We start from the raw sequence: 544,472 nt of genomic DNA, 5'->3' as shown, positions 1-544,472 counted from the left end.
ATGCGTTTAAATGTCTCGAGGAACACTATAAATCCACACTACCCCTCTGCTTGACCCCAAAATGTGCGTGTAGGTGCTCTTAATGTGTTTATTTGAGGGTCATGGGGTAAAAGAGATGCCCTAGCTACAGTGAGGCCCTCGCTGGGCTAATTGCCACTGTCGTTTGAGAGATTAGAGCTGGAGAAGGCAGGGACGATTATGAAGGAAATGGCCTCTTATAAGCTGCTGTGCACGAGGCCAGCCTGACTCAGGAGTGGGGAGTATTCCCTTTCACCGGCTTACAGTGGGAGCCAGGAGAGGATGTAAAGGATACCTGCGCCGCACTCGACCCATTTCCTAGTTGTCGCTTGTGCATATGTGCATGTATGTGTGTTTATCTGTATATGAGCATGAACTCGTGCTCAGTTTAAGAAAGTACAAGAGTGCTCCCTATTTAGCCCGCGTGGCCTCTTTCCTGTGAGTGCACAGGGGCAATACTGCTGTGTTTGGGTCTCTTGCTGAGCTGCGTGTTTTTATTTCTACCCAAGCGTAGTATATGCGTTTCCTCTTCGTGTAGTCTAAGCAGACACACTGGGCCCTGTGTCTGCCAGAGTGGAACTGTGGGGGTCGCTGGAGGGGTGGGCTGTTTTGCTGCCACCCGTGCAGTCTTTCACTCCTGGGGATAAGCACGTGCTACGCTGCCAAAAGAGAACCAGGTCCAGGCTCGATTTTTCGCCCCCATGGATTTAAAAGGAAAACATCCGCCGTTCCTTTAAGTTGGGCTGGTAATCAAAAACGGAAAAGTCATATCTACAGTGTGGAGCGCAAAGCTTTTGTTTTAAAGCTGCAGTTCCTGACTTTACTCAGATGGGGATGAGTACTCTTGACCCCTTATAGTCTACAACTGTCTGGTGTATGTAGTAGATTCAGCAAAGATAAGAGGATTAATAAGTCAGGTGATGGTCTCACAGTGTAATAAGTCACTTTCACCCTCATCATCAACACATGTCTAACTGTTTCAGACTGTAGTTGAAGTAAAATCACTCCCTGAGCATGTTACAGTTCATTCATGTTTTGAGCTAAGCGCTAAAGTAGTGTTGTTTGTCCATTAGATTGTGCCATAGTGTGCACATAACTTAATCCACTCCTGACACATCCACCCCACCCTAGGGACCCCTGAAATGGATAAGTGGAAGAAAACTGATGGATGGATGTTTACCGTAATTCCACTAGGAGGCAGCAGAGGTCTGCGAAAAGTGAGCATCAGTGAGGCCCTTGTGCAATCTAATTCCAACTTTAGATTAGATGGATTTTATTCCTCAAATGCAGTTACCAAAAGTACTCTACATAAACAAGAAATGAGAAAAGCTTGGAGTTTGAAACGAAAAAAATAGTCCCTTCACGGCATCTGAAGCAGCAGGATGGGGTGCGGGTTAATAGGTTGTGCAAGTAGAACGAGGCAAAGAAAAGTTGCAGGTCCGTTTCATAACAACCCACTGTGTTTGTGCATCGTGGCGCCATGCCCCCCACCCCCCCATATCAACAGAGAATCTAACACTAGTGCTGCTGCATGTTCACTTATCTGGGAATGAACACAGCAGCTATTCCATGCAGAAATCCCTCTCAGGTATAGCAGGCTACGTCTTGTGATGAATATTTAGAGGTCACCGGTCACTGGCACTCAAGCTCAATCTTGGCTGGACTTTGAGTGGTATTCGATTCAGCACAGCTGGGAGAAATGTTAGCGTTCTGATAATGTATTACATCATACTGGACAAAAGTCTAACAGACAAGGAGAAGAAAGACAGGCGGGAGAGGAGGTCTGCAAGTTGAAAAAGCGATGAGGAGACCGAGCGGGGAGAAAGGCAGATGACAGGAGAGGTGAAAGGATGGGTGGATGAGGGAAGGGCAGGGTGCTGACAGTGTTTTGTAGGAGCTATGTAGATGTAATCCCTTCTGATGGGTAGGTCAAACTGGCTGCTGAATTCTGAGGCACCAGCCAGCCTTGGAAGTGCAAATGCTGGCACTCAGTACACATCGGAGCATGTACATCTAGCACGTCAAATGTGTGTGTCTGTGTTTGTGCTGGTCTTTGTGCATGCGTGTCCACTATGCCCCTTGATGCAGTCTGGCAAAAGTTCCTGAAAGGGGGACTGAAGGGTAGATTTTCTCGTTCTTTAAGCGTCGAGGGCTGGCCCGCTGAGGAAAGAGAGATGGATCTTCTCCTAATGTCGGATGAATCCCAGCTTTCATCTCCTCCTTGCTCCATCCCAGTTCCGAGTCGCCTGTCCTCCTCACACCGGCACCAATGAGCTTCCAGCACAAAAAAACAGGAGTTAAAGGTCCTTGAGAGTCCTAAGAAATCAGAAGCTGTAGATGTACATTGTAGTAAAATGTTCTTTACAGTGCATGATATTTGTCTGCATCCCAAACCGTTTCAATTCATCACAATAGTTTAGTGAGCTCACTTTTTTGTGTGTTTCTGATAGCAAATTAAATAATGATACAATAATGATGTTCGCCCTCGGTATCTGAGATCTAAAAAAACATTCACGGCACTACTTTGTTCATTAAGCCATTCTCTGGTCTGCTGTTGTGAGCGTCATCAGATCCAGGCTCAGTACGTATCCAGCATTGTTTTCTTCACTGGGACTGGCCTTTCTCTCCTCTGAGGAAAACTTCACCACTTTACCCAGCAGCCCCTAGAGCCCCTAATCCCTACAGCCTGGGAACAAGTCCAGCTTGTCCCTTAAAATGTCTTGGGTTTGTGCATTATTAGATGCTATGAATTACACTAGGACCATATGGAGGGAAAACATAGCAACTGGCAAACAGGGCAGTGATAAATCTGAAATAATGAAACAGGGCTCTAAGTGAAACCAGGAGAGCTCTGCTGACCCACAATCAGGGAAACCCAATAGGCCTGCAAAACTGCTGGAGGCATGGCTGCGGGTGAAGCCCGGCTGGAGCTGCGAGTACCTCAGAATAATATGGAGCTCTTTGGATCTTTGGAAGATCTGCGATGTGTTCCAGTCCTGGTATGTCGGCGAAGGTGTTACAGAGAATGACGTTTTTTATTTTTTAACGGCAGTTTATCTTCCTCGACTTTGAGCTTTTCGTGAAGAGTTATGATTATGTGCCTAAGTGATGGCAAGTTCGAGGTAGAGCTAACAAATGACGGGATGTTTGGCTTTGAACCAGCAATAATTTACTCCTTCAAAAGGGATAAAAATAAATTACTTAACCAAGATAAATGTCATGCCCAGAACGCTCATTTTTCTGTCTGTTCGTAGAAACACGGGAAAAATAAAGAGCCTTTTGATTTTTTCTTTCCTTGAGCACGTGTGTACAGATGATGTGGGATAGTCAGGACTTTCCTGCTCTAATTTCCTGCATGTGTCGCAGCTTTGACCGCATTCTGGTTATACGAGGGGCCTTGCCGTGAAAGACCGTGCCTGTGCAGACGAGGGCTGGAGACCTGTGCCCCGACTGAGTCGTATTATTGTTTTGTTTTTTTCACTGTAATTCTGAAACGGTAATATAACATGTTTTGGTTGGTTTGTGTGCGAGAATGAAAGAGCCATGTGCATAGTGTGTGTCAGAGAGAAAGGGTAGAGTAGGGCAGAGAATGAATAGCTCTGTCACAGAGGGGCCAGCTAATAAAGTAGGCAGCTGAGGGAGGAGGGTAAAAAAAAAGAAAAAGAATGTGTCTCGCCTTTCGCCCATTCGCTCTGGGTTGTCATCGAGTGTGAATTAGTTTTATGCCAAGTCGAATGCATCCAATAAAGCTCCATCCACTGGTCAGGTCCTTCCCACCGTAACACACACACACACACACCCGCCTGCCTGCCAGTGAAAATTGCATTGGCCATGGTTTAGTGGACGCACGCAGCTCAAGTTTCAGCCCTTTTGAAGTTTTTCTCGTCAATAAATTGCTAGATCAAGAAGATTAGTTAAGTGTATGTTGGCTTCTTTTCACAGCTGGGTGACCTTTGTGTGTGTCTGTGTGCATGTGCGTTGAGCAATCTGACCAAAAAAAAAAAACCTAAGGCATTTAAATGCTATCGTTTTAAACTAATAGCATTGTTGCGTTATAGGTTTTCTCTGAGGTCACCAGCTATTTGTCTTCTTTTCTTTTTCTCTCCAGTATGAGAAAAAGGATTTTAGCTTAAAATGTATAGCACTTTAGACTGTGCTCTAAAGCTACTGTAGAAACCTGCTTATGCCATACTGAACAAGTATGATGGATCACCGTAAAGGAGCCTCTTGTTTAGCCTTCATCTGACTGATATCAGTGTTCCACGTTGTCTCAGGCTAACATTTTGCCAGAGAACAGGAAGAAAAAAACTCCATCAGACTAAATGTTCCCTCCAGCCTCGCTCTTTTTCTTTCCCAGGCCTTTTTCTTTGCAAAAGGGGAAGAAAAAGGAGGTGTTTGGGCTGATAACCCCTCTCCATCACCCTGACACTGGCAAAAGAGCAGTGTAAAGTAGGGCCTCAGGATAGAGCTGCAGCTCAGCAGTCACCCCTAGCTATGAGTCAGAGGAGGACAGAGATGGAGATCCTTTGGGGGGGAGGGGGTTGATAAAGAGTCAGAGTGAATGATGGAGGTCTAACTGAACGGTGGAGTTATCTGTCTGGTCATATGCTTGACAGACGCTTTTCTTTCTCTTCCATTCACTCTGTCATGTGATATCTTTTTTTTTTTTTTGCTCCGGCGCCAACTCGTTATCAGGCCCATGGAGGCCAATAGGCTTGTGTACATGTGGGTTATCATAAATGTGCAATACGACATACCTACTGTATGACTCTACCAATAACAACAGATAAGATTAGGCTATATCCTGTAACTCTCTGAATTGATTTGATCAGCTTTTCTCTCGGCATTGCTAAAGATACAGACACACAGTACATACATACAAGTGTGAGGTATGCAGGTTCTCATGGGGAGCAGGGCAGGGACTGAAGAGGCACAGTAGTGCTGTGCAATATTGCAAACTTTAGTGTCAATCCAATATCAAGTAAACACATGCTAGTATCACCTAAATGCCGATACTTTTATACTTTTAACCTATAAAGGCAGCCTGATTTTTATTTTTGCATTAATTAGTTAACGGGGGTTGACATTGTGGGTCAGCTCCTGTTATTTAGCTAAATATAGCTATGGGCTATAAATAATAGAACAGGATAGAAACAAAGTATCGAAGTCATAGTGGTAGTATCAATATTTGATAGGATATCAATACTCTATATTTGGCTTGATCAGTCCACTTCTAGATAGCAGGCAACCTCCTGCAGAGACAAAAGAATGTGCATCCAGATCTGCAAATGTGGAGGAAAAAAACACCATCTTTCAGCATCCTAAATTACCACCCCCATCAGCAACAGAGTTGGAGAAGAAGGGGAAAGGAGGAAAGATGGAGTGAAGTGAGAGCTTTAATAGAATCCAGGCAGTCACATGATAGATAACAAATTTCACAATGGGGAATGAGGGAATACCGTAATGTGAAGCAGCCATAAGGAGGCCCGGAAAACGCCATGCAGCTGCACTGACCACTCCAGCCCCACTCTGCAGCTGCAGGACCTGGGGAGCGTCTTATGCAACAGCGTGTTGGAAGATTTCACTCTTTAAACTGGCATGTCGAGGCACAGATGTATGCCCCACAGTGTTCGCTCTACCCAGCAATTATTTTTACTGTATGCTTCTGGTACTTGCTCTGAGCCCTGGTAACGCAGTGTATTGGTAACACATTTATAGCAACCCAAAGCCAGATAACAAAAAAAACAAAAAACAAAGGGCGCATCATTTAGTGGCGCGCGCTGTCGTCAGCACAACTCCTGCCAGGACAGGTGAGCCCAGCCACCACAGCTCAACTGTGGGAATGTTGAGTTTACATAAGGGATTGAGCAAGGCTTCTGAACAGAAGGGGGCTCTTGTTGAAACGGGCTGTTATGATTTCACACTTGGCTTAACAATGCCAATAAAAATCACTTTTTACAGATGTCTTTCTGGTTGCTTGTTTTTAAGTGTCTACTGGACACACACACAAGAAAGGGGGGAGAGGATGGGTGGTCATAAATAAATATAAATGGATCATATTAAGTTATAACATTTCTAATCTCCAGGGTGCTCATGCAAATACAAAAATCAAATTAAGAAAAATAGACACACACAAGGCTTCCTCTATCTTGGTCCACGTGTTCACAATCACATTTTCCAAAAAATGCGCTTCCAATCTGTTTTTTATGTACATTTTAATAAAAGAAAAGAGATGCGAGGGTTTCGACAGTATTAGCATCCATGCACTTCACAGCTGGTTGAGCTTGTTTGCAGATGTTGGCATGCAAACGCTTGGCCTCCCCTTGTGCTCATGTGGCGCACAACTGGTATGTCACAAGAGGAGTGGGAGGGGGGGGATAAAGCTCCCTTTTGGAATTAAAACAAGTCACCCCTTTTCCACTTCTCAATCAATGTGTGAGTCCTGTTGTAACTGCAGAGACTATTAATCAAAGCTAACATAAATAGGTTGTGAAGGGGAGGGGGGCTGTAATGGTCTCTCTGACTGCTTGCAGGGCTCCAAGAGCCAGATAAACAAAAGATAAGAAGGGGGGAACCAGACAAACACAGCAGCAGCCCCAGACGTGACCACTTCTTCTGGGTACAGACCAAACTAATATGTCGTATCTGGACACTGCTCTTGCTTTTGCAGCTGTAATGCATCATGCCATTTAGAAAAAAGAAAAATTAAAAAAAAATCCCCGTCGTGTCAAGACGGCGCTGACATACAAAGATTGATGTATTTTTTTGCGCTCGTATACCACCCCTCAACCCCTCCCACTCACCCAAACTCCAAGAACATGTTTTGGTAGAGGTAAACTAGTCAGCATGTGTGTGTGTTTTCGAAACCCACACCAGTGTGAAAAGACTGAGAGGTTTTGTTCCGAGGATTGAATAAATATTTAATATTTCAAAGCCAGACCACACCAAAAAAAAAAAAAAAAAGGATGGTGAAAGCTCGCAATGAAACAGAAAACGCACGCAAAGTATAAATATGGGGAATAAAAATGTGTGTATTTGTTTAATTAAGGCCACATTTTCTTTAAGTCTTTGGTTTGGACACATCAGCTGTCAGCTTCAAAGCTTTGGCATCTCAGCCAACCACTTAGAGAACAAAAGAGTCTCTGCATTTTGTCATTGTGGAGCTGAGTTCGCTGCCCAGTTCTTGTGTTTGCAAAGACATTTTTATTTCATTTGCAGGCCTGCACGCCTGTATATTTTCTTGCTTTCTTTCTGGGTTTCAAACTTTGCCGTCATTTATTTGCTGTTTGCTCATTGCAGTTTCTCACGTCATGAGACGTTTAGCTCCTCTCTTGATTCTCGAGCACATGTTTGTTATCATCTGCTGCTCTTCCAAACAGAAGGCCGCGATGTGACCTGTGCGCAATCGGCGTGTGCGGAAAGATGGAGGTCTGAGGCGCTCTGTGAGGAGCTTATTACAGTGACTCGTTTAGCTGCATTTCATCCCTCGTCGTTGTAAAATTTAAGCTCATTATGAGCGGTTGTAACGTTATAGATGTACAAAACCCAGATTTTAAGACCTCACCCGTGAATGTCCCCCACCGCCACCTATATTATTTCCAAATGTTAGTCGACAAAAGTGTGCGTTTGTGTGTTGCAATGCGTGTGCATTTGCGTGCACGTCTTTGCTTCTCTCTTGCGTTTGTGTGTCTGCTGCGGTTTGTCTGTCATAGCTTGGGAATCGGGGGTCAGCACATGCTTTTAATCAGTCGATCTCTGTTCCTCTCTGCCTGTCTCGGTCCTCCCGTCTTTATTTTCTCTTTCTGCAGGGGAAGTTACTCACTGGCTCCACACTGTGGAACGACTGGAGTTTATACAAAGCCAAGGAGCTTAATGTATCCTTATATACATTTATTTTATACTTTTCAGATCAATGTGGCAACAAGTGTCTAAAAAAAGCATTGGTGACGAATGCTTTAACCTTTAACCTCGTCACCTTTTTTTCAACCCAGTTAATTGCATTCTGGCTATAGACTGTCTACAAAAGATGGCAACTGCCCTGTTTGCAATTTTACAGAAGCCTGTGGGAAAGATGACTGGAAATAATCTGGAAATATGACTAGTTTTGAGTCTTGTTAAATACCATTTTCTAAAAAATTATTCTCTTTTGATTGAAAAAGGCAGATATGCTTCAGAGCATCTCTGCATTGTGACTGACAAGTTTCTACCATTCCAGAATCCCTTCTCGCTTTCGAAAGGTTAAGATGAAGATGATTAAAATGCGCAGCTGGCACCTTAACGATAAGACTTAACCAGGACCTGGGTGACAGGGTAGTAGCTACGTCCATCTCTTATCTACAGTCTAGATGAAGTCTCCAAATTTACCTTGGGATTGTTGAGACAGATTAAGACTAGTTTTATTTAGTAAAGTCATGAAGCAGTCAAAATTAGCTACTCCTCAGCAAGCTACATGAAGAACTATTGGTCCTTATTAATAACAATCTAAGTGATGATATCCTGTACAGTTAAATGGCAGTTGCAGAGAACATGTTTCCTAGGGATGATACTCACATGGATTCCTGTCAGTCAGATTTAAGATGGTTTCACTTCTAAAGGAGTAAAATGAAATTAATTGTTGTGCTGCCACAGCTCGTTTGCTTAACACAAAACTTTATTTTATCTTTAATTTACTTTGAAAATATGTTGGACTTACAGCTAAGGTCGAAACCGAATGGAAAATCCCCTTCCAGTTTTTTTTTGTTATAGTTATAAACTATATCATGTTATAACCTTTGTAAAGGAAACCAGTCATCGGAGATATAAAGTATTAGTTTAAAGTGTGTGTCTGTCACAAATTGTTATTTTTGTCTCCCTGTTTTTCTGTTCTTAGATGTCCTTTCTTACCTGTTTCTTTCTGTCCATTGTTGTGTACCCAGGTGAGAATAAGTGACAGTTGGAGTGACGGGCTCATTAGGGTTTCATTACATGGTTGCTTGGACAGAAGGAGGAGAAAAGCCCATGAGATGAGCTATAAAGTAAATAGAACTTGCCGGGTAACTGCTGCACATCCAGAGCATTTTCACTGATGGCCTCTGGGAGGAAAAGCACACCTGAGATACACACCTGGTTTTTGCCACAAAGGAGGGCAAGTTTAGAGTGAAAGCAGGGGTGGATTCATCACAATTAGCCCAGGAGGTAACCCCGAGGCAGTGCCTCATGCACAAGGCAGACAAACGCACTATCCAAGAGTATCGTAACAAGTTTAGACTTTTCGACACAGCTCCTCACCTGGAAGAAAACAGAGCAAACAGTGAAAGTCTGAGTAATGCGATTAAGACAAGAAACAAGTTGTGACACGAGTTCTTTACATTAGATGTTTTAGGCCGCTCCTCCTTGAAGTGTACCACACCTGTCCCGTCATTCGCCGACACAATTGCTGTGCTGTTGGATTTGAGTTCAACGGCAGGCAACAAACTCAAAGGTTTGTTTTCTTAGTGAGAAACTGAAGCATATCTCGAGCTGCAGTGATTAAGGCGTTCAGGAACCATTAAGCAGTTAAAGTAAGTGGTCAAATGGAAACCAGGTTGCTTGTCAATTTTGAAAGATTTAAGGATTGGGTAGCAACTTCCAGTTGAGTGAAAAGCTCAATCAGATAACATTTAAACAAATTAGATTTATGGAATTCAAATAGAGTTTTAAGCTTCTATCAAAGCTACTAATGAAATATTTCTCAATAATCTAATGTTTGGGGTACAAATAGAGTTTAACGATCTGCAGCAAAGCAAAGCAAATTGAGTCAGAAACTGGTGGTTCTGTGCTGCATCATAAGCTCCTTTAAGCATTATAAATACTTCAGCCAATAGTGATCATGTTATGAGTCAAAATACAAGTAATTTTCCACTAACAGGTTTCTGCACCTGTCCCAGGTTCCTCGCACATCTTTAATGGTTATAAATTAGCCAGACTGAGTCTGCTGGGTGTTATTGAAACAGGCTGCACCTATAGTGTTGTGTGTCAGTGAAATATGTCTTAATGAAGGAAAGGTGGCTTCACTGGGACTTACAGTTGCCGCAGGTATTCAAGAGTGCTCTGTTAAATGTGTGTATGATAAAAGGTTGTGATCAGGACGGTAGATTTGTGTAGAAGTTTCTTGTATACCGATCCACCACAACATTAAAACCTCATGCATAATACTGTTTAGGTCTCCCACGTGGCCCTAAAACAGTTCTAGTCTGTTATACATAGCAAAAGTTCTCTGTGGGCGTGTGTCCAGTTGGCTGCAGGGTGGGAGCTCCTGGGATTGAACTCATTGCAGCCAATCCCATTTGTATGGAGGCCCAGAAGAATTTGGATCTAGGGAATTTCGAGGATGGGTCAGTGGTTTGGGAACTTCATTTGATTCTTCAGTGTTTGTAGCAAGGGAGGGGGTACTATCGTGGCTCAAGAGTTGGGAGTTCGCCTTGTAATCGGAAGGTTGCCGGTTCGAGCCCCGGCATGGACAGTCTCGGTCATTGTGTCCTTGGGCAAGACACTTCACCTACCACCTACTGGTGTTGGTCAGAAGGGCCGATGGCGCGATATGGCAGCCTCGCTTCTGTCAGTCTGCCCCAGGGCAGCTGTGGCTTTGGGGTCCCTAGCGGGGACTAGTAAAAGCGCTATACAAATACAGGCCATTTACCATTTACTACTACTACCCTGTCAAGGGGTACTTCATCTTTAAAGGTGCAGTAAGTAAAACAATTTTGGGATCTAATACAAAAAATATGCTGAACTCATCAGTATAGTGTATAGTATTAGTGTATAATTATATCTTCCAAAAACTGATTTATTGTCATAAACTTAGATTTAATCTATTAAAAGTATAGTCACAATAACTTATTGTCAGCTGACCAGACGTGCAAACCCTCCCATCTCTGGACAGCTGACAACGAGCTGCTAAACAACAACAACAGCTGGTTATAAGCTAATGTTATACCAGCTAATGTTAAGCTAATTTTAGGCCTCCCTCTAATAAACAGTTTGATTACATTCTCACATCACAAGAGATGAAAACAATGTTAGAGACACTTCAAAAAATGTTTCTCTGATGCTAGCTAACAGCAGCTAATAGCAGCAAAAACAGAAAAGTTCAGATATCCTCAACAACTCACCTCAGTAGACTCCTCTCCCAAAGCTTTGCAGCCACCTCCAGAGCAAAGAGACATGGACACCCAGGTAAACAGCAGACGGACAGCTTAGTGGCCACCAAACTAGGCCTTTTATTATTGGCAGGAGTAAGAAAACAGAATTCAGTTGACTGGAATCTGAAATCGATTGACATCTAGTGGTGAGATTCATGCACTTTACCTTTAAAAGTGTTTAGGTGTGGCGGTGGTACATGTGGTATATGTAAAAGTCACATCCATATCAATGTTCTTTGTGACAAAACAATGTCTGGTTTCAGCAGAATATATTAGCACATTATTTTTCTTCACAGACTGATTTATTTTTGCCTGACTGACACATAAAGTGAGCCTAAAATCATTTGATATGATAATCTACTGTTATTTGTATATTTGAAATATTGAAATATTTTAGACTGGGTTGATAACCCTAACTGCTTAGTGCAGTGATCCAAAAACAAAAATTATCTACTAATCCAATAATTATCCCAGCAGCTTGAGTGCTAGAGTATTAGCTTGTTTACTGAGCTGGCAGCCTTATGACAGGCTGTAAAGCGGTGAAAATGAAAGCGACTGGTTCAGACTGTTTGCTGAAAGAGTAGGTAGGGACAGTACAGCATGACAGGTGTGACTATAAAGTTACATCACCATTGTTTTGCTCATTGCATTCACAGTTAGCACTAGTTTGTCTGCTGTCCATAATGCGTTAGTTAGGTAGCACTAAGACAAGGTTTGTTTATTCATTTTTTATTGATTTCAATTTCTTCAGATATTTTTTTTCTTTGTGAGTTTGTCTTACATTTAAGGTTCAGATATCAAATTAACAGACTTGAGCTTTCAATTCAATTCATGTGGTTTTTAGTGTTTACATTATACCAAGCTTTATTCAAACTCAAACCGGAGAGGAAGTGGGAACATGCACAAAGTCTCTAAACCTCTATTTAAAAATTTCCTCCCTACTTTTCTCTCAAACGGTTTTGCCAGTGACTACATAACCACTCTGCATTGCTCTTTCCTGTGTCCTCCTTCCTTTGCCTCTAGTTGTCTCGCATCCTCATCTTCAGATGTGACCTCCCACCCCTGCTGGCTCCGTTGCTGACATGCTGATGTCTGATGCGCAGCGCTCTGGATGTTGGTTAAGTCACGGTCATTTCCGTCTGTCCCTGTGGTGAGGCGAAAAAGAGGAGCTGGATAGAGATGGAGGATGGATGCAGCCATTGTCTTGGCAGACTATAAACTATTTTTGACTTCAATTTTTCCTTGTTCTTGCACCGTTTGGGAGACAAGCAGACGCCTCATCTCTTCCTGCTCTCTTCTCCTACCCATCACTCTCCTGTTCTTTATTTTTCTCTATCCACGGGTTGGCTTTGGTCACCCCGTCCACTGCCAGATGTGCGGAGGGAATAGGAACAAAAAGAGACTGGCACTTGGCAGCTCAAATGTACCAGTCTGGTTTTATTTTATGTTTTTCATTACGCTTTTCGGTGTCAGAGTGTAGAAAGTGGTCGGTTTATAAATTTCACATAGTGGCCACGCATCCGGTGGCAGTCTCCTTTCTGAGAATAGTCGTGTCACTAACGCGAAGTAAATCAAGAACAGACAGCAAAATCCAAACACATCAGGGAAGTTAAGCTGACATTCAAAACCCATGGCAGCCGCATCGCTGGATATCATAGTTCTGTTTGGTGAAATGATGATTATCATAATTGTTCTGTGAACTGCAGCAGTATGGGGTTGTAATAGGCTCTCTGCCCTCAACAGGAACTATTGGGAATGGTGCACGAGCTTGCCAAAACCACAGAACGTACTACTCTGCCCTGTGGTTGACAATACAGGGAGAACATAGGAAAAGGCCGAATGAAATAAAGAATGAGGCACAATATAGGGTCCCATAAAGACTTTCATATGTACAGTGCCCTGTAAGTTTCAGGCACAGCAGCATGACTTGGCTGCAACTCAAGGCAATCAATAAATACCTTTCATGAGTAAATCTGACTCCACAGATCATAGCGCTGTTAGTCATGTGTGCCTCACTCCTCCAGACTTTTCTTCCCCGTCATTTGGCTGTCTCAGAGATAGCTTTGCTATAATGACTGTAAGTTATACTATGAAAAATCTGCAATCTTTTTTTTTGTCTATGATGTAAAGAGAACATGAAATTGGGGTTGATTAGCTGTAAAATACAAGAAGCTTTGGGCCAATTTTGTTTAAGCCACTAGATTTACTTTGAAAAGAACAACTTCTAGAGCATTTTAACTAGACATAAGCACAAGTGTATAGGTCCACGATGGACAAAAATGTACAGATCTTTTAGGAAATGTATTTAAAAAAGAAAAATGGATTAAAGTTGTGGTGAGATCCACTATCAACAGTCCCATCAACGGACAGAAGATTCTTAATCTGTTGTTTGTTTTTTTGTTTTTTTCTATATCAAGTTGTTGCATAAAACATTTCTGCACAATTCTGAGTATGCCTGAGTCTTTCTTGATAAAGTGAACCTTGGCATCACTTTAATGTGAAAATATCACTAGCCGTCGGATTGATTTCTTCTGTCTTCACAAATAAATTACAATGATCCAACTAAATACACGTACTTGACTTCTTTCCAAAACTCTGATGAGAAAATTATGCTTAATAGAGACATAAGAGTTTGCGGGTTAAACATGGAGCCATATTTTGAAATTACGAACAGTACCAGTGTCCATGTGTTGAAAATAATGCGAGAAAAATGCTCTGAAAAGGCAGTATTGTGCAAGATTCTAGGAGTTAGAGGAGTTTGATAGTTCTGTCTTCTTTCTCTCAAAATCCCCTCCTCATATCCACTGTCCTCTCATACTCTGGCTGGCCCTTTTTCCAGAACTCTCCATTGGCACTCTGAACTGTCAAGGAATGATACTGCACAGTTCTGCCAGGCAGAGGTGAGGCGTAGGGTGACAGACTCACAAGTGAGAAAAACCTTCCTGCTCTTTGTCTGCACTTCTAGAATTTCTAAAGTGCTTCATGTCCATCTAGTGTGCAGGCTTTCTTCCTTGCACCCACATACCATCTTTCTTGATACTTTTAAAAATCTTTTTCATCAGGCTAACTGACAATCCGAGCAAGCTGGCCTTTCCAGGAAAGTGGAAAGAGAGTTTCTGAAACAGCCTTTCAGACAGACGCTGCACGCTGCAATGTACAGCGTGCATTATTTTCAATTCAGCTTTATTCATATAGCACCAAATCACAACAACAGGCACCTGTTGTTATATTGTACGGTAAACAACCAAAAATAATACAGAGAAAACCCCAACAGTCAAACGATCCCATGTGAGCAAGCACTTGGTGACAGTGGGAAGGAAAAACAACCTTTTAACAGGAAGAAACCTCCAGAAGAATCAGGCTCAGGGAAGGTTAGCCATCTTCTGTGGGTTGGGGGTGGGAGTGACATTAAAGACCATAAATCTATTTAATATCCAAATCCGGATCGCCAAAATAAAAGAGCACTCTTGAATCTATGCATATGAAGGGTCATCTAAACAGTCAAAGCTAGCTTAGCCTCTGCTAGCCCCCCTTCTTCCCCCATCTTACTCCAACTATTAGAAGCTGTTGTTAGTTTAGCCAGCTAAAGTGTATTGGATGTGTCAGCAGACCATAGCCACTGTGCAAAGATTACACATCTATTTGACCAAAAAAAAAGAATCATTAACCTGACTCTGTGAACAGCTTGGTTATTTTCAGATACTGGGGCTGATTCGCACATTCTCACCCGCCCACACAGTCACACACTGAGCAGGCATCATATGCTGGTAGAGTCTCACTTGGGCACGAAAAGATCGATCCTATTTTCTGCATCTACTTTAGTGTTTTCACATGGTGCATGTGCGTGGACAATATGTTGCCAGGTTTGTGTCAACATTTCCACTGGGTCCACGGTGTTAATGGCTAGACTGTGAATCGTCGCCACGGCAATGGCCAAATGTGGCCAAACCGGTGATGTACACCAAGGACTCCTTCCAAGAGAAACAGCCAGTGTGTGTGCATGTATTTTGAGGTGTGTTCAAAGTCCTCCGCCCTCCCTTCCTACTGCTTCCTGAGAAGTGAGCAGAAGCATGAGCAGAGCCACTGCCAGATCCTGCTTTCTTTTCTTCACAACGGAGGGCTTTGGCACCACCCGGCACCCTGTTTTCTCTGAATCTCACCAGCACAGCCTCATTTAGCAGAACTGATCCTCACCAGGGCAGCTCCGGAGCTTAATTTAATAATTGTGTAGCTGGTTCTGTGTGGATACAGAACATACATCACAGTCCACATAATGTTGTCGAGGCAGGGTGGCCTGCAAGACAGGTCTGTCACTGAAAGGTTGCAAGTTCAGTCCAAACCAAAATCCCCCCTTTTTTGCCCCAGAGCAAAGTGAAGTGAAACCAATCATCCATGAAAAAGTTCAAACCACTCAGCAGGAACTTTATTTTTGTGAAAACAGTTTTACTTAATTGCTGTGACAAGGTTTTCACTGTTGTAGCAGCCACTGCTCCACCTACATTTTCCTTTCTTGCAAACATATCCATATGTGGGAATTGACATCCACTGATGTTTGCTTAAATCTTAATTCCCTCAGTGGCCCCAGCTGGCTCGGCCCACTCCAGGAACTAGAGCAGCCGTGCAGCGGGCCACACTGCCGGAGGGCAGGATCTCGGTGAACAGGAGGGAAAGCTCCTAATTGGCCTGAATGGCTGCAATCAGAGCCAATAAGTGATAAGCACTGGATTGCTCTCCAGATCGGCAGCGATAGCATTGTGCTGTGTGACCCAGCTACGACTGCGCTGTTGACCAAACAGAGAACAGGTGTGCAAGCTCTCTTGTGCTAAGGTGGCCTTCCCAGCAACCCCGAGCAAGCTCCGCCACAGAGGGCCTCACACACCCTGAGCAAACACGCTGAACGCTTGGATTGCTTTGCACTATATGCTTTTATGCTTTGAGGGAAGTAAATCCATCTCTATGTGACAGGCTCGCTCCCGTGTTCTAACTGGATAATTTACAGTATAAAGGAACGCTTTCATAAATGTTGGAACAAAGACACTTTTACCCTGCTTCCTTCACGCCTAATCTAACTGTATTGACTTTAGTGATAGGGGGCTGGTTACAATACTGAATGGAGTCAAGAGTAATCCATTACTGCTACAATTGTTTATGGATCAAACAACTGAGTGGCGGCTATCACGTTTTCATCTTTCCTGCGACTTCTCTCAGTACTGATTGCAAATCCCTTCCAACCGCACAACCCTTGAAGCAAATGATTCTATTTCACAAATATATACTGTAAATGTCTGGCTCAGACGGCCGATCTTTGTTTTGATTAGGGGCCATAAGTGTATAAATATGCCTATAACTTTCTTGGCATGCAAAATCTCTGACATTAATGACTTCCAGATGGCAAAGGACCAACGGAGGAATGTTAATATATTCGAATTTAGTATTATAAACAAAGGAAGGGAAATAGGAAAAAGAATAAGCAGTGCTTTCAAAACAAGCTATTTTTCAGTGGTTTTTCCTTTTGGGCTCCATATCCTTTGTTTGCTTAAACACATAGCATCTTTCCTCATAAGTCTCTGTGTTTGGTATTAGTGATTTTAATGCTGTGTTTAATAAAGATTTATTCATATAAATAGATATTCCTTAGAAAAGTTGTTGTAACTCGACAGCATTAAATTTGTTTTGTGTACATGTCATGTGCGCTGTAATCTCAGAATGTGCTGTTTACATCTGAATTTGACTAAGAGGCACTTATTCAATGGGAGAGGAAAGGGGGTCTGGAAGAGGGGAATCGCATCCTGTGCCGGAGCCCTGCACTCTGTTTCCAAACCCTGCCAAAGTGATGGGTGTGCTGGGATAATGAGGGGGGTTAGTATCAGAGGGTGAAAGCATTTGGGGATAAGCCATTGCTAATGACAAGGAAGTCCGAGGTGACTTTGATCTGCACGGGTCCTTTGGCACATCGAGGAAAAGCTGTATGCTATACCAAGGAGACCCTTAATCTCCTTAAAGATGCGCTTAACATTCCTCCATTCTGGGGACCGAAAAGGAGCGCTCCACCTCTGCATCTATCTGTTTTAATGTGTGCCTGCAGGCCTGCGTCCTATTTCGTTGTTGGTTTTTAGGGAAAACCAGAGAGAATATGAGGTCAGCAGAGACTTGTGGGCTTGGTGAATTGGCTACTCAGTTAAATGAAGGCCTCTTGTTGGTCACAGAGTGGAATGGTTTCCTCGGAGCTCAAACAGGTCTTTTAGGCGGTTTTGGGAAGATTTCCGCATCAATCACAAGCATTCCAAAACTGAAGCTAATCTTAAAGAGGAAATTTTGATTTTATTTTGGATGTTGAAATGCTTTCTTTTTTTTCTCTTTTATCATTACTTCTGGCTTTTTCGAGAAAAAAAAGAAATCTATTGTGGTTGGAAGGTATTTAAAGATGCAATATTTCCAATTAGACCGAACTGGCCTGAGAGTGACATAAAGCACTGTTCTTTGAGGCGTTTTTGAGAAAGGACAGAGCTGGAAATTACAGCGTCTATGCCAGTCTGCTGACTGCCCGTACCAGCCAAGGAGAAAATCCCAAAGAGCAGCAATCAGGACGGAAAATATGGAACGGTCGTTTTCTACCCTGGCTGGACTGGCGCTGTGACGCACCAAACAACTGGAATGAGTTCAGCTCAGTTCGCAGCGGGACATGTTTTCTATCAACACTTTCCCCCTTGTTGTTTTCATGACTTTCTTCCAATAACACTTTTTTTCTCACACTGAGAACAGTTTGGTACAGTACATCCGTGCGTAATAACAGAGACACATCAGAGGGCTCCTCCGGTCAGTCGGATCTTTCAAACCGGTGGACCCTTCTGTCTCCAGCCAGCCGAGGCCTGCGTGTCTGCAGGGGCTTACGCCTGCCTTCATTCCCCTATTCTGCAGCCAAAGCTGACACCCCTCCGGGGCTCGAGGAGAGAGGAATGCACTCCGACCGTCCACCCTCCTCTCCTCTTTCCCTCCAGAGGAGCTGGGATGGAGGCCCCTTTATGGAAAGCGACCAAACCCCAGGCATCAGAACCCTCTGTTTTTTATCCATCTCTTTACCTCCTCAGCCTGCACTCTTTTTTTCTCTCTCTGTCTCTTCATGCGAGGTCTGTTTGCAGCAGTAGAATACACAGCAGAGTGTAGCTGCAGTCAGGTCCACGGCAAGCTCGGCCGGGGCCCCCGATAAGGGCCGTGTTGGCTGTGAGGGCATGAGAGCACAAACATTACGCCACTGAGTAAACGGACCCTGGGGCCCCACTGCTGAGTGCCTTTGTTATTATGGCTCACATGCAGCCGGGTCAGAGCAGATCGAGAATGCAGCTCATATGGCTGGCTTATCACAAAATCCAATCCGGGTCTTTGTGGTACAGCCTATTCTTGGAAGTGGGAGCATGTTAACTCTCAGGTTGTTTTTCCTTGCCTTTTTTTTCGGGTCTCTTTCAGGAATTTGAGTTAAAGCTATTTATAAGCGCAGTTTTGGAAGGGCATTTTAGGATAGCCTGTTCCAGATGCCTATACGACTTGTTTGCTTGACTGCGATAAATGCGATCAATCATTTATGTTAAATATTTGCCTTTGATATTAATGTTTAATTAACAACAAACCTCCATTAATCTCACTGAAAGTAATGTTATCTTGTGCTGCACTGGGGTAAAAAAAACAAACCATCCCATTGCTTCTGGTATTCTGTAGATATCCTTGACTTTTCTCCTTTAAAAGCACAATAAGTGATATGAAACTTCCTCCTTATGTCACCTTAAATGCTATTTTTTCCACTTTTCCCTTTGAATAATGTTGCTGGAGATTCCAGCACCATCTAGTGACAGAATTAAATCTCTTTTCATTTCTTTAATGTTTGCTGCTTCTTCAGTCTCCGACTCATCGCTGATTCTCCCTTCTGGTTTCCTGGAGGTGCAGGATGGAAGAGAAAAGAGGAGATGGCTTGAGTTATAGCGGGAAGCAGAGAATTAAGCAGTTGTCTAAACACTGTCAGCAGTGTTCCTGAGCTTTAGAAAGCGAGCTCTTCAAGTTGCTGTGTGTTCTCTCTGAGGTGACACACTGGAGGTTCTGGTTCCTGTCCTGGACCCGGTCTTTGGCTTGTAGCTGATGCCTTACTAAGAGTAAGATACATTCTGATTTAACATCAAAATAAGCGGCTCATTTGAGAAACAAAGCACAAGATTGCCCAAGCAACACTACTCTGGAATTCACGAAGCATGCTCTGTTTCTTCCAAATGATGACTTTGCTGGAATTTGCCTTTAAGGACGCAGCACCAGTGACCCAAGTCATGGGCTCTGTATGCACACGCCAAACACGCAACAGCAGTTCCAGTATTTTACTGGAAGTTCAGATCACTCTGCTGTTCTAGCTTTCTCTCCCCCCCCCCCCCCCCCCCCCACCACCCTTCAGCTCAGTGGCTCGATCCAAACTGACAGAACTGTCTCACCTTGGTAAAAACCAGTGTGCTTAATGAAAGCTGATGACAGATCAGTCATTAGAGCTGCACACAGCAGCTATTTAGTCTCTTAATCTTTCATACACAAGTGACCTTGGGATTCACATGTATGCAGGTGTGTTTGGACAGTAGGGCTACTGACAGAAGAAATATAAATATGTAAACTTTTCCTTTCCTTTTTTTGCTTTATTCAAACAAAGTGGGCGTTTTATTTGAACTGTAACACTGTTGTACATATTGGGTTGGGTTTTTTTTTCTGAACTATGTATTAAAAATAATGATGATGGTGACGATGAACACGTAAACCCTTATATCACCGGACTCTGACATGTGTCTGTTCTCAGTGGGTCACAATTTGTTAACAAACTCATGCTTGTGTGGGTATAAGAAAGTTAGCTGGCCAGCGCAATAAGCTATTTCTGGTTTGCAGTGCACAGAGCACCACACTTTTGACTTTCTGTCACTTTAGATGATCATAGGACAAGTTTTTTTTATTTTTTACTTTTTTAAAGCTGCAGCTTGCTCTCTGGGGAAATCTTGGAGAGTTTGTGCTTTGGCCCAGCGCTGCCTCTTTACCTCTGTCAAGCTGCAGTTTTTTATTGTTCCTCTTTGTACATCACTCAAATGTCTTCAAGTTAAACACTGCACAGCAAGTGTGAAGTAGACCGGATTAACAGTTGTCACATTCACAAACACACAGAACACACACACATATTATCTCTGCAATAGTCAAGCAAATGTTCTTTCTGCAGCATCTGTTTTGTCCTGACAAGGCAGAGATAGGTCACCATGGCAACCATGAAAAAAGCGATAGTTGTTCTATTTTGACACAAATCACATCCTTTGACATTAAAAAAGAAGTAATTACAATTAAAGCAATTGAAAATCTGATGGCAGGTGGTGTCTGATACAACTGCTCCTCCAAATGTTGATATTTTTTTTCACCTTTTAAAGATGGAAAATGTTTATTTGATGTGACGGATGGACGGATGGACACAAGTCTGTACATATGAGACCAGACAAGTGAAAATTTCTGTTCAGCTGATCATTAATGATTTGTGTCAAATTTAAAATGCTAGTGCAAATACTGCTGCATGACATTTCCTGTATTGAGTTCAGTTTGGCATCATATATACGATAAAACTACAAATGATCGATTTTTTTGTTGTGTTGATATAAACTTAGTATTATTATTATTAGTAGTAGTAGTAGTAGTAGTAGTTTTGACAAAATACATAAACCCCATACTCTGCTTCTGGCTACAGGTTTAAGTATTGTGTGTTGACTTTGTGTTGCTCAGCATCATGCAGATGACAGTATAAGTTCTTAGTCTTTTTCCATTTGTTGAGCTGTTCTCATCTTATGTTATTGTGACTGGCAAAGTTGGCTCAAAGTGTAACTGGCCAAAAGAGAAATTACTGGGCGCCACACCCAATGATTTATACTCAAATTATTTCAGCACTTTTGCACGTTCAGGACATGATCCAAAGTACTTGGAGATGGCTGCAAGAGCCACGCACCTGAGACCTGCTGCTTTGTGCCTGTCATTGCAATTGTTTGGATTTTAACTGTGTCCACTGACACTTTTCTGTAACCTTTTTTGAGTCTGAAAAGCACACGCTTTTCAGACTCAAAAAAGTATAAAATGGCAAACACACTCTGTTTGCCATTTCTTATTGATCGAATGTTGGAAATAATGCCCAGCAGCCTACAGTAGATGAGGCACGGCAAAGAAGCACTTGAAAAGAACAGTGCGACAGTGTTGCACTGTACAGAGCAAAAGAGTAATCACTTGAAGAGAACTCAAGGATGGAATTTTCCTTTTAGGTGTGTGTCCCTATGCACGTCTGTGTGAACACTCATATATCCAGGTACGTATAAAAGTTAAAGCCTACGTGTCACAACAAGCACATGAGTAAGATGAAAGACAAATTAATACAATCTCTGAATTTATTTAAGCAGAGCTCATCCTGCCTGCTTTGACTACACCTTGTAAAAAGAAAAGACTTTAAGTTGGAACAGTTTTAAACTGATGCTTTAACAAGACACACTGGGAAGAAATTCAGTCTACATACATTCACTTGTAGACCTTCGAAACAATTGTGGCCGAGTTTGCAGTGTCAACATGATACAGATCGAGTCAACTAGATACACTTGTTATTGTTTCCTGGTAAGAACAGCGCTGGAGACTGGCCAGTGCTCTTTACAACCTGCACCCAGCATTTGCAAAACAATGTCTCAGCGATCTCTTGTTTTTGCCGCTGACTCCTTCAGGCTCATTAACATGATTAATGAATATCTGAAAAGCTAATGGAAATGCAGTCGGATCCAAGCATAGCATTGGATTTCAACGGCTTTTTAATTTCTCATTACTCATTCTTGTAATGGCTCCGACTGTCCTTCAGGGAACAATAGAAAGTTAAAGGTTTTCTCAATGAGTCTTCTTTACTTTTTAAGGAATGCAAAACTCTCTCCAAAAACACCTGAGCCTGGGCGTATCTGTGCTGCTTTACTTCTGGGAAAGGGGCAGTGGGGCATTCAGTGTGCACTCTCTTGTCTCATACCAGAGAAAATACCAGGGAAAGTATTACTGACCTTATCGCCCCTGCCCCCATGTTTCTTTTTCTCAATGGGGAATTTCATTTACCGGGGAAGTGATCCGTTTTGTCTGAGCATAAATTGCAGATAATTGTGCCATTTGGACGCCAAACGGTGGGGTCGCTAGACGAACAGGCCGGGGGAAAGTGGATGCCTGGGAGTTCACGGTTGGCTGAAGCTAAATGCATGGATACATGTGCATGTGTGGCTGCATGTTTTCACTTCTTGTATGCAATATATGTGTGTGTCTCTCAGAAAAAGCGCTCCTCCAAGTTGTTGCTTCCTCCATTCACAGTGGCTTTAAAAGCAGGCTTGTTGGGAAGTATAATTTCAATTGTATGTACATGTCCTCTACAATAGCAGCCACCATGTTTGCTCTGGCAGCACTCGGCAAGCAGACTGTGTGAAAGGGGCTCGGGTCCAGCGCTGCGGGGCCCGTGTTTTATTTTCTTACCGTATCTCACTTCACCTCACCCTGCCAAGAGATATGAGAAAAAATCAGAATGCATTGAGATATCTGCAAGGTGTGGCAATATCGAAGCATTTTTCCCACCCTAGCGTCCAACTCGTTCTCTCGCAAATCCCCGGCAACGACAAAAAGCAAACTCTGTTCTCACCCTTCTACACGTCTCGCTCCTTCTCTCATTCTGCGACGCAGCCGCCGACACAAGTACGCCATTGGGTAAAGGGTGAACCGGTGTAATGTTGTTTCACCTAAGGTGAGATCTCGTCCCTGCACAAGCTCAGTCAGGTGCAGTTGTTAGAGGTTGCGGCTGGTGCAGGGGGGGGTTGAGGATAAGTGGTGCCCTAAGTCAGCACAAAGGAGCCTAAGCTTTTGACTGACAGCTTTTTAAAGCACAGCTCCTGGAGCTGGTCCAGGTGTTAGAGAGCTACACACACACACACACACACAAGCAGCCCAGCCAGGTTCTTTGCAATGATTTACTACTCATAATATAGTCGTCTGTAGTAAGACAGCTTCCCATAAAAATACCTCAAACTGTGAATTATGTTCAGCTCCATCGGTGATTGTTGTCCAAAAAATATTAAAAACAAGACTGAGCCAGTCTTATAATCCACTATATCAGCCACACATAATCCTCTTGCTGCCATAAACTACTGTTCCAAATGGCAGGTAAACAGTTAGCTTTGTTGTTTTCTCAGCAAAGGTACACACTATTACTGAAGAAGATGGAATTAATACAACAACGAAGATAAGCTGTAACAATGGGACTGTCTTTAGTCCTTGCTGATTGCCTCCCAAATGAGAGCCAGGACCATCTTTCTTCCAGAATACATCAGAATCAGTTGCAGGCCCTCCACTCTGTCCTGGAGCAGCTTCGGCAGATCACTTCCTGTCAGCGCTGGCAACAGGAAATCAATGCAGGCACGGAGGCATGCATCAGCCCAGGCAGACATCTGCTTAGCCACCACAGATGAGTGTGTTTTGGTCCAGTCCGAAGGTCTGAGAAACAATCCCCGAGAGGCAAACTACATACCCTCTGTCTCCTCCACTCATGTCAACTTTTTGCATGTGAGCTAAACCTGCAGGGAACCCTGTAATGTAGCACTGATTCATAGCTCTGGTAGTTTTCATCGACACTTTTTGGCATCGTGCATCTAATCAGACAACAGAGGTAAGCTAGTCCCTCTCTCACAAGCTGAGCCTCTTGCTACTGGATGCTCCACCACATCTCACAATGAATTTTCTGACGGAGCACCACGGAGCAAATCCTTTTGGTAGGAAGTCAAAGTTGCAGTTTTGCTCTTAGCTCTTGGAGGAGAAATACTCAAAGAAGTCTGGGGTGTTTTCCTAATAAATATCTGATTAAATCAAAAGAAGTGCAACCTGCATTTTTCCAGAATTTCCACCTGCCTCCGTTTTCACTCCTGAACAAATATATTAAACCATCGACACAACGAGGGCCGCGGATGCGGTGAAATGATGAATTGTGGTTGCAGTGTTGGGAAGGTTACTTTTAAAATGTATTCCATTACAGAATACAGAATACATGCCCCAAAATGTATTCTGTAACGTATTCTGTTACGTTACTCAATGAGAGTAACGTATTCTGAATACTTTGGATTACTTAATATATTATCATGCTGTTTACAACTACATGAATGTACTATTGCTGTGATTTATTACTGTTACTGAAGGTCTGCGGCTCCGAACCGTAGTAAAAGGACCTCTGGCTAATACGGTGGGTTCTGTGTCGGGCTCATAGACGAAAACTAGCTTTACTTTGTTGTCTGGGTCAACTTTGCTAGCGAGAGACAGAGAGAGGCGTTGAAAGGCTGCTCCAACGGAACTTATTGTTTCGGAGGAAAACACGAACACGGTGTACAGTCGAGTCTTAATAGCTTACTTACAACTGGGCTCGTCAGGCACTCTTCTTGGCTGCAGTGGTTATTATTATATTTACATGCTTCCAGCTCCCGTTTTTGCTCGATGACAGCTCGTACTTTTCCTTTTTCTCCCTCCCTCGCTCACAGACACATAACATGTATGGCAGTCCATTCTCCCTGCAGCACGGACTACGCTGCCTATGATGCTACATTCTTTAGAGCTATACCTGTAGCATTCTGCCTATTAGCTTAGCACAACAACAACAAAAAGGCCTCTCTCACCCAGGAAACACGCAGAGAGAGAGCGTCACCCTGTAACCACAGCAACCGTAACGCTGCCACCTGGAACAACAGAACCCAAACAGGCCTGACCCACCACAATATGAAACAGGGAAGTACCGCCGTGTAATCCATTTATTTCAACAAAGTAACTGTATTCTAAATACCACCTTTTTAAACGGTAACTGTAACGGAATACAGTTACTCATATTTTGTATTTTAAATACGTAACGGCGGTACATGTATTCCGTTACTCCCCAACACTGTGTGGTTGACACATGACATACGACTAACGGGAGACTTTGGCTTGTGTTTCCTTTCCAGAGCAAGAGTCCTTACATGCATGTATCTAATTACTGTAAATATTTATGTCCCCGCTCTTTTGAATGGATGCCCACTCTACCGGAAGAGAGGAAACAGAGACAGGAGGGGCCCTGCAAATGGATTGTTGCATTCTTTGGAATTAATCTCACCTCTCCCGTGTGTTTCCCATCACAAAGGATTCTGTCTGGATTCTCATGAGAGAATCAGAGAGTTAATCTTTACGGTTTAGCGGCGCTCCATATGGAAAAATTATCTGCTGATCTCGACCTGTGCTGACAGGCAGCGTTATAAAACATTTTGACTTGACGCTCGCCTCCCACTCTCCGGCGGTTTATCCGGTTGGTTGCCTAGCTGGCCGGTACCCCTTTGCCAGACCCTTTTGCTCTTTGGTGTTTGACTTTAGCCATGATGTTTGGATTTGGAGCTTCGCTTTAGTGTGGGTTTTGAGGGGGGCTCTGCTCTGAACAACAATACCACTAAAACAACAACACAGCTCTGGGGATTCTGACACTGCCGGTTCCACAGTAATCCCCCAAAAAAGCAACAACAGAAAAACCCAACAGGAATCAAACAGATTTTTCCACTGTTTGGTTCCCCCCTCCCTCCACTACAATTTTCCCCTGAAAAGGTTTGTTTAGTGCTTCGGGTTTTTATTAGCATTAACCAGCACTGTGGGGTAGCAGATTTGGCAAGGAGCGCCGAGTGCCAACGAGCTTGTCAGATGGTCCGTGTTCTGCAGGGGGTAAAGAGTTTCTAGTATAAACCACGAGGGCTTCGCAGACGCATAAATACACAAAAGCATGCCTGAGTCTATAAACACGCACTTTCTCAGCCTTCTCTCTCACACACAGGCGCACATACACAGCCTCAGTGTCTCTTCTGCTTGTTGGGGGTGGATGTCATGAGCGCTCTGGCTGCCAAAGGAAATCACTCTTGTATTTATATATGTGAGCACAACTATTATTACAGGGGATGTTTTAAACAGAAGAAAATAGGGGTAATGAATGAGACTCATACATTCCTCAATTCCAGTGTTTTGTTTTGTTTTTTCGCTCCCCGCCTGCTCACCCCTCCTCTTTAAAACAATGAGACATTGTCGCTAGAGAGATGAAATCCATTTTCAACAGCCTGCTGCTGGTGCTGCCGCATTTTTCCTTTCTTCGCCCGGCTCTCCCTGTGTTATTTCTGCACTCACTTTTTCCTTATTTGTCGTGTTATTTAGGTGAGCTCACCCTGGTCACGCTGGGCAGCTTCAGAATGGAAGGTTCCCCTTACCGGGGGGGTGGGGGTTCATTGCGGCAGGTCGAAGAAGGCGTATGCGCACGACCCGCAGTCCTGCACAGAGGGCCCTTTGTGCACATCCCCAAGTTTGTAACACCTCCACTCTTCTCTCTTTACGCCATTCCCTTTCTTTGCAGCTGCTGCCAATCCTGCCCACTGACACTTTCATGTACACACACACACACATATAAACACACATCTAACTGTTGCCCCCCTTTTTTTATTGTAGGCAGGGATCACTCATTTTTTCCAGGGAGGAGAAACATGTCATGAACTCTGCGGCTCTAAGCCCAGGGCTCTGGCAGGGGCTGTCTGTGATGGAGCCACAAATTCAAACCGGGTCCCCCAGGTCTGGAACATCTTGCTGCTGTGTCTCTTGCCTATGTGGGAATAGTGCACAGATGTTCGGATGTATTTTAATGCTTTGGTGTTCTTGCGAGTCGTGGTATCGATTTTCTCCCTTTGCCCGCTGATGTATTAAAGTCTAAGGTAAATTAAATGTACCTTTAGGCCTCCATTAGGTATCTCTTCCTGTGTTTTCTGGTTCTACTTTCATACTTCTGTTTCTGTTTTTTCACTTCATTGCGAAGATGTCATAGTCCTGGGTCTTTGACCCAGTTTTTTGATTTTTTTGTGCTTCAGTCTGGATTTGGGAGATGTTCGTATTTCAGTTCTGTTTTTGTTATCTTGAGTTTGGTACTTTCTTTTGAACCTGAGTCTGGTTATTCCCAGCCCCTGTGTCAAGCCCACAAACTCAGTCCGGCTCTCTGTGTGTGTTTCCTTTTTTATTTTGTTAGTCTAATGCATCATGTTTTGCGTGTTCAGTTTTGGTCCAGCGAGTCCTGCATTGGGTCCACTCTCTGTCTTCCACATGCCCGTTTCCTGACAGATGCTTCATTTATGTGAATGATGTTGGCAAAGAAGCCAAAGAAATATTATCTGCTGCACTGAGATAATGTGTTTCTTTTTCTTTTTTCCAAGCAGCTTAACACGGTTTGATTCAACAATCCATTTTAGCGTATAGTGGGCATAAATAGTATTTCACTAGCTTGGACCACATCTTCAGTTAGAGTTGACGATGGTAGATGAGGGATTGTGAACTGGTACTACAGTTTGGGGAAGGCCTCAGAGGGGACTGGTAGTGGCTCCCAGGCTGTGCAGATCCCCAAAGAAGGCATCCCCTAGAAGAAGTGATGATTGAGCATGATGAAGGTCTTGGAAATTGTTGGAGCACAGAGAGGAATTCAGAGGAATGGATAGGATAGACCAGATTGTCAAGCAGTGAGAATGGCTGCTGGAAGGTTCCCCAGGGGGGCCAGCGGCATTCGGTCTGTCTGGATGTTGGGATTCTTGGACTGCCTGTAAGTGATCCAATGAAGATAGGCTGAGATCTTGGTCTGATGGCCTGATGGACAAATGGTCCATGATGAGCCAGCTAGACAGGTAAGTAGTAACTTTGCTCTTTTAGGAAACACAGAGTTGTTTAATGTCGTTGAGTGTCTGTAGTGCAGAAGGCATATATAGACAAGGAGTGTATGAGGTGTGGTCCCGCTCCTGAAATTCAGATAAATTATATCCACTAAAGGATCTTGTGGCACTCGCTGGCTCAACTAGAATTTTCTTTTCTAATTGTGAAATCTTTCCTTTTGTCATCAAGTTTTGATCCACTCAGTGCAATAAGATTCATGGAGTCTATTTTTATAGCATTCAGCTGGCAGTCAAAAGATCCAGGAGGAGGCTATTTGGAACTAATATGCTTTGAGCGTGCTTGGCTGGAGAAGGACTTCAGTGTAAATGCTCTAAGAGGCCAACAGCCTGCAGCCAGTGAGCAACCTCCATAGGTAGGAATGTGGTAGCTGTTTGTGGTACCACCATCTTTTAATACATCCGTGGTTTGTCTTGATTAGTGTTTATGTTTATTCGATCTCCAAATACATACAGCATTCCTGTTTACATCTTGCTTCTGCTCTGGTTTATCCTTTTTTTTTTCTGTAGAAGAAGCATCAGATAAAAGCAGCCTCTTTTTGCTTTTTGGAGGCTGTTGGAGGAGAGTTACAGCAGCAACAACATGCAACCCTGTTGCAATTACCATTTTTTGGTTTTCACCAATGTCACAAAAATGCACACTGGTTCAAACGTCCTTTTTACGCCCATATTTTATGTCACCACACACAAAATGTTTCATTTCCTGCTCTAAATTGCTTGTGGTTACATTAAATATAACAAACACAGGGCTAAAGGCTGGTGGAGGTTATATTTATATCCAGCTGATAATACAGTACTCCAACTGGGTTTCCTTACTTTTTTCCTTTATTTTTTTAATGATTGCATTTACTTTCTTTCTAATTCCTTCCTGTTCATTTTTAGATTTTTTTTAAATTTTATTTTTATATACAATTTAAACACCCTCTTTTCTTTTTTTGCAAACTTTGATAATACACCCGGAAACAACTATGTTTGTAAGTAACAACATACATGTGCACAGTAAGACATTTCCATTATAAATAACAGTAAAGTACTCTGATAGACTGATGATCTGTCCAGGATGTCCCATATGGAAAAGAAATAGTAAAAACCTATATGACTTAACTCATGAAAGTGGCTACTTTCATGAGTAAATCATATAAGGCTTACATGATTTACTCATGAAAGTGGCCACTTTCTCATTACTTTCATATATTGTTTTAGGAAGTATCCAAAACATACAAGTTTCATTATATAATTTTTCAAGGTATCTTAGATCTGTTTTCACTCTTGTATGCTTTTCATACAAGTTTCACACAAGACAGATACAAACTTTATAAGATTTATATATATCTTTTCCATATGGGGTATCCTGCCTCTTGTTCTGTGTCAGCAGGGATAATCTCCAGCATCCTTGCAACCCTGAACTGGATAACTTCATCCATCTATCCATTCATGGATGCTCCATCAACAGTTTTTTGATGGAAAAATGTTCATGGTACTGTGATGTACAGAATCCAGGCTTCACAGTAAAACACTATTAGCTGTTTATTTATAATTACATGCAATATGGATGGTGTACACTGAACTCTATGTACTCCACATAAACTTTTTATTAGTTTAAAACGACACAGTTCCATGTCTTTGTTCATGTATCATTAATTAATATATTTTGGGGCTCAAGCCTCCACCTCCTTGCATCTAAGGTTATGAGAATGTTACTGTGTGCAACATCTTTAACAGACGTCCTTAATGATTGCGGACCAGACCTGATTAATTGCCCCAGGACTCCACATCATGATGGTTTATTGTTCCCCCTGACTGTTCTCAGTCACGCAAACACTGGAAACTACATTACACATTCACAACAATCAAAGTATAAACACGGAAACCCAAATAAGCATCAACATCAACATGTCTAAATTAGTGATTTGAATGTTAAAAGTGATTTTCCTCTGAATCGTACTGCTTCAAAAAAGGAAAAAATATATAAATGCTGTAAAGAATATACAGTAAATTACTGTTAATGAACATTAATCAGACAGAATGATACAATACCGTAAAATGTCTTTATTTTTACAGCAATTGTTATCACACTTTAAGGTAGTTTCAGTTTTAAGATCCCTTTTCCTTTACGATTAAAAAAAATACACATTCTTTAAACTTTAAACAAAACTGCTTCGCATTTTCCCCACATGCCTAGTCATAATACCACTCAGTTTTAATGAAAGCAGATTCAATTTCACCACCACAAAAATCAATATTTACTCCTTTCATCCAAGTCTCTCCTAGTGTGCCCCGTTTGTTTAGTAACTGAAAAGTTAAAAAACAAAAAAATTGCTAAAAGCCGATTGGCAAATGTTTTCAAAGTTGTGCAACATATATGAGAAATGGTGATTTGAGGAAGGAGAGAAAAAAAAGATTTATGAAGCGCTCCCTGAATGTCAGTGTGGGTTTCAAGTTACTTCTATGGTGCAGTGTAGATTTATGTTTAATAACCTTCAGGTGTTGGCTGCCTTGGATTTGGGTTGAGGATGGCAGGAGGGGGGTTGAGGTGCTTGCGGGGAGTTGAGGGGGTGACTATTTCGCACACACACATGCTCACTTAGACATGCTCATACGCGCACTCGCACTCACATATTCTGCTCTCAGCTCATTTTTGCTGTCAGGGTCTATACTGACGCTTCAATTTGCACGGCTGCCTTGCGTCTGGAAAAACAGAGCTACCTTTGTACCCACGTTTCAAATGGTTTCATGTGGCCGCCTGCAATGCCCATATGACTGCACAGTCTGTCGGGGGTAAGCAGAGACAAATGGAAAAGCTAATGTACAACTAATAAGCAAAGGAGGGGAGGAATGTGCAGGAGAGGTCAGAGGGGAGATTGACAGCAGCTATTAACAGCACTCCCTACGTCTCCTTGTGTTTTATGTGAGTGACGGGCACTTGCATACATAGGACTATGAAACAAAGGTCACAGTGTATATATAAGGTGTGTGCCGCCCCCCCACCCCTCGACTCACCCTACCATGTTTGTATGGGAAGCCAGGAGTATAGAGAGAGAGTTGAGTTGATCTTAAGACCATTATAAGCTACATGACAGCAGCATCACTGGGGTGTTTGGCACCTATACAAAGATGTATTTTTCCACCAGTCATTTTCCACATCCAGTGGTATCTGTCTAGTCTTGCTCTTGTACTAGACACCCCCATCACACACACACACACACACCTTTTTTCTGCCTCAAACCCCTCGTAGAGCCTCTCACTTGTAAGCTGATTGTAAATCAACATAGCGAGCGTTTTCCCCCCAATGCCTGAAACCCGTTGACATCGTGGACTAAACATGCAACTGTGGCATGTCTGTAGAGTATGCATAAGAGTGAAATGAATACATGTGAAATTCAAGAGCAAAGAACGTGCACGCCTGTGGCTGTACAGGCTCCTGGCTTCTCGGTTGAATAAGAGGCTCTGTTCATGAGAAGATCCACCTGTACTTACACAGAAAGTCTCTCGCTTAAGCAAAATGTCTCTCATTCTAGTTTTCTCACACTTCTGTCTTTTGTCTGTGTTTCAAGCTAAACATCAGTTTTACTTAAAGCCATGGGGCCTGAAGTGGGCCACCCAAGCAGGAGGTCTTTAAGTTTGCAAAGCTCCAAGTGAGACAAATTAAATGTAGTCTCTACTGTTAAAACACTAAATTGAAGAAAACAACTTAATTGTGTCTCTGCTGTGTTTGCTGAGCATAATCTCGGTAGCTTCTGTATTCAAGGAAGGGCACAAGAATCTGTTTTGTCGCTATTACAGTGCAGAGGTTGAATGTAGATTTTTAAAGACTGCACGTTTTTGCTGATAGGAACAGTGAGGCGCGGTGCTCATTTACTTTCTAGGTTTCTATTAGCAGTCAGGTAACGATAGGTTGGGTAGTGACAGTTGCAGGTGCTTGTACACAAGGTCACACCACAGGGGTGAAAGAATAGGCTGTTGATTCGATTGGTTCATCCTGTGGTGGTGTTATTGTATGTTGTGTAAAATGGCACAAGTGGCTCTCTTTCAGCAGACACACGCTGGAGGGCCCTGGCTTTCTCCTCAGCAGAATGGCCAACAATTCCCTGGGCATTTCTCAGGTGGATCACCTTACCCATACAGCCAGTCACTCAGCTGAGGACTCAGCTAGCAGATTTAACCTGCTCCAGTCGCACTGAGATACTAGTCTTCAAATAAAACAAAAGCACATTTTGAAAACACGTCTGAGTGACGCTGCACTTGTAAATTGGTGTTTAAGTTGATATAAAGACTGGAAAACCCCAATCTGGAATACATGTATCTACATGCTAGCAATTAGGAAACACAAATCCACCCTTATCCATGGAAGCTGAGCATCCAAAGGAAAACTGTACACTGTCACCCAAGAGGTGTTTTGCCCTCCACCATCCAATTGTGGGCTTTCCCTCCCGGCCAGTTCACTGAATGACTGCTGAGCTGAAATCTCGAATTCCTACAGAAGATTGAAACATGATGCTTTCCCAAGACAACGGCAATCTAACACTACACATACCTCTTACATACACGCCTTATCAGGTTACTCCGCTGGTTTCTGCAAACAGTTGCGCAAACAAACACCTAAATGGGACAGTCTCACACGCGCATGCTCTTGACAATTAGGTCGGAATGTGGCCTTTTGACCCGGTGGCAGACAAATGCATTCGATACAAGTGCTGCTTTTTTCATCACATCAACCTAGAAAATGTTTGGAGTAATTATGCTTGATTCTGACAGACCATGCCTATTTAGGCGCTTAGCCTCTGCCTTACCTTTATTGGTTTAACATCAGGTCCAGCCAAGCACATGGACTTGTATCCTATAATAAACGTCATTTTTAGAGGATTTTATTGGCCTAGTGTGTCCAGTTTGGACTGATTCATGTCACTTCTTCAAAGCTCACAGATGTATTCCCCATGGACAGACAAAGATAATTATCTGCAGATCCGTACGAGCTGAAGTGTCAGAGGCTCTGCCAGCTGGGATTTAAAGCTCACTGGCACTGATAAAAGACAGAGATAGAAATAAATATGGTGGGTCTCGGAAAAACAAAACTAAAAAAGACTTTCTAGCTAATTTTTTAAGCCACTGAACAGAATTACATCGAGAGTTCAACCCCGCTTCTTGTCTTTCTGTTAAGCAACTAGCCTGTTTGCTCTACCAATATATTCAACAGAGTGTGATCTATAACAGTGGGATCGATGCTCCTATTTCATTCTCAGTTCTTGCACATGTGCTAGCAGCTCTGAGATACAGCACCAAACTCTCGGCCTCTGGAAGCACAGCCACCTCGAGGCGCTTTATATTGTAAGGAAAAACCCAGCAATAACACAGAAAAACCCCAATAATCACATGGTCCCCTATGGGCAAGTACTTGGTGACAGTGGGAAGGAAAAATTCCCTTCTAACGGGGAAACAACTCCAGCAGAATCAGGCTGCCATATTCCATGACTGGCTAGAGGTGAGGTGAAGACAGAATAAAAGACACACTGTGGAGGAAAGCCTGAGATTAATAATAACTATTGGTTAAATGCAGAGCGGTGTATAAACACAAAGAGTGAAAAGAGGTAAGTGAAGAAGAAACACCGAGTGCATCATGGGAAGCTCCCTACAGCCTAGGCCTACTGTAGCATAACTAAAGGAGGGTTCAGGAACTCCTCATTTACATAAACAAACTGATGTTTATTAGACAGATAAGATTTAAACCACCTCTAATACCTACCGTGTGTTCTAATCTCTGCATTGTGGTCAGCGGTATTGAATGCTGCACCGAGGTCTGGCAGGAACTTCAGTGCAGGGTTACTTCCATTTCATTCCCCAATAAAAGCATCCTACTAGCATATCTGCACCTTAGTTTAAAACACTGGTGACTCAGTCAAAATCACTTATAAAATAAATGTTTACAGAGTCATTTTACTGCTTAACACTTTCACAGTCTGTGATTCTAATCAACATCTATGAACATTTGTCCAAATTGTATATTCAGTATTATAATATTTATTACACTATATCGCTGAAAAAAAGGGCTGAGTATTTTAAAGTGAAAACAACTGGCATACCAATGGAAAGACAGAGGATTAAAGTTCAGATACCCCACCATGTGGACTAGTTTAGAGAAAAGAGGAGGTATTTCCTTCAAAGTCACACATCACATCATGCAGCACAGCTGATTTATTAGCAGCCTGAACTGGCATAAAAACCTCAAAGACAATGCGATCAATCACACTGTATGTGTTGCTTGATGTGATTCAACATAAGTGAATGGGCAGTATGTGCATGTGCAAATGTCATAGTATTAGTGAAAAGCAGAATAAGGTTGTTTCTGTAAAGTGCAGTCAATTTATTGTACTGTTAAATCTTAAGCTCAGTTTGAGTATAAAAGAAACTATTTATATCTATTTAAAAATAAAAGAAGCTGTAAAAAGTTGCTATTAATCCCTAAAAACTTTGTGTTTTCAGCAGAAAACTGGCAATAAAGCCCGAATGCCCCTACCTATGTCTGTCTATGTTTGTTTTTAATTAATATTTCACTGAACAGCTCTGATGAAACGTCTGCCTCTGCCAAGTTTGTGTCTCCTCTGCTGACAGAAACATCCACAGAGGCTGACAGGATTTTTTTTTAGACTCATACAGATGCGTGAGCAATCTCATCACATTATTTTCCAACCCTTTGTATTTCCCAGTAACAGACCAGGGTGGATGCAGGCACAAATAACCATTACATCCAGGTAACAACGTAGTTGGATGAAGTCAGAGTTTTAGTAAGTGTGTAACAGTGAGCGGTCCTCATATACGTGAGTGTGTGTGTGTTGTTTGTCGGTGAGACAGACAAAACTGATGAGACAGGGGAAAGAAGAGATTACAGCACATCAGCGAGATTTACAGTTCCTAAATGTTTTGGATGTCTCCAAACACTCCTGAGCTGATGTATTTGAACAAGCAGGGATTTGGACTGATACCTGATTCTGTCTGGAGTCTGCTTGAGCACTCCAATTCACCTCATCACTCCATCCCACAGGGCGCAGAGCCCATTTACCTTTGAACTCCAGAGAACCCCTCCAGCCCCCCTAGAGTGACTCCTGACAGCCTTGCAGCCTATCGTTGCCAACCAGGTGCAAATCCCCCCCTCACCTCGTATTTAAATGTGCAGCTGAGGCCAAATGCAACTTTGGTGTCTGCTTGAACGTAGCCAGAAGGTGGACGGAGATAAGATAGAGCTCTGCGAGGTGATAGACCACTAGTAGAGGCGAAGATTCAAGCAAAGGGAAGAGCGCATTAGACAGAAAATAAATGAAACAGGAGGAAGTGAAGGAGGCTGGAAAAGGTGTGGGGAATAAAAAGGACAGAGCATTAGTCACAGGGTAACTTTAGCTCCCTTTGTGGCTGAGGGAAGAGAAGATTTCTCATCAGCAGATGACTGATTTAGTTGGAGCAGACTACAGAAACACTATACATGCCAGACAAGCCATTTGTCCATCTCCTTTCCTTTCCTTTTCTAAAACAGCCTCCACCCAAACGATCAGCACAGGTCAACAGACATGTTTATTCCTCCACTGCGCCAACAGCATGAGACATCACGCTTTTTTTTTTTTTTTTGTATAAAACAACCGTTTACTTGAACTTGAAGGATGAACAGATTTGATTTGGGAGGTCAAAGCTCAAGGTCATGGTCACATAAAGCCTCTTATTCTTGTGACTCAGGCAAGTATTTCGTTACACTTGGCACAAACGTACAGTTACAGCAGAAATTGACCGCGATTTGGTCAAATGTCAAGGTCACCTGACACAAGACATCTTTGGCTATAACTTAAGAATTCTTCTGGTAATCACAAGAAAATTTCAAGTGCTTCACCCAAAGCTGAACTCTAGAAAATGTTGAAGATAAAATCAGGTCCAGCCATTTCTCAAAGTTACAGAACAAGAGAAGTTTCTCCGTGTGAGGCGTGTTGTCCCTGCTGGAAGTAGGTATAAGACACATGATGTCCACCTGTGTTCTCTGGACAGTTTTAGAAGGGTCACTAAAATTATATTACACTTAAAGCAACGTTCATCAGTTTGCACACTAATGCAGGCTTTTGGGGCTCAGCAACTTGCCCAAGAACATCTCCACATGGTGACTGAAGGACACAGTAACTGACAACCTCTTCAGCCACAGTCACGCTTCGTATTTAGGTCTGCGGGGCATGTGTGAAAATGGCTGAGAGCACAATCATGGTCTGTGGCAGTTTAAATAAACAGTAATTTTACTATTTAACTAATTATGCCGGCCTTAAACTGTGTCAGACGTTCACAGGTGGATCAGTTATACTGTCTATTTATGTCTTCAAATAGTGCTTATGTTTTATTTACAGACTCACCCCACTGGGTTTCTTTGCTCTTCTATTTTGCTTACCTTTTGTGTAATAGTGACATAAATGCAAGGATGTGCGGCATTTGTGTTTGTTTGAACAGAATTCTTTAATTTATGGGCATTAATGTTCAAATTGGTGCCGCCTTTTCTCTCACACTCGCTCTCTGTCCTCTTTAGGCTGTCTGAAACACCTCATCACAGTCTCTCACAATCTCAGGGTGCTAGATTGGTGTGAAATGTGAATCTTGTGCCGTGCGCGATTTTCCCCTTGAGTTTCATCACTTGACTATAAAGGCCACTGCTGTTACCGCAGAGTGACACACACAGATTTAGCCTTCATATCGACCAAGACTCGCGCGTTACGACCACTGATTTTCATCAGTTTGTTACAATTAAGTTTATCCAGATGATCATAATCCGATAATGTCGGCTGGAGTGTGTACTGTAGGTTACATCTGCAGCTATTTACCTCCCCTCATAGTGAATAACTGCTAATAATTTATGATTCCTTTCATAACACAATTGGGAGTGTGTGAAAAAAGATTGAAAAAACATCTCTCTTTGAAGTGATAATAGCTTTGCAGCATGCAGGTTATGACAGAGTGCATTATTTGATGTGGCATCGCTGCGTATTCTGTGGTTTTCTTGTCTGATACAGTGTCAAGTTTGCTTGTGAGGACAGCATCCCCGTGACTATTATCTGCAATTGAAATAAGCTGACACCTAACCAAGGCAGAGGTCAAGTACAGTGCATCATTAATATTATGCCATGTATAATCACACTGGTTGATTTTTGTGCTTTTTAATAATTAAATCTGTTTTTAACTTTTACACCTAAGCTGGTTTTTACACAGTGTTAGGAGGATGAGGTTGCGATGTTGTTCTGTCTGAAGCAAGATGATAACATGAACAATAACATGGCACAAAAAATAAACGTTTATGTGTTCAAACACTTAATCTTTAAGCAACATGTCCTCAGTACAAGCTGAATATGTATCAATCAAGTAAGATTTCATTCACAATAACTTTTTACATTGTATTTAAGTAATGGAAATTAGCAAATAAATTAGTTAAAGTCAGTATTTTGGGCTGTTTTTCTTTTTGTTATTGCTTCAGTTGGCTATAATCTAACAAATGGGCATCACACAGACCTTTTTTTTTTTACAATTTAAAAATTCCTCGTCAGCTTCATTTATGCTCTCACATGCACCGTGCAACCGTATACGAGCTGTAATCAACAGATGGGTGATTAAAGGATCGGACAAACGATCTGGATGGCTCCACCTATTTCAAAACTAATCTACCTGTTGGAATCTGGGTGGTATACAGAGGATTAAAAATGCCAATTTATCTTATCCAAAACACTCAAAAACCCCACACATAGACACACAGAACAAAAAAGGGGTGTTTATGCTAAGCTAATATAACCAGCTGCTTGGGTAAGCTTCATAGCTCACTTACAGACGTGAGAGTTAAAGAGCTATTTTGCTAAGGCCTGCAGTCAGGAAAGCAAGCAAGTGGATAGACTGTATGTGCTCATGACTTCGGTAACAGGACCCTATATGTTACCCACACAACATTTCAGTGACAATTAAATGGATTCTGCCTTCAATTCTTCTAAATGTGTCTCACCCCCTTAAACACTTTTAATCAGTGGGAAAGAGCCAGCGCTGCTGTTCTAGGTGAGTGTTTGCTGCCGGCTGCATGTATAGTCTTGCAGGATGACTTCATGCCATCGCTGGGTGTTTTCATTAAGCCTGGGCGCTGGCAAGCCTCGTGGGCTTTTTCAGATTGTCTCTGCTTTTAAACTTGCTGGCAGATCCCAAACTGCCAAGAGAGAAAAAGAGAGGCTCTCTCAGGAAGACACACTAGCTGCGGGGCAGAATTATAGATAACAAAACACTTGAAGAAACTTCAGTCAAGTTGTTCTTTTTTTAGCAGTGTCCCAGCCTGGCAGACTTATTATCCCACCCTGTAGTAGATGTGTGCAGCAACTGTTCAGTGTTAAGCTTTTCTGTTTGTCCTCCAACAAGTTGGAACACCCCAGTGTGATGAGTGTGTGTGTGTCTTTTGGGTGCTAACCGTGGTTATTCAAAGGAGTTGAGTAAGTGAGTTTCTCCTAAGCTGTGGCAATGAGCAGGTGTGAAGCTGAATACTTTACACCGACTATTTGGCTAATCCTCGACTCTACCCAGGGGCTGAAGAAGCGCTTTTATAGTCACAAATAAATCCAACCGTTTAAGAAGGTGTTATAATGTCATGACTCACGCTAATGCTAGGCTAGGAGTTATCTTTTATTAGTTTCCCAGAATTTAAAATAGACACATACTCCAACACTAAATTTTTTGTTTTGCAGCATTTATTTTTTTAGATTTCTAATTGGAGAGTAATTGGTGGTTTAAAAAAGCCCTGTAACCCCCAAGCTAACTAATAAAGGAAAACTGGAAAGATCACCATGCTCTGACATTATCGTTTCTGCCCCGGTAGCTGGAAAAATATCAAACACTGCATCTTAAAGGTTTGTTTTGATGAAGTGATACTTTTTCATGTAAGGCCACAGAGGCAGGAGCCTTTGCTGGTTTAAGTGGCCCATATGATCTTCCTTCCCTTTCTTCCTCACACAGCTACACAGTGAAGTAGCCCAACTTTTCCTGGCTTCATCCCCGGGTGACAGTGGTCTGCTTTTTCTGTATCCATGCCTTTCCTTCCCTCGTCTGTTATTAACATCATCCGCTTACCTTTAACTGACATCGAGTGGCATACATATCATTTAGATCACTTGGCATAAGTGTACGTGCGACATGTCTGGGTGCCTGACATCAGCAGTGTGTGCGGATGTGGACATGGCCGAGCTGAAAGTGCAGTTTTGCGCAGCCCTGCCAAAAATCTTCTAGTTCTGCTATTTTCCATCATGTTAAATAAGCACGGGTAATCACCACCTCATCCATGTCCACTGCAGCACAGCTTAGACTGCCACAGGTTTCTGTGGGTTTTTTTATTGGAGATTTCTGACTTATCCTAAAGCTAAATAATAAACATTGCGAAACCCTTGGCCCCTGTGTTCAAGTCAATAACCCAGCGGAGAGAATCTAGACTACTTTCAGTAGTACGAGTGATGATTTAAATTCACACACAACGCTGTTCTCAATTATCGCAGCTTGTTTGGAGCATCCTCACATCCGGGCAGACATAAATCATGTCCCATATAAGAACGTCTGCATGTATTTTGGGGATCAGTAAAAGTTTCATTTACCAGCTTTGGTCTTCATGTGGATAGGCCCTCCTCTTGGTATACCAAAGCTCCTGCGGCAGATCTGCTGCTTGCAAATGAAAGACTTCCAATGTGGGTTAACTAGAAACATCAGGGTTCTGGTCAAGAAGCATGAAGAGGCTGCTTTCTGGGAGACAAAACAACAACATGTCCAAAGAGTGAAAGTGTGTTAACTGAAGAAGGACATCTTAAAAGTCTTTTAAGCATCTTACCAATCGGGCAGCTGTTGTTTTAACTCAAATAAGTCTAACAGTCACTTTTGTATCAAGATTGAAGACCAAATTTCCATGTTCATTGGCAGCTTGACCCCTTTGTTTTATGTAACTAAGAATGTCTCAGTGTGCAAACCCCTAATACAAAGTTATGGTGAACTGACACTCAGAAGAGGGCAGCCTGTGTGAACATTACTTGGCAACAACCTGGAACACTCTGAAATGCGTTGTTGTTCTTTTGTGTGTCAGTGACCATGGAGAAGTTTGCATTGCACCTGAAAGGACATAATAAGAAGGAATGCAAAGGAAGTGAGGCCTTGCCATGACACACGTTACTGTTTTCTCATAAAACCAGTGGACCTAAGAATCATTTGGTTTGGTTGTTGTTGTTTTTTTTTTAATCAAGGGTTTATCCTGATTATACATGTAAAGAAATGAAGAGGATATGTTGATATGTAGCTTGTGTGCATGTGGTAGGATTTTCACACACAAAAATGGGCACCGGCAGAAAGTTGGGCTACATACATCTATTTACCACATCTGCATATACAAAAACCGAAATACAACAGCCCCATTCATGCTGCTTACTGAGGTGCATTTTGCTGCATCTTTGCTGTGTTTTGTGCTGTTTTTAGCATGCTAATGTGAACAAACTAGAAAACATATCGCATAGCAGCATGCAATGTTAGCATAGCATGCAGACGTTAGTATGTACCATAAAATATGTACACAGCCATTGTGGCATCAGTCCTGTGGTAAGTCCAGAGCTAGTGTTTTCACTGTCGCCATCATGGCATTTTTAACAGTACGTGATGAGGAAAATGACCCCAAATTGCTCCTGGTACATTTTATAGGAGTGTGATTGTTAGATAGAAACCACTTAGATATAGGAAAAAAAAGTGCTTGTTTCAAATGAGATGTGTTGTAAAAAGCACTATTTAAGAACCAGTCCATTTATCCATAGTCATCAGAAATTTGTTTACGAGGGAGCCAAGCTTCATTTTCCCAAAGACTTGTATGTAACTGGGAGTCCTTTTTAAACCAGAGGAATCACCTCCTGCTGTTTATTACAAAGACTGCAGATTTAAAGCACTGGCCTAATGTTTAGGACCTAGAAGCTACACTCATACTGCAACATTTGTTTTGAAATATGGAAATTTGAATTTCAGGCACTGCTGAGAAGTTTGTAATCTGAACGAGTGTCTTGGTTTCGTAAGTCAGTGCCCCAATTGAACCACATTAATCTGAAATAAGGCCAGAATGATTCTTTAATCGCGTGTTTATCAGAGTCGTCTTCCATTCCCACAGGGAAGTGTATCATCAGATATAAAATGTTTGATATAAACGAGCAGCGTTCTGTGATGGATAAAAGCTTCTCACGTTTCTCTTTCGCTTTATTATATGGACTAAAAAAAAGATCCAATCAACTGTAGCACAGCCTCTTCATTTGTCATGTCAGCTCAGTCACATTCATATCTGTAATCGATGCCATTTTAATGAGAGTATACCTGACAGAGTTTTATTGTTTAATAGCAGCCAGCTTAGCAGATGTTTAGCACAACTATCCTCATCTTCTCTTTCTGCAGCTACATATCAATGTGAAACAGAGACAGCCAGCTCTGAACAGGTGTTCCTGCTCAGGAGTATGAGATCATGGCTTGTGAAAGAGACATTACACTGCTGTGTAGCTAAGATAGTGTCTTTTTTGCACTCTTTCTCTTCATGCTTCACTCCTTGCTTTGTTCATCTGGACTTCTGTCTGTAACACATCTTCTATCCCTTACTACTTCCCTTACATTAAGAGTAATGCCAAACCGTGACTGTCTCTTCCTTCGTAATGCAAGCCAAGCAATACTACTCCTCTTGCATTCTCATGCACGCACACTGAAAGACGCATATTGATTCAATCACTGTCGCCAAATCCATCAACTGAGTTATTTTCATGTTAATAGCATAGCCTTTATTGCCTCTACTGCCCTCCAAACCCAGGACCAACCTGTCCACTCACCTCACTGCCCACTCTGAAAAGCTGCAATTGTCCTTTAATTTTCAAGTGCCTCCAGGTGACCCCAGGACTGCATTGTTTGCCCTCAGCTTCGAGAGGGGACCCAACCAGCCACCCAGTCAGGTGCTTATCTGATGCAATGGACCATTGATCACCTTTTACCCCTGCAGTGAATCAGCTCTCTGTTAGCTGAGCAGAGAATCATCTACTTGGTAACCTAAAACTAAGCTAATATATTGCTACTTTAGCATCACTAGACCTTCACATGTTAGCTTGCTCCTGTTTTAGGCAGCACGTAGAGGTGGACCAGGTTCAGCTGCAAACAAAATGGGATGCTGCATCTTATTTAACTTGCACTGATGCGTGTCCTGAGTTCACAAGTGCGCCAGCATGTGCTGTTTCAGTACTTTGGGTCTTCCAAGCAAAAATAAACAGTTAATAGAATAACAATTTCATCTAGATAAACTATACAGGCCTGCTTTGAGAAATCCCACTAGCCATTCTGATGCAACCGTCCTCACCCCAAGAAGCCATCATAAACTTGATCAATCGCTCTTCATCTGGACTGCAAATATTTATCCGTTGCACAAATCCAGATTCCATTAAAGAAGTAAACATAAACATATTTCTTTCTTAAGCAGGCATATATGAGATTAAACAATGTAATTCTGACAAAGGGTTCAGCTAAGTGCCACCATATGGTCAATGGTGGTTCTCAGAGCTCCATTGTTAGCTGTGTGTACCGCATGTTTATGACAACAGCTTGGCAATCATCAGCTCTTCATTTCCAAATACACTGGATTTGGCTCTCCCGCCGACGCGGCCCGGCAAAACCCCTTACATTAGAACGGTTTGTAATTTGTCACAAGTGTGTCAGAAGTGAACTGATGTGTTTGGCTTTGTGGAAAACATCCACTGAAGGGGGATGGAGGGGGGGGGGGGGGGGGTGACAGAGGAACTGGTTTGTTGTGGGTGTCAGTGATACAACAAATGGATAGCATACGCTTAGATGACGTCCATATTCCTTTGTAGCTCAGTTTGTCGCGGCACTAACAGCCACATGCCTGAAGGGTGCCAGAAAGTGGGAGAGCTTTTTTTTTTTCTTTTTTTGCATTTGGCAAGGAAAGGGATTCTCACCGCTAATGATTTGCAACATTTTCAACTAAATAAATATCCAGTTCAGTGACCAATTTATGGAACACAGCTGTGGTTTTAGCTGTAGCCTCCTCATCTGACATCGTCCAGTTTGCCTGCCTAATCTGGTAAGCAGGAAATTAATCATGTGTTTCCTTGTTTCTGCAACAGCAAAAATACACGTAAACATCAAAGGAAGACCTGAGAAAATACTGCGGATGTTACATTGTAGCAAGCTATTTAAGGATTTTGGCAAATTTGAGTACCAAGTCTTACATCACACTCTGATCTTAAGAGACTATCGTAGCCCTATATGTATATAAGTATACCTCAGTAAGCACTGCAGCAGTGGCAGGGGGAGGGGAGGAGTCACACACCACTTGCTCTTATTTGTGTGTTAGGAAGCTCATTACACATGGCTCGGTCCATTACTGGTTCCGGACTTCGTGGCACCAAACTGTCTGCTAAAAAAGGGAAGGGGGTGAAGGCTATATCTTGGTCCCCTGTGCTCCTCTGAGCTGCAGCAGATAGCATCATGCCAAAAGCAGCAGCAGCAGCACTTAGACCCTGAAATGAAACCACTGGCACCCTCCCCCCTCTGCGTTCACCCCTGACTTAATTGGGCCATAATTTTACTGTATGCCACAATCTGGAGACATCCACCATGTGGGAAGAGAGAGGTGGGGGTGAACATGGGATCAGCAGTGGTTCCAAAAGTCCCATTAAAGGATTTCAGCAGCTTTCCAGGGTTCACCTTTTCATTCATTCACCCACAAATGTGGTGCCTTAAATCTATGTCAGCACTCTTCAATGTGATCAGAGGTTTTAGATTAATAACCTTCACAAAACCAACAACTGAAGTTCTTAAAGTGAGAATATGGTTTTAACATCAACCTGGAAAAGGGCGTTTAAACGGTTTCCCCAAATTCAGCGCACAAAGGTGAGCCCTACCGCTTTAAGGATGTGAAAATGGGTAAATAGATTACCATCTCGTCCCTCGTTGTGTTTTCACTGGAGTCCATCCAGTTGGCTTATTATCGAAAGAATGTGTGTAAACATTACCTCGTGAACTTTCGGGCAGCGGGGAGATACATTTTCGAGCACACATATATGCACTACTTTCACACTTGCACACATCAGGCAACATTACAGAAATTGTCACGGCTGAAAATACACAACTACGCGTGTGGGTTTGTGGACACACTGCCAGACCTGACATTTGTCATGTCATGTGTTACTCACTAATTTATTTCTCCAGCTCTTCCTCGATTTGGAAAAACATGAATGACAAGTAAAGAAACCCAAACCTCACACCTAAAAAAGGAATGCGTTGGTGACCAATGGGGGGAAAAAGCCGCTCCTTAATAGCTATTTTGCACTATAATTCTTTTATACGTGGTTAAAACCACAGTCAGATGCTCCAGACCAAATTTTGGTTAAATTGGTGTATTTTAATGCAGCCAGATAATTAACAAGGCAGTAAATTATAGTACAGTAAATGGGCTAGGCTGTTTCTGGACAACCTCTGTAGTTAATGGGTTTTTATACTATGCATTCTTTCATGGAAGGAATGTAACAGGGTCCAAATACAAGGCCAAGAAACACACACTCAATCTCCTAATGCCACTTTCTCTCCTTTACCTCTACTACAGAGTAGCATGACTACTCTCGCTTTCACCACAAATTTGAGTCAATCCATCTATATCTACAACTTGCAGATGTGCGCTTGTGTGTCAGTGCAGCCCATGCACATGTTGCTATTTGTGCTGCTTACACACAACACGTTGGTTTCTTTTATTGCTTACACATATTTCACAACTTTTCCTGCCTTGGAGCTATAGGAAGACCAAACATCCTCCATCGTAAATTTTCTTCCACAGCACAACCTGGAGAGTTTGCCACACAGGAAACCATACGCAGACACACACACACAGAATGGCACGCACAAACACAGACACACACAGGGCGGGATAAATAAGGAAGAGAGAGACAGAGTCATATATCTCAAGCGCAAATGAATATTTCCATTTTAACACCTGCTCCAATAAAAGCTGACAGTCACAGTGTTGTGTGGGTTTTGTTTTTTTCTAGGGCAAACTAGCATGATTACTTTAGCTCATTTATTTATTTAATTATTTCTTGCCAAAACATATAAGGCATTTATTTTATCCCCCCTCATCATACAAATCATCATCTTATCAATCTCAATGGATGGCGCTGTGTTTGTGACCGCTTCGCCGAGCTAATGGGAAATCAAATTTTGCGAAACGTCTTAAACTCATTGCTCATCTTCGGGACGCCTGCCCAATTAAATGGATTCAATTCATCAGGGGTGATTTATCCCTCCCGCACAAATTCATATTTACCTCAGCGGTGATTGATGAAGATCGTTATGATTATTCAATTTGCTCTAAATGTGCTCGTCTGACAGCTGTCTTTGTCTTCACAAAGGGTCTCTGTCTCCCTCGTTCTCTCTCTGTGGCTCTTGCGCTGTGAATTAATTGACATGTCTGTGAGTGGGAGTGAAGACATAACAGGGATTTATTAGTGTTCGTTTGTAGGCAGGTAGTGTGTGTGGCATGTAGTATCAGTTTCTTGCGTCCCGTTGTCTTGAAGAATTTTCTGTAGTCTTGAATATTTTGTGGTTTTGGTTTTGGACTTGAGGCAGTGGCAGACGACTGGACAGCCTCAGGAATTTGCGGTTGGCTCTTTTTGTTACAAATGCATGTTTCTGGAGCTTTCTCACACCAAGAAACTGGTGAGGAACCAGGGTTTGTATTATTCAGTGTTTACTTGGTTTCTGTTTTGAGTGTCAATATAGACATCCGTGATTAAAATGTGAGAGTTGTGGGCGAGAGAGAAAAAACAGCATTTCTTTTCAAAGTCGAGTTAAAGAGTATTTGCTTTTGTGACGACATCCATGTCGGGAAGAGAGATTTTAGCTGTGGACTCATTGCTCTCTGTTCATTATGTCCATTTTAGCCAGCTTATTTGTCTGGGATAAATTATAAAACTAGTCAGACTGGTGCCTGAGGCAGGAGGTTAAGAATAGGGGGTAGGCAAAAGAAAATCCAAAATACCCAAAACACAAAGAAATGTCTGCGTATTCTCTGCACCTGCATTAAAATCTCTAAAACATATACAAGTTACACAAAGAACACCCTCATATAAAGTTTGCTAGATGCAAAAATGAATGCAAAAGGTTTCCATGTACCAACTATTACCCACTTTTATAACTCCTCATATCCATCCATGCATATAAGAAGTTATACAAGCATTCATGCAAAAATAGAAAGAATGAACTGTTTGAACAATGTATGCATTCTGAAATAAAATGTGATTCCCTGGATCTTTTTACTTTTGCATTCCTTTCATAAGAATGTCTCCCCACGGCCATATATAAACTGAGGAAATGCTGTTGCCACGAAGTATAAATCCCCGAGCTGAGCATTAATTGCATGATTTAAAGCGAAGCGTTGAGGTCCCACACTGGCTCTGAGTGTACATTATACAGGCAGACCTGCACAGAGACGGGAAGACAGAAAATGTTGAGGAATGAAGGAAAGAGGTGTAAGTGAAGGTGGTTAATGGGTAACACCTACCTGATTAGATTAACATGTATCCAGAACCACTCCAGTCCCTTTTCCTCCTTTCTGTTGTGTGGAATTCCCATTTATCCCTCTTTTGACAGTTATATTATATTGCACATTTTATATATGACTGCAGTAGCACATGGCGTCCTGCGTCGTGTGACCTGGGGTATGAGTGGAAACAATTTTAGGGCCACAGGTGAATTCAATAAATAATAAAAGTAATAAGACTTGCACTTTTCCCATTGTCTGACCTGGCAAGTGTACAGTTTGTATGACAAACACGTTAAGGTAGTTTTGTTAGGTGATGTGTCAGTTTTATGGGAGTAAGGCATGCCTGATAGAGACTGTTAATGTCTGAGGTCAACAGACAATATATCAGCCTCTTCCCTTTAATGCTCCCTCATTTGCCTGCATGTGCATTAATGGGTTGGTATTCAAATAGCACCTTTCTACTCTTGAAAGTAGCTGCTTTCACCAATTTACATGGTGCTTTATTCTGGGAACTTTATGCAGCTTCTTCGCCTCATCCACAATCACATAACAATGGGGGAATCTGGGACAGTTTGTGGTTGAGGGGCACTTTGACACGTGGGCTGGAGAAGCCGATCCTTCATCCGAACCTGAACTTTATCATTGTGGTTATGAAACGCTTTGCAAAGACATGGATAAATATAACATACGTTACAATAGGTAGGCAAACTGAGATCATCTCTTTGTTTTTCACTACTGTTTCGAAATCATGTGTTCAGTGTCTTATTTCACCCTAAAGGGGCCACAATTTCCAAAATTAAAACAGTGCTGTATTGAAAGGGACAAGTAACTGAGACCATACACAACAAATTAGTTGTTTTTAAAAAAAAAAATAATAAAAAAAAAATCCTGAAACCAGAACAGCTCACACATCATTAGGATATTAGTTGAATTGGATCAAAGACATATTGAATGCTTAGCCTGGATTTACTTGGAATCACTAACAGGCAGGGTCACTTTTAACATGTACCTCTTCCCAAATTTATGATCTCATACATATAAAATTTAATGTGAATAATGCATCTTTCTCTTTTTACTCCACTGGCTTTACTTTGTAATTCCGGTAACCTATTTCTTTTTCTTTGCTTTGCTGTAAATCTGTACTTAACCAAAGAGACAAATGGAAAAACAATAAGAGTAAAACTTTCCCAGTGTGCTTGCTAAAGCTCTCTGGAGATGCTCTCTTGTCACTCGCACTAAGTGCAGGTCCTTGAAGGGTTCTAAAGCCCCAACAATCCACCATAGCCATGAGGTCTGGGAAGACCATAAAGTCTCTTTACAAGGTGACATGACATAAAAAATGCAGGGAGAGCTGAAAAAGAACTGGATAGTGACGGGACAAAAACATGAAAAGTTTTCTCATTTACTCGGTTTCATTCTCTGTCGTTTGTGCTAGTGCTCATATAAATATATATACACACATATAGTGTATGTGTGTGTGTCTAAGAATGAATATGTTTTTCCGTGTCTGTTTGAAGCTGCGTGGCTGGCTTGAATGGGTGGGCTGGTGGGCCGGTCCCTGTCTGCCATCACCCATGTCCACTTACACACACTCTGGGCCTCAGTGGGAATGAAGAGGGGATTATGGCTCTGACTGATCCTGGAGGGGTATGCACTTAACACTACTGTAAACAACAGAGCCATTTGAGTGGTTCACAACCAAGTTGAACTTTAGATAGAGGACAGGATCTGAGTCCATACAGAGATTTGCGGGCTCCTATGAAGACACTTGGACCAGAGATGGTGAGGAAGGAACTTAGTTTTGCTTTAAAGGTTTCCTGCAGTTTATTCCAACTCAGGTCTTATTTAGTTCTCCTGTTTTTGACCTGTTTTGTTTTCTCTCAAATACTGTAATCAACAACATAACAGTGACATGACAAAATTAGATGAAACACTCATACACTTGCTCATATGTATTACCATTGCTGATGTTGTATTTGTAGGAAAATAGTCCAAACCGTAACAATATCGCCCGAGCTGAATTACTGCTGGGTGGGTTGCGACTGTAAAGCCTTAAGGAAGCGATGATGAGTTTTGATGAATTGATCTTTAATTGTGTTAGATTAAGTCTAAGAAACTTGCTTGTGTTTTTGTTTTGCATCCAGTTCTCTGAAGTGGTCTCTGCTGGGCCCGGGCTTTTCCTCCTTGTGTTTGTTTTCTCTCCCTTTCGATTAGAGAGGCCTTGAGGATTCAACATAATGGCATTGCTCAGAGGAATTGGACGAAGCAAGGCTCTTTCCAGGGGATGGAAGAGCTTGAGATGGGGCTTAGTGATATTTTTTTGCGTGACAGAGGTTCATATAAAAGGATTTCGGCCCATAATTTGCTTGGCTTGGGCCATCTCCAGAAGGGCTAAGGAATTTTATTCTGTTGCAGGAGTTAGGGGATGGGGAAACACAGAAACTTGCCCCACTGAAAACACCCGGCACAATATGGTTCACATTTTTCTCCCTCGTACTTAATGTACCATGAATTATCTTGCTTTTTCAGATGAAGGGGAAAACTGATTCCTTTTCATGTGTAGCAGTTGTGGCTGAAACACAGCAGTGCGTGGAGGAGCATATGCTCTGCACAGACCTAATCGGAGCCTATATGAGTCTTGACTGCCAAGCACACAGGCTTTGTCGATCTCCCTCCTTCACCAGACTCCGTAGTCTTAGAATATATTGTTCTGGATCAGAAAAGGTAAACAAAGCCAATGAATGGGTGAGTCAAGAAGCCTTCTGTCTCTGACATGCTCCTTAAATGTGTTTGCAGCAACACGTAGTGCACTGATCATTCCCACTTGCCTCTGCTGATGACAGCCGGGGCACAGACTTCCATAAACATGATAAATCGCTTTTGATGATAGTGTCTCATCTCACACAATTGACTCCCCCCGCCCCCCTCTTTTCTTTTCATTATTTTGTCAAGACATTTTACATGGGCCAAATGCAACCTGAGCAGGTTTCTGAGTGCAGTTCAAACATCATTATCCTCTTCTTAATACGCCAATACAATCATCAACAAGCCAGATCACATTCGTGGATCTGTTTTAGGAGACTAAAGTTATTTTGTTCAGTGCTCTGTTTGTGTAGCTCAGTGTGCGGCCTTTCTCCTGTTCTCCCATGGGAATGATCCTCTGACTCTGGAGCCAAAGAATTTTTTAGCAAAGTACCAATGGTTTATTTTCGCAGCCCTCTCTGGTGTGTCTCAGCCTAGCGCCTAACCAGCTCAACCCAGCCTGGCTCCGTGCAGCTCACGGAGCAGTTCAGGAAGGGCTCGTCACACCAGATGGTAGCTCATTGTCTGCCAGCAAGAGGGTCTGAAGGCCTGGCTGCTGGCCTACAACCACAACCTCTGACAGGCGAAAGCCTCGGGCCCTTCTAAACCAGCACAAAGCACCTTTTCAGGGGCCCTCTCTCCTTTTTCTCCCCCTTCTCAATGCTCAGCCAGGGGCCGGCTACCTCATGGAGCCTGGGAGGGAATGTATTCACTGTAAAAACAGGCTGAAGTTCAATCTTCAGATTCATATGTTCCCAACTGTAGCAAAAGGATAAGGCTGGACAGACCAGTCAGTAATATCACTGACGCACACACAGGTTCAGCATGTAGAAGAGGTAGAAGCAGAGCACTAGTGTATTATTGATCAGCGCTTCATTGATCTGTAGTGTAGAGAGAGACTTGCTGTAGCAGATCTGACTCTCTAAGAAACCCAAGTTCTTTCTCTGAAAGTTTGAGAAATGGACGAATGTGTCATGCCTAAAGGAGATGGATTCTGACCTGCAAATGAACTCACAACACGCATTGTGTCTAAGTTTAAGCCAAAGACACACCTTGAACCATTTGCCCTTCTGTGCTCGTTTGCAAACCAATGTCAATGGCAAAGCTGCGCCTACACCCATCATTGTTTCTGTATAAAATTAAAAAAACAGCGATTCATAATGTTGCAACACTGCACAATTGGCAGGTGGCAGCAAACGCAAAAAGAAAGAAGCAAGAAGCTGCAGACCCAAAAGCCTTTGAGGTAAGTGATTAAGTCAGTAGCTATAATTATCTCGTCTTGCCTGGGCAGGACAGAGTGGGCTCTTGTTGTTTCTAAGCAGACAGGCAGGTAGAAAGGCATATCACTCACTGTACACTTTTATTTAATGACCTCCTTACTGTAAAGAATGAGAACAAGAGAGGGAGAAGTTTCCCTGTACCTGCCCCCAAACTTTCAGCAGTATGCAATCACGCAAGCCATATAAGTCAGAGAGACAGGGAGGGAGGGGGCGTGGGGGTAATTCGCCGGGAAAGAAAGAGCAAAGGAAGGGAAATAAGGAGGGAGACACAAACACAGGGAGCAAAAAGAACCAACAAACCATTGAAAGCATATCTGAAATTGACAAATTGAGTAGAGGGGGGTGAAAGGAAATGAACTGTGCTGGCATTCAGAGAAACAGTCGACTTGTTGTTAGCTAGGAAAGAGCGATGCAGGTGAAAAGGGGGAGGAGGGTCTTCGGGTGATTTATTTCCCTTGTGATTTATACCCCGTCCGTCACCATGGCATTGTCATGGTGATCATTTGTTATTTAGATTGCAAAAACAGTCCACCTGACAAAGGTAGGCGCCAACTTTTGCAGCTGACTATGTGCAAACTTGGTTGGAAGTTTTATGCACTACACAGTGTTGCTTAGAGCTTATTGCATATATATGCTTTGCAAGAAGAAATATTTCCATTTTGTTCTGAATGACAAAAAGTTGAATGTTGAAATCTTAATTCCTCCTTAGGAAGTACTTTTGGCTCTTAGTCATGCATGTGACAATTCTCTCTTTCACTCTTACCTTTTTGGAGAGTAAAACGATTCGAACCTCCCAGTTCTATCAATCCTGTCCTCCCTTCACTCACTTCCTGCTTTTCCTCCCCCTCGTCTTCTTCCTCCTCATGCGTCAAAGTGTGTGTCTGGACTCTTGGGAGTCATCGCTCTGACGAACTGCCCTCCTGAACAGTTTTCAATTAAACATCGTTTATGGGCACTTTTTTTTTTATTGGCATGGGTCTGTGTTTGCTCATGACAGCAGCAGCGCTGGAGTGGTTAACAACCCTGCTTATACACTTCCATTTATCTCCATCCAGTCTGTCTCCTGTCACGGAGACCAGAGGAGGCGAAACACTCTTTACAATGTACAGCCCTTTTTTTTTTTTTTTTAGTATGTCTTCCTGTCAGTAATATAGTGCATTTTCTGTTCAGCTGACATTATACAAGGAAAGAACAGGAGTTTAACTCTAAACCTGCTCATGCATATTTCTTTGAATTTTGCTGTTTCCTCTTTTTTTTGTTTTAACTTTTCCACATTACAGTAACTCAAAAGAACAAGACACTTCTGCACTGTGACTCTAGATTGACCTCGTGTCCCTACATACCCAGAAGTCAGTGATGCAGAAAAAAAAACAGAATAAAATGATGAATATACAGTAAACAGCTCTACAGAATGAACCACAGTTTTAGGGGACAAATAATAATAAGCCATTAAAATCACAGTAACAGGCCAGTAGAGGTGGGTGGATCAGTCCAAATATTGCCAGTAGATAGATTTGTTTTTACTCTCTATCCTGTCATTTCAGTACGTAGCCGACTGAATTGTGTTGAATAAATGTATTTCATGCACCATGACAAACATTTGAACCTTTTTCTGTTGACTGTCACGTCTATTTGATTTATAGCCTATAGCATTTAAACCACAAAGGTTGACCCAGACTGCTTTAGAGACCAGCACAAGTCTCCAAAAAACTGTCACGGCGAATGAGAAGAGCCATGTGGAAGAAATGAAGGAGGGTCCAAACGCAGGCAGTCGTGAAGGTGTGAAGGTGGTTTATTGAATAAACGGCAAAGGGAAAGTGGCAAACGAAGACAAACTAAACTATACTGGAAAACAACTGAACTACAGCGCAGAAACCAGAACACGAACATGAAGGAGGGCGAGCAGAGGCAGACGATGGTAGACAGCAGGGAACACACGGATGAAACATGGTGAATACACAGACGGACCAGCGACTACAAACACAAAAGACACGACTAAAATACACTCAGAGAAACACAGGGAGATTACACACAGGTGGGGGACACAGCTGGGAGTCATTAACGAGATGAGAGGTAAAACTGAACACACTCACATGAGACGCAGACCTTCACAAGAAACCAGGAACAAGAAACCATCACACTAAGATGCAGACTCGACATTGAGAGACAGACAGAAAATGACACATGGAACTAGACCAATACAAAGCAGACACAACCAAAGAACAAATCCTAAACACAAATAAACAGAAACATGAAACTCTAATAATAAACATCATAATCATTAACACAACAAGAAAACAATCCCTGATGCAAAATTAAACCAAAACATAATAAACTCAAAATACTGGGTCCAACGGACCCAGAACCGTGACAAAAACCCAGATTCAAAATACATGAAAAGCTTTTGAAAGGTGTGTTTTGTTGTGTTAACTAATTATTGTGGAGTAAGTAAAAATAATAATAAAAATGTGTTCAGAATTTGCAGATTGATGATGATTCATCTCATAAGTTATGACACACTGATCTACCTTTATAAGCTGCCTTTATAGGGTAGCAGTATCTGTAACTGTAGTTTCTTGGTATCGACTCAACTATCAGATTTTATAGGATTGCACAGCATTATAAGCCATTTTAAATCCTCATTTGTAATATCTCCACTAGAGATGGACCGATCCGATATTACGTATCGGTATCGGTCCGATACTGACCCAAATTACTGGATCGGATATCGGCGAGAAATAAAAAATGTAATCCGATCCATTAAATATCAAAAAAGCACCTCACAAAACTTGCTACACGGCGTAACTCGGCTCATAACCGTAGCACGTAGCAGCAGTATGCATCACGTGATAGAGCGGCTGTGTGTATTTGTAGCCTTGCTAGCAAACCAGCATTTCATCTCCGAGGAAGTTTTCCCAGAGAGAAGTAAAGCAAGTGTGTAAGTTCATCTCTGAATGTTTGTAAAGCATTCCCACGTTAAGCTTAACAACAGATATATGGAGGACTGCCTCTTCTCTCTCTCTCCTGCTGCTACTTCAATCGTGAAACTGCTTAATGATCAGCTGATCGGCTTTTCTGTCGCGAGTCTGTCTCTCTTCTTTGTTTTTGTCCCACTTTGCACCAGAAAGAGGAAACCAGCGGCTGAACAACAGCAGCACTATTAAGCTTGATAAGCTGTTGTTAGAATTTATTTAATATTACTTTCTAGACCAGGATTGTTTTCTACGTAGCTGACGGCTGTAACTGTGCAGGGGCGGATCTAGCAAAGTTTAGCCAGGGGGGCCGATAGGGCATGAACAGGGAAAAGGGGGAACAAAGACATACTTTTCTTTCTTGTTCTCATTTAAAATGTCTAGCTTTTAATAAATAATTATCTGAATCTTACACCCAAAGTTTTAATCTGATGTAAAATACATAGAAGTCCATTACTGTATATAGTAACTGTTAAGTCTAATATACCCTAGTAAGCTAGTACTTTTTCCTTTGGGAAGGTACCATCTGTGCAGTCTGCAATTCTGTTGAAGAAAGATGTTGAATCTATTTAATTATTCTTGAAAAATAATTTATTTCTGTGCATTTTTCCCCCTGCATCAAATTAAATTTGATTACATCGATTAACCATCATGAGCTGGAGGGTGGGGAGTGGTTCCCTGTTTTTTTTTTTTGCTGGGAGTTTGCAACCCTATTAGTTAGGTTGCTTGATATTTCTGCTAAGTACTCTTTAAAATACCAGAATAGGGAGGATGGAGCAGGTTTATGTTTATTAGATTGATCAGTGTTGCTGAACTATGAAATATTTTGGGCGCAGTGTATTTTTTACATACAGGTATAACAGAATAGCTTTAGTGTTGTTATTTATTTAAACTTGAGTATAAACTTATACAAAATGCAGCAAGATATTAAAAAAACGTTTTATTGATTAAAAAACACACTATATCGGATTCATATCGGTATCGGCAGATATCCAAATTTATGATATCGGTATCGGTATCGGACATAAAAAAGTGGTATCGTGCCATCTCTAATCTCCACTAACAAGTTTGCAGTCTGCCCAGACCTCTGATCTTTTGGATATTTCTTTATGGGAGAAGTATAGAACAACTGTAAGTAAGAGTTACACTGTACAGACTAATACTCGGGAACTGGGTATTTTAAATTGTTGCAAATCGAAAGTGCAATTGTAGTTATAATTCCCCCCCAAAAATCAAAACATCTTTGCCTTAGTCAAAGTGCACAGAATGAAAAATCCTGCCACTGGAAAACCCACGTTTGACACCTTGGCAGGTAATCATCAGAGTACGTCAGGGTTCAAGGCTTTTGATGTCACTGCTGACTTCATGGCTGTAAGACAAGACACTGGGGGATTTGTCTGACTGATGGGGTGAGTGTGATTGGCATCACTAGGCAGGGAACATTATGACTAAGCCCATTTATAGAACACACCCAGAGCTGTAAAATATGCCATATTAGCCCAGTGTAACAAACTTCACTGTTTTGGACTCCAATATAATTTTGCAAGTGCGTGTGAAACAAAACTAGCTCTATTTTCTGTAGTGGGCAATAATTAACCCTCTTACAACACACATTGTTACTCTCCTGACTCCTGCTTAGTCAACAAACACAAGTAAATTAAACTCTTCTGCAAGATGTTAGTTTTGGAGTTCTATCCCATTATCTTCCTCTAAACAATTTAGTTTCAACTCTTCTTTTTGCTATGATTACACTCCAAGAGCCGTTACCTCAGACCTTCAGACATAGCAGAGTCAGCATATAAACTAACTGGAAGTGGAATTTGTGAATTACAGATGCTCTGACACAACTGTGCCGTTAGCGAATGTTTAGAAGATCCCACGGGGCAACAAAACACACACATCCCACATCCACACGTACATGCAGGCACATACTCGACTTGTTTATCCTTCCATGCAGAACTAGACACGGTGCCTTGCAAGCCCTTAATCAAACACAAGTAGACCCCTCCCTCTCGTGAGCACTGACCTAGCAATGAACCATTCATCTGCTACACAGCGCAAATGGTAGGTTGAGAACTTCAGCCTTGTCAGCTACCTGGTCAATGGGAAGAACTTTACTAGAATATCTGCTTCAAAGGTTGGGCATAAAATAATAAGATTAAGTTGGTGGCGGAGAGCGGATGGATGCCTTCTACTCAAAAATAGGATTTTGCCACTGATGAGGCAAAGCTGGATTTTGATGAGTGGTGAGAGTGTCTCTCAGGATTAAGTTGTGGATATGGAGGTCACCCGCCCGCTTTGTTAAACTTTAAGTCAGCCACCGCCACCCTGGTAGCTGACCCTTTCTCCTCAATCCGGGTCGTTGGGGTCTTATCTCTTGTGGATGTGGGCTCCTCTGGCTTCACACAAAGCCTTATGTTGACATTCCAGAGGACCGAGCCTTGTGCAAACACAACGGGCCTCGCCAGATGGCTAGGCCAGGGAGAGCAGAGCAAGGTGAAGGACGCAGAGAATGAAGTACAAGGTGGAAAGGCAGAATCAAACTGAAAACCACTTTTACCACCAAAATGTTAGGCAACACTAGTAAATCATCCGCCTGTCACACTGCCAGATGGCCTCAATTTCAACCTCGTAGCAAATGAAGTGTCCTGTCCTGCAAAAAAACACCCACTTTCACTTTCACATAAAGGGGTCAGCTTGTGTCCACTGGCAGCGGCCCCATCTCCCTAAAATTGGTCAAAGCTAATATTTGAGGGTCAGTGGGTTAAGCTTCAAGACATTAGGCACCCGAACTCCTTCAGGGCTTTGGCCAGGGGTGATGGCTTGTTTTTATTGATGGAGGGCAAGAAAATACCAATGCTAGTTGAGTCCTTGGTACATTTTCACTGGATGAGGGCAGTGTGGAGTTTATAAACCATAAACATCCATAGACAATGAAATATCAGTACGACTCTAAATACAGATAATCTTGTTGGTTGTCATATAATTAATCTAGAATTGCCAGACAAATGCAAAGTTCATTTCTGATTACTCAAAATGCCTCTGAATACAGCCAAATAAATTCAAAATCAATCAGGGCAAAGAAATGTTTTTAAACATACCTGATATTTGATAAGTGCAAATTAAACATGAGCTCTAAGATTCATTTGGTTCCCAGGCTCTCAAATCACTGAGTTACTGGTAACCAAAATACTTATTTCTACCTACGTCACTGACAATGCATAAGCAGACCTGATAATGTATTTCTTGATAGAACATGCCCTATAGAAAATCAGATGACGTGTATTTGTTTCACATTAATGCTGTGACATCTCAGAGGGCATTTTGTCAAGTTGGAACAATCTAATCCTCTATTTGGTCTCCATGGAGTCCCCCCCGCCTCCCTGCCTCTGCAGCACAATAGGCAGTCATTCTGATAAAAGTCTGCAAAAGCCAGTGTGGATATCCGGCTGCCTTTCTCTTCTCTCTACCCCTTTAATGAGGGTGTATGTTGCTAAGGTTTATCCTGCCACTCTTTCTTTCCAAACCCCCTCCAGTCCTCTGTAGCTGCTTTCATCCCCGTTATTCTATGGAAAAAGAGGAATGTTTTCTGACTGACTATATGACTTTTTCCTCCAAGCCCTTTTCAGGTTCCGGAGACATGAGGGGACACGTCTGTTAGAGGAAGGCTTGGAACTAAAGTTTGTATTTTTATTCACAACAAGTTGAAGCTTGGTAACAGAGGAGGTGGATTCCTGGTTTATGTAAAACAAAAAAAAAATGCTTTAGTGTGTATGATGGAGGTTTTAGTCAATCTTCTTCTTCTTCTTTTTTTTTTAATGTTCATCCATCCACAAAATGAACTGTAGCAACTAGAGTTGGGTATCTTTCACATTTGAACTGTTACCAGTACCTACAATTTAGTGCCAGCACTCACCAGTACTTTTTCGCTTCATATTCTCTAAAATAATACATTTTACACATAACACCAGCTGCCTTGGTCACTGTTTGACGGTGTGTCTAATGTTGACATCAGTCCCTGTTCGCATACTGCAATATTAAATAGTAATGTTAGAGTCTTTGCCTTTGCAGGTTTGCTAATATACTGCCTGTTTCTGTGCTGCTAGTTAAAAAACATCAACCTGTTTCTCAGACAACTTATCAAACTACCTAACGGCCAGAAGAAGATGTGGATAGGGTGGCCGCACTTAGTTTCATCTTGATGACACGTGTGCTAACGTTAGCTGTACGTCTGTATCCAACATGGTAGACTCTTTACATTGTATATTTTGTATTTGACCAGTATTTCTTCAGATTGAACGTGTTGCCATGGTCAGCTTTGCGTTGTGTAAGATAAATATGTTGAATTGTAAAAAGTTAAACCACACTTAGACTTTCAGGATGCCACCATGCCGCTATTTGAGTTTGTTTGGTTTCTTGCAAACATTTTCTTTACTTTTCAAAGCTGTAAGGTGACTGGTGTTGTGAATAAAACTGAATTGAACTAAATTCAGTTTCAGCATGCATGCTATGGGCTTCCTCTTTTTCTTCCTCTGACCCAGGTGTACTCTGTACCCAAAAACCTAGTAGGTTTAAATAGGTGTTTAGTAGAACCGACATAATTGAGTCAGTAGACTAAAAAGTAAAAGTTAGGTACACAGTCCTGCAAGTAACTTTGGTCAGTAATGTTTCATATAGCTAACAAGTTCATATTTAGCAGTTAATTTTTCACTAAATAGTTCTCTGAATCATTATCGTAAGCTACTTTATGGTTATTGTTAATAAGAAAAAGTTAACACAGCATGCTAACAATATTCTTTTTAGCTAGCACAAAAGTTGTTAGCATAGCTGACTGTTGTTGCCTCACTGGGTTTTTCTATAACCCATCGGCTGTGTGTGTGCGTGCAAGCTAACCACTATTAGCCAAATGCAACCAAATTCACATCTGCCACTAGCAATCACGCTTGCTAATAGATCAGCTTTGATTATCTTACATCAAATAAGGTCAGACAACTGAATCCGTTGAATTAAATCTATACTGATAAGAATAAAATGGAAATCAATTAGCTAATCAGAACATTAGAAGGCTAACAGACTCTTCGGCTGATCAGAGTCAGACGGATAGAGACGCAGAGGAAAGCTATCAAGAGAATGAGGAGTCCCCTATTCATTAACAAAACTGCTGGTATAACCACTGGCACAAATCCAGTATCTAATTTGATCAGGTTTACTCCGAGTTTGTGATGAGCTCAGAGGTTTTGCATCTGGACAGCTTCTATCAGAAATGAAAGAGAAAAACGTCATCTGCCTGTTCATAGAGCCCCTGTACATTTGTGCAGTTTGTGTGATTTAATGGCTGACAGAGTAACAAATTCCTCTCTTTACATAGTAAGCAAAGAATCCAAGCATACCAGTTGTAACAGCTAAATCAACTCTACCCTTATCAGATACAAAGCGAAAAGATATTTAGGTCAGAGGAGAGTGCAGCTGTACAACACAATGTGCAGTGTTAGAAAAACCAAACAAAGTGCCACTTGCTGCAAAACTAATCAACTTCACACTGAAAACATTTTAAAAAGCCAAACATTGGGACGTGATATCTTTTTTTCCATCATTTATTTCGCAAATGTGGCATGAACACTTGCAAAACAACATCTTAAAGTTGGTCCAGTAAAAAAACAAAAAACAAAAAAAAATAAAATAAAATAAAATAAAATAAACCACTTTAATGATTTAACACTTTGTCTTTCAGCTTTCAATTCTGTCACGGAAATTTAAAACCTATATCTAGTCAAACTGAGGGAGCAGACTGCTGGTATGCGTTTCCAAATTCTTATGTATTTCAATCATATATAAATATCCAGTAATCTTATTTCCTAAAGCATTGCTAAGAACGACTGGATAGAAATGCCATTAAGATCTACATAAGAAAGGGATTAGCTGACTATAAAATGTACAGTTTTTTGAAAAATTTAACTTAATATTCACATTCATATATAAAACTTACAAAACCTGGATCTTTCAAACCCACTAAAAATAGTTTTCCTGTTACTGTTGAAAGATCATTTTAAATTACCATACATTTTTAATGGATTATTTATGTATTATCAGCATCATTAATGTCATAATTTCTTCCATATTATTTTTTATATTTTTTGATTCATTAAAAAAAAAAAAAAAAGGAAAAAAAAAGAGAACATAAGTCAATAAATTAACATGCTACCTCGGTCCCTGAAAGCCAATACTCGACTGTGTTACTGGGTGAGTGTGAGACAGGTGTTTGTGTGTATTAAAGTGTGTATCCGTGTGTGTGTGTGTGGCGAGAAACATAGAACACATAACCTGTTAGCACACCTGCTTTCAACTCATATAGGGGGTGGTTGGGGTGAGGGTGGGGGTTATATCCAAGTCCATACAAAAAATAATTCATTGTAAATATATAATATATTTTTATACATATTTGAATATATTTACAAATATACCCAGCACTATACATTATACTGTGTATTTTTTTCCTCCGGGATAGTTGGGAAGGTTTATCAATAAAACTGAAAAAGAAATGCATTAATATTACAAAATAAACAGAAGTTTTGCTTTTTTTTAATATTTGCTCTCCACCTATTCTTCTGTTTTGTTAGTCGCAGCTCTGTCTCTTAGTCCATTTCCTATTTGCCGTCCTCTTCTGGTCCCTTGTTTTTTCCACAAGTTCACATGAACCCATACATTCTTCCAGGAGTACACAACAGTCTTGGAATGCCAGCCACTGGAATTGGACCACCAAACATTGTTGATTGCAAAAAAGGAGAAAAAAAAACACTCTGGGTATAAACATGAGAACCAAAATGAAAAATCTCTGTTTATATCAAGAGAGGAAGAGGAGAAGAGTCCCTTGGGAACATCACTTCATTCAGTCAGTACAAAAAGGCTTCTTTAAGGTCCCTATCCTCTCCTTTAAGACCTCATGTGAGCATGTCCTATATTTATATATAAAGTGTGAGCGTATGGCAGTATGAGAGTGTGACAGCAGCGCTGCCACCACCCAGTCCTGTCTGGGCCCATTAGTCCACCGGGAGCCACAGGAGGTGATGGGGAGGGCGGGTGGAGGAAATTTGGAGCGTGTTTTAAGACTCCGACAGGTAGGATTAGGGTAGGTCAAACTAGGTGGACGAGGGTGGATGAGGGCTCATGTTTTGACATTCCCGTTGATGTGCTGGTACTTGGGGAGGCAGGGCTCGTCCGGTAATGGGTCGTGGGAAAACACGGAGTCGTCGCCGGAGGAGCAGGAGCTCCGAGTGTCGGGGAAGCTGGGGGAATACTGCTCTGTTGGGGCGCACAGGTCCAGATACTCCTGCAGACACAGAGAGAGGAAAGGGAGGGTTGGGTGAGATCGCTTACACGCAGACAAAAGGGAAGGGACGCTTCGAAGACGTAAGAGGAAGAAGATCTAGAACAAACACAAGAATGCAAATTTCATGCTGAAATCCAGTCGACGGGATTAGGGACTTTCCAGAGCATTGGGAGAGCAGTGGAGTAGAAGAGTATCACCTTTATTGTGATATTTATCCAAACCCTGGGAGGACTTATGAAATGAAACAGAAAAAAATGCAATCTTAAACTGGATACTGTATGAAAATATTTGCAGGAATAATAGGTAATAAAGTGAATGTTGGACTGCTGGCTGAGCTTGAAGTTAGCAGGGCCGACCTGGACGCATTTTCCGTCCACCACAGAGTGGTTTGAGATGGATAGGATTTGGGGACAAGAGGATACATTTAGAGAAGGAAACTTGGGTACGGATGTGGCATAAACCTCAATCTCACTTCACTCCAAGCAGATCTGATATCTGACACTGAAGCGCCAGACATAAGTACTACAAGATTGTTGGAGAAAAATAAAAAAACTGGCAGAGCACAGCTAAATGAAAACGAAATAAGATGGAAAGCTGTTATTAATTTTTGACTTTAGCCAGCATTGGGAAGTTGTTTTGGTCTTTTCTGTCGGCCGAGGCAGCCTTCTTCCCCCCCTTTTTTTTCCTCCCAGTCTTTCATGGTTGTTATTGGGACAAGTTGTGAGGAGGAAGAGTTCTTGGGGTTTTGTAGAAAATGAGCACTGGCTTCCATTTTCGAAGCTCAACACGAAAAGGCTCATATTACTAAAGATCTCCACATCTGCCAGCGGTTTGGGGTAAAAGGGAAAGGATGGAGAGGGGGAAAAAAAGCAAGAAAAAGACGCTTTATTACATTTCAAAAGTTCAAACTCAAAGTGGGGCTTTGCTGGCATAAATTCCTGAAGCTCGAGCTCCAGAGAAGACGAGTCCTGACAGCTTTCCATCGACGGCCTCTTTTCAGGTCGGCACTCGGATATCACACGAGACAGGAAGGGGAATGGAAAAAATTGTGGGTCGTCATAAGGAGCAAAGTATGGATTTGATGATTGGGCAACTTTACTTGGCCGTAGCAACTATGTTAGGCCCGGATCAAATCATCTGGCCCCGTTTTTTCGGTCACTATTTAGGCCTTATTTCAATAATGTCGCGGCTAATGCACAAAAATCCTTATGCAACATTTTTCTGACACATGCATGCATTGGCAAGAGCGTAATTTGGTTTGGATGGAGAAGCTTGTGTATCATATTAATATGTTATTGCTATGGAATGCTCAACGCCCATTTGCCAGCAAGGTTTATGTAGTGTGAATTCTGACCACCCAGAAATCAAGATGACAGGGCTGCGCTCACCTCATTGGTGCTCAGGGTTAGGATGCGATCCAGATCCTCTACTAGCTGCTTGAAGGTGGGTCTCTGGGATGAGATGGCATGCCAGCAATCTTTCATCATCATGTACCTGAGAAAGAGATAATTATGGTCAATTTATTAAAAGAAAAACTCTGGGGATGAAGGGAAGGACAGCAAATTGTTTAGGGAAGTATACAGTAAGCTGCTCGCTCAGATTTCTCCATTATCAAAGAAAAAAAAAAAACTGCAGACATTATTTATTTTTTTCCCCACATTGTGAAGCCCTGCTGTTGATTAGAAACATGTCTCTCAGTGTTTTGGATTTATTTTAATACTATAATGTGTACTCTCTGTTTATCCGCCTCTGCTATTCCACCATCAGCCCTCTCGCTGTGGCACCGCCGCAGAAACTGTGCCATTGTCTGCTGACTGCAGAGGTCTCATTGTGAATGAGGACACTGATAGCAGACAGGCACAGCTGTGCAGAAGCCCGACTGAGTGGACACAGAGCCCCGTAGTCATGGATCTGATGGGAGACTGGGCTGGCATTCAGTCTCGATGCACGACGTGATGTGTATTTTGGTAGCAGCTCAGTTAGAGAATATGTGCTTTTCGCAGGAAAAAAAAGCTAAACTTACAGCTCGTTGGTGCAGTTTCCGGGCTTGTCCATGCGATGGCCCTCTTTAAGCAACTTGAAGAGCTCCTCAACGGGGATGCCAGGGTAGGGTGAGCCCCCTAGGGTGAAGATCTCCCACATCAGCACCCCAAATGACCAGCTGGCAACACAAGAATGAACATATATACACATTAACATATTAACCAGGGTGTTTAAGAATGACTAGAGCAGGAAATATATATCTGTGTAAATAGTGTTCCAGAATATGCAAGCCAGTACAAATGTCCTTAAGCTTCTAATCATTTACATACATAACATTTACTTGGCTATGGGTTAGAAAATTACAACAGTGTGACAGCCGTGGTGTCAATGCCCTCTTTCTGTTGTCCAATGACTCGTGGTTCAAACGCACTGCCAGTGCTACTCTGGCCCCGATCTCAATGATGGCTTTTGTTCCCGGCTGGCCAGTTGCACAGACTCGCATTGTCTGATCGCACCACACCAAAACAAACACTGGACCACCCACTATTGACAAAAGAGCCAGAAAAGACAAAAGAACTCCAGAGATGGCTGGTGACTATTAATTTTTAACCACTTCCTCATTGCAGCATCCGGTTGTTAAACATCATCGGCTTTCATGCTGCTGATGTCATCATCGTGTACCGAGCGTTTCAAATGAATCATTCGAGCAATGACAGCACGCTTGATTAATGTTCACCCAATGGCTGCAGCTATTGTAACGTGCAGACACATTCGACAAAACGCAGTGTGTGCACATGCATTCAGGCAACCACAATCTGTGTTAGTGGTCTAACTAGGCAAGTATGCACAGAGAGGCAGGTTGGGCATTTATCAGGATCTTCCATCTGTTTACACAACCAGCCAGCCAGGTTTCTTCTCTGCTCTATCACTGCACTTGTTGACACACTCATTTCTCCTTTCTGAGATTGTAACCATCGCTCAGCGCTTGTTGGGGAGAGCAAGTTTGTGTCTACTTGCAGTCAGCCATGACGTACCAAACAAAGCAACACGCTTGGGGTCAATTTACCTGACCTGGAATGCGGCCAGGTGGATCTGTATGTACTCCAGCCAACTAGATGCAGAATCTATACTTAAAAAACAACCAGTCAATAAGCATTCAGTTGGGTTTTTTTGTTCTCTATTGTTGAAATTTCTGATGACAGAATGCAGCACAAAAACCAGAGAATAAATTAATATGCGATTCGTATGCAAATATGAATACTCGAGCCCCTGAAAGCTGGACTGTAAAGTCCCCATTTGTCAAAACAACAGCACACGAGTTCAATTGGAATTCATGTATTCATTTAATCTGATGTCACGTATGGATCGCTTGTCATTCTGGTGACCGGCGTAAGCGCCGCTCCAACTGCACCTCTGAGAAAAAGCCAATTACTAAAAGTGAGTGATGAATTGTAATTAGCGGTGAGCTAATAAGCAGAACTACAGTGGCCACTTCATGACTGCACCCCACCCCCCTTTCAGCTCCTCCCCCTTGTACTTCCTAGGGTTATTGATTGCTGCTGTGGAACACGAAGGGCATCATGTGTACTTACACATCCTTATGTGCACAAACAATACACAGAGGCACGGACAGGAAAGAAATTCTCTATCAAAGGGCTTAGGCGGATAAGTGCTATATTTAGTGTGCTACTGCTGTATGACTGAAACACACACACACACACACACAAAGCCTCCCTTCCCAGGGGTCAGCATGCAAGGCATTTATCTAATTGCCACATACACTTTCTGCCGCCAGTGTCTGGAGTAGAAGCTTCAAACAATGCTGTCAGAACACATAAGACTCAAACACCAAAAAGAGAGGGACGCTCTCCCTTTGTTCTGTTTTTAGAATGAGTACTCTTGATCTTAAAAAGAGAGAGAGACAGAGACGGGTCAGCAATTCACATACCAGATGAATGAAAATAAGAACAGTAGGGGAAAAGGGGGGGGGGGGGGGGGGGGGTTATTTTGATCGTGGAACTGCTCCAAAATGATGATCCACATGTTCAAAGTGTTGCTGAATAAGGAAAGGAGAGTGAAGAGGGGATGGGAGGGGGTTAAAAGAGGCTGGATGCAGGGAGGATGAGGCCTGCACGGGGAGGCTGCACCATTGTTGCGTTTAGAGGTGCATGGGGGGCCCAAACAAGACGGGAAACTTCCGAGCAGGGCCGGAGGAGCAGGGGTGAATCAGAGGGGGAAGAGAGGAGGTGCTGGTGGGCTCCGGGTTCCTTCTAGGCCCTTTGAAGCCGGCCAGATTAGTAACACGGCATTGGCTCCAAGTCTAGCGTGAAATCCTCACTTTTGCCACAGACTGCCACTACTGGCCCCCTACAGCCAGTCATCCCCCTCAACCTAACACTCACCAACGCTGCACCCAAAAAAAAAAAAAAAAAAGCCATCTCCTACCCTCTGTTCCTGTACCCCATGAAAAACAATCACTCTGACTGCAGGCTATAGAAAATAGCTGTGACAGCATCTTTTACTTTATGATAAAGCTTAATGTACCACTGATGTGAGTAGATGGATTTTGGATTATTTACAGTGGTGGGACACAGAAACACTTTGTTATATACTTACACATCACTCTGGTGTGTGTAGACCCGGTCGAAGAGTGCCTCTGGAGCCATCCACTTCACCGGGAGACGACCCTGAGGACGGACACACATACACACACACACTCAGGTGAGAGGTCAAATAAAACGTACCCCTTAAAAGACTGCCGAGCTCTAAATTTCTTGCTTCATCAGCAAGAAATTCAAATCCCTCATGACCAGGAGATCTCATTACTCCTGGAAAAGCTGATATGTGGAAGTAGTCAAGGGAATAAGGCACTAGAGGAGCGACTGTCTAGGGGGGGGAATGGATTTCCCTGAGGAACGTTTACATTGTTAGGGCAATAGAGCTGATAAACAGGGTCACGGATAAAGAAGAGTTTATCTCTGTAGCATTGAAACACTTGCCGGGAAGCTAAGCGTAGCTGACAAGGCGACCTTGGTGAGTATATATTATCATTCAGACACTAAATAGGTATTCTTTAGATACAGATGCTGTGGTGGGCAGCACGTTAAATACACAAAATCTGAATTTACTGTAGGTTTTCATTCATTCCATAAAAAATTATCAAGCAATTCAATAAAAGGCTGATGTAAGGTGTCCCATTCCTGTCAGACCAATGAAGATTAACAGAAATATTAAAAGAATGCAGCACCACAATGATGCCTCTGTCTTTATTGGTCCCGTTTCAATCATTGTCGCATTTGCTTGCCCTAATCTTCGTCACCGTCAACATCATCGAATATTGTTGTTGTTGTCAGCTAGTTCTCAGCGTGATTGTGCATGCGATGAAAAGGCAATCATGCATATGAAATGAGGATGCGCAGGCAACAACGTTCTGCGGTGGGAAAGAAAGACACCACTGGGCCGCTATGGAGATGTCAATTACGGCTAAGCTGCTGCTCCCTCCCCTCTCGCTCGGTCTCTTTTCTGGGCTAATTGTATAAGTGTCGATGAAACCAAAAGAACAAGAGACTGAGGGGTAAACAGGCAGAGTCTCCAGAAGCACTAGATTCACAGGCCGCCTGGGAACCTGCAGCTTTTGCCAAGACACCAGCGGAGGAAACGGAGTGAAACAGAAAGATGAGGGAAGGGAAGGAACTGGAGCAAAAAGAGAGGAGGGTGAACTCATCCCCCGCTGAAGCTTTCCAAAAAGCATCCGCTGACACGCAGAGTACTTACATTGGTCGTCTTTTTATAGTAGTCGATGTTGTGGACATCCCTGGCCAGGCCGAAGTCGGCGATCTTCATGATGTTGCTCTCTGTGACCAGGACGTTCCTCGCTGCCAGGTCTCTGTGTATACACTGAGATGTGGATTGAGAAAAGAGGGGGGAAGGAGAAGACAAGAATGAGACAATTACCTCATTCTGTAAATAAAAAAACTTGGAATTTGGGATGGTGTTAAAGTGTCTGTGGTGCATGAAATCATCCAGAAATCTCCTGCACAAAGGGAGTGCTGGACTGAATAACACGACGCCACATCGACTACACAGTCTTCAACAAGCCTGGATCAGTAAAGATTCCTCGCATACCTTCACACATGTATGGTTGTACATATGCACTTTAGCATGTGCGTGCGTGTGAGGCAGCGTGCTCTGTCACATTCCAACAGTTAGAGGGAGCGTAATGCTGCTTTCGGCCAACATGGCTGCACCCCTATTGTGAAAACTTAACAATTCTTCTACACAGAGGGGCTTTTGTGGTGGAATGAGAGACAATGTAGGGATTTGGGCAGAGAGGCGGGGTAAGAGTTGTGTTTTTAGGAGACAGTATTCCCACAGTGAAGCGCATACAAGCTTCTACGTAAAACCTTTGTGGATACAGCACATCAAACCCTCCCTGTGCTGGCACCGAGATCTGTTTTGGCAACCAGCAAGCGTGCGATCGATATGAGAACAGGGCATTGTCTGTGTCTGTGCGTGTCCTCTCCTTACCTTCTGCGATGCTAGGTACTCCATGCCCCGCGCCACCTGATAAGTGCAGGAGACCAGATCTTTGAACGTGAGCTGTTCGTCTGAGACACGGGCGATGTCGTAGGAGTATTCCATGCCGGGTGGCCGGCGGGCTCGGAGGTACTCCCTGAGGTTACCTTTGGAGGCGTACTCGACTATGACATAGAGGGGGCCTGCACAAGAGACGGAGCCAAACAAGTGTTTGAACTTGAATTATTCCCTTTGACACAAAGTGACAAAATTCAGAGTGAATTTTAATGAAAAACAGAACATTCAGATCATAAAACCACCGCTTGCTTCATGGAAATTTCTGCTCAAAAACAGTTGAGAAGGGCTGTGTGAGAAACGCCATTAAAGCAGCCAGTCTGTCCAGAGCTGCATTTCAACAGTTATGTGCATTTCCAAAACTCAGAATAGCCAATTCTTTTTCTTCTTTTCTTTTTCACAGTAATTGCTCCAAACACAAATCTGTATATGAATAGACGATTCCTGTTGCTTTGCGTGCAGCTAAACAGCCCGTGTGCACAGAAAGGGACTACGCTCACTGAAGAGCAAACCACTGACTATCATGTGATGACAATGTAGCTTTTTATCATCTGTTTTAGTGACAGCTATACTGGAAACCTCAAAGAATTTAACATTGTCCCCCTGAGACTAACTAAGCAGAGTAAGGCAGTAGGTTTTTAGTATTGTTTTCATGGGGACTCAACAAGTGTGCTTAAGGACACTAAAGGGTCCTGTGGCAAACCTTTATGGCATTGTACAGAAAATCAGCAAACTCATCTGCATGTGCATGCACACTGATTCTCCCAATCAATGCACTCACCATCTTGTGTACAGGCCCCCAAAAGGTTAATGATGTTCTTATGTTTGCCGATCATCTTCATCATCTCCATCTCTGACACCAGGTCAGACAGGTCTTTCTCGGTGGCGTCATCTAACGGCAGAAGAAGTCACATGTTAAAAGGTTGCCACGAGAAGGTCTGAAAAACACACACCCCATATTCCAAACGCCCCTTTAACCCTTTGGCTCAGGACTAAGGAGCTGTCCCTTTAGACAGCACCCTGTTTTTTAGGTGCGTCTGATTAAGTGCGGATGACAGACAATGTCGGCTCGAGTTACAGCAGCGAGGGAAGCTCCCCACAATGACTACAGAGGCATCCTTTCAGCACCAGGGCAAGGGAGGAGAAGGAATTAAAGACGTTCAATCTGGATTCATTATCTGCTGCACAGGCTCCTTTTGTCGTGGAATTGATTGAGCAAGTAGAGATATCCCAATAGCCAGACTGGCATTGCCTGCATTCCACTGCACCATTACCGTATCTGGAGTCGTTTTAAAAAAAGCAGACGTATACTGTCGAGGTCGGCCCAATAGCCTGCTGCCATGTCTGATCTCACCGTACCCCGCAACCTCAAACCAACCCAGTTCCCCCCTCCTCCTGCTTTCATTAATCTCAGCAGTGGTGCTAGTGTGACTTACTTCTTTGTGTGGGTGCTGACTGAGCTCCAGCCAGCTGCTGCTCTGGGGTCAGGTATGTAACCGCACCCTAACCCTTACCTTCCCAACCTGCATCCCTCTAGCTGTCACTCAGCAACCACCAATAACGAATAATAACGACAGCCCCAGGCTCCACCACGCACCTTTAGTGAACCCTCACTGGAGCATAAATCACCTATAAAATGTTCTCACCTTGCTCGGAAGACAAGACGTGTACATCTTATCCCCGCGGTCTGACACACAACGCTACCGAGACTCACTTACCTTTCAGCATCTTGACTGCAACAGTTACAGCCTCCTTGGGTTTGTCCTTATCGATGCCCAGGGCCTCTGCCATTACGACTTGGCCAAAACAGCCCTCGCCAAGGGGTTTGCCCAGGGTCAACCTGCAGCCACAGAAGGAGAAGCAAGAAGGAAAAATAGACAGGAAGCTGATTAGCTGCAGAAAGGGAGACAAATGCATGAGGCTGATTTGTGTGCACTGACTCACCCACAGTGCTGCAGTAAACAGGTTAGAGTGTGGGAGAGAGACTTAATGAAGCCTGGCACAGAACCAGCTTGTCAACCTCACCCTATCGGTTTTGGGGTTTTTTTCTCTAGACTGCTACGTTTAAATCAGATTGTGTCTGTGTGAGTGTTTTACTGGCACAGCGACCGCAGCCTCTGCCAGGTCAGTAGGTAGGAAGGCAGACGTGGCTACGATAATCGTCTGATAAAGTCAGGGAGAGCACTAATTTCTAAACTGTTTACCCTCTCTTGGCATATTTCAATATACACTCTTCTCAAGTCATTACACAGAGCCTACTTTAGCCTTAAAACATTGGCCTGAGAAGGATGGAATTCTTCCTTTAGTTTGCCTTACAGGTGCATGTTTCAAAATCTGGTGTTAAATTTAATGTCCAAACTCTATTGCACTGATTTATCAATCAGGGGGAGAAATTCTTACACAGGCTCTTTCATAGCTTTGCATCAGAGCTGCAGCACCAATCAGACCACTGAGCTGGTAGTGTAGCCTCCTGTCTGTTATTTGATTGACAGTAGAGGCCCTTACCTTAAGGCTCAGTGTACAGGCTATGTAAATATTCAAACTGGGACATGAAAAAAGCCTGTGGCCCTTATGTAGTAACACAATCCTCTGTCTGTCCACACTCAATGACAACCAGTCTGTCTTTCCAGCCACACAAATTCAATGTTATTTTTCCTGCACACAAACTGCAAACGTTAGCATTCCTAAGCCTTCTGCAAGCCCAACGTGATCCCTCGGGCGGTAGGATGACAAGCAAGGAATAAAGACTCAAACAGAGGCATGCATTTATTCAACCCAGACAAAACAACTCCTATGGTTGCTTCATCTATTAAAAAAAGCAAACCTTCTCAGCAGAATGCCATTCAGCAGCACACACTCACAGAGTCTAATATGACATCAGAAATGTTTTTTCCCCCACTGATGACTGGTGCTAAAATCTTTATTTATGATCCAAGTTTAACAACTCATTTTAACAAAAGACAGGCCTCCTTTCAGGCTAACAGCTTTGGATTTTCATTTTTCATTTCAAAACGCAAGGCCTCGAGACAGCTTTAAACTGCTCTAACCTTTGCTGTCCTTTTAAATCCACCCTAAAGCTTATCACTGGCTGTAGTTACTGTGACTAACCGAAACCTCAGCGGTGCTAATTCCTCTGGTATGAAACCGAGCAAACACTCCTAGCCCAAACATGCAGATGAAAGCTGTGAATGCTAACCACTAATTAACACAGCTTCGCTCCTTCTCAACAGAAGCATGTGTGTGTGTGTGTGTGTGTGTGTGTGTGTCACTACTGGTGAGCAAGAGTGTGACGTAGCAGTCGTTGTAATGATGAGGCGGTGTGCAGCGTGCCAAGTTCAGGTCATTTTACTAAAGCACCAACAGATGAGCCAGCAGCCCTTTATCTCAGCTACCACAACTGTGCTTTAACAGTTAGTCATTAAAGTCTGCACTCTGCACCTATAAAAATGATTAATCTGATCATTTAGCAGGTGAGATCAAATCAGATAGAGGCTCAAAGACGGCCCCAAAAAAGTATTATGCATACCATCAAACAGTTACTGCACACAGGCTCTGAATCCTTAGTGTTTTTCTGAATACCCCCTTTCAAAAGAAAGCAGGACTGGGTAGCAGATCAGCATTTTCAGGTGTTTTTTGGTTTATGCAGGAGCTGAATTTGATTTACATAATTGTCTATTTGGCATTTTGTAAAGTGGTGAGACATGCAAATAAGAACAGGGAGTTCTTACTTGCGTGACACGAGCCTAATCTCAAATTCTTTTCTGAGGGAAAAAATAATCAGTTATGGTTTTCCTTTCTTCGGGGTACAAAAACACCAGTAAGTAGGAAGGATAATGTCTGTGACAGGAAAAGGAAGGATATTTCTCACCTGTCTCTAGGAAACTCCCACCGCGGATCCTCAGGAAGGTCGTACTCTGGGATTGGCTCATCGTGTGCAGAGCTCCGCCGTGTCGTGATGCGCACCAGAGGTGTGCTAGAGTTCATGGAAGAACTCGAGTCTGCTGAGACCTGCTGGATGAAAGGGGATTGGCTGATCACCGCGGCCTGGATTCACAGATCAGTTAAACCTCCGAGGCATCACTAGAGGAGTAATTGAGGCATGTACGACTGACTACTTTATTTACAAAATAACAACATTGCTGGGAACTCTGGCGCGTCAGCACAAGTAGTATATTTGGGAATTCTACATTTAAGGCTTTGGTATTACGATAAAGTCGTTCCCAGAGCCGGAGATTACATTTCAATGATGATTAATTGAGCAGCAACAGTAATTTTGATAAATATGTGTTAAATGCTCAGCTTCGCCACCGTCTCCAGGGCTCATCTCTCCTCCCTCCAGCCTAACCTTACCTTGACACAGGAATCAGTCTCTCTGCAGAATGTAATCCAACACTTTTTGTACCTTTTGGTTTTCCTTTGAGGGAAAACTGTGGCTCATACACAGGGTAAGAAAAGAAAAGGGGGGGGGAAGAAAAACTGTGGCTGCAGTTTCAGGCAGCAGTGCTAACTTGTACAAAAATGCACACCACCTAAATGAGATCTGGAAGTAGATTCTTTAAGATACCACATCAGTTGTAATCTTTGTGTTATTTACAAGTGTGTCAACCATGTATGAAAGCCCTGAGAGGCATGTGAGAGAGAAAAAAAATGCAGTAATCAGTTTTGATCTCACGTCTTTGCGAGCTCTGTTGCTCTTTATACGACATGCTTTGGTCTTTTAAAAGAAATGGTTATCATAAAAAGACAAAAAAATAGCATGTTTTTTGTTTGTAGGAGAGAAAACTATGTAGCTCAGATTGTGCCACAATGTTTTTCCCCCTCACCTCTTATTATTTGCTATGCTATTTTTTCAGCATTACTCTATATCAGGGGTTGTCAAAGGTACAGCTGACAAAAACGATCCCATTTGGTCCCTTGGACTAGAAGCGTGAAAACTGCAAACAATGGGTCCCAAATTTAGGGACTTTTTAATGCTTATTTATTTATTTTAGTGGAGAAGCATTGTGTGTTGCAAGGTTAAGTTCATGCAAGCCAGAGGTTGGAGTCCTCATTAGTTTTATGATGTTCTTACTCACAAAGAAATAACCCCTGGCCTGCTGGACCACACCAAAGGTGGTCAATGCAATGAGCCATGCTGACACATTTGCTTGACTTGCAGCATGAGTGTTTCTTTGTAATGCAGTAAAGTGACTGAATGTGAAAAAAAAGTGCATTATTATAGTCCGATTTGTAAAAGAACCAGTAATTAAAAGTTTATTTAATAGATTATTATGCACTGGCTGTGCATATCCAACCCACTGGAGATTAAACTGGCCTGTAAGATAAGTTTGATACCCCCAGTTAAAACAACTATATCATCTAGACTGTCTGTTATTATGTTTTGTGTTTTCAGCATGTATGCAATGTGTGTTATTCTCCTCTAGAGGTGTAAGATGCCTTTAGAACTCTTTATCTACTTTCTGTTACCTGGCGGCGCAGGGGGATCTGCTTGGTCAGTTTGTGAACCGCTGGCTGGCCACCAAAGTCGGGCTTCTTTGCAGTGTTCCTCATGCGGCACACCACCACAATGCCCACCATGCAGGCAATGAGGAAGACGCCCGCGCAGTATATTGCGATCTCCACGTAGTCTGGGGAAATGGACTCGGGAGTTTTCTCAAGGGCTGAGGAAAACAGAGAAATGGCAGCGAGGGTGAGGTGAGGCGAAGAAGGTTAAAGGAACACTCTCTAGGATTGCTCACATACGTGCTCTCCATTTGCACAGACAAACACGGGTATCAGACAGACAAACACAGAGACAGATGCTCTGGAGGTGACTCATGTATAAATGTAATCACCATCAACGAACTATCTAAACAAAAATTATTTTGTTGCATATCCTCTCCTCTCTATTTTTCCCAGCATTCCCAGTTAAAAAAACAAAAGAAACTCCGTACAGGGCTTAACAGTCTAAACAGACAATTAAATCTTGACTCAGCCAGTCTAACCAGGCCTGCATCTGTCTGCATTCTGTGCTAATGTTGGAGACACGCGAGCACAAACCCACACCCACAAACGGCGGAACAATGCACGCTTCACTTCAGATTGCAAAAGGGAAAGCGCTGTCCTATGTGGTTGTGTATCGCCTGAACTTCCTGTCAACAATGGTCTTAGTTTATATTTGAGTGTGTGTGTGTGTACAATATAGAAACAGACTGTTCCATAATGCATAGCCTCCAGACCACAAACAAGGCTTTTGTACAGTGCAGCCAACCAAACTGCCTTTCAGCCAGCTGGAGGTGAAGCTACTGTACATGTAGGAACCTTTCTTCAGCCTACTTTGTATCTGCTGGTCCAAAAACCACAGCGCACACACACACACACACACACACACACAGAGGAGTTACAGCCTTAAAGGCGCCAGCCGTGCAGATAGAGCACATTGAGTGTAATAAATATTGCATATTACTCCCAGAGGAAATAGCCTGCTTGTGATCATTATGCGGTATTGTTTACAGACAAAACGCAAACTATTATCTTGTTACAGCCCTAATGATGGTTTAATACTGGCTGTCTGTTGAGGGCTGCCGACAGTCAGCTACTCTCAGTGACATTTAATGTCCACTGTACTTTTTGAAAGGAACTTGAGCATCAATAATCGCCCGTTTAGCCTGGAACGAACTCGTCGACGAGTTTTACGTTTCTCATCCTTTGGCATGTGTAATTACAGCCCGGACATTCAGCAATGGACAAAAATAGAGGATTTAAAAAAAAAAAAAAAAAGGACGTTGATAAATGACGACGCACACAAGCATAAGACATTCACTGTGCAGAAGTTGAGAGCTTTGGCTCTGATAATTGAGAAAGTCAAGCCAACGTGAAGCGAGTGTTGAGCTTTAACTTTCAACCTTTATTTCAGGGAGAAATAAGGGTTTTTAAAAGATTCCAATTATCAAAGCCAGAAGGGGGTAAAGTACAGCCTGAGGCATAAGGGGGAAAAAATGCTAATTTTGTGGCACTCAAAGACTTTCCCCGAGAAGCAGGAGACAAACAAGAGCGACAGAAGAAAGGCAAACCTTCCCCACATTTTGGAGTCTACAGATACTTGAACTTTTGCTGGAGCACACCAAACCACCCTGTCATCTGCTGTGAGCATTCAGCAGCTCACCAGTCCATATCATATTATAGAATACAAGCTCTCCCTGCTTTTTGCAGTGCATTGCCTTGGATGATGGCCGCACTGGCTCCTAGCCATAATCTGCTATTTGAGTTGTGTGAATTAGACTCCAGAGGGAGGATTTGCCTTCCAGAGAGATAATTGCAATGACACAATCCAATCATTTTGGAGAAGAATGAGAGCGGGAAAAGAGAAACAGAAGACAGTACATGGGTGTATATACCTGGAAGCACCGTCAACCAAGCAGTGTGATAGGAGATCCCAATAGAATTACCCGCCAAGCACGTATACTCCCCAGCATCTTCAAATGTTACATTGGGCAAGTAGAGAACTTCTATCTCCTTATCTGTGGTGTTAACACCTGCAGTCTGGAAGAGGAGGAGAAGAGGAGGAAGAAAAGAGGGAAGGTGAAAGTAGAAGAGTCAAAGAGAGAAATAAGGACGGAGAGAGAAAGAGAAAAAAATGAGACCCCACAGCACCAAAAGAGAAATCAGAGGAGCTGGATAGTATCCATCGTTGCAGTTCCATCTAGAGGAAAGGATGTTGGGAACACTCGGGGCTGGAGAGGACAAGGGGACACAGATGGAACCCAATATGCCACCAAATACATGAGGAAAACAGAACAAGTGCACCAGAAACAAATACCCAAAAGGTTCCCATCACCCACAGAACCTGCTAAGAAAAGGCAAGTCTAAACCACACATTAGACACATGCACAACACAGAGCGAGCATGGAGAACACTGCAACTCCATACATCACCTTGACACAGCTCGCACGGAGAAAAGATGCTAGCTGTGTCAATTTTGATGTCTAGGTGTGCAGGCTCGTCCAGTGCTTCCATGGTCTCACCATTCCCAGGTAATGACGGGGGGTGGGGGAACAGCTATTACACAAGGGCGCAACATAAAGGGGGAAAACGGACTGTGATACCAGGACAACCAAGGGACCCCCAGCAGGACCACCACAGCACAGCAAGTCAGGATCGAAGCCTATGAAACCACACCGGAAGGTAGGGAGGGAGTGTAGGCGAGTCAGGTCTCATAGGTTACCTGTGATGACAGTCAGCCAGCCCGACTGGCTGACCTCGCCTATATAATTGGAGGCTTTACAGATATATTCTCCAGCATCTTCTTCTGTCACGTTGGTGAGTGTGAGCACTTCCACGTCTGAGCTGTTAATGCCTGAACGCTGCAATCCACATACACACACATTCTTAGACACGCACATCAAATGAATGAGCAGAATTAGTCAAACATCACGACTACAGCTACTGCATATGGATCTGCAGGAGAGAGGAGAAAGCAGGAATCCCCACGGATAAAACCTGGCACTTCATCGGGGGAAAAACGGAGTTAGTTCCTTATATGACTGCTGACATTCACCTGGAGTCACTGGCAGAACACCACAACAGAGGGAAGGATTTTTCTTTACGCAGAAATAAAATCTAAAAGGGGAAGTGAGGCGACGTACCTTTAACACTCTGACATAGGGGTGTCCATCTATGCCTAACTGGCTGCCGTTTTGAGTGATATGTTTTAGCCACTGGATGTGAGGTTGCGCATCACTGTAGACCTTGCAAACGAAACGGGCATCCTCTCCTACGTGGACAGTGGTGTTGGCCGGGAGGCCGGCCTGAAGAATAGGCCGATGAGGAGACCGCTCTGTCGAGAGAGAAGAAAATTAGAACGTGTCTAAATGCCTGCCACTTCCCTTTAAGAGTCTCGTAGTTAAATCTGATGTTTAAGAATGTGAACGTTGATTTGTGCTTTATGCACTGTGAGTGTGAATGGTTTTTCGGAGCAGCCCAGGCAGGTATAATCATGGTGATCCCAATGTGTAAATCTAAGAAGCTCTTGAAAGCTACAAACAAAACAAAGCGGAGTCTAAACAGTAAACAGAAATCAGGTAGAGGAGGACTTTTATAAATCGAGGCGCACATTGGGGGTTAACCTAAACTATGTGCCCGTCTCGGAAAGCGGAATACCTTCATAGCGCCCTCACATCTCGACTTATCTGCATTCTTTTACAAGCAAACATTTGCCCTGCGAATCCAAACAGAGCGAGACCTGTGGAACAATGCCCCCTTTCAAACACCACCGCTATGAGGAGCCCACCAACCCCCACACTGACAGCAACCACCCGCTGCCACTAAACTCTCACACACGCACAAAGTGACATCACCGAGCCCGGGGCGCCGCAGCGCCTTTCCAAAACAAAGCCTGAAGGTAACTGTAGTGAATACGTTTGTGCCCGTGTATGTATACGTGTCGGGGTTCGTCACAGGGGATGGTCAGAGCGTGGAGGCTGGGAATTAGAGAGAAAGAGGGGCGAAAAAGGGGGGGGAATAATTAGCAGGGTGAGTGAAGGAAAGACGAGGGATCGACAGATGGATAGCGCAGAACCTAAGAGGTAGAGACTTCTTCCATATGTCTGCATTTGTCTCCACGCTCCACCTTTTTGACATCTGTCAGATCAGATCAATCCCACCCCTTATTCCTCCCTCCTCCCCCTCTGCACATTCCTAGAGCACGTCTTGTTTATTGTCTCTCTTTATTTGCCCCCATTTTCTCTCCTCTCCCATACTTCACGAGCCTCCGCACCCTCTCGATCTTTACAAAACAGGGAGAGGTGATCGACTTGAATTTCGTGCTCTCTTTGTAAAACATACCGAACAGCATTTTATGAGGCAATTTTCTTTTTTAAAGAACTTTAAAACCATTTCAAAATGTGAAACAATCACACGCAGAGGAACATGTTGGCAAGTCAAAGGACTTTTTCTTTCTTTTTTTTTCTTTAAATGAACTTGAAACTTTATTATAGCTGTGCCAAATCTGGCTGGAGCATTTAGAGCTGCATAGCTGACTACTTAGACTAAATGACAGAATATGTGGTGGTGTGAGAAAAATAGGCCACGTAATGATTTGGGAGAAACCCGCAAACAATAAAAGGCTGTGGAGCTTTTCTTTCTTAAATTAGAAAAAGGAATATCACATATGTGTGTGTGTGTGCGTGCAAACTCTTAGATCTGATGTTGTGAGGACACAAGTCTGTTCATGCTGTCACATGGAGGAGATTTGGCTTTGGGAAGTTCCCATTGCATAAATCATAAAGATTTAGCATGAAAGGTCAGTTTAAGTTTAGAATAAGGTTAGGGTGAGAGTTAAGGAAGTAGTAGTTATGGTCAAGTCTCCAGTAAATGAACACAAGGGATGGGAAAGTGTGTAACGCGTGGTTATGGGTCTAGAAGTTTCGCCATCGAACTTGTACAAGAACTTAAAGGAAGGAAGCAGAAGACATATTTGGAAAAGAAATTCCAGTAAGCAACAGAAAAATAAGCCAAAGTTAAGTTTTCTCTGTATCAAAACAAACGAAGAAGCAAACCCGCATTCATTTTTAATGTGTTGTTGTTACCAGGGTCACAACAAGGAGATGGCATTCCATCGTGTCCCGTTCAAGTCTGATGAACTTTGGGTGCTGGGTGGCTTGGCACACAGTGACCTGAAGGTCAGGGAGGGGCTTAGGAAAAACACAGCACAGGAGGACACAGGGCTACCCACAAAATGTCACACAGCCACCCCGATCTCTTTTAACTCCTCATTTCTCCACTTGCCATGGCTGTCACTTTGCAACCCTTTCTCCAAAGCCCAGCTTGAACCAGAGCAAACTGGCTGCTTTTGGTTTTAATAGCTGATCATGCAGGTCATTTGGACAACAAAAAAAAAGACAGATAAGAGCAGCATTTTCTGTCCCCGCTTCCCTTCCCTTCCTTTTCTCTCTCTCTTTCTCCCCCTCTCCCCATTCTGTCCAACCAGCTATAATGGAGTAAAATGAAGCAAGAGGTTGCAGGGGGCAGTGGCTGTGGAGCCAGACATGGAGGGGGTTTACTGCTCTGCAATAAAACAGAACAAAAACAGAAATATGCAGTCTGAAGGAGAGCTTGAGCTAAGTGCAGAGCGAAGCAGAGCAGGGGGCCTTAGTTGGGGAGCATTTGCGCCCGTGTGTCGACCTCCACATGTTTGTGTGCCTGTATGTTCACTTTTGTGCTAAAAACTCGGGTATTCGATCTAAATCTGATACAGTGAAAATAATACTCATCATTACCATGGAGGCACTAATAAAAAGAGCGTGCAATTACGGCATGACTGCTAAAGATTAGTGACAGAGCTAGAACCATAAACTACAAATGCATGAGTGTAGCACCCTAAATTTTCTTCTTCATGTCCATTCTGATTATTTGTGGTTTACTGACTAGGCTGCAGAAGAATTACTATGTCAGATCAATTCTGATGCGCAGCAAAGGCCAAAGGAGAACCGGTTCAAATCAAATTTAAGAGCAAAGTTGGTGTGCGCGCTTGCACAAACACACAGGCTTACACTATCTACTATCTTTATCCCACTCCCCTTGTTGTCCGCACAATCGATTTTGCAAACCGAGCAGAAAAACAGTCTTTGCTGTCTTGCTCCAAAGGTCAGAAAAGGGGGTTGACTGAGGTGGGTCTGAACCCTGTAATACTGCTCAGCCAGCATTCTGTTGTCATCTGTTGTCTGTTGTTGTAAAATCATTCACAAATCTTTTTACTGACTTGTAAGTTGTACTAAATGACAAGAATTTGACATTTCATGACATCATCATGGGCCAATTTGTAAGAAACATGAGTAGGTTCAACATTTTTTTTCTTGCAATTTGCATTAAATTATCCTTTAAATAGACACTAAACATTTGTTTTAGCTTGCTGGGACTGACATATCAAGACAAAGTACAAAAACAATCTGGCTTCACCTAGACACAAAGATGGGTATCGTCTGCACAGAAATGAAAATGTATGCTATGCTATCAAATGATGCTGCCTTAGGGAAGCATGTACAGGTCCTAGTACAGAACCCTGTGGAACTCCATAATTAACCTTAGTGTTTGAAGAGCGCTCTCCTGTTACATGAACAAACTGGATTTTATTAGACATGATTTAAACCACTGCAGCGCAGTACAAAATATTGTGGTGAACGGTATCAAACTCTGCACTGAGGTATAGCAGGACAAGCACAGAGATGAGTCCACTGTCAGAGGCCATAAGAAGATCATTTGTAACCTTCACTAAAGCTGTTTCTGTGCTGTGATGAGCTCTGAAACCTGATTAAAACGCTTCAAATAAGCCTTTCCTCTGCAGATGATCAATTAGCTGTTTTACAACTGCTCTTTCAAGATTCTTCAGAATCAAGAAAGAATTACCAATACTATTAAAAGCAGCTGTATGCAATGATATGTCTGTGAGAGGTTTATGGGTATTTTTTTTAATTATTTGTAAAGAAATTCATGAAGTAATTACTAGTTAACGTAAAAGGAACAGAGCTCCGACTGTCAGTCTGGCTACAGTGCTGAAGTCTGATTGTTTTCTTCAATCACTGCTGAATAGTGAGACAACCAAAATAGAGCAATAAAATGTTTTTCAGGCCAAATGAAGATCTTCTACATTAGTGAGACACCACTCAATTCTTCGAGTAGTTTCAAAATCATCAAATGTTTGACTTAACACAAATTAAATATTGTTATATAAATTATTGATAGCCATATTAAAACTGTTGACATATTCATCTTTAGCTTCCACATTCCTCATTGACCTCCACCTGCATCCAGAGCGCACCTGGGCAATTCCACAGAAGACGCTCTATTCCCACTGTGAGAAACACCCACTGCCCTCCCCTTCCTCCATCCCTCCTTTGTTAGCCTCACAGGTGTACTTTGAGCCTAAGTGTGCGTTTTGTGTGTAGCACTGACCCACTACATCCAGGGTGTAGGTATGGTTGATGGATCCAAACTCGTTCTCCACCAAACAGGTGTAGTTGCCTTTGTCGGACGGCACCACGCTCTCCATGATCAGGGTCCAGTGTTGGCTACGCACCTGGGTAAAGGAGCAGTCTCTTGTTATGCGCAGACAGAAACTCACACAATTTATTATCACGTGCATGTCATTAAATACTGAGCCACTGAGCAGAGACACCGAGAGCTAAATGTGAAGACTAGGAGGAGAAAAAAAAAAGAAAAAAGGGGAGAACACGACAGAGGGGATTTGAAAAGAAGCATTAAAGAAACGAGACGATCCGGTGTGCAAACAATATTCAGGTCACATTTGAACAAAATGACTCTCCACCGTCACAATCTTTTCTTTATTCATGCAGATTACATACCCTGATGGTGAAAGCTTCCCAGTTTATATCACCGTCTAAGTTCCCAGTGCTCTAAGTACTTACACCGCAAGTACGCCTAACATTGCCCTGCGTGTTTCCACGTTAGCCGTCTACCTCTTCTGTCAACCACTGCTATTTCATTTAGTCTCCCCCATCCTGTAGTCAAAGCCATTTTAAAAACATACAGTTACTCATACGTATTTGCAAAAATAGCTTCACCTCTGTGTGGCATCAGCAGGTGTGAGTTGACAATAGAGTTTCCATCGGCACACTGAAGAGACACTGTAGCCACTGCTTGTACAGGCCTACATTTCACACAATGGAGAGATTATACTACAGGGCTGGGCTCAGGTACAGCTTTTGTCCTGCCTTTGTTGACAAAAAGAGAGAAATGAACTGTCCACGGTAGATTTGACAGCTTGACTGTGTCGTTTCCGTCACGTCGTGGCTGTTTTTTGTCCGTGCTGTAATGAGTGTGCTGAAAGCCTACGGGAAGCAACATTAGCGGCTACATCAACATTAATCTGCACCTAAACTTTCCCGGCAGTGAAATGTGTTTCCTCATAAACCACAAGTCATTAACCAGGAGCCCCAGACTCATTCAGCATCACTGGGTCTTTTCATAAATGAATTTCATAACTGTCCATTTGCATTATTAATGCACTTCATCAGTACGACTCCATCGTATACAGTAAGGGGATAAAGAGATGAATTTAAAGGAGAGAAAACAAACTAACCAAATTGCGTATCAGACTAGCAACAGTATAATCTACACCTGGAATCAAAGGTGTAAACATGCACAGCACGTGAATTTTAAATATAAGCAAGCTCAGCTATAACATTTGTAAATCATATTTCAGGTCAAAAGAATAACAAGCTGGAATCACTACGAGTCTCCAACCTAAAGCCAGTGGGACCTGTTCTCCCTGATCGAGTTACCTCAACATTGTGAACTCGTTTCAAAGCTGACGCTACCTACTTTCTCTATGCATTACTGTTTAGGAGCATTTAACCCTTACGTCCTGGGCTTACATTTCTAATTGTTGGGGGTATAGAACCATGTCAAGTTACAGTGAGAGGCTCTGCAAAGTATCCCGGTGAGAAGAGGCGCACGGATGAGCAATTCCAATTTCACACCAGAAACCCTGCCCTCGTTTCCTCTGTCTTTCCTCCTCCCGTCTCTCCAGCGAAGGGTGGAAAAGGGGTGAAAGGACAGTCAGGGAAGTATTGAAAGGAGAAGGCTCTCCTTGCAAATAAAATTCACAAAATGGCCATGAGAACCGCGGCCCAGAAAAGCAGCCAAAACCCAGATAGGGAAGTGAGTTGACGTTAGTAATAAAAATTCTGATCTATTAGTGTTTATCCTACCTTATACCCTCCCATGCGGTCCTCTTGGCGGAAAGGCTTGCTGTTTTTAAGCCAGCGCAGCTTGGGCTTGGGGTTGCCTCCTGCAGCACAGCGGAACTTGACTGTGTTGGCAGCTGGCACCGCATGCAGCTTCTTCTCCATCTTTGCTGATGAGGTCCAATACGGCGCGCCTGCAACCAGAGAACAGTTGGTGTTGAGCGAGGCTGAGATTTCCCAATAATGTCCTCGGCATTAACATTTTGGCAGTGGGACTGCAGACTGGCTAAGGCATGTACATTAGAAGCATTACTGCAAGAAGAGACAAACCTGAAGCATTTGTAAAACTCCCGGGGCTTTGGGAACCCCAAACCCCCCTCCAACAGAACAAAAACCAGAGCTCAACATTCACAGAGCTAAACAAAAACACACACTTTTCCTGCAGCCTCGACGGGGTGTTGCAGGGGGGGAAAAACATCGGCTCTAAGGGGAGAATGTGCCTGGGCGTTGCCAAGAGGGTAACTAGACCATCACATTCAATTTCATCTCATTCCACTTAGCAGCTTTTTTCCTCCCTCCACTTCCTCCAATTACCATAGCTGCCCTGTTTATCTGCCTGTCACTTGGCTAGATATGGACGGCAGGGCCCAGGACGCTTATCACCTTTTGAAAATCATTATGTGCCGTCAGGGGAGAAAATGAATGTCACATTTAACGAAGGATATCAGAGTTTTCGCTGCATACTTTTGTCCAGATCCATATCAACACCAAACTGACAACCGTTATTTCTCCTACTGAAATCTGTCACCGTGCTTGTGTTTCGTCCATTTGTCAGCTCCTTTTTTTCTCCCAATTTCAGTCACTCAGTCAGCTGGATTCCCCCGCCCCTCCTTTTTTTTTTCTCTGCACCTGGGAGGGTGATTGCCTAAGCAGATGGGACTCGGAGGGGAAGAGAAACTCCAAGTCAAACAACAATCCAAACGGTCTTCCACACCATCACTTCCCCCTCATATGGCAAGTAACAGAGGGAATACCCAAAGATAAGACTGCTACTGGTTCAAACACAAGCTTAAATTGAAGGAGACTATTCCCTGCACTCTCTTTCCTTCCTGCCCATACTATCAGAAGAAGCCACCAATCATTTCTCTGGCTTAAACAACCGGACAAGTCGAGCATACTTGGAAAGTACAGTCAGTAAACATCGCTCTTCCTTCCTGAATGGATGCATACAGTAAGTGCTCGCACTATAATTAGTCACTACCCCTTTCATCTTCCTCCTCACTCTCACTATCACTGCTCTTCTTTTTGCTCCAGCTTCACTTCCGCACACTCACCCTGTTATCACTCCATCCATTCAGACAGAGACAGATTAGGTGGAGACTAACCCATCGTGAGCCCGTCTCTCAAAACCGACCTCTGACCTCAAACTGGCAGCCGGTCAGAAGATGAGGTTGAGACATAAAAGGTGAGCAGTGCAAGTTTCCCATGCTCTCTGTCCGGAGGGGTAGCACTTCAAACCCAACAAGCCCTCAGATGAAGCAGATGAAGCCAAACTCTCGCTGGCCCAAACGCTTTGGCCTCCAGGAATCCCTGCCGCCCCCAAAGCCCTGCACATCCGGCTCCCCGCTCACGGCTGTTTATCCTTAGCTGGCCTGGGGTGAGCTGAGGTTATCTAACTCAGGCACTGAGAGTCAAGATTTTTTTTTCCTCTCTAAGCTCCTCTAGAGAGCTAAATCTGCAAGTGTCCCAGAGAAGTATTTCATTGTTGAAATGATTTCTTGTTAAGCTGCGATATCCTCCTGTTTACATCTGTGCAAGCTGAACAAGTGAATTTTTTAATGGTAAACTAGTACCAGTGCTGGAAAAATAAAATAGAAATCTGTCAAATCAAAGTACCTCTAAAATGTCAACTTTTACCATGTTCATATGGGTTCTTCACCAAGACAAATTTGACATAAAAGCATTCAATTTGTAATGTTTTTCTTGATCAAGCCAAAACTCTGTTATTTATTTTGACAACCTTTCATGATGGCAGGATCTCCTAAATCCAAAAAAGAAATATGCAACAAACGAACGAAGCTTCAAAGAGTTATTACATATGTTTACCACATGTGAGGAAGGTTTAATTCGATCTGAAAGATAGTGGCAGATCAATCGTCATCAGACATTGTTTAATCCTGGTTGGTTCGCTCAGATTTATGACATCAACTTTTCTTCAGCCGAGTCCCACCCAACAAGGAAGATGATGTCATAAGCAAACTAAAAACTGAGACGGGGAGGAGTTCCCTTATAAAAATTCGAAAGATGCACAACTTTTACCAAAGGGAGCACGCAATAAAAGTGAGCAATCATCTAAACAACACAACTGTAAACAGGATACAGATCTGATGATTTAGACCCGAGCTTAGAGCGAAGCTCCTCGTGGCTTTTCAACTTAATCATGACATCATCATCATCCCCCCCTGCCCTCCTTCCCTCCATCCACCACCCTAAGCCTGGCTCCCCTCACAGATCCCTGTAGAGGCTCCTCTACATCTTCTCCAATTACACCACCCCCCGCTGATAAACAAACAAATTTCCATCTTTTCTTCACTAGCATATGTTCGTCAGTCTTTTGTACAAAGTTTAAACAAAATGCTCTGTGTTGCAATGGCCCGATGCCCGATCCATTCTGAGCACTCCAGAAAATAAAGCCACGAATATAAAGCTACACCCCTCACTCTCCACTCTCCTTCCCTCCCACGCCCACCCTCCTCCTTCTCGGCCCGAGGCCAAGGCTCCACGCCATGCTCAGAAAAGAGTTGGTACTGATCCAACACCCCCCCCACTCCCCTGCCTCTTTTTTCCCCCTCTTTTCCCCCCCTTTTCTTTTAATAATAATCTTGGTTTTGAATTTTCAGAAACACACACGGCGAGAAAATGCAACTGTACTGCCAGAACAGCTTCGCCTTTGTTTTCAAACAGCTTATTACCACCAGAGTGGCTGGATCTTTTCCCCCTCCACCATTTTTTTTTCTTTTACTCTTGCGCGAGTTCTGCTTCTCCCCCCCAACCATCACCACCACATATTTAATGGATTTCAGGCAATTACAGTCAGCCCAAAAGTGGAGAAGGAGAACTCACGATGAGGCGCAGTGCATGTGGAGAAATGTAACAAGATGTGGAAGCCCTCAACTTTGTTTCAGCCTCCTTTTCGTGAGTGCGTATGCGATCGCAAGCGTGCAAATGCTCATGTGCAGAAACATGTTACTATCCCAGATACTCGCCACAAAGTTGGGTGAAGAACTTTCTCTTTCTCACACACATGCACGCACACACACACAAACCCATCAGGTGGGTAACTGAGTCCAGATGGGCATCTTTCATAATTGATGAGCCCAGCTGACTAAATGGCTGGCAGGATGGCTCCATGAGGCCTGACTACCTGTGAGACACAAGCTAGAAGAATGTAAGGAATCCCTGTACTCCCCTGGAGCGTCCAGCCTGAAATATACACACACACACACACACACAAATGGTCGCTCTAATCTCAGGAACACTAATGTATAGAATAGCAGCAATATGGCTAAAAGTCCAATTTGACAAGAGTTTGTTGTCACTCCCAGAACAAATAAAGACCATCCACTGTCTGTGCTGCTTTAATCATAATCACAGAGTCTCACTTGTGCTAACAAACTCTGACAAAGCTAAGTAGATTATTTCGCTTAGGGATTAAGCCTTTCTAAGTATTTGGCTATCACAATCAGCATCCCACACTTAAGTTCTGACATGCTCTTAGGGACTCTTCGCTATTTAACAGACTAGAGTACTCAAACCATGGCATGTGCTAATTTCAAAGCCCTTAAACTGAACTTTTTGTTATTTGATATGGGCAAATATGCTATTAGTTAATTGCTTTAGCCTTCTCTGCATCCAAAATGTGCATTTAAAGTGTCATGGAGACATAGCTGTAACTGGTAGGAGAATGAAGCTTCAGTTAACGATGGAACAAATGTCGGGAAACAGAGAAAGTTATTGAACGGAGAAGTTGGAAGATGTCAGATCAGTGAAGAAACGGGTTACTACTGTCTCTTTAAGGCATCTTGCTCAGGGGTGCCTAATCTACGGGACCTGGTGAGGAAAGGGAGAGCATCTCGAACTCATTCATACCCCCTTTGGTTTCCTCCCATACTCACTTAACTGCTCTCCATCCGCCCCAGTGTCCTCCGATCGCTCTGTATCGTCCTCATCATCCCCCGACGAGATGGCATCTGCACAGAGTAACCACGGTTACTGCCATCCTTTTTTGCACCCCATACACAGACACACACGTAGCAATTTCCATGTTACAACACTGCAACACAGTTTTAAAGGAATCAATAGCGTGAGGGCTTTTTTTTTTATATTAAATATGATTGTAAGTTACTGTTGTTATACAAGCGCACACACTATATATTGAGCTTCAGGCTGCTCATCCTTGACCACATCTACTCCATGGCCATTTCCTGGATCCACACCAAGCACAGACCAATCCTCTATCTCTAAAGTTCACATCCTGACCTGTCCTAACCTTGCCTGATCCCTGACTCACCTGTGACATTGACTATGAAGCAGACCGTGTCTTTGCCCACGCTGGTGCAGGCGTACAGGCCCGAATCCTTGGGCGTGGTGTCACGGATCTGCAGCACCTCCTGCTCTATCAGCGTGCGGTTGTTGTTGCCCAGAGAGCTGCCATCTTTGGTCCAGGTGATGGTCCCCGTCCCTGGCAGAGGGCAGCTGAGCTTCAGCACTTCCCCCGGGTGCACTGAGCACACCGTGGGCTTAGAAATTTGGTATTTGTTCGACGCCTCTGCAGAGCAGATGTGGGGAGGAGTGGGGTAAGGTCGAAGGGGATCGGGGGAAGGTGGGTGGGGGTAAAGGATGAGGAAGGAAGAGGGTGCACAAGGAGGAGGAGGAAAGAGGTGGGAGAGGAAGAAACAAGCCATTTAAGAAAGAAATAAAAAACACCAAAAAAAACCCAACGGATGCATTTAAATCAACTTATGCAGGAGGAGCAATACAGAAAAGAGGAGGCCCACGTTTCAAACCGCCACACCAACACATCTTTACAAACTCCCAGTCATTTAAAATGAGACCCTTGGAAACCTAGTTCCGTTGAAGTGTGCAGACGATTGGCTGTTACAGATTCAGTGCATGCAGTTATGGCCATAGCTGTGTGTGTAAAGGAGAAAGGAATAAAAACAAAACCAAAGAAAACAATCCAAGCTTTGCGAACAGTTGTGAAATGGACATCTTTGCGGTGAAACACCCCTCCCCAGCCATACATCTGTTTCAGTGCAGATGCCAAGCAGCCAATGTGTGTAGGTGAGTAGGAGCAGTGCAGAAAAATTTCTGCAGCGTTTAAAAAAAACAAGAAAAAGAAAAAAAGGGAAGGTAATACAACTCCAGAATGTCTGCCCATCAGAAAGGAAAGCAGCCAGAAAGGTCTAAGACGGAAGTAGTTGACAGGCAGGGGAAGTGGGAGGGGGGAGGCGGGGATGGGATCGGATGGTTGTTGTTTTTTTTCCTGTCTTGGCATTTCTCTGGTACTGACTGTGCACCTAAGCTACGAAAAACCTTGAGCTGGCGGCAGCCTGACTCTTCTGTTTTCCATCTCTCTTGTCGTCGTTCCCTTTCACAACACGGCCATGGAGGATCTACAGCTCTGCCAGATCTACAGCCTCAGCTCCAGCCAGCCAAGGCAGAGAGCAAGAAACTCAGCGCTCTACTCCAAAGTGCATAAAACTCTTCATTTCTGGGAGAAAAATCAAGCCTGCCTGCGAGTGCGTGTGCACACACTGTGTTCTCAGACTCGTACATCTGCACTGACGGAGCAAGATGAACGTCCGACATGTTTTTAAAAAAAAAAAAAAGAGAGAGAGAGAGAGAGAGAATTCTGAATTTCCATAGCTGAGACTGCACTCCTACATCAGGATCATCATGGATGAGACAGCGAGGGAACGCTGAGCAAACTAGGAAAAAACCTAAGCTGGGTTCTGCCGTATATGCTCAAGTCGATTCCAGTCACCCCGGGCACGTTGCAAACTTCACACACACACATTCATGCACACGTGTATGTGTTCACTCAGCTCCATTGCAGACTGATCTTAGTCAGTGTTGTTCTCTATAATGCAGATATTCACGAGTTTATGTCCTCAGTGGGAACAAGGTGAAAAATGAGAGGGACTAAAAAGATTCGAGGGAGGAAAGTCGCAACAATGGAAAAGCGTACAAAAAAGCCAGCGATGGTGGTATATGCAGAGCGTTTAGCTGAAGTCCGATATGTGTAATTACAGAGGCAGCGGCACTCCCTGCCTTTCCTGTACCTCAATGCACCTTTTCACCGACACCCCACCCTCATTATACACCTCCGCGCTTCCTATGTTTGTGTCAAATGTAACGTAAACCTGCACACACACGTACAACAGGAAGGGAAAGTCATTCCGCCACAAGCCTGGAGTTGAGGCATGTGCGCAAACCTCTTGCCCCTAGGCACGTACACACACACAGGTACGGTTCCTGCATTGTCTTGTTTTTCCCTCTTAACTCCTTCAAACCGGAAGTAATTAAACCCCCCTTTGGCACCCAGGGCCAAGTGTGTGGTCTGATAAGAGGTGGAGCTCCTGTGCTGATTGATGGGAGCTGTCTCCGCTACCATTTACAATGTGGTTTTCCACACTGGAGGCATTCAGTGTGATGTTATTACTGCTTGGAGGGTTTTTTTTATATCACAGGGATAGTTCTGGAAATGACAGAGCGATGGAAGAAGGGTACGCAAGTTTGGAAGGAAAAACAGGAAAAGGGAAGGGCAGGAATTTATCCATTTGGTGTGTGAGTGATTGGATTTGTCTTCATCATTTTCTTTTCTCTGCTGTGTCCATCTGTGCCCCTCCATCAGCTCCTCCTCCTGCTGCTCTTTCACCTCTCCTTCCGCTTTGCCCTCTTCTTCCTCTGATTACACACATCCACACCCACCACGACCCTGCTGACCTAACCTCGACCCTTCCCAAACCTGTTGACACCTCCAGCATACCTGATTTTTCATGGGAACCTGTGTCATCTAACCCCATGTAAACACACACACACACACACAGAATGCAGAAACTAACTTGTAGACAAACTAAGAAAATAAAGACACAGAACTGAATATTAAACATGTTATCTAAATGCACAGCTCCGGTGAAACACTTACTCTCAGCATGTGTACATGGACTCTTGTAGCCTCTTGTGTGTAAGAGCCGAAACACTTCACTGCAGATTTTCTCATCTCTGCAAAGTTTCATCCCCCTTCTGCACAACAGGAGGGGGCGGGAGCCTCTCTCTCTCTCACACACACATAGACACACACACGTTTTTCTCAATTTCTTTCAAAAGCAGCTTTCTCCTCTTCCCACCCTCTCACAGTCCTATCACTTTCCTCTCTTCTCCTGGAGCACATTTCAAACTCCATCCCTCTCCCTCTCATGCACAGCCATTACAAGTGTCCATCAGGTGGAACAGATTCAGCCCCTCTTATCCCCGCTCCCTCTTCTCATCCTCAGTCGCACCATCTTTTGCTGGCAATAATTAAAGTCTCACAATCTGAATACATGTGCATATGTGTGTGTGTGTGTGTGTGTGTGTGTGTGTGTGTGTGTGTATGTGTGGCTAAATGCAGCAAGCGATTCTCACCAAAGTCCCTTTAATGTCTGCTTGCCCATCTGTCCGTCTATCAAGTTGGCATGAGCCCCACAGAAATGTTGGTAAAAGGCAAGAGCAACATTTTTTTTCTTTTTTCCCTTTCTCTAATCTTAGGAATCGACTTCTTCAGAGAGGCACATTTGCCTCCAGGCCTATCTCCCCATCTCCTCCCTGCCTCATTCTGCAAAATGAGATCGAAGACTAAATGTAATGACTGCCATCTCAAAGGCGCACACTAAGCATGCATGGAGTCCAACACAGACACTCACATACACGTGCTCAAATCACATCATCTCCACTGCCCTTCTTACCCTTCCTCTTTTCTTTTTAGCCCTCTCTTCTTCCTCTGTAACCCCCTCACGTACTTAAATCCCAGGACTTTTCTCCCCTTTTTTGTCTCTACCCCTTTTCTAATGTCTGTGTCCTTTCAGATTCAAATCCCTCCTCTGCTTTTTTTTTTTTTTTTATGACAAAGGAGCAGCTCCGTGAACTGGCTCCTGCAAGCATCCATGGCAACAGCCCCTCCAGTTCGCTCACCCCTTCACCCCCTCATCAAGGCCTTCCCTGAACCCCACACGACCCCTTTAGCCCTTTGGACACTATGTACAACAATCTTCTTAGGCTCAACGTAGCAGTAGTGACCCTCAGAAACATTGCATTCATCTTGAGATCATAACAAGTCAGATGAAGGACACGCTGAAGCCAACAGTCACGACGATCTAATGATAATCTGTCAGATCAGTAGACTATAAAAACACTTATCTTATGCAAGTTATTTTATGTTAAGAAAAACATATTGAGTGCTTAATTCTTAAAGCTGTACAACAAATCAATGTGCTGCTGCAGTGGCACGGACAAGTTTGAGTTGTTTTAGTTTTCTTTTTAATTTTGATCCCTTTGTATTGTTTATTTTAATGATTTTTTTTTAATTGAGGTGATAGATAGTAATTCTGGGCGACGGAGGGGCTACTGAGGAGGGGTGGGGCTAATGGCAGAAAGAGTACAATATAAATGTATTGCATCACCCTAATCACATTAAATTTGCCTGTAACGCAGCATTGTTCCTTAACTCAATAATATCGTTATGGTTACCAATTAAGTGGTTAAGTAACCTTTTCAAAAATCTTCATAATGCGCAGATAACAACAAATTTGATCGTGTGTGTGAGAGGGGGGTGGGGGGGTGGCATGTGACCTCAGCTTGTGAGAGAAAGGACAAAAACAAATAACAATGTGATCTAGAACTTTTACACTTTTATAAGGCCACGGATCTTATATATGTGTCCTTAATAGGAAAGGTGGGGGTTTTTGCCGTCTACCACCTGAAGTACACCAGACAGCGCATGGAGGTCTGACGACACAAGCTGGCACAGGTAGCGGCTCTTCCCAGCCTCTTATCAGACAGCTGTGAGAGTGAGCGGTGGAGTGACATGCTATTTTCTGGCACATAAACCAAAGCAAATAACGCACTCCAACCTACAAGATTAACACCAGCTAACGGCAGGCTAGTAAAAGCCATTGTGTGAAAGCTGTATATTAAACCCAACTGCCCCCCCACAAACACACACACACACACCGACTGACACACTGTGTTTGTTTAGAGTTCAGTTCCATTGCCATCGCCACACATCTAAACCCACAATCCATGTCATTAACTGGCCAGCTGACAGTTTTACACTTTTACAGCTGCACTCCTACTGTGCAGATAGCACACTGCTACAGATCGGTTATGAGCAACACCTCGCACACGGATGCTCACGCTGAGACACAAAACTGTAATCCCATTTTGTTTAACATGTGCCGACTGTGTGACTGGTTTAAATGGGCGCAGCGTACATGTGAGAGCAAGAACGATGCAGCAAGAAAGGCAAGAGAGCAATTACATTCCTACTGTGGAAAAGCAACTAGTGTGTTGTTAACAAGCATCCATCCCATCCTTGTGCCTGTCTAGGCATCAAAGAATCTTCCTTGATGCATAATGGAGCCTATATTTATTTAACCGCTCGACTATTTTGAAGCGCTGCCTCCATGCTGATCAGAGCATTTTTGAAGAACACAGTCAGGCGGGGACGACGTGAAAGTCAAGCCAAACCATGAGCTGACTTTTGTCAGCCTGCGTTCCAGTGCGCCCGGTGCCACATTTATTCCGCATTATGTGCAAGAAGAGTGGCTTGAAAGAGCAGAAAAATGCCTGTGTATTTTCTGCCATTGTCATTCAGAGTATTTTAATCAATGTGCAAACAGAGCGTGCCCGGACAAGGTAAACGTTCCCATATTGAAGTGGCTACAGCGGCAACAATAAGCCTGTTGTGTGAAGACATTAAACAGCACGTTCAGTCCGCTTCTTCCATTGTAACAGCTACAGGTAGGCAAACTACCAGGGCCACCAGGGGTGCAGGGGCAAGCTGAGAGACAACACTGATATGCAATCTGATGAATCTAAAGTAATTACTGCTCCCACAGACACAAGCAAGGCTGCAGGGCAGAGGGGAGGGGAGCGGGAGTTTTTGAGAATTCTTAACCTTTCTGGGTGGGGTGTGGGGACGGAGGCGCGCGGGGGGGGGGGGGGGGGGGTATTCAAGACAGTTACGGTAGGTAGGACAAGTCAGTCCATCTCTCTCTAACATCTGCATCCCACAGGTGACTCCATAGTGTCCTGTCAGTATTAGTGAATGGAAGAAAGCAACAGACTGAAGAGGACAACACATTGAGTAAAATCACACAAAGGTGCTGTTGATGATCATTTAAATAAATAAATATTTGTTTGCAACATGCAACAGATAAATTGGTTCACAATCAGATAAGCAGACCAGGATCTTTGTGCCCTCTCTGTTCTTCTTCATGTGACCTCACCCAGGCCACTTAATCTCCAGTCACATGACTTCATCGCTGCTCAGCAGCACTCTGTAATCTCTCCATCTAAAGGAGAAGTCAAATATGCACAAATCCTCTTAGAGCTCTTCTGGGGGATTTTGTAACTCTGGAAAACTCCCCCTGTCCTCTCTGTGGCCATGTAGCGTAGCGTCCGGGCCATGTGGGGCTCTGAACTCACCGGCTTGGAGCCAAACAGTCTGAGACAGAACAACAAAAACAACAGGAGAGGAGAGCTCAGGCAGCCTCTCATCCAAGTAGGTAAGTTTGATACCTGACCTCAAGGGCAAAGGCCGAGAAAAGGTACAGTGTGTGTTTGTGTAAAGACAGAAGGACGGCGGGGGAGGTGGCTTAAAAGTGATGCTCTGTTGTTTAGCCTAACTCACAATTAGCATGCTGATTAAAGCCCGGGAACAAAGGACTTTGGAATGCGACTTACCATCCATCAAAACAACTAATTAGCTCGTCTCTAACCAGACTCCAAGACCAGAGACACAGAAATAGAGAAGCCTAAAAGAAAGACTAAAAAAAAAAGCCTTTCACTGAGATGTTTCTCAAAACTATATTGCTTAAAACAATTATTCAAACTTTGCAGGAACAGGAAACAACAGCAGTCGTGACTGGAAGAAAGCAAAGACCAGAACTCTAAATCTCAGTCTCTTTCCAGGCGAGAAGGTCATGTGAGAGATGCCAGGATAAACATTGTGCCACCCTTCTTCACAACTTTCCCTCCAAACAGAGACACAAACCAGGCTTTACAGCTCAAGTATAGCTCAGTGAGCTATGCACAGACAAGAACAATAAAACAAAAAGAGTGCGAATTAGAACTCACAGTGAGGAAAACAAGAGGTCGGCCATGCCGGGGTTAGTTGTTTCTCTTTAGTTTATTTATATTTCTCCCTCTAATATGTTGTCTCTTTTCCAATATTTCAACTTTTACTGGAAGTTAAATGAAAAAAAAACACAAACTTGTGCTTCTGCATGAAACTCCGAAAGTTAAAAAAATAAATAAGAGTATAAAAAATAGAAACTGTGTCACGGGCCAGTTCTGGATTCTTATCCACGTCAATGTGAGTAAATGACAAGAATTTGAAGGGAAGGATGCAAAAGTAAACAAAAACGATCAATAGGATGAAGGGTGGATTTATTTATTTATTTATTTAGTTATTGACAAACTGGTGCCTGCTCTTGAAAAACAAGGCAAACAAATGTGGCTCCCCCCCCCCCACCCCTTTCGTACCCCGTGTTACAGCCCCTCAATGCTTACCTTCAGGTTCCAGAGTGGCCTCCTCCTTGGTGGCAGTAAGGGGCGGCCGGGCCACGCTGACAGTCAAAAGGGACAGCAGGACAGCGGCCAGGAGCCAGGCCATCCCGCTAGTGGGGGACAGCGCTCCCCATACCCCCCTTCTCCACCTCCCCCTGGACACTGATCCCATCTGAGGGGGTCCGCCCAACCATCAACTGCTGCAGGGTTGGCCTGTCACTCACCGGAATTCACCCAATCACCTGGGCTGGGAGGTAAGGGGAAGAAGTTGGGAGACAGGTTGAAGAGGCAGAAGTGTGAAAGGCAGCAAGAGGAGAGAACAAGAAGACAGATTTAGTCAAAATGGTTCATCTTAATTCATAGATGCTCTTTGAGCCACGTCCCTCTTACTTCTTTTTAAAAAGTGAGAGACAGCTGAAACAACAGAGTCACCAAGTGCTTCAAAATGCTGTCAAACAAGCCACACCACAGACATACCGGAAAGGTGAGGCAGCCCACACAGAGCCGCCCCGCATCTACCTTTAGTTTTGATCTGTACGCACTGACATATATTTCAGAACACGAACTCAGAAACACCCCACTTCTAAATTTTAGTGTCAAATGAGCCGTTTCACTCACGTCCCCCAGACTTCTAGCATTTATTTAATCTCACATGAATCTAATGAAAAAAGGAGCATCACCTGTTCCACGTTCCCACGCTGCTCATTTTTCCCCGCCAAATTACTAATATTACGTTTTCTTTTGTAACAGATCGGTCATTATATGTTTTCAAAAGTCACTGGTGCAGAAAAGGCAAAGCAGCAGCCTGTGTGGCACCAGTTTCTCCGCTGGACACCGCTTATGCGCAACAGATGCACCAAACCTGTTGCCCGCGCTGTTGTGTTTGTGTTAATCGCATTCGTAAGAGCTTTTATTGCATGCCCGGGACTTGATTATGAGAGCCGTACGGTTTTAATTGAAAAAAGCGATATTGCAACATGGGGACAAACACACACATCGTTCCGTTTAGCCAGACATCTGCGGTTCAACCGCGGCGAAGTGTCTCTGGAGGTTTGGTTAAGTCACGCTTCCCTGAGCTCCTTCTCCTCCAGCTGGAAGTATCGATTGGTTTCTCCCGCAAAGACAAATGTAATTTGACTTTTAGAGGGCGAAAAAGAAGACGTGCACATGCCGAGTTATCTTTCATTCAACCGCTCGGGGGCGGGGGACTGCGGGACACGGACGGTGACCGCGCACCTGATGTCGGCGTGCATGCTTGTGTTCATCCCGACGTCTTAACTAATTAGAGAAATGCGCCGGTGTGAATTTTGCAATTAGAGTACCCAGTTCCGCATAGTGACAGCCCAGACTCATGAATTATTGATGAAAAGTAAACGAATCAGTGCACCAATCAAGTACTACTGGCATCACCGCTGTCTAAAAACTTCTGCAGGACGAAAAGAGCCCAGATATCACGCCCCCACCAAAAAAGCCTCCATGTGGGGGTGTTTTCGTGCTACGCTGCTTAAAGAGAGCAATACAAATACTACATTTTTCTACAGCCGTCAAATAAATAAATAGCCAACAACAGAAACGATTTGGAAAAAGAGAAAAACTCAGAAGTAAACGGGTATATAGTGATACGTGATATAATCCACTCTAAAACGGGACCCACTGAGAGCTCGGCCTCATACATGACCAAGCCTTCATTTAAAAACTCGAGCTTTCAATGAAATTTCTTGGCACTGATTGAATCCCCGATTGAAATTCAAATCAGTTGGCTTTTTCCACAATGAGGGGGGCTCATTTGGAGCTCCTCGGTGATTTAGGGCTCCGGCACCAAGCAGTGAAAAAACAACAGCGGTCACGGGGTAATTGGCACCATAAATGCAATGTAGAAAATTTACCAAAGTAATAAATAACCCGGACACTTGTTAATGGGCCCTAAAGTGATGATGCAAGGTGTTGTGTGGCTCTTCTCGCGTCTTAAATAAACAAAGATGAAGTTCACAGAAATAAGTTTTTATGTGCAAAAAAAGAAAAAAAAACAAATTGGGTTTCTTTTTAATGCATGCCAGGAAAATATGAAACTAAAATTTAAAAAAAAACTTTATAAAGAACTTTACGCACTTCGTCGTCTTCTGGAAACTCTTTTGGTTAGAAAACTGCAAGCAAACAATTTTCAGGGGTTTTTTCGTTCAGCTGTAAAAAAAATAAATAAATAACTGCACAAACCGTGGAAGCGCATTTCTACTATCGCGTATGGCAGCAGGAACCCTGACAGATGAGGCTCTGAGGACGCATTAGATTTTTTTTAATCCCATGCAGAGAACACTTACCAGGGAGGACTAAAATCGTGGAGATCTCTGTTTTGGCATGCACAGATAAGGGAGGAGAGAGCATGAGCTGAATCCAGAGGGAGGAATGTCTCCAATAATACAATGCAGCGGCAAAAAGGGGAAAAAAATCGAGGCGCTGGCTTTTTTTTTTTCTTCAGCTTACTATTCCACAATCACCCGGCATCAGCTCGGATCTGAAGATATATTCCAAACCCGACTGACAGCGTAGTCCAATGCCATGCACAGAAATCCGGGTTTACACGCGTTATCCTTCCAAAACACTTCGTAAAACCATATCGCTGTCCCCCCCTCGAAACTTTCCACCTCTCGTCACCAAGTTTCTTCCAAAGCGCAAAACACTGCCCAGTGTTCCCCGAACAGCGCACTTGTCAACTCAACAGAAAGTTTGCAGCTACCACGTACGTGGAACGAGTTCTAAAGGGCAGAAGAGAATAGTTGTCCACTGCAAGGAGAAAAAAAAACACCTCATAAAATCCGTGAATGTGCGTCCTCTCGGTGAAACGAGCGTCTCTCGCGTCTACTTCTTTCGCCGACAGTCTACACTCTGTTACTCAGACGCTTTGTCAGGTTTACTAGATTTTTTCTCCTCCTTACGTCTCCACACACACCGCCCTCCTCCTTCCCTCCAGTGCGTGTCATCACCCCCCTCCCTCCTCCTGTCCCGAGCACCCCGAGTGTAATTCGAGCCGGTGCCTGCACTGCTTTCGGGCCCTGCCTTCCTCCGCCCATCAAACTGCAGAGCTGCCTGACTGCCTGCCCCGCGCTCGACTCGTTCACACAGAGTGGGAATGCGAGAGCCACCGCTCCTCTGGCGAGCCGTCAGACCGCAACGCCGCTCAGTGGCCAAGACGTGACACAACGTATAGCCCATAGACTGTAGTGAAGCATCCCTGCAGACTCAGTATTAGAATATTCAGATCAGTTTCTCAAAGTAGAAATAGTGTACAGTGATTTAGAGCAAGAAAACTGAAGTCAGAATGAAAGATCGGCAGAGGTTCACCAAACTACAAAAACCATGTCTACAAATTGTGGAACAATTTTAGAACAATGTTCCTCAATATAAAATTGCAAAGACTTTGAATATCTCATCATCTGCAGGGCATAATAGGATTCAGAGCATGCGCAAAAGACAATATTTGATGCCTGTGATTTCTGGTACCTCAGACAGCATGGCATTAAAAACAGGCATAGAAATCAATGTATGACCTGAGGAACACTGCCAGAAATGGTCTGTGACCACAGTTCACCATGCAGTGCAAAGCCCTATGATGCAAAGAAGTGAAAGATATGTGAAAATGATCCAGAAACAGGACCATTTAAAATCCTTAAAAATTTCCAGCAACTCATTTCTTTGGTTCCCAGATGTTTACAGACAGTTGGTAAAAGAAGAGGGGATGCTACACAGTGGTGTTGCTGCCAACAAATTCTAAATGGCCTTAAAATGTCACATTTTCTCAGTTCCACACAGTTTTTTAGAGTTGGGATAAGAAAACATCACCAATATAGCAGTCCAAGTAATACTGATATATCACTGAAAACATTCTCTCTGCTTCTGAACCTTTACTGTTTCATACTATTGTGCTCATTTTTAAATAAGAGATCTTTTTCATAGCTCGTGATAACAACAATAATTTAAAGCAATAAGAAGTGAATCACAGTTTAAGAGAGGGGGAGGTTTGTGATATTCTGCAAGGCTGCGGAGTTTAGAAAAAAAACTTCTGTTTATAACTTTCCTATAAATGAACAGCTCTGTCTGCAGCTACCCGGAGAGAAACTGAAGGTCGGCCCAACAAAAGTTGTCCCCCACTGATTCAAGCTGTCTCCTGCATTGGTTCAGGCGTTCAAGTGCTCTGAAAGAGACACAGGCGAGGGTGGAAGACTCTAATCTCTGCAGACTTTTTATTTTTGTCTCGCTTTCACTGCAGGAGCCCCTTTTTTTTAAACAAGGGAGGGAAAACGCTTTCATTCAATTTGCACTAATAAGGCTTTTTTTTTTCCTTCAGCAAAAGGTTTGTCCTGTGAATGCAGAGTTTCTCGTCTGTTTCTCTCTCCTCTCCCACCTCTGCCTGAAAACCAGTAAAACCTTCAGATAACAGTGGAGCTGACAGGTTGGCTAGAAATACAGAGGGAGCAAGAGGTGAGGAAGGAAAGTTTGACTCATTTTTCAAGTGGCACAAAATACCCCCCACCGTTTCTCCCTCTCTGTGACTCTTTCCTCCCACTACAGAAGTCTATTTACAATCACCCACTTTATTTTCCACTGCTCGGGCATCCCACATTTGAAAGAAACCTCATCAAGCAGATTCTCATGGGGCTTTGACGGAGGACGGGATGGACTCGGTGCCCTGGTGTTGTGGTATCCGTCAACCTGTCATTGCCCCTCTTCATTTCCAATCTTTTCTTTTTTTGTTTTGTTTTTTCTCCCTCCTGTGCCAGCAACCACAGTGTTTGGACGCAGGGAAGGAAATGACAAGCTAGTAGCTTGTAATCAGCATGTTAGATGAATATATTGATTTCTCGTCATTGTTGATAGAACTCGTAAGGAGGTGAGCTTATTGGAATGGCTGCCCAGTGATATGTTAATGCCAGAACGTCTCTTATTGCTGTGAGAATTGAAGCTGCAACTGATGGTTTTGCTCTGAGCCAATCACAGGTCATTATGTTTACCTCATCCTGATATGCAAATCTGAGATGATGTGAGGGATGAATAACAGCGATTCCTGGATCACACCCAGATGTCCCATCTTTTCATGAAAGTATTAGTATGAAAGGCTGATGAGATGAACCGTGTACGTCTGCATGCTAGTGCAGATGTTAGCATTGTCACCTTACAGCAAAAATATTCTGGGTTCAAACCAGGTGCTTGGCTGGGATCTCCCTCCACAGAGTTTGCATACTCTTCCTGTTAGGTTAACTGCTGATTGTAACTGGTAACTGTAAAGGGTCTCTGTGTTAACCATGTGATGTATGGGTGAGCTGAGCGTGATGAACGTCGCTCTCCCTCAGGTCAGCTGGGACAGGGAACAGCCCGATCCTAGTTGGATAAGCAGCTCAGAAAATGAATGGGGCGTGTGAAAAATATGAACCTGGCAGCTTTTGAGAATAAATCACAGTATTAGTCAATTAAAAAACAACAAAAATAAATGCATAAAATATGTTCCCACAAGGGCTTTAAGAGCTCAGTTATTCAAATAGCATGTAGAAGTATAACAACCTTTATCTACTCTTTAGCATACAACATCACACATTCTGCTCTAAAATATCTGAATTTGTTTTTCTCGCACATTTATTGATTCGTGGTTTTCCAATAGCTGAGACAGTAGACTCAAATCATTTCTCAAGAAGACATCCCCCAGCGGTAATATGGACCACCGTGTGTTGTTGGCTGACCACTTACTCCAGATGAAAATCTCTACAGCTCCTTGATGGGCTGCTAGAAAAGACATTCATGCTCCCCAGAGGATGAATTTGAGATCCACTGCGTTTGAACGCACATCTAATTTGTTCGGCACTTTAGTTTATGAAGCAACGCTCTAAAGAAGAATGACAATTCCTCCACCGAGATGTGAGACACACTAAAAATAATCACTTCAAGTTATTGCTAGTTCTAGAAACTACTGACATATGGGGTGTGCTTAGCTTTTCACACAGAGTCCTGTGAAAACTTCCTTTTCTGCAAGGCTTTATGCAGCCTCACAGAGAAGCTAGCATCGCTGTGGGCTGTCTTGCTTTTTTTTTATATAGTTGCGTCTCGGGAATGTGTTTCTATCGTTTTCCTTTTTAACAATTCATGAAATATCGTGTCTCATAAAAGTCTATTTTAGGCAGCCACAGTCTGCACAACAAATCCTCACAGTGCTGTATTAGTGATCGCAGCAATGATTGCCGTGCACGCCTCTGCTGGAGTCAATCATCCATTATACGGTGTGTTTTTTTGTGTTGTTTTTTTTTTACTGCAGTGGCACATAGACAATCCACTCCCTCACACTGAACAGAGCCAGAGCACCAAACTCCTCCCTGTGTCCCTCTGAATGCTATAGAAGCGTAACAGAGATATTTGCCATTGAGAACACAAAACAGACTTGTCCTCCTTTCTCCCTCCTTGAGGGTCCTGCAGTTAATCATGAATGGCAGCGATATGTTATTGCAACTTCACTGTTCCAAATCTTAGCCAGAAAGACCCCTCATTTTTCTCCCAGTGTATCACTGACACTGCATAATTAAAACATCAAACATCAGCCGGGTGAGTGAGTCATATCCTGAGCAAAATATGAAACAAATGCGCGGAGCTATAAGTGTTGGGGGGGGATTGGAGAGAGAGAGAAGGAAGAAGTAAAAGCACGCCTCAGGGTCTAATTTGAACCATGTAGCTCCTCTGCAGCCGTGTGCCGATGTAAGAGGACCCTGACAGAAGGTGTGAAGGGAAAGTTTAGGGGGCATTCGAAACAGACAAGCAGTAATCAGTTTTAGGTGTGCGCCTGAAAATGTCATCATATCACATATGCCTTTTCTCCACCCAGGAGGTCAGATCTTAGCGCTGGACTCTCATACTGCCTGACTTGAGCCATCTCACGCTGTCACAGACTCTGCTTTTACCTCAGGAGGCATCACTGATACGCTATAATAACCTCATCTGGACACCCAGGCCTCCGCCGCCCTCTCCGCCTCCTCCTCAGCAGGTAACAGAATGCAGCGATCGAGGGGAGTGGATGGAGGGTCAGTTATCCAGATTCCTCACATGTTTCCACCTTAGTGCTCCAGAGTGTTTGGAATAGCTGGGATGCCTGCAGATTGAGCTCGCTGCAGAGCTAAGCTAAAAAGGGGGACGAGCAGACGGAGAAAGCTGGCGTTTCCAGCTCGGGCAGGGCGTTTGATAGTTTCGAATCCCTCGAGCAACGACGGGAAACGGCAAACAGGAGCACACTGAGCAGAAACATGTGCCCGCTTGTGCTAATGCAGCTTTACCTCTGATCAAAACGTCTGCTTCCCCTCCCACCTGACTGGCACCATTATACCTAATAAAAATAACACATGACTTTTTCCAGGGAGAAAAACAGAGAAAAGCTGAGTGGAACTGACAACTTTATATCTCGTACATAAAATGAAGAATGAACGGATCTTTCTCCTGTCTTTATAAGTGATGAGGCTTTCTCTCCCTCTCTTTTTGTTGTTGTCGATGTTGTTTTTACCTCCCTGGCTTTGTTGCTCTTTTTATTTCAACGTTCTTTGCTCACAAAACACATTACACTCACACACATAACTACAAACACAGAGAGCAGGTCACTCCAGCCATCCTGCATGACTCATACTTTGCAAGTCAGGGCTTCAGTCTGTGCTGACAGCGTTGAAATCAGGTTTGTTTCTCACCCCGAGCTGACAATCCTGAGCTAACTGCTGCTGCTCCTCACCTACGCATGCTGCAGACCAGAGCCAAAGATGGATTAAATTATGAAGTCACTAAGTAACTGTGTTGAGCATTGAAAATTACATTTTTTTTCTTCACATCAAGTCAAAAACTATCACATTCTTGTGTGATGTTTGAAATTTAAGTTCTTATGTTGAGGTGACATTACAGTGAGCATGAAACATTCAAATTCATCTATGTAATCTTTGCTGGACAATAAATATGCTAGCCTCGAGCGATAATCAGACAATATTTAAGTGCTTAAACAAAGTTATTTCAAGCTACTTAAATCTGTGACAAATGTAGTGGCAACAAATTTGTATAAAAGCTAATGTTTGTCATTTTTAGAGATGCTTGCTTTTCACTTGCTAGAGAAATTTATAGATTGACGCCACTCTATATTTATATGAAACCATAAACCCTGTGGCTGATTAACTTAGCTTAGCATAAAGACTGGAAACAGGGGTAAACAGCTTGCCTTGCTGTGCCTGAAATCTGCTTCCAGCCTCTCTAAAGCTCATTAACTAAAAATGTTGTGGAAAAAATGCTAATTTGCCATTTTATCGAGAGTTGTATGCTGGACTGCTTCTTGGCTCTGAGCGCTTTTTATTCTGACACGTGGCTCCTGGCAAAAAAAAAAAAGGAAAAAAAAAATATTTTTACACCAAATTGTAGATTTTAGTTAATGAGCTTTTGCGGGACTGGTGGGGAAGATTTTGTCACCCCTGAACAGACGTGGGGTAGGTGTTTACTCTTTGCAGTCTTCATTCCAAGCCGGCTGATGGCTGCAGGTCCTTTAGCGAACACGCAGGCATTAGAGAGCTATCATTCTTTCCCATAACTCTCCATCAGAAAGTGAACACAAACCGTTTTAAAGTAATTAAAAGTTGTTGGGTTTTTTTTTTTAAAAAAATGCATTTTTAAAATCTTATCTGTGGAATGAAAGACTGTTTAAATGCTCAGCGTGATTTATTTAAATGCGTATAATTGATATCATTTTGAGCCTTACTGCTGCTTCGTAGTTCTGGCAGGGAGTAAGGTATTTTTGCTGACTGCAGTGATTCCTGCAGTTCTTCTGTGGTGCAGCAGGAAGTCAGGTTAAATATTAGGCTGTGCATCAGGGCCAAACTCTTCCCCTGAATTAACAGCTGCTTTGAGTGACAACTCACAGGATGTGTGCTTTGTAGTGCTTATAATCGGCTGCTCTTACCAGCAGCATTATCCGCTGCTATGAACTGAACTGATGCTATCTTCGAGGTTGTCCTCGGGGACGCTCCTTTGAGGCAGTGGGGCTTTTGAAAGACTTTCGCTGCATTTTGAAAGCAGGTGTAAGTCTTTACAACATTCAAAGATGAGCCCAGTCTGTCTGGTTGTTGACTTTTTTTTCTTTTTGGGAAACTTTCATTGTCACAGATGGTGATAAAGTAAGCACTAAAGAGGGCTGAAGAAACAAACAAAAAGTGTTTAGCGGCTCTCTGGACTATGCCTCACAGACAGTCGTGCATTCCCAGCAAAGACCCAGCTTTCATTGTGTTTATATATTAAAGGAGGCCCCGGGAATAAATCACAGGGTCACTGAATGGGCTGTCTGAACTTTAACCCCTCCGCAGAGAAAAGACTCTGTGCTATGTCCTGATGTCATCAGCAAGTCATTACCACCAAGGCTCTCAACACCTCTGCCATCCCTCCCTGATTCACTCTGCCGAGCCACTATTGGTCCAGCCCCCTGGCCATAGCACCTAAATCATTCTTGCAGCAGCAGTTATAGACTTGACCTTGGCTCTGTGCCGTTTTCCACTCCCCACTCCCACATTTAACCACGTTTATTGTTTCTCCGCGTCTCTTCTTACCACTCTGTCCAGTGGCAGGGGCACAAGATATTGTAAGTTAGGGGAGCAGTAAATTACTTCCGTCCAACATATTTCATCTGGTCATACTCCTTAGTCGCTGTAGCCGTAGTAAGGCAGCAGATGATTCTGAAAACACAGCCTGGGTCCAACCCATGTGCTAATATGGGCGTCTGAAAGCGACGGTTTACCGAGGAGGTGTTTAGACATGTGTCAGTGGTGCTTCACAGCGAAGCACGTTTACCTTTGTGTGGGTGAAAGAGTTTGTTAAAATGAACCTAAGGCGCTGAAGTAAAGCATATGTTTTCTTAAGGGACGGTGAGGTGAGCTGAGGTTAACTATTTTGACCGTGAATGCCAATCTGAGACCTAATTTGAGCTGAGTGCGCTCCTGAGGCGCGACCTCCTCACCGGGGCCCTGACCTTTACCCCGCCCCCAAGTTTCTTCTGCGCTATATCAAGAGAAACAGAAAGAGGGAACTAGAGAGAGTGACAGAGATATATGTCTGCTTAAGCATCTCTTCAGCCTGCATCCTGGAAAATAACTCCTGTGCATACATGACAGTACAATGCTTGCATTAAATAACCTTTTTTTTTCTGTGCTCCTTCCTGAATACATTTTTCTCTTCTGTTTATACGGTTTCCTGTACTTAGTAACAGAGGAAAGACTGCGAGCGAGACTTAAGAGTTCAAGTTGCAGCATGCCCACCTCTGGAGCACAGACTGACAGATTTATATTGTCGTCTACCATGTTGTTCTGCACTTGCAAGTTCTAATTGTGCTGTTGAGCAATGAAAAAAAAAACATCTCTCAGCATGTACATGTTTTATTTTTCAGCCTTCTTGCCCACAGCAATGCAATAGAAACCTTGGGCTGGGCAAAGCAGGGCAGATTAAAAACTCCTACAAGGTTTATAGAATAACCGTGCAATTATAAAGGCACTCGGATAGACTCGTCTCTGCACAAGTGAACACTCCTCGAGACAATAGAGCTTTTGACTGCTTCATTTATATAAAAAGATCATTCTGGCACCAAACCTTTGAGACGGGCCAGGAAAAGTCTTTAGAATAATTTCTTCGTGTAAACAGACGTATGCTTTAACACGTGGGCTCCTGTCGTGCACTTCGTTCATTCTCATTCCTTTTTAGAGCTTCGCAGTTTGGGTGCCCTGTTAGCATGTAACCCATCAATCATGATCAAATCACTGTGGAAAAATGGGACCGGGCCAGCGCGGAGAACTGTTCCAGCAGGGAAGCATTTTAGCAAAGTCTGATGGAACTGTAAATGTGTTAGCGGTGAAAAGTAGAGCGTGGTTAGAAAAAGAAGCACCAAAATCCATCTGGGAGCTGAGATGCAATGCCACGTTTTCACTGAAGAGTTTGCTTCACTTTAGCTTATAAATGACTAACTTTAAAATAACTACATTAAAAAAAACAGCAATACTTTAACCTATATGTGAAACATTTAACTGAAGCAGTAAATTAGTCGAATTAACCATGCATTCAGTTAGAAAGTACAGTTTACAACTGCAGACTGTTTGTTTTGGAGGCCGCTATGCTTTGCAGCCATTAGTTCTGCAATTATAAATCTGCGTAAGACATTAATAAACAGCTGTTGGTTTCTCATGCTAATAATTCATCAGGTTTCCATTTGAGTTGACTAAAAACAAAATGTCACTGTCTCGCTAATATTGCCCACTGTGTGTAGCGTGCGTGTGTGTGTGCTGTTAAAGGATAGATAAACTATCAAATAAATTCTTGTGCTCAGACAATATGACTCGTCAGCCTGGACACAATTCATCATCCAGTGGAGTGTTTGTAGTAATTAAAGTCACCGCGGGAAAATCTTATGACTGTAACAGTGAAAGTGAACCAGACACACCTTGTAAACTGATCCCTGAGAACCTTGGGTATAAATGGCAGGATAAAAGCCCCCTCAACCCATCCCCCTACACACACACAAACACACCCTCACTGTTCCTTGCAAGTGCTGCCCAGCGTGAGTTTTCACTCCTTCAGCATGTCACCATAATTCACAGTGACAACAAACAACTGGCCATGCTACACATCACCCGTGATCCCTAACAGAAGAGAGGTGGGGTGGGTGGGCTAAAGCACAGAGATGTGTACAAACACACTATCTGCCGTATCTGTTCACAAGCCTTTTTCAATATTTTCTTACACATTACAAAGTCCTGCTGTGACGCCCTGCAGCGTAAAAACCCATAATTAATATTTTTCCTGTATGGCTGTCTTGGTCCTGAAAGACAACAATGACGCTGATAGTCAATACAGTCCTGTCAGAGGGGGTTCATAGTTTGAGGAATAGTAAGCTGGTAACCTCTGACTCCAAGGCAAAGAAGGAATAAAAAAGACAAAGGTGGGTAGTTTTCAGTTTCACACCCCTTGTCAATAACAACACTCAGTTTGAGGTTTTGTACAAGTTTCTGGAGCGTTTTCCTCCCCTGTGAGGCAGAGGTGGAGGAACAGGAAGAATACCAATAAACAGAGAAATAGGGGTGAACTGAAAATAGGAGGGAGGAGGAGAAGCTGGGGAGAAAAACTGAGAAAAGCAAAAAGGGAACGTGACCCAGGTTCAGCTGAAGTCTGGGCATAAATCAAACTGAGGAGCCATATTGTTCTTTTGCAAAGAGGAGTCACTTGTGAGGATTGATGTGCTAATGGCACTGATCAGTTGTTGCTTATCTAGCATTAGCAACAGGAGCCAAATCAGTCACGGTATAAACATTAACCAGGGTACGGAGAGGCAGAGGGCGGGAAAAGTGTTTCAGGGAAAATGAGAAAATGCACCGACACACGGAATGACAAACAGGGCGACTTCCCAACCGAATGCCCCTGGAGTGCAAACAGTTAGTGGAGAAAGGCGTCCTTAACCTTTAGATCGCTTTAACGGGAAGTTCCCACAGAATATGAGGAACTGACTAAATATTTACCAGGTACAGAGAGGCCCAGAGGAGTAAGGGAGGGAGACAGTGGGGAGGAAAAAAAGTAGGTGAGGTCTGTTGTTTTTACTTTTGTCTTAATGGATTAAAAACTGGTTTAAGAAAAAAAAACCTTTGTTTTTTCACCTGGATTTTTTCTCAGCTGTTTCACAGAAGCCCCCAGGCAGGCACAACTTTTTCTCCCCACCTCTGTTACTGTCATTTGCCTCCTCCTCCAATTTCTCATGCTCATCCAGTCAATAAGCTGTGATGAATGCCAGCTATGTCTGAAGAAATGTGAACAATCAAAGACGATTTCTTTCACTCAAAAATTTTTTTTTGCCATAAAATGTCAGAGTCCAATTGTTCGGCATTTTAGGTGATCCAAATCAAGCTACGCGATTTTCCCTCAGCTGAAACAGTGTCTCTGTTGTATCCTCTGTAAATGATAGCATCGTTGCTGGAAGGATGTTTTGCGGCAAACTAACTTCCTTCCAGTTGTGGTGGCGCCATGTGCGTTTCATTGGAAGCCTTGTGTACTCGACTATCAGAGTCTGCGACGGGAACTTGTTTACTCGATTGCAGCACTACCAAGATGGATGCAAGCAAACTCTCCCATCTGTAACGTTTTCAGTGTGGTTAGTAGTGACAATTAGCTGGCCACAATGAGACAGAGCAGAGGGGATGTTTGGCTTTGTGGTTACTGTTATTGTTATGTGGAACATCAGATATATACTTTTAATTTTCTTATACACCATTGTTTTTTTTTGTGTTTTTTTTTCCACTGCTCTCATGTGGGCTAGAGTCACAGAGCAAATAGGTCCGCTGAAGACAAACAGCGAGCTCGCTGATGACAAATGAGGTGATTTAATTTCTCCTGCCTCATGCGAGAAGATGGACAGCGAGCCGAGCTGCCTGCCATCTGGGTGTCAGGCTGCTCTGCTGGCGAGTAAAACCCTGCCTGCAATGCGGGGGAGATGGGAGGCGACTGGCCATGTGTCCCCTCTGAGGGGGGGTGCAGGGGTCCTGGTGGGATTTGTAGCCTGTGACCATGATGCCTGCTCCCCTGACCCAGAGCAACCCCACCCCCCCAAACAAGACGCACGCATCCAAACACACATACGCACAATACCAGGTCAATGACCACTTGCTCAATCCATTAACACTCTGTTAGCTTTTATAGGAGCCTACAACGTTATGAAAAGCACATGTTCAAAGGTTGAGATACAATGGAAAAGCTGGCGTCCAGATCCACACTGAGGGTCTGGTATCACTTAGTGATGCCAATATTCTCTTCATCCAGTAAACAAGCACAAAGCAAACAAAACACAATGAGCAATTGGGCTTCCGTTCATCAGGATGCCCTATATTAATTTACATCAAGACTACAAAATATATACTTAAAAATAATGTGTCCGACCTATTTGTATGCAGGACTAAACTTCAGATGAGGAAGCTTATATTCACTGGTGTTGAAGATAAGACGAATATCTCAAATGCCAGGAAGCAGGACTATTTTTTTTAAACCAGATTCACAGTGTAAGTCACTGTCATCTCTATCTTACACAGGTAATTTTGATCAAACTAGACAGCTGAGGCTGTACTGACCCGGCTTCCAGACAGCACGATGTAAAGAAGCAGCAGCAGTCAGTTTGTAAATGAAAGCAGTTACAGACGCTTGAGGTTGTGGTGACCTGGCTTTCAACAACTTTCTCTGTTTCTGTTTTTGTCTTTGTCAGACTGCACGAAGATTACAGTGTACCTAAAGCTCCTAAAGAACGCCTCCTTTCTGGACGACTGAGCAATACATGAAGCGAATCGCATGTTCATAAAATCAAGGGAATCTAATAAGTCAGTACACACATTGTTGTAATTGGGCTTTGAAAGAATGAGTGCGGGCATGGGGCCCATTTGCCCGTGGTATCCGGACTGTGGGTTTTTGGGGGGCCCATGGGCAGACTGCTGCTAGGGTGCAGTCTGAATAGGCTGGCGGCTGGGCTAAGAGAGCCGTGTGCACACGGCCTCCATGCCTAATCTGCTAATGTATTCCAGAGGTCAGGAGGGTTTCGCACCAAATCAATGGAGGGATTTACACAGCTTTCCCCTGGAATGTGCTCCATCCGCACTCTGCTTCGGAGAAAACATCCACCTCTGCTTTGCTAGGCCGTCCAATTTTCCACAGCATTTAACCACAGAAAAGGAAGAGCGAAATTGAAAAAGAGAGGTGCAATAAAGCACTCTCTAACTCATCTCCTCTCTTTTACAGTGCCCACTACTGATAGTTAGCAGCAGAAGCTCAGTTTTGCTGCTCAGATGGTTTTGTATGCCTGTATGTGTCTGACCATACACAACCTCCTTGGTCACTGACACTCAGATGACTAAGAAGTGACACAATTCAGTGTTTGGCCCTTAAATACAAGGGACAAGACATCAGGAAGGAAAGAAATAAAGAATACCGAAGAGCAGAAAAGGTTTTTGCTAGGGATGCACCGATACCGATACTGGTATCGGGTATCGGGGCCGATACTGTAAAATGTGTGTGTACTCATACTCGTAAAAGTTAACCGATACCATGAACCGATACCAACTTATTTCATTAGTCAGAGGGTGGCTTGTCATTTCTGTTGTAGTAGATTGGTCACTAGGGGGACATCCCGCACTAAACAGGCACAGGGTTAGGCGAGTGAGACTGGCGGCTCCAGATAAAAAAGAGAAACTGGAGGCTGCTGTAGCTAGGCTAAACAAAATGTCAGCAGTGTGGACCGGAACAGCCAACTTTAACTCAGATTTTGGGAAAGCGATGAAAAATGTCAAGAGAAAATCCACGGACAGTTAAAATAACAGAGGCTCTGACTCATTTTATTGCTCTGGATGACCAGCCAATGCCAGTCGTGGAAAACATAGGATTGCACCGTCTTCTCAGCATACTCGAGCCGCGATATGAAATTGGACACTCTGCAATAATTTAAAAGTTTATTTTATTCTCAAACCTAATTTGTATTTATTTTATTCCAAACAGAAATGTTTATTTATTATTCTGAAAGCTCGAGACAGTGCCCAATAGTTCAGTGATATTTTGTTAAATTACAATGTGGAGACTCCGCAATAATTTAACAGAAGTGCTTATTTTTCACGTGAAATTTTTTTTGTGGTCATTTTTATTACGATTTTATTTTTTATCAGCAGAGAATAAAATAAAACCTGTGTTCCAATTCATTGCATTTGTGTGTGTGTGTGTGGTAGAAGTATTGGTTTTTGTGCTCAGTATCGGCAAGTACTCAGATCCAAGTATCGGTATCGTATCTGTTTGAAAAAGTTGGTATCGTTGCATCCCTAGTTTTTGCGCTAATATTAGATATTTTTTTGTCTTCTAGGACTTTGACTTTGGCTTTAAACCAACTGAGGAAGTCTGTACTCATAATGCAATGCAATCGGAACATTTCACAAAGTTCACTAAAATGGGCAGCAGTCTGGAGCATCATGCTGTTCAATCTGTTGATGAGGCTTCACCCCAACCAGAGAGTACAGAGTCGATCCTCAGTGCAGACTCCAGACCAGCTGAATTTTTTACCTCCTCTGAAGTAACAAAAACTCGGGTATAGCTAATTGTATAAATTACGTGGCCCTGCTTCCTCACCACAACACTCCCTCTTTTCCATTAGGCTGTAAAAATGAGTGAGAGAACATGTAGTAGGGAGGGAAAGGAGCCCTGCACTCACAGTTTCTGATGTGAGGTCATGGGAGAGATTTCCATCTCCTTATCTGCAGTGTGTTTGTGGTGTTTTAACGCCACACAAATGTGTGTCAGTCAGGTCTTGTGTGCGTAGGAATTCACGGGGTTGTGCAGAGCTCGATCCCTCCTCTCGTCTCTGTCTGTGGCCGTTGGACCACGCTCGGCTCGGGTCATAAATAAGCCGAGCCCAGACAACCAGACGCAGAGTAAGGGCCCCGGCTTTAAATCCAGACGGCCCAGCGTGGCGTAAACCAACCACAGACACACACACGTTTCACCCTCACTGCCCCTAAGGTCTGCTTACAGGCCACAGGTCAGCTTTGTGTAAGTGTGTTCAGCTGCATAAGCTTTGAAGAAGAGATTGATGCTCTTCTTCACAGGGACGTTTTGCGTTATTCTTTCACATTTATGTCTCGGGGTGAGATATGTTTTGGGTATCTCCTGCATGCAGATAAAAAGGAGAGGTTTATGTTCATAGTGGATTTACAGTGGACAGATCTTTGAAGGGATGAACCATAAAGGCAGGTACAGATTAAGATAGACCTCACCGCAATGCAATTTCTTCTTCTTCAATAAATAAATCTTTCCTTCTTTCTTTTTTTAAAAACTTAAAAAACAAAACTCTCATTCTCTCCTTTTGTCTAGTCAAAACTCCTCCTCTCCTCTCTGTAACGTTTGCCACCTCCTTTATCTAAAAGCTGATCTGTCTGCTCACCTCACTGCTGCAATGCTACATGATCTGTTTACCAATACGGGCTTTAGCTGCTGGGTAGAGGGAGAGAAATGACTGAGAGGCTGTTTGAAAGGAATTGGATTTAACTTGCACAGTTAACCTGAAGCTCAGTATCTGACTGCAGCACAAAAGGGGGATTTGATGGCTTTGGGGAAAAAGGAAGATTTGAACATTGCACAATGTTTTTTCTTTTCAACTTCATTTGATTTTCTCTCGTTTTTGCAGCGTCGCTCCTCAAACCACCCAAAGGAAATCCATTATATATTGTACTTTTTGTTAAATCTTTTCAGTCGTCTTCTTCACTGTAGTTTCATACTGTTCTACCTCTCAAACAGAAAGTTAAACATACATATTTCTTATGTTGTTATATTATGAGATGAGCTTTATCCTTCTATTTGAATGCACCCCCCCCCCAAGTTCAGCCAAAACTCCCCGTTGCTCATCTCCCCCCCTCCACATGACTCATCTTCACCCTGTCCCTTGTCCCAAGCCCCATCCTTCTGAATGACATGATCTCTCCATTCATCTGCTAGAGCGTTTCCTTTGCATGGAGTGATTTTGGGGGGCAGGGGGGTCAACAATTTGATAAACCAATAAAAGGCCCCCATGTTAGCCCATGAAGGCCCTGGATGGCCTCTGACACCCGTTCCCACAGCCCGCTTGTCTGTCAGCACATCTGACTGACAGGCCCCTGTCACCCCACCCCCCCTGAGGGTCACGCCCACTCCAACTACATCCGCCTCCTCCCACCTCCCCCCCAAAAAATCCTAACACACGAAACATCACTTGGTCTGGTCTGGCGCTCATTAATATGAGTGACAAAACCTTCAGCCTCAAGCTCTCGCCCTCGTCAGTACTGGGCGAGGGGAGGAGAGAGTGCGGGCATGGTGCCCAGCGTCTCCACCTCGTACAGTCGTGAACAGGGCCTCTTTCTGTCTTTTCCTCTGGCCCTTCAGATGCTTTGAAAAGCAAGAATGAACCGTGCTAAATCTACCCACACTGCAAAGTGGGTGGTGTGAAAAGGCTGACACCGATGCCACCCTCCCTCTCTACAATGACACCAACACTCCTGGCAGGATGTTAGGAGCCGGTGTCCTGCAACATCAAAGGATATTTAGTCGTAATTTGGCGAATGGCTATTAGACTGTGATGTGTTTTTTATACATTTCAGCACAATACTCAAGTTGGATGAAAAACTGTTCTCATTTTCAGCATGACCAATTATTTCTAGACTTTTTAGAACCAGTTACCAGGTACCCTTCAAAGACCTCATTCCTGTGCTTGATATAACATGTCTCTGTCTTAGCCGCTTCTAATGGCTCATAGATAATGTTGTTTGGAGTATTACACTCAGTTTATAAGCTTTATTGACATAAACAAAGCATTATCTGCATATTTGAACTTTTTTATTATACAGAATAACAAATAATTAATTGGACATTACTCTAAGGGTCACCAGACCCCACTTTGAGAACCGCAGCCATAGATTGTAACATTGACAGATTCTCCTGGAAAAGTTTTGCTGATTGTTCTCATTTGTCTTTCCCTCTTGTATCCACATTAAACTTTGCATAAAGCTGCTCTCTGCGCATTGGTGCAAAGCTAACTGGAAACACAACAACTGCAAAGGACGCTGGTCAAACTGAGCAGTGAAAAAAAATTTGACTATGCAGTGCACAAGGATTTCTTATGAAGCTTGCATCTGTTGTAAGCACCGTGTGTGTGTGTGTGTGTGTGTGTGTGTGAGATCCTTAAACGATCTCTGATCTGCAGCTGAACTACAGTTACGTCACATTACAAGCATTGGTGCTATGTGTTTGCACTCAGTGTGGTAATACTTTGGTGGTCATGGTGAATCATTCAAGTGTTGTCACTGGGTTTTAGCTTGGAGGCTACAAATATAGTAGAAAACCAGTGTTACATATATATTTATGAATTTACCAGAAAACAAGGATCTAATGAGTAGATGCTACTGATAGCTTGTTACGTTTAAGGTATAACTGTAAGTGGAGTTCTTCAGATCCAAAAATGTGAGATTGCCCCTTTAGCTCACAAACACTAGACATGTGTAAATTACAAAAACAGGGAACTTAAATTTGTGTCATTCTGATTCAAGGCATTTGTACTATTGGTTTACTTCATGTGTCTTAAATTCCTGTATAAGTATAAATAATCTTAAAAACTGCAGCATGTTATCAGCGATATGTTGAGTTATGATTGGAAATCTTTTCAGTACTAGTAAAAGTTCCAAGACACATTTATTAGTTTAATTGTGAAATAGTAAAGCTTTTCTCTGAAATGCATCCGTTTTTTTGTTTATGGTTAGTTTATGGTCCGCTGTCTTATTAAAACCGTGCAATTGCCAAAATTCCCATTGTAACCTATTCGCAAACAGATTAGCCACAAGTAATATTCGAATTCTTTCAATCTGTCCGGGCTTGTTATGATCTGAGGCACTCGACCGAAGCCTCGTAAATTACTCCTAGATTGAAGACTGTGGGGGTGAGCATCCCAGCCACTGGAGGCCAGTTCTGTCTGGAGGTACACGCATCGGTGTGATGGAAAATCACCCTGGCTTGCCAGGAATTCATCTCACCCTAAAGTCAGCTGCCTTAAAGAACCGGGGGAAAATTAAGAGGAGTCTTATGGGAGGGAGTGAGGCAGCGTTCTGTCAGGAGATGAGATAATCTCAGGAGCAGCGAGTATGCACTCTCACACACACATTGGTTAATGTCGTGGAAAAACTATGGCAAAAAAGTGTTTTGAAAGAGCCACATGAGGTGTTATCTTAAAGGTATAATGAATATGTCTCTGTGAGTAAGTTTCAGTTTGTGAGGGTAATTTCCTGAGCAGTGACAGCCTGGTTCCAGTTTGGTGACCAGGGATAATGCAGGTCGTGGGTGACTGCCTCTGTCTTTATCTGTGATTTTTGCCTCCATCCACATGTGTCAACCGATACCAATGACTATTATTATAGTTATTGTTTATAATTGAAAATAAATCTGAAATCAGGTTTTAATTTATTACAGGTTAAAAGGACACATCGTCCATATCTCTGCATCCTCTCCGACTCTCCTCTCCTCCACTCTCACACTAAGTCGCTGTATCCTGTGTGGTGAAGCTGGCACAGGGATTTGGTAGCTTTTCCACACAGACGTTTTTGATTCAAGCGCTGAAGTTTTCAGGGTTTTCTACATGTGTGGCGTAGACCATCTTCTTCCCTTCTCTGTTTACTGAATGGTAAAACCCAGAGGCCACAGACCAATGTGGGCTCACTCTGAGGCTCTTCGTTTCCACGAGAAAGGAACTAACTTCTCGAAGAATAATACTAATAACACGACCAAAGCCCAAAACACTTCCTTTCCCGCAGAACTGCGGATCAGGTTTTTGTTATACTATTCTTCATATTACGGTTTTGGCTCCAGAGGGCCTTGTGAACAATAAGTGGTGAACTTTTACATTTATCCAAGCTTGCACCACCAGTAGATTTTATTTAAACCCCAAACAGGCTGACAAAAAAGACATTTATGCAGCAATGCTGTGCTGCTTTAAGGGCTTCTAAGTGAGTTCAAGCACTGTCGAGAGAATAGATAATGCACATGACAAATCAGGGAGAGGTGACTAAACAGAGAAGAACCACAAGAAACAGAAAAGAGCAAAATGAAGTACACAATGACGAAGGTAAGAGAAGTTGAGTGAAAGTGATGAGGACTTGGAGAAAAAGGGGGAAGGAAAGGCCTGGTTTTCTTTTTCCTAACTCTGGATTCCTGGATAATGACTGGGCTGTAATGGTGCTGAGTCTCAGTTCGCCAAATGAAACAAGAGGCCGGCCAGCCCCGTGATGTTTATTTCTCTCCATTTTTCATCTTTTCCTTTTTTTTTCTTCAATTGTAACACACACACACACAAATCATACATACAGAATCTGCATTTCATTTGAATTGTAGCCCACTGTACTGTTTTCCTCCCCTTTTTTGTCATCCGCTACCATCTTTTTTTGCACGCTCAGCAAAAACTTCTCGTGCCAAAGCCTGGATTTGTGGCTTGCTAACCAGCGGAGGGGATATTTTCTGAGAAATCCCCTCTGCCAACAGCTCTCTTCTCTGTGGCTTCATATGCTGACCTGAGCACAGGTCTTTGGAAACGTTGCTGAACGAGACTTTGGCCCGTGCTGTCTTTGTTTAGCACAGTGGAACATAGGGGCTTAAGTCAGTAGTGGAGAAATATTTCTGTTTAATGCCGCATTTTGACTTGGATGAGTTCTGGCATGAAGGAATAGTCTGCGATTCTCCCATCATGCATCAGCAAAGTAAGCAATAAACCTGCAGAAAGCGCTTTAAGCCGGCACCCTCACGCACACTCAACAACTCCAGCAGTGTGGAACAGTTTGTGCTGATCAGTTCTGCGAGCCACTGATGGGCCCCGATCCAGCGGCCACAGCGGCTGGATGAGACCGGGCCAGGCTGCATGCCACGGGGGATTTCTGGGATCAGTGAATCTCTCCTTCTATCTAAGTATGGCTGAGAGCCTCTGACTTTTAGAGTGAGCGCGATCTCTGGCCACTGGGTCCATATTTGGTTTTAGATACGGGCGCCGTGTAACGACCACAAAATCAAAACCCAGACAAAAATTTTCTCTCCGCACACACTGTCCAAGCAAACCATATCAACCAAAGCATTTAATACAATGGTGGTTTATAGTGATGCTCTGGCAGTGCACATTTTAAATAAATGTTTATTGTTTCAAATCAGTCTCCAGCACTTTTTTCAAAGCCTTTTCAAAGCAGATTTTCCAAATGACTCTTTACTCCCAATATTGTCTCTAGAAAATCTTTATATGCAGATACCGATCTCCGATCAGGGGGCAACCTCCAGGGCTGAAAGTGAAGCAAACACAGCCGTGCTAAAAACTTTAGTGCCTCCAGCGGTCACTTGAAGCTAGTTCCAAAAAGCGAGTCAGTCCCCTTAACCTCCTAAGACCCAAATCCTTCCACGGCATGCATTTTTAATTTCTCTTTGATATTTGGTCACATTGGGGCCCGATGAATGTAAAAACAAAGAATTACCAGATTTTTTTTTTTTTACCTTATTTTTGTTTTTAAGAAAAATAAGAGCCAAATATGAGGATATTCGTTTAAAATTTTGATAGAACAGTAGCAGTATAATGTCCTCGTAAGTGGATATCAGGCCCTTGTAGAGCAAAATTCAGTATTTTGGTCTAAATAACCCAAAATGTGATGTCCACATATGTGGACGCCAGGTCCTAGGAGGTTAAACTCCTATGTTAAAATGCCCAAATATCAGCAATGAAACTAACATGCTTACAGACATTTTCCTGAAGTGCTTGCTTCAAATGGGGTTGTCTTATTTTTGGGGTTTTCTCTGGGCTATTGTAGAGTCTCTGCCTTAAAGCACTTTGAGTCAACTGCTGTTGTGCTTTGGTGCTACATAAATAAAACTGAACTGAATCAAATCAATTAAAGTCAGTGAACTGAGCCTCTCAGCCTGTTTGTTTGCTTTTAGTATGTTTCTTAAATGTAATTAGCAGGTATCTCTGCTTGTGCAACCCAGCCATCGCTGCTCGCTAACCACACCTGCAACCCTTCAATGATAACTTAAAATTCCAGCTCTCATCCAAATATTGCAAATAACTTATGGCTCAAAATAAATAGATGAAGTAACATGGCACCAGCCGAAACATTCACGTTAAAGCTTCTAACAAAAGTCCGCAGATGGGTGACAGCATGGTTTCTTCACCCATCTTTGATTTACAGTCTGACTTTGAGCTTGAATTCTTTTCCAGACTCAGTCTGAGAACAGCACGCCTGTGTCTCCTCCCTATCCGCTGGGCACCGCACCCTTTGCCACCATTACCCTGAGCCCTGAAGTTTAACAGCGAGCCTGTACCCAGAAATAAAAATATTTGTTCAGTTAAGTATTTCTGCAAATGTCAACATTTGCAGAAATTTCCACGGGCTGTCGGTCAACTGGAGTTCAGCTGGTTGGACTATTAATGATGGACTGATTTCAGCTCTGTTATGTGATTTCTCAGTAAAACACTCAATTTGCTCCATCTACACATGGTTCCTGAATGCATAAAATATATAGTAGAAGATAGCAGATGGCTCATCCTCCAAACCAAACTTTGGCAGTGCATGTGATACAGCTTTAACAGCTCTTTACTGATGTTTGACTGCACCAGTTGGGCTTAGACAAGGCACATGAAACATTTCTGACATTTCTTGAATGTGTAGCTAATCAGGAATGGCTGCTCATGTGTGGATTCTTTAACTTGGAGGAGATGAGGAGAAAGAAAGGGGGAGGTGATCCCTGCAGTTATATAACCGTATAACACTTTGGTTCCTACAAATAATATGCTGGTAATGTATTTCATTATTTTTTTATATGTTGATGTTGGTTGCAGAATTTTATGATCAACATAAGGGTATGGTCGAGCACAAGTATCCAAGTGTATTGTTTTTATACTTGTACTGTAACAAAGCCCATTTTTGCCATTTTGACATTAAGTACTTGCATAGTTAGTCAAAACGTACTCGTAAAAACAATTGTTAATAGTGGAAAATGGTTTATAAAGATATTATAGGCTTATTATAGGCCGATGGAAAGGCTGTACTCTTTATTGGTTGGATTTGAGTGCCAACTGCATTTAAAGCATGAAATGAGGTGTAAGTTAAATAGGTAAGGAAAGTCCAGGAATGAGGTGTTTGTTGTACAGGCAAAGTAAGTTGACAGTTTGAATACTTACCTGGTTTGTGAGTTGAAATAATTACAGATATTTACGTGGAATTTCTGCACCACTTGCATGGAAGTGGTGGAGCGTGAAATGTATAGTTCACTGCCACACCTCCATCGGGAATAACAGTAACAGGAGGTACCGTGTCACAGGATTCAATTTGGCTGCTAAGACTTCTATAAGTACATGTGTGCATTTTTATTTTCTGATCTCCTCTATAGCCCCCATCCCGAAACCCACCAGACTCGGCATGTTGCCGTGACTATGCCAAGAGCTGCCCTCCACAACAACAGCAGCATTCAAGGGGTGAAGATTTAGAGCTCTGCAAATATTGGCTGTGCTAGCTTTTCATGAGCCAAGAAAAGGTAGGGGAACAAAGTTTAAAAGAGGCGTTGTGTTAGTTGGGACTTTCAGCTCCGTCTGCTCTGAACTTCTAGAAATAATAAAGCGCGGCTGACACAGAGAGGGAAGTTTCTGCGAGTGGACTTAAATGAGATTGAGTCGGCAGGCAGAGAGCAAGGGAAAGAAGATTTAGATTCCCCACAGGAGACAGCGCACATATTGAGAGGTGGGTCGAATCCTAGCACCACCCGACAGTTTTCCTCTATTCACACTGACGCATTAGTATTCAAATGCCAGTGGGAATATGTATGACTGCTTCTCGGAGAGAAAGAGATGCGTAGCTCTGTGCCAGAGAAAGAAGAAAAAAAGACAATGATGGGGAGCGAGGGAGGGGTAGACAGGGGGTCGAGTAAAAACACTAACATATCAGGGGGGTTTTATATGATGACAGTTTATCTCGCTGCGGTCATTATCTGTGTCTCCACGACTGCACAGCAGCACTTTAAGAACAGAGGGCCTCTCTCGTCTCTCTCTCTCAGGCCAGTGCACACTGATCGACTGTTATTAGACAATGATTTGATGAATCTTTTGTTCTATCAAACAAATTTGCATGTGCTCAAAATATTAACAGCAAAATGTACTTAAAAAAATAAAAGCTAAAAGCCTCATTCTGCAGGAAAAGGCCCCTGTGGCTGAAAATGGTCAAGTCCTGCAAACTTGGATGTCTTTGCAAAGTGTAAAATGTGTAGAGAAGGAGAGCAGGTCATGTCATGACAGTGGCTGTTCAAACTGTTAATTTAGTGTGTGAGCTCAAGGTTTGACTGATCATCATGGCAAATTTAAGACGGGCCTGTACAGGGAGACCTTGTGGGTGCTGCAAGATTTTTGTCGGTGTATTGTGTTACCAGTGGTGTTCCCGGTGACTGTGGTACCTTCAGATTATTGACGAGCTTCTCTTGCGTTGTTTTGGGCTGATCCAACGCCTGTCTCTGTTAGGAGACCTGGGTGGTCGACCCAGAGTTTTGAATTTTCCTTATTATTGTTATTATTTGGCCTTTATTGATCATTTCTAGTCTTTTAGTTTCTTTGTCAGAGCTCTGCCTTCTGGTTACTGCTGTATCCCCTTGTCAAGTCCACGTCTCTGTATTATGTTTCCTGTTTTACTTTGAAAGTCCGTGTCTCATGTTAATGTATCTAGTTTTGCTTCCTTTGTCTCGTCAGCCCTGATTTGCCCCAGCTGTGTTTCCCTCCTGTCTCCCATTCCCTGATTGCTCCCTCTGGCTGTGTCCCAATTCAGGGTCTGCACGCTTGAAGTACGCGCACTACACGTACTACGTACGGTGCATACTATAAGTACGAGAAGTGCGGAAGTGAGAGGCTTGTGAAATGGGACGGTCTAGCCTGCGTCGCACTGTTCAGGTTGCCTTGCAACCATGATACTAACCGTGAGAAACGTTACATACAGCTTTGTTTGACAGAAATGAAGGAGAAAAAATGTTTTGTTGGTCATTCATTTTTGTCATGACATCACTTTGATTAGTTGAGTATCCGAGGCTGAGACCACAGGACTGTAAAACATGATTGTTGGGCTTCATTTCTGTACCGAACAATTATTTCAAGAGTAGTTAGTAAATAACAATTAGCTCATGTTGTTCATGAGACTAAAATCATCTCACTGTGGTAATGTAAATATAATATGGCCAATATTATAGTTATTGTCAGATTATTATGAGCTATATATATATATATATATATATATATATATATATATATATATATAAGGCTTTACAACTAAGTTAACGCTGAAAGTACAAACATCACTAATGTCACACAACTTTGCCGACATGTGGCCAACAGCAATGTTTTAATGTTCTTCGTTATTAAACATTCGCACATAAATAAGTGACGTCATATTCAGTACTTACTTTTGACAGTTCACTCTTCGGCCGCTCGTCATTGTTATTGTTCTAAATAAAGTTCATGTAAAAAAAAAAAAAAAACCTCTTCGGCCGCTCCCTTCTGCCGTATTTTGCGGCAAAATTATCCACACCCACCACCGCGCTATGAATTGTGGGATATATGGGACCACGAAGCGTGCACCGGACCACGCTTGATATTTGGGGAAATCGACGGCGTATTTGGAGTACGCATTTGAAGTACACTTCGAATTGGGACAGCCGTCGTCGTGTGGCGGTGACGTAATCACACTTAAAATGCGTACTTCAAGCGTGCAGACCCTGAATTGGGACACAGCTCTTGTGTTTTCTTTTGTCTGTGTTGCGATCTCCCCTCATCCTATGCTGTGTGTTCTGTCTGACATCCTGTGAAAGTTTATTTTGTATTTTCAGTTTTGTTATATCCGAGTTCAGCATTAAAGCGGTTTTGAGTTCTGCACATTGAGTCCACACAGCCTCACATGACAGTCTCATGATCATCCTCAATCCATGATGCAGGATCCTGCATGGAGCTCCTGAGACTGATGGTGATTCTGAAAAATCACACCGACAGCTGTCTCAGCAAGCTTCTTACTGATGGTCTTGTAGTCCACTCCAGCCCCGTGCAGATCTACAAAATGTCACTGATGTCCTTTCACAGTTTGTTGGTCTTGTCCATGTGGATGGAGAAGACTGAATGGAAGAAATTGATTCTGTGGACATGTGTGCTTTATACACATAGCGAACAGAGATCAGGAGTATCTATACGTAATATATCGATGAATTGATTGTAATCTGTGTGCTGCACAGCCAATCTGTGTGAGCCAGAATTCTGGCTGGGTTGTAGGGGATCAAATATGTTTTTTAGGCAATGACAGGCAAATCAATTTGTTACTTTTATGTAATGTGTTTTTTTTTCTCTCGCCATTAAAATAAAACTACCATAAAAATTAAAGACTGTTCATTTCTTTGGAAATGAGCAAACTTACAAATTCAGCAGGGGATCAAATAATTATTTCCCCCACTGTACCTGAAAAATGTTCTTACAGTAGATTCCCGCCAAAAAAGAACAGCATTTGCATTTAAAGTTCCAGAGAACATCTGGTTTAGTGCTCAGTGTTCTTGTCCAACCAAATGGTCCCATTTTGGCCAGCAATCAACTATTTTTGTAACGTGTCTATGTTTTTCCTTTATAACATTATAGAGCGCACATTGCCTCGACAAGAGTGCCTCACACATGCAGTGAATTTCATCTAGTTTGCAAATAAAACACCTGAGCTTAAACAGTTTACTCTCAGCACCAAAATTCCTAAACATGCTGTATGTACACAACAACCTGATGCGTGTGAATATTTTTGCCATGTCCAACAACAACCTGGATCAAACGGAGCCCCCATGTCAAAATGCATTTTCTATGGTCCCTTAATAACACACTCTAATCACTTTAGTTTTGTCTCCTGGGGCACAATGTCTCCCCTCATGTCCTGTATCCTACCAAAGAGACTAGGGAGAGGTCCGGTGACAGTGTGTTGAATTTGGGTGACAGGGCCCCAGTGGGAGTGGGCGCCCCCCCAGGCCTTTAGATAATCCCCAGGAGAAAAGACCTGCATTTAGGGTGCGATACGCTTAATCCGGGAGGGGGCCTCATTCACAAAGAAGCCCTGGACTTCCTCTGGGCTGGGAGCTTCCGCTGGTCTGGTGAGCCTAGCGTGGGTGCCAGTACAAACACGCTCTCATAATACATGATTGCATTACAATGGAACAACACAAGAGGCAAAGACACACAGAGACAGGCATATGAAATGATGGACAGATTGGACTATGAAAACATGTAACATGTAAATTCACACTGTCCTAATGGGGGAGCCAATCTAAACAAGCAGCCCACACACACAAGGACCATCAGGAGTAAACACAGCACGCACACACACACATGCTACATACTGTGGGCAGAGGCGGTGTTTACATTCTGTCCCGGGTACAACGAAACAAAGCTTGCATGCAATGCAGAAAGATTAGATGAGCGAGGGACCAAAAAAAGCGAGAGATCAAACGGCTAGCTGCCTACAGATAGTCTCAAATTTACAAACAGGAAGACAGAGTCATGTAATAACTGTTTCAGATACTACACACAGTCCTGGTTTACTCATGCATGCAGGAGATGCTGGTGGAAGAGGGATATGCTTCATCTCCATCCCTGGAACGTTTCTGCAGTTTGTTTAATGGGGTTTTCGGGGGGGTCGATAACTTCCAAGATGCCTTAGTCAGAACATTAGGCAACTTGTTACAGTTAGATGTCAAAGTACATACAAAAAGGTGTAACAAGAAACATTATATTAAGGTAAAGAGTAGATATGCATAACCTAAAGATCTACAATCGCATGGTGCAGTTTAATTAAGTGCACTGCAAAGGCAGAAGATGATCAACCTCTGGATGAAACATACAGATAGCTGGCATCCTGTAATAAAGGCTGATCATATATCCACAGAAAGTAATGTCAGTATAAAGTGCTGAAATGTAATTTTGACAAGTAACTGGCAAGTTACCATAGCAACTTCAAATTGTTTATAGTGCTTTGTTTTGTTTTTTTTAACAACAAAATAAAACCAAATAACAACAACTTGTTAGACTGTAAAGAATTCTGAGTATGTGTCTCATCAAATTACTTTACATCAATTCAGATTTCAAGGGGGTTAGTCCATGCCTACCTTTTAGATCCACCCCTGCTCTGTCCCCTGGCGCAATTTCTATGACTGCCACTTAAAAAAAGATCAAATCTGTTCTTTTCCTAAACACATTTTCCCTCTTATTTACCTCAAAAGCAAATAACACTGAGAGGCATTTACGTAAACAGCTGAAGGATATTATTCCATTTTCTCTGACATGATTCCCCACGCAATTTTGGAATAGACATTCGGAAAAAAGGGAAAAGGTTAGGCTTTGGCTCTCTCTTTTTTTTTTTCTCCACACTTTCAGACTTGCTTTTCCTTCCCAAACCATTTCACGCTGACACATCCTCTTTCATCTGACCACAATACCTCCAGGGACCATCAGCCAATAGCGGCAAGTGGAAAAAAGTAGGATGGTTTTCCTGTGGAAAAGATGCCAAAAATAATGTCTAATAAATACTGATTTACTTGAGCTTAAACGAACACACAAAGTATGGCCACTGCTTTTATAACGCAAGGACGGTGCACAGCTTTCAACTAATTCTGGTCCCACAACTTCAGCGACAGTTGTTTCCATCTTTGGCATTTCTGCTCGAAGGTTTGCGGTCACTTTGAAATGTCCTCGTTTTTGAAAGACATGTAAATGGCATTAACGATTTATGAAGGGATCCACAAATTAAAAGGTTCATGGACTATCAACGTTGGCGTGTAGCTGGTATACTCTACATTAAAAAGGCCAATTGATCATTAAAAAAAAAAGATAAAAACAAACAAATGAATAGCAAAGGGATTCATTTCGCTATTTGAATGTCTAAAGTCTCAAAAAAGAGAGGCGACAGTGCTAACTACCTTTTAAAAGAAGATTTCAATGCAGGAAAAACGATGTTTCATACAGCCGTGACGACCGCTCCATCCACAAACCAGCACAATCTTTCCATTTTTTCAGTTTTGCCTCTTCACACCGCTTCATTGGATTTCAGATCAAACAGTCAAGATATGACTGAAGTGCTCTTTCCTCTTTAATTCGTTAACAAATATTTAACATTAACTGTTCAGGAATTTTACACCCCCCATTTTCCAAGGATCAAAATAACTGGAGAAACTAACATCATTTTAAATGTAAGGTTTGTTTCTAGCACTTGGACGAAAACTCTTTGCAGTCAATGACCTCGTGAAGTCTAGCACCCAAAAGAGATCTCAAAGTGCCGTTTCCTCCCATGAGACTAGGGATGGGTACCGGTATCCGGAGCCATGATGGCACCGGTTCTGACATAAACGGTAGTAACCAGACCGAAAAGCAGCGCACATTTCGGTGCTTTATTTCGGTGCTTTTTTTTCCTGAGCTGTGATACACTTTAGATTCTAGCCAATCATTTTACATTTCCGAGGATAGTAGGCGGGCCCAGGTACGTACGTTCTTTTAGAGCAGAGCTACAGATTAAAAATGCCCAAAGCAAAGCGGTCAAAGTCTGGCTGTACTTCACAGCAAAATATGCAAACTCAGCAGCCTGCAACAAGTGCTTTAAGCTGATACTGTGATACTGTCAAAGAAGGTAACACCTCAAATCCGATGAAACACCTGGCGACGCATAGCGTTTTTTTTAAAAGCCGAGAAATGTGCTGTATTTGATAGCTTGCTGCGAGACCTCACACCGTGCACATCTACTGCGGGTGTGGTGCCTGTTATCGGACCCAGAGTTAGCAACATCCCCCAAAAACCCAAAGAGTAGAGTCCTGGCCCCTAGCCCTGCCAGTGTAGCAGAAATGATGACGCAGCAGCCGGTCTCCTCTGCGTGAGTAGCTTAATGTTGTTCGTGTGTAATTTACGTTGAGTAGGCTAACCACTTATTACACTAATGCATGTAAGGTGAACTAGCAAACATCATCATAGCTACATGCGGCTGTCTTCTTGTTTGATGGCAGATACTCCCTTCACCCTGGCCAAAAAGGCTAAAATGACCAAAGAAAAAGAGGAAAACAGCTAAACATGAGAGGTTTTTGGACAAAGTTTGTTTTTTCCATTGATTAAGCACTGCTTCCAGCCAAGAGTGATGCCATATATGCCCCATAGCTGCAGAAAAGGCTAACATTGTTATCTTTTTACAAAAAAAAAACAGCTGAACATGAGAGGTTTTTGGACCAATTTTGTGTTCTCCATTTTTTAAGCACCGGTTTGAGCACCGTTTAAGCACCGGCACCGTTTCAAAAGTACCGGTTTGGCACCGGTATCGGATAAAACCTAAACGATACCCATCCCTACATGAGACGCTCTGCTAGGCCTTCACTGCAGCCACCTTCAGTGCTGCTTGTTTGTTGGGTTTTCTGTTTTCAGCTTTGTATGTTGTTACTCTTTGGGGTTGATTGCAGGTATTGGGTTTGCAGTATGGTACTTATGCTACGTCTATCATCGGTCAAATCATTAGTAAGCTCTATTAGCTTTGTTCCACTGGCAGCCATACATGCTGTATCAATTTCTGCACCATGTTTGACAGATGATGTGGTGTGCTTCGGCTTATAATCTAGTTTTCTCCTCCTCCACACTTTTTCCATCATTCTGGCACGAGATAATCCTTTCTCCCTTTTTCACATCTGTACTGGCTCTTTTAGATGTTTGCTGGAAGTCTGCTCTAGTCTTCTTGTTCTTGAATGTACAGCTTGTTGTACTTTCACTGATGAAGGTGTCTTTCGAGTGTAACCAGTGACGATGATGCACCTATCTCCTCGAGACCCCCTTGACTTGGTAAGATGTTATGAAGCGCTTTTGTTAACCATGGAAACTGTGATCGTTCACTTTAGTCATCCTCTGTGGTCTTTCGCACCTTTTGAAGTTGCTGAGCTGACCAGTTCATTCCTTCTTTTTAAGTTTATTTGGTTCTTCGGGTTAAAGATGGTCTCCCTCACTTACACAGACATGTCTTTGGACCTAATATTGAGAGTTCCAATAAACAGCTACCAAATACAAGTTCAACACTCGGAATCAACTCCAGTTTTTTTTAATCTGGTTAATCTGTCACGAATGAATGGGGAAACAGCTTGTCAGTTAATTGGACAATTCAATTTGAGAAAATGGGAGACTATAAATAAAAACATTAACAACTTACTTTGATTGAACGCCTTAGATTAAAGCTGAAAGCCTTAAATTTCAAACCCACTGTGGTGCAACCATCAACAGTTGTGTTGTTGTCATCTGGACCATGTTCGTGCTGTTCTAACATAACAGCCAAGCTTCTAATGTGAAAATTTCCATTAGGGTGTCATAATTTGCTGCTGGAACACGGGAGTGATGGGTGCTGAAAGACTTCTGTATGATAATAAACTTTATTCCTTTAAAAGTCTTAAACGATTTATGATGTGTAGGTTCATTAATCAGAAATTTCTGCTCAGTTTCATGTTTGAAGTCTACATCCACTTCCATTTTCTTCAGGCTTGTGGCCTTTTCCAGTTTAAATGTTATCTTTAACTCAGGGTCATTTTCTCCGTTCTGGAACTTTTTTTGGAACTCTCTGTATTTTCCGGCATGACAAACCCAAAACCATTTGGCACCATCAGCGTCTTAAATAAACCATAGAGTTTTTAACCCATCACTGTGACTCAGGTCTGACATGAAGGTAAAGCGTTTTCTCCAGACCTTATTCTTTGAATGCTGACCTTTGGCTGAACAGTTTCTCGGCAGCAGAGTGTGGTCAGTACAAACCTCGTGCTTAATAAGAATTATGAGCAGTGACACAATTATATATTAGCACAAACTCCAAACCCTGCCATACTGTGCATTGTGGGCTCATTATAAAATAGCCAACTGGTCTAGGCCACTTGTTTTGACAGAAAGAGGTACACCACAGCACTGGCACATGTCCTTATGTGTGGCGTCCACCAAGACTAAGTACTTATGACAGTGCCAAGAGAGAGTGTGTGTGTGTGTGTGTCTGCCTGTGTGCACACACATTAAGGTCAGGGGGGTGGGGGGGGGGGAGCATGCCTAATGTGGGAGAGAAACATTGAATCCAAAGTGGCAACTAGCCAGCGTCAGTGTTCCCTTCTTGGAGAATTAGCCTGTCAATCTGGTTTAATTCCTTAGGACACAGGCTGCTCTTAAACCCAGGTTGAGCTTAAACTGGAGAGACTGACTCTCTACATCGTTTTCTCAAGATTGGGTGCAGACAAGCGGGCTGGCTGAATGTGGGCCGTGTCGGGCCGCACCAGAGAGCAGAGCTGCATCGTGCACACAGCTCCACGGCAGGGTCAAGCTGGCACTTACGGGCTAAGGTTACAAGTTTCACTCAGTTGAGTGATTATGTGACTCTAGGTGAGTATCTAGAACAACAAGGATAGTTACCTATCTGGATTATGGGTGTAGCACACACACTACTTGGGTATCTTCACATTAAAGTGGGGGCGATCGTGGCTCAAGAGTTGAGAGTTTGCCTTGTAATCGGAAGGTTGCCGGTTCGAGCCCCGGCTTGGACAGTCTCAGTCATTGGGCAAGACACTTCACCCGTTGCCTACTGATGGTGGTCAGAGGGTCCGGTGGCGCCAGTGTCTGGCAGCCTCGCCTCTGTCAGTGCGCCCCAGGGCAGCTGTGGCTACAATGTAGCTTGCCATCACCAGTGTGTGAATGTGTGTGTGAATGGGTGGATGACTGGTTGTGTAAAGCGCTTTGGGGTCCTTAGGGACTAGTAAAGCGCTATACAAATACAGGCCATTTACCATTTTTTAAAAGTCTTGTAGGAAGATCGGCAGATTCTCTTACTGCACAACTTTCCTGCCTTACATTCAGCAGATCTTGCCAACTAAGTGAGATTCATAAACCTGTCGTGCCATGGCATCAAGTTAAGATTCCTGTGTTTACAGCACAGACGACAACACGTGGTTTGTTGTGAGACGAGATCCCTGGCTGCTATCAGGTCAGGCCACGAGTCAGACTGCTGTGAAAACCTTTTGCAGTAAGAAGCCATGTACATCTGCGTTCTGCCAGCTCATGTATCCAACACCTGTTGCTTTGCCTAATTGAAGTCCAACTGAAGCGCTTATCTCTGGGTATGCATGTGCTTTTCAGGAGATATAAGCTTTCACACATGAACTACTGTATGTGTGAAAATTAACACCGTTTAGAAAGAGACTTGAACGACTCAACACGTTACTGCCATGTTTCCAAAAATCCATCAGCCAGTGGAATCGGTATTGTGTTGCATGATTTGCATGCAAAGAAAAGCCATCAAGTCCAATCAGGGAGGCTGTAACTCCTTTATTCAACTTAATCAAAAATAGCAGTCAACATTCAAAGGAAAAGAAAAGCAACACTTAAAATCAAAAGTATTGAAAACAATGTCTTGTTTGCTTGACCTCAAGCATGAACTCAAGTGATAAAATCTTTACAAAGCTGAGGTGAATTTTTTTGGGACGCAGTTTATGCAAATAATAATAACAATAATAATAAAATGTTTTAATCACCAGGCATTCAAAAAAAAAAGAAAAAAAAAAAGAGCATGCTTAGTGAGTGTCAGTGGCGATGTTGATACGAACCCGGGTGCAGTCAAACACTCTTTCAGATCAGCACTGAAGCATACACAATTAAGAGAGGTGCCAAAAAGAAAGAAAAAAAGTCAAAGGGAGGATATGTGACAGGGGCGTAAGGGTACATGAATATGATCCCATTGGTCAATCTGTTCAATATAAATTTTTCTTTGGCTCATCTGTTTATGTCTAGACCTGTTTTTTTGTGTGTGTTTGCATTGCACCAGTTGCTGTACCTCAGCTATAGCAGACGTAAAGCAAATTTATTACAAGTTGAGCTTAAACTGACAGTTTGTTTTTATCAATGGAGATGGTTGCGTCCCACGGTGACATAAGAGAGAAAGGCAGCAGTGTAGCTGCAGTTACTCTGCTGGCTGCTATTTTCTAATTGAGTTTCTTCTCATTGACCATATGCAGCATTAAACTGTAAAAAAAAAAGTTCCAGCAAATTAGGAACTTTTGAATTTTTTTGTATAAATTTTGGAAACGTTTTTTGAAAATAAAAGAATAACACATTCTTTTCTGTTCTCTGCTGTACTGCTATTACACTGAATATATTCCAGATAGTTTCCTACAAAACTGAATTGTGTGTACCTTTGCACCCCTGCTACATAAAGTAAAAATACCATTTAATGAACTTGCCAATGTAGTAAATCAAAATGGTGCACACAAAAAAGAATGAACCCAGAACAGTGGTGTTCACAGATTAAAAAAATATAACTCATAAATGAATAAGTGAATGAGGCCATACATGCAGCAGATTGCCATCGGCTGCTGCATGGTCAGCATATACAGGAGGGTAAGCACGGTGAGACTACGCGGATAGGCGTCAGAAAGCACTTTCATAAACAGCGACATACAGAAACAGACGAGGGAGTATGTATTTACGTTTATTCAAAGGTAATATGATGTGTTGTGTTTACGAGCGATAAAGCAAAATCCTTTCAGCACAGTCCTGGCCAACCAAGCTGGCGTACTGCTGCACCTCCATCTCGTCGCTGGAGCCCTTGCGTTTGCGGGAGTAGGCTGCATAGGGCATGACAGTCCGTCTGTATAGCACCAGAGCTCTGCCCAAATCCCTCACGGCCCGAGCATCTCCTAGACGAAAACAGGCACATATGAGAACATAATGAGGACCAGTGTAGACACATCAAGCACTATAAACAATGTCCTTATTTTCCCTCGCTCGTTTGAGTTAACCTCTGAGTGTCTTGGCAGAAATTCACCATTATTCCGAGAAAGTGTTGGAGGAGCAGAAAACATTCCCCCCCCTCCTTCAGTTTTAATTCCTCTGTACCCTAAACCTGGGGTCACAGTGGTGCGTGAGCAAGCTAGTTAGCTGGCCTTGTTTACAGGGCCTTGCTCCCTGCTGGCTTGCCAAACTCAGCATCTCATTAGGTCCTGTGTCATACACTGCCAGCAGTGTTTTTACAGCTCTGATGGACCAGTAAAACACTACTAATCTCTAAAGTGTATGTGTTCAGAAGCTAAGAATGATTCTCTGGAGAGTCAGATGTGGAAAAAAAGGGTTGAAATACACTGACCCTCACTCTGACACTAAATCTGCCGCCTCCAGGAGTGAGACACTGAGCCAAGCACAGCAGGGAGTACATACTGAGCAAAGCAAAGCCAAATATACTGTACAGAGGTATGACTCTACCTCAGTCTCACTCATAAACTTCCCATTTCAGTCAGAAAATGACTATTTTTTTAATGCACTGGAACATCTACAAGTCTCTTGTGTCAGAAACTACCCAATAAATGTTGCAGTCATTCAAGTAGCACTCTTAAATGCTTATTTATCTTCTTAGTCCATTATCACACCATGTAGTCCATTAGTTGAACAATTGCAAAATGCTTATTTTGTCTTATCTCCCCTAAATACTCTGCATATAACAACTGATCCATTAAAAGTGTCCTGCTTGAAGCAATCCTGATCTGGAAACCTAGAGAAAAAAGGAAAAAGAAAACTCTGGAGCAGGTAGGTAGTGAAGTGCACTCTCCTGTCAGGCACATCAGTCAAAAAGGCCCAAGTAGATGTTGTATTAAGAGAACTAAGGGCTTCACAATTAACCACTCCACTGACATCATCCATGTGGCTCACAGCTGAGCAGCTGGTGAAGAAGATGCCAGCGCACATATCTCTGACTAATTTCTAAAATATTTGCAATACAGCCAAATACAACCTGATCACATCAACAACTGGAAAAACAACAGGGAGAAAAAAATGCAAAGTGAGTCTTTTCTATAAAAGAAATCTTACATTTACAAAAAAAAGGAAACTCAAAAAGCACTGTAACTGGACCTCGGATGTGTTTAGACATGATAGACTTGTTGAGAGCAATACGAGTCAACCTCAGCTGCAGTAATCTGTTACAGTGTTTCAGGCCTAAACCGCTGCCAAGACAGATGATGGCTTAATCGGCAGGAAAGATTCAAAGGAAAAGTCTAAGATTCAAGCAAAAAGACTCACCAGTGGGACATTTTAAATATTCGCATAACTTCAGATGGATAAACAATAAGTGAAAATCACAAATACGTAGCAAAAATACCACATTAACTGTTTAGGAATTAAAATCACTTGTTTAAATTCTCCTGTTTATACAGGCTCGTAAGTAATCGGACAATTCATTGATAAGCGGTTTCGAGGCCAGGTGTGGACTGTTGTTATTTCTTTCGGGTCAAATCAAGGTAATAATATGTCTAGAGTTGTTTCTAAGTGCTGGATTTGCATTCTGTGGCTGTTCTGGCTAATGTTCAACATGTGGTCTAATGACTTGTAGAGTGAAGGAGGCCTTCATTAGGGCTGAAAAACAAAACGGGCCTACAGACCCATTTGACAGATTCCAGAAAAAAAAAGGAGGGAATCTACTGGTCAGTGCATCAAAACCAAAATGTTTAAGGAAAAAGTAAAATAAAACAAAACATGAAGACCATATGCTCACATTTAATCAATCAATCGACAGCGAGGCAAAGAAATGGAACATTTGTAGAATTTTGAATCTGAACTCTTTCACCCATAAAGATGACATCTGATGACCTCCCTAGCACCCTTAATGAATTTTGACACGTCATTATATAAGAATAAAATGTTTGACGATCTTTAAAATAGTTTCTGGGTATTTCCATGCAAAGCTGCATGGACAGGGCATCGGGGGAAACAAAACCTGATGCCGTAAGACGCGCGAAGAAGCATCAACTGAAGGCACCTGCAGTAAAGGCCTACTTGGTGATGTCCATTTGACTAGCTTCTAGACCTGAACCAAATGAATTGCATCCGAGTATTAAATATAATCCTGTTATTTATAATTAATGTAAAATTAATATGTTAAGTTACCAGATTGTTTCTGTATTTTGTAGAACCTCTTAACAGCAACTACGTCCATCAGATGTTTCCTGTAGTTGCTCGAGTAGCGTCCAAAACAATGTGGAGGAATTTTGGACCATTTCTTGACTGAAGTGCCTCTCAGTTCAACTGCCTAACTTCAGTCCATTGAGGTGGCGTACAGAGATCCAAATGTCAATCTATCTACAACTTTGGCATCTAACTTGCACACAAACTACCTGAAAAACAAGCCAAGGGAAAGAAGAGAGCTGTTAGAAGCACAAAGCTCCGAGGCTTTATCACCAGAAAGATATTCTCATACTTCAGCTAGAATTTTCCACACAGTTGATTCATGTTTTATTTATTAGCCTCGTTTCCCTGCTCAGTAATGCCCTAACTACTGTGTTTTCCACCCTTCTCGAGAAACTGCTGAGTCACATAATTGAAGGAAGGCTGATACTAACTTTTAAATAAAGGATACCAGCTCTAGGTTTTAACACAGCGGGTGGCAAAATTGATTTTAAAAAGATGTAAACATGTTACGCAACTTCTTCAACTATTGTGTCCCAATGGAATCAAAGTGAAAAGATTTAAACATCTGATGCTTCTTCGGCTTCCTTCGGGCCATTCATGACGCGCCGCCTCATGTTCTTCATCACGGTGACAGTCCACTTACACTGCAGTTATTACAAAGTTACACTTGTCCAACAGTGTCGCCTCGTGAAGATACTGACGAGTTTACATTAAACAGGAAAACATGGAGAGAAGCACGAAGCTTGAAGATGGCCTATTAAGTGAAACAGTAATACTGAGCAGAGATCTTTCTCTCTTACTCAAGGCAATCCAAACATCCGCTCCTCACATAAACAACTTTCCTTTTCTTCTTCACTCACTTCTGGCTGCATCAGTGTCTCTTCTCTCTAAGTGGCTCCAGACCCTGTTCCTGTCAGGCCAACCGGACGTTCAGTGACACGCCACTCTGAGGTCACAGCTCCTTCGGGCTGGAGTTCAAATGTCAGGGGGAAGAGGAGTGATGAGGGTCGGATAAGGGAGTGCGAGGGTCAAGGCTGAGGCTACGGGCCTTGACACCCCGCCACGCTTCTCTCTCTCTTCCCATCCATCTCAAACTTTCGAAACACTTGCTTAACACCGGATGCTGGTCAAAGGCAGGCCATCAGGTTATGACCACGTCTTCTGACCCAATGTTGAAGATCTAAAGGTTGAAAAGGAAAGGGCCAGAAGGGTGTTGTAGTGTGCCGAGAAGACTGCTCTTTGACTGTAAGACCTGGGTTCAAGCCCTTGTGTTAGCAGCTGACCCTGAATCCCTGCCGGTGACCATGAATTTTGTCCATCGCAGGAAGCGAAGCAACAATAGGATATCCTTCCATTATAAAGGATATTACCATTATTATTATTACTAATGAAAAGACTTAATTATTCTTTTAAAGCACCAAAAGAAAAGCTTCCGGGAAGAGAAATTCCTGTATTGCTGGAAAAAAAAGGCTTTAATCTGAATGGAAACGTGCATTAGTCAGGCTAAGGAGCACAAAGCCTGCCTAAGAGCAGAGCAAAGTGGCCATGACAGTGAGACAAGATATGAACGTGTGGCATAAGCTAGAAATATCATGTGAATCACAAGAGGTTTGGGGGTAATGGCTGGCTACCATCAGGCTAGAATGCACGCCTCTAGCTAGTGTTTTAGCTTCACTTTGTTGCACTGAAAGCACAGAGACTATCAGTTTGATGCAAAGCTGTGAATGTGTTTGTCAGAGATGTAATGAAAGGTAAAAAAGAAAAAAAGAGAGAGAGAAGTACATTGTGAAATACCAGCTGGCACTTTACTTATCACAACGTTGGGTTTGTGTATGCAATGTGTAACTTTGTGCATGTGGGTTAGTGGCTGCCAGGCGCACTTACAGTTCAAGGGGTGACTACTTGGGTCACGTATTTTTGCAAATATTTATACTGCTTAGCGGCCAATGCCCCTACTACTCCCGCTGTTAGGCAAACACGGATTATGAGTGTGTGAGACACAGATATGTGCTGTACACAGTGAGCTTCTGTGTATGTGTGTGTGTACATACATTTTAAGAGCCAACCCGCCCCAGATCCCGGGGCCCTCAAGATGTCAGCAACAGGCATCAGTGTGAGTCTGATGTGAAGAGAGCTGTGTAAACTTTAGATTAGCTGTCTTTACACACCTCATTAGTACAACACTGTAACCTGGTCACATTTTACAGTCTAAACACACATCCAGCACACTAACAGTGACCTTTGTCTTGGGGCCGGAGGTTAAAGTTCTGGCTTTCAAGCTATATAGAGAGGTTACACTGCGAGTATGATTATTATTTTGGTGACTTGATTTTTAGACTTCTCCACTGACTCTTTAAAGGTATGGAAATAAATCAAGTGACGTGATTTTAACCAACTACCAGCACATTCTACTCAACAAGCGAGCAACACATTATTTTTACCATCTGCTGTTCTAACTTTGTTTTCTGAAAATAATCTTAATATTAGCCATGCTTGTTTCACAAATATTCCATTTTAATTCATCTATGTTTAAAAATGATTTTAAAAAGAAAATTAAATCTTTCTCTAACTTCATCAGTAAGATTTAAAGAATTATACCTGATTAACAGTTTATATAATTCAGGATTCGGTCATTTGTCTAATAGTTATGGGTAGCAGTATGGTGGTGGTGATAGGACAGCAAAGGTATTAATAATAACGATAGTAATAATAAAATAAGTAAAAAGATCAAAATAATTAAAAAAGTAAATGCCTGGGACGTCTGTGTATTGGGTTGGCTGTTGCTCAGGAGGTAGAGCGGGTCGCCCAGTTAGAGTAAAAAAGCACTTCATAAGTATAATGATAGTTATTATTGGTTTAATAGTAAATGTAATACATGGTTATCCTAACCTTCCCATTTACAGACAGGATGTTTTGACCGCATTCTTAAAGTGGATTTACTACGATTTTCCTTATTTCTGTCTTTATACTGTTAAGCTTAAAATACTGAGGTCAGCATGTGTGATGCAAACAGTCCCTATGATGAAACAGCTGATTGCTCCACGTACTCTGTTTTCGTTTTTTCTACTCAAGTCTCCGTGTGATGTCAGTTCAAACATTCTGTCTCCAAGCAGCAACCAACCACAGGAGAGGCGGCTTATAGGCGGGTTTGCTTTAAAGACAAGATTACTGTATAGTAGTGACCGAGAATAATATAATGGAAAAAAAGCATAACAGAGCCTTAATAAAGATGGCTGGGGCAATAACATCAAGTTAGTGCTTAGTTGGTGTTAGTTTACTGTCATCGAGAGGAACTGACCTCATTGTTTGACACTAAATGAATAAACCGCACTAACTGTAAATAAAGTGAAGGAGAGTTGTAATGGCAAACAGATCTCCATGTGAATAGGCTAAAGTCAAATTTCTTTGACTTGATCAGAGAAATTATATTACTATACATATTTATTTTTGGCAGAATGTGACACCAGTGTTGATGGTGACAAATTCAGTATTCCCAGTATATAAATAAGAGGCTGTGCACTGAACCCTCTGTTATTGACAGTTGACTGCTCAACCATCACACTAGACAAACATAGTTTGGTAATCAGTCTTGCTTTGTGGGAAAGCAGATCAATCAATCAGAGCAGAGTACATGTCACAATCACTGACGTACGCACAAATATTTTAGTTTTGTGGCCCAGCAGCTGCCATAAATTGCCACAACAGATTCCTAAATGAACAGTGAAGACTTTCCCAACACTTTCCCAACTATTTGCAGCATGTCTTTATTTGTGTCCAAAAATCTAATCACACAACAAGAACTAGCCAAAGAACTGGGCCACAAACCTCAACTGTGTGACACACTGCTAAAGTGACAATGACAAAATAGGTTGACCTGCTGACTCATTTCTAAAGCAGACAGCACCCTCCACACTACTGTTAGTCTGGCTTTTAACAGTTCAGTCACAAAGCTTGGCACCAGACCTGAGAGTGAACCATCAAGACAGCTAGCACTGAAATGTAATGACACTGCGTTTGGACAGCTAGGCCTGAAATAATGCCCAGTCCTGTCCAAGATCAACAGTCCACGCAGGAATCCAGGCACCACAAGAACCACAGACACACAAACATAAACTGCTCACTGTGAATAATGCTAATGCCAAGACCTTGCTTTTGTCCTCAGCAATTTGTGCAAGGCCGAGGACTACTGGGAACAAAACAAAAGGTCAGATCAACCGCTGGCTAAGATGTTAATTGCAGTGTTATAAATGACCTCTCTAGACATTGTCATTTAACATTTTAATTGACATTTAAATACTCTTATTTATCCCGAGCATGTTGTTTTCACTATATAACTGAACGACCAAAACTAGCAAGTAAATCCTCATTTCCTTAAGAAATGTGTTTCGATTAACTGTCTTTACAGAGTGTGAACTAACTGCTTGGAAACTTTTCCTCATCACACAATCTGACCCGGACTGAGATTCCTTCATCAATTGTGTTGGTTTTCTTCTCCAAGTATGAGGTCACTACAACAAACCTCCGCGTCTGTTGTTTAACATTCATATACCGCTCCTTCTCATTCCAACTCTCTATCAATCCATCTTCCATTTTATTACACTTTTCTCTCTCTGGGTGCAAGCATGCAGCCACCAGCCCATCATTTCAATTGCCTTCGTTGTAAAAACATTTTTATCACATGTCCCCCATCTCTCCCTCCATCTATTCTTCAATTACTCACTCTCTTTCCCCTCCACGTATCAGTCTCCATCTATCTGACAATCAAATTCATGTCCGCTCACATCTCCTATTACTGTTGATCGGTGGCTCTTTTCTGTCTGGAGCCTGTTTGGTGATGCAGATTAATGGGCCACAGTAAACAGGACATGGCTGGCTCTCTGTACCTTCAACCAGTCATGTTCTTGGAACTGCATTAAGTATGCCAACATTTTAAAATTAAACCGAAGAGGAAAAAAACCAAAACAGTCAATCATGTAGTGAGTGTATCAGTGGTACGTATACATAGGTTTATATATGCACTGCATACATGTCTGCATACAAGTCTGCTCTGGCCATACCAAATTATGATGAGGAATGAGAAAACCGTAGGATCTGCCAACGCCTCTTTAATTTGTACATATTCTATTAAATTGAATTCAGTTTTTACTGTTTCAGTAATTTTAAATAATCCTGGGGAGGCCAATCCATGTTCAATTTTCTGTTTTAATTTCCAGGTATGCTTTTACTGCAGTGGCAGTGTGTTTAGGATCATTGTAATGCTGGAAAAAGTTGAATCTCTTGCCAATCAGATGGCTTTTGGTACTTTTTTGTGCCCATAATTCCATCAGTTTTGAGAAAAATCTCCAACACCACTGTGTTTCTCCTGCGTCAGGTCTTTGCTGGATTTTTTTTCCATATTTTATAAGAACATGACTGTCAGATTCTCCTTTATATCATTCTTAGGTTTGACACTTTTTTTTGGTCTCTACTTGTCCAGTTTCCTCAAATTTTTCAAGGACACAAAGGGCATCACAGTGTTGGTGCACAAATACTATTTTAAGCCTGTCAAACAATGATATGTTAGGAATTTTTTACAGATTATTATTAAAGAAATGGGAACAGCAGGCGGTTAGTGAGAAGGTTTCTAAATAGACAATTTAAAATGTCTTCTTTGCCAATTTGTCTACACAAGACCAGGATTGTGTTTCAGGAGTCTGGAGCCTGTTTTATGCTTAAATGCTTAAATGATTCACAGGTCAGTGTTAAAAAAAACAAAACAAACAAACCCTGAAAATGGTCAAGTACAATGACTGGACTAAAAATGAGTAAAAAAGCAACCATTTTCCAAAGAAAACTATTGCTCAAGACTACTTGGAAGCAAGATATAAAGTCATGAGGGATGGCGTAAGACTTTTCTACAGTGCTGTGTTTATGGAAATGCATTTTAAAAAATGATGTAGTTTCATACATTAAATCCATGTGATGCCATCAGTCGAGCAGTAGTTTTGTGCAGTAGTACCTAAATCAGGATCCTGGTTCAAACGAGCGTAGCGGGAGTTGTCAAGAAGGGGGATGCATCGCTCTATCGATACCCAGACATAGGTTTCTGGGCACAGGAGGTCAGAAGGCCGGTACTGCCCCTGGTAAAAGAAAGAGAAAAGAGAAAAAAAAAAAAACACGTTAAAAATTTTCCTGCTTTTTAAATTGCCATATATTCATTATGTAGTAAATGATTAACTTGAGGACATCAGTTTGGTTCTTTGTTGTTTAAAACCATTTTCTAACATTTATAAACTAAATACTTACAAATATGCTGCAAGCCTGGTAAAAGCCTTTCTACTCTAGTGTTAGTGACCCTTTAGAATCAAAAGGTTTGACAAGTTGTAAACTGACCCCAGGGTCAAGATGAGGGTTGAGACCTGGATCAAACTCCTCTCTGTTAAGGGTCTTTGTTTGAGCTGTGTGTCTCCATGTCATGAGTGTTACACTGTCTGCACGTTTAGCAGGAAATGTAAACACGTCAGCACTGTAATGTGTGCTTGTGAAATGGGTACGAGTCTGTATCTGACCAAACATTTTGGATGGAAAGAAAACTAAGCTTAACAAAAACAGCTGCAAGGCGAAGAGGGGGGGGGGAAATGAGCGAGGGGTTGAATGAACAGAAAGCGACGCCATTATCAGGGAACTGTGTTCCATCACATGGCTCCAAACAAATACAAACTGCTGAGAAAGCTCTGTAAACAAGGCTTGCAAAAGGCCCGGTGCATTGCCTCAACACCCACACCAATATTTACAGTTTATGTGACATTAACCCTCTGGTCCCTATCTGGCCATTTTTGGCCACGAACAAGCTGAAAGGGTAGTGATTTTGATCAGGGCCAGAGGGTTAAACCGTAGGACAAAGAGTCCAGGATTTCAGGAATGCAATTTTTAAACACAAGAAGGTCAAAATGTTCTAAATGATTTAAAAAAAACACTGTTGTCATCAAAACATCGGAATAAGTAAGACAAAGGAAATAGCATCGCTGGATCATACTGTTATACAAACTGACCACGAACCATCTGGCATTCCACATGTATGAAAAATACACTGGCTGCTTTCACATGCAAGATAGGACGCTATGTGAAAGAACTAGTTTGTTTTATGGCTTTGAAAATGAAAAACAGAAGAATCTGTGGAATACAAAGACAGTTGTATTTCCCAACTAAAGTGGGGTCCTCGTCTATGGCCATCCCATAGCAAAAATGTATCTCTAAAATCATACAATCACTCCAAAAGTCAACCAATATCAAGTTGTAAGGAGGAAAAAAAATAAGGAATTCACAATGAAGCAAAAGCCTTCAGCCTGCTCCAAGTGCTCCTGCTAACAGACAGATGAAGGTGGAATGCTCTGCATCCGGAGCTGCAGTGGATGCACGCAATCGTCGGCCACATCCCGACAACCTACAGCCTCCTGCAACTGTCAGCACAGCTAGCTTGACACTCTCACACTCTGCCACACCTCTATAGACTCCTTCAACACCGCATTGACACACACCTCTACGTGCAGAACACACACCTGGCTAACAGCGGAAACACAACAATATGCACATATTTCCCCACTTAAGCCTTCTGCACCCAGAAACCAGAAGCTTATATTTAAGGAACAGAAACAACTGTTTTTGTGTGCCAGTGTGTGTGTCTTTGCAATAGAAATAAAGTGAACTTGATTTATACAGGTCTACTTTTTGTGTTTATAATTGGAAATGATAAATCCAGCCTTTGCTGTAGACCTTAAAAAAAAAAGAGAGAACTGTCTGACCAAAATGAGACACAGAGCCTGGTCATGGCACAAAGACAATTCCTCAGTTCTTCCCCTGAAAAGGAGAAACGATGAAGAGTATGAAAGGACACAGCTATTAGTGGTCTGGACGGAGGAGAGAGAAATAATAAAGAAGCGAGGTGATGGCAAACTGGGCTTTGCTTTTCTATCTGTCAGCTTCTTCTTCTTTTTTTTAATAAATTGAACTGAATGTGAATACTGAGTTCACCACTGACTTTCATTATCCTCCCTCATATTTTCTCTCTTCCCAGGTTGACTAGAAGGCCATGTAATGCATAGATACCCTTGCAGCTTCCTTGGCTCGTCCTTCGTTTTCTGTCTTTTGCATCAGCTTGCTCACATTATCCATATCTTTATCTATAAGCAGATACTAGAATCCAGTAATGGCTCCCTGCTATGTAGATTCTTGAGAGGGTTACCACCAATCTAATAACAGGAAGTGAAATGGCCTACAACAAATCCATGCTCCTGAGTGGCTCTTAGCTCACTAAGTAGCCTAAAGAGGCCACAGGAAGTGATAGTGTAAATGGCAAGAAAGCCATGCGATAAGGTTTGTCTGTATATATATATATATGTATATACTTTTGCTCGGCAAATTGCCAGGTAGGCCTGAATAAGACGTTTCAGCCGAAAATAAATCTTTTCAGGTTAAGTCACCCTCTTTTCAGAGCCTGCTCCCTCCATTGTAGCTGCTTAAAACTTCCCACACAAACCAATCTGTCACCATCCCTCCATCCTTCACTCCTTTCCGTGCTTGCATGTCCAGGCAGAAAGGAGGTGATGCAGATGACTGACAATCTCTGAAAGGCTCATTTGGAAACAGAGAGATGAGGGATCAGGGGGAAAAAAAATAGTGAGGAAGGGGAGGGGGGGACACATAGAAACTTCAGCAGACAGACTTGGCTGCAATCTGAGGTGTGAAAAATGAGAGGCGTTAGGAGGGAGAAAGGGAGGGGCGAAAGAAAATTAGGTGCAGATGAAGCAAAAGGATGGTATTTAATGTTTGGAGACGTTGACTGCAGCGGGGCTGGTGGGGGGAGCAGTCTGGGTGCCAGCATGGAGGGGCCCAGCTCTGAGAGAGAATGTCTGAAGCCAGAGAAGAAGCAGAAAGTCAGGGAAAGAAATATAAATGGGTAGATCAAGATGAAAAACAAAAACTAAACAAGGAGATGAGTGGACAAACTAAGAGGTGCATCCAGTAATAATGTGACGACGAGGGAGAACCTCGACAAAATGTAAACTGTACAAGTGAGAAAAGGCTCTGAGTCATTTTAATCTGTTGTTTTGCACTGTGTTTGTTAATTAAGTGTAGAGGTCACTGTTTATACGAAAGCAATCTACTACAGCGCAGCATTCCCAGTGAACCCAAACGTTAACAAGCAGGAGAGGACAATTACTCAACCTCATTTGAATAACAAGCTGCCCCAGTGTAAACTATTATGCAGCTTCAATCATCTAAACTAAATAAACACATATCTCCACAGGGCCTGACATACAATTACACAATACTCTGCAGAACTATTATCATCCCCAGCCCATCAATGATACAGCATCACTCACTCTTTTGAGGCCACACGACTGCACGCACACAGATTTTTGTGTTTCTGTCAGAGTCACTGAGTCCATAATAAAGTTCACTAACCTTTTTCCTTCCCTTAATTGTGCACACTCCTGTCTCACACACCTCGGGGTAGAGAGCAATGCCCCAGGCCTGTACCAATGATTTATATGAAAAGCAATTAATCAGAGCCATAAATGGAGTGCTTCACCGCAGCCAAGGAATCCTCATGAAAATCTACACCTCTTTTGCCTCCTGCTTCTTTTCCTCCTCCCAGTCTGACTAGGAAATCAGACAAATGAGTTTGGTATGTGCTGAGCTGAGACAAGCTTCATCAAACAAAAGACCGTCAAACAGGAGTTTCTTTCTTCACCTTCTTTTTTCCCCTCTCCCGCCAGGGTGTCACAAATTGTAAAAGCAGCTTTAATCAATTAAACACAAATTTGAAGCACTGATTGTAGCTCATTAACCTTTTAACATTGGAGACCAGCTCAGTGTCTACAAATACATTTTATAGGGCTCTGGCAGTTTTATGCAGCTAGAAAAAGGGAAATGTTTTTATGAGGAATCAAAAATGTAAAGATACGATCACATGTTGCATCAGAGAGAGATTTTTCAGGATGAGATCATTTGGTGATTTGCAGCCACACAGCAGTGTCATGGTTCAAAGCGATCCCCTTTCAGGCTTGCCATACCAAAAGACAGGAGGTGGACTTAGTGTCATGGTAAGAGGGTTTCCCTGTCTCCATCTGCATTACTTTACACCCACATCTGCAGCTAATTTCCTGCTCATATCTACAGCTGAATTTTTACACACCCCTACCCCTGCTGAGGTATCACTGTATGTTTGTGTTTGCACGAGTCAGACACTGTGCGCAGTGTCTGCATGCGGTTTCAAAGAGACCTTTCTTGTTAAAACAACTGATACAGCCAACCCAGGAAAGAACATCAAGTTATAAAGTAATCAGTTGGTTAACTGAACACCTACCTCAGTATGAGACAGAGCGGCTCCAAAAGTGTGATGTAAGAGTGGTCATAGAATAGATGAGGTCACTAATGTTAGACTTTAGTCTGTCTGGCACTGGCAAGAGATATGTTATCCAAAGATAACATGCAATACAAAAAGCACCCTGTTTTATATAATATATTAGGTCAAGCATGAACACAATAGTGAATGGGATATTATGCTGGGATTACATATTGGTCAAGCACTCTCAGAAGGAAATGGGCATTAAACCCAAGCAGACAAATATGGTCAAGAAGTCACATTTCTTTGCAGCTGGCCGTCACCCAGGACAAGCCTGAACTTGGAGTACGTACAAAGAAGCAGTGTGACCCAAAGCCAGGCAAACCTAACCTAGCCTGGCAGAGGCCAGCACTCTGACCCAGGGTCACTCTCAACCAATTTTACTCAAAAACCAATAAACAGAGGTCCTGAAACCCACAAGGACTCTACTCTCCCCCAAAATGCGGCCCTCACAATACACCCCTCTCTGTGGTCCTCCGACTGTTGACATGCATATATTGTGCCCAGAGGAGGAGGCGGCATGGCTGGGGAGCTCTACCTGCTGACGGACACACATAAACAGCACGACCCACAGAAACACACACGCAGCTAGAAAAATAGCATACAAAACTAAGCAGGCTGAATGAACAGCACCACTGAAAGACATGTCCAAACAAGCCGTGTTTTAGAATAGTGGCCCATGCGATCGTACTTTCACATGACCTACATATGCATTTGTGCCTGTTGAGGTGTGTGTGTGAGGGCCCAGAGAAATGAGGCTGCATTACGGGAGGTTTACGCCAACTGCTGCTGTTTAAACACTCAGGGGCCCGCCGAGGCCTCTTCACCCTACTCAACACATTACCACAGGACGGCCTTCAAATAAAGCATCCAGGCTGGTAATTCTCCCCTGTGGGCCCCTGGACAACCCCCACCAATCCCTTCCACCCAAGTCAATTCTGGCCCAGCACTCCCTTTGCCTGGCTTGTGCGTCACGGCTCCACGGATGACAGGTTAATGAGGAAAAAATATTTTTACAGGATCACATTTCGACCAAACCCTGAGAACCAATGGCAGCGCTTTTATGGGCATCAGCTCTCAGACTGGGCACTTTTATCTCTTCATCTTCTCGGGTCTTTATGGGCAGGCGAACTCTTATGAATGTCTGACACAGACCACAGGTTACCGACTTGCAGTCAGATCCGCAGCCCTTAATCTCCGTCTTAAAACCCCACCTCAGATTTCTAACTGCAAGGCCTCCGCCCACACTATAAGTCTGCGTTTCTAACTGCATTTATGAAAGCAGCCCATTCTGTCGAGTAGGGCTTATCAAAGATCTGAATGTGGTCTCTTGCCAAGAAAAAAAAACAAACAAAAAACAGACTTTCAGACAAAGCGGCGCAGCTGCACCAGGTTTTGAAAATAAATAGAGGTGAGGTGAAGTTAATGGTAAGGCAAACACCTCAGGTTGGCAGCTAGAGGGCTCTGGATCTGCTCAGCATGACACCATCTCCAAACTCTCATTTTTGCCCTTATGACCTTCAGACCTCCCCTTTGCTTATACGCTCTCTGCAACCCGCCCTCTCCCAACTCTGTCCTTCCACCAGCAATAACACTGAATCTTCTAACCTAACCTCCCTGAACTCTGCTCCCTCAGTCTCTCACCCTGTCAGCGACGGCTCAACATAAACACTGGTTTTCACTGTAAACCGTTTCTTAGGGTGCCAAGCAGTGGCTGGACCAAGCCCGTGCTCTAACCTGTTAACGATTTGTTAAAAACACAAAGTGTGGCAGGACAGAAGAGAGAGGATGAAGCATAAAAGAGAAGAGAAATGATCAAAACTTTAAACGAATGTTTCTGCTGAGAGGTGCGCTGTTGGTGGTCTCCTGTCAAGCTAAATCAAACAACAATGTTTCTGTCAGAAAGGCTCCAATTTAAAAAAAGAAAAAAAAATTGGGGGGGAAAGGGGGAGAAGTGGAAGGCAGCAAAACGGCTAAGCTTTAGCTTATAAACTTCACAGACAGGGTGAAAATGGACCCCGTTGGATTTGATCTTATTTTGATGGGCACAGGGTTTTTTAACTTGAGGATTGCTGGAAGGTAATGCTGCTGGTTTAGTAGAATAACAGCTTTTACAAACCAAGAGAATATTGCTTCTTCTGAGAAAAAGAACACAGGCAGACATGAAAGAGAGGGCTAAACACATAAAACTATTACAGTAAATGCGTGAGAAAGGCCGATCCACGCCGCACCGCGCCGAACAGTAAGTTTATACCACCTCATCAGGACTTACTGCACATTCGCACACAGATGGCACTTTGAGAAATGAGAACCTCACCACTGCGAGAGTAGATATCACTTCTGCCTGTAATAACATTAGACTAAAAGAGCAAAAACGTGTTGCCATGTTTTCATCTGAATGGAATCAGTTGAACGTTTCTTCAATCTGATCTCTTTACTCTCTATCAATCTTTCATCCCGACCAGCATGGCGGCTGTTTCCCCTCCTTATTTTGTTAAGAAATGTTGAAAGAAGGACAGAAACAAAAAGAAAGAGAAAAAGGGGGGGGGGGGGGGGGGGGTGGCGCTGTTCTGGGCTACAGCATTAGACGACAGTTCAACATAAACACTGTTGTTCACTGTAAACCGTTTCAATGCTACTCATCAAAACCTACCAAAGCGGGATAATGTTTATGCCAGGAGCTCAACAATAATAAACAGGAATACGTAAGAAAGCGATGCCCTCATCAACAAATCTGACGCTGCCTTAAAACGAAGCCGTGTACTGTAGCACGCGCGCACTGGAGGGGTGGGGGGGGTGGGATGAGGGCTACTGTAGGGAAACACCCACCCTGAGATGCCTCAAGTTCACTCACCGTCACTCTTAATCTACCAAGACGCTCAACAAGTGACACACAAAATGTCAGGTCATACACGTACGCATAGCATAGTGTCTGATTGGGCCCCTTGAGTGAAAATAACACACATGCAGAGTCCTGATAGCTGCGGCTCGCTTGGAGGCTTTTAGCATGTCATAACCTGCCACTGCGTACCTGAAGAGGGGATGAGAGTGTTCGAGAGATTTACATTAATACACTTCTGTAATGACTTAATACAGATTATTCCATTTTTACTTTTTGGGGACAGCTATTTCTATGATTTGATTTCTATGAAAATCTACAAACAGATGACTGCGTACTGCTTTTCAAACCATTTGTATGCAGGTGAAAGTTAGCTCCTGTGTTGATACCAGAGCTGGGAGTCACTTTGTCATGTCTAATTGATGTCCTGAAAGCTAAGCTGATGCAGCAGGTGACAGAAAAGCCTGCAGGCACGCACTGATTAAGGCAAACGCTGCACCCAGAAACCAACATCAAATTTGTTCATTGCACGTATCCTGACATACTCTTGCACACAGTGGCTGACACCTGGATGGATTTATTTCAGGTCCACTGAATTCAAAAGCTTTGGTCATGTGAAAAACCCAAAAAAACCAAAAAACTTCTGGCTGCTGCTTTAGGAGTGACCGTCTCTCTGACAGTGTTTGTTGTTTGTTTGAGGAGGAGCTGGCTTTGAAAAGGAAAACAGAGGTGCAGCTGCTGCGAAAGGGCTCTTTAAAAGTCGGTGAAGTACCGCCGGGAAAACGAATAACGCTTTTCATCTCGCCTCCTTTTCTCATTTGGCACACATTTTGTCACTCCTTTCTTTCTCTCCATCTGTCCTCTTCCTCCCTCTTTTCACTTATTTTCACTCACTCACACTCTTTCTCGTTCTCTGTGGAAAATTTAATGGCTTCCTGGGCTCAGAGCGAGACATTCTTTCACTGTGAACAATAATAACAAGAATAAGAGGCACTTCATACAACTCTCTCGTTCCCTCGCCAAGCGGGTATAACTGGGTGTGTATTCTGTAGGGCTGAGTGTGTGTCTGTATATAAGCATGTACACCACACTTGAAAAGCATTTGAAATGTTAAGACCAGGTACTAGATTGGTTAAGCCAAGTGGGTGAGCGCTTCATTTGTTATCATCAAAGTCTGCTTATTCAGTACTCAAAAGTAACTTGCACAGACAAGTGCTCAGGCATATACACACTTCTGGAAAAAAAAATGGAAAAAAACCACTACAGTGCAGAATGGATCGACTCTTTGTTCAGGTGAAGCTCGAAAATAAAAAGTGAAAAGATATCAAATGAAAGTTAATGAAATCTTGCAAGCAGCTGAAGCTGGATTGAAGAGAAAGGAATAAAACGCTGCAAGAAGAACCTGAGCTGGTTTGCACATTAAGGATTTTATTTATGGTTTTAGCAGATAATTGGACGGTCACAGTCAAACTCAAGTGCTTAGGAAAAGCTGTATATTGTCTGTGAGAATCTGCAAAATGCATGCATCCAGTGACAAGTTTGTCTTTTGTTAGTAAATGTGATTTGCTCTCCTGTCATCAGACACACTGACAACACTGGATGGAATCAGTGGAATATAATCAGTCCATCTAAAGCTGTGAAAGCAAGATAATTCAAATGAATGTTAGCGTTAACACACGAGAAGCATTGTGAAAGAAGAGCAGTGGCAGAAGGGCCAAGACCTTTGGTCTCATTTAGCCTCCAACAGCTTCACCTTCTGCTCTCTACAGCTTGACATCACAGGGCCATGCAGGGCCAGAGAACCAGGGACAGGAGCCAGGGGCAGGATGTCACGTCAAACCCTGAACCCACCAGCCAAACCAGCAAGACTCTGTGGGACGCTCAGTCCCAGCTTTGAGAACAAAGGAGAGGGTCTGACACTGGCCAGGCAACCCTCTGTTCCTGGCTGGACTCCAAGTCTTCAAGGACCCTTTAAGGCTACTCTGCAGGACCATGCCCAGTCTCAGGCACTGTTAAGAGTTTTCAAACCATTTCGCATGCAGCGTTTCCTTTGCAGAGATGTGACCTGGTTAAAAAACTCTCCTGCAAAATTGAATCCTGCAGAACAGTAAAGTTTGTAGCCTGACAGCCAAGTCCATTAGAGTGATGAAGAATGAGGGTAAAAGACAGGTATCGCTAACAGATCACAAAAAAGAGCCACATGGGGCTCTTCTGCCCGCCTTCAGTGGCTCCCTGTGGCTTAAAAACACCCTTGATGACTGAGTTACTGTTACTAAATCTTTGCCTTAACTATATGTGGCCCACTCGTGCTTAGGTGGGTAATCACCCTCCAAAGACCCATTCTGAAGCGGGAAAAATGGTGGAACTTTTCCAGTTTTTTGGTAAAAATAACATTTTTAAACTAATTTTAGTCCAACACTTTCATAGCAATACCAAAGAATCAATTAAATAAATAGCTTCCTGCAAAATAGTCACATGTGTTAAAAGATTTAAACTACTTACAACTATTAATAATGTCAATGGGCTAATGGGCTAATATGAGCCTCAAATATGTTTTGAGTCTCCATACAGATGTTTTTGCTTAAAAAAATGTCTCTTTTGATATTCGAGGTTTTCAGCCCCTTGTGTAAAAGTATACAGCAAAAAAAAATAAATTCTCACAGTGCAATATAAACAATACAGTCCTACTCCTCAGGAAAATGGGAGTATGGCGTCAACAAGTGTGAAATTTAATACAGAAGAAACTGGTTTTACAATATTTTAACACTCGTCTCAGTGACCTGCCTTAGTAGAGCCTTTTATGCTTGCACTAACACTCTGATTATGTCATCATTACCACATGCAGACAGTACTCAAGGTGGGAATGGGAGATGCTTAGATCGCTTAGATTATTCGGTACATAGTAAAAAAAAACAACAAACATTAAGATCATGAATCATATATCACCTCAAAAAGCTCAGATTCTCAGCATAAAACATGACAAAGGCCCAAACGGAGGGGCAGAAAAACTAAAGGAAAAGTCACAGTAAATAATGGCAACAGAGGCTTTCTAGAAAAAGTGGCAAGGATGAAGAGAAGGGAGGGAAAGGTGTGCAAAATAGAGAGAGGAAGTTGTGTTCATGGGGCGTGAGTGGTGTCCAGCACAGTTCAGGAGCTGGTGTGTTTTTCTTTAAAGAAGCCGAGAGGCAGCGCTGAGATCCAGAAACCAGTAAACCTTCAATACAAAAACAGTGTAGACACTGCCCCATCTAAGTGACAATTCCACAGCATCTCTGTGCATTATTGAGTTACTGAGGCTCATATGCAAATCAGACAACACAAGACAGCGTGCATGTGCTCAGAGTACATTTGAATGTGTCTGTGTTCCTGTGGGATCGGGAAAGCCCAAAGGTGGGAACCGGGCAACCTTCTCACCCTCGTTCTGTGTTCCTCCCCAAGGGTAAAATAGGACCGAGTGGGGAGTTTGTGAACAACACGCTGCAGTGGCAAACACACAAGAGCAGATATGGGGGGCTGGGGGTAGTAAATACCAGAGCCAGGAGGAGTTAGGTGCTGTGGTAACAGAGTTCACAGACAAACACTGTGATCAAGATTCAACACACAGACACACACACACACACACACAAATAGAGCAAACACACTCGTGTGTTCCATATACAGAGTCCCAAACTGAGAATTTGGACAAAGCAGTATCCAAAGCAAGATGTAAATGGATAAAAAGATGTGGCACGTTGCCATAATCCCCAACAAGACATCAGTCTCCCATGGGCAAGAACAAGCTCTGGGAACATCTGAATGAAATGACAGTGAAATAGAGGAATTAGCAGATGAATGAGAAAAAGAGAGAAAGAATGGGAAAAACTTAGCTAAACCAAAGCACTTGGAAAGACTCCTTTCTTTCATCCTCCTCCTAAGCTATAGATATTTCAGTGGTTTCTGGTGTGAACCGGGGTTATGTTTGTGAGTCCTGGCTCCTCTGTGTATCCACATTTATTATTTGTGTCAGTTTCTACAGCAGGTAAACTGCAGTGTATATGCAGATTTCTGAGGATGTGTCCTGAACTCTTCTCACTGCTGAGTTATGGCTGCTGTCACCAGTGTAACCTCTCGCTAAACCTTTAATGTCTTCAGCAGCCTTATCCTCTCTTACTTCCCTGGATGTCCTCACTATCACTTTGCTTCCCTCACATGCTCTATTCACTCCATCAAATATACTGACTGTGTATGAATAAACTTTAACAGGAGCATTTGAGTATATACTCATGCTTGTGTTATAATCAAACCATCACTGATAAATGTTGCTAATCCAGATAAACTTATGGTGAATGAATTCCAAATTGTAATTTAGACTGTAATGTTAATTAAGGCAGGTGCTGGGATTTTATATAAAGAGATCTACAGGGCCCTTTGTGATTATATTATAAAGCTATAAATATTATGCAGCAAAAGAAAAACTATTTTAGTACTTAATATTGGTATCTTACAAACAAAAGACATTACAGCATGTTGGTCACTGGCCTGAGACATGATGGGCAAGAGAGACAAAACTGAAAGAGTATAGAACAGAGATCTGATCTGAGATCTAAAAGGCCCAAGAAAGGAGAGCGAAGAGGTACATTTGAATTACAAGATGGCAAATCTCCAGCATACCAGTGTCGTAACAGGCCTCTTACTGTTGTACCAAAATGTTAAAATATAAAAAAGCATTTATATCAGAGTATAAAACACTTAAAGTCATTGATATGTTAAATCCAGTTTACAAAACTGAAATTCAAATATATTGTCAATATAAAGTGTGATAACCATGATAAATGTGCTGTACGTGTGAGATAATGCGTACCTTATACCGCATCTTGGGGCAGGAGTGAATGTAAAAGCCCAGGTAGTAGTAGGACAGCTTGGGAGACTGTTTCTGCAGCTGCTTGGTAAAAGCGATCTCCCTGTGGCAGGAAACACACAGATGCACCTTGTCAGAGAGCTAAGTGTAAGGAAAAGGATTCATGCTTGAAACATCACATACTGTATTCAAGCAGCATACAGTGTCACTGCGTCTTAAACGGATGGCTCGATTCGACATCACTTTCCTCATAGCTGGAGTTTGTGCACCACAGGGCACCAATTTCAATTTCCCATGTAGAAAAATCATGGTTGCAATTTACACAGTTATTTTATTGTCAGGTTAATTCGATTATTTACTGCAATGTTTACTCTTCTGAAAAATATGAACTCTGATGATGAGCTGATTCGGAGTTTCGCACAGTTTTAACTGCATATGCAGGGATGCTGCATCAGAAAAGTATCAATTTTTAATAACAAAGCAACAACAAAGGAATTAATAAAACATTCAAATTGATACATCAAAAATACTCCAACTAATTTAAAATGTGTTTTCACTTACAAGTTAATCCATCAGCAGCATATAAATGGCACTTGCTGCTATGTCTAGAGCAGTGCCTAAGCTGAGGAAGTAAACACCCACACTCAAAAAGGCAGGGTTTTTTTTCGCCTTCTTTTTGGTTTCATGTCATTACACAAAAACAATTGCCTTCTCTCTATCAGCCCTGAGCCCTGAAGCAGAGAAGAAGGTGCTGAAAAAGGAGGAAGAGAGTGTGTAAAATAAAGATTTAGAACTTGGAGGATTTATACACCTTCTCCAAATACAGTAAATGTCTCGCCTGCTTTATTTTTCCCCAATAGCTTCTTCCTTAATTGCATCCTTTTACTGAAAGCCTATTTTCTCCTTTCTCTCGGCCGTTTCCTTCGCTATTCCATAACTAAATTCCAGCTCCTCTTTTTTTCCCCCCCTATCCTTTTTGTTTCACTCTTCCTTCCACTTCTGTGTTTCACCCGCTTAAATGAAGTGGGAGAATTCCCATTCTTACAAGACTTAACAGACAGAGAAAGAGGCCTTAAAATAAAATAGATGCACTGAAAAATAAGACATGGGACAAAGCAAGCCAAGCAAGGGAGGTGGGGGGGGGGGGGGGGGGAGGAGGAGACAGGGGGAGAGAGAGGGAACAGGAGGAGAATATAAAAGAGGAGGGTCAAGAAAGAGAAAGGGACGGAGAAGAGAGGCAGCAAGAGAGAGGTGCTAGAAGGTCACCCGCTTGCTGCCAGGTTCCTGGGTTCCCATCCCCTCACCACAAAAGGGCCCGGCAGGCCTGAATCAGGGAAGAAGGGGGGGTCAAGAGAGGCGAGGGGCCCATTCACAAAAAGCCATAGGCCCCCTTCACTTGAGGCCTTCACACCCCCCACCTCCACCCCCATGGCAGCAGCTTGAGTCCGCCATTATCCCCTCTTCAGCCATCTGACACTCCAGCACAAGCCAATTATCAAGCCCTCTGCTCCTGCACAGCTTCCCTCATACTGATGTGCATACGCAAGCACACGGTTCACAATAATGCATGCTATGAGATGCTTTTTGCAGCTTTGCATGCACGTGGAAACATTTTGCTACCTAATCTTACAAGAACTGTGTTGAGCTTCTAGTGACGGGAAGCACACAGATACTTATTTTATTGTGTCAGCATTTATGAGTAATCTATATAATATATATGTGGTTAAAACTGGGGCCACTGCAGGAATTTTTGCCGTTCGACTCCATGTTGATTGGACTCAAATGGCAATTTTTGCAATTTTGTTGCAAAATACTGCAAACATATTATGTTTAAGTATTTTAAAAGTGGATATTTTAGTTATTTAGAATTCTTTTTTTTAATTTTTACTTTTCATAGGCTATGTGCGCATTCAACTACAAGACATTTTACAGAAAAATATAAACACTGAATCAGATTAAGCCTGATTAAAAAATATAGTATATTTTGGTTTGGGATCATTGACGACAACATAATCAGGACATCCTCGTAAGAGAGATCCAGGTTTAACACCAGCTGTGTTCCCTGTACGCAGTGCTTCAGGCACCTCATTATGCGCCTCTTTTCTTCCCCTCTTCCTTCTGTCCTCGGGGGCCTGTGGCAGAAGGAGCAGCACTCTTATGAGAAATCTCTCAACATCTCCCTCTCCTGTTTCTCCTGCTGAATCGCACATACAAGCATAGCGACACAGCTAAATAGCGCGCACAGTGCTGTACTTGTTTTAGTATTGTTGTAATGCCTGACGTGCAGGCGTATCTTATTTCAGCTCTGACATTATCTAAACGCTACACGTGATTTGTAAAATGATAAGTGAGTAAATACACAAATCAGGACTCCCAAAGAGGTAATGGTGTAAAATTCCAGAACTTTCCATGAACTCTTGTTACTAAAAAAAATAGAAAAGAGAGGAAAATTACCAGCATTTTTTTTTTTTACGTACAATTCCTCTGATTTTTTTTTTTTTTTAAACACTAGAATGAACTTGATTGTGGCTGAAAAGTTATGTTTCCAATCCAACTGGGCCTGCTGCAGGAACGCCATCTAACATAATGAATATATGCATCACAAGACCAGAGAGGGGGTGAGAGGGCCACATGCGTTCTGTACAGCAGGTTTTGAACAGAGTCAGCCAGTCCAAGCAGACTAGGGAGTGTCCAAGACCTGATCAAAGACCGTTCTCTGGTGTCTGTAAACACGTGGGAGGATTTCAGTCCCGCTGGCTCCCTTCTTCAAGGCCTCCTCCACACGTCGAGCACTCTGTGTTACTCTTGGAGTCAGACTCTTACAATAATAAGTGATGGAGGGGTGGGCTGTGTGCTTAGGATGACCGAGGTGTTCCCTCTATATGAGAAAAAAGTCTGATCCTGTGCGCGACTGCACATAAACGCTCACAACTCCCATTTTAACACCTGTGCACACGAACTTTAAAGCGAAGATCACCCGGTCCCTCGCATATGTGCAGAGAAATTTTTAAAAGCCTTTCTCGCATTACTGGGTTACATTTTAACAGGAAACGCCAGACATGTGCACCTATAGAGTATGCGTGAGTTCTCTTATTTCAACCTGGGAGAGAGAACTGTCATCAGCTGAACCGCAAAACAGAGCACTGCCTCAACCAATCAAGTGTGAAGAAAGAGGTATTTTTCCCTGACCTAGAGTACTGTGGCACTTATAGTATACAGTTCTAAAGATAAAATGTGGGAGGAGCCAGATAGACCAAGAGTCAGGGGGGGGGAGAGAGAGGTTAAGAGGAGGGCAAACATGAGAGGAAGGAAAGTGAGAAAGCATCAAAGACAGAACAAAGACATTAGGGAAGAAAGAATGAAAGGAATAAGAGACAAAGCAACTTCTTTCTTAAAAGGAGCCGCATGTTGCATTTCGTAATCATTGCTGTGGTCGTTTAAGACCAACTGTAACGCACTCTGTGGTGCTGCCGTGAGTAATGTGCGCACCGGTGAGGTTTTATTACGCCAAGCCCTTTAAAAACACCACTGGCATCATGTCCCAGTGGCTTCTGTCTTCACAGCAGTTTTTCACGTAAACAGCAAGCACATTGTGTTTGAGTCCTGACAACAAACCTGAGAGCAGAGTAGGAGCCCAGAGACAGTGAGTTAAAGTCGGGATGGTAGTACAAGTAGACGGAGGACACACAGGTAGGCAGGATATCAATCACCCCCACTGCCACAATACGTCCATCCAGCCAGTACTGCTGGTGGAAGGAGCCGTAGCCCACCTCAGGCCCATCTGGAGCATATTCTGCCTGGGGGAAAGCAAACAGAGTGAAAAGTTTAAGAGAAAATAGTCACTGGTCAGAACAATAGCAGTACTCTAGTGCACAGTATAGTTTGCATGTAAAAATATATAAATCGCAGAGGAACGAGAATGTGGTGTTTAATAGCGCTCGTTTACTTTCTTGCACTGATCCACTTTCTTTTCTGCACACTCACACCTGTATGATGTTGTATTACAGACCGTGCTTCTCCCTGCCAGGCCTCACGCATTATGTGTGGGGGTGTACAGTAGCCTCACGTTCGGCCTGCTAATGGCTCCCAAATGTGGAGTGAAAGCAGGAGCAGAGTTGGGCTGTTGGGGGGGGGAGTGGGGGGACTGGCCACAGCAACACTCCGGGAGAGGATTTTAATAAAAAGACCCTGCATGAGCAAAATCCATTTCACCAGGCGGTAGTGGAGTGTTGCCAAGCTTTCCTCCTATATATGTCTGCGTCTGCACTCCCCCTGCGGCACGAAAGAATGCGGGTGTAAGTGAGCACCCATGCGCCTTGGCCTCCCTCCATTAATGAAACTGTTAAGTTTTTGTAACACGTTGCGTTTCTCACAGGGTTACTGCATGCTGGGTTTTTCAATCAAGTCAGCTGACTTCTTTTATCCCAGAGGCTTAAATCTAGAGGCTTGGGGTTTGGGGTTAAAAGTCATATTAAGCAAGGGTATTGGTTTATGTTTGTGTATGTGTCTTTCTTCAGCGTACTAGTAACAGGATCCGTCTCCTTCTCCAGCCTTCATCTGGACGCAGTTAAGAAGCACAGACGCTGCTAGTTATCACAACACTGAGAGAGCTAGATCACTAATCCAGTGCGCCACTGGCCCTGCGCTCTGACCAAGTTAAACCTGACCAAATAGAATCTCTCACCCACTCCCACTCCCACTCACACACCTCCCTGCAGCTCTGTGACCCCAGCAGACTGACAGTTTTCTTAAGAAGAACTGGTAATAAAAGTTATAGCCCTTTAGGTCAGGCCTTTGGGTACCCAGGTGTAATTAACTGCCTGACACAATCAATACCAGAGGTCATTTTTGTGCGTGCGTGTGCTTGTGTAGATAGGAAAGGATAATTAAATTACCTAACAGCTCCATAACAGAGGCCACATGACGTTAGATGTAGATTATGAGGTATTATTGAGCTTTAGCTGCGACCAACAGATGATTTAAGAATAAAAATGAACATTTTTAGCAAACAGTCAGCTGGCGATGGTGGAGGACAACAATGACCGCAACTCGATAAAGCACTGGTCGATCCAACAGCTGAGTGCCTCTAAATATGTGTGTATCCATAGCTGGGGGAAACTGTTGGTCTGATGTTCTAGCACCATTAAAACTAAAACACCAGAGGCTTTGTCAAAAGGAAAGAGCACAAGATGATTTTTCGTAACGCACGTTCAGCATACACACTTGAGCGCTATTATGAATGTGAGTGCTCATGCAAGAGATGCAATGGCTGCCTGAGTGTGTGTATGAGAGTGTGTTTGTTTATAAGCTCGTACCGCGCTCAAGCCTGATCTTGTCAGACTGACCTGTGCATCACCTCAAACGACAGCTTAATGGTTGTGTCCTTGCAACTGTGACAACAATCTAAACATTCCCTGGAACACTTCTAACCACCCCAGAGCTTCCCAGCAGCCCCAAATCACTCACATATGGCCTAAATACAGGGCTATGTGTGTAGCACGCTTGATAAAGCCATGAGGTGGTATACCATGTGTTTATTTCAACCTGCTCAGGGAGACATTTAGTTAAACTTCTGCTGAATTAGAATAATTGGATTTTGTGAACCTTTCAAGGACAAAAATGAGCTTATATTGCCTTTATAGACACTTTATCTCAGACTTGAATGGTTAAGTTAGCTTTAAGGAAGAAGCCTAAAATAAAGACGGATGATGTGAACAGAAATGAATATGACAATGATTGTCTTATATTTCACTGAAAATTGTGCAAAGATAAACATAAATATATGCAAAGTTTTAATTTAGCATAAGCAACACATTTAAAAAGTTAGTTCAGGTTAAAAGAAATAGCGAAAAAGTTTTATGACTGTAAAACCAAGTGGTAGAACAGGGACATATCACAACTAAAAAGTTTAATAAGTGAATTTGGTGTTCAAAAAAAAAAGTATCCTAGAGAGGCTGAGGCACTCAGAAGTAAAGATGTGGAGAGTTTCACCACTCTGTAAAAGGCTGTGTGGGCAAGTAGCTCAGGAATTTAAAAATACTGTTTTACAATGCAAAATTCCAGAAATTTGGATGATAACACCACCTACAATGAGACGTTTTGCAGACTATTCTGAGATGTGTGTGAACACAGTATGAGTAATATTAATAAGAAATTGGTCAGAGAGAAGATCCACTGATAAAAGTGCATTAAAAACAGACAGTACTGCAGAGGAAATCCCAACACTGGCTCAGCAGCACTTCTAATGACCACTGAAACAGTTTGTTGCTAAATGCACAATATTCCCCCACTGAAATAAATTCATGGATGCTGCATGCGGTTTAGGGACCACCTTGCTTGAAAGCAACATATGCGACAGCATCCGTGATGGCGCACAAAGCACAGGTAACTTGCACACCTGTGAAAGCACCATTAGTGGTAAGTGATAATGTAATGATTATGGGGCAATACACTCTAAAAGGGAACCTCTTAGTCTTTCAGTTCAGATGTTTTTGTTGCATTTCTCAGTCTGGCAGTCTGCTTTTGTCGTTTCAAAGAGTTCACTAAATTCGAGCAGGGTGCTGCAGTAGGAGGCCACTGTTCCACCGGGTCTGTTTGTGAAATCTCTCCCTTTCTAGATATTTCACAATAAACTGTGATCAACTGTAAGTGGAAGCATTTGGGAAGCAACTCAAGAGTCAGACCATGTAAAGTTACAGAGTGGGGGTCACCGAGTGCTGAGATGAACAGTGCACAAAAGTCAAGTCTTGAGTTCCAAACCTCTTCTGACAGCAACATCAACGCAAAAACTGTCGGGAGCTTCATGGTGTGGTCTTCCAAGGCCAAGCAGCTCCTGTAGGTGTTAAGTGAAGGTGGTCCAGTACTTTTGTCCATACAGTGGATGCTGCAATACAGCCATCTTTTTCAAGAAAGACCTTACTTATTTTAAAGCAGTTCTCTGGAACCTGTTTTTACTGAGTCATGTTAAGTTCAACTCTGTGCTTTTGTTTACATATTATTTTTGTCTGTTTTTGATTTGGTTTGACCATTACACAACTTTTGCAGTCCCACCTTTCTGGAAATGGGTTCCTGGCATCAAAACTCACTATGATCACATGCTTTTTTTCATAATTCAATCAAATTTCTGTGTTCCAACATTTGACAATGCCTCTTTGTAAAAATGTAAGACCAAAAAGAATAAGGTTAAAATTATTTTTCACATCCTTTTTTTGGTATATTCCATATAGTGATCAAAGTCTTTTGGAAAAGTCTGCATTTCTTTACATAGTAAAAAAATTCTCTGACAAAATGCTAAGAAGGGAAAGACAGAGATGACCAAACTACAGAAGAAAAGACTGAGAAGCCAGAGTCCTGCACCCCTGTTACTGAGTGTAGGTTCTTTATTCATAAAAGGAAAACTGAATGAGGAGAAATTACCCACAAAACCCATAACACCCTGTGTTTCTCCTGCACTGAAGTGCTCATCATGTTTGGAGACAGGCAGAACCAGTGTGTTTACATTTCTGCATTTGTGTGTAAAAGCATCTGAAAAACTCTATGACATATTCTGCTAACTTAGTTTCGGCATGAATCCTCTACAGTTTTGGTGAAATCAAAAAATTAGACTACCTGTGTCCCAATTACAATTTGGAAGCATGCATTTCTCATACACTTTTAAAAAATGCAGGCTTATATGTGAGCTGATGAACCACAGAGTTTGCTGGTCCATGTGGTGAGTGTCTGTGTATTTTAATAGCACTCTGATTGGACACAGATGGAGGCCAACACGCAGAGCTACAGCAGAAATCCATGTATAATAATTCTGAAATGGAGAGCGTTTGGAGAGAGACAGGGGAGACTGAGATGAGAGGATGAAAGAAGGAAAGAAAAACAAGTTGCACGAGAGGACGCCGAATGAAAAGAGATGGCCTCCTCAACCGGCAGAGAGGAGGGGACACTGAAGGCAGGAAAATATGCGAGGTAGTGTGGCACAGTTTTGGTGTGCACATGTGTGCAGAACTGTGTAATTCAGCTGCCTGGCCGCCAGCCTTGACGAGGTGATAAAAGCTTGTTTCCTATAAACACTAATGATGTTCATTAGCGGAGACCTGAGGGGGCCCACGGGGCAAAAGAGAGTGACTGCGTTTGTGTCAGTCAGTCTGCGTGTGCTCTGGACCTCAATCCCATTAAAGTGGCTGTTATAAGTACCCATCCTGGGTCTAATTGTTGGTGTAATTGTCCTGACCCAAGAGGTCCAGTGGTATTTCTGAAGGCTGCAGCTCAACAGGCCTGACAAGTGCTCAGTGATGCCTTACTACAAACTTGCACTTCACAGCAAACACCACCAGATTAACCACCAATGCTCTTCCAGATCCTTCTGTATACAGATTAAAGCATCTAAAAATTTACACAGTAAACAGATTACGAGCAAGATTTCACTAATTAATGCACCAGAAGCTGCCATTAAATTTCTAATGGTGCCTGAATAATTGCTTCTTGTTAAGTGGGCCCACACAATCTCCTCATCAACCTGTAATTTGTACCACGCCACGCAAAGTAATGGGCAGTGGTATAAATGTGGTATGTTCTATCCCGTCAAAGCCAGAGGGAAGGACTGCTCTGAAGACCTTATGTTCAACACAGTTGCAATCTGGACACCACATTTACCATTTTCCTCCTTCGGTACCCCCTTTCACTAACACAGGGCTAAATTAAAACCCCTCCGATATGAAACAAAACCCCCTTCCCAAATCCCTCAGCTCCACTCAATCCAGCTGGAGGGCTCTCTAAGAGGCAGACCAAAGGTAGAGGGTTGGTATGTGCTGAAAAAGGGCAACTAGTTTAGATTTTCTTTCTTTTGACTGAATGTGATGAGGAACTAAAAACCGAAACCCCGGGCGTTTTTCAAGTCATTATCATAATCTCCATGACAGTAATTTCAGGAAGACCCTCTACTGGTTGGGGCAAATCATTCCAGGTAACACATTTGGATGAACAGAGACATTTAAAAGCAGGGGGTTATTAAACTGTCAACAGGCCAAAGGAAATACATACCTCTAGCGGTGAATCACAGAGAAATCTCTTGAACTGTGGAGGAAAGCAGAGGGGGGGGGGACAGAGAGAAAAACAGTTAGCTCTCTGGGTCAGCAGCTCTTTTGAAAAAGGCATAAATGAAAACCATACATGTCTCCTTTGCTGTTCTATATAACTTATCCCTCCCTGTTTTCTTTCTACTCAGGTGTCACATTTCAAATGAAGCCCTCCATTCACTACGGGGCATAAAAAGGAAAACTGTATTTATACAAATGAAAACATTTACCCTATCAACTGCAGCTCGCACTACAGGGAGGACACCGTGACAGCAAAAATAAGCAGTGCTCCCAATGTCAAAATAGTTTCTCTCTCATTTAAAACACCACACCAGATATTGATTACTGGGGTGGGGATGGAAAATATGTCATTTTTCTCCCATTCTCTCTACCGTTTCCTGGAGTTCATTTTTAGCAGTGGGGTCGAGAGCGGTGTCCATGTTTAGGTCCAAAACTGTTTTGTAATGACAACCAGAACGCCAAAGTGGTGACTGACAGATTTAAGTTTACTCAATGAGCACATAACACAGACCCTTGCTCGTATTTTACAAAGACATGCTACAATCCAGCTGTGTCATTCGTTTGCAGATATGTTTACCTTGGGGTCCACTGTTTGAGGAGCAGAACATAGATCTATATCAGCACCAAAGTATTGTAAACACGGACAGTGAGGGTCCAGATGTGATTCCATAAACAACGATACACACATTGTGTTGCACGATGACCATTATCCGCGAGCAAATGCATTTCCATTGATAATTATTTTGTGTTGCTTCTGACTCTATCCAACCAGCTAGTGTTTGAACGCTTGTTAAACGGTGACACTAATTTTCAGTCCATCTGATTTGTGCTGAAAATATTGTATTTTGTCATTATGACTAACTCGTATATCAAAGTAATCTAATTCTTTATATTATGTCCTGAAGAATAACAGTGTAAACAAAAGCCAATAAAAATTAGCACTTGCAATTTTATTTCCATCAAAGTTGCTGACAATGAAATGAGACTACTTATTTTGTTTTTATAGCATCTAGACTGACTGTGTTGGCCATTTAGAGGCAGATTATCTGTCTTTGCTTATTATTAACATGTAGGTTCTCTAGGAGTTGCCAGAATTTCCCAGAAGCGCACCAACATGCTCTGCTTGTGAGTAAGTGACTGAGTATGTGCACAGCAGTAAAGCTAGTAATCGTAATGACTGCTCAAGGCATGGTTCACTAGGTGGGGCAGTGCTGGCTTTAGTGCACCTCGCAAACCCAGCCAGCAGCCTGAGCTCATCCAACAGAGTGTGCGTTTCCTCCTGCATCTGCCACAGAGCTGGTGACACTAATGCAGTGTCACCAGCATGGGAGATGTTTTTGGCAGAGCGCAGCGAAAGGATGATGAACTGTCATCCGTCATTTCCATTTTACCTTTGACTGACACCAACAACCATTTTTACCATCTTTTAAACTCCCTCACTTAAACTGGACTCTCATCAGAAAAATGACGACATCCATAAGAAATTTAAGTCGTAAAAATAAGCAAAAACTTTAAAACGAAGGATTGCAGCAAAAGAAAAGACTTGAGCATAAAGCACTCAAAACAACAAAACTATTCATGCATTGCAACGGTGCACACAGCTCTTGCAGAGGGGTGTTGATGTGGGCTATAAAATTCTCACAAACCTTGTCCCCTGCGGTGCTGAATACTACAACAAGATGCCTTTCCCCGGGACCCAACCTCACACCAAGATGAAGTGGGGATGAACAGAAATCTATGGACTGATGATTCTCACCCTGCAACTTCCCAAATATTAGTGGAACTTTACAGTCTCCTCTTCAAAGCCACTACACAACCCCATAAGCTTAGGTTGATCTTTGGACAACACTATGCATTTCTACACATTTTTCCCCAATTCCTCTACTAAACAGAAAAGTATGTTGCACAGTTTTTTTTAACATGTTCCAACAGAAGTGCAATGACAAGATCTGTTGAGTCGACAATGATCTTCGCTCATGCAAAAAACCTGCATGTCAAATCCTCTCGCCTGTGTAGCCATGCCAGTAGAATGTAATTTTCCACTCCTACCTCTGCAGTGACTACTGCTCTGCCAGTCGACAAATTACCAACAGCAAAGACTCCCACTGTGCAGTACTGCTGAAGGGCACAAATGAAACTTTTGTTAAAAACTCACAAAAAAAAAACTAAACTAAATGGTTTAGCAAGTGAACAACAGCTGCAGTTATTAGATGACATCATCTGTAGAGGCCAAGCTACAACGTGTGCTGCTGAGTGTGTGTGAGAGAGAATCTCACACTGACCTTGTGGTGAAATCCTGATTTGATTAGGAAAATATATGTGTGATCTTTTACTCATGCATGCAAATTTGCATATGTGTGTTTTCTGAATACCTCCTGACCCTCTTTCTAATTCTTCTTTTAACCAACAGTGCAGTGTAGCTTGGTTTGCCTGAAATCACTCTCCTGGAGCACAGCAGGGTCGACCCCCTGTTTGTTCTCTGACAAACAACAGCTCTGTGAGGCTGACACACGTACACAAACTCGAGTGTGAGTGCACTCACTTGAGGCATGAATACATATGAAAACAGCTACAGCTACTCCTGTGCTTCCATCTCTTAATACAACAGCACATCAACTACGCTCTATTCAGAGCAATGACTGAACACATGGAGTTCATCACTTCCTCTCAAACTCTCCCTTTCTTACAGCAAACACTCATCTGTGTACGATTAGGAGTGCAAGAAGCCGTCTCAAACACACACACACACACACACACACACACACACACAGATTGCATATAAACACACGCATCTGCTTAAGCCTAATTGCTACTAAGACCTCTCGTCATTGTGCTCTGTACTCTCTAAAATTGTACTGTACTTATTTGAGCAACAAGGTTTCACCCTTTAAATGTCTAACACTCTTTTTTTCCTTCACAAACATGCGTCCCTGTTCATTTTAAAGGCGTTCAAAGCAGTTCCAGATAATACGAGGAACTGGGTGGACAACGGCAATGTGGTTTAGATGGTGTTATTGAATGTCTCTGCTATGCATAACCATGTTGCAAATAGCTTTGACATAGTCTGTGCCAAAATTTCAATCATTTCTTCCATTTTACGGATGACTGTTACTGCCATGTCTCAACTTTTTCCGTATATTTTTCTCCAAGTGCCTTGGTAAAAGTACTGGCCATCAAGCAGAGTAAATACAGATTTAACAGGGTTTGTTTTCTTGAAAATGAAAGCCACATGTGCAGGAACTGAGAGTCATGGCTCAGCACAACAGTTAAGACCAATAAGTGCCAGCGAGAGTGTTTGTATGTGCATGCATCTAAATAATTGCCAGTGTGGGCTTCAACTCTGTCAGGAAACAATGACTGGACGCGGAAAGAAAAACGTCTGGCTGCCTTTCACTTGTGGCATGACAGGAAATGCATACATCCTAAAATAAACAAAGCAATTACCCTCTAGGACATCTTACTGTCTAATGATTGAACAATCTTGGCAAGGTAGTTCAGCTTGCACGCACACAGAAGGTCTCCCATCACTTTGTTCAAACATAGGCTGACAACAATCTAGATCCTATCCCGAGGAAATACTTTAATGGATTAATAAATACCTAAACAAATGCTAAATGGATCAACTTCCTAAGTAGCAGCAGCAGCAGGCAAATGGCATTTCACCAAAATGTGCCATCAACAACGAATTTCCCTTATTCAGGACAATAGGTGGAGGGAGATGGGGGATGGTCTAAGATTCTGGGAATAAGAGGAGTTTACCAGGAGCTTGACGGGCAAGACAATAAAATCAGTAGTGTTATGGGCTCGGGAGTGGGTGTCACAGTATTCCAACTAGGGGTAAAATAAAGTCAAATTTGTTTGAGTGGGAACAATTAAGGCCTGGCCCTGTATATAAAATTACTGTAGCGCAACTGGAGAAAAGAAAAGTCGTCAAACCACAGTCGCTCAGGTTCAATCAAACATGCCCTGGACTAGCTTTACTTCAGGGTTCGTATTAAAGCAACCAAAGACAAAAACGTGTCCTAATCGAGCAGCAACGTCAGGGGTTGAAAAATGAAGCCAAAGTGGATTTTACAAAAACTGCAGTTCCTCCGGTGACCACTTGACACAGGCTCTAAATCTGAGTCAATCCTCTAGACCAGTGGTTCTCAAACTTTTTACATCATTCCCTACATGGCAGGAAGAAATATTTTCACGCCCCGTTTTAACAAAACAATGGCAGAAAAGCCTAGCTGCAATTTTATTTGGATAACAAACTCATTCACAATGAATCCTTCAGTAATTTTTGTTTTAAACAAACAACTTTTATTTCAAACTACTATTTGTAACTTTTGTCACTAGACTGCTTCATTAGTCTGCACCACTTATTCAAAAAAGCAGCAAGTTAAACAGAATGTGAACATTGCCAAACATGGAAAAATAAAGTTAAGTTTTAGTCTTATAAAAAAGGAATCTAGAAACTTGTGAACAGAGATGAAAAATATCTAATTTAGTGAGAATTTAATACTATTCACTCTTAGTGGTTGCAGTGAGCCTGTTTTTGACTGCAGAGCTGTGGCAGGGCTGAGAGGAAGTGGCCTCCCCAATCACGCTTGCTTAAAACAGAATGAACTAGGTCCTGTTGTTGTTGTTGATGTGTGTAGGCTATAGCCGAAAAGCTGCAGTCGTGTGTGTAAGTCGACAGCTGCAATAAAGAAGTGTACTGAAAAGTGCGAACATGTGGTTGATGATTCGGAAATTATTAATGTAACTGCTGCAAATTTCTTTGTTCCGCCGTAAAAGTGATTCCAATGTTAAGCATTAGTTCTGCATGGCTTCTGCCAGGTAACTTGCGTCCCACCAGTGGGGCGCTCCACACACTTTGAGAACCACTGCCCTAGACTGTTTATAAGAAATTGATCCAAGTCTATAGTATCACGTATTCTTTTGTCTCACTGTAAAATGGCAACTGCCATGTTTATGTTTATTTCTATTGTCATGTCTTTTTGGTGCATGAAGAAGAAAAAACTAGGAAGCTTGGTTAGCAAGATCCAAAGACTGTACGTATCACACAGACAAGGATAGCTGCTACCCAAGTAAAAAGTAGGATCATTTCACTCACCAAAAGTGGTTGACTAGCTGGCAGCTGCAGGTTACATTATGACCAAATGATTGCCAGGTAAAGCAGCGACACCTCTAGCTTTAAGACTTTAGAAACTTTTATCAGATGAGTTAAGTTCAGTCCCAAGTTTTCAGAAAGGGGTAAAAGAGCTACGAAAACAAACTGTTATTTATGTCATGCTATCAATTCTTGAACACTGGAGTAAATGGACGAAACACCCCTTCCACACAGGGATCATTTTTCAAGCCATGTCAGTTGGTCAATCCCAAACATTCTCCCAGAAGAAATTAACTAGTTTAATGTTTTAGACCATGTATCTAATCCCCCCTCTTTATTAGATGCATTTTTATAACATACTTATAATTAGGAGTGTGGTGCATTTGAGTGACAGCTGGGTGCTGACTAGGTGTTACTGTAGCTAATTTGATTCACTGAGCCAGATCTCTTGAACATGTTTGTGATGCTGTTGCATTTTGGAGCATTTTTATTGAAATTATCTCACCTATAATATGGCGTGCTGTGAGGTACAGCCCATCCAAGAAGTCCCCCCCCCCCCTCCAACTTCTTGTACAAACATGTTTCTGGTCCCAGTGCCACAGCCACATTTCATACATCTTGTGGTGTGAACATGACTTATGTCCACCATACAGACTTGCCATGAAGCACAGAAAGCAGTGTATTCCACACATACTCTCATACTACTTACAGCCCATATAATAACTGTGTTGTTACAATCTAAAGCGTAGGCATCTCTCTACCACTCTAAACTACAGATGTGAAGGTAAATTACAATTAATGAGGCTGCATTTGAAAGTAATTACCTAATCTTATGTGACCCTGGGCTTGTACACTACACATGTGGTTATCCGACATGGAAAACCAATAAAATAAAAAACTTTATTTCTGGAAACTCAACAGACATCAGAGTTTTTAGCACAACATTTTCATTTTATATTTTGAAGATATTATTAGTCTAATTCTTAAAACTACACTACAGTTATTACCCTGAGCTAAGACTGTGCACAAACACATGCGCTCTATTGATAGAGCTAAGGTTATGGCACTAGGAAAGAATCTGCCACAGTCTGCCCAATCTGACAGCTTTTATTATTTATTAATTACCTTACTTTTACAAGTTGGAGAATTCAGTAATTTACTGCGGCCTGCTGGCAGGAGGGGGAGGAGGAGGAGGCTGTTTTTCCAGCCCAGAGGGACAAAAGGCCCTCTCAGGTTGTCCAGCAGTTTCTGCATCCTGACTAGACTTTATTTTCTCTTCGTTTATTGATATAGAACGTGGAGAAACCTGGTGTGTATACATATAATTTAATGCATTTCATTAATTATTATCACTGCTTAGGTCAGGATTTATATTCACAATGATTCCTACTCATTCGCTGCAAAACAAACCTAGGGAAAAACTCTTTCCATGCCCTTTTATATATTTTACAGCAATTTTATAATATATAAATTTAAAAATTATAACACAGACACATTTCTTTATGTTTTTACAAGGTCCAATCAATGCTCTGGTGATGAACAGAATAAATTGTTGTAATCCCAGTACACCCCTGACTATTCATTTAGACCACAAAATCCCCAAAATACAGTACAAAAATGAATATTGCTGTTACTACTACTAATTGTAAGAGAGTATTTTCAAAGTGCCTGTTTTATCTAACAACCCCTGGTTTTAAACGTGTTATATAAATAAAATTGTACTGTATTGTATGTAAAAGAAAGAAAAGGTCAAAAAGCAGCAAGAACGTTGAACAAGCGTGTGCAGCAGCTCCCAACCAGGTGTGGAATAATAATCATGCAGTACCTCACTCTCACTACATTCGCTGGAGTCATCACCATGAATGGCCATCTGGTATTGGGCGTACAGCGCTGCCGACTGCTGATACGACGCCATGAATTGAGGGTCCTCAAAGTTCACTGGCACTAGCCTCACCTTCAAGCACAGGGTGTTGGGGGAGGGGAGGTGAAGGGAGGTTTTACAACGATAAACAATGCATACGAGGACAGTGAGCAGCTAGAAAAGGGAGGGCGGAGGACGTGGACAGTGCTGGAATCAACAGTGCGTTATGTAGTCACTTTGGTATCATAGCGTTGGCATCAGTCTCCTAGCCCTTGAGAAAAGCTGGTAACACAGCACTCGGTTACTGGTTTATTCAAATCAGATTGCCAGGCACACAAATATCAGCGCAAGCAAACATTCGGCATCTAGGAGACTGATGGTGTATTTTCACAGCAATAACGTAATGAGAAACTTGAGGATGAGGCTAGTGCACCACCCAGCTATTACCACAGATTGGCTGAAGAGGACTGGGAATACCAGACTGAACCCAGCGTCAGTGCGTGCGAGGTCCAGAGCAGCAGAAGTCTGTCTGAGTGGATCATCTAAGCGGGACGCGTACAGATTCGTGTCCAACACCGCAGACTCTCCTCAAAAAGGTAAACAAGGTTGAACTGAGCGCACGCAAGAAAATTAAAACCACACAAACACTACGAGCTCCAGTTCCAAATTCAAATCATACTCTAGTTCAGAAACTGAAACTATCGTGAGGGCAGGGTGACAGTAGACACAGACAGGGTAAATGTGTGAAGGTCGGGAGGGGTCAGCTGACAAACTACCTCAACCCCCAAACTAAAAACAGCTCAATACTAACGACCCGGCTGGCCGACCAAGGGCCAAGTCAGACACCTGGAGAAACACCGCTCTCAACCCTGGCGTATGGAAACATTTTCCCCTCCATTTCCTCTCCCTTTGACTTTCGCATTTATACACATACCCTCTCTCTTTAATACTAGCATGTTAATTCACTTTCCCCCTCATTCAAGCAGATGCTTAAGACTATTTAACTTAATTCTTGTTTCAAAGTTCCAACACAAATTATTTATCCATTCAAGTCTAATTCTAAAACTTCAGTGACCGAACTCAGTTATACAAATGCAATGATGCTTAAATGATTGAATTGAATGATATTCCTGTATGAATAAGTACAAAAATGGAATACATCAAAGCCTTTTATTTCCTTTCTAGGTCCCCACATTTGTCGACCCTCTCCCTCCCTCCCTGGGTACCCCTAGAAAAGGTTGACCTATGCCTCCCACCCTCTGACCTGGCTCTCGGTGGGTTTGTCAGGAGGGTCCTTGTGAATGGCCATCTGGTAGAGTTTGTACACCTGGTAGGAGGCGTCGAAAGAAGCTTTGAACTGCGGGCTAGGGGGATTGGAGCGCACTAGCCTCACCTTCAAAAAGAATATGGGCAAACAAGAGTTAACAATAAAATGTAAGAAGCAATGAGAAAAGCATAAGTGGTTATTGAAAATGCCCAATTAAGAAACAAAAAACTAAACAATTAAACTAACAAAACAAAAAAAGATCACAAAAGGGAAGAAAGACTGACATAAGCACACCCTCTTAAAACCATCTTTTGCAAATAAATCACAGCACTTACAATTCCTAAGATATCATTTCATTTTAATCAAAGGCTTCTTTTCACCTATGACAGCTGTACGAGACCTTAAGCTCAAGTTGTAGTGAATCCTTTGGAGAAAAATCTTATTTTATAAAATATAATCTAGCTAATCTAATCACACACACAAATATCTTTCGTTTTTAAAAGATGTTTGTGTAAGATGTGGCTTCATGAAAGTGGGTGTGTTATGTCCATCTTTCTTGTGACACAAGAATATTACAAACAAGTTGCTCTAAATATAATCATTAACATATTTGCTAATGTGCTTTTTGGGATAAATGGGGATAAATGGCAGAGCACTTCTCCAGCTCTGCCATGTCATCAAAAGCATGACAAACATTAAAACCACAGTTCAGGTAACCTAGTATAAGAACACAATTAGGCAACCTAAGTGGCCTAATAAATTATAACAGGTTAATTTTTACATACAATAATGAAAGGTGCATAGAAAAATTATGATGCATCCATCACATGTGTACTTATGAAGCAGTGGATCCAACTAGGCATATATGATAAGCTCAAACTTCAACAGAGAAGATCAGGAAAAGTCTTTGATAGAAAGACGGGGAAAGAAAAACTGACCAATGCTAATATAAAAAAAATGAAAGGATCCTTCTCTCATCGTCCGGCCCCATTTAATTAACTGTCTCCTCATTTTGAAGCTTTTGTTGGCCACAGAGGCTGTGCCATATAAATCCCCTGGAAGGACACGACAGATGAATTGAACTTGGGGTTTGTTTGGCTTGGAACTTAACTCTTAGGTCTCTCATATGAACATTTGGCATCAGCATCCTTTAGTCAAACAGAGATGCTGAACGTCTCAAGTTTGCTCGTCTTAATATTGTTCTTAATCTGGAGATATATATTTTTGATAAGTTCAAAAAAAAAAAAATGGGGGAAACTCGCACCACTAGCAGACAGCATGGAAATGAAATTTCCAGTTCTCAAAACAGACTTGAAATTCAAAACCAACTTAAATTGCTTAAGAATGTTCAAATAAAGCCAAACAACACAACTGCACTTTGTTTAGTTAATTAAAATTTATTAAAGAAAAGTGTTGCATCTTAATAATATTTTGTCATGAACCCTCAAGACCTTTCTTTGCACTGTTATAAGTAAAAGGACAGATGAGAAAACTGACTGCCAAACCACTGCATATTAAGTAATGGGATAAAAGAACATCTATGGAAATATAAAAAAACTGTAGAGGCTGTACACAGGCACTCTTAAGGGGAAGAGCAGTTCCATACTTTCCAGAGGTGCCTGAGGGGATTTGTATCACGTTGTCACACTGACCCCAAGTGGCGGCATGCAGAACCCCGGCTGCACTGCACGGTCATCTAAACTCGTCTTCCCTGTCCCTATGACTCATCTCTCTGATCTGCAAAAGTAGTGAGCTCGTCCAAGGACGCAGAATCAATCGCAGCAAAAGAGAAATATAAACAACGAAGCTTTGCAGAAAGCGACGGTGATCTTATAGCAAAGCCAAAGTGAAGATGCTAAATCACCAAATTTCCATTTCCACGTTTTATATGGACCCTGCAGGGGTTTTTTTTATGTATCCTGCAGTGTATTCTCGAGTGTGACATCTTAAACAGATGTGTTTATGAAGAAACTGAGCTTGACTTCACTTAATTGCTCTAGTGTAAACACAATAATCATCTGGTACTGGTGTGACAACACTTAAGGATCAACACAAGACACGTCCAACTGACAACATCAGAACGATTTGCTGAACTGCTAATGATTCAAAATGTTCCTTAGCCAGAAATCTGTTGCAGCCCTGCTCTATGTTCTATAATAATAATAATAAAGAGCTAAATGGGTCAAGTAGAAGCCTCTCCAAATTGTATGACTTGTAAAACATATAATTAACCTCCATTTGCATCGGATAACATTGTGTGCGTGGCCTCTAAAGAGAATTGAATTATAATTCCAAGCAAACAAATGAATCCAACTGAAAAGAGCTGTCTAGTCTCACGGGGTACGGAGACAAAAGACAGACACTGCCTGGTTCATCACTGCATCTGGCTTAAATCTTGGTCAAGACCAGGAATGACATTACTCTACCAACCTCAGATGGAGGCTTAGCCAGGGATCTCTCTTCTACATTGTTCTCCTGCCTGCCAAAAGTTCATTTCCATGTCTTCTCATACTGGCTGAGCTGGGTGCTGTGGTTTTAATGTCATCAGCAGAGTAATGCAACCCATTTTGTGTGGTGTGCCTGTCATTTGGTTGAATTCGAAGTAGGAAGAGGTGGTTTTTCCACTCCGCTTTGGCTAGCTATCCTATCCGTACACATAAACACATGTGAAGTCACTGGAGCTGGGGAAGAGCTCTGTGAGACCAAATGTTCGAGCTAGCTAAGTCCAAACATTACAAAGCCTGAAAGCTAGACTAAGAACACTATTTCTTAATGACAGAATCATCAAAATACGTTAATGATTGTTTAAAGTTACAGGAAAAAAAAGAGGAACAAAAGTTTGCTCCACAATATTTTTGTTCACCTCAAGGCAATGAGCGGAGTTTTCAGGCAATGATTCACTGATGAAGTCTTCCAATGTTTTTGATTGGTTGTTCTGACTAGGAGTTGGTTGGGTAGGAGAGACAGTGGAGGAAACGGCGTCGCCATTTTGCCTCATTTGTTCTTTCTGAAGACGCCGCTCTTTCCTCAACTCTTTGGCCTTCCTACACAGCGGGCGGCTAGGATCGGCTCCATTCCCTGCAAGACAGAAGGAGAAATGTCAAAGGTTTACTGAATGTGCATTAATGCTTTCATTTTATGCAAAGACATGGTGAGAATATGCCACGGACGTAAAAGATCCAGTTTAAAAACTGAACTCGGGGAGAATGATCATTTTCAGTTTCAGACTGCTTTTTCGGTAAGAATAAACCAAAAGTAACAAAGGCTTTAACTTTGAGCCGCTGTAACCGATGAGGCTCAAATGTGGGGCAGAATGTGTTGGACCATGTAGGCAAATGGGTTACCATGCTTGCTTCAGTGAAAAAATCAAAGAGGACTGAGGTAATCACCATCCTTACCTCAGTAGTCTTTACATTAAATCATTGCTTTGGCAGCCATGAAACAATATTCTATGTGCTACTGGAGTCAAAGTGATGGGCAGCTATCGCATGTTTTTTGAAAGTTTTTTTAGGCGATAACAAAAAAACCCCAACCTAATAATAAAACAATCAGGTCTGCTGGTGTGGGAAAATAAATGAGTGGACCAGCTCATCGTACATCGCAAATAAAACACAACCCACGCATTTTTTTCCTTCTATCAGCACGACTGACAGAAACAGTTCCTGAAATTACTAAATCTCTGCCTGTCCCTTCTTCTCATCCTGCTGCCCCTCCTCCTCCTTCTTCTCCTCCTCTACCACCACAACCTCCTGGGCTCTTGCCAAGCCCTTCAGCTCTCCGGGCATCCCATGTCAACAGTTTACACGCCCACATCCTGTTTGGAGCAATAAGGAAACGAGAGCCGTTTCCTGCTTGTCATATTGCCAGCTGCCACCATCAGCTCATTCACCAACTCCCCCCTCCGGTGAGGTCACAAGGAAGAGAGAGTGAGCGAGAGATCCCGATGCCTGATCCTGACAGAGGAGAGAGAAACTGATCCTGGCCAAGAATCACTCACAGCATTCAGCTTTAGCTGTCTCAAGGTCCTGTGTCTGTATGGCAGATTGCATCCTGTGAACAGTAAATACAGAACTGAAGCTATGCTATAAAATATGCTAAAACCATGAAATGACATTTGCAGTGCATAAACTAAAACTAAAAAATATTTTTGTATTTTTTTATTTATCGCTTACTGTGTTCTTCTTCTAAATGATTTGTTGTCGAGTCGTCGGGGGCGATAGGAGCACATAAATGTAGTGACTAAGAAAATTAACAGCGTAATATTTCATCTCAAGATTGCCACATTAGCATTTTATTGGAAATGAAAAGCGGTGCGAAAGGAAGTTTGCACTTGCAAGAAATCATCTCTGGTGTAAACAGAGTTGTGGCTGTGGTAGCGTGGTCACATAGTTTACCTCTTTTAGAATAAACAAACCAATGTCAAGGAAGAGTGGTCACGCAGACAACAGGAACTACAGCCTGGACCGAGTTCATCACACTGACTCAACCACAAACACAGCAACCCTTATCCATGATTACTCTGTCCATGTGCCTCTCTCTCCCAGTAATTACACTCTCAGCATCGACACACACTTTCTCTCTTAGCCTCACAAACACAAAAAAAAACAAAAAAAAAAATAGGTACTCCCAAGGACAGGATATGCAGCTGTGGTGAAGATAAAGTCTGACAGATCAGTTCCTGTGGAAGACAGATGCACTTTCTCCAGCAGTTAGCGCTTCATAAAATCTATGACATTCTCTATCCATGCTTCCCCGAGCGCACATATGGCTTTCAGAAGATACACTCAGTGTAAGCTGTCTAGAAATGTGAAATACTGCTTTCCTATACGTAAACATGCAGCACACAAGTCAGAATTGATTTACAGTGGCCGGAGGATACTGTCGTCTCTGTTCTGCGTGTGCAGTGGCATTTATTGCAATGTATAACCCTTGAGAAACTACCAACTTAAACTCTCTGCTCTAATTAAAACTGGTTCCGCTTCAGTTTTTGGTAACTGGAAACTCCCCAAAGTTATAAAGTGCATTAGTCATAAAAGTAGAGGAAAGAGAGGTCCAGCTGTTTTCTGCTAACGGTGAAAAACATGATCGCACACGGCTTCGAAAATGTTGACGTCTGGGCTCCGGGGAGGCCAATCCATGACTGATAGTGTTCCAGTGAGTGGTGTTTACAGCATTAGTATCGTGCTTGACATCATTTTCCTGCTGGAAAATGAAGTTGTTCCAATCAGACGCTGGATCAAAATCTGGTGATACTTTTCTGTGTTCATAGCCCCAAACCATGACACAGCCTCCACAAATAGCTGTAGACACTCACTTTTCCATCTCATTCTTGACCTACTTCTGTACATACTGATGATGATTTAAACCAAAAATCCCAAATTTGGATTCATCACTCCACGTGACTTTTGTTCACCGATTTTCGGTCCAATTCTTGAGTAATTTGGCATACCTCAGCCTTTTCTCCAGGTTTCCTTTAAAAAATGGCTTCACAATACCCCCGCCTCCACAGAGACCATTTCTAATAAGGCTTTGGTGAACAGCAGTAAACAACTGAAGGCCCTAATGCATCTCTCAGGTCTTGTGTCAGGTGTTTGTTGGATTCCCCCCCCCATTTCTTAAGGTTCAGTATGTACTGTTCTCCTGCTGTAGTTTTGTTTTCTTTTTTAGGTCTGCCACTTTCTCTTTTGCCCCCCTAGTTTTCTCAGGTTTTTGGTAAATGTGGTAAAATTCTCACCTTGTTGGTCTAAAAATCCTATTTTATTCTTGTCAAGCTATATTATCTTTGACATTTTTCATAGATTCACCAAAAAAAATGGGAACAAATTATGCGTTTTCATTACCAAGTTGTTGATCTTGTTTAAAAGCCACACTGGTTCACCCCTTGAGTTAAGTGCCTTTCTCATAATCATTGCATGATTTACAAAAATTTTGCACAATAATATTTCTCCAACATCCTCTCTTGCCTTTTAGTTAATGATGCTGGATGGCGTTCTCATCAGAGTTGGAAAGGAAAAAAGCAGCTGAAGCCTAAAACATTAAAGGTTGTTAAAAACGCCACTTCCTCTGTCTAATGGGAGTTTATTATCTCTTCCCTATAAGTGTTATTAATTCATTATTGAGGGGATATCCTGTTCTGGAAAATAAGGAGGAGAACATAGATAATTCCAAACCAGACACACACTCAAACAGTGCCCTCATTCACCAACATGCTGCAATGTGAAGCCTGGGTTACAAGGTGAACAGTGACACCTTCTGGCAAGATCTGATACTTCAGTTGGTGCAGAGCACAGCATGAGGCCACATTGGATATAGTAGAGACAGCATAAATTTAAACAGAAAACCAAAGAAGCCATTAAGTATTAAGTACAAACAGCTAAGGATTCCTCGATTAGACACAGGTGGCTTATTATTAGCTTAGTTGTAGCTGACTACATTTAAACAAATTAATAAGTAATCATGTATTCAAATTGTCTTAGCTGCAATGTTTAAAAAAAATCCAAATTAAGTTTAATTGCTGCAAAGAAATTCCAAAAACACTAAAGGGAAACTACTTATATAGCAAGCCAGAATAAAAATTCACCACATAAATGCTACATTAATACTCTGTATGATGAGTCCATTTTTAAGGTCTGTTTCCATTGTTTTTCTGGTGGCAAGATCTGCTTTCTGTATCTGAAGTTCAGTGTTGACAGCTCAGCATCTACAGTGAAAAAACAACGCTCTGCTTACAGCTTTTTCTCCCCTGCTGTGCTGACAGCATTTTCAGTTAAAGAGCATTACTTCCCTCTTTGTCCCTGACAAAAAGTGTCAACCCATAGCTGTCACTGACAATCAAACTGTTTGAAATCCCAGACTGATCTAATCCCGTTCTTAGGTCCTTCCTGGAGTAGACTGTGGAGACTCGGAGCACTCGGTTCACGTGTGCTCCGAGTATTTTTGTAACCTAACAACAACGCGGCTTTCTTAGAAGAGCTCCAAGACTGAAAGCACATAACCCAGAAACCGGCCTTTCTAGTTAGTGGGTTATTAAAACTTTAGAATAATGTCAACGTGAAATTATCCGCTTCGGTTTCACACTTACTGGGAAGCTTCATTGCATTGATGGTAATAAATAATAACACCCCGTCAACTCGATTAATATCACCTTCAGCCCGTTTATGTGTGAGAAGGTGGACACACAACAAAGCCGAGAGCAGAGAGAGGTAAAAACCCTGCACTGCTTATTGCTGAGGCTTCATAGTACAGCTGCTTCCACCGTTCATATAGGGATTTATGTCATTGTTTTAAAAGTTTAGTTTCATTTTTTATGATCATCTGATTAACTGCCGCTCCAGGTTTAGATTGATAGATCACATAGAATAGAATGAGATAACTAATTATAGTACTAACATAACCCCCCCCCCCCCCCGAGCAACGGCAAGTACAGCACTAGTTTAGATGATTCCTACCTGGTTTGGGAGCTGCGGATGTTGTTGTCCCAGCCAGTACAGACACTGGATCATTCTGTGATGTTTGCGAGCCTGTAGGTGTGGCATCTGCTGCCTCCTTCTGAACTTCTGTGGTAGATGGAAACTCTGTAGCATCCTTCTGAATGTCTGTGAGAGCGGTGCACTTTAAATGTACTTTCCTCAGTTCCTGTGGTCCTGCCTCTTCACACACTGAGTCCATTGGCTCACCTATAATGCAGGAAATCAATATTCCTTACACCAGACAGCACACTGTAAATTACCCTTCTCTTCTGTTTTGAATTGAATTCATTTTTGAATGAGCACCCAATGCTAACTGTACTTTAAACCAGGGTGCTTACTTACGCCTGATCATTGACATCAGAATATGACATTACTGATCTGCAGTCATGCACCAGGACTGCTCTCTGTGACAACCTGCAGTTAAAAAGCCTTGCTGTGAAGGGGTCTCTGATGAAATGTTGCACAGTTTGTGAGCTTTGCAACTGATGGAGCTCTTATGAGCTGATAGAGAGGAACAGCCATACTCCTGTGTAAACCCATAAATCTCAATCTGCCTGCTGTTCGCAGAATCATTTATATCAAAACCTGTGGTCCATGAATACATTACAGACTCAAGTCATTTTCACACATTTATTAAGTTTCAATCTCAAGTCAAGCCTGTGTAGTGCTTCACACTACAAACTACAACACATATGCAGTCGCAGAGCACTAACTGCTTAAAGAGTATTGCCATTTTTTCCACGAACTGTACACCAATAGAGACTATGAATGGATGTGTTAATACCTCATATATTATACATACCTGCACAATCTTCCTGCCCCTTTTGCAGCTCCCCTTTGGATATAAATCTGTTCATCTTCTTCAGGATTTTCTTGTGGGATTTGGAAGGCTGAAATTTCAGAGCGTGGCATCTTGAGAAAGGATACAAGGTAAAGGTTATTGGTTGTTAAAGCAAACATTTAATTAACGTATTTCTTCAACATAGATCAAACAACCCTTGTGTATTCTAGGTTTTTTGGTCTTATCAGATCTTAAGTTACTTAAAGCATGACTCATAAAAGGGCAAGTTAATAAAATTACCTGATGGTATACTGTGGACAGCATGTCTTCTGCATTATGGGTTTGTAAACATACTTCCCACTTCTGAAAATGAAAACATGGACAAGATTTTTGGGAGAAAAAACAAAAAGTATGCCAATAAATTATTAATTTTTATTTGAAGTAGTCACAACTCCATTTTTAAACTGAATTCAGGAGAAAAGGTTTCAAATGGAAGTAGGAAACCACTGGCTGAAACCAGGATACTAAGTAGCTACTTACCTTCTCCATCCTCGATCTATGAGGTCTTGGTAGTCTTGTACTGTCATGGTGTGGGACCACATCCCTACAATCAAAACAAAACAAATAATTAATCAAATTGTTTCCTTAAAATGTATAATTGATTTAAATACATTTTTATATATAATGGCAATCGTTGAAAATATGGCAACAAGCCTAGCCAGTGTTATGTATGAAAAGTCTCTTCACCTTAAGCCCAATCAGACTTAAGGTCATAAAAGTGGTAACGCCTTTTCTTTTATTCACAAAAACCGAAACGGACGGGGAAAAAACTGTTAATGAGATAATACTTCTGTGTTTAAATTGATGATAAAACTGAACCGGAAACAAGGAGAACGAGTCAGGCTAGTCTGTCAAGAAGTTGAGAGACTTGTGGTAGGTCCACATTTTTGTTCCAGTTTAAAACACTGTCTCCAAAGGGTCATTCCCACAGTACTTTAAGGCCCCAATGGAAATATACAAATTTATCATTTGTAGCCAGATCAGATCCCTCTTCCCAGAGCCGAGGTCTGAGCTCTTCCTTTCAACTTTCAACTTTCCTATCACTCTTGGAGCCTGCATAAACAAACCAAAACATAAGCTTCTATTGCAAGAAAACAATCCATTTAAATTTAAAACAGCCGAGGTAATTAACCGGTAAAAAGTTCACACAACACACACCAACCTCTCAGTCGAGTATAATTTCCTATGTTCCAAAAAAAATTATGCTTAGAGTCCAAGCAAAACTCCACTAGTGAACCACAAAATGACAGATGAGTCTCCAACAGACACAGTGGCAAGACTGCAGGCTTTCTTTATGTCTGACACACATCAAAACTTTTCACAGGACTCTCTGTAGTACTGTGAAAAACTAAGTGCACCTTTATTGTTTCCATAGGATCTAGGGTGAGAAGTAGCAGTCAGGTGCTGCTATACAAATCACTTGATTAAATGATCATCAGGAAGTGTGACCAAGGCTATCAAAGCAGAGATTTGGGCAGTTTGCTTGTCTGGAGTGTTCAGGTGTGTGTTAATTGTCCCAAAAGTGGAAGTCTCAACAAATTCATCCCAAAGTCGAAGAAAAGGCAAACAACCAAGAGATACATCTCAAAGTCTGCAGCCCTCAGTTAATGTGTTAAATGTTCAATACAGTACAGAAAGAAAACCACTGAACATGTATAGCTTCTTTGGAAAGATCACTAGGCAGCCTCGCTTCTGTCAGTCTGCCCCAGGGCAGCTGTGGCTACAACTGTAGCTTGCCTCCACCAGTGTGTGAATGTGAGAGTGAATGAATAGTGGTATTGTAAAGCGCTTTGGGTGCCTTGAAAAGCGCTATATAAATCCAATCCATTATTATTATTATTACTAGGAGGAAGTCTCTTTTCTCTCTCAAGAGAATGTTGCAGCACAGCTTATGTCTGAAAGTTGCATCTGGCCAAACCACAACACTTCTGGACCAGTGTTCTTTGGAATGATGAGGCCAAAGTGGAAATATCTACCATAATGCATAATATTAGCATAAACATATCAGCGTAAACAGCTCATACCAGCTGTCAAGCACAGTGATGGAGGGGATGTTTTGCAGTGGTGTTTGGCTTTTTGCAGCCACTGTACCTGGTTACTTTCCAATCACTGAGCTGATTATAAACTCCTCTGTATACTCAAGTATTCAAGAGGCAAATAGACTCCATACTTGAAATGTGCAATTCACTTGTATTTTTATTTTTATTTTTATTCCTATTTATTCTATTTATCCCCTTTGTATATTTTATCTATATATGTCTTTGTATTTATATATGTGTGTATATATATATATATATATATATAATATTCTTAACTCTGTAACTTCTGTCGGTGCTGTGCTTTTTGGAAAACAAATTTCCCAGAGGAACCCACCCGAGGGATTAATAAAGTTTTATCTAATCTAATCTAATCTAAATGTGAAGCCGTCTACATACCAGTTAAAAGTTGGTAGCAATTGAGTCATGCAAAGCGATAAGCAGCAGAATGGCTGACAAAGAAAGAAAAAAAATAAAGGCACTGCAGTGACCCAGTTACAGTCCAGACCTCCAAATTCACACGGTGTGGTGGGACATTACAGGGGCCTGGGTATAAACTAATGACTGTAAACTTCAGTGAACTGAAGCAACGTTGCAAAGAAGAATTCCTCCAAAACAATGTGAAAAGACTGAGACAAAATCATATAATTTTTCTTATGGAAAATGATTCCTTCAAGTTACTGCTGCTACAATATGATGATTCTACAAATGAATCATGACGTGACCTTAGTTTTTCACAGGTCGCATGAAGTTCCTGTGAAAACTTTCTAGACTGTCTATACAACTGAATCGCCATCATAAATAAATGTGTAAACAGTATGTGAAAATCTTTTTTTTTTTTCTTATGTTGCATTATTCAAATCATTGTCGTCGTGGCCCCCCCCCCCCCCCCGCCCCCCTTCTGTTACATAGATCTTCAGTTATCTTATCTGTCAGTGGTAAAATAAAGAGCACTGAAATTCACTCTGTTTAAAACCCCAGAGAAGTTATGCTTAAATACAAAAGGCTTAGGGCCTACACATTTAGTCTCTCAGATATTTCTGGCCTATGACTGTAAAATGATCACACCCTCTGAAATTGCAGAAATGTCCCAATCTCATATACATGTGCATTAAAACCAATAATGGGCATATAAAATGAACTTAAAAGGCTTAACTTATGCTGATTAATTAACTCCTTTTATTTGAACATAATACATGCCATCAAAAAGCCCTGCTAATTTGTTAGGCAGGACTCATGAGTCTAAAATACAAAGAATGGATTCCATGTGCAGGCGGGATAAGAGTACAGTGGCTCACAGCACACCTGGAGTGTGTTTTCACCACTCACACCAGATCCCTTCTTCAGCCTTCACTCAGGCATGACAGACACAATAACACAGATGAGAGCAGATGTTGTGCTCTTGTTGTGAAGAGTTGCGTTTGATTTGTATCTGACAACACTGTTGATAATATCACTGCACCAATCACACCAAGGGAAAACATCATATGACGCACCTGTTCAGAAAAGTCTACAGTAAAGACGCACTGCTACTATATACATAATCCATGCATCTACAGCATAAGATGTTTCACATCTTTCCAGGAAAATAAAATGATGCCAGTGAGAGTAAAACATGAGATAACGCTTGACCTGCATCCACTTCCAACCCTGTAGCACTGTTACATAGTTACAAGAATTACACAGGTAGTAAAGTCTCCCTTCTTCACTGCAAGCTGTCGTATCCATATGATGTAACAGGAACAGATTAACACTCTTACTTTAGATTAGACATCAGCTCTTGTCTGCAGGCCATGTGCCCAGTTGCTCATTGACTACACTGGGACCTCCCTAATTATAGTCAACCTGTCTCAGTCCTGCTCAGATCAAATCAATGACACCAGTGTGTCCTCTTACCTTCTCACACAGTTTTCATTTTTATGTAAAAGTGAGATCTTTTAAAAAAGTAAGAGTAAAATGAATCGCTGCATCATCGAGGCTCATTTTTACTAAATATTCCAAAATATAGTCACGTGTCAGCATTTATAATTAGGCTGTTCAACTAGTACACTGTTATCCCTCTGTCACTCACAGCTAGAGAACAGAGTTCGCAAGAAAAAGTAATGCCAAGTACCATCTACATTACCTGTTACACCAAAACAAAGTGTGAGAAAGTACTATAACACATGCGCCGCTCGCTGTCACCTATTGTATATTATACGACTTTTAAACCACGTAAAATATAAAATATCCTGGATTTCCTAAACTCGGCGTCACATCACAAATAACAAAAAAGAGAAAGCTGCACTTTCTAAGGACAGCAGCCTTGCTTCTCCGTCCTGCTGTTTAAGAGACTACCTATTAGCTTGGTGCTACTGCAAATCTACTGCTAACATGCTACAATTGCATTGTTACACCCAAGTTAAACATGGTTGTCCTACAGAAAAAACATTCAACAATAACCTTAACTGATTTATTCTACAAGCCTTCTTCCGTTTCCCAGAAAGCAAAAGCTAGGCTAGAAGCTAACGGCTAAAAACTGAGCTAGGTCAATAACCTTAAACCTATCTAAATGATGTCAGGCTAACGGTAAATAATATTTACACTCGCAGTGTGCGTACAGTCTATGTAACATACTCAAATACACTGACATTAGGGATAGGTGCAGTGCAAAAAACAGCTAGCCGGCTATTATGCCAGAAAGTAGACGGAGCTAGGTCATTAGCACAAGCCAGTTCAGAGAACCCCGGCTATCCTCCACACAGACACACATATACACACACACTTCATCCCCAACTTACCACGAGAGAAGTTTCCCGTTTGGCTTTTACAGTAACCACAGCGGTAGCCATCTTCGCCACCGAAATATTCTACTATAGTATAAGACTTATTTCCTGCCATCTTTAAGATCTAGCACAGCTGACAGCTGAGACAGGTGACCGGGCAAGCCTTGCTCGACATGTAACCCCGCCCACAGCAAATACGTCATCAGTTGTGCTTAAAACAAAGGGAGTTCTGATAAAAGTGTTTACACTCTCAAATAATGAAACAGCTAAACATAATGCATTGCAGTGCATTCTGTAGAAATGACTTTATAACTTCATATTTAAGAAGACAGAGGCAGGGGAGAGGATGAAGGCATGTTCAGAGGCCTGAACATGTTCTGAATGTACGGTTTTGAGACAGTGGCACTGGCATAAAGACAAGGGGTGAAGCTGGAGGTGGCAGATGAAAATGCTCACTTTCACTGACAAAGATATACAGATTTATAATCCTGTCTATCAGTGACAGCTCAGGTTGAGAACTTTAGAGATAAAGTTTGGAGAAGAAGGTTAAGATGGTTTGAACATGTGCAGAGGAGGGGTAGTGGACATACTGGACAAAAGATGCTGAAGATGCAGCAGCCAGGTAAGAGGGAATGAGGAAGCCCACAGACTAGGTTCATGGATGTAGTGAAGCAAGACATGCAGAGAGTTGGTGTGACAGAAAAGGATGCACGGGAGAGGATGAGAGGGAGGCAGATGATCAGTTGTGGTGAGTCCTAACATTAGTAATCAAAAGATTATTATTTAAAAACTCAGTTCTATCAATTAAATAAAGTAATAACTGAAATCAGGCTATATACCAACAGCTGCTTTCCCACTCTTGAATAAAAAAATAGTATGGATTAAGTAAACTAAAACAAAAAATTACAAAAATAAAGACCTTCATTGGGGGGAAATAGACAGATTTTTCACCAAAAGCTTTGTGACACATAAAATTCCACAAGTTATAATTAAAGAACTGTACACCATATTTATTAAATTATCTGTGCAAAGAGGAAAGACAGCAAAGTAAATCCAAAACAAGATCCTGCATAAACAAGATCAAGGGAGAGTTTGCATGTAGAAAAATAACTTAGAAAATCACAGCTGGAACAATGATTTAGTTTGATGCAATTACAAAAATGGCGTTGAAGTGAAAAGCGCTTTGTCCAGTCCTAAGTTCTGTTTTACTTTTACAGTTTTCTCTCATTTAGCCATCAGTCAATTTTCTTGGGTTTCACATGGATTCATAGGTTCACAAAACCAGGATATTGGTTGTCTGATAAAAGTTGCCTCCATTCTTCCAACCACCCAACAAAACAGACCTAAACAGGATTGTGAAAGCAGCTTGTGAGTTGAAACGCTACAGACAAACCTCTAAATAAACACGTTACTTTATGTTGTTCAGTGGTTTCTAATTGAAACTCCCCTGGGGCACAGGGATGTTTTCATGAAGGTATTTCATGCTGCCTTGCTCCGAGAAGTCAGCCACTGTGTGTCCCTCCCCTCGAAGGACCCACTTGGTGGTCAAAAGTCCCTCCAAACCTACAGGTCCTCTGGCATGTATCCGTGCTGTACTGATACCAACCTCAGCTCCTGCAAAATAAACAAAGTAAAATTAAATACCTTGTTTTATTTTCAACATAGTGGTAGTTTAGGTTCACTTGAAGGTAAATACATACCAAGGCCAAAGCGGTAGCCATCAGCAAAGCGAGAGCTGGCGTTCCAGAATACACAGGCGCTGTCCACCTGTTGCAGAAACTGCTCGGCTGTTTCTTCATTCTCAGTAACAATGACATCAGTGTGGGAGCTGCCGTATTTGTGGATGTGGTCCACAGCTTCCTGCATGCTGTCAACCACCTCAATGCAGCATTCCAGGTCCCCATACTCTGTCCTCAGAGACTTGACCTCAGATGGGCTAAAAGTTAAATAGGATGCGAAGCGAGGACCAGCATGAATCTTTACCTGTAAGAAAGCAATAACCAATAGTTTGTTAAAGAATAAAAAACAAACAAATGTAATTTACTGTATTTATGGACGTGGGTAAAGTGTTAAATTCTCTTGCTGTTTTTCCTATTTCTGAATCTCATTCAAAGCATACATCCAAATAATCCTGTTTCTTACTTGCTCTGTTCTCAGCATGTCAATGATCTGGTCAAACACAGGAGTACGCAGCAAATCTCTGTGAATAAGAAGAGTCTCCATGGCATTGCAGGCAGCAGGGTAGTCACATTTAGAGTCTTTCACTGGAAAGAAACACAGTTTGTACAATAATTCAAAACCAGTCAGTTTGCATTAGTGATAAATAATAGACTGGAGCTGAATGCAATTAAAAACCTACCAACATCAAGAGCTTTGTCAATGCTGGCATCACTGTCGATGTAGACGTGACAGATGCCCTCACTGTGGCCCAAAACAGGAATGCCCTTGGCTGCCCTCTGGATTTCCCGGACCAGCTGAGACGAGCCCCTTGGAATGATCAGGTCAATCATCTTGTCCAGTCTGCACAGATCCTCAACTTCCTCACGTGTGCTCACCTACAGCACAAATTCTTTTAGTGTATCACAACAAATAAAATACTACCAGGAAACTAAAATTATATTTCTATAATGATTTTTAGTCTTACCAGTTGAATGGCATCTGCTACACCATGAATGGAAAGGGCCTCTTGAGTGAGTTGATGTAGAATTTTGTTGGTGTTGGAAGCTTCTTTGCCACCTTTCAGGAGCAAAGCATTTCCGCTTGCAATTGCTAGTGCTGACACCTGAAGTATAGCATTTAAAATGTCACTCTTTTTGAACACATATAAAACCAAAGACTCTAAAAAAGTATTCCAGACGGCCCAGAGATGGTCTGACCTGTGGCAGACAATCAGGGCGAGACTCAAAGATGACCAGCAGGACACCGATGGGGACTGTGATCTGTTCTAGTTCTAGGTTGTTGGCCACTCTAGTCCTCCTCAGCACCCGGCCGACGCTGTTCCTGGAGGAAACGGCGAGCTGACGCAGGCCAATGGCAAGACTGTTCAGCTTGGCTGTTGACAGACTCAGGCGATTGATCAGAGGCTGGGACAGACGACCTATAAGAGTAAAGTATGAATATAAATGCTGGCGCATCAATCAATAAAGAGAAACGTGTTGCCAAGCAGGAATAACTGCTCTGCTACGCGATGCCACAACCCAATGACTCCTACCAAAATAGACTACAGTGGTATCTGAGTCACAGAACTACATTCAGGTATGGATTACGCTAATCCATGTGCCAGCTCTCTGCCTCTGTACCTAATGTTGTTGCTAGCTCCATGTCTTTCCTGTTTGCATTAAGAATTTCTTCTTTCTTCTCTGTAAGGAGCTCAGCAAGACAGCAGATGATCTCCCCTCTCTGAAAAAACAAACACATAGATGTGATCAACACAATTCAAAATTAATTGACACTGCTGTCACTAAGATGTAGAACTTATTTAATTTGGTGACCCTGTGCAACTAATTAGGATATTAGTTACCTGTTCAGGGAGCAGAGAGGCCAGGGTTCTGCCTGCATGTCGTGCCATCTCTGTCTGCTGCTCCACAGTTGGGCCTGGTGGTGTCAATAACACCAACATCAAGCATAAATCCTCAAACCACAACAAAAAGATTCAAATGCTCTGTCTGAGTGGTTTTACCCAGTACCTGCAGGTTTCACTTCAGAGAAAAAGGTGCCAACTTTCTTCCCTTCCACAATGTCTGTGATGACGTGACCGGTGACTTTTGGGTCTGTGCCATTGGCAATGATTACTGAGGTGCCACCCTGCAGTGCCCAGAGGGCTGCTTTCACCTGAGCCACACAACATGATTTAGTGTAATGCAACATTTTCATTACTGAACCAACTCTGCCTCTACATATAGTGAGATGAACTATTATCTGTCACACTGACCTTTGCTTCCATGCCGCCGATACCAACTCTGGATTTAGTCCCATATGTGATAGATTGTTGGTCTCCGGGATAGAATATATCAATGAGCTTGGCATCATCTGTTCCTGGCGGACTATCGTATAAGCCTGAGGAAAAAATAAGAAAAATAAATCACACATATATAGATATCTTCTGATTTAACAAAAACGCAACCTGCCTGTTTGTATAAAGTCTTCTATTAATGTCTGACTACCTGGCAATCATTAATGAATAAAAGCAACGCATGAATGGCATATATGGCAGTTGCTATAATAGTATGCATAATAATAATAATAATAATAATACAAAAGATTAGAATTACCAATATAAATCATTTTCACTTGTACAAATACAAAGAAATTGTTGGTTAATTTGGTCATTTGTTTTTATTTCATGCATCTTTCATATAGTTTTAGGTAACTGGTTCACATTTATTATACATACAAACATAAACATAATCTACACATTTAAACAAATTACATACTGGCCATTACTGTGATTCTTAAATGCAAATTAAAGAAAATATTATTTAAATAGTCATATCTGTACCTTGGACATCAGACAGGGCAATAAGTAGGTCTACTTTCATTTCAACAGCCAGCCGTGCAGCCAAGCTGTCGTTATCTTTGATGCTTATTACCTGAAACACAAACCAATTTTTCATTAAGCAAAAAACACCGTGCAGGTCAGTAACAACTTCAGTTTCTACTACATTTCAAAAGCTTCCCTCTCTCACTCAGGTGCAAAGGAAACATTGCATGCAAAAACAGGTGTACCCACATTTACACCCTGTAGGTCACTGTTGGGAACGGGGGGTGGAACAACAGCATCGTTCGTGTTAATTATCGGGACGATATTCATACGCAGCAGTTCATGTAGCGTGCTGTTCAGGTTCCGGCGCTTCTGTTCATCGTGAAAGTCCAGATTGGTGACCAGAATCTAAGGAGGTGGAAAGAAATGTGAAGAAGTATGTGACATTTTAGTCAGATGCTGTAGGTATTTTATTCTATGCAAAACGTGAAACACATACTTGTGCAGTGCAGATGCTGTATTGGGTGAACATAGCTTCGTACAGCGCCATCAGACCGCTCTGCCCAGCAGCAGCACAGGCTCTTGCTTCCAAAACTGGGACTGTCTGAAAGACAGTGAGATTTAAACAAAGTTAACAAGATTTGGAAAGAAAGAAATCAGCACACTGTTATACAGTCAAAATTTACAAAATAGTGGGTCCAAGTTCCTTCTGTTAAAGCTTATTCACCATGTCTTTCAGTTGGTTCTGTCCAGAATGCAGAGCTTGTCTGACACTCTGAGACAGCAGTATCTCATGTCTCAGTCGCTGCTTCCCAAATGCCACAGCACCACTCGTAACAATCATCATCTCCCTGCCTTGATTCTGTAGCATGGCCACCTGATGGAACAGAAACAATAACATTTAAGATCTCTTTTCATAGGAACAGTCATTCCTCTATAAAAGACACTTTGTATCAACATTATTACCTGCTCTACTATTGAAGCCAGTCGTCCCAGTGCCAGACCACATTCATCTCCACGCGTCACCACAGCGCTACCAAGCTTCACTACAACGCGTTTGGCTTGCTTCAGCTCACTGCGGTGTGCAAAGGACTTCCCATGGGATCGAGGGAGAACGACTGCGGGGAATAAAGAAAACAGTCACATTTTAACAAGCATAGGCAGCCGAGGAAGAACCAACACATATCAAAGTGATCCTGAGATTTGTGTACAAGCCTAGTATGATGAAGCACTTGGCTGATCACTTACATTTAGCCTGGGAAAAGGCTCTGATGTAGACTGGGCACACATTTGATTGCCGTGTTCTGAATGGCAGAGGAGAGCAGGAAGCCAACCTGGCAAACATGGCACTGAAAGTTCAGGACCACTGTGATGAGCACAGAAAGCAATGCATGGTTAGTCTAACAATGGAATAGCATCAAATTAAATAAGCAGCTTCTGGGTAAAACAAACAGACTTGACGCCAACGTTTTAAATAGATATATGGAGTTTTGCTGTCGCTTGAAAGCTCTGCATCATGTGTCTTCTTCTTATCAGTGTTATGCGATATTTGGACTTGACACACTGACCCATTAAAGATTGTTTTGCACTAAGTTAGCTTAGAAAAATACCAGCAATAATAGGCAGGGCAATAGACTGGGCGCTTTTCACTTGTATAACCTGTAATACATATGAACGAACTGCAGTTTGCATGGTAGTTTATCAGACTATAGCAGCTACGTGTCGAGTACTTCTGTCAAAACATACCTAGGTTAGCTAATGTTAGCTAGCTTTAGCTGTTGTGAGCTGCCTAACTTGCCTCGGTTTTCGACAGAACAGGCGGAAGAGGTTTTTTATAAAAGACTCCTTACCCAGCGAGATGGAGACCTGGAAAGCCAACCACAGCTACACTTGTAAGTGAACGGCGAAATGAAGACACGTATTCAGTGAGAATCGCAGCGCTTCACTGCCACATCCACAGCCCACGTTGTGTGGGAAGTGCCGTAATGCTATTCACGAACGACGTGTACATAAAATATCGGGAAACTTCAATGACATAAGACGTTGGTTTACGCAAGAAAGTTTTAACGTACGCCTGAATTTTATTTTATTTTTTGTGAGTGAGCACGGGTTGCACAAGTACAGAGACGTCGAGTGACACTTAACGCTGAAACGAAGATTAGGTTGTGTAAAGAGTGCAGAACAGTTTTATCAGCATATATATATATATTTAAATGCACCATCTATATCACAGAGAATGCAGGCTTTTGCGATATATATTATGATATTATTGTTATTTATAATTACAAGTAATAGGCATATATTAAAAAGTAATGTCGTTTCTTCTAGGGACAATATAACATCACAATAACATATTTTTTTAAAGGGAAATTTTGTACTGTAATTCTGACAACAACAAGCGCGACTGTAAACAACGAATATCGCTTTTTTCAAGTTTTCGAAATTATATCTTCACAAAATAAAACAAGCTTCACTTAAGTACTCACGTGACTTCCGGGCGACTTCCCAGCTCTTTTTACACCCGGAAGAGCAAGCGTCCTATGAGATCTCAAGTTGAGATTACTTTATCACACACCTGTGCTCAAACTAAAGAAATTTCACACTAAATTGATTCCATTTTCCTGTCATTTTTTTATTAAATGACCCTGCATTTTGGACTGTTGACTTGTAATTTAATCAATTTCTTTGAAACTGTGCCATTAATTTGTGTGTCAACCATTTGAACCTGCTAGTGAAGCAAAAAACCAAAACAAACAGTCTTCAGTAATGTGACACTAAAGCCACGTGAGTGGCGTTTGTGCATGCCAGGACAGACCTGTGAAACATTAATGAGCAGGACAGTCAGAAGCACAGTGCACACTGAGCCAACATAACAGCTGTACACAGAGCTATGGGGACCATGGAGGAAACTTTGAAGTGTCCTGTGTGCCAGGATTTCTTCATTGATCCTGTGACGCTGCAGTGCGGACATAACTTCTGCCTCACCTGTATACAGGCTGTCTGGGAAACCGATGTGTCTGATGAGGGGCCTTTCTTCTGCCCGGAGTGTCAGATATTTCTCCCCTCTGACCTCACTCTGAAGATAAATGCAGACCTTCAGACCAAAGTAAAGGACTTCACCACTAAGACGCTGTCAGCAGCAGAGCGACAAGCAGCAGCTTCAACTAGTGAAACGAAATCATCATCAACTATCTGCTGTGACCACTGCATAGAGATGCCATCAGTAGCCATAAGAACCTGCCTGACTTGCGATGCCTCGCTGTGCCAGGCTCACGCCCTGCTCCACCAACAGAGGTCTGCTCTAAGGGAGCACACAGTGGTGGATGTGACCAGCGATCCACTGTCTCTGAAGTGCAGGGAGCACCGCGATGAGCTTAAGCTCTTCTGTATGGAGGAAAAGGTACCTGTTTGCTGTTTGTGTGTCCTGGTTGGCACGCACAAACATCACAAAGCCTCTCAACTGCATGAAGCCAAAGCAGACTTTAAGGTGATTATTCTAATCTCTTTTCATTATTTGTGAGGAATATTTATCTATTTTCTTCCTGTTGGTTTTTGTTTGTTTGTTTGTTTGTTTGTTTGTTTGTTTGTTTGTTTGTTTGTTTGTTTGTTTGTTTGTTTTACCAGAGGCATGTTGTATTTCTCTCTCTAGAGTATGCTTGAGACCACAATGAACCAGCTACTAAAGAGGAGAAGTGAAGCCGAACATGCCATCAAAGACCTGGAGTCACTGTATACACAAACAGTGGTACAACCAATACAGAAATCGCACTCTTAAATTGCTTAACTTTTTAAATTGATGGAAGCCATTCTTGTTTGTCTAACAATGCATTTATCTCATAGACCTCTGCTGCAGAGTTTAGAGAGAGAATCTCAGACAAGTACAGCAGAATCCACGTCGTGCTGAATGGCGATGAGCGTCTAATGATGCAGATTATAGACGCAGAGGAGACATGCATGACAGAGTGGCTGGAGGCCCAGAGGAGCATCGTAGAGGCTCAGATCAAAGAGATAGATGCATTCAGAGCCTCCAGCAAATCACTTCTCCAGGAAACCAATGATCTACGGTTTCTGCAGGTAGGTTTCCATGATCACTTACCGTGACCAGAAGTGTAGCACAAATATAGCTCAAATGTTTCCTGTTGTTTTCAAACAGCAAATCACATCACAGAATCTTTGGTGAGTATATTGCTGAGTCCAGTTTGTAACCTGAAATTGCCCATGCTTTACGCTGCTCCATATAATTATTCACTGAGCCTTCCTGTGGTATGATTTTTATTTTTATTTGCAGTGATCCCTTGGAATTTGCTCCAATCCGAGAAGTAAACAGAGACCTCTGTGACCCTGAGAAGCTGAGAACAGTAGAGAGGCTGGTGGATGAACTCTCGGTCGCTCTGTCCCAACATTTTCCACGAATGTGGTCATGTTAGTAAAGCTTTTTTCCTTTGACTTTTTTCCTCTCATTATCATTATAACTGTGTACTAAGTAAATATTTGTATTTGCAGACTTAAGTTCTCCTCTTCTAGACTTCAAAACAGCTCATCCAAAGCTGGAGTTATCCCAAGACAGAAAACAAGTGTACTGGAGACGCCAACCTTTCGGTGAAGGACAGAGCCCTCAGCCATATGACTCACAGTATAGCGTCCTTGCTCAGGAGAGTTTTACAGGTGGCCAGCATTACTGGGAAGTCATTGTCCAAGACAAGCCCTTCTGGATGATAGGTGTGACCACGGGGTCAGTCGATAAAAAAGCCAGTTTAAGCCAGAGTTCTTCCAGTCTGGGTGTAAATAACACATCTTGGTGCATCTACCATGGAGACGGACAGTACCTGGCGTGCCATGATACTCAGGAAAAGCAGCTGTCAGTTGGAAAGAGAGTCAGAAAGCTAGGCATACTGGCAAACCTCCAGAAGGGGGAGCTGTCATTCTATGATGCCGACGCTATGAGGCTGCTTCACTCCTTCTGTGTGCAGTGCACAGAATCTCTCTATCCCATTTTCAACCCATGCATTGATATGAACGGAGTCAACACACAGCCTCTTACCTTGTTTTGGATAAAGGACCCCTGGGATTGGCATACACGTGAGGAGAAAAGTGAACTCACAGGAACCATTTAACTGCCTCTGTGGGATGCAGAGTCACTGATCAAATAATTATTTTAAGTGTAATTTTCCATTTGTGCTCACATAAAATTACATTGTGGAAATGTCCAACGCGCTGTACAAATCTAGGCTGTCCAAAATATTGACTACCACCAAGTTTCTGTGAGTGGCTTTGACTCTGGTAAAGCTACAACGGCATTCAACGAATATACCTACCTCTAAAATCTTGCTAAAATGAGGTTATATAATAATATATGAGAAGACACATCTGTAGACATATCCGTACCGTGACTTTATAATGTCAAGACTAAAGTTACGTAATCATTGCAGCACTGCCGTTTCTGCAGTTGACATGTATGCTAAATATTTCATTAAGTGGTATCAGGTTCAAACAGTGCATTTGTTCTGTGGCAAAGTCGATCTCTTTCTGCAGCTTAGCAGCTCTCATGTGTGCCTTGATGCAGTTCATAAAGTAAATGACCCGTGTGTAAACTGCTCATCAGACCATGGAGGACATGCATGCCTTTAGTCTCACATGTCAATGGCCCTACAGAGTTGTTGCCCTGCAGCAGACAAATACACTGAGGTCAAATAACACAAACAGTAACGCTATATGTCTAGAAAAGATCAAGACACTTAACAATCTGATTTACACAATTCTTTGTGCATCACGCTTTTGCTCATTGTAAATAAATAAATACCTTTCTGCAGAAGAAGAAGAAGTCTGAAAGTTCACATTCAACACAATTAGAAAATATAACTCTCTCTTTTTTTGTAAACAGTAACATTATGCACCCATCACAGGGTTTTGAAAGTTCAGCCACCCTAGGGCTTGGTGAGGACATACAAGAACAACACAGCACATCAGAAAGAAGAAGCATTTATTTGCATCATGTAATAATTCTGCCACAACTTTAGGACATTTTCAGTTCAGTGATGCAACTTGCCTCATTTTCCAGAGGAAACATGGTATAGCTACTTATATTGTGAGATTTTCTTTTCCATTCTTTGGTTCACACATATACAGCCACTCAAACACACTGTGCTTAATTAAAAAAAGTAATTCAAGCCTTTGGGTTTTTTCCATGCATGCATCATTTATGTTATAACAGGAGATTTCAGATTTTTCCATCTTTTATGTGTAACTGATAAGACAATCCAGCTAATGTCCAGTACATTTATGAATAGTTTGAATAATCATATAATTTGATTACATTTTAGGAAAAGCGTACAGTGTGCAGTGGTTGGAGATCTGGCGGGCATATTAGTGAGAAACAAAGGTTGCTCAAGGAATTGCTCCTTCAGTATTTGCCTTGATCCAATCCAGGAAATGAGTGACCCGTGTGTAGACCCCAGGCTTGTTCTTCTTCCCGCACTGGTCTCCCCAACTCACCACTCCATAAACAACATTAGCGTTGTTCTGCATACACGTCAGTGGTCCTCCAGAGTCCCCCTGAAACAAAATTGTACAGCTGACTATATGCTACTACTGGAACTAATGTAATAACTTTCTGTAGATGCGTTAGTAATATAGATGTTATAACAGCATCAAACCATCAAATGTCCTAACCTGGCAGGAATCCACCCCTCCCTCCAGGTAGCCAGCACAGAACATGGAATTGTCCAGGATGTTCCCATAAACAGAATGATCAGAGCACTTTCCCTGGTTGATCAGCAGGACATTGGCCTCCAGCAGGTGGCTGGAACCATAATCAGCTGCAAAGATAATGCAGAAATATATTAGGGGGTAACCCTTGTTTCTTTTTTTCATATTTCATGCCCACTTCCAGAACAAAATGAGTGAATGTTCATCAAAAGTTACTGAAGGTGATCTCTGCCTGTAAAGCTAGCTTCGGATACCACTGGAAAAACCCAGAACCTGTTGTAATGGTCATCTGACCACATCTGCATTGATATATTGAGGTGTCAAAACTTGTCATTAAGAAGAGGTCATCAAATGTTGGAAAAGAGTTCAAGCTTCATTTAAAATAGAAAATGTCAAGTCAAGTGTTTATCAAATAAGCCAAATTATGTACATGAAAAATGGCAAGCTTTTTGTAACCTTACATACATTGCTCAGTAGCACCCCATCCAGAGATTTTGCACTCCGTCCCATCAGGCAGTGGCGCGTTTGGTAGACAGGCTGTTTTCACAAACTGGGTCTCATTGGCACAAAAACCAGGAGTCCCACTGAGCTTCAACAAGCCTTTAGGAATACATGTGAGATATAAATGTCACCACAAACTCAAAGAAAGAACATCTGAACAAAATGACAGAGACATTTGAGACAAGTATCACCTATATCATTGTAAACAGCTGTACTAGTCTCCCTGTAGTTTGGATTTTTAATAGTCCTTTCGACAGGTATGGTCTGAGTTCCAGGGTCTGGCTTACTCACTGAGAGACTTCCAGCCAGCACCTGCATGTCCTTGTTTGGTTCACTGTGCAAATAAAAAACAAAAGGGTTCAGTCGTATTACGTTGTTTTACTTGTAATCTGCCATTAATCTGGTTCTTCAACCTTGTAGCCTTACATGCAGTGTCCAGCTGTCAGCACCCAGCAACTTGCGATGAGAATTCCTCCACAGACGTGTCTGAATGGCTGAGCGGAGCCCGTTGGCTTCACTTGCACAGAAACCTGCCAGGGTATAGCTCCTGGACTGACTTTCAGACCCCCAAAGATTCGGGTAAGAGCCTTTTTTGGCTGAGGTATGCCACAGGTGGCAAACTGTTTTGGTCCAGTAGTCGGAGGGAGAGGTGTCGCAGAAGGGTGGATGGGCTTCCCAGTTGGTGGTATGGCAGTTGCTGGCAGATTACCAGTAGGCTCTGGTTGCGGTGGTTTAGGCTGTGTTGGTTCAGGCTGTGTCGGTTCAGGCTGTGTTGGTTCTGGCTGCGGTGGTTTAGGCTGTGTCGGTTCTGGCTGTGTCGGTTCTGGCTGCGGTGGTTTAGGCTGTGTCGGTTCTGGCTGCGGTGGTTTAGGCTGTGTAGGAGCAACCTCAGTCGGCGGCCCATCTGAAAACACAGATCCAAGAAGATGGCACAGATGTTTTGCTGAGAACACTCAAGATCAAAATGTTGCCCATCACTTTAAAACTCACGTGTCGATACAGGACATTTTGGCACATCACAGTAGTCCCACAGTAACCTGTAGCCTCTTCTGAAAAAGCACCAGGGCTTTGGCTCTCCGTCAGGGTTCCTGAATCATAAAACATGCCACTGAGACAGACCTCTTATAGGTGTTTTCTGCACATTGTCTAAATGGAGTTACTTCTGACCTGCAGAAGTTGTGAGGGCCAAGGCCGTCTTTGTCCTCAAAGGAGGTGAAGGGATTAACACCCAATGCCAGGATGAAGTGGGAGTTCCAGTAGAGGCACTCATAACCATCATCCGTCTCGCTCACATTGCCACGATATGACTCTCCATCGTCCACATAGCAGTCGTTTGGACCTGAGAAATGTAAATTACTCAGTGAGTAAATGAATTATGATGATAAATATATATGAAGAAAGACAGTAGAATGAATTATTTACCAACATGGCAGAAATTTCCTCCGAACCCTTCGGGGCATTGGCAGTCAAAGTCGTTTTCATCTCTGATGCATGTGCCACCATTTTTACATGGATTAGGATTACAAACTGAAACTTTGGAGAACAATAAAACAAAATTTAGGCTGTTGTTCAGTAATGGCTAAAATCCTCACCAAAGAGGAATTTGGGCTTTTTAAAAATATAAATATATATATCAACATACTAGTTTTGCAGTCTGGAGGCTGAAAGGGTCGCTTGCATTTGCACTCATAGTGCGGAGGAGTTGAAGTCAGTACACATTCGCCATGCCCGCATTGACCTCTTTTACAATTTCTTGGACCTTAGAGAATAACACCATTAGGATATTTTTAATAACATTAATTCAGTTTTTTTACACTTTGCATATATATATATATGCAATTTGACAAAAGAATGGAGAGAAGGGAATTTTTTCTTCACACCTCTCTCGCATTTCTTTCCCTTGTAAGGTTTGGGACAGTCACATTTGAACTCTCTTTTGCCTTTCTCCTTACACACACCATTGTTAAGGCAAGGATTTGGGGTGCACTGGCCTGAGAAATAAAAAATGACAACACACCCTAATGTCAAAATGAAACCTTTCCTCTGTAGCATTAGAAGAAAACATGCCACAGATTTGCATGAGACATTTGTTAGTATCTTACCGGCTAGGCCCAGAATCTCAAAAAGCCAGTCTGAATGACCATTTTCATCATCCTCATCATCCTCATCCCCGACCTTAAAGAAGACATCTAGAACAATACTTTCCTTTAGATTTACAGTTTTAATTCTTTAAATACTAAATTTCAAACCATTTTCTATATATGTTACAAAAGCAACATAAAGGAGTACTAACCCTCAATTATATCTTTAAACCTTCCTTTCAGTCTCTTTTTCTCATGTTTCCCTTGTCTTTCAGGCTGTGCAGAGTCCCGCTGTCTGTCTTGTCTTCCAGGATTCGAAGAGTCCCGATGTTTGTCGTGTTTATGTTTCAACTACATTTTTTAAGGAATTGCAGATGACAGCATAACATAAGAGCACGTACACATCCAAATAAATCTCTATCACTCTATATATTCATGTCTATCTGTCTATCTAGCTATATATGTGGCTAAAGCTATTGACTTAACCTTTTTAAACAGAAACATGATCTACTGTGTTTTTTGACAGAAAATGCCACAATGTAAATAACGTGCAACGCATGTGATTATTAAATTCAGTTAATACATACTTCAGCGGGTATGAAGAGCACCGCTAAGAAGAGACAAAGGAAGAGGAGCTTCAGGTTCATGATGGCAGTTGACCAGAAGACATGTAGGAGAGTAACATGAGAGTGAGCTGACTGGGAGAGCCCTCGCACTTTTCCAAACATTTGGTAAGTACACTAACCTTTGAGTTAGCCCTTTCTTTCTGTCTTTTTTTTTCCTTTCTGTCTTTTTTTTTTTGTCTGGCATCCATCCGTGTTGCTGAGTCAGTTGTATTGATTATAACTGAGCTCTTAGATAGTTACCTTTATGGTCCCACATAATAGGAAAAATTCAGCTGAGTTTACCAATCGCTTGTGACGAACACATTTACAGTCAAAAAATATCTTCCCCCAAATGCTGACTTTAAGTTACTATATCTACATGAATGTTTTCCATGTAGTTTTGGTTACATAAGTACAGTGTAAAACATTACATTTCAGGAAATGTGGTCAAATAAATTTACTTGATTGGTATACATTCATGTTTATACCAAGCATATTTTTCTTAACGATTAATTGTTTAAATAAATGAACATTTAAAATTTATACATTTCAGCTGCATTAAAAAAAATGTCTTAATGTTTATTAAGGGCAAAAAATCTTCTTTTCTTTAATCTAATGGAGCATAATAACTGTGTCTGCCAGCCTGAACAAATTCCTCACATCAAAAAATGTTAAGTGAAATAAAAGATAATCTGCCAAGTATACCCAGGTGCAGAGAGCATGTTTGCTTAGAACTGACTGTTTGTTTGAATGTAGACTTTGGATCCACACATAGGTTCATATCAGGATAAATACCAGTGTGTGCTTTTACTAAAATCATAATTCACTGAAATAGCTGGCAAATCCAGCTGATCCATAATGTGTTAGTAAAGCTGAGGACTTTCCTCTGCTACATCAAAACCTCTTGCGATACCCAAACAATTACTAAACAGACTAGTACCTGATATATTTTCTTAGACTTTCACAAAGAATGATGCTCTTGCTTTAGTAACATCCTCGTTTTAATTTGAAAGTCTCAAGGTCTAAGTGATGGACATGCATGATTCCCACAGCCTTAACTGTAACAACCGCAACAGCATCACACTGAAATATTATTGTGAGCACAGAAAGCATTACACAGCCTGAGCATTAACACTGTCAGAATGTTGCACAAGCTCACAGAGTCGCTTCAAACTTCATAATCTCTTTATTTTAAAAAGTCGTTAGTTACAGCTTTAATATTTTTGCCTTATTGTGGGGTAGCAGCTTAAAAAGTAACTGATCAACAGCTCTTCTGTGAAGTAAACCGGAGATCCCTGTTGGCAGATGAAGGGTTACAGATAACAATAGGTTGTGCATTGTTGCCATTGTGGTCATGACCAGGGCAGACAGCTAAGTAGAGGCAGTCTGAGAAGGTTCCCGTGCAGAAGGCAAACAGGGGTGTCATTTTGTCCGCCTCGAGAAACATCACCAGCCCTGCAGGAAAACTACACAAAACACCAATCCGGCAGAAACGCTTCGTGAAAGGCAGCTGATGCGGAACGCCTCCATGCCAGGCCGTATACTCGCCATCAAAAAACTCCACACACCAGGACTCAGGCCCGCGGCCGAGCCAGCAGTCCTCAGTTGTGCCCTTCCGAGGAATGTTGGGGTAGGTGACACCGAGCTCCCAGTAAGTCTTCCCAGTTACATCGATTTCCCAGTAATGGCGACCAAAGCTGAAGCCCTGCAAACTGATGACATTGAGGGTAGTGTCAAAGCGTCCAGGTAAGTCAGGAAGTTGCTGCCAGGTGTCCGTATATGTGGCACTATCGCCTTGGGGAGAGATGATCAGCTTTGGGTGGGCGGTTTCCGGATCCAGGCACACCTCGCTGGAATCTGGAGATATTTTACATTTTGGAATTTAACAACATTTTAACTCAATGTTTGATTGCAATTACAAATAATTTAAAAATATGTAAACTGACAGCTCTTGATGAGTTTCTTGATCATCGGGGTCTGGGAGCAGATAAGCAGAAGCATGTTATTGGTGAGGCTGATGATCTGCTCAGCTTTAGCTTCATCCAGGCTCACACTGCTGGGGTCTGTTTGGTTTAGCAGATCAATCACTCTAGTGGAGGCACACAGTAAGTAAAAAAAACATATATATCATCTGTTGGTACGTATAATAATGAAGCTTATTTCTATGATAGATTATAATTAATTTCCCTACCTGTCTGCTGTTTCCATGTCTTCCTGTTCAGGGTATGAAAAGAACGACTGGGGAAAAAAGCAGAAAAATAATCTAGATTATTTTTATTTTATCAGATTTATATTTTTGTTAAGACAGGAAACATAACATTTCCAGTCATATCTGGCCCACTGGCCATTGTCAACTTTTTCACCATTGTATCAGGCTCTGTGTCCGTTTGGTCCAGTGCCAGAGTGTGTCTAGCCAGGTCCTGCTCTATCTCCTGGATCAGGGAACAGTTCCTCTCCATGAGCTCATCCAAGGCAGAGACAGCAGCCCGCTCTTCCATCTCCAGGTGGGACAGGGTAATCCTCAGGTCCTCATCCAGGACAGCTTGGATTTCTTGATATTTCCGAATGATACTCTTCCTTATCACTGAGGACTTTTTCTAAGTAAGGCATAAATATTTAGAAGTTAATTGCAGCCCTGTCACGAGTAATTATTTCACCTCTCTGTTCTGTGAACGGAACGAAACTCACTGTGATTTCTGACTGTCGTGCCGCGAGTTTCCTCAGCCTATATTTGACTGCTTCTCTCTGCTTCTTTAGACACTCTTGGTGCTTTCCCAGTGTCTCCTAAAGAAAGGGGTTCACACATATTGAGCAAACCTCAGTTGAAGCTAACAAAGTGGATCTGGCAGTGAAGTGCAGCTGCAAAAGCAGAAGCTCATTATGATGCAATGATAACGGCAAACAAAGAAATGACCGACAGGAAAATACTTCAATCAGCCACAATAGCCTTGTTTCAGTTATAGCCTTGTTATAGTATGAATCATTGTATGAAAGGGTTAGGATTACGAACTTTTACAATATGCTGATGACTTACTTTTATACTTATCATGTGCTTTGGCAAACCTTTGTTATAGTTTTGCCATCACAATGTTTCTCACACATACCGTACCTTCACACAGTGGGTTCATTGCTTCTTTTTCTTGAATGAATTAGAGAAAATGAAGTTCTCTGCAAGGTCCAAGTAATTGTTACTATTATTAGCACCATTACTTGTTTAAAGAATTGAACTTTTTTGTCACTCCTACATGGATGATTTCAGGTATGTTAAATTTGTATAGTAGCTTCTTGTTTCAGTTTTCTCCCAGTCGTCACTGGGAGGCCCCGTGACCTCTAAACGCACCATATAGTGTTTGTAAGCTGTCACCTCACATTAATTCAAAGGAAAATCTTATATATAAACATGTCAGGCTTGATTAATTCATTTGTTTCTCACCTCTCCTTCAGATTGTATTTGGCCTTCCTCTGGTTTAGACCCAGAATTGCCAAACCTCCGATTATGATGAAATTCCTGGGGGTGTGCGATATGCACCTTGAATGTTCTCATTCGTTCTCTTAATGTTTTTTTACACTGTTAACTTATTATGACTGACTTTTGAAAAAGAGCACAGCTTTTGGTTAAATGAGTACTTAACTGTTATTTGATGTACGGTACACATACTGTATATAGCCTGGTGGCGTTTCCTATATTTCATTTTTTGGAGTTTTTCTTTAGTTTTGTCACTAATCTAATGCTGTAAAAGAAAACAAGAATCAGAAGTGACTCAGACTGCTGGGAAATGGTCTTCATTTCTGCTTACAGCACTCAGCCATACCTCGCAGTGCCAATTTTTTTGTAAATTTATGTAAATATCACTCAAAAAAATACACATCTCCTCTGTGGCATGTGACACTGCAATCCTTCATTTTTATCCCATAATAATATTCCTCTCTGACTGAATGAGGCCACACTGAAGTTTTCAAATGTATGCACAAGGGATGCATTAATACTTAAGAGTTATACTGTTTACTTACTGAAATTCTTCTTGTTATAAACTATTTATTCAAAGATGTGTGTAATGCCATTTAAAAAAAAATCATTTTGATGTTTGTTTCATTTGTTTACAACATTTGTAACTACAAATTGTCCCATGCTGTGTACAAGTGTTTCCTAAAGAATGGTGTAGTTGATGTTTGGTTACTGTGCTGAACGATGAAGGGTTGACACCAGAAGAGTGATTCGACTCCGGTGAAATAGAAAACTTCTCACCTTAAATGTGAACACACAGGCCTCCGAGAAGAAGTCAGTCACGATAAGCTACTCGTATAAGTGCAATATGACATGAATGCAAACCCGGAGAGGAGACAATTTATAAATAGGTTTTTATACTTAGATGGATTCCATTTCTCACCATGTGGTATTCTAAAATGTATACAATACATTCACCAGCCACTTTGTTGGGTTCACCTGCTCAGCTGGACGTTAACGCGAATATCTAATCAACCAGTCACATGGCAGTAACTCGGTGGATTTAGGCATGTATACATGGTCAAGACGACCTGCTGAAGTTCAAACGGCATCAGAATGAGGAAGAAACATGTTTTATGTGAGTTTTTGAACATGATATGCCAGACACGCTTGGCTGAGTATTTGACGAAACTGCTCGTCTACTGCATTTTCCCATGAAACCATCTCTAGGATTTATAGAGAACGATCCAAAAATGAGAAATTCTTCAGTGAGAAGCAGTTCTCTGGGTAAAAATGCCTTGTTGATGTCAGAGACAAATGTTCAGACTGTTTCAAGCTGACATGCACACAAATACTTGTTATAACCAAATTATGCAGAATCAAATCGCGGCTTGCAGCAGCAGAAGACCACACTGAGTGCCCCTCCTGTCAGTTAAGAACGGGAAAAAGAGGCTATAGTTCACACAGACAAATGATTTCTTGTCTGATTAGTGTCAGTTTCTGCTGTGACATTTGGATTTAATGTCAGAATTTGGTATAAACAACAATAAAAGCATGAATCCATCCTGTCATTTATCAGTGATTCAGGCTGGTGAATGTTTACTGGTGTGTGAGCAAGATTTTCTCTGCATACTCTTAGCCCCTTACTACCAGCTGAGTGTTGTTTAAACTCCACAGTCTACCTGATATTTTTGCTTTATTGTTCCTTTATGACCACAGTGTACACATCTTCTGATGGCTGCTTGTAGCAGGATAACAGACCATGTCAGAGAGCTCAGATTATCTCAATCTGGTTTATTAAACATAACAATGAGTGTGCTGTACTCATATGGCCTCCACAGTCACCAGATCTCACTCCAATGGAGCATCTTTAGGATGTGATGGAATGGGAGCAGCCCACAAATCTGCAGCAACTGTGCGATGCTGTCATGTCAATATGGACCAAACTCTCTGGTGAAGGTTTCCAGCAGCTTGTTGAAGTCAAAAGAGGATCCAACCCAGTACTAGTAAGGTGTACTTAATAAAGTGTCCAGTGGGTGTATATCTGTTCAGTGCAGAACCCACAATAATATATAAACCCCTTCAGTAAAGCAGTCAAAGTCAAAGCTTGTGTAACCCAACAGAGACTTCGCTAATCAGAGTGTGTTTAGGTCAGTGGACGCCACCATCTGATTAAAAGTTACTCAGTCCAAAAATGACTTCTTAACCTGCGTTACATCACTGAGCTCGTGTGTTTATTGGTGAAATGCAAACAAAGAAAAACAAACAGAAAAGAGGCGGTGGGTACCTTTGGTTTAGCAGAGGATCATTATGTTTCATGGTGATTTAAAGCTTTATTGGCTTAGAATTCAATACAACAAATGGCAGTGTGGGGTTTTTTCTTCTTTTCTTTTTTTATATAAAACAGTATTTTCAAACACATTAGGGGTTTTAGCTATTTGTCACTTACTTTGCTTTTGATATGGCATTAAAATATAATACGATTTGTACTTCCAATCCATGTAAAGGGAGAGTGTCTGGCCGTGTTTATGAGAGCCTGAGAAGAGAGACATTTTTTGTCAGGGTCAAACGGATGTTCAGTGCGTAGCCATGGGAAGGAAACTAGTGATATGCGGGTGCTTGGATGATGCAACAGCTGTTGGGTAAGCTAACTGCTTTCCCAGTGACTTTTTCTTTTTAATTCAAAGACTCACTGAGCCAATTCTTGCAAACTTTGGACTAAAACCTTTTCAGCCCAAGCGAGGGTAAGCTGACACATGTTCAAGCTACGAGCATGGACATTTTGTAATGAGCGCCATGAGGTTCTACTGTACTTACAAAGTTCCACAGGAATCAACAGCGAGAGAAATAGTAGGAAGAAACGAGCAAGAAAGAAAAGAAAAGCGGTTCCACTCGAAGCAAAGCAAGAAGTAAAACAAGCGCATTCAAACCAAAGAACATGACCCTGTTCATCGTCCAGTCTCATTCTTTGTCATTTTTGAACGCGGAAGAGATTCCCGCTCATCGTTGACAGTGCAAGTCTAAAAGGACAAGTCTTTCAGTACATAGTCTCAGGAAGCATCAGAGCAAAGAGTCCAGTTCATGGCTTCCGTGATTATGTCAGGTTAAAACAATCAAATTTTTAAAAAAAGAAAAGAACAAAAAATATATATAGAAGAAAAGGAAATAAACCAAAACCTACATCTAGATTACAGCTGCTGTGTGCTATCTGAATGTACAGAAAATGCATGCGGCTCTGAGTGCTAGAAGAGCTTGGCCTTCTTTTTCATGTCGTTGCGTTTCCACAGGGGAAGCCTGTCAAACTCCTGGATCTCCATTCCAAAGATGTCAAAGAACGTTTCAGGTGCTAAGTGGCGCTAGAAGTGAGAACAAAGGTGGAGAAAAAACAAAAGGAGGGGAGGGTGGGGGGGGGGGGGGGGGGGGTGTTCTCAGTTAGCACCAAAGCCATAAAAAAAGAGGTCACAACAGAAACGACAAGAAGCAAATGGATACTGCATATTCCTCGCTACGGTCGTATTTGTGTAACATGCTCTTTACACAAAGCAGAGAAATGCAGTATTAATTGCAGAAGGTCAGGTGGAAAACCGATACCTCCAGTCTGGTTCTGTCCACATCCCTGGGCAGTTTAGCTCTCCCTCTACTGGTTATCATGAGCATTTCATAGGGATACACCTTCAGGAGGAGACATTCATCAGTGGACAAGTCAGATTTACAAGCTTTTGAGTTCAGCTTCAGAACAATTTACAAACCATTTTCATGAAACAAAACTATAAAATTGGAACATTTTAGTAATTCTATTGCGACACAGGGAGCACTGGGTGGGAGAACAGGTATGTGACAGGAGGCTGACTGGGTTGTTGTATTTTTTTAAGTCACTGGGGAAATGCAGGTGCTATGACGTGTGCACTTTCTTTCACTTTGGGTGCCGAAACGTGCAACGGATTAGGGGGAAAACATGGAAACAGAGTTACGTAACAGGCTGTAATTTTTAGATTAATTTAAAGCAAACTAAAAAAAACCAAAACTGTAATGTAGGCCAAGTAAATCCACATGGGTATGACTGTCCTGGAAATCTAAGGTGTTTGTAATTTTTTTTTAATTAGCTAACTCCTTTGGTGCAAGAAGAAATTGATCACATTCAATGATAAGCAACTAGAAGTTCTTTGAAGCCTCTCACCAACTCATATCCACACAGTAATGCATATACGCCATTATATACTATACAGTATATAGTGATATGAGTTGTTTGGATGACAATTTGGGCGTTGGATTCTCTACTGTATGGTGCATACAGTATCCAGCCACTTTAAATCAAAGCTATGTGCAGATGAGCATGGAGAAGCCGGCATGCTAAGCGCTAGAGTGACTCGGCAGCTCCTAAAGCAGCATGCTGAACCCGGCTAAGGTGAGCCTTTCACTTCCTGCAAAAGTATTTCTTCCACCAATGTCCCCACACTACAGGGTTTATGCCATATCGCCTCGGACGTTTTTGTTTTTTTATCCGGATGAGATTTATTACAGTAAAAAAAACTCCATTGAAGAAGTGAACAATATATAATTTCAAAAAGAGATCTATCTACAGTATGTAGATTACAGTGTCATCAGTACAAAAAGAAGAAGATACTTGCTTTCGGTTCCAACATATTAGGCATAGATACTCCCCTGTCCATCCTTGCAAGTGCTGCACGGCCATCCTTAATGTGCTAAAGAACAGAACATACACAAATGTAATATAGTGGAAGGGGACTGCAGGGATAATGGCATGAATATGTCCACTAATGACAGTGGGCACAGTTTTCACTGGATGGAGCAAGTAGCCTGGATACTGTTCGGTACCTTAAGTAGTATTTACGATGGGCAGTCATTTACATGTTTTCTGAATGACTACGTTCCCTCAGGTGAGTTTTAAAATGACACAGCTACATACTGAGTTTAGCTTTGAGTCATAACACTGATAACACAACACACAGAACAAGGCATGAGGCAATGACTGTATATTGGACTTCTAGTACACTGGTTCAGCTACCGGGCTGTGCATGTTTGATTCTCATATTCGAGGAATTTGAAATCGCTCATGCCCCGTAGCTGACAATAATCCAACAGTGATGCAAGCATGTAGCAGGAGTGGGCGGTGTGCATTCAGGGCAAAATTTTTCTTGGAACCCACGTGCAAGCAAAATGTGTGATGCAAGATGAGGAGGCATGCCATGTGAAAAAGCAGATGAGGGACATACCTGAAACTCTGCAGGACAAAATGGGACAGAAAATGAGACTCACAGTTAATGGTTTTGCTGTCAAGTCCCCTGCCAAGCTACTATTTACAACACTGCTGTCCTTTGATGACACACGCGAATCATTGTGCAAATATTTCAAAATGCATGTCTACTTATGTACACGTAGCAAGCCGATTCTGAATACTGCTGCTGAATAGCTCTGGTGAAAACTGACAAGAGATTTGTTGGGTGGCTGTTTTTCGGTAGTATCTCTCACCTCTGCCTCCTCCGCACATGTCCCCGTAGCTGTTGTACTGGGTGAAATCTGTGGACTGAGGCTGCAGGAACACATGAACAGTACATCAGCATTAACATGTCGGCATTTCCTTTCTCAACTGAGACAAGTTCATTTAATTTTTAATTGAAATATTTAAGGCACATCAGGAATTAGTGTTTCTGCTACTGATGTCAAGACAGACTGCATTTGAAGGTGGACTTATTATACTCATTTCCAGCTCCATGTTTTATTCTGGAACTCCAGTAAAGTAGCTTTGCATAATTTAAAGTAAAAAAAGAAAAAAGTCCTTACTTATCTTTTACAGGCCCCTTATGCAACCCCTTAGTTCAGTCTAGGTCCCAAACACACCATTTTAACTTCTGTCTCTTTAAGGCCCACTTTACTCCAATTGGCTGCCCCTCGCCTGGCTTTGCAAACACATGAGAGTGCTTGTAAGGCCCGAGATGACCATATAAGAAAAATGTGTGCAACTCTGATGACAGTAGTTGGCAAAACATTGGAAATCAAGGATTCAGAGAACTCTGCACCCTTTGCCATTAACCTCATTATGTAGTGGGTATTCATATAAAAGTATGTTCTCACCCGATGTAGCCCATTTCTTCCATAGCCAGGCAGAGAGTTAGTTTTGGTTGGAGAAGGCGGATCTGAAATATAAATGTTGGCCAATTAATAATTAATTACTTATATTTGTTTTTAGATTTTAAAAAATGAAAATCAGGAATATACCATGTTAGAGGATATGGTATATTCTAACCTATAAAAAAAAGGATCACCAAGATGCTCTCTACCTGCATCACAGCTGGTCTGTTTGGGATCGTAGCGCTGAGCCGAGAGGCTTCGTGCATGGCGCTCCCTTATCTGCTCTTTTTCCATCTCCTCCTTCAAAATGAGCTTCCCCAAACCAGACTGAATCTACAAACACGCATACTCATAAGAGTTACACAGCTATCGAAAGCTTTTGGAAAAACAGATGTATTGCATCTAATATTGACCGATGTGTGTTTGTTGACGGTGAAGCTACTCGACTGACCTTACTGAGATGCTCCTCCTGGAGCTGCTTTCTTTTCAAAGCCTCTTCCTCCTCCTCTTCTCTTGATCTTCTCCTCCCTTCTGAACCTACAGGTTCCAAACACAAGCCGAAAAAAAACCCAGATGAACAAAAGCATGCGTATGGAAAGTCACGAAGACACGTCCCTGAGGGATTCCATGCTTCAAACATTCTTGAATAGTACGACCACATTCAATGTTTCATTCACATTTCAAACGTAGACAGAAAGAGAACAGATATGGCCGCCTTGTTTGGGCGCCGAGCAGGGAGAAATACACACAGTAAATGGTGGCGGGTCGAACGCAAATGTGAGACAGAGCTGACGAGACAGACAAACAGAGGGACTCATTGGAATATTTGACTACACCGACATGGCAGAAGTTTACACTTCGCCGCTCATGTCGAGTTTTAAAGATGTCAAGTACACAGAACAGCACAATGTAAGACAGACAGACAGAAGTTTGAAGTCAGTCTCAGTTATCTCTGTCCAAGTCATTTGTGGTTCCATTGCATACAGCTAAAGGCCCCGTCGTGTGCAGTAAGGGAAAGTAAAATGGAGAAACTGATGCTGCCTCAAGCAGAAAGTAACATGACAGCAACAGAAACCAAACAACGCTTCTTCAGTTTTGCGCAAGCAAAAAACACAAAAAACGCAAAAGGCAAATACTGCTATGTCTGAACAAGAGTTTAAGCCTGGGGTAAAGCAGGGATGCAGTTAAGCTTCTGGGGGTAGCTATAGGGTTGGAAACAGGAGAGTTAGGTGGCAGTAAGGTGTCTGTTGTACCACTATGATAGCAGCGCGAACATGCCCAACAGGAGCCTACTGTACCTAACGCAGTGAGCGAGTAGGGCCAGCGATCACCCTCACTCCGTGAGCTGTCATCTGGAAAGGGAGCATGGGCAGCGGGGAAGGTGGCAGATCTGATGATCTCATCAGCAGACTTGATTTGGCGTGCTACGGAAGCTGTATCTAGGTTGGTAACCATGGGAACTGAGCTATCAGTGTCTGGGTCACAGCCTAAACCACAAGTAAACATCTTTGCACCATCTGATCGTCAGGCTCAATGATCATTTAATCCAGGGTCATCATCATTTTCATAAATATATATAAATATACAGTCTTTCTTAACAAGCCACTCCATAACAGAAAAAGCTTGACCTTTTTTCTTATCATAGAAGAAGTGAAAATCGGTGGTGGATAAGACTCATTGTGAGTATTAAGCGTATGATTAAAGAAAAGCCTCGAGTGTACACGTGGATTTCCATTTTAATGCCAGATTGTGGAATTTCCTCTTACTGTTAAGTAATATAGATAGCACACGGAGAAAGACACTGTAGTGACAGTAACGCTCATCCCCCTTTGTGAGTCTCTACTTTGAAACGTGCCACAGGTCTTGCTTGTGGTACCCACTGCCCTCGCTCTTGACTCCTGGAAAATGAAGAGTGGTTATCCCGTAATTGTCACCACTCCACAAATGCTGCACAGCCTCGCTTCACCTACAGGCCAAGCGCTGCTTTTACTGCTATGACTTGTTAAGACGGACAAAGTAAAACAAGCTACAGGTCAGACATAAAAGGATTGGAGACAGACTTCAAACATTGCTTGTACACTGACGCTGACGGTGGCTATGGTTAGATGAATACACAGCTTCAGTTGACCTCAATAACACATAGAGTAGTGGCTACAGTAGTGCTTCCCAACCTTTTCAATATGAGGAACTCATTTAGACATTCATATTTTTCTTAATTTATACAAATATTGGGTTTTGGGTTTGTTTTTTTTAATTGCTTTTCATACAACTGCCAGAGTTGTGGCCTGCAACCGTAACAACAACAGTTTTTGTTAGTTTTAGCTTCATCATCTTTGGATTTTTGTGTCCACTTTGTATGTATTTTTCACACAATTCATAACAAGTATCCGGTGGGGAATCACTGACACAAATTAATCGTCAAAAAGACAGAATTTAGTTTCTACTGCAAAAAAAGATCATAGTATAACAGGAAAGGTACCGTGTTGTTTGTAGATGGGTGGCTTTCGATAGATGTTGCTCCCCTGATCTGAAAACAGACATGTGCAAAAGACATTTACAGACCATACCGTGCTTTGATGAGTAGAAATGGTTTAAAAAAAATCTAGTGTAAAAACAAACGACAGTAAGTCATGCTACACTGGGATTTACATTAAAACGTGACCTGTGATACAGCTCTATGTGTTTTTTTATTAAAAAAAGAGAGAGGGAAAAACAAAATAGCTCCCAAATGGAGAAGAAAGAAAGAAAGGAAGAAAGAAAGAGCAGTGACAGGGTGCGCTCCAGCTCCTACCTGGGAGGTGGAAATGTTTAGGGGTCTGAGAGAGAGGCGGGGTGACCGGCCGGCTGTCAGGCCTGAGCGGTAGGGGAGAGCTCCGGCCACTCGGCGGGTCGGTGCCTCCAGTGAGAAGAACCAAGAACAGAAGGTAAGCAGGGATACTGCAGGGGAACCACAATTTGAACGGTGCAACACACAGGGACCAACGGGACCAGCTGAAGTCATTCTGAATGAATGGGGCGCATTCTTTCTACTTTGGATAAATGCGATAAATGGGGCAGAGAAGAAGCAGAGCAGCGGCGTTCTGAATTTTGAGATTAAATGTTTGGGAAATGTGTTATGGGTAATGACGTTTGATGTCTGTTAGCCTGTTTTATAATATGAATTCAGAGTTAAGAAGTTAATACCACCCTGCATGCAGCAGCATATCGACACTATAAAGCAGTAAAACCTTTCTTTTTATCTCAGCCGCACAGTTTACTGGAGTCTGGAGACTCATTCAATGCAATACAATGCAAAAGAAATATTTATATATATATCCTTTGTTCAGCACACACAGAAGTATTAGTTAGGATGTAGGGTTTGGATTACTGATATCTCTCTAGTGCATGCAAAGATGTAAAGCACAAACACAAGGAGCCTGACAGCTACTTGGGCAAAGGTGAAGTCAAAGCAGAAGAGGAGCAGAGAGCATGTCAGCGGCTTAAAAAAGCATGGGTTTGACCGAAACATTTAGGCGAGAAATGTTGATGGATCCAGAATGACAGAGTGGGCACTGACGGGAGTCGCTATCCAGGTGATGATGGAGATGATGTGTTGCCTCCAGGGGCGGGGGGCGCAGAGAGAGGGCAGATAACAGTGGAGTGGGGCCCTTACCTTGGCTATGGGGGAGGAAGTGGTGTCTGAAAGGGGAGGTGGGGCGGGAGTCACTATTTCTGGAGCCCACACTGTTACTGCACAGGGAGGAGCAGAGCTTCTGCATGCCTGTCAGAGCCTCTGCCAGGTGGGAGAAAGAGTGTGGGAGGGAGGGAGAAAAACCCCAGGACCAGGCGATAGAGGTGGACAGTACAGGACGAGGGAAGGAGATATAAGGTGAGACATTGTGGGGCAAACGATATACGGAAAATACAGAGGGGTCAAATGTTGAAAAGAAGAAATAAAAGACACCCAAAGTGAGACGTAAGGAGTATTGAAGATGAAGATTTGTTACATTCTAAAAGCAAAGTTTTATGGAAAGAACAGCAAACTCAAACTGTGTTGTAAAAGGGGCAAAACTGACTTGAAGGTAATTACTCTGCAAATGGATTGTCTGCCACGTAAATCAAAGCGAGGCAAAATAACCTCAAGTCAATTTTGGTTACGTTCAACAACACAGGGAGGGAAATGCAAACGTTAAGGCGAGGCTGAGCGAACTCTGAATCATCATCATCACCTGTTTATCAAAGATTTTTTGGATCCACTTTATGAAAACCCTGAAATCACTACAGTAACACACACAGACACATATACACAAAATGAGTCTTTTCGAGGCCCTACCTGGCCGGTGAAAATGCTGCGGCGACCGTGACAAAGTGGGGGTGTATCCATGACGATTATAAACTGGTGATCCTATGGAGCCCTGACTGGTGGACCTCTGAAGGATGCGTTCCCTCCTGTCGTAAGATCCCTGTCAACACAGCCGAGTGATTACACAAGCTTCTGATGAACGAGAGCGCACTACACTGGACTGTATTTACTGTCGCCTATAGCAGGACAGTGAGTTTGATGGATTCGCTCACCTCACCAGATGGGGTTGGCGACATGTTTCTTGAGGACTGCAAAGAAATCAAACAACTCTGAATTATAACTTTGATTTTCACAAGAACATTAAAGGAAAAGACAAATTAAACTTTGCTTCCTTTTTAGCCATGCATCTAACCTTGTCATCCGGCAAGGGGGAACGTTCCCTCCTGGCAGTGTGGAGCTGTGAAGGACCCAGAAGTTCAGTGAGGCAAAAGATCTTTTATTACAGAGTGAAAAATATCTTAATCCGTAATAGAGTCCTTTGTGTTTATTATATCCCCTCTCTCTCTTTTTTTGTTGTTGTTGTTGTTGCATAAGAAAAAATCCCTTCAGAGGAAAATCATGTCTCATTTCAGTTTTATTCATGGACCGTTTTTGTGTGCGCACAATGAGAAGCACGCAGTCTGTGTGTTTACCTCTCCCACACTCTCTCGTCTCTCCTCTCTCTCATCCAGGGAGGTGGTGTACATAGGTTCATAGGTAATAAGATCGGGGCGCTCAATGTCATAAATGGCTTTGACTTTTGGAATGGCAGCTAGGTCTCTGTAATCAAGGATCTCATTGTCTACTTTTGCCTAGGGAGACAAACAAAGACAAATGTGCACACATACACAGAAGTACAGGGAGATTACTACTGCTGAGCGAGGTGCAGCTGTCAAACAGCAGTTATGCTAAAAAAGGTGTGGGAAGGGTAATATCATTGACAGTATTTACAGAATCTATTCAGACTGTAGCTCTGTTTGTGACATTTCTTACATAGATAGTGTGACCCGGTGAGCCAGGTATGCTTGAACCAGGTCTGGAACAAATACTCTCAGACGACGACCTCGTCGGCTATGAAAAAGAAAACACAAATGTGGCTGTTAGTCACATCAATACCTGTCAGAGCAGTTAGCCTACCAGGATCCACAGCCTACTGGCATCTGCATATTAGCCAGGATTGTCACCTGGATATTATGCATTATTAGTACACGGTTGGTCTTTATACTGTATGAGGGATGAGAGGGAACGGCAACCCCTGTATTTACGTTTCATGAATTATATGAAGTACTTTGGAACACTAACATGTCATCTCATGATTAAGTCATTCATTTGCAAATTTGCAAAGTGAATGAGTGATTTAGTGCTGTGATTTGATGTTCTTAAGGACCTCATGCCTGCTTATGGGAAATGAACTGTCTGAATGGCAGCAGCAGGTCTGCACGTGGCATAATTGAAGCTTTTCGCCGAATGGGTAAATGTTGATTTTAGGAAAAAGCCACATCAGTCGTCTGTGACAGCTCGTCTGCTCCTTTAAATGTGCGAGCACCTTTGTCTCATGCGCCGTCGACATGTTCAAAGACAGGACTGAATGGCTCCGTATGACACACAGAGAGAGGGCACTGCAGGCTGTCTCCAGCAGATGGCAGCATACAGTGCACTGTGTCCTATGGACATGGTGGAACACAGGATGATGCCATCTCATAGCCAATAGCGAAATACAGTACCTGCCTTTCTGTTTTTTGGAGGAATAAGAGGGACGGAGGCATTAGCTGTGGAGGAAGGGAGAGGGGGAGGGGGGGTTCACAGGACATCACACAGGGGTTGTACCTTTGCTGCCCGACTCACAGTTCACACATACATCAAGGTGAACGTGGCCACGCGTAAATATGCATATGAACAAATATTTATATACACACACATAACACATGGAAAGGCAAACACACACACACACACACACACAGCTGCTTCAACAGGCAAATTATTTTACAGCACAGTAAGTTAAATTTTAACAGCAAGGGAGTGATAACAGTGTGTTTATATGTAAATATTCCAAATTCTATCTTTTCCTGTAAAACATTTCCGTGACACATAAAAAACCCCAAAAGGTCCCAGATTCCTACCCGCTCCCTGTGCCTTTCTTCTGTTCTCGTGGTGTTCTTGCACCCAGGATGCCAGACTGTTGACCCTGTGCAGGGAGACAGAGAGAATAGATTCAGGTTAAAATGATTAAACACATAAATGTAATTTTATTCATAAGGGCTGCTCATGCTCTAGATCAGGGGTTGTAAAACATAAGGCCCATGGGCCAGCATTGGCCCAGCAAAGACTCCATTTCGGCACACTGGGGGGCTTTGGAAAATGTGAAGAAGGGCATACGTTTAGATTTTAACAGTATTTTCACACGTTTTACAGCTTTTTTCTATTGATAAAAACTTGAATATGGCCATTCCTAATCCACCAAAGTAATTAAGTAATAATTAAACAATCAAATAGCCTAAATAACTCATATTTTGTCATTACCTAACTATAGAAATTTGTGTTTTTTCACAATAGCTCCACAGTGAAAAAAAAGGAACAAATAAATCTGGACCAACTGTAATTTTACACACTTATTTACACAATTATAGTCTTGCTGACAGAAATACTTCATTTACTGCAGCAACATTTCTATTTCATGGAGAAGAACTGAGATGAAATCGCACTTCTTTTTCTTATTGATTCTAGGATAAAGATTTCCCACTGCAGAGACCCAGAGCTGACAGTGTGCCGGGGACATTTTTAAACATAAAAATCCACATAAGTAAGAAGACAAAGAAGGTTACGAGAGGATGCCAAATGGTCTGAGAAAGGAAGTGACGCAAATCATTTCTTATGATCACCAAATCCCAACATCTAAGAGATTTTAGAGTGATGTCTTTTACGGTGTTTTTCAAATCTTTGGGAAAACGACAGAAGAAGTATTGCTCTGCACTTCAAGACTTAAAGAATGTTGATACAATGTTCATTTTGACCTTGTTTTCACCAGCTTTTCACTCCCATCATACTGCAGAGGAACCAGTCTCTGGGTTTACAGCGGCACAAACATACGTCTGTGGCTCTGAATACATCTACTGGAGTGTGGCAGTTAAAAAGACAGCTTGCAATCTTTTGGGGGTATTGTAAATACTGAACAGCAAACTACTATATGTTCAATGTTTTGTTATTAACATGCAGCTGTGACTGAAAATAAAATTTATAAAAAAAATTAAAAAAATTAAAAAAGACAGCTTGCAGAGAATAAAGAGCTTTGTGAGTGTGGTTTTTAGTGTATAATCTCCTATATGAATGTCAGACTATTATAATTTACACCCTTATGACAGAAATAACTACAATTTTCTTTACATTTTCTACCTCCTAATACTATTTCCGCCTTTATAGCTCTAATAGTTGAATAAAATCCGTTTCATAATGCTAAACTTTACTGAACCCAAAGAGGAGTGTTCAATTTATCAGTGTCAGTTAACAAACACACACACAAAAAAAGAAGCAAAAAGGAACAAAGTTTTGATGAGGCAGCAGCAGCACATGTAGATCCGCTCACCTTGCAGATACATCTCTTCTCCTTCTGTGAACATCTGATTGCACCTGCTGCATCGCGCACAGCTGGGGTGATAGTGCTTATCTCCTGCCTGGAAAACACGGAGCGCAAAACAGACTTGTCATCGTGGGGGGAAAAATGCAGACGAATGAAGCCTGCAGTGGGACAGGTGAAGCTGAGCTATGACTTCCAGGCAGTAAACCTTGTGCCCCACCTGCTCTCAGCTACGCTCGCTTCCTCGAACAGCCCATGTTAGGAAAGAGAGCGTTTCATCAGATCCAGTGTGCCAGTAGTTTCCTTTCTAAAGGATTGCTTCACATGCAAATGGGCAGCAGCGGGTGAAAAAAGTTTCCCTAAAAATGCCATTCAGCATCTTTTCACATTTTTCTCAGTAGCTCATGGAGTCAAGTGAGGATCTGTGTGACTTTACTGCATCACATATTGAGAAATCATTCAACGTATTCCAGTCAAACATCTTACTATTTTAAAAAGATAAATATGATGGTTCAAAATGGCACAGTCAACCTGCTTTGAAGTATCCGACCGTCTGGCTTTGTACCTTCCTTTCATATTGTGCTCCAGTAAAATGGTCTGACAGCTAGAGCGCCCAAACTTCCGTCTATACTGACGTACCACTTTGCATGTGGAGCGTTCTGTTAAAAAGCCCAAGCAACCTTGACCACTGGTGATAAATATCCAAATGAATCACCTGCTGTCTAACAACCCTCATTAAGAGGCAACTCAAAGATATGAAGCCACAGACTAATATTTGCATTTTACTGCATGAGAAAAAATGACTGTAGAAGAAACTTTATAGTGCCTTCTACCCAGCACTCTGCCAAACTCAATTCCCTTTCCGCTATAATAAAAGTACTTCTGCTACATGTGCAGCGTAGCATTACAGACACTCCGATTCCTCTCGATCTCTAACAGCACCATTAATGACCCCTACATTAATAAGCCATTCACACTGCACTCCCAAAAGGAACAGACTATATGCAACCTGCTGATGGCTTTACAGTATTTGGCCTGGGTCTTGGGTCAGTGATTAGGCTTTCAGACTTTGGCTTTGGCTTCACTGATCCACTGGCAGCGGCTCAGGGATGAGACCCAGCAGCCTTTTCCTATTGTCATAAAGGCCTGCCTTAGTGTTGGATTACTGTAAGCCTGGTTGGCTAGCAGTGACATTTTCATACCATTAAATGACACATAACTCAGCGTCTGACCGGATCACTGTTTGCAGAACAAGCAGGCTTGCATATGCTGGAGATACTAGTGAACAGACACAGTGTAAAGGACATACGTGTTTTTTAAGCGCAGTTCTAATAATGCCTAAAAAGTGTTTCGTAACAGGTGATAGCATGGGGATACCAGTCACTTTTTAAATGTCAGATCACATTCCCTCTTATATAATATTTATATCGTTTATGCCTGAGCGTGTTTTTGCAAATGTGTATTTAGGCAGGAGTTGAGAAGACCTAAAATCTGCTAAGAGTTAATCTTTTAGTTGAACACAGTCGTGTCAAGAGTCTGTTTGGCTCGGTGCAGAGGAGATTACACCGGAGATTATCAAACTACATTTCACAATTCTGCTCCATGCAACATCCCCGGTGTGTGTCTGCATGGGAAGCAGAAAGGCAGACACACTCTCAAGTATTAAAGACGTCTGAATCCAAAATAATGCAAACAATCTAAACTTGAATTGTACTTTCCCAAAAATTATGATTAAAAATCATTTAAATTCTAGTGATTTAAGGATTTAAACGCTCAGGATTCCCTCAAACTTACCTAAGGCAGGTTCTCGGGAAACTCAGAGGGCGGCCACACAAAGAGATATCTGCGCATACTAAGAGTTAAATGTGATATGGATGTGTGTGTGTGTCCCTACCTCTAGCACCTTCCCTGTGATGAATTGATGGCACGCCTCACACTGAACTCCAAAATGGGTCTGGTAGTCCTTCTCACAGTAGGGGGCGCCATCCCTGTGAGGCGAGAGAGACACACGTGGAAACGCTTGACAGTGAAATATTACATGGAGCGTGAACCCTGTGCAGGCCTAAATTCAAGCAAGCAGGCTATAATCACAGCAGATATGTGCTCCTTACTTGCTGATGTACTCCCCGGTCAGCACTTTGTTGCAGGCCTTACACTTAAAGCAGCCCAGATGCCACTGTTTGTCCAAAGCAAGGAGAGCCTGTCCGTTCTTAATGTCTCGGCCACATCCTGCGCAATCTACGAAAGCAAAATAGGTGTTGTTTAAAAAAAACACACAACAAGAACATGAGTTAAAAGTTGAAGGAAGAATCTAATTAATACTTTGTTTGAAGGCTTGTTTAAAATAAAAACACAGCCTTTACATACTAGCTGAGGCATCTTGTCACTTCTGACCCAAGACACTAGATGGTGATAGAGTGTAACCAGCAGCGCTCTGACAGCTGCCGCTTCCTATCATCCACTTCTCTCCTATCGTGGTTCTAAAAGCTCCATCCATAAGCAAGTAGGATCCCGAGGCTCTAAAAGTGTAAGAGGTTGGTTTCTAAATGAACAATCTTCTTGTCATCTCTTCTTTAATGAATGGAGGATGAAAGGAACGCAGAGCCGACCGCAACCACAGGGGATGATAACTACGTGAGGCATAACAAGGTTGGGATGATGACGTGAGCAGAATCAGCATGCCTTATTTATAGGTGACCTTGTCTAAAAGCTCTCGAAACACCAACAGAGACACCAGTGGGGGATGAGGGAGGGAGAGAGGCAGCTAGAAAGAGCAGGAAGAGGAAGAGAAGGAAGAAAGAGAGGATCCAGAAGAGGAGGGGGGTTTGAGGGCCACACAATCCAGAGGAAATGCACGGCCATGCATTATTTAGCGAGACCTGTCCTTGGTGTTATACATAAAGGAAAACGGATGGTCGGCACATGAGGCTGGGAGAGGTGGAGGATCTCCCTGAATGCTACAAGTTCTTTGTTTTTACTTCAATTTAAGTAGGTTTTAAGGGAACTCCTGCACTGTGATGTGGAAAAGAACCATTTTTAAACCTGCTTAACCCCTTAGGATTTCGCTTCTGCTTTGCCTTCTGCTCACCTTACATACAAGGTCTTAAATAATCAGGTCCAGTCTTATCTTATAGACTACATAGCACCATATCACTCCAGTATGCTACAGGCTTACTTGTGGTTCAGTTGACAGACACCCTCTACTTTTAAGATCAGATTTAAATCTTTCCTTTTTGTAAAAGCTTATAATTAGGGTTGAATCAGGTGACCCTGAGCCCTCCCTTAGTTACGCTGAAAAAGGCCTAGACTGCTGAGGGCTTCCCATGATGCACCGAGTGTTTCCTCTTCACTCGTCTCTTTTCACTCTCGCTGTTTATTTACCTGCATTTAATCATCATGTTATGATTAAACTCTGCTTCTTTCCACAGTGTGTCTTTGTCCTGCCTTCCTTCCCTCACACCTGACCAGTCACCACAGATGGCTGCCCCTCCCCAAGCCTGGTTCTACCAGAGGTTTCTTTCTGCTTAAAGGGAGCTTTTCCTTCCCACTGTCACCAAATTCTTGCTCAGAGCAGGTCGTTTGTTTGTCAGGGTTTTCTGTCTATTATTATAGAGTCTTAATATTACAATATAAAGCACCTCAAGGCAACTGTGCTTTGGTGTTACAGTATATAAATAAAACAGAATCAAACTGGCAGTTTGGCATGTAGGGAAATTGACTTTTGTGCCAAAGGTTTGACGATCGGTTGATACCACTTTATTATCTTTATCAAATATGAACCTTCCCGGCAGTATTTTCCCAACGGTACCTGAACTTCTCACTAATTAACCGTTTTAAAAAAAATAAATCTTGTTTGTTTAATCATTATGAAAACAAAAGAGTGAAAACTATTGACTAACTAACTTACAGCTATAACTTCATATCAAATACAGTGGAAGGCAAAATATCAGACTATTAGTTTATTTGGCTTCAATGCCGGAAACAGTTACGTACAAACAGTTCTTTAAACCGAGAATCTCTAGATTCATTAAAAAGATTCATTAAAAAGAATTTTAATGTTAGAGTGCTTGACCAGAGCGGACCCTACTCATTACACCCTGTGGTATATATTCCCCATGATCCCAGGCTCTGTTGATCCCAGGTACAGCTGTGCAAATATTCTCTTTAAAATTCTCTCTAAAAGTTCCTTTTTCTTTTATTTATTCATTTTTGTTTGCTTAAACAAAGATGAACACCAGCTTTTCTTTACTTTTGAGTCTTTTTGATCTGCGGTTCAGCATTACTCTTGAACTTGCTTGGCCTGATTCTAGCAGCACCGACTATCACACAGTTAAACGTCGAGCACATTTAGACAACAAATTATTGAACATGCAGCTTTCCTCACAGCCAAGCTGCAGCAGCACCTGCAAGTCTCTACAGTTGTATGTGCTTAAAGTGTGCACTTGTGGTGACGTGGCTTTGTAGACGTAACAACAAAGCCATCCAGCATGCTGCTGATTATCTTGTGCCAACTACATTGGCCTTTAGAGCTTTTCCAGTGTGTCTCTGGGCAATCGCTCACAACTGTTTAAGATCTCAAATAAATCGAGAAACACTTTTTACAGAAGTCATTACTGATTCATGTAACTTCTCAAGTTAAGAATTGACTATAACGTCTGTGGGTGCGAAGTTTATGAGTAAGTAATGAATGACCCACGGACAGGCACAACTCCACATTTATTATAGATTTTCACATTGAACTGATTTTAAATTAATGCTAATAATGTGTGGGCAAGATGACTGATATGGACCTGAAAATTATTCTTCACTGCCAAAATATTACGACTAAACTGACTGGTCAACAGCTACATTAAATGCCACGTATGAATCAGGTCTGGAGGCTACGATTTTCCAGACTTTTTGTTTCTCTAAAACCAAATAAATCCCAATAATTCACTTTCAGTTCATGTGTAAAGTCTATCAAACTATCATTGTGTGAAGGTTAATTCCTTTCTGTTTGTGTAACAGACAATGGCTACTCACTGCTGGAGCCCAGGATGTCCTTTGGTCCTGGAGACATGGGCTCGACACAGTATTGACAGAGACAGTCCTTTCCATTAAAGGTCACCCTGTCCCCGGCAGGAAACGGTCGTCTAGAAGCGAGGTGACATCAACAACCAGTCAACAAAGCTGCGCTCCCATGGTAAGTGTAAGAGTTTATTAGCTGTGGCTTGCAGGTTGTTTGACGTGTGGTGAAGATGACAGGGCCCAATGATGCGGATGTATGTCGACACTGTCAGCCTGGGGAGCTCATTTAGTCAGATGACGTAGACATGACACACAGCATGCTACTGTAAACTGTCTACTGGAATTACTCCTGCCATGAACTTTGTTTGTCCATGACAATCATTCCACGGAAAATTTAATTGTAGCTAAAATGGAGAGTCACACATGAATCCAAGAAAGTAAGACATGAGCAGCGTTAAAGAGAAGCACCTGTGTTGATTTTGCTCAAACCAAATATGCACTTAATAGAAAGAGGAGAAGATTTGCTTCAAATTTCAAAGAAGATATATTTTTAACTCAGAATATCATGTAACTGCAATTAGCAACTTTTCATACTTCACATCCCATATTTTATATTTTAGAGCTTATTTTAACACCTTATTGCTGCTTGTTGGTGCTCATTATTATTTTGCAATGCAATCACACTTTTTCTGCAGTCCACATGCCAACCTGGTGAAAGCAGTGAATGTCTTACTTGCAGATGGTGCAGACGAAGCAGGCAGGGTGGTAGGTCTTGCCCAGAGCAGTAACCACTTCTCCCTCAACAAAGTCCCCACAGCCATTGCAGCGGGTACCGTGCATGCGTTGGTAATCCAGCGTGCACAGATAGTCTCCATTTTTCATGAAGAAGCCCCCCTGGGCAAGGTCACAGCCACATACTATAGGAGACACACAAATTGGCACTCAGTGAGCCAGGTCATTTAATGCTTTAAGGCGTTCAACCATCAAGGCTCACAACTTGTCCATGGCTCAGTGGCTTTCTTAACAACTGCTAGCCTGGAGTGTGTGAAATGGACGATGACTGGAAAATCACTGAAAAACACATATTAATAGCTCTGTGTGTACAATGGGAAGCAGAACGAAAAATCCTCTCATCAGCAGTGTTCACAGCCAGGCTATTAAAAAAAATCTTCTCGCTATGAAACATTGTTGCATTTAGAGTTCACGTCTATCAGTCTGCACTACTCTGGCAAGGCTTTTTTCCCTTTGAAGGTTCAATGCAACAACAATTCGGCAATTGTCCAGCCCAGGAAATAACTGTGATATGTTTTGGAAGATAACTTGCTCAAAATGTTTGGTACTACACTGATAGCCTACAACAAGCTTCCTTCTATTCAAATGTAACCTTGTCATCTACACAAACATTCAAAACTCACAAGGTAAGAAATAGAAATTCACAAACAACTGAGGTGTTTTGGTGTTTGTGTGACAAATAAAATATTTTTACTTCTCGGAATTTGTATGGCTGACCTTTGTGTTGGCATTAAAACTGACTTAAATAATCATATTTGTGTAATAAAAAAAATCTGTGTGTATAAAAACTATCAGTTAAAGTAAGTATTTGTCTTTCATATAGTACTCAGAACATAGTATTCACTTATTAAAGAACATTATTAGATTTTGTTTTAGGATTTCCAAACGTTACACTTTACATTAAACAGAACATCAGTCGTTGCAACATAATGAGAGAAGGTTGCACATTTTCATCATCAGCTTGCCCGTACGGAATATTTCAACCCTCCATAACAATCACTCAATCCGTGCAGTTCACCATTTTAGCACCGAAGAGAGAGCCTGCGAATTTAATAGCCCTTCGGAAATGCCAGAGCTAAGAGGGAAAATATTTTTGATGTTTGAGATAACTGCACCTAATCATTCTTATGCAATGAGGCACGCTAAATCCTGGGGATGAATGGGAGCGGGTGAGGGAGTGAATCAGGTTTAATTGCATTAAGACTCAGACATGATGAGATTAGCTTATAAACTAAGTGAGTCAATAGGAAAACCAGCAGTGGAGATTTGATGTCCAGCTGCCCTGGCTTTTCAAAAGATACATGCCATTATGTAAAATGCCTTTTTAGAACCTCAGTGAGGTCGACTTATTGAATTGAAATGAAAATAACTGCAATGAAACAGAAACTTTTGTGCATTTAATGAAATTAAAGTGTACAAAAGGAGGCTATTTGGGATCCATCTGCAAAGGCATCTCTGAGTGTCAGAGCTCAGTCAGCCTGAGGATTACTACTAGTGAGGTTGGACACTGATAAAAGCATACATTCAATTAAAGCAAGGACCAGGACACCGAGTCTTTTGGCTACTAAAGCTGTACTAGTGTCTACTTTGGAAACCTTCTCATTATCCTTATCATGCTTTTATCACTCCTGTGGCATGCACATGTAAAGGACCGAATTAGGCACTAATCTCACCGTTTGCTTGTGTTATTCTAGGCTCTCGATGAAGTAAGCTAACTCTTAGCACTCCAGTCTTGGATTAACTACAAAGGTTTAAGCAGGGCAAGATCTGAGCTGGCCCGAAGTGAGATGGGTTGGTCAGCTGTGGGCGGCTACATAGTACTCATGCCAGAGTGCTAGAAACCTATCAGTAATAAAGCTTAATGAACAAGGATTTGCACTCTCTTGTCATAGTAGACAGGATGGCACTTTAATTGAACAATGCAGGTCTGAGAAGTGAAGACGGGTCATGCCACCATGCATTCGTCCAGTCGGAAGGTCACAGAAAGGACGTTGTGGCATTAAGGGACTTGACTGGTCCTATAGTTCAAACTTTGTATGGACGGGATGCATTCTGGGACAGAAAAGGAAGAAAGAACTGTTTATTGGCACTATCGTGCTTCTTGAGTACAAACAGCGAGGAAAATTCTTCATAACAAAACAAAAAAAAAATCAAACCAGTTCATTAAGTAGCACGGACTGAATGAAAGGCAGCTAATGTCCTACTATTGTGACAGGATCAAATTAGCAGAGAATTTTAAAACTTCACACTTTGGCTGCCAATTTTCACATAACTCCCACATTTTTCTTCTCCCGTTTAGTCTTAGTGGTATGAAAGATCATTTTTAAATTGTAAACACATGACTTATTCACTAACAACTGGTCTGTATTTTAATATTAAAGGCTTTCTGACATGGAATAAAGGTGAGAGAAATCACATGCAGTAAATACTAGTAAAGATATTTACTCATATATAATCCCCAAAGCAGTTTACCTCTTTACTTTACTTGGTAACACTTTATAATATGGCACAGGAATAACTATGCTATAAATAAATTGAAGTAGTGTGTAGGCAATTTTAATTAATGCATAACTGCATGATTTTAACAAACAATATTTCCTTATTTTCCATCCTAAGTACATTATACTTTTTGGGACACATTAGAGAGTGGATTAATCTTTCATTTTTACATCTTTACATCTCCATCTTTATTATTCACATCAAGCCAGCTTTTTAAAAATACAATCCTTTTGAAGGTTATGTTTGAAGTGTGGTTGAGGAGAAAAAAAAAAGATCATAATCAACATCAAAGGTGTAAAAAAAAATAAGCATGTAAAAATGCAAGATAATAATCTAAGAGAGGAAAATATTGTTTGTTTTTCTGCAGAATTGCTATGAAATTATGTACAAAATACTTCCACTGTACTCATGTAAAATACCAGAAGTTATGCAATACTTAAAATTACTACTTAAATTTACTTACAGTATTACTATTTCTTTGTTTCCCGACTTGTTATCCCCATATTCTAGCGTACCTAATTTATTTATTTGTAGTAAAATATAATTTGATTATAATTTCAAATAAAATATGTTGAAAATTTATTTATTGTATACTGTACCTTTACATGTGAAGCACTTGAGGTGAAAGTGCTTGTTCTGCACCCGGAGCACCTCGCCCTTACATGGCTGCCCACACTTGTAGCACTGAATTAGGGGCTTCTCTGTAGAGTGGTGGCGTGTGTCCTGCGCATGAGCCACTGCAAAAGAAAGCATCACAATATCAACATTACTGCTGAGCTGTAATGCTGATGAGCCACGGGAATTGCTAGACGTGGCAGTCAATACGGTTTTTGTGACATTTCTTATAGTCAACAGTTAGTCAACATTAGCATGCTCGGCACAAGGACCTGAATCTGCAACATCTCACAAACACCAGAGCTGAAGAACAAGTGCTCAGAGCCTGTCAGCGTAAAAAGAAAAGAAAAAGAATGACATTGAGCAGGACAGCGCAACTTTGGGTTCTTGGCCAGAGAGACTCTCTGGAGAACATCAGTCTAAATATAGTCTGTCTCCGTCAGTTGAGGATGGACAGTCAAAATGCTGAGGGGAGCAAAGCTTGGTAAATAGAGCACTAAAAGGGTATTGATAAAGACTGTTTCACTATTGAGTTTAATGTACTTTCATTCTCAAAGGAAAACGTAATTTAGAGTTATGGACCATTTACTGTCTCTGGCTAGCTTATCGTCCCAATAATCATTTGACTCTTTTTGACATGTAAGCGCAAATAAAGCTAGAGTCCATCCGGCAATGGGGTCACACTAACTGCAGAACCAGTGACTTCTGAGACAACTCTGCCTGCTGACAGCATCTTTCCTGTTTGTGACATTGTTGCACTGGCAAATCTTTGGACAAACTGGCAGACACATAAACACTGACACAAAACCACCTGCTCCAGTAGATGTCCTCAGGTCCACATTTTTGAATGAAAACACAGACATACACGCTTAGACTCACAAAGTAAAAACCAGCCTCTAATAAAACAGAAGAGACGTCACTTTTGCTGTGACTGAGTAACTCATTCTATAAAAGCCATGAATGAATAAAACAATAGTAGGCAGCAAATAACAGTTTTATAAAGGCAGCCACATGTCCATGATGTACTGACAGTGTGCACGCATGAGGAGAAAGCGAGAATGTAAAGGAGCGGAGCCACTTTATAAAGGACACGAGTCTTTTAGTGCCGCTTGGAGCTTAATGTTTATGTCAGCATTCTATCGCGCTCAAGATGACAATGTCAGCATTGCTGATGTTATAAAGGTGCATTGCTCACTATGTTAGCGAGCTTAGATTTATTGACTGTTAACGCATTCATATAATTGGTGGTAATTAATATAAATTACTACCAATCACAAACACAAGAAGGTCTTATGCAGTATACACCAAATATTCAAATTTGGATTAATTGAAGATTAACTGAATTAGATTAATTGAAAAAAGAGTGTTGGAACTACACTTCATGTCACTCCATTTAATAGTTATTATTAATCTAATGGCTCTCTTCCATAGTTTCCTGTCCCCTCACCTCCATTTGTGGCAGATGGCTGCCTCTCCCAGAGCCTGGTTCTGCCTGAGAGTCTTCCTGTTAAAAGGCCATTTTTCCTTCTCACCGTCGCCAAGTCTTTAGCTTACAATATAAAACACATTGAGGCGACGCAAGTCAGGGCAATCATAGGTAATTCCTATGGGAACCATGAATGTCTAGACCAAGAAAAGCGCCAGTCTATCAAAAAAAGTTGGTTCTGTGGACGTGAAAATTGGGATGGTATCCGAGGATAACCAAACTCAGTGAGGCTCATCTTTAAGGCCATGAATGCCTATATCCACATTCAAAGCAATGGAACAAACTGAGAAACAGATTGAGATATTTCAGTCTGAACTAAAGTAGTGCAACCACAGCCTAACATGGCTATAACACACTTGTTGTTCAGCGTCAGATAATGTACAAACACATTTAGACATCACGTTCTTGGTGTGAGGTATTTTGACCATCGTTAGAATTATATAAGGCTAGGCTATTAATGGCAAGCAGCACCAGCATTATTTTTAGATCCACGATGTATCAGCATGTGGCATTCCTCACTTAACACTTTGGGCATCCCTCTTAAAGACAGACGTTAATCTGCCACTATTGCATGGAACGTAAATACAGCTGCAGTGCCGCACTGCACACAGCTTATCAGCTGTTTGAAACCAGCAGATTATTTGACAGTCGGAAGCTTTAACTGGCAAGCAGGCTTTCGCTTTTCCTTCTTTTGTTACTTCTTTCTGTCTCTTTTTCAAACAAAGACATACCCACACAAATATGCAGAGTCACAGTGAGAACAGACATGAAAGGCTCTTTCCTCTTTCTGCTCTGCAGTAGATCATTAGTCTGCAAGGCTAAAATAAGACACCGCCAAAATAGCGAATACTGAAATAGTATCATGAACAATCGATGGTCTACCAAAGAAAGAGATTACTCTGTACTTCTGATGACTTGCCCTACCTTGTGTCCCATTATTTACGTTTAGACTGGCTTACTAATGTTTAAAGATGGCAGAAAGAGAAGTCCAATTTTTTTAAAAGGCATTTCAGCTATTTTTGATTTAAACTTGACTAAACCTTTATTGTGGCAACTCCTAAAAGGAATAACAACAACATTACATTATTCTATTTACATTTTGAAACACAAAGGTACAGAGTAGTTGTGAGATAACAGAAAAAAAAAGGTGGACTATGAGTGGAGGATCTTTCTCCTTGGTGTTTCTGATGTGATTACACTCAGCAGGACAATGACTCATTTCTGGGTGAACCAGACTACTGTAAGAGTAAATGGAGTCCCAGCAGCTCTGTATGTGACATTGCACCTCGATGGAAAAACAGAGGCCATCTGGGTAACCGCTCTCATGAAAAATATCCAATCCAATAAGTCAGCCTCAGGAACATGCTAGAACAACTTAAAGGCCAATTCCATTTCCTTTTCTTTCTTTCTTTTTGGTCGCATTTACTCGTACCAGTAGTAATAACACTGTGCTCATGAAGGAAACTGACAAGATTTAGTAGCATAAATCAAATGAGGAGGAAATTTTATATATAATTGTATATTTCTAACGATGGTCTAAATGCTAGCTGATCAGGCCAAATTGTACAAAAACTGACAAATGAAGTAACTACAATGACACAAAACCAAGAGCTAGTTTAATACTTTAACTTAATGTTAATCAAATCAAAAATAACTAAATACCTAAGTCAAATATCAAATGAACAAAATAAAAAAAACATTTAAAGTTGCTGCATCTCCAAACACCCATATTAGCACTTCCTCTGTTTGGGAATGCTACATTCCAAGGCCCATCTTTTGTTTATTTGACACATGACCTTAGCTGCCAGAAGCCTCACAAGTGAAATGTGTGTCAAAAATGAAGATAAGAAAATGTGTTCTACAAAGTGCTGGTACATGAGGTTGCTGACTGTGCCAGCACAGCAGGTTACTGGCTTTCTTTTTAGCAATCAAAACAACTTTCATAATGTTGCTATAAAACAAAATAGTAAATCAGCAAGATGTCATGTGATTTTAAAGGCTTAACCTTTAAAACTTGATTCATTAATAACTTAAGAAAGGTACAACGAGCTGTAAACACAGAAATGTCATACAAACATCGTTCAAGTTAATATTCAACAATTAGCATACTTGACTACCATATCATTTTCTGGATAAAGGCCCAGTAGTTAAATTGTAACAAATTAATTGCTTTTTTTTCAATCCCTATCCCAGCTTTATTAAAGGTGCCTTCAAACAAACCCAATATTTCACACACTTTGCAATGACTTAAGTCACTGCTAGCACTAGCAAGCTAGCTAAGACCACCCAAAGTAGAAAGAAGTTAACTTTGGAGTTACTGAGAATCCCTACCTGAGAGCACCTACCTCTCCAAAATCAAGCTACATTAGCAAGCTAGCCTGTAGCCTGTCTACTAGGCCTACACTAAAATGTTCTGAACTCTCAATCAAACTTCAACAAAAAGCCACTTCAGCAAAAAGTGTCTGTACTACTTCAGGTTAATCTGTGTATTGCTGCCTTTTATAGTTGGCATAATGGTGCAGTGGATAACACTGACCTCACCGGCTAGCATGACCGCTAGGCTAATTTGTGAGTCTTGCTTAAAGAGTATAGAATAGGCTTGAATGACTGCATGGCAAAAATGTGGCTATGACTGTGGCTTAGACTGTGAATACAACTTTATAAATGCAACTACAGTACATCATTGAATTTTGACTTGTGTTTTTTTATACATCAAGGCTGACAAAAAGGTGCAATATGAGATTTTCTTTTAGTTCCTGTTTGTTCAACAGACGTGGCTCTTGAACTATTATACCTTGGCATTTGGGGCTGTATTTATTGCCTAAAATGATTACGGATGGTGATAATTCCTTGAATATGTTAATACAAGTTAGACCTTTCACATTACACAGGCATTGAACCAGCGTGGTGATAAAAATATTCAACAGAGCAGCTTTAAAGTAGATATTTTGATTTGATGCCAGTTTCTATTTTTAACATTTCATAGTGTTGCGTTGTCAGTGGGAGACAGCCCGGCACGGAAAAGTCAACACTGCTAACGTCATAACAGGTTGACAGAAATCCAAGACAGATGTTTGAATCCCATGCACAGAGGATCTAAACGCTGAGGTTTGGAAGGGAATCCATAAGCGCTGTGTTTTTCCAACTTTACCCCGCCTCTGCCCCGCTCTGTAAAGTACTGCCTTTGCCTGAGTAGTGGCTGCACAGAGGGGTTTAGGAAAAAATGAAGCTTCAGACGGGTACTCTACATGGCATTTCATTAAAACTTAAGAACCCTGCACAAAAAAGGCTGCTAAATTATATGAAATGCTACAGATTGGCTCATTTACAGGATTTGTCCAGACATAAAGCGCCGTACTGAGGGGCTTCTTTCAAACATTTAGCAGTCCTGTATACATTCATAACTCCAAGTCTATAAAAGCATGAGTTCAGCATCTTGGCATTTTAACAGATCCATTATTGAGTCTTTAGAGGTTCATGTGACAGCAGCAAGATGCTGCTCGAATATATATTATATAATGCTATAAATAAGTAAGTATGCAGTACATGAAGGAACCTCAGCACAGAGCAACTTACTGTAAAATATATAGTAGTACAGTTTTTCCAACTGCTGATCACATTCCTCATTCTGGGCTGGATGTGTTGGCTATGCTGACAGGGTGAGCTGTCCTGCCTCATCACCAGAGGATGAAGTGACTGATATTAGCCTAAGCACACAATGAACGCATGCACACACACACACACACACACACACACACACACACACACACACACACACACACACACACACACACACACACACACAGTAGTGAGGGAACAATAACCAGCAGAGCATCCCAAAGCCAGGCCCAGAGAAAAGGGGGCTGCTCTCTCCATATTCAACCCCCAGCCCATTTAAGCTAAGTCTAGCTGTGTTGGCAATAATAAAGCCTGAAGATTATACTCAGAAGGGAAGTGAGAAAGGTCCTCATGAATCCCCCGAGGACAGATGTTTTTCTGTAACACGTGCCTCGGCCTCACTGGCTAATAATAATGGAGCGGGGCTGTTGACAGAGAGCGTAGGATTTGCTGAAGAAGCTTCAGACTTTGTTGCTTTCATTTCCTGCCTTCATAGACCCCGAGGTATGCAAAACCATAGTAGAACTTTGGAAATGCGCTGGGAGAGGGAGAATTGAATTAAACAATAGATGAGAGAGCGAGATGAAAAGATCTAATAGAATATTCAGTCGCTCCCTCTCCCTTTGTTACTGTAAGACTCGCAGACACAAGAGTTTCCAGTAGAGACAAACAGCAGCCATAAGGGAAAGTGTGTGCGTTTGTAGAGTATCATACACTAGACAGAGGGACACACTGAGGGGGGGGAGGGCAAAGGCAGTCATCTCCACTCCTTGTGCCCATGCCAGTACTTGAGTCCCCAGATCTTCATAGGCAACAAAAACACACACATAGTGCCACCGAGTACAACCCGTTTTGGATGGAATATTCTGGGAGGGGGGTCTGACCCAAGATTAACATCAAAGGCACAAAATATGCCAATGTGCGGTGGGACGTGTGCCTGTTTGGGGGAAGGGCATGTGGGGGTCTTTATCGCTCAGACATAACAAGGAGCTCTTAACCCTCCCCTCCATGAATATGTATGGTGGTATCCAGCACTTCCACACCCCTCTGCCCCGCCATCAGCACCCCAGACAAAGCACTTCAAACGCAGGGCACAAATTGCAGGGGGGGAGTCCTATCGGCCTCCACCAGACCCCCTCTTTAAACCTTTAATAACTAATCCTCAGGGACCTGAGCTTGAAATAATGATCTGCACTCTGTGGTTGAACGCCACAGTGCAGTTCATTGCAGATCATTTGTTGTTGAGCAGGTACACAATTATAATAGAGAGAGACTCGGAGCACAGTTGCTTATCAAGAAGGAGACAATGGAGGCTTTATAAACTTCAAAGCTCCTCGTGATTGTGAATCTGATGATGACTTTGGGTCTTTGCCTCTCAACGACAGCCCACGAAGGCCCCGCACTCCTGTCGTCTTTCCTGGGATAATCACACTGATTGATGCCTGGCAAGGAGGATGTTTGTTGACTGGCAGAATATATGACTACACTCTGCATTCTTTCATGTGACTCTCACCCACGTCACTCGTGTTGTTTCAGCGTGTATATTTTGGGTCAGTGGCCATCTCTTCCTGGCTGACCACTTATCTCATCTGTGTATTCTAGTCTTGTGTGCCAGCTGTACAAACAGCGAGTGTCTGTGAGAGCCTGTGCTGCACTCATGTCTGCGAAAGGGTTTAGCTCCTCTTTCAGGGGCTAGACACTGGCAAGCTTCAAAGATGAGGCACCACTGCAGTTGTCTGCAGCAGAAGCAGCACTCTGCAAAATCACTAGAGGCAGCCACAAAGGCACATGACATTAGACTTTCGTGTCAAGAGGAAATCTTCACACTTTGTAAGAAGGAGTGGTGGGAGTTGGCGTTTCATGAGCCAGGTGACATACATGTGATGATGGCTACAGTCAGCCGGGCTTCTGACGCAATTTGGCACAGGAAGCATGAGTTTGAGGGTAAAAGAATCAGCTCGGCCTATAAATGTACACAAATCTCAGGCACGTGTAACTCAAGCTCAGACTATCTAAGGTACACATGGACCCAATAAATTACAAACTATTTCAAGGTTATTTTTGGCTTTGAAAATAGGGCAGCCGCCTGCAAGCAGACAAAACGCTAACACTGCAATCCCTTGATTGTGATTCATCTTTCTGAGCATACAGTGTAATTCAGTATTGGCTCAGCTGTGCGTCCTGATGGTACCGAGCCCACCTGGCCTCAGACAGGTTGTCTTATGAGATCCCGGGAGAATACACGATGAAAGCTTGGGTTGCAAAAACATTCCGATAGCTTCCTCTTAAGAGGAATGAAAAACTAGAGGACCCTGGACAAGCTTTCTGTCACCGACAAAGCCCACAATGGAACAGGAAGGTAGTGAGTTAAGTCTGTGGAAAAACTTTCAGAAGGGAGATGAAAACGTGGCAGCCAGAGGTTACGGATGTTCTGCCAGCACGGGGACTTGGTGGTGAGAGCCGTTTTACTCGTGGCCCAGTCAAATCCACATGAAGGGAAACAGCTCCAGAGCTGGACACCGCCTCCAGCCACGAATGTGCTGTCAGATGCATACTCACATCTGACTAAAAAAAAGAAAAAGTCTTTGCACATGTTGTTTTTTTGGTGGTAGAAATATTTTCAGGAAAAAGACAGAATTATGATGAACTATGTTTGGCTACACAAGCATGCAGTGCACAACTGGAGACATGCCTCAGTGACTTATTACTATGATCTTAACATCCAGTCCATTAGGTTTAAAGTGTAACACCTTGTTTTGTATAGTATAGTGATGAAGTGTGATGGATATGCACTGCGTTTGAAAGTTACAGACTCGTTCCCGGTACAAAAGCTACTCCAGTTTGAGTTCAGTTAGTCATCTGCTCCTTGGCAGAGCTTTCACCGCTCCTCTAAATATTTTTAAACAGGAGATTTTCTTTACTCTAAAAAGCTGTCTTCGCTGCTGCTCGCCTTGAGTCATGCTGACAACGGTCAACCTCACGAGCGCATGCCCCGGCAAATTGCAGGGAATGTTAATATCTCTAAACGACAACCCCTGACTTCGCTTCGTTCTGCCCACACAGCCGGGCGACCTCGGTAATAGGTGGAAACAATCATCTTTTTCTTTCAACAGGACACTATGAATGGGGCCACAGCTGACAACAATGGAGTGTACCTTTTAGATGGTCACCATGGCAACGGCTGCAGACAGAGAGAGAGAGAGAGAGAGAGAGAGAGAGAAAGAGAGAGAGGGAGGGAGAGACAGAGTGCAGGTCCACAGCTCTGCGCAGTGTGCCTCCCTACACTAGTGCTCCACTTTTCGTCTCCACGTTACCTCGCTATTTAGCCTCTTTATAAAGATAAACTGTTTAATCCCAGAACTATGACCCTGAAGGTTTTAATTGACAAGCTCCTATATGACAAGCCAGATGCTGTACATTTACATAAAGCCTGATGCAGCCAAATTAAGCAGACTCCAACCCAGGCAGCAGCAGCAGCAGCTAGAGAATATCGACAAGGGCGTAGCATGTTCAAGTCTGCTTCTCTGAGGGAACATGTTGATGTGCTAGAGATGCACATTTAGACTGAGCTGTTAGTCATACTTCTTCCAAGCAACACACACCCACATAGAGAAAACCACCCCCGTATTACCACATCATATGTCTAAATCTCTAAAAATAATCAAATCGGAAATCAGAAATTTAGTCCAGTCAAATCGAATTCAGCCAGACACAGGAGTTTAAAGCCAAATAGACGTACTGCACGTCTATATGGTCTGCAGACAGTCAACAGCACGACAGGCAAAACAAATCCCGTAATAACACACTCATGACAACCTCACACACGCACACACACACACACAGTCATGACCGCTGGAATACCTTTTTCTTTGACCATGACCATTGGAATCCAGGTATATCCGCACCAGAAAAGGCTCTGAAGATCAACCACCAGAAACACCCGAGCTGCTAGATCCCTTTTTTTAGTCAAGACTGGAGCACAAAAAAGAAAGCCAAAGCACCAGAGAGAGGGAGAGAGAGAGAGGTGTGGGCGCTGCTTAGCGCTCCTCTCAAAAACAGCTACAGCGTGGGGTTTGCCTCCCGACTGCCTGTTTTCCTCCCATCCCTCTCCTCCTCCTTTCCCCCCCTCCACACATCCTCCTCCCTCCTCTTCCCCTATTGCTCCCTCTCTCAGCCTCTCTCTTGTGTCAGCCGCCTCCTCATTGCAGCAACCAGGTGGCTGCTGATGCTTCTGTGTGACCAAAACAGTAACCCCCCCCCCAAAAAAAAGAAAAATCCCCACACCTGCTCACATGTAATGACACCGATTTTTTCGTCTTTTTTCCAGTTGCAAAACCTTATTTCTAACTGTCCTCCATTCCAAAGTGGGTGGTGTACTGCGATTTATCAATACCCTGAAAATAAATAAATCTATTCCACATGTAAGAAGTTCAACATTGAATTATTCTGAAAAAGCTCCCCCTTATCACTGTGCTGTACAACAGACACTTCAGCAAAGACTGTGTTTCAGTACAACAGGGCAGCAGGTGGTGATCAATGACTTTTTACAGTAAGGTTGCTGTGCTAAAAGAGTGGCTCACTGAAAACTTTCAGTATTTGACAGATGTATTAAAAAAAAAAAAAGCAGACCACAACAGCTTTAAAAGCAACTAAGTAAAAGGCTGACTTCTTTGGAAGTATGTTTTTGGACCAGGAAAGCCAACCTTAATTAGAGTGAGAGCCTTAACTGCTAAAAATCTCAGTGATCATGAGGGCAGCAATGCAAAGACCAAAACGGGCCATCTGAGGTTGAAGGTTAAACTTCATGTGATCGCGAACACGAGCGCTGTATTAATATCTTCGGAGCTCCAGTCCCCTGGAATCCAATTACACAGAGCACAGGAGAGCATGTTCTAGCTAGATGAACATACCGGCTCTTATATCATCTGCCGCTTAAGTAACCATATGAAAAAAATGACTCTATGAATGAAGTGGCACCTCTGTGATAAAAAAAAAAAAAAAACCCTGCAAAATAAACAAGACTCCCATCTGCTAGAGATGCGACAACATGCAAAAACAAGAAAAAAATGTATGCACGTGTATTATGTAACTGAAGTGACACGTTTTGTTGTACTAAAAAGAAACCGCATCAAATATATGGAATTATTTTGGAATACTATTTCACTCAGAGCTGACAAACTAGGGTATAATGCATTAATAAAGTTTCTTATTTGCTATACGGAGAATTTAAAAAGTTTTATTGATGCCCAAGGTGCCAGTCCAGTGTTTCTAGAAACAACAAGGTGGAAAGATTATGACTTTAAAAGTAACTCAGCAGAAATTAGGGACCAAATTTGGTTACTGATCAATCCGTATCCCTATCGCTATGTGCGAGGAACAGCTTTTCATCAGCACTGCCACTGTAATTCCTAATGCAGGCAGCTTATTATGCATGCAGAATGCATTCGCCTACTGCAGTGTAAACTGTGCCACCTTCTGGAAACCAATCATCGTACCACAGTTTCCACGGGGCGTTTTCTCCTCATCAAACAAACGGGCGACATGCCAGGGAGGCAAATGGTATAAATAGTTGCCGGACGTTACTCCGAGCACTCCACCCTTTTTTATTGTAAAGAAAGGGAAATATGTCATAAGTGTATGATAATTAAAACAAAAATAAAATCCAGTAAAAACTAAAAGAACACTACGAGGTTTGCAGTCCACCTACTAACTGCTAAATGCAGCACAAAGACATCCTGTTACTGCTCCTGCTGTAGTGGACCTATTATCATCTTGACTCTTTTAATAATCTCTGTAGGAGCTGCAGGACAATCATGGTACAATAGGCTTGCCAGGAGCAATTCCTGAGGAGCAAAGCCTATTATCCATGGATGAAAGGTTTCTGCTGTATTTGGCGCACCTATGGATGATCCATGTCTGACTGTCAATTAATAACAAGCCTGTAAATTAGCAGGTTAAGTACTGTTATCATCTGACACGAGCATTTCATAGTAATTTGTCTTATGGGTTCAGACCATAGCCAAACTGGCAAAAATGATTATGTTGCAAAAAAAAAAAAAACGTCACACGTGGAGTAAAAAAAAGTGAGGACAGGCTGCACAGTTATAATTATGGTTGCAAGACACCAGAGACACACATTGCACATACACATAAATGCATGAAAAAACTTTTTTTAAATATGCATTTTGAGACACTCTGTGGACTGGATGATGATTTCTAGATTTTTATAAACTTGACAGAGAAGACAAATAACTAGGATGCACTCTTAAACTCTTTTGGAGCACAGACAGACTTAATTAACTCTCTCTCGCTGGATAATGACACGCACTTCACCGGCTTGCTGCTATTTTAAAACAGGTTACAAAACAGTGAGAACCTTTTGAACACCAACCCTGTGCAACCTGGCGCACTTCTTTAAAGCGTATTTCGCCCATTCCAGATTAACATTACTGTTATGTAGCCACCCTGAACACACAGAACTATATTTTTCCAACAAACAACTTCATTGGCATTTTTTGAGAAATGTTTTAACAATTTACCAAAACATAAAAACCACTTTTCTTTCCCCCTTTTTTGTTTTTTACCCACAACCCACACGGGCTTAACTTATTTTCATGTTTCTTTGAGGAATCGATGAAATATTTGTTGACCCCTGGATAACAGCACTTGGAGAGCAGGCTTAGTGCCACTCACATTCAAACAAACAATCATCAAGTGGAATAATGCAGGAGGGTTTATGGTGTGGGAACACAGAGCATGTGTTGGGTTCAGCAATCATAGGCAACAATAGGCTTCGGGAGTGGTTATGGCTGAATAAGAGGATGACTATTGTTCATTTCTGAGTGCTTTTTACAAACATCTAGTCTTATGAAAATCATAGAATTTATCCAGTCTCCCCCAAAAAAATGCATATATATTACTGCATATAAGCACTTATTGAATGTCACTGTCTCTGATTGATCTTAGCTGACAGCTAACCTCTGTGAACTTTTAGCTGAAACCACCTTCCTTAAAGCTGGAAGCTCAAAATCACTTTTAGACACCAACATTAGAAGGAACTTGCTGCCATGTGGTTTGCAAGTATTTATTTTAAGGACAACTCAGTGCCAAGCAATGATGTTTTTTACTACTTTGCCTGGCATGCAGTCAGAGAATGCATAAGGTCTGGAAATTTCAATCTGTATTAATGCCCATGTTCTAATCCTGATGTAAGCCACCATGTCACTTCGTCATGTACTGTTGTACCGTTGGCTTGGCAAAATTCAGCAAAATTGCCCTCGCATATGGCTTTGAATTATATAAGTATAGAGAGGAGAGTGATGAATTTTCTGACGTTTTTTTTTACATTTTCTGTGAGACTTTTTCAGTGTAATCATTGCATAACTCATGCAAGTGAGGCTCGCACACAGAAACACAGGTCAGATGTGGAAATCCACAAGAGGTGTAGTCACACGCTGTCATCCAATTAGAACAAACTGATCTCTGAGCAACAACTAATCAATTCACTTCAAGACACCTACTCACAAACAGAGCAGCCAGACTGCAATAGAGGGCTAAAATAAGAGTCTTTTGTTGTATAAAACAACTGCTAAAAAAAGGAAGAAAAATTATAAACTCTAATGTAACTTCAGTTAAAAGTGTCTTAGACTAGATGCACAGTCTATTTTTTGCATGTTATTGTGAATGTTTTATTGCTCGCACTGAGGTAAGGTAATATCACTACAGTCAGTTTTTATTATTTGGACAATAAAAAGCCTATAACAGAAGCTGAGTTAATAAACGCTGATCCATATGTTTTAACCTGTCCTACCTGTAGCGACATCGTTCAGCCTCTCGCTTAGATAATAGTCGTTAGGGTTGAGGTACGGGAGCTGCTCCATGTACTGTTTAGGAATCAGGTACAGGACTTCCGCCACATGTCCATCCTCGATGATGGACATACGTTTTACCGAGTTCTTGCGTTTTACTCGGACGCGGTTGACACTTTGGCTGCGGCTGGAGCTGCACAGTTTGCTCAGGCTGTTGAGGTTGGGCACAGTAGGCATGGTGCCCTGCTCTCCTTCGACCGTCCCACAGAGAAGGGCGAAGCACTGCAGGTAGACGTCAGCCAGTGTTGGACTCAGACTCGCTCTGAAATACTTTCAGCCTTGGACATCGGGGGTGAGGGGTGTTCACAGAGGCACAGAAGCGAAACAAAGGAAGCTTGAAGGGTAAATTCAAAAGAACGCATCGTTAAATCTTGGCCCGGTTTCAAGAGCCGATGAACCGCCTTTGGTTAGGGTCCCTCCATCCATCACTTTTCAGGTGCCCATCTTGAGGCGGGCATGCAGGCAGCAGGTAAGACCAACACTCTGCTTTAAGTAAGGAAACGTAAGGAAACAAGCTTACAGTATGAGTGTCTTCAGCCCAACCAGCTTGGTGCCTTAAGCTGCTTAAGGCTGACGTCGAGCCACGATTATCTTCTGGGTGGGGTTAGATTTGTTTTTACGTTTTAAGTTCAATTACGCTGCTAAATAACAAGATCCTTTTTTAAATCTTACATTAAGTTAGGTTCACACACAGAAAGAACAAATGGATCATTGTAGAGCATTACACTGACCCAAAGCATTCTTTCAAGGTTAGATTGCCTTGGGAGTCTGCCAGTCCCTTACAAGGTCAACAACCAGCAAGGTCGTTCCAGCAGGCAAGAATGCACAAATTCACTGTTCCTCATCAGCAGGATCAATAACATCTAAAGATCCTGTGAATACATTAGTGTTAAACTTGAAATGCAGACAAGTTATCCCTCCATTAGCATTGAAATTGACGGCTACATCAATAGGATTTTGCTAAGTTGCAACGCAGTAAGAACACATGTTGTGGGTTTGAGTTAAATTTGCTTCTGCAAAGACTTGCACAATGTCTTTTCATTCTTGTCTCATTTCCTCCAGCCAAGAATCCATTCACATTCCTTGGAAATCTAAGTTTTTCATTAGGTAAAATCCACTGACAATAACCCACTAATGCTTTAAACCAACTGAAAATATGATAGTTTTGTTGACACAGAGTTGCTAGGAAATTGCTACGTAGTCACCAAACATATTTCAACATAATATCAACTAAGTGCAATAAAACAGAAAACTCCTGACGTCTTAATTCCACCAAGCAGATAAGAGTAAATGAAACGTGTCACGAAAGAATTAAACCAGAGTAGCGCACACTTGATGAAAAGCATAGCAGACAGTGACAAAGCACAAAATTTCCTTTTAGTCTGGAGATGCCCGGCTTGGCCTGCACTTCAAATTTAATGAATTTCCTCTTTGTCTGAGAGGGTGCACAGACAGGATATCTGGAGGTAGACTGGCTGCGTATAGTGCTATTACCATCAGGTACTTATCTAATTTTACTTCCTCTGGAGTCTGCTTGCAACCACACCTTCATTCAGGCAGTCAGACTTTCATTACAAGCAAAATAAAAAGTGTGACAGTGAAAGAACATGTACAGTCTCACACCCACACACGAGGACACATGTACCTGAGAGTAGCTGAGGACATAGTACTCTGCTGCAATGTTGCACTGCCCTCCAATCGTCATCCAGTCTGTGGTATCTTTGCCACAACTACCCACACACTCGCAACTGAACACGCTTAGAAAAACAAGACTGCTGTCCCTGCGCAGCTGAAAATCAGTAGAGCACATAAAATGCATCACACACATTCGCACAGCCTCTGCTGTTTCTCCATCCTTATCAACGCATAACAAACACCCCCCCCTCTCTTACCATCTAGTCCAAAACAGGAGGTGATTTTTTGGGCGTAGTTGCAGAGCCCATCGTAGCCAGGCTGCTGCCTCACTGTATTCCTCTCCCCCATCTCTACACACTCCCACACACACCGTCCCGTCCGGCAGTGCTTTCACTCCTTCCACTGCTCATCAATTATTCAGGCTTTTGCCAGGACACATGCATGCGCGCGCACGCCGACCCTCGGAATTCGCACATACAGTGCATAAACACACAAACACACTGGGAGAGAGAAAAGTGCTGAGGCAGAGGGTCGTGCCGTTACAGCGTGAGCAGCCCTCTCCGATGGTCGGATGAGAAGGAGACATCAGATTGGGTTACTGCAGGACGGAGCCGTGCCTCCTTTTTCATCCACCACTGATCATCAAGATAACACTGCACCGAGACAGGTACGCTGTGCAGGATGTGCAAACTGGTCAAGGAAAGGGCGGGGCAAAGCAGGAAGTGGAGAAAAATCACAGATGCACTAAGGTTTATGAGGCACACTTTCTTTGTTCATAGTAACTTGAAGTCCTGCATAATGAAATTACTTTCAGGACAAATTAAGTTACCTATATTTTTTCAGGCTCACAAAATTCTTGTGACTTTCATTAGTGCACATGCACATAAACAGCATGTAATAAAACGTACAACTGGGTTTTTAAGTTACAAAAATACTTTGGAAAACAGGATGGCATTTCTTCACACTGATAGTGATGGAAGAACAAAAACATTACCTAAGGCATGGGTGAAACTTCCCTTAACAACATGCCTTTGCTAGGAAAATGGGGGAAAAGTGCAGTGATTTATTGAAACGTGTGTACGCATATGGAAATAAAGTAAATGAGAAAAACAACGAATTGGTACAATTTTAAAGAGCTTGAAATATGATCTCCTTTGTTCTCCAACACAGCCTGAACCCACTTACACTACAAAAAATAATTTTGTGACATAAGTAGACTGTAAAATGTTATATTTAATGGAATCTGGTCAAATTAAATTTACTTGATTGGTTTATACCAGGCACATTTTCCTCAATGATTAATTTTATTTGATTGATTGATTTAAATAAAAAAGCTTTGATTTTGATTTTAGTTGCATTTTACTCAAAATTATTGCTACATGTTTACTGAAGGCAAAGAATACTTTTTTTAGGTAAGCATTCTTCTAATTTATTTAAGTAATCTTCAGGATTACTTGACTGGAGGCCAGTCCGTGACTGATAGTGTTCCACTGTGTTTCTATCCAGGTACGCTTTTACTGCATTGGCACTTTGTTTATGATCAATCAGACAGTTTCCAGATGGTATGGTGGATCGAAATCAAAATGTTATTTTTCTGCTTTCATTATTCCATCAAATTTTGACAAAATCCCCGACACCACTGGCTGGAATGTAGCCCCAAACATGATATAACCTCCCCTGTGTTTTAGAGACTCGTTGCTGTACCTCACTCCCAACATCTGTACATATGATGTAACAATGATTTGAACCAAAAATGTTCAAATTTGACCAGTTGCCACTCATTTCCAGTGCAGCTTTTGCATATTTGGCACACCTCAGGCTTTTCTCCCTGTTTCCCTTTCTTTAAAATGGCTTTTTGGCAGTTACAATTCAACTGAGATCATTTCTGTTGAGGCAGCAGATTAATCAGCTGAAGGGCCAGATGTATGTCTCTGGTCCTGTGTCAGCTCTTTGCTGGATATTTTCTGATACTTCCAGATACTCTTCATCGGTCGTAGATAGGTTTGTAGGCCTACCTTTTCTTCCTTTATGCTCCATTTGTCCAGCTTCCTCAAATTTTGTTTTACGGAAACAATACTTTTTTTCAGCTAATATCGTTCGCTGTAGCATTTTTCATAGATTCAGCGAGTTTTCTGTTATGTGTAGAAAAAACATTGAATCGTTGCCATAAGTTAAGTGCATCTTTTATGCCTGGATGATTCACAGGTCAGTGTTAATAACTGCTTTATATTCTAGGGTCAATACAAAGCGTCTTGAAGTGACTGTTGTTGTGATTTGGTGCTATATAAATAAAACTGAAATGAAATGAATTGAATTAAAGTTTTAAGAGGTTTAATAAAAAAAACTAAAAAAAAACACATTTGTCTGAAAATGTTCAGGTACAAGGACTGAGTGAAAACACACCCAGTGTCTAAAGAAAAACTTTCTTTGGACATTGGTTTCCTGAGAAAGTCTGGAGAACTATTACTCAAGACCACTTTGAAAAAGTGACAGGACAGTCTGGCTCCTTAGAAGCAAAATATGAAGAAATGAGGGGTGGCCAAAAACGTTTCCACAGTTAAATACATCCATAACTTTTTCACAAATCCCGCTAACATACTAACTAAAACGATCATTTAATCTGCTTGGTGGGTGTAATTAGACATTTGTTATGTGTTAGTCCCCGTAGGGACTAGCACATACACATTATTAAAAAAAAAGAAAAAAAGGCAGGGATAGCTCAGTAGGTAGAGTGGTCGCCCCATGATCAGAAGGTCGGGGGTTTGACTCCACTGAACGGCTACCCTGAGGTACCCCTGAGCAAGGTACCGTCCCTACACACTGCTCCCCGGGCGCTGCATTGGTGGCTGCCCACTGCTTCACTGGGTGAATGGGTTAAACGCAGAGGAGTAATTTCCCTACGGGGACTAACACATACACTTTTTTTTTTTTTTTTAAATTTCATTACACCCAACTGAAAAATTCTTTAGGAAAAAAAACACATATGAAGGATATTTTCAACACAATTTAAAGCTCTACAAAGCAGGAACCCACATATAAAATAATCCAACATGCCAGCCTATACGACACCCTGGGTGTAGCTGAAAACATCATAGCCCCACATATTAAAGCTCAATAGTCCAACATGTTGTAAAGTAGCAAAGAACTGACAGCAAATATCCAGCACAAAAAAGTGATTATGCTAAGTAGCATAGCTGCTAGTTCGTTTCTTTTTTTACTTGATTTTTTCCAATAATGTACTGTCGGTGGAGAAATTTGATATGCTCATCTCTCAAATACCACCACAATGTGACCTTGAACAATGCACTTAAGCCCCATTTGCTCTGGCTGAACTGCTCAATGGCCATTAATAGCAGACGCACACAGAGCAGCTCATAGGTACGACTGACTAGGATAATGGTTTTATGAAAAATAAATAAAAATTGAGTTAAGAGATTCTAGACAAAAGCAAAAAAAAGGACAGGAAATACGATGAGACTCAAAAGCCCAGAGAGAGCAGCACGCCCGCGAGGGTTAAGGTGGGGTGACTAATGGAAGGGCATCACTACTACTGAGGTAAAAGCCGATGGCCTTGTGCTGATAACAGGGGTGGGTGACTTCAAGGCTGAGAGCACAATAATAGCTTATACTCTCTGGACCACTGAAGGAGAGGCCCGTGATTATAAAGGGACACTGGCAGAAGAAAGTGTAGTAATTTGTGATGATTTTAAACTTCCTTTTTGCTCTTGGATGAAAATCAATCACCAAACGTGCTTCAGTTCTTTCCTGTATACAGTGAAATATCGATAATGATACCACTAGAGGTCCAAAACATGAACCGGGCAGACCATTAGACACTTCGTATTGACATCTCGAACATAAATCTCGAAGGAGAGTGGTCATTAGTTTAAATTACACACAATAGGGAACTGCAAGCAGCTGTTACAGTATTGCAGATTAGATTTTTAAAAATGCTGTTAAAAATTACTCTATATATATTGTGTCATAAGACATATGAAAAGTAACAAATTCTCACAACTGAGAAACTGGAAATTTTTTAGCTTTTTGCTTGAAAAGTGACTTTGCTGAAAGCGTTTAGCAAAATAGTTGCAAATAGTTTTCTGAAAAATTAGATAACACTTAAAATATGGCCAAAAAAATCTGTGGAAATATATTCTGATAGGCCTCAAGATATTGAAACATACGTGCAGATTCTCTACAAAGTAAAGAAAAAGAACGCAATCATATTATGATAACTAACCATACCAAAGCATGGCATGTCACGTGATTTGATACAAACTTGTTACAAAGTAAAGAAATTTGTGGTTTGTCGATTATTTCTTTGCTGTGATAAGACTTCTTGGCAATAATTCTATTTAGTTTTCCTTAAATGTTGCCACATTTGTAAGAAAAATGCATTTGGGCAGCACCCATTAAAAATTTGCCAAACAGATGTCTGCCATTGACTCTTGTTTGGTATTGTTTATTGGATTGGATGATTGAAGTCTGAAGAAACAAGACAAACCCACCATTTAACAATTTATTCATCTAACAAACAGAGCCCTCTGCAGCATGTTGAGGAACCATGCAGAGCCACAACAGCCTGGCATCACCTCCTCATGCTGGTCACACAGTCCTGTGGGATGGTGTCTTATTTTTCAACCGGCTTTTGTCACAAGTCAGCCAGCGCGGTTGTGTTGGTCACTCTGACACGAACAGCACGCCTATGCTGATCAAACAAGTATTCAGTGGCCACTTCATCTTCTACACTCCCAAATTCTGGGCGTGGTCCCTTATAAACCCCGCTTTGTGTGATGTGCATTATAATCTTGGAGGATAGAGTTCTCTAGAAATATGGTATTGTCCACTGGTTGCAGAATCTCATCATCACCATCATACAGAACTTGGCCTTCCATTTGGAAATGGTACCAGGGCTCACCTGCTGCAACTTAGCTTTGCAGAACACCAGCTTGAAGTCACCCTATGACGTAAGCCCTAACCAGATCTGTCAAACGTGGCCTGTTTGGAGCAGACAACAACTGACCGCTCTACCAGAGTCCAAGCTCACATGTGCAAGAGTCAAAAGGAGAATAGGCTGTTTGCCACTGACAAAAGATTTGGCAAATTTTACATCAACTCTGCTGTTCAACCCACAAATGCATTTTCCTTATAAATTCGAAGCATTTAAGGAGAAATAAACAGGCTTTCCAGGGGTATCAGGATTTTTTGCCAAGAAAGATTGTTACAACAAAAGAATAATCGTGTGTTTTGTTTTATACTATCAAACATGTCAGATGACTTGATGTGACATATTGATGAAAAAGCTCTTGTTTGTGCCTGATTTATCCACATATTAGTAACCTCATGTTTGTCTAAACAGCACGGAGATGATTGGCATATACAACCATAGGATGTAGGATGTAATTAATTCCCAGGAATGGTGATTGGCTGTTTGCAGGAGCTAAAGTGTGCTAATCACATCTATGTACCACAGGGGCACTTTTCAAGCAGTGGGCTCTTAGCTTCATCGATCTCCACCAGCAGATACAGTAGCCCACATCAGTAATGGGAGGGAGTTCAAAGCCTACTTGCTATACAAGGCTCTGTCATATAGAGTTTGGAGGGGAGATATCTGCTGAATAGTCAGCTTCTTTAGGGAAAAAACAAAACAAAAACCGATGCTGTTTTACCCACTAAATGGATCAGACCCATCATAATGAACCAAACTACAGATTTAATATAATGTGATGCCATGTTTAGCTTTTTATTCAGCTCTCGGTCAGTCAGACCATCTGATCACAGCTATAGCAGGAACAGCTGGATGCTGTGCCTGAGCGCAAGGTCACCTGACAGAAATCCAAGACAGCACAAAAGCATGTGGAAACAAGCTCCTCTTATCCACCTGCCTGAACTGTTTGCTCATACTCAGCCAAAAAATGTCAATCTTTCAAAAACATCTGGATAACTCAGACTGCAAGGAATTATAGTTTGCATTTAGCATGCACTTTCTAAAATAATAATAATAAAATAAATAAAAGGTACTTTCTATCACCTGATCTCCTTACCAAATGATGATTATCAAACGCCTGCTGTTGACTGACTATTCTCCACCAACAGCCAGCAGGTTTGAACTAATGACACGCACCTCCCTGATTAAAGGAACAATCACAGAGCAATCACAGAGCTGCTTGTCATTTTTTAAGGCTTAGATCTATCTTTAGGTTTTACGGAGAGCAACGAAGTAAGTTGTAGGCTATTAAAAAAAAGAAAAAAAGGGAGAAAGACTGCAGCGGTGGAAGCTGTAGTTTCAGCTATGCACCGGTGTAACCTACTTACAATATCAGTGTCATTACCGCAGCCCGATCCTCCGTAAGACGGTGCAGCGGGACTCCCTTCTCCATCTCACCCATCCTCGAACCGAGATCCCCTCCTCCTCCAACACCTCCTCCAACACCAAGAGACTTTCCCCCCTCTGTATGTACTGTTATGAAGGCTTCTGCGGCAAAAGATACTCACCTCTAGCAGACATGCCCGGTAGGTAGAGTCTCTTCTTTCTTTGCCGAAATGAACGGGAGAAGATGGCCCGGTGCAGCTGTGGAGAAGGTTGACAGTGTGATATTTCTGATGCTTTAAGTTTGAGCCTGTCATTTATTGGGATTGAGCGCAGGGACACACATACAGCCTGCGATTTGGTGGACTAGACTAGAACGAGCGAAGAGGCACTTTCCAGCGACAGGGCGTGTCCTGGATCAGGCAGCATCCCTTTTCCCCCCCCTCTCTTATTTTCCAACAAGTTTGTGCCCATATTTGAACCCAATATCACGGAATTATTAAGGAATAAATTAAATCATGCTTGAAATTCCTCGCCTGCAGCTGCTGTCGGCTCACCTAAACGTTAAACCGAGTATAGCCTACTTTCTGCCGGGGATGACTGTGCTGTTCTGGACGTGAGTTGGTCTAAATCATAAAGTTGACAGGCACTCGGGAGATGTGACTGTTGTTTCCCCCCTGTTTTCCCATTAATATGACTACTTCTCCGAGATATCTGGCAAACTCCTCCCTCGCGTGAACTCCTAAACTTTACTCTTAAAGTGACACTTTAAGCAAGCATATAAACTGTCCTGCAGCGGAAAAAAACGCCTAGTTTCAGATGGGAAATCAGTGCATTATCAGAGAGCGTATTTATAGTTATTAATAAACACTTCACTTGAACTTATTAGTGGCTAAACCTGTGCCACTGAATATATGAAGCGAACATGTTTAACTGAATGTTGATCGCGGTTTGTTATTGAATTTATTGGTTTATAACTCAATTAGTATGCCTTGATAGTTGTCAACCATCAGAAGGGCTTGTTTAGTGCTCTCACGCCCCCTGGTGGTTGTCTCCATAACAAGCGTTTGGCGAAGGAAGTGCCACCGTGTCCAAAGTGAGCCTACGTTAACTCTCTGTAGACGTCTTGTTTACAGTACCTGTGCCAGGCCTGTAAAGTCCTGTTGTCGACAACGTGCTACGTGTTTTATTGCTTACATTTTTTTCTTTCGTTACAAGGGTCATTGTATGAAACCTCCAATCTGGATCGAGGTAGTAGCAATAGGAAGAAGAAGATAGAGGAATTCTCTAGGTCTTCTCGAGAGAAACTAGTCCAGTCGAAGAACAAAATGTTCTCCAAATTTACGTCCATTCTTCAGCACGCTGTAGAAGCGGTAAGTTTTTAACCGATGTTGATTTTATTCGTTGCCTGGCTTTTGTGTTACGTCTTTCTTTTGTTTTCCAGACACCATATATCACTACGCCAAACATAAGGCTAACGTAGCTAATTGTTAAGCTAACAAATTAGCTTCGGCTAACGTTAGCGCTTTGTGTTTTTGTTGTCAGTTTGCTCATTCTGGTTACCTATGAATGTGCCTGAGTATGTGCCATGACAAAGTACTAAGTAGTCTTTCTTGTAATTGCAGCATGTCATCTGTCTGCATGTAGCTTGGTAAACTGAGCTTGGTAGATGCCGAGTTAGCTTATAATACCACCGAGATGCTAAGCTAACATTGTAGCTAGCTTTCCCGTTTCAAACAGCAGGCTCTCGTCTTCAGGAGTGGTGTCAGAATAATTGGGTAACCGTGTTTGATATTGCGCAAACGCCTTAACGTTAATACCAAAGGGAACATGTGTGAGTTGTCCTCCTCAGCAGTATTTAAGAACTCAGTATTAGCATGCTATCACGCCAGGCAGACAACTAGCTAGAAACCAGTAATAACGTGTCTCAGCTCTGTTTTCCAGCTGTTTGAAACGACGCACAATACAGGCAACTCAAACTCAAACTCTCAAACTCTGACTTCAAATGTGGTTAGAGTATCAATCCACTTCTAAATAGCAGTTACTGAGTAAACGTCCAAAATAAACTTACAACTCTGGGACATACTGTTATATTTGTTTATGTATTTTAAGTCGATTTCAAATAGTAAAACTCTCATGTTACCTGACAACGAAATCTTTTACGCAATTATAAATGTTTTTGCAAACTGCTGGGCTTGAAATGCGATCACATCACAATCAAGGTGTCTTGTAGCTGCACATGAGAACCATTTAGCACGAGAATATATTAATGTCTCTGTTTGAAAGTGAGTGACATATGTAGAAATGTAATTATAATCATTAGTCTCTAGATTATCATAAGCTCATCTTTTCAACATTTCTTTTTCAGCTTGCCCCTTCGCTGCCATTACAGGAAGACTTTGTCTATCACTGGAAGGCCATTACACATTATTACATTGAGACTTCTGGTAAGGACTGTCTGAAATAATAAGTTAGAATCTATATCTTGACATCCACACAGATTCATGTAGTGATTTTTTTTGTGGGGGGAGCTGCACAAAGACTTCTTATGCGTAATATTGTTGTATTTCTAATCTTGTCACAAGTAGCTTTGTTTGGTTTTGCCTGATGTTCTTATGTTTGATGCTGTCATTTACTGCACCAATCTAATATCGGTGCGCATGTTAGAAGCTCCCCACTCTGTGAAAAGAAGATTAAATGGAAAAACTTTACTGTGCAGTCAAATGTAATATTGGCTGCCATCAAAATTAACTAATACTGTCCACAATTGATGATCAAACTTTCCTAATTATGCAGTGTGTCAGAAAGATGACTGACATATTTTTTAAATGTAACTACAAATGAGTTATGTTGTTACTAGCTGCGCTTCTGTATGTGAACAAAAAATATGAAAAACAAATGAAGCTGTTGCATGGACTGCTAAAGATTGGTAAGGCATTTTCCCCTCATGTTTTTAATGTCTCTCATATCTTTCTATGAATTTGCTTGTTAGATGACAAAGCGCCAGTTACAGACACCAACATCCCATCCCACCTGGAACAGATGCTGGACATCCTGACCCAGGAGGAAGCCGAAAGGGAGTCTGGAGAGACAGGCCCCTGCATGGAGTATCTCTTACACCATAAGATCCTGGAGACTCTCTACACCTTGGGCAAGGCAGATGTAAGGCACTCATGCTTTTGCAGACTACATACAGGAAAGTAAACATACCATAAGGTTTTAGCTGTACCTAATAAGCCCCTTTTACACACACGCTCCTTTAATCTGATCTAAATGTGTCAGCTTTTTCATATTAATGATCGCCATTTGTCTTTTTGTTTCTCAGCATGACACAAGTCTGAGTCCATGATGTCGTGTAAACAAATAGACACACAGAAGATTATGACTGTGTGTATGTCTCTCAAGTTACTCTGCTCACTAAAAGAGATTGTTGTGGAGAATGCTGTTAGCAATAACATGGGGTGGAGTGGGGGGGTTGGTATGAGAAAGCCGATGTAGTCTCCATCTCATTGTATTATGGCTGATTTACACTACCGCACTCAATCTTTGTGGAACCTACTACATGCACAAGTGGCTCATGTCATACTGATGGCGCATTATGTATTAGTTACTTTGTATCCCATGTTTTATATGCAGTTGCTGTCGATAGAAACAAATACAATTCTCTGGCTTTTTTTCCTCTTCTAGGTCTAGGTCAGGGTTCTCTTGTAGGGGTGGGTTTTTATAATCAATTTATCGATTAAAATCGATTGTGGCTTGGATAACGTAAAATCGATTCATTAAAATCCTGAATCGATTTTTTTATATAAATTTATTTTGCCCGAAATGCCAGAATCTCTAGTGAAATCTCACAAAATGTCAACAACCACCAAACAGCTAAATGAGAGCAGGAACACGGATTCTGCACAAAGACTTAAACACACAGCGCGACCCGCGGATCAGAATCAGTTAGATGTCGCCCTTCTCACAGTCGGGGCTGAAAGCCGACAGCTCGCTGATTCTGATCTGTCGGCGGGTCTGCGCTTTGTGTTCACGCCCTTTATGCGCTGATTCTAAAGCTGTTAGTTTTATCTCTCTCCAAACAATATTGACCGAACCAGCAGCAAAAGAAGATCCAAACTACGCTTCACATAAACATCGTCATGAATTCCCTCTTACTATTTTGCTTCAACCACGATGCACAGCTCTCTCTCTCTCTCTCTCCCCCCCTCTCTCTCTCTCGCTCTCTGTACTTCAAGAACAGTTTCCCGTCTAAAAATCTGTTTTCTTCATTATTCGCTTGATTGATTACGCACAAGTCTATCGTTGTTTACAGCGCTGTCGGCCGACGTTTTTTTTTTGTCGTTTTAGATACTTCCGAAAAGAAAACCTAATTTCTGCCGTTCAATACTGAACAAATTTAAACTTTTTAAAATTATGCAAAATGCAAAACGCTTAGCCCTGTCTCTAATAAAACCGCTGTAACTTCAGAGGTAATGTTCATGTGTTGATTAATGGTTTTCTTTTGTTTCTGATGTACTGCAGAATATTTGTATAAAATCCCAGGCCAGGAAAATCGCCTTCATGTTTTTCTGTGTTTTATCCTCAGCTACTTTGACACAAAGGCCTCTGCTGTGATGCTCACACCTTTGATAAAGTCTTGCGTGTGTCAGCTTCCTTTTTATAGATACAAAAATATGTAAATGTACTGATCTGAATTATAATATTTCTGACTGTCAAAATTTACCAGATTCAAATCGAATTCAATCCAATCGAATCGATTCGGGACCTTGTGAATCGGAATTGAATTGATTCTAGAAATCAGTGACGATACGATTTTGTTATAATGAGTTGATGATTGTAATTCTCTCACTGATAAATTAAAAAACTTCAGCGAGAAAGTAGCAGGAAATGTACAGGTGGAATTGAAAGTACCGAACAGGCCAGTTAAGCACAGCATTTGGCTACATTTCTAGTGAGGTGGACGTCAGGTTATGTTGAAGGGTTTCAAAGGTGTTTGCTGTTATGAAATAGCTGTGGTAAAGATATGCTGCTAAAGTATAAATATCCAGTTATTTTGGTTGTTCAATAGTCTGTTTGATTATTGTTCCTAAATATATGATGAGCAGTTTTTTCCTCTTCACTTAAAAAAAATCTAAGCTTAAGGATTTTTTTCACTTTCCAGCTCTAGTGATTAGTCCATAAACATTGAAGAGTGCAAAAGACAGTTTGCAAGGCTTTAGTTGCTGGAGGTGAACATAAAACTCCTGAAAATTGCAGAGCAAGTTTCATATGTCCTTCATTCAGACTGACATGTTGTTGTTGTAAAATACAAATTTACAGTAAATCCTTACTGCCGTGAAGACAGTGTCAGTGACTGGTCAGATTAACAAGAAACAACTGTCACAATATAGACGCCCATTTAAGTAACTTGACTGTCAAAACTAGTGTGCAGCACATAAATAGGCCTGTTCTGTCAGTGTTGTGTCAACGTGTGAATGAAGCTGTGCGAAACAGTCAAGGTTAAAGCTTTCTGTGTCTGGATGTCATTATGCTGTCACTGTCACAGACTGATGGAGCCAGAATTGGTATGTTTTCTATGTGTGTAAATAGCAGTATTGTTGAAGAGCAAGGTTGTGATTTAAATTGTGAGCACTGGGTCTATGGAGGTTGGTGTAGGCTGACACTTTCTGTCACGAGTAGTAACAATAATTACAAAAACTGTCACTGCCATTATAAAGTTCAATATATGGTGTTTTCCCACCAGTGTCCTCCTGGAATGAAGCAGCAGGTGCTCACCTTCTACACAAAGCTGCTGGCACATATTCGACAGCCCCTCCTGCCACACATCAACGTCCACAGACCTGTACAGGTGAGAAGTGCTGCAGTCTGGATTTCCTAAAAATATTCTGCTAACTGGCACATTATGTAACTTGCTTGGATCTTGTTTTGTGACTGTGACATGACTTTGTCAGAAACTGATCCGTCTGTGCGGTGAGGTGCTTGCTGCTCCTACAGAAAATGAAGAGATCCAGTTCCTTTGTATAGTCTGTGCCAAACTGAAGCAGGACCCTTATCTCGTCAACTTCTTCTTAGAGGTAGGCTGCTAGGGCACCAGAGATCTGCACAATTTGGAAATATTTCACAAGCAAATATTATTATTTTTTAAGCACATCATTCAGAGAGTATGTCTTATTCCTGACGTTGTCTGTTAGAATAAGTCAAAGAGACCTGAGATAAAGAGTCCTGTGGCAACAGAAGGGGGGAAGGGAAACGCCTTGTCTCCAGACACTGGTCAGTCTCTGGCAGAGAAACAAGCTGACCACCAAGATGAACCACAGGCTGCAGCTGCTGTCTCCACATCCAGTCCAACAAGTAACAATAACAGCAACAACTACAATCTGGTCACCTCCCTGCTCAACCTCACAAAGAGTCCTGTAAGTGTTCCCTGTATGAAGATGATTTATTTATGCATGTAAAGTCTTTCTCTTTAGAAGCTCTCAGTTTGAAATCATGAGCTGTGTCATATATTTTTCCTGTCCACAGGATGGCAGGATTGTGGTGAAGGCTTGTGAGGGCCTGATGCTGCTGGTCAGTTTACCAGAGCCTGCTGCTGCCAAGTGTTTGACTGAAAACACCGAGCTCTGTGAGCTTCTCACCGACAGGCTGGTCTCCTTTTATAAAGCCCTGCCGCAGTCCATGGACCCCTTGGACATTGAGACTGTAGAGTCGGTCAACTGGGGGTAAATTTCTCAGTAAAACTTCATACTAAATAAAGTGACTCATAAATACTTATCTCCAGATCTGATTATTCCTGAAATAGTGTGCTCTGCTGAATGCTATTTTTAGTGGTTTTATTATTTGATTTATTTGAATCAGTCCTTTAATACCTGTATTTTTGTCTTCTCCCTCCTTTAGTCTAGATGTATATAACCTGAAGGAGGATGCTGCTGTCTTCACAGGGAAGAGGGCTCTCATCTCCTTCTTGTCCTGGCTTGATTACTGTGATCAGCTCATCAAGGAAGCACAGAAGGTTCTTACCCAGTGCTGACTCACTGTATTTTGATGACTCATATCATGAACAGACAGAATAAAAGACAGTCTTTCCAAGGAAGTTTTCTTTCTTTTTTTTAAATAAATTAAATACACAAAAGGCTGAACAACATTTTTTGTCTTGTCTTCACTGTCTTGCAGTCAGCAGCTGCAGTGATGGCAAAAGCAGTGAGAGAAAGATTCTTTGTTTCTGTGATGGAACCACAGCTTATGCAGACGTGAGGCCCTCTTTGAAACATCAATCATCATGTTTGTGGTCCTGTCAGTGTGCTACAGGCGTTGTCATGACTGCTGCTGTGGGTTTGTGCATTCATGTAGGTCTGAGGTTGGCATCCTGACCTCGACAGCTCTGCTGAACAGAATCATAAGGCAGGTGACATCGGAGGCTCTGCTGCAGGAGATGGTTTACTTCCTGCTGGGAGAGGAGAGAGAACCCGAGACTTCAGCTACAATCGCTCAGAATCCACTTAGACACAGACTCATCGAGCACTGTGATCACCTGTCAGATGAGGTTATTATACTGCTAATGCATGCATCTTTACCACTATTTATTTCTGCAAACCCAACTAATTCAGGCCTTAATATTACAGGTTTTTTTACTGAATTGTAGCTAATATCTTTAAAAAGCATAAATGGCCATCTGCCTTTCAAGGACTCTTGAGTTTCAGCGAAACATATGATTAACCCAAAGCTCATGAATTTTAATTAGTATTTGTAAGAGCCATTGTAGTCTTTTTTTCATCAAACAAAAGGCAGCTGAATCATCTGTTTGATTCTTCAGCAGTCGCTGCCTACTTTTCTGTTAGTGAGAAAACACTTAACTAGCTTAACTGCTTTTGTACTCTTTGCACTTATTGAATGAGAAGAGCTTTACTCCTTTCTTTGTCCCACCTCAGATCAGCATCATGACCCTGCGGCTATTTGAGCAGTTAATCCAGAAGCCCAACCAGCACATCCTCCACAACTTGGTGCTGCGCAGCCTGGAGGAGAGGAATTACCTGGAGAATAAACCACAGGAAGAGCGGGAGCCGCTGGAAAATGGCCAGCCTCATGATGCTGTGTAAGGACCCCCCTATGACCTTCAACCTCCCCTGAGCTGCTGGATTTACATTCTTGAAGATCCTACGCACAAACGCAAAAATTTCGAAATAAAACCAATGCATGAAGTAGCTGTGTTTTTGAGATATCTTATTACTTCTCATGCATAATTAGTGTGTGTTTTAATTGGTCAAATTCCTCTGAGCCTTGATTATGTAGGCTCACAAAAATGCAACTCAGCTAATTATTTGTATAAATCAAGGTTGTGCGAGACTGAAACATAATGAGAAATAATTTGCATGTTTCTTGTTGTGCACAGTAATGAAAATCTCAATTAAGACGAACTCTCATGAGAGCTTCTTTCACTTGGTAATTGATTGTTTTTCATTCAGTAGCATTCAGTTGCTTGATGCATTAGTGTTATAATATGTTTTCTCAAATAATCAATTTGAAGCCTTGAAGGACTTCAGTCTCACTGACAAATTATACAAAGCTCCAAGCTGCCACAGACACACAAAGGGCCATAAAATACTGTGATGCAGATGTGGGTTTTCTCAAATGTGCAGGGATCTGAGGCAAATCACTTTATGAATAAATGTTTTCTCTACAGCGATCTTGAGGAGGATCCACTGTTTGGTGATGACCTTTCGCCAGAGAGGAAGCTGTCTGGGTCTGACTGGCTCAGCACTTCTCCACCACAAAGTCCTGACCATTCAAAGTCTGAGGGGAAAACAGAAGTCCACAAGATCGTGAACAGGTGCGCAGTCTGCTCATGGTGATGCACCGTGCATCGCTCAGCTCAGTTCTCACTGTTAAACTCTGTCACCTGCAGTTTCCTGTGTCTGGTCCCCGATGAGGCCAAGTCATCATATCACGTTGAAGGCACAGGATACGACACCTACCTCAGAGATGCACACAGACAGGTGAGGGTGCTGTAGGTTACTGTAAAGCTTGTGACACACTGGACAACAAATAGAGAAAAATCTGTCACAGTGCTCTCTGGGACTGTTTTGATCCCCTGACAGTGCTGCAGCAGCTCGTTCTGTATTGCTGCTCATTATTTTTCTTCATTGTTATTCTCAGTTCAGGGACTTCTGTGGCATCTGCCAGCGGTGGGATTGGAGGGGAAATCCAAAGCCTTTTGAGAAGTGTAACTTGGACATCCCGTTCTTTGAGGGCCACTTCCTTAAGGTTCTCTTCGACAGGATGGGTCGCATCCTAGATCAAGTGAGTGCAATCTGTACTGCAGTATTTTCATAATTCAGATCAAGTGCTTGCTGTAGTGTTGATATATGCATTAATTCCTTCTTACTCCTCCGTTCCAGTAAAGCAAGAGAAGGTTCAACTTTAGTTCTAATTAAATAAGTAGTGTAAATACAGCTGTCGAGTGAGATTCACACAAATGAAAATGAAACTAGTAGATTATTCAAACTGATTTAATGTTCCCACACTTCCAACAGTTATTAGATTTGCTGCAGTCAGAAAAAATGAAACACTGCTGCTTGCAGTTTACTGTGAGTGATGCCTCTCATGTTGGGCTTACAGAGATTACATAGATTTTCTATTTGTTTGCTTAATAATGACCACTGAACTTTATGGTCATTGTGAAGATGACTAATAAAGATTCAAAGGAAATATTCACTTTTTGGAACATGGTTTGTTTCAAATCAACACGGTCCTTCTGCTCACCAGTGTCCAATTTACATTAAACTTTTAATAATATGAAATTGTAGCTTCACTGTAAATACTTTTCATGATATGTATTTTTGTTTATTTTCAAAAATGGTCTGTCGACCCACTTTGAGAAAAAGTATTAAAGATAAAATCATGACAATTTCCTTGCCCTTTCTTACCATCAGAATTAATCAGAATCTGTAATCTGGCACAGATACATTAAAAAGATGTCAGATAATTGACTAGTAAAAAAATCTTATATTTGAGTACACACCGATAAAAAACTTCACAGTACAAAAGACAACTAGTGAAAAATTCTCTGTGATATATAGTTGAATTTCACACTGTAAAATAAAGCGTGCACTTTACTTTCAACAGCAAATTCTGAGTTATAAAAATGAATAAAACGTGATTTTCATGCTGGGTTGAGCAAATATAACAAGTTATACCACAGAAACAACAATAAAATAAATTAGCTTCACATATCAAATACTTTTCAAGATTTAAAGGTTTATAGCACGTCGTATATATGTTCGGACCTAAAACTGTGACGTTGTTGCGAATCGGAGATGCTCAAGCAGAACATGAATGACCCAAGTAGAGTTTGGATCGTATTTAGGAAATCAAAACTAAAAGTTGTCAGTCAGTCGGTTACGTAAATAAACTCTCACTTTGTGTTGTTTTCATGTTGTTACTTATTGTGAAGCAAAACTCTTGATCAGATCATTTTTATTTATTTAAATCTTCTTGCCTCTCTGTCCTCCAGCCCTATGATGTCAACCTGCAGGTGACTGCTGTGCTGTCCAAACTGTCTTTGTTGCCACACCCTCACTTGAATGAATACCTGCTGGACCCCTATATCAACCTGGCCCCTGGATGCAGGTCTCTGTTCTCTGTCATCGTCAGGGTAAGGTGCCCATCTGGATTGTGCTACAGCTGCAACTTGCAATCTTGTTGCCTTTTAAAATAGTTGACCAGGATGTGACCGCTCGGAGTCATTTGTTGTCTTCAAAGGAATTTTGGTGCACAAGACGGCGATTAGATGGACTCGGTCTGCTGTCACTTTGGGAATTAATGGGATTGAGTCGGGAATTACATGCAATCTGTTTGTGAAAATACGACGATTAACTGCGATTAATCGGTGAAAATATTTCTCAAATATTGACATAGTTGCTGCAAAATCACAAACATGTTTGGCAAAATTGCTTTTATAAACATAACCAGTTGGAAACCAGTTCAGTCGAGTCCCCTATTGCAAGGAGACATGTCTCAGAAGAGAAGATTGTTGGCAACATGTTGTCAGTCTGTCTGGGAGTGACTGGACTCAGCTCGAGTCAGATTGTTTGGAGACAGTTTGCCTCCCAGTAGTTGCCCTGTACAAAAAAAAGTGGTCACTGCAGCTGCTTGGAGTTGGACCCCAAATGCAAAAAGATTTCAGTGCAACCCCTGGGCAACTAGCAATGTTCCTGGTTGCAAGGAGGTAGCTGTCCTCTTTTCATTGTAGTGTGACTGATCCATTAGAGTGTAATTATCTTATCCATCATTGACAGGAGACACTTCGTTGCCCAGAGCTCAAAGCCCAACTTTAATTTGTGTGCTGGGAGATTTATTGCTTTTCTTGATTGATTAGTGCTGCTGCGTGCCATTTTGAATCTGGCTTCATGGTAATCTTGCTCACCCTGCTTCTTACTGGCTACAACACCAACTCGTTTTATTGTGGAAATCAGTTCAAATCCATGAAATGTGAAGTGGAACACGATGTAAAAGTAGTTTTAGATAGTAGTAGATGTGATTTACTGCTGTTGCTCAAATTAGCTGCTGTGTTTTTGTAATAGCTCTGCATTCGTGTGTGTGTGTGTGTGTGTGTGTGCGTGTGTGTGTGTGTGTGTTAGGTGGTTGGAGATCTCATGTTGAGGATTCACCGTATCCCAGACTTCACACCCAAACTTTTGCTTGTGAGGAAGAGATTATTAGGCATGGAGCCAGAGGGCATCACGTATGTACTTCCTCATGATTCTGGTTCATATGTTCTGAGGTGACTTTCAGGGGATATTCTCACCTTTCTGTTTGCCCTCCCTTTAGTATCGACCACATGACCTTGCTGGAGGGGGTGATTGTGCTGGAGGAGTTCTGCAAAGAGTTGGCAGCCATCGCCTTCGTCAAATACCACGCAGCTGCCTCGTCCTCGCCGTAATCGTCCTGCTGTTCGTCCATCTGCCTCGAGCGGGCAGACAGGTCAGGATGGAACTGGGCTATTGGAGGTGCCGTAGTACCGGTGGCACAGGGTCGGCAAAATATTACCACTAACTGTTCATCTCTGTCAGACTGTTAAAGCCCACACCGACGGGTGTCATCACTCCCCTTCCTCTGACCTCTTGGGCTTCACTATAAAATTGTCTCAGTCTTGTTTTTGAGCACAGACAGACACTGTCCAGCCAGCAGAGGAATAAGAGGAGGAGGAGAGAGGTTGGGGTGCAGAGAAATGTTCACTGGACTCTTTTGAGCCGCTGCAATTTTTCTCACAGCCCCATCCTTCCATCTTTGTTTTTCACCAGCCAAAAGATGACAGCTCTGTAATTTACTACATCAGGACGAAAGATGTTTGTGTATTTATTTTCTGTCCCATTACCACCCATCTGTAAATGTCATTGCCTTAGTGTGGACTCACACCTTTCAGTTAAAGAAAACTGTTTCCTTTTGAAACATTTTTTTTAATCTTTACCCCTCACATCGTTGTCTGTTTGAAGACAAGCAGAATCATCATGTGCGTATATGTACCTGTAGTTACATCTGAAGAGCTGTAGTGTTTGAAGATGCTGCGCTCGTGTTTTAAATGCCAAGTCATCGTATTTATTTGTCTGCTTTCAGGTTGCCTTTTTTTAAACTAATGTAAACAGTCTGTGTAATGACTGACTGAGAGGATCCTCTTTAGTGTTCATTTTCTTTCCTGTTTGTAAGTGCTTCGCTCTGAAAGCTCATCTGTAATCACCGTCATCCAAAGATATCACCATCCGTCGCTTTTTGTTGAATGAAAATGGTGAATTTGCAAATTCTGCCAATTTGCACATGGACCTTCATTGCACTTGTTACATTATAAGTTCATTGGTTTGTCGAGACGTCTTTGTGCAGACTGCGTATCCAGTGTTGGAATTTTCATACACCAGTGTTTGATATATTTTAAGACATGCTTGTTTTATTTGTGTTTGCACGCTTTCTCTATAATTATCGATTAATTTATTTGATCCATTCAAGGGAAAACGTGGCGAAACCAACCCTGTTGATTTTATTTATCAGTCTTAAATACGACTTGGGGCATGCAACACGATGTTTTTCTTCCTTTTGTTGGCTTATTACATTTAAAACTTTATTTTGGGTTGTTTGCATCTACAAGTTCAACCACATTTGGATTTCAACTTTTCCTTTTTTTTTGTCCAATGATTCCCAAGAACCACGGTAAATTAGATTGGAAGAAACCCTTTAAAAGGAGTCCAGTTTTCAGTTAGGAAACTGTTGGAGTAGTTGTAGGAGCTCTGAGCTCCTTCAAAGGTTATCATGACTTCCTACAATGTGTTGCGTTTACTTGCAGTGTTACTTTTGTATCCAAATCTTGAATGGCAAGGAAATGTACTCGGTGCTGTGTATTGTTGGGGCGGATTATGTGCTCGTATGTTGTGCGGATCTCTCGGGACGTCAAATTAAGCGTCTCGGCTCACAGATCAATTATGAATTACAAAAAGGATTTGAATTAGTCTGTATCAATATGCTACTTAATGTAACTTTTGTTGCTTGTGTGTTCCCAGTGTGAATGTTTCCGTTCTATGGGATGGTCTTTGAGCACTGAGTTTGATTTATTTGCGTAACTTTGCTGTGGAGAATCATTCATTGAAGCCATGACTCGCTGGTCTTGATCCTTTGTTTTTGCACCCATTTCCTCCTGGCCCCACCTCGAAACCATCACTTAAGCTACATTATGCAATTGCTTGCAATGAATCAAATTTGCACATCGTCTTCATCAATGTTTTTAATATATATTTACACATCAAAAAGCTTTTTTTCTCTTTCTTTTAAATATTTTGTTGCGTGAACCAAAAAAAGAAAAGTCGAGGATGTCAGGAGAGTAACATTTCTATTTTAATTTTAAACTTTTGTTTTTGAACCTGTCAATTGTTCACACTTTTTTTTTTTAAATCAACTGTGTTTCCAACCTTTTCTGTATAGTTGTATATTGTAAGTGTACAATAGCAATAGATATACTACCTGGTGTAAATGCATGCTTCTACATTATTTTTTAAAGGCAGTCCAGCCATCTGTGACGATTTCTCTGCTGTCAGCACTTTGGTCTTTGGAAATAAGACGCCTTACTTCACGCTGTGGATTTCTGAGGGCTCCTGGAATCAGTGTGGAAGGGGGTTTCTGCTTCTTTGCAGTCTGTTGTAATCTTACTATGCTTCTCTTATGTTATGTGGGCTTGTTTTTGTTTGTGAAGATATACAGGACTCTGTGTAGTCAAAACTCTGATGCCAGTTAATTTCATGTCTTGTCATCTTAGACCAATCACTGTATCATGTTGATCACTGCTCATCTCTTAAATAGGAAGAGTGTTCTACTTCCGTCTCATTGGGGTTTCATTCTGTGATTGTGCGATGGCTAATTTAAACAGGAAAAGGCGCACGCTCGCGCCTCCCAATGCTTCAGAATACCAAGAAGCAATCACTGCAGTATTGTGTGCACTCAGAGGCATCGGTTCATTTATTCCTCATCAGCTGTCTTCATCACTGCTCTTACACACACAAAAGGTTTCATTCAGGACAATATGGTTTTGACATTCTCCGTCCCAATTAAAAACAAAACAAAGTTCCTCAGCAGATGTGCTCATTCTTTGAACAGTTCGTTGTGTTTCATCTTGTTTTATTACAAAAGTTCTGTACAATGAAACAAAAACACACAAAATAACCATTTTCTTTCAAACCACAAATTCTATTCAGTAATCCCCTTTCAAAGTAAGATTTCCAATGTGAGAACTGAATGCCCGCAACATGTAATTTTCCTATGCAAACAGTTCTGTAGGACGACATGAATAGAGCAGAGAAACCATCGGTGTGAAAATGACCTCGCTTGCCAGCGAATAGCTGAACAGAAGTGGGCATGGGAACTTTAGCCTCTGTCAAATTCTCTTTGGCTTCAAGCCTGCCATGCTCAGTCGTCCAACTAATTCTGCAGAAATGAGTGAAAAATCTCACTCTCGGGGCACAGCAATGGATTGTATGACAGGTCCAAAGTCATGTGAGGTGGTTGGAAATAAGTAAAGCTCCCTTTTTGCTGTGCATTGACTTTTTTTTTTTTTTTTTTTTTTAAATCAGCCATGGAAGAGGAGAGGCACTATGGTGCAGAAAGAAGGCTCTCAGTCTAATGACTCTCATTCTTAATGATTGTTGAGGTACATACTGAGATTGCAGTCAAACAGGGTCTTACACTTCTAGCTGAAGGGAGTATAACATAAAGCACCTGAAGTCACTTTGCCAAATTAAGAGCTCCTCATTCTTAGAAAAATAATTCTAGTCATCACTTGAGCAACAGTGCTGTGATTGTGTGCTGAAGAGCAATGCAACGTCTGTACAGTGCGATTACCTGCTCTTGTTAAAACCAGACTTTGGTGCCCGGTGCCTTGATGCGGCTTTATTAGCATCATTACAGTTAACAGATGCTAATCGGCACTCTGCTTTGACGAGTCAGTCTTTCAAATATGGTGGCATTACAAAAATAAGTGAACAATCTCCATCTAATGTCACTTAAATATTCCTTTACGTCTCTAGGCGTGAACACAAAATGTAAAAATAATTAAAAAAAATACAGATTTGTGACAAAGGAAATTTGTTTCCACTGGATTGTCATAGTTTAAATAACTTCTGCACTAGAAGTGCCAGGTTCGGCTTCATTTGGAAACCTCACATGTGAAACAGATGAAATACCAAATGGAAAATTTCCCAGCCCCACCCGCCCTCAAAAAAAGGATGTGGAGAGTAAATGAAAATGATGATGTACTTTGTGACTCAGCTACCCAGAGTCTGAAGGACAGTCCTGCAAATATCACAAAAGGAACAAAACGTCCAAAAACCATCCAGCTTTCTTTCTCCATCTTGTAGTGAAAACTCCCAACAGCGTGACAGTATATACCAGCAAATGATGGTACATTAAATTAACTTACACTGACATGTAAATAATTCTTTTTCTTTATCCAAATCAATTTCATGTACATACAAAAACCACTACGTTAAAAAAAACAAAAAACAAAACAACTACATGCCGCTGCACAAAATTAACCAGGATAAAAATACAAATCATCAATTAAAAAAAAAAAAAAGAAATATGTACATTTCCAAATCGATTTTATTTTTTAAGTCGATAAGCATCTCCCCGCCCATTTACAAACCTCAGATATGTGTGCACACACTGACACATGCTTGTGCACAAACTGCTCACACTGGAACATTCAGACAAACAAATGTCTCTTTGGCTGGTGTGAAGCTGTGGCACTTTGCTGTGTGTGTGTGTGTGTGTGTGTGTGCGCACACACACGTAATTACATAATGTCAAAATAAAGAAAAAACCACACACACACACGCAAAAATAACACCATCAAACGGCATAGAAAATAGGTTCCGATGATGGATTTAGCGCTATATCTCCTATGCATTATATATATATATATATTATATATATTCCAAAACATACTGTGTAAGGGCCTGCCACACATAGGCCCTTGATTGTGTGTGTGTGTGTGTGTGTGTGTGTGTGTGTGTGTGTGTGTGTATATATTTATATATATATATATATGTATGTATTATAAAGTCACATTCAGAAGTGTGATGTGAACCCACAAAGGAAGGCATCAATAAATAGAGATGTCAGTCAGTGTGTGTGTCTGTGTGTGTGTGTGTCCCTGGGTCTGCCGTGTTAAACAGCTCCAGCCGTCTGTCAGTCACTCTTTGAGTTCTGTGCTGTTCACCACCTGGAGCTCCGTCAGGTTACTGCTGCTGCCGCTCGACTGCTGGCCAATCACCATCTGCAAGGCAACAGAGCGATGTCAGGAGACACTACATCAGACAGCCAGTCGCACATCATCACATCACACAGCGCGCAGCGCAGATGGAGATCCCGCTAAAGTGCATGCCATTTATCACAGAGTGATGCTGCAACAGATGCTGATGTTTTCTCTCGTTATGTGTGTAGGCTGCGATCTTATCTATTAGCAGACGTTAGATCCAATTAAAGGACTATTTCACCTATTCCAGTTCAGTGGGGGGGATTTTCCCATCTGCATATAGTATAAAATACTGATTAATTTGATATAAAATGACATCAATAAACTCTTAAATATTCAAGTTCTGGTTTCCATGCACTGACAAGGTGGTTTTGAGTCTATAGCATGTGTAGAAAACAAGTAAGACACTATGCCAGCTTTCATTCAAAAAACAAGGGCCACAGGGCTCAATCGAGCCTGTGGCCTCCTGAGTGCCAGTGCTCTGTTAGGATGCATTAGTGCGGTCACATGGCATGCTGGTTGCGTAGGGAATTTGAGAGTTTCACTTGTAAAATGCAGATCTTGCCGTACTGGGTGTAGCTGCACTGCTGAGACAGGGATCTGCACCGTGCCTGGAGGTGCTGTGAGGAACACCTGAGGGACACCACCTATGTGAAGAAAGAAAGAAAAAAAAAGGAAAAGACACATTGATTACAATTAATTGATTACACTTTTTTAATTACAATGCAATCCACATGAGCCACTCAGGAAGCTGTGTGTGCTCGGAGCCTCACCTGTGTCTTGGGCTTGTGCGTGGGACACCTGCATTGCCGAGGTCCCCTGGGAGAAGGCGTTGAGCACAGCCAGCCCGCCGTCTGCCAGCGTGGGCGTGGAGGCGTACATCACTGTGTGTGGGCTGGGGTACATCATGTGACCTGCCACAGACGTTGGCACTGATGAAGTGACAATGGTTGCTGGGAGACTTACTGTGGCTGCAAGAAGAGCCAGAAAGGGAGGGAAGCGTCATTCAATGGGTTAAGTGGTGTTTACGCACACTGGCCAGCAGATGGCACTTCATATCTATCCAAATTCAACTGCTAACTCCTACTCATGCAATGTAGAGTGGCAATATTACTCCGTCCTCTGGGAATCAACTCATCCAAACAAGAGGAGAGCAAAAACAAACAGTGCACACAGTAAGAACACAACATATTATGACCTTAAAGGATTTTCTTACTAAAAATTAACAATCAAAAACTCACAAAGGGATCCCATTTCCACTCGCCATCATGATGGGAATAATTATGTACACTGTAGTTTTAATGTTGTGGGACCAGTGTGCAGTTTTTGTTAAACTTTGGTTCACTAAGAAAATCTACAAACCCTGTTTGGAACACGTAAATCTGCCTGAAAGACACGTGTGTGTCTGTGTGGTTGGCCTACCGGTGGAGTTTGTAGAGGTGTGGGAGATCTCAGGGCTGCTGTCACTGTTGGAGGTGGGCTGGGTGTTAGGATGGACCTGGATAGCTTGGAGCTGCTGGGGTACCCCTGGGCCTGGAGAGACACAGCGGGCAAAAAGCCACTACGGTAAGTCATCAAACACCTCGCCCAGGCCCAGAAGGGCTGCAGTAGTGTGTTAGGGATGAGGGGTGCAGCAGTGGGGACAGCGAATGGTAGACGAGGTAGAGGTCATGCAAGCAGCATCTGCAAGCATTAGGTGCATGATTATAGAGCAGAAAAGGGAGCGTTAGCAGTGCTAGCAGCAGAAGGTTTATGAAGACATGATTAGCACAGGACACGCACAGTCGTGGCAGCATGCAGAGCATGTCACCTGTGAGGGAGACAGCAGCAGGGAAGCGGAAGACAGCCTGCTGTCCCTGCTGTGGCTGTGGGGTGACGGCCAGGGCCTGACCATGCTGCCCCTGGAGGGCCAAGGAGTGCTGTTGCAACTGACTCAGAGGAATGGTGGGGGTACCAGGAGGGAGAGGAGTGCCTGCTGCAGGGGTGCACACACAAATGCGCGCGCGCACACACACACACACACACGCACACACACAGACACACACACACACACACTAAGGTTAAGTCTAAATATGAAAGGATAATGCAGTTTGAGAAAGAGCTAATACGTTCATTTCGCATAGAGTTCATTGTCACTGTTAGTTGTTTACAACCTTCAGTTGCTCAACATTTTGGCAGCACTTTAGGCTGGAAACACACTTTCTCTTTTTTTAACATTTACCAGGGCTTTAATCAATATGTTTTTTTAACGTTTAGAACAGCGGTCCGCAACCCCCGGGCCTCGGACCAGTACCGGTCCGTGAGTCGTTTGGTACCGGGCCGCGAGAGTTGAGGCTCAGGTGTGAAATGTATAGTTTTCAGGGTTTTCAGCGTTATTTTGTTATCGTTTTTATCGTTAACCCGATTTTCCTGGCTCTTTTCACATGTGTTATGAATAAATCTTCTTTTTTTCGGTACCTGTACTAGTTTTATTTTGTTGTATTTATCCGCAACATCCTAAAGGCTGGTCCGTGAAAATATTGTCGGGCATAAACCGGTCCGTGGCGCAAAAAAGGTTGGGGACCGCTGGTTTAGAACACCGGCCTGATAACGTGACGGCAACCAAACAAACAGAATGAATGATTTTCTGTGAGTGAGTTTCTCATTCGCAAAGCGTGTTTTGTGAGTCTTTTAAACTGGATTTTTTAAATGTAGTCATTTTCTTGGACAATGCTTGATGCTCTCATGTTGGCGTAATAGCCTGACACCGATGGCATGGTGTGAATTGTGCCACCTGCGTGCACATAAGTGCACAAAACTATCAACTTCTACACATTCCTACAAGGTCAAAATTCCTTTTATAAAAGGTCACTGACTGAAAATAACGCAGAAGTTGAAATTTCATAGATAGCCACGTGAGTAAACGACAAATCAGGGGTCACCTAGTTGTGTGGCGTTTACTTTCAGCACTCAAAGGTGTGTGTTCAAAAAGCTGTAAAACCTGAATCTGCAGGCGTGTGATAGGTCATGTGACGTAAACACCAACTAGGTGAAGCTGTCCTTTTGTAAATCCCAAAATCATCCACCTGCTGCACAACTTGTTCTCATCTTCCTCCATCCGAGTGAACTAATGGCAGCCATTTCATTTCTAGAACGCGACTCTGGAGCTACACCCTCACGTTCGGTCATATGCTCCACAGACAGTTGCTGGAGTAGGGTGGGGGCAGGCCCCTTCAAGCTGTCAGCTGAGGAGGCTTTAGTGTGGGAGGGTGTGTTGTTCCACCTGGCGCTGCTGCTATGTGCCAGACAGGTGGTGAGGAGGAGAGAGGGCGCGAGTGAGCGAGCGAGAGAGAAAGCAACAGAGGGTGCGGTGTGGGGGGGAGAGAGCGAGAGAGAGAGCGAGAAAGAGAGAGAGCGTAAAGGTTGCAGAGAAAGATGGTGAAAGAAGAAAAAAACATTTCTTTAAAAAAGGCAGGAGGACAGAGGCACTGCCTGGCTGTCCTTCACACGTCAGTCAAGATAACAAATAGTCCCCATTAGGCCATCGCGTGTCTGCGCCGTCAGACGCTGTGGCGGAGCACAGACAGCAAAATCTCGCGAGTGACATTACTGTCAGTGCTAAGATAATACAACTCTGACGAGCGCTGGGCATGTTTGGCTTCACAGCTGTAGCGACACTACTGTGACAGAAGACAACATGGCAAAGACTGCCCCCACTGTCTAAATCATTTAGACACTCTGGAGGGGACCTCCGATCGGAGCCTGCAGCCCTAAAGTCCTCACCGACTTCCTTTGGGTTTCAAAGCGTCTGCCCTAAATGAAGGGTCACGTCTCGGTCGAGACCACTCTGTCTCCACAAAGTCCGCCTCACATCCTCATATATAATGTCAGCGCAAGCCACCGATCCTTCATTGAATATTCATGACTAATTATGGCCCTTGTTCATCAGCCCTCGCTGCCAGGTCTATTGTGTCCCTCTCACCTAATTATTCCTGTCCCCAAGTGACAATCAAAGGCAGGGCCACTCACCAACAGACGTGGCTCCCCTGAATACTGGGGGCTTTGTAAAAACCCGAGTGTTGGCTATGAAGAGCTGTTGTGTGATGTAAAAAGCCCAGAGAGAGAGAGAAGGGGGGGCACGAGCACTCTGAGATGACGGCTGAGGTCACGCCGCAGTGCCATTTTCATTCTAATCAGCTAATAAGCTAGACAGCACGATGACATTAACAAAACATGAAGGCCAGCAGGAGTGTCTCTTCCAAAGGATGAGGTCAAAACAAACAAATCATTAGGAGTATAAAAACTGAGCTGTGGATGATGAGGACGAGAAGCCCGGGTGGGTGTTTGCTCTCCAACGTACCGGGCATGAACGTGAAGCCGCCGGGCAGCTGCATGACCCCCGTGGAGGCGCTGGCAGTCTTGAGGACGGTCCCGTTGGCACTGATGTTGCTGTTGGCCGAGACGGGGGCCAGGTAGTTGGTGATGGGAAACGAAGATCCGCTGCTCACCTGCATGGTGGTGGAGGTGGTGGGTACTGTGGACTGGGCGCTGCTGGCCGAGCCTGGCAGGGTCGCTACTGTGAACGTCGGCTTCAGGGTGTCCTGTGGGAAGAAACCAAAGGGTTTAGTTCGGCGTTCCCCGGCTCGTGTCGAAATTCTGAAAACCTGTTCCAAACTGGAAATTTAGGACTCAATAAAGCCTCGAATTAAAAAGGAGTAAAGTGAACTTCAGCTTAAATGAGTAACTATTCAAGGTGGCGTTTTTGAGGCTAGCATTTCCAGCTCCAGAAACGCCAACAACTGCACACCTAAAACAACACAATTAATGGGGCTTTTCCTCCACGGGCAGCTGAACACGGGGACGGTTGAAGGGAGAAGCCTTTAATTCTCGGAGCATTTCAGGGACCAATGGATGGCTGACATAAACCAAAGCAGGTTTTAACAATCACAGGGCAAATGGCATAAACAAGCTAAAGAAACAGCCCGGGACCCTTCTAATTGCATCCATATGTAAAACAGTAAGCAGGACAGGGAAGCATTTCTCTGCACGACGACACCGAGCCTTGCAAAGAGCAGCGAGATGGATTCTCAAGTCAGCTCCGAATGGAGGGATTTTATTATGGATGGCAACTTCAGACTAATTGGAAAAACATTTGAAACCCCATTAAAATGCAACTCCATAACCCCCGAGAGAGGAAAAAAAACAAAAACCTATTAAAATCATAACAGTGAGAGCGAGGAACATGACTGTGCATCCTCTTTTGTGCAACACCTGACTACTCGGCATCAGCCATTTATCATCTGCAGCCGCTTCTCCTGCAATTAACATCCAGCCCTACCCGATCTGCCTCCGCTTTTTAATTTTGTTGAGTTTCTATGACAACTAACTGACCGCGTAACACGACGGCTTTGCAAAAATAAAAGAATACCTTTTTGAAAAAGGCACAGAAATAAGGCAGATGAGGCGAACTTGAGATGAAAGGAGGTGAGATGTAGCATCGCACCAAAGAGCTAATGCGAACATCCATTGAACCGCCGAGCAGGATGTGTTGGCGAGTGGGCTGCATGATAAGAGCAGAGTAGGCGTTAGGCCGAGACTATAAAGTACATCGAAACCCACCGTGCCCGTTTCTACACACTCGCACAAGCTCTTATTCACATGATACTAATGATCTCTAATAGCACAATGGGAGTAAGCCTACACATTAGAAGGCATTTAATAGTTGGCACGTCTATGTGGGTTCAGTGTTCTTTGAGGGCTTGAGTCCAGGTGATTGGATACAATCATAGGGGAGCTGCATCCACATCCAACAGGGATCCTCCGACTCTTAACATTTCCACAGAGGATTTAAAAATAAAAATAAAAAAGGATTTTTAAATTTCAAAAGCTAACCCTGATGTGGCCAACATATCAGCTCCCTTTAGTCTGAATAGAAGCAGTCATCATATATCACCCCGTCTGCTTTTTTCAGCTGCATACACAATGAAATATTACATGGATATAATACAATTGCCATTAACTTGCTGCACTATTTGTCAGCTGCCTATGAACTCTGGAACTTGCCCCCTTCCCCCCAATGTCATTTATACAGTGTCAGCAGTTTGAGGCCAGCCAACTTCCTGGTGATAAACGATTAAAATATTTGATGTTACAAGCTGGAAAAAATAATAATAATAATTCCACCTCATGTTCGAGCATATTTAGGTGGTCAGTTACGTGGCTGGATCCTTCAAAGATGCAGAGTGAGTGAATAATAAAAGGTATAATGTCTGGAAAACACATCTGCCTGCAACATCACACCGGCTTACTATGAGGAAGCAAGTGTACTGCATCTTATAGGGTTGAAATTCAAAAAAAAAAAGTAAGTGTGCACCTGCTATTGATAAGAGGAAAATCATATAGAAGTAGGCGAAGCCTTCTTCTCTCAGTCCTATTGGCTTTTATATGTAACTGATAACGTGGGTGAGAGGTGGAGAAACCAGCATGCTACTGATAAGCCCTTCCAACCACACACTAGCCATGCAAACACATAAATGGAGCTACTGTAAGGACAAGCTTGCTGTCTTACGCCACACTGCAGTCTAATCAAATAGTAATATTTACAACAGTCTTTTAGCATGGCTCCGACTAATCATTAAACAAAGGCTTTTTTTTAAAAAAGCCTATAAACTCCTCTAAGTGTCGCAGTTTTCCAGACTTCACTCTCTTTAACTGTGGGGTTACAGATAGACAAGTCTGAGAAAAGCTGCTCCGCTTACAAGAATCTACAAGTGCAAAACTTTGCACTGCTCTTAGTTAGCTGGTCCACTCAACTCCAGGCTCTGCTGAGGGGCTGTGACAGTTCAAGGTCCTTTACCTCTTTAGTTAAACAGCAGCTGGAAAGTCGGAGGGGGGAGGGCCTCGCAGCGCTGTTCTGCCCTTTCAACCAAAAAGGAAAACGAAATAAATTCACGCAACAACAGCCCGTCGCCCATTTGCTATACTATAACTGTCATTCATCAGCGAGTGATTGCTGACAAAGTGAGGCGCAGCTGTCACCGCACCTTCCTTCTCCCAGGAGGCTTTACAATGAAACTAAACTAAACTAGACAAAGGGGGGTAACCGGGTCTGCACTGGTGCACGGGCCACAGGTATCACTGATGGCACAGAGGGGAAAAAAGCAATGAGACCACAAGTAAAAATGAGATATAAAGTATTTCATGAAAGCCAACAGAGCTTGAAGTGTAACTGTGGGGTTTTAGCTACAGTAGCAGTAGAAAGTGTGTGTATAGTGGGGGGCCAGACTGAGCAGAGTTAGACCTGTGTGTGAGGTTTGGGACAGGGGCAGAGTACAAACAGCTGAGGGCACAGACAGCTGGCGGGAAACCTGAGCACCTCTGAGGGGGAATTAACCCTTTCCGGCCCACAGAGGCAGCAGGAGGCCACGTGTAAAGACGGCTGCCATCTGACACCAAGCAGCTCTCACCGTTCAGGTCGCAAAACACGACTCTGAAGCAGACAGATATGCCGCTCTGAAGAACGACTCAGTTTTTTTAAACATGCGTCCTCTCCTGCTTCCTGTCCCTCCTGAGATCCAATAGGGAACAGGGGTTTGGCATTCAGAGGGTCAAATAGAGCAATTAGCCTTTGTGCTAGTCAAACAGTCTAGCCGTACCCCCACTATCTCTGTGACCTACATAGCCAAGTTTCCTCTGACCTACTGGTTTGTTTGACCATCTCCGTGTGTCTCCTGTTCAACTGGCCCGTCTATAAACGGTGCTGGCTTTCATTTCACAGTCACGGCGGTGCATAGTAAACATAGGCCACGGTGGTGTAATGCATTCTTTCAGAACAGAAGCGAGAGCAGAGGATCATTCTTGTGATGTAGCCAACGCTTCAGCTCTGTCATTTCCTGCTTAAGCCTCGTTCATCTCCTCCTTGTCTCAGTACACGGTTACAAAATGATACAGCATATTAATAAGCATGAACTCCACCACCCCTTTTTACCATAACATACCAACAGGCTGAATAGCAGATAACACATAATATTGGCTCAGAATTAACTAGTCAGTAAGTTATTGTTATACTTTTCTATTGTATTGACTGCAGACGATATTAAGCGGCCGCCTTGGTTCAGATTACTGGGTGGATGGAAATCTCAGCAGGTACTTTTTCCTGCCCACTTACATCCTACCACATATACACAATTACCGAAATCTTAAATCATTACGATCGCTGTATACGAGTTGAGAAAACACTCACAGTCATGGCTGCAACATCTGCACGAGTTCAAAGGATAACGGTGAAAATAAAAAGGTACCAAGACCTTCAACTATTTGTTCTTATCCAGCCAAATTCTCACTGGTGGTCAATCCCGACTGTGACTTTCATAGGGAGAGAAGGCTACATCAATCTTCCAGGTATGATCTGTTAGTTTTGGAAGAAATACCACAAGGAAAAAAAAAACAATGTGCTTTTACAACTGTGACCTGCCCAAAACGGTGACTGATAACTAATTAATGTTTACATTTACAATGAATATTACTTAAAATGGTAAGTGTTTAAGTGTTTTAAGTCTCAGCCTAACTATGGGTGAATTTCAATAGAAAGGGCACTAATAGAGGTCTCAAACTGCATTAACAAGCACATCCATACTCTTCGCTCTATACTAAACTAGAGATGGACCGATCCGATATTACGTATCGGTATCGGTTCGATACTGACCTAAATTACTGGATCGGATATCGGAGAGAAATAAAAAATGTAATCCGATCCATTAAATATCAAAGCACCTCACAAAACTTGCAACACGGCGTAACTCGGCTCATAACGTAGCTCGTAGGAGCAGTGTGGTCACGTGATAGAGCGGCTGTGTGTATTTGTAGCCTGCTAGCAAACATTTCATCTCCGAGGAAGTTATCTCAGAGAGAGGTAAAGCAAGTGTGTAAGTTCATCTCTGAATGTTTGTAAAGCTTATGGAGCGACTGCCTCTCTCTCTCTCTCCTGCTGCTACTTCAATCGTGAAACTGCTTAATGATCAGCTGATCGGCTTTTCTGTCGCGAGTCCGTCTCTCTTCTTTGTTTTTGGCCCACTTTGCACCAGAAAGAGGAAACCAGCGGCTGAACAACAGCAGCACTATTAAGCTTGATAAGCTGTTGTTAGAATTTATTTAATATTACTTTCTACACCAGGATCTTTTTCTACGTAGCTGACGGCTGGTAACTGTGCAAGGGCGGATCTAGCAAAGTTTAGCCAGGGGGGCCGATAGGGCATTAACAGGGAAAAGGGGGCACAAAGACATACTTTTCTTTCTTATTCTCATTTAAAATATCTAGCTTTTAATAAATAATTATCTGAATCTTACACCCAAAGTTTTAATCTGATGTAAAATATATATAGAAGTCCATTACTGTATATAATAACTGTTAAGTCTAATATACCCTAGTAAGCTGTAGTACTTTTTCCTTTGGGAAAGTACCATCTGTGAATTCTGCAATTCTGTTGAAGAAAGATGTTGAATCTATTTAATTATTCTTGAAAAATAATTTATTTCTGTGAATTTTTTTCACCCTGCATCAAATTAAAGTTGATTACATTGATTAAGCATCATGAGGAGGAGGTTGTTTCCCTATTTTCTTTTGCTGGGAGTTTGCAACCCTATTAGTTAGGTTGCTTAATATTTCTGCTAAGTACTCTTTAAAATACCAGAATAGGGAGGATGGAGTAGGTTTAACTTTATTAGATTGATCAGTATTGCTGAACTATGAAATATTTTGGGTGCAGTGTGTTTTTTTTACATACAAGTATAACAGAATAGCTTCAGTGTTGTTGTTTATTTAAACCTGAGTATGAACTTATACAAAATGCAGCAAGATATAAAAAAAAACAGTTTTATTGATTAAAAAACACACTATATCGGATTCATATCGGTATCGGCAGATATCCAAATTTATGATATCGGTATCGGACACAAAAAAGTGGTATCGTGCCATCTCTATACTAAACTATCTTTCCCAACACACCCCACAAGGACTCTTTGACATGCAGACTGGAGGAGTCGGGGATCGAACCTTGGTGTATTTAGGAGGTGGCCAGCCGCAGCCTCAAACCACTAACATCCATCAGTAGCAGCAGCCACACCAACCTGGATGTAAACTGCTCATCTAAATAAAAGTCGACTACAGTCGACCCTTTTATTTGTGGTTTTCAAATCAGCCTCACTATGGCTCAGAACACTAAAAACTAAACTAAACCTAACCAAAGCACGACCTTGTAAAACATCCAGCTTAGTATAATGAGGTACCCCAACGCAGCACATGAAGGCAAAATTTATTGTTGTGCAGTCGAGGGCTGAGTCGTCTCCAGCAAGAAATGAATCTTTGGGAGTCAGACTGCGCGGCCCTCCTTAGTTTGCTATGCAATCTATTTTACAAGACAGGAACATCTTTTTCCCCAGCGATGGGGGGGATCTCAAGTATTACACATCCTGCCCTCCTCTATGCACGGTGAACATATGAGATAAAAAAAAAAAAAAAAAGAACAGATCACACAAAATATGAGAGAAAAAAAACATTAAGAATATGTTCTTGTAGCTCTTTCATTTCTCTTAAATTTTCTGCATCCTCAAGGTTTGCGTACATGAGGAAAAAAATAAAAATAAAAGCTTCCCAACATTCGCAGGCACCGAACAAGGAGCCGTTTTAAAGGCGGAGGAAATGAGCGAGTAATTAAAAAGGGAAGGACACAAATGATTCTCTATTCATGTGGGATTAATCATTCCAAATTGAAGGTGACAACTGGCAGGCTAGTCCAGTGTTGGTTGGAGAGCCCATTGTGCAGTTTAATGGTGGCTGGCCCTCGTCTAATCTCCCATTTGCTGGCTCCCATCTCCCAGTCTGTCACCCTGCCAGCAACATGGAATTTGCAGCTCCATTTGGGACTGCTAAAAAAGGCAAGGCAGCCCAAGTGGAGGAGGTGCAGCCAATGGCGGCTGACCTGTCCAGTTGCTTGCTGCAAACTTAAGGGGGAGGTGGAGGACGGGATTGCGAGGCGGGGGGTGGATGACATGGCTTTTGTTGCAACGTTGCTTTCCACCACCTCCAGCGCGATCGACATGCTTCATACATGTTTACAGATGTGCGATATAAGCTGTCAGATCTGTTCTTCTCCAGAGCTCGGGGCTGCCGGGGAAAACAAACACGCCGCCGCTCAGTCAGGACAAGTGAGCTCACTCTGGACGTTTTCTGGTCAGTGTTGCGTGGCAAAGTGAACTGTGATAATGAGCGCAGCAACAAATAAACTTCACGAGGAGCACAACAGCAGTGACACCAGCAACCAGAACCAGAGAGGAGGGAGGGGGGAGTGAGGGATGAAGTACGGGAGAAAAGGAGAAGGAAACAGTGCGGGTGGGAGGAGGGGAAAAACCAGAGCCGACTCTGATACTGAGAATTTGATGACAAGATAGATCATCTAAGTAAGCATAAGTTGTGGGATTTGCTATCCCCTTCCAAAAATAACCCAAAAAGCATAAAAAAAACAAACATCTGCACTGTAGGGACGTAGTATTACTCAAAAAAAATGCGCAAAAAGCAACAAATCTGCCCTCTGATGTGGTTTCATTTCTTATGTATTCCATAAGAATGAGGCCTCTTAACATGCCTCACTCAGACTCTACGTCACACATCACTCTCCCACAATTCCTTTCAAAAGTCCTGAGAGGACCGTCTTGAAGTTACTGCTGCTTTTATGTGTGCTGACAGAGCAATAATAACAAAAAAAGCGAGGATTTTCCACAGTGAGTCACACACTAATCTTAACATCTTATCGTCTCAGGACTCCTTTCGGCTCGAATAAAAGCACTCTTAGGGGGAATGAACTGATCCTGCTGAACGTAGAGCCAAAGTGACGCTCCTGGAAAGAAGTCTGTGCCGACTAATTCCGACCAATATTTAGGGAAAAAAATGTGAGAACATTTCCACGGCAGCTGCTGCGTTTTACCACAAAGAAGAAATCAGAGGCAAAGACACATGACAGCCCAGCTAGTGATGGATCGGTCCAGTCAGATGGAAAGAAGACACTGCGCTGCGAGGCAGAAAGGAGCTGTCCATCATTTCATAAACAACTATTTGAAATGATGAACTCCCCCCCCCCCCCATCATGCCAATTTACTCGTGATGTTTTATGTTTAACAGTGACGTGTGGCTTTTTCAGGTTATAGCTTAATAACAATCTATCAGTGCACGGCTTGGTGAATAGACTCATTTGCTTTCTTGCATAGGAAATCAAATGGATAAGATCCCACTACCAGAGTCTTTATATTTTACCCAGCATCGCAACGTTACCTACTTTGTGAAATGTGCAACATGCTTACATCTACATAGCAATTGATGGATGGACCTCCCTGAGCCTGGTTCTGCTGGAGGCTTCTTCCTGTTAAAAGCTAGTTCTTCCTTCTCACCCTCCCAAAGTGCGGCATCTTTGATCGTTGGTGTTTTCTCTGTGTCATTATAAGGCCTTTACCTTACAATGTAAAGCGCATTGAGATGTCTGCTGTTGCGATTTGGTGTTATATAAATAAAGACAATTGAATTGAATTTTTCCTGCTGACCACTCAAAGTGTTTTAAATTACAAGTCACACTTAATCTCTATTCTGTGTACCTCCCACTACTTTATCTGCCTCACATCCACGGTCAATTTAGAGCCACCAATTACACCCAGTATGCATGTCTTTGGACTCTGGGATGAAGTGAACACAGATACAGGAAGAACATGCAGACTCCAAAGCTGGGGTTTAAACCGATAACCTGCTTACCTGCTTGTGACCCAACAGTGTTAAATGCTCCACTACCATGCCACTCAAATGTACTGCAGACCAAATCATTTCTCCTTTAACTTCCTAGGACCTGGCGTCCACATATGTGGACATCACATTATGGGTTGTCTAGCCCAAAATACAAAGTTTTGCTCTACAAGGGCCTGATATCCACTTACATGGACGTTATACTGCCACTGTTTTATCAAAATTTAAAGCGAATGTCCTCATATGTGGATTTCATTTTTCTCAAACAAAAATCAGGTAACAAAAAAAATCAAAAAAAAAAAAAAAAAAAAAAAGGTAATTCTTTGTTTTTACATTCATCAGGTCCCAATCAGCCGAACAGCAAAATCAAAAATGCATGGCATGAAATAATTCACGCGTACAAATAAATCAGAAATAAAGGCTTGTACTCTAAAAGACAGTACTTGCTCCAAAACTAGGGAGACTTGAGCTTTTCCGATCCAAGGAATAATTTCAGGCATAAAATCTTCCTTTTCTCCAGTAGAGACAGAGCTACGCTAGCCATTTCCTTTGTTTTCCAGGCTTTTCGCTAATCTAAACTAAGCCGCTGTGTGCTTGCCTCGAGAGTGGTATTGAAAGACAATCAGTGAACTAGCTATTACACCGTTTCTGTTAAGCCCTATCAGTTTATTTTGTCATTTGATTTTATGAGCGATGCTAAAGGCACCAAATTACATCTACTTCAATCATCTCCTAAGCTTTTCCTTATTGCTTCTTCAAAAGGTTATCCGCTCCCCCACCAGTCTTTGCAAAACCCGGATTGTTTAGACTACAGTGGAGTGTATTCATGACATACTATTCCTGATGAACAGCGTCCAGACTCGGCAGAAGTTCACGCTGCAAGCACACACATAAAACGATCCCTCGCATTCGAGGGATCCGATCCACCTGCTTGCCCTGTCCTAACCGCCTGACAACATCTCGCCCACTGACGATTTCTGCTGCGTCCCACTGTACACAGGGGTTCACGAGGTCTCACGCTAGCCTCCCACACTCAAAACTGCAGTTGGGGGTGGTGGGTGGGAGTGGACGCTCAGAGGTCACAGTATCACAGCCAGTCACCCAAATAGCTGTCACATGAAATGGGACGAAAAATGTTTCCAATACACCCGCTCATATCTACTTCCAGAACCCACCCCCTACCCCCCCACTCCCTGCCCTCCATATCACTAAAATGAGAGGAGGTGGTGGTGCTGGTGGTGGAGGAGGGTGTGTGTGTGTGTGTGTGTGTGTGTGTGTGTGTGTGTGTGTGTGTTGGGGGGGTGAATCACAGGACTCCAAAGACAGCTGCAGCTTATAAGGAATGTGAGGGGCCTCAGCCAAGAGTGCAGGCAGGGAAACCATACCATATATGGCAACAGAGGCAGAACTAATTTTTATCAATGAGCAGAGCGGGCATGAGAGTGGCTTAACATGCAAAGGTTGATCTCCCATCCCTGACGATGTATGGCATGTGTTACTTAGCGCCTTGTGAAAACAGCATGCGGGCAAACAGGCCTGGAAGTGTGCGTCTTCAAAGGGGAATACTTAAGCTGGGTAAACAGTCGAGGGAATCCAGCACGTGATTGCACAAAGCTGACGACAGCCACCGATCAATTCAACGCTTCAAACCCTTAAATGTTTTAAAGTTCAACAACACAGAAACCAAACTTTTTCATTCAAACTTAAAATAATAATTGGGAGAAATTAAGTGAAAGGTTACCTGTTGTATTATTATTTATCATTTCTATAATGATGCAAGTTGTGAAAATGCGCAACATCCAAATATTTTAAGACTCACACATTCTGTTAAACAACTCAACGTTTTAGCCGTGAATATCAGACGTCTCTGTCTCAAAAATCAAATGTAAACAGCAAAAGCCTCCATATAGCAGACCGCGTGTTCCTCGTCCAAACACAGCCCAGGCCTGCAGTGATTTATCTTCACGAGTGTTACGAGGTTTTCCTGGATGAGGGGTCAAAAAGGTAAAAGTGAAGACGGCGCTCTTTTTGGTGGAGCGGGATAAATTCTGCACGTCTTATCCGGCTTTCCCTTCAGCACGAATGCTTTGAAGAACTACTGAAGACTTCTTGGTTTCACTGAAAAAACGATTTGGTGCCCAGAACCAAACCGCGAGCCCAAACCAGAAGCCTCACATGTTAACGGGCAAAAGTTCAAAACTGTGTTTACAATAGGACAAAGATTATTTTCCACAGCTGCTTGTGGGTTTGATTTATTTGTTCTCCTTCTACGCTGGCCTTTTCTGGAGAGATTTCCCATTATATCCATTAGCGACTCTACTGTGCTTTATGAGGGATTTTGGGTTTTTCTTTAATTTGCACTGCAATTCATGTCTCTATTAGAGAACAGACAGTGAGTCACAATGACTTTAGTAGCTGAACGCAGGAGAGATGAGCTGTGGAGACAGGTACAGGAGTGAGCGCAAATTATTAATAGTTGACCTTTGCTCTTTTGAAACGAGGCAGCGAGTCTTATTTTTTATTAAATGTTTGTATTTTTTGTCTTGGCCAGCTGGAGGACCGGCCTGCAACCGCTTTCACTTTATGATACTCACCTTTGTGTCGCCCATGCTCTCCGACTCCGACACCTGGTAGGTGAGGTCAGTCTCCTCAAACCCGGTGGCGCTCATGCGCTGATCTGTGGACGGGTCGGAGCGCGGCGGAGAGTCTGGCGAGTTGAGGCATGTCTGGATCAAGGCTTTGCCCGTTTCACTGGTGATCATGGGCTGGAGTTTGCGAGTAGCAAAAGTGTACACGTGACCCGTTTCACTGGCCACAAGTAGCAGAACCTGGGTTCCCGTCAGGGTGGAGAGTTCATAGGCCTGAGAAAGTGAGAAGAAGATGTGATTAACCGACCGAAAGAACGGGCCAAGAGTCGAGCTAGAAATCCAAACATCCAAAAAAAAAAAAAAGAAAGAAAGAAAAAGAGCTAGTTCGCCAAATTAGGGCTTGGATTACCTTCACATCATGTGCAAATTAACCCTAAAAATGGAGGAGGGAATGAATCTGTGGGAAAACAGCCAAGAGAACGCTAGAATCTATAAATACTTCTTTGGTGGACTCTGACGTATAGCACAAATGAAACTAAAATAACACAAGATAAGGCTTCCCAGAATAGAGAGTGTGATATAGTCGAGAGACTGATTGCAGGAAAGTGCAAGCTTGATAGACAGGGGGAATAGTAGTAACTGAGTCTTGACAGGAGGAATATTTTAAACACTCAGAGGTGGCTGCCTGCAAAACACGAGGTCTCCGTCACACTCCGCCGGCTCGTCATTCATCGCACAGCTTGCAGACACTCGCATTAAAGCTCCCCAGAGCGAAGGGAGAAGCACACCGAGATTCAGCTCCATCCAACGCACACACACGACCGAGTGCACCCTGATGCTGCACTTGGTGTGAACTCCTGAGAAAGCCTTTTTATCTACATGAGTCATCAGTTATCTGGAGGATGCTCCTGGTGCTGTGAAGGCACAGTGCCGTTACCATCACCCAGAGCCGAGCTGACAGATGTGCCGTTGCAAGGTGGAGCGGAACACACTGTCAGACGCCGCAAAAAGGGGAGGGGGAGGACATGAATCACATTCAAATTAAAGCGTTTTATTGAGCAGTTATAAAACCCATGTCGCTGTCCGAGTCTACTCCACCATAGTGTGCTCATTATGGACCGTATCTGTCCCGTCTTCACTATCTGACCACATATTCGCCTTTTATGTGCAGTAACATGACGACAGAGAACATAAAGGCTAATGATGACCAGCTGCAACTACAGCGGCTCGCCGGCATGCTGCACTTATTTAACCTGAATGATTCGACTCCGACTTAGTGCTGCCTGCAGAGGAGGGGTCCCTAACAACAGAGCTCGATGTTTGGCCAACATCCATGACAGAAAAGGAATAATTTATCAAGTTGAGAGTGCTATGTGGCAACACAAGCTACATAGTGCTTTAATAAGTTTCCTTGCTCTGCTGATTTTCACATAAATATTTATGACTGCAGGGTGTGTGTGTGGTGGTGCTGCTGCTGGTGGCGGTGGTGTTCCTCTGACTGTAATTGGTTCCTATGCCACAAAATATGCCAGCCAGGTCTATTTATCAAATATCTGAGAAAAAAAGAAAAAGAAAAGACCCATCCACAAACAACTGAAAGTAAATGTAGTTTTAACTCACTCCCACCCAAAAAAGGGTTTTCAGGGTTTGTCTTCTTAATGCAAGTCCCAAACTTAGTCTTAAGAGAAGTCAGCTGTGCGTTTAAATCCCTTGAAAGTCTTGGTTGGCCTTCCTTTCTCGTGCAAAGGCGCATTCAGCAATTTTACAAAGATGGGCACGGTAAGGATCAATCGCTTAACTCAGCGGTCCCCAACCTTTTTTTGCGCCACGGACCGGTTTATGTCCGACAATATTTTCACGGACCGGCCTTTAAGGTGTCAAGGACAAATACAACAAAATAAAACCAGTACCGGTACCAAAAAACAGAAGATTTATTCATAACACAAGGGGAAAGACCCAGGGAAACCGAGTTAACGATAAAAACGCTAAAGAGAAAAATTAAGATATAAACCGATAAAACCCCTGAAAACCATATATTTCACACCCAAGCCTCAACTCCCACAGCCCGGTACCAAAAGACTCACGGACCGGCCCGGGAGTTGGGGACGCTGGCTTAACTTACATACACTAGTCAGGTATAACTTGCAAATACTAGGTTGGACCCTTTTGCCTTCAGAACCATCTTTGTGGAACTGTCCCATGATGTCAATCTCCCATTCCCCCACATCCCAAAGTGCTCTATTGGACTGAGATCTGGTGACTGTGGAGACCATTTGAGTGCAGTGAACTTATCGTGTTCAAGAAATCAGTAATGATCTGAGCTTTGTGACATGGTGCATCATCCTGCTGGAAGCAGCCTAGAGAAGACGGTTACACAGCAGTCATAAAGAGATGGACATGGTCAAGTAGGCTATGCCGTTTAATTGATGTTTAACAGTTGGTACTTAATCGCCCATGTTGTTTGCACCATATTCCGATCATACTATTTGCATGTTGCAGAAGAACTCAAGAATCATCAGACCAAGCAAAATTTGTCTGATTTTAGTGAAGGCTCGGTTTCCTGTTCTTAGCAGATAAGGTGGCACCAGTGGGGTCTTGTGCATCTGCGGCCTATCTACTTCAAGGTCTGACATGTGATGCATTCAGAGATGCTTTCCTCCATATCTTGGTTGTAACCCGTGGTTGTTTGAGTTACTGTTACCTTCCTATCAGCTCGAAGCAGTCTGGTCATTCTCTTCTGACCTGTGACATAAACAAGGCATTTTCACCCCGTGAACTGCACCCCATCCCTCTTCTTTGGAGCATTCGCTATAAATTTTCGATGGTTGTGAAGAAATCCCAGCAGATCAACAGTTTCTAAAATACCCAGACCAACCTGTCAACAACCAGGCTTCAATCAGTTAAATCTCCTTTCTTGTACATTCCTGCGCTCCATTTGAGAAACAGGTCGTCTTGATCATGGCTAACGTACTTAAATGTATTGAACTGCTGCCATGTGATTGGCCGATTAGACATCTGGGTTTTAAGTGTAATTGAATAAGTGTACCTAATACAGTGGGAAGTCAGTTTATGTACAGCAGCTATCTCAAGTGCTGAAAATAATATTTGTTCCAACTTTTCAGAGATATTCTCAGAAGGATTTGATGATTGTGTTACTAAATGTTTTATTTTATTTTCAGACCAAATATGCTACTTGAAGATAAGAAGCAGGGCTATGTGAAATTGGCAGCCATCCTTTACTCCTCTAAACTTTAGTAGACTAAATTTTTCATCGTGTAGCTGAAAAATCTAGGACTGACCCATACTGAAGTTCCAATTTGGCCAAAGCCTCTCCTTTTTTGTATTTCACGCTACCATTAAAAAACAAACAAACCCCAAAACACTAAAATATTTAACACAACAGATGAATATCAGCCATTCAGCCGAGACTAAATGCAATTGTATGTTGGTGTATTCCTGAGGAAAAATGAATAACTGCCAGATACACAGTAGTATGCAGTCCTTCACCTTCTATGTCAAGAAATAAATAAAATACTAATAGAAAGTTCCTGAAACCTAACACTGTGCCTTAAAAGTCTCATAAAATCACCAAAGTTATAAGAAAAAGAAGCAGAAAATGTATTCTTTACTCAATTTTATTTATATAGCATCAAATTGCAACAACAGTTGCCTCAAGGTGCTTTATATTTTAAGATAGAGACCCATTAATAACAGAAAACAAAAAGTCCCAACAATCATATGACCCCCTATGAGCAAGCGCTTTGGCGACAGTGGGAAGGAAAAACTCCCTTTTAACAGGAAGAAACCTCCAGTAAAACCAGGCTGAAGGAGGGGCGGCCATCTCCCACAACCAGCTGTGGGTGAGTGAATGAAGACGGGAAAAACACATGCTGTAGAAGAGAGCCGGAGATTAATAACAAATAATTAAATGCAGAGAAGTATTTAAAGACATAGTGAGTGAAAAAGGTGCTGGGAATCCCAGCCTAGAACTATCACAGTGTAACTACTAAGGGAGGATTCAGGGTCACCTGATCCAACCCTAACTATATGCTTTATCAAAAAGGTATCAAAGTTTAAAGCCTAATCTTAAAACTAGAGACAGTGTGTCTCCTGAATCCAAACTGGAAGCTGGTTACACAGAAGAGGGGGCTGAAAGCTAAAGGCTCTGCCTCCCAGTCTACTATTAAAAATCTACGAACCACAAGTAAACCTTCAGTCTGAGAGGAAAGTGCTCCAATGGGGTGATACGGTACTATAAGGTCACTGAGATAAGATGGGGCCTGATTATTCAAGAGCTTGTATGTGCGGAGAAGGATTTGAATTCAATTCTGGATTTAACAGGAACCCAATGAAGAGAAACCAATATAGGTACTCTCACTGCAGCATTTTGGATCAACTGAAGGCTTTTGAGGGGCGGTAATGCCATCCAGAGAAAGCATCTGGGTAGAAACTGTGTTACTAAGATTTTTAGGGCAGAGTACAATAACCTCAGTTTTATCTGAATTTAGAAGCATAAAAAATTAGAGTCTTTAAAAGATTTCTGCAGTTTAACTAATTGGTGTGTGTTATCTGGCTTCATGGGTAGATAAAGCTGGGTGTCATCTGCATAGCAGTGAAAATGTATGCTACACCTTCTAATGATAGTGCCTAAGGGAAGCGTCTATAACATAAACAGAATTGGTCCTAGCACGGACCCCTGTGGAACTCCATAATTAAACTTACTATGTGGAGAGGACTCTCCATTTACATGAACAAACTGGAGTCTATTAGATAGAAATTATTCAAACCACTGCAGCGCAGTAACTTTAATACCTACAGCATGCTCTAATCGCTGTAATAAAATGTTATGATCAACAGCATCTGTACTGAGGTCCTGCAGGACAAGCACAGAGATGAGTCCACTGTCAGAGGCCATGAGAAGATCATTCGTAACTTTCACTAAAGTGGTTTCTGTACTGTGATGAGCTCTGAAACCTGACTGAAACTTTTTAAATAAACCACTTCTCTTCAGATAAAAGGAAGTTTGGAGATTGGCTTGCAATTTGCTAAGGACGCCGAGTCAAGTGGTGGCTTTCTAAGTAACGGTTTAACTACCTGACGGCCTGTGGTACATAGCTGATAAATAAATATAGGTTTATCCTTCCTTGAGCAGTCTTGTAGGAATTCTGTCTAGAAGACGTTGATGGTTTGGAGCAAATAATGTGTGTGACGCTGACAAGTTATTATTTCTCTAATGGTTACAATTTTATTTGTGAAGAAATTCATGAAGTCATTACTCAAAGGCACAAAAGCATTTTTTTTAAAAAAAAAAAAAATGTAATATTTCAATTAAATGACGAATCATTCTTTCATTAAACTCATCAAAGCAGGAAAAACTTTAGGTGTAAGTAATAGCATAATGAACATATGGACGCACTCCATTTAGCCGAGGCCATTCCACAGCACTGCACCTGAGCTGAGTCACACCTAATGTTCTTCATACCACTTGTGCTGCTTTTCCCACTATAGAAAGTCATATCATATTTGCCACATATTAGTACTAATTGAGTAACCCTGAACCTCAAACTGACGTAATTATTTAACAGTGTGTGTTTACAAGGCTGCAAGCTGAGGCACACATAAGAAGAGAACAAACAGGCCTGTGCTACACTAACTGCATCCTTCGAAATGAAAGTGGGCTCATCCTAGACCAATCTATGAATCTTCCCACTCCACCCACCTGTCATTTTCTGTGATGGCTGGCATAGTGTGGGCAACCTTTTCAAAAAAAAAGAAAAGAAAAGAAAACCATCCCCACACTGTGTCAAATAGTGTTCATGTTGCCAAGAGCCTACATAAAGACACCTCAGTTTCCACGACAACAGTCTGGGATACATAAAAAGAGAGAAACACAGCAGAGCGCATGGTGCAGCCGAAGAAATACAGGGACAAGTTAAAGGAAAGAGGGGGAAAAAAACTCCTGGACTCCAATAAAGCACCGCTTACAAGTGTTTATTTAAAGTCATGATGAAAAGTGGTCGAGTCCACATCACAATAACTGCTGGGCTTGTGGTCAACAGCTGACCCCAGCTCAAGTAATCCACTCTCCGTGACTCTATACCAAACTGTGGTGTTTTATTGTGGCATCAAATCATGTGGGTGAGCTGTGAGTTTCCTCAGAAATGTTGCTTTAAGGAGACAGTAATGAGAGCAGTTATGACTGAGAAGCAAGGTTTGTCATCTTTAATGTCGCCTGCTTATGAGCAAGAGTCAACTGACAAAACTGGAAACCAGGACAAGTCATCAGTGAGACTTAGACGTCTGTGTAATGTACAGCACCATAATGCATGCACAGACAGACAGCACCCCACCACCACCACACAACCCAGGCTTCTCGCTTCTGTCTCAGTGTTCTTTGACCGTTCTTTGGTCTGTTTCCCAGGGGTTTAGTTAGCTGTTGGCACATACAGGCCGACTTCTACTTACTGCCACATGGCTGCCGCCTGTAAGCAGTGACGGAGTGAACAGGCTGTGAATTGTGATGAGAACTACATCTAATAGTTGCAAGGATGTCTGTGAAGGTGTGTGCGGGTATGCATGCATGAATCAGTTTATAAGTTTCTGTGTGTGACAGTTGGGATTGGGGGTGTCATAAATAGACCTGTCATTTGCTCTATTCTATTTAAAGCCCAGTGGCTGTCATGAATGTTCTGACTTCCTCACATCCACTGAGTCACTTCTGGACCACAATGGCTTTGTCTTTCATAAGAAATACACTGACACAAGACTGACATCAGGTCAGCAGCATGTAGGCTCACATGAAAAAAAAAAAACCCCAGCCCAAAGTCTTTCTTGTGGTTATTGTAATAACAGATGCACACTGTCCCAGGGTGTTGTGATTATTATTTTTTTTAAAAGGTTATTAACAAGTGCACTTCCATGAATGACTGCAAAGCACCCTACAGTGTGTCACTGCTGTACTTCCAGGCCAATCAACAGCTAAAAGAGACTCAAATCAAACGCTGGCGCAGCTGGATGAGATCCAGACGCATCACCTGACTCACCTTCTTCATTATGCCCGTCTTCCTCTTACTGAAAGTGGTGTACCGTCTCAGCTTGTTGTCAATAAATTCCATCTTTATCTTTACGCGTCCACGTGTCTTCTTGCCCGGCTTTGCCCCGGCGACCCCTCCGGGCACCATGCTGTAACCTCCGGGAGATACTCCTACCTCCTGCCCCGACACCGCAGCCTCCATCTCCCCTCTCTCCCGCTTCACCCCTCTCCTGCTGTCCCCAAGTGAACCCACGGGTTCGTCATCATCTCCGGAGTCCGAGTCGTTATCTGAGCCGCTGCACAGAGGCGCACTCTCCCGGTCCGGATCGAAGCGGGCTCCGTGAGGCAACATGACTCCTGGACTTAAGCCCACCATGCTGCTTTGAACGGAAGTCTGAAGAGGGTTTACACCGGTCCCGTTCCCCGGCCTCGCACCTCTCGGACCCCCTGGACCATTAGCTCCCAGCATCCCAATGGTATCTCTGTCCCCCTGTCGCCCTGCAGCACCGGTACTCTCGCTGACCCCGGGTAGAGCTTGCCCTGATCTGACAAGGACGGGACGAATCCCGCTGCCGACCAACCCCGAGCCGTGTCCTGTGGTACCCCTGCCTGAACCCGAGCCGTTTCCAGGTGGTGCCGATCCAACCTGGCTCGGTAACATTATATATTTACTGGAGCGAGTTTTTTAAACACCAGCCAAGAAAGCTGGATTCGGTTGCCTCGTAAATGACTGATAAAACGCATACACGTCCGGGCCACGATATGTAAACAAACCCGACCAAATGATGGTTCAGAGACTCCAGGAAATTACCGAGACAAACTTTCGAAAGTGATGCTGCCCCCAAGACCCTTCAACCCCGGCTCAGTTTGCTTCACCCTCCTCCTCTATTTCCAAAACTCTGAGCACTTTCTCAAAAAGGAAAGCGCGAAGAGCGACCTCCATATTGCTGCGCCACGTCACCTAGTGCGCCATGTGAACCGAAAATAGCTCTAGTGTCGATTTGCTCGCACACAAGTCGAAGTTTCTCTCAGATAATGTTACAGTATTTCTCTTTCCGCGTGTCACAAACGAACATAAACCTCAAAATTTAAGACAGCGAAAGCGACAGCGGAGTAATACTTCAGCCGAGGAACTACTTCCCTCCTTATAAAGAGATACAATGTTTCCTTATTTGGTGCTGTCTCTCCTTATTTGGTGAGTCACAGCGTCGTGTACGGATTGGCTGAGGATTATCTGAGGAGTGCTGGCATTGGTCAACGAAGCACACTCATTAGAATAAATACCAAAATGGTTGCGCTAACCGACAACGTCACCGTGGAGAAGTAAAAAGGCACCAACATAACAAAACATCCAACTTTTATTTTATTTATTTATTTTAATTACCCACAGGTTGTGGCGCCTATACCACACAGCAAACTCCCATTTTCCCGGAAGTTGAAGTATATCATCTCCTTTTAAATGAAGCGCATGTGTGCGGCACTGTTACTGTAGACAATTCAGCAATATGAGATAATTTAAGGTGCCAGATTATCGCACATCGACTTGAACAGGGAATGTAACTGTAATAGGTAAGTTCCTTTGAGTATGAAGCCTGCTTCTTCCTACCAACCTTTTAATAACGCCACTGTAAAGCAAGGTGCAGTCACTGTCTGTTTGCTTCATCTTGTTCACCTTTGCAACAGTTCCTGCCCACTTAGTAAAATGTGTTACCAGTGTCGTCAGGGATGGCTTCCTCCTCTACAAGTGGACCTGACAGCAAAGAAAAACCAACTTAAACTGATGTAATTCATCATTAGGTTTTCTTTGAAACGTGTAATCCGTATTCATTTAAAAGAAAAAAGAAAAAGGTATCAGAGGGAAATCAGTCAGAGGCACTTAGGTGCGCTATTTGAAACGATGGAACAACCTCCACCCACCTGGTCTTACGGGCAAGTTAAAACAAACGCCAGAGTTTTGAGGCATTTGAAAATGTTTCACTGGCAGGATGCTCAGGGGATTTTTATTGCAAGTGAACTACAAAATCGAAAGTTCTGTGAAACGCAGATTTACTCGGAAAATGGTTATAATGTCACCGCAGTGGAAAGACATTTATTGCGTTAACGCACGCGCACCGAACGAGGCCCAAAAGTGACATGCGCACGGTGCTGTGTGCAGATCTCAAGCAAAGCCATCAAAGCCCCCCCAAATACACACACACACACACACACAAACTGCACAGTGCTCAAAGTTTGGAGGAGACCCATAACGACTGAGGAAGTGCTAAAACTCATTAAGCACGTAGACCCATTGAGGAAACTTCTTTAAAAGCTAGTTATCACATTAAACTGTAAACAAATTATAATAGGGAAAAATGCTTGGCACGCCTCAAGGGTCAGCTTTAATCCTTACCTAACCGCACAGCGCCTTCTAGTGGCTACAACAGAGCCTTTTTATTTGGATAAAGAAAGAAAGAAAAAAGTCCTGGATGTACTTTTACAAGGTCATACAAGTGGTTTAACAAACTATAGCCCAACACTATAAAGTACAAATCCTTTTAGTCCTACTTCTAGCCCCCACCTCCACCACACACACTGTGTGTGTGTGTGTGTGTGTGTGTGTGTGTGTGTGTGTGTGTGTGTGTGTGTGTGTGTGTGTGTGTGTGTGTGTAACTTGTAGAGACTTGCAAGAGATAAACAATCCACCTCATTTAAGATTTCATCACTTATTCTTAACCTCATATTTTGTTGTAACACAGCTGCAAGAAGAGAGTGTCACACAACACTGTTGTATCAGTGAAGAAGCCACCAGCTCCATGATTTACAACATATTTTCACTTCAATACAAAAAACAAGGCATTTATTTCTCACCACTCCAACACCTTATTTGGGGTGAACTTGTATACAGCTGAATTACCACTTTTTTTCCCTCAAATATTTGTTACAACCTCAGCATAAACACTGAGCTGAAAATATTAAGAAGTTAAAGTAACTGTCACAACAAACTGGGTAAAAACACTGTGAACCTTTATTGACAGCAGCATGTATGCTTTTGTATACATCTGTGATTACTGTGAACATGTGCTGAAGCAGATTAAAAAAAAGAAAGAGGTCTAGTTGTGAGTGCCTAGCATTCAAAAAAACAAAATATTACACTAAAAACAACGTATAAAAACAGGTTCATAAACAAAGGCCATCGCATCTGATTAGATGATGTAAAAACAACAACAAACAAAAAGGGAAACGGTTAAGATAATCCTTCATTTACTAGGCACTTAAACGAGCACTGGTGACCTGCAGTCACTCTTTTGACCTCCTTTGTACTTTGTGTTAGCATACCCAGCCGGTTACCAGACTGAACGCACACCAAGATGGACCGTGAGAATGAATACATAGCATAAACTACCTCACAGAAGTACCTTTCTATTACAGTTAAAAAAAAACCCCAAAAAAACAGGACCTTCATCATAAATAACCAGGCACCTGCATGTCCTTCTACACAACATGATATATATATTTATATATATATATATATAAAAAGGGATAATCTTTTAAGTGAAGTTAGTGCAAGACTTCTAACATTATGTACACACTGCCTGGTGTGATGGTCCGCTTCGCAGCATTGCACAAAACAGGTGGACCAGGAGAGAAACTGTGATTGGACCTCTGGAGAGAATAAAGCAGGTCAAACGTGGCGGTGGGTTCAATTCCTGTAGCTGAGAGGACACGATGGTGTTCGTGTGGTAAAAATGAATACTCCTACCCATCAGCAGTGACCTGTAAGCACCTCAAAGTTAACAGACAAACAGAGCACACTTATAAAAATGTATAAAGCCCACACTGGCACGATCTCGTCTGTTCAACATGTTCCTTGGCTATAAAACATGTTTCTTTGTTGTCGTTGTTCCTGAAGTGTTACCGTAACACGGATTACTTGTTTTCCACAAACCTTCATGCAAAACCCCCATTCCTTATCTGTCTGTAGGGACAACAGTTCAGTGCATGTACACACACACACTCACTCAAACACACAAAAGCAAACAATTTGGGGGATTGTACCCGGTGGAGAGAGAGGACACCTGAGGGGTCAGGGTGGCGGACTCGGGATGCAGCTCGATGTAATTGCGAAGGGAACAGACCAGTTTAAACGACCTCACTCGACACACTAGTAAAGTGGCTGATTATCTACAGAGGCTTCATCGCTCCACTGCAGTCCCACTGTGCCCCACTTTCTCTTCGATATCCTCTTTAGATTAATGAGAAAACTCCAAGGAGTTAAGTGGTGACGTGACATTTCAGGCAAATCCTTCGCACTAATCAGAGCCAGCGAATGCACCATCATTCCTACAAAGTTAGAGAGTGCGTGAGTGTGTGCGCGTGTGTGTGAGAAGGGGCAGAGGCACTGAGGTTGTGAGGCTCCGTGAAACGAAAACGGCCGCAGACGGGCGGGGTCACAGTGGAACCACAGGCGGAGGCTGGAGGCTGGAGGTGGGGGAGGATCGTCCATACTGTGGTGAAGGCAAACTCCTGGCACTGCTCGCACGAAGCCATTCATACAAAGGTGAGTGCAGTTCCACTCATATAGCAAACAAGTCTAATCCACACTCAAAAAGTTGAAATGCATAAAAAATTAAAGTTTTTTTTTTCTTTTTTCTTCCCCCTCAACCCTCTTCCCTGAAATGTGTGAGACTAAATAATCCAGCATTCCTCTCTGTATTTTAGGGGAAGGGGGGCGGGACAGAGTTGGTAACAGTTTCCTTTCTGCTGTGAGATGATTGGTCCCTTCAGACTTTGCTGTCAGAGGGCAGCTCTCCCAGGGCGTGGACGATGTCGGTGAACGAGGGGCGCTCTTTGAGGCTCAGCGCCCAGCAGCGGACCATCAGCTTGTAGATTTTAGAGGGGCATCCGTCCGGAAGGGGTAGCTTCAGCTTTCCTGCCTGGAGACCTGCAGAAAAATGAGATGAGATGCCTTTTAAAGAGCGATTCCCTCTTCCTGGGGTAAAGACAGTAATGTGTTGCAGCATCAAACTCACCTTCTAACACTTCGTCGTCGCTCAGTTTGGTGTATGGCATTTCCCCGTGACTGAATACTTCCCACATCAACACTCCGAAGGCCCACACGTCCGACTTGGTGGAGAAGTCATCTTCAAACACAGACTCTGTTGGGAGCCAACGCAGCGGGATCCACGCCTGCCTGTAGTGGTAGTACTCACTACACGTGTGAACACCAGAGAAATAACAAAGGGATGGAAATATTAACCAGATGATTCTACTCAGAGGAGACTTTATTATATGTTTTTGAACAGACCTGTTGTAAACATCCTTGCTGAGGCTGAGTGACGACACTTTGACACGCCTCTGACTGCTGATCAGGCAGTTTCGGGCGGCGAGGTCTTTGTGAACGAAGCGGTGATTGGAAAGATGCTCCATGCCCTGAGCCACCTGAGTGCAGATGGAAACCTGGAGGGGAAAAAAAAAAAGGGGGGGGGGGGTGGTCATGGTAGAGAGACTTTGATAAGAACATAGAAGTCCAAAGTGAGCAAAGTTCAACAATTCCTCAATGATTACTGTAACTTAACAGTGATGAGTGCAGAAGGTTAAAGGTCAAGCTACAATGGCCTGTTTCAGACAGGATGACCTACACGATACTGCAGCAGAGCCCAAAGACAAAAATACAGAGCTCTGTATAACAGTTTACTTCCATTTCCGTTTATTTCAATGGCTTCTGGTGTGCAGAAGGCTGTTATACGTCACTCATGCTGCACAGATCACTGCTTACTTTGGTCTTGGTGCTGATAGGCTGACTCTTGACTTTGTCATCTTTGCTTTTGGAAATTCTCAGGAACTGCTTTAGATCTCCCTGGCATGAGAAAAGCAGACATAGAGAGCAGTGTGTCAGGTACAAAACAACATTTCTGCACTTCTTGTGCGTTTGTGTCTGTATGTGTGTTAGTGTGAGATTACCAGGTCATAGTACTCTAGGATCATGTAGTGAGGATCCGCCTCCCTGCAGAGGCCCAGCAGGCGGACGACGTTGGGGTGGCTTAGCTTGGCGAACATTTCTGCTTCCCGGCGGAAGTCGAGTTGGAGCTGCTCATCTCTGGTCTGCAGGCTCTTCACAAGAACCACCGTCTCCTCCTCGCTCTCTTCGATTCCCTTAGCTTTGGATAGCAGCACCTCCCCAAACTCCCCTTTTCCTGAGCAAACATTCACGTGACACACAGCAAAATGTGAGCACAGAAGCGTAATACACTTTTTCCACAGAAAACAGAGATGCATAGACTACTCTACCTAAAGTCGTGATGGTCTGTAGGTTTGTCCGGGGAAAGTGGAGCTTATCATTGTTGACGTGGCTGTGGCGTTTCTCTGTGGTTGCGATGGTACCCATGTTGGTGAGCGCCACCTCTTCCTGGATCTCAGCAGTGGTGTGGCCGTTCTGTTGAACTGCTCCGCCTGATGAACACAACAAATAATCTACTGGGTCAAAGGTCACAGACGTAGTACAAATATGAATAAATCTTTAGAACATGTTTTATATAATATGTTAAAATGCATTGTATATACGGAGGAAACAAACTGATACTTGTTGCTCTGCTCAAAACTTTTTTGCCTTTTTACATGTTAAGTGTAATCAATAAAATGAACACAGGGTGGCAGCAAAGATCTTGAAATAGCATACAGGATTATTGTGTAACTGTACAACCACAACTTTATCAGCAATCATACCATTAAGGCACTCCATCTCGGGCTCCTCTCCATCCTGGCCCTTCTGCATTCTTTGGGCGTTGCGTCTCTTCTTGCAGTAGAACATGAGTCCTAGGACCACAATGATGTAGGCCACAGCCGCTCCCACAGACAGACCGATTGTTTGGATCATCTTGTAAGGAGCCTTTTCATCCTCTTCACTCGGGAAATGCACCGGTTTGTCTGTTTGGCACAGGTGAAAATTGGGGCTGACTAAAACATGGCTAAGAAGTACACTGTGCATGGATTTAAGTCTTACACACAACATACTGTGTTACCAGTATGCTAAATCTTTCACCACAGTGAAAGATGCAACACAGTTGATGGTAAAAGCATCAACTTTAGTGTAAACACGAACGTAGACGTTTCATAGAACAGGATTTTAAAAATAAGATTTGAACAAGCGGATGATAGAAAAGGTATTTGTGGTGAATTTTAACACAGTTAAAACCACAAACCTACTTACAAACATACATACGGTCCTTCCATTTATCTGAGCTGCCCTGTTACAGTCAATTACTTGTCTTTTACAAGGCACGACAAACATCTAAATTTAATTGTCTCCAAAACAAAAAGGCAAAGCTGGGATACCATCCTGCTACTTTGGGAGAAAATGAGGTGATGTGGGACACGAGTGCTAGTGTGTGACTGTAATTTTCAGCTTTTGTCGGCACACAAGGAGCCACAGAGTGCGAAGCTTTATTAGATCCAGCGTCTGCCCGATCCCATCACCTCGGTGACAGCCGTGGCGTCAGAGACGCGCCTGTGGTTATTAACCTGCCCGCACGGATGACAGACAGAGGCTGAAGGTTTAATTAAAGCCTTCACCCTACACTTGTGATTCTGTGCCCATTTGCTCCTGATAAAGCAAAGCCTGTGTATGCAAGTATGTACGAGCGTGCCAAACTCACCCACTACATACAGCTGAGCAACGCGGTCTTTGATGCTGCAGCTGTTTCCGGCCACACAGGTATATTTGCCGGTGTCATCCGTAGTCACGTCCCTGATCACTAGGGAGCCATTGGGCATCGTTTGGAACCTGGAAGAAGGAGCGGGATAGAAAAACACAGGTCTCAGTGTCCAATCTGAATCTGATTTTATATCAGCGTCATTAAAAAACATCTTCTGATTTAAAGATAATGGCTATAATTTGTGCAATTCAGGGTCAAGAAATGCAATGCTTCAGAATACATTCATATATTTTGCTAACATTACCAAATTAGACCATTAGGGCTATGATTGGCCCAGCACAGGAAAGTGGGGTAAGCGTGTTTAAATAATAGCTTTATTTGTTCTGGCACGTTCTGACGGAGCAAATGAAACGTGAACGCTCATACTCGTTTGTTTCCAAGGTTATAATTCTATGTTAGCACAAGCTAAATCCACAATGAATGTGTGGAGATGGAGCTTTAATCAGTCGTGTAAACTGTGTAATCCTAATCCACGAAGGCTGAGCTGTGGAGAAGACAAATGTGTTTCGTTTACCTTCTGTTATTACTGATGTCCAGCGGCTTGTCTTTACCCACCCAGTGGATGTGAGGCTTGGGATCGCCCGTGGCCTGACAGTGCAGGATCGCAGTGTGACCCTGGTACACCGTCGTGTTGTCTGGTTCCACCTTGAAGCGAACGTGCACTGTTTGTGCACAAAAAGCACACACACAAACACGCACAGAAACAAACAAATCGTATTAATACAACACTTTAACCACCTCTTTTACAGCTTGTGCTAATTGTGGTCACTGTCCTCCCAGATAATCTACAACCCAAATGCAATTCATTAACCAGACTGTAAAAAGGCCACCAACTACACAATAAATGCTGCTGTGTTTGAAACTTAATGGCAATGATCAGTGACCGCCTTGCTATAAAACCACCCTCACATGCACCAAGACCACAAGTCCTCCTGATGTGGGGCTGATGACTAATACAGTAGCGTGGACCCTTTCTTTCACTACTCTCTGCTTCCATGACGATGAGACAGTGGTTTACCGGCTACGGTGAGGGTCACAAAGGCCCGGATCTCCCCCTGGAGGCTGTTGGAGGCGATGCAGGTGTAGTTGCCAGCGTCGCTTCGAGTGACTTTGGTGAAACGGAGCTGGCCGTTTTTCTGCTTGACGTGAGGTGGCAGCTCTCCTCCATCTGCAGGGGGAGCCAGAGAGACACACGGGGACAAGAGCTGGTCTGGTTATCCATGTGGGATTCATGTGGTTAATTAGACTATTATGGCTACTGCAGATGGAGAAGGGAAATGATCTGTGGTGATAAATCGCCCTCACGTTGTGTTTATTCTACACAGGTTGCTACATATTTGTGCGGAAATAACATTTGTCATCGTAAGCATTGAAGAATTAATGCCTGCTAAAGGGTTCTGGGTGAAATATTGCTCAACAGCCATTCCTTATTAGATCTGAAGCTATAGAAAGTGGAATCAGTGGCAGCAGACCTGCTTTGGACCAGCGGATGGTGGGGGGCTCTCTTCCTTTAGCCGAGCACTGGATGGGGATCTCTTTGTCCAATTCCAAGCACTGGGAAGGCTGCGGGGTCGGGGTGAACTTTAGTTTCTCTGAAACACAAGTAAAAGCACAGCACAAATCACACACGGATGACACCAAGCTGACGCAAATCATGTTCAGACATATTTGGGAAAATGTGTCAACAGGCACGACGAGCACACAGATCTGATGAGCGTAAAAGCTGAGATCTATCAGAGGTTGAGATCATATAAAACTGTGGCATGTCACACCTTTTATGAGATCAGATAGGAAGTGATCATGGAGATACCACGTTACAAATGGAGGCTAAGCTAAAGCTGCTGTGTGTGAGTCATATTTTACATCTCTGTGGGTGTCCTGCGGGATCCCCAATTCCACAACACAGTTATAGAAAACCACGCACACAAGCCCACAGCCATGACCACATCGCATTTATTTTTCATCTCAGCGCCGTATTGCTCATCATTCCCTCGCTCATTACACATCATCTTTATCTCCGGGAAATATCTTCAAATAGATTTGGAGCAAACAAAGGATAATCCACTGTATATACTGATCAGCTAAGTGATTCCCACGCATCTTACCGAGCACAGCAACCTTAGCAAATCCCATCAGCTGTCCACCCAGAGTTTTGGTTTGACAGCTGTAGACATGCGCATCATAGACCTCCACATTGTTGATCCTGAGGGTCCCATTAGGGAATATCTTAAACCGGATGTCCTGGTGAGACAAAAAAAAACAAACAAACAAAAAAAGTTTTAGTAAAACTGTGAAGGCACAAACAGACCAGCTTTCTTCTGTATGTCGTTAAAAGAAAAAGACAGTGAGGAATGTGAAAACCTACCTCGGGCTGAATGATGTTGCTGCTGCGGAACCAGGTGACCTCAGGTTGGAGGTTGGCTTGAGCGTGACAGTGGAGGTAACCAGGTTTACCTTCTTCTAAATGGCTGTCCTTAGGCATGTCCACCCACACTGGGGGAGCTGTGGACAAAGAGACAAGTCTTCAGCTACATATCGCTGCCCTGAAGGAATATCCAATGTGTCAATCACCTAGGCTCACTGAACAGACAAAATACACATTAGCTTCTGTTAGAGCAGTGGTCCCCAACCTTTTTTTGCGCCACGGACCGGTTTATGCCCGACATTATTTTCACGGACCGGCCTTTAAGGTGTCGCGGATAAATACAACAAAATAAAACTAGTACCGGTACCGAAAAAACAGAAGATTTATTCATAACACACGTGAAAAGACCAAGAAAAACCGAGTTAACGATAAAAACGATAACAAAATAACGCTGAAAACCGATAAAAACCCTGAAAACCATACATTTCACACCTGAGCCTCAACTCTCGGCCCGGTACCAAACGACTCACGGACCGGTCCGAGGCCCGGGGGTTGGGGACCGCTGTGTTAGAGGACCCAATGTTTCCAGCATTAATAAACCTACTGTAGGATACATCTGGGATACTGAATGTATCCTGCTAACATTAGCAAGCTTGCGCTCTGCCCTGTTACTTCATGCTCTACGCATCATGCTTCTTAGCTTTTTCAAGCCAGGATCTAAAGGTGTTCACAGTGTTATTACAACAACCTTTAGGGTACTTCAGCAACATTTCAATCCAAAAACACTCTATCCTTTAGCTCCTGTCTCAAGATCCCATCTTCCTTTTAAATGCCTGCAACACCACAGTTACAATCTAAACTTTGATCATCTCCGTGTATACATACAAACGACATTAAACAACCACTTTAAAAGTACTTTCTGTACTTAGTTAAAGTGAATTTAGGGTGCATTTAAAGTGGTCTTTGTAGGACTTACTGGCCACAGTGAAGGTGACCTCCTGTATCCTGCGTCCAGCCTTATTCTCGGCCATGCAGGTGTAGGTGCCCGAATCTCCCTTCTCTGTGGGACTGAAGACCAGATATTTCCCATCTTGGTGTACTCGGCCCTCTGTGGGCACCCGCTGACCTTCTCTCTCCCACCACACCACTGGCGGAGGTTTGCCACGTGGGGCGTTGCATTCTACCTGCTGCAGGGTGTCCACTGTGAAAACCTTCGACGCCCGGGGCACCATGTCTTCTATTTCTGTAGCGGGAACCAGAGAGCAAATGTTATGAACTGACTTAGCAATTCAAATGCTGACGCTGATTTATTAGAGGACCGCTAATAATCATCGACCTGTGCTTTAACCTTCTACGAGCCTAAGATCTAAATCAATTAATGAGAAGAAAACACATTTCTCAGCAGATGAAAGAGAAGCAGAGCTGTGAGAAGAGGGAGGGCACTGAAATGAATGAGGCAGAGCCACGATGGGAGCGACTGTTTCAACTTGTCCCTAAACACTGACTTCTACTGTGACACAATCCCCTATAATGCCTGCAGGGATTAGCATCAGATTAAGTGAATTAAGGTATTTAAATTGAGCTGTGGTTCACTGGGTTAAAACTGCAGATACAGTTGTACCTTGTTAATCCAAGACCCTTGGGGGGAGAAAATGGGCTGCTGGAGAGGGGAAGGAAAAAAAAAAGTGCCCGGGACATTGAAATGCAAAGAAATTTTAGCCCTGAGCTTATTCAAAATATTTGACGTGCGTGCACTTGCATTTCAAAAAGCTGGCTGATTAGTAAGATGAGAAGATACTACAGTCATCTTGTTGTAGTTTCAACCTCAATGAGCTGTTTTAAAGTTGTTTCAAGGGTTTATCTGGGAAGACGCGGCGCAAGGAAACAGCCGGCTTTGTTAGTGCATGCACAATATTAAAACAGCTTCACTGTGTTTGGACTTGTATATAATTTGGTTCCCCTTCCTTTTAACTTCTTCTTTTTTTGCACCACCAAAGACTTTTATTTGTTGTAGTCTTAAAATGTCATTTTCACATTACACTGATTTATTACACTTTAGAAACAGTCATTTCATGCAAGGAAAGCTGCAGCGTGTTTTAATGACGTTCAGCGTTTCACAACCTCCTAATTACACTGCTCATTACCCTGGTTGAGTCACACTGATGAGTTATCTAATGTAACATCTACTGTTTGAGTAAAGTGAGTGCCAGGTGCTGTTCACTTTGGAGGAAACTTGATGGGCTAAAAAAGCTTGGAAAACAGCTGGACGGTAAGAGGAAACAATATGAAGGGGAAGCAGCAAAATGCTTCTGGACAGCGCGTGGTAGTGGATGCAGCTGGGCCGGATGTCAATACAGGAATGTGATTATCATCGGAGAGATCTGGGCACTAAGTGAAAGCGGCAGAAGGAGGAGGAGGGAGGGAGGGGGGATTAGAGCAGGAGAGATGGAGGGCAGTGTTCATATGTAGCCCGTTCCACTCAGATTACAGGATAACGGGGGTTTCTAATTGTTTATGCTCGAGTTTTGTATGTGTGTACGTGTTTGACGCACCAGCTATGAGGAGGGAGGCCTCCAGCGTAACCTGTGATCCTCTGAGGCCGCGACCGACACATTTGTAGGTCCCCGTGTTCCTGGGCTTGACCTGGGTGATCAGCAGCGTCCCGTTGGATAGAAGGAAGACTCTGTAGAAGAAGAGAAAGAAACAATCACTGATCCACAAACAACATTTCGCACATTCTTCGCAGAGAAAACCACAGCCGAGAGAAGATTTCTGCACAAATACAGCCAACGACCCTCAAATCTTTCTCAGTCTGCATCTGCAAACCTTTCTTAGAGGTTTTGCTTTGACCTGCAAGTCAACTGCCCGAAAATTTGGACTTTCCATTCTAATTTGGCCCAATTCAGTAAACCCAAGCCATCTGCTGCTCTAAATCTGTAGCGGTAAATGCTAAGAATCTGTCCACGGAAAACAAAGAAACAAATGTGTCCTACATTTTGAGTTAATTAAAAAGAAAAAAATCTTGTGCTTCAGGAGGTCTGTCCTGACAGCTGGCCCCTGGAGTCTGTCAGGCCGATGGGAGTATCAGTGTCAGTGATGGACAGAATGAGGAGTAATTAAAGGCAGACCTTAAGCCAGCTTCAGGGATGACAGAAAAGGAGCTGAGCATCCGGCACAGCAAAAACAGAAGATCCCAAGTCACTGCAGAGCTCATGGGAAAAACAAATACTCGGAGAGGAAAAAGGAAAGCCGCTGCAGAATGATCTGCATTCCCTCAGAAGAGTTTTCCAAAAGCGGGGACTCATATAAGAATATCTAGTTCCACAGTGGATTCCCTCAGGAAAAGTGAGATTTCTGTGTCATCCCTTCTTCTTTGTTTAGGAGAAAGAGGGAAATGAGCTTTGGGAGCTGGTGTACATTTCCACCTGAGAGACGGAGAACTAGTCTGTGGAAACAGGCCAAAATAACTAGAAAACAAAATGAGCAAAGAGCGATTTTTAAAGGCAATCACGAGTATGGTTTCACACGTTTGACCCGTGGGGCAGAAACTGGCTGCAAAAAAATAGCCTTAAGCTCCAGATGGTGTGTGTGGGTTTTTTTTCTTGGTTTCACACATTTGGAAAAACAGTCTACACTAGTTATTCATTCATTCGCTAGGGGAGGTTATCTAAACAGCCTAAGTGCAGACACAGATGATATTACTGCAGAGAGCTGCGTAACTTAGGGACTATAATCAGCCCAGATCAATAAACTAAAATCACACGAAACACCAGGCTGCTGTGGAATAACCTAGCCACAAAGAGGTTAGGCTTACATGCTTATTACTGAGTCATCATCACTGCCTAGGTGACCAAACCTGCCTCTGACAGGCTCATTACACAAATGACTAACTATTGATATTGGAGTCATTCACCCTGCCTAGCTCAACGGGCACAGTAATCACTTCAAAATAGAAAACCAGGATTGTAACTCTACGTGCGGAACGGGCTCATGTATAAGCATGAGGCGCTATGAAAGCTGGCATGATATATAGAAATTTATTATGAAGTCCTATTCATAAAGACGGGGGATATACTGGTAATCTGATTGTAGCTCGAGGGTCTTTTCCTCTCAGAGCGTGGACACTGGAGACCTGCAGACTTCTCTGATAGGTTACAGAGAATGGGTTTGTTCCAGTGATGTGCAGACTGAAGGAAAAAAAACTTTATCGTGTTTTTTTTCCCAGTAATAACATTCCTCAATGTGCAATTTATCTTGAGCTTTGTGTTGAAACAGCACATAGAGAGGCGAGAGCCCGATGCTGGGGTTCCACCTCATCGGGCTCATAGGAATACCAATTGCTGCACACTCAGATACACAGGAATCATGCTTATATGATGGTAAGGAGAAGGAAGAGGGGTGAAAAGGGAGTGGATGCAAGATGGAAGAGGAGGAATCGTAGTTAGGACGTGCAGCGCTGAGCAAAAGCCTTGAGCCACATCTCATTTCTTTATATTTTACTAGAAAAGATATATAATAGGTAGAGTGGTTTAGTTAAACATACATAAGCATCAATGGAAATAAGGTATATAAGGCAAAAACAGTCCAATTTATCAAATTATCAGTCACGGTTTGGTGTGACCACCTTTATTCTTCAACAGGTCTGGGCTCTCGGGAGGCCAATCCATGACTGACTGTGTTCCAGTGTGTGTTCTTCTATCCAGGTGTGCTTTTACTGCATTGGCAGTGTGTTGGGAATCATGCTGCAAAGCCTGTACTCTCTTGTTCAGGCTTTCTTTCACCACATTTTACAGATGGCTGTAGGCACTCACAACAGCCACACTTCCACTGAGGCCGTTTCTGATGAGGCGTCAGTAAACAGTAGATGGATCAACAGAAGGGCCAGATGCATTTCTCAAGTCTTGTACATGCCTGTCACTTCTTTCCTCCTTCTGTCCAGTTTCCTCAAATTTGTAAGAACACCCATCAAACTGTGCTGAGATATGACAACTTTTAGCCAACAGCTCTTCAAGGATTCACTTTGTTGGTGTGGAAACACTATTTTATCCCTGAAACTGTCATCATTTTTTTTCTTTGCTCGGTTATTTCTTATATATAAACACTACACTGGTTCATCCCTGGAATTAGGTGTCTTTTGTGTGCTTGAATGATTCATATGAGAGTGTTAAGTGGCTTAAGAAACAAACCTTCCTTTGAAAATGGCCATGGACAAGGGAAAAAAGTCAAATAGGAGCCAATGACGAAAGAAAAATGAAAGTCTGGAGAACTATTGCTCAAGATCACTTTAATAAATTATACCAAGGTCTGGCTCCTTGAAGGAAATACTGTATGATGAGAAACACCAAAGTGACACAGAGGGAAAGATTTAGCACTCAACATACCTGGACTTGTTTGCCATCAGCTCGTTTTCGTGGTACCACTCCAACGTGGGCGCCGGCTCTGCAGTGAACTGGCAGTGGAACACAGCCTCCCCGTTCCTCACTACCACCTGGTCCTCAGGAGTGACCACCGGCCGCGGGAAGCTCTTATCTGTTAGAGAGGTAGAACATCTGTATGATTACAGGCAACGGACCATCAAGTTCCATCTGCGTGGACGCTCGTGCATCACACCAAACTACTCCGGCTTTATTAAAAGCTGCCAACAGCAGCAGGAGGCTGGTGAGCCAGCAGTGTTCAGGTGGCAGTGTGTCAACACCACAGGGGCCCCTAGGACAGACTTAATGAGGTCAGAAAACAGAACCGGCAGCTTCCCTGCCTTTTCTCTCCCTTTTTTTTTGGCTCTTACAGATTGTAGAATCACACATAAGAGATAATCCTTTTCTTTTCTGCAATGGTCCATAAACTAGTTATTCCTGGAAAACAGGGTTGGAATCAGCTCCACAGGAAAGAAGAAAAACTCAGTGATTGATTTAATATGTAATTTAAAACTGGGGTTTGCGGATTTTGCACTGAGTTTTAAATGACCTGAAAATTGCTTCAGCTGCTGCATTTTTCCTTATGTTCACTTTCATTTGGCCCTTTCTACCAGCCACAAGCAGACCTCTCAGTGTTAGCCAACACTGCTCAGACCTGCCAAAACTTCAGATTAGCTATGGTACAACCTAAAGGAGGAGTAATAGCTACACAGATTTTACGAAATTGTTACACTCCGGATGCAAAGCAGAAGGACGTCGAGTAAACGCACACGCACTAGAAAGAGATCGGGAAAACATGTGAGTATCAGCAGAGCTGCTGAAGGAATGGTGCCAGTAGCAGTTATAGGACATAACGAGTGGTTCGAGTGAAGATAAAGAAAGGCGTGCATTCAGAGCACACCTGGCCCACCCAGGACGTCGACGGGAAGCCTCAGCCTACGATCTGAGAGCGTGCACTGAAAACCAGTTTAAATCTGTCAGTCTTTTCCTTAAGGTGAAGTCCTATAGAAGAGCAGAGGGTGGTGACACCGTAACCTGAAACTGAACAATTATCCTTTCTTTCTCAACACAGGTGCTAATCCGATGTCTCTGTGTTGCAGGTGGCTATGTGAAGCGGAACGGGGCGTCAGGTTTCTAATGCTGATTGGGTGCTGTGCTGCAAACCTTATACACGGGGGAGAAACAGCAAACAACACGACGAGAGCTTGTAGGAAAGAACCTACCTGTAGAATAAACTGTAGCAGAGGTAGTAGTTGTTAGACACACGGAGGAGACCCTGATGCTGAGGGAGCTGCTCTTATTGTTCTTACAACGCATGTTACAATATTGTTCTGTATGTGTGGGTGGTGTGGGAGGAAGTTGCTAACAGACTTAAAGGTAATCACATTACACGCACTGTAACTTTTTTCTGCTTCCTGCTTTCTCTCACCACTAATGCTCTTTAACCACACACACCTGGTCGTCTCCATTTCCAGGTGCGGAAATGTGGGAAACTCACTACATCCTGAAAAGCTTTGATTAGTGAACTACAATCAATTAGTGGATCGAGTAGCACACCTGACAGCAAAGTAAAATCAATATGGTATCATCTTACAGCCCTAATGTTTCTTTATAATATATCATATGTCAGTTTTGTAATCTTGCAGATCTGATATTTGTTGCACAAGGTCACACACACACCTATAATGTTAAGAGTGTAGTTGGTGTTACTGCAGACGTGCCCAGCTGCATTTTTGGCGCAGCAGTAGTACAGGCCATTATCATCCGGACTGGCATTCTTGAAGGTGAGCGTCCTCTCTTTATTGTTGATCTGATGAGTTTTCTCCGTCAGCTTCATACCGTCCTTGAACCACTGGCATGTCGGCCTGAGAAGCAGCAGGATGAGGAAGAGAAAGAGGAAGAGAAGTCGTTCTGAATACCGTCTCATAAACCTGAATTTTGATCTTGAAGTGGGAGGAGACTCACCGGGGATGTCCATCAATATCGCAGCGCAACGTGACCAGCGAAGAGTTCTCCATCTCCCTGTCAGAGACGGGCTCCTTCAAAATCACACCGCCGCTCTCCAACCCTGCAGTGATAGAAGAGGCAGAAAAATCCCGTAAGTGATGCAAGGGAGCACAAGAGGAAAGGGGGAACAGCTGAGGAGAGGGACAGGAGGAAAAATTGAGTTAAGTGGTCGTCCTGTCCTCATGCGACACATGATGACGCTAATGAGCGCAGCAGGGACGAGGGGAGAGCGGAGAACATCGCTGTGACAGCACTATGACTCCACATCTACCACATTAGTGGGTCAGCTTACATCAGCATACCACAGTCCTGGACTTACCACAGTAATTCAAGTCCTTGAGGCGCTTTTCAAATGAAAAGTTCATTAACTGCTAATAGCGACACTCTGCTGTCAGAGCGGCCCATGAAATAAGGCAGCAGTGAACATGTTGTGACAAAGCACCTGCTAGTTATAATTTTAGAAATCCTTCAAATGTGCGCCCATCAAAAAAAAACAGTTCTTCAAAACTAATTATGTGTGTTTACATTATTGCATCAAGGGAGAAATGAATGCCACAACAACGCGATGAAAGACAAGAAGGCTGATCGCTTGTGTCTCGGTGATAGATGAACAAAAGAACAAAGGAAGAAAAACAGATTGTGGGAAAGTGATCCGCATTAGTCCCATACATGGAAGCAGGCTTTTGCAGGCAGAAACAAAGAGCACATTAAGGATTTCGCCCAGTACACATGTGCAGATAGTGTGTCAAACCTGACATCAACAAAGCTTTCCTTCATCCTGCTCAAGTCCAAGACTCTTCAACATGTTCAGGTTGGCGAGACAGATAAAAAGTTGTTACACAGAAAGACAAAAGCTAGCTAGTGACAGCTTAGATTCAGCTGCAGTACCATCTTAGCACACCTTACTGGAATTCCCCTTCTCCCACTGTTGACTACACAAACACTTGGTGTTTACACTGAATGAGAACAAGGGCTAATTGTTATTTACGTGACAGTATAAAGGCTGAGGTATGATGTGCAGAGACTGTGTAAACACTGCGGTTAGTGGGTGAACTCAATGAGAGAGCATGTTTGTTTCTGTTGCCCCCGATTTCTACACGAGTCCGTGGGGGTTTTGTATATGTATGCTGTGCGTGTATTAGTGTAAGACATCCCACTAACGCTGCGCCATTCCTATGGCCCTTGGCTGAACAGTGCTGCTGCAGTGTGGATCATATATGAAATATGCATGGTATGAGCCCACCTGAGAGAGCGATGGAGAGGGAGGGAGGGAGGACGCAGCACCCCTGTGAGGTCACAAGGGGCGCTAGAGGGAAAACTGTCACAATGAATTACTCAGGAACTGGCGGTGCTGTGCAGCCTGAGGGGATCATGGGAAACCATCTCTACAGCAACAGGGCTTCCATTCTCCTCCCTTATATCCCATCTGAGCCGTGCACTGCTCATTACCTCCCTCCTACCACAGACGGCCAGCAACAGTGTGTGTGTGTGTGGAAGCATCGCTCAGCAGTGGAGCAAGTATGTGCGTGTGTTTATACGTTTGTTTGTACATGCAATGGTGTATGCGAAACACAGCTGATGATGCTCTGCCCGCGAGCCTGAGTGCATGTGTGTAAGTGTCCTCAAATATCAGACAGTTCAGCAGATGCAAATTAGTTGTGTGTCTCATTCAAGGCCATTCCAGGCAATAGCTCCACTAACTTGAGGAGGAGGAGGTAATGAAGGGCAACTGCGCTATCGAGGCCTAAGGCCCGATGCTCAGACCTGTTATTAGCGAACTGAAAGCAAAAAGCGACCCACAAAACCAGACGGGGAGACGATGAATCACTGAAGACGAGGGCGTAAGAAAAAGTTTGACGGAATAACAAGTCTTATTAGCGAGGGTGAGTACGAGTGGCAGTCAGATTAAACGTCATCTGCAAACGAAGCATTGTATCGACTCGGCCGGAGGAACAGGAGGGTGGGTTCAGTATCAGGGAGGGTGTCATCTGAATTCATGTATCAGATGCTCATTTGCATGTTCAGGAATAAAACAGCGAGCAGCACGAGAAACACCAGACGCGCTGTTTGGCTAATCAGAGCCTTCAACAAAGATTTGCAAACAACAGCAGACAACACACTCTGCCTTGTGTATCTAAAGTTTCTACCAGTCCTGACCTATTTTCTTCTCTGGCATGTTAAAACCGATTCTGGCTATCCACTTAATTTTCAGTTTGACCTGGATTTTCTTTCTTTTTAAACCAGCCTCACGTTCTTACCACTCACAGCTCCATTCACAGCTCAGGTTTCTCCAGCTGTCCACTCGACAAACAGAAGGCACTCTTTCATAACCTATTAGTGGCAAATGCTTCCCCATAATCCCTCTCAGAATGCATGACTAAGTGTTGGAGCGGGCCTGGCAGCTAACGGCATAATTAGGAGCCTATAATTATTATGTTGGAGGCAGAACAGGAAGCGCTATCAACACGGGGATGATAACGGATGAACGTGAGGATATCATCAAGACAGATGATCGGACGGCTCATTCAGTCATCGCTCTGGAAAGCAGCTGAATGTGTGTCCGTCTCTTTCACTCAGTGAGCTGATTCGTTGCCATAGAGAAGGGTTTCTGCAAAACGGCTGGGGATTTCATTTGATTGACAAAACCACATGGGGATGAAAATAACCAAAACATATGGCATAGTGTCCTCGTATTGTAAACATTGCTATAAAACCAAAAACCCCCAAAAAACAGTGGTGTGGCAGATTCCAGGGGAAAATTGTTAACTGAGCCAGCTCGGTGTTAGACGAGGTGTCAGATTTTATCAGCTGTGGCTGACAGGGGTCAGCAGGCCAGGCTGCAAACTGCAGGGGAGAGATGCTGCTGCAGCGACAAGACAGAGACAGGAGGAAGGAGGAGGAAAAATGAGACGCTGACACAGGAGCAAAGTCACTCTACAGGAGAGAAGCTGACGGATGGAGCCCGGGTCATTAAACATGAAGAGCTGCGTTTTGTCAGCTCACAAAAGACAGCAAGGAAAAAAAAAAAAATCCTTCTGTAAGAACTGTGAGAAACGAAATGGGGAAAAAGTAGAGCTGTACTCATGGTCTGTACGGACTCTTCAAAAATGTGTCTGCTGAACAAATGTAGGTTAAGGACACATGCTGTGTGACTAAGCCAAGACGGCGTGTGCATGCCTACTTATGCGCAAGTGACTGAATAGGGAGGAAAATGTGTTTCTACTCAATCTTCTCCTCATTGCTGCGTGCTGCTGTATGACACTGACATCCCAAAACACCGTCTGTGTGTGTCTTCTGAAAGCCGTGCCTCCAGGAGCAACAAGCATGCTGACGAAAGCGACGCCTGAGCCCGGTCTCGCCATGGAGACCCAGTGACCGGGCGGGACAAAAGGGTGAAGGGGGCGCGGGGGGGCTAAAACCTCTATTGGTGAAAACAAGAGGGGGGATAATTACTCTGAATAATTCTCAGCTGGCAGGACTTGCCCACCCACCATTGAAAGGAAAAATAAATTAACCCTCTCTCGTCAGTGGGGGAGGGGCGGACGAATGAACTCCAGAAATGTCCCTGATACAGTACATATGGAAAAAAAAAAACACCACCCCCTACAGTCCACATTCACTACCAAGCACGCAAAGTAGCGTACACATGAGTGAGTGCACAGTCAAGATTAATGCCAGAAGACGTCTACTTTAAAGCTTGACCGCTTGTTAAAACTGTATGAGTGGAAATATGACAACAGCCACCATAGCGTGGTCTGATCCACTTAAAGTGAGCCGGACAGCCAAACCGCAGATAATGATGCAGAGGTAAACGTGTTGATACGCACACACAGACGTAGCATCCAAAAGTGGTTAGGGATGATTTACTATTGCAGTTTGAGCATCTGGTTGAGAAAAGTGTGCACTAAGCTCTTAAATAACCTTGTTTCATGTTTGTAGATGTTTGTTATCTGAAGCTATGCCTGAGGAATCCACTTATGTGATTTCTTATCAAGCTGACTCAGGCTATTACCATTTTTACAGGAATGGTAATGTGTGGTGCATTAATAACTTCATAACCGGCATCTCAGCTGTGTGCCGGTTTCTTAGCTTGTCTGTAAAAAGTGCCTAATATGATGCTCCAACATAAACCACCGAGAATCCATTCATTCATTGTCATCCATGCATCAAATAGAGTGAAAGGGGACACCGTGGACAGGTCGCCTATCTGTCACAGGGGCAACATACAGAGATAATCACGCACACGCTCTCATTCACACCTACAGTCAATTTAAAAATCACCAAATAACGTAGCCAAATGCATGTGTTTGGACTCTAGGAGGAAGCCAGAGTGCCCACAGAGAAACCACACAGACACGGTTGAACATGCAAACCCGACACAGAAAAGGCCCAGACTGGATTCAAACCCAAGACCTCCTTGCTGTGAGGCAACAGTGCCGCAGACACCGCTGTGTCTCTAGTTTTTATTGACTGAACAGCGCCTCCAGTGGCAGTCAACAACAGAAAGTCAATACTCTTATAATGACTCCTGTAACATTCTTAACTTTACATCAAAATCACATGTTTACAGACTGGTACCAACAAAGTCTGTGCCCCAATTTTTGTGAGCTAAATTCAGGTCTTTAATTGGTCCGTTGCTCAGCACTCTATGGCAGTTTAGATGTAGCTTGCTAACTTAGCTTGGTAGCATTAGCAGACAACTTAGCAGCCAGCTCTCGCATCCAAACGTACGCACAGACTTCTAGAAAAATCTATTTTGTATGCGGCACAAAAGCAAACTGATGTTTATTACGATCGATGTGTGTCATGAACCGAGACCAGACTGTGCAGCGTCAGCGATCACGTCAAAGAACGGGCACATTTGTGTGAGCCCGACTGCTATCTACACCGATCAAAAAGGTACGACCACTCTTACATAAACATTTCCACGGTTAAATGAGTTCAGCCTATTTATATTGCATGCCCTTCCTTTCAAGAAAACTATGCCTTGTTTTTCCAGTGCGTGGGAATGTTAATGGCTTGGCAGATAATGCAGTTTATTCTGCTCTGGAGAACTGGTGCTTCATGTCTAACTTGTTTCTTTTCTATTAAGTCTGTGGGAGTAAGTCGGTTGAGCTTTATTCACACACTAGATCATGTTCAACTGCAACACATGTGAGCGGTTCCCGTCAGATCGGACAGGGTTTGGGAAAACCGATGGGCCTCTTTGGTCTTTTGGCTACAACTGCAAGCACTCGGAGAGAGACGGTGCTCGACATCACACGCCTCAAATATCCACTTGTGGAGACACATCATAGAGAGGGAGTTAAACCGCTGCTCTCTCCCTCCATCCGTCTCTCAGTTTACAACTAGGAGGTCTGGACACTCATCTGTTCTTGTAATCACCCTTTGAACAAGTACCATCACAGCAAAGACAAACCTCCAGGCTGAATGTAGCAAGAGAGGGGAACATATTCCAGATGGAATCATTTTTCGCCCACTTTGCCTGCTTTTTTCCCCCTTTTCCCTCCTTCTACCATCACTGAAAACTCTGTTTGTATGACACAAAGGCTTTTCAGTAACAACTGGTACCTGAGGGCCTCTGACGAGACCCAAACAAGGTTGTTATTTATCCCAAACAGACCTGTGCAGAATTTCCCGGCTTCCTCTGCTCTGAAACTTAAGCGGGTCACCGAGGTTTGGTTATGAGGCTAAATAACAAAATTAAGACACTAGCGTGCTTCCCCATAATTTGACAACACATTTAAAAGGTGAAGATGTGAAAAGCATGACACAAATAAAAAAGCTCGAGCAGACAGACCTGTGCTAATCTAAACCGAAATAATTATACTGCTTTAAGGTGAACTAGACTGTTCAGTAATTTCCTGACAAAAAGCCCTTTGAGAGTATATGGGAAAGAGAGTGTTACACAACGGAGAGGAAAGACAAGCAACAAAAAAACACATGCTTGGTGGCGCACATATCCAGTTTCCTATAGAGAGAAGCCACAAAGAATAAGGCAACAAGGTGGAAACATTCCTTCAGCTTACACTGCCCCGTCATCTTATACTGCAACTTTTGTTTGGCTTTTTTGATCCAGAAACTGGATGCACACCCTTGTTGCCATTATGAAACCCTGTCAGTTGGTAATTTTCACTTAAGAGGGTTGTTTTATTTCCTCTGTCAAAGGAAGGGAAAATGGCCTGAAACTCAACACTCACACTTGATATTGAAGGAGGCGTTGTTGGAGTGGAGCGCTTCTCCTGTGGCTGTGTTTTCCGCAACGCACTCGAAGTTTCCTGCGTCCAGCCGCCGATCCACGGCGCTGAATTTGAGGTTGCTGCCCTCCTGGAAGCGCCTCTCGCTGTTCTCCAGGGGCTGGCCGTTGTGAAGCCAGCTGTATCTGATGTCGGTCGGATCGCTGACCTCGCAGCGTAGCATGGCGCTGCGGCCGTGCAAGGCATCCTGGGATTTGGGCTCCTTGGTGAACTGAATGGCAGCGGCCTGGATGGACAGAACTGGAAAGGAGGAGAAAAGGGAGAAAGAGGGGAAAGTCAGATTAGAATGGGGCTGCTGTTAACGTTTTACTGCTTTTTCCGTTCATTAAGTGTATGCCATAGCAACCACTTAGCCCTGTGGAGGAATGTGATGTTTAGACAATAATGGCTAGCTGTGAATTATTTTCTCGTAAAATCATCAGCCTCTGCGCCGGGGGAAAATACCTTCCCTGTTAGATAGACTGTGATGTGAGTGGGTGCTCTGACACTCAAACATCACACGCCCACAGTCACATGCTGTCATCGGCTCAGGAAAACGTGTCTCTTAAATTAGACGTGATGTGCTTCGCGCACAAAGACACAGCCTCACGTACACTTGAATCTTTTATTGTCCCTCGTGGTGCTGCGGACAAGATTGGTGTGTGAGACATGTTTTATGCTCTACTAATCCACGTCTCAGAAGATTATCGGTCCGTTCAGTTTTGTTTAATGCTCTCAGTTAAACGTGAAAGTACCGTTGTAGCACAAATCACAAAAGTCTCTGCCAAACAGACAGAGGAAACAGAAGACAAAGCGGACCCACTGTTTGTATACTGTTTTGAAGCATATGTCAAATTTGGATTCATCACTTCATAAGACCTGTTTGCCTCTGATTTTTAGTCCATTTCTTTGTAATTTATCATACAACAGGCTATTCAGTGGTTTCTTCACAGCCACCCTCCCACTGACGCCATTCCTGATGTGGCTGCAGTCAACGGTAGATGGACCAACACTAAAGGGCCAGAATGATCTCTCATGTCCTGAAACAACATTACTTCCAGATGCTGTTCATCTGCTGCAGATATCTGTAGGTCACCCACTTTCCTGAAATTATTTCTTCAAATTAAGTGTTTTTGTAACATCAAGTTAGTAACAAAATGCCTAAAGATACAAACATTTGCTTGTCCAGCTTCCTCAATTTTTTTAAGGACATACTGCAGACCATTGTTGACATATGCAGACTTTTCAGCCAATAGCTGACCAGCATTTGTCACAGATTAAACCCAAAAAAGAAAGATTAAGTGTTTTTGTAACTGCTGCTAGTAACAAAGTGCCCAAAAATGTTTTTTTGCTAAGTTGATTGTTGTGTACTATGTGTAGACAAAACCTTTTGACAGTACAGTTGGTCAAGTTAAAAAGAACACACTTATACTACATAATATTTTATGACTTTATACAGATTCAGATCACGAAACTTGTGTCCCACAGCTGGTAGTTTCTACCCTCATTTAAATACAGTCATGCATATCCTTACCAGACTATTGTGTCTACCTCAGAGTACTAACATTGTGGGAAGTATTTTTTCCCTCTCATTCAATTCAGTTTTGTTTATACTGTAAATCTCGGTTCACTAATATGTTTTTTTATGACAAACTACACTCTTTATTGTTGGCAAGTGTAAACATACAGATGACACCTGATTTAAACTCAGCAGCTGCCTACTAGTTTGAACAACCACCATGAAACACTTATCAATAGCCATCTGCAACGGTTGTCGAGGCAGGCCCTCATGAGCCCCGTATAACACAATGTTATCCTGCCTGCCTGGGGTTTGTTATGATAAGTAACGGTCCACCACCAGAGTCGATTAACCATACCTACACCTGTGTGACGGCGTGTGTGTCTGCCTGTGTCTGGCAAGAAAAAAAAGGGAGATCTTTCAGTAAAGTTAAATCAAGGAAGATGTTGATAATGAGCCAATGAAATGCTCCCATCTTTGACCCTCTAACATGCCACCGCTCCTGTCCTGCAGGTGGTTAGCGCTGACAGGCAGGTAGGCGGGAAAAGACACAGCGAGATAGAAAGGATGGTCAAACAAGACTTCTATTCTGGTGAGCCTGCAGTAAGGTTCAGGTTCAGAGTAAATCAGATTGCCTTATATGGCCACAAATATTACTTTACACATTCAAAAGGAAATGACAGGCAGCATTTCAAAGAAAACAGTGTGTCAGCTTAAGTCATGGACTTTTATTTGCATCAGCAAGACCGAAATCAGAAAATTCCATCTAAATGTTACATGAAAGGTGGGCAAATAGATCAACTTAAGCCTTCAATTGCTAGGACGTTTGTGCAAAGCGCGCTGGAAAATAAACTTGTCTCTCCAAGGCTCAAGCGTGCCGACTCTGACAAGGTCACGGCACTGCAGAAGATCAGAGAAAAGATTACTCGTAGAAATGCTAAGCAACAGCTCTCAACACTGACATCAAATAAATTGAAGCAATACTTCTTTAAAATCCAGAGAAAAACAACTGAATATTTGAGACCATCGTATAAACCTTTTCGGTCGCCAGTAAAACCTCAGCTCTGCCTACACCTTTATCAGCTGGTTAAGACAGCCAAGAATGGAGGGCTCAATGACTGTATGCTTTAATTTTGTCGTTTTTTTATTCTTCTTTGGGGAATCTATTTTTGTATAGATGACTTCATCGGTTCTAGCAAAGACACCAATGGCCCGATGATTGGCTTTTACTTTATCACGAATCAAACCTCGAATCATTCCTCCATGACCAGCATAATTTTCACTCAGTTTTTGATATATGATCACATCTACTTTTCAGTTTTTTCCTTGTGACTTCGTGCCAGACATAATAATCAAAAGAAGTCACGCTCTTATACTATTATTCAGGCAAAAAAATATTATTGAGCAAAACTACTTTTATTGTATTTCTTTCAGCTTCTGAAATGTATGATTTCTTCTTTTTCACTGATTAACAATTAATAATATTTTGACATAGTTAATAAATCATTTCACAGCCTCTGAAACGAGCTCTACCATGAAGGTTCCCCATGATTTATTGCACAAAGGGTTGTAACAACTCCTCGTCTGTATAAGCAAATGGTCTCCAGCAATTCTCCTGTGGGACTGAGAATTTGTTCCATCTGTGCAAAACTGGGATAAAAGGTAGCAGATGGGCTGGAAACACCAGCGAAGTCATCCTCGCCATCCACCTCAGACAATCTATGCTTGCAGACAGCCTTCCGCCTCCATTCCAAGCCTACAGCTGGGGTGCGAGGTAGCATGCCAGCTTCCATCACGCCGAACCTCCTCTGCACAGCAACGTTACGAGCTTTGGTGGAGGCACGTGGTTGATGGTTTCATTTGAGATGCTCGCTGACAAACAGCGCGAGTTTGTGAGTTTAGAACCACGCAGACGGAACGACTTCCGGAAAAAGTCCCGGCAGATGCGGCGCAGACAGATAAGGCGTTTTCATATTCCACGGAGTGACAGACGTGAGAGAGAGGTGGGTAGAGTGAGGCGTGCGAGTCTGCCAAGTTTACTGTACTGAACAAACAGAGAAGGTGCCGTGACCTACATCTATCAAACGCACTCCAATCCTGCTTCTCTAAACTGGCGCAGAAGAGCAGACTTCAAGGGCACACGTGCACAAACAGTATAAACACAGTCATGCACACAAAGCATCACAACTGCCATCCCTGTTCTTGTCTTTTACCTTCACTTTACTCACTCAGGAACCCAAATTTCACTGAAGTTGTATCAGTCTGGCCAGATCGACACAGATAATTTAGGTCACGCTTTTCAGCGAGTCACAAGAGGGCTGCAGAAAAGAGGAATGCTCGGATATTCGCTGTGTGGCATTTGGGATAGATAAGCAGGGTAAATGCTATCCAAACTCAGACTGAAGGCCCTTCAAAGAGAGAGCAGTTGAAAGGGAGAGTTGCAGATAAAAGGCAAACAGAGAGTGAGACTGAGGAACACAGGACGGGACTGTTCTTATGACAAAAAACATTCAACACAAAGCATGCTGCGACTAGCAATGTGCCATCAGAAGCAGTGAGAAGGAACGTCACACGGTAGCAAACCTGCACGTAAACAACGCACCACTGTCTTTTAGTCAAGATGCAATTAGTTGTGGTAGAAATAAAAGTTGTCTACCTAGTTTTAACAAACCAATATATCCATTAATGATGCATTAGTGTGTTATTTTGGTTTAGACCGCTTGTTTGAACAAAAAACTACATTTTATACTCAAGTTTTCATTTTAAAACTTGCTCATCAATAAAAGTTCTTTTCACTCACGAGCTCTTCTTCTGAAAAATAGTTTGGGATATGTTTCCCAAAATTTGTGCAATTTCTGTACAAACAAGCCGGGATGTTCTCAACAAAATTCTTTCTCATATGAATCACACAGAAGGAAATTGTCCACTTCACACATGTTCGCCTTACTGGAAACGCTCTGTGTGCTTCAGCTGAAGGAGCTGCCTGATCAGCAGCACACGTGACATTCACTCACAAACACTGGATGAATATTTGGTGCTCTGTCATCACATCGAGATCACACGTGTCACGCGTTTGCGTTGCCATATGACTGGAAAACCTCGGAGTTCAGGAGCTGCAGTTTATGAGTGAAACAAATTCTGCGTGTCCTGACATATGAGAAGCGTAAACAGTGTTGAAAAACTGATACCTAAAGTTTCTACTATTCAAATACTTTTTTTAAGCTAGAAAGCCATTAAAACAGTGAAATGTCTTTCAGCCCGCATCCACAAAAAAACGCCTCGGCTTCGATACCAATCAGCAGCCCAAAAAACTTGCAGCACTGTTAATATTTCACGTCAATCACAGCACATGGGTGTTTTTGACACATTTCAAAACAATTCCTCAGAATTCAACTGACGCATCTGGAAATAAGTCGGACGAGACAGAAACTGGGTTAAAGACATAGCAGGAAAATGCTGAGAGGGTGAAATATCTGCACACGGGGATTCGCCTCTTCAGCTCACTGCACTGCCGACCCCATTAAGCCTGGCACGGCTGTCATGGCTGTCAGGTGGGAGTCGCCTTTAAGTCAGCCTGACAGCCAGAACCCACCATAATAGGTTCATCTGAAACTCACTGCCTCCTTTCTTTCTGTCTCTCCCAACTTTGTTTGCTGGCACTGACAGGCAGGGCTGGCCGAGCCGATTCAGTTTTCAAGAACAGATGCAAGATGCAGACGGAGGATGTGTGGGCAAAATCAGTGTTCTAACAACACAATCTAATTAATACAAACGAGATTTCACATTTCTGCATTTAAAAAGAAAAATGAATTCTTTGAGATAAGCAGCATCAGAGATGTTATCAGTGAAAAAACCTGCGATGAGCATTGTGTGTTTCCACCAGGCCATCACACACACCACAATGTTATCTCTGAAAGTTTCCCCAAACATGCCTCTGCAGGGTGACGACATCCAAGGATGACACACGAGCCCGAGGCTCCATGAGGTTAAACAGAGACACACACAGACAGACACAGGAGCCACAAATACGTGGCACCAGACACACACCCACTGTGGGAGCTCAAATAGCCCCATATGTGTGCGGTTTAACAGCTTCTCAGTGGACCGTGTCAAAGCGAGACAGCTGTGCTGAAATGTTTGCAAATGACAGGACAGCAGAACAAGGAGCCTTGGAGTCGCAGAAATGAGTGCTGCTGACGGAGCGTGAGACAGTGATTGGAGCGTTTGACATTAGACATTAATCTCAATCTTTAAAGTGACACGCATATCGCAGAGTCTCAAACATTCAACTGCAGCTGATACGCTGTATCCAAGCAAAACACTGATAAATATTTAAGACGTTAAAGGTTCTGTAATTCAGCCTGTTTGCTATTAAAATATACAGTGAGGTGAATATCTCCTCAGAAATGTATAAAAATTAAAAAGGTAAACAAAGGTGATCAGCAGGTGATGAATTATTTAGTATTTAAACTATTTTAATTATGCTTTTCTTTCCAAACCTTATGTGCACTCATTTCTTTTAAACACAGCGTGGGAGTCCCAGATGTTTTTGTCTCTCCTCTGCTCTTTCTTTCACCACGTTTGAAAGAAATTAATGGTACCATGTTTGTGTCTGTTTGTGCATTTGGCTACGCAGAGCGAAGGAGTGTGGACACGCATGTGTGAAGTCTTCAAATAAATAAATCAAATGTGTGCGCAGCCTGATGGTGACACTGAATGTTTAAGATTTTAAGGTTTCAAGCAGGGGACTAAGGCAGAGAAGGGCTGTGTACATAAATAAACTTTATTTGTAATCACATGTATAATAATAATAGGTTTTTTTGTAGGTTGACAGAGGCTTTGGTCAAATAATAAAACAGGACACTTTGTTTTTTCCTCTAAGATTCCAACAAATGCATTAGAGCTTCAAAGTTGGGTTGCCATGGCAATAATTGTGGTCTAAATGTTGAAAAGAAAAAAACCTCCTGTGATTATAATTTTTGCAATATTTGAGCATCCTTTGCAGAGAGCAGAGCACCAGGTGTGCCCAATGCTCGCACTTCTTTACACTACGAGTAACTAATTTAAAGCGCCACTTGGTAACAAAGAGTCCATAACCCATGAAAACGGCACTATCTAAAGTGATCACTCCATTTTCATTACTCCATCCTCTCCCAAATCGCAATATCTACATAACCCAATTAAGGATAAGACCTGCAAGACTGCTGATAACATCAGCCCCCCCAGCTCAAGCAGCACACGCCGACAACAAACAGTGAAACTTCAAAAGAGTACACCAAAAAAAGGGGGGAAAAATAAAAATAAGACTCCGTCTGATTAATAATTCATGACTCCAAAAGTTCACATAAGATCTGAAAGTAGGTTTAACATCTTATTCAGTCAATGTCAGTCAGGAGGTAAGACAAGCAGCACTGCAACAAGCACAGACTGGAAAAAGATGTCATCAATTTTTCAGGATGCAAAAGATGGCATGCTGATGCAACTACTCCCTCTTTAAAAGCATCCACTTTAGTAGATTCAGTCCCCGCAGCCCTGCCATGGCTACACGAGTAAATATGGCGATGCTCCACACGGGGTGTCGGGCCTGTGGTCATTTTTACAGGACAAAAAAAAGCAGAATCAAAATCAGAGGTGGATGAATGTCCTCGTCTTCAAGCTGGGGTTATGAATACAAACCTACAGCAATCCATTAAACCAGCCAGACATGCATGCCAGCAGTGGGGAGAAGACCATACCTTATTTGCTCTGAAATTTAGCAGCTGCTGCAGATTCCTACTGCTTCACTGGAGTGATAAACTAACAAGATTAGCTTTCCTATTAGGCTGTATGTCAAACAGAGCAAAGGAAGAAGATGTTCCTCACTGTTATGAGAAGAAAGACAGATGCAGAGTGTGGCAAACACAAAACAGAAACCTGCATACAGTATCTGGAAAGAGCCTCTGGGCTTGAACCTAAACACCTTTTAAAGTAGGGCTGTGCGGTATGACCAAAATCTCATATCCCGCAATAAGAATTCTATCGTCCGATAACGATATAAATCACAAAAATATAACATTTTCTGTAAATTCTGTGAATCTCGGGCAGCTCGACTTGGTGAAGTGTTTCCAGCTGCGCGTCATGTAGCTGGAGTCGAGTGTTTTAACAGATGCATGAAACGATACATTTTTAGACATAAGTTGTAACGGCCGCCGTTTTCTTTGTGAGTATTTATTACACGGCGTGCTGCGGGGAAAAGCCTGTTCTAACGTTTGAGTCTAAGGTTTATTTTTTAGCACCTGGCAGCTCTTTTTTACTTCTCATCCGTAAATAATCTGCTCTTTCACGTGATTCAGTTTATTTTGAAAAGTCTCAACAGGATCTTGAGCTTTATTGTGAAAGGTTTATGTGGAACATAAACAAGCGGACACGCGATGGTGTTACCGTCGTTGTTGCTAACCACAACGCATAAAAACAGGCGCTTGTCCATCTGTAGTGTGGTTATATAAAATATAAGAGAAAGAGAGAACTTTAAGAAATTAATATGGCCACTATAGTGACCATCAAAACGATGAAAAATATTGCCGTAAACAGTTTATTTTGCGACACCACGAAACAAACGATAGCATAAAATGAAACGATAGACGTTTTTATATCGTCATCTGATATATATCGTTATATCGAACAGCCCTAGTATCCATGGCACCAAGTGATAAAAGTCGACTTTTCCTGAGCATAAGCAAAATACTTGGGAGAAAAATCTGATCTTTAAGAAATCTCAGGTGACCTCATTAATGACTGGCATGCTGGGATCACACATGCTGATAACCATCTATCAGAGTCCAGGCAAGTGTGTTTTTACAAGCTGTAGTAAAACCTCAGATGGAAAAGTGTGATAGCTTCATCCTCGGTTGGGTGGACCGAGATGTCAGAAGGATCAAATGGAAAGGAGAATAAGTGGCAAAGTCATGGGAAGCTCTGACGCCCACTGACAGAACTTTCAATGCCCGTCAACAAATTACTTGATTTGTGTCTATGTGGGTGTGGGTGTGTGTTTTTCAGTTTTCCACTGGCTGCCTGACTTAAAACCGGCTGGCAGAAGATCTTCCCTAAAAACTGAGTTTATGGTTTAATAAGTGCTGTGGAAAAAAGGGAAGAGAGAGCATGAAACAGGTAAGGGAGGGTGATTAATATCTTGTGACTTATATCGTGACAGTTTAAGTTCCCTGTCTCAGTCATGCATCGCAGGGTTGGAAAATGTTGATCACGGACAAATACCGGCGTTTGTTTGCGGCGATCCAGGAAATTTCAGCTTCAGTGATTTCTTGGCCAATATTTTAACATTTCTGTCTGTCAGCAACAGTTTCGTCTTCTCCAGCGTGAACGACGCAGAGCAATCGCCCGTACACGGAACAGAAACGCCGCCAAACGAAGAGGTCAGGTTGAATTTTTGAACTCGACAGGAGTGAAGATAAACAAGATCGAGTCAGACCAGGTACGACTTCCCTGTCAGCTCACTGAAACGCGAGTGACAGATATGCACGCTTAACTGGGTGTAAATGTCCCGGATTTATTTAATGCAGAAAAATCCAGAAACGAGGACACAAAAAGGTCAACAAGCACAAGAAATATATTCAAGATCTGCTGTGAAGTGACAAAAAACATCTGATTAACTGGACCCTGCAGATAAAGCCGATTTAAATACAAGTTCAGCAGTTTACTTTTCCATAGTGTTTCTCTCAACGTGAACACAATAAACCTCAGAGTGATCACGTTTTCTTAAATGATATCGGAACCTCTTAAAAGGCAGCTTTCAGTGTTCAACCTCAGTCATTACAAAGGCTCCCAAACTCCATCAAGTCAAAATGAATCAAAGTAATACAAAAGAATAACACCCTGCTGACTCTTTCCATTAAATCCACAAAACTGACCCCAGGTAGTGTTTTATTCTCTGCGAGGTGCACATCAGCACAGCGCTTTCCTGCGTTTATTCATCTCCTTTAATTGAAAACCATCTTCAAGCAGCCAAGCCAGCCTGCCCTTTTACCGGTGACACTCATATGCACGCGCGCTACCTAAATTCAATCGCTGCCATTATTGTACCGGGTAATTGCCCTGTGGAAAGGGTCTCTCTCTGCAAAGCAGCTTGCTCGTGTGCAGAGAGAGGGCTCATTATAAGGAACCTCGCTGAGATCCCTATCAGTTCGTGTGTGTTTCACTCCATCTCATCGCTGACGGCAGGGAGCGAGCACGGCACCAACTACACAAAGCAACCCCCCCCCCCCAACTTATTACCAGGCAACACTGGCATGGCAACCGGGATGCAACCTCGCCAGGTAGACTTGGTTCACTCCTTCCATTATATAAAAAAAAATAAAGAGGGGAAAAAAAAGATTCCCATTTTGAAAACTCTCGAATATTTTTTCATCAAATTATTCCAGATGACAGAATTTAATTTGTCTTAGAGAAAAAAAGAGGGCTTGACAGAAGTATGTCACCTCTCCTATGCAGCAATGAAAAGCTCTCTCATCACTTCTAACGAGGCGCTGCTTGCCAACACAACTCGCTCTTTCAAATGAAGTACTCCATATGGTATCCATGACAGGAGAGGAAAAAAACAACACTCAAATGGCAGTGTGAACAGGAGAGGGGGGGGTGCATGAGCCATAAATCTCTTAATAAGCACACTGGGAGGCGGTCAGCAGCATCAAAGTGTTGGCTATGCCCCACCCAAACATTACTCCAACAGCGTTTTAATAGGCCACACAGCATCACTGCCTCGTTATAGTCATACCAGGAGGCCTGAAGCACAATTCAGACTGGGACGGAGGATGCGGACTAGTTTGGGGCATCATGCGGCGCTCCATTTGCAAAAAGAAACCTAATCATGGTTTAAGTAGGAAAAATTATCTGTCTCTGTGCAAAAATCTTGAGCCAGACCTCATTTTGGTATATTTTGCTTCCAAGTAGCCCAATTCTCCCCTGGAAGGGGAATTGGTTCTGTTTGTTTGTCTATCTGTTAGCAGTCTAGCCTCCAAGACACCATTTTAAATTTCGTGTGATAGTAGATACCAATAACCGCTCGAGCTGATTTCATTTTGGTAAAAGTCAGGTCACGATCACGGTCACACCGAATGTGAAAAATCAATAAAAATGTTATATTACCCACATTTTTTTTTTGATGAATCATTTTCAAACTTCCCCTTGCATGTCCCAATATACTAGGGACATGCAAGTATCGAGGTTGGCTTTGACCTTTATTGCTAGTGCCCAACGTTCCAACCACTTAAACATAAAACACAAACACACAAAAAAGTATACCTGAATTTACAAGCCATTTCAAAACAAGCCACATGTAACACAGATGTTATCAGGATTGAAACAGTGTGGGATCATCTTGACAGGACACAAGAAAATGCAACTAACATTCAAAAACCTTTAGGAAGCCTTGAAAACTATTCCTGAAGACTACTTTAATTATAAGAAAGCTGTGCAAAACGTTCAGGCTGTGTTGAAGGTCATAACAACTCTATTTTTGCCTTATATGCTTATTTACTGCCCTTATTATTATTTTCCAAGCAAAACATAAAGAAATGATGGCTAGCTTTGCACAGCACTACATATTCAGTACAGTTTAGTTCTAGGACTAAAACAAAGTGTTGGAATTCAAAGGCCTGTCTTCTTCCCACTCCACTGCTGAGGTTGTTTAAGTATTACCACAGTATAACGCTGTAAAGCGATTCCTCGTTATCATAGGATGTGTAAACAGCCGCAGACTGAGACTGATCGGTTTGCTTTATGGCAGATGCAGCTCCAGTATGCAAAGAAGCCTTTCAAAGATGATGTGTGCCACGTCGCTCATCGCCCCCCTCGACTTCATCCCTCGACACCCGGCTTCATAACTGTCATGCTGCATCTAAAATAGAGACATCTGAGCACAGCCAGCTCTCACCAATTTTCAACACCCACTCATAAAAGGCGGGCTGTTGAAACACAGGCAGCCTAATGCATCTCTGCGTAACCCACACGTTACCGAGGACAGAGCGCGAGCCAGCAGAGACGGAGGGGAAGAAAAGAACAAGCTCTGATAAGATTTTAAACAATCTGTCTGCAACGCCCACACGATGACGACGGGGAAAAACCTTGCAGACAGTTCACAGATCTTGTCGTGACCATGAAAGCGACCTTGGGTGTTATTACCCATGGTGCACAGCGACCTGGAGCCACAGCCGTCCCCTGCAGCTGTGCTCTTAGGAGACAGAAAATATGGGAGCAATTATTAGATTAAGACGGATTAGGCTTTGCTCAGGTAAAGTAGGTTGGGCCGTTTTTCTCTCTTTGGTCCTGAAAAACGCGGCAGTAATCCAGTAAGAACACTTTTAAAAGAAAACTTGAAACGGGCTGGAATTTTTCTACTTTACTTTAAGTACAGAAACACAACAAAAGGCTCTCCACGCAAGCATGTGAAAGCCTACCGCTAACGGTTTACGCAATAAGTGCTCAAACTATCCTGCAGGGGTCATGGGCAACATCACCACAGAGTTATCAAGCGAAACACAAAGCAACGGTAATGTCAAACATCTGGGGTCACCGTCAATATTTTTCCAGAAGTATGAGCCAAAGATGGAAGATTAAGTCACAGCTGAACAGAGGAGCTCGGCACTTTGCAGCCAGGCTAAACACGCAGGCCTGATAGACGTTGCAGACAAAAAGAGCCTGCTGTTTAGGTGGGAGTTTGAGAACTGAAGCTGGCTTCATGGTTAAATCTGGCTCTGCAGGCCTGTGGATGCAGCCTCTGCAGAGTGATGTGACAGATAGGAGATAAAACAGAGTTTGAAGAAGTGGGATGCTCTTTCCAAGTCTCCGTCTTCTGAAATGTGATCTGTGATGAAGGATAACCTCAGCGGATTAAAAACAGAGAAGAGGAGAAAGAAAAAAATAAAAATACCCCCCGACTGTACAGGCCAAAGCCAAACATGCAGACTTGGTGCAGAAATCTTATATAGTGCAGGAACAACACAATATGTCTCCAGATTGACAGGAGCTGCTTTTCACATCAGCCGTAATAAACGATGGCTCCCCTTGCTGGCTCCAGCAGCAGATGGGCGCTGAGTTCTCGACTGCCTGTGCCAGCCCCGTCCTCTGCAGGCGGCTCTGGCTGATGCCTGCGCCTCGGCTATGTCCAGACATCCGTGCCAGCCAGGAATGTGGTGGTGGCGCTCTTCGGTACGCTGGCAGACGCCCCAGTGCCGATGAGAGCGAGCTGAGATAAGAAGGCTTTCGTGCTAAAAAAGAGAAGATGAGGGCCTGAACGCTTGTTTTCCATCAATCTGCTGACAGTGTATATTATGCCTGGAGTCTTTGGGGACTTTTGGCTTCATAAAGGCGAGAGCACAGAGTCTGCTATAGTCATTACTCTATCTCGCTTCGAGGAGGACCGGAGATTGTGTGAGGATATAACCCAGTCCCCTTGACGATTGACGATTTCATTCTAGGTCAATTCAATTTCAGATTCCGCTATGACGTCCAACTGCTAATATGCTAAGCATGACAATTAAGATAAAAAAATAAAAAAGCGGTTTGAAATTAGATTCTTCTGTCATGGCAGCCTCAGTTACATAATCTAATGAGGCAAACTGCAGAGACGAAATGAAGGACTCTTAATGATAGATGGATGAATGAGCATGCCCAGTTTTAAGAGTCGGATTCTTCCAGTCGCTCAATGAGGCTCCAGAGGACAATAACTACTCCATTAAACCTCCGTTTCTCTCCTGTTTTGTTTTGCTGTGTCTCTCCATCACGCTATTACAGCACATTTGCCACTGACCTTCAGAACTGTATTTTAAAAGCTTCCTGGATACTTCTGGAAAAAGGCTATCTGCATTATCCTCGTGGGTTTTTTTGTTCTAGCACGTGGACTCACATGCCTGAGTGAAGCAGAGAGAGGAAAGAGTGTGTCTACCTTTCTTATTTCATTCACAAAAACAGATTTAGGACATGGGTGGCCCATGGGCTTCTCTGGATCTTCCTTTCTTTGCTTTCCTTCACACACACACACACACACACACACACACACACACACACACACACACAGAGATGTTGATGCTGGCAGGAGGGAATCAAACAAACCTGGCAACTAGGCTGTTTCCAGCTAGTTGCCAGTCAGCTTCTGTGGTGTAGGTTTCCTGGCAGAGCTTGGCTGGCGTTCCAGAGCGGGATTAGTGCAGTCACCACAAATTAATTAGCCACAACCTTCCTGGACAGACATCTACTGTACGTACAGTAACTGGCGTTTCTCGCGCTGTAAGAAAAGCCTCTGTGACTCTGGACCACATGGGTGCGAGAATGTGCTTTTTTAGAAATATGTTGACTCAGCAAACACTACAGCAGGAAGTTTTAATGGAAGTCTTTACGAGTGCGCAAAGATGCTTTTGCTTTATTTTCAACACTGATCCCAGAAGTATTTCTACAAATCCAACGTTGTAAATGCTGAAGTGCACAAGATAACACGGCTAATCTGAACTCAATCTAATTTTTTTCAGACTAACAATTTCAAAAATCTCAAAAATACCCCATAACAACAGATCGCTGCAATACAACAACGACTAACATAGTTATGCATAAGCAGTAACAACAAAAAAACACAGTGTTTTCACCTTCCTCTGCCTCACTAATTGAAACCACGCAACCGGGACCGAGAGGAAAGAAGTCGAGCTAAAAGCACACACAGTAAACAAGGAACTAATGGTACACTTAATGAGAACGTGTGTCATCTTAATAAAATCTGACATCAAAAGAATCCCATTATGAGTCGCAAAGAGCTCGTGAGTGTGTTGTTCCAGCATTGATCCCAGTGTTCTTCATGCATCTGCAGCCTAAATTACAATAATTAGGTTGTATAATCTTTTAATTAAGCAAGCCACTCTGTGACATCATGTTTGGAAGCTGGCAGGCGGTCTGCTTGCACCGCCACGAAGAGGAGGAGTGCAGGGGGGCTAGAAAAACCCATTTGTGCACTAAATCTTTGTTTCTTACGGCTGCTCAGCCTTATTGTCTTCTACACACACGGTGAGACCATCTTAAATCTGGATGCAAATGACATTTTACTGCAGATCACACCTGGTCACCGAATCCATTTCAACTGTGGCTTAGAGAGCATTTGTTTATAAGGTCCTGTGCTAAAGAAAATACATCACCAGTTCACCAGTACGCCACTTCATGGCTGGTGCAAACATTCAGTTGTTTATTTAACAATTCAAATCGGAGTTTATCTTAAAATACAGACAAAAAGAATTCAGACATGATTGGGACAAGGAAGCAGATTTTTATCTACCTTCAAAGAACGATCACGTAATAAGTTATGCGAGACTGAGTGCATCACCAGTGCACATCTTTGTATGCAGCGAGTTTAAGAAAAACATTCAGAGAGGCTCTTTTGTTAGGTTTCATATACAGTGGAGTGCCTCTAAAGGACACTCAGCTATAAGTGCCACTTTCAAATCTCCTGTGACGACTTTGTAGGAGCCAAAGGGGGGCCGTGACATTTGCAATGACTCTGATTATTTGAATAACAGAGGAATGGGCAGGATCCAGCAGACCCCAGCGAGGCTCGCTTTGAATTTAAAGGCAATGTCAACGTTTTCATTTGCATAGACAGCATTTCAATACAGACGGCAGAAGAAATGTGAGCGACAAAAGCAAACGGTTAATGTGTCCTTCACTGCCAAACAGTTTGAATGAATTTCCAGTGTAGCAAGTTTGTATAATCTATGTACCATTTAGTTGAAATCATTAACAGACGCTCAGGTGTGTGCTGCTCATGATGTAAACACCGAGGAGAGCAGCACATGAATCAAACCGAAGAATAAATTACTGCAATTTTCCAAAAATACAGCGCTCTAGATGTCTTGTCGCCCAGCACGGTAGCTTTATTCAAGCACTTACAGCCACCATTAGTACGGAGCGTCACACAGCCACTAACTGACTGTGTTACTTGGCAACACAAGCCACTTGTCATGTTTCCTCCCACTCAGGTTGAGCTGAACACAGTTCAGGTGATTATGTTATTTCAGCGAACAACTCAACAGCTCAGCACTCGCCCTTCACACCTCTGTGTTAAGAAAAAGAAAAAGAACAGCTCTGTGTTCCCACTGCTGGCACGCAAAAAATAAGGCGCTGTGTATCAACCAAAACCAGATCACTCTAGGCTCACTGCCTCGTACGCACTGCAGATTAAGGGTCCGGGGACAGGAAATGAAATGTTTAATCTCTCGGCGTCGCGGCTGTGTGCAGTGTTTGTCCAGGTACCGCACCTGTTGATAGGCATCTAGACACGGTGATCTTTAAGCAAAGATCTTAGATATGACAGAAAGTCAGACTTCCTTTGGGATAAGCGTGACCGATAAGCGCCAACACAGACACAAAGGGCCTCAGACGACGGAGCCGAATGGACCAACGTACGACCTCTCAGCTCAAACAGCTTAAAAGGCGCCATTCTGTCAGCAAAGGGTTTATAGAAAGCTATCAACAAACTGAGAGAAAAAAAACGTACAAACAACAGACAAGGTTTCCATCTGTCTGCTGCAGAGGTGCAGGACTCCCTTAAGAAGCCCTCGGAGCAGAATTGAGAACTGCAGCTGGCATCCATCGCTACATCTGTTCTACAAATGTTAATGTTGAGTGAGTGTACTGACACTGGCGGAAAAAAAAAAGATTGATCGAGACAGGAAGAGAGGGAGCCAAAGCTCTGGAGAGAGAGCGAGAAGGATGAATCGACCTCAAGAGAAACAGACAAAACAAAAATGGAAGTGTTTGCCTTTAAGCTTTTCCAGTCTGCCTGTTGGGTCGTGGTTAGGACGCTGGCAGTTTTCTGGGATGATTCAGGGTAGCGCCCCGGGGATCAAATGGACAGCGTGCTCGCAGCTAGATGTACAGTTTCTCCTCAAGGCTCACGTCTGATGAGGATACCAGTGTGTGGAGTTACAGACCGAGATCCCGACCGGCCAACGCGAGTTCCTTCCAGGCTCAGCAGGGATTCACAACTCCGTTTTCAGACGAGAGCGAAGAAAAATCATCTGAGTCACTCGCTATAAATACATCACATTTGCTTTTTCATTTTCCAAATCTGAAAGTAGTCTAGCAGAGATAACAGGATGGACGGTTTCACGCAGATGTATGTGGTAAACAAGCACGGCACACCGTGAGCCACCTCAGGCTTCAAGTCAATCCATTTCTTCAACTAGACCTCTCTCCTCTCTTTCACATCTCTGAAACATAATATTTCAGCACCCACGCAAGCAATTTACATAAAAGTACATACATATGGAGGTTGAGAACTCCCATTTATCAGAGGATGATTGAGATGTTGTGTTTGTGAGGTGCATCACTACAAACCAGCAGTCAAAAACTGTAGCATTTTTAAAAACCATTCCTTTAAATGTTATTACATTTACACAAGAACCTAAACAGAATCATAGTTTAAAGCATCTAAATGCCTCTTTTCTACAAGATCAGATTTTTATTCCACTTTTTAAACCCTGCCTGTCGCTGCCAGCTATCAGTTGATGCTTTTAGGGGCAGAATTAAATTCCCACAGTAATCTGTGTCCTGTGTTTTACTCAGTTGAAAAATTAATACAGTTAATGTGAAATATGCGAGAGCTCCGAATCTAAAAGCATTAGTGCCTGCTTTTAATGGTATTAGTGAAGGATTTGTGCTGAGCTTAATTTAGATATCTAATGGTTTATGCAGCCACTTTACTTAAGTAAGAATATCCTAATAATATGTGAGGGAAGCCCTGTAGTCTTGTCTCCAACAAGACATCTTATCCACAGCTCTTTCTCCTCTCATAATGGAGAGACGTGTTTGCCTCCTGAGTACAGGAAGCACTCCTCTCTATATCATTTCCCGTATATTAAAGAGACAGAATTTGCTCACAAATCCTACTACACAACAAGAAAATGAGGAAATTGCAAGAGCTGCTGAAATATATCACGTTGGAAGGTGGAGGGTGTAGAAACAGGAGGGGGGGAAGGGAGTTTCTCTAAAACCACAACAAAACTGTGAAAGTCTTCAAGGTCAGCATGGAGCACTTTATTGTTTTTTACATTTTTATTAAAACATGAAAATAAAGACTCAAGTCCATTAACTTGAAACATAAAAGTTAACTTTCCCACCACTTATGGAATGAGTGTGTTGTGGAGTCTTTAGTAGACACACACACACAAAGATAACATACTGGTTTCTTCTTGCCCTAAATGTAAACAGCATTAGAAACCAGTCAGGCCTGACTGCCACAATGGCCTCCCTCCGAGTGAACTGTCACTCACACTCTGGGGAGAGACACCTCGCTGCAGGAGGTGGCGCGACCCCCTGAGACTTAACGAAATGACACCTTCAGAGACACACACACACACACTGGAGTAAGTCGCAGACACGCAATTATATGCTATAAGGCCCCTAATTGGCCTGCTTGGCTGTGTGTGAATACTAACTGGGTGCGGGGCAGCAGCTGTTGTTATAGGCACTTCTCTCAAAGGTGAAGGAGGGCGGAAGAGAGGAGGAAGAGGAAGGGAGAGAGTTTGTGTGTGAGAGGAATAAAGAATCTGGTGTCACGCTGCGCTGTCTCCCGTGCCGACAGCCAATTACCTGTGTGAGAAGCCGGAGCCCTCCCTTGTCTTTCTGTCAGAGCTCGTCTCGTCTTTAAGCGCGATTGGACAACGCCGCTTCCTGTCTGCGTTCTCCTGACTTCCTGGGAGACCACGGTCAAACTGCTATCCCATAATCGTTGCCACATCAGTGCATTTGGATCATTTTGTTTCCTTGGCCTCTTTAGTCTGTTTTCATTTCCTTTTACAGAGGAGACAGTTTGTACTATAGTGGAGTTTTGAGTTTCTCCACATACAGACTGAGCTGGGCGAACTGCCCAGATATATTATCGGCCACCTAAGTGTATTCTGACCCCTTTTTAACAGCGACAGTCTGACATCATGGAAGAGAAAAAGTGCCCTGTCCATGTGTAATATAGGTTTGAATGGTTTTCCTGACCAGAACACATGCAGTTAGTGTGGTTCGGTTAATTGGCGATTCTAAATTGGTCATAGGTGTGAACGCAAATGGTTGTCTGTCTTTCTGTAATAGCCAGGGTGTACCCCGCCTCTCGCCCTATGATAGCTGGGATGGGGTCCATCACCCGGAGTTGGGACTCTGACGAGGATAAGTGGAAGAGAGCGGATGAATGATTTTCCTCACTTAATCGTAAAAACATGTTGCAAAGTTTCTGGGTTTTTGAGTTGTGGGTTTTTCCAAGAGTCACCCTCACTAACTTCACATTCACATCTAGTCTTTTTGTTCTGGAAGCAGGTCTTAAATATGAGAGAAATCACATCCAAGGCAGAAAGAGCTAAGCTACACTCCACAGTGCAAAGAAAAAACAGCTCTTTTTAATGATTAGACATGTAGCTGCTAGTCTTATTAGCGGAGGTGCTAACTGATGAATAACAAATCAACAACTTCTGAGCAAAGACACATAAACAATGATTTGAGTTATCTGAAGGGAAGATCACAGATGGAACAGACTGTCAGAAAGTGTCTTCAGAAAACCCAGAATCAAAACCAAGGACAGATTCACCCCTAACAGCAATACAGATGCTTCATTTGCATATAAAATGTTGCTGCCTCTCATGTCTGTAATTGCTTTGTTTCGCAATGACAAGTGACTTGTTATTGTGTCATCTTATTTACCCAGTTGAGAATATTTTGGCATATAAACCTACTAGGTTTAGTCATTTGCAGAACTATTTTTTTTTAAGTTGAATGTTTCGTTTTTATTTTCTTAATTCTTTCATTGTACTTGCTACATTTTTAGGCATTTTCTTCCTCTTTATGTACGGTAAAGTGGGGGAAAGTCAGGAAATAGGAGGGAAGAGAATAAATGAAGAACATGCATGGCGTCCAGCTGAGGACTTACTGCTCAGGGCACTGACACTCATGTTTTATGCACTTATCCAGTCACCCTGAGATTAGTTATTGTTTTGTTTTTTAAATCCAGTTTTCTTTAGTCAACATCAACTCTGTAAGTCCAGCAACACTGCCTAAAATCAACAGACTGTATACATAAGATTTACAGGTCTTAAAGCCTGAACCATGAAATAAGTGCCAGAAAACTTAAATTTTTGAGTGTTTACTGAACCTTCTTACAAAAAACAAAAAAAAGGGGGAATTAAATATCAATTTGCATAATTGAGTTTTACCCAACTTCAAAGAAGGAAAACAGGAATGGCTACTCAGCCGTCGGATCTGCAGCTGTCTGTGTCCATATCAGAGTATAATCCAGGCTTAAAGGGAAAACCCATCAGATTCCTGTTATCTAATAAACACTTTAACACTAGCTTCATCTCTTACTAAATTCATCATGTTGTTCATTTGGTAAATTATGGTTACCATTACAATTAAATAGGAGATTAAAACATATGTGGGTATACTTTAAGGCGGGGTTACCTTGCAATTGGCAAAAGTTGTTACCATGTAAACATGTTGTTTGTATTCCTTAATCACCCCAAGTTCAGCCAAGTCACTCAGCTCAAGGCTTCAAATTAGGCCTTCACTAACCACTGGGTGACATTATGATGGCTAAGTCCATCTTTTAGTCCCAATCACATGACACACATCTAATTAGGGTTTTAATCAGCCTAATCATTAACTCATTATATGAAAAAACTCATGATGGACAAACTCATATAATTTGCAAGTAAACAAAGTCGGTACTTCTATTCAAGAGTATGGGAATCCTACTGATCAAGTTCTGCTGGGAAGCAATCAGCTGGCCCTTTCCCATGACCACAAAGTCAATGTGTTTGGGTTGCAGTGCAAAAAAAAGCAGTGGAAATATAGGAATATATTTAAGCTTACCTTTGATGGAAATGCCAACATCAGTCGTGTCCAAGCAGACATAAGGAGAGAAGGAAAGAAAACAAGAATGTTAACTGTGGGCTCAATGTCAACACAGACTTAACGGCACAATAAAGAGGTGCTTTCAACCTGCTCGCTTCTACTTTCTCCTCTTGATTTATTCTGTTTGTTTTTGAGGCAACCAGAATATTTTGTGTGTTTTTCAGGCGCTCTCCTGGTTTAGCATGTAGCGTACCATAGTCTCGCCCCTTTCTTTGTCATTGTACCTCTATCAAAAGTACACAAATATAAAAGCATTCTCGATGTACAGAAACACTGTTATAACAGCGTGAAGCCTCCTGGCACAGAAGCCCCCTGAGCGCCTAAATGGAAAGCAGGACAAAATAAATCAATCCAGGTGTAAACATAAAGCTATCTATTCATCCTTCATCCATTTCCCACAAAGCTGAATGGCTGCAATGGATTCACGGTTGATCTTTGCTGGCGGCATAAACCTCGGCAGTAACAACAGGAGTGGTCTCGTGGGCTGAACCAGAGGGCTTCTGGGTAATGCTTTCAAGGGGTGGTTGATGGGAGGAGGAGGGGGGTGGGGGTGTTTCAGGTCAACACATCTTCCTCTCTCGAGTTCTCTCAGCCTCAAAGGAACGATCTATAAAAAGGTGCACTGACTACGTACTGAAAGCCCCCACAAGCACTGAAACATAAATCCATTTTTTTTCCTCTTCACTGGCTCCGTCTCCACATTTATATTCTCCCCACTGTTTTGGGTTCATCTTGGCTCAGTGTGAACACCACGGGAAGATGGAAAAAGAAAGAAGCACAAGCTACATAACAGATAGCAGATCCAAAAAGTGAGACATGCATGGATATCCATTTTGAAGACTCTTTAAGACCAGACCTTTTGCCACCATGGGAGACCCCATGCCCCTCTGCTCACCCTGTGAACACATTGCTTTATTGCCTGTAAAATAGACACAGTGGCCTATTTATAAGAGGATTAAGTAAAGAAAGACAGACAGCAGGAGGGTTTTTTGGTCTCTGCCAGCACTCACAGCCTGAGGGGGAGGACCTGTTACAGGGACAATGCAGCACATGTATGCAGCCTTACGTGACCTTCACCTTGGATGAAGTCTGGGTAGAGTTCGTTGAAGGCGGTGTACACTGTCCCCAGTTCAACTCTGGTCCCACTCCCCCTGTCTTTACGCATCTATCTTCAAAGAAAGGATGTCTATTACATCTCAGCCAGCTTTTCAAAGGTGAAAAGGAAACTCTTGCTCTCGAGCATCATCACCAGCCTGCTCGCTCCCCACCCCTTGCATCAGTAGCCCAGAGAGCAGCTCTGCCTCTTTTCACATCAATGATGACCGCTGCCTCCAGACCTAGTGATTTAATGATTTTTCTCAGGCTTCAGAGGCTGGGTGAGCTTCAGTAACTGAGCCCTCCCTGGCCTTTTAAATCGCCTGCTGCTACCAAAATGATCTTTCCCAGCAGAAAAACAGCCATGCTTTCCCAGCAAATGCCAAACAATAATGGATTGAATTACACAGTAAACACAGGAGTATGTGCATGTTTAAATTCAGCTCTCAAACCTACCCACCTCAGATTGATCCATCTTTCCATCCGGGCTAACCCCAGAAGCCAGCCCACAGGGGCTAATACAGCCCCAGTCTAGTTCTCAGGTGTCAGTCCTATTGAAATAAAGCCAGGCGAGACGGGCCACCGCCTCCTTTCATATTCTGAAACAGATCCAGGACCAGTGGGACAGCAGGGGAGGAGAACAAAACCACCAGGATAGGGATCGTTCAACCCTTGTAGACTTGTACACACAGCCTGTTTGTTTTTATTCTTCATTTTGATGGCATGTATTGATCCGCAACCCCGTGCAGCTGAAGGTCTTGTCTAACAGAGACCCCGACATGCCCTTGCAATGGGTTGAGAGCTTTTGACAAGGATGGGATGTGAGCGGCATTACCAAGAGATGGAAAAGATCCTCCTACCGGCGAACTACCGGTGATAAATGTCCACATAAATACATCATATATGTAGATTCTGCAAGAAAAGACGAGAAGGAGGTGGTGGTTTGTGTGTGGTAGCAATAAAGGTGAACAATGCGTAGCACTCAAAACATCCCTTATTTATCTGTGTGTGTGTGTGTGTGTGTCAAATTGCATCTTTCAACAGGCGTTTCTATGGCAACTGTGGAGAAGACGCCTCACCGGAGGTCAAAGGTCAATTAAGGTTAATACATTTTTGCTGAGAAAAATCAATAATCTTTCCATCTTCAACGAGCCACCCTACTAGCATGCTTTCACTTGAAAGGGAGTGTTGATATTCAAACATCCACCAGTGACTGATTTCTTTGGCTGCTGTATTTTGTTGCTTCAATAAAATACAGCAGCATTACCCAGAAGCCCTCTGGTTCAGCAGACTGACTTTTGCTTCAGTGCACATTTCCCAAATTTCCTTAAAATATGTGCATAATACAATGCTGCTTTCCTAATACTTCCCCAAATTCCCTGTACTACAGACGTTGTAAACGATAGCAGAAAAGGGCAGCTTCTTTTTTTTTTTTACACTGTTAGCCCTCAATCTCCTCTGGGGCATCACCACTTCTTTACCCATTTTATGACAACAGCACTACAAGGACAATCTAACCATGTTCGGTGACCTAAATAAGCCCACAGTCGAAGCGATGCCCACAGGCGTTTCACATATGAGAAATCTACGGCGGTATTGACTGTATGCAGGTTAAGTGTTCACCCACACGGGCATGCCCCATCCAGACGCACTTCTTTAAGGGTTAAAATGCTATTGTGTCAGTGAGGGCCAACAGTAAGACTCCTGGATGCCACATGAATGCTAAGGACGCTTTTAAACAAAGCCGCAGAGCTAAACTGACCTAAAGCCCCGGGCAGAGCAGCCAGCGGCCAACCAGCTCAGTAGGCGACCTGTATGCGAGGCGTATTAAACCGCCAGCGCTCAACAGCACATCAAGAAAAATCACAACAGGCACAAATATTTCTGCACGCCCTGCAGCACAATCCACCAACATCATGAGATACTATACAGCTAATTCAGGCAAATGACATTTACTGAGGAGTTATTTAGATGCTATCGGTGGCTCGGGTCTTTGTGCTTAGGGGATTAGCGCCACCGTGCCCAGCGCTGAAAGGCGTCTTTGTGGCTGTAGTCTTTAGCGGGATGGGAGAGGGGCTCAGATGCCTGCGTGGAGGGTGTCAGTTATCAGGGATCCTGCCATGCCTTGCTAATCTCTGGCCCTGCAGAGTTCCTGAACCCCAGCCAGCGTGTCCAACGCCAGCCTCTAGAGTTCCCTCAGACCAGGGGGACAATGATAGGTATTCACAGGGAGAGGCACTGGACCGTCAAGCTCCTCTCCTTGAGTGAGCAGCATAAGAGCAGGAAGACGGCTCAGGCTGTGGTAAGAGAGGTCTAAAGAACCACTTTGGCCGCCATAAGCATTCAATAGAGACACGCTTCCGACATATATATTGGCACCGTGCAGCCACACAAGCACAAATCCCAGCCAGGCAACAGAGCCACAATGTACATCCTTCAGTTAACTGCTTTCAGTCGTCTCCGGCATGGTATTTTTTCAGCATTTCAGCCAAAAAAACCAAACAAAAAACAAGGCAGTCATCTGTTTTTACTGAGTTAGATTAACCTACTGGTGTCTGTTCTGTTTAGATTTTCACAGTTTGCCTCTTTGCTAAGGTGATTAATGTTACAGTAGAAAAAAAATAAATTATGCAGCGTTTTATTATCCCAATTTCTAAAAATCTGGAGAGAATTATTAATTTTTCCCACTCCATCTTTTTTAAAGTCATTTTATTTCTCAAAAGCAACTCTTCAGCCAAACAGCAGGGAGCTCTCTACAGAAAAAGTCAAAATCCCAACTTTATTCCAAACACATTAAAAGCTTAATCAGTCTTCTGTCTACAGTATCTATCCAAAAGTAATATAAAAATCCTGCAGGGTATACCAGCTAATGAAAAAGTAGGTCAGAGGACTACAGTGCCATATGTTCCCAAAAGATCAGCACTGTTCACACTCCTAAACTCTTGTCTGTTGTCTCTGATGTTTTAATTAAATGTAGATGAGCAGGAGGAAGACAAAGATATGCAACACTGCAGCAATTTTCGTTCCGGGGGTCCCGGAGCTTTAGGAGTTTGAATAGTTGGAAGGGGGTGAAAAAAATAAAAAATAAAGGATTGCGTGGGTACAGGAGGAGGTTGATAGAAGAGGGAGTAAAGGGGGGGGGGGGGATAAGGGAGCGGTGGATTAGCGAAACTAAATGAAGAGATGATTCAGTGAAAAGTTGGAATTAATTTGCGGTTGTCAGTTTCTCTTTCACAGTGTAGTGTTCAGGGTATGGGGCGTCTTCCCCCACCGCTCCTTGGATCCCACCGCTTCCTCCACATGCCTTGGCCAGCGCAGCTTGGCTCCCCTTCAGCCCTGCATGGCCTCCTTTCCACTCCACTGGGAAGCAGACATGCAGAGGACTGTCGTAAATGCTTGGCTGCAAGACTTCACAGACCGCAGTCTCATCTCCTCCTCCTTAGCTCTCCATTGTTCTCTTAACCTGGTTTTACTGTCTGGCGTGATGTGCCGAGACCCCCCTAGTACCAGCTCAATCCTGGTTCAGCACACACCATCTACTTCTTTCAAAGCTGTAAAGAGCTGGGCAGATTTTGGTCCGGGCTTCGTTACAGTAAGCCAAGTCCCTGCAGGCATATATCCAATCATTTCAACAGTTCTCTGGCTTCAAAAAAAAAGAGCTATAAGAATTCAGGCAGAAGATCAAGCAGTGCACTGCAACAACTGGCCTATAAAGTGAGTTCAGACTCTGTGCTAACTGCTCCGAGGTGAAATACTGTAGAGCAAACATACAGCCCCCGGCCAAAACAGACTTAACTAAGGGATCACAAAGCAGATTGGTCTTGACAGCTCTGAAGAACTGGAGGTCTCTTTCACTAAGCAAAGGGACGCGACACGCTCAGGCAATCAGGGACATCAAGTCTGTGGCGTCCCAACAACAATCCCAAGACCCCCACCCTCTCTCTCTTTCTCTCTCGCTCTCACACACACCTCTCATTTTGGCACTGCGGTGGAATGTAGCTGCTAACGGCTCGGTCCCATCCCGGTGCTCACTGAGAAGCTCAATACAATGTCTCTTTTCAAAGGAGAAGCTCAGATAAAAGCAGGCAATTTAATTGCCTTGGCTACAATAGAAACCTCCCTGTAAGGCTGTCCCATTTCCCCTGGCAATTAGGATTCACTTCCCCCCCAGGTACTTGCGAACAAGCCGTGGGGGCCGTCTCTCCTGCGACTGAGCCGTGGCACGAGGACAAGATTCCACCTGTCGTCTGCTAGTTGTCTACAGGGCGTTAGGACATGATGGATTGTTTCCCTGGTACTTATACTACTTGGATACAACGGGAAGTAAAGGAGGCCAATGTTAGCAAGAAAACAGCTTTGGCAACCTTTGCGCAGCTGATCCAAAGATAATACCATTAGGGAAGTACATATACAAATAATTAAACAATGTGGAATGTTCCCTATAGATTTATTAACACATGCACTGTGACTGCAGGTTTTTGGATAATATCAGACGAATGCAAGAACAACAAGATTACTGATGTAAAAATTATTTGCCATCTGATACCAGCTTGTTTATCTGAGATTTCTGGCACTCTTTCAGAAGACCGAGTGGCTGTAAACCAAGGGCATCTTGTGCCTTTGCCTCTGACTGAACAATGAACCGCTTATGAGCAATAATTATATGGTGAAGACGCTGGTTAGCCAGCTACAGCGGTAAGGCCTCAACCGTGGAGTTTTTCACTATGATTAAAGCAGAATAATTAGCTCTAATGACTTCCTGCTTCACACACCATCTCCTGCAGGTCATGCTCGCAGAGAATGAACAATGTTTTTGCTTTTTCCCGGGATTCTGTGTCAGCAGCGACGTGATGAAGACGCCGAGGAGCGTGAGATGACCGCACTCCTAAACATGCGTGTGTGAAATGTGCGCGCTTGAACACAGGAATGACACACAGACGCAGGAACACAGAGGGGCTGTTTGTCAGATTAAACTAAGAAGGAACTGAGTGACAAAACCACCTATTATAGGCTCATTTGTATGTACATCACAGCCTCTCTTTGTATCGGAGTAAGATGTGTTGAGGCGCGCTTCTCGGCTCCTCAATGAGAGAGTGACAGGCTTGCGAAAACCCAGCTACCCCAACCCCCAGCCCTAAAAATCCCCAGTAAAAAACCCGCCTTGAATGAGATCTCTGCAGTGGTTCCGCTAAAATCCGTTCGACATTAGTATGGGCAGCCACTCATTCAGAGTGGGATGGCCAACATACATGACAGAAACAAAACAGCACAGAGGAAACGAGGCTGGCGAGCACTAATGAAATGGTTCAATTAAACAGCACTCCAGAAACCACCGTCGGTTTGAGTACACACGTAAGATTGTGTGAATAAATTAAAGTTGTAATTACAAAATCAGATCAGACGTTCTTATCACCAGTACTGATTAATGAGGGAAAATGTGCTGATGGTTCATTTAAATCCTTATGTATGATGATGTTCTGCTCACTCACAAATTGCATGTGTGTGTGTTGCTATGTGAATAATGTGGATTAGTAGGGATTATTATACAGCAGCCCATTATTAATGGTCCCACTCTAGTTTAAATCGCACCACCCTTTAGCCACATTAGCTCTGGAGCCCCTTTTCAACTCCTTCAGTCTGTTGAAAACAATGAGACCGACTTCTACAAGCCCAAATCCAAAAATATTGGGATGCTGTGTAAAATATGAATTACAAACAGAATGCAAATCTCATAAACCATCTCATATTTTATTCCAGAGAAGATGGTGATTTCTGAATCATGCTGCTTCTATGGATCATAGAGCCTTGACCTGCAGTCGTGGGTGGCGCAGCAAACTGTGTTCACAGGCAAACATTTGTGGAAGTGTTTCCGGAGCCCACGCAGTGATTTCCATGACACAGTGGTCACTGTTCAGTGCAGCACCGTCTGAGGGTCTGAACATCGTGGATATCAAAAATTGTTCCTCACGCACAGAGATTTCTCCACCTTCTCTGACTCTTCTGATGACTTTATGAACTGTAGATGATGAGATATTCTTTCCAAACTGCTTGCAATTTTACAGTGAGGAACATTATTCTGAAATTTTTCCACAATCTGCAACAGCTTTTTTGCAAATTGGTGAGCCTCTGTACTTCTTTGAAACTTTGCCTCTCTTGTTCTGTTCTTCTTTACATTTTATGCAACGTTCTGACATTTTTGAATCTAGGATTGCATAGAAACATGTATCATGACTTCCATTATGTTTTGGACAGCTAACCCATGTGATGCAACACTGGTAAATCTCTGACCTTTTCCCCTTTACTTGTAGTTTTCTCAGAAATATCTTAACACTTATTCGATTGATGGATAGCATTTGGTGCAACATTACATGTAGCACAAAATCATCAGGTCACAATCCAAGTGCAATCATTAAACTGTGTCTGAGAGGAGTTTTTATACTGACAGGAACATTCACACTGAGGTAATGTATGCGGTAATATATGTATTTCTGCAAAGGGAATGTGGAAAACGATTACAATGGATCCAAAACAGACAGAACTGAAAGGAACATTTAACAAGACAGCAGCCCAAAAACAGTGCCTCTGAAAATCTTTGTGAAAGTCCCAGAATAGATCCAAACCTGGTCACCACACAGCACATAGGAAAGACTTAATAACGGCTTTCAACTGACGCTCCCCACAATTCTGCCAAGAAGGACGAGAAAAACCTCCAAAATAAAGGTGTGCCAAGCTCGTAGGATCACTTCCAAGAAACCAGGAGCCTTAATCAAGTGGAAGGACTTTATACTTAATAAACTTTTTTCCTATTGGGGGGGGGGGGGGGGGGGGGGGAGCAGATTTTACGGCAAGTCTGAAAAAAAACCTTTAAAAAATGCTGCTGAAAACTTTGGCTTAGCTCTAGATATCAGTCTCTTTATTCTTCTTCCAGTGAAGAAAGCCCACACTTCCTTTGCATGCATAGCTAAACCCAATAACCTTGCATATTTTCCTATAGGAAGTTTATAATTCAGAGTGGTGATATGCCTGCGACATGCTGTTCTGTTAGTGCAAATGGGATTTACTCACTAAAAGCTCTGATGAGTCAAGGACGGTCCACTTTGGCTAAACTCTCTCTTGGATCTTGTTGGCTGATCAAAGGCTTCTACTAGCTGAGACTGTAATCTTCTAACCTCACAGCTAATATTAATAGGCCCAGGAAACCACACTCCCACTGGCAAGAATCTCAGACAAACAATGCCTCTATCTCCCACAGCTCCCCCAGATCTCCCAGCTGTATCAGCCACAGGTTAAGTGTTTCATTCTGTCTGTGTTTTAATGGGGCGCTGGGGGGTAAACATTCACAGTGACCAAAAAACAAGTCATGGCTTCAGAAAAGGCATTTAAATGAAAATCACTGAATCCTGTGAGTCACACCTCTGTTAAGCTTACATGCATTTCCAAAGACGGATGTAACACCTACGTGTCATGCATTTAGCACATGAAAGCCCGCTGTGAGAACAAACAAATGCTATTCCATGCATGCATGTATGTGCATGCATGGATCACAAAAGGCTTGAGTCCAGGCACTCTTGACACTTGGTAATGAGCCCACACAATCTCCTTACCAGTCATCTGCATCCATCAGTGACACACAGGGGGCGGATTAGATGGACTGCATCCATCACCTGACAATGCACGCTATTCCTACAGGCTTTATTCCAAGGAAACCAGATCTGGAGCACTCAGTTTCCCTCCTCTGTGTGTACATATGTGAGTGTTTTCTGGGCAGTTGTGAGCATGGGAACTAGAAAATTAGATCTGTGACCCATGAAAAGGGACGCTGTGTACCCAGCCTGTCGCTGCCAAAAAAATAAATGAAAAAAAAAATATCCCTATTTCAAATTGTTACTTGGCATAGCAACCATCACCTGCATGAAAGAACATCACATGTATAGCTGCACAGGATGAGCCGAGACAGGGATCAGGCAAATCTCAGAAAGGTCAGCCTTTCCCTGCCCGAATTATTCATTTAAACCCACAGAGAGACATCCGCAAAAGACCGATTCTGTTACAAATGTCTCCTTCAACACATCTCCTGCAAGGACCAAGTGGTCCATAATAACTGCCAGTTCTAATGGACGACTTGGCCTCTGCACATTATATTTAAAAGAGGCAAGAGCACTTTTTTTTGTTTTTGTTTTTTACTGAGTGACAGATGAAGCTCCTAAGCCCCTGGAATTTCCAGTTCTTCCAAATGGTGTAGCTGTTTCAAAGAAGAAAGGAAAACTGTTCCCAGCTCTATAATCTATGTCATGTCATTTGATTAGTTAAATTTTTTAAAGGGGATTTCTAAAACAGAATGGGGGGGAAAAAAGTTTTTAAAAGTCATAAATTCAAGCAAAGCCTGGCAAGTTTAAGCTCAGCAGCTGTTACAGTGTACATCTCAATTATAGCATGAAAATTTCCCACATTAGGACTCTGGATGCTGTTGATTGTTGAAGGAGAAAAGAAAATGTTATACATTATTAAATTTGGAGCTAGCCAGGTGGTTTTACAGCCTGTGGATGCATTAAAGAGTAGTTTACACTTTATTGCATCTCGGTAATGTTCGGGGTTTGAGCACAGGACACCGAAACAGCTCTTCATGCTGAAATGCACCGATTAGGATATCTTTGACCTGGGCTCTAATTAAATGGTAATCCCCTTTAACAGACAGCAACAGCTACCCAAATCTTTTTCATCCCTCCATGTCACTCCGAGGCATCCCCCTGTAACATAAATCTCGCTCTCCACCCGTCGCTCTAAGCTGCTGAAAGTCGCAGCCCCCGAGAAGCTGGCACTGGCTGCAGAGAGGCAGCTCGCATTTCAAGACAAAGCTCAATCCTCTGTCAGAAAGGAGACACTTTCCAAAGCAGCCCTGCCATTCATCAATCTGGAACCTGTTTTTCTGCCCGTTTCCCCGACTCACACCTCCACGCTGAAAAGCTGCCCAGGAAAGCTGCCTTTCGCCAGGGAGAGACTAACACGTTGCCAGGGATCGCGCTCAAACCGAGCTTCTCCACTGGCTGTGCGTGACTGGACAGCGAGTGGACCCCACCTAAATTCACCTCTGCCTCATTTCCCTCGGCCCTGAGAATGATGTGTTTTATTAACAACGTGATGAAAAGAAAAAGAAGGAAAAAAATCAATTAAACTTCGCAAAGGTATGCAAGGTGACACGGCCTCTGTTTGAGTTTCACACAAACAGAAAGAGATAGGGTCAAGGAGGGCTGACAGCGTTCGTTCTGTAAAGTTTGAATAAACTACAATTTCTGTAGACTTTTGCCCCCCGGCACAAAGAGCCCAAGAATTTACATCCTGAGAGTTATCAACACTCTAACAGTCCGGCTTTTGTCCGAGTACACGCACGATTAAAAGCAGCTGAGACCGTTTTACAGAATAGTGACACTGTGTCAGAATTTAAAATCTTGTTAAACACACAACAGGGATGCAGCTTGTTGCAATGGGGTTTCCTGTGTGAAATAACAAGGTGGGGAAGAGGCGAAAAAAATCAGATAATGATCTTGTAAGGAGCAGATTTGCCTCGTTTTAAAGGTCAGAGGTCATCCGATACTACACACACTCCGACTCTGGCTTACATGTCAGTTATAGTTTGCCGTGGCTTACAACTGAGGGTCAGGATAATGGTTTTCTCCCGTGCTGTAACAAAGACAAACTAAACTCTGAGGCACACCCAGCCTCCCTGCGTGACTTTCATTAAAAACAGCTTTCTGCCACTTGTGGATTACAACAAGGAAAATATCCGAACTCAATATTCTGAATGTATTCTATTACAAGAACCCGCCTCTTTCCTGAGGCTAAGAAAATGTAAACCTCTTGCAACATGAGTGTTTTGTTGAACGGACAAATTACAAAGAAAACACTTGACATTAAGGAGGGAGGGAAAAAACCTACAGGCTGGCTGAAAGGTATGTGTGATGTTTTGTTGATTTTGCATGAAGCCATGATTCCATCTGGATTAGCAGAGCTTTCTTGGTTTGAAGCCAAAAACAAACAAACCAAAAAAAGAAGATCAGCACGCTGGAGATCAGTCTCCTCAAATACCTTCAGTCAGCTTGTTTTCACATTCACGCGGCCACCTGCTCGCTGCTCCGTGTGCTAAACGAGTTAAGACAAAATGGCATTGCGAGCAATTTGCTGTTGTTTCCGGTCTGAAGACTGGAGCACAGTCAAAGGTGGTTTTGTTGTCTTTGAAAGGATGATAACGACGTTAAGCTGCAGATGAAAAATGTCTGATAAGACCGTGTGCTGCGAGGATGGAAATCACATGAAAACTCCAAGCGCGAGCTAAGAGCAGATGTCTGTGAAGGTCGATGTTCACCTTCACTGGCTCCTTTCAATGTGGAGGAGTAGCAGCTCCACTCTGAGTCCCTCCCAAATGATTGAGCTTGACGGTGGAAGGCAGGTTAGCCTCCCGCACCCTGGTGACCCTGAACTGGATAAATGGAAGAAAATGGATGGATCCATCCAAACACAGAGCTCTGACCTGCTGAGACACCAACTCTTTTAAAGACAAAAGTTAAAGCTGCTCCCCATATGTCCACTTATTAAGGTCGGCTAAATCATTCACCACTGTAACTTCACTGCGCATGCCGGGTTTCAAAAACCATGGAGGTGCACGGCAAGCTTGAGCAGAACCAAAGTGCAGCACTGATGACATTTGTGACTGCCGACAGCTCAAACTGCCAGTGAATGGAGCTAAAAGGACACTTAAATCACAAAGTGGAAAAATCAGCAACTGTTTCATGTTCATTCACTGAAGCGTCCTCATATTCCACCATGACATCCTAAAAAAGGCCCCTGTTTATTAAACGAGTAGTGTGTGCTGGCACTAACTTTAACAAGATCTTTAAAAAAAAAAAATTACCGAAATAAGAAGCATATGGTTTCACATTCAATTACTGCCATTTTCTGTCCAGCTCTCATTTTAAAAGAACCACTTGTTCTCCACTAAACAACATCTTGAGGCATCATCTCACCACAGCCCATAGCGACCTCAGGAACTAGCCACCTTAAAGCATACCTCAATCGTAAAAACAGACCTTAAAGGGACATCAGACGCACCACAAGATCCTGTGAAACGTAGTGCTTGTGGGCATACAGCAGAAAAAAAATGACTAAAAGAAGAAAAAAAATCGTGTAGACGTCTGACTCACAGCGAGGACAGTCAATACACTGAGCTCCCTGTAAAAACAGCAATAAATCACAACTGCATTTTACCGTCCAATCCTATTCAAAGTGTCGGCTTACAAATACTTAAATAAAACTGAAACGTGGGATTAGTAACAGATGACTTCCTATGAATGACAATCTGTTTTTTAACCCACATGTGCTTTAAAACGACTCAATCCTGCGTCTGAAAAGCCGAAGCAAGACCCTGCATGCAAGTTCTACATGAGCACAGAGTTATAGCGCGTTAACCTGCAACGTGTGGCGATGTCCTCTTTTTACTTACAACAAGTAAACTCGTGCAGCCTCTTGTAATGAACAAATTAGTGCTGTGATTTTATGACGCTGTAACCGCAGAGCAACGTGATATCATGGCGACACTAAACATGAAGCTTCTCGTCTTTTACGGTTGAGTTTTCCCCCCTCTTGTAAGTTTCAACAGAGAAAAAGGCAGTGAAAACACCTCGAAGGGGGCTCATTTTACAGCCGGCACTTAACAAATTTAATTGTGAGCACAGAAACACGGGCCCTATCTCTGTCGCATCGCATGACCGCGGAGAAAATCAGATCAGGATCACAGGACGAAGCTGGCGAGTGCCAAGAGGACGATCGCCTCGGCGGAGTGAGTGACTTCCTTTGTTTCCCTCCTAAACTCGGACCCACACACGCAGTTCTTCATGGGACTGATTAGGTTAGCTCCCTTTACATTTCCGTGTTTTTGGGACAGTCCTTGATCCGAGCAAGAACAATCTCTCCCCTATCGTTAGCTCACAGCTACGCTGACCAGTTGCTCTGCATTTCCTCTGCAGCCCGCCTACCCAAAGAGCGCCCGCTGAAATGTGATGTTTCAGGAAGCCATTTGTAAAACAAAGTGAATCTGGAGCAAGCGGATCCCCCGGTGTGTGACCCCGACCTTTAATCATTCATTACACTTTTTTTTAAAACTTCCAGAGTGTCACTCGGGAGCTCCCACTTCCATCTGTGGTGGTTTAAAACCTGCAGCTCTTCCTCACTCTGAAGCTGGTTAATGCTCATTAGAGTCCATCTGCATTGAAACCTGAGCAGGTCTTTAGGGGTGCGACCTCGGCTTCTCCCTGACCCTCCACCTTCTCGTGGCCTGATATCCTCCGGCTGGCCAGATTGCCGACACTCCTGCCACAAATTAAAGTCTTCATTAGGACATTTACAGGAGCGCGATAAAACACTGTCTGAATTTATGGCCTAACGACTAACGCCTTTCACTATGATTCACAGTGATTTCCATGCGTGGCATGAAAAGGAGGAGGCGTTTGCTTTGTGGCTCTCTGGTTTTGAAGTGTCAGTTAAAAGGCTCCACTTGTTATTTCAGAGGCATGAAAAAACTATATCCAGATTTACATCAAAATCAGTGCTTTATCCAGCTCTCTGCACAAAATGAGACATATTTAAGCCTTTTGGTTTATGCAACTGTTTGTCAATGTGTTGCCACTAGGTGTAAAAATAAAACCCAAGCCTGCTGGGGGTTTCTGCTACCTTCTCTAAACATTTGTGTAATACATTCATATTTCCAAATGTTGTATACAAGGCTGGACTTAAAATAACTAACCTGAGTGTGGGTTTGTAGATGTGTGTGTTTACTGAAATAAACAGGGCGCACAGACCAGCGGTTCTGAGAGACTTAGGCCCCGTCGTATGGCTTCAATCCACTCAGCATATTCTCTGAACCTCTATTAACGTTTCCTTGCTCTTGGGGAACTCGCTCATGTTTAATGCCTTTTGAAAAGGCGCAGAGTTTTAGGAAGAGTTACAATGCCAGAAAAAAGATCAAACAAAGGATGTGAGGTGGAGAAAAAAGCTGCAGGACATCCAGCTCTCCCTCTCTCTCTCCTAAGAAATGAGAAACATTTGTGTGTCTATGAATAGCTGTGCTTGTTTAATTCATGACTAGCTTCGTTTTTTTCTGCAAGGTGCAGCGTAGTTTGGCCCCGGCAGGCTGAAAATCTGAAGCCTTGATTGTCTAATGAATGAAGCTGATGTAAAGATAGCTGAGGTTTCATCAGAATACAGTGCGTTTGCCGTGCTTTAACATTTAAAGGAATCGATTTTAAAGCGCAACAGTCTGTCAAACCCGACTATTTAAGTGGAAAGGTGTGCCAGCTTCCCCTTGAGGTGTTGTATAAATCACCATGAGGGAGCTGCGATTGCAACATCCCAACAACACTGTACGTGAAAAGGAGCACACAACCGGAAAATACTACAGCTCTGTTTTTTCCACTTTGAAAGATTTCGGCGGGGCATTTCTGATCGTTCTGCGAGACACCTACAGTAGGAACATGACATTTATTGAAAGCACGCCACGGGATTTCTCGCCGTTTTTACATCAAGAGCGTGAGACACGGTTTCAGAGCCCGGCCGGTTTTTATCCCTTGACAGCATGCTGCTGTCCATGTGAATGTTCAAAGAGCCTGAGCGAGGGATAGCAAAGGAGGTTCACCCAGGGCTCGTGTGTCATCTGACCTCATTTCTGAGATGGACCCGGGAGGTTGCAGGGAAGGCAGAGGTGTAGCTTTCACTACAACCTTTTCTTTTGCTTCCTGCAAAATGACAGGACAGGAGGAGGGAGGGAGGGAGGGGGGATGTGTGCACACAATGGCAGAGTAAGATGTCTGCCTGGAAACCATCCATGGGGAGATGAAAGAGCACTAGGTGAAGTCATGGTGCAAAAACGCAACGGGCAGAAATACGCGGCTCCATCTCTGAATAACGAGTGAGAGGAGCATCCGATTACAAAGACAGGGAGAGCAGGAGAAAGCAAAGGGCGCACAATGCTACAACGCAGATTGGATGATTTGTTAGTGCATGCACAGCATTCATCATCTGGGCTGGACATTATTAAAAGGTGCAAGGACTGCTGCAAAGGTCTAAAAGATTATTTGAGAACACATCATTTCAGTGCAACAAGAAAAAAAGAGCAAAGTGGGTGTCCAGTTTGAAAACTGCAAGTCTGAACTAAGCTCCTCCGCCGACCTGCTTCAACACAAACAAAGCTCTTGATGTAAACGTACAGATAAATATTCGCAGGTGCACAAGCGACATGAATGCGGTGATGTAAAACACACACTTAAACAAAAAGTCTATTGTCTGTCTTTACATAGTTTAAAAATTCCAGTGGCAGTGGAAACCCCACAGCACACGGTCCCCATCTGCACCACAGGAAGTCAACAGCCAAACAGCCGCTGGCCTTCTCCTGTCACCACGGCTCCTGGCCAGACCCCGTAGGGAGATTGCAGTCTTCGCCCGCCACCCTGACAATACACGCACGCTCAGGCCAAACCAAAGCCACACAGTGTTCAGCGAGGAAAGAGAGGACCTTGGTCCTTTGTCTGGGTCCTAACCTGGATGAGGACACAGAGCAAAGGTGAAAGCTGCAGCAGGGGACAGAGAGGACTCTGCGGAGATCCTCATCCGCTCTGACGCAAAACACCAGGAGGAAGCAACCACAACAAAACATCTATTTCCTCTGCTATCTGGCACAGACCCGGGACCATTGTCAATTGTCAGACACAACATGGGCATTTCTGTCTATCCTCACCTCTACAGATAAGGACAGGAAACACTGTCCTGCGCTCCATAATCGGCCAGGTTGTGTCGGCTGGCTGCACCTGCACAGAGCAGCCTATTGTCGTGGTGTGTATAATGTTTGTCCTCTGTACGGATTGAGTGGTGTGGTTTTTTTCAGGGCAAATACAGATATTGTTGACTGAGGCTGGTAATAACAATGTCTAGATTTCCATTTTCATTTCACCCACAGACAGCTGACAAACAAGGAACAAAGGAATAGTTGGTGCCAAAATATTTAGTGCATACCTTCTACTAGAACAGCACTGTTTTGCAGGTGCTCATGAAAAACTGGGTGGTTTTGACCTTCTTTAATAACCAAATAAATAAAAGGTGGGAGTCACCAGACACCACATGGTACAATGTTATCACAACACTTCACTCATAATACGATAATATTGGGGTTTTTATCCAAGAGGACAAAGTTATCTTCAATTCTTGTTTTTTCGGTGCAAAATAAGATTGTCATGCATACAACACTGTCACTCGCACTGCCGCCGGTCTGCGATTAAATAGGCACATAATGGTACATTGCAGATTGGATGATTTGTTAGTGCGTGCACAGAATTCATCATGTGGGCTTGACATTATTAAAAGGTGCAAGGACTGCTGCAAAGGTCTGCCATCAGTCTGCGATTAAATGGGGTCAAGTCGGAAATTACATGCTGGTAATTAGATCCATTTCTAATAATAGAGCAATGAACTGTTATAAATCATCAAAAACTGTACATCTGCTGCTGTCTGCATACACAGAAAGTCACATTTAACAGAAACAAGCAACTTCCTGCCCTGTAAAATATAACCAGAACACAACCAGCTGGCAGCCAGTTGACTCGAGCCCCTTCGAGTTGTGTTCATTGACAAACGTTGGCAGTCTGTGTGCATTTATAAACTAGACTTCGATTATTTAAAACAGGATCAAAAATCTCTGAGGGTGACTGTAGTCAGTCCAAGTCAGACTGCAACTGTCTGCGGAAAGGTTGGTTTTTACCAGGCCAGCTGCGCGGTCCAATTCTACTCCTGTGGCTCAGTCTTAGCTCGCACTGAATTAGCTTCGCTTTGTCAAGCGAAGCTAATTAAGAAAGTGTGTCCAGTAATGCTGCACTGATTTTTTTCCCCCCGCCCCTACAAATGATAACTTTAATTCTCCTTTTTCACAGAGATGCATTGACTGCCCATCCAGGGTCAATGCTCAGCGCCCAGCTGGCACTCTGCCTGACTGAGTCAGTCTCACTCACTCTCTCAGCAATGTCACAGTCCGTGCACACTAACACCCACATGCCAACATGCTGTTAAAAGACACAAAGTTTGTAATAAGTGCAAGTATTCAAGGAGGGAACTACTTCAAAAACATTCAGGACAACAAATCTAATCATTCACTTAAAACAGCACCAACCAGCTGAATACACTCAGTTTGAGGAAGCTAAAACATGAAAGTGGCTGTAGCTAAGGAGAGCCAGAGCTCAGAGACAGACAAAGGCCAGCAGGCCTTGCTATCTTGCCTTGATATGAGCACTGATAAGCCCAAAACAATTATGAGGAAAACTTTCAAATTCATGGCCCTACGGAGAAGCTGTTCTCTGTAGTTGGGGGAAAGAAGCTTAAGAAATCAGATTAAATTACATCAGAAGAGCAGGAATTTTAAATCTAACTATTTATCCATATATAGCATAACGGTGGGTGCACACAGTAACAAACAACTGAGAGAAGATCCCGTAACCTCCTGCAGTTTTGGGGGAAATTGTAAAGTTTAATATTTTCTTTCATCATGAAAATGAAATTAATTGAAGAAATGTTGATTTTACATTGATGCATGTACAGTTATAAGTCCAAAAAAGAAAATCATAGTGACATTTTGCCAAAGCCAGTAATGTTCTGTAGTATTATAGAGAAAAATGAGATTTCAAACCATTTATTTTGGGCTGTGAAATTATAACGGAGCATAAGGGGTACTGTGTTTTTTCAGTACTTACTTCCTGTTAAAAAAGGTTTCTGATGCAACTATTAAGACCCCAAGTGTAGAAAACCGAGAAGAGATGGACTGAAGTAATTTATGTTGGAAAGCTTTTATGAATTTTTGGTGTATTTGGGAGTAGGGATGAAGAGATTCTGTATACTTCTTATTTTCTCTTAATGCAGCACAATCCCTAGAAGAAAAAGGATACTGGGATCAAGTTTGCCCCTGAGGAATTTTATTCTTGGCAGTGGAATAAACAGCTTTAGACTGGTGAAAAATAGGCATCCAGAGAAACCCAGAGATGTTTTTAATTCATTGAAAACACAAGAATTTTTCATTAAATATACAGTACGACAACAAGACAGAATTAAATTTTAATTAAACTTCAAGAGCTGACCCATTCATCACAAAGTCTGCTCAGTAAAAGCTAGAATAGTGAGGAAGGAAGGAGGGAGTGTAGACTAACAGGAAGGATGTTTCTGCAGCAGATGCTCCAGATTGGTGAAAACAAGTCAGAAAACAAGCAAACCGACTGAATTTTCCGCTCCTGACATGACACCTCACTGTTGGACAGCCTGGAGGTGTTTTGGTCAGGAGGACATGAGCCAGCGCCCTGAAACGGAGTGAGGAACCAGACGCCTTTGAATCAATACAGACAATTTGTTTGGACAAAAAAAAACAACATCCCCAAAGCAGCTGTCTGAATAAAACACAGCTGCACGCTCATTTCAGCTGAGGAAAACATCGAACAAAGGCATAGTTTTACAGAGAGGGGGGAAAAAACCCTCATGCTGCAAACCTACTCGGTTATTCTGACTGTGCTGTGCCATCCCTCTGTCGGAGTCGATTAAGAAAAAAAGTCTGGCTTAACGTAGACTCGGAGGGAGGTTCAGATAGAGGACAGCAGAAAGGAGGACGGGGGTTTAAAGGGATTTCAGCATTTGGCATAGTTTGTGCGACTGGAAGGAAGAAAAGTGAAAAGGGGCAGAGGAGGGTGAAACGGTACAGCAGCAGTAGCAGCAGAGCAGGAACAAGATGAAGCTGGGGATGCCGTGGAGGTTGTTTAACATAATTAAAAACCACAAAATAACTACGCTTTTTGTGTAATGAGCTTCTCTCACTAGCGGTGACAATTACTGTCTGCTAACACAGAACAATGCGGGCCATAATGTGCAAATGCTGCCTGAGCGTGCACGGCTGCAGGAGGGGATGTACGGCTGTAATTATGCACGCCTGCGTACCGCGACTCCGGTCAGTAGAGGTTTCACTGGCCGATTATGTCGCCATTAAATAAATCTAGTGAACGACCGCCTTCGCTGTAAGGGTCTGATTACGGGGCAAATCCCACGCAAATGAACAAAAGTTAATCGAGTGTGTGCAATCCTGAAACAGAGGCCATAACAGAGTAAAGATTAAATCTAATTCGAAGTATTTTCACGCTGTTAAGAAGCCCATAGTGTCATACCCACTGAGCACGGCAAAGCAGTACAAAGAGCAGAGGTTTAATCCTGGTTAAAAGCGTCAACTGCAAGAGGGCAAATGAATGAATTACTCACAGGGCCTGTGGGGTGGAGGGGGGCTGTTCTGATGTTTGGCTTTAAAGCCAACAAAGCTTTCTTACACTTCTGGCTAAAAGTCACCTTTCTTTTGAACACCAGCTAGACTTTATGAGCAAATACAAACCAATTTGTTTCATACTAACACGACACAAACTTAAAGAGGTCAATTACTAAGAAAGAGTTTGTTGCAAAGTTAAACCATAAGCAAATATATTAAGCAGAACTTTGGCTGGAGGTAGAAGATGCAAACAAAGGCAACGACCAGTTAGTTTTTCCGCTATCCAGTGCAATATTTAAACCAGCTACAGATGGACAGTAATAAAAACACAGAAATGAGCAGCTGGATTTTTCTTCTCCCTACGCCACAGACTGAAGTCCGCCTGCCAGAAATGTTAATACAAGTCGCGGCAACAAAGACCTCAGTCGGCTTGATTGGTCCACTTGGTAAGCATATTAAATGCGATGCCTCCTTTAATCAAAATAGTCATGTGTAATGGGCTGTAATTGCATCTGGCTTGCACGATGCTAATGCAAGCCATCATCCTGCTAATGTAGCCACATGTGTCTCTCTTGCTCCCGTAGCGCTGTGACTGCTCAGTATCGATTAGCTTCAGTGAGATCAGCTCAGTTTCAGTCGCCACTGTTTTACAAAGAAACTCGAACCGGTTGCATTAAAAACCTCAGTGTGTAACAGTAAAGTGCTGAATGACAAAGAGAGAAAAAGCAGTCGAAAGTCGAGCTAACTGTGACAGATGCATGGTAATATAATCTAAATGTCTTCAGCTCTCAAAGACTCAATTAACAAGGACTGCCCTGGTGCTCAGGAGTACCAGCTGTCCCTGTTTGTCACTTTAGGTCAATAACTAATTGTAAACACGTCTGCACACACACACAAATCTCTAATTGAGACATCCCCAACTTGGTCCCCATATTTCTTTCAGTGCGATATTAAAGAAAACGCTTTTGAGAAACGCTGCTGTGTTGAGATATTCTTCTACTCTTCAAAGCTTCGGAGAACATGAGCGGTACTCTGGTTTGCATCTCAAATGTATGAGCGCGGATTGAAAGGAACCGGGGAGCTCTAAAACATTCACAGCCACCCTGCGCCAAGAGCTGATAAAGCCACCAGCTTCACTCATACATTATGCTGGCTACATCAGTAAATCCCAGCTGCTCAGCTTTAGTCAGGTACCGGGTCCAGGAGGTTAACACTGTACAGGCTGCCATGGAGACAGACGTGGCCCTCCTGGAAGCCACGGCAGGAAGATGAAACGGCAACAGCAGGAACACGGACAAAAATAGCAGGAGGAGGCTGGACGATACGAGAAATTAGGATAGAAACAAAAATATGCAACCTACTCACAGAAAAGAAAGTCTTCAGAAACAACAACTGGTCTGCCCGCAGGGTCAGTCGGAGCCAGCTGATCTGAAGATCAAACATCGCTAATGGCCTTTCTCAATAAACACCAGTGGCCTTGTCAACCTGTTTAAATCTGCTGCCGTGCCAAGGAGGAGCTGAGGGGTGACTGAGAGCCCGGTGTCACTCTGCCTGTGGCCTGTCGCTATGATGAGTTCATTCAGCCTCAGAACGCAAAGAGTTAATGGCTGCTGGGATTATGCAATGGCGCCCCAGACGCCTTTTCTCCTCTCCTGCCCTCCTTTTTCTTCCCCAACACCCCTTCAAACGGGGCACAAGCCAAATTAGGCATTCCTGCACGTTTCAATCAGATGCATTTGAATGCGACGTTAGCTCCGCGCATGCTTTGGCACCAATGCGAGAACAAAACAGGGGTTTTGTTTCACTCCGAAGCCTCCCCTCGCCAGGGCCTCGCACCTGCCCTGCAGGGGGAAAAGTTGTAAAGATTTACAACCGTCTGAGCGGGTTACAGCTGCAGTGTGTCAGGCTAGTAAAAACACATGTATTTCATCTTTTAAGGTAAATGTGATACTACAGGTTATCACTAAAAGCAGAAGGGTGATTTCAGCCACGGCAGATTAGACAGGGTGGAGGTGAAGGATGGCAAGAAGATGTCACGCACGTCATCTGATAAGAGAATAATAATGTCACATTAGTGAGACATCAAGCGAACGAGGGAAGAAAACCTGATCTGATTTATTAGATTAGTTAGTTCACGCTTTCACCTTTTCCTCCACAAGTGAGACCGGACCTGGGAAAAGGCTCAGGAGATAAGATAATATACAACACCCCAACGTAAACACAGGCAGGCCTCATGTGGGCCAAACCTTCAACAAAAAACAAAAGACCCTGCACATTTTTACTACTTCACTGCAGCGATTGTAAGACAAACAGCACAAAGTTAGCGTTCTTGTTAGAAAGTAACTCTCCAGGAATGTGTGAAGGCATTCGACTGGCTGTGAAAGCTCATTCCAGATGACGCCTAATTATCATAAAAGATGGGAAAAAAGTGTAGCTGAGTAGGTGCGTGTGTGCTTTTCCTTTTCAAACTCAAACATTTCCCACCTTAAATCTTTAAAACCTCTAATTTAGATCCAATCCTCTAAAATAAGACATTTTAACAAGTGTTGCTTTGGCTAATCAGACTTACCAGTAGAGCCCAAACAGATGTCTGCTGGTTACACAAATAAAAGAAGTCAAAATGAGATTCATTTATTACAGGATCTATAACAAGTCAATGGCGACCAATGAAAATAACTCAATTATCCAAAGACTTGCAGTTTGTTTTCTGTCTATTGATTGGTGACTAATCACTCATCACTGCTTTCTAGGTGTGTGTGTGTGCGCGCGCGTGTGTGTGTGTGTGTGTGTGTGTGTGTGTGTGTGTGTGTGTGTGTGTGTGTGTGTGTGTATATAAGCTAACAAAAAAGCCCATCTGATTGGAAGATTTCACCACTTGAGCTCTGATAAATTTGCCAACTGGGTAGGCAAGTAATTGAAAACGCTAGTTTCTGTGCATAACACAAAAAAAGTAAAGGGGGGGGGTTAACTGCTAATCCAGTCCAGACAGGAGACAGAGCCGTAGAGGCACAGAGTCGATAAACAAGAGCGATCCTTCCACATGAGACGGTCAAGCACGAGAAGCAACAAACCAACTGCAACAGGAAACAAGGAAACGGAGACGGGAGAGCTACAAGGGTTGATTCCAATCACGACCACAGGGCCTTGCAGCAGGAGCCAGCGCAACCACACGCATGCACAGCATCACACAGACATGCATGCAGCACTCAGTGGGTCAGTATAAAGAAAATAAACCTGCACATATCAGCAGGTAAGCTTCCTTAGGCGCACATACCAAACATTAAATGTCAGCGCCTGGAAAATAGTAGTCAACACTACATCTCATAAGCTATCACATCCCTCTTTCTTTCTTTAGTCCCCCTCTGGGGCTGGTGAGAGCGTTGTTTTTGGCAACCACTGATCCATAACTTCAAAATGACTCCAAACAACTCATTTAGCTGGCAGGAAAACTAAAACGAAAAAGAGCTTATTCCCCATAAGAAAAATAACAAAAAAAGAAGGCTTTTATTGACACAAGAGAGACGATGTGCAGAGGCATCACTGTGACATGCATTTGCCAGCTGACAAATCTTCGACAGTGCTGTGTGCCTCCAGTTCCCAGCATCCTTAAAGCTGGCACACCTAGATCGATTTCGGGGTCGCTGGAAGGACGGAAAACCGAGATGATGAAGACGCATCAATTTAAAAAATGACATGGACCCCAGTGGGCTGCCATGAGTGTAGCCTCTGAGTGCAAGAAGATCCTCCCCCCTGGGAAAAGAGCCTTCCATAATGGGAGTGAATGCAAGCCGGCTTAGGAAAACAGGGGACCGTGGAGTTCAAAAGGCTTCACCTAAACCTGAATAAACACGGCTGATAAATGACCAGAAATAAGAGCCACCGAAGACGCTGAGAAATCCTCCCCCCTTGTTCACACAACCAGTGCTACCAGTTAAAGTCTCCCATATGCACAAACGCGCCGAGACCCCGATCTGTACAGACAAAATCCGCGGAAGACATTTTGATACGAGAGCGTAGATAAACACAGGTGTTACTCATTATATTCATTAAGGCCCGGTAGCTAAATACAGCAGAGCTTTCATTACTTTCATTGCACGCCTTTGTTTACCTACTCTTTAAAGGTCTAAACGGCTGCTGGGACATTCCTCTCCTCTTTGCTTTGTTTTGTAACGCTGGTGTATGCTCTAACAGGAATGGTTTGTGCTATTTCACTGCTTCCAAGGGGTTTTATCAAGTCTGCTTATGGGTCCATTTGTGTATCAATACTTCAGCTGCTCCCTTTCCCCCCTCCCACTCACAGAAAACTGATCGGGAATCATTGAGGCTTCTCAGTGTCAACACAACTGTTTAATTAACAGTAGAAACTGAAAATAGTAGGAAAAAAAGGTGCGAGTGTGACTCAGATGAGCAAAAGCTTCACTGTTGTGACACGCCAGCATTTATAACACTTACAGGCATACGAATGTCACAGACTGGACCTGTTCTTGATTCTTGTTCTTATTGACTAACTGGTAAACTGGCTGGGGCTGTATTGTGGCCAATATTAACACGAGGTATTGATAACTGATACCCATCAGCTTATATTGAGAGTATATTGCTCAATAAATAACATAAATTGAAGAAGAGAAACCCGGATCGTTTGTCTTTGTCACTGGGGTATTTGGGAGATTCTCAAAAATCAATTACGATAAAAAGAAGATGAACAAATATTTGTGTTTTCTGTGTTTATTTTGCTTTTGCTGATATTTATTTCTGACAGAGTAAAAAAGTAAAAAAGAACATTTTTGAGTGTTTAATCTTTTCCTCATATCTTACCTAACTGCAAAACTGAAGGCACACAGATAAAGGTCAGCCATGGACACTGGGAAGTTTCAACAGGCTGATCAACAGAGTGTGAACAAGTAAATAAATAACTACACATAATAAACTTCAGGGAACTCTGTGTATTTTAAGTGTGACTGAAAGAAATATCAGTATGGGTCTTAAAAATCCTAAATCGGGGGATCGAACTAAACAAGGCAACCCAGAGACCAAAAGAAAGTCAGCGCCATTCAACGACAACAGGCCAAATTACCACTGGCAACGCAACTTAATGTTTTCTAAACTTCAAGGAGAGCGACTGAAGCCCTTTTGTGTAGGCGTGACTGATACTGTTAATAGAGATGATAGAAAGCAGGGTAATTACATTACATTAGAAGGCCACCTAAGCAACCGAACTCTGAAACACCCATCAGCTACAAAATGAGGCATGAGGAGTTTTTTATTACTGAAAAGAAAATTTACCATCAGATCATTAAATAAGAGGAATAATATAACGCGTGTAGAAAGGCTGCTGTTAGGTGATGCATTGCACAGCACAGATGTTCATCGGTCTTTCTCAATATCATCTTATGATGAAATTTCAAAATGCATGAAGACAATCATGCTGCGGTCTGTACTGCAATCCAATCAAATATATATGGAGTTATTTTTTTTCACAGTCAATAGCTCAGTTTCAACACAGTTATTAGAAACAGCTGCGCACGCCTCTGATGGTAAACAGACAAATTCCAAATTGCACAAACACAATGCACTTCTGTCTTTGTTTAGTCTACATCCCTCCATCCCCTCTGACTTTAAGCATTCGGAGAATCCGCCTTGTGTGCAGCCAAACAGCCTTCAACCCCAGCAGGGCTAATAAGAGGCAAGCGTATGGATTTTAAAATAGAGCAACGGCAGGTGGGCACGCCAGCGAGGCATCCTCACAGCCACTGGTCGACTTTCCAGGATAGGAGAGCTTTGGAATAATACTGACATCTTGCATCCTTCTACTTGAAACCTTCTTCCCCTTTTTGAGAGATGAACAGATTCAGTGCCGTGCTCTGTGGTTTGCGCAGTGTAGCAACAGCGTTTTGTTTTATAGCAGATTCTGAAAAGCCGGAGAGAACATCCACACAGTAAACAAAGTCTAAACTCAGAAGTGATTCCCAAGAAGAAGCTGGACAGGATGTGCATTAATCATCGCAAAATGATGATTATTAGCATGATAGAGTGATTTTCTCCAGCTGCCCGAGACAGAGAGAGGGAGAAAGATCAAAGACGAGGGCCTGACAAGAGCCGCTCCTCTGCAACCAGCCCAGTCATTTTTCCACATAAATCTTTCAGGACGGGGAGAGAAACAAAGAGGCAAAGATGATGAAAAATACACCATAGATGAGCAGATAAGAGAGATGCTGCATTAACGTTATGGACATTGACTGGATGAGTGGCTTTCATGTACTCCAGAGGGCTGCCACGTCACGTCGGCTACAAATAGAAACCAGATCAACAGAGCAGCAGAGAGCCGAGCAAAGAGTTATGACTGCCAAGTCAAAATAAAGACAGATCTCAGTAAATATTTGACCGCAGGAACACGGAGTGTTTGGTGTGGACGGCTTCATGTGGGGAGTAAAGATCTCTGTGGCGCTTTCACCCATTCAGAGGGCCCCTTTTTAAAAAAAAATACAGAAATAGGGCATTCCTAAGGTTGGGTTAAAAAAGCACGGCTGTCGTGAAGGTACCTGGCTTGGCTCTATTCATTCATTTTATAAACACAAACCCACTGCCTTGCTTGCCTCCGTCTCCCCTGCTGCTGCCTGCACACAGAGGACACATTCATCCCCCAAAGCGGGCACCATGAGGAGACTGGAAAAGAGGGGGCAGGGAGGGACGGAGTGAGGGAGGGGGGTGGGCACCAGACACACTTCAACTTCAAGGAATTTTTCAGCCACTTTTGACCATCACTGCTGCGCCGACAGAGCGAGCAAAAGCCCAATCTGTGCAGATCAGATAAAACTTGACTCAGTTTTGACACGAGGAACACCGAGTCTCTGATCCCGATCCCCTGGCAGGATAGCAGCATTCCTCTGCACAAACTCGGGAAGGATCTTCTTGCGGCTTTCTTCTCGCTCTGTGGCTGAGGTTATGAACTCCGGAGAGGCTTCACGCCGTGGGAGGCCAAAGAGAAGGAGAATCTTTTTTTACCCCACTTTTTGTAGCTCCTCTCCACCGGCACCCATGATGCAGCGTGCCAAAGCTGAGAAGCAGCTCAAACATCCAATACAGAGTTATGAATATGATAATCAAGGAATTGCGTATCCAGTGTGTTGTGTGAGGTTGGAATTATACTCAAGGGAACACATAATGACATGGCAGGGCTGCTCCAGTGATAGATTACAACCAGCTATCATCCCATCATTCCCCTCTGCTGCTGCAGATGAGAAATTTAATCACTGTGTAATTACAGTGATATGCAAACAGGAGAGCTGCAGCATTGTGAGAAAAAGAAAGTGTGTAACATTTTCAAACCTTTCAATTTAAAAGCATTTGTACTCTTCATCCCCCCGCAGTCTAACTTCCCTATAGTTTTCTCAGTCCTGGAACAAACTGCCTTTCTACCTCATAAAATCAAGTCTCTCTCTCTCTCTCTCTCTCTCTCCCCCCCCTTAAAAAACGGGCTCAGTGGGGGAGGGGTACCCCCCTTTTCCTCACTGACCACCGCTCCCTGCCCAACAAAATTTGACTTCTTTAAATTTCCACTACGTACAACAAAGACTTTCCTTGCATGAATGAAAAAGTCATCAAGCATCACCTTTTACTCTCTGTAGCAGCCCTTCTTTGCAGGGAGTTCCAACAGTGCACCAACTTCAACCAGCTACATAAGTAGTCACAAAAGCATGGAGGTCCATGTTGGCTCCACCAGCACTTATTTATGTTTTTAAACTCCTTCTTCTGGAGTTACAGTATCTGGATGCTCTGGAGTAAATAAAACCCATATGTGCTCTGCTCGTAGTAGGAGTGTAGAGGAGCTTGTTACCAACCTTGGAGGCAGATAAAGCCCACAGCATACATCATATCCACCGGCATTCTCCTCCTGGTAGTCGCAGCGGGGGTTCTCCAGCCTTCCCCCCGCCGGGTCTCGCTCCCTCCTTGTTGATCCATGACCGTCCCGGTGCTCGGCGGCTTCCCGGGTTGCTGTTCTCCGGCGGCTACGGGAGAGCCGCAGCGCGAAACACAGGAGCAGGGGGGTGAGCGTCAAAGAGATCCGTGCGTCACCGTGTGCTTACAGGTAAACCAACACCGCTGCCTGCGCGGCTCCTCCCGGGAAAAGCGAGACGGCCTGCTCACCTGGTTGTTCCGGAGACTAGCGAGAGCACAACAGAAACATGTGGGGCGGACGCTTCGGGTTTCAGCCTGCTCACACAAAACGAGTGAACGAGTTCAGACTGAGGTGCCCCGCCGAAAGTTTGAAGCGAAGTTTAAACTTCCAGGTGGCTCGTAGGGGGAGGGCTGCTGTGAATTTAGGCTGCGGTGGTTCATTACAGCCCGGTCTGTGTTGCCCGCCGTGTGCCCGCTCTCAGAGCCGCTGGACCACCTCGCTCTCCAAAAAGAGGGAGTTTCTCTCCGCCGTGTTTCCAAGTTGGCTTCCTCCCACTCGCCTGGGTGATTTTTTTTTACTCCAGAGTTAAGTGGGCGGAAACAACATACGATAGTTCCTGTCGGAATTTTCAAAATAAATGTAACAACAAGGACGACTTTAAATACCCAGTTTTCCACGATTTCTCATTTGTATATTTTAACCTTTAATTCATGTATTTTAATTTAGTTTATCAGTCTTTTCATGCTGGATGAGGCCAGTAATAGTCCAATAGATCATTATTATTATTATTATTATTATTATTATTACTACTACTACTACTACTACTACTACTACATTTATTATTTATTAACTTTACTCATGTTTTTAAATAATTACGTGTGCAAAATTATCGAGACACTGTTTTCTATGCCATTGATGCTGTTAAGTAACCGGCATGGAAAAACAAATGTATAATATTTTGAAATTAAACTTCCCGTATCAATCTGGTTACTTCACCCTCTTGTTCCTCGGGTGCAGCTTCCGGTGCCCGTGCCTGATGTGGGATAAGGAATACAACACCGCGACCCTCTGGTTCAACCTGAGCACTGTTACCTTATACAGAAACCTTACATATCACACAAATAATTCAGATTTTTATTCAAATGTTTTATATTTTCAATATCTTAAAGTTTTTTTTATGCAGAAGATTTACAAAATGAACATAACTGGTCCAAAAGAAACATGTCAGATTTTTTTTCACTCTGTAATTCCTGCACGCTTTTACGTGTTTGCAGATTACTAACCCAATTAATGTTGTACTATCTCTCAGTTCGGTGTTATGCATACAAAAAGCAACGATTCACAACAACAGTCGTCTTTATAGCTTAAAGTAAAGACTCTACAATACTGAGGGGACCTCACAGACCTCAGCAGGAATGCATGTCCCTGTTAACACCTTCTGTGTGTTCACATCACTCTGACCACGAGGTGACGGCCCCTTGCTGGCGCCACCGTTGGGGATATGTGTGGGCCCAGAGCCACGTTGCTGGTCCACTTGGCCCACGGATGACTGTGGCTGACAGAAACACTTTAGAGGATTAATAGAGGGTTAGTAAATCCTTTTCAAGGGGGCAGATACAGAAAACAAGTTCATTCACAAAATGAATTCCTGAGGGAGGAAAGAGAGGCAGTAGTCCAGCTCTTATTTGAAGTGTCTGAGGGCATGGTGTCAGCTCCCATGCACTAATTAACTCTGCTGCTAGTCACTTACCTCTTAGAAACAGGAAAAAAGGGAATCCGGCAGCTCTCAGCAGAACCCAAAACCACGAGTATGGGTTCATATAAAGCTTCACATTAAAGCTCTGACATCCTGAGAGATTAGCAGCGAGCAGACAAACCCCCTCCACGCTGATTTATACCAGGTGGGAGGAGGAAAACTCAGAAGTCTCACATCTTAGTAAGACATCTATGTTCCCTGAGTTCCCACACTCACACTGGAGTCTGACGTTGTAAGATCTCGCTAGGTGGAAGAGCGTAAATGGATAAGACGAAGATATTCAAGTGAATTCAATTCTGAGTAGAAAATGGTTTTATTTCTTTTATCAAGATCAGACACCAACTGGGGTTGTTTTAAGTATCAGATCAAAACAGTGAAATGAAACGCGCTTTCTACTTGTTGAAATTTGAGCACTTGATCACATTCTATCCTTTACATTAATTACATAGAATGAAATGAAAACAAAGGCAAAATAAGGGAATTAGAAAAAAAGACATTCCAGTTGTTTTTGAGTAGCGACACTAAAAACACAATCAAACACAGAAAACACTCAAAAATCTTACCATCGTCACACATCCCCAATCACAGCATTACAGAAAGATGTGCTCAGAGTTGGCAACTCAAACCTGCAGAGTGGACTAACATACAGCAGTCAAGTCCTGCATGGCACCAGAGGCTGTTCAGGATGAACAGTTCAGTCCTGATTGGTTTACTTTTTCACACATATATATGTACATACGCAAGTTGGTTTTTTTTTAAGGAGTGCTTTCCATGGTTTACACGATTACACCTGTGTCTTTCTCCGCAATGCACGAGATCAGCTGTAGTGGTTAAAGCAGCAGCTATAATTTCAGTTACAGTCACGTCAGTAGAATAAACATCTTCACCCTGTTTCTCAAAGTTTGAAGCTACACCCCTAACATCGCAATAAATCTCAACGGGCAAATCATTAAAAGGAAAACATTACATGACGTCATTTCAAACCCAAAACCTTTTCATCTTTATCTACCGTCGAAGGCAAAAATAAATCTACAGTCTACAAAGTATCTTTTATTTACATGTAAGAAAAACTTAATCTTAACTAAAAATCGGTTATTACTGTCAAAAGGTGGCATTTATGGCGAGAGGCGAACTCAAAGTGCAGAGTCAGTGATTATGAATTAAGGGCAGAGATGAGGTACGGCAGGTTTTCTTGGCCACAATTAGGAGGCACCAAGGCAACAAGACATTAGGACTACGACGAGGGAAATGCAGAAATGTGGCAAGGGGAAAAATATCAGACTGGTTACGTAGGTATTCATCCTGATGAGTGGGAATCTAAGAGGGTCTTTGGGTCAGGCGTGTGAACAAAATGCGTGCTGGACTCGACACTGTCCGACGGTTCTGTTGCCGAAGGCCAAAGGGAGGAAGAGGAGGGGGAGTAGTGTCTTTGGATGGGTGAACAGAACCACCTGCTGCTCAGTTTCCAGAGTAGAGATCCACAGTGCTGGAGCTGAGCCCCCGGCTCTCCCTGAAATTACTGCCCCCTCGATTCTGGCAAGGAAACAAAACAGGTTCAAGTGGAGCATTCAAAAATAAATAAATACAACAACAAAATGCAAATCTTTACAAAAACTGATCATCACCTGGAACGTTTCATCACTGGATTTGTTCAGATAGTTCAAGGAAGAGGCTCGCTTCATACTGATGGACAAAGAAAACAAAGATTAGGCATTTGTTTCTTTGAGAGGAGAGCACACACACACAACCAGGCCTGACCACGTTTGGGGAGTAAATGTCCAATAAACTGTGACCTGCTAATTAAAGTCAGTGTAGAGAAATTACTCTAAGAACATATGTTGAATGGTTTAATGTGGCTTATCATGTAAAGGGCTCTGTGGTGTCATTAAGACTAGAAAAGCCCTCTGAGAACTTGTAGAAGCAGTACATTTCTTTGGAATCATTTATAAAGTAAAACATCCATCACAAGAGAGGATTGCTTGAGTTATTACTTGGTGCTGCGAGGTTCAGGCGGTACGTTGCCCTGCAGTTTCTTCACCAGCATCTCGCTGCTGCGACGCAAAACATCCCTGAGCTTCCCCAGAGAGCCACTGCGATAGAGGGTTCCACTGCCATCCTGCAGACACACACAGATGCTCGTTAGCTCATCCACACTCCCCGCTGCAAACATGCCCGTTCTTATCATTAACCAGTAATCATCAATTATCAAGATGCATGTTTGTGTTTCGCTTGAGTCGTGTAGCACATCACGACGCGTTATAATCGGCTGCTCCCGGCCAAACGACGTGTTCGTGGTGCCTCACACAATTAAATTAGGTGTCACAGAGTTGTTCACACGGAGCTGGAAGCATCTATCCAGAATCAGTCAACTTCCATTTACATGCAAGTCTTTATAGTTTGATCCAAAGGTTGTGCTGAGTGCCATATATATATCTATATATATATATATATATATATATATATATATATATAGTCATTAACACATGGCACAACATCTTCATTGAGACAATTAGCTTTTGCGGCTTTTCTTGACACCTCATATTCTCGCTGTGCACTTATTACTTCACTCCCACACAGAGATCTGTCGTATCGTTTGATTGATTTGATTCATAAGGAAAACAAACATGAAACTTCATGTTGGAAGGAAATCGGCAACCTTGCAGTCTGATAAATTGAATAATCTGAAGTTCATTTTCAGCAGAAAGAAAGCAGAGATTGATTTTAAGAAGATATGTAACCATGGTTACACGAGTGGAGTAGATATGCAGTTTTAGGTTCCTGGGACTCGGTAACACGGCAAACCTCTGATGATCTTCATACCCAAACTGTGACACACTTCTATATAAGCCCAACAGAAACCAGCGTAACCAGTTTAATTTGTCATATTTACCTTAAATTAATAGCTTTATTTGTAAGATTTACTTAAATATGACTGTTTTATTTTGTCAGTAACATAATAAATAAAATCCGGATGTTCTATTCAGACAAATTTTAAAATGACCTTAAAGTTAATTGCAATAATCCATCCATTCATTCATTTATTAGATTCTCCTGTGCGTGTGTGTCTAAGTGTAATAGCAACCAACTTGTAAAGTGTCGGTTTTAATTTCTAATCAGCAAATACAACATGTACTTGTCTTGCTTTCCCAGTGTGTCCTTTTCTCCTTGAGGCGACTGCTGTTGTGATTTGGTGCAATATAAATAAAACTGAACTTTTTCTATAAAGTGGCTGTCACAATGCACTACTACAGGAGTACCAGCAGAGGGAGCTGTGTGTACAGATGCGATTTCTGTTGCTTGTTTGGTTCAGCAGCTGACATTAAAACCTCAAAGCAGGAGTGTGTGTCTGTTTGCATCAGAAGCAGAGAAAAGACAGACTTCACAAATGGAAAAACTTTATTTGAGAATACCAACAAGTGTCGATGCAATAACCTTCACAATGCATAATGGTAATTATAATGCAATCCTACTTACTAAGTGCGTTATAGACTTTTCCATTTATGTTCTTTAGGAAACTGAAAGTCACACTACATATGTCGAGAACAGACAGTTCAATAAATAAGCATTCCACTAACACAACAATATTGCCATAATTATGTGATGGACACAGTCTTTTATTATTTATTTATTTTGTTCATAGTTGCATTAGAAGTATAGGTGTTCGCATGGGAAGGAATGAAGAATCAAGGCGAGTAGCATGATGAAAAGCCATATAGTGAATGCACTTGTCAACTATAAATACAGCCTACTATTACACTTCCAAGATGTTAAATCATTTACATTCAGTTAGTTAAACATCTGAAATAATGTTGATCTTGAGGAAACACTCGCACTGTACTCCTGGTGTCTAAAAACATGATTCACCGACTGTTTACTTGCAAACAACTGTGTGAGGAAAAAGTCCATTAAACTCTGTGTTCAAAATACAGCATCCATAGCCAGAGTGGGCGCTGCGACTGTACCACCAAACATACACATGAATACACACTACAACTACTGTAGGATCCAGGTTTCTGTTGATTTACGATGCTATCCTCTACTCCTAAACCAACAGATCAAGGCAATTGTGGGCATTTATGCCCATTTATTAAACTATAGAGATCACTCAGGTGGCCAGTGTTTGTGCTAGTAGGTCTCTGCTATTGTGTGGGCTTCACAGCGTCAGCCAATGTTGCCAATTCCCTTTGTAAATGCATGTGACTGTCGAGCCTTTGCTAAAGCTTGAAACGGTCACACTGAAGCGAGTAAGCAGAAGCTGAAAATAAATTACCATGGCGACACAACAGCTTGCTGTGATCTGGCTAATCTGCCGTCACGTTTTGGCCTCCATCCTGTTCCGGTCCCGTCACAGCGGGCAACGCAATGTTGACATACTACTGCCTTTATATTGAGCCACATAATAATAAAGTATTTAGAAAATGTAAACAATTTCATACAAAATAAACCAAAACAAAAACAAATTAATAGCAAATATATCTATAAACACAAAAAAACAACAACCCCAAAACAAAATTGGCAACACTCCCTTTACTCTTCCCGCTGACTGTCAATGTGTCAAACTATACAGTACCATTCATTTTAAAACTTGTTAAGCATTTGATCGCAGGCGTTAGTTCAAACTGTCAAATACACACTGGCAAAAAACCCAAAAAAGATACAATTATGGCTAAATACAGGCACCGGGTTGGATGCTAGCTTTGACGTTAGCTGTCATTTGTTGTGCTCAAGGCAAACAAATTTGGAGTGAGAACAATGCAGAGTAACCGTGGAAGTTCATTATCTGTAGCGCTTTATCTGGTTATGTGCTGGAGTGATGTCTGGAGCTATTCTGCTGTTCTGCCTTGTTTCAATAAATGGCTGCTCCTCTTATGAGCCAATAAATAAATCTGCTGTGCCCCCGTGGTAAAGACACACGGGTGTGAATAGAGGAAAAATGTGCGAGTTACTTCCTCACGTGGAAAGATTACACACAATGACCTTTTCTTTTCTTTTTTTCTTTTTTGTGACAGAAAGAGTTGAAGTTCCGACATGGGGAAGGGGTGACGCAGGTTAGTGAGAGGGGAGGACAGGGAGAGAGAAAGTAAGGAGGAGAAAACAGAGCAGAGGTGAGAAGACCAAACGTCCCAGCAGCTGTCAGTTGAACAGGGGAGAGAGGTGACAACCAGGAGGGGGGCTTTCTGAGTCTCTGCCGCAGGAGAGGGGGGAGCATCAGGAATGGCAGAGGAGCTGTTGGACAGAGAAGGCCAGAGGGAATGACAACACACATCCTTTTGCTATTGTGTTGGGGAAGGAGAGAAGGATGGAGGAATAGTCTTGATGGCTTAGGCCTGATAAAAGAGAGAAACAGACAAAAAGAAAAAGAAAAAAAGAAGGCACACATCGTAAGATTAAGAGCTCTGGGTTGGGCTTCCTACTCTAGACATCTACGCTTTGATAAATTTCCCATGACTTGCACTAGATTCAGTAACTTCCTGTAGATTGGAGGCTGATTATTCTTTTTCTAAACCCTAATTTAGTAAACGGTAAATGATATGGGAGCATCAAGCTCCGATTCTCTGAAAGATTACATCTGTCTTAGATGCTACACTAGCAGGTAAGCGAAGCAGTAGGTGCTGGCTGCAGTCACCGTGACTCAGCTGTTTCTCTTTCCTCTTGGGGTACCAGAAAGGCTGAACTTGGCACACAGTGCCCAGCCGGTGACTGTGCACTGCAGACGTGAGACATCTGCAAGCAGCAGCACTGAAGTGGGAATACTTCGATAACTATCACACTGATGGTGGGACATGAATAAACCTAAGTAGTATACATTTCACAGAAGCTGAATCGAACACACAACCCTCCACCTACGTCCTCACCTGACTAACAAACTAATCTATTCTACTCATCGAGTACCTAAATACCAACCCACCCAAGCTTATTGTGTGGAGAGGGGGAGAGTACAATCCACTGAATGAGAAGAGCAAATTTGACTGACAGGCTGATTGGTTGTCATGGCAAGAGGAGTCGACATGGAAGCACGTTATTGACAAACACAAGGGGGGATGGGGGATGAAAAAAAAGTCAGAAGGTGAAATCTGGAAAACATGCAGCTAAAAAGGCAGCATATTAAAGCAGACCACTTACAGACACACAGGAAGTGGAATCATGCATTTTTTTTTTTTTAAACAAGAGCCACACATACACGTCAGTAATTAACCTGTACACAAGCACAAACGCGCTGACAAGCTGTCGTCTCATGGTTATTTCCTAGACAAGCGCCACTTTAATAGCAAAACAGGAAGTGCTTTTTCAGACATCTGAAGCATGTAAACAACTTCCACAACGTTAATGACACAGCAGACTGAGTGCAGAAGAAAGAGGAGATGAGACTTTAAGCAAAGGTGAGTGACAGCTCGGTGAACCACATCACCACGCGGCAAGACACAAGTAGACTCTTTCCTACACTAATCTTTGAAAGACAAAATAACCATTTTAAGCTGCGTAAAATGAATGGATGGATGGAATTTGTTATAAATAAAAACAAAACTTGCTTAGTCAAAAAGCAGAAGTAAACATGACTAGAAAATAGTCAGAAAAAGCATGAGAATGTCATGAATATATTTTCTGTTTGAACTGAGTCAGTTTCACTCCTGCTGCTATAGCTACACGCTGGCTAATGAAATGCAGGCGCACAAACACACAAACACACACACACACACACACACACACACACACGGCAATTCTCTGGATGCCAGGCCATGTTTCAAAGACAGACAGGAGCACGCTCAGATGCAGACACACATGCCGTTAACATTTGCTGCAGTGCGCTGTGAAGCAGTGTGGAGTAGCTGTGTTACGCTTATGAACATGTGCAGAGCAGCAGACATCAGGTTAAAGAAAAGACACTTTTCAACCAAGTGAAAACACACTGAACACATGACGTGCGTTAGTGTGTGTTGTTAAGGGGAGGGGACGCCCAGCGGGCTGGCATTGCTGCATGCATGTTTGGACTGGGTTGGCGCAGCGGAGGGCGTGGCTGCACTTAAGTGAGGGGTGAGGCACAGGCTCAGATGAGGCATCCCTGCCAACGCTCTCATGCCTTATGCAAGTCTCATTATTTGGGGGTGAAATGCGCCCCAGCAACAGCGGTGCCAATTTGACTGCATAGAGCGCCGTGTTTTATAGGCTATTTTCTCACTGTAAAAGGCCAGAAGTGCAGCTAACAGCCAGAGTGAACATTACAATAAGGCAATAAAGTAGCAGGATGAACTCTTACATATCAGCCACTCTGATTACTGAGCAGAGGGACAAGCAGAAGCACGAGCACCGACGATATCAGGAACCTTGTCAGTTGTGCTTAATGGCAGAAACATGACACATCCTATTAGAGATTTAGACAGGCTATATCTCTGAGCATATGAATGTTTAATGTGTTGCCAGGGTGCCACAGTCTAAACCTGTGCCTCATAGTTACTGCTTCACTTGTGCAAAAGCATCGCCAGAAAAACAGCCTTTATTAAAAAGGTTAACATGGAGTCCAAAACTGAGTTTTGATGCTGTCAAAATAAAGAGTGGGTCAGCATGCCAAGACACTCAATCAGCGTTACACTTTGAACTTGCAGCTAAATCTCATGGTGGTATATTCACAGGGAGATGGTGGACTGGTACAGGTATAGCTCACTGGGTGGAGCCAAAATGTGCTTCAATGTGATGACTCGCATAATTACAAGGTCATCCAGGTGATTTTGTAAAGTCTGGACTCATTGAGGGCTTCCTGCCTGGCTCTGAGCCAGCGGAGTCGGTGTCCTCACTGCACTAAGCTAACAGAAAGGAATCCTCTTGGCTCTCCTTTTAAACACATAACACGTCTTTGTCCTTTATTCTGAGCGGCCTGTACCAGTACACCCTCTCTGTGATATTACCAACACAGCCTCGTTTTTCCAGAGAGGCCAGCGGACATGTTGACTCAACCATAGTGGATTTGTACTCACCCCGTTCCACTCCACGCCCATACTCACTTCCTCGCCGGTCTCAGAGCCGCTCTCATACTTAACGCTGGCGAGACTGTCCCTGCTCTTCCGCCTGTCGCCCTCTGTATCTTTGAGGATCTCCACCACACGTGTCTGGTGGATGGGGTCGATGCCCTGATGGGTGCAACACACAGATGCAAGAAAAAAGAAAAACAAAACAAAACAAAAACAGTCAGAAGTAGCACTGATGTAGCCGTCAGCATGTCAATATTGGCAGGAGTGCAAAGTTAAATGGAGGAATTAAACGTGATTTCATGTTTCCTTTCCCCTATTAATGCTTTCAAAGCACTGAGACACGTTTTAAATGACTGTGAGATGGGAGTGATGTTAGGGGAGAGAAGTGGAGGCTCTAGTTAGAGACAAATCAACTTACTGTGTTGCTCTGGATCCATAGCAATGTAGGGAAAGGGAAAGAAATATCATGAGATTCACTGTGCTAACATGGGGAACATATTACTATTTTCACTTAGAAAACTATGCTGACCTGCTTGCGAGACCTCGCAGCGCACTCTTCCAGGGTCTCAGCAGCTTCTAGCTTGCCCTGGCGGCGGTACAGAGCCCCCAGGTTCCTCAAGGTGGTGTTTACTGTAGGGCTGGATGCACAGGAAAGTTTTGTTATTTGAATCTGAACAAAGCAAATAATGTAAGTTACATAAGTTACACAAGCCTAAAATAATAATTGTTTTACAAAAAAGCTTCCGATACAAGTTAGTGACATACAAAGCAAATGAAATAATTAATTTCTGCCTTTGTCACGTGACCATGTTATAAAAAACTCTTATCAGTTTCCGCCTCACCTATTGACTTTGCAGGCCTTGTACCAGCCTCCGTACTCTCCGTATGGAGTATTGTCTCTGTGCCTGCCCTGGAAGTAAATAAGAGAGAAGAGGAAGAAAAACGTGAAGGGGTGTGGTTCAAATGAATGAGCAATATTGTGTTCACGTTTAACTATCATTTAACTTCCGGGGATTAGTTCAAGGATTGCATTTCTATTATAACGAAGTGGCATGCTTTCCTCATTTCTCAGCCTTGTGTGAGAAAAGCTGTTTGAAACAGGTTTTGTTTGTTTAGCTTTTGCTCAAATTCACGCGAGGACGGTTACAGAGAGCCGCTCACCTTGCTCTCCTCCCTTTCCTCGGCGTGCATCCAGATGGGCTTGTTGTCAGCTGCAGACAGACAGGAGAGATGGTGTATACATTGGGATTTGAAATAATTAGCCTCATGCCTGGAAAAGTGAAATCAGCTACTGGGTGATTTAAGGGTTTCCTAATCGGTGCACCAACTCTACCCGTGTGGTGGAAGAGTGAACGTGTGTCGCTTTGGCTAAAGAGTGAATCTGGAAACATATGTGACCGAGCCATTTCAGAAGGAGGCAGAGCTGCAAAGGGGTAAAGGAATTATTAAGTATTCAAGTGCTGTACCGCCACCAGTGGGTCAAAAATGAATGTGGGTTCAACAGGTTATTCCAGTTACTACCATAATGGATTTTATAACATTTCTGAGGCTACATATTTTTCCAAGTATTCACCAGAATCCATCTAAGATTTTAGACTGATGTCACAGTAGATCTGACCAAGCATTAAAAAAGTCAAGCGTTTTAACTATTTAAGCCAAGGGTCCCCAATCCCAGTCCATGAGGGCCGGTGTCTCTGCAGGTTTTAGATCTCACCCTGGGTCAACACACCTGAATCACATGATTAGTTCATTACCAGGCCTCTGGAGAACTTCAAAACATGTTGAGAAGGTAATTTATCCATTTAAATCAGCTGTGATGGATCAAGGATGGATCCAAAACCTGCAGGGACACCGGCCCTCGTGGACTGGGATTGGGGACCCCTGATTTAAGCCAACAGAAATGAGAGACTTAACAGGAAGTGAGGTCATGACTGAGGAAAGTCTAGCACCCATCTTGCTGACACCCTGGGACAGTTACTTACACCTCTGTGCATGTGCGAGCACATCAAATATTGGGCTGATTTGGATTTCCAGGTCAAGTGGTGTAAAGAAGGGAATTTATTTATGACATTTTGTTTGCAAACTTGCAACTCATTTAAAAGATCATTACTGGTTTAGGCAAACATCTGCACCTGCTTGATGTGCTGGTGGTTTAGTAATAGAGTAGAGTACGAGTGTAACAGCTTTAATAAATTTACTGCAGATTCGTCCCCAAACAAATTACAGACAGTAGAAAAGCACCATTAAAATTGTTTTTAATGGTGTAGAGAGGAAGACGATACTACTGTTGAGGTAATAAAGACAAAGAAGATAAAACATGATTATTGCATAAAGTGCTGCCACCTTAAGAAGAAAGAATATTTATCGTTAACTGTTGCTGCTTCAAGTTGCATCACCTTAACCTTCAAAGCACTTTAGTATTAAAAAAAACCAAAAAAAACAAAAACAATCTTACAATATTATCAAGGTAAGTGATACACAAAGAATAAACCTCTGAAAAAGTTGGATGTTTTTGTCAAAAGGCGTCAGAGCGCTGCTTTGTGCCAAGTGACTTTTATTCCTTTTTCAAAGCAGTCAGTCTAATCCGTGGAGGAAAGCCAACAAAAAGGCTTACTTTAAACCAAAAGAGAAGAAAATTGCAAGAGTTCATCTTTCAAAGCAAACTCTTTATTTCTTCAGAAAGATCGAGTCCTCTGAATGGTGAAGCTTGGTACCGTGCTTAGACACAAGTCCACTTTTTAACCACCTGTCCATCACTGCTCGCTGGTGTGGCACAAACAGTGGATGGATAAGAAAAGTGAAAAACAACAACAAAATAATGCTGAATTACTGAGCTGCAGTTCTCCTGAGATCATTTTATAGTCATTCACTGGTAAGAATAAAAATTCTCATTTGTACTAATATAATTAAACATTTACTGCTATACATGGACGCTCCAGTAGCCATTATATGACCTTACCATCAACAGATCCAAATTCTTTCTCATGAGCACGAGTCAGGATCTCTTTGTAGAGAATCTCCGCCTCCTTGTATTTCCCCTGTTTGAGAAAGCAGGATGCCTGAAGAACAAAGAGGTAAAAGGGGATTTTAGTGTTGAACCAAACGGGCTTACTGGCTCAGATTTTGCCTCCCTCGCTGTACATAAATTCTCTCCATCATCAGTGAGGCAGTGAGAACATAAGTGAAAAGGAAAGCCTTGAAGATGCAGCAGAACAGCAGATAAAAGACTGCTAACCTTGTGCTCTTTAAGCAATGCTAAGTGACACGAAACAGTTCTTTAAACACCTTTTGAGGTGACAAATCTTATGCTGCAAGAGTAAATTGATTGCCAACTTTTATAAAAATCTTGTGTTGAAGTAAGTAGTGCCCTTTTGGAAGAAAACAGGAGGGGAAAAAAAACATCAGTTGAGTTTAAAAGACATTTCAAGTGGAATCTTTGCAGGCTGGCACCAATATACAAGCTCAACACCCCCGCAGAGACCAAGGCTGACAGAACAAATGATCGAGTCTGTTGGCAACCAAAGCAAACTCTGCCTGCGTTTACCTCGTTACACTCACAGCTCAACAGAGACTGCAGTTCTTATCAACAAGTACAGCATTAGAAGTAAAAGGTTTGAAAGGAAGACGAGAAAAAGGACTATGCGAGTGGATTTCGTGTCAACTTCTCGCTCACCAGGTTGTTCTTGGTTTTGGCCACATTTGGATCATCTGGGCCCAGCCTGGACTCGTAGATCTCCAGGGCACGACAGTAGTAATATTCCACCTCCTCATATTTGCCCTGATTCTGACACAGCAGGGCCAGGTTGTTCAGCTGTTTGGCCACATCTGGGTGGTCCTTCCCCAGGACCTGATAGATATCAGAAAAGTATGTTCAGGTTGTCTTTCTGCGTCAGTGCATCTCTCCTTTCTGTAGCTCCACATCCTGTTGCTGCTTTCTCCAGGCAGCACGTCAGCCTGCTGCAGGCACTCAGGAGATCTAATAAAAGGCTGGCCGATCAATAGCGAGGCTACAGAATAGAGCTTTCGGGCAAAGAGAGACTCTTTGTACCATGCTGAGCTCGGTAGTTTTGTCATGTCTCCTATCCATCTCCTTCCTCGCTCCCCCAACGCCTGCTATCCATTTTCAGCTGCGCTCTCAATTAAACCCTAATTCCCTGCTGACAAAGGAATGGCCCCCAGTGGAAACTTCACAGACAATTTAAGAAAATCATTTGCTCTTTTTCCTATTTATAGTAGCTGGTATTACACTAGCTTTGACTGACATTTTGGAAATGTTACCACTGTTAATTACTTTATAACAATGGGCTAATTGTTCACTGGTTCAGCCTTGAGATGAGACCTCGATAGCAGTGCCCTGTTGGTGCAATCCAGGGATATGGCCTACCTTTTCTCTGATCTCTAGAGCTCTCTTACACAGAGGCTCGGCCTCCTTGTACTTCCCTCTCTTTCCATACAGCACAGCCAAGTTATTCAGGGTTGCAGCAACCTGGAAAAAATAAAAATAAAATCCAGAATGACTGTACTGGCAGGTTAGATTTCAAAATTCACTGTTTTCAAGGAATTATCATAGTCCGAAAATGTATGCTGTTCAGTGTTCTCAGAAAAACCTAGATAGTAAGTGCCTTGTGACAAACTGCAAAGACCACAGTGCAGCAGAGCTTTACAGGCTTCCTTTAGGCTTTGTGGGGAGTTTTAGTGCTTCGGTGTTAGTAGTCTTAAAAATCTGTGCACAAAAAGGAAACAGTGTCTTTTAACGTTTCCCTTTTGGTTGCTGTATTAAAACTGCAAGGATTCAATGGTTAATGCCGGATGTACAGGCAGACACTCAACACTGATAACTGATCTCTTCAAGCCTGCAGGCACATGGTCAAAAATCCATACTTTAATAGTCGGAAAAATCTATACAGGCTGATTGAGTAGGACAGTAAAAAGAATATTGCCTTCCTATTGAGTCTTTGGGAGTTATGGACAAACAAAAGATAACTAATCTGATCTGTCTAAACATGGATGAGTCCATATGAAGATATGGTAGCCATGGCAACCGTGAAGTCTTACAGCAGGATGGTCCTTGCCCAGGGTTTTCTCACGGATGGATAGAGCGTCGTTGAGCAGATGGGCTGCCTCTTTGTATTTATTCTGATCCCTGTGCAAAGGAGAAACAGAGAACGCCATGTGTAGCTCAACAAATAAAACAGGATACACGGCAACGAAAAGCCAAACACAGTATGTTTCCTGACCTATACACCAAAGCCAAGATATTGAGCATGGTGGCCACATCAGGGTGATCATGCCCCGAGGTCTTCTCCAGGTCCTCCAAAGCTTGCTTGCACAGGGGCACGGCCACCTCGTACCTGCCCTGAGAGGCATACTGGATGACCAGGTTGTGCAAGGTTCTCAGACGTGCTGGGATCTCATAGCCTCCCTGCTGGGCTGCGACCACGGCTGCACTGTTATGTTGGTGCTGCACTGTGGGGGAGAAAGGAAACGTGCAAAATCAAAAGGTCAAATTGGCTCTAGTGAGTAGAAAACTGTAACACACACACACCACTGTCCTGGAATAAGGTAGCCAGGTTATTTTACTCTGAGATCATGCATGACACAATTTATTCAATATTATCCCGACAGGGAAAGAAAGACAGCTCTCTCTTATTCAAATAATCAGATGAGTCATTGTTGCTGTTTGTTCTTACTTCCTTGGCCGTGCTCCTCCTCATCATTGGGGAAGAGGTCATCCAGGGAGTCCTTTGGTGTTTCTCTGTCTTTCTCCTCCTGCTGAGAGGATGAAAAACCTGCCGTTCAGACTCTAACAAATAATTCAAGAGTTGCCTTTATCAGACATGTGAAATGTGTGTTAACGTCTAACAGGGAGAGATGAGGCAAGCCTGTTATTTAGAAAAGTGAAGATTTCATTTACATCACAAAGAGTACATTTCAAAAAATGAACAAAACAAATTATTTTAACAAATACAAAAATGGTAATAATCATCATCACCATAAACAATTAGGATGGGAACATTAAACAGACTATTCAAGAATTATTTCCCCTTGAAAGGATAAATGGGATTTTAAGGATAAACTGCACTCATCCATGTTCACTAAAAGATTTCTTTAATGTGGAAAATGGAAGACAAAAACTTTCCGGCTCTGGCTGGATGGGCCCCTGCTGAGCTAAGCAGTTAGAGGCTGTAATAGCCTGTAGCCACTATCTGTGACTAATATGGTAAGAAAATAGAGATTTATCCTTGACACCAGATCAATGAAGACCACACCAGAATGCATTCCTTCCTGGAATGAGCCAAAGTTTTCTTGTTTTAACGAAAACAGTGAGGTTTTTTTTCCCTTGCGGCCAATTATGCTGACAGTCTCGTGTCCTTCAGAGTTATATCAGCAACTACAAGAAAAACTAAAGTCTTTTTCCATTTCCCTTCTTAGGCTAAATCCAACTTGAATCTATTTAGCTGAAAATGTTCCAGTTAACAAGATAAATAAGGACGAATATATTTCCTACATGCCTCTTGCAATACAGACCATATACACACAAAAATCAGTTATCTTCAAAGTACCAATCTAATCCCACATTAAGGCCTATAATCTTTGTATAATCATTACTTACAGTGGGTGAGACATCTTCATCGTATTTTTTGAGCTGGTTCATGAACTCCAGGTGCTTCTTCTCCTCTTCCAGCTGGGCCACGCTCTGTTCACTCTTCTGCAGCTTCTGCTGGGTGTTGGCCAGCTCATCCCGCAACCACTGGTTCTCCTGGCAAAGCCTCCTCACCTGTGCGCGCAGCTTCTGCTTTTCCGACTCCACCGCGTTCAAGTGGTTGGACAGGGCCATCATCACCTGGGATAGAGACAACATCGAAGAGCGGCGATATTTATCAAGGACAAAATGTTACGGTGACAGAGCGGCAGAGTATAAACTGGGTCTGAATTTCAGTGAATCATGATCACAGCACAGGCTCAGTATAGAATGAGGAAGCTGTGAGGAAGCAGGAACAACCAAAGAAGATAATAAAACAAATCTACCACTTTAGAAACCCTCCTGTTTGTCTGACAACTCTGATCTTAGAAATTGGAACCAATTTTATTTCACACACAAATTTTTCTTTCACTCATATCATCAGCGTGGTTAAACTGAATCTCCTCTTTAGGTTCAAACATACAACTCTGTAAATTCTTGTAACTTCTCAGTCATACCTGTGCTTCTCCCAAGCCCAATTCAATCATCTCCACTGACTTGCGGAGAAGATTGGACTTCTCGTGCACCAGGTTGGCCTCTTCATCCTTCTTTAGGCACTTGATGGTCTCCAGGAGGCTGTGAAGGATGGAGTTATGCTCGTTCTTCAGGGCTTCGAGACCCTGGATCACGAGCTTTGTGTTCGAGATGATCTCCTCCTGAGAAAGCTTCTCCAGCTTCTCTTCCCGTGGGTACACCATGGTGGACATCTTTTGAGCTCAGGGAAACCTGTAAAAGATGGGAGGAAAAGCCTAAGACACTGTGGGAAAATTCCAGCAGCAGCTGTAACAATTTCATAATGATGTGTCAAACATACAGCTGTGCTTGCTTAACACAGAACAGAACCTAAGAGCACAGCTGATTTGGCTCAGCTCACTGCAAATGTCAAAACACGTCTCAGTATAGTTCCTCTCTTTAACCAAATGCATCTTTAGTTTTTAATGATCATTTACACAATTAGCACTTAAGGCATTCTCTGATTATGTATGTGCCTAATTCTGACAGATGCCACATCATATCTACTCTGCTAATAAGATCACAACCTCATCCTGCAGCAAGGTGATGGCCATAAAAGGGGAACTGAATGCACGTTTATTGCTACAGCTCAGATTAGAGATTCAAATTTCATAAGAGAAGTACGTCAGCAGTTGTATAAGCACACAAATTGAGCACAAACAGAATCTATAAAGCTAAACATAAGAAAGAAGGGTGGCTACATAAAACATACATATATATATATTATATTGCCTTGGGAGCCATGGGACACATCATGCTGATGGAGCGACTGCTGGGACTTGGCACCTATAATAAGCTCAGGCTGGGAGCAGGGCTGCAGCTCGCTGTGTAACACAGGACACACAGATGCTGCAGTATGGTTTCTCTCTGGTGCCAGCACCCAAACAGAGGCCAGCCATGCTTGGTGCATGATTCACTGGCGACTGAAGGAGAGAATGATGTAGCAAAAGCTTCAGCAGCACAGCAGCTGGCCAAATCGACAGATTTTAAAAACACCTCTGCGAGTTAGTAATGTGACGGTCGTTTTTAGAAATGTCAGCACTCGGGCGAGTCCATGGAACACTTTACCTAAATAACATAAAGATAACCTATGACTCAATGAGCCACATCACTACTGGCTACATCATGCAAATGTCAGTGCAAAACGCAGCCCTGCCCTTCCAGCTGGGGTGCAGCCAGTGTTGGAACTACTGCATTCTGCATTTTAACAGCACTGAGGAGAAATAGTTAAGGAAAAGGGAGCTTGCAGTAACAAAAACACCAGCTGAGACCCATCCGCCTTAAAAAATAAATAAATAAAAATACACCATTAGTGAGCCACTCCCTTCTTTACCACTTCCAATTGTCTTTTAAAGCAGCAGAGAAAATAAACAGACTAAAAACAGGCCCAAAGGACTGCAGTGAAGAGCTCTTTAATTTGCACTGTGACAACAGGAAGCATGATGGCGGGGGCGTATTTGGCTTAATTCAGGCACAACCATTAATGAGTTATCAAGATAGTTGCTGATTAATGTCTCTTGGTGGACTAACTGCTGCTTTCTTATGTCCTTAAACCTCCTGTAAAAATGACTTTATCTGCTGGCATATTCTCAGAGGACTTTGACTCAGCTTTAAATCAAACATGGTAAACAAACCCAGCTGGTTTACAGCTAGTTTTGGGCAATCATGTCCCTCCTGTGCATGTCACATCATGTAACCGCAGCTGGGCTCTGTCATGAGGGTGTTATTCATTATACTAATATGTACCAGGCCGAACAGCAAGCCAGGGACCAGCTGCTGTACTTGCCTAGTGGACAACTGAATGCCAATGAGCCTGTGGAAAGCAACAAAATAAGCAACTGCTGGGGTCTCCGGCTGGGCAGGACAGCAGCAGGGGCCGATAAGAGACGGGTGACAAAACACTATTTTATATGTTATGGGGGGACACAGAATGGTCTTAATTCTCCCCACCACCCATTTTTCTCTAATTAAAACCTTTGCTATCCTCATGAATCCGACAGATTAAATTAATTTGCGAATTCAAAACAGAAAATTTTACTTTTTTTTTGTATGTTTTGTGACAAATTCATCTCTAGGGAGAGAAAGATAACCTTTTCTGTTAAATGCCTGAACTCTCTGCACAGCCCAGGTAAAGCAGGAAACCATTTGTTTAAGCTGTTAAAACACTTCAACAATGGTATTTAGCAATGCTGAGCTTATTAGCTATGGTACCACGAGGGGAGCACGCTCGACTTCATATATAACCACCCCTCTATGGTTATTCTAATCGGGGAGCAGTACAATGGAAAATTCAAAGAGACCTCCTCTTAAGAGAAGCCCCCTTTTCTATCCCAAACTGACTGAACTCTGATTAAAAGTACAAAAGCAATCCTACAGAAATATTAACTCTGTAGTGTTGTATTTGGTGCTGGCTTAGAACTGCTTTCACAATATATAATATATAATTATATAATACGCATTATAAAATCTAATAATAAGCCGTTAGAAGATAAAGGATTTAGAAGGCGAAAAAAAACATGAAAGCGAACAGAAAAGACTCAAAAGAAAACAAAAACAAAAGAAAAACTCTCAGTTCCATGAAACTCAAATGCCAAAAACAAATCAACTAGAACTTCTATTTGCACGATCAACAGAGATGTCAAAGGACTGAGGCTTCATTAAAGTCAAAGCAAATATTGCAGAGACCCTTACTTTGCATGAAGGCGTGTCAGACAGCTTTATATTTTTCATCTGTGCCTGCAGTCATTTGAAAGTCTGGCTGTGAGACGCCTAACTCCTGTGAGCACGATATGAAATGTTTTCTTTGAAAGATCAACACTGCTCGCAGATCAAACAGCTTATTACCCTGTAGAGCCCCTCCGACTCAGCTGTTTAACACCTGTATGGATGAAAGCCGGGTCTACAAGAGAAGTGCTTTCATGTGAGCCAGCATCTTTACTTTTAATAAAGCACTCCAATTAGGGAGTTTCTTTTCTCAGACAGCTCGAGTTAATATTTCCCCAAGTGTTTAAAGAGGTATATGAGAAGTCCAGCAGTCCTGTTGTTCTCTGCCCTTGGATTAATATTTAACATTTACTTTGTTTTATGAGATCATGTGGGAGGGAAATAGCTGATATCATCAAATGGAAAAACACAAATGCAGTATGCTAGCAAAATAAATAAAAGACAACATATCTAGTTTATGACCTCTTATACCAACAAAAAGGCCAACGGTGCTTTTACGTGCCCTCGTGAGGCACACGTTACCGTGCGCAGCAGTAAACATTCACTCGATGCAGGCTTCAATACAAGTGACCTCATCATTGGGTTCAAGAATGATGAGGGTCAAGTACGACCGAAGGTTCTCCAGCTTGAGTCAGGTTGCTAGAAAATGCATACCAGGAAAGCATTTTGAACAAAACTGCCAGCCCACAGCTACATGACCTGCCATTTCAATAAGCACACGACACGCATTGCTTTAACAGACGTTCTTCTCGCTCCATGGTAAAGCAGGAAATGTAGCTTTACAAAAACTGAGGTGGAATATATAGAGGAATAATAGAGCGATGCACGACAAAGTCATTAAACAAAGCGACAAATAGCTGCTAAAGGCTAAAAGCCATTCATCGTATTTTCTGCTGCTACAGCTCGTACCAGAAAACAAACCTGTGTTTCAGAAGCAGATCAGAACCTCACAGTTTGGCACGGGGAAAAGCTGGTGAAATAATGTCCTCCTCCTTGAGGAAAAGAGCTACACACCAGCAAACGGCATCATAAACCTGCCCTCTTAATCCAAAGAGAGATCCTTTGTTTTGTTTTTTTAAAACAAACAAGCAAACAAAAAAAAATAACACAAACGTTCAGTGTGAAAATGAAGCGAATGGAAATGAAGCTGGACAGTAATGAGAGTGACGAATGCTAATTTTGGTGAGGATGAGGACAAGAAGCTGCCTGCGGGATGATGTGACCTTCCCCAGTGCTTTGTCAGAACAACCAGCATCAGCTTGAGTGCACGTCGGGAGACGGGCCCGCCCACAGAGGGACAAAAACAGAGGAGTGCAGAGGAGCAGGTCAGATGGGGGAGGGAGTCATCCCGATCTAGAGCCTGCTCCTCTCCTCTATACTCATCACACACAAAGGAAGAGACCTAATGAGGCACAACAATCAATACTGAGCTTATTTACATATAATACTCATCATGGCACTAAGAAGGAAATGCCTCACATACTGTTTACCTTCAGCACATCAGAAAATATTTACACTGCCATGATAGGTCACTCACATAGTCACCCGAGCGATGTTCATAGGCTGACTCGTGCAGCAGGGGTGTGCAGTTGAGCACTGGATGGTTTGAATACTATGATTAAAGAAAATCATAATTCATAAACTCCAGGACCTCAACAGATGTGATGTGTGGACTTTAAACTGTGACTCACACCAGTTACAGACGCAGCCTAAAAATAATCTGAAAAATATAAACAGAATAGACATGATTTAGCTCGTTACCCAACTTGGACCGGGAAGACAAGTTAGATGAGTCATTCTTGAAGAAGGCTCAAAGGTCATACAACTGCAATTACAGCACTTCCCACCACGAGGCCAGTATGAGAACAGGGAATAATGTATTGAATGAAATACAATTTCAACAGAGAGGTCGGCGTACTCCGTATTGACTGGCTCATTCGCCTCTAACCGGTGGAAATCTCGGCCTCGTGCCTTCATCCAGAAGCTACAGCCTTCATTCGTCTCCATCTCCCGGGATGCCTTAAGATTCACATTATTACTTTACTTCTCGGCCAATACCATCCTCACTCCGTCTCTTTTCTTCTAACCCATCTATCACCACTACCATCACTTGTGAAGGTAGTGCTTTCCCCCCCACTGAGATCACAACAGTGGATTAACGCAATAACAACTGGCATAAATGTGGATGCTCTGCTGCCAACTTTAATTTCATATTCATTTTTTTTGTCTGTGAGGCAGGGTTAAAAACTCTCATCTTGAGATAATAATCTAGTCTTCTTTAAAATGGTCTGTGTTTAGTTGTAAACAATCCTACTAGCCTACCCTTTTTGAGAAAGGGTGTGATGCATACTGGGAGAGGAAATGGGGGGAAAACAGCAGAGAGGAGTCAGCAAATTCCTAGCCGAGCCAGTGGGACAAACCAAAGCCATCTCCCAGGGGGACGCCTTTCCTGTCCACTTGGTGAAGTTTGACACCACCGGATTAATAATCCTTATTTCCTGCACAATAAAACAGCAATCCAACACAGTGTCGGTATCACTGTGAGAGACACAAAGGAGAGCCAGCCAACCCAGAGGGTGTGGCAGGGCCTGGAAACAACCAGCAGGGAGGTGCCACTGACTGTCCTCAGTCATCCATCACTACACAAAACCAGCAGCTGGAGGGCTGCTTCCCACTAAAAGCTGTCTGACAAATGAATATGCCTGCGTATTGCTAGGAAAAAAGAAGAGATGTTCACTTCAGCATCGTACCATGCCGAGGAGTATTATTCAGGAAAATCAGACACCTGTGACGAGATCGCAGTTCCCCACAAACAAGCCGAGACGATAATGACGGCAAACAGCTGAAAACAGAGGCGCCATCCTAAAGTCGTGGTAGTTACATGTTAATAGCACTGCACTGCCGCTAATGTGGACAAAGCTCTGTGTACATTTTCACATTACTTCAAAGCGCAAAACACACCAGGTAATCTGACATCTGACGCTTTACTAGAATAACACAATTTCACATAGCTTTAGCCATCCATGACATTTTCTTCTTTCACCTACCAATTTCGTTATGATCTCTAAGGTCACACTTGAATTTTGATGGGTTTACTGTGGGGTTTTTTAATGATCGAAGACTCTTTAGTTTTGAAAGCTCTGACTGCCTACTTGCTGCCCGATCTGTGTAGAGCCCCGCTCAGCTAGCTCTCAGCTAGCCAGCGATAGCGTCACCACTCCCCGGGTAAATGTCGCAAGTTCATCCTGTTCAAAGCGCAGAGCTGCTCATTTCTATACGCAGCATCTCAAATCCATGCTCCCGAAGCACACAACCACACACAAGCTCACACAAGACTAACGTTTCACGGAGGAAATACAGCTTTTCACTTACCGAGAGCTGGGACTGACGGCTAGCTCAGCCCCTTTAAATCCAAAATGTCTCCGACACGGCAGCTACCCAGAAGCCTCTGCGGCTGGCCAGACCGCGAGTGACGTCATGCTTACTTTTCGTCACTTTTCGTTTATCTATCTAATACATAACAAGATAGGGTCACCCATATAACCCCAGAACAACAAATGGACATAAGTGTGGCTTGTCCGGCTTAATTTTTTACTTACAAAGAAATCCCAGTACGCTATGAAAGCCCGTAAATGACTCTACAGCAGAATTCAAATGAGGATGTAGCGCCACCTGGTGGATATGAGCATTTAAACTGTAGCAGTCTGGAAACATTTTCTAGTATATTTTTGGTCAGATGATGAAGCTGAAAATATGAATTTGTTGAGGAAAAAGACACACAGACAGACAAATAGGACTCTTTCAATCACAGTATGAAGGATATTGAACACTAGATAGAAATATGTGTGTTGTCAGGCTGGATGAACAGTTCATTTCCCAAGCTTTTAGAATAGAATAGAATAGAATAGCCCTTTATTGTCATTGTACATGTACAAAAAAATTGTGTTTCCTCCACACCAACTATGTTGGAATTAAATATAATTGGCAGACAGCAAGAATAAGTAGTATACAGGAGATATACATTCAAGAGGGATATATACAAGCAACAGAAAGGCACACATTGGAGAAAAAGTTGCAAAGTGCTTGGAGGTAGTGCAAAGAAAAAGACTTGGCCTGAATAGAGTCCGTGTGTCTGTGAGTGCCCTGAGTGATTAGGTTACTCAGACCATGGCTGAGGTGGGTGGGCGGGGAGTATCGCTCATTAACAGCCCAGCAGAAGAAGGTGTTAGTGAGTCTGGAGGTGTGGGACCTGACTGACCTGAGGCATTGACCAGAGGGCAGTGGGTCAAACTGTACGTGGTGCACGGGGTCACCTATGATGGTCCTGGTTTTTCTGAGACAGGAGGATCTTGTGATGGGCTCCAGGTGGCAGAGGGCAGCCAGGGGCGGTTTTAATGACCGCCCCTGGCCTGCGTACCAAACACCCAGGCACTGAATAACAGTGGTAAATGGTAAATGGCCTGTATTTGTATAGCGCTTTTACTAGTCCCTAAGGACCCCAAAGCGCTTTACACAACCAGTCATCCACCCATTCACACACATGGCAACAATGGCAAGCTACAATGGCAAGCTACATTGTAGCCACAGCCACCCTGGGGCGCACTGACAGAGGCGAGGCTGCCAGACACTGTTGGTGTTGTGGGTCCAGGTGAGATTGGTGGAGAGGTGGGTGCCCAGAAACCTGAAGCTGGAGACCAATTCTACCCATTGTCCATTTATAATCAGACGGGAGTGGACCTGTCTGTGCCTCCTGAAGTCCATTATGAGTTCTTTTGTTTTAAGGATGTTAAGCATCAGGTTATTTTCTGAGCATCAGTGGTACAAGTTCTCTACCTCTGCCTTGTGCGCTGTCTCATCTCCATCAGAGAGGGTGGTGTCATTGGCATACTTGATGATGACGTTGGTTGGTTGGGTTGGTGTACAGGGCTGAGAACGTGGCCCTGCAGCATGGTGACAGAAGGGGGTAGGGTGGGGGCCAAGTGGGACTGACTGAGGCCAGTTGGTTAGGTAAGGCTTCTGACACCAATGCCAGCTGACATTGTTTGCACTTCTTTGTTGTTCAGAATCTTATTTGTATTGTTAATTCTTGCTTTAATTTTTTTTTTACTTTATTCTGTTTTTATTTTTGTTTATTGGGTGCTTTAAAAAAATAAACTTAAAGGCAAGGAATGTCTACTCCATTTTCTTCAGATACAGAGAAATGTATTAATCAAAACTTTGCATATTTGTCATATGGTTTGATGTTTGTATGAAGGCAAGCCTGCCCTCTAGAGGCGGAGTTTAATCTAGCTGTCCTTAATGCAAGCTTTTAAACAAGAGAAGCTACAAATGCAACAAAGGGCCAGCTTTAACTTTTAGAAATAGTTACTCGCTGTAACTGTAAAATAACAACTGGTACAAAGGGGACCCTCCGACTATCTGTTAAAAAGACTTTGAAGGGGAGTTGGGGGCATACGTCATCACTGCGCGACATCGCGTGCAGGACTGCGAAGGACGCAAAAGAGACGCTCGGGATGAAATAAGTTAAAATATAAAGGTTAGTCGAGTGCTACGGTTAGATTCGGTAATATCACACACTTGACCTCAGACTGGGGGTTAAATAAGAGCTGTTCATTAAAACCGAAAAGAAACGTTACTGAGCCGATGGAGCCGTCTTTGTAGAGAGACGCTAAGCTAGCGGTGGTTCACGTTTGCTTGTCATTTGGTAACTGAAGATGTGCTAAGCAGAGCTGAGGCACATATGCAACCACCGATAAAAGTCAGGCGTAGTTTTGAACTATCGATTATGTGACCGATTTGTGTCAGCTACAGTCGGGGCCGAAAGCAGGAGAAATGTTAGCACTTGCTTGATTTTAAACACAGTGTCTCCCTTCATCAGTCAGCAGGTCCTTGTTGTGATGGCGCTGTCGTGTCTAACTCGAGCCCTGCGCTCCCTGACTCTCTCCCAACCCGCCATGGTCTCCTCTCAGGTAAAAACGCCTCCTGCCTTGGTCCTGTCAGCCATATTTAGACAGTAAACATGACATCAGGAACAATCTGAGCGGCTCTTTTTGGTGTTGACAGGCAGCTGCATGGAGTAAGCTGGGAGCTCAGGTGCCCAGTAGTGCGGTGATCCAGTGCAGAGGCTTCCTCACCACAGCCTCTCTGGAGCAGAACAGGGTCAGATGGAAGCAGAGGGAGAAGTACACCATCAGGCCTATTGGAATGAAAAAGACAGGAGGCAGAGATCACACAGGTAAAGTGCAGTGGTAAAAAAAATAGCTGTATGTTCACAGGATGGTAAGAGGAAAAGTTTGATTTCCCCCTCTATTTGTTTTTTGAGATACAGCCACATAGGGGTTTGTTTCTCCTCTCCATAATGAACCAGGGATCTTTCCCTTGTTTTGCGAATATGTAAAGCACTACACTATGTAGCCACTGTGTTTAAAACACAAAGTCAGAGTTTATGGTAGCATTTAAATGCTGATGTACAGCTTTTAAATGCTGCACATCTAGTTTATCAATGAGGACAGAGAAAGCTTTTTATGGTGAAATGGCCCCTTAATGCCTGCTCCCTCTATACCCAGACATCGGTGGATGCAGGGGGTTCACACTCAGAGTGGAGTGAAAGTCACGTGAATTCAGACTGAGGTCACACTGCAAAAAAACAGAATGTACCAAAGAGACCTGTCTTCAAAAGAACAGATTAGATTCAACAGATTTTATTTTTTGTAGCTACAGGAAAGGTTTTGTTACATTTTGTAAAACACATTTTAATAGAAACCTGCCTGGTGCTATAGTTAAAGTATGAAATTGTGCTCAAGGTAAAAGTTTGAACTCCTGTGTAGCCTCAGAATTCAAGGCTTGTGGCTTTCTTTCAAGCGTTTGCCGCCCTACTTCCTTCTACAGGAAGAATACGTACACATGGCATTGGCGGTGGTCATAAACAAAGATACCGGTGGGTAGACTTCCATCGTCTACGGTATGAAGCCAACAGAGAGGGCCAGCCTTTTGAGGAGAAGGTTGTTGAAGTGCGATACGACCCGTGCAGGTGAGACCACTTACTGCCCGGATGCGTACTAATGTGTACGCTCAAAGTACTGAAAACACTAAGTCGGGTTTGTCTGCGTGCAGGTCTGCTGATATCGCCCTGGTAGCTGGAGGTGAGCGAAAAAGATGGATCATTGCAACAGAGAACATGCAGGCTGGAGACATCATCAAAACATCTGGGGTTATTGGACGCATGGCAGGTACAGGATCCAAGTTTTTCAGTTGGAGGTTCGTCGGCCTTCGTAACCTGTATATCTAATGAGAATTGTTTAATTTTGCAGTTTCGGCCAATGAGGGAGATGCTTACCCGCTGGGGGCTCTTCCTGTGGGGACGCTGGTGAACAACCTGGAGGTACGACCTGGGAAGGGATCAGAGTATATCCGGGCTGCAGGTAACCGACTGTACTGTATCCCTCATTATATAAGCTGCTGGAAGGCGAGGTTGCTCAGAAAAGCTACTAAAGCGAATGCTGTGTTTCATTTGGTTTTCAGGCACGAGTGGCGTTTTGCTTCGTAAAGTAAATGGAACGGCAATCGTTCAGCTTCCTTCAAAGCAGCAGGTTCAGGTGAGGTCATCTGGAATAGGATTACAGCCGCTGTTAAAGACGCGTTCAGTTTGGCTAAATGCTGTCTCGTAAACATACACAGGTGCTGGAGACTTGCATGGTCACAGTGGGACGCATCTCCAACGTCGACCACAATAAACGGATCATCGGCAAAGCCGGGCGCAATCGTTGGCTGGGCATCCGCCCTTCTAGCGGCTTGTGGCAGAGGAAGGGAGGCTGGGCAGGGCGCAAGATTAAACCGCTGCCTCCGATGAAGGTCTACATCAACCTGCCCTCAGTCTCAGCGAGCTAACACGGCACATGTTGGACATGTTTAGCGGATTGTAGATTTTTTTCTTTGATCCCTTGGGATGAAATCTAACATTGTTCTGGGAAATAAATCGAAATAAAGACGAGCCGTTTGTACAGAAGATTAAAAATTTTTATTAAACACAACTGCTTGTGAGAGCATGGAAAGAAACAATATAAAAATCCAAAACATATTTACATCTATAGTAAAACATGCAGAAGTAACCCATATTTTTATTTTTTTTTTAGATTTTTTTTTAGTGGTAAATTTAAAAATACTGTCATGTCATTTAAAATAGGGTTTGTGCAAAGACACTGGGTGGCATTTCAAGTAACCGGAGCAATGAGATGGCATGATGTAACTTTAGTTAGACCAGGAATAAAAGGATCAACGCTGATGATGCGTTCTTTTATGTTTGCGGTGCTAAATCACGGTGGCAAAGTGAGCATGCCTGCTCATTGATCCAGCCTTGTTTAATGCCCCCATGCTACCTCTGGATTTTGGGCAAAAAAAAAAAAGAAGTCTTGAGGTTACATACATTGAAATACACTTGTTATTTAGTATATGAAAAGCTAACCCGCATGACAAATTCCCCTCACATAACTCTGCCGTTGTTAATACTTAATGCTGAAATATTTAAGGTTCAGTTTGCGCTCCTGACTTGAAAGAGGGTGAACTCTTCAAAAAGCAGGAGACGGAATAACTTGACTGTACAAGTCACAGGCAGACACGTGCGGTGGAAGCTGTAAAACACACCTCAACATTTAGTGGCAAAAAGGTTACGTAACAAATGAGCCATGATGGGGTTTTCAGACCAAACATGGCACTTAAAGCCATCAATGTAACACATCATCCCTATGGTTAAAAAAAGAAATCAAGAGCCTTCTCCTGACTACAGGTAGTGGTTTAAATTTCAAAAGTAACACCTAACACTTTACCTTGAGAACCAAAGTATGTCCCAATTTGAGCTACAATGTGTGTAAACCCATATGAAAGTGCATCAGGGAAATGTATATGAGGAAAACATACCTAATAGTGTTTGCATTGTACTTCATAGTTATGAGTTCTGGAAATATATTTGGCATTTATGTCAAGAAATAAAGGTATACTATTTGTGCTTTCAATTTAGTGGAAGAGGGAGGGGAGTTTGTGATTCACAATAGTATATCTTGTACATATTTATATACAATACTAAAAAAAAAAAAAGCCAGCCTATCAAAGCTTGTTAAGTCTTCACTTTATAAAAAGCAACAACCTCATAGAGAAGGCCCTTTGTCCAAAGGTTTCCTATTGCAAAAGTTTCACGTAACACTACTCAGGAAGTACCATCGAACATAGAGCACACATACACAGACACACGGGGGGGCAGTGACTTGGACGTCAGGCAAGACTCCATACACTTGTAGTCATGTTTCCAAAGAGAGTCAGTACTTGGCTGTCCCCTCCCTCCGAGTCAGACGGACTCATTTGTAATATTCCCTCCATAGCCTTATGCAATACTGAACCCTTTCAGTAACGTGCACATCCAACCACAGTGAAGCTGCAGTAAAGGACACAATGGTAATCGCTTAGAAATGTTTCAATTTGGCTAAATGTGGAGCGCTAACAGGTGAATTTGTCTCAGAAATCTTAATACTGATCTCCGCAGGGACCACAAACACATCACATATACAATTTGAGTTTTCACTTTGACATACTATGAAGTTAGGCCTGGCCAAGATACTCCTGCGACTGGACTGTTAAAAAAAATAAAAGGACTCGACTTTGGCACATCACTGCACGGTCTAGTTTTTGCTAAGTTACTGCAGGTCTGTGACAGATCTGCTCAGGTAAAGCTGAACACAGGGGCGACCACGTTTAACCACAGAAATGCTGAAATTCCACCTGGAAGGTCGAATTACGTAAAGGTGGAAAGTGTGAAAAACAGCACAACAGCTCATGCGATCGCAACTAAATTTGGCATTTCAGCTGTGGGGAAATAAGTAGTTACCCTGCTTCTAAGTGGCTGTTACTGCACAGTTTGCATGTACACCAACAGCAAAGGGAAAACATCTGCATTAATAATAATGAACGGATCTGATATTCTGCTTACATGTAATAAATGTGTCATAGCTACATTTATTATAGCTACCTTCAAATACATTGCTCGACTTGGGTTTCTTTTTTTTTTTGACCTGCTTTAGGTATACAGTGTGCTTCAAAGCAACGAGGCAAAGAACATTCTGTTCCTTCCTATAAAAGCTTTACCTTTCTGAGAAAGTAAAGGGACGAGTAAGAAAACTGAGCAGTGAGTTAAAAGGATTCCATCTAGATTCACAGCAATATTCCAACTTTCAACAACGAAACACAAACACGGTCTCCAACAACCTCACGCACGCCACTGCACATCACTATCACACTCCTCCATTGTCTATAGAGTAACAATAAATGTAGGATTTCACAGAAATAATAAAATGTTAACAAAAACAAAGTGCAAACACAGCTGCCATTATCGAAATGTGGCAAATTGTCAAAAAACCTCAAAATACCTCCGAGGCGGTAGCGCAAATATTACAAATTAGTACTTGTTCTGTTTTGTAGTGTGTAAAAAAAGAAAAAAAGAAAACAACAGCAACACCCAACAACATCAAAAACATCAACATGAAATTTTGTCTTGAACGTGTGAGTCTGTGAGTCAGTAAGATTTCCACAGGAAAACTATTACTGCCGGGAGGAACGAGGAGGATGTCGGTTTTTCTTCCAATTTTCTGCAGCCTCTCGCTGAGCCGGGTAGAGCCGAGGGATTCTGGTGGCGGCCGGGGTCACACGGGCTTTGTGTAACCGAAGATTCCCACCGGGAAGTGCTTGACATGCGTTGGCCACTGGGCAGCGAGCTGGAAAAACTTGACGTCATTCCACTCCACTCCGTCAATAGTTACTAAGGGCAGAAAAGACAGAGCTAAATGCACGAGAAAAACATGATGGCTACGCTGTATTATGGACACAAGGTGGCAGTGGAGCTCCAACAGTGGAGGCAGGGCTATGGCTCTGTCTCACCTCTCAGCATCGTGTGCTGGTGCTTGGCCGTGCAGATCAACCTGCTGATACCATCAATCACTTGGCTCTTAGAGTCCAGCTCTTTTTCCTTCGGCTTCTTGCTGAGAAAAATCACTGGGGAGGGAGAAAGAAGCAAAGTCATATACAAAAGAGCTAAAAAAATACTTTAGTAATGAGAAATCCACAAAGTTTGGTTTCACAGGTCATGGAGGATCCTGCTGCATTACTTGCACAGAGCCTGCTGGGAGAAGCCTCATAAACAGCCTCAAGCAATGTCGCCTGAGTCAGCATCAGAGAGCGCTGAACACTACAACATTTGGACCTCTGTAGCCTGCTTCACATCTCTGCTGGAAACCACAAACTTGATTTGACATCAGCTCCTCCTGGTACAACACATCCAAATAAAGCTACGTTCAGCTGCTCCCTTATTTCCCAAGAGTTCGCCACAGTGGATGTGTCCACATGTTTCACTTGGCATAAATTTCAGTCCAGATGCCCTTCTTGACAAAACCCTCCCATTTATCTGGGCTTGTGACCCCCTGAGGCTGATTTGTGTCTCCTCCTCCTTGAACCGCCAATCTTTTTGTGTACAGCACATGTGACTCTGACTCAATATAATTATATTTTCAGTAATCAAGGCTATAATTTGGAGAAAGAAACAAAATGTGGAATAAATGAGGTAATCTATCTGGTTCTGCCTGCTTTGTTGTTTGTTTTACTGTTCATTGTAACTACAACAAGAGAGTGGAGACTAACATTTCAAAGAGTGGAGAAAAATAATCAAATAAAACCAAAAATACAAATTTGAAAAAGATTTTTTAGTAACGTCTATGTGCTACTCCTCCAAGTGTACCTTTTTTGTTCTTCTCCTTAGTAACAACAGTCATAGCCATGCTGGGTGGAGGAGTGAGTTCTCCACCGCAGGGAAGGCGGCTGACTTGTAGTGAACGGAAGTTACTCTTCAGGGTGTTCTTCAGTCCTATGTCTCTCTTCTCGCCCTCTTTCTTCTTCTCGGGGCCTTGCCATGTCCAGTAGTCCACTTGCAGCCCCATCACCTCACTGCCCGAACATGGAGAGCTACAAAGGGAAACAAACAAGGCCTTGCTTTGGTTTGTTTGTGGTTTGTTCATTTCCACATCCGTTTACCCTGAAAGCTACAGTGATGTGGGCAATTATGAGTAGTTGTTTTAATAAGAGACTTGGGCTTTTCATACCCAGCTCCAGACAGGGTGGTGGACACAGAGGGCGACTGTGGGGGCGTGCCCCCGATCTCCTTTCCATACGGACCGGCCGATGGAGGCGTCGGGGAGGACAAGATGCTTGTGTTGCCTCCCATGGCATCATCTGAGTCCACTGCAGATTTAGGGGGGAAAATCACTGTAAGTAAAAACTGTACCTAAAAGATATTTAATGCTTTCCAGATTATGCCAACTCTTCCTGTAACTGAATTAAGTAGGAAAAGAGTGCTTATCTCTTTATTTTCCTGGTCAGTATCCTGTGAGTAAAATCCCAATGACACTAAACTGATAACACATCTTTAAAAATGTGCTTTTCTTACCTGAAGTCGAGAGGCTTTGTTCCACAATCCCAACTTTCACTACCTGTAAGAAAAATAAGAGCCAGTGTTACAGAAAATATTCAATATAGAATGAATTAAAAAAAAAAAGTGCAAGACATGTTTGCATGGTAAACAAATGTGTTTCTTACCCCAATAAATGGCACAAATTTCTGACAGGAGTCCTCATCGGGGCTGTGAAAAAGAGCGAGAACAAAAAGAATCTGTGAGTTTGACCAACGGTGGGTCTGAAACACTTTCAACACTCCAGAGGTGCACATGAACACTCAATGGTCCTGGAGGGCAGATGGCTGTGGCATGGCCTGCACCATGTCCCATCACAGCGGAAATGGCACATGACTGGCTTGGGTGGAATGGGATCATCTCGGGGAGTCACGATACAATGAGATGAATGAGAGGACCTGCTCCTTACAACCAGAAGAAGACGGAGAGGTGGGGTCTCTCTTGTCAACCAGGACGATAACAAGTGTCTGCTTTTAAATACACGACTGTTTTGGATCTGTCCAGTAACTGTGTGGCTGCTTTATGTCCAAGATTACACGCCTATCCAAACAAACAAAAAACAGGATGACAGTCAACATCCCGTAAAGTTTGAGGCACGCTCAGGCCCACGATCAGAGCGCAAAAGATTAGCACCATAGTTCTGCAAGTGTCCAACGGTGACACTTTTAAAACAAATCACCGATTCTTCCTTAGTCTTTAATGAGCTTACATAAATAGTCTGCAGCAACATCAAACAACAAAAGAAGCACTGCTGGTACCCACTCCCATACGCATATGCAGGACAACACTTCCCAGACATTTTAATGCCTTGCTTCATTACACAGAATTCCAGTAACATTATCGCACAACTACATCAGGACTGAACTGCGCCACCTCTTTACTGTGTCAGGTCATTCACAAGATCCTAATAAAAAAACATCTTATAAAATATGGACATGCTAAATCTACTTGCACTATTAAAGCTTGAGTGTGTCAACTCGTAAAGACTTTCTTTATCTGCCCAACAGAAAGCAACTCGACTGTAAGCACAACATTGAGGTATCTGAGCAGCACTGTGAGCTGTAACAAACTTCCAAAAATAACAATTACATATTAATCTTAACTGTCAAGCTTTTGCATACAGGCTTTGCTTTACTTTGTTGTGCACACAAAACACATTGGTCAGTAGTTAGTATCATTCATGCAATTCAGAACACTAGCAGTGTTATTAAGAGTTCAGTTTTAGTTTTTCGAATGGGAATGTAATTTAACTTATACTGTGTTGTCTCTGTTCACATCATCAGCATTTTTGGTACATTTTATAGATTTTAAAAGATAATCTGAAAATGTTGTGAAACAGTGTTTAGGTGACAAGACAGCTGAGTTCTTTTGGTCCTGCAGTAACAGTTGCATCTATAATAAAACAAGGAGTGGTTTTAAGTGTGGCATCATATATACATATATACTGTTAGATATTGTAAGTCAGCAAACCATCCACGCTGTGAATATTTATTTTAAGGTTGTTAGGCAAATCGTCACAGCAACAACACGGAGGACAAAGTAAGAATCAAAGTCATACCAAACCAAAGACACACGCTGGGACAGAGTGCCAAGTGAAGTTACAGTGAGTATCGAAAGTGAAAAGGGAAATGTTAAGACACAGCAAGAGGAGCTCAAGCCAAATGGAGAAGGGAAAATAGGCAAGGAGGGGGGGGGGGAACGAAACACGAGTTGATTTAGATACCTGATGTAAAAATCAAAATACAAGCTTCTTTTCCTTGAATGCAAATCAAAAAGGGGGGAAAGGGGAGGAGAAGGAATGCAACAGCGTTAAAACTGTGTGGTATTTAGTACCTTCTGACCAATAGGAAGCCACTCTCACAAAGAAGGGGGAAGGGTTTGGTCAAATCTCAGAAAGAAAACAAGCAAATGCACAGAGAAATGCAGTGGACTGTCTCTGTCTGCAGATGTGACTGTGAGACACCTAGACTGGACTTTTTAACATTTTTATCAAATCATACAAAACCTACAAGTCCTGCTTTCATTCAAGTCAAAATAAACAGAAGTGAGTTTAGTGTGGAAACTGAGCTGATGCTCGCTTTGTGTGTTTAATGCATGTTCTTGCAGCTGCATGCTTACATGCACATTCATCTAATTATGTTCCTCATGCAGTTTTAGCGGATATTCACTACAAGTGCTAGTTTATGATGGGCTGTCATTGCAACATTAGTTCAAGGATTCATTTTTTGGAAACATAGAAGAAAATTAACATCAGAACTACCAGTTACGAATAACTGCAACACAGACTTGCTTAGAGCACAAAAAAGCACAGATGCATGCTCAAATACAGAAAACATTGGATGAATAAGCCACAACTTCAATAAGCACGGTCACTTTACCTCTTCTGCTTGTAGGTGAGCATGGCTTCTGAGATGGGAAACTGGTGGGACACGTTGGCACCGGCCAGATACTGAATGATTCGTCCTGCTACATCTATGTTATCTTCAGGGAGCAAAGAGATAGATTGTTAACAACAAGCCTCTCCTGTTTTATGTCTTGCTAACAAGCTGACATTTGATGCAAATGGTAATTTTCACATAGAGCAGTGTGCTAGGGGACTGTGCATTCATCATTCACATTCCACTGAATTAAGGAGATGGGGGCTGCTGAGTGTAAAATGTCATTAAAATGTGGGTGAAGTCGACCGTGTGACACACGGGATAAATTACATGTCAAACAAAATGCATGTGGGGGTCGCTCGTATCCTGGGACGCAATTTTTTTTGGCGACTTGAAATATAGACTTGAGTTTTAATCAATTCATTTTGACCTGTAGCTTCTCGGCACAAAGTCGGTCCTATTACAAACTGCCTTCAGTGTCGGGATCACACCTTATGTTAAGAATAAAAGACCTCTGCTCTAGATCTTTTTTGTTTTTTGGTTCAACCCAACTGCTTTGAGATGATTAAACACCATGTGTAACATTGTGACTCTTGCACCTTTGGGGATTAAAGGGAGGGAATTAATAGGTGAGGATGGGCGAAGATTATCAGGCATGTTTGGGCAGAACAAGTGATAATGGAGGAGTTGGATTAGAATAGAGGCTTAAGCATGGATTTATGTGAGCCATTTTATGTAACATTCTCACATGGTGAGAGTGTAAAAAAATATATATTCAAGGCTTAAAGTTAACAAGAAAATCCTAAAATAAACATCAAACACGCAAATGTCTTCGATTTGGCTGCTTGGATTAATCCTACGGATTCCTACTTTATTGTTTCAGACTAATTAGCTACAACTGGCACACAGCTGGGAGGTTTAAAGCTAAAATTGTTGGAGATGTTGGAAAAAGTTGAAACAAACAAACCCAAAAAGGTTACGATGATGTGCCTTTTCAAAAACAACAACCTCTGTTTTTAATATTACAATGTGTTAGAAGCTTCGGGGTAAAAATGAGAATACGACTTCTGACAGTCTGGCGGTTCTTCTTAATCAGCAGCAGGCAGTTTAAAGGAAGAAGGAATAATGCCATGATCTCAAACAGGATGTAGCTGTCTTTTGCAATTGGAAGAAATCTCTTTCTCCAATTCATCAGCCCCTGACCTCTGCTCCCACCCAATTTCTTTCCCTTTCAAGTTGGCTGCACATAAGAAATGCAGACACCAGAGCTGCGTGTCCTACCTGAGGCGGGCCGTTCTGTCCTGCAGAACAGCTCCCTCCACGCAGTGTCCATAAAGATGCTGTTGAACCGGCTGTCAAAAGAAGCCACGTGCTTTGCCAGGGGATGAGAGCCTGTGGGGAGGATATTTATATATAAAACAAACGCTAAAAGTACAGAATATGCCTGTATGGATTTCGTATAAATCAATGAATTACCAATGGGGATCACCAGGAAGCGTATGTAAGTCAGCCAGTCAGGAGTCTTGTTGGCTAGCTGCTCCACAAAAAACCTCAGGATGGTGCTGAGGTAACTCTGGTCGCCTGCCACCGCCACCTTCATCGTCGGTGGTGTCTGTGCATTACAGTTACAGCTGCAAGGGATAAAAAAAATGGAGACAACAGATGAGTAATTAAGAGGAAGACTAAGATCCAACTTCTTAGAAATATGGGTCAGAGCATGAGTGTGAGAGAAGTGACGGAAGTCTGAAGCAGAGATTTATTTCTCAATAAGATCCGTCTGGTTTAAAACCGGTCTTACCTTTTTGGGAAGCCAAAATACGTCACAGACTATAATTTATTAGGTACTTGCGAGTATCTACAAGCCTTTTTAGAGCAAATGGCGCAACATTTAGATCCTAAACCAAAGACCAATTCCATCTTTAAATTAAACGACAAAAAAAAGAAAGAAGAATAAATTCAGTTTAGCCAGGAAAATTCATCAAAAGGGTCTTAAACCTGCAAATAATTTCAAGTTTCACAAAGCTCTTTCTAAAGCAGCAATCAAACCCTAAAAGTACTTGCTGTAACATATAATGGATCATCTTAAAGAATTTCTCGTTTTAATCTCTCTCAAGAGAGATTAAAGCAGAAGACAGTGTTGATACATTTGGTATTAAAAAGACAAGAAAGTTGTGTTTACTCCAAGTGACAACATCTCAGAAAACAATCATTCTGTTAGCGGCGGCACAGCACTGAGCAAGCATGTTATCATCAGAGACATGCGCGGCTCTGCGTGACATTGCCCCAGCTGGAGTAAATGCGTTGACTGAGGAGCAGGTGTCTAAAGTGCTAAAAAGTTCAGCTGAATAAGGGAGAAAAACATGTTTGACAGAAGCAGTACAGCAAACCGAGAGAGCCTCGTCTCCCACTGACATGACATCCTGAGGAGATGACAGCCGAGCAGGTGGATCCAGGAAACGGAGAAGGCAGCTGAACTTAAGCTTTTCATGAGGAAACGGCCGTATTTTGATAGAATGGGTTCACGCACAGTGAGCGCTTTAGCAGCATGAGCAATACCATCCTGGAATTATCCAGTGAGTAGCCATCAAACACATATAGTTCGGTGAAGATTGGCTCAAGATAATGAGATAAAAATACATAAATAAATAAATAAATAAACAATAAAAATCACGCCATCTGACGGGCTGTGTCATTCAGCCAATGCGTGTGTATGTATGCATGTATGTGACTCACAATCTCTGGATGCGAGTTACGATGGTGTTGAAGGCAGCCTGAACATCTGCAGCAGAGCAGGTTGACACAATGGGCTGGGCCTGTTCATGGAGCAACTCGGCTACATACTGCACAGAAACACACATGAGAGGGACACGATGAGTTAATGGATATACCAGAGGCAGGGTTGGAAAAAAGAAAAAAAAAAATGCTACTCGGAAGCACACGCACATTTTTTTTTTGTATTTTCCTCTTTTTGCAACAATGTAATGTGTGCAGCATGGGTAAAAATAAGCCCTGTCCTGCATGATCCGTGTGGTTCTATCGCATGTATGAACAAATGAAGGTAAAGGAATTCATGATTCGATGCTACTTATAGAAAAACAGACCTGTCCTTGCCACTCTGTAGTGTTGATGAGAATGATGCTCTCTGGTAAGCGTTCGTCAGAGATGAGAATCTGGTTTAGTTGGTCATAGACGGACTTCCTCGGAACCTTTGACACAAATTAGGAGCGCAAAGTATGACAATGACACAAGTCAGCACATTTCCACTGGACTGAAAAAAAAAAAGTGTAAAGAACAGAGTCTGATGCTCAATCCTGGATGCGTTGTCTACCTGCGCGATGAGTCTTGAGTCTGGGGAGCACTCAGACTCCATGCTGCTGGTCCTGTCGCTTTGGGCCTTGGAATTCTGCCTGTCTTTCATGGAGGTGCTGCGAGGTCGTCTCTGCAGCTTGTTTTCCACTTTACTGAGGAGACAACAAGCGAAGAATAAAATATATGACAGTCAGGAAGAAAAAAAAGAACCTAATGATCCGGTTTATAAGAAAAGCAAATTAACAATTAAAGCAGACACACATTAGATCTATACTGAATGCTTATTCCCAGATGTAGTCATCAGCACTTTACCTGGGAGACATGTGGTTTTGGGACTCAGTCTTGCAGAGCTTGCCAACGGAGCAGGGCACCCGTTCAATGTTAACATCCCAGCTGCTCACCTCCCCAGGCCCTGGCCCGCTGTCGTCAGTCTCTGGCTCCTGAACCAAAAGGGGGGGAGCAAAGATGAGCCAAGAGGGCTGTAAGAGGACAACGCTAATGTTTATCAAACACAGGCACTGCAGGTTTGCAAATGTTCAAGACAATCAATTTGAGAGAGAAAATCCACAAGATTAGTGGAAAACAAAAAATAAAGTGTAAATGAACACAAGTGCATTTAACGTCAAGTCTTTTTCAACATTTCAAAACTGTATAAAACAATATGACAGTTCATTTCTATTAACAACGAATATTAGCTGGAGTCATTCATTAATAATAAATTAACCAGGGCTCCGTGATCCCAGGCCTATGGAAAATAACAGCTAATTTGTCTCTTCTGTAAATTACAGAGCTCAGTTAAAATACTTAAAAGACTGAAAAACGAAACCAAAAAATAAAAAATAAAACCCCAGAAAAAAGATGCAAAAGTACCTTTCAGCCTGCAGGGCTGAGTCTAGCCATTTGTCACATTACAATTTGGTTGAAGCAGAGCTTTTTCCCAGCAGCCGTTGCAACGTGAAGAGAGCAGGTAAGCATGTGTTGCTAATTAAAGCTTTGTTTATCAACTGTTTCATGTCAAATCGGCTGCTGTCAGAAAAAAGCTCCATATGCACTCCATGGGCCAATGAGCTTCCCAGCAACTGTCTCCTGGCAACCAAAATTTTCACCTAACGTTTTATTTGTGTGTCTACAGTAACGCTTTTCTATGTGTCTGCATAGTAAAGCACACAATTAGAAAGTACTTCAAAGTTTGGATCAAACCACACATTAAAGATGAGTGTCAAAATGTCCAACATACAGTCAAACATATCATTCCTGCATACACACTTCCATATGCACATTAAAAGATCAAGACCTTTAAAAATGAATATTTCCGATTTTTAACTTTTCTTTTTTAAACACTCGCAGGTATTGCACTGCATGTCCAATTCAAACGGCATCAGTTTCTCTTTCTGTGGTTTTGTGTGTAGCCCTCCTGCTGCCAAGACGAGAGTTGAAAGAGCAGAGGTGGAGGGTGAGGAGGTAGAAAGATACTGGCCTGGTGAATAACTGAGCTCATTTTTTTGAGGTTTGAGATAATGGTGTAAGCCGACCGTGACATACGAGATAAAAAAGTCATGGTCTCTTAGCAGGTGGCTGGGGAAACACTGCTCCTGCAGCTTAGATATTCAGTTTGAACTCACTCATTGGATTGGGGTGGTGAGTGGCTCAGAGGGGCGGCTGCAGCTCGATGAACAAGGTTAGACCGACCCGACAGCACAAGAACAAAAACAAACACAAACACCCCTCTTTCCATCCTCATCAGTCAAGATTTATCCAGCATGAAGCTGCCTTGCCTGCTCTGCTGATCCATAATGGATGACTATGCTGTTTAGTTTGCATGCCCTCGCACGCTCCCTCCCCTCTTTTCTTTTTCCCGGAAAACAACTAAGACCCACGGGAGCAAAAGGGCACTCAAGTGGAGAGGGTAGGGGGTTGGAAAAGAAAAATGTGAGAAAGGGATGCTCAAGGGTATTAAGTTAAAAAAAGAAGAAGGAAAAAAAGAAAGAAAGAAAGAAAGAAAGGGATAAAAAAAACAATGTATGACTGTTCCAAAAACATACCCCAATGGTTGTGTCTGTGACGCTGTCATCCTGATATCGCCCCCCTTGTACTTTACATCTGTCCACAGTGAGAAAGTCTCCACTCTGGGGGGTAAAACACACATGCCAACACATTAGATCATTTAAACCATGAAGCTCACCTTTCTGGTGAAAATAAAAGCTCCAAATGGAAGTGCTCATGTCATAATTAATGAAATGCAAGATTTGTAACCGACCAGTTTCACAGTTTAAGTATATATAAATACCTCACCTATAGTGCCTGTACATTTCACTACTGCTTGGTGTAATATATATAAACCCCAGAAGTGCAAGAGGCACATTCCTGTTTTTAATTCTCGTCTTGTTTGAACGGCTCTTGTAAAGTGTGATTTATTTAAATATTAGATTAAATCGTTTACATTCTGGCAGCAAGACATGTTTATGCAGTTCGACTAGAATGTAGTAGCCTGAATTGCTCTGGGCCATTTTATTACACGCTAAAATGGATTCCCTGATATTTATAAACACCTCTCGCTCTCTCGCCATCACACTCAACGTGTCTCTCTTGTTGTTCAGATGGGCCATAAATTTCTGAGTAGGAGTTCAGGATTGCTCCATCCAATCTTCTCTCTGAGCAATGGGAGCATATTTGTGTGCAGTGATGGTGGTGAAAAGGTCATTTTGTGTCAGACCTTATAAATTCTGAAGGACAGCAGGACCCAGTCCTTTTCTGCCAGGGTCCACATGGCGGACATGCTAAGAATATCTTGTCTCTAGCATCCTTGGGAATCCCTGAACCACAATATGAACAGAGGGCTGCCAGGAATTTAAACACTGGGGCAATACAGGGGAAAGTCTTTTACGCAACACTGTTTATAAGGACCTCTAAAATAACTGCGAGGCAGAACTTTATAGATAAACAGTGCGACTCAAAGGCATCTGTTCATAGAGTTTGTGCTAATCAACTCACAGGGCATGACATCTCTCTCTGCTGACTTTTTTGGCTGTGGATGCTTCCGATTTCTGTCTGCGAGCTGGAGTGAGACATCCCTTCAAAAAACGGCCTAGGAGCAAGAGCAAATGAATTAGACAAGAACAAACAGTTTAAGTAGGGGAAGCCTTCGGACTGATCGAAACGTTTGCTTTAAGATGTAGTAAAATGGGCATCAAAGTAAGAAAAAAACATTTTTGAACTAATAAAACTAATTTCATATAGCTCTTGTCCATACTACAGGTGTCAAACAATTACAGTGTAGTTTAGAAAACTATGAACCTTCAAAGCTACGTGCAGTCAATAGTCCGAAAGCCCAAAGCATATATACAAACCAATAACATATAAATTGTCAATTCACAAGAATAATCTGTTGATGTCAAACCGTCCCTGTAAACATCGACTATATATATATAAAAAGATTGATGTAGCTTCCAGTTCACAGTTCAAGCCTCACCCCTTTGTTCTTCATTACAGCCTGCAGAGGGCAACTTCTCCGGTTACCGAAAGGCATCCAATTGCATACAAGTCAAATGGGAAACAATGCTACTTCTCATTTTATTTCTGAACTCATGAGTTTATGGTCTTGGATGTAGCTTAAAGGCTTATTTTATACAGCGTAAATACTAAAGCAGCATATGACTTAGGATGTGGCAGGTCAGTACCACATGAGCGAGCAGTACTCTCATGTTCTCAGCCAAATCCTTGGAGATGGTGAACATATCTGTTCATAAATAGGGATGATCTCCATGACGGGGCATCATAAAGGACACTGCAGCAGGACAATGACCCTAAACACTGCAGTAAATCTACAACAGAACAGCTTCAAACTAAATCTGCTTTTCAGAATGACCCATTCAGAGCTACTGAAACTACTACTACGTGGAATGACCTAGAGAGAGTCACTCATCCTAGAAATATATTACTGAACTGAAAACAGGTTGCAGAAGAAGAATGATTAAAATGCTGTGGTGGTCTGACCTACAGACACAAAGTATCTGTTATGCTTACTGCTGCTAAAGGTGAAGAATAAGTTCAAGATCAAATCACAGTATAAAAATGAATGGGCGCTTTTTCCCGACAATGTATATGCGTACTCTTCGATCATTATTTAACATTCGTAATTTTAAAATGTAACAGTTCACCCTATAACCACATACAAACTTTCAACTATAAACATTTTATCTGGAACAAAAATATGAAAGACAGACATACTTGAGTTTGGGCTTAGGAGTGCTCAGGACACTCTCATTGTCCTCCATCTCTGGCCCACTGTCACTCTGATTATACACCTCTAGACTGTCATAGAGTAAGTCCAGATCCTCCTCAACCTCCTGTGTCTGGTCTACTGGGTCAGAGTCCAGGACCTGCCACACAGGATAAACAGATCATCAGTATTCTGTAATCAGGGATTTGTAATTATGGCCATGGATTAAATAAGGGCAGGGTGTTACTGGGCGCTGTGCATAAATTAATCACTTTCACAGCTGGAGTAATGGAGCTTCAAGAATGAATGAGAACACTGAAAGCTGTAAAACGAAAATCTGTATGTAATATATACAGTCCTGCCTTAGTTCAAAGACGAGCTAATAAAAAGTGAGCGTTAGCGAAGTGCTAAGATGCTGAGCCTTGCTCTACCAGCTGCACAGTGGAGATGTATATCATAGGAACTACGCACAGCCAGGCTTGTGGACTAATCAGGTGATTAATGCCACTCCATAAGTGCAGGAGCTGGCAGGGAGCAGACAAACACAGTCTGTCCCCTCTCCTCCTCCCGGCTATGTATTTATAGAGCCGCAGCCACAAGAAGGAGATTAGCGACAGGGAACGTGATAAAAGATCATCGGGCCACCTGGAGCTTCCAGAACCATCCAACAAAAAAAACAAAAAACACACACACACAGGCAAAAATGCTGGTGAAAGCAGCACTAGGTTAAATATCTCAGACAGAACTTTTTAGATCTTGATCACATATAAACGAATCCCCATTCAGTCTCATGACCCACATAACTTGTTTTTATGAATAGGATTTTTCGAAACATGCTCGCTGATATAGTTTTTGGATTGCTTGCAACCCAAGGAGGAAGAAAGATGAGAAACAAGGCATTTTCCAGGTTTTCCCTATAGATTTCTTACAGTTCAAGGATAATATTTTTATCCAAAGGGCTTAACACAGTTTATGCACAAATGGACATGTAGGGGTTGCTGCATACAATTTGTCAATGTCCTCCTGATGACCTGATTACAAGGCATTATGCTGAGAGACATTTATTCATAACAAGAGCGCAAATCTAAATAATACATTTTGTATTGCATTAAGTAGTAAAAAAATAAGATGGTTAATGGATTCCAGATATAAATCGCTGCTAATGGAAATACGCATCTGTGAGGAGAAATGTAATGCAGCGTAATGATGCTTGTAACCCTGTTGTGGCAGTGATTTCTCTACTGGTGATTGCCCTCTAGTCAGGAGCACATTAGCAGTGATGTAACAGAATGCTGCTTAGACAGTCAATACTGAGATTATTCCGTCCTGCCTCGAGGGTAATTTACTAAATGCAAGTTTCACAGCTGACCTCCAGAAGATTTCATAAGAGAAGGACAGAAATTCCTGGGAGCAGAGCGAGGAGGATGCTGTATCCCTCATTTGCTTTGACATTGAACATGTTCTTATGCGGTGTCAGTTCAAACAAATGCAATTACCTTTTCTTTTTGCAACTCACCTCATCGGTCACCTTGAACCTCTTCAGCAAGGCCACAAATTTCTGCTTAAAGTTAGGTTGCTGCAACAGAAAAACAGAAAAAACCCCACATGCAGTTACAAGAGAAGGATTAACAGAATAGGAGGATACCAAGTCACAGTTAATTAACCACGATAGCTCGACTCCAGGTAACTGTTCACTGGATTACATATTCAGAGCTGTTCTATGTAAAGGCCATTTTAGCCACTTCACTGGGTTCATTTACACGTCTGTCCACATTGTCTTAATGGCCTGAACAAGGAACACAGTGTGTGCTTTCCCTTAAAAGCTTGTAGAGAAGCAAACACAGGTTTTAAGCTATTCACAAAGTGACTGCTGAGCATGGAAAACTGCATCCAGTGGAAAAGAAAGCTACTAACCCTAGTCATGGAAGTGGTTCGGATCATTTTCCTGCGGGCCTTCTTGGGCTTCCTGACCTCGTCGTCTTCATCGTAAAGATCCTGAAATAGAGAAATTATTAAAATCTATTTCTCTTTTTTATTTTTAATTTTTATAAACAAAGAAAAAGACATCATTACAAAACCCCTCTACTTCCTGAATAACATTTAATGTAGACTTCTTTTGTTTATATGGGAGATTTGATTTCTTGGTGTATGTACTATACATTTGTCTGGATCTAAACATTCTCTGGCACGAACCTGGCCGTGAACTGCATCATCACTGGCTTCTTGCTCTGACGAATAGCTGTCGTCATCGTCCTCAGAATAGTTATCCATATCTGGGGAGCGGTCTGAGGTAGCCCAACCACACACACACACACACACACACACACACACACAAACACATTGAGATATATGTCTAGAGGAATATATCTAGGCTAACATTAGCAGCATTACACCAAAAAGGTTAAAATTTAAAGTTTTGAAAAGACACCTTTTCTAAAAGTTTAAAAGACAGAGATACAAAGTGTGAAACAATAATCCAAGATGACTGCAATATCTAATAAAACAACGGTTCTGGTTCTAAAAATTGTTCTGGTCAGGAATTTATTAAGTGAAACCTCCTAAACTTAATGTTTAACATGGTTTTCTTCACTAAATATTCTTCTTACCCTGCCAGTGTCTTACACATACCAAACTGCATAATGCTAATGAGATGTAAATCAGGCTGTTATTAAATGTTTAGTCCATTTTTCACACATATCAGGGTGAGGCCAAAGGCAGTTTTACATTTTGTGCGGGGAAGGTTTTTCAATTTTCTGCCTAATGTTCTTCTGTTTGTTAATAGTAGACTGTTTCGGCTACAGGACAAGAATAATGGGCAAAATATATGAGAATACAAAAATGCAGGTCTAGTGGTTAATAAATTCTGTGTCATCTGAACTGGACATCATTTTAAAGAGGCAGTTTGTTAGTTTGACAGCTGAGGGCAAATCAGGTGATGGAATATCTTTACTTTTTATTTTTTTGGTAAATGTTAATGCAGACTTCCTTTTGCCCGTCAAACATCCTGTTCTGCGTTCCTAGGTGGGATGGATGCTATTAAAGATCACTGCAGAGGAGAGAAAGACAAACATCTTTTCTTCCCTCAGAGTGACACCAGTTTAATACTTGCTGCATGAGCTCATCTGTTATGTTAGAGCGGCCTCCCTAATAACATCCAGAACAGCGACGGATCAGCACGGCGGGATAAAGGCACGGAGTCCGAATAGGGCCCAGTATTTCTCCTCAGTCCAGAATTAGAGTTGTGTAAGGTAATAGGCCCTACATCTGTTCAACTCTCAAATCAACATTACAACCATAGCTGAAGAGAATAACATATCCTTGGCCACAGCACAGCCTGGGATTAATAGAGTTTATTCTGTCCTCAGTTGGGAAATAGGAGCCATGTGGAAGGAGGGAAGAAAGAGGCCTGAGTAGGGTGAGCTGGCTAAAATTACAAGCAGAACTTGGCTGGCCAGCATGGGTGCAGGCCTGTCTAACGGACCCAACACAGGCAGGTGAGAGATTGCTGTGCCCACCTGAGGTTTTGGTCTTGCGGCCAGCCTGGCCGCTACCATCCTCGTGGTCGATGGGCTGGCTGGAAAGAGAGTACACGCTGATCTCCGCCACACGCACTGGCGCCTCCTTTACGTTGCTATGGAGACCCAGAATCTGTCCTCCGTCTGTTGGGTGTTGCATCACCTGGACATAGTTCAACATTGAGGCCAGGAATCATTTTTTAGAATCCATTCAAATGACAGGCTGAAAATTGAGGTATAAACCCCCCACTTTAGTCCTTTTTTATCCCTCACTGAAAAGTTCCTTATACCTTTCTTTTTTAAACATTTTTGCTGAGATTTCATGACTTCGATACTTGCTATGTTTATCAATCTTTTGGAGCTACGCTGGAGCAGGAGGGATCAAATATTGAAAATACAAACATTTTTCGCAGCAGACAATCAGGATGGAAGAATTTGCCTCTTTACAGAGCAGATAACGATCCCACAGAGATCAAAATGGCTTCTGCCACACTGCTTTACACCAACTGACTACAAGCAGACAGCTATGCTACCTCTAAATAAATCTTCATTAGCACAAAAAAACTGAATGTCTAAAGGAGCCAAGCCAATTTGTGCACATCACCCAGACAAACAGAATAACACAGTTTACATAAACTGTTTTGAATCAGATGAGAAGGAATGAGCTTTCGTTCCGAGCTCCATCTGTGGGGTGCTTTCAATATTTCACTTGATGAATTGCTGTACAGAGAGTGGGCTCATTTTGCTCAAACGCTGACAGGGGTGCACTTTGAATGTTCCATTCAAAGTCCAATAAGCGACTTCCTCCTACACAATGCTTCGATAGTTTCAGAATGAGGGCACAAGAGGGTTCACGCCACAGCAGATGAGAACGTTATTACCCAACAGCATCCAATAATGGCCTATCTAGCTTTATTCATAGAGGTCTGGGAGTTGCTTCATTGCAGCAAGCACCAACAGCACAACAGCTGAGTGGTATTTTAAAATACAATAATGCATTAGCCTGTCCATCAATTGCTGTCCTGGGGCTCCTGCTGGAAAATAACTTTGGAGAGGCACATCAGCAGCTGTAATGAGAACTGTCACCTTTTTCTTTCTACAGATAAACGTAGAACTCAATAATTATGTCTAAACCTAATGGCAGTCTTGAAGATCCCTCTCCCCCTCCCCCCACACCAGAGATGGGCAGTAACGCGTTACTTGTAACGCGTTACTGTAATCCGATTACTTTTTTCAAGTAACGAGTAAAGTAAGGGATTACTATTGCAAAAACGGTAATTAGATTACCGTTACTTTCCCGTAGGAACGCTGCGTTACTGCGTTACTAAAACCGTGATTTTCTTGCGAGAATGTCTCATGACAGTGACGTAAGCGAGTGTGATGTTCGTGACAACAGCTGTGTGCAGATCAACAATGGATCATATATCGAGTGCGGAGAGAGTATGAGCGTGCAGCGTTTAAAGCGTGGAAGTACTGACCTTACTTTGAGTTTGATTCCGTAAAAAGTGACAAAAACATTAGTGTCCGCTGTGCTTGGGAAGAAAACTTCTTTTTACAGCGAAAAAAACCCCCTAAACTTCCAAGCAAGCACCGAGTAGCTACGACGTAATGGGAAACTCACAGAGAAACTGCGGTATCCTTCCACTGACCGCTGCAGCACACCTGCACCAGGATAAACCTCCGCCTACTCTACTCCTGCTTTACAGGTGAAAATAGAGCAAAAGGACCGCTAGTCTTTGACTTTATTTATTTTCTGCTGTGTTTTACTTGCATCTGAAAGAGTGAGTGTAAACACAAAAAAATAAAAAAATATATATATATATTTATTATGTGCTGGAATGTGCAGAAAATAGGTTTAAATGTTAAACTAATTTCTTCCAGTCAGATAATGGTGCATATAATTAAAATTTTGCTTCATGCATAAAGTTAAAAGATTAAAACTAACAAAACAAGTTTTAAAAAGAGACTTTTCCATTTGATTACATTTTGTATGATGGATTATGTAGAAAAAGTAGAATTGGGCTGAAAGATCTATCGCTTTATCACCTATTCAGGTTGTAAATCATGTTTTTAAAAAGTAACTAAGTAACTAAGTAACTAAGTAATTAATTACTTTTGAAAATAAGTAATCAGTAAAGTAACGGGATTACTTTTTTGGGGAAGTAATCAGTAATTAATTACTGATTACTTTTTTCAAGTAACTTGACCAACACTGCCCCACACACACCAAAAACCCCCCAAAACAAAACAAACAAACACCCCAACCATGGAGCACACTCGACTTTGTACAGTTTTGAGGGGATGACAGTTATTGATCAGTGATCTTTGCTTGTGTGCAGAGAGTGAATACAGTGGAACGACTGCAGCAGAGTTTCAACGTCTGATATCAACACTGATAACAGAAAAACAAATACGGCCGTTTTGAAAGTCAAATATAGCAGTTTGATGGCCGAAGATACGTGCAGGATCCAGCTGAGCTCTGTACTCACATTAAAGGACTGCAATCAAGGCAAAAAAAAAAATATTCCACTTCAAACAAACATCCAGCTCTCACTCAGGTGTTTCTGCACAGCATGCCTGATTGCACTGTTTTTATACAAGTGCATATGAAGGCAGATCCAGATGGTTCATAATCTCATACGGCAATATGTGTGATGACTGAGTCATCTGAGGAAAAAAAAAACGTGAATCACAGGAGGGCCTCTCTCTCTCTGGCAACCAAGACATGATAAACAGAAGCAAATAGCCATGTCAATCACTGTGAAAGAAGAATGCCATCGCAGGCTCCAAGCAAAATGAAATGTTCCTCAAGAACAGCTTACAATGAAACAAAAGTAAGTGAGTGAAACAGCTGCCTTAGTTAAGGCACTGTGCAGTACCTCTGCCATATTGATTACTCCCACAGCCAAAGTCTTGTAGCCCAGGATGGTTCGGTTCTTGTAACGTTTCCTCCTCTGCAGCATAATCTGCAGCCTATTGGCATCCCGCTTAAGGAAATGGGGGTACTGAAAATAAGAAAAATCAAGTAAGACAAGCAAAATAATAAATTCATTATGTCCTGTAAAACATAAGAGCTTTTGCTGCATACTTATAAAATAAAACAGTTCTGACTGTTTTTACTTCCAGGCAGTATTTTATCCTGATCTGACAAATGTTTAGATGCCCCGCACATAACTGCCATCAAACGTAGCATATACTGTGGCAACGGGCATATTATTAAAGTCATCAGATATATCTGGTATTTTACCAACCGCTGTGCTCCTTGGACTGCCATTGAAGAATTTAAATTTTCACAACTAGAGCTCATAAAGGCATTTATGAGAAAAATGCGTCACTTTTTTCTCAACCTTTTAGGATGTACGCGCCTCCCTCGGAAGTCACACTGTCTCAGATCTTTACATGTCATCTCCATCGTACCAGCATCAAGCCTTCACTCAACATCACTGTAATTTCACCCAGTTCTTACTCTTCTGAACTCGTGCATTTTTACCTTTTATACAACGTTATAAAACTCGTTCGCTTAATTTTTTCACCTCTATAAATTGCATTCTACTATTGCAGTCTACAAATGCCTTAAAAATGTCAACGAGAACAACACAGGAGATGCTGCACAACTTCGATCTATAAATGGGGTAGACAACAGATTCCACGCGCTCTCGCTCCTCAAGTAACCGCCATATTTGTGTGAGAATTCACAGTATAATGTCAGAGCGCTTGCCTGCAGTGAGAATGTGAGCTCCAGATCTGTCTCCATCAGTCCACTGGGTGGGAGGACATACTCATTTGATCTCAGAAGACGCTTAGAACCCTGTAGGAGACAAAGCAAAGCAAAATGTCACAAAAATGCTAGACAAAAACTCATCACACCCAGGGACTTCCAGGAGTGACTTACTCTTACTTGAAAACACCATAAGCCTGTTCTAAAAATAAAAATGACAGTGTTTGCTGTTGAAACTGGGAACTGTTACACTCCCAAGCCCTCTTGCGGCGCGACTGTCTGTTCTGCGTTGCGGGGGATCCTTTCCGGAGCTGAGAGAAATTGGTGGAAATTTGAAACACCTGGTCAGTGTTCGGCACAGCTATTTAAACACTGCTTTCCTGTGGACATGTGCTGGGGGCTTTGCTTCGCAGCCCTTGTTCATTGCTTAAACCCACAGCTAGAGTTGCAGTCGTGGCCGGTGAGACGGTCATGACCGCGATGTTCCAATGTGACACTGGGAAGGACTAGTGGTCCAATCCCGGCTCAAAAAATATATATCAGGTAATGCTGACAACAGACTGATCAAAACCATTCAATTTGTTTTTTGTTTGCAGCCACACGTTAGAAGCAGCGCACAAGTTCCTAGCAGGAGAGCTAACAGCATGTAGGAGGCAACAGCTTTTCTTTATTTGTTTGCATAGTTTATGATCAACAGCAGTTATGTGAGTTGATAGAAGCTCTGTTGATGACGGCGACGTCTTTTCTGTCTGTTTTGCTGACAGTGTTTAACTTGTTTGGAAGGATTTATTGTTTTTTTCTGTAACATGACATGTCCTCAACTTGACTGTTGCTTTACAGCTGCACTACATAAGTAATGCACATGTGAAGTCGTGCACCCACAGTGAAACTGTGAGGATACAGAATTGGAACTAGTAAGACCATAAATGGCGCAATGAACCGAAATGAGACTTCTGCAAATAAATTAGGTGAAGGACCACAGTGTATTATTTTAACACTGGTATTGGACAGATACTTGGTACTGGCAGATATCCAATACCAAGGCTGAAAGCGCTTGTTTGCTTTTCATCAGGGCAAACAAATAACAGTGAAAAAAAAAGAAAAAAAGAAAAAAATCACAGACAGGAAATCATTAGATGCTACTTGGTTGATAAATTGACTAAAAATCCTCGACACAAAAATCAATGAAGTAAAAAAACAAAAAAAAATCCCAACAAATCACATATTTTGTGTTTTTTCTTAACCGGTTATCAATGCAGACAACTGTGTGTGAGTGTGCATACCCTATTTTAGTACCAGCCTCCTTCACATTCACACATTTATGCAGATTCGCACCTTGTGGTAGCCTAGTACAAACAGTCCTCAACTCCTTTGCTTCTACTAGGATAAGTTAAATAGCTTGTGCTAATATATTTAAACCAGCAACTCTCTAATCAAAAGCCTGCTATACTCAACATATTGGAAACAGCTGTGAGCATTCTTAATCATACTTTGAGTGCGATCTCTAGTTCACGCAGAACTAAGAGCATAACACTAAGAAAGTTATTAGTATAAATACATTCACACAGCTATTGTATTACACATTTTACTTCCACTGATATTCAAGCTACTACTCAAAACCAAAATTAGCTTCATTACCTAATGTTTTTATTCTTGTAGAGAATTGTCTGTTAAGCTGGTTGAGAAAGTCTCATCACCTAAGCTAATACTGGGTTCTGGCACAATGATATGGTGACCTAACATTCTCGGGGGATTGAAATGGCACAGGCTGAATGCCGCCTCTTCCCTAAGTGTAACTGTAAAGACAGCAACACACAGCGTGTCCTCACATGACCTGTCTCAGCCCTCAGCAGTTCCTTAGATTTCTGTGATATGCCTTGGATTAAAGCCTCTCGTGTTTCTTGCCAAATTACAGATTTCCACAACTAAGCGTCTTTTTCTCCCTCTTATAAACTTAAAAGTGGGAACTAAAGTGTGATTATGAGGAAATAAATAGCATGTCAAGCCTTTGGCTCCTGATGTTTTGCCAGAGTAGCAGTGCTGTGTCATTCCATTGACAGCTATAAAATTTTCATGAATACTCAAAGCTTAGTTCAGGTATGTGCTCCATCTGATGATAGAATTAAATAAGACTTGGTGAGCAGTATGGAGTAGTGAGGATATCCAGTGTCTCTCTTAATACCCAGGAGAGAAACTCATGGAATAGTCCCACACAGTGGGTACGACATTGGATCTGACTGTTGCAAGAGCTGCCAAATCATGTAACAGATACCAAATAAAATAGTTGAATGTGTGCTGAGGAATCATCACAAGACACCAGAGGGGTCACTTTACACTGCAATATACTTCAGTTGAGATGGCTTGTAAAATCTTGTTCTAAGTGATAATGTGTGGATCTGTCTGTATGTCCTTGTGATTAAGTGGCTTCCTTTTCAAGACATTCTTTGGCAAATTGGACAAATTAAGCTAAACCGGACCTAGCTTTGTCACAGATTCTATTTGCAGCTTTTAAGCATGAAATGTATAGGCACTGTAGACACTGAAGTAGTTTGCAGCTGATTGTCAAGCAGGTGAAATGACAATTAGCACCTCCGGATCTGATACCACTGCCCTTAGTTACAAAAGGGTGGAATACCTGCCGTATGTTGGGAAAGAGTAGTTGCCTCAAGTCAAGTAGTAAAAGTAATTCACGAGTTTAGTTCACAAATGGGAAAGAATAGAGTAAGAGACTGACAGAGGGATCTGCAGGTGCTGTAACAGTGAAGATAGAGCTGAGCCTAAAACTCACAGTTTAACAGATGAACTATGGAAACATCCTCTCACATAGTCACAACCTGTTAGTAGTGAGAAAGTACCAAGGTTTTAGTACAAGCAGCAGTAACTAGGTTTCTACAAAGAACCTACTTTGACTGTTTCCCTGGCAACCCAAGAAAAAAAAAGAGTAATTAGATGATCGGACTGTTCGTTCATCGTTTTAAAGTTTTATCAATATAACGGTGCAGATATGTATCACCACAACACACACGTGCATACACACATATATTGCATTATACACACTTAAACCCTTTTGCTATGTTTCTAGTACTGAGCAATCATGTGAAAATAAAGGGTAATAAACTATTTTTCTATGACACAATGTGGGATGGCAGTAGGAAAACCACTTATGTAAGTATTTAACATATTTAATATGACATTGCCCCGGGGTACAAGAACTCTTTTCTTTTTTTTAGCTTCATAAAATAATTGTTAAGCACTCCACTGTGTCCACATCCAGAACTGGTTTAAGTACTTCTATGTCTTTAAAATTCAATGCAGCAAGAACACAATGCAATGTTCTAGCTTAACTCACAAAAGGTGATGGAGAACAATGTGCATTTAAAAAGCAGAAGGTGAGACACAAAACTTTAAAGGACTGAGGGTTTAAGGATGTTAACCTCATGGCACTATATGCTCCAGAGAGGACCGTGCTGCCAGTGCCTCGACAGTACCTGCAGCTTTTGTTAAGTATGGATATATTTATATAAAACAGTAAGGTCAAATCTCTGTCCAAGTCTGACCTTGTCACTAACTTGAGCTCTACAAAGAGGCCTTATATGCACCCTCATGCTCACCGGCTAGTACAATGATTCAAGGCACAAAAGCAGAACACTCTGAAACTGCATGACATGCATTAACAATACAGAGCCTTGGCAAGGAAAGCTTGTACTGAATGTCCTTTGGCCCTCCCTTTCTCTCATCCTCGCTCCCCTGCTGCACACTTTGACTGTCTTTCTGGGGCCAGATGGGCTATGTTACAGACCTTCTCCCAAGCTTTACAAGCCTGTGAAAACAAGTTCAACTATACACAGTCTCAAGGTTTTCTTTTTAAACATTTTCAATTCCCTTAATTGGACCCCCACCCCCCATCCCTTTTTTTGTTGCAGTAAGGAGAAGGATTAAGGGTAGGGATGAGAGCTCAATGTGAAATTGTATTAAATAGATTTTAAAGGTTTTGAGGCTTCTGCCTTTACCCAACACAGTGCAATTCAGACATGCACAAACACATAATTGGATCATATCTAAGTATACTGCAAATGGAAGTGCTTTGGACAACAACTTGCACTAAAATGAGAATTGAATGATGTTCTCCTATCATAATCCAGATGACACTAAGGCCTGCCCACAGCCTCAGCCAATTGTACACAGAAAAGACAGGAAAAAAAATTGGGATCATGGAGTGCATACGTAGAAGCAACATATGGAAAAATATGTATTACACGTAGCTACTTGAAAAGTAGAAAAATAAAAAAACCCAACTTTTTGCAGACTAAAATGCAATGTCATCATTCTTTCTGCTTCAGTTTAAGCAGACGATCCAAATGATTAGTCTTTACATGAGCTCTGTGCGTGCATGCAGACCACTTAACCTAATGAGGCCCAGAGAAAGAATAGAGAAGGCCACAGACCGTGCTGCAGAGACAACCCGATGACATGCAGTAATGAAGCTTTGTCATTTACTGACTGAAAACAAAGCCGTTCCTTTCCTCTGTCATCCTCCCCGACTGTCTCTTTATCCCCTCAATGTCTCTGTTCTCTCTAACCAAACCTGCTAGAAATTGCATTTAATGCTCCAGTTCCAGAGCCATCGTGAACAGAGCTTCGCTCTGCTGTCCTCCGGGCAGCTCAGCAGAAATGGAGAGATTTCACGCTCTGGAGACGGTGTAGCTCATGGATCAAGCCACATGTGGTTGCTTTCCTTCTCCTTCAGGATGACAGTAAAGAGAGGATGATTTGTTCCTCCTAGAACAGAATTGTCCAGTCCAGTACTACGTAGACACATTTTCAATTAAATATATATATTAAAAAAAAAAGGGGGGGGGGGGGGTACTTTTGAGTGGGATTTTTAAAAAAAAAAAGTCAAATAACGAAGAGTGGAATTTTTTTTAATAAAGAATCTTTTCGATACAAAAAAAATGTTCATGCCTTTTTAATTTGTCATTTATTAAAATTATAAATATATATTTTAACTCAAAAGTACAGTTTTTAAATTTAATGTTGCTGAAACAACAAAGTAATAAAAAATATAAATCTCTCTGATCGAGAAATCACTCATCTTTGGAAAAGAGAGTTTATTACAGAGAAATGGCTCTTTCCAAAATAAAAGCTATACTATACGCTTCTTCTGGGCTATATTCTCAGCAGCATATTAAACATATCAGGTCCCCATAAGGAGAATCGTGTGCTAACGGCTGTCTAAATGACTCGGGTAAAAGTTGTGTTCCCACTAGTGCTGTCAGCGTTAATCTCGTTGAAATGACGTTACCGCCACAAAATGGCAAATCTCCGTTAACGAGCTACCGCGGATCGCCCCGTGCGTGGGGCTGGACGGCGTCAACAAGTTAACGAGCAAACTGCGCTAATGCACTAGGAACTAGTGATGTGCCACGCAATTGAGCATTGTGTGGCACATCCAACATACTGTTTTACTTTTGTCCATGACGCGCTTACCTTCAGGGTCATACGTCACATGAAAACCAAAATAGTTCCAAACGCCAGATCTGAATGAGGGTGGGGGAGATTCAATTTGCCATGTTGCAACACAGCTTAACTTCTGTCTCGCTAGCTTGCGCTGCGCTCAGTGAATCTGCGTTCGACTACTCCGCCTAGGCTGCACTGTCGAGCGCAGATCCACTGAGCGCTCAACACAGACAGCATGGTCAAAAGAAAAGTTGATAAAATAAATTAAAATTTTTGTATTGTTCGATACATATGCGTACCAAACCGAAAGCACTGTATGGAACGGTTCAATATCGATACGAGTATTGTTGCACCCCTAATATATATATATATATATATATATATATATATATAAAAATCATACATTTGGAAATAGTAAAAAACATGACAGTACAACTTTGTACTTTAATCTCCATGTAAACCCAGGCTTCATCATGTTAAGTGAGGTCTCTGTTGAGGCAATTCGGTCTAAAACCAAACAAACTCTTGTTCATATTCATATATTTTAGGGGTCGTTGTTTTGACAGAGAATTAATTTGTTTAAAAAAAAAAAAACTGTCCAAAACACTCAGCTTTTTTAAACTTGACATTAAAATCACATACAAAGTAACCTCCATACAATATATTGAACGGAAATGTTGAATAACGCCGAGATTAGGCGAGGCATGCATGCACAAGCAATCAATCAATGAAAGATACACAATCCGTCTTAAGGTGCTAATGCTACTGCTTAGCATGGTAATGCCAGTCTGCCATTTAAGGAACCTGAGAGCACGTGACTCACCACAGCTTCCTGTTCACCTAGGGAGGTTTTTCCTTTTTAATCAACCAGCAGGATTACTAGCTTGTCTTCTCAGTGTCTAGGCTTTGCAATTACATTCAACAGCATAAAGTAAAGAGGAAGCAGTGAAGCACAGACTCCAGATGGTGACACACCGCGATCTTACAACTGAGCCTGTTATTCCAATCACACTAGGGAGATTAACCCACCCACCTGTATTTTGACAGCTATAGACAGAGAGTTCAGCTCTTTATCCAGTTCTTTGAGGACGACCAGCTTTTTCAGTGTGAGGGTGCAAAGCCTGTGGAAAAGAAAACAACAGAGGTTGAGAAAAAGACCCGAGTAAAGGCACAAGTACAGGAGCACCTTCATTACTTGATGTGGAATCTCAGTGTTCAAGCCGACTTCTATTCAGCTTTGTGTCCTCTCAGGGAAAAATCTATGGCCTTTTTGTAAACAGATGATGCACAAAAGTGCTGCTGCTTTACAATTCATACTGTCTGGTTAATGGGCAAATTCCTTCTAAAAGATGGCATAGCACAGATGCTTTGACAAGCCACAAAGCAGTAAAGTACCATTAGTGAAGCCTGCAAATGCTGTTTGAGCATGATAATACACATTAAAATGCTGAGCACAGAGGCTTATGGGATTCACTGCCGTGTTTATGATTAAATAAGATGAGGAAAAATTTGTTTGTTTTTTTTTCTTTTAAGTGGGAGCTGTTAAGCTGTGATCCAGGATGGGTGAAATACAACGAAGCAATCGAACACAGTAACACATAATGTTTAATCAGGAAAAAAAACCCACACAAACACACACAAAGAAAATGCACACAAGCACACACACAAAATTCCTTTCCTCTTTCACGGCTATACAACTATTTCACAATTCTGCTTCCTTTCACCCACACCACCTCCCCCCCAAACCTCTGCAGTGAGATACTCCACAAAAAAGTCAACAACTCTTAGGCCAAGTTTACTAAACTTCCTCCTGTCCCACTTTTCCCACCAGCCCTGTTGGATTAAATTGTGATCAGCTTGAGCCAGAGATGCAGACAAGAAAGAAAAACAAATAACTATCCAATCACTCATTTTTCAAGAGCCACTTTGCTATACTCACTTCATCCAGGCACTTCCTGCTAGACGACTATGATTCACAAAGACTCATACTGTTCAGTACAAAGAAAAATGCAGTGTTGCAGATGACAAAAATGGAGTGGTTGTTTATTATTCCATGCAGGAGGATGACGAACACTGTTTGTTTTTTTTGTTTTTGTGTTTTTACTGCTGCTAAAGGCTCAAAAATAGCTTTAACAATTAAAATAACAGTTTAAAATAAGATTTTAAGAACAAATTGTATAATAACACTATATTTTATTATACGGCTTCAAATGAGATAAAGATAACCAAATTCCAAGGGAGGTTTTTCCAAGGGTCCCAAAATATTTATACACATTCAATTATGAATTAAAAAATATATCTGAACAGGTCAGGAACTCCGTGTTCCTGTGATGACTCTCTCTAGGCCCAGTTAGTGATGACAGTCCACTTGGCTGCATAAAGTACCTCATCTGCCTTGGAATAACAGTTGCAAATCTATTTGAGGTTGGAGTAATTAAATGTTAAATCTTCTAGGTAATGCACGGATTCAGCTTGCCTTCCTGTGAGGATGACTCATCAGTCGGCCATAGCTCTCTGTCAGGACACGAGGAGAGAGAGACCGAAAGTAGGGCTGATGGTTTAACAACATCTCTATCCCATCACAGCTATCTCTCCTCGCACACACTCATTCTGCAGACTCTGATTCACATGTAATCAAAACAGCTTCAGGCGCTGAAGGGGGTCACCTAGGGTACTGGGGATTTTTTTTTTATTATTATTATTATTAGAAGTGTTATCACCACTCCTGCCTGCCAGTGTGTTGTGTTGTAAGTGAAACTCATGGCCATCTGTTGTGGCCTGGTGCCAGGCTGGCCCTGTGCTCCTACATAGAGCCAGTTTACTTTGCCACTCAAACTGTGATTTCAGTGACAAACCAGGTGTAGCACAAAAGCACTAATCAGTGTGGTAAAATAAGTAGTACACAATGATTCAAGGACATTTTAACTAGTTTCAGAAAGGATTGTGAAGGGGGGTGGGGGGGTGGGGGCTGCTATTTTTGTGTGGTCTCCCTTCCACTTAGTGGCACTGGCACACACTCAAGATAAAAATAGGGGCTTCCAGGAGCCCTTCACAAGTTGCATTAATCCTCCTTTTTTCTCTTTCCCAACATTCCCACATTCCCAGAGAGACCCTGGGGTGGAATCATAGCACGCCTGTCTGTGCCAAATGGGACCAAAGCAAAACAGTGTTATCAATCCATAAGGAAAGGCAGGGTGAGTGCAGAATTTATAAAACAGTCTCCAATTCAATAGTTCTGTGAACAGGCAGTGGAAAGGAAAGATAAGTGATATATTTTCTGTTTCCCAGTTGATAAGAGCCCATGAAATTCCTTTCAATTTCAATGCTTGTGCTGGTTCAGCCAATAAACCGCCTGCTAAGCTTTTCTGATTGAGTTATCATTGTGATACACTGAGTTTATTTATGTTAGAATCCTGGTTATAAGGTCTTTACAGGCTGAGTTTGAGAGGGGATTACAGCCTGCAAAATGACTGGAAGGTTGAATTGACACCTGCTCAAACAGTTATTTGATAAAAGTTGAATTTTAGGAAGGAATTTATACATTTGTCGTGTATCTACCATAGCAGTGACCTTCACTGGTAGACTAATGAGCCCTGTCACATCACACAAACTGCTCTGAAACAGCTAAAGAAACACAAGAAGAAACTCACGGTTTTGACCTGGCATTCAAACTCCATACATCACACTCTGATCAACTGTCCTTGCATCACCTACAGTACATTTTTACCTTCAACAGAGAAGAGTGGACTAAGAATGCTAAGTTCAAATAGTGCTATGCGTAAAGACTGTACAAATCCTAGCAGGACGCTTAAGTTCACCAATGACTTCCTTTCAAATGGCACATCAAAAATGATGTCACAACTGCTGGAGCGTGGTGGCTTTGGTATAATTTTGGCTGCTTCAGCCCGGCTGGTATGTCATCACTCAGCTGCATGAGTAATGCTTCTCCATCTAAGTCCATTAGCGCTCCCAAGTCACTCACTGCACCATTACTAACTGTTAACCTTTTCTGCCTCTAAAGTAAAGCAAGGTCATTAGATTGCATGGCCATTTCCTCCTTTTAGATCAAGCAGGCGTTCAGATATCATCAAGGAAATCAAAACTATGGAGGTGGCAAATGTTTCCATTTGTGTTAAGCAAGTAAAACTATCCAGACAAGCAAGGAACTGTTCAGACAAGCAGAGGAAAGATAAAGGATTTGCATGGAAATCTCTGTAGCTGAAATAGCAAACACAACAAACCTTGCCAACTATAAACACAACCTCATTTCTCTGGTAGTTTATTGCCAGTCATCAATTTTTTCTGGAACTAAAACTGTATTACTGCAATGAGAAAAATCAATATAATCAACACTTCTTATGAGACAGAGGGAATCTGTGAACTGGCAGAAAAAAAATGTACCTTATAGATCAAATGTTTCTTTTTGCTGTATTTGGTTTTAGGTTTAACCAATCTTTTCTAATTTTCCTCGGATGCAAAATAAACTGTGACGTTGCTGTTGTAAAAGACGGTCTGTCTGTAGCTACACTTGAATCCTTTCACTTTTATCTGTGTTGGACAAACAAAACAACTTATCAGGCAGTCCACTCAAACAGTTGTGGCCAAATATTTGGTTCCAGATAAGAGTCCTGTGATTGTGGGTTGTGGAAGGGTTTACATATCATCTTATCTTTTCTCTCTGCTAATAACAAATAAAGGTACAGAAGTAAAAGAAGCATTTGAAGTTTTAAAAGTTCAGTTTTGTATAAGAATAATCCTCTCACCCTGTCCCAGAATAAGGAAACAACAACAGAATTTGCAGAGTCATAGTCAAGCCAATCCATCTCTACCTCTAAAGACTGGATATTTCGGTTCACCCCTTATCAAAGAGATGTATGAACATCAGAGGAAAATCAATTCTGAGAGGTGGATTAAAAGGTGGACAGCAAAGTAGCAGTCAGTCAGACACATATTCTGCACCGCTAATAATTCTTTTTGTTATCTACTCTCTGCAGCCAGGCTGGCTTTCTTTCACGAGGAGGCCTGACACAGGTTCCTCTGGAGTCAGCTCTTTGAGTTTGACACTTTAGTAAAATTATATGACTGTGTGGAGACTGCTTATGTCACATACACTCTATATTTCACTGACTTCAAAAGCTATTTAAAAAAAAGAAACTAAAACTGGAACCCCAGGGGCCTTAGCTTCCCATCATAAGACTGGAAATGGACATGCACCTTATGATTGGTCCGCAATCTGATTCCTCATTTCGATCGTTCATAGAAATCTGCGTAGACTTAATACATTCCAAAGTCTCCTCTCTTTTTGCAAGAATCTCCGTAAAGGTAGCTGTTGTTCAACATTCATTAGCTTAAACTCAAACACAATCTGTTCAACTCGCCGATTTAGAGTGCAAGTCATCAAAGGATAAATGTTACTAAACTTAAGTCAATTAAAGATAAGCTACAGGAATGATTGAGTATGCCGTCTTAGAAAGAAAAACTGAATCACTCAAAGTAAAAAAACAAAAACTAGAATTAGTGCATGTCTAATGGAAATCTTGGGGCTGAAAGTATTTATTATTTCCACTGTATGCAGTTCCAGTGTAAGGCTGACAACAATCAGCTTACTACAGAAAAATACATCATCACAACATCAGTTAAGTGTATTTCTGGTGTGAACGGGCGTTCATTCTGTCTACATCAACATCTTTGAAAACTGGTTGCCCAAGATGTACTGCTCTTTAGGAGCACATGCAGTTACTATCACCAAACTATTCCTGGATATCTGTATTTGCATGTCACAGGTGATAAGAACACTTCTAAATTTCAGAGCCTACAAAGAGCCAGCATCTAAAGTAATCAAAATTCCAAGAAAAATAAAAGCCCTATTTTGATAGCGCTGCTTACGCAGGATGACTCTAGCTGGGGTCTCAGCTTCTTGACATTTTTCCAATGCACATTCGTCTCAGTTGAAATGACAAACACCCGTAGCTCTTCAACAGTTTCTAATTTGGACAGTTTTTTTCCAGTGACCAAAAAAAGAAGAAGATCTAAACATATACAGGACCATCAAAAGCTTTATTGTGCAAATATGGACATGCTTTTTTACACAAATGAATGTGCAAATGTGCATGGTGCTGAAAGGGAGGCAAACAAACCCTCTGAATTTAACTATATGCTGCCTAAACAAAAACACACTTTTGTAATTCATCCTGTAATCCCTTGGTCAGCATTCTAGTTGATGTTTTGCCAGTTCCATGCCCTCGGATCACTGCACAGCAATTGTCAGTGGCACAAAGCAGAGGGAAGTGGTAGATGGAGGATGAGTGATGTAACAGAGCGCTCAATGAAAAAGACAGTCTATGCTGGATATGTGCTGGGGGGCTTCCAGATAAGGGGGGAAAAAAATGCTTTTAGTGGTTTGAACGTATTATTTTACGTATTCTCTGCTGAGATGTAAATGCAGTTGCATTCATTCTAATAAAGCACCGCTGAGCATAATGTGGTGCATGAAATTCTTAAGAAGGCTGCATATGGTACCAGCTTATACATAGGGGACTGACAAAAAGAAAAATTCTCTGCAGTCCATGTCCCTGAAGAGAAAAGCTACAGCACTGCATTCCTCAACAACACTACTATTTTTTCACATCTGGTTGCATAACTTAACCCAAATAAAAGTTATGCTAGTATAAAAGCTACTTCTACTTAATATTTCATTCACTTACAGCAAAAAACAAGGAAAAGTCTATTCATCAGAGGGCTCGCTTATGGAACTCCTGAGTTTGTCTGAGCCACAAACCAATTATGTTCTCTGTCTTTTTAATATTTTATTCATCATCTTTCAAACTGCAACAAAAGTGAAAAGGCACAAAACAAAGCCCTGCATTCGCTGATCTAAACGCCAACACACCCACTTAAAAGTTCTGTTTCACATTTGTTAAAGTTTAGGCAAACATGACAAAGCAATAGAGGCTGCAAAGCAGTGGCAAACTTAAGTGTGATACGACATTTGAAAGTTGAAGAGTATTTTTTTAAATACAAATATAAATTATGATTGATGAGGACTAATACATGAGACCAAATATATCAGTTTAAACAAGTTCAAAAAGTAGAATGTGCCATGAGAGCTTAGCCTGCACTTAGGCTTGCATGCAAAAGCTATTTTAGCCCCCAAATATCTAGTTGTTTGTGCCAGATGGCCATATGCTGGTTGGGCTTTAATTCCCTGAATGAAATCTTCTGATGGTCACAGTGACAGAGCAGGAAGAGGCTTTGACCAGACAAAGGGAACAAGAGAAGCAATTAATCTGGTAAAACCTGATTTCTGTAGTATTTGTGTGAGGAAAAACACACATGGCCATAACAATATAAAATTGGAAGCAAACATATCTTTGATAAGACTGTCTCTTCGTAGGGTGGCGTGTATGGTGCCAAAGAGGTTTTAAAGCTGCAGTCGTAGGCTTTGGGGGACCGTGCTGTCTGTCCATTTTTATACCATCACATTGCTGAATGTCAAAAGGCCAAAACTGAGTCAGACATTACAGAGATGGCAGCTTATCCCTTAACAGAGGGGTGTACTACAAAGCGAGATTAATGACTTAGTGAGCTATGTCAAGATTAAAGTCAGAGTTTTCTGTGTCACAAAAGCAGCTCTCTTTACCTGGCTAAGTTATGCAGAACATATATCGTGAAGCGCCACATTTTTAATCTTTTTTTTTTTTATCCACAACATGTTATAAGTGAATTATAGATTTTTTTTCTGCTGGATGGATGGATGGCTGTTAAGCCGTCCCTTTCTAAAACCACTGCGAGAAGTGCAAACTGTTTTTGTTGCACTGTGACAGGAATATGCATGTATACAAATGGTGATGCAGACAATATATTGATCATATTATACTTGACTCTAATCGGCTGCTAAGTATCTTTTACACCCCTGGAACTACTACTAGAACGTAGAACACACACCATGAATACTGCCTCATTAACACTAATTTTAATTTAATCTGCCAACCAACTGAAGTGCTTCCCACATCTTTTATTAGGCGCTGCGACAGTAATATATAATATTTAAATGTATCCAGTTTAACGCTTCAGACTTCTAATGTGCAGCGGTCACCGTAGAAATAAAGAACAGCACCAAGAGACCACTCAGCCATAATATAATTAACTTGAATTTAAATGTTTATTTTACCACCCGGTGTCATAAATCCCAAGATAAACACTTTTCTGCAGAATTAATCTCATCTTATTTATAACAGTGTTGCGTTATATTATGTTAAAGATCTTGATAGAACTTTAATCACACGTTTATCATCATCACCATCATCTGCTCAACTGAACATCCCTGATTGGAGCTTGGTGCACTCACAGGGATCGTTTTTCATGTAAGAAGACTCATATAATCTGTGAAACTCCTTTTTTGTGAGTGTGCAAAGGCCCTAAGCAGAAAGCCTGGCTAAACAGAAAAGTTGATAACTGTTATCTCCAACTGAGAATTTAGGCTTTGTCAAGCCAGCTAACACAAAGTAATTCTGGCTGTCTTGACCTTCAGAGTATACCCCTCTGAGGTTACTTCACTAAGTCTGATAGAATCCTTACAATGCAATCAAATGCTTAAATCTTTTCAATATCAAATACTTGAACTTGCAGAGAACAAGTCAACCCCTGTTGTGATTAAATCTACTGCCCAGTTCTTATGGTAGTAAAACATATAACAGCCATAAGTAGGGCTGTTCGATATAACGATATATATGGGATGACGATATAAAAATGTCTATGTTTCATATCGTTTGTTTCGTGGTGTTGCAAAATAAACTGCTTACGGCAATATTTTTTCATCGTTTTGATGGTCACTGTGGTGGCTATATTAATTTCTTAAAGTTCTCTCTTTCTCTTATATTTTATATAACCACACTACAGACGGACAAGCGCCTGTTTTTATGCGTTGTGGTTAGCAACAATGACGGTAGCAGCATCGCGTGTCCGCTTGTTTATGTTCCACGTAAACCTTTCACAATAAAGCTCAAGATCCTGTTGAGACTTTTCAAAATAAACTGAATCACGTGAAAGAGCAAATTATTTACGGGTGAGAATTTAAAAAAAGAACCGCCAGGTGCTAAAAAATAAACCTTAGACTCAAACGTTAGAACAGGCTTTTCCCCGCAGCACGCCGTGTAATAAATACTCACAAAAAAAACGGCGGCCTTTACAACTTATGTCTAAAAATGTTTAGTTTCATGCATCGGTTAAAACACTCGACTCCAGCTACATGACGCGCAGCTGGAAACACTTTACCAAGTCGAGCTGCCCGAGATTCACAGAATTTACAGAAAATGTTATATTTTTGTGATTTATATCGTTATCGGGACGATAGAATTCTTATAGCGGGATATGAGATTTTGGTCATATCGCACAGCCCTAGCCATAAGTCTGAAAACTAAAACAACTCAATCTTTCTATGAACTGTTCATTAATGTATTTCGGAAACTGTTAACATAACATGAAAACAACGTTCAGCTCTGAAGCAAGGTCCGCTCAGTTGTGATGCATACTCCACTATAGGAAGTGCTGATAGCATTGCAACTGTTGATTCACAGGCACTGAGTCTATATGCACAATTTAAGGAATTTGCAAGAAATTCGCTAAAGGACACAAATCAACTTTTCTGCATTTAATTCTATAAATAAAAATAGTAAACCTAAACTTATCAGTAACATCAGCTGACTATGTTTATCAAGCTCCAAGTGAAACATCAAAGACTTGTCGAACAGGGTGCTGTCTTTGGTTTCTCTCTTCTCCAGCTGCACGCTCCGTTTATTTCAACAAATCATATTTTGACAAACTATGGCTAAGTGAACAACTTCCTTGGAATTTTGGAGGAACACGGCCACTGGGAAAACCCCAAGAGACAGGAAATACGTCTTTAAAAAAATCTTACACAGATTCAAACCACAAACAGTGTACAGGTTATAATTAATACTGTGCAAAATAGAAATACTGCCATTTAGGAAGCATTCATATTCAATACATCGTTTAAGTCACTGCTGAATTGAACTTTTACTTTCTAAAGCCAGTTGATGCATGACTTTCCATTGGTTTCATCAGTCAGGTATGAAAGCACCCTGGCAGATGTGATTAAAAAAAACAAAGGTAGGGGAGGGATTGGTCATAACACTCTGTAATTAGGTCTTTATGAAGTTCTTGGTCATGAGGCTACCCTGAGCAGTGGTACAATATGACTGCGGGATTAATTTTAGGTAATTTTACAAGTGAGTGGTACACTGCAGCTCAGTGCTAGATTTTATTTTAGTTTGGTGAGTTAGGCCTTCAGTTCTTTACCTCAAATACTCAGATGAAAAAAGATTTATGTCTGAGAAGTGTGAATCAGAGGTTTAAGCAGTATGTGCTTGTTGTGAGGACGTTCTGGTAAACTCCTCTGAAAATGATGGGTAGCAAGTTGTATATTCCTGGCTGATATAAATATGGGTCAAAGGGAAAACCATTGCTAGAGGCAAGTCAAAAATGCAAAGCTTGCTGTTAAGTGACAACAGGAAATGCATGCTTACATCTAACCTGGCCCTATATTTTACCACCCAGTAAACCAACTGAGAAAGCCCTTTTCCCAGTTGTACTGGAAATCTACCAAATTACCAAACTGGTCCTAAACTGGGTTAATACAACCCAGTAACATGATTTGTGAGTCAGCAAGTACGAATCCTTGAAACAAAAGTTTTCAGTTGCAGACACTCCCACTGGGATCTTTCAGGCTACTTTCTTATTCAACCCTCCAGCCTCTTTAATACTAATTAAAAATACAACTCCATGTTGCAGTCACACCTCAGTGATCTGACAGTAATTTTCAGGAGCTCAGTAAATAGTTGTCATCCTTTGTTGTGTTTCTGCAGTGGTAAACAGCTCTTTTGTCTCTGCTCTGAACACATACTGGTGAGGTTAGCACCCCGTGTTTGGAGAGGAAATGCAAGAGATGACAAGACCAAACATGGCATGACTACAGGCAATATCAGATCCAAAGATACCAGATCATCATCACATACAGCACATCACAAAATAATATAACAAGGAAGATAGTATCTTGCTAGCATGCAGATGATAGATTATTTTAATAAAAGTAAAAGTGTTTTTAAGTTCCTGTCTGCTGTATCCAATAGCTTCCACGTGACTCTTCATTCACTACTCCAATAGATACGGGTGAATGGCAACTGCCACTGACAATGTTGTGGCTGAATTTTAAAATCCTATTAAAGGTGAATGGTATTCCTGCTAGAAATATTCTTTTGCAAGTGTTCTATTGGTTTGATCAAAAGCTTAGTAGCGAAGCCTTCTTCCACTCTTTCTGTCCACCCTAGTGACCAGGAAAATTCAAGTTTTTGATTTTTAAAGAAGAAACAAAATATTGAAAAAACTCAATGGAGGATTTAAATTAAAAAAAAAAAAGAAGGCAGGGCACACACAGGGCTAACATTAGGTCAGTTCCCTCTAAATCTGGGACCGTTATTTGTTGCCAAAGATAGTTTGATAATTGTAAAACACAATATTACTGGATATCATTTTATTCATTATATAAGTATCACTTTCTGATGCTAGAGTGGATCAGTGAATGTACACAAGGCTCCATAAGGATGTTTCTGTACCCCTCCAATTTGTCATGACTGCTACTATACTAACAAGGACACCAAGTGAGCATGTGCCCTCAAAGGCAAATAGAAAGTAGTATAAGGATGACAATGGATTCCTGGTGACTAAAGCCGTCCATGTGCACATCCACAAAGAAGTATAATGCAAATCTTATTGTATAGTCATACATACTAAGAAATGTTTGGAATGGCATTAAACAGCATGAATATATTAAAATGTACACAGCCTGTAGGAGACTAGGATTTATAGCATGCTGAGCTTATATAAGCCTTTTAAAAAAAACAACAATGATTCATCTTTAAAAGCCATGATGAATGGGCTGCATTGTGAAAAGATGAAAGTGCAATGAAAGGGCTGGCAAGGGAAAGCCAGCCAGACCGCTGCGTTGACCCTGAGAGCTTTGACACATCCATCGCTCCACGTCAGAATAGACCCCAGCTAAGTTTTCATGATATTGTACAGTAAATCTAAAGTCCTTAGTCCTGTTTAATGCAGTCTGACAATCGACCACCTTTAATATGAATATGAATAAGCAGAATCAATTTTCAAAGCTGTAAAACCTAGCCAGCAAAGATGTATATGGCTGCTGCTATCTCCAATGTAATGACACGGCATTGAAACTAAGTGAACTTGATGATATCTTTCAGTTACATTTAAGCATTGCTGACATTTCATCTAAAGGATCAGTGCAGCTTTACTATACATATTTAATACTGACATATGGTGCCTCTGCTGAGCATCAGACAGGATTAGGTCTGCCCTTTAATTCTTGCATCCACCACACCGAATCTGTCTGCTCTCATTAATGATCTGGGAATTTAGAAACACCCTCAGCTTCCTAAGAAAAGAAACAAGAAGAAATCAGGTTTATTCAGGTTCTACAGATGCTTCCCGTCTGTTTTGAGCTCTATGGTAACTGAACCAGATATGGCAGTATGATAAATCAAGTGTAGAAAATATTGCCTGACGAAGCAAGGTTTGCCTGTTGTCATTGCTAATGATGCTAGAAGGACTTCAGCTGACAAAAACACCCTTCCAAACCTGCACTGACTCATACCATTTTCTGCAAAGTAGACAAGACTTTCAAGAAAGAAAAATGATCAGGACACTGAACTGGGAATTGTGCAAACAACTACACAACGGTCAGCATCAGCAAATAGTTCACTTTTCCCCCTAAAGTGATTAAAAACCTGACACAACCCCACCCCCCATTTTATACATCCAAATGACTAATGGACTAACTGTATCCGTGCTCCAGCTTCTTCAGAGATTCTGCGCACAGATCATGTTTTGCCTTTGTCTCAGTTCAGCAGTAATTTTAACACCAGTGATAGCAAGGTGAGTAAAAATAGAGAGGGGAGGCCAATTAGGCTGACGCTGTTTGCTGCCAAGTAACAAGCACACAGTCATTTTTCCATTAGCACAGATAAGCATGTGAACGCAGTATGATAAATGCCCATTTTTATACCGTGAATCGTTAATTAATGCAGATTGTGAGATGAAGATGGGAGATGTTGGATCTATGTTAACGATCCATCTTTTTAACATTAATCTTAGAATATGTAATACAAAATTCTCATGTGCAATGTTTTGCGGCACCTAGATTTAAAACAGTAACATCCAATTTCTTGTCCTTAACCAAGTAAGTATTCATATTTAATTTAATTTCACCCCAGTGCAGATCTAACTTAATTCTTTGTTAAAATAAAGCTGCTTGAATTTAATGCACAGAAAAAGAGAAGGTGGTACAACTGCAGTGTGGGTCAACTGATCAAAGGCGCATGGACAGAAACTGGAATCCAGACAGTTCAGACTCCTTAATCTGTGATTAGACAAGCAAGCAAGCAGGGCATCCAACTCCATGTTATCGGAGATTTGTCACTCCAGGGACTGTTATGTCCTCATCCAGACAGAAAAGGCAAAGATGCTGAGTCTTTTCTAGGGCTGTTAGCCAAAACACGGAAAAAATCTTCTATTTATGAGACTCAGTAAGATGAAAGAAACGTTCTTTGAGTATGGCTGACAGTTAAGGTAAAGTGGTTTGACTAAGAATAAATATAACTGCACAGCCAGTCTGTGTTTGTTTACAAGAAAAGACTCTGCTAGAAATGTAGTACAGGATTTCAGACTGCCAAGATGACAAATCTTCATGTTTTAAAACGGTCTGTCATGTTTTCTCATTCATCAACATCATAAATGTTTTGTGTCTGAAATAATGGTGTCTGTGTTGCTGCTGGCATATACAGCTCAGGAAATGCCTCACTGGGAGAGGTGGGAAATAAACAGCGCAAGAACAAGAGAGAAAATATGAGTTGAGAGACGCTGTCCCCAGTGTGCTTATTTTGACAGGATCCTCCCTGTATCAGAGGACACTTTCCTCGCCTCGCTTGCTGGCTCAGGAAGCTGGATCTCTTCACTAGCAGAGACCCCAGTATCCGCCCACAGAAGAATCTGGCCTCGCTCCCATACTGAGGTCCACGCAGGGGGAAACAAACCTTTCTTCCCTTTGTGAGACATTCAACATGAGCATTCAGTGCATGCCTGATCACCATAAAGCTCAAGGCCAATTCAGCAAAACTTTTCAATAGAGTGGACAATCCACAGCTCAAATCCTGGCTCCGTTCCAGAGAGCAGGTTGTTAGTCAACAACAGAAGGGAGAAGGGTACTGAAACCAGACTGAAGGAGGCTGATTTCAGTTGCACCAGCAGCTCTCTAGTTGCCAGGATTGTGGAATGTTTCCCAAGGAAATTCCTCCTCCTCCAGGAAAGCAGGGAAGGAAACCAAGAGAATTTTGACACATATCAAGCAGTGGGAGTAAGCACGAAAAAGAGGGGCGTGAAGGTGCTGATTGGTCTTCTGTCAGCAAAGTGTGTGAACAGCATGGACAGCATGGAGCCAAGTTGAAATCTTATTTGAAGACATGATAAAACAAAAGGGAACTAGTTTAACTATTAATGTGACTAAAATATGAAACATGTCTTAAAAGAAAGCCACATTATGGATTCTTATTTCTCTAACAAGAAAAATAAAAACGTCATGATCCAGTTACATTTGCAATATTGTCACTTTCAGTATCTGCTTTAAAAATAGAGCTGTCATCCCTCTAAATGCGCCTTTGTTCCGAGTTGTTTATATTTTGCATGGGCTTACTCTCGCCAAGTATCGTGCCATGAAGTCAAATGTTGCTTCTGTAACAGCGCATTAACAACATGCTCTTTGGGGATGATTCCTCAGCCTAAAAGCTTGCTTCATTTACATCATTCAAAATACCATATGAAATATGAACATTTAGCATCAGGTGTCAAACAAAGATTGTAAACATGGTGCAAACAGACGTGGCGACTGTGTCACAATCCTGAAGGGCATTGGAGGTGGCTGATGTATATGATTCCAAAAGGAAGCAGAGGATTAAGCAGACAGTGTGTGTGCAGCATGAGATTACTAGCTCCTCTTTTCCTGTTATGAAATCAGATTACAGCAGCTCCCCTGCTAAGAGAAACAATACCCATGCCTTGAGATGAAACACTTATTGAGGAGGTGAAAGGGTGAATTTAGATCATATTATCTGACAGTCAGGCGTTCTTTACTTGTACCCAGATTTAATGGTTTCAGCAAAGGGTTAATCACTGAATTTACAGAAAACTGGAAAATAAATCTAAGAGATTAAGGCCATGGATGATACTAGAAATTGCACGCTAACGGTTATGCTGGGATGCATGAGGGATATTTTTACATATCCCTTATGCATCACAGCATAAAGGCATAAGGGATAAGTAAAAAATGTCTTGCTGATGGCTTCATCTCTGCTGACCCAGAACAAATATGACACAATAACGTTGCTCTACTTGAGCCCGGGTTTGTTTTCGTTTACCATCTAGATCTGCCATACACAACACAAATCTGTTTGATACGCTACAGATTGAGGCAGAAGATACAAACATCTGACCAGAGTCTGCAAAGTACACTCAATTACTATCAAGATAAGGCTCTGCCACTCATGAGGGAGTAAAGCCATCTTGGGACTCGCATGAATCACACAGACAGAAAGAAGGACGCACTACTCGGCAGAGATAAACATCAGACGGGAAGAGGAAGACGTTTTTTCGTAGCTTGCGAGCCTACTGAGATGTATTCACTTCTCTGAGTCCAGAGAAATGTAATAGAGAGATCTTTATACGGAGAGGATTTAAAAAAAAAAATCAAGGGCACGCCAACATTTTCAGATCTACAAAACATTTTCCATTTAGCAACCCAAAGAGGATGATGTTTACTCTGAAAGCCAACAAATTGCTTGAAATTAAGTTAGTTATAGCTTCATAATGCACCTAAAGCTTTGGACACAATGGAGGTTGGAGAGCTTTTATGGACACATTAGCACGCTGCTTGTTCGTGTGTAGAGATGATGTTGCAACAGATGTTTGAGCTAGGTGCCACTTTTCAAATAATGTCTGGGCTTGGTTTAGTCTCAGGTAGTATATTTTCAGGTCTTTCGGGGTTTTATCAGTGCAGATGTTTATGAAAAAGTCCTCTATTTTGAACTTGGCAAGAAGCCAATGCTCTCATCCTGCTGAAAATTCTTCATCAAAACAAGATAAACACAGGACCATATTTTGACCGTCACATTCGTGCCATTCCTGCAAATACCACATCATTACCTCAACAAATTCTTGCCTGTAGACAGCTCAGCTGGATTTTTGAACAGGCCACTAAACTTCTTTAGTTCTGCTGTGTAACCGCAGCTACACCTGTCTCTTTATTATTCTCGTATACTTAAATAAAGGGGAAAGGATATTGGTAAAAATAAAACCACTCTACCAAAACTGTTAGGGTCAAAACAGCTAAGAAAGCACGTCATCCACCATGCAGAGCACTGACTAAATTATTTTTAAATGTACTCTAGTACAAAAATACCCCAGTTTTTTAAAAGCTTAGTTTTACATGCATAACTTTATATTCAGCACAATTTCCCAAAATATCAATGAGACACTTAAATGTGTCCAGTAAGCAGGTTACATGAAGATGAATAATGTGGGTATTATGTCCCTCAGCTGTCTTTGGTAAATCTGCAACATCACCAAAGCAGTTATCTATTCTTTTAAGAGGGGAAAACAGATGAGACTTCTGCACTTCCCCCCTCCACTGATTTTTGCAATAATTATAAAAAAGAGAAAAACAAGGGGGAAAATTATCAGCTTATAAGAAATAACCTGCAATACGAACAGCACGCTGTATTTCACTGGAGGGTGGCAGACTGGCAGACATCAAAACAATGCTTCTCTAACTGTTCCAACAGGCCTGTTAAGGATGGAGATGTCACAACACTACGTCCGACAGGTAGGAGCCAGAATACTGTATGGTGCACTGCAATAAAACTATTTGCATTTGGATATACCCAGAATTTAACAAGCGCAAGATTCTAAAATATGAATTTTGTTTCATCCAGCTCCACAGTTAGAAACCATAAATCTGTGCTAATATAATAGCATATAAAAGCTAACAACATGTTTTCCATTCTGACAAAAACCTCCTTTCCTGAGCGTGGCTTTCAATGGAGCTGAAGGGCTTAGGATTATTTACCATGTTGTAATTATTAGAAAACAACAGCTGTGCGTGATGTTTTGGAGTACCACAATAAAAAACACTCAGCTGGTAACAGCCCTGTTGCCTCATCTGAAACCGTGCCACTTAGCTGGACACCCACATTTGCTAAAGGCCAGTCGAAGAGCAAACAGCTGCACGCAACATGGCCCAGCCCCTGAAAGAATGCCAAGGCAGAATCCCCAAAACAAGCCTTGGGTTGGGCTTCATACAGGACTTTTCACACTAGCTTACAATAAACGGTCAGAAAGCACATAAGGCAGAATAGCCTGTGAGCACTATACCTCAAAGCCACCGCATATAACAATAATTACAATAAGGCTTTTCAGGCTGAATAAATAATTGTGTCATGAATTAATATGCCTAATAAGTTCTTCTCCATACATATCAGATCTAACAAAGTATCCCATTCATCAACAAGAAAGCTGTGGGTCGAGTAACAGTGTACCTTCACTGTAAAACTCATTAATAATTCATTGTGATCCTCACCCATATTCATCTCGGACACAGTGCCTTGTACATCATCCACTTCAGAGAACAGTGTAATGACAGACGTGGGAAATCAATGTACATAGTATGGCATGTTGTATGAATGCACCGACATGCTGTTTTCTGCAATCCAGTCTTAAAACTTAACAGATACAACTATCCAAAATAATCTCAGGCATTAGTCACTGTGCAGCATTTGTTTGGCCTGTCCAGCGACTAAATAAATAGTGAAATCACATTTTCAGAAACAGGACTACAATGAAAAAGGGCAGGGAGCTGTATAATCTGAAAGCAGTGCTGTCACTTCAAAGACGATTCATTCTCATTCAAGCTGGCTTTAAATCGTTTGAACCATCACAGCCAAACAGAACAATATTCAACATTCACACAGGGATCTGAAAGATCAGGAATTTTCCCACATGCAATGATTCCGTTCGTACATACATGCTCATGCAGGCACTATAGAGACACAGGCACATATACACACATGCGGCACATTGACTGTAGAGGAAACCCTCCCCTCCATGCCCACTCCTATCCCAATGAGTGGAGCAGATCTAGGTCAAAGCTGATTAATGTGCCCACAGCTCCCGAGAGGTTTCTGGTCAGGTGGCAGCAATGCCTGCTCACTGCTGAAGAATACTAACGCAAAGTGTCGCAGAAGATAACTGATAACGCAACAGGAAAACAATAACATTAAACAATCAAAAGTATTTAATTTCTTGTCATATCCGCTGCTTCGTCATTACAGTGAGCCGCTTTGTTTGTGATTGTTTATTGCTGTCTATGACGGGGTAGTCGACTCCGATCTATAGAGACGTAATCACAACACAACCCACAGCATAAGAACTTAAAAATTCTGGGAATTTCAAATCGCCAGGCAGCTGCAGAACTGCTCGTTTGGTCAGGCAGCTCATGACACATAGGGCTGCAAAAGGATAAAAAGGATGTCTGTTGCTTATGCGACGAACGGCATCCATGCCACTGTATTTATAGATAGTTATGCCGCTATTGGGTGGCAAGCATTCCTTATACCTAATCAACTACAGGCCTATCCGGACATTTATTATGTGCAAAGCTTCATCACCATAAAAAGAACATAAAGGAAACCTAGTAGAATCCGTCTAACAGATGAACTGGTTAGCTGAACTTTTGTTAGCCAGTTATAACGGTCGAAATACATTAAAAACACCGAGTGTTAATAAATTATTACAGGCTTGTTAATTCGTCTAAGCTATTAAGATACAGTTGGAAATTTTAACATTGGTACTTTTGGCCCACTCCACCTTAACGTGGCAAAACAAATGTGCATTTAGCACAAAACATTATAGTAACTTCAAAACATTTGCTAGGTAGCTTTAGCATTAGCCACCTTGCTAGTTAGCTTGACAGTTAGCTCCCCAACAGTGTTTTGGAAATGTGAGGCAACTCGTCCGTCCTGCCTAACGTTCCACTCAGCGAGGGCGTTGTTAAAGCAAACGTTAGCCAAAGATTTATTAAGCGTTATGGAGGCTTGCAAACATTGTGATTTGTGGTATTTTCACGCTAACATGCCAATGTTAACGTTACCTTGGGACGCAGCTTGGAGATGATCGGTCTATCTCCCAAGTCGCAAAAAGGTTCATGGGCACAGGCATGCTGCCGGAGCCCGAGCCTAGGACCACAGCCCCGGCCAACGCTCCGGTCGGGAGGCTCGTCGGCGCTGGTCCACCACCGCCACCGCTGCTCGGGTTCAGGAAAGCGGCACGGACGCCCCCTCTCTCTACAGCCGCCGCCATCATCACCACCACTGCTTGGGGAGCAGCCCTAGCTAAGTGTCGGACGAACGCGGGAGCCGCTGAACTCCGTTGCTACCTGCTCCTGCTCCTCCACACTGACTCCCAGCTGCTCCCCACTGACTGGAGATGCTGATAGTCGGGGCGGGGCCTGTCACCACTGATAGAGCACGTCGCTGCGTCCAGGGTGGGACATGCTTGCTATTAAACTGAAATTTAGCATACACGCGATAGATACATTTAAAAAAAAAACCAACAAAAATAATAATAAAAATACTAATCTATCTCTGGCCTTGTTTTAGGTGAAATTTAATTAGTATTTTCCATTTAGCACTTTTTTTTATCCTTTCATTTAATCCAGTTCTTTACTGTCCTTTATCTATTCTTTTACATTTTCGAAAAACTGCAAATAATGAGTTAAAATAAAGATCAAAATAAACATTCAGCTAGGTAATAGCCTTTTACCTCATTTAATATCTACGGAATCTTAACTAAGCAGGTGACAGCCTAAATACCACCAAAACTGATTAGGTTTTTTTTTTTATTATTATTTTGATGTGAATGTGTTTAAATTATTTACTAATATCAAAGCACTGTGCGTCAATGACTCAAACTAAATCTTTTCAGTTATCTTCAGTACTCAAATTTTAATTCAAAATCTGCCCACTTTCAGGTGCACATTTTGTTCCTCCTCAAATAACTGTTGGAATGTTATTCAAGATTTATCATCAGTCTTTACCGTGAGTCAGTTATTGCATAATAGCACCTGGTACATGATACCCGATTCAGTTATTGTTCTCATAAGGCAGTTGTTGGGAAACGCATTGAGTGTAACTGTGACTAAAGACTCTAGAAACCTGACTTGACATAACATGCTCAGGAGGGTTGGGTAACGAGTGTGACAGCCTGTTTAAAGCACCGGGAAAACGCACACACACACTGAAAAAAAGGGATTGGCCAGCTCTTGGATTTATGTAAGCATCTTGCGTGTATTTAACACAATTGCCTCATGCTTTAAAGTTAGGTGTAACTATATAGTGTAGAAACTACATGATATGCAGAGAGGGTAGATTAAATTGTTCATATCATGTTCAAGTGAAGTAAGTCAATAATATAGCAATGTTAAATCCCGCGACACTGCACAGGATTTCAGTCTCGCACTCTTTTTTGGTATACCAAAAACAGTAAATTGGGTGGTTGTTACATTAAAAAAGTCTACCTTGTAATTTGAACACAATAATTTCATGTTTTTATGAACGTAATTAAATCATGTAGGATTTGCATGGAATTCAAAAACTTAATTTGTTCTTGTTGAGATGACATGATACAATCTAGTAAGAGTGGTTAGTTGCTGAACTCATGAAATTCACAAGATCGCACAAGATTTCAAACTGCAGGAAAATCAGTGGAGTTATAAGAGGCAGAGAACTACACACACACACCACGTGCATGCTATTGCTATTTATTGTGGATTAACCTGTCAAGGATAAAAACATAAAAATTCTGCATCAAACACAGGAAATCATAGCTTTCCTGTGTTTCCTAGATTGTTGGCATGGTGGTTAGTGCTGTTGCTTCACAATAAGAAGGTCCTGGGTTCAAATCCACTTTCTGGCTAGTTTGCAGTGGTTTCTCTCAGGGTCTTCTGGTTTCCTCCCACAGTTAAAAGTCATGCAGCTATTAGAGCTAGGTTAATTGATGATTCTAAATTATCCGTGAATGTAAGTGTAAATGGTTGTTTGTTTCTATGTGATAGACTGGTGAGCTGTCCAGGGTGTACCCTGCCTCGTAACCTATCACTTCAGGGTTATTTCCCAGCTCTCCTGCAACCCAGAGGATGGTAGTCATTGTAAATCCATTCAATTTTTATGGTAACCAGGATCTAGACTTTGTTGAACATTATGTAATATGAAGACAACATGTAGTATTTAAGTGACCAAGTAGTATTGGGGTAAAAGTTATTGAATAGTGTTGAAATAAAATGACAAAATTGTGAAGGATTAAAATATTCAAAGAGCTCAACTTACTTCATCTGAACATGTTTCAATCGCGTTTTAGAAACACAAAATGCACAGGTTTATTGAATATGAAAAAGTTGTGTTGATTTAACTCAGTTGTTTAAGTTTCTGCCAAAGCAAAACATTTGTGTGCAACAAATGTCCACTATTGAATCAAGTAAATCCAACATGGCCTTTTTTTCAGTGCACACACACACACACACACACACACACACACACACACACACACACACACACACACACACACACACACACACACACACACACACACACCCTCCCTCCATTTGTCAAACCTTTCTCTATTTTGTAATATTCTGTGGTCTTTTGTAATATTAACACGTCATTCTGGATTTCCTGATCGATCATTGCTGGCGTATTCACCTTGGCTTTAATTACTTTTTCATAGAGCTTTTTTCCAGTCTTTCACTACAACAATGAGCCACTGTCAGAGCTCGCACAGATAAACAAATGTGAATTTTCTAAATGAAAGAACTTCTTATTTATTGCCTGCAAACCTTAATCACTGCTAGGCACCTTATCACACCTGACAGTAGAAACATCTCTTACTGAGGGTAGCAAACATAAAACAGTGTCAAATATGTTATAGTTCACATGTCAAAATCCTGATCAATTACAATAAAACAGTGTAGAATTAATCTTCCACCCTAAGGCAGTGTGCGTATAGAAATCTGAATAAAAAGAAGGAAAACTAGTAAGCTATTTAGTATAAAAAAAATGCATTACTGAATGAGTGCATCGCCACCTAGTGTTTGAAGATAGCTCTACATCCACCAAAAATCTGGACACTTTAAAAAGCTATGGTTGCAAGTTGAAATTCACCCAATAGATGGCGCACTTTCTGCATTTATGGATCAATATTAAAAGAAAGCTGCGCCTTTTTCTCCTCTTCTTCTTTTTGTCTCGCTCTCTCGATTGAACCTCCTCCTCCTATAAGCGTGAGTGGGTGGATGCATATATTTTGACACTGTGACACTGCTGATGTTTCCACAACACGACAGTCTGACACTTTATTACTAAGCCTCTCACCTTTATTGAGTTACAGCAACAAGAATTACAATACTCAGCCATTAGACTGTCACACAAACACCTGCTCAGTGGCAGCCGTACAGCCTCAAAATTAAAGGAATTTGTTCCGCTTTTAATATCAGGAGAACAAATATCTGGGAAAGGAGAGATCCTGCAGTGCACTGACAGCTGCCAGGCTTTACCAAAGACAGGAAAGTGAACATAGCAACGCACCTCTCTGACGTCACCACAATACAGTAGGCAGTGAACAACGTGTTGCCTCTTAGGTAACACTGATTTGTTCCTTGAATAAAAATCACACATCTTTCATAATTCCAGAGCGATAAGAAGCAAAGGCATGTTTCCAAGCACATCTTTATTTTTAGGTGTGTGAGCTATTGTTCTAGACTTGTGACATTGTTTGCGTACCACCTCCACACCATCAAAGTCAGGCATTTTTAATGAACAAGCCTTTCATTAGAAGCTAAAAACAGCACTCGCCTCAATCACTGCACAGGCTCCAGTCACACATGTTCCAGCTTAAATTTAGAACTTCAAGGGCATCAGTCTTTTTTTTCTTTTCTTCCTAGTGTTTGCAAAAACTTGTAAAGTTATTAAGACTTGTAGGAAACTTTGTATCTCTCTCCAAGAAACGGGATCCAGCAGTTTGTTTTGTTGTTGTTGCTGTTTTTCCCTCCAATGAATAGGAGGTTGATAGGAAGTAAGCTAAATATCTGCAACAATCTCACTGCAGTTTGGCTATACAATGCAAATGAATCAAATCTGATAATGTGGCTATTGTTCCAGAAGAGAGAGAGAGAATATATTAGCACTGTCAATCTGTTCACAAGTGGGTGCCTGTATGCAGCAAAATTTGGACCATATTGGTGCATTAATTAGAAGTGTTTAGGGCCCACTGAGGGGCATAGAATAAATTCTTGCCAGCCATATGCTGACCCCCGAGGTGCGCAGTGGCGTGGTGCTGCGGAAGAGTATGGATACTCATTTGCAGCACAACATACTGCGTGGGAGCAGCATGATACCTGCAGCAAAGAGTGTTTATTTGAGTTTGTGCCTCTGGAGGCAGAGTCAGCATCTGCCTTCCTACACACTTTATAGTTTGTGCATATCAAGATGTTAACTGGACACAATCAAAAGAGACAGATCAAAAGAGCTACATCTTTTCTAATTTTAATTGCACCCATGCACATTTCAGGTGTTTTGTTCAGTTTAAAAACAGAAAGGATCTGAAAAAAAGGTTGGTTTTAACCGAGTTTGCTATCCGTGCTTTCATTGAAGTGCTCGGTGTAAAGGTCTGCAGAGGAAAAAAGGGTTAACTTTCTGCTCTATCAAAGCCAGCCCATTTAACATTAGTTTAAAGGGAGTCTCGTTGATCAGGGAAGCCGTGCACAGCGTTACTGTGATGCTTCTCATTTCACACACATATTACAGCCGGCTCCGGTGTCGGCTCGCGGTGATTGGTCTTTGGTGAGCAGTCGGGCCCAATTTAAAGACCTTGTCTATTTGTAATCTGCTGAAAACATTATCTCATGGCCTGACACAGTGTATAGAGCAGATAAAGCCAAAGCATATCTCTTTCGTCTTCATGAGCTCTCTGTACACCTCTCGCTACTAATAACACTTCAAAACACTAACAGCTGCAGATAAGCTGCTGATCTAATTAAGGTTTTGCAATACCAGCACATTAACGATATTATTTTCTTGGATTACATCCTCCGTTCAAGCACAATTGACGTACAATTTCCAGAATTTTTGATTGATCTCAGGTATTATCACGAATCCTGTGCTTGGTTTGAGTTTGAGTTTGCAAGCATCTGTAAGGGGGATGAAACTGAAGCCCATCGAGTCTGAAAACAAATGAGAAAATATGACTGAAATCTGTCAACAGCAAGAAAAAAACACACTCACAAAAAAAAAATCCCTAAAACCAGAGGAATTTAAACCTGAGTGGCAAAGCTCATTTAAATCAACATTTCCAAAAATCCACTTTGAATCTATTTCCCATCTTTTTTTTTTCCTTGTGAAAATAGGAGTTATTTAATCTTAGCAGGTAAAACGCAAGGTGATACAGCTGAATGGCTGTTGAACGTCCTTATAGCGTTATAGAAGGATACTATAGCATACTATAGTATGCTTCTTTGAAAACCAGCTGCCTGACTGCATGTGATGTGAATACCTCTCTGTACAGGAGTTAGGAGTCTCAGGTATTCACAGTACTTATTTGGACTAGTCTTATGACTGACTGTAACCCAGTAGAGCAGGTATGTGACTGACTGATTATCCTTCAAAGGAGCCTCAAATGAATGTTTCATTGTTAACATTATTATCTACATTTCACCCTTCTAATTTCCCATATGCTCCCAAGATCTTTGTTGCTGTGCCTTGTCTTTCACTTATGATCTTTGCTTAGGGATTAGCGACAAGAAGGAGGAAAGTAGCCTCTACATTTATTAAGAAAAGAAGCATTTTTCCTTTTTTTTTTACAGAGTTAGAGCCTCAAACCAGATTTGCATAAATCCAGAGCGATGTGGGAGTCAGACTGGAACATAACAATTGACAAACACCTCTTTTGTCTTCACTTTCTTCATATGTGCTTTAGGTGTGGTATAGATATTGATTCCTTTGTACACTGTACCTGGCTCTGTATAAAAGTGGCCCCTTCTGGCATGACCTCTGAATTATGTTGAGTATATCACAGGAATCGCTGTTCCTTTAGATCCTGAATTGAGTTTACTGGGAAACTTGACAAAGGTCAGTCGATCTGTGAACAAACACCAAGTAAAATTTATAGAGGTCACCTTATGCGTAGCTAGGAAACGTATTGCGACAACATTAAAATCTGCCTCCCCTCTCAACATTATGTACCATTATATACAGCAAAAGCTGTATCGGTACATTAGCCAAGATTTAAAGATGTGTCCTTGGGTGATGCCAATTTTTTTCCCCTTTTTTTACTGTGTCGTTTTTGCCCCATTATTGTAAAATAGTTTCAAAATAATATTTATATACATATATAAAGTAACTGTAAACTGAACTATAATCCGAAAAATAATCCTTTATACATTTAAGGCTATTCATTCTCTCTCTCCACCATACCTCTCCGATTTAGTACAGATGTACTTCCCATCCCGGTGCCTCAGATCTTCATCTTCTCTTTCTCTCTCTGTTCCTTCCGCTCGTCTGATTACAATGGGGGGCAGGGCTTTTAGTTGCTCTGCCCCTCGACTTTGGAATTCCTTACCCCCTGAACTCAGAAACATTACTTCATTCCCTCTTTTTAAGTCCACCCTCAAAACTCATCTGTTTAAAATTGCTTATGTTTAAACCTCTGTATGCTCTTAACTTTTATCTGTTATTTTTATTATTGTGTATATTTTCAGTTTTTGTGTTTTTATCTGTTGTACAGTGTCCTTGGGTGCTTTGAAAGGCGCTATTTTTAAATAAAATGTATTATTATTATTATTATAAGAATTCCCTGTATGTAGATGGATATCCAGTAATGAAACCACTATTGTAGATGCTTTTTTTGAGGGGTTACGCATCCTCATCCTCGGAAAAGAGAACACGTCATCAAATTTACAAAACAGATCTTTGGAAAGTCTCAAATACTCTCAAAAAATGTATTTTAATTTCAGTTGTGAATAAACTGCAACCCAGCGAAAAAAGGGATAGATTCAATACTTCATATTGCCACTTATCACTGAAAAGAAAATCCCATTTGGAGGTTATGAGTGAAATGAGATTCTTTAACACAAGCCCTTCATCATCTTACAAATAAACCAAAGCAAGAATGCATCTGTGAATAGAGGTTCCTAACAGCTCAGTACATTTATTGTGTATTTGCACATGAATAACAGAGACATTCCCATTCCATCTAGCCAAGATGCATTTGTGCTGGTTGTTTATGGAAACCCTCCTTACGCAGGGCGCATTAACATTTCGAGCAGAATAAAGTCGTTTTCTTTCCTCCATTTTTTTCTTCAGAGTGATAACAGTGTACTTAAGAAACAGAGTTATTGTAGGAGATGATAAACGAAGAGAGCTGGCCGAGGGGAAAATGAAAACGTGATCTTGCTGAATCTTACTAACATGCAAATAAGGGGAGACATCATGTGTCGGCTTTAAATCTCATTTCAAAACTCGCAGTACTTGAAGTCTCTCAGTGGTTACCAGTGTAGCTTCACTGAATACACAAGCAGACCCCCCCTCCCAACACATATTGTGTTTCCACTGTGGACAATAGAGCCTAAAAAGACAAGAAAGCAGAGAGCTACAAAATCCATTTGCATCAATATCAGCTGCATAGACAAGCAGGCAAGACAAAAAGCCCTGTCGGAGTGCTTAAGACCTGCAGCATCTTACGCGAGGGCCTTGAAGGTCTGAAGCCAGGTAGCCTTACAAAAGGCAACTCTGGACAATGGCCAACACATGGGGAAATGTTCTGCAGCCATTAAAATTACCATTTAAGTGGAAGCAGGAAATGCACCTGCCATCTTGCTCTCCTTCCTCCTTTCTTCTTAATATGCTCAGATGGGAACCTTTGTTGAAAGGAACCATTTTGCATTTATATTTCCCAGGGTAAAACAAGAGGCACAGGGGGAAACTCCCGGCTTGCCGACGTGTTCCTCGCAGAGAAAACATTTCCTAACGAGTCCTTTTAAGCTTCGCTTGATTATTTTTCTGCATTTGAATCGTAGCTGGAATTGCTAGCGCGTGTTTTCCATGTTTTTAACCCAGATATCTAAAATGGCAGCCCCGGGGTACATTTGATTGCTCTTCCTCAGTCCTTTGAACTTGCACTGCAATCACACAACCCGCCACCCCCTAAAAAAAAACAAACTTCATCTATTTTTTACTGTTAAATAAAAAAGGTATCTGCCTATCACAGCACTCCCTGAAGCAACCTGATGAGGAGAAGCAAACCCTGAAAAAAACAAGTCCTCAAATGCCTTATGCAAACTGCGATGCTAACGGAGGCTATCGCTGCAACCGCTCCGTCTGTCCGACATGCGGTTAACACAGCCAGTGTTGTTTATATGTGTGTGTCTTTGTGTCTTTGCACATTGTTTATCGTGCCCATCCAAAGATAGACTTCAATTCAAAAAAATGAGCTGTCAAGATTCATCTAAGATCAATTTCTGTGCAGTATGACTGTTGTCTGTGATGGCAGACAGAGTTTTTTGTGATGCTGGGATGGCAACTTACTCAGAATAAATGTATTTTTCTCGCACATTCCCCCCGAGAACAGCGGCATTTCAATTGTAGTTGTTTAAAGTATGCATTACAAACTACACACTTCAACGGCCTGTCTGATACGTCTAAAAAAAAGAGCAACTGCATGGAAACCTTATTTCAAAAGTACAGCGAAAGATTTAAGACATAAAATCCTTGAAAATACAACTGCAGCTTATTTTGAGAAAGAAAAATAAGGAAGGGGATTTTCTAACTACTCAAGACAACAACTGGGCAGCTTTGAGTCCCTACGTATTTACTGTTGGACAGGATGACAGATGAGGTCAGGCAGGAGTTTGCAGATGACACTGTGATCTAAAATGAGGGTAGAAGAGAGCCTGGAGAGGTGGAGGTATGCTCTGCAGAGAAAAGGCATAAATGTAAGTAGATAAGACAGGATACATGTGTGTGAATGAGAGGGACCAAGGTGAAAAGGTGAACATGCAGAGGTTTAGAGGTAGTGAAAGTGGATAAGCTTAAATGCACCCAAAGAAGGGGGCAGTAAAAAAGAGAGGTGAAGAAGAGCATGCATGCAAGGTGGTGTGGGTTGAGGCAAGAGTGAAAGGGAAGATTTACAAGACAGCAATGAGTCCTGCTAAGATGCATGGTTTGGACACGCTGTTATTGACAAAGAGACAGGAAACTAAGCTGGAGGCGGCAGGGCTGAAGATGGGGAGTGATCAGGATGGACGAGATTAGAAACAAGTACATCAGAGGGACAGCTCAGGTTGAGCAGTTTGGAGACAAACCAAGAGACGCAAGGTTCAGATGGCTTAGATATGCAGAGAGGAGGGGTAGTGGATATTCTGAAGATAGAGCCAGGGAGGGGGGAAAGAAGAAGACTAGAGTGGAGATTTATGGATGTAGTGAAGGAGGACATGCAGAGAGTTGGTGTGAGATAAAAGGAAGCTAGAAACAGGATGAGGTGGATACAGATGATCCACTGTGGCAGAAGAAGAAGAAGAAGAAGCTAAGTACCAGCAGACGTTTACTTTGCTTTCCTCAGTTAGGAGTGCCTTGTTCATGTCTTTGTAGGTCAGAGAACTCACGCTTGTTAGTTTAAGATTTTAGCAACAGGGAGGATGATAACTAACACTGCTGTGTTATTAAACGAATAGTTGATCATGTGTCCATTCTTATTGAACTGTGGAGAAAGGATGGATGGGCACAAGAAGAAAATATCTGTTTTAAAGCCTGATGAGATGCTGTAAATATGATCCGTTTATCCAAGCTGCCAGAAATGAAATAAAAGTGCCACTGTTTCCGAGAGAGTGTGTTGGTCCTTGTTACCAGATAAAGCTGTTATTGCACTGCTTGTCCTTGCTTCACGTTGTCCTTCAGCAGGCACTGAGCTGTGACAGGAAGCATGCAGTACCTTCTGAATGTCAGCAGGCCATGCTTTGACCTCACCGTTGCCCTAACCTGTCACTGACGTCTCTCACCGCTCTGCCTGTGGACGGGTTAAGGCAACATGGAAAAACGAGGATATCTAAATTTCACAGACAGAGCAGAACAGAAATGGGGAAGGGATCACTTTGCAAACACTACCCCGAGGGCCACAACGGAAAAACAGTACTTGCTTTATCTTGTCGGCGAGCCTTAAATGTCAGGAGCATTTTCCCCGACCCCTGTCAAAACTAAACGCCGTCAAAGTGAAGCGGTGCTTCGGTGTGTGACCTGTAAGCCTCCACATTAGATCCAGGGAAAATAAAAGCACATGTTTAACTAAGAGTTATGTTTTAAGGTGTGTGCCATAAAAAACTAGAAATAAACTGCAGAAATATCTCGTAGCTGTCAAAGTAGACAGTAAAATGGACCACACAGCTAAAGCAATGCTTTTACTTGACATTGCACAATATATGTTATTGCTGTTGGTTCAATCCACACAAAGTTTTATTGAGTGTTTCTTGTTCTGGAACTATTTCTTGGCTGTGCATAAAGACTTCCTGGAGTGGTCGACTCCCCTGGCAACCCTCACAGTAATGACAGGTCCTTGCTATTTTGAAGCATCGACTCAACCCCGGTGAAATACAATACAGACATAATGCTAAGAGGGTATAGGTGGTCAATACTTATATGGTGCCCAAAGCTCATTTTTGCCCAGGCTTGAGTAGAATTTTAAAGCAACCCTGCACTTCATGCACATGCCTTCATGCATCACATTAAGTAGATTTTTTTTTCTACAACATGAATAAGATTTTAAGACAGCATATGTTGCTATTGTGGAATTGATGAGAAAAAGTCTGGTTTTCTTTGTGTATGTTGTTTAATCTGGAAGTCACATGCACTGACACATATTGTGGCAGGAAGTTGAACAGTGCAAAAACCTGAAAAGGGAGGAACCAAACAGACCAAACAAATCAAAGAACCCTATCTGTCAGAAACCACAGCTTAGGTAGCTTCTCAGTGGGATGTTTGACCTAGATATGAAAACAGAATATCTGAAGCAGCAGGGTATGTCAAGCACGAGTCCCAGGCATTTATTATTTAATCATATTCTGTTAATCCTGCACATAACTGAACTGGAAACTCCTCAGCAGTACAATTTTGAGTGTGTTGTGTCATGGTCTTGGTTGGCCCAGTATTCTTAGTTTTCGTGTATTTTGTTCCTTATTTATGCCTGGTTCCTAGGTTGCTCTGTTAAGATGTTCCTTATTTGATTACCCCCTGTGTGCCCCTCTGTGTATCTGTGAGCCCTCGTTTCCCCTCCTTGTGTTTTATTCCATGTTTTCCCCAGCCCGTTATGTCTGTGCTCTCTCTCTCCTCCTGTCTGAACCTCTGTGTACTTCCTGTTTTACTTTGACAGTCTCTCGTCAGTATGCGTCATGTTGTGTTCACTCCTGCCCTGTCTCATTACAATTATCTGTGTCAGCTGTGTTCCCCGTGTGCTCCCACTTCCTTCGTTAACCCTCGGTGTATTTCAGTGTCGTGTTCTCCCTCGTGACTGTGCGCCCCGCCGTGTGTTTCCTCGTGAGTCAGTTCCTTTATGACTTCCCAGTTTGGTTTCATATTATTTTGTATCGCCTTAACTTCTGTCAGCAATAAAGCTGTATTTTGAGTTGAGTTTGCGTTTGGGTCCTCATCCTGCCTGCACACAGCCTAAGCATGACAGGTTGCGTATTTGTTCATAGAGACACCCACGAAATTCATCACATGGTACAATGGAGCTGCAAGGTTGCTGCCTTTCCAGCTGGAGGCTAGATTCTTCTCCCATCAAGGGTAACCGTTCTCGTCTTGATTTATTTTGTGCTGACTTGGTTAGCTCTGACAAATAAAAAGCTCACAATACGGAACAAAACTTTCGCAAAGTTCACCTTCAAGAATGTTTTTACTGTGTGCACCTACACTGCTGCTTAAAATGACTTCAACTTCAGGTTCTTGCTGAAGGCAGTGTATAAATAAGGCAAGCAAGTACAGAGTTGGGAGCTGCGAAAGAAAGAAAGCTATTTCAGATTCTCACAAAACATTGAATGGACTCATCAGAATGTATTTTTTAAGGCAGAGTTATATTTTTTTTAACCAAAGCATACAGAGGAAAGGGTGTCAAAGTAACAACGAGGAGGTGAGGTTTTGGTTTCCAGATTTGCTTTGAGATACGTCAGCTCCGGTTTGAAGTAGCATCTCGGTTCACCAGCGGTTTGAAATGACCGAAAATGACCTGAACGCTCACATTAAACGAGCCTTATTAATTTTCAGAAGTTCTGAGTTGGAGAGGATTAGGAGTTTGTTTATGTGTGGCTGTGCAGATGATTACTAGGATGGCTTTTACTGGCGATGCTGAGGGATTAGAAAAGAATAAACTCAAATGTAAAACGGTCTGTTATCTCATGCCAGGGAGGAGTGTGGGGACCAGATGTTATCTTTATGTGGGTAATGGGTTATCACATCTTGGGTCACAGCTTACAGATTTATTGTCCTTCTCTCTCCCTCTTAGATATTACGGAAGTTTTCATTATCTCTTCCACACACTGTCACCTCAGTGACTCAGCTTCTTCCTCAGCCCAATGCGTAGTCACAAAGCAGCTTAGTTCCCGTCACCTCATTTACCCTCTCACACCAATCTTCATAACTCCTTATCACCATAAACATATCACTGAATTCCAGCAATGACTTTCCGGTTATTAACTTTCATACTGCAGTTCTAAAGCTGATGGGAAGATGGGGAATTTATCTGGCCGTACTTTGAGGATAAGAAATGGTTAATGGTTGTTTGGCTTTATCTCCTAAATGGGAGATTCTGAATGGTTTGACAGATGCACCTATCAAATAATATAATGGGTAGTGAGTCAGATAAAGCAACAAAGCTGCAAAAACAAACTAAAGGCTTGATTCAGTTTGGTACTTTTAGCTGGGATTCGCCCAAAATGCCATTTAACCACGCTGTCACATAAGAAAGCAAATATCTGACAAATGCGTGCAACCATTAACACCTTAAATCCCCCAATTATTTAATCAACACAGGCTTCATCAGAGCTGACGACTTAGATAATTCTCAGAGCTGGTGTCGTCTTCTTTTCCGTCCTTGCTCTAGCCACCAGGGGAACAACAAGGGAATAAACTGGGATTAGACTTCTGTATATCCTGGGAGCTGTCGCAGAATGCACAAATGTAAATGGGGTCATGTCAAATAAGTAGAGAGCCTGATATTTCTAGTTGGGTAATCATCCCAAAGCGGAAGCTTTCTGAAAAAGGCAGTCCTATATATAGCAGATATTAATTCTTTGATATCTCCAAGATTTCTGCTGACATGTATTCTATGATTTCAGCAGAACTAAGTGTTCGCAGTCATGCTAGCAGCCCTGTGAGACTGTACTAAGGCATATAAAAGATAGATGCAACCACTGTGACTGCAGCCATTACTTTGTGACCTTTTGATCTGCACTAGAGCCTGGATGATAAGGGATTTTTGAGACTAATATGGTAATGATATGTGGTGTTTTTAAAGCACAACATTCCCATATATAAGCACATATCCCAAACATTTGTTATGCATAGTTGTGTCTTTTTTTGTGTCATTAATAATTAAAATGATTAAATAAATTAAAGTTGAAAGTTCTTAATCACATAGTGGATATTCGAATGGCCGCCAGTACTACCCCTCATCCTTCTAGTAGACACACTTAAGGCGTGAATTCTCTTGAAATATCACAGTCACAAGATTTAAAGAAAACTTGACCTTTGATCTCCTTCAGAGGTCGATACTGCTAAGATTCTAAATAATCCAAGATTGTTAATAGATACGCTTATAGCACCAATTTGAAAATCCTAGGTGATATCTTCTCGAGTTATCTTATTCAAGAAGATTTTTTAGAAAACTCGACCTTTTCACTGGTCTTTAAACTTTTCTGAGATTTTTAGTAGATACATCTATGGCCTTCTACGTTGCTTTCTTCTTGCGTTATTGTGTTCACAAACCTGGGTGCCTATGCCGCCTGCTGGTGGGGTTTAATTTTTTCTACTAGGCTGTGAACACGTTTATTTCTGCTGTAAAGTTTCAGGATGGACGTCTGTGGTAATTTAGCTGCTTTAAAAACTATCCTCCAATGGCCTGTGAAGGAAATGCTGCTGTTTGGCACTTTTGTGCTGCCTTCAATTCAGCCCCACAGGCTGCCTTTTGCTCAGACATGACAACGCTTTGATAATGATCCGGTGTACTGAGAATCTCTTTTGACTATGAAAAGTCAGAGCATCACCAAAAACCTGTGCGATTCGTTCTCCGAGGACCATGAACCACACAAAGTGAAATGCCAGTGCAGAATTGCCTGGCTATTCATTCAATCTCTAAGTTGTTCAGATATTTCACTCCGTAAATACCAACCAATGAATAGATGGAAAAGAAGAAATAAATAAATAAAAGCCAACGATTTGTCTCTGCATGCTTCACTTCTATTTAGAACAGTTCGCTGTGTCATTTTTGTCAATACAGAAAGTTGAAAACTAAGACGTGAGAGGTGCTGAAGATAAAAACTTTTCTGTTCTTTTGTTCGAGCCAAATATGGCAAAACAAAAGAACCCTGTGAATGAAAGCACCAGATTATAGGAATTAAAGTCAAGTGTAGCAGAAGTAACAACAATTTATAGAGAGCTGTGTGAAATACACAGAGGCCCACACGCTATACTAGTGTTTTATTATTGCATGGCTGCTGTTTCAAACTGTTTCAGAGCAGATCACAAATACATTTTTATCCAGTAAAATGTTGGAAGACCTCAAATTACATAATTTAAGAAAGCAAAAAAACCCCCCAAAACAAACAAAAGACAGCAACAAAGAACTAGTGTTGTACTGTTGCCCCTCTTTGCGTGTGTGTGTGTGAATGAGATCAAATACACAGCACCTTTCCAAAGGATCTAACAAACCAACACACCATCCCCTATTGAGCCCCATACTGCACACACCCATCTGCCAGCCCACTTCCCAGCACTCCAGCAGAACCTTTCTATCATCTATTATTGAAGAGAAAGCCTCAGACCTGCAGAGCAGCCACTAGCTGATTGAACTCCTTTGTGTGAACTTGAGGCCAAATGTCTGTCACTGAGACTACATTTACATTTATTTTATATGAAGGTTTGTAATTAGAGCAGTTTCTGAAAGGTTAAAAAGTTTTTGTGAGGTTATGTGAGCTTCAACTTAGAAATGCAGAAAGACTTTTTCTCAAGATGGTCATAAATAGTGATGTCTTCTACCAGTGCTTCACCAATGCTGTGACTCACCAGCAACTTCATTAGCTTCACCTTGCTAGTATGGGGTTGGACTTCCCTTATGCTTTCAGAACTACATTCATTCTTCATGGCATAAACAAGGTGCTGGAAACACTGTGATAGCTTCACATTGTTACTGTAAATTTGCCATCATGGGCATCCATGATGGGAGTCTCTGGATCCACCACAACCTAAAGGTCCTCTATTGGATTGAGATTTGTTGTAGAGCAGTGGTCCCCAACCCCCGGGCCATGGACTGGTACCAGTCCGTGAGTTGTTTGGTACCGGGCCGCGAGAGTTGAGACTCCGATGTGAAATGTATGGTTTTCAGGGGTTTTATCGTTATTTTTCAATCGTTTTTATATTTAACTTGGTTTTCCTGGGTCTTTTCCTGTGTGTTATGAATAAATCTTCTGGTTTTTTGGTACCATTACTGGTTTTATTTTGTTGTATTTATCCACGACACCTTAAAGGCCGATCTGTGAAAATCTTGTCGGACATAAACCGGTCCTTTGCGACATGGCACGTTATCCTGCACGAAGCAACTATCAGAAGATGGGTACGTCATGGTTATAAAGGGATGTACAAGATCAGCAACAATATTCAGGCAGGCTGTGGTGTTTAAAAGATGCTCAGTTGGTACTAAGGAGACAAAAGCGTCCCATGAAAAAGAAACCCATATCAGTACAACACAACCAGAGAAAACCATTCATATAAGACAGGACTGATCCATGCTTTCATGTCGTTTATGCCAAATTCTCACATCAACACTCATCAGATCAGGTAATGTTTTTTCCAATCTTCTATAGTCCAATACTGGTGAGCTCCTGTGAACTGTAACTTCAGCAGGTTTTCTTGACCACATGCCTAAATGCACTGAGTTGCTGCCCCCTTATTGGCTGATTATATATTTGCCTTAAGTAACAGCTGAACAGGTGTACCTACTAAAGTGGCTGGTGAGTATACTTGTCAAGAGTATTTGTCCACAAATCAGAAGTACGGATCCAATAAAAACAAAGTGACTGACTCGACAGTCAAGACTGGGTTACTGAGGACGCAAATTGGGGAGCTACCCTGGGGCCCATGATCCTCAGGGCTGCCTGAGGCTCAGTTCACCATGTGGCAATTAGTCTGTAATTTTGAAATTTCTGAGGTCCCTTTGTGTAGACCTCCCATTGACTATAAAGCCTTGTTTTAAATCCCCAGTTATTTCAGTTTATACCTAATTAGGTTTGTGCTAAAAAGGTCAGTCTGAAGATTTTACACATGAAGTATCACTTAGCCTGTTAAGAGGGTTTTTACTTTTTTGTAAAGCCAATCATTTACTTTTCAGGCCTTTTGGGCAATTTATATATACTGTATAGATCAATATGATCAAAAGATGTTTTGCAGAGAAAAACGATCGTATTCTTTTGCATAAATGTTCAACAGTCTCCAACATTAGTTTGCAGGAATTTTTAACCTCTCCTTCATACAAATTTTCATCGGCTGAATGGTATTTGAGGATTTTCTTGTCCCGCCTGTGCACCATTCATGTAGTCAAACAACTCTATGTTTGATTTGTCCATCTGAGGACATTATTCAAACATTTTGGACTGCTTATACGTATTTGGCAAATTTTCATTTCGCTCTAATGTTCAGTTCTTCTTTTTCACTGGCCACCTTCTTTGGAGGCCTCAAACCTGTGCTCTCTCTTTCTGATCGTAGATATATAGACTCTGACAGAAACAGGAGTAAGAGTTACCTGCAGATCCAGGATTGAACGTGTGTGTTTCTTCTCACATCAAACATTTTGCTCTTGGCTGAATTTGCTGGGGCTGAACAATCTGTAGTCATTTGGAATCTAATGCAAGATTTTTCTGTCAGTACAAAGATTCGTTTAAAAAAAAAAACCCAACCTTCCCAGCCGTACAGCCATACTTTAGAGAGCTCTTGAAACCTTGGCAATATAACACCGCGCGCCTCCACTGAAAGGAAAGGAACGGACAGGCGAAAGCTTCAATTAAAACAGGGTTCATCTGTCACTCCCTAATTGCTGGCACAGAATCTGCAACTTCTGACTCAAATTCATGGCTTGACGTTGTGATTAATCTAATGCAGTTGCTTTGTCTGTTTGAATGAGTCGCTCATTTGTTTACCTATTTATGAAAATGACTACACAGTGTCAGTCTAATGTGTCATTTAGAAAATTAACTTTATCCTATGGCTCGGTTTTTAAAGAGGATCGTGTATTTGCTTGCTCATATATGCTGAGAGGGCAAACAAACACCATGAGAAATGCTTTTAAATGCTTTTTTATGATTATTGTAAATTCAAAAGGGCAGACCTCAAACTACCGTTGGCCCACGATTACAACAATTTAGCCCATCTTTACTTTCAAAGTGCAATCTCAACAGAAATGAAAGACCTCACGGTGCAGGTGAAGCAAACGTGTGCAACACTGGCAGAATTCTCAGTGCTGACATTTCTGAGAGTCCAAATTGAGTGGCAGTGGGGCTGCTGAAAATCCAAAATGTTTCAGCAAAGAGAAACATCTTGGTAAAAGATAAACAGACCATGCAGCACAGTGACTTTCGGAGCACACAGCCTTTTACCGTCTTTGTGTGTGTGTCAGTTTTTGTGCATGTCCCTCACACAGGCATAGTAACAAGCTTAGCAAAGCTTGTCCCTGTTTGCAGAGCTCAAACCACGGCCTCGTGTGCATATTTTCCCCTTAAAGGGCCTAGCATGTATAACAGAGTGTGTAATTTTTGCCACATGCTATGCTATAGCTCCAGTTTCTCCAAACTTTAAAAAAAAAAAAAAACTTTTTCATTTTATCGTTGTCCACATGGAGTCAGATAAGTTCAGATTTTCAAAGGCGGTGACAAAACCTCCATATACAGGGTCAATACAAATGGCCTGTTATTAGATGTGACTGAAGTGGGTTGTTTGGGGACTTTTCAGCAATTGGATAACTCCCCCTACAGAACTCAGTAATCGATTTGAAATCACCACGCAGCAGATGCATTGAATTCTCCAGCTATTTCTCATTCCACTCTACGATGCCACACTGTGCCGCTGTGACCGGCCCTCGCAGAGGGAGTCTTAGTTCCACCCTTCAGGCCAAAGATATAAACTTGCTGCTCAGAAACAAAGTAAATCTGCTTTGCCTCCCCAGCTTAAGCAGGCTAAATCTGCACATGTGATCCTTACAGTCCTATGGATATTATGTATTTGGCTTCCAGCTGTCTATGTGTGATCTTATCTCGCATTTGCAGTGCATATCTTTTCTTGTCCCAGCGAGGCAGGTGTTTTGATTTTCTATTTGTTTTCTCATTCCTAGGAATTCAGTGCACTGGAGCTGCATATTAAGGAGCGCAATCAGACTCTGCACACGCTCATAACCTGAGTGTCATGAGGACAGATGACGGCTCAGACTATACCGGCTCTCAGTAATGGCTGCTACACTATTACATATCGTAACACCTATTCCACTTTGGAAAGGGAAGCGATGAGGGGGTTAGAGAAACTGGAATGTCCTTGTTTGCTTTTGCTGAAAATGTGCACAATATGGAGCATTCAGCATGACGACCTTGCACCTTTTGATGCACTTTTTCAAGGTCATTAAAACCTCAAGCTAAGAAGGTTAATCTGGCTTCGTACTCTCTCAAAAATGTAGCTGTGCTGTGCACCCTTAACAAAATTAATACATTTAATTTAAAGCTGGACAGTAAAAGTATTCTAATATCAAAGGAGTTTTCTTGAGCTCACTTTAATATTAAATGCATTTGACATCATAAAGGAAGCTTCTGAGATGAGATGAGAAAAAATGCCTGACCTACTGTGTGTATTTGTACTATGTGATAGTTTAATGATATCAGGGCTTCTGTTTATAAGATAAAACCAGCTGAATATTAATAAGTAGAAATTGCTGTTTACATTGGTACAAAAAAATCAGTGCAAACAGCAAATTGATACGTGAACTACAGAGCACCGTTGGGCAGGTTTCTGCTCAGGGGCATCTAATACATAATCCTTCCTAACACGTAAGATTATCATACTCATAATCAACAAGCTAAAATCCAGAATAAACTAGTGTAACTGATCTTCTTTATCTCAAAGTGTCATCAAGCTCTGTGTGAATAAACAAGCTTGAGCTCATAAATGAAAGCAGCAATGTCGAACTTTTTTTACTTTAATCAGATCAGTGGAATAAAATGACGATCAGTGCATTTTCTGCTATAGATGCACACAATAAATTTGCATGAATTTCAGTCCAGTGTGATATTGCGTCACTGATCTGCATCTCTTTTTAACTGTTTGCCCCTTGAAAGCTTACTTGGAGAAACCCTTGAAGCCAGTAAGGGTGGTCTCTGCCTATGTAGCTACCCTCGGAAATACCCCGAAACTATTCTAATGGTGGTCAAAATGTTGCTAACGGTACAGAGGAGGTCGTCGAGTGTCATCACTGCGGGTGGAAGAGTTAAAGCGCAGCCTCTTTACACACGCTCAAAGCTGTGTTAGTGCTAATGCAGTAAACTCCACGTTTTCAACACCTGCTGCATCACATCAAAAGGCATGGAGAGCCCTCAGTTGTGAAGAAGCCACAGGAAACACAGTGTTTGTCTGTGAGGTTAGCGCCGACTGGGATCATACAGATTGTAGAAACAGCTATAGCAGCTCTCTCGCTTTGTCACCGTCGAGGCTTGCCACAAGTTCTAAACAATTGTTTCTTCACGCCTCCCCCCCGCTGACTTCGAGAGATATTTGTGAATGCTCTGATTACTAAATGTAAATAAATAATATTTTGCTTTTGATGACAGTTTTTTTTGTCTGTTTTTTCCACCGGCTGGTTCTTCAGGCACTGCAGATTTTATTTTTCAGAGCATTCCTGTGACTTGTCGTCGTTTCTGACCTGCCATAACAACATCATCTCTGTTGTCTGGTACCTCTTAATTTATAAATGAAGCCCCAAGTAAGAATATGGATCATAAGATCAGGAATACAAATGAAAAGCAGATGCTTCGTTGGTCTTTCAGTGTCAGAAGGGCTTGGATAATGGAAGAGGAGAGACTTTATTTAATGTAGAGCACTTTATTCCTGATTTTTTTCCCCCAAGATCTGCAAAAAGTAGAGATGTATGACAAAAATAGTATACTCTAAATATTTAAAAGAGCCCTTTCCCCTGGCTCCACTGTATTTTGGAACAGGCTGTGAGGGTGAATCAGCTGTATATGCACTCATCTGCATTCATCATGCAAGCGAGTTAATTGAAAATGGGAATGAATTAGTCATAGTAAAACGAATAACATGTATGAATTGTATTTTTGTATGCTGTAGTAAACTGTGATCTTCAGGGTTTTTTAATCCCTTCATGGCTGCTGCTGAGCTCCTTATATATTCATCCATCCATCAGTCTTCTTCACTGTAAAAAAGTACACTTTAATTTATTTCTTATTTAAGTTTTAATGTATGAGGAATTAATAAATATGTAAATATTTATATGAATATCATATGTTAATGAAATCAAATACAGAAAAAAAATCATTTGGTTCTCAGCAAGTCTTAAAATGAAGTAAATTCAACCTAATAACAACAAAACATGGCACTCTACACTGTGTAAATATCTGTTTAATTAAAAACTATGTGCACCCTTACTGCTTTCACAGCTATTAATAGGGTAAGTAACAGCCAGGCGCTCCTAATTAAATCCCTGATTATCAGTGTGAGTGTGAGCACCTCTATAAAAGCAGAAGTTTTGGCAGTTTGCTGGTCTGCAGCGTTCTGGTGTGTGGAAGCTCAAAGCCTAATAGACAAGACATCTGCCATGAAATCAGAGAGAAGCAACCGGTGCTGCCCATCAACGTGGGAAGGGTTATAAGGCCATTTCCAAACAATTTGAAGTCCATCATTCTTCAGTGAGAAAGATTTTTCACAAGTGGAAAACATTCAAGACAGCTGCCAATCTTCCCGGGAGTGGACATCCCAGCAAATTCCCCCCAAGGTCAGACTGTGCAATGCTAAAAAATGCTGCAAAAACCCAGGGAGATCCATCTCAAACTCTATAGGCCTTATTTAGCATGTTAAATATTAGATCCTGTGATCAGCTGTCAGCACAGTGGTGGAGGGGTGATAATTTGGGCTTGTTTCACAGCCAAAGGACCTGGATACCTTGCAGCCATTAATCATAGAACAATGATCCCAAGCACAGCAGCATAACATAACGACTGAAAAAGAAAAGAACCAAGGCGTTAGACTGGCCCAATTAAATTGGAGACCTTAATCTCACTGAGATACTGTGATGGGACCTTAAGAGATCTGTGCATAAATGAACGCCTGCAAACCTCAAGAGTGGGCCAAATGTAATCCATGTTGATCTGAGAGACTGATGAAGTCACCGTTACTTCATGTTATTGCTGCCGAAGGTGGTTCTACAAAATATAGACTGCCTCTGGATTTTTACTTAGTTTTTCTTAAATAAATAATAAAACCATCATGTGTAGTTGTCCATCTGCAGTTGTATTAATTTGATTTTCAGTCCTAATAGCAACCAAATTATTATTTTTTTTATCATATCCTGATGCATATGTGAAAATTAGCACTGAAAGACGTACTTTTTACTAATTGTATATGTTGCTCACAATTGAGTGAAATGTAGGAATGAAATAATCACATGCACTCAAATGGATTTATCTTATGTGAATGCAATAAAGTTTGGGAACATAAAATGTGGCTTTTTTTTCTCCTATGTGGCTTTTTTCTGGGTGTATGTGTATACAGACACCTGTCATACATTTAACGGCACACTACATTAAAAGCTATGTAGACTGAGCTTGATGAATACATGCACACAACAGCTGATAACATCACTGATGCCATGTTTTGCTGGTGTTTTTATAATACAACAAAATAAATCACTTAACTCCTGAACCATCTGTCACTATCTGTCATTTTGTCTGGTGGTTTTAGAAAAACAGCGCGCCCTGAATGAATATGAGACAATCAGTGGCAGCTGTCATTTGTAATCAAAGCAGGCTACAGTAGCATCCACCGCTAATGCAAAAATGTTTTTTTTTGTTAACTTGTTTCCCAAGCCAACGGCCAACATTTCCAAACTTCAAAGAAATGCTTTCACGCCCACATTCTACTGCGAATCAAATAAGAGATAGAATATAATTGCAGCACATGAATAATTCAGTTGTGGGGTTTATGATAAGACGCAATTCTTATCAGGGCTTTCCCTCAAGGTCCTGCAGACTGCTTTCCCCATTTTGTATGGCTGGCTGCTTGTGCAAAGTTCTGAGGTCTCTATCTTCTCGCTCCCCTGCTTGTTCTGATGCTCACCAGGAGAACAAAGTCAGCAGAATTCACACTGACTGACTGACACCGAGTCACTGCCAACATACAGGCGGCTCACTCTACAACAATGTGGCTCAGTAGATTAAGACTTCACCCTTCAAAACACACAATACGCGAGGAGACGGGTTTTGCGTTAATTATTCAAATGTAACGTCTCTCTACCCTTAATAAGCCATGTTTACAGTGATGAGGAGAGCGAGGCAGGAGGTGGAGAGAGCGCAAACAGAGAAGGCGAGGTGGAAACAGTTGGTGATTTGGTGATGCTGTTTGGAATAATCTGTATAGCCGCATTGTTAGCAAGAGCGGAGCAAACAATAGGCACCATCCGTGAAAGACATAATAACAGCCTAGAGTTGCTTCTTTCTTTTTTTGTTTTTGAACACGTCTGTCCGGAAAATGGGGATCTGTGAAATCTTTAGCACTTTAAAGCACAACAAGAGTTCTCCCCCGTGTGTGCAGTTTTCCAAAGTGTTGTGCTTGTAAAGCGTTTTTTCCCCCTTCCTCCACTTAATCTATTGTTGAGAAGCTTATACTACAGGGTTTAACAATGACCTCAACAAACTCTTCTCTTTCCCTGGCACTCTGCGACTACTTGGGAGTTTTACCATACTTTGCAGCTTACTTGTACTTCAGAGCTGTCTATCCTGGGCTCATATCAAAGGGACAGAGTTTCTTAACTGCTGCCTGATTTTCTCAAAAGAAGAAAAAAAGAATCCCCCTTACTATTCTCTGCACCAAAAAGTCACCTCCAGATATATCTCATACACATCACAAAAAGAAAAGAAAAACGGAGGTGCATTTCATAAAGGAGGAAAAGAGGGATGTGCTATCGTTAACTCACGTATGTCTATCTTGAATTGATAGATGAGACAGGTCTTCAAATTTAACGTTCAGTGCTTTCTCCTGATATACCAAATCCATCCCTGTCATCTGAAAGTTTGCATTCACCCTGCGATGATGGCCCATGGCTTCAAGGCACTCAGAAGAGATCATAGACAAAGCGGAGTCAAAGCTGGGTATTAAACGGACTCGGAATCCATTTCACTTTTGGCACTGCCCGCCAGACAACTTTGTTCTGATATAGAGAGGTGACCTCGGCTCTTAAGTGCTTGCGATGACTGCGGGGGTCAGCGCTTTTAGAAGTCTTTCTCAGATGTTGCAGGGACCTTTAAGGACATCTATTTTATGTGCAAGAAAGGATTCTTTTGGCCACTTTCCAGCATGCACGTCTTCATAGTAACTCACTACAATGGACTGACTCATGGATGAATCCAGTAGGAGTGGGGCCTGTCTACACTCTGTGATACCTAATTTGTTAGGTATTTTGATAGAAATCACCACAAGGTTCTGAAATATTACATTATTTTTATTCTATGCAGAACTGCCAGTTACAGAAAAATAGTAATGACTTCATGTCCCCCGGCTGATTCCTCTTGACAATCTCTGACTTTCTTCTTTTTTGAATCATTGAAGGAACTTGGGCATTTTAAAAAATGTCATCTTTGTCAGTCAGTAACTTAAAATCTATATAGATACATATTTTATAATGGTTTTTAATAATTCTGTAATGCTTCAGTGAGAGGTTCATTTCCTGAGTAAAATGTTAATTGATAGAAAAAGACAAAAATACTTTATTTATGATCTGACATATGATATTAATCTTGAGTTCAAAGGATAATCAAGTCCAGAAGCCTCACAGTAAAGGCACTTTTGGGTTAAGTAAAAATGGAAAGCGTTACCATGCTAAAATTCAGTTATCACATTACAGTTAATTGCGATTATTGTAAGTTATGGTTAATCAATCACCCCTCTAATGTTTTACCCTGCTCACTTGTGCTACATTCAGCGGGCTTCTCGTTGCGTGGAAGGAGCAGAAAAGTAGTCAAACCTTACAACTTTTAAGTTGATATGGACTTTACTTTCATTTTTATTGCACAAAAGGACGAAGAGCTAAAGGTGAAGCACAGATCTTGCCCAGGCTAGAAACACCTCTCCAGTAACAGGAAATTGAATCTTTGCGAGCATCTGCAGAGACAGCATCCTAACACAAAGCTAGTAGCAAAGAACCGCAGACAAAGCAGGACGGGAAAGCTGAGCTGCTGCTGAGCCCCAAACCAAAGGCTCATTTTCAGCAGGTAAAAAAAAGGGGGAGAAAGCATTCGTTGGATTGGAGCTATGATTTCCACTGTTAATAATTTGTGAGTTTTCAACTTTAAAGTTTAAACACTAAAAGATCTTGTATATGTCTGCATTGGGATAGAGATTTGTGTGAGGGCTTGGAACAGGCTGTATTGTGGTGTAACAGAAAAGTAATATAACAAACAGTGTATTGAATTACTTTTTGGAAGGATTAAATTACATAGAGCATTACTTTTATAAAATGTAATGAGTAATTAGCTATTATTTCAGTAATAATCCCAACATTGGATAAGGCTAGGGAACACACTACTCTTACCTTTATCTTAATGAGTAAAAAAAAGAACCACCTAATTAAGGTCCTTGAGAATTGTACTCACGTTTGAAAGGTAAACACTGGGAAAGTGGGAGTGAACAAGAACCTTAAATGACAAAAATCATAAATTTTAGTGACAATCCATCTCAACCCAACCCTTCATGCCATTTTTACAGCAGCCACTAGGAGGCGCTGGACTTTTGCTATTGCTATTAATTATGTCTTTATCCGGTCGTTAAGTCTGATGTTACTAGCCGTGTCTGGGCCTAAACTCCGCTGCAGGTCCTTAGATCACATATGGCATTACTGAGAGTTGAAAAACTGTCTAAAGTCTTTCATCTTTAATAAAATGATCAGGGTTCTGCTCTGCCAGGTGTAACAATTGAGTTTAACATCCAGGCATCCATGAAAACGGAATTTATGACATTTAACAGAGTTAGAAGTTAGCAGGAAGTTAGCTCGCTAGCTTCTATCTAAATACAATATAGCATGTCCTGACTGCGGGGTTTTGGAAACAAATTAAAACGTACAGCTCTGTTATCACTTCCAACATGAATGAAGACAGAAAACTAAACAGCAGTGACGTTTGTAGGGTTACTGAAGTTTGGCTAGCTGGTATATAATGATGTGCTACGTGACCGCTAGCGACACAGCTATGCTAGCATAATATAAACAAGCTAACTTTTTTAACACTAGATAAAAGTTAACGTGAGTGTTCTCGGTGGTCAGGAACAAATGTAATCGCATGGCAGGATGCTGTAAAAGGTCCAAACTTCAGCCAGGAGAACAACTGAGATAATCCATCCACAATACGAGGTTAGTCATTCATATACTGCTGCATGGGCTGGGCTGTAGTTACATTCTAAGGTTTTAAAAATTGAGCTTAAATAAATGATTAGCGGTAATAAAAGCCAAGGGAGGTCAACAGTGATCACTGACTGTTTTAGGAGCTTTTTGAGATTAAATAGAAGAAAATACATATCATTAAACATGTTAACAACACAAAAGATATATAAAACGCAGACTACTTTAGGCCCGGAAGTAGGATTCGTCACAACATCACTTAACGACCGGATAACAATAAAACTACTGCCTTGGAAGTGCCAGGCAACCATGACTAGTGACCTCCAACAGAAAGTTGTAATTTTCAGCAGGCCAATTGGGTCAGTGAACCAAATCTAAGGAAATCTATAAATGAATGTTATTGTTATATGATATTATTGCACTTAAACTTTGTGTGTGTGAGAGAGAGAAAATGTAAGAAATTGTTTGCTCTGCTTACGACCTCTGCGTTTGCCAGGATAGATTCACTGACAATAAAAGTGGTACTGCAGTTTATCTAGCGATAACTTTTTAAGTAGACCAAGATTTAGACTCCCCTCAAACATCATCAGACCAGGACTCACTCCTGCTTATGGTCACCAGAACAGACAGTTCAGGAAGGGTTTTCACACATTCCAGGGCACATCAATTCCTGCTGGAGCAACATGTCAAACTGTTAGTTTTGGCCCCAGGGGCGCTCTTGTGCTGTACAGGATGTCCCACGCCATCAGACAGTTTCAGGCTGCTGTCAGACTCTATATGTTATTCTCATGCTTCTCCTGCCCAAGGCCATAGAGCCAAACGCCTGTGTTTGCTTTTAGCACTTCAAGGTCCTTTGGATTCTCACTAAAAGTGAGAAACTTGAATCTCAAAGTGTTGACCTATAGAGGTCCCTAGATATGCATTCGAAAGCACCTCCTGCCTACACTGTGTAACTCCATGACAGGCCCACTCTGTGGTATTCTGGGCTAGAGACCTTGACAGAAAAGGGCTTGATCTCCCATGACATTCTAGCTTTCATTCTGGCCCAGGTGCTGTACTCTTCACCTGACCCCTTTTACACAGAAGGCTTTAATCCTAAACTTTTCTCTTACTGACTTTACAAAGGCACAAGTCACATTGGAGACATATCTTTTAGTGTTGGGGTAAAGAAGTTCTGTAGAAAGCATACAAAAGCATACAAAATGCAAACCTTACAAAACATGTAGTCTGTATGGATTTTCTCAGGGATTAGATCATTAGAAATTATTATCATGACCACAAAACACTCATTATTTGTCAGTAAATATGGTAGGTTCTCAATATATAATAGGAATACCTTAAGTAATTAAAGTGCTTGCTGAGAATTTTCTTTATATAAGATCTTTATTAATGTCATTGAACTCTTCATGCCTCTATAGTGAAATGACATTGAGACAGGCTTCTTCAAAGACCTGATAGGCAGCTCAAAGCAGCATATTTATTTGCTAAAGAAATTTGTATTTCTTTGTCAAGACCAAATGTCTCAAGTGAGAAGACTCAAGGAATTGCAGCAAGACACGACTAAAAGGAATATTTGAATGATGAAAAAAAGAAAACAGAGGCCAGATGATAAAAAACAGTTTACTTGGTGAAAACGGTGCAACAAAGTATGAGAAGGAACCTTACACAAAAGACAACAGACGACAAAGACGCTAAAAAATATCAAACTCAGCTGAAAATCAGACAAAAACCTGAAAAACACTTTTCTCTCTTTATTGTTTCTTTAACCCAACAGTCTCACACTCCTTCAAGCCAAATTTTAACTTCTTTTTGGGACAATTTTTATATTGATTTTACAACAAAGAAAATAGTTAAACATAACTCCAACCCTTGTAAACGTTCTCACTGGATAACAGTGCTTGATTTGTGTGTGCACTGCAAACTAAAAAGTGCTCACATTGAATTCAGTCATACAGCGCCTTTGGACTAACAAAAAAGAAAAGGATCCAAGTGTGTACAGCTGACAGGATAGCTTATTATAACAAAACAAAACAACAACAACCAAAAAACAATAACATTTAATCCAACTTTCAACAAAACTGAGTTATTTCTAGTTCTAGTTCCACAGCATCTTTAGATGAAACCATTTCATGAAGAAATATAATAAAAACACAGTTAAAAAAAAACAACTAATGGCTACTGATGGTACAATAAAAGACTCAAATCAATAGAGGACCACTTCTTGGCGGGAATCCAACACTTAACCACATCACTTGGCTCAAATTGCTCTGACACAAAAAATTATGAGCAGACAGCAGTCTAAAGAGAAAGTTAAGGTCACATCCTATAAACAGAGTATTGGCTTGCACAGAAGAGTGCTTAAACCCGCGGACTTGGGCAGATAACAGAACTGGGTGTCCAGCTTAAGAGGCTTTTTAAATGCACAAGTAATTAATACACAAGGGTTAATGATTATGATGCAAAAGCTGGCATTTATTTGACTCTCACACATAGTAAACCTCTTGAAACACACACACTCACACACAGGAAAGGGGAAAGCTTCAAAACAATTTTACACATGGTGTGAATTGTAAGTCTTGTATTTGGTCTGCAGGGAGCTGTATGACAAACTGCGTGACAACTATTAGCATTTAAGGTGGCAACCACACAAATCACCACTGTTGAACACAGTGGAAACGGATGAGCTCGCTGCATGTTAATGGAAGCTCGGCGGAGGATAAATAATTTAAGACAGCATTACATAATGAATGAACTTCCTTCAAATGAGCATTGTTGAACGGCGGTGGGTTGAAGGAGGATAAGAAGCAGAAAGGCTCAGTGAGAGTTTGACAATACAGGGGACCCAAGAGACCGCTGTGGCCAAGTGTGCCCAGGGCCTAGAACTGCAGGCCTGAGATCAGAAGGAAAAGTCTCTCACATGAAGGAGGGACTGACATGAGAAAAAGGGAGGAAGAGGAAGAGGAGAGTGACTATGGGGAGAAAAGGGAAAGAAGCGGTGTTTAGCTGGGATCTATCTGTCTGGTAGCCGGTTGATTTTTTTCACCTTGATTAACACAGGAAATTAACAGGGGATGTGTGCAAAGCCTTGAGGCAGAAGAGCCCCTCAGAGACCAGACAGCGTGCCTGAAAATTGAACTAGGCCTCAGGTAAAATGATGATAAAAAAAAAATGATGGAAAAAGCTTGCTACATAGCATGTGCAGTTGAATCATTTATTGAAATGTTGCTCCAAGTGGGTTGATTTCTTTTATGGTACATATCTGAAACTAACATGAGCATGTACAATAATCGAATCACAGATTACATCACCGTTATCTTACAAGGTGCAGTATCTGGCAAATCCGTAAAACCAGGTAAGAGTAGTGATGACAAAAGCATTCCCACTGGCTCTGGTTTATGACATTCTCTGACATAATATAGTTGCTATGCAGCTGCTAATTAAAGTTATAACTTTGCTTTCATATACTGACACAGATATTTTAACTAGATAGTATTTTAAGTTACACTTAGTAATTTTTGAGGTTATTTAAAAGAAAAAAGAATATTACACTACTGAGTATACATTGTGTAATTGCATCGTCCAACAGATTGATGCATTTTCATAAATTTAAAATTACTCAATTTAAAATTCATAGGAGCTGGCACTGGAAGCCACCGTCTTGAACACAGTGACTGAGGTGGTCGTTCAGCCTTGTCATGTCTGGATAAAGACCAGCCACATACTTTGTACGCTCTATAAGCCACTTTTAATTTGAAGATCTTGAAGATCAAATTGCTTTTTAGATATGACCAGTTAACATTTATACTAGTACTGTCAGCGTTAATCTACAGGGTGGGCCATTTATATGGATACACTGTAATAACATGGGAATGGTTGTTGATATTAAAGTCCTGTTTGTGGCACACTAGTATATGTGAGGGGGCAAACTCCTCAAGACGGGTGGTGACCATGGTGGCCATTTAGAAGTCGGCCATCTTGGATACAACTTTCGTTTTTTCAATAGGAAGAGGGCCATGTGACACATCAAACTTGTTGGTAATGTCACAAGAAAAACAATGGTGTGCTTGGTTTCAACGTAACTTTATTCTTTCATGAGTTATTTACAAGTTTCTCTTTGTTCACAGCCATTGACATGTCAAAGAGGTTAACACGTGAGGAGCGGATCGAAATTGTGTTGATATATGGTGAACGCAGTAACCGGGTCATTGCAGCAGATTTCAATGCAAGACACCCTACGAGACCACCCATCTCCCATGCTACAGTTAGCAAACTGCTTGCTAAGTTTCGTGAAACTGGTTCAGTGTTGGATTTGCCAAAATGTGGACGCAAGAAAACTGTCACTAATGAAGAAGCATCAGTGGCTGTCCTAGCTTCATTCAGCAAGAGCCCACAGCGTAGCACTCGCCGCATGTCACTGGAGAGTGGCATTAGTCGAACATCCCTTTGGCTCACCCCTCATCTGGGGCTCTCCTCAGCTCTTTCTGGGATAGTGGCGCGGCTGCCCCTCTGTTGGTCTTCCTTGGTCTCTTGTGTTCTGAGGGCCTCTGGATGTCTGGAGTCTTGATCTCCTCCATACCTGCTTCATGCCCTGGTGGACGGGGCTGTGGCTCCCCACACCCTCTAGCAGATCATTACATGAAGGAACCTTTTAAATACAAGCGCGCTCATGCTCACAGGTGTACACACGGGGACTCACACACACAAACTACATCCTTTTTGGCTCCTACCTCAAAGCACACTGTGCACTGTTGATCTTACACAATAATGTTTAATATTTAGTATTTACTGTTACATTCCCATAGATCATCGTGATGTTGTTTATTATGTTGCTCTTTTTTTTCTTCTTCTGCTTGTTTTCTCCTTTTTCTTTCTCAACAGGTGATTGATATATGTATTTTTTGTCTGCTTATTTTGTTGGTTTTTGTTTTTTGCCCTTTATCCCCATCCCTCTTCCCCGCTGTTTTTCTTTCCCTTTCTTTCTCCCCTTTCTTTTCCCCAGTCAAATCTGTCCCGTATTTAACAAGTGAAAATAAAATAAAATAAACAATAAAAGGTGACTCAAATAGACCATTACTGCAAGGCTGGGATGGTCAATTTGGTAAAGTAATTGGGCATCTTTCTTCGCCTTTAGACAAAAATTCTGATGGCAAAAGAGCCAAACGGGACAGGCAAGAGAAAAAACAAACAAACAAAAAAAACATCCCTCCGGCGGATTTTAGCTACTCACAAATGGCACCCTTACAAACTCCAGCTGCTGCAGCATCTCAACGAGGATGACCCAGATCAGCGCACAGAATTTGCAGAATGGGCAAAACAAAAATTGGAACAGGACCCTCAGTTCACGCAGAAGATTTTGTTCAGTGATGAGGCAAACTTTTATGTGAATGGTGAAGTTAACAAACAAAACCACCGCTATTGGTCTGACACTGACCCACATTGGATGGATCCCTCCAAGACTGTTGGAACAACAAAAGTGATGGTTTGGTGTGGTATATGTTGTACAACGATAGTGGGTCCATTCTTCATCAATGGAAACCTCAAGGCCACTGGATATTTGAAATTGCTACATGATGATGTGTTTCCCTCTTTATGCACTGAAGATGGCACGTTCCCTGAGTTTTTCCAGCAAGATAGTGCACCACAACATTATGGGTGCCAGGTCCGAGCATTCCTAGATGAACAGTTTCCTGGAAAGTGGATTGGTCGTCGTGGGCCAGTTGAAAAGCCCCCAGGGTCTCCCGATCTGACCCCCTTAGACTTTTATCTTTGGGGTCATCTGAAGGCAATTGTCTATGGTGTGAAGATACGAGATGTCCAGCACCTGAAACTACGGATACTGGATGCCTGTGCTGGCATTTCTCCTGCAGTGTTGCTATCAGTGTGTGAAGAGTGGGAGAAGAGGGTTGCATTGACAATCCAACACAATGGGTAGCACATTGAACTCATTTTATAAGTGGTCAGAAACTTGTAAATAACTTATGAAAGAATAAAGTTAGGTTGAAACCAAGCACACCATTTTTTTTCTTGTGACATTACCAATAAGTTTGATGTGTCACATGGCCCTCTTCCTATTGAAAAAACGAAAGTTGTATCCAAGATGGCCGACTTCTAAATGGCCACCATGGTCACCACCCATCTCGAGGAGTTTGCCCCCTCACATATACTAATGTGCCACAAACAGGACTTTAATATCAACAACCATTCCCATGTTATTGCGGTGTATCCATATAAATGTCCCACCCTGTAGATTAAACGACGTTAACGCCATCACTGCATTAGGGAGTTAGCGTGGATCGCCCTGTGCGTGGGGCTGGACGGCGCTAACGCATTGACGGGTCATTTTAGGTCATTTTAACGAGATTAACGCTGACAGCACTAATTTATACATGTATATTCTCATCATCTCTGTCTTATTATGACTCTTCATCTGGCTCCTCCATCACTGCTCTTGCTCCTTCCACATTTCCATCATATACTCTTCCTTTTCACCTCAAGCCTCACCTCCTGAAGTCAGAACTTTAAAACATGAAAACATGTATTGTTGCATTGACTTATTGTAAGCAGATTAGACACGCGACTCTCCCATCTGACATCTGGAGAGCTGACAACGAACAACAGCAACAGCTGGTTATAAGCGAACATTATGAGAGCTTATGTTAGACCCAAGTGTCCGAAAAATCTAACTTTCCCTCTGATAAACAGTCTGATTACATTCTTCATTATATGAGAGTTTATTTTCTACATGTTTGAGTCAAACAGTGATAGATCCACTTCAAAGAAAGTTCCACTGACGCCAAAAACAGAAGCGCTTGCCGACAGAAAAGTTCCAGATATCTTCAAAAACTCAGCTTAGTATCGCGGTCATTGGACAGAAGTGAGTTTCGCTGACTCATCGACTAGTATCAGCTTCTTTCGCAAAGTTTTACAGCTTCCTCTAGAATAAATAGGCATGGACACCCATCTGAGGCAAAGCTGTAGATGGCCAGTAAAGCCAGCTGTGGGCTTTACGAGACACAGGCTAAATTTAATGTTTTCATCCTCTGTTGGCTTAATAAAGCAAAGATACCTTTACAAAGGATTTAGATAGGTAAAAATAGGATGCATCAGCAGGTGAACATCCAGATGGTCACTTGCAGTTATTTTTCAGTGCAAACTGTGTTAAGACTGTGTAATTAAAGTAGAGGATCCAAAGCGTGCCTGAAGTTTGGTTTCTGTGGCTGATGTGATCGCTGCATACTAAGCCCTGGGAAGCTTGACGAGGTGAGCCCGGGCCATTCATCTGGGCATGGTATGCATGTAGCGTAATTGCTAATTGCGCTCAAGCACAGAACTCTGTGAAAATTGCTGTATTAAGTAATTGACAAATCTATAAGGCATGGGTGAGGACAGCGTGTCACCACCCCCCTCCCCCCCAACCCCCCTCCCCCCTCCAATTAAGCCTCTAAATGCATAAAATCATGAACCTTATGCCCTGCAAGAGCACTTTTCAAAAGTGTGAGTGTGTGTACGTGTGTATAAGTGTGTGTGCAAGAGAGGAGTCGAGATGCTGAGAGAAATTGAAGTGTACTTGGGCGCAGAATGTTAAACGCAGTGTGAGTGCAAGAGGAGGAGTGCACAGGAGGGACAATCATACAAGGCACAGTACAAGGCAACCAAGCCTAGTGTGAGCACACCCTCAACCCAACCTAATAAGTGCATATGAACTGCTGCAGTGGAGTCGTTTCATCTGGTGTAGTTCTTTAATCTGTGTTTGTAATATTATGCAAAGAAGTTGACGATATAACTAAGTTAGAGAGAGAGATCATTCAACAAATCACATGAGCTGCTGCCATAAACTGCGGTTAGCTTTCAATGCTAAAAGATTCATCTTTGAATCATCTTCAACATTTTTTTTTATAGTGAATCTTTTTCATTTCATGGTCACTCAGAATTTACTGTCGCTGGCTAAAGCGTGATACCTTAATCAATCATCATATACTGTGTGTAGTAGCATCTCATCAGACCAGCTGTTTGAAGGTTTATTTCAGTGCAGAACCTTCTTGTGTACAGACTTACTTATTTAACACCCAAATTCTAAACTGGGCATCTCTCCACTTTAATTTCACACATTCAACTTTGATGTTATTAATCAAACGAAAGTGTGGTATGGCTGAAAAGTAAGCCACCTATATTACTGCAAGGGGGGAGATCTCATTGTCTCCCTGTGATGAGCGGAGCCTCTTCAATGTCATTTCAACACATCTGTGATAACTGCTCCATCATATCCACTAACACTAACAAAGCTAGAATCAACTAACTGATATCAGCGCAACTAAATCGTTTTATTTAACAATGGGATTCATGCTAAATATCAATCAATATCAATGCTGAGGACCTGTCCGGGGTAAACACCTCTTTGGTTAAGAAAATCAACATACTACATTTAGACTAAAAGTTCTGTTTTCCATCTAACATTTAGACATGTACTGGATTGCTATAGTTATTTTGCAAATGGAGATCGTGCTACATTTAAGCATACCAGCTAGCTTCAATAGCATGCTTAATGCAGGGAGAAATATTTTTGTTTTTATGCTATTTATTTATTGTTTGTGTTTTTTGCATGGTCTTAATTTTCCTTGATGTTTTTGCATGCTTTTATTGTGAAGTCTGCTGCTTACCGTGACACCTCACATTTTGTGTAACTGTCAGGGAGGGCATCTTATAGTCATCCTATAGGAGGGACAGTGGCCTCACTGAAGAATGAAAAACAGAGGGGATGACACTATAAATTCTAAAAAGACTTTTAAGAATCAAATCCAAAAGTTGAGCAAAATGTATTTATTTTTATTTAAAAAAATCTAAAACTAAAACTGGACAACTTTTTTTTTTTTTAATTGACAAGTGGATCTTTTAAATAGTCTGTTGCCTCCAAGTTTTTTGACCCATAAAACCAACTGGCATTTCCTTCGCTGTGGTCGTTCCCACTGTGAGCAGGTTCTTAAAATGGGGACCACCGACTGCATATAAGCCTGTGGCTCTCTTTGCCATAACACACCCCTGCTGCAGACTTCTTTGTGCTCCAACTGTGCTGCAACTGCTGCTGCTTGTTATGCAACTTTGCCAGGCACTCACCGAACTGCAAAACATCTCCATATAATTCCAGTCACCCTTTATTATTTCTATCCATAATGTCTGCTCCACTCTCACTCGTGCTCTTTTTCTCCCTCCTCTCTCTCTCTTTTGTCACTTTTCCATTGTCCCCCATACAGTTTTCCCACCTCCCAGGAATACTAATGTTTCCAGCTTTAGTGAGAGTCTCTCTGGCAGGTAATCACGGGTCTATCATGGGAGCGGACTGAGCAGTTATTACTTGTTTAGGCCCTTAACTGAGGAATCAGGGAGAGGAGATTTAAAATTCTGAACAATTTTCCAATAAGAGCATGTGACAGAAACATTATAAGCATATAAAATATGTAAGAACACTAAAACCTCATAATAAATAAATAAATAAAAACATGCCAAGTGGGAAACTGGTTCCACTGGATGACACTATTGGCAGCTTTCCTGTCTAACCAAGTCAAGATGGAGTGTCATAGTTTTTTTTTCTTCCATCTGGTTGAGGAAAATCTTCTTAATCATGCTAGCACCGTTTACATTCTGACCACTGAGAAATGATGATATTATCTGTCACCATCTCCATTTGGCATCCTTGTTTCCTGTTTTTAATTCCTAGTTAATGTATTTAAATTTGAGTTTCTCCTGAGACTTTCTGTCCTCGTGATGGAAAATGTATTTATTTTTGAAATTGCTTTATTAGTTTATTTTGAGATTGATTCCTAACAATATTACTAAGTCCCCGGCATCCATGTTTGTGTATATGTCTCTTTAGCGATGAATTTAGTTATGTGTTATTTTGCTGGTCATGTCTGTTAATGTCAGTACTCTTGTTTCCATGCTTGTGACCCTTGTTGTTGCTAATATTCATCCCTGTATATGTCTCCTTTGGTTTGTTCATTTCTTTCTTTGAAGGTTAGTTTTCTCTTGTGTAATCTTCTTCACGATTCTTTATATATACGGTCATGTGAAAAAAGTTTCACATAACCATAGTGTGAAAAACTAAGCATGACCCATGATTTACTTGTAGAAGCACATTTTGCGGCAATGACTTGAAGTAATGTTTTTGTCTCTGAGTTTATCAGTCTTTCACATTGTTGAGCGATTTTTGCCCACTCTTCTTTGCAGCGTTGCTTTACTTCATTTGTTTACATATACACTGCGTTTTTAAGGTCCCATTACAGCATTTCCATCAAGTTGAGGTCTGGACTGTGACTGAGCCACTGAACACCTTTATTCTTTAATTTTTAGCCGTTTTGTTTTGCTGCTGTGTTTGGGATCAGTGTCCTCTTTCATGATCCAATTCAACTCGATATTCACACTTTGCCACTTTGCCATGAGTCCAGTTTCAGCTAAGCTTTAACTGTCAGACAGTCAGTCTTACATTTGACTCTAGAATACTTTGGTATAGCGAGGACTTCATGGCTCAGGCCCTGTGGCTGAAAACAAGCCCAAATCATCACCCAGCCACCACTGTGCTTAACAGTTGGTATTAGGAGTCTGCTGATTTGCGGCTGATATGTAGCTTTTCTGTAATATGGGACTGTGTATTAGGGGCAAACGTCTCCACTTTGGTCGTGTTTGCCTAAAGGACGTTTTTTCAGAAATCCTGTGGTTTGTTCAGACGCAACGTGGCAAACCTAATCTGTGTCAGCATGTTCTTAGAGCAAAGGTAACTTTCTCCTGCTTGTCCGAAAAGCTATACTTGCTCAGTTATTTTGTAAATGTACTGTTGAATGTTAGCATTTAACAGGCCTGTAGAGTCTGAAATGTAGCTCCTGGGCTTTTTGCAGCCTTGCATGGTCTGACCTTGGGGTGAATTTGTCACCATTTGTCATCATTGTTAAATCTGTTACATATAAAAACATTAGTATTTGTAGTATTAAAGGATTTGTATCATGTATGCATTGACGCATATTAGTGCAAATCTTTTTTTACCTGTTAACAAGATGATGCTTAAAGCTATAGATTTTCTTCTGGATTAAAAAATGAAATTGATGTTTCCCCTTTTTATTACATTCTTTTGAATAAATTACTACAAAATGGTTTCATGCATTTAAACATGCTGATACTCAGCAGCAATACTCATTGTTCGACGAATTATGGAAACAAAAGGAATCATACCTGTCTGCCTAACAGCAAAATGCCTCATAAGGCAGTCTCAAGCTCCAACTTTGTTAATGAGCACAAGTCCCACAATGTGCAGATTTAGGAGTAAGAACCTTGAGATCTTTTCCTGCAGTTACTGACAGGATATTCAGAAATAATGCTGATGTTGGATAGCATCAGTACTGACTGGAACTTTTACAGACAACCACAGCTGAGGTGTGATTTCTACAAAGCACGCCGGTGGAATATAAAACATGACGAACCTGACTCGTGAGACACAAAGTACCGAGAAGAGTGTTTATTACACATCACAAGAATAATAGTGAAATCAGGTCAGAATAATTGTCAAAAGAGCCTAGAGGAAGGAGCGGTGCCAGTTTGTCAGGTTGTTTTTCTTTTTTTTTTTGATTGTGTTTCTTTCATCATCCTGTCTGTTCTTAATGGGCTTGATACTCGAAAACAACCTGTCCCTGTGGATTTTGCTGCGTGTGATTCTAATATTTAAATTTTGCATCAACTTCATATTTTTTCTCTTTCGGTAGACCGCTCTTCTGCTTAATGGATTTGTTTTATGTCCCTTTTTAATGTGCAGAGTCTTGCTGATGCTGCAGCTTCCAAGAAAAGCCTTCCAAAGAGGTGAAATAAAAGACTGCTTTATGCTCCCATTGCTATCCCACAATCTCTAATATACTTAATGTTACTCCTAAAAGATGTTTTGATTTTAGTAGTATCCAAAAGAAACCTCTTTTCCTCCCTTAAATGCATCTTTGCCTGTTGTAGTCTGCAGTCTTTTTTTTTTATTTAGAAGCCAAGCTGCTTAGCAGAAGAATAAGATCAGTTTCTTAGCCTCCAAATCCATAAATGCCTTTTTTATATTTGGTTACACATTTTGTTTTAATGCAATCAAACGGATGAATGAACCTTCAACAGCCAGTGGAATATGAGCGATCTCACTGGAGCACCACAAAATTTGTTATAATTTCCCAGCGTTAATGCCGGCGCAATGAAGTATTTAAAGTGCACGCCTGTGGTTAAGTTGTCGACAAGTGGTTATTTCGTAGCCCACGGTGTCCAGAGTTATCCTCGTATTGATGCTTGTTGTACAGATAATGCAGGACGAGTAGTTTTTCTCTCCACAGTCAAATTACCGTGCCAGTGCTTAGTAGTGCATAAATTCCTAATGAGAAGCAAAGCAAACTTGTGCAATGTTTAGTGGAGCATTATTGCTGCAGAACGGAAGAGGTCTGAGAACAACCAAACAAGACATAAAATGTCATCATTCAATTCATTCCCCCGGGGAAGCTAAACCAGAAAAGCAAAACCACAGAAACCATTTCAAAAGGCAGTCATGCCGCTCCTCTGAATGCTCCCTGAAATTTCCCCTGAAGGGGAATGTCAGAGTTCTGCTCCAAAAGCACGTTTCTAATGAACTATAATTACCTTTCAAACCTCGTCTTCATCTCATTTCAGGTGTGGCTTACAATTTCTTTCATTATACCCTCACATTTTCATTCAGCATGTTATATGTAATTTACTCTGACCTCTGCTCTACAGAACAACCTTCAGCTTCCACATACAACCATTAATCCTCTAATTTCTCCATGCCAAGCTCACTGTGTGCAGCCATGTATGGAGCCAGTGGGGAGTGGTGGAAAAATGAATATCCACCAACAGTTTTTTTTCCTTTTAAAACCTGACATTATGGGACCTTATGGATTTCTTTGTATTTTTGCCGGAACCACTGAGTACATAGAGGCCTTTGTGATCATTTCTTCCAGACAATGACTCTTTCTGGGCTAATTTTCTTTTTCTACAAAGTCTAGCACACAAAGTCAAAATGATTACTAGCCGTACCTTTGACCTTGACTCTTTGCTTTTTATGCCATTACCTCTGGAACAGTGTCTTCTGCCAGAAAGTAAAGGTGATTGGATTTAATGCATCCCCATCAAAACTATCTCAGTCAGTTCATGTTAGTAAAATCACTTAATTAAATGTTTCTTTCTGTTTAAAGCATCGTTCTCATTATTTTGGGTCTCTCATTTTCTGTTTTATTTTCAAGCCACTTGACATTTACCTATGACTAATTCAACCATAAAAAACACCTAACTCAAATGATTAATTAGTGCTGTGTCTACACAAAACAGAGACCGTTTTAAATTGTATCTTTACCTTTGGCACTTTGTTACCATAAAAATGTGATTTGTTCTTATTTCTTTAGTTGATTCTATAAAAATAGACAACACAAATAGACATAAAACAGTACTTTTGCATCAGCAGGGTTATTCCCAAAGAGCTATTAGGTGAACATTTAGCATATCTCTGTATGGTGTGGAGCAAAATCCGAGGAAACTGGGTAAGTGAAGGATAAAAGAAGAAGGAGATGAGCAAAAAACAACTACACCAATTGAACAGTATCTGAAAGTCATATCCTTAAGAAATGGGAAAACAATCCAGGGAAGACCTGACACGGGACCTTTGAGATGCTTCTCCATCTACTGCTTTCCAAAGCCTCATTAGAGGTAGTCTCAGTTGAAGAGTGACTGCCATGAAGCCATTCTGAAGGAAGAGAATGCCAAATTACACAAGAACAACAGAAAAAAAGTGATTAACTAAATTTGAAATCTTTCCTTTCATCTCATTTCAATACTGTAAAAACAAACCTGGCTAAAAAAAACCCTATCGATCATAGATTGGCCTCCCCAGAGCCCAGACATCAACATTATTGAAGCAGTGTGGGATCATCTTAGAAGAGTTTGAAAGAAGCATCCAAAGAAGAGCTTTGAATGTCCTTCACAAAGCTTGGAGAACTATTTCTGACAATTACTTAAAGAAATTACAAGAAAGAGAGTTCAGGCTGTGTTAGAGAATAAAGGTGGTCACATGAAATATTGACTTTAGCATTGTACAGACAGTTTTTGCCTTATATGCTGTATTTCCATGTGTTATTACACGTTTCAATAAATTCCCCAGAAATGGGTTTATAAAAGAATAATAACCAAGAAGTCTAAGAAATCATAGCGTTAGTTGCCTTTTGGAGGAAATTCCTGCCTCGTTTGACTTCCTGTAGTGTTGTCACTGTTTTTGATTAAAAAAGATACGAGCCTACTAATAAGAAAAATGACAAATGCCTTTGGGCATGCTCTTTAAATATGCTGTTTTCTCTTGCTTCAGCTTTATATGATAACCTAATTCTGCATGCATGTGGTGGGAATGTAATTATATGCAATATTCTCCTGTTTTGTTTGACAGCAGTTATTTTCTTACTTGCAGATGTACATATTTGGTTGCTTTTTTCAGCACTTGGAGTTGGAGTTGGGGACATAATATAGGTTCACGCTCATTCTGTCTTCAAACTTAGCTTACAGACATTTGCCATTAGTGGTATGAAGCTACGTTTTCTAACAGTGCCCCACAATGTTTCCCTAAGATACAGGAAGGTTTTGGTGTATGGTGGATAACACATAGAGTCACATGGCTTGAGAAGCCGTGGAGTATTGATCTTCAGGGAGTGTGGCGAATCAGTCTGACGTGCCTGCGAGCCGCACTGTGGGAAAATCAAATGATATTGTTCTGCACATCCCTCTGCTTCACTGGGAGCACAGAGAGGAGTTTGTCTGCAGTTCTTCAGCCGTGCCCTGCGCCTGCTGTGGCACATTGACTGTTTCCTGCAACAACGTGTAGGATAGTCACAATACACAAGTGCTGTGATTGGCAGTTTGATTCCCAGCCTGAGCGATTAGCTGCGTGCAGTTGCGGACTGCATAAATATGTAAAGCCTCACAAACTGAGAATCAATAGAACAATTATGAGACTCTTCCGCCGCATAAACGCTGTTTGCAGTGCGTCAGCTCTTTCAAACAGAGAGAGCCTTTCACAAAAAGGCTAGATGTCACTTCATTCCCACTGATTCTTTGATAAAATTTCAAAAACAAAACACTAATAAGCTCTTGCCCAGTGGGGGATGAGAGTGACTTATTGACAAACACATTACTCAGAAAGAGTAGCTGATCGTGTCAAATGAGTCTAATGTTCCTCACATGAGAAGATCGTGTAGTAATTTCTCTTTGGATTATAACAAAGAGTGCAAAAATGTGTTTCATAGGAAAATTAGGAACATTTCAGAGGTCAAAGTGATTTTCAGGCCAACAGATTTGCAATAACTCACTTCCACATTACAAAGCAGGACAAGCAGAAATAAATGCAACGTCTTCCACCTTCTTAAAAAATGAGCACACGAAAAATGCAGACCCAGTTTCTCAGAGATCCAGACTAATTACACCTGTCCCCCCAGAACACAGCGCTCTCTTCAAAACACAAATCAGATGTGTTTGTCAGATACGAAGCCAGGAAGGCCTCTGAGATCATTCAGCAGCCGAAAGCGGAGAAGGCGGTAAATATTTCTCTGTCTGTCAGACAGCTACACATTCATTCTTTTAGGCCACATTACAGGTGCGACAAGCAACTTTTAAAATTAAAGCTGACAGTCCGTATTGAGTAAATATACAGTATGTCCCCGTGTGCCAAAACATAAATCCCAAGTCTCTCTTTACTGTTTTTCACGGTGCTCTCTGTGGGAATCCGAGCTCAGAAGCCACATGAATATCAGAATTGCTTCACTTCCCGCAGATCAGCGGTGTTCACAGACAATCCCCGTGGTGCCTTGTTTGATGGCACTTACCTCAGCCTCAGGCTAGATGCATTCATAAGAGAGAGCTTGTCAAAATGAGTGGCACTTGGTAAGGCGGGACATTGACCGGCAGAGAGGGCGACGGGGCACTGAAGAGCTGCCTCAAGGTGAAAAGATGCTTCTTTAAACTTGCTAAAGCAACAATAACAACAATACAGGACGTAACTCGTTAACGTTCAGTGATGTAAATGATCTTTTGTTGATTATCTGCAGTGGGAGCTCGGCAGATGAAGTGCTGCTTATTAAAGATGAAGTCACTGAGATTTAATGCGGCTGGAGCTCTAATTAAGTCATGAAGATGTGGCATTTATCGAGCGCACAATGCAGTGAAGGAACAAATAGGCCACAAAGGGAGGTAGAGACACTGCTGCTGGTGGCTTTAATGCGTTGGTTAATGAGCGTGCTTCTCTGGGTGGTCAAAAGAGGACCAAGGTGCGAGCCCCTGTGCACCGCGATATCCAGCAGATGCCTCCGCGATGACAGCTGGTGAGGTAAATGGTCCAGAGTGCAAACATTCAAGGTAATTATGGCATAATTATCCAGCATCACTGCCATATGGAAACCAACTGAGTGTCATACATCTTACTTTCATCCCGATATGGCTCAGTTGTTCATACATCAGGGGGTGGCATCTTCACCGACAGTTTGATGTAGCTGCGATCGGCAAAAAACAGCAGAACCTCTCTCTGTGAAATTTATTTGGTGTAAAATCGTCCAGAAAAATGTGCAGAAAGTTGGGATCGTGTGTTGGTGGCAGTCTTAGGACTGGCACTGTGCTTCATGCCTGAATAGATGAGTCAGTTATGCTAAACAGACAGCTCCCAGAAGGACAAATTATTCATGTGAGCCTTAAGTTTTGTCGCAGTGGGAGGACACAGGATGTACGGTCATGCTGACAGCAGATTTGTGGCTTCATCAACAGGACGCGGCGGTGAGGTACTGCAGCTAGAAAGAACTACAGACCTTGCGTGTTATGTTAACAAACAGAGTCTTTAATTATTTTTGACACTCTCAATCACAAACCACACCAATGAGTGTTCTCTGCAATTAATCAGCTATTCCCCTTGAACTTTTAACTGCTCTTTCAGTGACCCAAGTCTCTCCCAGGTCCTTTTCTCATGTTTACTAATGAATTTCATTTTTCCCACATCAAAAGTGGGCATAATGAACACACCGCATCAGTGCTGTGATTCATTTTTCACACTTCTAGCAACAAAACCTCCTGTGAGAACAGCTGTAGATGTAACCCCTATCATTGATCTTGGAAGGCGTAGCTCGCTGCGTTTTTGATGTTCCCGTGGTCTCTCCATGCTGCTGAAACGCCTCACCCCCCAATCCCCCCGCCCGCGGGCCCGAGGGATCACCTGCTTCACTGAGAGACCCAACGCATAATCGCTTATCTACACTTGTCATGCTAGTGCTGCTACCTTTGCAGCTATTTGTCTTTAGATCTCCTTGGATATTAGTTATTTGACTGCACTTTTTCACGCTTGCACAAACAAGGCGCATTCACGTTGGTGTGCCGCCTCACACGTTCATTTGCATTTACCGCACGCTGCAAGTGCAAACACACTCGCTTAAAAATGCAACACCCCTTAAGGCCTGGATCTGTGTGTGAAAACACACGTCCTGCATTAGGTGGATGAAAAAGATATGAGGTAGAAGCTATGCTTTCTTTTAAAATACCTTTTATTGAAAATGAGCATTTAAAATACAGAAAGAAATAACTCTGTATTTTACAGTCACTGGGAGGTCACTGCTGAAAACGCTGGCTGGAAACATATTTTTGAAAGGTTAACTGGAAGGGGAAAGTGTGGTAGGAAAACGTACACAACCAGCCTTGACAGGAAAACCTAACTTGAGAGCGCTTCACAAGTAGAGGACTGAGGCATTAAGAGCTACCACCCACAGACATCTCCAGGAAGGAGGCTGACAGACTCATTCTTAGTATCACTCAGCCACTCCAGAACCAGACAAAGCTTCAGAAGCTTCTAACCTGGGGCTGAAGAGATAAAGACTTGGGCTGTTTCTCAGTGGTCCAGAGTCTGCTTTGCAGATGAAAGTAAGCTTTGCGATTCAGCTTAGTTTATTTTTTACATAGGGACGAAAACCAGGCAACACGCTACAGCATTTACAGCCTAAGCTAGTTTGCATTGCCTGTGTATAATTCGACCTTTAAAGAGACACACCCAATAACATACAGTATCTATATAATAAATACAAACATTAAAACACAAAAATACCATAAGAAAACAGCAAGTTATTCATGGCTGGGTGAATGGAAAAGTGTTTGAGTTAGGGTTAGGTAAGCCAAAATACAGCTGCTCCAGCCAGAGCAAGACGCTAACTTCAGTGTCCTCTCTATTAATTAAGGCAGGTAGTGATAAAAAAACGTTTATGTTTTCAAAGTGTTTCTAAATGTCACGTAAGTTGAGTAACAACCGTTACTACTGTTATAATAGTGGAAACCTGCAAATTCGGGAAATGTGTTGTAGAGTTGTTTGAGTGTTAGCCAGGCTGTATTGAGTACAGGCATTAAGGGGAAAGCTGTGAGTTGCTGAGCACGACATTTCCAGTTGTGTGCCCCCATGTTGTGTTACGTTCACGCCATGTTCAAAAGTAATCCGGTCTTTAAGTGATGATTTGATGAATCCTGCTTCCAGGCCCAAACTACTCTGTGTTTAATAAGGCTGTGTTTTTAATATGTTTTAATGCTTTGTATTTTATTCTATTTCATCTCAACAAGCCCTTAAAACAGTCAGTGATCACTGTTGGCCTCTCTCGCTTTTTATTACCGCTAATCATTTTAAAGCTCAGTTTTTAAAACCTTACGATCTAACTACAGCCCAGCCCAAGCAGCAGTATATGAATGACTAACCCCGTATTGTGGATGGATTATCTCAGTTGTTCTCCTGAAGTTTGGTCCCTTTACAGCATCCTGCCATGCGCTTGCATTTGTCCCTAACCATTGGGAACCCTCACGTTAACTTTAATCGAGTGGAAAAAAAGTTTGCGTTCATCCTCCAGCTTCACTGTTTATATTATGCTAGCATAGCTGTGTTGCTAGCGATCACGTAGCACATCATTATATACCAGCTAGCCAAACTTCAGTAACCCTACAAACGTCACTGTTGTTTAGTTTTCCGTCTTCATTTATGTTGGAAGTGATAGCAGAGCTGTACCTCTTAATTTGTTTCAGAAATCCCTCAGTCATCACATGGTATATGTTACGTCTCCTCGAGGGCAGGAGGGGATAACACAACAACTCCGGAAACTCGGTACAGGTGTTATGAAAAAGGTTTAATGGCAGCGCTCTCACAAAATAAATAACCCAAATTCAAACAACAAATGTGGGGGAGAAAGGGACAGTTAGGTTGTGCCAAAAAAACACCAAAAAGACAAAACCAAAACTTAGCTGAGCTATTATCCTAGAAAAGCAAAAACAAGAGGGAAAGACCCTAAACCTCAACTCAAAACAAGCTCAAAATTACATGGGTGGCACCAACCTACTTACCTAGTGTTTCTAACAAAAAGACTCTACGTGAGTAAGTGTATGGGGTCCCCAAACTTACCTAGTCCACTTTACTCCCACCACAATCATCAAACAAAAGAAGGACAGCAGAGAAACTTCACACATGTACCAAACAATTCAAAGGAGGGAAGAGAGCCGCGTCCAGCCACATGTGAGTCTCCTTATCAAGGTGTGCACTCCTGGATTGTCCAATCAGGGTCTCCCTCCTCTAATTAGTTGGACGTCCCCAGATTGACATCAGCCTGCAGTCTGCGACCTAAGGGTGCGGCAAACAAAAGGAGGGGGAAAGAAAACATGCAGCCTGCAGACACGTAACAGTATATTATATTTAGATGGAAAATAGCGAGCTAACGCTCTGCTAACTTCTAACTCTGTTACATTTCATAAATTCGGTTTTCATGGATGGCTGGATGTTAAACTTAATTGCTACACCTGGTAGAGCATTTTATTACAGATGAAAGAATTTTTTTTAACTCTCAGTGATGCATAATGACATCAGACTTAAAGACCAGATTGGTTATATGGCGGAAATGTGGGGAAAGGTTATGTAAGATAAGATAAGATGTAAGATAACTCTTTATTGTCATTGCACAGTCATACATAGTACAGTAGTACAATGAAATTGGAAAACTGTCCTAAGTTGGCACTACATATAACACAACACGACATGATATGACACATCACAACGCAACACAAACAACACAACACAGTATAATAACTTAGTAATAAAAAAGATAATAAAAATAAATAAAAAATGTGAATGCTAAATCGGTTATTTTTCTTTTATGCTGTCATGCTTTAGCTGTGAGTGTGTGATTTGTATTGCGTATATGTTGAATGAATGAATGAATGAATGGCAGTGAGAAATAAATGAACTCCGGCCTGAGGAAGACCCTAACTTTGGTCTCCTCTCTATTAATCCACAGTTTTTCCTCATAATTGGCTATTTCCCCTAGGTCTGGCGCTGGTAACAGACTGCTCCAGTAAGATGGGAAATGTTGTTTGTCTTACCAAAAAATTGAGCAGTATTTAAATTACTTACAGTATAATTTGTCTCTTTTTCTTTGTTTCCTGCTAACACCTCTTATGTTAGAGTGCCTACCTTTAAGTATTTGTAGTTAAATATAATAAGATTGTAGTTTAAAATAAAATACATTGACATTCCATTTAGTAACAGGGAGATGAAGCCCTTATATGCACACTATGATTACATTTGAAAATCAAGGTCCGAGTGTGGAAGAAGAGTGGAGAGGCACGATATCACCTGCCCACAGTGCCAAAAATACCACCGAATAGTTGGATAACCATGTTATTACTGTGCTTGATTGGCCAGCCATCTCACCTGACCTGTACTCCACAGAGAATCAAAGGGGGTCAAGAGGAAGATGCGAAACCCCGACACCAAAATACAGATTAGCTGAGAGCCGGTACCAAAGCAACCTGTGTCTCAAAAACACCTGACCAGAGCCTCAAGCTGATTGTTGACACACTGCACTGATGCAGTAACCTGAAGTAAACAGGGGTCAACTAAGTACTGAGTATTCTGAAGATGCACATTCGTGTATCGTAAATCCTTTCAATGCATTTTAGGAGATACTTAATAATGTGAGATGCTGGGTTTTCTCTGATTTTAATGAGCTACATATAAGCCATAATCATCAAAATCAAAACAAATAGTTCACTTTAAGTGTAACAAATACAGAATGTATAACCTTTTTGAATTAAATCTGAAAACCATTACATTATGTCTTTGAGATGCAGTATTGGATTTATTTTCCAAAGGTTATGCTCTGTTTAGGAATCTAATCACATTTCCAGATATTCTCTACAAGGGAAGGGCAGAGCTGATAGGACACATTTGTTACAAAGGCTGGAAACAACCTTGACAAATGTCAGAAATTAAAAACATATTTCAACATAATTTATGCTTCAGGAAGCCTACAAATTAAAGCCTCAGTTGACCTGAGCAAACATCTGTCAAATATAATAAAAGAGCTTATGCTGTGGGAACACCTTGCACAAGCAAAATGAAGTCATCACAGCCAGCCTGACTGTAGGCAACACTGGTGTTTGGTTGGGACCGTGACAGCACTGCTTTGGTTGGTGAAATTGCATTGTGAAACCTTGAGGTGAGCATTTTCACCGCATTTACTTCTGAAATTATATGTAAAGAGCGAGGATTGGATGTGACTGAGAAAAACTGCATGCTCATATGGTAGCGACTTATTCACCACAAGGCAGGCCCATCCTACAGAACATCCTGCTTTATCCTCCACTTTTGCAATTTGAGACCTGGGAGCCGTGTCTGTGTTTGATGTACAACCCATGGTTGAAAATCATAATAGGAAGACAAGATCATATTGTTTATTTGATAATTTTTAAGGATTCTTGGTGTTTTACTGAACATTTACGATCTAATCTTATTCCCCTCTTGCAAGTCTAAATTAGCAGCTTGTTTTTAATTATTTAATTCTCATGAAAACACACATAATTTGCAGGTGTTTACTCGGGAAGTACGTGTACTGCATGCATAGGGAAAAAAAATAGCTTTTCCGTTCTTTACTGGCCGGCACTACAAATGGGCTGTCTCACTCATAAACAGGCATATTAAATCTGTAGTCGGCAGCAGGCTGATCCAAATGGAAAATGTTTGGAATGAAAAATAATTTCACCAACCACTCATGACCGTCTCTTCCTCCCGCAAAGCTTTGATATATTGTACCGAGCATCTGACATATGAAAAAGGAATCATTCTGTGTTCTCTGAAGCTTTCTTCCTCTGCTTTATCACAAGTGCACTGGAAGATGCCAGCGTAGATTGATAACTGCTCATAAAGGATGGAGCCCAAAACAGCCACATAACTTGTTCACCGAGGGAGCCCCGGGAGGACGCTATCTGATGAGTGAAAGAAAGGGGACACGCTGAGCAACAGAGTGAGTGCAGATAGATCTGGGATGCTGCGGGGTTACTGATGTGCTGAGAAGAAAAAAACACAAACCCCCCAAAACAGGAGGAAGCCTGTTAGGACAAGCTTTAGTGCTTGTCTCCATCTCCTTTAAACTAATCAGTCATAACGACACTTTCAGCCAATTCACTCTGGCTCATAGGATGCTATCACATGTCTGGAAAAAAAAAGGCATAGCTACTGAAGCTAAAAATTAGTACATGAATAGAAAGCGAGCTGTGTGATTTGGATCTTGGGCTTCCTCTCCGGGAAAGGCGTCTCACTTAATATAGAAAGACCCTTGATCTTAAACTGGTAATAATTAAGCAATTAATTCTCATGCTACTCAACTTTAATGCTGAAATGGATATTATATTAAATTCTGGGAGGGAAAATCATTTAATCGAAGGGAACTAGTTGGCTGTCAGGAAGGTGTGGGATCAATCACAGGTTTATAGGAACTGAACTAGAGACGGGAACATTGATCTTGCACCGTTGTGTGAATTAGACTGTAGAGCACAAAAAAAGGGCATCCATTATGTTCGCTTCCTTTCTAATGAGCAGTATCACCGTCTGGATCTTCCACCTGTGACAGTATTGGCATCTGATCACTGTTTTATTAACTGGGGAAAGCAAACTATTTCACTCAGGAAACTCAGTGAAACAGATTTTAAGTTATTGATTTTTTTCTTATTACGTAGGGGAAGTGGAACAATGGGAAAGCATATATCACACTGACATATTATTTGCCTGTTTCTTGGGGATGTAAAGTGTTATGGAACCTGGTTTTATTCCCAGGGCTTTAAGTTGCTTTGCAGCTTTTGGATTCATAGTTTTTCCACTGTGTTTCCTGGATGCTTTCACTGCGTTCCTGGTGCTCTACATCTTTTTTATTATTGATTTCTTCAGGATATTGTGAGTCTCAGCTCCTGTTTATTTATTGTCACTTTTTTGAGCACTCATAGTTTTACAGATTCGATTATAGATTAGAGATCACCATGTATGAAATCATAACTGACCAATCAATGCTCCAGAAAATCAATTCCTAGAAGATTTCTCAGAGTAGGAGGATCATAAATATACAAATAAATATAGATTTTTAGATGCCTCTTTATTCCTTGATTTTTCTCCCTCTGTTGACAGCAAACAATTTACAACATTTCTAATGCTTATTGCTTATTTAAGCATTAATATATGTTCCTGAAACAGGACACCTGCACTGTAATTGCAGACCTCATATCAAATTTGAATGTTTGATTTCTTTTTTTAAAATGTTTCATCTTTACTCTCAAACCCTGAAAGAGCGAAAATTCAAACTTCTGTGAGTTACGTTCAGAGTTTGGGTTTAAAGCATCATGTTTTTAATGATCCTTTTATTTACAGCATGTTTTAAGTGTATCATAGATTCTGTGCTGAGGGAATATATTTTATATGTGCATGGAGTTAAGCTGTACATTACTAAAACCACTGAATGAAGCACAAACTGTGCCTCATTCTGCTGCTAAGTATGTGTTACACTGCTGGAACTGCAGCCACACCAAGAATACTTATCCGATCAATAAAGTTGATTTTATTTTGATCTACCGACAAAATAAAGCGATTTCCCATCTCTCCTTTATTGGGCTGTGGGCCTGTAACCTTTACTGTTTAAAAGGATCACTTTGAAAATTTCTGAGCTCTAATGTGCAGCCGTCACCTTACAAATAAACAACAGCACAGAGAGTGCACTCACCAATAAAATAATTAACTGGAATTAAAGTGTTTATTTTACTGCTCCGTGGGAAAAATCAGCAGATTAATGATTTTCTGCAGCTATAATCTCTTTTCCTTTTTGCAACAGTGCTTTTTAATGTTCTTTAGAGATTTTTGGTCACCATTTTATCATCATCTAATAATGTTGGTGATTGGAGTATGCGGCCCTCACAGGGATCATTTTCTGAGAACAGAGTCAAATGATGCACAAAATGCTCCTTTTAGATTGGTCAGATGAATATGCAGGAGAAACTCTGGGTTAAATTAGCGAGATGATGAGCAACTTCCTGTGAATGCTTAATCAGATTTACCACTGTTAGGGTAAATTAATCCAGATAACTGAAAGCTACTCTGGGTAAGATGCACTCTCTTCATAGTACACAACGCTGTTGGTCTCTCCCTCATCAGCCCTCTGTGTATCTTCCCCTTAGTCTTTATCATAGTTTCTGTTGATGTCCTGTCATGCTACTCCCTCCTGTGTTTTTGCTTCTCTGTCTATTTAAATTTTTGGACTTTTTACTTTTAGACTCTATCCCTTGTTGTTGTTGTGAATAAGCTGCGCCTTTGGGTTCTCTCTACATTCAACCCTGACAGCAAAAGATCTGAAGCTGAGATCTGAATCGCAGTATGAATGTCAACAGTCTTGTGTTGTCCCCCAATGTTGCAATACTCCCCCTACCCACTGTGGGAAAAGAGGTTGCTCCTGTTTAAGGTGGATTTCCTGAATCAAACGCCCTGCTGATGTTATCCCTGGTTTTGTCTAATCTCCACATCACCCTTACCAGATAAAATTGGTACTAATAAAGGCTACGTCCACACGTACACGGGTATTTTTGAAAACTGAGATTTTCTGTTTTCGTTTTAAAAAATAATCCCGTCCACACGTAAACGCAGAAATGAAGGAAAACGCTGCTAGGAACATGCCAAAGCAACAGGTGGCGATATATTTCTAACCGTGTAGAAATGTTGGCCAATCAGAAGTCTAGAAGCCTCGGTGGGAAATAGTAAACAAGGATGGGGCATAGAAGCAGAACCGAGTCGTATGTGTGGAGGGACAGTAACTGTGTGTGTATATGTAAGCATTTAAACACTGTAGAGAGTAAAATTAACAGTAACAGTATTGTAGAAATTCATTTCACCGAAACAATAACGTGGCGCACAGTGTGACGTCAAAAAAGGCGCACACCTTTGACGCTGCGTTTTCTGCGTTTTTCTTGTCCACACGTAAATGCAAAAACTGAGTTTTCAAAAATATCCACCCTGGCCAGAGTTTTTAAAAATCTCAGTTTTCAGTGGCCGAAAACGCCGTTTACATGTGGATGAAAGGTACAAACGCATAGAAAAATCTGCATTTTTTTTAAAAATACCCGGGTACGTGTGGACGTAGCCAAAATTGTGTATGAGCATGACTGTGGGCTTGGAGGATCGTTAAACCCCTTCCATTTTATTGAACTAATGATCTAAACTACTAGTTACAAGTCTAATTCAAAGATACTTATTTTAAGTTCCTATTTGGAGTGAAAATCGACAAAAAACAGAATGATTTAGGACTTCGCAGCCTTTTCATTGACAAGTCGCTGCCACAGGAGGATGTAGCGTCGCCAGTTTCTCGATAAGATCCATCACTGGCTTGTGAAGATGCAGAAATCAGGCTTCAAATTGGGACTAACCAATTGCTGACATCATCCCTTGTACATGGTTCTTCTGGACACCTGAAAAAGATGTCCTTAGCTCTTACGTTAGTCCTTCTGTTATAACACTCTGCTGTTGTCCTCATGAGATCTCTATGAACAGTAATCATTACTTTTATTTTACTGTAAACTTTGTTATTGTTTTGATCAGATTGAAAAAAGGTTCACTTGCACAACCAAAATGCTGATAATGCTGCCTTTTCCTTTATCAGCTGGCAAATGTGTCGTTTTTTTAAATTCATTTTGATCAGCAGTCAAACTACCTCCACGGGAATTAATCAAAACCTTCTCGGAGGAGACGAGAGTCAACGAGAGTCACTCTGGTCCTTCCAAGCACACAAGGGCACACAAGGACATCTCCAATTCTTTCACTGGAGAGCAGCTCACTGTTCTGCATGCAATGATAAACATGAGACTGTGCTTTTGCTGTGAATGGAGAAATGACTCAGAGTCTTTTTTTTGGAGTTGCTTTCTTTATGTCGCTGCTTGTTAGCAGAATATGTTTGGAATGTCGATTTCATTATGTCCAAATAATGTTTTTCACATGAAACATTATTTCTCCCTTTTACTCCTCTGTACTGTTTGCACTGTGGCTCATACCTTTTAGATTAGTTACTTGCATTGTCTCCAATAAAAGACACGAGGCTTTTCTCCGCACTTCTGCTGTGAAGCCGCATGAGATTTTTAAGATATTTCGCAACACCACTGACAGCTCTGGCATTGCCGGCGCAATACTTTTTTGATTGCAATTCTTTTATCATTCAGGTGGTATTTTACACCATATCGCTACTGGAAGTTTTGTGATGCTTTTGAGTTCTTATCAAAACAGGACATGGTAATGTTTAATAACTGGCTCTTTTGTGGTTTGGCTGCTAACAAGTCTCAGGGGCTCAAAGTGGCTGGAAGATTGTTGAAGAGCAGGCAGAAATCACCTCTCTACAGGACAATGGAATTTGACAGAGGCCGCCTGTGACAGCTTTGATAACTCAAGGCTTGTGCTCATTGCCCAGGTGTGTCGAGGTAAGAAAGCAACTTGACTAGGAAGCAGTATTATTTCATTCTTGACTTTCATTTTGACCTTTTTTTGTGCCAAAAGGCATACCTATTCTAATTAAAAATATCTCTCTCTTATTTATTTATTTTACTCAATCTGTGGGTGCATGTCCTAGTAAAATAGTAATGGCTGTATTAATATAGCTCGCTAGTACAAAGAGTTGCTCCTTGTGATGAAATTCTAAGACAATTCTGAGAAGTATAAAGTTATTTGGCAATTTTCCCTTTCATATCAGACCAAATCAGAGATATTATAATAGATAAATGAATCCTGAATTGAGAACTACAGAAGCAAGGATGATGGTAAAATATACCTTCTAGGGATAAAAGTGTTTTTTAAAAACTAATTTTGCAACAATGTCACAGTTTCCTTAATGAATTTTTTTGGCCATTTTTCAGCATTATTTTGATAGAGTGTGAAACAGTGAAAAAAGGATAGGAAATCAGGGGCAGACATGCGGCAAAGGGCCGCGGGTTAGACTTGAACGCGGGCCGGCCGCTCTCAGCCATGTGGCATGCGGTCGCTAGCTCAAAGCACTGAGCTAAACCAGCAAGCCACACTTTCCTTATTTTATAAAAATTCAGTTTGATATTAATTTAGAGTTAGTTAAGTACATTTAGATAGCACTTCAAAATAACTGGCGTAAAAAACTCCCAGAGGCATTTCATTATGGCTGCCCAGTGGCAAGACTTCCTTCTACAGGCCAAAGGTGAAACTCTGTTAAGGAATTTTAAGAGAATTTCGGGGATATTGCAGGAAAACAAAGAAATGGCAGAATCATTCTCTCATGCTGAATGACAGCGAGTTAATGAGACACAACGGATTAGCTCGTGCACAGATAATGTTTGCAGTTGATCCCATTAGACATGAGCTCAAATCTCCTGCCCAGTGCCCGGCACCAGAAATGAGATACAAGGTATCTGTCTACTGGAGAAACGCAGCGGTGCAGCAGAGTGATCACATGATACTCTGACACGGCTCGTCTCATCAGAAAAGGTAACAAAAGCTAAGCCAAGTATCAAGTACCGAAAAGATCACATATGAGGAAGAACATCTATCTACAAATGAATATCCAGTCATCTTTTAAAATATTTCCAGTTGACTTCCAATTGATTGGACAGATATGTTCATTACATATAATTAGTAATCATTATGTCATATGTGTGCCTGTGGTTTTGCTCTGGGTGCTCTGTTTCCCTCCCACAGTCCAAAAATGTGTACGCCAGGTTAACTGGTGACAGTGTCATGGACAGGAAACTGGTCCAGGATGTATCTTGACTAATGGCAACTGTGACTAACTTAAGACATAAATGCAAATTATCTTATGTAATAGCCTTTTACGCTGTGCGTCCTGTTGATTTAAACAGACGGCGGGTCTGGGCCCAGCGCTGGAAAATAGCTGCTGGGCAGGATGGCTGTGTCTGCATTGGCTTACTTCTCACCCCTTACCCACCCCTGTTGCTTGTGACGTGCTTCATGATGTTGTGATGTGAACATTTATGTGCTCTTTGTGCAGAGGAGTTTTTCTGTTTTCTGTTCTCATGCTGTCCTCCCATAGGAGCCCAGCATGAGTAGAGGTCTCTTCCCCACTCTTAGTGTGTTGTAACAATGTCCTCCTCTGCAGCTAGCTGATCGACCAACAACAAGGCAAGCAAGGGTACCCCACAGTCCAGTTGCAACACATATTTTTGACACTGTCCCTGAAGGGCAGTCCAAAGCTGTCAGAGGACTGCCAACAAACTACCATTGCTCGGTCGTAATTTCTCTTTGATACGCTGGCGTACTGCACAGCCTCACTTTTATGGACATCTGAGTTGTTGTCCATAAAAGCGAGGCTGTGTTAACAAGCATTGCACTGTTCATGCATTAATTACGCTGCAGTTTGTGGTGTTTTTTCAAGCAATAAAATAAGTTAAGTTGTGCTGCAGACAAAACTCTACAGCACTGCATGTGATTTCTCTTTCATTAACATCACTTGGGCTACAATCCAAAGTATTCTCAAACAACAGATGATTTCGAGGGATAAGCTCTTCACCTTTGATTTTTGTTGAGTAACTGTGTCTTTTTATGTAGTGTTAGATCCAGACTAGTCCATGAAATCTTAAGCTGCGTGGTGCCTGGAACAGCTGAGACTGATTCATGCAAGCATGTGGTCAGGAGCATGACCTGAGGAGCTTGATTTGCTTTTACTTTGTTCAAACGGCATGCTCCACTATTTAAAACAGAATCTTAGATCGTGATCATTTAATTGTGCAAAGCCAAATTCACAATTAAGACTAAAATTTGATTAAATGGGCTGTTGGCTAACAATTAAGACTGTATATAAATGAAAGATGATAAGTAAAGCCAGCGTGTTAAACCTAATTATTTTTACTCTCCAGAGGCGGAGACTCTTCTGGTTGTAAAATGGCTTCTTTTTCTGAGACTTGTCTTAGGAAAGGAGCTCTTAGTTGCCTTGCCCTGTGACCTCAGTAAACACTTAATGGGCTCAATTGCAAATTGCAGGTAACAATGAATAAAACATGAAGTTCAGTTTGTAATGTTTATTTCTTGTAAAACCAGGCAGTGATGTTCAAACCACAGACTACCATTGCCTCCACTCTCTTACTGACTGTGATGACATCTTTGATTCTGGGTGGGATGGGGCTCTCTTCTTGACAGATGTGTTCTCAGGTCAGATCAGGCATTAATTTGCAGTCTTCCACAAACAGATACATCCTATAAAGTTATAAATCATCTTAAAACACTCCTTTGATTACCGGCATCTTTCAAGGTTGTTTTTTAGCCTTTTGCAACGGTCTCCTTGTCCTCCCTTCGTACGACAGCTGAAAACTGTGATTCGTTTTCAAAATAAGGGCATAACATTTGGAAAGTGAGGAATGTCAGCATGTGGTGAAGTGATCCTAAAGTCATTGGTATTGATCAACAACACTGTCAGCTCCCTTCTAGATTGATGGTGGTCATCCAGAGCTTGGGAGCCAGTAAAAATTTTAGTTATTGCTCTTTAAAATGTGCCCATCTCCTCCCTGGGTCTGGAGCAGAGAAGGGGGGGAAATGAAAATTCTCATAGAATCGGTGTGACTGTGAGCTGTGGATGTGACAGACAGTGAGTGAGATGTGGATGAATTATGAAAGGAAAGATTGGGGGTTTTAAGCAGGCCTTGACACCATGCTCCCTCGAGGGACATTGTGACCTGGTGTGTCAGGAGGCTGGAGTGGGCGGCGTAATCACCCAGACTTTTTTTCATCCCCCGGTTTGTTCTGCCTTTTGTTAAATGATGGATGATAGATTGCAAAATAGATTCAGGTGTCCTTTTGAGGGTGATGTATTCAGTTATTTTATGAGTTGATCTATACCTGTAATCTTTTATTCTGTCTCATTTACATCTAGTACTTGCCTACCTAGCATCCAGTGATAATTATAGCCTTTAGTGCTGGGTGTCGTTTTATAAGAAACTGTGTGTGTGTGTGTGTGTATGAGAGATGGGGGAGGGAGGGGGGATCACACCCCCATGTCATAAGCACCAGCAGGACTTCACTGACAAGGGCAGCAGCCTGTAATTTAATCTGATGGCTCCCCCCTCCTTCCACACAGCTCTGAAGGTCATCCTCCTCACTGATAAGAAAGCTGAAAGAAAAGCATTTTCGCAAGTGATAATCAACTGCTTATTCCTTCAAATGCCATGTCTGAGAAGTGGCTTGCACAATTTCACCGTAATACAAGCTGTCAGGTGGTTCTGTGTTGCTCGAGGGGGGATTTGCTGCTGTAAGGTTTCATTTAGAGGCTGACGAGCAGAATTGATTGAGGTGGTTTCGGTTTAAAAGAGCAGCAAAGTGAGACATAAAAGCTGACGAACAATAGCCGAGGAAAGGAGCTGGCGCTTTATGAAAAAGACAAATTGGTAGAAATATATCTCCAGTATTTATGCTGAGGCATTTAAGGCAACAGTCTCTTGGTCAGTTCTGATCCGATGTCACATTTATCATCGCGCTAACAGTATGCCTTTTTGACAAGTTATGAGCTTCAGTCTCATCTGAATATTTATTTATATGTTGCCTGTCTGGAGGAATAACAGCGTATTTGAAGTCTCCTCTGAAGCCGTGCAGTGCCATTCTTTTTTTCTGGACCAAGCTTTTAGTGGGGAGAGCAGAAGACAGGGAATATAACCGTGCGAATTCAGTTTGGGATCGATTGCATTAAAAACGCAAAGCAGCAGAGCGACTTCAAAGAGAAAAAGCAGCTATATTTAGACGATGGGTGAAAAAGAGTTGCAAGAAGAAGTTAACAGGATTCTGTGGATACAGAGAAAACATACAAGTTATTCTAAGTGGGTCCAAGTGGTTGGATTACTTTGACTTCACACACATTAGTCATCCAAGTTTCACAAATACTTTCTTTAAGTTTCTTTAAGCTACGTACAGACATGTGTTCACTTTACTCTGCTGCACTTTTACACGACTACTTCTGGAAACTTTTGTGACGGATGCTGGCACGGACTGAAAGCCCAGTTCACGATCACCTAGCTGATGTTGCTATGGTGACATTGCCTCTGATGGGAGGAGGAAGAATTCAGCAAGTCATTTGTCAACGCTTTTCAAAATGAGCCACAGTGTTTCAAAAATGGCTCATTAGCATTTTCTGATCTGCTACCCCAATTATACTGGAGGGATCTGTTGAAAAATTAGGCAGCTAAAACGTTTTCAGCAGACAGTGTTGAAAATGTAAAATCTTGACATTATGAAACCAGAAACAAGGCTTCAGATCTTCTTTTGCATTAAATGGTGATATTATCAGCAGTAATCCTGTAGCATAATCTTTGTAATGCCTTTGCACTGCTGCAGAAACAGTCCTTTCATTTTCCCACACCTGAAAGTCTAAAACGGTGGCCATTACTTTGAAATAAAAATGAGTTGCACTTTGCTCAAGCTTAAAGAGTTTTTGAACTTCAGCTTTTGATTGTTGTTAGGCCCACTGAGCATGCATTAGTGTTTCTAATGTACGTTTCTAGGTATGCTCACACATTTGGCTCAGCCCAAAGATTCTAATCTACTTCTGGCAAACATCTTTTGTCTCTTCCTGCCCAGGGAACCTATGGATGCGAGTAGCATCAGACAGCGGCACTCTTTGAAGTATTTTGCTTTCATTTTTCTTCCAAAGATCAAGCTTGGCAGTGTTACACAGCAGGTGAGAATTGCACAGGTTCTACCTGAGCTCCTAAACATCATTGTCAAAAGTGGAGTTACAAAGGAAGTAAAAAGAAACTCTACACTTCTTTGGACAACTTGTATTTGAATGAATTGTTGAAATGATAGCTAGTTTACGTCGCATTGTGGAATTTGACCAGAGTACTCAGTAGCGGTTTACACATTTCCTTGGTGAGCTGGTTCATTTCCACTCCTTAGACATAAATCTGCTTGGAGAGGGGAAGGATATCCGGCATAACACTGCCCCAAATCAAACATATGGTGCGACCTGCTGGAGTGACTCCTGGTGACAAGCGATGAATAAAAGTAAAATGCTAATGCTAATGCTAGCAGCAGGAAGTAGCCTCACCGCTCATAAGGGGTTACTTGTTGCAGGACTGCAAATGACTACTGGGAAAACCGGCAGCACATCTGAGAGGTATTATTACATTCAGCTTCCTTTATAGAGTTCTCTTATGAAGTCAGACACACATTGCTTATCAGTTGTCCGTAATATTGGGAATGATAAAAACACTCATCATTAGTGAAATATGTATATTGCCAGACTGGATGGGGGGTGGTTGCTAATAGATTGCCATCGTCAGCTGTAGTCTACATGGATGATAGTAGTTGCTACTACTCTGCTATTACTCTCTAACTGCTAGTTAAGTAATAGTAAAACTGAACGAAGAATATTCGTCTTTAAAGTAAAAGTTGTGCGTCAGCAGTGAAACCAACATGTTCCAAAAGGAAAAACTTTTACTTTGAAAGTGAACAGTCTCCATTTGTAGTTTGAGTTTTTACAGTTTCACTACTGCTCCGAGTGTTTGTAGACGAGGTGTTTGGTTCCATGCAAACTATGGGAGGCCAGTCGTGAGTCCGAGGGATTTTTTTAGGAACCAGTTGAAATAAACATTTAACCCCTTACAATATGGTGGTTGCTAGATGGCCATCGACTGGTCTCTAGGCCTATGTGACTGTCTAGTTATACTCACTACCATAATCACTTGACCTTAAACTGTCACCATGAATATTGCATGTCCAAAATGGTGGACAAGTTTACATCCTACGGTTAGTGCTTACGTGCCTGAAAAACGTCAATGAGTACATGGTCCATGGTCTTGTTCTTTTAAAATGCAGTGCATTTGTGAAAAGAACAAACGTGAGCATCAATTAAGAAGTTGTATAATGTAGTCTATCAGGGAATCATAGATCATTTCCCAGGATTTTTTTCTGGAAAGCTGGAACTCTTAAATGCATAACTCTTCGTATCCTTGCAAGATTTCTTTCTTCTTCTCCTTTTTTTAAATGTCCAGAAATACAGTAGTTATACTCAGGTTAAGAGACAATTAAAAAACAACAACAACAAAAGCTCCATAAATGTTACAGTATATATAATTAAGCAGGGGATGACAAGAAGCAACATACCTTGTCCAAATGGAAATGTCATAGACTAAAGTGAAAAATGTTTGTCCAATTGCAAGTGTAATTCTTCAATGTTACCTTTCATTGTTTAACAAGCATCGCCATGAAAAGTAATGTGAGGAAAATGACACACTGATTAGCACTTGTATGCGCAGTCATTAAGATTCTCAGGGGGATTCTACTTACAGTTTAAAAGGCAGGAAAAAGGTCATCACTCTTAATTCTGTGCTTATGTTGCAACTACCTCAGCCTGCTGGAAGAAATCCAACTTGGCTGTCGCTGACATTTTTGCACTAAATAATCTTTATGCTCACTTTGTTCCTGCTGGAATAAGATGCACAGTATGATGGCTAGAGTATGTGCCCCGAAATCAGTCTACATTGAGTTGATGCTCAGTCTGCAGATTGGTAAGACGTTTCAGTCACTTGCGTTACTGAAGATGATTTTTCCTCCTTAATAAGTAAATAAAAGCAGCAAGGTGTGAAGTAAAATTACAGTTTAAAAATTGGCATAATGGTGAAAATGAATCAAAAAATAGAAAGTAAGTAAATGTTCTTATCCACATTGAAAATGCTGCTCTCAGTGGACCCTGACTAATACTTTACTGATGGTTGGGAACAAAAATTGCTTTCAAATGACATGACAATCCTGGAAGTCACTTACCTGCACAAATAGAAGGTGGAGGGATACATTTGCAAAGGAACTGCATACATTTTGTGTATGACACATCCAGCCTGTCATGAAAATGGTGAAGTAGTTTCCACTGTCCAAAAAAGAAAGCAGCTTTTCTGTCAGCTTATAAATTACAAAAATCGTCAAGAAGTTACATCTGCAGTGATGTGACATGTCATTGCTTATATGAAAATATGAAAACTGATGTAATGGGTGGCCAAACAATGATGCCTCTTCAAATTCCACTAAGATACTTTAAGGAGCTACAGCAGAAACAACAAATCCTCTTTTTGGCTAAAGTAACTGTGTTGGCTCGCCATCAAGTGTTGTAGCAAGTAAGAGCTTGGCAAAGAAATACACACACACACATGCACACACGCATACACACACACACCACAGGCGCCTAATACAGCTTAAAATGCTGCACCTTGGTCTCCAGTCTCTTCTCACACTAGCTGCAATCTTCTGTAAGACTTTCAGCAAGATGGCCTCAGACCACATATTACTGGCAGCGATCCACGTTGGGCGCTATGATCCATGACTCAACTGTTGTCTTGTTTCTGATTATTTCTTACAAATTGTATCTACATCGGCCAAGAACAAAGTAGCAGCCGTGCCTTTAAAGATATATTTCAAATTCATATCAGTGTGTGTCTTACCAAGCTGGTGGGCTCCAGTGACGATGCATGGCAAGTTGTAAAAGTCTAAACTTTCTTAGGATGTCGTGTATAACTGAGCAGACTTTTACAAAGGCTTTTCAGACTTCGGCATTCTCCCAGAACTTTGACATAAAGGAGCCTGGGCTGAGTCGTGTCGTCTCTGAGAACTGCATCTCAAAGCAGTTTTGTGGAGGCCACTACCCCGCATATACCAAACCAAATCAAGCCTGTCAAATTGGAGCTGCTGGATTCCCAGTCAGCGCAAAGGCTCAGTGTGTCGGCTTCACCTCCCTGCCTTTACGCAGCGCAGCCAGCTTCCCATGTGCTCTAAGCGGTGTCATTACAACAGGGTCAATATAGCGAAAACCCTGTATGCTGCTATGTGGAGCCACCTGGGGCATACTGATCAGTAACCGTGCTGACAAGCACAGCTGTAAATTAAAGTGGGTTCATACGGTAGACAGAGGGGGCTGGGTGTTTACTAGGTTGAAATAGCCTACAATGGATACTTTTGTCTTGCAGATATTATTGAGTCGCTGTTAGGAAAGGCAAGCCCTTGTGAATGTTCATTTCACGACTCGTGTGTACAGCCTGTCAATGATAATGATCGTTCCTCCCCGGACAGCGTGTGAAACTGTAATTGTCTGCTAAACTTATGTCAAGGTCACAAAGAATCACTGTCAGGAGGAACACTGACGGCACTGATTGAAATTATTGATTCAAGACAGATGAAAAAAGGAGCGAATGCAGTGCACAGGCGGCTCTGTACTTTAATCTGTTCCACATTGTTCAAGGGACACACTGGCGATGCAGACGCTTTACCGATCTTGTGCAAAATACAGGAACTGTCTCTCACTAACGTGCAATCCATACAAACACCAAAGCAGTATTAATAACAACATTTAAATCAGAATGATCACCTTTCTGATGTTATAAAAAGCTAAAAATGTGTAGGCTTTGTAAAAGTAGAATGTATGTCCCAGCTGGTGTGATATTAAAGGTGTGATACTAATGATATCAGCGGGGGTTCTTGTTGATTTAAATACAGAGCCCTAATTAATTTAATCACTAGCAGCATTTAACTACAACTTGTTGTCAAAATATGTGTTATGAATATTGCATAAAATTACACTGGGGTTCTTAATGAAGTTCTTGCTATTTACCTTAGTTAAAAATGTAGTTAAACAAAAAAAAAGATTTTCTTTTGACCTAAAACTGTACTACATTTTAAGTTTTTTTAAAAATATTTATCTCTTGAACTTTGATATGCAAAATCAACTTCATTAAATATGTAGATATTAATTTATATTAACAGCCATTAAATTTGATCTTTGATATGTGCAGTTTTACAACTTTTCTCAATTTTATGCCTTCAAGTTCACTCATCTCTTTTTCGGCTCAGCAAGCTACACCACGCTTGTCCCTCCAGGGCCAAACTCAGCACTTTCTCGTGCTTTTTTAGTCCAAATTGCACTGCATATAAATAATGAAAGCTTCTGTTTGCAGGCTGTTACTTTTCGGTCAAGTGTATGACATTTTTTGTGGGGTTGGCTACAACTAAAACTCAACTGGTTGCTGACCATTAGTTGAGGGATTGGTCTAGTGTACTCAGGAGCGCTGAAGTGTGGAGACTTCAAAAGAAAATACAAAAACAAAAGATACAGGATGAAAAAAGACCTGGAAGAACAGAAAACACAGAGGATCCTTGCACTTGCCAAAAACCTGAAAGATTTACTACTACTACTACTACTACTGCTAATAATAATAATGATAAAAAAGCAATTGCAATAAATATAATAAATAGAAAAGATTTAAGAACAACCATTCATACTGATCTTGAATAAAAATTTTAAGATCAGTTAACTTCTGGTTAACTGCAATTAAGTTAATTTCTGGTGAAAATGTGTACCAAATCTGTGGGCACTTTTGCAAGGCCACAGCAGTTTTTGTACTGTGACACGCACACAGGAAAATTCGTACTGTGACACGCACACAGCAGATTTCGTATTGTGACACGCACACAGCAGTTTTTCTATTGTGACACGCACACAGCAGAATTCGTATTGTGACACGCACACAGCAGTTTTTCTATTGTGACACGCACACAGCAGAATTTGTATTGTGACACGCACACAGCAGAATTTGTATTGTGACACGCACACAGCAGTTTTTCTATTGTGACACGCACACAGTAGAATTCGTATTGTGACACGCACACAGCAGAATTTGTATTGTGACACGCACACAGCAGTTTTTTTATTGTGACACGCACACAGCAGAATTTGTATTGTGACACGCACACAGTAGAATTCGTATTGTGACACGCACACAGTAGAATTCGTATTGTGACACGCACACAGTAGAATTCGTATTGTGACACGCACACAGCAGTTTTTTTATTGTGACACGCACACAGCAGTTTTTCTATTGTGACACGCACACAGCAGAATTTGTATTGTGACACGCACACAGCAGAATTTGTATTGTGACACGCACACAGCAGAATTCGTATTGTGACACGCACATAGCAGATTTCGTATTGTGACACGCACACAGCAGTTTTTCTATTGTGACACGCACACAGCAGAATTCGTATTGTGACACGCACACAGTAGAATTCGTATTGTGACACGCACACAGCAGTTTTTCTATTGTGACACGCACACAGTAGAATTCATATTGTGACACGCACACAGTAGAATTCGTATTGTGACACGCACACAGCAGAATTCGTATTGTGACACGCACACAGCAGTTTTTTTATTGTGACACGCACACAGCAGAATTCGTATTGTGACACGCACACAGCAGAATTTGTATTGTGACACGCACAAAGCAGAATTCGTATTGTGACACGCACAAAGCAGAATTCGTATTGTGACACGCACACAGCAGAATTCGTATTGTGACACGCACACAGCAGAATTCGTATTGTGACACGCACACAGCAGAATTTGTATTGTGACACGCACACAGCAGAATTCGTATTGTGACACGCACACAGCAGAATTCGTATTGTGACACGCACACAGTAGAATTCGTATTGTGACACGCACACTGCAGTTTTTTTATTGTGACACGCACACAGTAGAATTCGTATTGTGACACGCACACAGCAGAATTCGTATTGTGACACGCACACAGCAGAATTCGTATTGTGACACGCACACAGCAGAATTCGTATTGTGACACGCACACAGCAGAATTCGTATTGTGACACGCACACAGCAGAATTCGTATTGTGACACGCACACAGTAGAATTCGTATTGTGACACGCACACAGCAGAATTTGTATTGTGACACGCACACAGCAGAATTCGTATTGTGACACGCACACAGCAGAATTCGTATTGTGACACGCACCCAGCAGTTTTTCTATTGTGACACGCACACAGCAGTTTTTCTATTGTGACACGCACACAGTAGAATTCGTATTGTGACACGCACACAGCAGAATTTGTATTGTGACACGCACACAGCAGAATTCGTATTGTGACACGCACACAGCAGAATTCGTATTGTGACACGCACACAGCAGAATTCGTATTGTGACACGCACACAGCAGAATTCGTATTGTGACACGCACAGAGTAGAATTCGTATTGTGACACGCACACAGCAGAATTTGTATTGTGACACGCACACAGCAGAATTTGTATTGTGACACGCACACAGCAGAATTCGTTTTGTGACACGCACACAGCAGAATTCATATTGTGACACGCACACAGTAGAATTCGTATTGTGACACGCACACAGCAGAATTTGTATTGTGACACGCACACAGCAGATATCGTATTGTGACACGCACACAGCAGTTTTTCTATTGTGACACGCACACAGTAGAATTTGTATTGTGACACGCACACAGCAGTTTTTTTATTGTGACACGCACACAGCAGAATTTGTATGGTGACACGCACACAGCAGAATTCATATTGTGACACGCACACAGTAGAATTCGTATTGTGACACGCACACAGCAGTTTTTTTATTGTGACACGCACACAGCAGAATTTGTATTGTGACACGCACACAGCAGTTTTTCTATTGTGACACGCACACAGTAGAATTCGTATTGTGACACGCACACAGTAGAATTCGTATTGTGACACGCACACAGTAGAATTCGTATTGTGACACGCACACAGTAGAATTCGTATTGTGACACGCACACAGTAGAATTCGTATTGTGACACGCACACAGCAGAATTCGTATTGTGACACGCACACAGCAGTTTTTCTATTGTGACACGCACACAGTAGAATTCGTATTCTGACACGCACACAGCAGAATTCGTATTGTGAACCGCACACAGCAGTTTTTCTATTGTGACACGCACACAGTAGAATTCGTATTGTGACACGCACACAGCAGAATTTGTATTGTGACACGCACACAGCAGAATTCATATTGTGACACGCACACAGCAGAATTCATATTGTGACACGCACACAGCAGTTTTTTTATTGTGACACGCACACAGTAGAATTCGTATTGTGACACGCACACAGCAGAATTCGTATTGTGACACGCACACAGCAGAATTCATATTGTGACACGCACACAGCAGAATTCATATTGTGACACGCACACAGCAGTTTTTTTATTGTGACACGCACACAGCAGAATTCGTATTGTGACACGCACAAAGCAGAATTCGTATTGTGACACGCACACAGTAGAATTCGTATTGTGACACGCACACAGCAGAATTCGTATTGTGACACGCACCCAGCAGTTTTTCTATTGTGACACGCACACAGCAGAATTTTTATTGTGACACGCACACAGTAGAATTCGTATTGTGACACGCACACAGCAGAATTCGTATTGTGACACGCACACAGTAGAATTCGTATTGTGACACGCACACAGCAGAATTCGTATTGTGACACGCACACAGCAGTTTTCGTATTGTGACACGCACACAGCAGAATTCGTATTGTGACACGCACACAGCAGTTTTCGTATTGTGACACGCACACAGTAGAATTCGTATTGTGACACGCACACAGTAGAATTCGTATTGTGACACGCACACAGTAGAATTCGTATTGTGACACGCACACAGCAGTTTTCGTATTGTGACACGCACACAGTAGAATTCGTATTGTGACACGCACACAGCAGTTTTCGTATTGTGACACGCACACAGCAGTTTTCGTATTGTGACACGCACACAGTAGAATTCGTACTGTGACACGCACACAGCAGTTTTCGTATTGTGACACGCACACAGTAGAATTCGTATTGTGACACGCACACAGCAGAATTCGTATTGTGACACGCACCCAGCAGAATTCGTATTGTGACACGCACACAGTAGAATTCGTATTGTGACACGCACACAGCGGAATTCGTATTGTGACACGCACCCAGCAGAATTCGTATTGTGACACGCACATCGCAGTTTTTCTATTGTGACACGCACACAGCAGAATTCGTATTGTGACACGCACACAGCAGAATTCGTATTGTGACACGCACACAGTAGAATTCGTATTGTGACACGCACACTGCAGTTTTTTTATTGTGACACGCACACAGTAGAATTCGTATTGTGACACGCACACAGCAGAATTCGTATTGTGACACGCACACAGCAGAATTCGTATTGTGACACGCACACAGCAGAATTCGTATTGTGACACGCACACAGCAGAATTCGTATTGTGACACGCACACAGCAGAATTCGTATTGTGACACGCACACAGCAGAATTCGTATTGTGACACGCACACAGCAGAATTCGTATTGTGACACGCACACAGCAGAATTCGTATTGTGACACGCACCCAGCAGTTTTTCTATTGTGACACGCACACAGCAGTTTTTCTATTGTGACACGCACACAGTAGAATTCGTATTGTGACACGCACACAGCAGAATTTGTATTGTGACACGCACACAGCAGAATTCGTATTGTGACACGCACACAGCAGAATTCGTATTGTGACACGCACACAGCAGAATTCGTATTGTGACACGCACACAGCAGAATTCGTATTGTGACACGCACAGAGTAGAATTCGTATTGTGACACGCACACAGCAGAATTTGTATTGTGACACGCACACAGCAGAATTTGTATTGTGACACGCACACAGCAGAATTCGTTTTGTGACACGCACACAGCAGAATTCATATTGTGACACGCACACAGTAGAATTCGTATTGTGACACGCACACAGCAGAATTTGTATTGTGACACGCACACAGCAGATATCGTATTGTGACACGCACACAGCAGTTTTTCTATTGTGACACGCACACAGTAGAATTTGTATTGTGACACGCACACAGCAGTTTTTTTATTGTGACACGCACACAGCAGAATTTGTATGGTGACACGCACACAGCAGAATTCATATTGTGACACGCACACAGTAGAATTCGTATTGTGACACGCACACAGCAGTTTTTTTATTGTGACACGCACACAGCAGAATTTGTATTGTGACACGCACACAGCAGTTTTTCTATTGTGACACGCACACAGTAGAATTCGTATTGTGACACGCACACAGTAGAATTCGTATTGTGACACGCACACAGTAGAATTCGTATTGTGACACGCACACAGTAGAATTCGTATTGTGACACGCACACAGTAGAATTCGTATTGTGACACGCACACAGTAGAATTCGTATTGTGACACGCACACAGCAGAATTCGTATTGTGACACGCACACAGCAGTTTTTCTATTGTGACACGCACACAGTAGAATTCGTATTCTGACACGCACACAGCAGAATTCGTATTGTGAACCGCACACAGCAGTTTTTCTATTGTGACACGCACACAGTAGAATTCGTATTGTGACACGCACACAGCAGAATTTGTATTGTGACACGCACACAGCAGAATTCATATTGTGACACGCACACAGCAGAATTCATATTGTGACACGCACACAGCAGTTTTTTTATTGTGACACGCACACAGTAGAATTCGTATTGTGACACGCACACAGCAGAATTCGTATTGTGACACGCACACAGCAGAATTTGTATTGTGACACGCACAAAGCAGAATTCGTATTGTGACACGCACACAGTAGAATTCGTATTGTGACACGCACACAGCAGAATTCGTATTGTGACACGCACCCAGCAGTTTTTCTATTGTGACACGCACACAGCAGAATTTTTATTGTGACACGCACACAGTAGAATTCGTATTGTGACACGCACACAGCAGAATTCGTATTGTGACACGCACACAGTAGAATTCGTATTGTGACACGCACACAGCAGAATTCGTATTGTGACACGCACACAGCAGTTTTCGTATTGTGACACGCACACAGCAGAATTCGTATTGTGACACGCACACAGCAGTTTTCGTATTGTGACACGCACACAGTAGAATTCGTATTGTGACACGCACACAGTAGAATTCGTATTGTGACACGCACACAGTAGAATTCGTATTGTGACACGCACACAGCAGTTTTCGTATTGTGACACGCACACAGTAGAATTCGTATTGTGACACGCACACAGCAGTTTTCGTATTGTGACACGCACACAGCAGTTTTCGTATTGTGACACGCACACAGTAGAATTCGTACTGTGACACGCACACAGCAGTTTTCGTATTGTGACACGCACACAGTAGAATTCGTATTGTGACACGCACACAGCAGAATTCGTATTGTGACACGCACCCAGCAGAATTCGTATTGTGACACGCACACAGTAGAATTCGTATTGTGACACGCACACAGCGGAATTCGTATTGTGACACGCACCCAGCAGAATTCGTATTGTGACACGCACATCGCAGTTTTTCTATTGTGACACGCACCCAGCAGAATTCGTATTGTGACACGCACACAGTAGAATTCGTATTGTGACACGCACACAGCAGAATTTGTATTGTGACACGCACACAGCAGAATTCGTATTGTGACACGCACACAGCAGTTTTCGTATTGTGACACGCACACAGTAGAATTCGTATTGTGACACGCACACAGCAGAATTCGTATTGTGACACGCACACAGTAGAATTCGTATTGTGACACGCACACAGCAGTTTTCGTATTGTGACACGCACACAGCAGTTTTCGTATTGTGACACGCACACAGTAGAATTCGTATTGTGACACGCACACAGCAGTTTTCGTATTGTGACACGCACACAGTAGAATTCGTACTGTGACACGCACACAGCAGAATTCGTATTGTGACACGCACACAGCAGTTTTCGTATTGTGACACGCACATAGTAGAATTCGTATTGTGACACGCACACAGCGGAATTCGTATTGTGACACGCACACAGCAGTTTTCGTATTGTGACACGCACACAGCAGAATTCATATTGTGACACGCACACAGCGGAATTCGTATTGTGACACGCACACCGCAGTTTTTCTATTGTGACACACACACAGCGGAATTCGTATTGTGACACGCACCCAGCAGAATTCGTATTGTGACACGCACACAGCGGAATTTGTATTGTGACACGCACACAGCAGAATTCATATTGTGACACGCACACAGCGGAATTCGTATTGTGACACGCACACAGCAGTTTTTCAATTGTGACACGCACCCAGCAGAATTTGTATTGTGACACGCACACAGCAGTTTTTCTATTGTGACACGCACACAGCAGAATTTGTATTGCGACACGCACACAGCAGTTTTTCAATTGTGACACGCACACAGCAGAATTTGCATTGTGACACGCACACAGCAGAATTCGTCTTGTGACACGCACACAGTAGAATTCGTATTGTGACACGCACACAGCAGTTTTTCAATTGTGACACGCACACAGCAGAATTTGCATTGTGACACGCACACAGCAGAATTCGTCTTGTGACACGCACACAGCAGAATTCGTATTGTGACACGCACACAGCAGTTTTTCTATTGTGACACGCACACAGCGGAATTCGTATTGTGACACGCACACAGTAGAATTCGTATTGTGACAAGCACCCAGCAGAATTCGTATTGTGACACGCACACAGCAGTTTTTCTATTGTGACACGCACACAGCGGAATTCGTATTGTGACACGCACACAGCAGAATTCGTATTGTGACACGCACACAGCGGAATTCGTATTGTGACACGCACACAGCAGTTTTTCTATTGTGACACGCACACAGCGGAATTCGTATTGTGACACGCACACAGTAGAATTCGTATTGTGAAAAGCACCCAGCAGAATTCGTATTGTGACACGCACACAGCAGTTTTTCTATTGTGACACGCACACAGCGGAATTTGTATTGTGACACGCACACAGCAGTTTTTCTATTGTGACACGCACACAGCAGAATTTGTATTGCGACACGCACACAGCAGTTTTTCAATTGTGACACGCACACAGCAGAATTTGCATTGTGACACGCACACAGCAGAATTCGTCGTGTGACACGCACACAGTAGAATTCGTATTGTGACACGCACCCAGCAGAATTCGTATTGTGACACGCACACAGCAGTTTTTCTATTGTGACACGCACACAGCGGAATTCGTATTGTGACACGCACACAGTAGAATTCGTATTGTGAAAAGCACCCAGCAGAATTCGTATTGTGACACGCACACAGCAGTTTTTCTATTGTGACACGCACACAGCGGAATTCGTATTGTGACACGCACACAGCAGAATTCGTATTGTGACACGCACACAGCGGAATTCGTATTGTGACACGCACACAGCAGTTTTTCTATTGTGACACGCACACAGCAGAATTCGTATTGTGACACGCACACAGCAGTTTTTATATTGTGACACGCACACAGTAGAATTCGTATTGTGACACGCACACAGCAGAATTCGTATTGTGACACGCACACAGCAGAATTCGTATTGTGACACGCACACAGCAGTTTTTCTATTGTGACACGCACACAGTAGAATTCGTATTGTGACACGCACACAGTAGAATTCATATTGTGACACGCACACAGTAGAATTCGTATTGTGACACGCACACAGTAGAATTCGTATTGTGACACGCACACAGCAGAATTCGTATTGTGACACGCACACAGCAGAATTCGTATTGTGAAACGCACACAGGAGAATTCGTATTGTGACACGCACACAGCAGTTTTTCTATTGTGACACGCACACAGTAGAATTCGTATTGTGACACGCACACAGTAGAATTCATATTGTGACACGCACACAGTAGAATTCGTATTGTGACACGCACACAGCAGAATTTGTATTGTGACACGCACACAGCAGTTTTTTTATTGTGACACGCACACAGCAGAATTTTTATGGTGACACGCACACAGCAGAATTTGTATTGTGACACGCACACAGCAGTTTTTCTATTGTGACACGCACACAGCAGAATTCGTATTGTGACACGCACACAGCAGTTTTTTTATTGTGACACGCACACAGTAGAATTTGTATTGTGACACGCACACAGCAGTTTTTCTATTGTGACACGCACACAGCAGAATTCGTATTGTGACACGCACACAGCAGAATTCGTATTGTGACACGCACACAGCAGTTTTTCTATTGTGACACGCACACAGCAGAATTTGTATTGTGACACGCACAAAGCAGAATTCGTATTGTGACACGCACACAGCAGAATTCGTATTGTGACACGCACACAGTAGAATTTGTATTGTGACACGCACACAGCAGAATTTGTATTGTGACACGCACACAGCAGAATTCGTATTGTGACACGCACACAGCAGAATTCGTATTGTGACACGCACACAGTAGAATTCCTATTGTGACACGCACACAGCAGTTTTTTTATTGTGACACGCACACAGCAGAATTCGTATTGTGACACGCACACAGCAGAATTTGTATTGTGACACGCACACAGCAGAATTCGTATTGTGACACGCACAAAGCAGAATTTGTATTGTGACACGCACACAGCAGAATTTGTATTGTGACACGCACACAGCAGAATTCGTATTGTGACACGCACACAGCAGAATTTGTATTGTGACACGCACACAGCAGAATTCGTATTGTGACACGCACACAGCAGAATTCGTATTGTGACACGCACAAAGCAGAATTCGTATTGTGACACGCACACAGCAGAATTCGTATTGTGACACGCACCCAGCAGTTTTTCTATTGTGACACGCACACAGCAGTTTTTCTATTGTGACACGCACACAGTAGAATTCGTATTGTGACACGCACACAGCAGAATTTGTATTGTGACACGCACACAGCAGTTTTTTTATTGTGACACGCACACAGCAGAATTTGTATTGTGACACGCACACAGCAGAATTCGTATTGTGACACGCACACAGCAGAATTCGTATTGTGACACGCACACAGTAGAATTTGTATTGTGACACGCACACAGCAGAATTTGTATTGTGACACGCACACAGCAGAATTCGTATTGTGACACGCACACAGCAGAATTCGTATTGTGACACGCACACAGTAGAATTCCTATTGTGACACGCACACAGCAGTTTTTTTATTGTGACACGCACACAGTAGAATTCGTATTGTGACACGCACACAGCAGAATTCGTATTGTGACACGCACACAGCAGAATTTGTATTGTGACACGCACACAGCAGAATTCGTATTGTGACACGCACAAAGCAGAATTTGTATTGTGACACGCACACAGCAGAATTTGTATTGTGACACGCACACAGCAGAATTCGTATTGTGACACGCACACAGCAGAATTTGTATTGTGACACGCACACAGCAGAATTCGTATTGTGACACGCACACAGCAGAATTCGTATTGTGACACGCACAAAGCAGAATTCGTATTGTGACACGCACACAGCAGAATTCGTATTGTGACACGCACCCAGCAGTTTTTCTATTGTGACACGCACACAGCAGTTTTTCTATTGTGACACGCACACAGTAGAATTCGTATTGTGACACGCACACAGCAGAATTTGTATTGTGACACGCACACAGCAGTTTTTTTATTGTGACACGCACACAGCAGAATTTGTATTGTGACACGCACACAGCAGTTTTTTTATTGTGACACGCACACAGCAGAATTCATATTGTAACACGCACACAGCAGAATTCGTATTGTGACACGCACACAGCAGAATTTGTATTGTGACACGCACACAGTAGAATTCATATTGTGACACGCACACAGTAGAATTCGTATTGTGACACGCACACAGTAGAATTCGTATTGTGACACGCACACAGCAGAATTCGTATTGTGACACGCACACAGCAGTTTTTCTATTGTGACACGCACACAGTAGAATTCGTATTCTGACACGCACACAGCAGAATTCGTATTGTGACACGCACACAGCAGTTTTTCTATTGTGACACGCACACAGCAGAATTCGTATTCTGACACGCACACAGTAGAATTCGTATTGTGACACGCACACAGCAGAATTCGTATTGTGACACGCACACAGTAGAATTCATATTGTGACACGCACACAGTAGAATTCGTATTGTGACACGCACACAGTAGAATTCATATTGTGACACGCACACAGTAGAATTCGTATTGTGACACGCACACAGTAGAATTCGTATTGTGACATGCACACAGCAGTTTTTTTATTGTGACACGCACACAGTAGAATTTGTATTGTGACACGCACACAGCAGTTTTTCTATTGTGACACGCACACAGCAGAATTCGTATTGTGACACGCACACAGCAGAATTCGTATTGTGACACGCACACAGCAGTTTTTCTATTGTGACACGCACACAGTAGAATTCGTATTGTGACACGCACACAGCAGAATTCGTATTGTGACACGCACACAGCAGTTTTTCTATTGTGACACGCACACAGTAGAATTCGTATTGTGACACGCACACAGTAGAATTCATATTGTGACACGCACACAGTAGAATTCGTATTGTGACACGCACACAGCAGAATTCGTATTGTGACACGCACACAGCAGTTTTTCTATTGTGACACGCACACAGCAGAATTCGTATTGTGACACGCACAGAGTAGAATTCGTATTGTGACACGCACACAGCAGAATTCGTATTGTGACACGCACACAGCAGTTTTTTTATTGTGACACGCACACAGCAGAATTCGTATTGTGACACGCACACAGCAGAATTCGTATTGTGACACGCACACAGCAGAATTTGTATTGTGACACGCACACAGCAGAATTCGTATTGTGACACGCACACAGCAGAATTCGTATTGTGACACGCACACAGCAGAATTTGTATTGTGACACGCACAAAGCAGAATTCGTATTGTGACACGCACACAGCAGAATTCGTATTGTGACACGCACACAGTAGAATTTGTATTGTGACACGCACACAGCAGAATTTGTATTGTGACACGCACACAGCAGAATTCGTATTGTGACACGCACACAGCAGAATTCGTATTGTGACACGCACACAGTAGAATTCCTATTGTGACACGCACACAGCAGTTTTTTTATTGTGACACGCACACAGTAGAATTCGTATTGTGACACACACACAGCAGAATTCGTATTGTGACACGCACACAGCAGAATTTGTATTGTGACACGCACACAGCAGAATTCGTATTGTGACACGCACACAGCAGAATTTGTATTGTGACACGCACACAGCAGAATTCGTATTGTGACACGCACACAGCAGAATTCGTATTGTGACACGCACAAAGCAGAATTCGTATTGTGACACGCACACAGCAGAATTCGTATTGTGACACGCACACAGCAGTTTTTCTATTGTGACACGCACACAGCAGTTTTTCTATTGTGACACGCACACAGTAGAATTCGTATTGTGACACGCACACAGCAGAATTTGTATTGTGACACGCACACAGCAGTTTTTTTATTGTGACACGCACACAGCAGAATTTGTATTGTGACACGCACACAGCAGTTTTTTTATTGTGACACGCACACAGCAGAATTCATATTGTAACACGCACACAGCAGAATTCGTATTGTGACACGCACACAGCAGAATTTGTATTGTGACACGCACACAGTAGAATTCATATTGTGACACGCACACAGTAGAATTCGTATTGTGACACGCACACAGTAGAATTCGTATTGTGACACGCACACAGCAGAATTCGTATTGTGACACGCACACAGCAGTTTTTCTATTGTGACACGCACACAGTAGAATTCGTATTCTGACACGCACACAGCAGAATTCGTATTGTGACACGCACACAGCAGTTTTTCTATTGTGACACGCACATAGCAGAATTCGTATTCTGACACGCACACAGTAGAATTCGTATTGTGACACGCACAAAGCAGAATTCGTATTGTGACACGCACACAGCAGAATTCGTATTGTGACACGCACACAGTAGAATTCATATTGTGACACGCACACAGTAGAATTCGTATTGTGACACGCACACAGTAGAATTCATATTGTGACACGCACACAGTAGAATTCGTATTGTGACACGCACACAGTAGAATTCGTATTGTGACATGCACACAGCAGTTTTTTTATTGTGACACGCACACAGTAGAATTTGTATTGTGACACGCACACAGCAGTTTTTCTATTGTGACACGCACACAGCAGAATTCGTATTGTGACACGCACACAGCAGAATTCGTATTGTGACATGCACACAGCAGTTTTTCTATTGTGACACGCACACAGTAGAATTCGTATTGTGACACGCACACAGCAGAATTCGTATTGTGACACGCACACAGCAGTTTTTCTATTGTGACACGCACACAGTAGAATTCGTATTGTGACACGCACACAGTAGAATTCATATTGTGACACGCACACAGTAGAATTCGTATTGTGACACGCACACAGCAGAATTCGTATTGTGACACGCACACAGCAGTTTTTCTATTGTGACACGCACACAGCAGAATTCGTATTGTGACACGCACAGAGTAGAATTCGTATTGTGACACGCACACAGCAGAATTCGTATTGTGACACGCACACAGCAGTTTTTTTATTGTGACACGCACAAAGCAGAATTCGTATTGTGACACGCACACAGCAGAATTCGTATTGTGACACGCACACAGCAGAATTTGTATTGTGACACGCACACAGCAGAATTCGTATTGTGACACGCACACAGCAGAATTCGTATTGTGACACGCACAAAGCAGAATTCGTATTGTGACACGCACACAGCAGAATTCGTATTGTGACACGCACACAGTAGAATTTGTATTGTGACACGCACACAGCAGAATTTGTATTGTGACACGCACAAAGCAGAATTCGTATTGTGACACGCACACAGCAGAATTCGTATTGTGACACGCACCCAGCAGTTTTTCTATTGTGACACGCACACAGCAGTTTTTCTATTGTGACACGCACACAGTAGAATTCGTATTGTGACACGCACACAGCAGAATTTGTATTGTGACACGCACACAGCAGTTTTTTTATTGTGACACGCACACAGCAGAATTTGTATTGTGACACGCACACAGCAGTTTTTTTATTGTGACACGCACACAGCAGAATTCATATTGTAACACGCACACAGCAGAATTCGTATTGTGACACGCACACAGCAGAATTTGTATTGTGACACGCACACAGTAGAATTCATATTGTGACACGCACACAGTAGAATTCGTATTGTGACACGCACACAGTAGAATTCGTATTGTGACACGCACACAGCAGAATTCGTATTGTGACACGCACACAGCAGTTTTTCTATTGTGACACGCACACAGTAGAATTCGTATTCTGACACGCACACAGCAGAATTCGTATTGTGACACGCACACAGCAGTTTTTCTATTGTGACACGCACACAGCAGAATTCGTATTCTGACACGCACACAGTAGAATTCGTATTGTGACACGCACAAAGCAGAATTCGTATTGTGACACGCACACAGCAGAATTCGTATTGTGACACGCACACAGTAGAATTCGTATTGTGACACGCACACAGTAGAATTCATATTGTGACACGCACACAGTAGAATTCGTATTGTGACACGCACACAGTAGAATTCGTATTGTGACATGCACACAGCAGTTTTTTTATTGTGACACGCACACAGTAGAATTTGTATTGTGACACGCACACAGCAGTTTTTCTATTGTGACACGCACACAGCAGAATTCGTATTGTGACACGCACACAGCAGAATTCGTATTGTGACACGCACACAGCAGTTTTTCTATTGTGACACGCACACAGTAGAATTCGTATTGTGACACGCACACAGCAGAATTCGTATTGTGACACGCACACAGCAGTTTTTCTATTGTGACACGCACACAGTAGAATTCGTATTGTGACACGCACACAGTAGAATTCATATTGTGACACGCACACAGTAGAATTCGTATTGTGACACGCACACAGCAGAATTCGTATTGTGACACGCACACAGCAGTTTTTCTATTGTGACACGCACACAGCAGAATTCGTATTGTGACACGCACAGAGTAGAATTCGTATTGTGACACGCACACAGCAGAATTCGTATTGTGACACGCACACAGCAGTTTTTTTATTGTGACACGCACACAGCAGAATTCGTATTGTGACACGCACACAGCAGAATTCGTATTGTGACACGCACACAGCAGAATTTGTATTGTGACACGCACACAGCAGAATTCGTATTGTGACACGCACACAGCAGAATTCGTATTGTGACACGCACACAGCAGAATTTGTATTGTGACACGCACAAAGCAGAATTCGTATTGTGACACGCACACAGCAGAATTCGTATTGTGACACGCACACAGTAGAATTTGTATTGTGACACGCACACAGCAGAATTTGTATTGTGACACGCACACAGCAGAATTCGTATTGTGACACGCACACAGCAGAATTCGTATTGTGACACGCACACAGTAGAATTCCTATTGTGACACGCACACAGCAGTTTTTTTATTGTGACACGCACACAGTAGAATTCGTATTGTGACACACACACAGCAGAATTCGTATTGTGACACGCACACAGCAGAATTTGTATTGTGACACGCACACAGCAGAATTCGTATTGTGACACGCACACAGCAGAATTTGTATTGTGACACGCACACAGCAGAATTCGTATTGTGACACGCACACAGCAGAATTCGTATTGTGACACGCACAAAGCAGAATTCGTATTGTGACACGCACACAGCAGAATTCGTATTGTGACACGCACACAGCAGTTTTTCTATTGTGACACGCACACAGCAGTTTTTCTATTGTGACACGCACACAGTAGAATTCGTATTGTGACACGCACACAGCAGAATTTGTATTGTGACACGCACACAGCAGTTTTTTTATTGTGACACGCACACAGCAGAATTTGTATTGTGACACGCACACAGCAGTTTTTTTATTGTGACACGCACACAGCAGAATTCATATTGTAACACGCACACAGCAGAATTCGTATTGTGACACGCACACAGCAGAATTTGTATTGTGACACGCACACAGTAGAATTCATATTGTGACACGCACACAGTAGAATTCGTATTGTGACACGCACACAGTAGAATTCGTATTGTGACACGCACACAGCAGAATTCGTATTGTGACACGCACACAGCAGTTTTTCTATTGTGACACGCACACAGTAGAATTCGTATTCTGACACGCACACAGCAGAATTCGTATTGTGACACGCACACAGCAGTTTTTCTATTGTGACACGCACATAGCAGAATTCGTATTCTGACACGCACACAGTAGAATTCGTATTGTGACACGCACAAAGCAGAATTCGTATTGTGACACGCACACAGCAGAATTCGTATTGTGACACGCACACAGTAGAATTCATATTGTGACACGCACACAGTAGAATTCGTATTGTGACACGCACACAGTAGAATTCATATTGTGACACGCACACAGTAGAATTCGTATTGTGACACGCACACAGTAGAATTCGTATTGTGACATGCACACAGCAGTTTTTTTATTGTGACACGCACACAGTAGAATTTGTATTGTGACACGCACACAGCAGTTTTTCTATTGTGACACGCACACAGCAGAATTCGTATTGTGACACGCACACAGCAGAATTCGTATTGTGACACGCACACAGCAGTTTTTCTATTGTGACACGCACACAGTAGAATTCGTATTGTGACACGCACACAGCAGAATTCGTATTGTGACACGCACACAGCAGTTTTTCTATTGTGACACGCACACAGTAGAATTCGTATTGTGACACGCACACAGTAGAATTCATATTGTGACACGCACACAGTAGAATTCGTATTGTGACACGCACACAGCAGAATTCGTATTGTGACACGCACACAGCAGTTTTTCTATTGTGACACGCACACAGCAGAATTCGTATTGTGACACGCACAGAGTAGAATTCGTATTGTGACACGCACACAGCAGAATTCGTATTGTGACACGCACACAGCAGTTTTTTTATTGTGACACGCACAAAGCAGAATTCGTATTGTGACACGCACACAGCAGAATTCGTATTGTGACACGCACACAGCAGAATTTGTATTGTGACACGCACACAGCAGAATTCGTATTGTGACACGCACACAGCAGAATTCGTATTGTGACACGCACAAAGCAGAATTCGTATTGTGACACGCACACAGCAGAATTCGTATTGTGACACGCACACAGTAGAATTTGTATTGTGACACGCACACAGCAGAATTTGTATTGTGACACGCACAAAGCAGAATTCGTATTGTGACACGCACACAGCAGAATTCGTATTGTGACACGCACCCAGCAGTTTTTCTATTGTGACACGCACACAGCAGTTTTTCTATTGTGACACGCACACAGTAGAATTCGTATTGTGACACGCACACAGCAGAATTTGTATTGTGACACGCACACAGCAGTTTTTTTATTGTGACACGCACACAGCAGAATTTGTATTGTGACACGCACACAGCAGTTTTTTTATTGTGACACGCACACAGCAGAATTCATATTGTAACACGCACACAGCAGAATTCGTATTGTGACACGCACACAGCAGAATTTGTATTGTGACACGCACACAGTAGAATTCATATTGTGACACGCACACAGTAGAATTCGTATTGTGACACGCACACAGTAGAATTCGTATTGTGACACGCACACAGCAGAATTCGTATTGTGACACGCACACAGCAGTTTTTCTATTGTGACACGCACACAGTAGAATTCGTATTCTGACACGCACACAGCAGAATTCGTATTGTGACACGCACACAGCAGTTTTTCTATTGTGACACGCACACAGCAGAATTCGTATTCTGACACGCACACAGTAGAATTCGTATTGTGACACGCACAAAGCAGAATTCGTATTGTGACACGCACACAGCAGAATTCGTATTGTGACACGCACACAGTAGAATTCATATTGTGACACGCACACAGTAGAATTCGTATTGTGACACGCACACAGTAGAATTCATATTGTGACACGCACACAGTAGAATTCGTATTGTGACACGCACACAGTAGAATTCGTATTGTGACATGCACACAGCAGTTTTTTTATTGTGACACGCACACAGTAGAATTTGTATTGTGACACGCACACAGCAGTTTTTCTATTGTGACACGCACACAGCAGAATTCGTATTGTGACACGCACACAGCAGAATTCGTATTGTGACACGCACACAGCAGTTTTTCTATTGTGACACGCACACAGTAGAATTCGTATTGTGACACGCACACAGCAGAATTCGTATTGTGACACGCACACAGCAGTTTTTCTATTGTGACACGCACACAGTAGAATTCGTATTGTGACACGCACACAGTAGAATTCATATTGTGACACGCACACAGTAGAATTCGTATTGTGACACGCACACAGCAGAATTCGTATTGTGACACGCACACAGCAGTTTTTCTATTGTGACACGCACACAGCAGAATTCGTATTGTGACACGCACAGAGTAGAATTCGTATTGTGACACGCACACAGCAGAATTCGTATTGTGACACGCACACAGCAGTTTTTTTATTGTGACACGCACAAAGCAGAATTCGTATTGTGACACGCACACAGCAGAATTCGTATTGTGACACGCACACAGCAGAATTTGTATTGTGACACGCACACAGCAGAATTCGTATTGTGACGCGCACACAGCAGAATTCGTATTGTGACACGCACAAAGCAGAATTCGTATTTTGACACGCACACAGCAGAATTCGTATTGTGACACGCACACAGTAGAATTTGTATTGTGACACGCACACAGCAGAATTTGTATTGTGACACGCACACAGCAGAATTCGTATTGTGACACGCACACAGCAGAATTCGTATTGTGACACGCACACAGTAGAATTCCTATTGTGACACGCACACAGCAGTTTTTTTATTGTGACACGCACACAGTAGAATTCGTATTGTGACACGCACACAGCAGAATTCGTATTGTGACACGCACACAGCAGAATTTGTATTGTGACACGCACACAGCAGAATTCGTATTGTGACACGCACAAAGCAGAATTTGTATTGTGACACGCACACAGCAGAATTTGTATTGTGACACGCACACAGCAGAATTCGTATTGTGACACGCACACAGCAGAATTCGTATTGTGACACGCACAAAGCAGAATTCGTATTGTGACACGCACACAGCAGAATTCGTATTGTGACACGCACCCAGCAGTTTTTCTATTGTGACACGCACACAGCAGTTTTTCTATTGTGACACGCACACAGTAGAATTCGTATTGTGACACGCACACAGCAGAATTTGTATTGTGACACGCACACAGCAGTTTTTTTATTGTGACACGCACACAGCAGAATTTGTATTGTGACACGCACACAGCAGTTTTTTTATTGTGACACGCACACAGCAGAATTCATATTGTGACACGCACACAGCAGAATTCGTATTGTGACACGCACACAGCAGAATTTGTATTGTGACACGCACACAGCAGAATTCGTATTGTGACACGCACACAGCAGAATTTGTATTGTGACACGCACACAGTAGAATTCATATTGTGACACGCACACAGTAGAATTCGTATTGTGACACGCACACAGTAGAATTCATATTGTGACACGCACACAGTAGAATTCGTATTGTGACACGCACACAGTAGAATTCGTATTGTGACACGCACACAGCAGAATTCGTATTGTGACACGCACACAGCAGTTTTTCTATTGTGACACGCACACAGTAGAATTCGTATTCTGACACGCACACAGCAGAATTCGTATTGTGACACGCACACAGCAGTTTTTCTATTGTGACACGCACACAGCAGAATTCGTATTCTGACACGCACACAGTAGAATTCGTATTGTGACACGCACAAAGCAGAATTCGTATTGTGACACGCACACAGCAGAATTCGTATTGTGACACGCACACAGCAGAATTCGTATTGTGACACGCACACAGCAGAATTTGTATTGTGACACGCACACAGCAGAATTCGTATTGTGACACGCACACAGCAGAATTCGTTTTGTGACACGCACACAGCAGAATTCATATTGTGACACGCACACAGTAGAATTCGTATTGTGACACGCACACAGCAGAATTCGTATTGTGACACGCACACAGCAGAATTCGTATTGTGACACGCACACAGCAGAATTCATATTGTGACACGCACACAGCAGAATTCATATTGTGACACGCACACAGCAGAATTCATATTGTGACACGCACACAGCAGAATTCGTATTGTGACACGCACACAGCAGAATTCATATTGTGACACGCACAGAGTAGAATTCGTATTGTGACACGCACACAGCAGAATTCATATTGTGACACGCACACAGCAGTTTTTCTATTGTGACACGCACACAGTAGAATTTGTATTGTGACACGCACACAGCAGTTTTTTTATTGTGACACGCACACAGCAGAATTTGTATGGTGACACGCACACAGCAGAATTCATATTGTGACACGCACACAGTAGAATTCGTATTGTGACACGCACACAGCAGTTTTTTTATTGTGAAACGCACACAGCAGAATTTGTATTGTGACACGCACACAGCAGTTTTTCTATTGTGACACGCACACAGTAGAATTCGTATTGTGACACGCACACAGTAGAATTCATATTGTGACACGCACACAGTAGAATTCGTATTGTGACACGCACACAGTAGAATTCATATTGTGACACGCACACAGTAGAATTCGTATTGTGACACGCACACAGTAGAATTCGTATTGTGACACGCACACAGCAGAATTCGTATTGTGACACGCACACAGCAGTTTTTCTATTGTGACACGCACACAGTAGAATTCGTATTCTGACACGCACACAGCAGAATTCGTATTGTGACACGCACACAGCAGTTTTTCTATTGTGACACGCACACAGCAGAATTCGTATTGTGACACGCACACAGCAGTTTTTCTATTGTGACACGCACACAGTAGAATTCGTATTCTGACACGCACACAGCAGAATTCGTATTGTGACACGCACACAGCAGTTTTTCTATTGTGACACGCACACAGCAGAATTCGTATTGTGAACCGCACACAGCAGTTTTTCTATTGTGACACGCACACAGCAGAATTCGTATTCTGACACGCACACAGTAGAATTCCTATTGTGACACGCACACAGCAGAATTTGTATTGTGACACGCACACAGCAGAATTCATATTGTGACACGCACACAGCAGAATTCATATTGTGACACGCACACAGCAGTTTTTTTATTGTGACACGCACACAGTAGAATTCGTATTGTGACACGCACACAGCAGAATTCGTATTGTGACACGCACACAGCAGAATTTGTATTGTGACACGCACACAGCAGAATTCGTATTGTGACACGCACACAGTAGAATTCGTATTGTGACACGCACACAGCAGAATTCGTATTGTGACACGCACCTAGCAGTTTTTCTATTGTGACACGCACACAGCAGAATTCGTATTGTGACACGCACACAGTAGAATTCGTATTGTGACACGCACACAGCAGAATTCGTATTGTGACACGCACACAGTAGAATTCGTATTGTGACACGCACACAGCAGAATTTGTATTGTGACACGCACACAGCAGTTTTTCTATTGTGACACGCACACAGCGGAATTCGTATTGTGAAACGCACCCAGCAGAATTCGTATTGTGACACGCACATCGCAGTTTTTCTATTGTGACACGCACCCAGCAGAATTCGTATTGTGACACGCACACAGTAGAATTCGTATTGTGACACGCACACAGCAGAATTTGTATTGTGACACGCACACAGCAGAATTCGTATTGTGACACGCACACAGCAGTTTTCGTATTGTGACACGCACACAGTAGAATTCGTATTGTGACACGCACACAGCAGAATTCGTATTGTGACACGCACACAGCAGAATTCGTATTGTGACACGCACACAGCAGTTTTCGTATTGTGACACGCACACAGCAGTTTTCGTATTGTGACACGCACACAGCAGAATTCGTATTGTGACACGCACACAGCAGTTTTCGTATTGTGACACGCACACAGCAGTTTTCGTATTGTGACACGCACACAGTAGAATTCGTACTGTGACACGCACACAGCGGAATTCGTATTGTGACACGCACACAGCAGTTTTCGTATTGTGACACGCACACAGCAGAATTCGTATTGTGACACGCACACAGCGGAATTCGTATTGTGACACGCACACCGCAGTTTTTCTATTGTGACACGCACACAGCGGAATTCGTATTGTGACACGCACCCAGCAGAATTCGTATTGTGACACGCACACAGCGGAATTTGTATTGTGACACGCACCCAGCAGAATTCGTATTGTGACACGTACATAGCAGTTTTCGTATTGTGACAAGCACACAGCGGAATTTGTATTGTGACACGCACACAGCAGTTTTTCTATTGTGACACGCACACAGCAGTTTTTCTATTGTGACACGCACACAGTAGAATTCGTATTCTGACACGCACACAGCAGAATTCGTATTGTGACACGCACACAGCAGTTTTTCTATTGTGACACGCACACAGCAGAATTCGTATTGTGAACCGCACACAGCAGTTTTTCTATTGTGACACGCACACAGCAGAATTCGTATTCTGACACGCACACAGTAGAATTCGTATTGTGACACGCACACAGCAGAATTTGTATTGTGACACGCACACAGCAGAATTCATATTGTGATACGCACACAGCAGAATTCATATTGTGACACGCACACAGCAGAATTTGTATTGTGACACGCACACAGTAGAATTCGTATTGTGACACGCACACAGCAGAATTCGTATTGTGACACGCACACAGCAGAATTTGTATTGTGACACGCACAAAGCAGAATTCGTATTGTGACACGCACACAGTAGAATTCGTATTGTGACACGCACACAGCAGAATTCGTATTGTGACACGCACCTAGCAGTTTTTCTATTGTGACACGCACACAGCAGAATTCGTATTGTGACACGCACACAGTAGAATTCGTATTGTGACACGCACACAGCAGAATTCGTATTGTGACACGCACACAGTAGAATTCGTATTGTGACACGCACACAGCAGAATTTGTATTGTGACACGCACACAGCAGTTTTTCTATTGTGACACGCACACAGCGGAATTCGTATTGTGACACGCACCCAGCAGAATTCGTATTGTGACACGCACATCGCAGTTTTTCTATTGTGACACGCACCCAGCAGAATTCGTATTGTGACACGCACACAGTAGAATTCGTATTGTGACACGCACACAGCAGAATTCATATTGTGACACGCACACAGCAGAATTTGTATTGTGACACGCACACAGTAGAATTCGTATTGTGACACGCACACAGCAGAATTCGTATTGTGACACGCACACAGCAGAATTTGTATTGTGACACGCACAAAGCAGAATTCGTATTGTGACACGCACACAGTAGAATTCGTATTGTGACACGCACACAGCAGAATTCGTATTGTGACACGCACCTAGCAGTTTTTCTATTTTGACACGCACACAGCAGAATTCGTATTGTGACACGCACACAGTAGAATTCGTATTGTGACACGCACACAGCAGAATTCGTATTGTGACACGCACACAGTAGAATTCGTATTGTGACACGCACACAGCAGAATTCGTATTGTGACACGCACACCGCAGTTTTTCTATTGTGACACGCACACAGCGGAATTCGTATTGTGACATGCACCCAGCAGAATTCGTATTGTGACACGCACATCGCAGTTTTTCTATTGTGACACGCACCCAGCAGAATTCGTATTGTGACACGCACACAGTAGAATTCGTATTGTGACACGCACACAGCAGAATTTGTATTGTGACACGCACACAGCAGAATTCGTATTGTGACACGCACACAGCAGTTTTCGTATTGTGACACGCACACAGCAGAATTCGTATTGTGACACGCACACAGCAGTTTTTCTATTGTGACACGCACACAGCAGAATTCTTATTGTGACACGCACACAGTAGAATTCGTATTGTGACACGCACACAGCAGAATTCGTATTGTGACACGCACACAGTAGAATTCGTATTGTGACACGCACACAGCAGAATTCGTATTGTGACACGCACACAGTAGAATTCGTATTGTGACACGCACACAGCAGAATTCGTATTGTGACACGCACACAGTAGAATTCGTATTGTGACACGCACACAGCAGAATTCGTATTGTGACACGCACACAGCAGTTTTCGTATTGTGACACGCACACAGCAGAATTCGTATTGTGACACGCACACAGTAGAATTCGTATTGTGACACGCACACAGCAGTTTTCGTATTGTGACACGCACACAGTAGAATTCGTATTGTGACACGCACACAGTAGTTTTCGTATTGTGACACGCACACAGCAGTTTTCGTATTGTGACACGCACACAGTAGAATTCGTACTGTGACACGCACACAGCAGAATTCGTATTGTGACACGCACACAGCAGTTTTCGTATTGTGACACGCACACAGCAGAATTCGTATTGTGACACGCACACAGTAGAATTCGTATTGTGACACGCACACAGCGGAATTCGTATTGTGACACGCACACAGCAGTTTTCGTATTGTGACACGCACACAGCAGAATTCGTATTGTGACACGCACACAGCGGAATTCGTATTGTGACACGCACACCGCAGTTTTTCTATTGTGACACGCACACAGCGGAATTCGTATTGTGACACGCACCCAGCAGAATTCGTATTGTGACACGCACACAGCGGAATTTGTATTGTGACACGCACACAGCAGTTTTCGTATTGTGACAAGCACACAGCGGAATTTGTATTGTGACACGCAAACAGCGGAATTCGTATTGTGACACGCACACAGCGGAATTTGTATTGTGACACGCACACAGCAGAATTCGTATTGTGACACGCACACAGCAGAATTCGTATTGTGACACGCACACAGCAGAATTCGTATTGTGACACGCACACAGCGGAATTCGTATTGTGACACGCACACAGTAGAATTCGTATTGTGACACGCACACAGCAGAATTCGTATTGTGACACGCACACCGCAGTTTTTCTATTGTGACACGCACACAGCAGAATTCGTATTGTGACACGCACCCAGCAGAATTCGTATTGTGACACGCACATCGCAGTTTTTCTATTGTGACACGCACCCAGCAGAATTCGTATTGTGACACGCACACAGTAGAATTCGTATTGTGACACGCACACAGCAGAATTTGTATTGTGACACGCACACAGCAGAATTCGTATTGTGACACGCACACAGCAGTTTTCGTATTGTGACACGCACACAGTAGAATTCGTATTGTGACACGCACACAGCAGAATTCGTATTGTGACACGCACACAGCAGAATTCGTATTGTGACACGCACACAGCAGTTTTCGTATTGTGACACGCACACAGCAGTTTTCGTATTGTGACACGCACACAGTAGAATTCGTACTGTGACACGCACACAGCAGAATTCGTATTGTGACACGCACACAGCAGTTTTCGTATTGTGACACGCACACAGTAGAATTCGTATTGTGACACGCACACAGCAGAATTCGTATTGTGACACGCACACAGCAGTTTTCGTATTGTGACACGCACACAGCAGTTTTCGTATTGTGACACGCACACAGTAGAATTCGTACTGTGACACGCACACAGCGGAATTCGTATTGTGACACGCACACAGCAGTTTTCGTATTGTGACACGCACACAGCAGAATTCGTATTGTGACACGCACACAGCGGAATTCGTATTGTGACACGCACACCGCAGTTTTTCTATTGTGACACGCACACAGCGGAATTCGTATTGTGACACGCACCCAGCAGAATTCGTATTGTTACACGCACACAGCGGAATTTGTATTGTGACACGCACCCAGCAGAATTCGTATTGTGACACGCACACAGCAGTTTTCGTATTGTGACAAGCACACAGCGGAATTTGTATTGTGACACGCACACAGCAGAATTCGTATTGTGACACGCACACAGCAGAATTCGTATTGTGACACGCACACAGCAGAATTCGTATTGTGACACGCACACAGTAGAATTCGTATTGTGACACGCACACAGGAGAATTCGTATTGTGACACGCACACAGCAGAATTCGTATTGTGACACGCACACAGCGGAATTCGTATTGTGACACGCACATCGCAGTTTTTCTATTGTGACACGCACCCAGCAGAATTCGTATTGTGACACGCACACAGTAGAATTCGTATTGTGACACGCACACAGTAGAATTCGTATTGTGACACGCACACAGCGGAATTCGTATTGTGACACGCACCCAGCAGAATTCGTATTGTGACACGCACATCGCAGTTTTTCTATTGTGACACGCACCCAGCAGAATTCGTATTGTGACACGCACACAGTAGAATTCGTATTGTGACACGCACACAGCGGAATTCGTATTGTGACACGCACCCAGCAGAATTCGTATTGTGACACGCACACAGCAGTTTTTCTATTGTGACACGCACCCAGTAGAATTCGTATTGTGACACGCACACAGTAGAATTTGTATTGTGACACGCACACAGTAGAATTCGTATTGTGACACGCACCCAGCAGAATTCGTATTGTGACACGCACACCGCAGTTTTTCTATTGTGACACGCACACAGCAGAATTTGTATTGTGACACGCACACAGCAGAATTCGTATTGTGACACGCACCCAGCAGAATTCGTATTGTGACACGCACACCGCAGTTTTTCTATTGTGACACGCACACAGTAGAATTTGTATTGTGACACGCACACAGCGGAATTCGTATTGTGACACGCACCCAGCAGAATTCGTATTGTGACACGCACACCGCAGTTTTTCTATTGTGACACGCACACAGCAGAATTTGTATTGTGACACGCACACAGCAGAATTCGTATTGTGACACGCACCCAGCAGAATTCGTATTGTGACACGCACACCGCAGTTTTTCTATTGTGACACGCACACAGCAGAATTTGTATTGTGACACGCACACAGTAGAATTCGTATTGTGACATGCACACAGTAGAATTCGTATTGTGACACGCACACAGCGGAATTCGTATTGTGACACGCACCCAGCAGAATTCGTATTGTGACACGCACACCGCAGTTTTTCTATTGTGACACGCACACAGCAGAATTTGTATTGTGACACGCACCCAGCAGAATTCGTATTGTGACACGCACACAGCGGAATTCGTATTGTGACACGCACCCAGCAGAATTCGTATTGTGACACGCACACCGCAGTTTTTCTATTGTGACACGCACACAGCAGAATTTGTATTGTGACACGCACACAGCAGAATTCGTATTGTGACACGCACCCAGCAGAATTCGTATTGTGACACGCACATCGCAGTTTTTCTATTGTGACACGCACATCGCAGTTTTTCTATTGTGACACGCACACAGGAGAATTCGTATTGTGATACGCACCCAGCAGAATTCGTATTGTGACACGCACACAGCAGTTTTTCAATTGTGACACGCACACAGCGGAATTCGTATTGTGACACGCACACAGCAGTTTTTCAATTGTGACACGCACCCAGCAGAATTTGTATTGTGACACGCACACAGCAGTTTTTCTATTGTGACACGCACACAGCAGAATTTGTATTGCGACACGCACACAGCAGTTTTTCAATTGTGACACGCACACAGCAGAATTTGTATTGTGACACGCACACAGCAGAATTTGCATTGTGACACGCACACAGCAGTTTTTCAATTGTGACACGCACCCAGCAGAAATTGTATTGTGACACGCACACAGCAGTTTTTCAATTGTGACACGCACACAGCAGAATTTGCATTGTGACACGCACACAGCAGAATTCGTCTTGTGACACGCACACAGTAGAATTCGTATTGTGACACGCACCCAGCAGAATTCGTATTGTGACACGCACACAGCAGTTTTTCTATTGTGACACGCACACAGCGGAATTCGTATTGTGACACGCACACAGTAGAATTCGTATTGTGACAAGCACCCAGCAGAATTCGTATTGTGACACGCACACAGCAGTTTTTCTATTGTGACACGCACACAGCGGAATTCGTATTGTGACACGCACACAGCAGAATTCGTATTGTGACACGCACACAGCGGAATTCGTATTGTGACACGCACACAGCAGTTTTTCTATTGTGACACGCACACAGCAGAATTCGTATTGTGACACGCACACAGCAGTTTTTATATTGTGACACGCACACAGTAGAATTCGTATTGTGACACGCACACAGCAGAATTCGTATTGTGACACGCACACAGCAGAATTCGTATTGTGACACGCACACAGCAGAATTCGTATTGTGACACGCACACAGCAGTTTTTCTATTGTGACACGCACACAGTAGAATTCGTATTGTGACACGCACACAGTAGAATTCATATTGTGACACGCACACAGTAGAATTCGTATTGTGACACGCACACAGTAGAATTCGTATTGTGACACGCACACAGCAGAATTCGTATTGTGACACGCACACAGCAGAATTCGTATTGTGACACGCACACAGGAGAATTCGTATTGTGACACGCACACAGCAGTTTTTCTATTGTGACACGCACACAGTAGAATTCGTATTGTGACACGCACACAGCAGAATTTGTATTGTGACACGCACACAGCAGTTTTTTTATTGTGACACGCACACAGCAGAATTTTTATGGTGACACGCACACAGCAGAATTTGTATTGTGACACGCACACAGCAGTTTTTCTATTGTGACACGCACACAGCAGAATTCGTATTGTGACACGCACACAGCAGTTTTTTTATTGTGACACGCACACAGTAGAATTTGTATTGTGACACGCACACAGCAGTTTTTCTATTGTGACACGCACACAGCAGAATTCGTATTGTGACACGCACACAGCAGAATTCGTATTGTGACACGCACACAGCAGTTTTTCTATTGTGACACGCACACAGTAGAATTCGTATTGTGACACGCACACAGTAGAATTCATATTGTGACACGCACACAGTAGAATTCGTATTGTGACACGCACACAGCAGAATTCGTATTGTGACACGCACACAGCAGTTTTTCTATTGTGACACGCACACAGCAGAATTCGTATTGTGACACGCACAGAGTAGAATTCGTATTGTGACACGCACACAGCAGAATTCGTATTGTGACACGCACACAGCAGAATTTGTATTGTGACACGCACACAGCAGAATTCGTATTGTGACACGCACACAGCAGAATTCGTATTGTGACACGCACAAAGCAGAATTCGTATTGTGACACGCACACAGCAGAATTCGTATTGTGACACGCACACAGTAGAATTTGTATTGTGACACGCACACAGCAGAATTTGTATTGTGACACGCACACAGCAGAATTCGTATTGTGACACGCACACAGCAGAATTCGTATTGTGACACGCACACAGTAGAATTCCTATTGTGACACGCACACAGCAGTTTTTTTATTGTGACACGCACATAGCAGAATTCGTATTGTGACACGCACACAGCAGAATTCGTATTGTGACACGCACACAGCAGAATTTGTATTGTGACACGCACACAGCAGAATTCGTATTGTGACACGCACACAGCAGAATTCGTATTGTGACACGCACACAGCAGAATTCGTATTGTGACACGCACACAGTAGAATTCCTATTGTGACACGCACACAGCAGTTTTTTTATTGTGACACGCACACAGTAGAATTCGTATTGTGACACGCACACAGCAGAATTCGTATTGTGACACGCACACAGCAGAATTTGTATTGTGACACGCACACAGCAGAATTCGTATTGTGACACGCACAAAGCAGAATTTGTATTGTGACACGCACACAGCAGAATTTGTATTGTGACACGCACACAGCAGAATTCGTATTGTGACACGCACACAGCAGAATTTGTATTGTGACACGCACACAGCAGAATTCGTATTGTGACACGCACACAGCAGAATTCGTATTGTGACACGCACAAAGCAGAATTCGTATTGTGACACGCACACAGCAGAATTCGTATTGTGACACGCACCCAGCAGTTTTTCTATTGTGACACGCACACAGCAGTTTTTCTATTGTGACACGCACACAGTAGAATTCGTATTGTGACACGCACACAGCAGTTTTTTTATTGTGACACGCACACAGCAGAATTTGTATTGTGACACGCACACAGCAGTTTTTTTATTGTGACACGCACACAGCAGAATTCATATTGTGACACGCACACAGCAGAATTCGTATTGTGACACGCACACAGCAGTTTTTTTATTGTGACACGAACACAGCAGAATTTGTATTGTGACACGCACACAGCAGAATTCATATTGTGACACGCACACAGCAGAATTCATATTGTGACACGCACACAGCAGAATTTGTATTGTGACACGCACACAGCAGTTTTTTTATTGTGACACGCACACAGCAGAATTCATATTGTGACACGCACAAAGCAGAATTCGTATTGTGACACGCACACAGCAGAATTCGTATTGTGACACGCACCCAGCAGTTTTTCTATTGTGACACGCACACAGCAGTTTTTCTATTGTGACACGCACACAGCAGAATTTGTATTGTGACACGCACACAGCAGTTTTTTTATTGTGACACGCACACAGCAGAATTTGTATTGTGACACGCACACAGCAGTTTTTTTATTGTGACACGCACACAGCAGAATTCATATTGTGACACGCACACAGCAGAATTCGTATTGTGACACGCACACAGCAGAATTTGTATTGTGACACGCACACAGCAGAATTCGTATTGTGACACGCACACAGCAGAATTTGTATTGTGACACGCACACAGTAGAATTCATATTGTGACACGCACACAGTAGAATTCGTATTGTGACACGCACACAGTAGAATTCATATTGTGACACGCACACAGTAGAATTCGTATTGTGACACGCACACAGTAGAATTCGTATTGTGACACGCACACAGCAGAATTCGTATTGTGACACGCACACAGCAGTTTTTCTATTGTGACACGCACACAGTAGAATTCGTATTCTGACACGCACACAGCAGTTTTTTTATTGTGACACGCACACAGCAGAATTTGTATGGTGACACGCACACAGCAGAATTCATATTGTGACACGCACACAGTAGAATTCGTATTGTGACACGCACACAGTAGAATTCATATTGTGACACGCACACAGTAGAATTCGTATTGTGACACGCACACAGTAGAATTCGTATTGTGACACGCACACAGCAGAATTCGTATTGTGACACGCACACAGCAGTTTTTCTATTGTGACACGCACACAGCAGAATTCGTATTGTGACACGCACACAGCAGTTTTTCTATTGTGACACGCACACAGCAGAATTCGTATTCTGACACGCACACAGTAGAATTCGTATTGTGACACGCACAAAGCAGAATTTGTATTGTGACACGCACACAGCAGTTTTTTTATTGTGAAACGCACACAGCAGAATTTGTATTGTGACACGCACACAGCAGTTTTTCTATTGTGACACGCACACAGTAGAATTCGTATTGTGACACGCACACAGTAGAATTCATATTGTGACACGCACACAGTAGAATTCGTATTGTGACACGCACACAGTAGAATTCATATTGTGACACGCACACAGTAGAATTCGTATTGTGACACGCACACAGTAGAATTCGTATTGTGACACGCACACAGCAGAATTCGTATTGTGACACGCACACAGCAGTTTTTCTATTGTGACACGCACACAGTAGAATTCGTATTCTGACACGCACACAGCAGAATTCGTATTGTGACACGCACACAGCAGTTTTTCTATTGTGACACGCACACAGCAGAATTCGTATTGTGACACGCACACAGCAGTTTTTCTATTGTGACACGCACACAGCAGAATTCGTATTCTGACACGCACACAGTAGAATTCGTATTGTGACACGCACAAAGCAGAATTCGTATTGTGACACGCACACAGCAGAATTCGTATTGTGACACGCACACAGCAGAATTCGTATTGTGACACGCACACAGCAGAATTTGTATTGTGACACGCACACAGCAGAATTCATATTGTGACACGCACACAGCAGAATTCATATTGTGACACGCACACAGCAGTTTTCTTATTGTGACACGCACACAGTAGAATTCGTATTGTGACACGCACACAGCAGAATTCGTATTGTGACACGCACACAACAGATTTTGTATTGTGACACGCACAAAGCAGAATTCGTATTGTGACACGCACACAGTAGAATTCGTATTGTGACACGCACACAGCAGAATTCGTATTGTGACACGCACCCAGCAGTTTTTCTATTGTGACACGCACACAGCAGAATTCTTATTGTGACACGCACACAGTAGAATTCGTATTGTGACACGCACACAGCAGAATTCGTATTGTGACACGCACACAGTAGAATTCGTATTGTGACACGCACACAGCAGAATTCGTATTGTGACACGCACCCAGCAGTTTTTCTATTGTGACACGCACACAGCAGAATTCTTATTGTGACACGCACACAGTAGAATTCGTATTGTGACACGCACACAGCAGAATTCGTATTGTGACACGCACACAGCAGAATTCGTATTGTGACACGCACACAGCAGAATTCGTATTGTGACACGCACACAGCAGTTTTCGTATTGTGACACGCACACAGCAGAATTCGTATTGTGACACGCACACAGCAGTTTTCGTATTGTGACACGCACACAGCAGTTTTCGTATTGTGACACGCACACAGTAGAATTCGTATTGTGACACGCACACAGCAGAATTCGTATTGTGACACGCACACAGCAGAATTCGTATTGTGACACGCACACAGCAGTTTTCGTATTGTGACACGCACACAGCAGTTTTCGTATTGTGACACGCACACAGTAGAATTCGTACTGTGACACGCACACAGCAGAATTCGTATTGTGACACGCACACAGCAGTTTTCGTATTGTGACACGCACACAGCAGAATTCGTATTGTGACACGCACACAGTAGAATTCGTATTGTGACACGCACACAGCAGTTTTCGTATTGTGACACGCACACAGTAGAATTCGTATTGTGAAACGCACACAGCAGAATTCGTATTGTGACACGCACACAGCAGAATTCGTATTGTGACACGCACACAGCAGTTTTCGTATTGTGACACGCACACAGTAGAATTCGTATTGTGACACGCACACAGTAGAATTCGTACTGTGACACGCACACAGCGGAATTCGTATTGTGACACGCACACAGCAGTTTTCGTATTGTTACAAGCACACAGCAGAATTCGTATTGTGACACGCACACAGCGGAATTCGTATTGTGACACGCACACAGCGGAATTCGTATTGTAACACGCACACAGCAGTTTTCGTATTGTGACACGCACACAGTAGAATTCGTATTGTGACACGCACACAGCAGTTTTCGTATTGTGACACGCACACAGCAGTTTTCGTATTGTGACACGCACACAGCAGAATTCGTATTGTGACACGCACACAGCAGTTTTCGTATTGTGACACGCACACAGCAGTTTTCGTATTGTGACACGCACACAGTAGAATTCGTACTGTGACACGCACACAGCAGAATTCGTATTGTGACACGCACACAGCAGAATTCGTATTGTGACACGCACACAGCAGTTTTCGTATTGTGACACGCACACAGTAGAATTCGTATTGTGACACGCACACAGCAGAATTCGTATTGTGACACGCACACAGCAGTTTTCGTATTGTGACACGCACACAGCAGTTTTCGTATTGTGACACGCACACAGTAGAATTCGTATTGTGACACGCACACAGTAGAATTCGTACTGTGACACGCACACAGCGGAATTCGTATTGTGACACGCACACAGCAGTTTTCGTATTGTTACAAGCACACAGCAGAATTCGTATTGTGACACGCACACAGCGGAATTCGTATTGTGACACGCACACAGCGGAATTCGTATTGTGACACGCACACAGCAGTTTTTCTATTGTGACACGCACACAGCAGAATTCGTATTGTTACACGCACACAGCGGAATTCGTACTGTGACAAGCACACAGCAGTTTTTCTATTGTGACACGCACACAGCGGAATTCGTATTGTGACACGAACACAGCAGTTTTTCTATTGTGACACGCACACAGCAGAATTCGTATTGTGACACGCACACAGCGGAATTCGTATTGTGACACGAACACAGCAGTTTTTCTATTGTGACACGCACACAGCAGAATTCGTATTGTGACACGCACACAGCGGAATTCGTATTGTGACACGAACACAGCAGTTTTTCTATTGTGACACGCACACAGCAGAATTCGTATTGTGACACGCACACAGCAGAATTCGTATTGCTACACGCACACAGCGGAATTCGTACTGTGACAAGCACACAGCAGTTTTTCTATTATGACACGCACACAGCGGAATTCGTATTGTGACACGAACACAGCAGTTTTTCTATTGTGACACGCACACAGCAGAATTCGTATTGTGACACGCACACAGCGGAATTCGTATTGTGACACGAACACAGCAGTTTTTCTATTGTGACAAGCACACAGCAGAATTCGTATTGTGACACGCACACAGCGGAATTCGTATTGTGACACGAACACAGCAGTTTTTCTATTGTGACACGCACACAGCAGAATTCGTATTGTGACACGCACACAGCGGAATTCGTATTGTGACACGAACACAGCAGTTTTTCTATTGTGACACGCACACAGCAGAATTCGTATTGTGACAAGCACACAGCATAATTCGTATTGTGACACGCACACAGCAGTTTTTCTATTATGACACGCACACAGCGGAATTCGTATTGTGACACGAACACAGCAGTTTTTCTATTGTGACACGCACACAGCAGAATTCGTATTGTGACACGCACACAGCGGAATTCGTATTGTGACACGAACACAGCAGTTTTTCTATTGTGACAAGCACACAGCAGAATTCGTATTGTGACACGCACACAGCGGAATTCGTATTGTGACACGAACACAGCAGTTTTTCTATTGTGACACGCACACAGCAGAATTCGTATTGTGACACGCACACAGCGGAATTCGTATTGTGACACGAACACAGCAGTTTTTCTATTGTGACACGCACACAGCAGAATTCGTATTGTGACAAGCACACAGCATAATTCGTATTGTGACACGCACACAGCAGTTTTTCTATTGTGACACGCACACAGCAGTTTTTCTATTGTGACACGCACACAGCAGAATTCGTATTGTGACACGCACACAGCAGTTTTTCTATTGTGACACGCACACAGCAGTTTTTCTATTGTGACACGCACACAGCAGTTTTTCTATTGTGACACGCACACAGCAGTTTTCGTATTGTTACAAGCACACAGCAGAATTCGTATTGTGACACGCACACAGCGGAATTCGTATTGTGACACGCACACAGCGGAATTCGTATTGTGACACGCACACAGCAGTTTTTCTATTGTGACACGCACACAGCAGAATTCGTATTGTTACACGCACACAGCGGAATTCGTACTGTGACAAGCACACAGCAGTTTTTCTATTGTGACACGCACACAGCAGAATTCGTATTGTGACACGCACACAGCGGAATTCGTATTGTGACACGAACACAGCAGTTTTTCTATTGTGACACGCACACAGCAGAATTCGTATTGTGACACGCACACAGCGGAATTCGTATTGTGACACGAACACAGCAGTTTTTCTATTGTGACACGCACACAGCAGAATTCGTATTGTGACACGCACACAGCAGAATTCGTATTGTGACACGCACACAGCGGAATTCGTATTGTGACAAGCACACAGCAGTTTTTCTATTATGACACGCACACAGCGGAATTCGTATTGTGACACGAACACAGCAGTTTTTCTATTGTGACACGCACACAGCAGAATTCGTATTGTGACACGCACACAGCGGAATTCGTATTGTGACACGAACACAGCAGTTTTTCTATTGTGACACGCACACAGCAGAATTCGTATTGTGACACGCACACAGCGGAATTCGTATTGTGACACGAACACAGCAGTTTTTCTATTGTGACACGCACACAGCAGAATTTGTATTGTGACAAGCACACAGCATAATTCGTATTGTGACACGCACACAGCAGTTTTTCTATTGTGACACGCACACAGCAGTTTTTCTATTGTGACACGCACACAGCAGAATTCGTATTGTGACACGCACACAGCAGTTTTTCTATTGTGACACGCACACAGCAGTTTTTCTATTGTGACACGCACACAGCAGTTTTTCTATTGTGACAAGCACACAGCAGAATTCGTATTGTGACACGCACACAGCGGAATTCGTATTGTGACACGAACACAGCAGTTTTTCTATTGTGACAAGCACACAGCAGAATTCGTATTGTGACACGCACACAGCGGAATTCGTATTGTGACACGAACACAGCAGTTTTTCTATTGTGACACGCACACAGCAGAATTCGTATTGTGACACGCACACAGCGGAATTCGTATTGTGACACGAACACAGCAGTTTTTCTATTGTGACACGCACACAGCAGAATTCGTATTGTGACAAGCACACAGCATAATTCGTATTGTGACACGCACACAGCAGTTTTTCTATTGTGACACGCACACAGCAGTTTTTCTATTGTGACACGCACACAGCAGAATTCGTATTGTGACACGCACACAGCAGTTTTTCTATTGTGACACGCACACAGCAGTTTTTCTATTGTGACACGCACACAGCAGAATTCGTACTGTGATACGCACACAGCAGAATTCGTACTGTGACACGCACACAGCAGAATTCGTATTGTGACACGCACACAGCAGAATTCGTATTGTGACACGCACACAGCAGAATTTGTACTGTGACACGCACACAGCAGAATTCGTCTTGTGACACGCACACAGCAGAATTCGTATTGTGACACACACACAGCAGAATTCGTACTGTGACACGCACACAGCAGTTTTCGTACTGTGACACGCACACAGCAGTTTTTCTATTGTGACACGCACATTTGCATTGTGACACGCACACAGCAGAATTCGTATTGTGACACGCACACAACAGTTTTTCTATTGTGACACGCACACAGCAGAATTTTTATTGTGACACGCACACAGCAGTTTTTCTATTGTGACACGCACACAGTAGTTTTTCTATTGTGACACGCAGACAGCAGAATTTTTATTGTGACACGCACACAGCAGTTTTTCTATTGTGACAGGCACACAGCAGTTTTTCTATTGTGACACGCACACAGTAGTTTTTCTATTGTGACACGCACACAGCAGTTTTTCTATTGTGACACGCACACAGTAGTTTTTCTATTGTGACACGCACACAGCAGAATTTTTATTGTGACACGCACACAGCAGTTTTTCTATTGTGACACGCACACAGTAGTTTTTCTATTGTGACACGCACACAGCAGAATTTTTATTGTGACACGCACACAGCAGTTTTTCTATTGTGACAGGCACACAGCAGTTTTTCTATTGTGACACGCACACAGTAGTTTTTCTATTGTGACACGCACACAGCAGAATTTTTATTGTGACACGCACACAGCAGTTTTTTTATTGTGACACGCACACAGCAGAATTCATATTGTGACACGCACACAGCAGAATTCGTATTGTGACACGCACACAGTAGTTTTTCTATTGTGACACGCACACAGCAGTTTTTCTATTGTGACACGCACACAGCAGAATTCATATTGTGACACGCACAGAGTAGAATTCGTATTGTGACACGCACACAGCAGAATTTGTATTGTGACACGCACACAGCAGAATTCATATTGTGACACGCACACAGCAGAATTCGTATTGTGACACGCACACAGTAGTTTTTCTATTGTGACACGCACACAGCAGTTTTTTTATTGTGACACGCACACAGCAGAATTCATATTGTGACACGCACAGAGTAGAATTCGTATTGTGACACGCACACAGCAGAATTTGTATTGTGACACGCACACAGCAGAATTCGTATTGTGACACGCACACAGCAGAATTTGTATTGTGACACGCACACAGTAGAATTCATATTGTGACACGCACACAGTAGAATTCGTATTGTGACACGCACACAGTAGAATTCGTATTGTGACACGCACACAGTAGAATTCGTATTGTGACACGCACACAGCAGAATTTGTATTGTGACACGCACACAGCAGAATTGGTATTGTGACACGCACACAGTAGAATTCATATTGTGACACGCACACAGTAGAATTCGTATTGTGACACGCACACAGTAGAATTCGTATTGTGACACGCACACAGCAGAATTCGTATTGTGACACGCACACAGCAGTTTTTCTATTGTGACACGCACACAGTAGAATTCGTATTCTGACACGCACACAGCAGAATTCGTATTGTGACACGCACACAGCAGTTTTTCTATTGTGACACGCACACAGCAGAATTCGTATTCTGACACGCACACAGTAGAATTCGTATTGTGACACGCACACAGCAGAATTCGTATTGTGACACGCACACAGTAGAATTCGTATTGTGACACGCACACAGTAGAATTCGTACTGTGACACGCACACAGCGGAATTCGTATTGTGACACGCACACAGCAGTTTTCGTATTGTTACAAGCACACAGCAGAATTCGTATTGTGACACGCACACAGCGGAATTCGTATTGTGACACGCACACAGCGGAATTCGTATTGTAACACGCACACAGCAGTTTTCGTATTGTGACACGCACACAGTAGAATTCGTATTGTGACACGCACACAGCAGTTTTCGTATTGTGACACGCACACAGCAGTTTTCGTATTGTGACACGCACACAGCAGAATTCGTATTGTGACACGCACACAGCAGTTTTCGTATTGTGACACGCACACAGCAGTTTTCGTATTGTGACACGCACACAGTAGAATTCGTACTGTGACACGCACACAGCAGAATTCGTATTGTGACACGCACACAGCAGAATTCGTATTGTGACACGCACACAGCAGTTTTCGTATTGTGACACGCACACAGTAGAATTCGTATTGTGACACGCACACAGCAGAATTCGTATTGTGACACGCACACAGCAGTTTTCGTATTGTGACACGCACACAGCAGTTTTCGTATTGTGACACGCACACAGTAGAATTCGTATTGTGACACGCACACAGTAGAATTCGTACTGTGACACGCACACAGCGGAATTCGTATTGTGACACGCACACAGCAGTTTTCGTATTGTTACAAGCACACAGCAGAATTCGTATTGTGACACGCACACAGCGGAATTCGTATTGTGACACGCACACAGCGGAATTCGTATTGTGACACGCACACAGCAGTTTTTCTATTGTGACACGCACACAGCAGAATTCGTATTGTTACACGCACACAGCGGAATTCGTACTGTGACAAGCACACAGCAGTTTTTCTATTGTGACACGCACACAGCGGAATTCGTATTGTGACACGAACACAGCAGTTTTTCTATTGTGACACGCACACAGCAGAATTCGTATTGTGACACGCACACAGCGGAATTCGTATTGTGACACGAAAACAGCAGTTTTTCTATTGTGACACGCACACAGCAGAATTCGTATTGTGACACGCACACAGCGGAATTCGTATTGTGACACGAACACAGCAGTTTTTCTATTGTGACACGCACACAGCAGAATTCGTATTGTGACACGCACACAGCAGAATTCGTATTGTGACACGCACACAGCGGAATTCGTACTGTGACAAGCACACAGCAGTTTTTCTATTATGACACGCACACAGCGGAATTCGTATTGTGACACGAACACAGCAGTTTTTCTATTGTGACACGCACACAGCAGAATTCGTATTGTGACACGCACACAGCGGAATTCGTATTGTGACACGAACACAGCAGTTTTTCTATTGTGACAAGCACACAGCAGAATTCGTATTGTGACACGCACACAGCGGAATTCGTATTGTGACACGAACACAGCAGTTTTTCTATTGTGACACGCACACAGCAGAATTCGTATTGTGACACGCACACAGCGGAATTCGTATTGTGACACGAACACAGCAGTTTTTCTATTGTGACACGCACACAGCAGAATTCGTATTGTGACAAGCACACAGCATAATTCGTATTGTGACACGCACACAGCAGTTTTTCTATTGTGACACGCACACAGCAGTTTTTCTATTGTGACACGCACACAGCAGAATTCGTATTGTGACACGCACACAGCAGTTTTTCTATTGTGACACGCACACAGCAGTTTTTCTATTGTGACACGCACACAGCAGTTTTTCTATTGTGACACGCACACAGCAGTTTTCGTATTGTTACAAGCACACAGCAGAATTCGTATTGTGACACGCACACAGCGGAATTCGTATTGTGACACGCACACAGCGGAATTCGTATTGTGACACGCACACAGCAGTTTTTCTATTGTGACACGCACACAGCAAAATTCGTATTGTTACACGCACACAGCGGAATTCGTACTGTGACAAGCACACAGCAGTTTTTCTATTGTGACACGCACACAGCAGAATTCGTATTGTGACACGCACACAGCGGAATTCGTATTGTGACACGAACACAGCAGTTTTTCTATTGTGACACGCACACAGCAGAATTCGTATTGTGACACGAACACAGCAGTTTTTCTATTGTGACACGCACACAGCAGAATTCGTATTGTGACACGCACACAGCAGAATTCGTATTGTGACACGCACACAGCAGAATTCGTATTGTGACACGCACACAGCGGAATTCGTATTGTGACAAGCACACAGCAGTTTTTCTATTATGACACGCACACAGCGGAATTCGTATTGTGACACGAACACAGCAGTTTTTCTATTGTGACACGCACACAGCAGAATTCGTATTGTGACACGCACACAGCGGAATTCGTATTGTGACACGAACACAGCAGTTTTTCTATTGTGACACGCACACAGCAGAATTCGTATTGTGACAAGCACACAGCATAATTCGTATTGTGACACGCACACAGCAGTTTTTCTATTGTGACACGCACACAGCAGTTTTTCTATTGTGACACGCACACAGCAGAATTCGTATTGTGACACGCACACAGCAGTTTTTCTATTGTGACACGCACACAGCAGTTTTTCTATTGTGACACGCACACAGCAGTTTTTCTATTGTGACAAGCACACAGCAGAATTCGTATTGTGACACGCACACAGCGGAATTCGTATTGTGACACGAACACAGCAGTTTTTCTATTGTGACAAGCACACAGCAGAATTCGTATTGTGACACGCACACAGCGGAATTCGTATTGTGACACGAACACAGCAGTTTTTCTATTGTGACACGCACACAGCAGAATTCGTATTGTGACACGCACACAGCGGAATTCGTATTGTGACACGAACACAGCAGTTTTTCTATTGTGACACGCACACAGCAGAATTCGTATTGTGACAAGCACACAGCATAATTCGTATTGTGACACGCACACAGCAGTTTTTCTATTGTGACACGCACACAGCAGTTTTTCTATTGTGACACGCACACAGCAGAATTCGTATTGTGACACGCACACAGCAGTTTTTCTATTGTGACACGCACACAGCAGTTTTTCTATTGTGACACGCACACAGCAGAATTCGTACTGTGATACGCACACAGCAGAATTCGTACTGTGACACGCACACAGCAGAATTCGTATTGTGACACGCACACAGCAGAATTCGTATTGTGACACGCACACAGCAGAATTTGTACTGTGACACGCACACAGCAGAATTCGTCTTGTGACACGCACACAGCAGAATTCGTATTGTGACACACACACAGCAGAATTCGTACTGTGACACGCACACAGCAGTTTTCGTACTGTGACACGCACACAGCAGTTTTTCTATTGTGACACGCACATTTGCATTGTGACACGCACACAGCAGAATTCGTATTGTGACACGCACACAACAGTTTTTCTATTGTGACACGCACACAGCAGAATTTTTATTGTGACACGCACACAGCAGTTTTTCTATTGTGACACGCACACAGTAGTTTTTCTATTGTGACACGCAGACAGCAGAATTTTTATTGTGACACGCACACAGCAGTTTTTCTATTGTGACAGGCACACAGCAGTTTTTCTATTGTGACACGCACACAGTAGTTTTTCTATTGTGACACGCACACAGCAGTTTTTCTATTGTGACACGCACACAGTAGTTTTTCTATTGTGACACGCACACAGCAGAATTTTTATTGTGACACGCACACAGCAGTTTTTCTATTGTGACACGCACACAGTAGTTTTTCTATTGTGACACGCACACAGCAGAATTTTTATTGTGACACGCACACAGCAGTTTTTCTATTGTGACAGGCACACAGCAGTTTTTCTATTGTGACACGCACACAGTAGTTTTTCTATTGTGACACGCACACAGCAGAATTTTTATTGTGACACGCACACAGCAGTTTTTTTATTGTGACACGCACACAGCAGAATTCATATTGTGACACGCACACAGCAGAATTCGTATTGTGACACGCACACAGTAGTTTTTCTATTGTGACACGCACACAGCAGTTTTTCTATTGTGACACGCACACAGCAGAATTCATATTGTGACACGCACAGAGTAGAATTCGTATTGTGACACGCACACAGCAGAATTTGTATTGTGACACGCACACAGCAGAATTCATATTGTGACACGCACACAGCAGAATTCGTATTGTGACACGCACACAGTAGTTTTTCTATTGTGACACGCACACAGCAGTTTTTTTATTGTGACACGCACAGAGTAGAATTCGTATTGTGACACGCACACAGCAGAATTTGTATTGTGACACGCACACAGCAGAATTCGTATTGTGACACGCACACAGCAGAATTTGTATTGTGACACGCACACAGTAGAATTCATATTGTGACACGCACACAGTAGAATTCGTATTGTGACACGCACACAGTAGAATTCGTATTGTGACACGCACACAGTAGAATTCGTATTGTGACACGCACACAGCAGAATTTGTATTGTGACACGCACACAGTAGAATTCATATTGTGACACGCACACAGTAGAATTCGTATTGTGACACGCACACAGTAGAATTCGTATTGTGACACGCACACAGCAGAATTCGTATTGTGACACGCACACAGCAGTTTTTCTATTGTGACACGCACACAGTAGAATTCGTATTCTGACACGCACACAGCAGAATTCGTATTGTGACACGCACACAGCAGTTTTTCTATTGTGACACGCACACAGCAGAATTCGTATTCTGACACGCACACAGTAGAATTCGTATTGTGACACGCACACAGCAGAATTCGTATTGTGACACGCACACAGCAGAATTCGTATTGTGACACGCACACAGCAGAATTCGTATTGTGACACGCACACAGCAGAATTCGTATTGTGACACGCACACAGCAGAATTCGTTTTGTGACACGCACACAGCAGAATTCGTTTTGTGACACGCACACAGCAGAATTCGTTTTGTGACACGCACACAGTAGAATTCGTATTGTGACACGCACACAGCAGAATTCGTTTTGTGACACGCACACAGCAGAATTCGTTTTGTGACACGCACACAGCAGAATTCGTATTGTGACACGCACACAGCAGAATTCGTTTTGTGACACGCACACAGCAGAATTCGTATTGTGACACGCACACAGCAGAATTCGTTTTGTGACACGCACACAGCAGAATTCGTATTGTGACACGCACACAGCAGAATTCGTTTTGTGACACGCACACAGCAGAATTCGTTTTGTGACACGCACACAGTAGAATTCGTATTGTGACACGCACACAGCAGAATTCGTATTGTGACACGCACACAGCAGAATTCGTATTGTGACACGCACAGAGTAGAATTCGTATTGTGACACGCACACAGCAGAATTTGTATTGTGACACGCACACAGCAGAATTCGTATTGTGACACGCACACAGCAGAATTCGTTTTGTGACACGCACACAGCAGAATTCGTATTGTGACACGCACACAGTAGAATTCGTATTGTGACACGCACACAGCAGAATTCGTATTGTGACACGCACACAGCAGAATTCGTATTGTGACACGCACACAGCAGAATTCATATTGTGACACGCACACAGCAGTTTTTCTATTGTGACACGCACACAGTAGAATTTGTATTGTGACACGCACACAGCAGTTTTTTTATTGTGACACGCACACAGCAGAATTTGTATGGTGACACGCACACAGCAGAATTCATATTGTGACACGCACACAGTAGAATTCGTATTGTGACACGCACACAGCAGTTTTTTTATTGTGACACGCACACAGCAGAATTTGTATTGTGACACGCACACAGCAGTTTTTCTATTGTGACACGCACACAGTAGAATTCGTATTGTGACACGCACACAGTAGAATTCGTATTGTGACACGCACACAGTAGAATTCGTATTGTGACACGCACACAGCAGAATTCGTATTGTGACACGCACACAGCAGTTTTTCTATTGTGACACGCACACAGTAGAATTCGTATTCTGACACGCACACAGCAGAATTCGTATTCTGACACGCACACAGCAGTTTTTCTATTGTGACACGCACACAGCAGAATTCGTATTGTGACACGCACACAGCAGTTTTTCTATTGTGACACGCACACAGCAGAATTCGTATTCTGACACGCACACAGTAGAATTCGTATTGTGACACGCACAAAGCAGAATTCGTATTGTGACACGCACACAGCAGAATTCGTATTGTGACACGCACACAGCAGAATTCGTATTGTGACACGCACACAGCAGAATTTGTATAGTGACACGCACACAGCAGAATTCATATTGTGACACGCACACAGCAGAATTCATATTGTGACACGCACACAGCAGTTTTTTTATTGTGACACGCACACAGTAGAATTCGTATTGTGACACGCACACAGCAGAATTCGTATTGTGACACGCACACAGCAGAATTTGTATTGTGACACGCACAAAGCAGAATTCGTATTGTGACACGCACACAGTAGAATTCGTATTGTGACACGCACACAGCAGAATTCGTATTGTGACACGCACCCAGCAGTTTTTCTATTGTGACACGCACACAGCAGAATTCTTATTGTGACACGCACACAGTAGAATTCGTATTGTGACACGCACACAGTAGAATTCGTATTGTGACACGCACACAGCAGAATTCGTATTGTGACACGCACACAGCAGTTTTCGTATTGTGACACGCACACAGCAGAATTCGTATTGTGACACGCACACAGCAGTTTTCGTATTGTGACACGCACACAGCAGTTTTCGTATTGTGACACGCACACAGTAGAATTCGTACTGTGACACGCACACAGCAGTTTTCGTATTGTGACACGCACACAGTAGAATTCGTACTGTGACACGCACACAGCAGAATTCGTATTGTGACACGCACACAGCAGAATTCGTATTGTGACACGCACACAGCAGTTTTCGTATTGTGACACGCACACAATAGAATTCGTACTGTGACACGCACACAGCAGAATTCGTATTGTGACACGCACACAGCAGAATTCGTATTGTGACACGCACACAGCAGAATTCGTACTGTGACACGCACACAGCAGTTTTCGTATTGTGACACGCACACAGTAGAATTCGTATTGTGACACGCACACAGCAGAATTCGTATTGTGACACGCACACAGCAGTTTTCGTATTGTGACACGCACACAGCAGTTTTCGTATTGTGACACGCACACAGTAGAATTCGTACTGTGACACGCACACAGCAGTTTTCGTATTGTGACACGCACACAATAGAATTCGTACTGTGACACGCACACAGCAGAATTCGTATTGTGACACGCACACAGCAGAATTCGTATTGTGACACGCACACAGCAGTTTTCGTATTGTGACACGCACACAGTAGAATTCGTATTGTGACACGCACACAGCAGAATTCGTATTGTGACACGCACACAGCAGTTTTCGTATTGTGACACGCACACAGCAGTTTTCGTATTGTGACACGCACACAGCAGTTTTCGTATTGTGACACGCACACAGCAGTTTTCGTATTGTGACACGCACACAGTAGAATTCGTATTGTGACACGCACACAGTAGAATTCGTATTGTGACACGCACACAGCAGTTTTCGTATTGTTACAAGCACACAGCAGAATTCGTATTGTGACACGCACACAGCGGAATTCGTATTGTGACACGCACACAGCAGTTTTTCTATTGTGACACGCACACAGCAGAATTCGTATTGTTACACGCACACAGCGGAATTCGTACTGTGACAAGAACACAGCAGTTTTTCTATTGTGACACGCACACAGCGGAATTCGTATTGTGACACGAACACAGCAGTTTTTCTATTGTGACACGCACACAGCAGAATTCGTATTGTGACACGCACACAGCGGAATTCGTATTGTGACACGAACACAGCAGTTTTTCTATTGTGACACGCACACAGCAGAATTCGTATTGTGACACGCACACAGAAGAATTCGTATTGTGACACGCACACAGCGGAATTCGTACTGTGACAAGCACACAGCAGTTTTTCTATTATGACACGCACACAGCGGAATTCGTATTGTGACACGAACACAGCAGTTTTTCTATTGTGACACGCACACAGCGGAATTCGTATTGTGACACGAACACAGCAGTTTTTCTATTGTGACAAGCACACAGCAGAATTCGTATTGTGACACGCACACAGCGGAATTCGTATTGTGACACGAACACAGCAGTTTTTCTATTGTGACACGCACACAGCAGAATTCGTATTGTGACACGCACACAGCGGAATTCGTATTGTGACACGAACACAGCAGTTTTTCTATTGTGACACGCACACAGCAGAATTCGTATTGTGACAAGCACACAGCAGAATTCGTATTGTGACACGCACACAGCAGAATTCGTATTGTGACAAGCACACAGCAGAATTCGTATTGTGACACGCACACAGCAGTTTTTCTATTGTGACACGCACACAGCAGTTTTTCTATTGTGACACGCACACAGCAGTTTTTCTATTGTGACACGCACACAGCAGAATTCGTACTGTGATACGCACACAGCAGAATTCGTACTGTGACACGCACACAGCAGAATTCGTACTGTGACACGCACACAGCAGAATTCGTATTGTGACACGCACACAGCAGAATTCGTATTGTGACACGCACACAGCAGAATTTGTACTGTGACACGCACACAGCAGAATTCGTATTGTGACACGCACACAGCAGAATTCGTCTTGTGACACGCACACAGCAGAATTCGTACTGTGACACGCACACAGCAGTTTTTCTATTGTGACACGCACACAGCAGTTTTCGTACTGTGACACGCACACAGCAGTTTTTCTATTGTGACACGCACACAGCAGTTTTTCTATTGTGACACGCACACAGCAGAATTCGTATTGTGACACGCACACAACAGTTTTTCTATTGTGACACGCACACAGCAGAATTTTTATTGTGACACGCACACAGCAGTTTTTCTATTGTGACAGGCACACAGCAGAATTCGTATTGTGACACGCACACAACAGTTTTTCTATTGTGACACGCACACAGCAGAATTTTTATTGTGACACGCACACAGCAGTTTTTCTATTGTGACAGGCACACAGCAGAATTCGTATTGTGACACGCACACAGCAGTTTTTCTATTGTGACACGCACACAGCAGAATTCGTATTGTGACACGCACACAACAGTTTTTCTATTGTGACACGCACACAGCAGAATTTTTATTGTGACACGCACACAGTAGTTTTTCTATTGTGACACGCAGACAGCAGAATTTTTATTGTGACACGCACACAGCAGTTTTTCTATTGTGACAGGCACACAGCAGTTTTTCTATTGTGACACGCACACAGTAGTTTTTCTATTGTGACACGCACACAGCAGAATTTTTATTGTGACACGCACACAGCAGTTTTTCTATTGTGACACGCACACAGTAGTTTTCGTACTGTGACACGCACACAGCAGTTTTTCTATTGTGACACGCACACAGCAGTTTTTCTATTGTGACACGCACACAGCAGAATTCGTATTGTGACACACACACAGCAGAATTCGTACTGTGACACGCACACAGCAGTTTTTCTATTGTGACACGCACACAGCAGTTTTCGTACTGTGACACGCACACAGCAGTTTTTCTATTGTGACACGCACACAGCAGTTTTTCTATTGTGACACGCACACAGCAGAATTCGTATTGTGACACGCACACAACAGTTTTTCTATTGTGACACGCACACAGCAGAATTTTTATTGTGACACGCACACAGCAGTTTTTCTATTGTGACAGGCACACAGCAGAATTCGTATTGTGACACGCACACAGCAGAATTTTTATTGTGACACGCACACAGCAGTTTTTCTATTGTGACAGGCACACAGCAGAATTCGTATTGTGACACGCACACAGCAGTTTTTCTATTGTGACACGCACACAGCAGAATTCGTATTGTGACACGCACACAACAGTTTTTCTATTGTGACACGCACACAGCAGAATTTTTATTGTGACACGCACACAGTAGTTTTTCTATTGTGACACGCAGACAGCAGAATTTTTATTGTGACACGCACACAGCAGTTTTTCTATTGTGACAGGCACACAGCAGTTTTTCTATTGTGACACGCACACAGTAGTTTTTCTATTGTGACACGCACACAGCAGAATTCGTATTGTGACACGCACACAGCAGTTTTTCTATTGTGACACGCACACAGCAGAATTCGTATTGTGACACGCACACAACAGTTTTTCTATTGTGACACGCACACAGCAGAATTTTTATTGTGACACGCACACAGTAGTTTTTCTATTGTGACACGCAGACAGCAGAATTTTTATTGTGACACGCACACAGCAGTTTTTCTATTGTGACAGGCACACAGCAGTTTTTCTATTGTGACACGCACACAGTAGTTTTTCTATTGTGACACGCACACAGCAGAATTTTTATTGTGACACGCACACAGCAGTTTTTCTATTGTGACACGCACACAGCAGAATTTTTATTGTGACACGCACACAGCAGTTTTTCTATTGTGACACGCACACAGTAGTTTTTCTATTGTGACACGCACACAGCAGAATTTTTATTGTGACACGCACACAGCAGTTTTTCTATTGTGACAGGCACACAGCAGTTTTTCTATTGTGACACGCACACAGTAGTTTTTCTATTGTGACACGCACACAGCAGAATTTTTATTGTGACACGCACACAGCAGTTTTTCTATTGTGACACGCACACAGCAGTTTTTCTATTGTGACACGCACATTTGCATTGTGACACGCACACAGCAGAATTCGTCTTGGGACACGCACACAGCAGTTTTTCTATTGTGACACGCACATTTGCATTGTGACACGCACACAGCAGATTTCGTATTGTGACACGCTGTAAGGAGAAAAACCTCAGGAAAGCAAAGAATCACGGGCCCAGAGTTAATTCATGTACATGGGCAAATCCTGTGCAGGAATGCGCGCAGGCATCTGGTCAGACTTTATTATATACTCACGTAACACTCATGGGTGGAGTACAAGTTAGGAAAAAACAACTTCTTATCTGCTGCTTGCATACGAGGCTGCACAGGATGCAACCTTGCAAGACGAAGATGGACAAGTTGATTAACGATCTTGTAGTGGGTTAAAACAATACATGTGGGTGTTGTCTAAACTTGAGCAGACACTTTGTTCCAGTTAAAGAATTTGCTGACACGCTATGTACAGGCATTACTACAATTTAAATAAGCTAAACATAAACAATTATCACAGTTGAATAAAGATAATAAAGTAATATAATTCAAAATCTTTCAACATTCCCGCCTGTTTTTAGCAATTTGAATTGTACGGCAAAACACATATCATTTATCAGGACATAACTTCTTACAACATGTATTTTCAGTTAGTTCATCATAGAATGCATTTGCTGGTTTTTATGGGCAACTTAGACACTTGTATCAGAGTCTACATCATAGTCATCAGTAAGTAACTACTTGTCTTTCACATTTTCAGTTACTACATAATTAGTTGCACTTCATCTTCATTTAACAAATAGGAAAAGAAGTCTTCATGATCTTCATCGGTTTGTGGTACATCTGCGTATGTTGTGAGTGATAAACTCATCATCTGTGAAATTACAGCCTTTAAACAAGGTATAACACAAGTAAAGAAAAGCAAAATAAAATAAAATATAATAAAGTAAAATAAAACCAGGAAAACTCCAACGCCGATCAACAGTCTCTTTAGAATCTGAAGCCATGTTTAAAGAATGTACATTATCTGGTATGTAGGTGCAGCACATGGTGTTGAATAAGACACACAATCCTCCTTTCTCAGCCAGAATCATGTCCAGTGCTACACAATATTGCATTACAGCAATTCGGAGAGCGTCGATTTCTTGGTTATGTCCCTCGTTGACCTTGCAGGATGCATTGAGGAACAAGCCGAATCTATAGTCCAGTGTCTCACTTCCGAGAGCATGTTTTCCAGTCCCTATCCATGGGAAAAGGGCGTGGAGAACTTTCTGTCCTGTGATAGGAATACCTATGACTCTTTTACTGCAGAAAAAACCCCTCTATGGAAAGGGTGCTGGGTCCAGTTATCTTACTGCTGTTATGATCCCAGCAGTCTTCAGAGTGTCATTGTATGCACAGTACAGTGACACAGCATTAGGTGATGTTCATAGGAAACTGCTGTCATCACCACCATAGCTTCTGGTTCCTGTGCTTTTCACAGAATCATGATGTCATCCTCGGACTCCCCCTGCGCTGTCGATGGAGCTTGGCACGCTCCCCTCATCCTTCAGGTGCCCGTCTGTTGTCCAAAATCTCCTCTGTTGGCCTCTGGAAATCCCCCTTGGCACAGTTCTCATTCCAACGCAGCTTCGTGGTCCTTGCTGCGGCTCCAAAGTCTAATCTCATGATGGGCCCCAACCAACTCGACCTCTGACCTCAACCACTGCCTGGGCTGTCAGCTATGCCTGGAATGGTTCTTGCTTCTCACTGGGCCTCTGAAGATTTCTCAGGAGATGACTGCTGCGCCTGTATTTCCTTGCTAGGAGAAAAAAATATATTTGGAGAGCATGTCAACAATCATCAAACCACATTCTTTAGTTCAGTGAACTTCACTTATAGGCCATCAAAGCCTCATCTGAACATGGATGCACCACTTGCATAGGTTCAATACCCGTTGAATGAACTGTTAATCACACAAATCGCTGCAAAAATCATATAAAACATAGTTTAATGTTAATTCATTGTTCATGTTAATCCTGGACCCCTCCTCTTGACGCATGGACACTCCCATGAGTCAACTCATCAAAACCAAATTCCTGTCTTAAAGAAAAAGGTTAGCTAGATCATGTCCCAGGCAACATCAGGGCATCTCCTCCTCTGGAGCAGCACCACTTCGGACCTATAATCCTGCAATAAAAGATGTTTGTGTGTTTTGCATATTAAGTTTGCTTAAAAACTGGCTCCGCCAGGAGCCTGCATACACACCATCATGGCCTGAAAAACAAGATCTGGAAGTGAAATCAAAATAACCTTCACATTTTCCCTAAAACACAGTGTAACAGCATCACCACTCATAACCTGTAAACACAGTTTCTTCACACATAAACCCAGAAATCCTGTAGTAGAAAAACATTAACTAGTTGTTCTGGTATAAATCACATGATCAAGTCACAAGAAGAACTGTAATGCTGTAGAAAAGAAATGCAAATGTTAGCGCTGCGCAGGTGTATACACTCTTTCTCACAGTAATCTCTGTGAGCAACACAAACCCATGAATAACACACCCCTGGTAGATTCACAAACACAGAAAGTGGCATTTAAAAGTTAAATTGGTATGCAACCTTGGATGTTGCTGGCATCTTTCTGCTCCTGTAAAAGAAACACATAAATTTATCCACCCTTTTGGCCTGTCTAGGTGGAGGTTAACTTTGAGTCGTGGTCAAGTCTTGTCAGCTTTTACCAGTCAGTCAGTTTGTTTTTATTTCCATTTATTCATTCATTCATCCATCCATTCTTTCTTTGCTGATAGTGGAAACTATCGCCGCATTTGATTTCCACCCTCAGCAAAATGACGTCATTTCAAAAGAAAAAAGAAGAATTTTAGATCGGATTACCTCGCTGAATCCTTTTTAGGCAGGGACTCTCATTTTCTAATCGTCCCAAATAAGTGGCTTTCTCCTGAGCCCATTTTAATGTGGAGAAACTCACTTGTAACAATTTTCTTGACGACGTATCGTATAGCACTTCTAATCGTGCAGATCTGCTCAAACAGAGATTATCGAACAAAACTTTCAGTGCACTGTGAAAGTATCAAAATAAAAAGGCCTTGTTACATCATGACACAAGCTCCTCATCTCAGGAGGGTAAATCATACCATTAGCATGGTTTATCATACTATCATACTAATTGGCAGGCTCAACTTCACAACAAAAGAAAAATCATCAGCTAGATTCACTCCGAACCAACCATCAGCTGCACAACACACAACATAAGCGTAATATGTTATTAGCTATGAGTTTAATCCCCAGGTCTGTGCTTCTTACTCATTTAGGCCACACACACCCATTTTATTCAGTTTTCCTTTTTTCCTGTCATCATAAAACATGTGACATGTTGTCATGCACTTCACAAAAGAAGTTTGTTCTGACGTATTCAGAGTTGTGTATCTAAGTACAGGATACACTCACACATCAAAACAGGAAACTCAGTGTTTTAGAGTCTCCACTCTAACAAACTCCAACACATCTCATTCACTCGTGCTAAGATTCAGTCACCTTTCCTCAATCTAAGAACGATCAACTAATTTGCATATCAGCTATTAACCCACTAAGATGACAGGACAACAGAAATGCATATTCAAAATGTAATCACAAAAATAGAATTTCCCTCATACAGTAAATTATTTGTGCTGCATCAAACAAGCAGAAAGCATCTCCCAATTTACTGTATTAACAACTAAATTTATTGTCTGATTACCGGTTGGTCAAACCAGAATCTTTTTTCCCACAAAAGTTAAACTGCTGTCCTGCAACCTAGAGAGTCAAATTTTTTTATTGGATAAATTCAGCATTTGATAACAAGTGTCTGTTAAATTCACACTATTTTAACACTGATAAGAGATAACAAGCTAATTTTCATTACATGGGTGTTTGTGTTATTAGGCAGGTTTAATGCATGTCTGTGGAGCTGCATATCCAGCAGAACATGTTCTTAAAGCTGCCTGTCCTACACATTTCTCTGCTATTATTTAATCATTTTGTAACTAATGTGCTATGAGTCCATTGATCTTTGCATCACACTAAGTGACTTGGACAAGATGGTAAACAGACTCACATGCTTAAAATGTTGTCTAATCTTCATGAGTTCTCTTGTATTTGGAAGTGTTAGTAGGGTTAATGCATGTTCTGCTTGTGTGTGTGTGTGATTTTGTATGTTTCTTTTTTCAGTGTTTCAGACTCCTTCACAATTTTCCCACTTAAGCAGTCAGTTTTGTTTTTCCCAGGTTTGCTAACCCAATTTTGATTTCCCACATTAAACACTTACTCTCACTATTGTCCTCTCCCACTTCAACAGTCCAATAGCAGGCAGTTCTCTTTCAGCTTTGTCCTGTGTTTCACTGTCTCTTCTTGCCATTTTCTCCAAAAGTGGCAAATGTCAAACTCCAACAGTCTCCTCAGTTCTCCTCAAACGTTCTTTTCACATGCACAGAGAATTTGCAGCTTGTTGGGAACACAGTGCCATTCATCCAATCATTCAGGATGATGGGTTTGCTCTTCTTCTCTGATGCTGTTTGTCCACACTGCTGCTGCTTGCTGGGACTCTTTGCCCAGGACTTTGCTGCTGTCTCTTTATCTGCCATGTTATTGCTCTTTGGAGCTGCATTCCTTGTCTTCAGGGAGGAGTGAGAGCTCGCTTGTGAGTTTAAGAGACACATGGTGCTGTAAATAAGTTAGCCAGAAGCTTGGCCTGAATGTTTCTAATGATGTTAAACTATAACTTTCTTCCGACCGCTGCATGTGGAAAATTGATTCAGGTCTGCTTGTCACCTGAAAGTGACAAACTAAAACATGTTCATTATTATTATCACTGCTTAACCAACACACACAATTCTCTCTCTCTGTTTTTGTGAACTTGTGAACTGTGCAGAAAATGAGATTGTAGTTGTTCTTGGCTGATCAACACAAAACCTTTTTCCTATGATTATTTTTCATCTACAATGTAAATTTTGTCTCTTTTTTACTCTTTTTTTTTTTTTTTTTTTTTAGCTGGTGACCTGCAGAATCACCGCTCTCACAATCAGATGCAATTACTTTTACACAGCGCACAAAAACACTGTGACGTCAGACACATTTACACTCACTTTTTTCATCTGCGTAAATAAATCATTTGGCCAATGGCATGTGCTATCGTGATCCATAAATATGATCACAAGTTTATTTAACTATTTTTCAATCCACCAAAACAAATAAACAAAAACATGATGCTGATGCTATGAACACTCTACACACATGAGTCAAGATGCAGGAAAACTGCTCACGGAAACTCTGCACATTCCAGTTATCACAGTTCTATTTCCCTCTCTTTGAAGAGTTCTCAGCCAGCTCCTGTGATGTGTAGCTTGCTCATCAGCTCAGAAAAGACCACAACACAACCTCACACAGTGGTTGCGTGCTTTGCCCCACAGTGGCAAAGACTTGCACTTTCATATTCAATTCAGCTTCTCCGTCATGTAGTTTTCAGCTGTTTCATACAGGGTTCAGCATATTAGTTGTTATTATAGGTTTGCTCTATATCTCAGCAAAGTCTCATCCAGGATGACAGGTTTTCAAGCAGGTCAAGTGCCTCTATGCACTTAATTAGTTAAAATATTTACCTATTTTACTTCATATGTCATTGTACTGAATTTGAGCAACCCTAAGCTTAATGCAGATTACTTTCAACAATTATCTACCTCGCATCATGACTGACTGAGGTGCCTCTTCATATTAATATTATTTCATCATTAACACCAGTTTACAAGTTGTTATCCTTGCTATTATTAGTATGAATACATTAAAGATAAGTTGTAATTTAATTTTGCCGTTCGTTTATTTTTCATTATTCAATCGGGTCTGTTTCCAACCCTTTTTAATCTACTTTAAACTACTTTGATCTCCATGTATAAACACAAATTTGTCCGGCGCCTGGACATTTTTCTCTAGCCACTGCTCGTCAGCAGTGAGTTTGGTGGGCTGATTACCCATTATCACACAACTGCAGAGCCGTCTCTGGCACGAGACGCGGGGGTGGTTGCTGACACGCCCTTCTACTTCATACTACTCATGAAGCGGTGCCAGTTTTATGGGATGAAACCCAACCTTTCCCCTTTGTCACCAGTACTTGAGCTCCTTACAGTAAATAAAAAGACAGTAACAATGGAAGTAGTTCAGCAACTTATTGTGCTGTCAAAAAAAAATCACTTACTTCCGACACACAGAAAACAGACATTTATACACAGTCGCGCAGATCCTTACGGCGGATCACTCCTAAACCCTTACGGCGGGTGAGACCTTGAACGTGTTTTACTTTACAATCCTTTCGGCGGATTAGTCCTATGAGCTCTTACAGTGGGTCAATCTTATTACACGTATTTTTTAAAAATCCGTACAGTGGATTAGACTTGTCAAACCCTTTCGTTTAACGCGAGTGTGATTGAGTGGATTCTTTACCTTTCCAAGATCTCTCCGTCTATGTTTGAGGTCTTACACTGGATCCCAGCGTCGTGGACCGCTTAACCGGCCTGGACCCGAATTTTTTACGTCCCAGGACTTTCGCTCCTTCCTTGAGGAGGCTGTCGACAGTCTGCCGTACGGCCCCCCGACGGCGACAGGATACAGGTA

The 544,472-nt window shown here is 42.2% G+C and overlaps 13 protein-coding genes across 39 annotated transcripts; 3 read left to right on the top strand and 10 right to left on the bottom strand.

Moving 5' to 3' along the window:
* Window positions 1–58,922: 58,922 nt before the first annotated feature.
* On the bottom strand, window positions 58,923–96,975 carry fgfr2 (fibroblast growth factor receptor 2). 5 transcript variants are annotated; one of them, XM_087850337.1, is made up of 18 exons: window positions 96,330–96,975; window positions 94,015–94,258; window positions 86,750–87,007; window positions 86,355–86,429; window positions 82,204–82,373; window positions 80,426–80,549; window positions 76,123–76,313; window positions 75,702–75,840; window positions 72,965–73,158; window positions 71,367–71,506; window positions 69,217–69,338; window positions 68,280–68,390; window positions 67,436–67,626; window positions 66,683–66,805; window positions 65,525–65,595; window positions 62,949–63,086; window positions 62,314–62,419; window positions 58,923–60,925 (listed from the first exon to the last, which is right to left on the bottom strand). In XM_087850337.1, exons 2-18 carry the CDS (start codon window positions 94,181–94,183, stop codon window positions 60,761–60,763), a joined length of 2,487 nt encoding a protein of 828 aa, XP_087706463.1. In that variant the 5' UTR covers window positions 94,184–94,258; window positions 96,330–96,975; the 3' UTR covers window positions 58,923–60,760. The 5 variants fall into 5 exon arrangements, with proteins under 5 accessions (XP_087706463.1, XP_006799026.2, XP_087706462.1 ...); XM_006798963.3 differs by lacking the exon at window positions 75,702–75,840 and adding an exon at window positions 74,875–75,019 and having other exon boundaries at window positions 58,926–60,925; window positions 72,959–73,158; window positions 96,330–96,974; XM_087850336.1 differs by lacking the exon at window positions 75,702–75,840 and adding an exon at window positions 74,875–75,019 and having other exon boundaries at window positions 58,926–60,925; window positions 96,330–96,974.
* A 31,501-nt stretch (window positions 96,976–128,476) lies between these two features.
* On the bottom strand, window positions 128,477–180,264 carry ate1 (arginyltransferase 1). 4 transcript variants are annotated; one of them, XM_087850335.1, is made up of 13 exons: window positions 180,080–180,263; window positions 175,744–175,807; window positions 175,504–175,566; window positions 175,225–175,334; window positions 174,402–174,629; window positions 169,817–170,031; window positions 166,951–167,079; window positions 165,651–165,779; window positions 158,672–158,704; window positions 153,254–153,435; window positions 149,642–149,741; window positions 137,574–137,694; window positions 128,477–129,315 (listed from the first exon to the last, which is right to left on the bottom strand). In XM_087850335.1, exons 1-13 carry the CDS (start codon window positions 180,177–180,179, stop codon window positions 129,137–129,139), a joined length of 1,653 nt encoding a protein of 550 aa, XP_087706461.1. In that variant the 5' UTR covers window positions 180,180–180,263; the 3' UTR covers window positions 128,477–129,136. The 4 variants fall into 4 exon arrangements, with proteins under 4 accessions (XP_087706461.1, XP_087706458.1, XP_087706459.1 ...); XM_087850332.1 differs by lacking the exon at window positions 165,651–165,779 and having other exon boundaries at window positions 180,080–180,264; XM_087850333.1 differs by lacking the exon at window positions 166,951–167,079 and having other exon boundaries at window positions 180,080–180,264.
* A 783-nt stretch (window positions 180,265–181,047) lies between these two features.
* On the bottom strand, window positions 181,048–187,049 carry LOC102787098 (delta-1-pyrroline-5-carboxylate synthase-like). 2 transcript variants are annotated; one of them, XM_087850331.1, is made up of 17 exons: window positions 187,031–187,049; window positions 185,793–185,910; window positions 185,511–185,662; window positions 185,272–185,421; window positions 185,044–185,148; window positions 184,794–184,952; window positions 184,563–184,653; window positions 183,996–184,120; window positions 183,751–183,895; window positions 183,585–183,658; window positions 183,364–183,463; window positions 182,941–183,161; window positions 182,709–182,846; window positions 182,424–182,619; window positions 182,207–182,328; window positions 181,765–182,047; window positions 181,048–181,678 (listed from the first exon to the last, which is right to left on the bottom strand). In XM_087850331.1, the coding sequence occupies exons 2-17, from the start codon at window positions 185,887–185,889 to the stop codon at window positions 181,497–181,499; spliced, it is 2,340 nt and encodes a 779-aa protein (XP_087706457.1). In that variant the 5' UTR covers window positions 185,890–185,910; window positions 187,031–187,049; the 3' UTR covers window positions 181,048–181,496. The 2 variants fall into 2 exon arrangements, with proteins under 2 accessions (XP_087706457.1, XP_006799025.1); XM_006798962.3 differs by lacking the exon at window positions 187,031–187,049 and adding an exon at window positions 186,395–186,553.
* A 384-nt stretch (window positions 187,050–187,433) lies between these two features.
* On the top strand, window positions 187,434–190,263 carry LOC118454790 (E3 ubiquitin/ISG15 ligase TRIM25). Its single transcript, XM_035911199.2, has 6 exons — window positions 187,434–188,031; window positions 188,194–188,289; window positions 188,385–188,618; window positions 188,698–188,720; window positions 188,833–188,966; window positions 189,048–190,263. The coding sequence occupies exons 1-6, from the start codon at window positions 187,435–187,437 to the stop codon at window positions 189,656–189,658; spliced, it is 1,695 nt and encodes a 564-aa protein (XP_035767092.2). The 5' UTR covers window position 187,434; the 3' UTR covers window positions 189,659–190,263.
* Window positions 190,264–190,507: 244 nt separating this feature from the next.
* On the bottom strand, window positions 190,508–194,597 carry habp2 (hyaluronan binding protein 2). Its single transcript, XM_006798961.3, has 13 exons — window positions 194,419–194,597; window positions 194,044–194,182; window positions 193,853–193,939; window positions 193,631–193,741; window positions 193,393–193,509; window positions 193,173–193,283; window positions 192,918–193,089; window positions 192,741–192,838; window positions 192,177–192,654; window positions 191,942–192,084; window positions 191,715–191,849; window positions 191,214–191,359; window positions 190,508–191,096 (listed from the first exon to the last, which is right to left on the bottom strand). The coding sequence occupies exons 1-13, from the start codon at window positions 194,557–194,559 to the stop codon at window positions 190,929–190,931; spliced, it is 2,046 nt and encodes a 681-aa protein (XP_006799024.1). The 5' UTR covers window positions 194,560–194,597; the 3' UTR covers window positions 190,508–190,928.
* Window positions 194,598–195,603: 1,006 nt separating this feature from the next.
* On the bottom strand, window positions 195,604–200,032 carry LOC102786201 (zinc-binding protein A33). The gene is made up of 5 exons (XM_087850330.1): window positions 197,125–200,032; window positions 196,800–197,033; window positions 196,628–196,674; window positions 196,383–196,525; window positions 195,604–196,293 (listed from the first exon to the last, which is right to left on the bottom strand). The coding sequence occupies exons 2-5, from the start codon at window positions 196,932–196,934 to the stop codon at window positions 195,698–195,700; spliced, it is 921 nt and encodes a 306-aa protein (XP_087706456.1). The 5' UTR covers window positions 196,935–197,033; window positions 197,125–200,032; the 3' UTR covers window positions 195,604–195,697.
* Window positions 200,033–200,169: 137 nt separating this feature from the next.
* Window positions 200,170–242,151, bottom strand: ablim1a (actin binding LIM protein 1a). Of its 7 annotated transcripts, XM_035911224.2 has the most exons (25): window positions 233,691–233,999; window positions 220,761–220,898; window positions 217,604–217,787; window positions 216,886–216,995; window positions 213,975–214,101; window positions 213,758–213,851; window positions 211,873–211,960; window positions 210,413–210,477; window positions 209,286–209,363; window positions 208,946–209,104; window positions 208,666–208,710; window positions 208,526–208,561; window positions 208,284–208,413; window positions 207,624–207,743; window positions 206,763–206,867; window positions 206,451–206,498; window positions 205,270–205,410; window positions 204,423–204,508; window positions 204,181–204,304; window positions 203,975–204,036; window positions 203,372–203,432; window positions 203,116–203,123; window positions 202,510–202,584; window positions 201,473–201,553; window positions 200,170–201,237 (listed from the first exon to the last, which is right to left on the bottom strand). In XM_035911224.2, exons 1-25 carry the CDS (start codon window positions 233,923–233,925, stop codon window positions 201,124–201,126), a joined length of 2,514 nt encoding a protein of 837 aa, XP_035767117.2. In that variant the 5' UTR covers window positions 233,926–233,999; the 3' UTR covers window positions 200,170–201,123. The 7 variants fall into 7 exon arrangements, 1 of the variants encoding a protein (XP_035767117.2); XR_015719922.1 differs by lacking the exons at window positions 205,270–205,410; window positions 233,691–233,999 and adding an exon at window positions 241,879–242,151 and having other exon boundaries at window positions 201,172–201,237; window positions 201,473–203,123; XR_015719921.1 differs by lacking the exons at window positions 205,270–205,410; window positions 233,691–233,999 and adding an exon at window positions 235,641–235,946 and having other exon boundaries at window positions 201,172–201,237; window positions 201,473–203,123.
* fhip2a (FHF complex subunit HOOK interacting protein 2) lies at window positions 241,778–254,824 on the top strand. Of its 2 annotated transcripts, none has more exons than XM_087850329.1 (18): window positions 241,778–241,896; window positions 242,912–243,066; window positions 244,062–244,140; window positions 244,686–244,855; window positions 247,440–247,544; window positions 247,648–247,770; window positions 247,888–248,109; window positions 248,219–248,415; window positions 248,591–248,705; window positions 248,867–248,943; window positions 249,044–249,236; window positions 249,622–249,785; window positions 250,374–250,520; window positions 250,596–250,686; window positions 250,847–250,990; window positions 252,204–252,344; window positions 253,330–253,433; window positions 253,520–254,824. In XM_087850329.1, exons 1-18 carry the CDS (start codon window positions 241,839–241,841, stop codon window positions 253,629–253,631), a joined length of 2,397 nt encoding a protein of 798 aa, XP_087706455.1. In that variant the 5' UTR covers window positions 241,778–241,838; the 3' UTR covers window positions 253,632–254,824. The 2 variants fall into 2 exon arrangements, with proteins under 2 accessions (XP_087706455.1, XP_006799016.2); XM_006798953.3 differs by lacking the exon at window positions 241,778–241,896 and adding an exon at window positions 242,769–242,789.
* Window positions 254,825–257,806: 2,982 nt separating this feature from the next.
* Window positions 257,807–281,959, bottom strand: srfb (serum response factor b). 3 transcript variants are annotated; one of them, XM_035911228.2, is made up of 8 exons: window positions 280,871–281,959; window positions 273,834–274,100; window positions 262,819–263,059; window positions 260,290–260,454; window positions 259,902–260,012; window positions 259,253–259,450; window positions 259,025–259,126; window positions 257,807–258,500 (listed from the first exon to the last, which is right to left on the bottom strand). In XM_035911228.2, exons 1-8 carry the CDS (start codon window positions 281,519–281,521, stop codon window positions 258,463–258,465), a joined length of 1,773 nt encoding a protein of 590 aa, XP_035767121.1. In that variant the 5' UTR covers window positions 281,522–281,959; the 3' UTR covers window positions 257,807–258,462. The 3 variants fall into 3 exon arrangements, with proteins under 3 accessions (XP_035767121.1, XP_087706453.1, XP_087706454.1); XM_087850327.1 differs by having other exon boundaries at window positions 259,050–259,126; XM_087850328.1 differs by lacking the exon at window positions 260,290–260,454 and having other exon boundaries at window positions 259,050–259,126.
* Window positions 281,960–283,848: 1,889 nt separating this feature from the next.
* ptk7b (protein tyrosine kinase 7b) lies at window positions 283,849–352,879 on the bottom strand. The gene is made up of 20 exons (XM_006798952.3): window positions 352,272–352,879; window positions 304,538–304,834; window positions 298,296–298,398; window positions 298,011–298,195; window positions 296,298–296,445; window positions 293,469–293,599; window positions 291,893–292,159; window positions 290,917–291,053; window positions 290,657–290,792; window positions 290,024–290,143; window positions 289,570–289,719; window positions 289,066–289,213; window positions 288,492–288,619; window positions 287,563–287,763; window positions 287,128–287,289; window positions 286,801–287,033; window positions 286,616–286,696; window positions 286,145–286,296; window positions 285,870–286,048; window positions 283,849–285,781 (listed from the first exon to the last, which is right to left on the bottom strand). The coding sequence occupies exons 1-20, from the start codon at window positions 352,390–352,392 to the stop codon at window positions 285,621–285,623; spliced, it is 3,240 nt and encodes a 1,079-aa protein (XP_006799015.2). The 5' UTR covers window positions 352,393–352,879; the 3' UTR covers window positions 283,849–285,620.
* Window positions 352,880–354,386: 1,507 nt separating this feature from the next.
* klc1b (kinesin light chain 1b) lies at window positions 354,387–375,468 on the bottom strand. Of its 6 annotated transcripts, none has more exons than XM_006798949.3 (16): window positions 375,402–375,468; window positions 369,251–369,518; window positions 368,664–368,894; window positions 367,741–367,822; window positions 367,288–367,516; window positions 367,106–367,193; window positions 366,435–366,536; window positions 365,724–365,897; window positions 365,010–365,109; window positions 363,212–363,261; window positions 362,893–362,960; window positions 362,580–362,688; window positions 362,057–362,209; window positions 356,078–356,202; window positions 355,712–355,769; window positions 354,387–355,619 (listed from the first exon to the last, which is right to left on the bottom strand). In XM_006798949.3, the coding sequence occupies exons 2-16, from the start codon at window positions 369,497–369,499 to the stop codon at window positions 355,545–355,547; spliced, it is 1,893 nt and encodes a 630-aa protein (XP_006799012.2). In that variant the 5' UTR covers window positions 369,500–369,518; window positions 375,402–375,468; the 3' UTR covers window positions 354,387–355,544. The 6 variants fall into 6 exon arrangements, with proteins under 6 accessions (XP_006799012.2, XP_006799013.2, XP_087706450.1 ...); XM_006798950.3 differs by having other exon boundaries at window positions 367,741–367,819; XM_087850324.1 differs by lacking the exon at window positions 375,402–375,468 and adding an exon at window positions 375,077–375,228.
* Window positions 375,469–377,447: 1,979 nt separating this feature from the next.
* On the top strand, window positions 377,448–380,444 carry mrpl2 (mitochondrial ribosomal protein L2). Its single transcript, XM_006798942.3, has 8 exons — window positions 377,448–377,565; window positions 377,908–377,998; window positions 378,093–378,264; window positions 378,918–379,059; window positions 379,143–379,258; window positions 379,340–379,450; window positions 379,551–379,624; window positions 379,707–380,444. The coding sequence occupies exons 2-8, from the start codon at window positions 377,927–377,929 to the stop codon at window positions 379,914–379,916; spliced, it is 897 nt and encodes a 298-aa protein (XP_006799005.2). The 5' UTR covers window positions 377,448–377,565; window positions 377,908–377,926; the 3' UTR covers window positions 379,917–380,444.
* LOC102782461 (phosphofurin acidic cluster sorting protein 2-like) lies at window positions 380,024–426,750 on the bottom strand. 5 transcript variants are annotated; one of them, XM_087850319.1, is made up of 25 exons: window positions 426,416–426,750; window positions 408,158–408,245; window positions 401,668–401,757; window positions 400,829–400,954; window positions 397,950–398,112; window positions 396,628–396,719; window positions 396,349–396,429; window positions 395,951–396,010; window positions 394,443–394,594; window positions 393,207–393,300; window positions 392,258–392,341; window positions 390,528–390,694; window positions 390,235–390,367; window positions 390,008–390,112; window positions 389,640–389,746; window positions 388,383–388,537; window positions 388,188–388,298; window positions 386,907–387,009; window positions 386,252–386,284; window positions 384,657–384,699; window positions 384,508–384,550; window positions 384,164–384,302; window positions 383,803–384,026; window positions 382,950–383,063; window positions 380,024–382,830 (listed from the first exon to the last, which is right to left on the bottom strand). In XM_087850319.1, exons 1-25 carry the CDS (start codon window positions 426,625–426,627, stop codon window positions 382,715–382,717), a joined length of 2,835 nt encoding a protein of 944 aa, XP_087706445.1. In that variant the 5' UTR covers window positions 426,628–426,750; the 3' UTR covers window positions 380,024–382,714. The 5 variants fall into 5 exon arrangements, with proteins under 5 accessions (XP_087706445.1, XP_087706449.1, XP_087706444.1 ...); XM_087850323.1 differs by having other exon boundaries at window positions 390,528–390,655; XM_087850318.1 differs by having other exon boundaries at window positions 396,628–396,724; window positions 397,955–398,112.
* Window positions 426,751–544,472: the final 117,722 nt, after the last annotated feature.

Source organism: Neolamprologus brichardi, chromosome 13 (genome assembly GCF_056152115.1).
Source record: "Neolamprologus brichardi isolate AB-2024 chromosome 13, ASM5615211v1, whole genome shotgun sequence".
Classification (NCBI taxonomy): domain Eukaryota; kingdom Metazoa; phylum Chordata; class Actinopteri; order Cichliformes; family Cichlidae; genus Neolamprologus; species Neolamprologus brichardi.
The sequence above is the reverse complement of the archived record's forward strand: the minus strand, read 5'-3'. Positions and strand labels throughout refer to the sequence as shown.

Bases quoted from the DNA above. Each gene is read 5' to 3' on its own strand.
- fgfr2 (XM_006798963.3), bottom strand. From the start codon at position 94,183: ATGGGATCAGTGTCCAGGGGGAGGTGGAGAAGGGGGGTATGGGGAGCG. The intron at 80,550-82,203 runs GTAGGATAAACA...TCCTTTACCCAG, and splicing joins ACCGCATGGGAGGGTATAAG to GTGCGTAGCCAACACTGGAC. The intron at 69,339-71,366 runs GTGAGAAATATC...CTGTGGCTGCAG, and splicing joins TGGGAGTTTCCTAGAGACAG to GTTGACCCTGGGCAAACCCC.
- ate1 (XM_087850335.1), bottom strand. From the start codon at position 180,179: ATGGCAGGAAATAAGTCTTATACTATAGTAGAATATTTCGGTGGCGAA. The intron at 175,808-180,079 runs GTAAGTTGGGGA...TTTTGATTGTAG, and splicing joins AACGGGAAACTTCTCTCGTG to GGATGTGGTCCCACACCATG. The intron at 158,705-165,650 runs GTACTGCATGAT...TTTCCTCCACAG, and splicing joins GCGAATGTAGTGAGAGTGAG to TTCAAGAGATTTCTCTGTGA.
- LOC102787098 (XM_087850331.1), bottom strand. From the start codon at position 185,889: ATGTTTGCCAGGTTGGCTTCCTGCTCTCCTCTGCCATTCAGAACACGG. The intron at 183,464-183,584 runs GTAACTAATATC...TTGTTTTTTCAG, and splicing joins CCTCTCTGCTCCCTGAACAG to AGAGGGGAGATCATCTGCTG. The intron at 182,847-182,940 runs GTCAGACCATCT...GCTATACTTCAG, and splicing joins GCCCTGATTGTCTGCCACAG to GTGTCAGCACTAGCAATTGC.
- LOC118454790 (XM_035911199.2), top strand. From the start codon at position 187,435: ATGGGGACCATGGAGGAAACTTTGAAGTGTCCTGTGTGCCAGGATTTC. The intron at 188,619-188,697 runs GTAGGTTTCCAT...GTTTTCAAACAG, and splicing joins ATGATCTACGGTTTCTGCAG to CAAATCACATCACAGAATCT. The intron at 188,721-188,832 runs GTGAGTATATTG...TTTTATTTGCAG, and splicing joins ATCACATCACAGAATCTTTG to TGATCCCTTGGAATTTGCTC.
- habp2 (XM_006798961.3), bottom strand. From the start codon at position 194,559: ATGTTTGGAAAAGTGCGAGGGCTCTCCCAGTCAGCTCACTCTCATGTT. The intron at 193,940-194,043 runs GTTAGTACTCCT...GTATTGTTCTAG, and splicing joins GTTTAAAGATATAATTGAGG to ATGTCTTCTTTAAGGTCGGG. The intron at 191,360-191,714 runs GTATGTAAGGTT...TTATCTTTGCAG, and splicing joins ATGGGGTGCTACTGAGCAAT to CTGATTATGGTTCCAGCCAC.
- LOC102786201 (XM_087850330.1), bottom strand. From the start codon at position 196,934: ATGGAAGAGCGGGCTGCTGTCTCTGCCTTGGATGAGCTCATGGAGAGG. The intron at 196,675-196,799 runs GTGAAAAAGTTG...TTTTTTCCCCAG, and splicing joins ACACAGAGCCTGATACAATG to TCGTTCTTTTCATACCCTGA. The intron at 196,294-196,382 runs GTCAGTTTACAT...AAATATCTCCAG, and splicing joins CAAGAAACTCATCAAGAGCT to ATTCCAGCGAGGTGTGCCTG.
- ablim1a (XM_035911224.2), bottom strand. From the start codon at position 233,925: ATGCCTACTGTGCCCAACCTCAACAGCCTGAGCAAACTGTGCAGCTCC. The intron at 216,996-217,603 runs GTAAGACATTCA...CCTCGCTTCTAG, and splicing joins TTCGTCTGCACCATCTGCAA to ACGACCGTTTCCTGCCGGGG. The intron at 207,744-208,283 runs GTAGGGCCTCGA...CCCACCTGGCAG, and splicing joins GCAGCATTTTCACCGGCCAG to AGGCTCTGACAGGCATGCAG.
- fhip2a (XM_087850329.1), top strand. From the start codon at position 241,839: ATGTACTGTTATGAAGGCTTCTGCGGCAAAAGATACTCACCTCTAGCA. The intron at 243,067-244,061 runs GTAAGTTTTTAA...TTTCTTTTTCAG, and splicing joins TTCAGCACGCTGTAGAAGCG to CTTGCCCCTTCGCTGCCATT. The intron at 247,545-247,647 runs GTGAGAAGTGCT...TGACTTTGTCAG, and splicing joins ACGTCCACAGACCTGTACAG to AAACTGATCCGTCTGTGCGG.
- srfb (XM_087850327.1), bottom strand. From the start codon at position 281,521: ATGTTACCGAGCCAGGTTGGATCGGCACCACCTGGAAACGGCTCGGGT. The intron at 260,455-262,818 runs GTACGTTGGAGA...GCACCCCTGCAG, and splicing joins CGGCTTCACGTTCATGCCCG to CAGGCACTCCTCTCCCTCCT. The intron at 259,127-259,252 runs GTGAGGCTCCGA...TTCTTCACATAG, and splicing joins CGCACAAGCCCAAGACACAG to GTGGTGTCCCTCAGGTGTTC.
- ptk7b (XM_006798952.3), bottom strand. From the start codon at position 352,392: ATGGATCAACAAGGAGGGAGCGAGACCCGGCGGGGGGAAGGCTGGAGA. The intron at 290,793-290,916 runs GTAGGTTTTCAC...TTGTCTCACCAG, and splicing joins GCAACATCATTCAGCCCGAG to GACATCCGGTTTAAGATATT. The intron at 286,049-286,144 runs GTCTGTTCAAAA...TCACACGTGTAG, and splicing joins AGCAAGGATGTTTACAACAG to TGAGTACTACCACTACAGGC.
- klc1b (XM_006798949.3), bottom strand. From the start codon at position 369,499: ATGTCCACCATGGTGTACCCACGGGAAGAGAAGCTGGAGAAGCTTTCT. The intron at 367,823-368,663 runs GTAAGTAATGAT...TCATCCTCTCAG, and splicing joins ATGAAGATGTCTCACCCACT to CAGGAGGAGAAAGACAGAGA. The intron at 365,898-366,434 runs GTAGGCCATATC...GATATCTATCAG, and splicing joins CTCTAGAGATCAGAGAAAAG to GTCCTGGGGAAGGACCACCC.
- mrpl2 (XM_006798942.3), top strand. From the start codon at position 377,927: ATGGCGCTGTCGTGTCTAACTCGAGCCCTGCGCTCCCTGACTCTCTCC. The intron at 378,265-378,917 runs GTAAAGTGCAGT...TTCCTTCTACAG, and splicing joins AGGAGGCAGAGATCACACAG to GAAGAATACGTACACATGGC. The intron at 379,060-379,142 runs GTGAGACCACTT...GTCTGCGTGCAG, and splicing joins GTGCGATACGACCCGTGCAG to GTCTGCTGATATCGCCCTGG.
- LOC102782461 (XM_087850319.1), bottom strand. From the start codon at position 426,627: ATGATGGCGGCGGCTGTAGAGAGAGGGGGCGTCCGTGCCGCTTTCCTG. The intron at 393,301-394,442 runs GTATGTCTGTCT...TCTTGCTCCTAG, and splicing joins ACTCCTAAGCCCAAACTCAA to GCCGTTTTTTGAAGGGATGT. The intron at 390,368-390,527 runs GTAAAGTGCTGA...TTGTCTCCTCAG, and splicing joins CAAAACCACATGTCTCCCAG to TAAAGTGGAAAACAAGCTGC.